At 51.3% G+C, this 556714-nt stretch overlaps 27 protein-coding genes and 4 long non-coding RNA genes across 71 annotated transcripts in view; 12 read left to right on the forward strand and 19 right to left on the reverse strand.

Moving 5' to 3' along the window:
• Positions 1–2383: 2383 nt before the first annotated feature.
• Positions 2384–17254, reverse strand: SRF (serum response factor). Of its 2 annotated transcripts, XM_030035686.2 has the most exons (8): positions 16607–17254; positions 15015–15281; positions 9361–9622; positions 8839–9018; positions 7053–7172; positions 6132–6323; positions 5514–5590; positions 2384–5229 (listed from the first exon to the last, which is right to left on the reverse strand). In XM_030035686.2, exons 1-8 carry the CDS (start codon positions 17123–17125, stop codon positions 5134–5136), a joined length of 1713 nt encoding a protein of 570 aa, XP_029891546.1. In that variant the 5' UTR covers positions 17126–17254; the 3' UTR covers positions 2384–5133. The 2 variants fall into 2 exon arrangements, with proteins under 2 accessions (XP_029891546.1, XP_029891547.1); XM_030035687.2 differs by lacking the exon at positions 8839–9018 and having other exon boundaries at positions 16607–17249.
• Positions 17255–23393: 6139 nt separating this feature from the next.
• On the reverse strand, positions 23394–60843 carry PTK7 (protein tyrosine kinase 7 (inactive)). Of its 2 annotated transcripts, XM_030035426.1 has the most exons (21): positions 60719–60843; positions 36925–37218; positions 36526–36708; positions 36299–36401; positions 35650–35840; positions 34692–34839; positions 33563–33693; positions 33018–33284; positions 32679–32812; positions 32139–32274; positions 31887–32006; positions 31591–31740; positions 31162–31312; positions 30680–30807; positions 30205–30408; positions 26060–26215; positions 25643–25875; positions 24985–25065; positions 24749–24900; positions 24493–24671; positions 23394–24300 (listed from the first exon to the last, which is right to left on the reverse strand). In XM_030035426.1, exons 1-21 carry the CDS (start codon positions 60747–60749, stop codon positions 24140–24142), a joined length of 3333 nt encoding a protein of 1110 aa, XP_029891286.1. In that variant the 5' UTR covers positions 60750–60843; the 3' UTR covers positions 23394–24139. The 2 variants fall into 2 exon arrangements, with proteins under 2 accessions (XP_029891286.1, XP_029891287.1); XM_030035427.1 differs by lacking the exon at positions 36526–36708.
• A 2876-nt stretch (positions 60844–63719) lies between these two features.
• Positions 63720–76452, reverse strand: LOC115350208 (heme-binding protein 1-like). Its single transcript, XM_041128256.1, has 6 exons — positions 76446–76452; positions 68387–68549; positions 68051–68136; positions 65244–65385; positions 64918–65101; positions 63720–64762 (listed from the first exon to the last, which is right to left on the reverse strand). Exons 2-6 carry the CDS (start codon positions 68541–68543, stop codon positions 64588–64590), a joined length of 744 nt encoding a protein of 247 aa, XP_040984190.1. The 5' UTR covers positions 68544–68549; positions 76446–76452; the 3' UTR covers positions 63720–64587.
• KLC4 (kinesin light chain 4) lies at positions 68700–95070 on the reverse strand. 8 transcript variants are annotated; one of them, XM_030035592.2, is made up of 17 exons: positions 94888–95069; positions 93261–93420; positions 84353–84619; positions 83922–84152; positions 83485–83563; positions 83170–83395; positions 82743–82830; positions 82249–82350; positions 81757–81930; positions 81497–81596; positions 80883–80935; positions 78050–78117; positions 77859–77967; positions 76938–77060; positions 70029–70153; positions 69852–69909; positions 68700–69340 (listed from the first exon to the last, which is right to left on the reverse strand). In XM_030035592.2, the coding sequence occupies exons 3-17, from the start codon at positions 84599–84601 to the stop codon at positions 69251–69253; spliced, it is 1875 nt and encodes a 624-aa protein (XP_029891452.1). In that variant the 5' UTR covers positions 84602–84619; positions 93261–93420; positions 94888–95069; the 3' UTR covers positions 68700–69250. The 8 variants fall into 8 exon arrangements, with proteins under 8 accessions (XP_029891452.1, XP_029891446.1, XP_040984187.1 ...); XM_030035586.2 differs by having other exon boundaries at positions 76911–77060; positions 94888–95068; XM_041128253.1 differs by having other exon boundaries at positions 76911–77060; positions 93261–93484; positions 94888–95068.
• A 77-nt stretch (positions 95071–95147) lies between these two features.
• On the forward strand, positions 95148–96797 carry MRPL2 (mitochondrial ribosomal protein L2). Its single transcript, XM_030035597.2, has 6 exons — positions 95148–95432; positions 95510–95651; positions 95746–95861; positions 95943–96053; positions 96382–96455; positions 96547–96797. The coding sequence occupies exons 1-6, from the start codon at positions 95186–95188 to the stop codon at positions 96757–96759; spliced, it is 903 nt and encodes a 300-aa protein (XP_029891457.1). The 5' UTR covers positions 95148–95185; the 3' UTR covers positions 96760–96797.
• A 681-nt stretch (positions 96798–97478) lies between these two features.
• LOC115350202 (cullin-9-like) lies at positions 97479–111087 on the forward strand. The gene is given in 30 exon segments (XM_041128251.1): positions 97479–97524; positions 98379–98987; positions 99819–99973; positions 100342–100860; positions 101003–101138; positions 101581–101771; positions 102260–102635; positions 102858–103059; positions 103359–103566; positions 103671–103858; positions 103987–104204; positions 104344–104575; positions 104973–105078; positions 105244–105471; positions 105578–105668; positions 105755–105926; positions 106100–106205; positions 106374–106469; positions 106554–106729; positions 107114–107247; positions 107327–107503; positions 107716–107831; positions 108247–108429; positions 108633–108790; positions 109071–109281; positions 109382–109547; positions 109694–109883; positions 109885–110081; positions 110421–110617; positions 110705–111087. Coding segments are annotated over 29 exon segments (6009 nt in total). The 5' UTR covers positions 97479–97524; positions 98379–98392; the 3' UTR covers positions 110990–111087.
• A 191-nt stretch (positions 111088–111278) lies between these two features.
• Positions 111279–189821, reverse strand: LOC115350203 (phosphofurin acidic cluster sorting protein 1-like). 5 transcript variants are annotated; one of them, XM_030035584.2, is made up of 25 exons: positions 189760–189821; positions 133673–133760; positions 126477–126566; positions 125980–126105; positions 125627–125789; positions 125378–125469; positions 124257–124337; positions 123391–123450; positions 122592–122743; positions 117819–117912; positions 117428–117499; positions 117004–117134; positions 116748–116880; positions 116528–116632; positions 115014–115120; positions 114555–114709; positions 114351–114461; positions 114161–114263; positions 113774–113806; positions 113364–113406; positions 113212–113254; positions 112963–113104; positions 112590–112813; positions 112272–112385; positions 111279–112149 (listed from the first exon to the last, which is right to left on the reverse strand). In XM_030035584.2, exons 1-25 carry the CDS (start codon positions 189804–189806, stop codon positions 112034–112036), a joined length of 2625 nt encoding a protein of 874 aa, XP_029891444.1. In that variant the 5' UTR covers positions 189807–189821; the 3' UTR covers positions 111279–112033. The 5 variants fall into 5 exon arrangements, with proteins under 5 accessions (XP_029891444.1, XP_029891442.1, XP_040984186.1 ...); XM_030035582.2 differs by lacking the exon at positions 189760–189821 and adding an exon at positions 181144–181361; XM_041128252.1 differs by lacking the exon at positions 189760–189821 and adding an exon at positions 142713–142759.
• On the forward strand, positions 187810–190780 carry LOC115350206 (transmembrane protein 121-like). Of its 2 annotated transcripts, XM_030035596.1 has the most exons (3): positions 187874–187903; positions 187952–187969; positions 189672–190780. In XM_030035596.1, the coding sequence occupies exon 3, from the start codon at positions 189673–189675 to the stop codon at positions 190609–190611; it is 939 nt and encodes a 312-aa protein (XP_029891456.1). In that variant the 5' UTR covers positions 187874–187903; positions 187952–187969; position 189672; the 3' UTR covers positions 190612–190780. The 2 variants fall into 2 exon arrangements, with proteins under 2 accessions (XP_029891455.1, XP_029891456.1); XM_030035595.2 differs by having other exon boundaries at positions 187810–187969.
• Positions 190781–193014: 2234 nt separating this feature from the next.
• RRP36 (ribosomal RNA processing 36) lies at positions 193015–202978 on the reverse strand. Its single transcript, XM_030036231.2, has 7 exons — positions 202736–202978; positions 197455–197593; positions 195454–195520; positions 194679–194783; positions 194482–194556; positions 194253–194370; positions 193015–194031 (listed from the first exon to the last, which is right to left on the reverse strand). The coding sequence occupies exons 1-7, from the start codon at positions 202920–202922 to the stop codon at positions 193892–193894; spliced, it is 831 nt and encodes a 276-aa protein (XP_029892091.1). The 5' UTR covers positions 202923–202978; the 3' UTR covers positions 193015–193891.
• Positions 199713–202729, reverse strand: LOC121233736. Its single transcript, XR_005933800.1, has 2 exons — positions 202264–202729; positions 199713–201754 (listed from the first exon to the last, which is right to left on the reverse strand). It is a non-coding gene; the product is annotated as an uncharacterized LOC121233736 (long non-coding RNA).
• Positions 202979–203048: 70 nt separating the features above from the next.
• Positions 203049–207914, reverse strand: NPAS4 (neuronal PAS domain protein 4). 2 transcript variants are annotated; one of them, XM_030036225.2, is made up of 8 exons: positions 206010–207914; positions 205264–205430; positions 205028–205164; positions 204781–204886; positions 204409–204655; positions 204023–204132; positions 203446–203587; positions 203049–203355 (listed from the first exon to the last, which is right to left on the reverse strand). In XM_030036225.2, exons 1-8 carry the CDS (start codon positions 206108–206110, stop codon positions 203049–203051), a joined length of 1317 nt encoding a protein of 438 aa, XP_029892085.1. In that variant the 5' UTR covers positions 206111–207914. The 2 variants fall into 2 exon arrangements, with proteins under 2 accessions (XP_029892085.1, XP_040984189.1); XM_041128255.1 differs by lacking the exon at positions 203446–203587 and having other exon boundaries at positions 203133–203355.
• Positions 207915–208045: 131 nt separating this feature from the next.
• KLHDC3 (kelch domain containing 3) lies at positions 208046–230283 on the reverse strand. 5 transcript variants are annotated; one of them, XM_030036226.2, is made up of 11 exons: positions 230089–230283; positions 223040–223275; positions 220494–220670; positions 218114–218229; positions 216717–216788; positions 216277–216490; positions 215901–215987; positions 214686–214794; positions 209391–209464; positions 208910–208988; positions 208046–208690 (listed from the first exon to the last, which is right to left on the reverse strand). In XM_030036226.2, exons 2-11 carry the CDS (start codon positions 223191–223193, stop codon positions 208624–208626), a joined length of 1149 nt encoding a protein of 382 aa, XP_029892086.1. In that variant the 5' UTR covers positions 223194–223275; positions 230089–230283; the 3' UTR covers positions 208046–208623. The 5 variants fall into 5 exon arrangements, with proteins under 5 accessions (XP_029892086.1, XP_029892089.1, XP_029892087.1 ...); XM_030036229.2 differs by lacking the exon at positions 230089–230283 and adding an exon at positions 229687–229999; XM_030036227.2 differs by lacking the exon at positions 230089–230283 and adding an exon at positions 228892–229023.
• Positions 230284–230385: 102 nt separating this feature from the next.
• On the forward strand, positions 230386–231735 carry MEA1 (male-enhanced antigen 1). Its single transcript, XM_030036232.2, has 3 exons — positions 230386–230706; positions 230828–230954; positions 231034–231735. Exons 1-3 carry the CDS (start codon positions 230440–230442, stop codon positions 231195–231197), a joined length of 558 nt encoding a protein of 185 aa, XP_029892092.1. The 5' UTR covers positions 230386–230439; the 3' UTR covers positions 231198–231735.
• On the reverse strand, positions 231614–263668 carry PPP2R5D (protein phosphatase 2 regulatory subunit B'delta). 2 transcript variants are annotated; one of them, XM_030036224.1, is made up of 16 exons: positions 263534–263668; positions 262460–262552; positions 255479–255695; positions 253574–253773; positions 253075–253185; positions 251186–251278; positions 250547–250677; positions 250084–250143; positions 249276–249384; positions 248349–248402; positions 245393–245563; positions 243159–243286; positions 241017–241118; positions 235560–235632; positions 234976–235092; positions 231614–234602 (listed from the first exon to the last, which is right to left on the reverse strand). In XM_030036224.1, exons 1-16 carry the CDS (start codon positions 263558–263560, stop codon positions 234465–234467), a joined length of 1824 nt encoding a protein of 607 aa, XP_029892084.1. In that variant the 5' UTR covers positions 263561–263668; the 3' UTR covers positions 231614–234464. The 2 variants fall into 2 exon arrangements, with proteins under 2 accessions (XP_029892084.1, XP_029892083.1); XM_030036223.2 differs by lacking the exon at positions 263534–263668 and adding an exon at positions 263095–263227.
• A 3020-nt stretch (positions 263669–266688) lies between these two features.
• LOC115350224 (testis-specific serine/threonine-protein kinase 4-like) lies at positions 266689–267784 on the forward strand. Its single transcript, XM_041128527.1, has 3 exons — positions 266689–267142; positions 267446–267477; positions 267598–267784. Exons 1-3 carry the CDS (start codon positions 266940–266942, stop codon positions 267720–267722), a joined length of 360 nt encoding a protein of 119 aa, XP_040984461.1. The 5' UTR covers positions 266689–266939; the 3' UTR covers positions 267723–267784.
• Positions 267785–274063: 6279 nt separating this feature from the next.
• Positions 274064–320903, forward strand: ABHD12 (abhydrolase domain containing 12, lysophospholipase). Of its 4 annotated transcripts, none has more exons than XM_041128551.1 (14): positions 274064–274333; positions 295407–295531; positions 299618–299723; positions 302138–302257; positions 305121–305151; positions 312809–312854; positions 314152–314281; positions 315952–315989; positions 316182–316261; positions 317077–317159; positions 317899–317977; positions 318275–318402; positions 318905–318969; positions 319107–320903. In XM_041128551.1, exons 1-13 carry the CDS (start codon positions 274179–274181, stop codon positions 318942–318944), a joined length of 1161 nt encoding a protein of 386 aa, XP_040984485.1. In that variant the 5' UTR covers positions 274064–274178; the 3' UTR covers positions 318945–318969; positions 319107–320903. The 4 variants fall into 4 exon arrangements, with proteins under 4 accessions (XP_040984485.1, XP_029891941.1, XP_029891944.1 ...); XM_030036084.2 differs by adding an exon at positions 274840–274919 and having other exon boundaries at positions 274258–274333; positions 318905–320903; XM_030036081.2 differs by having other exon boundaries at positions 318905–320903.
• On the forward strand, positions 279529–287892 carry LOC121233773. Its single transcript, XR_005933878.1, has 2 exons — positions 279529–284468; positions 284801–287892. It is a non-coding gene; the product is annotated as an uncharacterized LOC121233773 (long non-coding RNA).
• Positions 320904–321517: 614 nt separating the features above from the next.
• On the reverse strand, positions 321518–339861 carry LOC115350433 (glycogen phosphorylase, brain form). The gene is made up of 20 exons (XM_030036077.2): positions 339515–339861; positions 337412–337513; positions 335438–335516; positions 334465–334568; positions 332855–332986; positions 330168–330279; positions 328999–329081; positions 327933–328076; positions 327498–327590; positions 327224–327370; positions 326930–327093; positions 326463–326577; positions 325610–325711; positions 325335–325482; positions 324714–324772; positions 324231–324372; positions 323673–323880; positions 323064–323198; positions 322878–322944; positions 321518–322624 (listed from the first exon to the last, which is right to left on the reverse strand). The coding sequence occupies exons 1-20, from the start codon at positions 339755–339757 to the stop codon at positions 322472–322474; spliced, it is 2532 nt and encodes an 843-aa protein (XP_029891937.1). The 5' UTR covers positions 339758–339861; the 3' UTR covers positions 321518–322471.
• Positions 339862–340334: 473 nt separating this feature from the next.
• ENTPD6 (ectonucleoside triphosphate diphosphohydrolase 6) lies at positions 340335–356520 on the reverse strand. Of its 5 annotated transcripts, none has more exons than XM_030036079.2 (14): positions 356455–356520; positions 354147–354487; positions 352738–352814; positions 351790–351933; positions 350559–350634; positions 348926–348961; positions 347655–347743; positions 346218–346297; positions 345224–345288; positions 344775–344876; positions 344160–344300; positions 343202–343258; positions 342052–342164; positions 340335–341796 (listed from the first exon to the last, which is right to left on the reverse strand). In XM_030036079.2, exons 2-14 carry the CDS (start codon positions 354403–354405, stop codon positions 341707–341709), a joined length of 1329 nt encoding a protein of 442 aa, XP_029891939.1. In that variant the 5' UTR covers positions 354406–354487; positions 356455–356520; the 3' UTR covers positions 340335–341706. The 5 variants fall into 5 exon arrangements, with proteins under 5 accessions (XP_029891939.1, XP_040984484.1, XP_029891938.1 ...); XM_041128550.1 differs by having other exon boundaries at positions 354147–354490; positions 356457–356510; XM_030036078.2 differs by having other exon boundaries at positions 354147–354484; positions 356451–356497.
• Positions 356521–356556: 36 nt separating this feature from the next.
• Positions 356557–359383, forward strand: LOC115350437. Its single transcript, XR_003926436.1, has 2 exons — positions 356557–356862; positions 357111–359383. It is a non-coding gene; the product is annotated as an uncharacterized LOC115350437 (long non-coding RNA).
• A 26514-nt stretch (positions 359384–385897) lies between these two features.
• On the forward strand, positions 385898–389345 carry VSX1 (visual system homeobox 1). The gene is given in 6 exon segments (XM_030035964.2): positions 385898–386337; positions 386669–386747; positions 386995–387118; positions 388121–388301; positions 388955–389187; positions 389189–389345. Coding segments are annotated over 6 exon segments (1032 nt in total). The 5' UTR covers positions 385898–385955; the 3' UTR covers positions 389222–389345.
• A 5036-nt stretch (positions 389346–394381) lies between these two features.
• On the forward strand, positions 394382–411979 carry PEX6 (peroxisomal biogenesis factor 6). The gene is made up of 17 exons (XM_030035568.2): positions 394382–395320; positions 395408–395568; positions 396285–396368; positions 397761–397863; positions 398058–398194; positions 398279–398390; positions 402745–402953; positions 403549–403741; positions 404120–404196; positions 404306–404438; positions 406929–407134; positions 407230–407291; positions 407718–407826; positions 409048–409164; positions 409604–409681; positions 410853–410992; positions 411315–411979. The coding sequence occupies exons 1-17, from the start codon at positions 394421–394423 to the stop codon at positions 411449–411451; spliced, it is 2958 nt and encodes a 985-aa protein (XP_029891428.1). The 5' UTR covers positions 394382–394420; the 3' UTR covers positions 411452–411979.
• A 1395-nt stretch (positions 411980–413374) lies between these two features.
• Positions 413375–415723, reverse strand: GNMT (glycine N-methyltransferase). Its single transcript, XM_030034841.2, has 6 exons — positions 415479–415723; positions 415205–415332; positions 414672–414785; positions 414025–414167; positions 413752–413873; positions 413375–413675 (listed from the first exon to the last, which is right to left on the reverse strand). Exons 1-6 carry the CDS (start codon positions 415682–415684, stop codon positions 413504–413506), a joined length of 885 nt encoding a protein of 294 aa, XP_029890701.1. The 5' UTR covers positions 415685–415723; the 3' UTR covers positions 413375–413503.
• A 301-nt stretch (positions 415724–416024) lies between these two features.
• Positions 416025–420227, reverse strand: CNPY3 (canopy FGF signaling regulator 3). Its single transcript, XM_030034840.1, has 6 exons — positions 419900–420227; positions 417867–417990; positions 417472–417568; positions 416931–417053; positions 416640–416757; positions 416025–416517 (listed from the first exon to the last, which is right to left on the reverse strand). Exons 1-6 carry the CDS (start codon positions 420210–420212, stop codon positions 416306–416308), a joined length of 987 nt encoding a protein of 328 aa, XP_029890700.1. The 5' UTR covers positions 420213–420227; the 3' UTR covers positions 416025–416305.
• Positions 419283–422464, reverse strand: PTCRA (pre T cell antigen receptor alpha). Of its 4 annotated transcripts, none has more exons than XM_030034842.2 (5): positions 422299–422464; positions 421807–422118; positions 421554–421595; positions 421098–421225; positions 419385–419462 (listed from the first exon to the last, which is right to left on the reverse strand). In XM_030034842.2, the coding sequence occupies exons 1-4, from the start codon at positions 422339–422341 to the stop codon at positions 421116–421118; spliced, it is 507 nt and encodes a 168-aa protein (XP_029890702.1). In that variant the 5' UTR covers positions 422342–422464; the 3' UTR covers positions 419385–419462; positions 421098–421115. The 4 variants fall into 4 exon arrangements, with proteins under 4 accessions (XP_040984288.1, XP_029890702.1, XP_040984289.1 ...); XM_030034844.2 differs by lacking the exon at positions 419385–419462 and adding an exon at positions 420260–420310; XM_041128354.1 differs by having other exon boundaries at positions 419283–419462; positions 421554–422118.
• Positions 422465–422532: 68 nt separating this feature from the next.
• On the forward strand, positions 422533–423622 carry C13H6orf226 (chromosome 13 C6orf226 homolog). 3 transcript variants are annotated; one of them, XM_030034846.2, is made up of 2 exons: positions 422533–422788; positions 423467–423574. In XM_030034846.2, the coding sequence occupies exons 1-2, from the start codon at positions 422589–422591 to the stop codon at positions 423531–423533; spliced, it is 267 nt and encodes an 88-aa protein (XP_029890706.1). In that variant the 5' UTR covers positions 422533–422588; the 3' UTR covers positions 423534–423574. The 3 variants fall into 3 exon arrangements, 2 of the variants coding, with proteins under 2 accessions (XP_029890706.1, XP_029890705.1); XM_030034845.2 differs by having other exon boundaries at positions 422536–422788; positions 423510–423622; XR_005933819.1 differs by lacking the exon at positions 422533–422788 and adding an exon at positions 422804–422854 and having other exon boundaries at positions 423467–423572.
• POLR1B (RNA polymerase I subunit B) lies at positions 422861–443123 on the reverse strand. The gene is made up of 15 exons (XM_030034839.2): positions 442938–443123; positions 442675–442842; positions 440541–440687; positions 439419–439551; positions 438238–438374; positions 436105–436328; positions 434188–434359; positions 432367–432538; positions 431274–431555; positions 430543–430676; positions 429929–430099; positions 429141–429297; positions 427581–427777; positions 426925–427178; positions 422861–424717 (listed from the first exon to the last, which is right to left on the reverse strand). Exons 1-15 carry the CDS (start codon positions 443073–443075, stop codon positions 423835–423837), a joined length of 3369 nt encoding a protein of 1122 aa, XP_029890699.1. The 5' UTR covers positions 443076–443123; the 3' UTR covers positions 422861–423834.
• A 607-nt stretch (positions 443124–443730) lies between these two features.
• On the reverse strand, positions 443731–461113 carry TTL (tubulin tyrosine ligase). The gene is made up of 7 exons (XM_030035275.2): positions 460771–461113; positions 456382–456460; positions 454393–454625; positions 451079–451214; positions 450715–450984; positions 449605–449748; positions 443731–447728 (listed from the first exon to the last, which is right to left on the reverse strand). Exons 1-7 carry the CDS (start codon positions 460925–460927, stop codon positions 447611–447613), a joined length of 1137 nt encoding a protein of 378 aa, XP_029891135.1. The 5' UTR covers positions 460928–461113; the 3' UTR covers positions 443731–447610.
• A 44-nt stretch (positions 461114–461157) lies between these two features.
• LOC115350450 lies at positions 461158–462956 on the forward strand. Its single transcript, XR_003926443.1, has 2 exons — positions 461158–461308; positions 462053–462956. It is a non-coding gene; the product is annotated as an uncharacterized LOC115350450 (long non-coding RNA).
• Positions 462957–465209: 2253 nt separating this feature from the next.
• Positions 465210–484021, reverse strand: SLC22A7 (solute carrier family 22 member 7). 2 transcript variants are annotated; one of them, XM_041128542.1, is made up of 10 exons: positions 482279–484021; positions 480243–480346; positions 476094–476248; positions 474526–474694; positions 471359–471476; positions 468626–468735; positions 468325–468539; positions 467718–467826; positions 466069–466153; positions 465210–465881 (listed from the first exon to the last, which is right to left on the reverse strand). In XM_041128542.1, exons 1-9 carry the CDS (start codon positions 482681–482683, stop codon positions 466096–466098), a joined length of 1443 nt encoding a protein of 480 aa, XP_040984476.1. In that variant the 5' UTR covers positions 482684–484021; the 3' UTR covers positions 465210–465881; positions 466069–466095. The 2 variants fall into 2 exon arrangements, with proteins under 2 accessions (XP_040984476.1, XP_029892041.1); XM_030036181.2 differs by having other exon boundaries at positions 466069–466275.
• Positions 484022–494050: 10029 nt separating this feature from the next.
• Positions 494051–556714, reverse strand: part of TTBK1 (tau tubulin kinase 1) — a 121006-nt gene continuing 58342 nt past the window's right edge. For all 8 annotated transcript variants that reach the window (XM_030034863.2, XM_030034862.2, XM_030034861.2 and 5 more), the window contains 9 exons: positions 553180–553245; positions 551563–551655; positions 550706–550831; positions 539516–539670; positions 538325–538544; positions 534509–534684; positions 531209–531767; positions 503180–504774; positions 494051–502041 (listed from right to left, as the gene is read on the reverse strand). In XM_030034863.2, coding sequence (XP_029890723.1) covers positions 501615–502041; positions 503180–504774; positions 531209–531767; positions 534509–534684; positions 538325–538544; positions 539516–539670; positions 550706–550831; positions 551563–551655; positions 553180–553245 — 3417 coding nt within the window. In that variant the 3' untranslated portion in view covers positions 494051–501614. The remainder of the gene's footprint in view (positions 502042–503179; positions 504775–531208; positions 531768–534508; positions 534685–538324; positions 538545–539515; positions 539671–550705; positions 550832–551562; positions 551656–553179; positions 553246–556714) is intronic.

The raw sequence follows: 556714 nt of genomic DNA on the forward strand, positions 1-556714 counted from the left end.
ACTATAGGCTGGATAAATCAGTGCAGTGCTGCCTCAGCCTGTGCAGACCATCCCCTAAAGCTGTGGCACCAATGGTGGACTGTAAATGTTTGTGTTTCCAAGACAGCCTCTTGATTTCTCCCATCAGTACGTGTAACCTCCGCTGATGCTGTTGATGCTCTCTTTCCAGAATCCCATGGATGCTCTTGAAATCTCTGTGTGTTCCATTAACACGTCATTTTCCTTCCCCATTAACTCCCAAGGCATTGTTAAAATTCAGAGGATCGAACCAGTATTTAGTTATATCATGCTTTGCCTTTACAAGGCCCTTCACCTCCTGTAGAGATAAACGCAGTACATTTGCACTAATGAAGGGGAAAATAACTTCCTAAATGCCACACAACTACATAAAAGCTGACACCACACGCACAACCATTGCTATTTTCCTCTGCTCTTGGCAGCTGTTATTTTGTGCATGTACTGCACCTGCAACGCTCCTGTGTTTAATGTCACAAACATGAGGTGGTGATAATGCTCTGCAGTGGGAAATGCAGCCTGGCTGCTAACGTCAGCTGGCAACATCCCATAGCCAAAACTGTCACCAACAATAAATGGAAACGACCGGATAGGACACAGGCATCTTGTTTGTGACACTGAAAGGTTTTCTGTGGTATTCATATGCCCTGTTTATGTCTTGGCTCTGACAGTCTTGATGCCATTCTTAGACATTTATCCTAAATATAAAGATTATGTGTGCAGTATCTTGCTCCATGTTAGGAGTTTTATATGTCATACACAGACGCCTGTGCACAAGTAACATGGGATTACTTGTCCTGAGAGGGTTTTGTGGTGCTGAACCACGAGATCTATCTGTGTAGGCACGCCGAACGTGCAGCTGGCTGTGGTGTAACCTGTAAAAGTGAAGCACCTCCCTTCCCGATGGGGAAGCGAGCCATTTCAGCTGTGTTTTGCTCCTAAGCACTTTCTGTACAATCTTCTCCTCTCTGGCTACACTGAGATCCATCTTCTCCAAATCGCACTGTGAGGAATAGTGCAGCCCATCCACCACACCGACTTTTATCAGTGCTAAACCTTCCTTACATTATACTGGTACCTATCTGCTCCAGGACCTGATGCTATGTAGAGGCTAGGAGTTGGATTTTTAGCTGGCATACTGCTGACTCAGCAGCACTGATGACTAACGAGCCTGTCTCCCTTTGGTTTCTTTCCTACCTTTAGGCACTTTAGTGAGCCCTCATGTGCCCTTGACTTGGCTTCTAGGGGCCTACAGACCTTTGACCTGACTTTAAGTAATGTCTCTCCAGTTTGGACTTTGAATATTGCCGTATCTTCTCTTAGCAGTTTTCTGCAGGGAATTTAACAGTCCTGGTGTTGGGCCTTATAAAGACAACAGTTAAGCTCCATCCTTAAAGACATCAGGTGTCCAAAAGTAATGGACTTGGAAGAGGGAAGGGGAAACAATCTCATTTTCATTTGAGACTTGGATCAGACGCCTGTCAACATCAGAGAAAGCTGTTCTACCTGCTGCCTTTCAACTGGTTTATTTTAAAGCCCGGTTTGTTCTTTCTCCTTGTCCAGAGGCCAGGGGATGGTCCTGCACACCCCAACCACCACGTCTGGATGCTCTGAGTTGCCAGCTGCGTGACATCTCCTATGATGACAAGAACTTGGCCAGCATCACTTACCTGTCGAGTTCTGTATCAGGTTAACGCTACCTTAACAGCAGCATCTTCATACAAAATTTTTCTTTATCCTGGAAATACCTCTGTCACTACTAAAAAAATCTCTCTCTCCTCCTTTGGTTTGTGGTAGTTTATCAATAGATAATCAACCTGGGGCCAGGCCTAGGGATCATCTTTTCTTTGATGTTACAACGGCAAAAATTCCTCTTCTAGGCCTTAGGTATCGCTTAACTACTCCATAAGCAACATGGGCATTTTGTCCTCCCTCTTTTAACTCTTCCTTGAGGTGCTCCTGCTCCTCCCTGTTAACACCCATGAAGTAGACCAATTCTTTTCTTCTCCAAAAGTCCCCGTTCCTCCTCATTCCTGGTTTTTATTTCTCTTGACACCACACCCTGCTCACCAGCACCGTTCCCAACCTTCCAGAAAGAACAGCCTTTGCAGACCTGCTGTCCACCCCAGGCCCGCTCTGGCTCTGGGACTCCCAGAGTAGAAGCCCAGCCGGTCAGGTCTCACCTGTGCAGGAGGCAGCGGGGATGGAGATTTTTGCAAAGAGCCCCTCTTTGCCACATCATGCCCAGACAGCCCCCCCTACCCTCCGCAGTACACAAACTGGTGCAGGAATCTGCCTCCGATCCCCATTCGTTGGCCCTAAGGTGTGCGTCGTCCCCTCCCGCAAAGCATGGCCAAGATCCCAAATCTGTGCACAAAATGATAACATTTATTGAAAGAGTAATTTTTTTTAATACAAAAGAAAGCTCTGTACATAGTACTGTGATTACTTCCACATCCTTCCAGAAACACAACCCTGGAAACTGGAGGGGGGGGAAAAAAAAAAAAAAAAATCCCACACACACTTATGCGTACACACGCGCGCACACACACACACACGCACACACACACAACCCTCAAACCGGTAAAATGAACTAAAAATGTCACCACACAATAAATGCCAATTCATCCCTGATACACAAGTCTTCTTACAAGTCTGCACTTAAATAAAATACACCATTAGCGTTTAACCAGCAGTTGCCTTTGGGGAGCCAGGGAGGGGACGCAGTCAGACACCCTGTAGCAGCAGGGGCATTCCTGCCATCCCAGCCCAACAGCTCTGCTCCACAGTGCTAGCAGAAGCAAAGCGGAGCAAAGCCAGGCCACAGTGATGTGCTGGGGCGAAGGGCAATGCAAACCCCAACCCCATCCTTCTCCCTGGATGAACTCCTAGGTACCCAACCTTGTTTTGGAAGCGTCACCGAGCAGCCTTCGCACACCTCGTAAAGGGGCATGGCACGGCACTCCCGCGCGCTCCGAGCCGCGGGATACGCATCGCTCTTAGAGCGAGGATACTAAGGGGAGGCAGCACGTAATCCCTCTCACCAGATAGCCCACCCCAGTCCCCCCCAAGCCCTTCCCAGGCTTCAGACAGAGGGCTGGAACGCCGCGCTCTGGGAGCACTTTGCGCAGGGCAGGGGGGCTTGGAGGGGACCTGTCCGCATCCATGCGCTAAGGAATGGCTGTAGAGGGGGAACTACAGCCCAAAGATCATCAGCTAGAAGTTGAGGAGATGCTACCCGTACAGCGAGCAGGGATAAAGCCACTGCTGGCCCCTCACCACCCAAGGAGGAGTAGGGGATGCCCGTATCCCTTCGGCAGTCACAGGTAGCACTGCTCCGCGCCAAGAGCGGCGACACAGAACGGCCGCAGGTCCCAGGACCGGAGGCGAACCGGGCAGACATCAGAAAACCCAGCCCATCTCTGGCACCCAGGCACACTGTGAGCCCCTTGCTCCTGAGGGATGGGTTTCTCACTTCTAGAGACCAGCCACTGCTTCACTTGCCTTCTGCCCGTTAAGCCCAAAATGACAGGTATGGAGTCCTCAGTACAGGTAAGCGGGAAACAAGCATCCCACTCGGTTCAGCTTGATCCCTGGCACATGCTGGTGGGTGGAGAGCACAGCTTAAACGCTAATGCTGAGGGAACATGTCCAAGGTTACAATACAAACTCAAAAGCAAGGCCCCTTTCCTGCCTCCATGCCCACCCACCCCTCTCCCATCCCCCTGGTACAAACCCCATGAAAACTGTACAGGAGCCAAACTTTTATTCCTTAAAGAATTACATAAATACTGAGTTTAACACTTAGAAAAATAAAGTCATTTTCTTTTTTTTTTTTTTTTTTTTTTTTTTTTTTTTTTCTCCAAGGCTTCTTTTGTCTTTAACTTAAAAATTAAAAAAAAAAAAAAAAAAAAGTTACAGTAGCTGCTTCTTCCTCTAAGGATTCAGCAGCTTCTCTCGCTCACTCTCCCTCCAGGGACAGGGCTAGGTAGCAGAGCCATTCACAGCAACTCCCATGCAGGACCAAGCACGCTCCAGCCCTTCTCCCCTGGCCTTGCTGAGCTTGCAGAGGCATCACAGCGGCTCCTCCACAGCCCAGGACGGCCTGCAGGTCACCCTGGTGCTCAGAAAAAGAACCTGCCACCTGCCCGGCAGCTCAGCGCCCTGTGGGCTCTTCCCTTTGACACTTGAGTTGTTTCTCCACCTTGCATCAGACACAGAAATTTAAAAAAAAAAAAAAAAAAAAAAAAGCGCTGGCCGGAGCTGCAGGGGGATGCGGGAAAGACCCGGCCACGTTCCCCTGGGTGTACGGAGTCCGCAAGCAGTGCGAGGGCTGAGAGGAGAGTGTGGGGCTGGGGCGGCCACAGAGCCCACCACCACCACCACCACCACCACCACCAGGAGCTCTCTGGGGCATCGTTGTGCTCCTGGAGATCCTGGCACTGAGGGCAGAAGGCTCGCTGTAGTGCATACGAGGAGGACAGGGCGACGTGCCGCAGAGGGAAGGGCGCGCAGACCCAACCGGAGACGCACGTCCAAGCCGTCCGGCTCTCCCCTGTCCGGAGCCCAGGGTGAGTTGCTGCAGCCAGGATCTGTCACCCCGACAAAGGCACATTGCTGAGGCCAAGCAGCACAGCCTCGGCTTGCTCCGCTCCGAGCTGCGCCGGCAGGACGGCTCTGGGTCCGAGCTGAGCCCCACGCGGAGCGAAAAAACTCATGGGCAAGGTGACTCAGAGCGCCCAGAAGGAGCCAGAGCCTCCCGCTGGGAATGGCCCGCAGTATTTATTTACAGCGCAGAACAATCTTCCCCTCAAAGAGACAAGTTTCTTTGGCTGGCGTGAAGACAAGCACAGCTATCGCAGCATCCAAACGCCCCCAAGCCCTGCACGGCCCCAGCACCGCTCCACCCCGGGGGGGGGGGTCCTGCAGCCCCACGCGCATGCCTGTGTGTGTGGGTGGGTGGGTGCGTGTGTGTGTGTGTGTGTGCATGTGTGGATGAAGGAAACGTGAAAAGGCAACAATAAATAACTGGTGCAGTCTGTACGAGAAGGAATTGCCGCCAGCCCCGGCACCGGCGTGGCAAGCCAGGGACAGCGCAAGGCCAGCAGCAGAGGCCTCTCAGTCACTCTTGGCGCTGTGTGAGGTGTCCAAGTTGACCACCTGCAGCTCCGTCAGGCTGCTGCCACTGCTGCTCTGCTGCCCGATGACAGCCATCTAGAGAGAAAAGGGAGGAGGAAGCACTGGGGGGGGACACGGACACAGCGTGCCCCGAGACCGCGTGTGCCAGCGGCCAGGGCGGCACCGTCCTTTGTGGGCACCTGTCCAAGGAGGGCAAGGCTTCCTCACCCACGGGTGGATGGCACTGACAGCTCTCCCAGACCCGAGGACCACCCCTACCCGAGGTCTGCCCAGACCCGCAAAGGATGCGCAAGCAGGGGCAGAGCAAGGACAACCCCCTCCCCGCCACCGAACACCCGCAAGTACCGTTCTGCGCCTACCTGGTGAAGCTGGACAGCCGAGACTGGGATCTGAACGGTGCCTGATGGGGCTGTCAGGAACACTTGGGGGACGCCACCTGCCCCAGAGAGAGAGAGAGAAAGCACAAATGACACCGTCCCTTAAACAGTGCTCCCCCCTGGGTCCTTCCTCTGAGCTCCGCGGAGCTTCGCAAGGATGAAGGTGCCTGTTTGCATGCATGGAGGCACCCCAGAAGCAAGCCAAACACGCTAGTTTTCCAAACGCTGGGAGAGGCGGGCGCAAGCCCTCAATCCAAGTCTTGCCTGCATGGCTTCATGCTGCTTTGCCCCCTTCGTGCAACCACACACCCTCTTCAGAATATCCCAGCTTCCTCCACCGCTGCCTGCCCCATATGCCACCCATCCCAGCAACCCTCACCCTTTTTCCCCAGCAAACGGCTCAAGCAATCCTATGCATAGGAGAATGGCGGGATCTAAAAGCGCGCACCGATCGCCACCCTTGCAGGGCCTTCGTACAGCCGCTACGACTGCTTAGAAGAAAATTCCATGAAATTAACACACAGCACAAATACATGCGAGACGAGAAAAATCAGGGTGTCAGAGCACTTAAGGGAGCACTGACCCAGACGGCCGTCTTACCCTGATCCTGGACCTGGCCGTGGGACACCTGCATCGCTGAGGGCGCCTGTGAGAAAGCATTGAGGACCGCAAGTCCACCGTCCGCAAGGCCAGATGTGGGCGCGTACATCACCGCGTGTGGGCTGGGGTACATCATGTGGCCACCCACAGTGGTTGGCACAGACGACGTCATGATGGTTGCCGGGAGGGTCACTGGCACCAGGACAGACTACACGTGAGCCACACGAAAGGAGCCTGCTATGCTCACAAGCCCGCTCAGCACCCCTCCCTCAGCCACCCTTGGCATGCGGTCCTGAAGCAGCAGGTGCGTAGAGATACCCATCTTGTTCTCCCAAGCTCTTGGATACCCATCTTGTTCTCCCAAGCTCTTGGAAGAACAGGCAGGAGAGCTCAAACCTCTCCTTTCATGAGTATGAGAAGGCAGAAGAGCATGGCAGCCAAATATCCCAGGACCGAATTCAACTTGAGGTACAAGTTTCCCAATGAAGCTTTAATAAAGCTGCTGAACTGGATTCAGACTCCATCCAGGCACCTCGACTCAGATTTTGCTGACAACAGAGATGTCCTCTACACAGAGAGTAAAAATCTCTAGGGGCAACGCTGGCTTACTAAGAAACTATCTGAGAACCGGGCAAGCTGTTCCCAGCTCCATGCCGCGAGTAAGAGCGGATGACGTACCTAGAGAGGCTCTGAAATCCCTTGTAAGGTGCCCTATGCACAGCAGCATCTACCTAGACATAGCACAGCACGGTATGGACTGGCAACAGGTATAAATACACCTGGGAAACTGCCAGAAAGGCTGGGATGGAGTTGGTCTGAAGAAGGATCCTGGGCAGGGAGCGGGTGTGAGGTCTGTTGGTGTGGGCTGTTATCAGCAGCGGTTAGGAAGGAAGACAGAGGTTACTGTAAAGTCCCAATTACCTGTTCCACTGGAAGAGGTCTGGGTAAGGTCAGTGCTGCTGTCACTGGAGGGAGACGTTTGCTGCGGTGCCTGGTGCACCTGGATCGCCTGGACTGGGACCTGCTGAGCCATGGTACCACCTGGGGAAAGAGAGGAGCCGATCAGCCTGTTGGCTCAGCAGGGATACAGGCACTCGGGGCCACGTAAAAGCCCCCCCCCCCCCCCCCCAAGTCCTTCTCCGGCAGCATACAGCTCTGCAGCGTGGCTCGGCACTGCACCGGGGAAGGCTAGCCAAAAAGCAGCACGTGGCAGAAACCAGGACCTGCCCCAAAGAGCAGGCCAAAACCTGCTCTCCCCTGGCACGCAGGGACCAAGGAGGGGTTAGCTGGTCTACAGGGCTCCAGAGAGAAAAGGAAAGGCCACAGCAGCTTGTCTCCAGCTCCCGGGCATGGTTCAGGAATGCCTGGGGTCCTCCTCACCGTTCCTGGCTCCACTAAGACACAGCACCGATGATGCTGGGAGAAAAGGGGCCAGCACATGCCCCCAGCACTGCCCATCCTCAGCCAACCCTGCAAGGATCATCTCACTGCACCGAGCAGAACTGGGAGATGCCCAGGCCAGCTGGGCTCCGCTGCCTTCACGCTCTGGAGCCCGGCTCCATCCTCCACAGGGCACTCGGGGAACAGCGCTCTCAGCCAGCTTGTGTCTCAAAAACATCAATCGAGGGATTAGAGGCCACTGGGCCACAAGGTGTGCGTCCCAGACCTGCGGAGGCACAGCCACACAGCCTCCAGCCCAGCCCACTTGCTGCAAAGCTCTTCGGCTCCAGAGACGGAGCTCAGCACAGAAAGCTGCCCTCAGGCTCAGGTCCTGTCTCCAGAGGGAAGAGCAAGGGATGCCAGAAAGCAGGAATCACCAGCCACCTCACTGAGACTGGGCATCTCCCCACGCACCACACCACAGAGACGCACATCCATTATTCTCTTAGCTCCTCCAGACCACGAGGGAAAGCCAGTCCCCTTGCATGGGATCACGCTGTCTGCCAGGGCCCACGGAAGCCATAAGGGCTCCAAGAAAGCACGCAGGCTATCAGACTCATCAGCTCGCATGCAAACAGGCAGGACACAAGAAATACCGCCTCACTCTCGGCGCTGGTCCTCAGACGACGGCTGCCCCCTCAAAGGACAGCCTAGCCCTGCTCTGAAACTCCAGCCAGGAGCACGTCCAGCCCCAGTACAACACTTGGAGAGCCTCGACTCAGCGCGACAAGAGATCTCCTGCAAAGGACAACGCGCACAAAGCGGCAGAGCAGCACCGCTCCCTCCTCTGCTCTGGGTCTCTCCTCATCTATCCTCTGCACTGTGGTTCAGCGGCTGACCGCAGATCCAAATACAAAAGCAGGGGCAGCCGCTCAGAGCCAAACGCCAGCGCTCGAAAAACATCCGCCGGGCATCCGAGCCCCTGCGGTCTCCTTCCATCGGTCCTCCTAGCAGCACAGTTCAGCCTCAGCACAGCTGCAGCGGGGACCCGTCTCCCCCGCGTTTGCTAGCCGCAGGGCAAACCCTGGGGCAGGAGACTGACAGCCCGCTGCTTCCCTCAGCCTGTATCCCGCGGGATGCTGCTCCTGCCTACGCCGAACATTCTCTGCCCTGTCTTCCCGTCTCTCCCCTGCAGCCACAGCCGGGGTGCTCTGCCTCCTCCGTGCTCCCACCTCCGTCGGGGGTCAGCTCTCTGGCCGGGACCAGGACCCCCACAGACGCCTCCGTCCCCCCACCTCAAGCAAGCGGAGGAGAAGCGAGTGCTGACCTGTCAGCGACACAATCTGCCCTCCAGCTCTGGCAGGGAAGCGGAAGACTGTCTGTTGTGCCTGCTGCAGCTGTCCAGCCGTACCCGTGAGCACCTGGCCCTGCTGGCTGGAAAAAGCCAGGGAGTGCGGCTGTAACTGAGCGAGAGGAATGGTAGGGGTCCCCGGAGAAAGGGAAGCACCTGCCAAAAGGAGGGAGAAAGAAAGGCTTTGTCACCACCAGCTCTTTTCACTCCCTCCAGGCTTCTTGGTGCTGCCCTGGGGTCCCGGCTCAGCTCCCTGCCACCACGCCTTTCCCAGCAGCAGGGCCAGCTACAGCACTCTAAGGAAACGGTCACTACATCGCCCTTCTCCAGCCACCGGCCTGGCTGGGCTTGAGCAAGGAATCCCAGCCAGGCTGACCCTACAGCAGCAACCGCTCTGCTACCTCCTGCCACTAGGTCTCCTCTCCTCTGGAGAGGGCAGCAACACGCTCCAGGTGCGGAGACGGACGGATGCGGTCCTCCGTTCCTAAAGGCACTGACCTGACATGAGGGTGAAGCCAGTGGGTATCGGCATGAGGCCCCCAGATGTCACTGCACTGGCTCCAGTAGTCTTCAGCACTGTCCCGTTGGCACTGGTGACGGCATTGGGGCTGATGCTGGCAGACACTGGCGCCAGGTAATTCGTGATGGGGAATGACGGGCCGCTGCTGACCTGCATGGAGGTCGAGGTGGTGGGGGCTGTCTGGATGGTAGACGTTGTCCCCGGCAGGTTGGTGACAGTGAACGCTGGTTTCAGGGCGTCCTGGGAAAGGAGAGATTGTGACAACTCAGACCAGCCCTTGGATCCGGTCAACATCTGCCCACGAGGCCGAACCGGGCTCCGCGGGTTGCATCCCCGTGCTAAACCATACCCTCGTAGCCTGCTGCCAGCACACGGAGCAGAGCCAGGGTAGCAGAGAGGAGCTGCTTTTACAAACATGAAGAGACTGTGCCCAATAACGCAGCGTGAGGAGAGCTGGAGAGGGCTCAGCGTAAACCTTGGATAGAAGCCCAGGGCCATACCGGTCCCCCAGAGGCTTCCCTGCAAGACACCAGGGGACGAAGCAACCCTTCCCCTCCCCAGGAGTCCCCGTAGCCTCCAAGAAGAGAACAGCCTCTTTCTGGCACACAACAGGCAAAAGCAGTCCTTGCAGGGACAGACGTAAAGGCAAACACACCGTCTCCTGTCAGGAACACGCACCACTTCCCTTATGGCAGGAAACACATGGCCAAGAACAAGCCGAGAACTGGCTCTTAAAGGCAGCTGTACGCCGAAAGCAGCAAGGGAGAGGTGAGTATGGCCAAACCCGGACACCAAACCCTGCCCTGACAGCTGCTTTTTGGCAGGCCCCGGCGAATGCCTCCGCAGATCTCCCGGAGCAAAAGGGAGAACCTGGCCAGGGGAAGCACCCGTTTGCCAGTCCGCTAGCAGGAGACGGGCACGAGGCAAACGCTTCCAAGCAAACCCCGCGTGTCAGCTACAGCCCGCACGCACCACGGTCCTGCAAGGAGCATCGGAGCTCTACGTCCGTCTGAGGACGGCATCGCCGGGGAAGCTGAGCTCCAGGAGGAAAACGGCCCTGCGCTGGGCCAACGCTAGCCTGAGAGGCTGGCCTCCTGGGTCTGGGAACAAGGGAGGAACGCGTATGCCAGGCTGCAGGGCACCTAACACCCCAGTTTCCGCAGCCACGAGGCGTGTGGCCGGACACGGCTTGGATCTGCCGGACCCAACCAAGCCCAGCACGATCCCTGCTGCCCCTGGCAGTCACGCTTCACCCAACACGCCTCCTTCTCCCAAATCCCCTTTACGGATCTCCAGGGGTGGATCACCCTTCCTGATCCAGCTGCACATCCCTTCCAGGGTCTCCACGGCTCCTCTCCTGCCCCGCTCAGCTGGCCGAGAGCGGACCGCAAATACACTGCTCCACTTGGAGACCACGCCACAGGGGACCTGCTGTCCCCGTGTCCCTCCACAGCCCCCGGTACGGCTGGAAAGAGTTAAGGCTGCCACACTCCCACCCCTCCCACTGCAGGCTGGGGGGCCCAGCTCTCCCACGTGCTAAGCCTTGTTCCCAGCTTGTCAAGCTGCCAGGAACGAGGAATTCACAGCTCAACGAACAGCTAAAAAAGGGAAGGCAGCCCATTTTGGACAGGGGGAGCCAATCCCGGGCACTCAGCCGTGCCTCAGGCCCTGGGGAGGGAGGAGAGCAACACCCCCTCCGCCTTGGCACCGCGGCCCCCAAAGTCCGAATTAGAAGAGGCACGTGACAACAGAGCGGATCCCAGCGGAGGCACTTTCCATTAGCTCAACCACAAACTCCTGCCATCCCACATGGGACATGCGAGGCTGTGGGTGCCCTCCCCACGTGGGTGACAGGGCAGAGCTCCCCCCGCCATCCATAGCGGAGCAGGGTGGGTCCTGTTCCCAGCTGGAAAAGCCAGGCTCACTCATCCCCAGGCGCAGCCCTAAAGCTGTACACCCCTGAGATAGAGCGCCCAAGCAGCTAGGGCACTTGGCATCCCCCCCCCCGCCACGCTCCGTACTCTCAGGGCTGGAGGAGGCATCCCCAAAAATTCACAGCACCCTGTGCTCAGGGCGATTCCCAGGACTCCCTAGAAGCACGAGGGCAAACCTCAGTGTGATGGGAACAGCAGAGGTGCTCGGGAGGGATGCCGTGCCAGCGGGCTCCAACCACGCGCGCCCCATCCCCGCCACAGGTGAGACTCGGATTCACCCCATCTTTGCCGCGTTTCTCTTGGGCTGCAACAATAGCTCCCAGTACAGAAAGAGAGCTGGGAGAGACCTTGGCATTGGGACACCTGCTGCCTTCTCCTCATGCCTGTCTGGGATGCCTCGGAGCCCCTGGGGTACCCCCCACAGCATCCTGCAAAGCCCAGACTACATGCGCAAGGCCAGCCTCCAACAGGGGCCGAGTTACGGGTCACCTTCAGCAGAGACGATCCGAGGGGGCCACGGACAAGCCCTGAACCAGCACAGCAGCCCTTCCCTTCCTGATCCAACCGCGCATCCATTCCCCACCGCAGCCGACCGCAAACTTCGGTTCGCGGAGCAGCGCCTGGGGAATCAACACAGAGAGGTGCGGCGTAGCGGCGAGGGATGTCGACACAGACCCACGCGATTTATGTGCGATAAATGCTGGACAGCGCGAGTGGACCACAGGGCGCAGCCCAGGCCAGTTGATGCCCATCCTGGACCATAGTAGGGTCTTGGGAACAGAAACGATTCCAACTCCACAGCTTCTGGGAGCTGCCTGCGACAATGCCGTTCAGCATGGCCCAGACCCCCCCCCCGGCCAGCGTTATTACGTGGATGTTGCAGGACAACTGGCCTTGGAGGTACATGGGGAAATCCCAAACTGGTCTCCAACACCTGTTCTGCATTCCAGACGGTGCAGAGAATCCCACCTTTCTCCCACCCCAAAAAGAGATGACCAGATCAGGGCTACTCCCATGCTCTCAACCCCAATCTAGAGCCCCTGAGCTCCCTCCAAAATCCCCTCTCCCACAAAACCACACCGGGGAGATTACAGGAGGGCACTGTGTCATTTGGGGCCCGCAAAAAATCAGACGGGTCAGCGCATCACAGTACCGTGGTGAGGATATAGGTGCTGCCTTGGAAGTACAGTGTGCCCCAGTCCCAGCTGCGGCCCGAGCTCGGCTCCGTGGCAGGGAGTTTGGGTTTGGCACAGCGGGAGGATCTCATAGCTGCTGCTGGCTGTAGCGCAAAGGAACACCAGCAGGCTGCCGACTGCAGGTAACAGCCCGGCTGCATTGCTCCCCGCTCTGCTGCGGCAGCTGAAGACAAGCAGGTTTTGTCTGTAGGGAAGTTCAGGACGCAGAGTTCGCGGGAATGCCAGGGAGCAACCGCTCGACCCTCTCGGAGCATCCTATGTGGCTGGACCTGACAGTCCAGGCACTTAATTTCCTGCAACGAGGCACTCGTAACCCAGCCCTGTGTACCACCCATCCCTCAGCAAGGATGCCAGCCACCTAGCACGGCCCATCCACAGGCTCCCTTCATCCTCAGAGGGCTTCTTGGTCTATCTGAACGGGGCTGACCTCTGCCAGAGCACCAAACCAGGCTTCCAGCCCTGCAGAAGGGGAGGGTCACGGTGGGACGGTCCCCAGCCCCAGGGCTTGCCGTGACAAGAACCCTCAGCAGGCCAGGGGTGGGTTTAACCGCAACGTCAAGCAGAAGACGGGGCCGCAGGGCTCCTCCAGCCCCACGCCAAACGCTGGCTGTGGCCACAAGGCACCCCACGCTAAGCATTGCCACTCATGAGTACTGGGATGGAGCTTGCAGGGTTGCATCAGAAAGCGGGCAGAGACCAGCCGTGTTAAGAAGATCCCCTCTGCAGAGCTACCGCACCCCAAGAACACGCTTCCTTTGGGGCCACCTAGCCGTATTTTCAGGAAAAAATCTTAAGGGACACGATGTGGACAAGCCCCACGCCAGGGACAAGCCAGCTGCCATGCACAGCGCTTCCCGCGCCTCCAAATTATTCCAGGCGTAGGTAGCTTGTCTCATGATAAAACGCCCACAGGACTTGCCTTTCCATCCAGGAGAAGCCCAAGAGCCACAAGTCCTTACAAACGCGGGCTGCGCAAGGGAGAAATTGCTGGTGACAACGGGCTCCTTTGCCTCCTGGAAAGGGCTGGCACAGCTCGCACTAAGAATCAGTCACCCAGGGGAGTCACGCCATACTGGGACAGCCCGGACCGTTGTTGGGATCCCATCAGCGGGAAGCCTTCCCAGGGACTCTGCTGAGCTCCAGCACATCGCTCTCCAGCCAGCAACACCTTGGCCCACCACAGCTCCTCTGCCCGCAGGGATCTCTGGGACCACCGGTATTTCTCAGGGCTCAGCAGCGGTAAGCTTTTGCTCGGTGCAGCACTGCACACACGTGGGGGAAGAGGGCACGGAGGAATCGTCGCTGCTGGATACCCAGCAGCACCGTGACCAGAGCTGTCACAGGATACAAACCCGCAGCTGAACACCCCAGACGACACGCTGGGCACGTCTCAGGACCGCGCTCCCTGCCTCTGGGATTACCGCAGAGACCTCAAACACCCTTCTCCAGGTTCTGCCTGCTGAAATTTAGCGGCTACTGTACGGCAAGGATGCCGCTGCGGCTTGCGTACAGTCGGCTGGAGGGCTCCTAGCGCAAGGCCACCGTTCACCTGGAAGGATGCTTTTGCAGCAAGCCCAGCACCCATGCCGCGAGCGCGGGCGCAGCGGAGCCGCAGCAACTCGCAGCACCCAACGGCACTCCACGCCGGCCCGGGAAACTGCGGCACAACCCCCAGTTCAGCACGTCGTCCCAGCCTTGCACCACGAATTCCCCCTGCCTCCCATCTCCAAGCACCTGCGGACCCGAGCATCAGCCTGCAAAGGAAGCGGCAGGGATACAGGGACCAGCTTTTCTTGCAACAGCTCCCAGGAACGGCACCAGGGGATGCAGGGACGAGACGGGGCCCTTCCAGCAGAAAAAGGCCATTGCTTGATTCTGCACCCACGGGCAGGCCCTCCGCAGCACCCCGGGCGAGAAGCCACAAGTAACGCGGGCAGGCAAGAGCCGGCGCCTGCGGGGACACCAGGCAGGGAGCAGAAAAGGCCCATCCAGCCAAATGTTTCCATTCCCCATGTCCTCCCTGCCCCCTTCCAAAACAGCACCAAAGCAAGAGACAGCTGCAGCTTATAAGGAATGTGAGGGGCCCTGCCAGGGACTCTGGCGAGGGAAACCAGGCCTTATAAGGCCATGGAGGCAGAATCAAATTTTTATCAATGAGTGCGAGAGCATGGAGACGCCCGGGGAGAGATAACGGCGCCGAGAACCGGCCGTGGGGGGGGGGGGCCGGGCCGGTGGGGACCCCCGCTTGCAAAGGCCGAGGCCAGGACACCTGCCCCCCACTTCCCTCCCTCTCCGAATCACCGCTACCACCAGCCAAGTAGAAGGAGCCAGCCCCAAGAGGCCACGACACGAGCTTGCTGGAATCGCAGCAAAAGGGGACCCACCCTCAGCTTCCCAAGCTGCTATTCCAGGAGGGCTTGGGGATGTTCAGGGCTTCCCAGCAGAGTCCCACGGGAAGAGCCCGTGCCTCCCAGGCGCGCAGCTGAGCGCAGGGAACGTTACCTTGGTCTCCCCGCTGCTGTCCGACTCGGACACCTGGTAGGTGAGGTCTGTCTCCTCAAAGCCCGTGGCACTCATGCGCTGGTCAGTGGTGGGGTCCGAGCGCGGCGGCGAGTCTGGGGAGTTGAGGCACGTTTGGATCAACGCCTTCCCCGTCTCGCTGGTGATCATGGGCTGCAGCTTCCGCGTGGCAAACGTGTACACGTGGCCCGTCTCGCTGGCCACCAGCAGCAGGACTTGAGTGCCGGTCAGCGTGGAGAGCTCGTAGGCCTGCCAGCAGCACAAGGGAAAAACAAGGAGTCACCGATGGAAGGGACGCATAGAGCGCGGGACGAGAGTCCCCGGCACGTCCCTCCTTTTGCTCACACCAGCTCCGGCTCCCCGTCACCCCAGAGGAGCTGTGGCCTCTGAAACCAACTCAAGATTGGTTCCCTACAGGTTGATGTGCCCCCTGCTGCTGTTCCCATCTCCTTTAGCGTGCCCTTAGGGGATGTGCATGGCAGGAAAAGAGCGATCCCCTCAGGAGAGCAGCCTGAGGACATGGGGACACTGGGCTGTCCCCATTCCGGAATGCCCACCCCTGCTTCTCCAAGCATCCGGATACCTGTTCCTCCCACCTCTGCCGAGCCATGCGGGAGGATGCTGCTCAGCCCACGTACCTCTGCTCCCTCCTTCCCCTCCCCGACATCCCAGCCGGGTCGGGACCCAGATTCCCCTCTCAGTCTTCCCAGTCCCGAGCCCAGCTGCACCCAGACACCCCTACAGTAAGGCTACCATCCCCCAGGATTGACCCGTGGGCTTGGAAAAAACACTTTTCGCATGCCATCACGGCACACTTGGTGGTCTCGCACAAGCCGCCTCCTTCTTCATCCTGCCCAGCAGCATCCCGCAACCGTTCCCACCTTCCCAGGGCGCGCGAAGCCCGGCTCGGCTGGGATGCAGCACTGCCCAGCGGTTCAGAGGATGCTCCCAGCGCCAAGGTGTGTGTGTGGGGGGGATGCTGATGAGCCAGCAGCACCCCACTGCACGCAACATCCCCCAACTTTCGGATTTTAGCCTCGCGCAACGGCTCCAGCCGCCAGGAACCGCGGAAAGCGTTCCGGATCGACCGAGACACGGTGCTGGCCCCCTTCTACGGTTAAAGGCCCGGCTGGACCCACGGCAGGGCAGCCCACCCGGGCCACGGGACTGGCGTGGAGCCCAGTAACACCTCGCACCGAGCGGGGGTCCGCTCTGCTCCAGCCGGGAGCTGGAGGCTGCACCGGGACGGACCCCCCCCACCCCCACCCCGGAGTCCGTGTGTGTGTGTGCGTGTCCCACGGGCTGCGTGACCGCGACCCCGGGAGCCCCACGGGCACCAAGTCCCGGCCACAAGCGATAACCGGAGGCTCCCCCCGGAAGAAGCGGGGGCCGAGCCCGGCCCCCCCCCCCCCCCCCGCCAACCCCGGGCGGGACCGGGAAGCCGTCGCCGTTTCCGGGCACGGCCCCGCTCGGCCGGGAAAGCGAACAGCCCGGGGCTCCCGCCGGCTACGGACAGGTGGGTAACCCACCGATACCGGAGCGCATCCTCCCTTCCCTCCCCGGTGCCTCCGTACCTTCTTCATGATGCCGGTTTTCCTCTTGCTAAAGGTGGTGTAACGCCGCAGCTTGTTGTCGATGAACTCCATCTTGATCTTCACCCGGCCCCGCGTCTTCTTACCGGGTTTGGCACCGCTCACCGCCCCGCCACCCCCACCACCACCTCCGCCACCACCGCCGCCGCCGCCGCCGCTGTAAGCGGCCGCCGCCGCCGCTCCCGCCGCGGGCCCCGCCGCCGCCGCCGCCGCTTCGGCCAGGCCACGCTTAACGCCGCGCCTCTCGCCGCCCAGCTCCTCCTCCTCGGCCGACTCCGAGTCTCCCTCGCTGCCGCTGTACAACGCTTCCCGCTCCAGGCGACCCCCGGGCGGCCCCGCCGCCGCCGCCGCCACCACCCCACCACCGTTCGCCCCGCGCTGTGGCACCGGTGACCGGCCCAAACCCGAGCCGCGGGCCAGCGCGGCGGCGGCGGCGGCAGCAGCAGCAGCAGCGGCGGCAGCGGTGGTGCCGTTCCCGGCCCCGGCTTGGCTCGGTAACATCGCGGCGGCGAGAGCGGGTCGGGTCGGGTCAGGCCGGCCCCGCCATGGCCCCGGCTCCGCGTTCAGGGCCCCGCTCCTCCGCCGCCGCCGCCCCCGCCGCGCCGCGCCGCCCCCATATAAAGCGATACAATGTTGCCTTTTATGGCGAAGGCGCTCCTTATATGGGGCGAGCCGGCGCCCCGCCGGGAGGTTTCGCTCGATTGGCTGGTGGGGGAGTCAAACGGCGGCGCCCATTGGTGGGCGCCCTGGCGTTTGATTTGCATACGTTCCGACCGCGCTCGCGTCACTCCCAGGTTGAAACACGCAGGGAGGCTCTTAAAGGGACAGCGCGCCCAGCCGCACGGACGGGGCGGGACGGAGCACCGAAGGCGGTTATCGCCGCTACGGGCGGCCCGGCGGAGGAACCCGGGCTCAGGCACCCGTCCTTCCAGCCCTCCCGCTGCCAGCTCCAGGCACTCGCGTCCTCGCCGAGACTCCCTGCCTTGCCTCGCAGCCGCCCTCGTGGGTGCCGCCGGGAGGATGCTCCACGCACACACAACCCCCCCCCCCCCCGAACCCCCCAAACCCTCCTGCTTCTTGGGGGTGCCACCAGAGAACTGTCCACCCACGCTGTGCACCCTGCGGGGACGGATCAGGGTGCTGCCCGCTTCTCCCCGGGGGTGCGGGGACACTGCGGGGGGGGGGGGGGGGCTGGGGCTCACACGGGTGCTCAGGATACAGGACCGGGCGAGAAAAGACCCAAATACACATCGCCCGAGCACCAGCTGACCGCTGGTGGGATGAAAAAGGGGGTCTCCTTTTAGCAGGATGGGCCACAACTGCCTTCGAGTGCAGAGAGAACGGAGTCCTGTACCACAGCCACCCGTGGGTACGGCCGTCCCGTGGGGGGAGAGCTGGGATGGCCCCACTACACAGACTGGGACCTGTGTCGTGTCCCCCCCCCCCCACCTTGCTCAGCAGCTCCCACATCCTCCGCTCGGGTGTGAACCGGGACCTCCCGGGACAAAACTGGGTGCAAGAGGGACCAAGCAGCCCCGGAGCTCGAAGCTGCGAGGACGGACGGAGCCACATCCTTGGCTGAGAAAAAGGTTTTCCCCATACCCCGTCCTACAGGCGGGAGCTGCAACCCAGGGCAAGACCTCACCTCCGCCAACACCAGCCCTGCCACAAGACCCGGTTTGCCTCCTGGGAACCCCACGGAGGGAAAGTTCTGCAGCTCCCGCAAGCCTTTTTGCGCGTTGTCGGCCTCATCGCTCAGAGGACGCGTGCGGCTGCCTCCCGCGCTCTACGGCCAACCTCCGACGGAGCAAGGGAGTAACTATAAAACCAAACACCCCCCCCCCCCCCCGCCTTCGCCGCCACCGCCTCCCCCTCCTCCCCGCCAGCCGTGCTCCTCCAGTGAGCACACATGCCATTTATAGCTCCCAGCAGGACTGCTGGGACTCACATGCCTCCCCATCACATGCCCTGGCCACCCTCCCTTCGAGCTAAACCCAAACTATACCTGGCACAGGTGAGGCGGAGGCCTGGCCCCCGTCACGCCAAGCCGAGGAAGGGTCAGCGAGACCCTCTTCGCGCGGCTGGACGCACCAGTTAGGGCTGAGAGCAACCGGTACGTAGATCCGATAGCCGGAGCCGGGCCAGCGCGACCCCTGCGGGTACTGGGATTGGGGTTCCTCTCGCCCGTAGACGCTTTCTTCCTTCCCCTGAGCCTTCCGACTGTAGGTCCGTGGGGAAGCCTTTCGCTCCCCAGGCTGCAGGGGAGGCTGCACAGGCAAGAGGTGAGAACCGGCTCATTTTGGGCTGGCTCAGCCCTTCTGCTGGCATCCTTCCCCTCCCCGAGCCTCATCCTGGGGATGCTTTCCCAGACGCAGGATCAGCCTGCCTCTGAGCTTCCCGGGATGCTCATCTCTCACCAAGGCAGTCGGAAGCACGCCGCAGAGCCAAGACCTGTTCCCCGACCACCATCACCCGCAGGACACAAGTTACCAGCAACACCCTAACCAAACCAGCACCCAGTGGCAGTTGAAAGCACCGTAAACCAAGTTTTTGGCCACTTGACAGTCCCATTTCATCTTCAGAGCTGTTCTCATTTACAGCCCCCGCCCCAAGTCATAAAATTCACATTTCTAACCCTCTTCTGACACAGCTGTGGGCACGACACTTGACACTGTGCCGTAAAAGCCTCTTACCCGGTTACCCCCAAGGATCCCTCCAGACAAGATGCTGCCTGTGCCGGCTGCCCGTAACATCACCCCAGCCCTCCGCGTCCCCTTTGCAATACTCCTCTAGACCATTGCAGCGAGCCCTTTCTCATCCTTTTCCAGCTCTTCATCCGTATTTCTACTGGGGAACTATTAAACACCCTCTGCACTCAACGCTGGGGTTGTGATGGTTTCCATCCTGTTGCTGATCTTCTTACAGCTGCTTTTTTGACTGCTGCTGAGTACAGGTAGATGCTCTTTTTTTTTTTTTTTTTTTTAACAGCCAGATCTCATCTATGAGCAGCAAAAACTAGATTGAAGGTACTGCTGCACACCTAAAACGAGGTTAAGGCCCTTTTTAATGTGCTTTTTTTTGGTTAGCAGAGGGGTGCTTCTGCCCCTCGTACGTGACATCAGTGAACAGCATGAGCGGGGCTGCCTCTGCGAGGGGTGACGAGCCAGTATTTAAGGGTGATCCCATGCCCTTGCTAACAAGTATAGTCCCACAGTACCTGAGCAGAGCAGAGGCAGTTTTTGGTAATAGGATCCATCCACAGAGCGAGCGATGAACCAAGGTCCAGCATCCACCTGGTCAGGAGATAGGGCTGAAATCAGGACTGGATAACACGGCTAAAATCAGGACTGGATAATACGGCTACAATATACATCTAAAAGACAGGGCTGGAGGCATGGCCAAAACAGATTAACCTACAAGATTGCTTAAAACAAAACTGAAACCCCCGGGCTTGAGCTTAAATGCAGCTCAAGAGGGTGGGAGGTCCCAGGTGAGGCTGCATAGGACAATTAAGGCCCATTAATTTGCCCACAGGTGCCTGACACAGCTGCGTAAGAGCCACAGGGCAGCAGACGAAATCAGAGCAAACCAAAAAGCGCTTCTTCAAGCTGCGTAGCCGATCTGTGCGCTCATTGCCCCCGGGGTGCTCAAAGCATGCGCAGGTGTAAGGGCAACTTGGATAACTTTCTGGCAAGAAAAACCATCAAGGACCGCTGGAAATCCCTGGTTTGAAGGCCCTTATGCTTTAGGGAGTTGTCAGCTGGGACAGCGCATACCTGCTTGCTATCCTCTTAGGCTGTTCAGTAAATGTTCGATTTTGGCCGCAGCTGGTGGCCCACTAAGTGGACCTTTGCTCTGATGGAGCCGCGCTGTTCTTCCTGGCCTTGGATACCACAGGTTGTCTTCCTTTCCCAAGGTTGGGGTTTTTTTTGGTTTTTTTTTTTGATGTTCCTTCAATTTGGGCTGAAGCAATTGGATCCTACCTCTGTCAACAGCCCGAGTCCTCTCATTCTCCTGCAGAGGCTCTCATTTTCTGCTCTCCTCCACTGCACTTAGCTAGAACTGTTATTTGCTCAGCTGGCTGTTTCCAATTAGTTTGGCCAACATCTGTCCCATCTCGAAGGATACAGAACTTTTTCATGACATCACTCCCCAAAATACGCAATCCCAACCCCCGCCTTTCTGCACCCTTTGGGTCTAGAGTCTGTCCTAGCCTTGGTGCCTTTCCATTTAGGTGCTTCCCTGTAGTCACCAGGTCTTGACTGCGTGGCAAACAGGCACTCGAGTCCCCAAGATGTGTTGGGATAAAGCCGAGCACCCCATCCTGACGCTGCTCACAGAACCAGCCCGCCACAACCGTGTCGTTCCCTCCCAGTACACAGGGATACCTGCATGCACGAAGCTGGCAGAGCGAGGATGTCACTCCAGCAGCCCTTGGAATTTCTATTCTCTAGCCGTGGCATCACAGAGATGCTGTTTGGCTAGGTCCTCCCCAACAAGTGAGGGTGCCTGGCTCCATCTCCAGCCCACCCAGGAGCGTTTTGAGCGAGCACAGCAATATTCCTGCTACCCTGCCTGTCACGTCCAACACAGGGCAGCAAGGTGGGAGGACAAGGGATCATTCGTTGCGTCCAATATGCAGGTGGCCTTCGCCTGGGGCAGAGGCTCGAGGTCACTCGCTGGCCTGTCGGCTGATGCCGTTACAACCGCCCGTACCTGCCCCTCGCTTCCCAGACAGCCTCCGAGGAACAGCACCAGTGAGCAGGATGGAGTGGGTAACCCCTGCTGAGGGATGAGATGAGATGAGATGCTGCAGCGTAGGAACGCTAGTCCAGCTAAAAGGATCGAGCGACAGGCTCCGATACGATCTATCCACAAATGCCCAAGGAAGCAGTTGCAGAACCAGCTGGGAATATTTCTGGGGCAAGACGTGCTCTAGAGGTAAAGAATACCACAGGGACGCACAGGCAAGACAAGACACATTCGTTAGTGACTTGGCTGCAGGAATCGGTCCACGGCGCGCGGCCGTCCTGCCCGAGACGTAGGGCAGCAGGCAGGGAAGTCCACAGGAATGGGACGGATGGGAGAGATGGAACAAAAGGACATCGAACAACAGCAAACGCACGTGAGAGGTCACTTGCAAGTTGGAAAGCACGCACGGAGCAGCGCTACGGCACTTGCGCGCTTCGAAAGGGTTGTGTACAAACTGGGAAGGACGGGCAGGAGCGACAAGAGGGACGTGGAGCTGCAAGGGGGAGAGAAGGCACATCCCGAGACTTCTGCCCGTAAGAGGTCCTCCCAGTGTGCGCAATGCCACCAGCCCCAGGCCATCTGGAGAAGTGTCACGGAGGCAGCAAGGGTTCAGGGTGGCGATTAACCTGCTGCCAAGCCCACTATGTGAAGAAGCACCAGGTCTAGGGAGAAAAGAGAGGGACCCAAGAGCCAGCCACAACCACATCTTAGCTCACCAAGAGGCCTTGGCTTGAAGAAACTCCACAGCTCCCAGCTGCAAGACATGTCACAAGCGTCAGGAAAGGGCCAAACACTTTTGAGAACTCTGCTCTATAGACAGCAAACTTGCTTGCGCCCAGACAGGCCCAGCTGACCCCGTTCCCAAGCCCCGGACCAAATCTGAGCTCTGAGCCAGCTAGCACATTCCAAGAAGTGAGCCCTCTTCCCCCTCCAGCATCTCCATAGCCTCTCTGGGTAGCAGAGGTGGGAAAGGGATCCCGGACATTTCTGGTCCATCCCTGCCCAAAGCAGAGCTAACTAGACTGGGTTGTTCAAGGCTTATCTGGTCCAGGGTTGAGTATCTGTTCATGATGGAGATCCCACAGCTTCTCTGGGACTCAGACCTTTACCACCCTTGGGGGGAAGCGTTTTTCCTAATACCCAATATGAATTTCCCTTGCGCACATCGCCCCAAGTCCAGCCCCAGTAGCCTTCCTGGAAAAGCTCAGCTTTTTCTCTATAACCCTCCCAACCCAGAGCCGTGCAGCAAGCAAAACTGCTGGTCTGCACCTTGGCCAAACCCATCATCCCACTCTGGATCCAAGGGAAAAGACCGACCCCATGCTGGCTTGGCTCACGTTCACGCTGCGGAGACTGGGGCTTCTTGTATATCATCTGCCCACCCCGTCTTCCCCAGGAAAAGACTGGCAGGACCCTGCCATTGCTCAGGGCCATTGACACAGGGGAGGGGGCTGCAGTCCGCATCCGAGAGCGGGATTCCCCCCGGTATCCCCATCCAGGTCTGGCCCTGCCTAGCTCCTCAGTGCCGGCAGAAGCACCAGCTGAAAATCTCCCGTGCGAAAACGCAACCCCGCGCTGGCTGCAAAGCTGCCCGAGGGCCACAGGGGTGGGTGCACAAACCCAATTACAAAGCAGAAAAGTCGCTAGGAAAGCTTCGCTACCTGAACTGGGGGGGGGGGGGGAGCCTGTCACCGTGTCCATACGCGGTTGCTTGCAGGGCATCTGAGAGGGACATTTTTTTTCTTGAGACACATGTCCCTCTTGCAGAGCAAAACACGCCTGCCCGGAGAGACAGTAAACGCTGAGGCAAAGCGCTCCCTCAGGGCACGCCACGACAGGCTGGGAATGACATCTCGGATCCAGCTGGGAAGGGGCAAAAGGGTTAAACACAGGAGACAGATGCCTGAGGAACCGGCCTCCAACCCTTCCCAGGAACCAAGTGGAAGAAAACAGTCAAACAGCCATCTGACAGCAGCATCTTACAAAGACCAAAAAAAAAAAAAAAAAAAAAAACCCAAACAAAAAAAAAGCCTTCTTTATTGAGAGCAGCACATAAAAACCCAACAAAACCCAACCCTTCTTGGCTGCGGTACCCTCCGCTCAAGCAAACAAACTAACCCACTCTAGGCTGCATTCCAGTAACAGAAATACTATGTTAGGGAGGAGTCGGCACTCTGGAAGAGGGAGAGAGGGGGTACTGCCCAGAGTCGTTGTACAAAAAAAAAAAAAAAAAAAAAGGCACAGGGTAGTTGGGAAAGGTAGTGAGCTCCTTCATATGCCAGGCACTTTTGTGTTCCTGCTGGCTGGCCTGTACCCGTGGGGCGCGGGAGAGCCAGGCATGCCTAGCACAGACGGACGGAGAGAGTGGCCGGGCCAGGCCAGCAGATATGCGTGTGGCGAGCGGGGATGGAGAGCCTGGTGCTGGAGCCCAGCTCTTTACTGGGAGCGGGGGGGGGGAGAAGAGCTGCGCTCCATCCACGCCAGCGGCCCGAGGGCGCCGGGCTGGGCAGGCGGAGAGCAAGAGGCAGCGAGGGCTGTCTTTTGGGACCCGTGGAGGAGAGGGGCGGCGGGGGGGGGGACGGGACTGGGGTACACTGGCTTGTGCTTCGAGTCCAGCAGCCGCTGGTGCCGAGCTGCTCGCTGGCGCGTCGGGGTCGGGCTCAGCAAAGGGGCCGCAAGGAGCGCCGGGGGGGGGGTCCCCGGGCACCTACAGACCCCCGTCCGCCCCCGCGCCGCGTCCTTCCCCGGCAAGGGCCGGGATGCTCAGGCTTTGCTGTCGGCCGGGCTGTCCCCAAGGGCGGTGGCGAGCTCGCTGAAGGAGGGTCGATCCTTAGGGCTGGGGGCCCAACAGCGCTGCATCAGCTTGGCGAGGCGGGATGGGCAACCCTCGGGCTGCGGGAGCTTCGTCTTTCCCGACTGCAGACCTGGCGTGAAAGCAAAGTCCAGAGGGCCGTTGGGAAGAGGTGCGATCCTCTTCGTGGGGTGCAAGGAGGGCGGCATCTCTCCCCGGCCAGACCAGCACCGTGTCAAGAGAGGGGGACGTCACCCGGCCCTTTCTACCACGAGAAAAGGACGCAGGCTACAACGCCAGGGACACCACGAGGTACTCCACATACCTGCTAGGACCTCATCATCTGCCAGCGGGGTGTAGGGCATCTCCCCGTGCGTGAAGACCTCCCACATGAGCACCCCGAAGGACCACACGTCTGACTTGGTGGAGAACTCGTCCTCCAGCACGGCTTCGGGTGGCATCCAGCGCAGCGGGATCCAGGCTTGGCGAAAGTGGTAGTACTCGCTGCGGGCAGGACAGGCAGGCGATGAGACTGGTGCCATCCCATTCCCTCCCATTCCCCTGCCAAGCTCCCAGCTGACCTGTTGTACACGTCTTTGCTGAGGCTCAGGGATGACACCTTGACCTGCCGCTGGGCACTGACCAGGCAGTTCCTGGCTGCCAAATCCCGGTGCACGAACCTGCCGTTGGAAAGATGCTCCATGCCCAGGGCCACCTGTGTGCAGAGAGACACCTGACCCCCCAAGGGAGATGTCAGCACTGGCTGCCTTCCTCGGGGTCCCCAAGCCCCACAGCGCTTCCAAAGCTGCGCTATCACCTTATGTTTGGTAGTGAGGGGCTGCGGCTTCAGAGACTCATCCTTGCTCTTGGAGATCCTCAGGAACTGCTTCAGGTCCCCCTGGGAGACGGACAGCAACTCAGAGGCAGCCCTTCTCCGTGCTGCCAGCCGCATCGGTCCCCGCTGCGCCCAGGCCCACGGATCCTCATCTCCATAGCCCCCCACCTGCCCTCCTGGTCCCTGCCCTGTAGGGCAAGCCAGTATCTCGCTTCTGGGCCTCGACTGGCTAAGATAAGCAGACCTGATGTTTCCAGGACGTTTTTCATGTCCCAAATTGACTTCTCTCCCATGAACTCCCAGGCTCCCCCTAGTAGCCCTTAGCATTCGCAGCCATTCTGCAGCACGGAGTCCCATAGCTTAACTTACTCAGTGGAGTCCTGGACATAAACCAGAAATCAGGAGGATGTGGGAAAGGATAAAGTCACCTCCAGGTCTTGCAGGAGACCCCCCCCCCGCCATTCCCCTTGAGACTCCTCCACGTGTTGGGAACAGTGGTAAGCTCAGCCTGGTCTCCCTACACCTTGCTTGCTCTGTCCTGCCTGCCTGGACCATGCCACACTTGCAGGTCCCACGCCCGCTGTCCACCCATCCTCCTCCTCCTCCTCCTCGCTGCGGGCACTGCTGGCAGAGCCCTTACCAAGTCCACATACTCCAGGACCATGTAGTGCGGCTCTGCCTCACGGCACAGCCCCAGCAGCCGCACCACGTTGGAGTGGTTCAGCTTGCCAAACATCTCGGCCTCTCTTCGGAAATCCAGCTGCAGCTGCTCATCCCTCGTCTGCAAGCTCTTCACCAGGACCAGTGCTTCACCCTCGCCATCCTCTGCACCTTTTGCCTTGGCCAGGAACACTTCACCGAACTCCCCCCTGCCTGGAAGCGTAGAGCAGCACATGGGAAGGCAGCATACGTTAAGACAGCGTTATGTATTTGACAGCCCGGCGGCTGCGGGGCCCTCTGTACCCCGGCACATCCAATTTTCTGGCTAGGACACGCTGGGCTTTCAGCCGCAGGTTTCCTGCTGGAGCGGGGTCAGGGCCAGGCTGGCCCAGCGTACCCAGGGTTGTGATTGTCTGCAGGTTGGAACGCGGAAAGTGCATCTTGTCGGCAGCGCTGTGTCGCTTGCTGGCCCCAGAGCTGCTGCCCAGGTTGGTCAAGGCCACTTCTTCCTGGATCTCTGCTGTCATCTGCCCATTCTGCAGCAAAGTACCACCTGCAAGGGAAGCGTAAACGGCTTCAGCATCCTGACAGGCTGCGCGGAGAACGTCGCGCTAGGGATCGGCCCCTTCTGGGGCTGACGCTCCGAGCACCCACAACTGGCTGCAAGCACGCCGGCTTGACGTCTAGCCCCAGGCAACAGAGCGGCCTCCGCACAGTTGTTCCCTCTCTGGGCTCACGTCTGGCCCCGTCCCTGGCAGCCCTGCAGCCACCCTTGAAATCAGATGCTGAGCAATGGCTTTGGTCCCAGAGGTAACCAGACCCATCTGGCCTTGTCCATCCCATGCCACTCGGTCATCCCGAAGCGCTGGCTACATCCAAACTACCATTGACAAAAACTCTGCGGAACAGCAGCAGGAGATCGGACGCGTGAGGCAGAGAGAGAGCAGAGACGACGCTGCACGCTATTAAGCGCGGTCTCTTGATGCCCAAGCGACTTTCTGGCATTAGCTGCTGCAGCCTGACTCCCCTGCTCCTGCTCACTTCCCAGCAAGCCAGCAATGCTCATATCCTTGGTAACCTTGAACCCGTCAGACCAGATCAGCCTGGAGTTCCCTTCGCTGCCTGGGTTCAAGCAGTGCTAGGAAGCACTGTCCTTGCAATCAACCCCAGCGAGCTTTCTGCTCAGGAACTCCGCTAGAAATTTCCCTGGCACAAACAGAAGCCAATGAACAGGACAAAACGTTATTGCCTTAAGAAAGTAGAGAACCCTGCATTTTACCGGCAGCTTGTAGGGGAAAAGACTGTATAGATAGCAAACCTTGATTTTGAACGCATTGACCGCTTGGATCGGACTTGGCACTAGGAAGCGGTGCTTCCCGTAAGCTGAAGGCAGGAGTTTGAACGTAAAGCGGGGCACAGCACTGAGCTAAGGTGGCTGACACATGTGCAGCATCACCCTGCATCACTGTGCACACTCCATTTCAGCTAGTCCGGGAGCAAGTGTTAAGGAAACACCCGGCCACGCAAAAGGATTTAATCACAACGTTAAGACTTGACCCAACATGAGGTAACTCCAACAGGAATCCCACTGCCCATAATTTCCGTCAAGGGGTATCGTACAGCAGCGCGTGTACGTGCACGCTTACAACGAACGCGTACGAGAGAGGTACCAGCCCACCAGCACATCCTGAGCAGGTCTGGCCACGATGACAGGGACTGTGGCTTTGTCAGAGGTAGGCTTGGAGCTGAGATACGTTGACTTAAGCTACTGACAGCTGTCCTCTCTCACACGCTGGAGTAACATTTGCAGAAGACGACAGTGAAAAAAACACCACCTACCCTGTAAATCAAAGCGCGATGCTACTTACGCTCTCCCTGTTTTTATGCTAATTATTAGCAAGACTGTTTGACCCTGTGCTGTCTGCACTCATGACTGATGGTGTCTCAAGACTACAAGCTTGAAGCCAAGAGGATAATACAAGACGACCGCTGCAACCGTGCCAAGAAAATACCAAAGGCTGCAGAGCGACTGTGCTGCCACTGAGAGACAGCACCAGCGGGCAGCAACGACGGACGCTTTTGAGAACAGACATCCCCGTGTTTCACAGAGCTTTGACAAGACAGTCAATAACAAAAGGGACCGCAAAAATGAACAGGAAGCTTAATTCATGTATCCAGCGGTCCAGAGGGGAACCAAGTGTAGAGGAGCTGCCTGCTTTGCCCACCTGCCTGCAACGCCTGAGCATCTCCTGGAGAAAGAGACGCAGCCATGCTGCCCTGGAGAAATTAGCACGTGCCAACACAGAAATCAAATGCTCCCCTCAGTCCCCACAGCCGTTAACCTCCCCAAATGCTATGTCTTTATTCACCCAGAAAAAGCAGCACAGTCAGACAGAGGGACGCTGAGAGCAAGCACCCTTGTTACAGAGGATGTGGCGCACCGAGGACGTGACCTTGGAAGGTGACTGACTTGTTCGGAGTGCATCGATCCATAGGAAATCCATAGGAAGGATCCACTGCAAATCCATAGGAAGGTCAAATCTGTCTGGATCCTGAGGGCACTGGAAAAGTCAGCTGGTGGCCAGCCAGGGAGTACTTGTCATCAGGTAGGTGCTGAGATACTTCAGGTCACCCAGCTAAAGAGGGACCACATCAAAAGGAGGAAAAGAGCCAGATCTTTGAAGACCATGGTGAAGGGGGTGACTCCACTGGAGCTGACAGCAAACACAAACCACTTCTCCAGAGAGGCTATGGAAGTACCAAAAAGGAGTGTAGACGTCTGGGCAGCTGGGTCTGCTTGTAGCAGTGAGGATGCATCTCTGACAGCTAAACTGGTTCCAAATGAAGGGGATAAGAAGAGGCAAAGTCTGGCAGAATAAAAAGAAAAATATAATAAACATAGGCCAAAATAAAAATCTGAGACCACCTCAGAAAAGATTAGAACAAATCCTTTCCCAGGAAGAGGATGCTGGCCGGAGCCTGTCGGCACCAGGTGAGCTGCCTACGACTTGTCCACAGAAGAGCTCACAGTGGCGACAGCAGCAGAGCACAAAGCTGCAGAGATGCTCCTGCATCCCTGCTCCCAGGAGGTTCCCCCACAGCCAGACTTCTCTTCTGGAGGTTTGGCTCTGTTCAAAGTACCAATACAAGAGGAAAAACAGGAGACAAACCCAGCAGTGATGTTTTGCCAGGACCTCACAGCAACCCCCACACCATCAGGATGTGGCTATGTGCTGGAGAACTGGGAGGGGGAAGCATGATGACTGCATTTACAGCGTGGGGGGAGATCCAGGGAATTATAAGGGCAGCACGCTCAACTGCACCCCGTCACTCACAAGTCCTCACTGGTATCAGTGATGCAAGGACAACCACGACGTCAGGAGAAAGAGCTGCAACAGCTTTTGGAAATGAAAACGATGCCTCAGAGATCTCGGATTCACTGAAGGAGTCACGTAGCTCATGCACAGTGGGGACCCAGTTTAGTCTGTTTGCGGGGATTTTGCAAGGTCTCACGGAAACAGCTGTTAAAAAGCAGCTCGGCTGCCCCAGGACCGGAGGGAACATCCTCCGATGGACGCACAGAAAGTAGGCACCAGGGTAGTACAACGTGCTGCCGACACGGAAGGGCTGCTGCCGGCAGCGGTTTGCCAAAGCCGCCAACTTAGCTAGCAGCAAAGGTACAGGCCAGCTGCGGCCAGCTGCGGAGGGACACGGAGCACTGGGAGCTGCAGCCAGAGACAAAACGTGAGGGCTGGGGAAAGCAACCCCAGCGTCCCATCCACAGTGGTGGGCTCAGCTCTCTCCAGAGCGAGCTCTGTGGACAGGGAACTGAAGCCAGTGGCACAGCTGGGAACAGGACACAGCCCGGCTGTGTCACTCGGCAAAGCTGGAGGCACCAAGTCCCGTCTGGGGCTCCCCATCTCAGAAAGGCGATAGTGCAACCAGAAAAGGCACTCGCAGGAACAATCAGACGTACAGAAGAGCTGTGTGTTCCAGCGCAGAGCTGATAGGTGACAAGCTTGGAAAGCAAAGAGATAGTTTTGTGCTCCACAAGTCCTTGCTGGAGGATGCCGTAGACGCTCAAAGCTTATATGGGTTTCAGAGATAACAGGGTGAGTTCACAGCAGAGTTGAGGGCTGCTCAGTGAAAAGTCTTCCCGTTAGCACCAGGAGCTGCTGAACTGTGATTTGAACAGGCTGGAAGAATACTACTATTTCATTATATTGCAATAGAGATACTCCCCTCCCCTTGGCAAAGGGTGTATGGGATGTCATGTACGGCTGCTGGAAAGCGGGAGCGATACATAACTCGGCAGACAGAGGCGGCCACAACGTGGGGCTGGGATGCAGGTTTCACACTAACTGCCCATTTCTCACCTGGCAGCAGGTCTCTGCCACCAGCCACGGCCAAAACCAAGAGCAAGAGACTCCCAGGGTAAAGAGGAGTCCCCTGTTCCCTGGGAGCTCCCCGTCCCTCAGCCCCTCCAGCCCAGGGGTAATGGGCCAGCAATGAAGCCCCCATCCCCAGAGGTGCCGGCCTCACCATTCAGACACTCCATTTCAGGCTCCTCGCCCTCCGGGTGCTTCTTCAGCCTCTTGGCTTTTCTCCGCTTCTTACAGTAGAACATCAGCCCCAGCACAATAATGATGTAGGCAACAGCCGCCCCCACCGAAAGCCCAATGGTCTGGATCATCTTGTAGGGTGTGTGGCTGCCAGGTCCCTCATCCTCTTCTGCTGCCGGCTTGTCTGTGGGGCAGAGAGCACCAAACCCATGAGGGTGCGGAGGGATTTCCCAAATCCTGCTCAGGAATGTGCTGGTGGAATGAGAAAAGCCTCCCCCCGCCCCCCCGCTGCTGCGGCCACCTCCTCGTCCAGCCGCAGCACACCGCGTTGCATCCCGATAGGGATGCTGCCATGACTCCCTAGCAGGCGTGACCCACCGGTGGGGCCAGAAGCAGAGCCTAGAGCTGCCGGGGACACCAGGAGGCCACGTCCCGATGTCGGGCACCTCCCTTACCTACGACGTATAGGAAGGCCTCGCGGTGCTTGATGTTGCAGCTGTTGCCGGCGATACAGGTGTATTTTCCCGAGTCCTCGGTGGTGACGTCGTAAATCACCAGGGAGCCGTTGGGCATGATCTGAATCCTGCCAACCACACAGAGCCCTTTGCAAGCACCAGAGGGCAGAGGCAGGCTTGGGGTACCTGCAGCCCCATCTTCCCAGGGTGCCTCAGCCCCACGTCCCCAGCGCAATCGTCTCGAATCTCAGGCTGTGCAAGGCTCAAGAGCAAACGGCTGCAAGCTCAGCTGCAGCTTGGCAGGCTGCGGCAGAAAAGGTAACCCCGAGGCCAGGAGAGTCCAGGCCCTGGGACACGGAGACAACCGACTGTGCGCCCCCCAAGCTGGGAACCCGAGACCGCACCATCGGCACCCGCGTGCTGGGCAGGCACGGGGAACGCCACGCCGCGCCACGTTTCAGTTTGGAACGGAGGCTGCGTACCTGGGCAGCAGCTTGCCGGGATCCAAAATCTTGTCCTTCCCTTTCCACTGGATGTGCGGCACGGGGTCCCCCTCTGCCTGGCACTGGAACATGGCTGTGTGCCCCTGGTACACCGTCGTGGGCTCTGGCTCTAGCTTGAAGGTGACGTAAACTGAAGGCAGAGAGGCCGACACGAACGCTGTCAGCTTCTGGGAACGATGCTGAGCTCCCACAAGGGAGCAGGGCCAGCACTGGCTCAGCGGCACGTGCCCTCTTGGGCCGTTTGCAAAACACGGACAGACCAGACACTCAAAGTGCCACGGGGCAGAATTCGGGGTCAGGCCGGACATTTCTCTCTCCGCCGGGGCATGCCGGTCGGCTGCCACCCAGGCAAACCCACCGCAAGGCCAGCACAGCGGGAAACCCACCTGCCTGCCACAGAGCCCTCACCTGCGACCACGAGCTGCACGGTGGCACGGATCTCGCCTTGCGGGCTGTTGGAGGCGATGCACGTGTAGTTCCCCGAGTCGCTCCTGCTCACCTTGTGGAAGGACAAGATGCCGGCATTGTGACTGACGTGGGACGGCAGGCTGCTCCCGTCTGCAGGACGCAAGAAGAGGGATGCAGCAGTCGTGCGGGAAGCACCGCCGCTTCACCCACGTCGGACGTGGGCCAACGCAAAGGTCCTGGGGCCCCAGGTCAGAAACAGACATACTGCATCCAAGTCGTGTCCCCCCCCCCCTTACCTGTTTTAGTCCACTGGATGGTGGGTTTTTCCCGGCCAGTGGCTGAGCAGGAAACTGTAACCTCCTTATCAAACTCCATGCACTGCAGCGGCTGGGGCGGCGGGGTGAACTTCAGCTTCTCTGCAAAAGACAGACGTGCTGTTAAGGCCCCCTCAGCCGCAGAAAGCACCAGAGCTCGGGGTATCGTGCCTGCACCCTGCCAGGCAAAAGAGCTCCCCAAAAGGGGAGGGTGTGGAGTGCTTGGCAGCATACCTAGCACGTGCACCCGTGCGTATCCCTCGATGCTGCCTGCCGGCGTGCTGCTCACGCACTTGTACATGGTCCCATCGTACACCTCCACGTTGTTGATGCGCAGCGTCCCGTTCTCGGAGATCTCAAACCGTGAGTCCTGCCCAGAGGGAGGGAGGGAGCGGGGCAGAAATGACATTGTCACCAGCCCTGGGCTCAGACCTTGCCTGTGGCACTCCTGACGTTCCACAAGCCCGCACCACGCCTCAGATGGACACAGCCCTGCCGAGACCCACGTGGAGAATTGAGGCAAGCTGCAGTGACACCTCTCTTGTCACTGCCCCAAAAGCAGAGGGCCGGCTCCCAGCCAAGTGGCTAGAGACAGCCAGTCGTGCACCCATACACCAGTAGGATGGAGATGGTGCCAGGAACATGGCCAGAGTGGGGGTGACAGGGATGCTGAGCCTAGGAGCAAGGCAAGAAACAGCAGCAGTAGAGGAAGGAGCTGAGCAGGTACCTGGCCGAAGCGCCCGTGAGCAGCAGGGGCTTGCCCCATCGCCTCACCTCAGAGATGGAGACGCCGTTGCGGTACCAGGTGACGGTGGGTTTCAGGGAGGCCTTGCTGAGGCAGTGCAGGTATCCTGGCTTGCTCTCCTCCAGCTGGCTGTCCTTGGGCATCTCCACCCATTTGGGTACCGCTGGGCACGGAGGCAAGGGGTTACACGGGGCCGCTCACCACCTCTCTGGCCAGCACCAGCGCGGACCAGACAGGCAGCGTGCAGCCGGCCATGAGAGATGTGCCTCTCCGTATCAATGAGGTGATGCGCCATCCCACCCCAGCTCACCCCAACCCCTTATCCAGCCCCTTTCTCTGCTCCCAGCCCTTCTCGGAAAGCTGCCTACTAGCCACAGTGATGCTCAGTTCCTGCTTCTTCTCTCCAGCCTTGTTGGCAGCGTGGCACGTGTAGGTCCCCGCATCCGCCTCGGTGATACTGGTGAAAACGAGCTGCTCTGCCTCTTGGTGCACCCTGCCAGCAGTGGGAACTCGTTCCTGGTTCCTCTCCCACCACACTTGGGGCGTGGGTACTCCTCGGGGGGCAACGCAGGCCACGCGGTGCCCCTGGTTCGCCGTCAACACCTTCGGGGAGAAGGGTGCCATTTCTTCGATCTCTGAGAGGAGCGACAGACAGCAGGGCTCAAACAGGGCAGGAACACGTAGCCAACCCACCAGCCTGATCATCCCCACGGGAGGCACCAGCCGAGGCGCTGAGAGAGCTCACCAGCTCTGTTTGCTCCCCTGAGCCAGGCGGCAAGGATGAGCCGTTTCACAGATTAAACCAAGCAGTTCTCCCACGTACTGACCCACTGCTACATCGTCCCATAGCTCCAGAGCGACACCGCAACTCTGGGACCCGCCGCCCGCCCTGCCGCTAGCCCCAGGACCTCACCTGCTAGCCGCAGAGTCGCCTTCAGCACCAGAGCTTTCCCCCTCTGCCCACGGCCAACGCACTTATAGACGCCGGTGCTGCGAGCCCTCACCTGGGTGATCAGCAGGGAGCCGTTGGCGAACACGGTGGTCCTGGGCACGTGGAGAGAGGCAAGGCTCAGCGGGCATCTCTGCAGGACGTGGGACAGAGCCACAACCCCGTGAATGTCCTACGTGAGCCCGCGGAACCAAAAGGGAGACTTTGGACCGAGGCAAAGCTTCCCAGCGCGAGGGGAGCCGCACACATAGACAAGGAGACGGCGGGACACGTGCTTCGTGGGGGAAATGAGCTCAGGGAAAGTCTCTTTTCTCGGAGAAGCGCTGGCTCCCACCAAAAGGTGTGTCACCAGGCTGGGCCAGCTCTGAAAGCTGGCACAAACCGCGGTGGGGGGCAAGAGACGGTGCCCGGGAGCTGCCGGGCCGCTGGGCATCTGGCACCCAGACAGCTCCTCTTGCCTTGCCAGGCTCCAGCATCACCCTCCTCGGGCAGCCTGGGCTGGGAGATGTCCCCATCTCTGGGGATCGCCCCACACGTAGGTGTCTGGGGGGGGTTCACAAACATTCCTGGCTCTGGGGAGCACCACGCACGGGTATCTGGAGGTGCGAGACAGCCGTGGGGCCAGTGACGGCTGTGCAGATGTTGGGGGCTGGGAGGTGTCCCTGAGGCTGGGGATCAACACCTGCGGGCAACCGGTACTGGGACACGTCCCTGACTCTGGGAATTGTCCTGCGTGGGCGTCTGGGGCTTGAGCTGTCCCTGGCTCCACGAAATCACCACACACGGACATCTGGGGCTGGCAGACATCCCCAGCTCCGGGGATCATCATGCGTGGGCACCTAGGAGCGACAGCCCCCACAGACCCGTTTGAGGACAAACTGCTTGCTGAGTCCTCTGCAGATGAAAGCCATGCACAAGCACCAAGGCCCCGCTAAACCCAAGCCAGCCAAGATGAGAAACCAATCCCAATGGCCGGCCTGACGTCGAATGCTTGCCCTCGGGCACGGCCAGGGTTTGGCCTCTCTCCATTTCTTCCAGTACATGGTGCCCCCTCTCCTCCCAGCCCTACCCACATCACCGGGGTCCCTATTACTTGGATCTGTTGGTGATGGGGCTGTCTTCGAAGAGCCACTCCTGCGTGGGAGGGGGCACGGCCGCGAACTGGCAGTCAAACATGGCCTCTTCGTTCTTGGTCACGATGAGGTCCTGTGGGACGATCACCGCCTGAGGAAAGCTCTCGTCTGCAACGGCAGAGAATGACAGGAGGGTGAGAAGAGAAGAGCAGAGCCGCCTGTGGTATCCCTTCACCGTTGCTCTGGGGGGAACTCAAAGAAAAGAGCAGGTCGCACCCTGCGAGTCCGAAGGAGGCGGACATGGCAGCACGGCTGTAGTTACGCAGCCAGAGCCCAGGACTGCAGGCGGTAGCTGCTCTGAGGAAAGCCCTTTCTGCTTCCACGGCAAAGCCCTGAGCACCCTGGGCTCCTTGCAAACAGATCAAACCTGTCACCGGACTGCAAATTCCCTCGTCCAATTCCAAACACCTCTCTAGGGTCAACACCTCCTGCTCTCCCCGGCCCTTGCCTCCAAAGGCCAGCGGGGTGTCTCACCCACGCGGCACCACGGTGGCACTGGTATTAGCCAAACCGGCAGCACCTACAGCCTCCAGGGTCCAAACCTTGTTGAAGGAGGGAGGACCCTGGTACTCCAGTACCGGAGACGACGGCATAGACCTGCTCCAGAAAGAAGCAGGGGCAGATTAACACCTGTAGACAGGGCAGGGTTCAAGCCCGGCCAAGCGTGTCAGGCCTGTCTCCGGCCAGAGGCTTCGCACAGCGAAAGTCACACCAGCCTGACACTTCCAGGACATGGTTTAGTGGGCATGGTTGATGGTTGGGACTCGACGATCTCGACGGTCTTTTCCAACCTAAAGGATTCTATGATTCTATGATTCCCCCTGCAGCCTGGCTCCTGCCCTGCAGCAGAGGGGAGGCTGTTAGCAGAGCAGTAAAACAGCCGAGCCCCCAGCCCCGAGCAGCCAGGACACAACTCACCGATGATATTCAGCGTGAAGTTGTTCTGGCTGCAGACGAAGCCGACGGCACTGCGGGCACAGCAGTAGTAGAGACCGTTGTCGTCGGGGCTGGCACTCTGCAGGGTCAGCGTCCGCTCCTTGTTGCTGACGGAATAGGTGCTGCGGCCATTGGGGAGAGGCGTACCGTCCCGAAACCACTGCCACGTGGGGCTGCAAGACAGGGGCAAGGGGGTGACCGGGCGCAGGACACCGGCAGGGCTCCCCAGAGAGCACATGTGCGGAGGAGACAGCCCAGAGATGGCCCATTTCCCTGGCTCTCTGTCCCCACTGCTGGCCCCGACACGGACACGAAGCCATGAGACATGCAGCCAAGTGGACGGGACATGACTGGAAAGCGACGGAGAGTGACCGCAGCACACCAAGCAGCTCAGCGACCGGACTGTGACAGCCCGTCCTTACTGTGCTCCTCGCTACGCGGCTCTGAGGAAGCCGTTTGCCTTCTCCCCCGGTGCTCGGCCACAGGCTCAATCCTGCCTTTCGCCTTCCCTAGACTCTACTGAATCCTCGGCAGGAGAGAGGAGAGAGAGACAGAGAAAGAGGGGAAGAGCATGCAGTGAAGGTGCACGGGGACCCCCGGCAGGGTCCATTCCTCGGGAAGCAACCCTTACCGCGGGTGGCCGTCGATGTGACACCGCAGCACCACTGCGGAGGAGGGCTGGATCTCAGCTACGCTGGCCGGCTGCTTCAGCACCACGCTGCCTGTCTCAATCCCTGCGGGATCAAAGAACAACGACACAGCTGGCTCTCCAAACCTACAGAGCCCAGCTGGATGCCGACTCAGTAATAACCAGAGCAGGCAGCAAGGACGCAAGCACGGAGGAAAGGGGCACCCGACCTGCAAACACCCCACGTTGCCCCGTGTAGCTGTTCTCTGAGGGATAAGAGGGGCTCTGAAAGGATCTGCAGTGCTCAGGACACACTTGGTGCAGTAACATCCCCGTTTCATATATACAAATGGGGAAGGTGGCAGGAGAAAGCATCTCCGACAGCCTTGGGGACATCAGAAGATGCAAGCGGCCTAGAGGGCATGAAGGACACGGTAGCTGGGGAGGAATCCTACTTGCACAGTTCATGCCGTCCGATCCCCGTCTGACCACGGCCCCCAAACGCGTTAGCAGGTGGCCTAGCAAAGCTGTTTCCAGTCTCAGCCCCTTCCAAGAGAGTGCTTTGCCCTGCCCACGGTGGGCAGCACCAGGCTGCGGCGTGTGCCTGGCTGCCCTCTCCCCACACTCACACTTGATATTGAAAGATGCGTTGGTTGTGCGAGCCTCCTCCCCGGTGAGCAAGTTCCTCGCCACGCACTGGAAATCCCCGGCATCCCGGTGCCGATCGACGGCGGCGAACTGGAGGTTGCTGCCTTCCTTGAAGCGCTGCTCCGTGTCCCGGACGGGGAGCCCGTTCTGCAGCCATTCAAACTCCACATCTGCTGGATCCTCCACCTCGCAGCGGAGAATGGCACTGCGGCCGTGCAGGGCATCCTGGGAGTACGGCTCCTTGGTGAAAAGGATCATTGCCCGAGTCCCCACAGCTGCAAGACAGAAAAATAAGGGCACGTTTAGAGCATGGGGACGGGGAGAAGGGAGTAGGTAAGCACGTGCTGTTCTCAAGGGTCTCCGGACAGCTGATATCGCCATGTTAGGAGAAACGCGGCCCGAAGCACATCTGCCAAAAACAATCCCCGATGGGGGAATTTAAACAGATCTGTGCTCAGATTCCAGCACAGCCTCTTTAAGGCTGTCGCTCCAGCAATCACTGGGACAGGGCTGCCTGAGCTTGCCACAAGCCAAGGAGAGCCCTCTGCTCCCTGGGGCCAGGGGCATTAGAAGGGAGCTCCCGTGACCCTGACACGCTGCCGAGTGCCGCACTTCCAGCCTGAACAGAGAGATGTCTCATGGTGTATGAGCCGAGAAGTCAGTCACCAAGACACTGGAGAGCAAGCAGCTTCGTGGGCAGTTCGGATGCTTCTTTGAGCTCCTCTCGTCCTGTTTTTTTGGGACGCGTCCTAAGTCCCAGCCATGCGTCAAGATTGCCCCAGATCAGGAACACCCATAGACTGTTTCTAGGCTTTCCTCAAAGCTTCTCTCCTTGGGATCATGTCTCTGTCTCACTTCCACATCCTCAGAAACTACCCAGGAAAAAATAAATGGTCTGGAACAAGGATTGCCCATGGGAATAACCAGAGCAGCTGCTGGAGCACAGCACAAGGAGATGCAGCAGTGACACCCCAAGCTTCTGCTGGGGACTCACCCCACTTGCAAGTAGGAGCGGAAACAAGAAATTGCAATCGTTGACCCCAGGGTCTGATAGCGGCCATGGGGTGGCTCTAGAAGGCTGGAAGCATCTCTCTGCAGTGGTGGAAAAGCCAAAGAATCCTCCTCCACACACTAGCCCCCACCCAAGAGCTCAGGGTCCCGGGGACAGAGCAGCCAGCGCTTCCCTAGGCATTGGCTGACGTGGCCGCCGAGGGACCGTGCTAGCGTATTCCTAAATCTGGCTGCTGTCTGGCCACAGCCAGCCATGCAGGCGCTCTGCTCCGGTTACCAGCTGGCCGCAGAAAGGAAAGCAGACAAAGGGCAATTCAACACGCGCTGACTGCTGGTGGACTCTGTTCTCAGCACCGTGCTCTGCAGGGGAAAGAGGCCAAGCCAGGCAGATTCCGAGCATCTTGGAAGCGATCTCTCACGAAGGCAAACAAGAAAGTGGTCAAAACGGTGCGCTCCCACCGCTGTAAGGAAAACGGCTTCAGAAAGTGGTTGCCTGGATGAGTTACATGAACAGGATCCAAGCCCAGCTGAAGGACGGTTCTTCCTTGGAGGCTCAGCCACATCCTCCTGCCTGGTGTCTGTGTAAAAGCCTGGTGAAGGGACACAATTTGATAGGACATCTCAGCCACCCTTTGGCTCACGCCAAAACAGGCTGCTGGGACAGACAGACAGACAGGAGCAAAGGGGAACAGGGCAGTCAAATCCACTCAGGTTTGGACCTACAGGAGCTGGGTCTGTCCTTTTCCACAGATGTGCTTCAGGGCACCAAGGCACACGTCCGTCAAACCATACTTGTGCGGTACAAAACACGTGCAAGGCGGCAGCGTGCATTAGGAGAGCTCGTGAAGGAGATGGATCGGTTCTCTTCTTGGGGTCTCAGCATCCCAAAACCTTTCACAGTCTACTAGTCACGCTAGTGCTGGAGCTAGTGATGAGGCACCTCTCTCTGAAGGCGTAGGCCATTCGGGTATTAAGACACAATATTTTAAATTAGGTGTGCTTCTAGTATTAAGTTGTCAGCATTAGCAGCGTTAACACTAAACAGCAGCAGAGCTGCTTTCGCCCCATCGCTGCCAGCACAATTGCATTTCACTCGGCGCTGGTCAGCTGAAAGCTTCAGCAGCCTCATCACGTACATCCTGCTGCCTCAGCATCCCCCACGTCCCGGCAGGAGGACACGGCTCTGTGGACAAGAGACATGATGAAGGCTTGGCACAAGCTCCACGTGGGAAGCAGGGATTTTACAAGGTGTCAGGAAACACCGGGATCCAGCTCCCCGGTGAAACAGGAGAAACTGTTTATGTCCTTGTCTTCCATCCTGGGGAAACGGACGCAACCATTTCAGCTCAAGCGAGATCCCTGCGATGAACGCCTCATGAGCACGAGTGCCAAAGTAAACTGGGATAAGTAAGTGTTGAAGTGCAATAAGACCCATAAACTTGTGTTTTGTTTTGACAATAGCATCCAAGGTGCCGTCGGATGGACTGGCTGCACATGCTGGAAACCACTGTCGCAACCATACCTCAGATCTGGGCTACGAGGAAAGACTGGAAGCAGCTAGATGTGGTCCAGACGTTTTGGGGTGGAAGACGTCAGAAGCCCAGAGCTGGACACAACTTTTCACAGTACTCTCAATCCAGAGCACCAGGGCCCGGTGTTCGGAGATGGGATGTGCTGCACTTGCCCATAAAAGTTGTAGAGCCCTGGTCCAGCAAATGGCTGCAGTCAGCAGGGCTCGTGCATCCCCTCCATCTCATCTGGGCTTTTGGGACAGAGGCTCAAGCAAGCTGTCCAAGCAGATGGTCTGGGATGCCATTATGCCAGAGTTTGCGTAAAACCCGTATAAAGCCAACAGACACCACCACCTGTACTGAAGGAAGACTTAGAGGACCTCCCAGCACCACTGCGCGGCAGAGCCACGTGCACGGCTTAGCCGTGGGAGGCTGCCAGAACTGCCCGAGCTGGCAGACGAGGGAGAGAGCTCTCGCAGCGCTCGGTGGAGAGCAAAGGTGACCCCTGCTCGGTCTGACTGGACACCTTCACGACAGCACGGTTCTGTTGTGGTTTCATGAGCTAATCTGGGCCGGGCTGCATTGCTAGGAGCTGCTGAAAGAAGCAGAATTGACTTTTTCTCTTCCCTCAGTGAGAGCCACCCCCAAAAATACCCAGCAACACCAAGTTTGCTGAAAGTCGGCTTAGCAAGCCCAAGCCAGTGCAGAGCTCTCCCCTAGGAACCCAGCTGGGCCAGCCACAGTCCTGCAAAGCCAACGCCAAGCAGCAGTCCCAAACGAGTGCGCTGGCAAACACCCGCTCTCTGCGTATGTATGTGACACAAGCCATCCCTGACTGGGAGAAAAAGAAACCCTCAACACATGTTTCTGGCCTAAAACCATTTCAACTGTGGCTACAGAAAGCTTTTCAGGAAAGCTTCAGCCAGATTAGATAAACACATTTGAAATGCAGCACACTTGAAAACACCCAGTGGTGTTTTACCCAAAGGATATTTAACTGAAATACAAAACCCTCCTGTTGAGGTAATAGATGAAGGTTAAGCGAACTGTGTAGGGAAGCTGCACTGGTACCTACAGGTCCCCAGGGTATCATTCCCACACACCACCGAGCAAATCATCTACAGGGAGGGGACGGGCATCAGCAGGACGCACAAGGACGGAGAGAAGAGGAGGCTCAGATCACATCCCGGCTCCGAGAGCATACTTATAGCAAAGATCCGAAGGCAAGAACACAGCATCCTTCATGCAGAGGTATCCCCCTGCTCAAAATTAATTTCATTATTTTAAGGAGGCAAATAGCCGCTTCCCAGGAAAAACACTCACACTAACACCTGCATTGCCAGCCTGAATTTCTACCACGTGTATCTCAATTCACTTTTCGGGCTTGGGATGTCCCCGGGACTCGGACGTCGCAGCCTCCTCCAAAGGCCACAGCAGGCTGAACATGTGCAGAGCATTTCAGGCTGACAAAACTAGGAAAGCCGCATCCAGGATGGGCTTTGTGAGCAACCTTATGGCTAGTCACTGCTGCCCGAAGCTCTGCAGAGTGAGTTTTCAATCCTATGAGCTTGCCAGGGAGCAAAGGGCTCTCCACGCCTCTGGCAAAGCAGACCCAGCCCCATGGTAGCCAACCCCATCGAATGCTGCCACAGCATTACTGCAGCGATTTGGCAGCAGGCTGCAGCACAGCCTGGGAATGCTTTGGTTCGGAGCCGTTCTCCCGAGCTAGAAAAGTGAGAGACATCAGCGTTGCCGTTTTCCCCAGCCAGAGCTGTACAAAAATGCACCAGAAGCGTAATAAGGGTCTGAAGGAGACGTGGCAGAGCTGGGGGGCTAGTACCGGGAAATCGGGGCTGAAGTTTTGGGGGATCCCACATCCCCGTTCCCACCTGGGCAGCACCAGGTTCGGTCTATCCCTGGCACAGAGACACTGTAGGGCTCTTGGGGAAGGAGGCGGCAGCAAACTGCCGAGCCGTGTGTTTCGGTGCTCGCCTCTGAGGTGGGACACCGTCCTCCCACGCTGTGCCGTGGAGATAGCCGGACAACAGGCAACGAACCTCACGGACTGCAGACCTTCGTGGAGCGCCGGGGCTTTGTAATCACGGAGACGCAGCCGGAAAACGCGCGGGGTGGCAGGACTCGCCCCTGGGGGATCAGCCATCTCTAGGGCTGCAGCCAACGAGGGGGTCTGCCCACCTTCTGCACCGTACCAAGAGGCCTGAGAGCACCACGGGTGCTGCCTGGCGAGTCCCTGCCGTGGCAGCAAGCCCAAACCTTCTCGGTCATCTTTCAGGCTGCAAGGGCACGGGGCAGCGTTACAAGCCAAGCCTCGACCCGAGCCAGGTTTTCCATCCGTCGTTTCGCGTGTCACACACGAGCAGCCCCGCGCGAGCCAGCCGGGGACGCTCCGGTAGCTCAACCCCATTTTGGTGCCGCAGAGCAACTGTGCAAGACGGGGAGACCGGGCAGCACATCTCCCGCCCCGCCTGACAGACCGAGTCGCCTACATCTTGAAGCAATCCAAAAAAATCATCGTCTCCTTGCCTAACGACATCGCTTGGGAACGCGGCCTCAACCACGACGCCTTCAGCTGCCGCGCAGCCCCTGATCCCTGCCGTCTCCGCAGCCGTCTCGCTCACCTACAGCCGCGCCGGGGATGCAACAGGCAAGTTGGCTAGCGGCGGCGTGTGCCGCAGCATGGCAGCCCCCGGCGCTTGCACCGAGCAGCAGTTGTGATGGAAAGAAAGCCGGCACAGACCTCAGCAGGCGATGGCTAGCCTTGGCAGGTGTTTGGCACGGCTGGGGCGCCAGCAGAGCTGGAAGCGCCGCTGCAGCGGCTCCACGTCCCCAGTCCCACGGGAGATCCACGCTCCCCCTCAACCCCGAGCCACCCGCCGCCAGGCATGCCCATTGCCCAGCTCCCGGGCACCTCCTCGCCGAGCTAAAAGAGCTCTGGATAGAGGACAGAAAGGGAAAAGGAAAGGATCCATTTCACTTCGTACCCAAAAGAACCTAGGTAACCAACCTCTTCAGACACCACAGCTGATGCAAGGATGAGTAATAACAAAGATGCTTGCAACCAAACAAGGAATTAAAAGCACGGGAATGGGATTTGGGAAGAGGGCTTTGTGCAAGTTTAAGGTTTCCTGGTTTGGAAAGCAAGCCCAGCGCTGCGGGGCTTCTGCAGCTTGTAGTCCAGCCCCACTCTCCAGCCAGGCCCCGGGAGCGTTATTCTGCAGACTTGCTTCCACGGACACTTAGCAAAGTTCACCCTGGGTCAGCTCAGCCAGATGTGCAAGCCAGCTCCTTTAATGTTCTGCATCTGGAAGAGCAGATTAGAGGAGCTGCAACTCATCTGCAGTGCCCAGGGCAGCAAAGCCCAGAGGACCCGAACTGCATCCTTCCTCCCCAAAGAGGAACCATCCTCCTCCTCTTCTCCTCTGCCAGCAGGAGGCCTCAGATCTGCCCCAGCTGTGGAGGGGGAGAGCTGGCTTACAGGAAAGAAATAAAACAAAGACCTGCGGGTACCAGGATGGAATGGAAGGAGCTAGCTGCAAAAACTGGCACAGCCAGCTCCCCCAGGGAGTTCTTCTGGCAGAGGACATGGCCGGCCAGCGTCTGTTCTGGCCTCTCAGAGCAGAGAGGACCTCAAATGCTCCCATGCCAGAGCAGGGGAGCTCCCAGTTGTCCCAGCTCCACTGTGGAACCAGTGTTCCCTGGGGATGCACAACTAGCAAGTCTCAGCCCTGAGGTGGGAGCTGGAGGTATTTACACCCCCAGCTCAGCACCTAACTAGACAAGAGAGCTTGGTAACGCACTGCTAAACACTTGTTCCCTGTCCATTTTCTTTAATAGTTAGCAAAGATGCCACGTTCCCTAGGAAGGCACTGCTGCAGCACGCAGGTGGGGTGCCTGCTCTTCCCGGCTCCCCAAACCTGCAGGGCCCTTTGCAACACCCGAAGGGGCAAAGATCTCAGCAGTTCTCCTGGGGAAGGCCCTGGGTACCTTGCAGCAACCACACAGTGCGCTTTTCTGCAGAGAGGAGGCCAGGGATACAGCTGGGAGAGAGGAGGGTGACCCCCCAGCACAAACCTGAGGTGAGCAGCGGGAATAGCCCAAGTCCATCCCCAGGCTGCATCCCTTCAGCCTCAGACTGAACGAGCAGGATTGAGAGACACTTTCACCACTTTCTACCACGCGACCAACTCTGGATGTGTCAGCTAATTAACAAACCTCAGCAAAGCAAGGTGGCAGCGATAGCTTTTTGCCACCTGGGAATCCATAGCTGATGTACCACTACCCCACCGTATCCACACTATGAACTTTCTGCTTCTGCCACTGCCGTTGCTCAGAACGTCGAGGAAACGAAGCCTCTGCAATCAACCCAGCAGCGACACAGGCTATTCCTCTTCAATGAGGAATCACTAAGGGAAAAGGAAGGTTTGGATGAGCTAACGCATTCTGGACTCACGTCACTCTGCAGCACTTGCTCCCAGCTCCGTAGACCTGTAACAAGGCAAGGAAGGCACAGGCAGCGCATTGCTTTGAAGCTGCCATCGCATCCCTCAGCAGCATGCTTAGCTGCTGCTAACCCCAAGCAAAACCAACAACCCATGCCACAGCTACCAAGACCACCTGCCTCACTGCAAGCCCAGGGGCAGAGTTAAGGACTACAAGAAAGGCACCCTCTTGAAGGAAAAGAGCATCAAACCTCAGCAGAAGGGACCGAGAAGCTCACACTCAGGTCCCACGTCCCAGAGGAGCTCAACGTGGGATGGACACGGACAGCCCCAAACACGGGACTGGTTTATCGCCACGTTCTCTGGGAAAGACAATTGGGCCACAGCAGAAGTCTGGTGTCAAAGGCAACCATAGGCATATTTTTGGAAAAGACCGTGACCTGTGCTCCATCCTAAGGCCACAAAAGGCACAGTGGGGACTGTGCTAGGGTTTAGGGTCCTGGACTCTCACAGGTTTCAATAACACATTCCCAGAAAGAATTATCAAGCAGGTCTTGTCTTTAGGAGCAATTTATTAAACATCATTGTCTGCAGGCAGCAATTCCTTCTGTTGCCAAGTCCTCAGGAACGGCTCCAGTGCTGGGACTTTGCTTTTAGCCACTCTTGGATCAAAATGCAGCACACTCTGGGTTCAAGCCCCAGCTTGCTTCTGAAGGCTGGGCCATCAAATCACCGGGCTGGAGCATCCCAAGCTTGCTGGTCCAGAAGTGTCGAGCCCCCTGTGAGAACAAGGCTCCACTCACTGCGTGCAGCTTTAACCCCTCATGTGCTGGCTGTGCACTCCTCACCAGCAGCTTAGCCCACACAAGTTTGGCAGCGGTTCCTAAAAGGGAGCAAGGTTCTAGACACCGAAGCGCTGCTAATGCTCAGGACTGCAACTCTCGCCTGACAGCCTTTCCTTTCTGCTGCAGCCAGGCACAGCCCCGCTGTCCTTACGACATCTGGGCCCCAACGGACTCCACACATCCCTCCTTTTCTCTCTCTTCCCCATCCACAATCATCACCCCAAGCTGTCAGCAGCACTTCTTCCCTTGCTTGCAGCACCCAGGCTCCTTCCAACCCAGCCTCTGCTGCAAACAGCCCCATCTGCAGAGAAGCAAAGCCAGCCCTCCCCAGGCCAGGGGAACCACAAAGAGCAGCACGCACTAAAACCACTCGCCCGGCCTCTCGTCCTGCCCTCTCTGCCGTCACCGGACCAGGCAAGCACTTAGTACCTTGATCCCACCTCCCGTTCCCCATCTGCTGCAGCCTGGAGGATGCAGGCTGCCACGGAGCAAGTAACGCACGCCAGCATCTGCTCTTTGTCCTCGTGAGGCTCTCGGTGAGCACAGGGCCCCATGCAGACCTCCCATTCATGGCTCGAGCAAGCCATGTGTTTACTGGCACAGTTCATTACGAACATGCTCCTATAAAAGCAGATTTTTGGCATGCCAGGACTGGGAACAACACATGGGTCAGCTTTTCCTCCCCTCCTGGTCACAAATACAGAGCCAGCAGGCTCATTTGCACCAGCTGAAGCTGTAGAAGCAGGCAAGGAAAAATCATGAATGCTTAATAACACAAGCAACTCCCCTGCCTTGCTGGTCGGTCCCTACAGCCACATAAAGCAGCTGCTCGGAGCACGCCTGCTCCACACACAGCTCTATTCCACTGCTTAGCAGATACCACGGAAACAGCAGCCAAGCCAAACACCCAGAGAGATTTGCATCTCCAAATGATTTCCAGCCAGCAAGTTCCTCTGTGCAAGAGGTTCCAGTTGAGAAAGCCTCTCAGACGGGTAGAGTTGCAATAAACCACTCTCTCCCACCAGGCCAGATGGAAATGGTTTGATGCAGGCAAGGAGCTCTGAACACGGCAGGCTTGGTCTGATCAAGCCCAACATCTGGAAAGCCTTTGGGCACCCATCATACAAGCCTTTTAAAACTACGTCGTTTCCCATTCCAGTTAAAGTAAAAACAAAAGCTCACTCTGCACCCAGGAAAAAACATCGCTCCTATTTGAGTCCCCAGCACAACTGGATGGGTACAAAACAGCATTTCCAAGAAATGCTCCGCTAGAGTGGCTTTGGCTTCATGAGCCATGAGGAACTGCACCAGCACTTAGGAGCTCCGGGCCTGGGATAAACACAGCACGGTCGTACTGGTGTGGATCAAGACGACGAGGGACTTGGGAAAACACCCTACAGTTCTACCACACACCTGGATCCAAGAGCCCTGCTCGGACGACCGCTAAGCCTCTCTCCCTTTTGTGGTGGTTTGCTCCGGACTTGCAGGAGACGCGATGCTTTCACACCAGTTATCACACCGCCACGCAGGCCATGCATCTAGTTCTTCTCCACGTGCTCCACGGAAGGCTAAGTCAATTTAACCTGTAGCACAGCCATTTGCATCCATGAGCAAAGTTTCAAATGCAAAGCACCCGCATATGCAACCTTCCAGGTGGGATTTACTGATCCAGAGGAGAAGCAACCCAGGATGCAAGTAGGCACAGAGGCACCCCCACCCTGTAACAGCTGAGGGCATCTGCTCATCCCGCAGTACTTGGCTTTTTCGCTTGGGTCCCAAATGGAAACAGCAGAGCTGGCCCACTCTTTCCTCGCCTCCATCCCTGTGTGCCAATGCAAGATTACATCTGCCCAGACCCTGGCCACCCTCATGGACCCCACCAGGAGCCCTATGACGTATGGCAGATGCAAGCCCAGGTTTGGAAACTTCTTGGCTGCTGGTCTACCAGTGAGCGACAAGTGCTCTGCAATGGGACCGCAGCCTGAGCTCGCCCCTGGTGCCCCACAGCACCTCTCTCCACTGCCCTCTGCCTGGAGGGGTGCTTTTAAACACAGGCTCCGAGCAACCATTGATAAGCCAACTCTGCCCTTCAAACCAAGCTTTAGAATTAAAAAAAGAAAAAGCTGCAACCATTTAGTACAATTCCCATTAGCCTCCCCAGACCTGTTCAGAGAGGCTGCAAGCTGTGGGGGATTTCCCTCCCTGCCCAGGATCCCATACTTGGGAACGGCTAAGCCCAGTTTCTGAGCAATTATCGCAAGAAATCTGAACAGAGCCACTGGGGTTTGAACGCTGTAAATCAATTGCCGGAGCAAACGCTGAGGCAGCGCTCGCAGTAACGCGCTGGGATGCAGCTGGCCATGGGAAGAGCTCCCTGCCACACACAGCGGGGAGATGCCTGCAGCTTCCATTGCACATAGCCCCAGTCCCAAAGCAGGCAGGAATGGCTCACACCTGTGCCACAGGAGAAAAGACCAGTATAACGGAGAAAACGGTTCAGCACAAGGACAGTGAGCCCAGGCACCGAGCTGCAGACTCCCGACGGCTGTCGGCACGTGCCAGGATAGCCAGGCTACCCTGGCACTGACCTCACTCACCCACTCGGTTCAAGTGAGTTTGGGGCTTTTCCCACCTCTGTTCCTCACGGTGCCCATCCTGCTTCCCCAGCACAGATCCCGTGAATCCCAGCTCCCTCCCTAGCCACACACCCCTCAGGCTTGCTTCTTCCAAGACCATCCCAAGCTCAGTTTCATGAACGCCATAAAGGCTCCGCAGCCTCTATCCTCCACAGCTCCCTGCCTCCATCCTCACACCGGCAGCAAGCAGAGACCCTGCTTTCCTGGGGGCTCAAAGCCAGGCAGCAGGGTAACAGAAGAGCCACCCCAAAGCAACATGACAGGATAAACCTTTGCGGACAGGGACAGGGTGGCGGTGGGGAGCGAGGTCCAGGGCATTTCCCACTGCGCGAGCTAGCTGCTGCTCCGGCGACGAGCAAGAAGAGCAACAAGGGTGCTACTCCGCAGGGAACGTTACAGGAGGTTCCTCCTTATTCCCAGGCAGAGCAGGGCTGCTGCCAACAAATACCCCGCTGCAGACTTACTTGGGCTGGCGGGACAGCCACCATGCTGCGCAGTTTTGTCTCCAAGACCGAGGGTTTTGCTAGCGGCCTTAAGGTATGGAAGATGTGCTCGGGCTGAACGGCTAGCTGTGCCTTTGCCCCACGGTCTGTCCTGACATCTCAGCACCTTGCTCAAACAGAGGAAAACTGGAGCGAGCCGGGGTAGCCCCAGTGGTAGCCCAAGCTCCTTGGCTTCCCGCAACAGCTTGGGGCTGCTGAACCAGAACAACTGGCCTCGGCCCCACAGGAGCAGGTCGACGCTGCTCTGAGCCACGCTCCGCAACAGGGCTGCGCCCGTTCTCCCGGCATCTGCTGCAAGAGGAGGCATGGACATCTCGGGGGGGGGACGACACGCCTGCTCCAATGCAAGGATGCCATTCTGTTGGGCCACCGAGGCAACCGGGTGGTCCCATGCCCCTAAAAGAAGCCCAGGTAGCCCTCCTGAGCCCCCAATCCAGACAAAGAACCAGCCCAAGCCATGAACGCAGCGCTGGGGTGGTGCAGCTGGGAAGGGGGATATAGGGCAGAGTTAGCAGCCAGATCGCAGCTTTTTCTGCCCAAATGCTCAAAGCACAGGCACATACTGGCAACTGTCCGCACCGCGGCCGCTGGCTAGCGGAGAAGAAAGCTTGCTTTGGCCGGGCAGCTGGACCCGTGCCTGCTCGCTGAGCAGCACAGGCAGTGGTGGCCATGGGACCCCCAGGAAGGCCAGGACAATATCTTGGTGGCAGATAAACAGAGACAGAGGAACAAGTGAGACAGGAAAGCCACAAGCCCAGTGCAGGAGCTGGGAATCCTGCTGGCTCAATTAAACCATCTTTAATGGTGCGTCAGCCAAAGGCAGACATCGCCAGCTGTGTTGCCAAGCCCCAGTGAGAAACACAAATGCTTCAAGGGTGACTCAGCACCAAGCGACAGACTTGCTGCACCCACAGGTCCTGCCAACCGACTCTCCCAGGCTTGCTCAGAGCCCTTGAGCGATTCCCTGGCTTCCTCAGAAACACTGATTTATAGCTGACGTGCTACTGGCAGCACATGGCCGGCTGGAGACACAGCTGATCCGGAGGCCGAACTCTCTGGCTGGCACAGCAAAGGTACTGCACTTTTCTCCCACGAAAGGAAAAGTGGCAGACGGGTGCCAAGCAGAGCCAGGATGAGCCGCGTGCTCCCTATGCAATGGTCTCGAAGGATGATGCTTCGCTCGCAATTTAAGCAAGGAGCGCGTGAGAATGCAAAGGTCCTTACCAAGCAAAACCCCTCCGGTAGTAGAGGAGAGCCCGGGCGGTGTTGAACAGCCAGGTAGGTCCTGCCAGCAGGGAAAAGCTGCGACAGAGCTGGCTCGGGACTTGACACTCCTTGCCCTGGGGCTGGAGGCAAGATCCTGCGGCGATGAGGCTGCGTTGCTTCACCCACAAGGTCCGTGTGGCTTGAGAACTCATCCCCTGGTAGTTGGGGGCCAGCACCTCCAGGCATCACACCTCGCCGGGACATCTTCGCTCAAGCTGAGGGTTGAAGGCTGACGTTACTCCTGCCATCCCAAGCCCAGCCAAGAGGGATTCCTCCACAACGGTGCTGTGTGCGTGCAGAGGGAGCCCCTGGCCAGGGCTTCACGTTTTTCCTGTTCCAGCTGAAACACCATTCCAGCAGACGATGGGAAAAACCAGAACAAGCTCCATAAAGCTGCCTGGTGCTTCCCTTCAGCAAACAGGAGCCCCAGCCAACCCAGAGAATGGAAACTCGGGCTGCAGAGACAAAAGAGGGAGGTGGCGGGGGGGAGGAGGAGGCCAGGGCAAGGGAAGCAGAGCAAAGAGAAGAAGCACACACACACACACGAGGCCTCCAAGCAAAGCCAGCCGCTTCGTCAACACACCGTCAGAGAAGACAAGGCTGCTGCTCAGACCCGGCTCCTCTCCGTGCAGCGAGGCCGTCGGGTCAGCACCCGACCCAAGGCTGCGCTGGGCACGGACGCGTTCCTGCCAGCAAGCCCTCCCCTTGCTCTTCCAGGGAGAGAACGAAGCAGATTTGGCACTGAAGCTGCTCGAGTGAGCTGCTTCTCTGCATGCTGCCACCAAACCCACTGGAAGGAGAAAAACCTCCCCAGTACCACCCAAACCTGCGCCGGCTCTTGGACGTGCTTGGTCAGGACGTCTCGAAGATCTTGCTTTCTGAGGTGGCCAGGTGGGAGGGTTACAACCTTACCCAAGCCAGACATGGATCACCAGCAAGCTCCACAAACACCCTGAGAGCAGCAGAGCAGGGACAGCAGCTGGCGGGGGGCAATGGGGGGAGAGAGGGCGCAGAAAAGAACTCACGTCTATGCCAGCACGCGGACACCCTTGGCGTCCCCCTCGCCGTTTTGCTGGCAGCTATATGTTTACGCTATCTATAGGGACTTCAAGGCCACCCATAAACAACCCTCCAGCCCCAAGGAGGACTCTTGAGAGCTGGGGACAAAGGGACAGTTGCGCTCCCGAGCCTTGCACGCAAGGAAGCAGACAGGGAGCTTATTTATCTCCCAAGCCCTGCTCTGGGATAAATATTTTAAATCTCTCTCCAGGTCACGGCGGTGTATTTACAGCTAAGTTTCCCTTAGTTATCTGCCTGTAGAGACTCAGATGGATTTGCCACGAAGATCCAGCTGGCCAAGCTCTCCAGACAGCTTATAGCTCATGGGAGAAATGGTTCATCCAGTGGCCGTAGTCTTGAAAGTGACACCCACGCCGTGGCAACTGCTCTAGCGATTCGGTTGTGCACCCAGGCATGCGGCTGGCTCTGCACGGCTCACCCACAAGCACGCATCCAGCCGCGCGGCTTTCCCAGGATCAAGGGGATGGCGCAGAGGCTGGAGGATGCCCCGTACAGCACTACACTGGGGGCAATCCGGCAGCCGTATTCCCCACGGAGCAAGGCTGCGCCGTGAGTCCGGCTCGAGGTGAGTGAGTCTCTGGAGCATCCTGCTTTGCCACTTGGTTTTATTGCAGGTTTGACCTGTTTGCTCCCCTCCCGTAGGAAGGGAAGAAGCTCCCAAGGAAAGGCACTCCCAACAAAACACACCAGCTTTTTTCCTAGCAGCCACCACGGTGCTGCAAGCTAAAAATTGCCCCATGCATCCAGCAGTGCCAGAGACAAGTGGAGCTGCCAAAAGGCATTGAGGAGACGCCTGAAAAAGGCCTCCCTCCACCAACTAGCTGCGTTGGTGCCTCTCCTATTTATATGGGCTCTACGCTGTTGGGTTTTGACCTCTGCCTGCATCTGAAGCTTGCAGAGGAGGGACTGGTTGCCCAGGGCTTCTCTCTGGGTTCGTATCATATCTGTGTCACCCCTCAGGACCATTTCGGGGACGCTAGTTAATACTGCCTGCTGTGCACTGCAGATCCATTTTCAGTCTACATGACACTGCCTTCCTCCTGGCTGCAAAGCATCATCCACAACTCCCCCTCTCTGTCCCCAGCTGTGCCCTACAGGTCTGCAGATTTCATCCAGCTCCTTCTCTTTTCATCGCTGGAAAGCTGAAGACCAGCCCCATTTCACAATCACCATTTCGGGTTGTGCAGGGCAGCACTGCTGTCCAGCTACAGCCCAGGACCTGCCTCCTGGGGGAAAACATCACTGGGGAGACTGGACCTGCAGTATCACCTCTGAAAGCAAAGAGGGCACAGAAAGGAACAGCTCCTTGTTTATTTTCATTAGAGCAATTTATGAATCTATATTAAAAGCCACAAAAATAGGCAAGTAGACAGAGAAGCTAATATTTCCTCTGCTCATGCAATATTAATTAAAAGGTAGCTTCTCTATGAGACATTGCTACATTACCTCTCAGCTAAAAATGGAGAAAAGTCACTGAGTGGGAAGAATATGCAAGCAGAGCACTTTCTGGAATACTTCTACAAATCGATAACTAGGCAGAATGCTTGCTACAGACAGATCTAATGCAAAGCCCCAGTGACAAATTAAAGAAAAGCTCAGGTACAACAGACTCACAGAGACAGCGGCAGGATAGCCGATTCCCAATGTATCTGGAGAACAAATAATTCTTACTGGACAGTCCCTAATCCACCAGTGGGAAGAGCACCAGGACATCCTAAGCAACCAAATGCCAAGGAAGCACAAACAGTGGCAACAGACACCCAACAACCAGGTCCCGGAGGGTAAAAAGTTGCGCTGAGATATCTGCAGGTCCCTGGCTGCTCACTGTGGCCGCTCAGAAATCCAGGTAAAATGGATTGCTCCATCAAACCCGTGGCACGTCTTTGTCTGCACAGGAGCCGGGCAGGAGAGCATCTCCAGCCAAGGAGAGGCAGGACCAAATCCCACCAACGCCACAGGACCACAGTGTGACTCTGAAGGATGCCCAGCACGACACTCTTGTTTCCTGGGTGCTTATTTCCTTGCGAAAACGTTAACCGTTCAGATTAACAATTTCTGCTTCAGGCCACGTGGTTTTAAGACTTTGCCTTAGCCGAGTAGAAGAATTCTTATCAAAAGTCTCCGATTTCCGAGAACCCCCTGAACATCTCAGCAGCCCTGCCCCAGCTCTGCTCTGATTTCTCGCCACCGTTGTGAACCGGGTGTCTGGCTCAAGGAGACGAGAGCAATCTCAAAAGATGGGATGAGGAAGCCACAAGCCACCCCTGGCAAAACAGCAGCGCTCACAGCCAGGCACAGGAGAGAAACCGAGCGACAGGAAAGCCTGAGAGGGGGACGCGCGGCATGCCATGAGGGGGGGCTGGATGCAGAAGAGCAACCACGAAGAGGGGAGACAGGAGGCACAGCTGGAAAAGGAACAGCAGCACCTGGGCCAGAACAAGAAGGCAGAAAGACAGAGGCAGGACCTGGGCAGAAGGGTCAATGCTGCCGTGGCACGGGAGACCCCAGCAAGCTGAGCCTCCGCTTACGCGTCTGAAGGCTGCAAGCACACGCAACACGCAGGGACAGCCACCAGCAGCTAACTCGGCAGAGAAAAATCACACCCGTTGCCTTCGTAGCCGAGCTTTCGCTTGGAATATGGTGGATAAACATCTGTTCAAACCTGGCTGGAGGAAAAGGTGGTCTCAAGGCAATCGGCCGACATCCAGCCATCTCGCTGCTACCGAAGGAGGCTCAGCCCACGAACCAGGCGCTCCCATAGCACCTGCCAGGTGCTCTCCGATTATCTCCCAGCGTTCACAGCAGGCAGTACGGAGGGATAGGAACAAAGAACACCAAGTAACTCGCAGGAAGCTCCGTTTTCTTCGGTCCGAGACGATTTGCGCAATTCTTCAACTGCTGGAGGAGACTTTCGGTGTTGGCCCCTCTCCAGGGAAGCGGCGGAGAGGCAACTGAACGACTCGTCCTCAGCAGCACAAACCCACCTATGCTCCCGTGGATGGTTCAGGAGAGCTGGAAGCTCTGCCTTGTGTGTGGCACCCTACAAGACTGTCTGGTTTCATCTTCTTTGATCTCATCTTCGCTGGGAAAGACAAAAACCATCACCTTTCCTCCCATGAAAGCTTCCCACTGACGCAGGCGCTGCCAGCACTGTGCCGCAACCCCGTGCCACGCAAGCGATGGGGCTCCCAGCAGAGCCAGGACACACACCAAAGCACACTGTGTGGAGAGCAATAAAGGCACTTGCAAGCCGCAGCTTGTCCTGCCTTTAACCATTTGAAGAGTCACTGTATGTTTTGGAATCAAAGGCTTCCTTTGTGCTCCTAAAGAGACCAACAAGCAACCGTAATGAGGAGGGAGTTTATAGTTGGTCTTAAGCAATACCGTGCCTATCTTGTGCCAGCATCACGTTTGACAGCAAGGACAACCCTGCAGAGAGCTGCCCAGAGGCATATAAGCCTCCCCTCTGCAGCCAGAACGGGGTTTGTCCCCAGAACCACGGCACGAGGAGGCCAGAGCCCTCTGACTTGGGGTGATGGAGGACGGAGCCAACTTGCCGGCGTGCCTGTATCGACAGCAGCAGGGCACCGTCTTGGCTCCTTTTCAGGGCAGCCTGAGCTGCACCCAGGCGTAAAATCCCTCGTGCCGGGACAAACCTCATCTCACAACAGCATCGCAGGAGAGGAAAAGTTCTAAAGCCTGTCACCTTAGAGCTACCCTGAAAACAAATATCTGTTGTTAGCATTGAGGTCTGAATGCAAAGCGCTCACGGACACTCCTGTCCTCCAGGATAGAAGTCATCTAGGAACCGAACGGATGTCAGCCAGGGGCTGAAATACAAGTAGACTTCTAATACTCACTCACTTAAACCCCAGCCCCTTCCCGCACCAGCTCCCAGCACAGGCAGTGACCCTGCGTGTGTCATCGCTTTCTCCCAGCCTGCAACATCTCGTTTTCCAGAGCGGGAGGGTTCACGCCCCCAAAATCAAATGCGTCACCCCACTTTCCAAACAGGAGTCTGCTCCTATCGGTTTTCCTCATTCATCACCCTGCGCAATATGAACACCGAGCCCAGCCATCCCAACCTCACAGAGGTCCAGACCATCTGACAGCGGTGAATTCAATTCACACGCACACAGGGGCCCTGTGCACACCCCAGTCCACAAATGCCAAAATTCCTTCCCCACTCCATTCAAATCAGAGCTTAATTTGACAGGCCATTGGTATCCCACCGGCAAGCTCCATCTCACACGAGGAATCATTGGTTAAAACCAGCCGTGCCTCAACTCCAGACGCACAATTTGCGCGCACCCGCTGTGCAAGGGGACAGGGAGTTCACGAGTACTCATCCCTGAGACGTTCCACCCTGGCAAGTCCCAGTATGAATTCTCCTGTGGTTGGATCTGGCTAGTTTTCATTTCTGCTCTCTGGGGCACCTCGACACCTCAGCATCCATCTGTTCACCGTCAACAGGAACGTTTTAAGTAGTGGCCTGGGCCTCGCCTGGATGTCACCTAATACTTTTAAGGATTAAAATGCATTTTGAAGAGAAGTCCTTGCAGAACAACCTCAGAGGGTCAAAATTGGAGAAGAGCGGATGGATTTTTGAAAGCCGACCAAATCAAAAGAGCAGCCCCAGGCAGTAACAGTATCGACAAAAGCACCTACCCATCAACCTTCCCAAAATTCTCCAAGATAAACAGGCTCGGGAACAGTCCAAGCTGGGCCAGCACACCAAAACTCCTCATCCCGGGCACACAGACCAGGCTTTCAGAAGCTTGCAAACCACTCTGAAGTCCCCCTCACCTCTCTCTTTGCTGATCAGACAGCACGTATTAGTTACCTCTCGGAGGAGAGGAAAGCAGACTGTTCTGTGCACAGACAGAGACTGCTTCCCCAAAAAAGGCAAGGCTTAAATTAAGACTAGAAGTACTGTACGGCTCAGCCTTTTAAGCTCAGGAAAAACATTTTTGTATTAAATTTAAAAAAAAAAACCTGGCAAGAGTGAGGAACGGAGCTGGAGCAGCAGTCAATGAAAAGCACATGCGCTGCAGACCTGGCTGCCAACACAAATTGATGCTTTGAAACAAAGACCACTTGTGTTTGGCTTGAAGATCTTCCCCAGCTACTCGGCAGGGGCTGCAGAGATTAAAAGGAGACACAGGTAAACACAGGAGAGCAGCGCTTGCTGCCAAGTATTTCCCCAGAACAAAGGAATGACCCGAAATGGAGTCCCTGCCTTGATGGGGTGACACGGGTTCATCCTCACCGTGCTGCAATGTGCCAAAGCAAGAGGAAACATTGGACAAACCTTTGGACAGGTCTCTATTCAACCGGAGTCCGAGCAGCACCCAGACCCACAGACTGGACCCAGAGAGCTGCAGCTGCTTAACGGACCGAACGTGCCTCCAACCTCAAGAGCCCACAGGAGCTTCGCTACAACCAGCCTGCACCCATCTCCCACGGAGGAGAACATCCAGAAGAAACCCCAGACAACTATTCATCCACTGCTCTGCTCTTTGAGACCACAGACGCTCGTGAGCATCCTGCAAAGCTTCTATCGCACTTCGGTCTAGTTCCCAAACCAACCTCCATCCATATGAAGACATGCCTTGCAAGCCTCTCTTCCTTCCCGCTGCCTGCACAGTGGTACGTTCAGAAGGCACAGGAAAGATGGTCTTCCTCACGATGATCCTTCAGTCCGGCCCTTTTTTGGTTAGGGACACCAGCTGTCCAGTCTAATCCAAACAGCAATAGTAACAGTTCCCACTGCAATGCAAGGGAGATTTGCTGGCACCGGGTGACTTGCAAGGTGATGGGACACTTCTGCCTCATGTAGCACCCAACAGCAATGGAAGAAAGCAGCCCCTGGACCAGATCCCCCAGCAACAGGCAAGGAAGAGAAGAGACAAACGGAGAGCCGACAGCTCATCGACACAACCAGCACGGCAGATCCTGACAGGGTTGGGTAGGATGGAGGAGGTGGAAGAGCAGGACCCTGCCCAGGCCATATCCTCCAGAATCAAAAAGCCGCATGCTTTCTTTCTTATGCTGTGGTTCAATAGCTTCGGCATCAGGAAATGAGCAAACAGCTTCCAAAAGACCCCAGGGTCCCCCATCTTACTCGCGCTCCCTCTGAACAACCACCCTCAAAGGCAAGAGATGCACAACGCATTTGGACCGCTGAAAGCTCACAAGGACATCAGGAACAAGACACGAACCACGCGCAGAGCCTCCCAACCACGACAAAGCCCAGGGAACGGCCCCTGCTCTAGCAGGCAGCCACATGAAAAGCGTGAAAACCTGCAGCATCCCTATCTGCTCCCTGTCAGGTCTCTCCGAGACAAATCCTTCCGTGCCCAGCAGTGGGATTGCTTCTTCCAGGCAAGCCGGCAGAGAAGGTATGCTACATTCACAGCACAGCCCTTCAACCCCACTGTGCAATGTAACGTCTAACAGACTAAAGGTATTTACAAGCAGCTCTTGGATGCTACCTCCCAACATCCTCCAGGCAAGGAGCAAAACATGGAGACAGGCCACCCAGCACAGCACTTCTGCCATGCTGAAATGCGCGCTGATGCCAAAGAACCAACACGTTACCAATTGCCAAATCATCATTTCTTCATCTCCCTTCCCCCTCTCCCTCAAGACACAGTTGATTTCTTATAAAGGTAAAAGACACTACACTTGCCCTTCTCCCACCTCGGGCATGACCAGCCTTCTCCAGGAGGTATCGCCACGCCAAAGGCATGCGGCTGGGGAGGTGAATTGGTACAGCTGCCTCTCTCACACGGCAAAATCCACCGTGCTTAGTTCGCAGCCTTTGCAACCCCCTCCAAACCCAACGTTAACGGCCTGCGCAACTTAAATCCTCCTAAAGGAGGATGTTCCTGTGCGTATGCCAAGCATCTTGTCAGCCTCGCTGCCCTCCAGGCCTCCAAAGAGCTGCCTGTCCGAGACCATGAGACCGCCACTCACGTTAGGAGAACAAGACCTGTTTCCTTGGGGTCTGGACAAACAATCGCATGTCCTCCCGTCTCAGGGGAATTTCCCTGCAAACACCGCAGCAGCAACTGCCTTCACAAAGAGCACGTTTGTACCCAAGTCTGTCTGCTGCTAAATAAGCATTTGTTCCGAGTTCCTAAATATTGAAAGCAGTGGAAACACCCACTGCTAATGTGAAATATTTTGCATTCCAGGCCTGAGAGCTACGCTTGAAAATGTTCAGGGAGGAAAGAGTGTTTATTCACTGGAGAGAGGTGTAGGTCCAGCTATTTACTTAAGTCCACGTGTGCTTGCTGGAAGACAGCTTTGATCTTTGCAGCTCAAATAGCAGATGAATTGCAAAGAAGGGAAGAAAAATATTAGTGTAAAGTTCCCCTAGTAAATACCTGTAACCAGGCCTCACAGCCTTCAGATCTTTTTTAAGTGCCTTATCACTTACAGCCAGACTGGCTCTTGAGTTCTTGCCCGCTGCCCCAAAGCCAGGCTCTTCTCTTCCCACCCCTTTCCTACCTTCTGCCCTCCATTCCCCTTGGGCTCCACGGCCTTTGGAGAAAGCACAGCCTCCCCTCCTAGGACACATATGCCCATCTGCTTGGAAGCAACAGGGACCAGCCTTTGGTCAAACGAGGCGAGACCTATCCATCCGAGCAACACGCAGTGCCATCCACCCACCTCTCTTGAGCAAGAGGGCTTCAGCAGACTGGGAGCAAGAATGTTTATCACCCAGCATGAAACTAAACACAGGTACTTGCTGTAGATTAAACATCTGCCCAGCTGCCTTTCGAAGATGGTCTCATTCCAGATCAATTAGGAGATCAGAGGACATCTTTAAAGGATGCAGAACATGACAACCCTCTGGTCGGTGCCAGCTCTCAGCGGTCCAGCACCCACTGTGCAGACAAAGAAGTGCCTATAGCCATGGCTATGGAGTCGCTGTGCCTTTGAAGCTCCTGCCACGTCAGGGTTACAGCCGGCCCGGAGCACTGCCTGAGCACAGCCAAGTCTCAAGGGGGATCACATAAGAAAAGAATGGTATTGGCTTGTCACTGCTTTGCCCCAAAACAGCCCAGAAATGTGCTGAGCAGCACACAGCTTTTTGGCGGCTGAAGGGATGCTCGCTCAGATCAACTATCACAGTTCTTGGTCTGGCTGCAGAGGACTTGGAGCTGCTGGAAAACAGATGGCAGCTTTAGCTCAAAGAGCGAAAGTCACCCAAGTTGTACTATTGGAAATTTATTATGGACCCTTTAAACCCAGGAGAAATTCTCAGATCCTATGTGATCATTCCTGTTTTCAAAGATTTTATTCTTTAGGAACAGGCTTGCTAGCGAGCACAAGAAAAGCACTGCCATACAGAAACATACAGCTCAACACGGGACACGGAGGCACTTCCAGAACAAAATAGACCTTTTGGGGTTTTTTAGCTTCAGAGAAAAGTTGACTCAGCAAATATTTCCTCCGCTAGCATTTCAACCACATGTTCCAGCAGAAGCCAGCACACATCTGGCACGCTGCAGTGTCATTGCCAGAAAGATCACAGCTTCGCCAAGCAACGGAAATGGAGGAACAGGAACCAGCAGTCCAGGCACCGAGCACTCCTGGAACACGTACGTGGCAAAGAAAGGACCCACGTCAGCCACGGATACCCCACACTTCGCAGGTCTTTCCCCAGCCCTCTCTCCAAACAGCATCCACAGGCAGAGGGAGACGCTGCCCTGCAACCCACAAAACCTACCACTAAAAACCTAGACATCAAACCGTACATTTCGGCCACATGGCTGGCGTCTTGAGATTTTTTTTTTTTATAGCGTCCCGTGAGCTGGACGGCAGCACGTTCCTCCCGGTGCTGTAGGACGTGGTCCTGCCGAGCAAGAGAAACTAGGAGGAGAGGACGTGCTTGGAGCAGCACAGAAACTCCAGCAACCGGAGAGGGGAGCGTGCCGGCAGGAGAGGCGGTGGACAACCCTCACGGGCAGGCCCGCACATCCCAGCTGCCGGTGGCGGCACGCTGGCAGGTAGGCGAATGCCGCGGCAGGTCCACGGGGCCCCACGGCTCCGAATCGGAGCCCAAACAAAGCATGCGCTCCTCCTCCAGAAACAGCCTTCCCAGAAGCCTGCCAAGGCAAACGGCAATTATGGTCCTAATCAGTTAAATAAGTGCTGCTTTTCGTGCTTATCAGCTGTAAATTGGACATTACTTGCAGCCTGGCAGCAGGGCTCAATCGCAGCTCCAGACACGTGAAGAGCAGCAGCCGCAGCAGCACTATAAATACCTTTCCCTCCGAGGCGGTATCGTCCCCAGGTGCTACACCAAGACCGCTCTCGATTATGCAGCAGAAACTGCAAAGCGAACCGTACAATCGCGCACGGCGACACAGAAGCGACGCGCAGGACCCAGCCTGTCGGCGGGGTTGCCAACCAAAACGGGATGAGAAACGAGGCAGCGTGGCGCGGGGCGGACGTGGGACCTTTCAAAGCCAGGCTGGAAATCAGCTCACGGTCCCCGTGGCTCTCGCACCACAGCCAAAACCCCGGGGTTCCTCAGGCAAGGAAAATGGCGCTAGGAGGCCAGGAGGGAGAAACACCATGGAGCAGAGCGAGGGAAGGCGGGTTTGGGCCTTGCGGCTGGAGTCGGAAAAACAGCAGCCGGGAAAAAAAAAAAAAAAAAAAATGAACCAGCCGCCCCCAAACCTCTGTGCCACCGATGAGGAATGGCAGAGCTGGGAAGAGGCAGGGAGGCCGGTTCATGCCCTGCGCGGCATGGAGGGTGGCATGGAATGGGGGATGGCTCATCTGGATGCGCTCAGCAAGGGATAAAAACCCCCTCGGTGGGTGGGAGCCTGATTCCTGCGGGTGGGAGCCCTGATTCCTGCGGGTGGGAGCCCCGATTTTCTGCCGGGTGGGAGCCCACTGGATTTTTTTTTTTTTTTTTTCCTCCCGAGTTTTGACCCGCTCACGATTTCATGGGAAAACCACCCGCTGCCTGCTGCACACAAACAGCCTTCCTGGCGTCAGCCCTCGACCGCGGAGGCTGCGAAACGGGACCGAGCCCAGCGAGAGGGGCACCGGGATCCCCCTCCACGGACTGCAAAACGTCTGGAGCATTTGCATCCGAATTCCTTTAAGCGCGACGCTTCCCCGACCGGCTTACGGGACCGGGAACGGAGAACCGGACCGGGAACGGCGAGCCGGACCGAGGCGTCCCGGTGACTCCCGTAGCATCAACGGGGCGGGAGCACGGCGAAGGGGCTCTGTGCGGCCCCCTTGCTCCACGCCGGAGCCCCAACGGGCTCGTCCCGGGGTGGTCGGGCCCCATCGTTGCACGGGAAACCGGAGCAGAGGGGGGGGGGGGGGGTGGTCGGTAGCGCGAAGCCCCGCCGCCACGAATGAACACGGGGACCCGCATCCCCAAGACGGGGAAACGCCGCGGAGCCCGGCGCCGGTCCTCACTCACTCACCCAACACCAGAAGCGCCCGCACCGCCGCCATTCCTCCCCGCCGCTCCGCTCAGCGTGCGCCCCGTCCACCGGCCATGCCGCCACCGCCGCCGCCCCGCCGTCGCCGGGAGGGGCTTCCGGGGGGTGGGCGGGGCGAGCACCGGAAAATGGGCGTGGTCTCGGAGGAGGGGCGGGGCCGCGGGATAGGGGGCGGGGCCCCGGATGGGGGGAGCGGGGCCCCGCGGGCAGCCACCGGCTCAGCCCCCCCCGGCTCGACGGTGGCGGCTTTTTGGGGGGGGGGGGGGTTGTTTCTCATCTCGCCAGCACCGAAGAGAAGCCATGGCTGGCCCACCGGGGGACGAGGGCTGACAGCATATTTCCATACATTCCGTCTGGTACGTCTAAATATTTTGATGGTTTTAGTATTTTGTACCAGCCGTGGACACCGGTTTGCTGCTAGGTGAGTGTAAAAGTGAGATCTGGTAAATAATTATTAGAAATCTTACACTAACACTATGATTGAAACGATAGACAAAAGTATAGCCAAGAAATTAACTAGTAGAGGTAGTTACTCGTAAGTTTTGCGGTTCTTTGCTCTTCTTGTTCCTGTACGCTAGATGAGAACAATGCTGAAACTGACCACGTGTGATTGAAGCTGCGTTAACCTTCAAGACCAAAGAACAAGGACAAGAATAAAGACTTCAAAGACAGCCAACAAGAACTTCAAATGGGTCGGTGGTCGCAAAAGCAGCCCCTTCGACTCAAATGGATCCTTCATGGCGCGTGACCGGATGAATGTAGGCAGTACTATGATAATCAGTTATAATCATTTTTATGTATATGTATACTAATCTGATTAATGTGCAATTAGTTATTCTATATAACCTGTTAGTGCTAAAGCAGTGGTATGCACGGTAGGTGGAACTAGCCCCTGTGCATCCAGCGCTGCAATAAAGAATGCCTGCTTTCTAAAACTCCAAAAAGAGTCTTGGAGAGTTTCTTCGACCAGCTTTTTGGTATCAGGGCTAGCCGGCTGGGACCCGCGGAAGGAGCTGGGTATCTCCGGTTCTGGGGTTCGTAGCAAGCCCCAACGTGGGATGGTGAGGAGCCACGGAGGACATAAAAGAGCTTCCCTCCCGGGCTGGCTGTTCGTTAGGTGGACGGTAGAAGCCGTATCGTTTGTTGAGGGACCCTGTGAAAGCACAGGGGCACTGGGGAGCCAGGGGCATCGCACCCCAAGGCGGGTAGAGGGCTGGACACGCAGCCCCAGCTGCACAACGCTGTCGCTTTGCTTCTTCGCTACTCCTCCGCATCGCCCAAATTCAAGGCACAGCAGCGCAAGTTGGCCTGGCCACCCGCACGGCGCGGGCCGGAGGCCTCTGTGCCCAGCCGAAGGTCTCCCGTGCGACCTGCTGCAGCTCCGTGCCACCGCCACTGGCAGCTGCAGCTCTGAACACCAGCTTTCCAGCCGGTTTGTCGAGCCTCCAAAACTCTGTCTGCTTTTGGTACTGCGTGGAAGACTTACCATCAGACCCCCCCCCCCGCAGCCTCCCCGAAAGCACTGCTGGATCCATCACGGAGGATGCTGAAGCCTTGACTCGGCAAAGCCCGTTGGCACCGGATCGGAGCACGCCTGCCGCCCTGTGTGGCGGTGCCAGCCTGGAGCTGCACCAGAAGCCCCCACCATTACCACCTCCAGCAGGGCCTGGGAGACCACGGAGCTGCCCCAGTTGGGTGCGTGGTTGCACGGCTTTGCCAGTAGCCACAGACCAGTCCTCTCTCATAGAGAAGCCACGGCTTCCTGTCACCGAAAGCTGTTCTGGTTGTGGTTGGGGACCAAGCAGCCTCAGAGGAAGTGGTAGCCTATTCAGCAAGCTCTAGAAAGCAAGTTTTACTTCCACCTGCAAGCTCAGGGCAAGCAAAGCACCTGATGTGTAGTAAGAGGAAGGGTCTCTGTCCCACACGTGCTGGCTGATTTTGCGCTCTCACCGACGCCGAGCTACCGGACCCCAGCCTCACGTACGGGACTTGCTTCTCCTTTCCCCAGGAGGGAAGTGATCAGCAGCCAGCGCTGCTGATCCCGGTATCGCCACTCTTAATCTGAGGAGCGCTTGCCACATCAGCCCTCAGAGCTGCAGGCTGTCACAGCACCTCCTCAGCCCCACCTGCCTTTAGTGCCCCAGGGACAAGAACTGCACCACCAGATAGCCAGGAAACCACTGTCTGCTCTTGCTGTGCTTGCCCAGACTCTGCCTGAAGCTACCTTGCTCCCTCAAAGAGGAGGGTGTAACACGCTCGGCTCTACTCTCCCCACAGCCACAGGCCGGGCAGCCAGTCTCCCTCGCTGCCAGAGGACAAGCCAGCCTGGATAGGGCAGTGAACAGCATCTGACTGGAGAATGGAGTAGCGGAAGGCACCTGCACTGCTACGACAATGAGACCACGGAGCTGGCCCTGGCCTTCCCCCCGGCTCTGGCTGCATCGTAGGGCTAAAGGGCCAGAGCCGGAGTTTGAGCAGCAGCAGCAGGAGGTGAGGCACACAGCACACCTCCAGTTACAGCAGGAGGAAAACTCCTTGGGAACTGGGTCAGAAGCAGCCAGAAGTCCCTCCACACTGAGCCAGTTAAGCACATCCCCGCAAAAGTACACCAGTTCCTGCGGCCAACCAGCACGATGTGCAGTCACGTTTGAATTCTCAGCCCCCACGATCAGGCGCCCATGCGCAGTAGAGTCAAAGGAGCCAACTTTTTGCACAGGGGAAAAACAAGGCTAGAGCGGACCCCATCCAACAGAAAACCACCTCACCTGCAGGGGAGTGTGGCCACAGTTGTTTGAAGCAGCCTGTGCAGCAAAGCAGAGGCTGTGCCTGGCTGAACACGAGGCCATAAGCTGGGCAAACATTAGAGCCCTTCTAATTAGCCACGGCTTTGCAGTCCGGAGCATCTTGAGGAGGGAGAGAGCAAGGCTCTTCCCAAGCCAACCCGGGCACCCCCCATCCCCGTTATCAGTGATCTGCAGCTGCAGTGGTTTGAGCTGGGTTTATTTACTGTTGGCACTGCCAGCTTCCCCCAGGAAAGCGTGACGGTTTTCATGGGTGTGAAACTCACTGATCAATGCACAACACGACACACAGCGGTGCCGCCGCTGCTGCTGTCAGGACCCGTCCCTCTCAGCTTGCAGCAGGTCTGCAAAATAGCACCCACAACTGATGGACAAAGGCTGCCAGCGCCCCAGTCCTGGCTGAGGGATGGCGAGTGACAGCCAGGGAGGCACCCAACAGTCCAAAGAGAGCCATCCCAGCAGGAAACGTTCAGGATCCACGTCTCGCTTGCGGCGAGCCTTTCCTCCTTCGAACCCCACTGTCCCTGTAGCAGCATTTCAGTGGCTCTGTTGGGGACAGGCAGCCTTTCTCACAAGAAGCAGGCCAGAGCCCAGAGCCCCACACCTCGTACACAGTCATCTACCTTCTGGACACCATCAGCTTGTGACTCTGCCAACCACAAGCCCCACTAGCGTACCTAGCGCGGCTCCGCAACCCCAGCTCAGAGCTGAGAGAAGCCCAGGTCAGGCTAGCACGTTGCACAAGCCCACACAGTTACTGCCTTACACGAGACTCCAGCGTGTGCTTCCCACCAGGAGCCTGCTGCAGAGGCTCTCCCCGGTGCCAGCTCCAGCCTCAGCCGGCCCCTGCGGGGGCAGGTGAAGTGCAGACCAGGCAGGTTTTCCCCTGGCTGGGCCCTCACAGGGCAGAGTGCAAACCCACCCCGCAGTCTCCTGGTCTGTCATTTTGTGGGTGAACGGTGGGTCAGGATGTGCATTCGTCTCCTTTGGGTCAGAACTGCCATCTACACCAGGTCCAGTCACAGGACGGTTTGCGGTCGCAGAGGGGACTCACTCTGCTCGGCAGATGAACCAGATCTCATTGCGGCGCTGAGGGATGCTGGGATTTTCATAAGCAGCCACGATGTAGGTTTCCCGGAGCACAGTGTCTGTGGAGCCCAAGAGCTCCCAGAAGAGAGCGATCTCTCGCAGAATCGTCTCCTCAGTGGTCATCCCGTAGAAAACCCTGCAGCAAAGGGAGAAACATAAGCAACACAGCCAGCACATTCCCCCTTCCCACAGCCAGGGCTCCCATCCCTCTGTCCAAGGAAGTGCAGCAGCCATGCAGGGAGTTCATACACCCCTGCTGAGCTGAGAAAACACCTCCGGTGCTGGGATCACCTGGTTATAACCCGGAGCGGTGGCCTCTCGGTGATGCGGACTTCGGGGTCCATGGGAACAGGAGGGTTTTGCTGGAACTCTCCCGGGAGATAATAGGCAGTTACGACTTCACGCTCCAGCTCGGTCCCCTCCTTGGTCAGGTGGATTTCGTTGAGCACTGGGACTGTCATGCCCAGATAGCAACCTGGAAGGAGGTAGGAAGGCAGCGTGCACATTGAGACGGCTGGGTCAGTGGCGGCAGCCCTCCTCCCCACTCCAGATGAACAGCGGCAGGGGCCTCCCTCTGTACGGCCTGCCGGCCCCCTCCAGCCCCTGCCTGCACACACCTACAGAGTTCTCCTTGCAGATGTAGCGCATGAGCTTCATGAAGCTCATGGAGATGCTCTGCTCATACATGGGCTCCCCCTTGGTGACACATGCCCACTTCCCAGCTGGGTACCGCCGCTCCTCGTAGGCTGCTTCCTCGCTCTGAAACAGGCCACAGACAAGCCAAGTCAGAGTCAAGCACACCGACAACAGCGCAGCACTTGGGTGGCAAAACCAACACTGACAGGCAGGAATTGGGGAGACAGGACCCTGCCAAAATGAGACCCCCTGCTAGTCAGTGATTGGCAGGGGAGGCCGGAGAAGGCGAGGGGAACTGGCATCACACGCACCTCAGACGGGGACAATTAACAGCACTGGGCAAAAGTCAGCGAAAGGAAAAGCACAGACAGGGGATAGGGTGCAGGGAGGCTTGGAGGCTCCTGGCATGCAGAAGGAATACAGCACATCCTCAGCAGGGGGCACAGGACTTTCTGCTCCTCTCCAGTCGCTGTCCTGCCTACTTACAAGGATGTTCCTGATTCCAGGCACCCAAAGGCCTCCAGTAAGGTTGATGTTATTCTCAGGCGCAGTGCCTTTTCCCCGGAGCACTGCGTGCACAGAGGATAACAAGCAGAAAGCCTCGTGCCCAGTAGAAGAGAAAGTCTCACAGAAGAGCTCTAGCACCCAGGAGAGCTGTGAAGGTTGGAACAAAACTCCTCTCAGATTCTTCTCCCATACCAAGAATTGACAGGAGGAAGAAGAGACATGAACCCAGCTGGTGCAGAGGGGACAGCTTTCTGGGATGGGTCAGAATCTCTATTTCCAGCACAGATGCCCAGTCTTCTGGACAAACCCAACACAGAAGGGGGGCAAGGGGAGTGGGGAGATTGCGTCTGGCTCTGCTCATAGTTCAGCTCATGGCATGGTTATAACCACAGGTACCGCATAAAGAGGGGCGGGGAAGTTGTAGCCAGCACCTATCCTCCTGCTCTCAGCTTGTTCTTCAGCCAGATTAAAGCAGTCATGAGACAACCTTGTTCCAGAGAGCTCAGGGCACTTCTCCAGACTTCTGTGCTCCACAGCTGTGCTGGCACTGAGGCAGGAAGTTGTGACCAGCCTCAACACTGAGCGCAGCCTCCCTGTGCCTCCACCCAAATCGGGTCTCTACTCAGAAAGCCAAACCAAAGGCAGAAGGCAGGCATCTGGGCTGCTCGTGTGCATCAGTGGGCTGCCAGGAAGCAGAGTGCCCCAAAACACTGCAGGCCAGCCAGCATTCACCCTCTAGATGGGGCCATGCCTGCTATTGTCCCACCAAGCAAAGCAGAGCAAGAGCATTTTCCAAGCAAGGAACCTGCCAGTCCCTCTAGGCTACTTGCAATTCTCATTTGCCACAGCATCCGCAAATAAACCTATCGGCCCAGCAAGCCGTGGCGTCTGGTCCTTCCACAGACCGATTATTATGTTCAGCACCACCACTCTAGAAGATGAGACCTGACCAAGAGGAAGAGTGAAGATGCTTCACACAGACCCAGTGGCAACAGGTCCCTGCAATGTGAGCTAGGGAATTTGACTGAGTACTGACAGAGCAAGGCTCTGCAGGTAGCATAACAATTCACTTGCCTCCAAGAGGATGAGGGCTTGTAGCACTGACAGCTCAGGAGGAGTAACCAAAAACTACCGACCTGCCCGAGCCTGGGAAACCTGTCCTTAAGGGCCCCAGCTCCGGAGGCCCCTCAGCACGAATGCCACGAAGTGGCTCCTACCTCCTCACCCAGCCCCAGAATCAAACTCCGAGAATCCTCCTCAGGCGCAGAGGGGATGCCAAGAGCAACAAAAGATCTTCAGGCCCCACAAAGTCTTGGGCCCCCTTTCCTGCCTGGGACCAGGATAGGTAGAGAAGGGCCCACAGAAGTCCCTGGGACCCAGAAGAACAGGGGAAGAGGGAGTGTGGTGAAGCCCCAGTTCAGAGCTGTACAACCCTCAGACATCTTTTACAGGCAGGACCTCAGCCCAGAAGAAACTGGTTAAGCTCTCCTCACATAGAGGACAAGGGACAGATGTCTTCTTGGTAGCAAGCCCAACCAAGCCTGCAGAGACACAGGAACCAGTCTGACAAGCACTTCTTCACAGTTATTTCTCAAAGCGCAGAAGCACCCTTTTGTGCAAGAGATGAGAGGAGGTGTGCAACTTAGCCAGCAAGAACGGGAGATCCTCAGGCAGAAGCTACCGCCTTTGGATTGGCAGTTGTGACAAACACCACCACATGCTCAGGTCTGCCAGCCAGGCCCCGTGTTCCCCACAGAAGCATCCTTATCTTGTGCCAGCTGAGATCGCCAGCTCAGCCAGTAGCCACATAACTAGCACAAACACAAACCCAGCAGGACTTTGAGCTATGCGACAGAGTGTTTTGAGCAAGGCAGGGAGCAGACTCTGAACCGAAAATTTGCTCGCTTGGATGTGCCCACCCCAGCAGAAGATAGGTTGGTAAAGGAGGCAGCTGGAAGCCCCGGAGACCAGAGAAAGCAGCACGACTAGTCCGATTTTACAGCAAAGGCTGGGGAGTTGAGCATCGCTGTTACTCAACACAGAAGATGACGCAGGAATGGCAGAATGCTGCACCAATCCAGAGTTGCCGTCCTGGCTGCAGCGCTTCTGCAGAAACCTCTGGAAGGCCGGCAACGCGCAAGCCAACACGCGGCTGCCTTCTCTGCGAGGAAGCCGCTCTTCGCGCTCCCCAGGCTGGCGCTGGCGACGGTGATGGCGGCACCCACCCCCCCACCCACCCACCCCAGCCTCTCCCGGCTGCGCAGAGAGGAGCAGGCCTCACCTTCTCACGCTGCGAGAGGGTAACGTACGGCACGGGCTCGCGAGCCTGGTTGTGCCGGGTCATCTGGACGATCGGGCCCGCCATGTCTGCAAGGCAAAAAGCAGAGGAGAAGCGAGGTTCGCCAAGGCCGGAGAGCGGAGGGGAATCCCGCGGCGCACCGGGGCCCGGTCCGGCCAACCCCGGTACTTGCCACCGGCTTCGAAACCGGTTCGTAGGACGCTGTCAGCCGTGGAAAGCCTCTCCCGGCCTCACCGCCTCCGCGGCCCGGTTCGGAGCCACCTTCCCCGAGGCTGTCCCGGTAACGGATCCCCCGTTCCGGCCCGTCTCAACGCTCACCCCGGGGCAGGCTCACTCGGTGCGTGCTGGCTACGGCTTCCCAGTGCGCGAACAACCGGCCCCGTTCCTGCTCGTCCTCCTCATCGCCGTCTCCCCCGCCGCCGGCTGCGGCCTCCTCGCCCAGACCGTCCAAATCCTCCAGCGTGATCCTCGCCATCACCCCCTCCACCACCACAACCACCACCACCACACACCCGGAAGTGAGCGGCTGGCCACGCCCCGCCGCCCTTGCGTCATAGTGTCGTCACGACGCCGCACCGCCTGCCCCCCCCCCTCCCCTCCCCTCCCCTCCAAGCCTGAGGCCGAGGCGCGGTCGCTTCTAGGGTCGGTTTTATTTAATAAAATAAAGTACAGCAATCAACCAACCGTTGGGAAACGAGGGGGGGGGGGGGATCCCGCCACGCTCCCCAGCGCCCCGCTCTTCCCTCACCACAGCCGGGGCCTGCCGGGGGTCCCCGCTTCGCCCACCCTCCACCTCCACGACAGGGCTGCTTCACTCCCACCGGCCTGGCGGGTTTTGTTTTTTTGTTGTTTTTTTTTTTTTTTTAGCTGGTTAAAGGTGTGCGGACTGGTGCCGAGCGTGTTGCCACCGAAGCTGTTGCGGCCCTGGGGATGTAGCAGAGGGGAGCATGCGGGTGGGCTGCGATTCCCAAATGAGTTGGGGCCTGCTAAAGGGGCCCCCCCGGGGGCTGGGTGGGTAGACGGGAAACCCAAGAGCCGGTGATGGAGGGGGAAAACAAAACAAAACAAAACAAAACAAAAAAAAACAAAAAACCAGAGCAGTTGAGGTGGGGAAGGTGGCGGGTGCAGCTCCAAGCTGCGGCGTGCCGGAGCGGCCAGATGCACGGGGCACCCGCAGGCGGGTCAGTTGGAGGAGAGCAGGGAGCTGTGGGAGGACAGGTCCATGCTGCTGGCGCTCAGGCCTCTGCTCTCCGCGCGGAGGCCTTGGGTGCCCTGTAAAATACATCGCCCGTGAGGACCGGTACCTACAAATCCGTGCCACCCAAAAGCTGCCAGCCCACCTCCTGCCCCCCCCCTCCCCGCCTTTGCCTTGCAAGCCAGGACTCCCCCAGCGCCCTTACCAAGCCCCCTTAGGTGCCAGCTCTGCTCTCCCTGCTCCCATTCTGCGGCTGGAGGGTTTGCCGAGCTCAGGAGGCAGGGAGGTGGTTACCTGGAGGCAACACCTTCATTTGTGGAGCTAGGACCTCAGAAGAGGGGCTACGCGGCTGCCCCGGGGGGTGCAAGTGGGGGCACTGGCCCGTGCCACCGCTTGGCAAGGCAAGAGTAGCTCCAGCCCCGCGCAGCAGTGGAGCACATCTGCATGGATGAACGCCTCCGGTGGGGCCTGGAGCATCACATCTGTGGCCCACTGTGCCCCTCACGGCCAGCGTCACCAGCCACGGCCACGCAGCCCCCACCCCAGCACCCATTCCTGCACCGGCCCCGCTGCCCGCCCGGTGTTTACCTCGAACGAAGCATCGCTAGACTTGTGCAGGTAATTTAATGATGCAGCTCGTTTCATGCTACAAGGAAGCAGAGGAGAGGCGTGATCTCGTTGTGCCTGGCCAGACCCCGACTCCCAAAGTGGCAGGGCCACCACCCACCCTGCACCCAGCCTGGCCCTCACAGCCCTGGTCCCTACCTGGTGTTCCTGGGCTCCAGGGGACCATTGCCCTGCAGTTTCTTGACCAACATCTCACTGCTCCTCCGTATCACATCCCGGATTTTCCCCAGGGAGCTGCTGCGCTGGAGGGTGCCACTGCCATCCTGGACACAGAGACACAAGCCAGGGCGACGGCTGAGTGGCACCGATCAGGCTCTGGCGTGCTGCAGATGAGTGGCCAGGAACTGGGCTTGGCTCCAAATGCCCTCTTGCCCACTTGTACTGAGGATTAAGCCCTGGCCCAGAGCAGGCTTACTGCTCACTACGTGGCTCCCCCTCACTCCGGTTCTCCATGAGACACAATGACGATGGAATTGGGGGCCCCCACCACCACCATCGCCTGGCTCATTCAGACCGATCCTCCCTCCTGCCCGGTGGAAGCCCAACACCCAGCCAGGCTGCTGACCTGCACCAGGCCACCAGCACAAACGGCACTGGCAGCCCCGCAGCCCTGCTCAAACGTGGCAGAGCTCCATCACCCGCGACAGCTCAGGCAGCAGCTACCAAGGAGGTCCCAGGGGACAGGGAAGCACCAAGCCCTGATGGGAGCCCCAAGCTTGGGGGTACTTTTATCAGGCCAGGACATGCTGCCGGGACATTCATTTCAAGGACTCTCTATCCTTCCCCTCCCCTTGCCCTTCCTCACCATGCCATTGCTATTCCTCCTCTCCATCCAGCACTCGTCCTGATGCACATTCAGGTCCCGCATGCCAGGCCTGCAGGCTCACCCATGTCAGACAAGACCAGTCCGCATGTACACACGGCCTCGTCCCGCCTCTTAACACCCCCATGACGTTTAGCTTTGAGCCTGCTGAGCAATTCAAGCAGCTCCATCCGGGACGCATTCATTTGGCTGCACCAACACTGTGTTGCCAAGCAGGCACCACTCTCCTCGGCCCCCCAACTTTAGCTGCGCCCGACCCCGCTAGCTGCCCCAAGGTGGCACTTTGGAGGGGTTTCTTTACAGCTGCCTGCTTTTTCCAAAGATCAAAACCAGCCCTAAATATTGTTCCCCACCTCATGCCACTGTGCCATCATGGCACCGAGCTCTTCCCCTGTGGCCAGGCATGCTCGTTACGCAAGGTTGTGGCACCACTGCTAACGTGGAGTTACTTTTGCCTGGTAACACCAGTCTTCCCTGCTCCTGATCCCGATGGCCCCTGGCACATCAGGGCAGAAGAAACAGAGATAAGGTGACCACAAAAGCCCTTTGCTCCTTACGAGCATATGTGGGAGCCCCTTTGTACCAGTCCAAATGACCCAAATGCTCTGTGGCCCAGGCTGGCAGCAGGAATTGCCCCAGGAATCTCCATGCAGTTCTGCATGTAAGCAGGGGCTCTGCCTTAGGCCAGTCACCCCCTTGTGCTGACCATGACGGGTTGTGGCCCTGCGAAAGGCTTTTCCAACACCTCCCCGCTCCGATTACCCAAAGCTGATCCAGCCCTAGACCCTTCTCCAACAGCTGAACAGGACTTTTCCTACCAGCAAACCCTTCTCCTGGTATTCATCTCACCCCTTCTTGGATAAGCCAAGTGCATTGAACCTCTTCACTTTCTCGTCAGGATGAGGGGGTTCCAAACTAGGAGCCATGTGCTTTTGCTGCAAGGGACCCACTCACCAGGAATGCAGAAAGCACCAAAAGTATTAGCAAGGTAAACAACTGAACTCCTGCACCAGGTATCCTGGGCAGGTTTTGGAGGAGCTGGCCGTCAGCATGCGACACTAGCAAAGATGGAGTGGAGTATCTTTTGCCTCCCCACCGGACTCACACTGGGTCACCACCCTCCCTGCAGGGTACTGCCATGCCAGGCACTGTTCCTTTTGCCAGGGCACACAAGCCAGGGGTGGAGAAGGGAACACAGCTGGGTCAGAGGAGCTGGACCATGGTACAAGGGCAGCAGGATCCAGCCAGGAAGCATGGACTGGGGTCAGGGCTAGAGGATGGAGCCACATTTCCCCAGCTACAGTGATGCAGACTGTCTGCAGACCAACACCAGAACCAAATGCTGCTGCATACTGGGTTAAAAATAGCCTCCCTTCTCTCCCCACTCCCCTTTCTGCAGGGTTATTTTTAACCCAGAACATTTATGGGGCTTGGTTTACCGCAGAACCCCCACCCCATTGCACCCACCAGGATGAGAGCACTTAAAGAAAAAGAAGCAGCTCCACCACCGAGCCGCTCTCCACTGCATGCTCCCACCCTGCCTGCTGCACAGAGGCAGAGGACTTGGGCAGCATTTGGCAGCACGCGGAGCTCAGCACCGGGGGACACAATGGGGTATTTCTCTGCCTAATGGAAACACTCTTTGGGAAAGGTCCAAGCTCAGACGCCTCAGGGCAGCCCTGCCACACATGGCTACAGAGCTGAGGTTAGTAGCAACCCCAGTTTGGAGGTTAGGGAGAGGCACGGTGGAGCTGGGTCCCTCATCGCCAATGCTCAGCCTAGGAGAGGTGCCCTGGGGGGGGGGGGGGGGGCACGTACCCCTGCACGCACACAGACACCAAGCACCCCCACACCTGCTCCAGCAGCATTTGCGCCCACCACCCCAGGGGCTGACCGACGCTGGCCTACAAAGCATGGAAAGAAGCACAGGGCAGCGGTTCGGGTCTGTCTACCTTTAATCAGAGGTACGGTTGTTACAGCACCAGGTCCAGGACGTGGCAAAACACAGGGGCAGGTGGCACTGAGGCCTGAACGCACCCTGCACTGGGGACTCCCCGCTCTCCAGGAGCAAGGAGCAGCGCTGGGAGAGAGAGGCAGGGAAGGTGCAGCCCTAGAGCACTCAGCCCTGGGCTCTGCACCCCGTGGTCCTGAGGACAAAACCTCCTTTCAGCAAGCACAAGCTCCCAGGGGAGCATCATGCATGTGCCCCAAGGCCTCTGCACCACCGCAGGAAAGCCAGGCCCAGACAGACACAAGCACGTTTAGTATCACAACCTGCCAGATGACTAGCATGAGAGAAACTATCTAGCTAAATAAATAATGGGGGGGGGGGGGGTGGGGTTGTCCTGCGCTGGCCTCTGGGCTCTATCCTGCTGGCTGCAGCCTCCCCAGCTTTCTTCCCAGGTAGGAGGGCCAGGAAGGTTCACAGGAGGTGGGATGAGGGTGTGCACCCCAGGGTAGGAGGCTCAAGGCAGTGCTGGTCTGGCCCTGGGAAACATCCCCTTTTCCCAGTAGTGACCAACATCTCCAGACCCTGTGCAGGTTTGGAGTCCCATCAGAGGCACTGAGACACCTCCGCGCACGGCCAGGGTCAGCACCGTCTTCCTAGCAGTAACAGGGTTACAGATTTCACACCCACTTGGCTAGGGACAGCCAGACATCGAGTGACAGCCCCAGGGACCACGCCTGGCGAGTCAGGTCCTGTGTTCAAGAATTGCCCTCCTCCATGAGCAACCTGGCCCCTTCTCCTCCGGTGGAAACCTCCCTCCAAGCCATCCCATCTGCCCCCACATGCTCAGAGCACCCCAAGCCCCAGCTCTTCCTTTCCTCGCATCCTTCTTTGCACATCCTTTTTCTCCCAACCACTCTGCTCCAAACCGGCCCATTCCCCATCTCAGCCACTTCTAATGGCCTGGGGTCTGGCCCCTTGCAGAAAAGTTGTTTTCCTCCTACCCTTCCTCTGCCTCCAAGGAACAGCAGACAGCTTCACCCCTACCTCTCCCTCTCCCAGCAGCCACACCTGGGGACCCTGGAGCAACGGGGAGCTGATTCGCCCCTTAATGCCATCAGGTGAGGAACTCGGCTACAGCATCAGCTCAGGAGGTTGCAACCAAACACGCCTGTCCTGGCAGGTCCCTGTTCCATGCATGGCCCTTGGCTGTCACCCCCTCACCTCGTCTTGGATGTACAGCAGCTATGAGCCACCCTAAATTCCCGTGCCCCTGCAGAGAGACCCACATGCTGCCCCTGGGTTGCAGAGCTCAGCAGGGAGGAGGAAAGCAAGACGGGGAGAGACAGCCCTGTGCTGCAGGGAGAGCCCAGCTCACTGGTGGCCAGCGCAGGTTTGCTACGGGGCACTAACATCAGCTAAGCCTACAGGGAAGAAAGCAACCGGGCACACGACAGCCCTGCCAAGGCCAGGCCTCTCTCCCAAAACAGCCTCCCATCTTCGTGCCTCCGTCCTGGCCTCTGCAGAGATGGAGGGAACAAGCTAGGAGGGTTGAGGATGTCTAATGACGGTGGAGTCGGCATGCCTGGAGTGAAGACAATCCCCCGCAGGCCTGGTCCCCTGGGATGTGCAAGGGCAGGCTGGGGGTAGGGGCACTCAAGGGGACGGTGGCCCGTCGCCCTGGCCTCGGGGAGCAGGCAGCTCCTCGCAGATTCTTCCTGCTCTTGCCGGCCACGGGACTGGAACCGGGCCACGCGGCCAGGCACTCCTCTGGCAGGCGTCGCGGTGCCCTCGCGCGCCGGGAGGGTTGGGGGACTGGCGTGGAGTTCTTGCCGAGGAAGGAGGGATGGTGTGGAGGAAAAGTCAGAAGATACAACACAAACATCCAGGTGATTTGCGGTGGAGGGGAAAGAGGGAGTCTCGGGAGGCATTTAAGCCTAGTGCACAGAGAGGAGAAAGACACAATTTACAAGGCCGTGAGGTTGTAGGTCACCCAGGGAGCAGGTGGGGCAGGGCCCAGGCCGCATGCAGAGACAACGGGCCACGTCTGGGCGGGGAGGGAGTCCTGTCAGGCTGAAACAGCCGGCTCGCATCCTGGCCGACGCTCTAGCAGGCCGGCAGGAACGGCTAGCTCTGGGAGGGACAGCCTGGGTCTCTCTGCTCTGAGAGCTGCCTGCTCCTGAGCCTCGGGCACGGGGTGCCTGCCAAGACCTCAGCAGCACTGAGCTGCTGCCGTCCCTGCTCTCCCAGGCCAGACCCTGGCTCTCCCAGGCCAATTACCTGGGCAGCAAGTAGCTGGTCCGGGCCCTGGGGTGCTTCCAGAGCTGCCCGTGGCAGCAGGGCACAGAGGCTGCTGGCACCCTGGGGGCTCCCATGGCCCTGTGCCTGCAGCAGCTGACAGCTAAGGGATGGCAGCAGAGGCTGCCGTGAGGCAGCACGTCCGAAAGTCTCCAGACCGGCACAGGGAACAACTGGCCGTGACAGACAGGAGCAGCGGGAGCTGCCTCAGCCTTCTTTTGGGGGGAGCTGCAGCCCAGTACAGGGCTGCTGGCTGGGGAGAGGAGGCTGGCGATACGTGCAGCAGGCTGGAGAAGGCACTGAGCATCACGTGGCAGCAGCCGTGTCCCCCAGGGTGCTGGGCTAGCCCTCAAACCCTCCACCTACAGCTGGCTGGGCCAGGGAAGCCCTGCCAAGCCTCTTGGGGAAGGGTCATACAAGCAGGGACTATCCCCCTTGGCTGGGTCAGGCTGGGGGAGAGGGTGGCGTTGCCTGCTTGCCGTGGGATGATCAGCTCAGAGACTGTCAAGGAAGGTCTCCCAGACCATCATCAGCGCAAAGCAATCACTCAACACCAACCACAGCCAGGAGGAACTGCAGAGAGACACCAGCCAGGACGGGGACCGGGTGATCCTAATCCAAACCTGCAGCCCTCCCTCTGTGCTCGTCTAGCCCCTCTACTAACTAGGGAGTGCAAGGGTCCAGGGTCGGTGCCTTGCCAGGGCTTGGACCCTCTTCACTCACGATGCTGAGAGCTGGGACGGAGGGCAGCCCCGCATCTGGCAGAGCTGCCGGGTCCCCTCGAAGCTCAGCTCCCCAGGTCCCCTCCAGCCACCTCCTGGGTACAATCCACAATCAAGAGAGCCAGCAGGCTTCAGGCTTGGGTGTTGAGGGGCTGTCATGGCAACAGGGAAGAGGAAGGAGGAAGGGAGGGAGCTCATGCAGGTTGGGGTAGAGCTGAGCCAAGTGGGGAAGGGTTAGTGACAGCAGATGTAAGGGGGGAGCAAGGACTCCGTGTGCTCAGTGTGTCACCTGTGCTAGGCCGCAACAACCCCTGGGTACCCAGCTATGCTACGCTCTCAACTAGAGTTTGCAGGAGGAACAGTAAGCGTTAACAGCTCTAGCAGCCCTCGAGCCAAGCACCCACCAGCACCATGCTCACTTGCCGCCTCTTCTCCATCCTCCTCCTCGCAAAAGACAAAAGGCACCTCTCCCAGACCTGGACCGCTACCTTCCTCCAAACTCAGCGCTAGTGACCAAAGTGTCCCTCAGTCTCAGAGCAAGCCTAGACAGGCTCAGGTCGCCCTGTCTGCGCCTCAGCTAACAGCAGCCTCTTTTGCCACCACCGGTCAGCCCGGCCCGGCATCCCGCAAAGACCTGCCTTTTACCACCTCCGCTTGGCCAGAGCCTACGGAGGGCATGAGGCCAGCAGAGGGGAACAGCAAAGATGCTGGCTGCAGACTGTTCCCATGCCCTGCAGTCGCTCAGTCACAGACACACCAGACACACACACACGCAACCCTCCCCGGGCTCAGCATCGCCAGTGGCGCAGTGCAGGACAGACAGCCAAGTCGCTCACAGAGGCTGCACGGGCCTGAGATGGGGCCGATGTTCTCAGCCAGGGCCTCAAGAGGGGAGCAGCAGGGAGAGATGTTAATAAGGATGCAAGGCTAAGATTAAGGGCAGACCAGGACCAGCTCATGCTGTGCATTGCCAGGGCCTGGCAGCCCGCTGGAAGGAAGCAGGAGCCCTCAGTTGGGGATATCTGGCCCGTACACCAGAAGCCAGGCCCAGACACGCACCTTTGCAGGCTGGCTGGCTCATGCCAAGAAAGAGGGGAAGGAAGTGTGCAGGGAACGAATGGAGGCAGACAAGGATGCCACGACAGGCCACGCGGGGACAGCCCTGAGCCAGGCTGCCCCTTCCCTCTGGCAGCCGGCTGAGGCCATTCTTGATGGTGTCTTGTACTTACCCCGCTCCATTCCACGCCCATACTCACTTCCTCGCTACCGTCTGTGGCATTCTCGTACTTGACGCTGCCCCCCAGGCTCCGACGTCTCTCTGTGCCATCGCCCTCCTTCAGGATCTCCACCACCTTCGTCTGGTTGATCGGGTCAATACCCTGCAAGTAGAAAGGGATAAGGAAGCAACTTGTTTTGCTCTTCTGGGTTCTTTCCATCTAGCGATCTGCTGTGCCATCGCTGTGCTTGGTCCTGTCCCCTCTCTTGGCCGTTGCCCCACCACAGCCAAAACTCTCTAGCACAAGAAGGAAGGAGCCAAATGCCATCCTGCACTTTGCAGTCCTGTTTGGGTTCCCAGCTCAGTGAGCCCCCCGCTCCAAGCCATAAACCACCCTGGGGGACAAGGGCTTGCTACCCCAAAGCTGACAGCTTTTTTTCTTCACATTTTGGTGTGTGAAGGTTTCTGCTGTCCTTCAACCTTTGTGCTAGGTGCTTACAGCTCCTGCTTTACTATTTGAGGATCGAGAGGAGTTTAGGGTGAGACATACCCTAAGAAATCCCTAGTGCGTTCCCTGGACAAAAAATTAGTGGGAAGAAAACATCCCAGTGAGTGCAGATCTCCCCAGTAGCTGACAAAGCCCAGTAACCTGCCCTAACCCAGCTGCAGTATTTCTGCACTCAGAGCCATGCCTTCTTCCCCACATGTACACAGACTCATCCGCTCCATCCATGCATGCACATGCACAACCCCATACATGTACACACGCGTGTACTCCGGCACAAACGCAACCCCAACCACCAAGGTGCTCTGGTGTCGGGGGAACGTAAACCAAGGACATCAGAGGCTGCAGGGCCCAGGAGAGTCCCTCACCACAGTCCAAGCCAAATGCTGTGCCATGACCTGCCACCCCAAGCCCCACAATGCCCCCCTCCACCATGGAAGGTCCCTCTGGGGTTACCTGCCGCCGAGAGCGAACTGCACACTCCTCCAAGGTCTCAGCTGCCTCTAGCTTGCCCTGGCGTCGGTACAGAGCACCCAGGTTCCTCAGGGTGGTGTTCACAGTTGGGCTGCAGTAATAGATGGAAGGTGAGCAGGAGCCCTGGGACCATTGCCTCCAGAGCCCACAGCTGCCCACAAACCACCTCTTACCTGCTAACCTTACAGGCCTTGTACCAGCCGCCGTACTCAGCGTAGGGAGCACTGTCTCTGTGCTTGCTCTACAGGGTGAGGAGAGATGAGAGCTGTTAGCCCCATGCCTACTGCCGTTCTCTGGCCTGTGCTCTCCCACTGGGTGCTAGGGTCAGGCCCCAAACTGCACCCCCCCCCCACCAGCCCAGCCTTTGGAAATACAATGTGCAAATGCAGTGATGAAGCCCAGCAGGTTCCTGGAAGGAAAGCTGAAAGCCCATTTGCTGCAACAGATCTGGGCCATAAGTAGAAGTGATGTCCCCACCCCAGCAAGGAGCATAATCCCATCTCCTTGCCCCTTCCATGGTACCAAAGGCAGCAGGGACAACACAGCCCATCCTCACGGCGCTCTGGAGGACATGACACCCCACGCCCCCCAGCATGTGAAAGGGAGACAAAAAAAACCCTAAAACCCAACCAACAAAAACCCCACAGGCATGCCAAGCAGCGTGGACACTAAACCCCTCAAGCCATGGCTAGCAAAGGAATCAGCCAGCCACATCTAAGCCTTCTGCCTGCTAGGTCAGACCTGCTCCACAGCAGCTCAGCCCAGCTAGCTGTCTCTTCTCCAAGCCCAGCCTTTGCACCCCAAAACTGGCTGGCTGGACCTGCCACAGCCAGAAGCAAAGAGGCTGCTGGCCCAGGGCAACAGGAGAAGGGGCAGAGCTTGATGCTCAAGGAGAAAGATCTAGGGCCAGGACAACCCACTCTGCAGGGCACTAAATGCTAGCCAGTGTTGCCCTGGGTCAGTAGGGACAAAGGCACCTGCAAACAGGAATCGCCACTGCTGCGGGAGCAAGGATGCTTGTCCACACACTGCGCACCCTGGTGCATGGCAAGCCCTGGGGTGTGTGCCATACCGCTGGCTCTGCACCCACAGGACACGGGGGCCGGGCAGAAAGCACCCAGCTCAGCCCCGAGCCCAGCACAGCTACTCTCACCAAGCAGGTGCAGGGGACCATTGCTCCACAGCAAGAGTTTCCCTCTGGCAAGGGCAAGAAACTGTCTTTACAGGGACCATTTTTCTTACTCAGTCCCACAGCACTTCTCAGATCTTTACCCCACCTGAAGGACTCTTCCCTGAGCCATAGGCATGTGAGTTTCCTTGTGCCAGAGCCTACACAGCCTGGGCAGGCCCCAGGTACAGGAGAACTCAGGACTCAAAACACATCTGAAGCTTGTGTAGAGGCAGCTCAGGCTGAACTGGAAGGGAAAGGTGTCAAATCCCTTGGGGCAGAAAGAGCGTCGCAGGCCAGGGCTGCCAGCTGCGCCCAACCCCCTGCTGCCGCTGAGAGCAGAAGGAAAGAGGGGTGAGGGGAAAAAAGAAGTGAAGCTCTGCAAGAGGGGTTTGATCCTTTTTAATAGGAGACGTGGAAACACAGCACAAAGCAGAGCACAGCAGCCCCAGCCCCTGGGCCAGCAGTACAGGCATGTCTGCTTGCCACCACCTGGCCAGGAAGACCATGCCAACCATGCCGGGCCATGGGGAATGGGCATAGTGACCCTGGGGACGGGAGCCCCAGGGGCAGGGAAAGAGGTTCAACCCTTGCCCCAGGCTGTAAAACGAATCTCACTCCAACTGTAGGTCCCTGAGCCTGTTCTCTTGCCCTGTAGCAAAGCTTGCGTTATCTGGAGCATAGCTTCACACTACATCTACTCTTAATTCTCCGAAGATACCACCAGAAGCATCTCAATCACAGAGGGGACAAGGGGAGCCTGGTGTCTAATCCAACTTTGATTTCTCCTGCATAGGATGGTGTGGCAGCAAGCCTAATTTCTTTGCAGCAGAGCCTTCACAGGGCAGCAACCCGAGCAGCGCAAGGTGGAGCTGAGCACTGCTCTGCACTGGGGACCGCAGAGAGCAGTTCAATGGGAAGACCTAGCGTGCTGGTGGGAGGCGGCTGCTAGTGCCCTGCTCTTAGGACTTGCAGGGTGGGACTGATAAGTCACTAAGCCAAGCCTACCAGCCTGCTGTCTGTAGGGATGGGGCCTGCTCTCAGGCAAAGGAAAAGGAGAGAGACAGTGTCTGCTCCCACCGCAGCTAGAGGACTAGACCAGAGCCCTTCATTCTGCTGCTTCGCCCACCTGCCAAGAAGCAGGTGAGGTCTTCAGCTTGGAAGAAGCAGAGACAGGACTCTGCTGCATTTATCAGCTAAGCACAGAGCACGGCCTGGGCAACAGGAGCAACAGCTTCTTTGCCTCTCATCTTAGTCCAAAGCAAGCACAACCCATGTCTATCCTCTTTCAGAGGCCAGCTAGGACATAGAACAGCTAGGGCCCGCCCTGTGCAGACATCTTTTTCAGGAGGTTTGGCTCCATTTCCTAAGCCAGGTGATGGCAGCAGTTTCTTCTTGACCTCCATTTTTCCCCCAGGCAGCCTTAGGGCTGCTTCAGAAGCGGGTTGTGCTCTGGGTACTAGCAGCTCTTTGGAACAAAGTGCCAAGGCCCTGCAGCACAACCCTCTGCCATCCACCATCTTCCATCATCTGCGTGCCCTAGAGGGATCACTAAAGCAAAAAGAGAGTGCATGCAGCCATGGCTGAGAGGCTTAACATCCCCCTGCCCCAGGAAAAGCATCTCGGATGGGCCCCTCCCTCCCTGCTGCCCCAAGGAGCAGCCACACTCTCTCCCCATGCTCCACACCCCTCATGGCCTTCATCAGTGGCCATGGCAGCTCTTCAGACTGCAGGGGGAAGGTCTGGCTGTGGTAAGAGAGGATCAAAACTCCCGGATCTCCTTCCCCTCCCAGGGCTCTTGCTGCTATCAACAGGCAGCACCAGCAGCTCAGACTCACCTTGCTCATCTCCTCTCTCTCCTCTGCATGCATCCAGATTGGCTTGTGTTCATCTGCGTGGGGAAGAACGTAAGACAGCTCCGCTCACCACCTCGCCCTGTTGCTCTGCCACTCCCTCTGGGGCTCTGCCACCTGCACAGCCCAGCACTCTGTCCCCAGAGCCAGCAGCTCACCAGAGGGAAGCGACAAGGCTTCCAGATTCCCCTGGTCCCTGGGCCAGAGCCCCAAGAAAGGCAGCTGACATTGCAAGGCCAGGGCAGGGGAAGGCAGGAACAAGTCCTCCCATGGGGAAATGCCTGTGCCAGGTGTACAGGAGAAACTTTAGCCTACGCCTGGGAATGATTGTGCCACTTGCTATTCCTCCTTTTAGCCACAACTATTCCCAACCCAGTAAAGACTGACAGCCAGAGCTCTCCAAGACCTCTTCTGAGCGAAAAGGTAGAACAGCATAACACACTAGAATGGCAGTGTCTCAAGGGCTGCCCAAAGAAGGGGCCCTGCAAGGCATCCCATCCCTCTGCCAGGGGGATACCAGAACCAGCCAAGCCTAGGCTGAGATCCAGGAGACCAACTGCTCACCCTTCCCCAGCCCCAACAGCTTCTGCTTTACAAACCATCCACAGAGCCAAACTCCTTCACGTGAGCACGGGTAAGGATCTCCTTATACAGCACCTCTGCATCTTTGTATTTGCCTTGCTTCAGGTAACAGGAGGCCTGCAACCAAGAAAACAGCTCCAGCCCCACTGGGCAACACAGGTTAACTCTGCCCCCCCTCTTGCAGCTATCTCTCTCCATCCTTCCAAGCACCAGGCAATGCTCACCTTTCCCATGGCACCACTCCCCATCCCCACATGGCCTCTCCCCAGGGTCTCACCAGGTTGTTCTTGGTCTTGGCCACATTGGGGTCATCAGGACCCAGGCAGCTCTCGTAGATCTCCAGGGCCCGGCAGTAATAGTACTCCACCTCGTCATACTTGCCCTGGTTCTGGCACAGCAGGGCTAGATTGTTCAGCTGCTTGGCGACATCAGGGTGGTCTTTGCCTAGGACCTGGGTAAAAAAGAGAAGCCACAAAAAGTCAACACTTAAAGACTGCAGCGTATTCTTGGAGTTAGTAGAACTGTAGTCCCTCCAGGACATGCCTATGTCAGACAGGAGCCAAAGACTCGGGAGGTAAAGAGGAGAAATTCCAGCTTCCACCTCCTGCCAGGCCTCTCTAAGGCTGCAACCACTGGAGAGACAGGAAAGGTGGTGGGAGAAGCAGCAGCCAAAGAGATTAGGTAGGTCCTGATCTCCCAGGTGCAGTGAGGTAATGGGGGAATACCCTCAGGGAGAGCTGGAAGGAAGGAGAACATGGGAGACCAGTACCTTCTCACGGATCTCCAGGGCTCGCTTACACAGTGGCTCTGCTTCTTTGTACTTCCCTCTCTTGCCATAAAGAACAGCCAGATTGTTCAAAGTTGCTGCCACCTGCAGAGACATAAGCATCTCCATGAAACAAAGCAGAATCCAGTGGGACCGAACAAGGGGTGCAAGCAGCAGTAACAGTGACTGTCCCATTTCCTTCATGCCTGCAGTACAGCTGATTCTGAAGAGAAGGAGGTCCAGAGGCAGGAGGCTACCCTGCCTACATTGCAGGATCCAGGAGAAGCCACCTCCTGACAGGCCATGCTGAACAAAACAGCAGGAAATACTGAAGTAGTAAAACAGAGCCCCACACCATATGAACAGCACCCCTCGCATCACAGAGCACACTGTTGTCTTTGATAGTCTGGCTGCAGACACACAATAAGGGCACCATTCGAGACCCAGCAGCACCCACACATCAAGGGAAGTGACTGAAAGAGGAGGGAGACACTCACCGCTGGGTGGTCTTTGCCCAGAGTCTTCTCACGAATGGAGAGAGCATCATTCAAGAGGTGTGCTGCCTCTTTGTATTTATTCTGATCCCTGCAGTGCAAAGTCAACCAGTTATTCGGGATTTGGACACCACAGCCCATACGAAGCAGAACAGCGAACAACAGTCCTTCTTCCACACAGATCCAGCCCCCAAAGCCCTTTCATTTCTCCATTCCTCCCCACCTTAGCCAGTCCCTAGTTATATTAGGGAGTCCGGCGGGCCAGATACCTCATCTGTGCCAAAACCTTTCTGAAAGGCGAACCACTGGAAGCTGGGGGAGCTCCCTGTCAGCAGAATGCACTGTCCTGCTAAACGGGAGAGGCAGAAAGCTCTCCTGTCCCGGTTGTGCCCTCCCCACCGCCCAGTCCTGCACTCCCCACCATGCTCACCTGTACACTAGCGCCAGGATGTTGAGCATGGTGGCCACATCAGGGTGGTCGTGGCCTGATGTCTTCTCCAGGTCCTCCAGCGCCTGCTTGCAGAGCGGCACAGCCACCTCATAGCGTCCCTGTGAGGCGTACTGGATGACAAGGTTGTGGAGGGTGCGCAAGCGTGCGGGAATCTCATAGCCTCCCTGCTGGGCAGCTGCCACTGCACTGCTGTGCTGGTGGGGCACTGCAGGCACAGAGGAATAAACAGGGGCACAGTTGGCACAGCAGGCTTGAACAGAGACAGCCAGCAACCATGCATGAGCAAACACTTACATCCAGGACCATGCTCCTCCTCCTCATTCGGGAATAGATCATCCAGAGAGTCCTTAGCAGAGTCGCCCTCCTTCTCCTCCTGAGAGGATGGGAATCACAATACTGTTGGTTCTCAGAGGATACAGCAGCAGCCTGGGCTGAGTCAGCTGCCAAACTCTCCTCCTTGCTGCAGCCCACTAACACCTCCAACTTCCCCTGTTGTCTCTGCCACCATCTTCCCCCCCCCAACAAAACTAATAAAGCCAAATTTTCCTAGCACATCCTGGCATGCTACTCCATGTTCTTCCAGAGACTCTTGCCCATGCAGGCTCCCTTCAGTTACAGGCATTGCTGTGCACGGTAGCTGGGAAGGGGAAAAATCCAGGGCAATGCTATCGCACCTAGGCAATCCTGTTGGTCCAGCCTCCCCCACCCCCAAAGGTGGCTGCTCAACATACCGAAGGCGAGACATCCTCATCATACTTCTTCAGCTGGTTCATGAACTCAAGGTGTTTCTTCTCCTCCTCCAGCTGAGCCACAGTTTGTTCACTACGCTGCAGCTTCTGCTGGGTGTTGGCAAGCTCGTCACGCAGCCACTGGTTCTCCTGGCACAGTCTCCGCACCTGAGCACGCAGCTTCTGCTTCTCTGACTCCACAGCATTCAGGTGGTTGGACAGTGCCATCATCACCTTGTCAAGAATCCTAGTCAGTAACTACCACAATCTTGTCATCTCCCTCACATGCATGCTTAGGGCCCACCCTCGGGGTCATGCAGGCCGCCTACACTCAGCCCCCCTTGCTGCCTCTGCAGCTTATGGGAAACAGCCACACACTCGCCTTCCCCTGTCAGTCCTGGGTAATGCCTGGGGGCGTCACCCACCACTCTCACCTGAGCTTCTCCGAGCCCCAGTTCAATCATCTCCACTGACTTGCGGAGCAGGTTGGATTTCTCATGCACGAGATTGGCTTCTTCATCTTTCTTCAGGCACTTGATGGTCTCCAGCAAGCTGTGCAGGATGGAGTTGTGTTCATTCTTGAGTGCCTCCAGCCCTTGCATCACCAGCTTGGTGTTGGAAATGATCTCCTCTTGGCTCAGCTTGTCCAGTTTCTCCTCCCTTGGGTACACCATGGTGGACATAGTCCTGCTCCTGCAGCCCTACAAAGAGAGAGAGACAAAACCCGAGCTCCTCAGTGCTGTTTCAGAGAGCCACAACCAGACACAAGTGTCACAGCCTCCTTCAAGCAGCCAGAAACAGCATTCAACTGGTTGCCTATTCTAAGCCCTTCCCCTTCGTCTTCCTCTCTCCCTTTGGCAGCATGAGGCTGTCAGGGCACGTGTCTCCGCTTTTGTGGCACAGAGTGCTGGCAACCAGTGCAGGTGGCACACGTGGACAGGAGACAAAAAGGCTAGAATCAGTGCTGACCTCCAACACCCCCACACTCCCAGCAGCAAGAAAAGCTGATTTAGCTTCCATTTAAGAGCAGAGATTTGTAGTTGGCAGCTGGGGTTGCAAGGCGTACACCTCCTGCCCACAGACCACTGATGCAAGGAGGCTGTCAGAGCTCAATACCTCTTCCGACTGCAGAAGAAACAGAATAGAAAGTGAAGGGATGCTGGCTCAAAGCTTTCTGCTTCCTCCGTGAAAAATCTCCTGGAAGAACATCTCTCAGACAGAGAGGCATCAGTGGCCTTACTGGGCCAAACAAAAAATTCCCTGACCAGAAGAGTACACTCTGACAATCCCAGCCCTGGCACAGAACAGCCATTGTGGCGATAAGGGACATAACACCGCCAGCATGAACTGAATCACGCCTGTGTGGGAAAGCTTACATACACCAACTGCTACCATTACACTAGTGTAACCCTTGCGTGGGTGTCAGCTTGAAACACTAACAGCTTTTCCAGCTTCATTTGCCCTGCTGCCAGCCCAAGGCCTCCTCAGGATGGCCTAAGGACTCTGTACCACTCCTTCCCTGTCCTGTTCCCCCCAGATATACAACAGGAGAGTACCAAGCTACCGGCTTTGCACAGGGACACCAAGTGCTACAACCCACAACGTTAGCGTGGCTGCAAGATCGCCGCATAGAAAATCCAGGAGCTAGGAAAACACAGCAGGCCAGAGGGCGAGAGACATAAGCAGCAGGCAAGACCTCTTACAGCAGGTTGACTGTACCCTGACTGCTCTACGACTCACTCATCTAACCCCCTCTCAGCCTTCCTCCCAGCTTGGCCACCCCAGCAGCCTCTTCGCATTACTCGGCAATGGTAGGAAAGCCACCACCTACCTCGCTATCGGTCACTCCAAGGCCAGGCTCCTGCAGGGCTGAAGGCAGGCAGCTGCCATGCCCCACGCAGGCAGCACCTGCCCACCAGCACCTCCTTGCAACCCGCAGCTGGCAGGATGCGCTGCAACCTGAGCACCCAGGGCCCTGCCGCCAGGAACCTGGCGAACAGCCCAGGCATTACGCAGGAGGAGGTGGAGGAAGAGCTGCCAATAGATTTTTCTTTGTCCTCCTGCAGGACCCACCTCTGCACGGTTTGAACTCTTTGTTGGGCAGCAGCCTTGTGCCTGCTTTACTGAGCAAGCAGAAATGCTGCCCTAGGAAGAAAGAGAGCAGAGCTCCTCTCCTCCCCAGCTGTGTGCTCTGCCCAGGGGGGGCTCAGGGCGATCCCCCAGCTCAGCTACCGCTATCCCTGTCCAGGAGTGGGCCCTGAGCAATAGAGGGGTCCCGTTTCTTCCTCACTGCAGCACTGAAAGTGAAGATGGCAAACAGTGCTGGGGCAGTTGCTATAAGTAACACATCTCATTATACCCACCCATTTCTTCCTCTTTAGCCTCACTCTTCCAGAAGTTCCTTGAGTTGTTTTATAGGCCTGAGCTCTCCTCTCAGCTCCTCTTTTCTTTCTGTTCCAGTGATGCACATCCATCCCTCAGGAAGGGCAGCAAACTCTCAACACACAGCAGAGACCTTACTGAACCTCAGCAGGGCAGAAACACTTTATGTCTCTTGAAGACTGGGTTCCTGTTCATACCTTCGAGCAAGAGCCAAGTCCTCCCCCACCTACCCCAGAATCTTAATGCTGACTTCACACTCACTTAATGATCCAGCATCAGCACCAACCCTGAGCCATACTTCAGTGTATCCTTCACTTTTGGGTATCTGCCATGCTCCACATGCAGCTACCCTGTGCATTGTGCATTTTACGCTGAAAAGTCTCATCTGGACTGTGATGTTTCCCAGTTTGCTTTAGAGAAGACGATATGATAAGAAGGTCATGAAAAACTTCACTAAGATCAAGATAAAGAGCATAGACTACTGTTTTGAAGAAAAGACTAGGTCTGTTGAGAGTTGGCTGCCACTCATATCCTTTCTTCCAAACTGATTCTCCAAGAACTGGCAGCTAAGCATTCTCATCCATAACTCCCCTGGTTATTCTTTTTCCCACCTTTATGACACATCTGGGGAAGTGATCGAGTGCTAAAGCAATGAAGGAAGCCATGCCTAAGGCAGACTTCTGCAGGTGAGCACAGTTCAGGAAGAGATGTGCAACGATTCCCAGCTCCAGAGGAAGAGCCTGGCAGCCCAAAGGACACTAGCTCTGCCACGTCTGGCAAAGCACTGCTGTCCTGCTCTGAAATGGGTCGAGACAGCCTCCCAGGAAGGCTCAACAGGCCCTTACCTGCTTCCAAAGAAGCCAAGGTAACAACTGCTAAAGGGTGAAACAGCCATGTCACTGGTTTCAGCTCAGAAGGAAACACAGCCCCAAACTCAGAAACAAGGAAATCAGGAAGTGGGAGTCCTCTGGAGCATAGGCAATGCTTGGGACACAGGGAGATCCCCAGGAGCTGCCTCATGCCCCACATACAACAAAACTAGAGCTCTGCCTTAAGGCTCACACAGCTGTGCAGCACAAGTGCTTCCTCATCTGTCCCTCTGTCTGCTGGGTCAGCTGTGAGATGCTGTCAGTTTTCATGAAAGCATTACTTATGTCCATACAGAGATCTCACTGCCATCTTTAAAAAGTACAATACAAATGCATTGGGAAGAGCAACATGTTGCGATTCATGATAAAAAGCCACCAGAGCTTGCACCTTGGTAGATAACAGAGTCAGACAAGACCCAGATCCATAGAAAATCAGCCTCATTAATTCCACTGTGCACGGAACTACTCCTCAAGTGAGAAATCGCCACGCTGCGTGTTAAACCACCAGTGCCTCTACTACAGCAACATCCTGTCTGTCTTCAGCCCTTCCAGCAGAAAGAGCCTTGAGCATTTCACAGTCTCCACAATCAACTAGTTTTTCAGAACTGTAAAGATTTCAGACCGAGAAGGGAAAATAATCCAAACGTCCTGACCCACAGCACATCAGACTCATCCTACCCTGCAACTACATCCTCAAATCCTCAAGACATACCAATATAGGTTCCTTTTCTCTCACTGGCTGTGCAAACACCTCTACACAAGCCTGGTCTTCCTCCCCCTAGGAAGACATCCTAGAAGCACAGCTCTGCTAGATACCAACATGCTTCCAGTGTTCAAGAGTGAACAGGGGATTGCCCAGGCTGGACACAAGGTGCAAAATGTGAGAATAGCACATGGGCTGTTCACTTCCAAGTACCAACAAGAAAACAAAGAGAAGACTGCAGAGAAGTCACTTAAATACTGCTACCTCTTGCACAGCAAAGAAAACCAAGAAACACTGGTGGGAGCTGACTTATTATCCCTTCAAAGTGACAATTCTTCCCTACAGAGCCTTATTTCTAGCTCTCCCCAGTGCTGGCAGGTCTACACTCAGTGCCCAGCCCTCCAGAGAGGAAACATGCTCTATGGCAACTGACACCAAGGTCGGGCACGCTGAGGCTGCTGTATAAGCACTCTTCCTACTCCCACACATTCAGTAAAGGGCACTGAGTGTCCTTTATCCACGCAGAAAACACACTCGGAGGTTCCTGCAGAGAGGAGAGGAGACACCATCATCTGCCTTTGGCAGGGGGAGATTCAGACTGGAATAGGAAGAATGCTTTTCCAATAGGTTCCTTGGGCGCTGGAGTGCCTGGCTCCTAGTTTATCCTGCTGCATTCTTCATGGCTCTGCAGGTGTCACGGCCCAGGTCTCCACCAGCATGTTTCTGCTCTAGTTGGCATGTCTTCCCTGTTTACAGTGAGCTGCTAGAATAGCCTGGCTTTCTGGCAACACCCATCTCATCTCCCCTCCCCTGCTCCCATTTGGAGGAGTGCTGCAGGAAGACAGGGAAGGAACATGCGTGCACCGAGCTTTGTGGCAGTTGCAGCAATCAGCTGGGAATCCATCAGCCAGCACACCCTGCCAGGCAGAAACCTTCCTCCTGTATTCAAGTGCATAACCGGGAAATCACTGAGCATCAGCAATTTCAGCAGCCCACTTTTCTGCCTCTGAAAACTGCTCCCACATGCAAGAGCTTTAAGAGGAAAGAGCTAGAAGCTTCACTGTTATCTTAAACCCACAACAGCTGCCACAACAGAAACAAGGATGCCAGACTAAATGGGTCCAAGTGAACCTTAAAGCTTAGATTATGATGCCTAATGCTAGAAGTCTACAGAGACTTCAGGTCTACACATGCCTCAAACAAATTCAGTTCACTGTCCCCCCGCATGTCCCTGGACCAAGTATATGTGAGACACGGAGTACCATCACAACTTGCACAAGTGATACTGTCAAGACAATAATTGCAGCTTCCTTCAAACTGCAGATGGCTTGCCAGCACTTTCTGCATAGAAGTGGGCACAGATTTTTAGCAGCAAACTCTTCTGTAGGAGAAGGTGATTTAAGGATATGGTAATTGCAGAAAACCAGCTGGTTCTGGAAAAAGCTTCCTGTGGAAAAGAGTAAGTCTGACCCATAGCAAGAATGAGTGACCATGTTTGGGAGATAGATAGCAACGGTAGCATTTAGAAAGGGAACCACGGGGCTTAAAGTCTTATTTGCACAATAATTATCCCAGTCTCATGCTGTGAGACATGCTTTTGCTACCTGAAGAAACAGCAAGGTTCTCTATTTGAGAAGCAAAAAACTTGATAAAAGCAGGGAGGGTTTTTTTTTTTCCTTTGGACCTCTGCCAGCTCGCTACTGTTAAACAACAGAATAAAGGGTCTCTGGAAAGAGACCCTTCATTGGCTGACCACCACCAAAGCTAGAAGTGAGATCGCCAATATACAGCTGAGTCTCCACTCCTAAGGGATACTGCAACAAAACCTAGACCTAGAACCTTGGATGCTGAAAATGAAAAATAAAAGCAGTAAAAAGCAAACAGAGTGCCAAGGTTGCAACCATTGCAGAGGCTGTGTCACAAGCCTTCTCCTTATTTTGATACCATAGTGTCAGAAAGCAAACAGAGACTGTAGGAGACTACAGTCAGCTGTGCAGAGCCTCTGAGGCTTCCACTGCACAGTCAGGACATATTGACACTGCCAGGAAACTTGCATACTGCCACACCACTGCCAGAAGAGCCACTGTGCTCAGGGTCACCACCCCAGGCCACCTGCAACAGAGCCACGGAAAAGGGATGAACCGGTGCTGCTCAGCTGCACATCTGACAGTCAGCATTTCCAGAGCCGCTCCAATATGGGTAAAACAAGAAACACAATCAGCTCTGCACGATGCCCCAGAACTTCACCACTAAGAGCAGCTGCACACACACACGTTAAGGCTTTAGAAACAAAGGCAAGAGAAGGATGTTTTGCAAATGAAGGGACAAACGGGTGTGCAGTCAGCTTCAGGGTAACGTTAAGAACTGCAACATGAGCAAGAGCCAGAAATTAGAGGGCAAATGCTGGACTCCTAAAAGTAAGAACTGGCGGAAAAATCCTCATCTGAATTCCTTAGATAAACTCCTTATTACATTTGCCTTTGCTGAACAACACTTCAGGACAAAGGGGCCAGGCACCACAGCACTGGAACCTGACCTTAGGCCCAGAGGAAGGGAATGCAGCACATGCCTCCTTTCAGCAAGGTCCCATGGGCACAGGGGCCCTCTGTCCCAGAGCAAGAGAGGCAATGCAATCCACCTCCAGCAGCAGAGCAGGGAGCAGAGGCAAGGAGTTGTCTCACCCACATTCTCCCATGCCCAAAAAACAGGACTCTCCTTTAGCATCCAGGCACCCCCTTGCATGGTTTTAAAGCCAATCCCCAAGCCCAGAAAGGCTTCGCCTAACCAGCTTCCCCAAGCTTTGGAGTCAGGTGTAATTCAGTACAAGTTGACTCTGCTGTTGGAAACAGCCCAGTCCTCCCCATCCCCTGGACAGGGATCAAGGCCAGGATTGCTTCTTTCAGCAGCAGCTGACACATGCCAGCTCTAGCTGAGTGTGAAGCTCCAGGGGTTTTTCGAGATACCAGAAGGCCCGTGTTGGGAAAGTCTACGCTATCCAGCAGGCTGCAAGAGCCCCAGGGGCTTTTAACTAGGACTAAGGAACTAGATCTGCAGCTGAAGTGGAAGGGCTCTCCCGCAAGGAGATAGGAGGCTCCCTTCACGCTCTTTCCCTTCAGCACAAAACACTCCTCTCTGTCCCAGAAGCTTCAGCTCCCCACCACCTACGATCTCTAACAAAAAATGCACCGTAGCATAACCCTCCCGAAACCTAGGGCAAGGTGGAGGTACGCTGGCTTTACAGGGACTTGGCCGCAGTGACTCAGGATCACGTCACTACAGAAAGGACCTGGGAGCTTCCCATCCCCCTCCTGCTTTCCAGCCCACAGCTGGAAATGGCAAGTCAAAAGGTACCCAGCTTTGTTCCAATTGACCAGAGCAAGCAATTCCTGTGTTACCAAATCATGATCCAATTCCAATAAGCATATGTGCTCTGAGGAAAACAGAGGAGATGGTCTGGTTGGTTTTGTATCAGATCACTCATTTCTTTCAAGACCAGAAAGGTCTTACTCCTTTCATTCATTGATGATCAAAGAATACACATACTGGAGGCAACAAGGGTTAAAAAAAACCCCAACAAAACAACCAACCAACAAAACCCACCCCAAACCAGCACCGACACGTGCCGTTAGCAGAAAGCCATTTTGCTCCTTATTGCAGTTCCTGCTGTTTACAGCCCCAGCTGGCCAGGGAAACATGCACCTTTCAGCATGCCATTGGAACCAGAACAGCAGTCTTCACCACCCCCACCAGCAAGCTTGTGCTAGCACCTCCAGATCAGCTGATAAGACCTTGTTTTTAAACTCTTGCTCATGTCTGCAGCAGCTCACCAAATCCATTCTGCATCTGCTGTGCCTGGGACTACAGTGGAACACCATTAAAACCTGTTTCCAGGCTAGCGGAGATGAAAGCTAAGCAGCTGGAACGAAGCCAGGACAAGCACCTCTTCCTAGCTTCAGAATCTGATTGGGAGTCTCGCTCTATAAAGGACAGAGTGAGAGCCATTACCTTGCCATGACAGCATGAAGTAGTATTAAAGAAGGCAGAATAATTCCCAGGAGCCAGTGCCTCTGCAGGCACCTGTCTAATGTGAGGGCTATGCACTGGATGTGCCTCAGGAGTACAGGAGATGTCCAGGGCGCAGCTGGGACCAGCAAGTGCCCTGGAACCACTCTGTGTACCCCCTGAAGGGCTCTGGAGTTCCCGCACTCCCTCCACAGTGTACCTGGGGCAGCTGCAAAGACCAGCTGACTGCAGGCTACGAGACTGAGCTATTATTTCCAGAAGCAAACGGGTCTTGTAAACCGTAACGAGGCAGCCAAATTCACAGAGACAAAGCTCTACCTGCATAATAAGCAAAGGATCTATTTTACCTCTAGCTTCCCCATCCAGCTGGAGTTCTTTGAGGCGCTACGTGGCTCTTTCCTAGCAAATCAAGCCTTTATCCAGCAACTCTGCCAAGGTCAAAAATCTTGCCACGTGTCCTTTGTGCCCCGAGAGCCATTTTGGTATTTGGGGTTAATGCTGTTCTTCCTACCTGGACATTCCTCCAAAACAGCAGATGAGAGAACAGAGCTTCCTGCTCCTTCTGCCAATTACAGCAAAGCTCAGCCGCCTTTATTTACCCTGCGTCTGAGCTGGCCAGATCTTTGACCCAATGTGTGCTGAACACCACCCTCCTTCCCCTGCGGGGGGGCCTTCCATGTCTCTGAGGTGGCATGGGAGACGGGAGACCAAGGGCACTAGAGGAGACCCTAGCATGGAGCCGCAAGGGAGTGCCAGATGCCAGCTCTGCAAGACACAGGGAAGCCTGAGGTTGCTGGTAATGTCTTGCTGCCTCCCACCATTGTGCAAATTTCTCCCGGCTGCCCGGCCGAAGCGTTCTGCTGCAACGCCATCCCCCAGCCCTTCTTCAGACACCTCCTCCCAGCCGCATCCTCTCCCTCCCAGAAGCTTACCAGCAATGCCCCCCCCCCCCCCCCCCCTTTGGTAGGGTGCCCCTCCACTTCAGAACAGCTTAATAAGCAGATTATTAACGGGAGGAAGGTTTGGGGGGAAACAAGGCTCTGAAAGTTTGCGAGCCGTTGCTGTATGCTAGGAGCTGCCTCCGTCATCGTCTCTCCGGCTTTGTCTGGCAGCAGGAGGCACGCCCGCTGCGTATCCTTGGGACAAGCAAGCCAGAGAAACCCCTTCATCCCTCCTCGGTATCACCACAGAGAAATTCTGTGCCCACCTGGCGAACTGTAAGCTTCCAAAGGAGAAAAGTTTTCATCAGCTCTGCCCGAAATTGCACTTCAAAGCGGTCCTTTGTTACAGGACCGCTGGGCACCCTGCCCGTCTCAGTCACCGGATGGGAATCCTCCCCCACCCCGCACCGCAGAGGAGTGGTACCTGGCTGCCTGCAGCAGCTTGTCCAGCGTCGGCACTCCCGGATGCCCCAGTGCCACGGAGAAGCGCAGGCCGCAGCGATGCACGGCTCCCACGGCGTCAGCCGCGCTGCCCTCCGGTTCTAGCAGAAGCGCAGGCACCAGGCGCTCGGCAGCCAACCACACTGCAGCAGGGGGAGGGGAAGGAGATGCAGCCAGGCTCCAGAAACAGGACGGTCGGACGCTCTCCTGGGAGCGCAGAAAGTGCCGCGCAAGCCAAGCCCAGGGCTCCCTTCTTGGGGACCGACGGGAGCACCGAGGAGCGGAGCCGAACCCCCAAGCTGCCGCCGCACGCTGCCCAAGGGGCTCTACCCCACCGTCAGGCTCCTGCTCAGGCGGCCCTACGCCCAGCTACATCTGCTCCATCCTACGCTTGCTCTTGTGGCAAAAGGTTTTACATCCCATTTGGTATCACCCTCACCTGCGTCCCCACTGCTAACCCCATCCCAGCCCCTACAGCCAAGCAGACGGAGCTGCAGAGAACCCACCAGCTGTGCGATCGCTGTCGCTGTGCCCGCAGAAACGGCCAGAGACAGGACAAGATCCCTGGGAATCCTACTGTGTCAGCACTGCGCAGTGCGGAGCTGGGCCAGGCACCGCCTGGAAGCGTTCGTTCGATCTCTAGCTGCTTTACGCAGCGAGAGGACGAACGCCACAGCATCACAGCATCCAACGCAGCCAGCGGATTGTTGCCACAACCATCCCATCCGCGGTAACACGCAACCTTCAGGGTGCTCTCTACGATGTTTCGTGAACCTCTGGAAGCATGCCGTCCCCAACTACCGACACCTGCCTGCTTCGTGGGGACTCCTGTCCCACCCCACAGGCCCCCCAACACGGGGAAGGGCTCAGGGTGTCCCAGGAGGGAGCCCAGCCACGTTGACACGCAAGGTCTCTCTTGCCTCATCTCCCACCACACGCTTTTTCACTAAAGTGTCTCGCTGTTCTCCCTTCCCTAGTTCTGGAGGGCAAACCTGCCTGGCTATGGGGTACAAACGGCTGCAGCACAGCTTAAAAAAAAAAAAACCAATAAAAATTAAAAATCCATAGCAGGATTACAAACATGTATTATTCTTTATCTTATGCGGAAAGCTGTTCGCGGCAATGAAGACACGGCCTAATTATAGACCAGTGAATCCCACAGGCTGTGCCCACAGCACACTGGGAGCGGCCACCACTGGCACTGGAAACTGTGTCCGTGTCCCCCCCCCTTGTCACCAACACACCCCGCTCCGGGGGGGCTCCGAGCCTCTGCCGACAGGAGACACCGGTGTGTGTCCCCCCCCCCAAAACCAGGAGCTCGCCCCGGGACCGGAGAGAGCTGGATCCCACGGTTCCAAAGTCCGCCCCACCAGCGTCCTTATAGCCGACCTCACCGGTGCGGCCCGCCGGCCGGCTCCGGGAACGACGGGCCCGGTTGCCCGACCCGCCCCCCCCCCCCCCCCCGGCCCGGCTTCACGTCAGGGGTTCCTCCGTGGGGGTCCCACCGTTCTCCCGTTGCTCCCCCCCCACCGAGGACCACCCCACCCCACGGGCCCCGCGCGTTGGGCCGGAGAAACGACGGAACACCACAACCCCGCCCGTCCAACAACCTGCTCGGTATGAGGTCTCGGTGGTGGCGGCGGCGGCGGTAGCCGCCGCGACGCGGTTAAGCTGTTCCGGTCGAAGTCCCGGTACAACGGAGGTGGGGCAGGGCGGGAACCGGCACCGCCCTCCTCCTTTAGCGGCGCAGCCCCTTTAAATCCAACATGGCCGCCGCCACCGCCTCGGCCCCGCCGGCGGGTGCGCGCGCCACCTCCCGGCGGGCCCCCTCCCTCCGCTTCCGGCGGAGGCCCCGCCCTCCCCCGCTCCCGCTTCCGGCAGAGGCCCCGCCCCTCCGCGACGGCCGTAATGGCGGCGGGACTGTGCCGAGCTTTCGGAGCGCTCTTGTTGTCGGCCGCGCCGCTCCGTGCCCGGTTCCCCGTTCCGCCGCTTTTTTTTCCTCCGTCCGGTATGGCGGGGGGAGTGCTGGCGGCTGTCCGCCGCGGGCTGGGCGGTTCGGTGCCTCGCTGTACCACCAACCCCCTGTGGAAGTGCCGGGTCAAGTATACGGTGCGGCCGGTGGGCATGAAGAAAACGGGTGGCCGAGACCACACAGGTGAGCGGGAGGCCCGGTGCCGGTGGGGACGGGAACGGGGATGGGTTCCGACTGTAGCCGTTCCCTTAATCCCGCAGGCCGCGTCCGTGTGCGGGGGATCGGCGGGGGACACAAGCGACGGTACCGTATGATCGATTTCCAGCGGCTTCGTTACGAGGAGGGGGCCCCACCGGAGCCCTTCACCGAGAAGGTCATCAACGTCCGCTACGACCCTTGCAGGTGAGTACGGAGGACGGGCTCAGCCCCGGGCCCACGGTGACGTCCCACCACCCACCTCACCCACCCACCCACCCACCGTGGATTCCCCGTGCAGGTCAGCCGATATCGCGCTGGTGGCCGGCGGCAACCGAAAACGCTGGATCATCGCCACGGAGAACATGCAGCCGGGGGACATCATTAAGAACTCCTCTCACATCGGCAGGATGGCAGGTACGTCCCGGGACCGGGGGTGGCCCTGACGGGGACCCGCCGGCCGCTCGTTGCCCAGCTCGTCTTTTTTTTGTCTTCCAGTATCAGCCAACGAAGGGGACGCTTACCCGCTGGGGGCTCTGCCCGTCGGCACGCTGATCTGCAACTTGGAGAGCCACCCGGGGAAGGGAGCGCAGTATATCCGAGCAGCCGGTGCGTCTCCGAGCAAAGGAGCTGCTGTTTGTAGGCGGATTTGGCTTAGCGCAGACGGAGAGGAGAGCTCCGGGTGGCCGGTGACCGGGAGCGGCTCTGCTCCCTTCTCCCCGTGTTAGGGTGCAAAACAACCTTCCGGAGCGGCGGGAGCTGCTCCGTCTGCCCCGTCGCTTCCTCGAGGTCCTGTCTTCAGGAAGAAGTGTCGCACAAAGGGCGGCAGCGGGGGTTTTTTGGGGGAGTTCCCAGCACGGGGATGTGCTCGCCATGGGGCGAGATGCTTTGTCCTGCTGCTCGGGGCAGCTGCCTCCTCTCCTCTCGCCCGCTGCAGGGACTTGTGGGGTGCTGCTGAGGAAGGTGAACGGGACGGCCATCGTGCAGCTGCCCTCCAAGAGGCACATGCAGGTAAAGGAGCCGCGCCGTCCCTGACGCGACCGCCTGGGCGTGCAGCTGTGCGTCCCCAAGGAGGCCTGCAGCTCTTCTCTTGTCCCCAAAGGTGCTGGAGACCTGCGTGGCCACGGTGGGCCGCGTGTCCAACGTCAACCACAACAAACGGGTGATCGGGAAGGCGGGCCGGAATCGGTGGCTGGGCAAGCGGCCGCACACGGGCTTGTGGCATCGCAAGGGCGGCTGGGCTGGACGCAAGATCAAGCCTCTCCCGCCCATGAAAAGCTACGTCAACCTGCCGCGGGTTACAGCACAGGAGTGACGCCGGGCAGGGGGGCCAATAAAGCGTTCTCCATGCCACCGCTGTCGCGTTACTGCTGCCTTTTCTGTGCGGGCCCTCGGGGAGCGTTCCCCACGGGACACGTTCGGCCGTGTTCAGCCCCTGGCCGGAGTCGGGCTGCCAGGAGAGATGAGTGTGGGGACGCGTTTGGCCGAGTTCAGCCTCTGGCCGGAGTCAGGCTTCCAGGAGAGATGAGTGTGGGGCTGTGGGCTACCTCGGCTTGAGCTTGGGGTGAGTGGGGGTCTCGGTGGGATCAAACCGAGCTCCGTACGATCGTGCCGAGCCTGACTGCGGGACAGCCAGGCTCTTCCCCTCCCCGCCTCGACTTGCGAAGCGGTGAAGGCAAGCGGGACAGCCGTGCGGTAAAGCAGGAGGGTGATTGCCAGCCAGGGTGACCTCCTGCGCAGCTGGGGAACACGGACCTCAGCACCTCCCAGCCCCGGTAACACCGTCCCCGGTGCTGCCCGCCTCCCTCGCTGCCCTCCCCATCCCACACCCCCCTAGCCCGCTGCCTCCCAAGTGCCCCTCACACCCCCCAGCTCCCCGTGTTCCCCCCCCCCACCGGTCCTGAACTGCCCCAGCTCCACGCCGTGTCCCCCCCCGCATCCCGGTACCCCCCGGCCCGGGACAGCCAGCAGGGACCGGACCGCTAGCGGAAGAATTTTGGCCCCGTCCGGCTTCCGTCGGGGGGGGCCACCGCGCATGCGCGCTCGCCAACCCGGAAGCGGCGTGGAAGCGGTGTTGGAGGTAAGGCGGCTCGGTCCGGTCTGGCCCGGTCCCGCGGCGGAGGGAAGCGGGTTGGGAAACGGCCTGGCCTGGTGAGCACCTGGAGCGGAGCTGTCTTAGGGTGCTCTCGGGTCTTTTCCTTTTTTTGGGGGAGACCCACGGGAGGCCTCGGGACCGGAGCCCCGAGGTGAGGCGGCCCGGGGCCGGGGCTGCGGCAACCGGGTCGGGCCGGGTCGGGCGCTTCTCGGTGCGCTGGGAGGTCTCGCTTGGCCCCACGCTTAGAAGGAGCTTTATTGCTGCCGTCAGGGCCACGGAAACCCGCTCCCCGGTAATTGCGGTGCCGTGCCGCTCGCCTGCAGCATCCGTGTCCCGGGCACGGGCCTGTTCCTGGGCTGTGCTTCTATTCCCGGTCGGGTGATGAGCCCCGGAGCCCTCCAGCCCAGGCTTGCGCTGGCACTCACGGCCAGGATGGGTGTTCCACCGGGCTGGGGGACCTCTGTCAGCCCACAGCCGGGTTTTACGGTTGAGCTTCCTGGGAATAGCTGGCCTCCTTGGGCAGTGCTGTCCCTGTTCCTGCCATGCCCACAGCCCGTTTAACGGTCTAAAGATCACTCTGTCCTGCTCTGTTATCTTGTTGTTCCACGTGTGCTGTTTTCCAAGGAGAAAATGAGCTGTATGTTATGCTTTATTAATCTTGTTGTGTTAGGGGCTTACAGCGCTGACCTTGAGTACGGGCAGTGCAACTAGCATGTTTTATTTGTCATGCTGCCACGTTACAAGCACTGAGAGCCACAGGATGATAGGTTTCTAGCCGTAGCAAAGCCTGTGGCCTCAGCCGCCTCTCCCCAGCTCCAGCTCCCCCTCTGTCTCCGCAGGCACGTTTTCTGCCATGGTGAATGAAAAGCATAATGGCAACCTGCTTGTGCACCTGGGAGCCAAACTGCAGGCCTACCCAGAGGAGCTGCTCCGGCAGCGGCGAGGCCACGACGGCCAGCCCGAGTACCTGATCCAGTGGAGTATCATCAGCTTGGAAGAGAGAGCAGTGGAAGGCAGCAGTGCCTCCTCTGCAGAGACCAAGCCGGAGAACATCTCGATGTGGATGTCTGCAGAAGAGGTCTGTGCCAGCTGCCCGGCGCTGCTGGGCAAGAGGAAGCTGGAAGGGCAGTGGGTGAAAGAGGAGAAGGCAGCCAGCCCGTTCGCTGCAGATGTCCCGCTGGATGAAGCCTCGCTGCTGGAGATGAAGGCTGATGTCAGGAGCCTGGCGCAGCGAGCTGGCCGGCAGATGGCTGAGACCGGGGCCCCGGAGTCCTCCATCCTCAACACCATCCACGTGCTGAGCGCGTACGCCAGCATTGGCTCGCTGGCGGGCGCCTTCAAGGAGACGGGAGCCCTCGACTTGCTGATGAAGATGCTGTGCCACAAGGAGAAGCAAATCCGCCGCAGTGCCGGCAAGATGCTGAGGGCCCTGGCTTCGCACGATGCAGGTGGGGGCTGCTGCTGCTGCTGCTGCTGCTCAGTGCAGCTGAGGAGGTGCTGCTGGGCAGCTGAGGGGTGCCAGTCCTTTTGTAGGCGTGGGATGCCTGGGAAGCAGTGTGTCCTGGGGCTTGTTGGCGAAAGGGGAAGGATCAGACCGGAGCTTCCAAGGGGCTCCTCGGTCATAGTTGTCTGGGGTGCTTTAGGACTTGGGAACTCTTTCCCCTGACAGCTTCCTGAGCTGGGATGCTGATTAACTGTTGGGAGGACTTATGCCAAGGGGCTTGGCAGAGTGTCGGGGTGTCTCTGCTGCATGCTTTCAATCGGAAAGGCTCTGGCCTGTTCTTGGCCGGGAGCCTTTCCTTAGGCCCTGGTGGGTGGAGGCTGGTCCTTTCCCAGTCCTCTCATTTGAGAGGAGCTGCCGTGGCTCGGAACTGCCCGATGAGGCTTGGGTGTACCTGGAAGGTTGCTAGTGGTGGTGTGTCCCACAAGAGATCTGGCTTTCCCTGTCCTAGTGAGGGAGTGTGGTTCATGTGGTTCTCCAGTGGGCAGATGGGTGGCTGATTCAGGTTAAAACTGAACTTCTTTCTTTTCTGGAACTCTGTTCTGGAGTCGTTTATTTGGGGCTGCTGCTTTGGGGGAATCTCGCAGCTTTAGGGGTGGAAAAAACGCAGTGTCATTCAGTGGAGCAAAATGTTGCCAATCCAGATTAAAGGACGGAAGGTGGTTCCAGGTGACAGTGAGCAGCAAAGCTGTTCCTTGCCTGCAAGTCTGTATCGTGCAGGCAGGGTGGGGTGAGGGTTATCTTTGCGAGGCCTGAAGAGTTTCTGTTGTTGTCGCAGGGAGCTGGGCCCATGTCCTGCTGTCGCTGAGCCAGCAGGATGGCATTGAGCAGCACATGGACTTCGACAGTCGCTACACCTTGCTGGAGCTGTTTGCCGAGACAACATCGTCTGAAGAGCACTGCATGTCCTTTGAGGGGATTCACCTTCCCCAGGTAGCGGCAGGTCCTGTCAGCCCTGGGCCTGTGGGTTTTAGGGGTCAGGAGGGCTGAGAGTGAGGGGGCCAGAGCTGGTGTCGTTGTTTAGGACAGGAGGGTAGTAGGTAGTGGGCAGCTGAGCAGGACTGGCCGTGGGGAGAGCTGGCACAGGATCTGGGCTGGTGTGAGGCTGGGGGGTGGTGGAGGGGCACATGGAGAGCCTTGTCTCTGAGCAGGGAGATGAGGGTGGGCTGAGAGGTCTCTGCTGCTGCCTGCTGGTCTGGAGCTATCGTGGGAGCCTGACTGTGGATGAGCTGGTGGCTCCGGGAGAGCCGGGGGCTGGAGGGGCTCTGCAGGCTCGATTCTGACAGCCGTGCTTGTTGCAGATCCCCGGGAAGCTGCTGTTCGTTCTAGTGAAGCGCTACCTGTGTGTCACTTCTCTGATGGACAAGCTCAGCAGTGGCGTGGAGCAGGGAGGGGAGCAGCAGGACTGCGTCGTGCCCAGCCCGCTCGCTGAGGAGAGGAGCCGTGTGAAGCAGGAGTTTGAGTTCAGCATGGCTATGGCAAACCTCATCTTGGAGCTGGTGCACGTGATGGGCTGGGACCACGGCCACAAGCCAGAGCCGCTGCCCCGACAGGAGCTACGGCCTCGCACCACCCGCTCTATCTTCCAGCATAGGGTCACATCCTGCACCGCTGCTCAAGCAGCTCCCGCTCCCCCACCGAAAGAGCCCAGCATCTTCAAGACGCGCTCGGCCTTCCCAAGCCGCAGCAGCTACGTCGAGTACGTGCAGGCGAACCTGGCGCGCGGCATGAGGGTACGCATGCTGGAGGACTACGAGCAGGTCAGCGCGGGTGACGAGGGTGATTTCCGCCAGAGCAACGATGGCACGCCGCCCGTGCAGGTATCCTCTGCTGGGAGGGCAGGGGCTGTCGAGGGGCCCGTCTAGCTCTGTTGTGCTGTAGGAAGCACGCAGCCTTGCGTGGGAACAGCGGGGCTGGGCTTGCCTTCCCTCAGCTGGGTATGCGTTGGGCTCTCCTTCTCAGGTGTACTGGCAAGCCCTAGGCTGTACCTACTGGGTTCACTGGCACATGGTGGAGATCATCGGCCCTTCGGGGCAAGAGGAGCATGAGGGCCAGGAGAAGGTGTCCGCCCTGACACGCAACCACAAATTGGCAGCAGGTGAGCAGCCTGTCAGTTGGGCCTGCAGCTTTTCTCCCCAGCCTTTCTGTGGCTGCACGCTGGCACTGTGGATTCTGCTGGTGCCGGGTGTCCGAGTGCGTTGCCCTGGCTGGTCCAGGCACCGTGGGAACAGGCTGGGGGAGCAGTGAGCTAGAGGCGCCCGCTTTAAGCGTGTGCATTTTCTGTTCTACAGCCCAAAGAGGTTCTAGTGAAGATGGTAATCCCCATCTCTGCAGGTTCTGGGGTCTCCTCCCAGCACGTTCCCCCTTTCTCGCTGCCCTCCTGTCACCTCCCTTTCCCGCAGCAGGCTGTGGGACGGTGGGGACCTCTTCTGCCCAGACGGTCCGCACGAGCTCTTTCCCTGGGGAATGTGGGGTGTGCAGCAGAGGATGGGGGAATTGGCAGAGCTGACAGTGCCCTTCCTTGCTCTGCTCTCCTGCAGTTGCGCAGCCGTTTTTCTGCAAGCCCTTTGGGGGCCTGTACTCTCTGCCTTACCTGGGGGAGCAGCCGACGAAGGCTGCAGAGGCCCTGAGCCGTGCCGAGTGGTGGGAGCTGCTCTTCTTCGTGAAGAAGCTGGAAGTGCAGGAGCAGAAAGAGATCATCTCTCTCATCCAGCAGGACCAGGGAGAGCCGGTAAGGGCCAGAGCCTGCAGCGGGGAAATGAGAGGGAGGGAGCGAGGGAGAGCGATAGGGAAGGGACCGGGCGCGGAGGAGGAGATGGCAAGCGTGAGTTGTGCAGGGATGGCCTGAACGGGGCAGAACCGGGACTGAAAGGGGAGGGTGAGTCGGGGATGGCGAGAGCGTGGGGAGCTGGGCACAGCAACGGGGTGAGGAGAGATGGGAGGAAACGCGGTCTCCCGTGACCCTGGAAGGGTGACTGTGTCCGGCGAGGTTTGGGTAGGTGAGGCAAGCCCGCGGGGTGATTCCGCCGTTTGCGGTTGGGTGGTGAGTGCCGGTGGGAGGTCTGGGCTGGTGGTAGTTGGGTTGGGGACAGCCAGGGGAGGGTGGCACTGGGGAATGGCCCCGGGGCCCTCCGGCGGTGCAGCCTTTCTGTCCGTTGTGGAGCGGGGCGCGGGGTCTGTGGTGAGTCCGTGAGGGTTAACGTGACCCCATCTGTCCAGCTGTCGGAGGTGGATGAAGAAGCCCTGATCCAGCTGTCAGTACCCGCGGAGCTGGCCCGGAAGATGCTGCGGGTCTTGGAGCAGCGGTGCCAGGGCAGCGCTCAGTGTGACCTGCGCGGCTCCCACATCTACGGCAAATACTTCCTCGGCAGGGGGGCCGAGCAGGATGGCGGGGGTGGCACCGCGGTGTCCTCGGAGGGTGCCGGCTGCAGGAGCGCTGGCCCTGAAGCCACGGGGGCGAAGGAAGACCTTTCCGCAGCCACGGTGCCGCCCCGAGCCCCCGCTGCGGCGGCAAAGTCGGATTCCCAGCTGTTCAGCGAGCTCCTGGAGAGGGAAGGGCTGTTCTTCCCCGAGGTGACGGAGGAGCAGATCAAAGGTAATCGCCTGCTAGGCGCTGGGGCGCACGCGCGGTGCTGAAGGCGGCACCGTTGCCTCGTCGGAGGAAGGCTCTGGGCAGGGCACGGGAGGCCAGGCGCCCAGAGGTTGCCTGGGGCGGGGGGTCCTGTGGGTGCTGGGTCTGCGGGTGCTGGGCACCCCGGGAGTTGCTGGGGGTGTTACTGCTGCCCTAACGCCTGCGTGCCCGTCTCCCTCCCGCCAGCGCTGGGCATCTGCGAGGGGGCGAGCGAGAGGGGCTCGGCGGCCAAGATTGCAGCCGTGGTGGACGTGGTCCAGAGCAGCAGCTCGGAGGTGGGGCTGCGCTTAGCCGGGCTCAGGCACATCGTGAAGATCCTGGAGGAGGAGCCCGAGCCCGAGCAGCAAGTCGGCAGAGCCCAGGGCGGGCTGGGGACCAGGAGCGTTGGGTGAGCCGTGGGGTGCCGCACAGCCCTGCGCGCTGGCTGGGGAGGGCTGTGTCGGCAGGGCGGGGGACAGTACCGTACCGGAGGCGGCAGCGGAAGCGCGGCGGCCGGCGCGTCCCCGCGTGCTCGGCGAGAAGAGAGGCGGATCTCGAGCGCCGTTGTCCCAGGCCGGCTCGTTCCTGGGGCTGACCCGGCGCGGCAGAGGCCCGTGGGCAGGGAGAAGGCGGCCGGCCGGGCCCGGGGTGCCGGCGTGCCGGCGGCAGCGCCGGGAGGCTCCTCCCGAGGTGTCCTTTCCCGCGCAGGGAGAAGCTGGCGAAGGCGGCGGCGGAGCTGCTGAGCGCCGAGGCGGCGGAGAAGGCCCTGGTGGCGGTGACGCTGCGGCTGCTGGCCGCGCTGATGGCGAAGTACGACTGGCGCGTGCCGTTCGCCACGGAGGGCGGCGTGCGGGCCGTGCTGGCCTGCATGCGGCAGCACGCCTCCTCCGCCCTGGTGCAGCAGGCCGGCCTGGCGGTGAGCGCGGCGGCGGGGATGCGGTAGGCGGGCGGGCAGGGCGCCGGCTCGCCCGGGTGCGGCGGAGACGCCCGCCGCCCTCCTGAGCGCCATCGACCTCGCAGGCCCTGAAGGTGTTGGTGGGAGCCGCGGCCGGCGAGCCGGGAGGAGCCGGCGGGAAGCCCCTGAACCACGCCGACGCGCAGATGATGCGGGAGATCTTCGCCAGCATCGGCTCTGCCTCCGGCGAGGGCTCGTCCGGCCTGCTGAGCGCCATCCCCGCCGCCGTCAGCACCCTGCGGAGGGTCCCCGGGTAGGGGCAGAGCGAGGGCGCGGGCTGGGGGCGGGGGGACGCCCTCGGCACCGGGGGGACGGGCGAGGCGGGCCGGTGGCTCGCCGTGCTCGGGGGAGGAAGGCGCCCGCGCGGCTCTGTCCCTTCAGGGGCTCCTCGGGCGTGCGGAACGGCTTGCTGGTGGTGAACATGCTGATGGACGGCCACCGGGGCCTGGCGGAGCAGCTGGCGAGCTGCGACCTCCCCGGGGTGCTGCAGAGCTGCTGGCGGGACGGGCAGAGCGCCGGCTGCCCTCACGCGATGCTGGCCCTCGGCGCCATCAACCGCCTGGCGGAGCACCGGCTGCCCCCGGGCCCGGAGGCGGCAGGTAGGTAGCGTGCCGCCCGCGCCCGCCGCCGTGCCGCGGGCCCCCGGGTGCGGCGGGCAGGGCCGGCTCCCCGGCCGGGGCGGAGCAGCCCGGGGGCCGCGGTGTCTGCAGCGGGACCCGCGCGTCCTTGTCGCGGCAGGCGGAGAGGCCCCGCTGGACCTGCGGGGCGTGCGGACGCTGCTGGGCGGCCTGGGGGACGGCGTCTCGTCCAAGGAGGTGGTGGTGGCACTGGAGCGGCAGCTCTGCGGCGAGGGCCCCGTCCCCTCCGGCGAGGCGGCCCGGCTGCTGCGGGACCCCAGGTGCTTCAGGCTGCTGCTGCGCGGCTTTGAGCTGCTGGGGGCGGAGAAGGGCGCGAGCCTGAGCGTCCTCAGGTGGGTCCGGGGGGACGCGGTGGGGTCCGGGTCCTCCGCGGCAGGCGTGCGAGCGCTGGCGGCGGTGCTGGGGGGACGCGGCGCGTGTCTGTGGGTCGCGGGGGGGCTGTCCTCCTTCGGCAGGGGCACCCCAGCGCGTAGGCGGGTGCCGATCGGGGCGTCCTGGGGCGCAGGGACGGGCGGGGGCAGAGCGGCGCGTGCCTGGGTGCCGGTGGGGTGTCCGGGTGCCTGGGGAGCCCTGGCTCCCAGTCCCTGGGGGGTGTCCGGGTGCCTGGGGAGCCTCGGCTCCCAGTCCCTGGGGGTGCCGGCCTTGCAGGTGGGGCAGAGAAGCAGGGCTGCCTCTGGCACGGCTGCCGGCGTGCCCCGGCCTGAGTGGGCCCCCTCTGTCGTCACTCAGGATCCTGAACAAGTTCCTGGACGGTTACCAGGAGGACGTGCTGCCCTGGCACGAGTGCGTGGAGCCCTGTTTGTCCTCCCTGAGCGCCCACAGCGGCGACCGGGAGGTGAGGGGGCCCCGGTCCCGCTGGCTGGCGTGCCCGGCGCCGCAGCCGGCCGGGCTCTGGCGGGCGCTGCCGGGGCGGAGGGGATGGAGCGCCGCGGCACCCCGCTGCCGGGGCCCGGCGGGTTCCCGGCGCCGGCCCGGCCGCTCAGCGCCGCCTGCTCCGCAGGTGGTGCAGGAGGTGGTCGGCTTCCTGCACCGGCTGGCCACCGCCAGCAAGGACTGCGCGGTGGTGATGTGCCGCGTGGGCGCCCGCGAGGCTCTGTCCAAAGCCCTGGACAAGCACGGCACGGCCCCGGCGCTGGCGCCGGCCCTGCTCGACCTGGTGATCGACTGCGAGAAGTACGCCAGCCTCTACAAGAAGCTGACGACCAGCATCTTGGCCGGCTGCATCCAGGTGGGTCCCCGGCACCGAGGGGCGGCCCTCTGCCCGCCGCAGCCCCGCGGCGGGCGAGGGGAGGAGGACGCCGGGCCCCCGGTGAGAGCCTCGCCCCGTCCCGCAGCTGGTCCTGGGGCAGATTGAGGAGCACCGCCGGAGCCACCGGCCCATCGGCATCCCCTTCTTTGACGTCTTTCTGCGCAACCTGTGCCGAGGTGAGCGCGGGGAGCGGGAGCCGGCCCCCCCCGTGCCCGCCGCGTGCCGGCCCGGCGGCCGGAGGCTCCCCGTGCTCTCCCCGCAGGCTCCAGCGTGGAGGTGAAGGAGGACAAGTGTTGGGAGAAGGTGCAGGTCTCCTCCAACCCCCACCGGGCCAGCAAGCTCACGGACAGGAACCCCAAGACCTACTGGGAGTCGAACGGCAGCACCGGCTCCCACTTCATCACCGTCCACATGCAGTGCGGCGTGGTGGTCAGGTGGGGCTGGGCCGGGGGGTCTCGGGGCCAGGAGGGCCGGCGGCCGCGCGGGGAGGAGAGGGCTTTGGGGGTCCGCGCGAGCCCTGCCCCAGCGGTCCCCGTCCCGGGGGTTGCCGGACGCGGGCAGCGGCGCGTGGGGCCGGCGGGGCAGCTCCGCGTTCGCTGTGCCGCAGGGAGATGAGCATGCTGGTGGCCAGCGAGGACTCCAGCTACATGCCGGCCCGCGTCGTGGTGCTGGGGGGAGACAGCCCGGCCACCGTCAGAACGGAGCTCAACGCGGTGAGTCTCGCAGGGGCCGCTCGGGCCCCACGGGAGCGGCGGGCCGGTCCTCGCTGCGCCCCGCGAAGGTCTGGCCCCAGCGCGGGGGCTCTGGGAGGCGTCCCACGGGGGGGCGGGGATGGCAGGAGCTGCGCTGCGGCGCGCTGAGGGCTCGCCGTCCGCCTGCAGGTGACCGTCCTGCCCTCAGACAGCAGAGTGATCCTGCTGGAGAACATGACCCGCTTCTGGCCCGTCATCCAGATCCGGGTGAAGCGGTGCCAGCAGGTAGGGGAGCGGGGGGCCGGGCCGGGGAGGCGGCAGCGCGGGGGGCCGGGGGCCTGAGGAGCTGAGGGTCGCGCTCTCCCGCAGGGCGGCATCGACACGCGTGTGCGTGGCATCGAGGTGCTGGGTCCCAAGCCCACTTTCTGGCCCATCTTCAAGGAGCAGCTGTGCCGGCGGACGTTCCTCTCCTGCACCGCTCGGGCTCACGCCTGGTGCCAGGAGATCTGCCGCGACCGGGGGCGACTGCTGCAGCTCTTCGGCAGGTGGGTCGTCTCCTGGCCGCGCCGTCGCGTCCCCGGGGGCCCGGGGGGACGGTGCTGGCAGCCCGCGAGGGGACTGCGGGGCCGGGAGAGGAGCGGCCGGGTGTCCCGCGGGGCCGGGGCCACCTCGGGGTCCCCCAGGTTTAAGCTGGGCAGGTGGGCGCAGCTCACCGCCCCCCCCCCCCCCCCGGAGAGAGGCGGCACGCAGGGGCAGGCGCAGGTGGGATCTTGCGGCCGCAGGCGCCGCGCGGCCCCCCGGCTGCTGGGGGCGAGCGGGGCCGCTGAGCCGTCGTTCCTGGCGAGGGGCAGAGCGGGGAGCGACGGCCGCGCTCCGCTTTCCCGGGGGGATCCCCCCAGCCGTCAGCAGGTGCCCGGTCGCTGTTGCAGGCTGAACCGGGCGCTGCGGCACGAGCAGGGCTTCGCCGACCGCTTCCTTCCCGACGACGAGGCGGCCCGCGCCTTGGGCAGGACGTGCTGGGAGGCCCTGGTGAACCCCTTGGTGCAGAGCATCACCAGCCCAGGTACCCCGCGCTCTCCCGGGCCCGTCGGCGCCGTGCCCCGGGCCGAGGCGCCCCGCTCTGAGCTTGCTTGGCCTCGCAGACCCGCGCGGCGTCAGCCCCCTGGCCTGGCTGCTGAGCGAGTACCTGGAGAGCGTGGAGCCGCCCGGCTGCGCCGCGAGCCGCGGCGCCGTCTTCGGTTCCCGCGTGCGGCGCCTGACCCAGCTCCTGGTGCACGTGGACCCCGGCGGCCCGGAGCCGGAGGAGGCGAGGGCGGCCGGTGAGCGAGGGGCCGCCGTCCCGTGGGGCCGGGCGAGGGGTGGTCCCGAGCGCCAGGCTGCGGCCGCGGGGAGCTCCGGGGACGGCCCTGCGGCACGGGGGGCTCCGGGCTCGTGGCCGTGGCTTCCCGGCGCCTCCTCTGCCCCGCGCTCCCGGGGCGAGGGGGAGGCCGCTGGCGGTCAGCGCGCCGAGCCCGGGGTCGTCCCTCGGCAGGCGGGAAGGAGGGGAAGAACAAGGAGGTGCCGGCCAGGGCTGCGAAGGCGGCGGTGGAGAAGGCGAGCGGCCTGCGGGGCATCTCGCAGTGCTGGCGCGGCGTGGTGCAGCGGCAGGTAGAGCCTGGGGGGCCGGAGAGGGCGCGTGGGACCCCGCACCGGGCGGGCGTAGGGGGGAGCGGGGCTGTTCCTGGCCCCCGCGGGGCCCGGAGGGGTGTGGGGGCAGCCCCGCTGCACTCGCCCCCCTGGCCGGGCTCGTGCTGCAGGCCGGGAGACGGGTACGGTGTCGCGCCGCTTATTTTCTGCTGGGCAGCTGTCTGGCCCCCCGCAGCCCCTGCCCACCCCTCGGGGCTGCGCTCCCGCCTCGCCGCAAGCTCTGGCTCGCCCGCGGCTGCACCGGGGCCTCGGGTCATCCCCCGGCCGGGACCTGGGCGGTCAGCGTCGGCGGAGCGAGGCTGGGGCCGCGGACCTTCCCGCGGGCCACGGGCACGTCCCGCCGCGGGGCTCAGCCCTGTCGCGCCGCATCCCGCAGGTGCAGCGGTTCCTGGAGGCGGCGGGGCAGGCGCCGGACCTCGTGGAGCGATACTGCGGGCTGTACCAGCGCCTGCGCGGCGCCACGGAGGAGCTCTTCGGGCAGCGGGCCGCCTTCGTGCTGGCCCTGGGCCAGGGCTTCGCGGGGGCTTTGCTGCAGCTCTCCTTCCTCACCGCCCTGCACGTGAGTCGAGGGAGCGTGGCACCGGGGCCGGCGCGCTCCTGCCCGGACCTGGCGCCCGGGCACCCTCGGCCCCTGCCCGAGAGCCCCGGGGCTCGCCGGGTGCTCCCCTCGGGGACGTTCCCCCCGGGGACGTTCCCCTCGGGGACGTTTCCCCGCGGCCACCCGGCGAGCTCCCTCCACAGCCGGCCCCGTCCCTTCCGCAGGTGAGCGAGCAGTTCGCCCGCTACCTCGACGCGCAGATCCAGGAGCTCCACGGGGCTGCGGGCGGCACGGGGCCGCTGCAGCGGCTGCAGCGGATCCTGGAGCCCTTCGTCGTCTTCAGCGGCCTGGAGCTCGCCCACACCTTCGAGCACTTCTACCGGTGAGGGGCCGAGGGCTGCCGCGTCTCCGCGGGACCGGAGGGTCTGGCGCGGCGCGGGAGGCGCAGGCCGTGCCGAGGCCGTGGCTGAGCCCGGGCTGGCGCGGCAGCGGTGCTCCCGCTTTGCTTTTCCCGGCTCCGGCACGGGGAGGGGAGACGGGTGCTGCCGGGCCCCTGCGCCTCGGCGTGAGGCCAGAGCCGGGGCCGTCGCCGTCTCCTGCCGGCCGGCCGATGGTCGCGGGGCTCGGGCCGGCCCCTGACCCGACGCTGGTGGCCGTGGCAGGCACTACCTGGGGGACCGGCTCCTGGCACAAGGGCCGTCCTGGCTGGAAGGAGCCATCGTGGAGCAGATCGGGCTGTGCTTCCCCAGCCGCTTCCCCCAGGAGATGCTGAGCAACTTGGCTGAGTCGGAGGAGCTCCAGCAGCAGTTCTACCTCTTCCAGCTGCAGGAGCGGGACAAGCGGCTGCTGGAGCTGGACACGGGCCTGGACGAGGTGAGTGCCTGCCGGTGGGGCGGGGAGGCTGGGGGCTGCCCGCCTTCGTCACAGGGACCCGGGGGCCTCTTGTGAGCCGCCCTCGTGTCCACGTGCCCAGGCACCGGGGATGGCCTCGGTGGCGGACGGGCCGGAGGTGAAGGTGCTAGCCCTGTCCCCGCGCTGCTGGCCCGTTTCCCCGTTCTGCTATATGGATGAACCCCGGAGGTTTTTCTCGGCGGCGCTGAGCTCCCCGCTGGACGAATTCGCCGACTTCTGCCGGCGGAGTGAGTGTCGCCGCAGCGGGCGTGGGTCTCGCCGGGGCCCGGGTCCTCCGCGGCAGCGGAGCCGGGAGCGGCAGGAGCGCTGGGCTGCGCTGGGAGCGGCCGGCAGAGCTGGCCCCCGGCCCTTGCGCTGACGCCGTCTCTGGCAGGCCAGAGCCAGCTGGGCTGGGAGTGCACGAAGCCCCGGCGGTTGCAGTGGACGTGGCTGGGCCACGCCGAACTGCGGTTTGGAGACTGCGTCCTCCACGTGTCCACGCTGCAGATGTACATCCTGCTGTGCTTCAACAGCGCCGAGGTAGGAGCTGGGGCCACGATGGGGCGAGGGAGGCGGAGGATGCCGGGGTCTCCGGCGGTCTTTGGGGCTGGACGTGCGGCTGGCGGGTCTCGGCTGGCCGTTGCCCTCCCACGCTCTCCTGCAGGAGGTGGCCGTGGAGGCCCTGCTGCAGGCTACGGGGCTCCCTGCCGACCTGGTGCACCACGCGCTGACGCCGCTGACCCACGGCGAGGGCGTCCTGGTGCGGAGCTGCACGCCGGGAGGTGAGCGTGGGGCCGGGGTACCCCTGGGGGGTGCTGGGGTAGGGGAGGCGAGTTTGTCTGCCAGTGTGCAGGTCCGTGTGTCGGGTTGGGGCCCGAGGCCACGTGGAGGGCTGGGGGCGATGCGTGGGTTGGCGTGGGCGGCTGGGTCTCGGGTCTGCGCGTGGGGCTGGGGGTTGTGCGTGGGGCTGTCGCTTGGGGGGGGGCCGGGGCTGGGGCTGACGCCTGCGAAGGCGGCGGCGGGAGGCCCGGGGTCGGGTCCGACGGCCCCGCGGGTGTCCTGGGGCTCCTTCGGGGCCCAGCTCGGGGCTTGGCTGACCCTGGGTCGGGTGCTAGCTCCAGGTGCGCTGCGGCTGAACCAGGCGGCCCTGGCCCGTGCCTCCGGCCGCCACCTGAGGCTGCTGCCCCGGCAGAGGTACCTGCGGGCAGAGAGGGCTGACGTCAGCGCCCTGGAAAGGAAGAGGAACGTCCTCTGCTGCCTCATCACCCGCATCCTCAAGGTGGAGAAGCAGCTGCACATTGACAACCTGGTGTTTAGGGTATGGAGGGCTCGGGGGGCAGGGGGGCAGAGAGGGGCCACCCGGTGCCGCGCCGCACTGCAGCGTGGGGCTCCCTTGCTGCTGTAGGTGATCGATGCCTGCCAGAAGGGTGAGCTGGGGCCGGGGCTGCGATTCCTGAGCTTCTGCTGCCACAGCGTGGACGTGCTGTCCTGCGTCCTGCACCTGCTGAACCAGGGCTATCTCCGGCGCCAGGAGGAGAGGCCTCATGTCTTGGAATACATCTCTGCTGAACCCACAACACCCCCTACCTCCCAGGTCCAGCCCCAGGTTGCCTTCCAGACTGTAGAGATCAAGACGGCAGCAAGCCCGGCCTCTGCCGAAAGGAGACAGACTTTTTCCACCTTCAGGTAAACAAGGACCTGGCTGGGCTGAGTGGACAGAGGCTGGGTTGAGTCTGTCTCTTCCTGCGTACTTGTGGGTTTTGTTTTAAATAAACGAGCCAAGCTCCACCCAGGCCTGGTTCATAGTCTGTCAGAGAGCTCAACTGGCCCATGGCTGGAAACGCAGCCCAGTTCTAGCACCGGTTGCTGTGCCCTGGGCAGCCCTGAGAGCTGTGCTTGCTGGAGTGGTGGTAGTAGCCGCACCCTGCCCGTACGCATTCTCTCCTCAGGCATGGAGGGACACACACACGCCCCTGCTGTAATGGTACCAGCATTAATTTATTAAAATTAATCCCGAAAAGTAACCGTACAATAAATTTAAAAAAAATAGAATCTTGTAAAAAAAAAACCCAGGTGCCCCCATGCCACACCTCCAGCTGGCAGCACCGTGGGGCAGGGCTGGTCGGGAAGGGATGGGGAAATGAGGGGGACAGCCTCAGCCGCGCTCTGCTCTGCCAGCCTTGGCAGCGGGGCTGCAGGGGGACTACAAAAGCCGCTGAGGCTCAGCCCTGCGGGGCAGGGCCGGGCACAGCAGCGTGAGGCTGGCAGTGGGGCTGGCAAGGGGATATTACAAGGTTGGTGGGCCCTGCATCCCCCCCCAGGAGCAATCCTGCTGGCTCCAGCACTGGGGAACATGCCTGGGCCCAGCCCAGCTGGGGCCCCGGCTGGCTGGGGAGCTGGCCTGGCAGGCATGTCGGGGGGGAAAAGTGGGGCCCAGAGCCCTTTCTGGGTCCCTGCTGGCTGGTGCCAACCCTTGTCCCAGGCTGCTGTTGGGGGTCATGGGAGGCAGATGGCGTGGTGCCCTGGCTGGTGTTGGAGGGTGCACGGACCCGGTCTCACTGGCCTCACCTTCACGGGTCTTGGCCCACAGGGAGCGGTGCGGGTGTGTTATCTCCCTCTGCAGAGCAGGCAGGGGCTGGGCCGCAGCAGAGAGGGGACAAGAGCAAGTCTGTCTCTGTCTCCCTGTCTCCTCCTGCGACCCTCCGCAGCTCCATCCCTGGGCAGCCCCTGCATCTCACACGCTCTTCGAGTAGCCAAAGATGCCCACAGGGAGGTACTTGACGTGCGTTGGCCACTGTGCCGCCAGCTGGAAGAACTTCACATCGTTCCACTCCACCCCATCTATGGAGACTGAGGGGAGAGGGTGCAGTGAGGCGCAGCCCTGCCACAGGCAGCCTGTGCTGCTTCGTCTGCCCCCCCCCCCCCCCCCCCCCCCCCCCCTACAGCCCCGTGGGGCTTGCACCTCCCCTCACCTCGCAACATGGTGTTCTGGTGCTTGGCTGTGCAGATGAGGCGTGTGATCCCTTCGATGACCTGGCTTTTGGGTTCCAAGTCCTTCTCTTTTGGTTTCTTGCTCAGGAACATCACTGGGGTCCAAGGACAGACAGGACCAGTGTTAGGATATCCCCACCTGGCCCCGGGTGGGAGCCCTCACCCCAGGGCTGGCTGCACTGACTGGCCCCCGCTGGGCCGGGTCTCAGCCCTGCCCTCCTGCGGGCTCCCCCCCTGCCCTTTTTGCAACAGGCTGTGGCCCCCACAGCCAGAGAGCACCCTAGGGCGGGTTTGGTTACCTTTCTTGTTTTTCTCCTTGGTGACCACGGTCATGGCCATGGTGCTCGGGGGCACCAGCTCCCCCGTGCCGGGGATGCGGCTGACCTGGAGTGAGCGGAAATTGCTCTTGAGCGTGTTCTTGATACCCGTCTCCCGCTTCTCGCCCTCCTTCTTCCTGTCCAGCCCTTGTGTTGTCCAGTAGTCCACCTGCAGGCCCATCACCTCCACACCGGGGCTCAGAGACCTGGGCAAGACGGGCAGCACCGTGGAGCACGCAGCTGCACGCTGGCCCGATAACCCCAGGATGTGGCAACCTCGCCGGCGAGCACCTCAAACCCTCCCACCCCGCCACCCCCAGCACCCACTGCCTCAGACTGCGTGGGGATTCCTTACCCAGCACCGGAGAGGCCACTGCTGACAGACGGGGACGGCGGTGGGGTGCTCACAGTCTCCTTGCCGTAGGGGGCTGCTCCACCGGCGGCTGGCGCTGAGCTCAGAAGGGAGGGGGTGCAGACTGTGGCATCATCCGAGTCCACTGGGGAGGAATAGTGTGGGTTGGTGCGGGGGGGGTTGAGGGGCACCAACAAGGGCCTCCACGCAGTGGAGAAGGGAGCCAGGGACTGGGGGTTCCCAGGGACTCACCAGAGGCGCTGAAGGACTGCTCCACCAGACCCACCTTCACCACCTGCAAGGACAGATGAGTTAGATGATCCCCAGCATCAGCAGGGCTGTGCACTTCCCCTCTCTGCCCCCCCCCCAGCCCCAATTGCCTGCTGGCCCCTCAACACACTCACCCCCACGAAGGGTACAAACTTCTGGCAGGAGTCCTCGTCGGGGCTGCACGTGGAAGAGAGGCTGGTCAGGGTCTGGGCGTGCTGAGCACCGTGTGCCATAAGCCTAGCCTTGTGGCCCAGAGACCCCCGCACTGGCTGGGGCCAACGCTGGCTCACGGCCCCTGGGACAGTCTCCTCTGCCCTCCCTCCCATGGGACCCCCTGTCCCCGACATGGCAGCACAGGGCACACTACACAAGGAGGCAAGGAGTCGGCCCCCTCCAGTGCTGGGAGAGGGCTTGCATGCGGGAGGGCAGCCCTGCCCCGCTTTGGGGTCACAGCTCCTCTGCACGGCAAGAGGGATGGACGCACATGGGGAGAAAGGGGGGGGGGGGGGGGCCAGGCAGCGGCACAGCAAGCACAAGCCAATACCTGATATAAAAATCAAAATAGAGACTTCTCTTCCTTGGGTGCCAGAAACCAAGAGAAGGGAAAGGTGAGAGCGCAGCTGAAACACGAGCGTCAACCCCTGGGCAGCACAGTGCCGGCTCGCGGTCCCCAGCCCAGCCCAGCCCAGCCCTGGCAGCCGGTCCCCACTGTCGGGGTCGTCACAGCCCACAGCTACTGGAGGGGCCGAGCGCATCAGGGGGTGGCAGGGAACGGCGCTGCACGCCTCTTGCTGTGGAACCCCAGCTCCCCTCAGCACCGCGCTGCTTGCCGGCGGAGTAGAGCACGAGGCATCACTCGCCTGTCCCCCGTCTCCCACAGCCCTGGCTGAGGCCGCGTGAGGCAGGACAGGTTCCCCGGGACCACGCTCACCTCTTCTGCTTGTACGTCAGCATGGCCTCGGAGATGGGGAGCTGGTGAGAGAGGCTGGCTCCGGCGATGAACTGGGCGACGCGGCCCGCGATGTCCACGGTGTCTGCGGGCGCAAAGAGCCGTGAGGGCCTTGGTGGGAGCTGGGCTCCCCTTCGAGGCACTGCTGGCCCCAGCCTGCCCCGCTCCTCACCTGCGATGGGTGGCTCAGCCCTGCTGAACAGCTCCCGCCATGCCGTGTCCAGGAAGAGAGTGCTGTATTTGTTATCCACCGAGGCCAGGTACTTGGCCAGAGGGTGAGAGCCTGTGGGTGAGAAGGGCGAGATTGGCTCCAGGCCGGGGAGCCCGGGGTGGCGGGAGAGGACAACCCTGGGGTTCGGCTCATGGTGGCTCTCACCCAGTGGCACAAGAAGGAAGCGAAGGTAGTTGAGCCAGTCGGGTGTCTTGCTGGCCAGCTGCTCCACAAAGAAACGGAGGACAACGCTCAGGTAGCTCTGGTCGCCCGCCACCACCACCTTTACTGGGGGAGGCATGTGGGAGTTACAGTTACAGCTGCCAAAGGGAGAGAAAAGGAGACTGTGAGGGACACGCAGTGGCTCAGGGGGCAGGGGACGTGCCCTGCCGAGCCAGCCGACCCAGCATCAGAAACCCATTGCTGACTATTTCCAGCTTGCTGAGCGCTGCCGTGGGCGCAACCAGCCCTGGGATCCCCCGTTTTCCCCAGGGCCTATACCTGTTCCTATAGTTGTGTCCACAATCCCAAAGGGTCCTAAAAAGCCCTGGGGGAGCCAGGGCCCTTCCCAGCCCTTCTCTGCAGTCGTAGGAAGCCGCCAGGCCGAGCCCAAGCCGTACTCACTATCGCTGGATGCGGGAGACAGTGGTGTTGAAGGCTGCCTGGATGTCCGCCACGGAGCAGGTGGATACGACCAACTGCTTGTGCGCCTGGAGCTGCTCACTCACGTACTGCCAATGCAGAGAGCTTGGGTTAAGGTACCCTGGGGTGGGGGGGCATGGCTGTGCTGGCCAGCACCAGCCCATGCCTGCCCTGGCCCCTGTGCCTCCTGGAATAGAGCTGGGGCCCCTGTCGCCACCCACGCCTGTGCAGGGAGGCTGAAACCATCAGGTCATCCCTGGCTGCGTGCCTGAGCATCCCTGCTCCTCCCAGCTCTGCTCCGGGGGGCTGGCTGCCATAGCCCCCTGCTCTCTCCTTTGAGCGCAGCAGTCACCACCCTGCGACGGCAAGAGCAAATCTGTCCCAAGAACCAGGCTGTGCTCCTTGAGAGAAAGGGTTTGGTCCAGGGACCCTCAGATTTAAATCCTGCCATCCCACAGCAGGGCCCAGCTCCAGGCTCAGTCCCCCTCTGCTCATTCCTTTCTCTTGCTCTCTCCCACTGTAGCACTGCAAAATCCTTCTGTGCCTCCGCAGGTGTCTGCGTGTAACTGAACAGTGATAAAACAGGCAGCCGTGCTAGACAAGGGGGCTTAGAAGATGCCATGACAGCAGTGTCTGGAAATGGGCATTGCTCCTTTTTTCCCCATCAGGACAAGAGCTAGAGAAGGAACATGCCAAGGATTGCACGGCTTGGGTCAAGACTCCACCACCTCTCACTGAGAAGCCCTTTCTTCTGCCGCAAAGCCTGCCTTGATTTTCCAGCACTTTCTAGATGTCAGATGTAGCTGCAGGATCCCAAAGGGGTCTCGCCGGTGCTTTATATAACTGCCGTTTGCATGTTTGCACACACATACATGGCCCTGCTCACCTTCAGCAGTCAAGTCCATGCATGGGAGAGGCAGGTGCTCGTCAGGGGCTAGGTCCGTCCTCACACGGACGCGATGGTGATCAGCATGAGGCAGGAAAGCCTCACATGCCTCCCTGCCCAGAGACCCCAGCTCTGACAATGCAGTTAATGCTCCCTGGGAGCGGTGGGCTATGCTCTCCCATCTCTGAGTGGGAAACGGCACCTCTGCTGCTTCCCAGGGCCTGGTGGCAGAGCAGAGGGAGTCTGGCACCTCTGCCAGGGCATCCAACAAAGCTCTGACCAGTGTAGTCACTGGGAGCCAGGACCAAGCAGTGAGGGCACAAGGTACAGCCCGTTAACCAGCCTTCCTGGGACTGCTCAGGGCATCGTGCTTTGAGGATCCAGCAATGCTGGCATGTGGCACGTGACAGAGAAGACGTGCCAGAGTCTTGCGCCTGTAGCTCAGCACTGTGCAAAATGCACTGTCTCCCCAGAGGAAGGGCCACCCTGGGGGAGAGGAGGGCACGGCTGGTGCCAGTTTCCTTAGGACACCCTGCCGTGGTTGGGAGAATCCCCTGGGATCCTGCTTACAGCTCCCCTCGTGCACCCAGCTCCCGTCATGCCTACTCACCTGCCCTTGCCACTCGGCGACATTCACCAGCACAATGCTCTCGGGGAGCTGCTCGTCTGAGACCAGGATCTGGTTCAGCTGATCATAAACAGACTTTCGGGGCACCTATGACAGCATCACCACAAAGGTTAATGCCAACCAGCTGCCTTGGCTGCTCTGCCCATGGCTGAAGGGCTCTTGAGTGAGAAGCCTCCGGGTGAGGTGGCTTCCAGGGCCTCACCTGCGTGCTGTGCCATGAGTCTGGAGAGCTCTCGCTGTCCAAGCTGCTGGCGCGGCCACCCTGTCCCTTTGAGCTCTGCCGGTCCTTCACAGAGGTGCTGCGGGGACGCCACAACTGCTTGCTCTCTGCCTTACTGTGAGCAAGAAGCAGGAGAGGCAACACCGTTGAGGAAATCCCATCTCCATCAACCCCCGCTCATTCCAGGGAGCCAGCGTGAGGCCTCTCAGCCCTGGCATGGGGCACAGACCCACCTTACCTGGGGGACACGGCACTGGGGAGCTCGGCTTTGGTTCCAGGACCCAGCTGGGCCAGCCTGTCCACGCTGCCCTCCCTCGTTGCAGCCTCTGCGGGGGCCAGCCGTGAACATGGCTCTTCTGCAGCCAGCTCCTGAGGGCCACACACAATCACGTCGCACACGCCGCTCTCCCTGCCCTGCTCCCTGCACCCATGGGTGCCCCCATCCAGGATAAGGCTGGTGGCCCTGCTGGAGAGCCAAGGCTGCAGGGCCTTGAGGGGGCTGGGCTGCATCTTCTGCAGACCCTAACCCTGCTCTCCAGCCCAATCTACTTGTCCCCCCCAGCCCTGCTCCCAGGCTGGTGGGCACCCCCGGTACCCCAAAAAGCAAGGTTGGGACCTGAGGGAGCTCCAGCCCTATTCCACATCCCATAGCCTGGACTCACCACTGCAGGGATCTCCACCCCCGGCTCCTCCTGCGGTCGCAGCGCTCCCGGCTTCCGCTTGTCTGCCTCACCCTGGGGGACATGGAGCGGGGTCAGAGCAGGATGGAGCACCCCGAGCGGGGCAGCTGCCAGCGACCCATGCCTGGCCTCACAGAACACACGCTCCCACAGGGGAGCCCGACGTCCCCCTGGGACCGGCCCCAGAGGATGCCCCCCATCACTACCTGTCTGCCTGCGCTGGGAAAAAGAAGAGGAAAGAAGGGAAGGAGCAGCCCCAGGCAGGTGCTGCCAGGAGCTGTGGTCTCAGAGGGAGCTGCAGGCACTGCAGGGATGCTGGGCTGGCTGGGGAGGGAAGGGGGCAAGAGGTGGTGGTGGTGGTGGTATAACTCACAGGGCTGCCCGACTCTTGATCCTGCCCTTTCTGGCTGTGCAGACTGCCGATCTCAGTCTGGGAACCAGAATGAGAGACTCCCTCAAAGAAACGCCTGCAGAGAAACAGACAGACGAACGGACGGACGGACAGACAGACAGACGGGAGAGAAAAAGGCAGGAATAAGAGAGGAACGAAGTCACCATGATCCCAGCACACCCCCGCCGGCCTGTCCCAAGCACAAAGCACTGTGGAGAGGTCCCCAGTGGGACACAGGGCCAGACACCCAAGTGTCCGAGCAACTCACAGCCTAGATGCAGACCTGCCAGCAGACCGCCAGACCCACACACCATGGTCTGCTGCAACAATGCTGGGTGCAGGGACAGGATGGGGCCACCCCAGACCAACAGGGCTAGACCTGTGACCCCAGTGAGTTGGAGGCAGGGTCCCTGTCTCCTAGCCAGCAGTGATTTCTCTCAGGTGATCCCCCACCACTGCAGTGCAGGATGAGGAACTGCCACCTTGTCCCATCTCACTGGTAGATGGTCTCTGTCAACACCGCAACCCCAATGTGCTGCTGAACCTCTCTGCCCCCTCTGCACCACCACAGCTTCCACAGATTTCTGCTGCCTTCCCTTCTGCTCCCCCTTTTCCAGGGAGAGCTCCTTGCCTCTGACTGCTGCTGCTGCACACTTCCAGCAGCAGCTTCCACCTTCCCTTTCTTCTTTCCCCTTTCCCGAGGCTCTGAAGACCACAGTATTGCACACAGAACCACACCTCAGGTAGCACAACAGCACAGCAATGTCCTCTTTTGTTCCCCAGCACTTAAATTTGCCTTTTTTTAGGTCTCTGAGCTGATGTTTTGGTAGAGCTGCACCGTGCAACTCCAAGGTCCCGTTTCCAAGTCACAACGGTCAACACAGGAACTCCCTTGGGGCAGCAGGACTGGCTCTGCCACCACAGTGTGAGCTTCCACCTTTGTTTCCCCTTTTTCCACCCATTATTTATTTGCCAAGGACCCTCTCCACATCCTGTGGGCTGCTCAAAGACCAGTCTTTAGGAAACAAGCAGGCTCTATCACTGGATCTCACCTGTCAGCTTTCTCAGGACCCTTGCAGCAACTGCAGCCCATCTGCAATGTGTGACTTTCCTGCAGGAGATCTGAGCTAGCTTCCCTCTAACCTGTATGTATGTATTTGCTCACTAGCTCCCAGGAAAAGTTTCTCCTGATTTGCCTGGTGTGCAGATGGGGATACCAGATTGCAGGTTTCCAGGGACGGCCACAGAGGCTTAGGATTGTCCTAGTTTCAGCTGGAATAGAGTTAACTGTCTTCCTAGTAGCTGGTACGGTGCTATGTTTTGAGTTCAGTATGAGAAGAATGTTGATAACACCGATGTTTTCAGTTGCTGCTAGTAGTGTTTAGACTAATGTCAAGGATTTTTCAGCTTCTCATGCCCAGCCAGTGAGAAAGCTGGAGGGGCACAAGAAGTTGGCACAGGACACAGCCAGGGCAGCTGACTCAAACTGGCCAACCCGGTATTCCATACCATGGGACGTCCCATCTAGTATAGGAACTGGGAAGTGGGGGCGGGGGTATCGGGGCTCGGGGACTAGCTGGGTGCCGGTCAGCAGGCGGTGAGCAATTGCACTGCGCATCATTTGTACATTCCAATCCTTTCATTATTGCTGTTGTCATCATTATCATTATTCGTTTCTTCTTTTCTGTTCTATTAAACTGTTCTTATCTCAACCCGTGGGTTTTGCTTCTTTTTCCCGATTTTCTCCCCCATCCCACTGGGTGGGGGGGGAGTGAGTGAGCGGCTGCGTGGTGCTTAGCTGCTGGCTGGGGTTAAACCACGACAAGGATATAGAGCAGTTCTTCTGTTAGGACTCTGCTAGAGTTTCCATTGTTTTCCACTGTCCTCAACTGGAGGTATCTGCAGCTTTCTGCAGGATACCTACAGACCTCTGAACATTCTGGCTGATCCTTTTACTGTCCTTTTAACATGTTTCCTCATTTGTATACAGCACAATGTGCTGCCAGGCACAATAGTGTTTGTCAGGTTCTTTGCTTTTACTGCTCCTACAAGGACATTTCATCTCAGCAAATGATGGTCCCCACCACAGAGCAGCAATTCAGAAGCAGCGTTTATACACTGGCTGGGGGAAGTCAAGGCTTGATTTTCTTCTCACTGGCTCCATGACCAGCTGCTTCACGACATGTTCATTTACCAAAGCTCCAGGTTTAGAGTTGGAATTGTGCCATTGTGCCCTGGTGGGACATTTTCTCCAGGTCATACAGAGGTAAATGATGTCTCCTGTTATTAACATATTTCAGCTCTCTCCACCCCTCCAATCTCTGCTACAGGATCTCAGACATTGTCACCACCCTGTACAGTCATTATTCTACACCTGCCTTTTCTCAGCCAGCAATATCAATCCATACAGACTATGTTAATAACTTAAGAGTCAAACCAGAAAAATATGTACGTTTTCTAATAATTCACTCCCCAATCAGCATCTCTCCCACACTCCTCTGTACTGTCCCAGTAATCCCACCAGAACATGACATACCCCTGGTGCCATTGGCACCTCAAAAAGGTATCTTCATCCCCTCCTTTTTCTTAGACATTGGATGTGTCTAGATTGTATACACTTGGTCTGGCTTTCAATACCTCATTTAAATGGGGCTGTCTCCCCCTTCCCCATGGAAGCTGTGTCTGTTTGTCCTCTCTCACTTGCATTTCAGAAGCTTTCATCCCTAGAGTATATATCACACTGAGCACAGAACTCTTCTGCAGCTCTCAGCTTTCCCTGTTCCGCAGTTTAAAGGCTCTCCTATAGACATGATTGAGCCTGAGTCTCAGCAGGTTGAGATTTATGTAAATCCCAGCCCTTCTGCACAGCCTCCTTCTGTTTTCACTGAATTAGCCCCCTCTCCCCCACCCATTTTCCCAGTCACCTATGGAGACATTTGGTCCTTCACCTCTGATCTTCAATCAAAGGCTCTGACTGTTGAGGTCTTACCTAACAGCCTCAGCTCTAGCTCCAGTTTCACCCCAGTGCAGGAGCAGCCTACAGCTGCATGGCCCCCACGGCTGATCAAAAGAATGGCTATCTATTCCCAACACCACTGGCTCAATCCAGTGCACCAGCCACTGCTCACCCTTAAGGGCTACTTTAATGCCCTTGCTCCACACAGACCTTCACAGTGTCGAGCAAGGCTGTCTATGACAATAAATAAACCCAACATGAGGACCACATCTTGAATTTACAGGCTGGGCTGGAAGGTCATCACCAGCTGAGAAGGCTATGCAGGGCCTTGGAACCATGCAGTCTACACTAAAGACCTTGGCAGTCAGCTCCCACATCTCCTTAGAAAAAGTACAGACCCAGTAATGTGACTTCAAGGGGATACACACTCAGCACTGCCAGAAACTGAGGCACTGGAGAGCAAACCAAGCTAGGGACACTTCGTGAACAGGCTGAAAACCAGCCCAGGGCCCAGTAGACTGTCCTACCAGAGACAGCAGCAAACACCCAAGGAAGACTGTAATGGCAGGTGCAAGCACAAACCAGCAGTTCCTCTAGGATGCTCTCCCAATGACCAGATATTTGCAAGTAGGCACTTGCAGAACCAGGGCAGGGTCTTATATTTAAATACTCTCAATAGACTTTTACAGTTTACATAGTTTTACATAGTTTGCATACATAAACCACTAACTGACCACAAAAAGACCTTCCTTTTTCTCCCACAGTGCCTTTGTCTCTTTTGATATCAGACAGACCACGTGAAACTCCTTTTGGAGTCCAAGCAGACCACCTAAGCAGCTCCCCCTTGCTCGCACGCCTGCTGTCTCCTTCACAACGACTTGTGGATTTGTGGAAAACATGACTGCTGTCATGTTCCTGTTTCTTCCCCAGTGCCCCATGGGTTCCTGAATCCAGATTTAATTTCAAACAGTTTGCCTGCGGCAGACCAAGTCTGCTACCCCTGCTAAGTACCTTCAGCAGGGATTCCAACTAATCCAAATTATATTTAAATACCGAACTATAGAAATAATAATGACAAGTAAGCTTGGCTTGGCTAGAAGAGACCCAGCACACTGTGAGGCAGCCAAGTAGAAAGACAATAAAAGGCAACTTTCTCACAAAAGGACAGCACGGAAACAGAACAGCCATGAGCAGAGAGGCCAGGTGAATGCAGATCACATGGGAGAAAAGCCTGGTTTCACTGCATGGTCCGCTGGAGACCTCTGTGCCAAGTCAGCAGTGCTTGGCAGAGCAAGTCAAGCCACTGGGTGCCTGGGGAATGGAGCGAGGAATATCACTGATGGTTGCTAGTCACATGTCTCCACAAAGGGTCGGAACGCAGCATGCAGATCTCACAGGGACACAAGGACTGGCCTATGCAGTCACAAAGTGCTCAAAAGGCATGCTTCAGTGTGGAGAGCCCTGTGAAGGCCAGGACTGCCAGCAGAAAGATATGAGAGCTGGGAACAGCCAGGGCTTAGATCAAGTAGGTACTTTTCCAGCAGATCAGTAAGCGTCAGATGCTCGGCTGGCAGGAAATTAAATGAGACTGAATGTGAAGGAAGCCAGTTTTAATGGGCAGTTTTGAGTTTACTAAACAGGATATGCAACTGAGGAGCTCAGTGGTGCCAATAGAAGATGGCAATGGGAGTGGAGACAAGACAACGCCTGCATTAGCCCAAGCAACAGAAAGTGTCAGAGAGCATTTCTCTAGGTCCCATAGCCTGCACTGTTGGCCTGTGACTCCCTGCAACCCTTACCTCAGCGTGGGCTTGGGTGTGCTGTGCACACTTTCATTGTCCTCAATCTCGGGGCCGCTGTCACTGTTGTTGCACTCTTCCAGGCTGTCATAGAGCAAGCCCAGGTCTTCCTCCACCTCCTGGGTCTGGTCTACAGGGTCAGAGTCCAGGACCTGTGGGACCAAGCCCAGAGGGCAATGAAGAAATATGGAGTCACCTGCATCCCAGGCCAGGCACATAAAATCTCCTCTCCAGCCACGAGGCACACCACAGCACTGTTCCCACCTCAAGGAGCCAAATCCAGGCTGTGGAAGAAGCAAGTGACACTGTCATTGGGCCAAAGGAGGGTGCCATGAGCACGACATCCAAAGCAGTCTCAGACACCCTTCATACTTACTAGGAGTTAAGACACCTGGGAGGACCTTCACGGGCTGTGCTGCACACTCAGTCCAGGCTCCCAGCCAAGGCCAGCTACCCGCAGGCTGATGTTAGCCTGCTCTCATTTGTGAACAGGATTGCCCCTGCAATGCCAGCTCCTGGGGCAGAGCCAGTCTACAACAGCACCCTTCTTCCCCTGGCCCCTCTCCCCAGCAGGAAGGTGTTTTTTATTTGAGCATGAGGGTCAGAGTTGCCTTCTTGGGGTAGAAGGCTTTGGAAAAGCCAAGGCCCAGTCTGTGCCACACAGTGGTCTCACACCACCTTTGTTAACACCCCTGAGCACCTGCAGCTCATGCCTTGTGCTCCCAGTGAGAACCAGCACTCTGACACCTACACATCTGCAGGAGACACCACCAGGTGGGACAGCCTTCCCACTTCTTACCTCCTCTGTCACTTTAAACCTCTTCAGCAAAGCCACAAATTTCTGCTTGAAGTTTGGTTGCTAAAACAAAACAAAGAAAGAAAAAAGATCAGGAAATCTATCAAACCATGTTCCAAGACGACTAACATACAGGCCACGGTTGCTCTCTTTAACATGCCATCAGCTCCATTCTGGGTCCACAGACCCAAGGTCAGCTGTTACCTCCCTTGCTCTTTAAATTTGCTGTAGGATTTGGACTAAATCTGCACTCCGCAAGAAACCACTGTATCTGGGCATGAGGGAGGGTGCAAGGACTCAGACTCTCTGCTATGGGCTGGAATAGCACTTTCTCTCCATTTATATCCCCTTTCTCCCCAGACCACCTGGTTGAGGAATGCTGCCTTCAAGCAAGAAAAGATAGGGAACAAACTCGGGAAGAAGGTGCCCAGGGACCTGCAGGGCTGAAGCAGATGGGGACAAGGAGATGCTTAGAGAGCAGGGGGCTGGCAGGGTAGCTCCCCACTTCTGCTGACAGGCAGAGGAGCTGCTAATGGTTCACCCTTCCTTGCGCCAACCTTCCCCTTCCTTGGAGAGGGAAAGAGAAGAGACCATGTCACAGCAGCAAGTCAAAACTGTGTTGTACATAGATCATCACTGATAGGAATCCAGGCTAAACACAGTACAGACTGTGAGCTGGGGTACAGCTCTGAGCAGCAAGCTAACTCATTAATGGCGAGAGGTTTGCCCCTTCTTCTCAGAGCCAAGGGCTCTCTCCCCTGCTCTGCACCAGTGCCAGCATCCCCCCCAGATCCTCCTCACTCCCAGCAGGGAGGGGAGGGAGTGAATCCCTTCCACCCCTTTGATCACATTGTAAATGCTGATGTTACTCTGGTCATTGATGTGGTTCGGATCATTTTCCTCCTAGCCTTCTTGGTTTTCCTCAAGTCATCCTCTTCATCAAACAGATCCTGCAGGCAAAAGGTCACATCACATCAGAGCAACTCAGAGTGCAGGGAGCAGCATCTCCTAGAAGTTCCCCTGTCCCACACTTGCCCCCCATTTTGAAAAGCTTTGGTCCACTCTGCTCCCAGAGTTTTACTTCTCACTTCTCCCACCTCTCTATGCATCTCCTTCTCCCTCCTTAGCACTGTCCCCCAATAGACCTTCTTCCCCAGCGCCTTTGCCCTCAGGCCCCTCCAGAGGGACATGTACCAGCAAGATTCAGAGGGGAGACAGTAGCTTTCTACAACAGTCCTTGTTACAACCTAAAACTCTTCTCTCTGCACTCGCCAGCCTCCCCGTGACCCATGTGTTGTTCTCCTGCTCTCCCCTCTCCAGGGTTAGCTCAGAGGGCACAGCACTCATGCTCACAAAAAGTGTTCTTCCAGGGATCAGCCTCAACAATACACACAGCTCCCAGGGACATGGGGCCCTGATGCGTTAACCCCGCATGATGGGACAGGTAATGTGGAGGACCCTGAACAGGGGTTTGTCCCTGTGCTTGATCAGCACGCTACCACAAGTCTTTTTTGGCCTTGAGTGTAAGCACCACAACAAGAGGACAGCAAACAGCAGTGGCACAGCTCATCACAGGGCTGGGATGGGTCTGCCACCTCTAACTATTTTCAGACCCAGACTGTACTTCTTCCTAAAATCTCTGTTCTCTCTCTGAGAGAGGGCAACCTCTGGCCTGTTATCACAGGGAGATGGGAGAGAATCGTGGCGCAAGATGGAGGGGGGTCAGCAGGGGTTTTATGCTGCAGACCAGACAGCCCCAAGAACAGATGGGTGAGACCTATGGCTCTCCAAAGTCCCTTGCTCCACCATGGACTTGATAGCAGTCCACAGTTCTTCCTGCTGTCAGGTATTGTGGCTCTCTGCCCTCCAAAACCATGACAAATGTTTACAAGGGAGATGAGAGGGCTCAGGGTGATCAAGACCCTCAACCCCTGACTCATGCCCCAGAAATGGGACCAGGACATAAGCCACTTTGCCAGGCCTCCCTTACCTGACCCTGCACAGCATCATCACTGGCTTCCTGCTCTGAGGAGAAGCTGTCATCCTCTTCTTCAGAGTAGTTATCAATGTCTGGGGAGCGATCTGAAAGCAGACAGTGCAGATGCCACAGCTAAGCATGACACCTGTCATGGCCCCAATGAAATGATTGGTATTGTTGGCAGGCACTTGGGGACGCTCTCCGTTACCCATGTCCTGTCCCAAACGCTTGCCTTCAAGTCTGTGATGAGCGCTAACACACCTGAAGCTTTGATTTTAGGACCTGAGGGGACGCTCCCATCCTCATGGTCAATGGGCTGACTGGACAAAGAGTAGATGCTGATTTCAGCCACTCGGATGTTCACATCCTTCATGTTGCTGTGGAGGCCCAGAAGCTGCCCGCCATCCGTCGGGTGCTGCATCACCTAGACAGACAGACAGGTCCCCTGCCAGGGTGACACAATGGCAGCTGGCAGCCCACCCCCTCTGTCTTACAGCTAGCCAACAAGCCAGAGCACTCACAGCACCGAGCGCCTGCCAGCCAGCCCAGCTCCCTTCCCAGCACTGGCACAGGGAGGCCGTGCAAAGCTCCCCTCTATTCCCAGTACCCTGTACCTCGGCCATGTTAATGATGCCCACTGCAAGGGTCTTGTAGCCCAGGATCGTGCGGTTCTTGTATCTCTTCCTCCGTTGCAGCATGATCTGTAGTTTGTTGCCATCTCTCTTGAGGAAGTGTGGGTACTGGGGAAGGGAAGCACAGGGAAGATAGCAGCATGAGGGCAGGGCTCAGCGTGACACACAGGTAGAAAACTCTTCCTCAGTGCTGATGTACAGCAAGACCTGACCTGCTGAGCTTTGAGGTGCCCCTCAAAGCCCACCTGCACACCACATCATCCTCCAAATCCCCATGCCCAGCAAAACAACCCCTGGAGCAATGGAGCAGCTGGCCAGCAGCAGGAATCTGTGCTGTTATGATCTGAGCATGGGCGACCACAAGAGGCCCCTCCTCAGAGGCTACCCCGTTCACACTGAGCCCCCAAAGCCATGCTTGCAGAGAAATGCCAGGTGAGGGGAGCACCAGGGAGCCCAGGGGACCAGGCAACACAAGGTACCTGCAGTGAGAAGGTCAGCTCCAGCTCGGTCTCCATCAGGCCACCAGGCGGGAGGACGTATTCATTTGATCTCAGGACTCGCTTTGAACCCTACAAGAAGATTGGTAGACGCACACAGCTAAGCTGGAGCAGCTTGGCCACAGACTCCACTTGCACCACACACACAAGCCAACGGTGTTGACAGTCCACAAGGAAAAAGCCAGTGCCTTGACTGTTCTGTTCCACCTCACAGAGCCACCTTACACACCACTCAATGCTTCGCAAAAGCCTGCAGTTTCTCCTGAGCTTCCAAAGGCCCCTTCTCCTTGCCCACCTGCCAGGGAGCACTTGGTCCTCCCAAACCTGCTCTGCTTAATCTGGCTCCTTGCACCTAAAGCCCACCAGATGCTGTGGAGGGGGACACTGCTAGAGCCAGAGGGAGCCATGCATACAGCACCAGCAGGGGAAGGAAAGGGTCCCGACACACTGCCTAGCCAGGAAAGGGACAGGTCCTGGAGCACATCTCTGCCCCCCAGCAGACAGACCCAGTGCAGACCCCTGGCCAGGCACAGCTGGTAAGATGGCTCTGCTGGGACCAAGGCAGGATGTCTCAGGGGAACAGGGATCCCCCCACTTGCCTAGCTTGTGTCTCAGAAACTTCTCCTTGTCTTTTCCTTGGGCAGCGGTCCTTATCTCTCCACGTATACAAATGTTTTTTTGTCCCAGGAGGGCAGTAAGAGAGGCACTCTAACCATGTGCCCACTCCAACTCTTTCCTTTACTTCTGTCCTATCTTTACTATCTCTATGGCTTGGCTGCTGACAGAGACACTGAATGACTTCAGGGATGAAAACAGCTGTCTGCATGCACCAGGCTCTCTTGGTCGCAGGGTGGCACAATGCACAGACCTCTCAAAAGGCCCATGCCCTCTGGCTGTGTCCCTGCAGGGCTGTGAGACCAGCTCCAAGCATAAAATAGCCCATGGTGGTTCCTCACTCTCTCCTGCCTCCCTGTGAATGGGCCAGCAAGCCGAGACATTGATTTAGGGAGGCAACAGGATAGGCCAGTACAGCTGTTCTTGCAAATCAGTTACCATTGCTTTTGTGAGCCCTCCTTAATTTAAACTGTGGGCTAGTAAGCAGATGGGTCAAAACTAACCAAATAGGCACAGCAGTTAAAAGGAACCAGGTCCCACCTCATGTATGTTGCCCCTTCCTTCCCAGGACCTCACTCCATCCCCACATGCTTCCCAGCTTGATCCTGACAGATGCCTTGGCCAGCAGGATCCTAAGTTGGCCATGGTCAGAGACCCTCCAGCAACTGAGGCAAATCCTAGATTTGGCTAATGTTAGGTGAGGTTAGAGCCCCCAGCTCTTCACCTCCACTGCAACTTGGACAGCAGCCCCAGAAGTCATGACAGGAGCATGCAGGTGGCACCGTAAAGGAGACCACAGCTACATCCCCTCTGCAATCAAAGACAATGACAATGGGCACAGGCATGTTTCAGCACCCAGTGAGCACCAAGGAAGCTTGCTGATGGGAACTTCAGCAGGGTCCAGGAAGCCTGCGTGGTGCTGATATAAGGCCTTTCTTGCACCTCTTGCATGCTGATGTTACCCCTGCTAGCAAGGAAAAAAAACAAACAACCTATAGAAAGGAGGCAAGAAAGGCCTCCATGTTTTGCAATGATGAGGCATTACAGTTCTCACTGACACTGACCAAAGACAAGCTCTAGTGAAACGGTCTTCAGTTTTCAAGAGGCCAAGTCTGAGCTGTCTGCAACATTGATCCCAGCAACTGTGCTGGGAGTGAGGCTTTCCTGTGAAACCTTTTCCTAAAACTGAAAAGAGGCAGTGGAGCTCATCCCCTTCAACATCTGTGAGCTTTCCTGGCCAAGAATGCACTGACTCTTTCCTCCTGAACTCTTCTTTAGTAAGAGATGATAGGTGGTCACTACGACAGTGACCATTTACTTTAGCACATTTACCATTTGCTGTTTGTTGCAGAGAGATTATCCACCAAAGATTCGTTCTTTCATCAAAATACACATACTGGTGCAATTATTCCTCCTGAAGATGCTATTTCTGGGGACAGAGTTACAGCAAAGGAAAGGTGAGGACAGCCTGGGTGGTGCATCCGGCGAGTGAAGGTTTCATAAACATTGCTGTCCTGTGTGTTACTGTCATTTACCACTATGGAAGTTACACACCCAGCTCCAACGCTAGGCGTTGACCCTCAGTGAAATGCCGGTGCACATCCACGTGGCATTGCAAGGACTGTGACAAAGGCTGGCTCGTTATCACAATGCAAGCAGAAGCGAGCAGCAGTGGTGCTCAGAGACCCCTAAACAGCAGCACTTTTTACGTCCGGGCCAGTTCTTTATGGGTGCAATGACCTGGCTGATCTCAAGCCCTAGGAGATACCTGGCTTGTGGGGTCACATGAAGGGAGAAAGATCATAATGTCTAAGCTCAGAGGACCAGCTCCCAGGGTATCATGGAGCATAGCACTTCGGACATGGGGTGGAAAAAGGGCTAGACAAACGCGTGAGGTACAGGCCTCTCAGCAAGGTAAAGCCACTACCTAAAGCTCAAGTTCAGCCTGCAAGGTATGCTAGGTTTCATGAAACGGATGGCACTCACATATCCAGTAGGAAACTCTAGATCACCTTCAGGAGCAAACCACAACCCAGCAGAAACTAGCATTGCTCCAATGAAACAGATTAGAAACTAGCACCTGGGGGCTACTACCTGCCTATCAGCAACAGGGAGTTAAGAACAATTTGGGATTTCCAGTAAGGTTGACACAAACCTCATGAAGTTCAATAAAGGCAAAAGCAAAGTCCATCCCTAGGACGTCCCACAACTTTGCTGCCTGGGAAGAACCCCAGGCAGCAGGACAGGCTCTGCAGAAAGGGCCAGGGGGGATTCTGGGGGACATCAAGGTAATCCTACATCGGCAGCATGCCCTGTTGCAGCAATGACACCAATCTTGGCCTCAGCAAATGTGCAGGTAGAGAAAAGGGATTCCTCCCCTCTGTTCAGCACTGGTGACACCACAACTGGATTCCAGAGCCAGTCTGGGCTCCCCAGTACAAGACAGACATTGACAAAGTGCAGCAAGTCCAGCAGAAGACATCAGGATGGTCAGAGGCTGGAGCACAGGACATACGAGGAGAGGCCAAGTAAGCTGGGTTTGTTCAGCTGGTAAAAGAGAGGGTGAAGGGGTACTTAACTGCTGCCTACAGACACTTAGCAGGAGGGTGCAGAAAAGACAGAAGTGAACTCCTCTCAGAGGTGCACAGGAACAGAGTGAGAGGCAAGGGGGATGAGCTGGAACATGGGAAATTACCATTAGATGTTGGGGTATTCTTTTTTTTCCTCTATGAGTACAGTCAAACCTTGGGACAGGACACAGAAAGACCAACAATTCTCCATCCCTTGAGAAATTCAAACCTCAGCTGGACATGGCCTTGAGCACTTGGTGCAGCTCAGCTATTCTGCAATTCAAGTAATATCAGGCAAGACCAATTTCTCAGCGGAACAGTTGAGTATCACCATCAGTACTACAGGAAAACTTAACATCAGACTGTTACAGCAAAGATCATGACAAAGACTGTCAAGGAAGTGAAAAGCAATAGGGAGAGCTTGTGGTCACAGATCTTCACTAGCTAACAGACTGAAAATATACAGAGCTTTCACTACTATACACAGGCGCATGATGCCCAGGTCTGGTTTGCAAGGTACAATCCCCAATTTCAGGTATAAATCTGTCCTGATGGGTCTTGTTTAAAACACAGGGTTGAGGCTAGAAGAGCATACTAAACCTGGAAAAGGAGAGAGAACTAACATAGTATGGGAGACCAGACCAAGGCAGACAGCAAAGCACTACCCAGAATTCAAGCTAAAGGTGCATTTGGGAGAGAATAGCCCATTAAGTATCATCAGCAAATTTAGTTATTTAGGGGGTAGCTGGGATTACTCAGGCAGGAGTGGAAAATCCTACAAGTGGTTGCAAAAAAATTAGAAACAAAGCATGAGTGAGGTGTAGACAGAAAACTCTGCATGTACCTTCCATGCATAGCAAGAAGGACCAAAAAAATCCAAGTTCCTGCAGGGAGCAGGGCCAGGGCAGCAGGCAGGCCTGGCAGAGGCAAACGAGCTTCTCAGCCTGGCCTATTCTGTAGCACACATTCTGGTTTGCTACGTAGGGGCTGCCAGCATCATCCCTCTACAGCAGCACCAAGGGCCGAACCTGAGTCACCAGCCACATCCTGCAAGCAGCTGCAGGAGGATCTGCACCCCTCCTACAGCACCTGTCACACAAGCTGAAAGTTCTGGGAGAGCTGGGGCTTGTTTTCTTCTTTCTTTGATTGTTTCCTCTATTCACAGCTCAAGAGTGGGTGTTTCTGAATTATAGTAAGTCTCTCTGCTGAGAGGGAGCACCATGCTTCCCTTCACACCATAATCAGTTACAATGCCAAGACAGAGAGCTGCACCTTTACGGAGCTGAGCCAGGCACATCTGAATCTCTTAATACCATGCTGAACAATATACAGAAGGAAATGCTCTATGACATTTCCAGTCTGTTAAAGCAAATAATGAGGGATAAGGGTTTAAAAACCATTCAAGTGATACAAGTTCCCTTTTTCACAGTAGTTCAGACTTTATCTCACTGGAAGCCACTGAACGTTAAATATTCAAATCACCTCTGGGAAATGGGTATGTTGTGTAGACAGAGAAAGCTCCCTTAGTCCTTTGACAGCAGTCAAAGTTTCAGATGAAGGAGCACGTAACAGCTCATGCCACACTCGGAAGCTGCCTTTTAAGACCAGAAGGGCACGATCACTGTGAGGAGGAGATCAGATATTCTAGACAGGCTTACACTATCCTTTGGGTCACGTACATTCATTGAGCAGACTGTCTCCAGCACTGGGGCTGTTGTCTTAGTGCCAGCCCCACTCAGGCAGGATCAGAGCTCTGTTTCCATGCAACCTGCCTTTCAGAGCAGCAACTTCCTGACAGGCAACTTCCTTAACCCAACAGAGCTACTACTGAAATGAAAATATAGCTCCCCTTTCCACTAGTCCCCAGCTGCCCCCTTGGGAACTTGCAGGTCCTCCACAAATTACATGCATCAGCTGTTTCCATCCAAAAGATGGAGATGGCAACACTCACTGAGCAGCCTTCAAACAGCTTCTTGCTAGCGTGACTCATCTGTTACCTAGGAGAGGAGCAGGAGGGATGGATCCATCTGAGGCCATTCTGTAGGCAGGCTGTGCTGAAGCTGCCTACAGCTTCCATCTGCCTTCCAGGAAGGCTCAGCAGTCCCTGACCCTGCCTTTCACCAGGCAGGTGAAAGCAGCCTGGGGACACACACAAATCCACCCCACTCCCACAGTGAGTGTCAAGCCACAGGGTAATGTGGGCAGAAGCATTCTCCTCCAGTTTCCTTCAGCTTCACAGGTAGCCTACACCAGCATGCAGCCACGGGTATGTGGCCGCTCAGAGAGGAGGTGACCATGTTTAAATTAAGACCCTGAATGCAGCCTCCATTCCCTGGCAGGGAAAGGAGGGAGCACTGCAGTGAAGAGCCCCTGTGGCCTCAAACAGTCACTGCTGAGGCCTGTTAATTTCTTTTGCCAACAGGGTGCAAGGCTGGTGTGTGGCAGGGATGGAGGTGATCTGTCTTAAAGAGCTGGAGTCCCACTGTGCAGCGTCTTCCAGTCTCACATTTGCAGTGCATGAGAGAAGGGGCAGCTGAGGACATACATGCTCAGCACATGGCAGTCCCAGCATAAGGGGGGCTGCACAGGAGCCCAAGGTTCCCCGGTCCAGAGAAGCACAGGCATCTTGGGCCGAGAGTGCAGGAGATAAAAGGAATGAGGGACCAGCCTAGCCCTCCCCACCATGTGGGAACCACAGCCCCCAGCTTGCTCCCAGCCCTCCAGTCCTGTGCTATTGGCACCTGTGGCCCAGCCTTGATTGCTGCCGCAATTTGAGAGGCCAGGCAGCTGTCTCCTGCCCAGGTTGTTCCCTTGCTAAGGCCTCCACCAAAGGAGCACAGGTCTCGGGGGTTTCGGGGCTGAAAGTCCAGTGCTTTCAGCTCTCCTGAATGGCACCATACACACAGGCCAGCAAAGTAGGACACTGACTAATAGTGTGTGGAGGACAGCATCCTCCTGCTGTCCTCACTTATGTCCCTGGGTTTCACACATTTCGCTTTCAGTTCCTTCTGTGCAAGTGAATCAGGTCTGCCATGAAGGCAAAGCCCAGCTCCCAGAGCTCCACTAATACTGCAGCTTCCAGCACTAATCCAGGATTTAGATCCTAATGTGTGCGGCACAAAGAGCTCTGTGGGAGTGCAAAGCTGCTGAGCTCCCGCCCCACGGTGCTTTCAATGGGATCAGCAGCTTTTCTGCTAGCTGACAAGAACGAAAGAAGGACACCAGCATCCTAGCTGGTTTGGGGGAGCTGTGGTGAGGACAGTATACTCAAGAGGCATCTTGCTTCCGTGGTGTCCTTTGGCAAGTGGAAAGGATGTGCCTGCACCCACAGGGACCCATCTCTTCACCACCAGCTGCAGAGAGGTGGGGGGGAGGATCGCACATACCAGGATGGCGGCAAATTCCCTCTCCCCTTGGTGACAAAGATCCTCTCCCCTCCCCTCTGCCTGGTTCAGAGTAGAGGCACCAGGTCTAGCAGGGATGCACAGAGAAAGGGATGGGACAGCAGAGGCAGCAGTGAGATCACACAGGGTGCAAATGTCAGCAGAAGTCATGCACAGAGCCACTGATCCCTTGCACGCTTCCCTTCCCACCCTTCACTCCCCAGGGCGGGGATCTGGATGGAGGGCACTGCCAGAAACCACCCAGCACTGAGCCTGTCTAAGGGGTCAGGAACGGCGGGGTAGGGGATGCCAAACTCCGAACAGCAGCTCAAGAGGAGGGCCTTGGCTGAGGCAGGCAGGGAAGCAAGACGCACTCTGTCCCAGTACAGAGGCCTAATCAAATTCATCCCTGATACAAACCAGCACCAGGCAGCTTGCTGCTGTCCCTGGGGCATCATTCCCACCTGCCTGAGAGCCAAAATCTCCCTAGGGGCTAACGAAGACAGAAGCAAGAGGTTGGCACAAGGCAAGGGACATGCAGACCAGCACTTCACAGAGGGCACAAGGATGGGCTTGCTGCCATCAGGCAGCAGCAAGGAGAGAAGCCTACCTGAATCTTCACAGCGATAAGCACAGAGCTCAGCTCTTTGTCCAGCTCTTTCAGCACCGTGAGTTTCTTCAGGCGCAGACTGCAGAGCCTGTAAGACAGAGAGAATGGGACACATTCAGGCACCACCATCCCTGGGGCCCTGCCACATGGTACCCGGTGCTCGGAAGGCAGCCTGGATGCTTGGCCCAGCCGCAGGCACACGCTTGGCCGAGGAACACTGGCATTCACGCGCCACCGAGACAGCCCATTGGGGAAAAAAGGAAAGAAGGAAAATTAACAGAGCTAAAGCAGGCTTAAGGGATTAGCATGCAACAGGAAGTCCAACAGCAAGCCATGTGGTAAAGAGATCCCTTCCCAAGTAGAGCTGTTGCCAGCTCTGCTTAAATCTACCTTGGCCACAGTGCTGTTTATTTATAAACCAAAGCACTTAAATCCACTCTTATCCTGGACTTAGTTAAGGCAAATGTTCCCATGCAGACATCACAACTCAGCTCTTCTTTTGCACAGTACCACACAGAGCTGACTTGGGAAGCTGGGAGGCAGCAGCCCCGCAGGAAGCCTCATAGAGCAGAGCCACCCTGACAACCTCAAATCCTGGGGACTCAGTATGGTAAGTGGCACTTCCAGGAAAAACCCATGAAGGAGCCTGAGGCTGAGCGAGAAGAGCTACTTTTGCTGCTAGAAGCATTAGTCAGTGCCTGTGAGACAGCCAGCCACCCCGACCTCCTGCCTAGAAGCCTGCAGCAGGACTCCCATGGAGACTACTTGCAAGGAACTATGTGTCAGGGAGCCCAGGCCAGACACGTTTTTACAAGCAACACTGGCACTCTCATGTTTTGCAAGCTAGCCTCTGTGCTCCACGCTCAATGTCTGCATTGCTGCAGCCAGTGGTACGCAGGACTTTTGTGGATACCAGTGTGCTATAACTGAGATTTAGGCCACCCTTCCTGAATAACAGATGGGCTACTACCAAATACCTTTCTGTCTGACACACTGTGCTCTGAGGGCCAAATCTATTCCTCCTTGCTTTTTTTTTTTTTTTTTTTTTTTTTTTGAAGGGAAAAAACCCTGCTCTTGCTATGCTAACGTACAGCAACAGTGTAGAACAGCCCAGAGGTGGAATGATACTGGAAAGACAGACAGCCATATTGCAGGACAGGTTTAGAGCTTAGCAAGCACGCACCTCCTACCATGCCCCTGCCCTCCCTGCTAAAATTATTTTAGCTTGTGCACAAGGTTTGCTGGACTATGACTGCAACCCTGCTGCTCTGTCCTTTGTGTTTGGATAGCAGGGCATGGTGGAGACCAGAAGTCAGGAAGCCGGGAGTGCAGGCAAGCTCTATCCGCCTCTTTGCCAGATGGCCTGGATTCCTTCAGCCAAAGCCCAGGGCTGCAGCCCCCTAAGCCCTCGTACCCTGTGCACCCCAGCACTGCAAGCAGTGATCCCATCTCTGTCCACCCTTTCCCTCTGAGCCCCTGCTTGTAGGAAGGGAGAAATCTTATCATCTAGGGCAGGCTTCTTGCTCCCCAGAAATACTTAGGCAAGGTTGGGAGTGAGCTGTGGGGAATGTGGCCAAAGACAAAGAGGCCACCTCTAGGGCAGGGAGGCCAGGACTGAGTGCTAGCCAGAAAGATGGGGTACAGCAACTACACCAGATGTACTAAGGAAAAGCTTGCAAAGAGGCTAAGCTTAGCTAACACCATCACTAACCAGTGCTAACTTTGAGTGTCCCTAGTCCCTAGACAAGCCAGAGAGAAGAATGAGGCTTGAATGTATATGACAAGGACAGAACATCTACTCAAATTTTCCATACAGCACTGATCTAGTCGTGATAGTTACCTGCATGGAAAAGTTATCTCCAAAAGATTAAAACTTCCGTAAGGCTATTCAGTCTTAATCTGAGGATATTGAAAGATTATAATTCTACCTGGCAGTTGTTCTCACTGTAAAAACACGCTCCTTATCCAAACTAATCCACTCATTAGCTCTTCATGCTCCTCTCTGAGGCACTCAGGAGTCCTGTCAGTACCTGGTATTTTTCCTCAGGGAAGAGTAAGTGCATACTGATCAGCTCTGCCCACTTGGGCAGCTCTTTTATCTCCAATAAGGCACTTCAAAGCTTGTTTCTTCTCTTTCTACCCCTCTCCAGTTTTCAAGATCTCTTTTACACAGTAGGAGACCCTGTATTCTGCCCCTGGTCCTCCCCATACCACATGCAGGAAGGTGGTTACCCCCTTCCACCTTCTGCTCTTCACCCCCTGCAGCACTCAAAGATCTCACTAGCTCAGGTATAGCTTGTACCCTGCAACTCCAACCCCTTCTCAAAACAGTGCTTTCTAAAATACCACTACCCTTCCCACAGGGATTAGCACACATGTTCGGGAGTCTAAACATACTTACTTGCAGCACAAGAGCACACAATTTTTAAAAGGGTGCTCCCTGGCAGCTTGGCTGTCCCTGATTACCCTCTTTTGATCTGTTATTTAACCAATCCCTGCATCACCCAGATTTGTGTCACTGCTGGGTGTTTAGCGCCAGTACTGGACAGCAGTGGGTCTCACACTAATCCCTGCAGATCCCTATAGGACAGGATCGATCCACAGTGATCAAAACGGTACACCTCTCTGAACACTTCAGCCAAATCCCACAACAACTACCCCATGGTCTTGTCCAGAACTGATCACTGTGTGATCCCCCCAAGTCACTGAACTTTTTGGTAGATAAGTTATAAATCTGGATCTACTTGCTCATATAATTAAAAAAAATAAGTAGGAACTGCTCTTGAGCTGTGGAACTACCTCAAGGACTTCCTCTATACCGAGTTGTGGTGAACATGACCGTGTAACACTCTGAAAGCAACGGTGACTGACAGCAGCGAGGAAAATGAGCTCCAACAGGACAGTCTGACAGCATGCTGCAACTCCAGTACTCCTACACTCCACTACTGGTCATTTACTGGTGAGATGTACTCACCATTTCCTGGTATTATCTTCAAAAATGCTGCCTTCTTTCCATCACTAACTTGGATGGTCAGTCAGCCAAAAATCCCCTTTCCTGATCATGGCTTTTTAAACGTGCAACAAAATAAAGCAGCTCCTAATTTTCACTCATTCTGCTCTTCCTCCTTATTCAACCTGGTACCAAGCAGGAGCACACACCCCACCACTGCTGCTGGCTGAGGAGGTACATTGAGCAGGCATGGTACATTTTTTCTGCTGGCACCCTGGGCTGTTCAGTGCTTGGCTTACTGACCACTGGTGAGTGACAGCTCATTCTCTGGGCAGGATTATTTTCCTGAACATTTGCACTCATTTCTTCAAGTGGCAGCAGCCAGGTTCCCTGGCTTTTGCCTGTAGCTCCCATGCCACCCACAAATGTTGGAGCACATCCACCTTTCCAAGCACTGGACATCCACGCACCCTTGTCAACACCACTGCCCTTACCAGATGCACAGTTGTGGGCTAAACCTTCAATAGCAGCAGTTTAGCAGCTCCTCAATATTTTTCCTGACTTTGACAGCTCAGGTTTGCCTTTCAAGGTGATCTCCACCTCTGAGACTGGACTTCTGGAGAGATGCCAGATGTTCAGTGGGGCTCACAAGCTACAGGACACTCCTGCACCCCTGGTCACTTGTTGTGCAGCACCTATTTCCTACAAAGCTTCCCACTAGATGGCAGAGGGCAGCCAGCCAGGACCAGACACCCCAGGCGATGGGCATGCCCTGTCGTCCTCCAGACTGGCTAGCCACCTAGAGCAGTTTGTAAAAGCAGCTTTACCTCCTCTGATCAGATGGGTGTCCAGCCTTACAGCTCACCTCTGATAGTGGCCAAAGCAGGTGCTAAGGGAAGAGCACATAAACGGGATGCGAGCATTGAGATACTGCCTGGAATGCACTATCAGCCACAGCTTTCTGAAGTCAAGATACTCCCTAGGCAGTAAGTGATGTATGCACGAGACACCACTGATGCATGCAGAGGGGAGGAGAGACCTACTCTACTTTCAGAAACCAAGTCCCTGTTGCCAGCAAACAGGAGCAATGAACTGGGACAGCAGCAGGTTCTTCATCAGGATGGGTAGGTGTGCCAATTACATGCTTTAAGATGAACTGGGATGAAAGCCGATGGCAGCCTGCTTTGAGAGCTTCCCCAAGGGAAAGTGTGACAGAGAATTCAAGGCTTGCTGGCACACTCTTGCCTCTGCCCTCAAGCAACTGCAGCTGCTGCAGTCTGGGAAGGACAAGTAAAGCAAGCTGCACTGAAGTGGTGTAACACAGTAGGATGCAGAGGCTAACGGCCATGACAACACCCTCCTGGGGTCCCCAAGGAAAGAGCTAGGGCCAGGGCCACGAAATGCCTGCTGTGTATTAGGTCCCCCAGCTGAGCTACACAAGGTGGTGGGCAGCACAACAGCCCTGGTGCTGACCAGCAATCCTCCCCTTGCCATGAGAGGGGCATTTTGGCTCCCCACCACCCTGGCTGACAGCAGCTTGCTACCAGTAGCAAATGTCTGCCGTGCTGTTGGATCCAGAGCAGACCTCTGCTACTGCAAATTGCAGTAGGTTTGACTCATCCCAATTCCCAAGTGACCTTCCCAAAGGAAACCCCAAAGCATGAGGGACAGGAAGACAAAACATCCCAGGTTGCTACGTCACTTCATTTCCTGTAAAAGCATTTAATAGCTTATGGCTCTGCCTGCCTTAGGAAATCCAGCCTGTTTTCCCATGTGACTATTCCTGGTCCCCTCCATCATCCCACCTCCTTCCAAGTGCCTCCAGGCAGACCAAACCCAAGGCCAAAGCTCAGACATTCTGGAGGACCAGCTAACACTCGTCTTCCTCTAAGGGTTATAACAGCAAAGGAACATAAAGCCCATGCTGAGAAGGGGTTCCTTCTCCCCACAGCAGCAAGTTGGCCACACTACACGGGAGGAGGACAGAGGGCAAAGACATGCTGGGAACAGCCAGTGTTGGGAGGGTATACATTACCAAGAGCAAGACGACATCCTCAGTCAGGACAAATGGGAGGCAAAGGGAAGAAAACAGAGTCCTGCAAGTAGATACGTCCACCTTTCCTTGTCTTCATGGCTGGCTGCTCGCAGCTGCCCAGAGTCCTCCTCACTGCCTTGTGTCCTGGTTAGCTCATGTCCCCTGCGATGGTCATTCAAGAAAGACTGCAGCCTCTGTTCAAAGAGGCTAGTACAGGCCTTGCCAGTGCAGCACATTAAATGGGACCTCGGCACCACTGTATTGAATTGGAGCACCTCATTTTTTCATTTTTCCTATCCTCACAGGAGAGAAAGCCCACCCCAACAGCCCCCGCTGTTCTCAACTGACTAGGCAGTCCATTCTTAACTGCATTAAACCACCATGTCACTCTGTATGTACGTTTATCAGGCATGCCCCGCTCCAATCAGCCCTTGGAAGAGTGCCTAACTCTTTAATCCCTGGGCAGATGACCTCAGAACAGCTCTGGTTTGGTCAGTGACTTGCCCTTGAGCTTGCTGCGCCCAGCCGCTCTATTAAACACACTCGCAAGCAGCTTTCCCACTGCAGGGATCGTACATGGATGGGTCTGCCCAGGAGCTCTGACTGCCACCCAGAGGCCTCCCGGGAATAGCCTGCTCTCCATCACAAGCTCTTAGCACTCCTCTGTGTTCAGATATATATTTCATAGTATTGCAATACCACTGAGACGGCACAGCCACCCACAACAGATGCACGGGAAAGAGCTGGTCACAACCCGAAGAGATACAACAGTTAGGACAAGGCATAGCAGACATACCAGGCTGGGTCAAAGGCACCTACAAGATAAGGAGGCTCAGAGAAAGGACAAAAACATTGACAGACCATGTGCATTTCTCAGCCAGCAGCAGTGGCTACTAGTGATCACCAGAAACAGCTATCAGAGCTGCTTGCTACCTGTGTGAAAGCAGTCAGGTGTGAAGGAGGATCAAGCACAGCCAGGTAATGGATTCATTGACAAATGGATTTTGTCTAGAAGACAGAAGATTCACTCAGCATTACAGAAGAGATGTTGGATTTATCTAGGAGAATAGCAAAATCTTTCTAAATACCTAACATGATGTGCAAAATCGTTCTCTTCCCCAGGGCTTTCAAAACTGGTATCTGATAGCTGTAGCCAAACTGTAGCCAAAACTGTTCTTAGACCAGCGACTATGTTCCCCTCAGGGTTTTAACAGGTTATGCTTTTGAAACAGCCTTGTTAAAAGAGATCAGCCAAGATACACTACTAAACGTACACCAGCCCTAAACACAGTAAGTGTTCTCTTAAACACAAGAAGAGAGGCAGATAGACCAACAGCAGTGCTGTGCTCAGGATGCATAGTACTTTTCTTTCCAAAAAACTACATCTACTACAGGCTTTCAGCTGCTTTTGTGCTGCCAAAGTGTTAACATGCAGGCTGTGCACATGGAAGAAGAGCTGAACTACTCATAACACTGCATTTCTAATGAAAAAATGGCTGTTCAGAACAAGAGCTAATATCAAGACCCCTCTGCTCATTTGCTACCCATGGCGTAGTGAGGAAGGGCTGTTCCAAGCAGCAGGGCAAGGAAGCAGAGGCATGAGGTTGCATGGCTTCTTCAGAGGCCTTACAGAGATCATGGCATCCCAAATCAGGATAGAGCAGGCTTGGCTGCAGTGGAAAAACAGCTCTCACACAAATGATTGGCCAAGGCTATATACCAAATCAGGGAGTATTCCCTGTTCTCCAGCATCCCCACTAAGCACAGACAGCAGTGATACTCTCAACACAGCGAAGCTGCCCAGGATTCCCACTGGTCAAGCCTGCAGCTGACTACTCCAGAGCATGTGTGCTTTCCTTCTCGAGGCTGCTGAGCTGTCCTCTGAGGTTTGGACGTGCCTCGTCACATGGGCAAGCGTGTGCCAGCATCCCTCCAAGCAAATTGCTTCTGAACAAGACAAATGCTTCTTTCTCAGACCGATGCAAATGTAATAGTGGAGGTAAGTCAAAGATAAGCCTATGAGATGAAATGCTCCCTTCCTATTCCCAGGCAGATTTCTCTAAGCACAGCTGTCCTTTGCAGGCTCCATAGCTACAGACAGCTCCACAGTTTCGGACTCAGCAATAGAGGCAGCCTTGAAAGGAAGTGGACCGCTCTGGTCTACTAGCTGTTTGCGTTGTGGACTTGTGTCTAGGGCACGAGTGCTTGCTGCTACGCTCATTTCCAGGATAGCTCAGTGTGCGACACTGTACACAGCAGACAAAGAGATAGCTAAAGCCAATATATAACCTGAATGCCACCTCCTGACCTGAGGACTGCTTCCTCCTGAGAAATGCCACCTCCTGACCCATCCCTGCTGTGGACTGAGAGCTCCCACATGCTTTGCCACCCTGGAGACCACATTACATGCATCCTTCCTACCCTGATCTCAGGGGTCATTCCTGCCAACGTGGCTAGTCCCACTGTGGGAGGAAAAAGCAGCTGCTGCTGTGGCACCAGGCCTACCCAGCACCACAAATTCCCAGGCAGGATGAGCACTGCTTGCGTATGCAGCCAGCGCAGAACCTGGGCAACAGTAAAGAGACCACTGCAGCCTGTCAGCATTGGCAGGGCTGTTGCTGCCCCTCCTTCCTAGCAAGTCTCCTCTCTCCAGACAGAACTCAATATAGAGCTCTGCCCAGCAGAGCGTATGAACTACCAGGGACTGAACCTACCAGTACAGAGTGTTAAGGTAAGTACCACTGTTCACCGAGGCAAGCTACAGCCTTCTGCACACCCAGCTTTCCTCTGTGCTATTAAACACTTTCTTTCTGAGCCAAACCACTCCAGGGAAGAGCTGCTCCACCTCTGATGGCACTGGCACAGCCCTGGACCCTGCACAGCTGCCAGCCAGGCCGCTACTCTTATCACAGCTTCATGCCTGCCTGTAAAGCTGCGCTAAATGCCTCCCTCACACAGTACAGCTCTGCTCCACGAGCCTCCAGCCTGCCCAAGCAGGCAATATAATCACACTAAGGCAAAACGCAAGGAAGAGGTGCCAATGACAAGGAAGAGGTGCCAATGACAAGGCAGAGAACGCCCAGCTCTCCGCTCCGATGGGGCTGCAGCTTCGAAAATTGAACTGACCCATTTTGCTGCTCATGAGGCTTTTCTGCACCCTCCTGATACCCAGTGATGTGGTTTTTAAACTTTTCCCCTCCTACTCTTCCATAAATACTAAATGAGTTGCACAACAGGTTCAAAAGCTAAGAGGAAAGACTAAATAAAATACTCTTGGGAACTGCATGTTTCCTAACAAAATTCTTTTCCTGCTAACATTTAATCTGATTCAAGTCAGATACAAACTTGGCATCTCGTAATGTCATTTTACAGTCTGGTCATGCTGTTCTGTGCCAGAGAAAGTCAGCAACAGAAAAATGCCCTACCAAAGCACCATGGCCTACTATTATCATCCCCAGGATTTGCACAGGCTGTGACACTGCTATTTTAACAAAGTTGCTGTGCTGTCTTCCCAGATGTATTCAGCCTCTGTTCACAGCTTTCCCCACTGGTTTTGTTTTAAATCTTTTCCTTTTAACCAGTTTGTAATTTGGTACCCTCCTGTACCTTCACACTGCAGCACTGCTGGAAGCGCTGCTTTTCACCCACCACCCCAGACCTCTGGGTCTCTGTGGACTACTTCCCAGGCAAAAGCAAAAGGGATCTGGGCTGACTAAAAGTGAACTTAAATTTTCTGCATGGAGTTTCCCAATGGGTTTTTAAGCTCTCTGATACACAGGTCTCTTAACCCACTGATCTAGACCAGTGAGGCCACTGTGCTGACCACACACAACACAAGGACCCTTGTCTGAAAAGTTGTGGAGCTATGAAAGGGCAGTTGTTAAAATCACAGGACAACAATCACTCTGTGCATTCAGTGTCAAAAGCAAGATCAGAGGGTGGAATGAAAACCCTGAGATCTGCCTAGAAAGACCCTGTCGGCTGCTCCAATCTGTCACTGTTACAGACATACCAGAGCTATCTCACACACCCCATGGCAAGGAGCTGCATCTTACCTGGTGCTACAGAGCAGCTTTCCTTTTAGCATAGAGATGCCTGCAAACACTCTAGTGTATACTGCTTCTCCTCGTCAGTCAGCTTCAGAAATAGCCCCTCCTGGCAGAGACGTCCATCTTGTCACACCACTGCAATCCAAAGCTGCTGGGTTGTTTCTACCCAAGCATGCATACTTTTCTGAGGCAGAGATGCCACACAACCCGTGCAGCTGGAGTGGAAGTGAGAAGGCTGTACACGTTGCTATGGCTCACACTAGATCCCTAGCTGAGGAGTACCATTGTATTTACCAGAAAACCCCAGCAACAGAATGATTCTACGTGGTCTGGTCCATCCCTGTCACATCAGGCTCTCTGGGAGCAGGCATCAAGAAGCATAGACCGGCTGCCCTGCAAAAGTAGAGGAGCTGTGTCCAGGGAGCAGCCTGAGCTCCAGCGAGCCAGAGCAAAGGCAGTTTCCCCTTGAGGACCTCTCCAGGCGAAGCATGCAGGCAGCTGCTGCCTGCAGTCATTCATGCTCGCTGGCACTACAAGATTTCCCAGCAGGCGGCCAGGCTGCCCAGCAGGCGCAACCCCAGCTCTCAAAGGCACTGCAGCTCGGGCTCAGCAGCGTCAGACAGTTACTCACAGGCTGACAGGGCCCTGGGGGCTCCAGCAAAGCAGCACACAGACTAAGCAGATGACACTCCATGCACCTGGAGCTGCTCACTGCCAGCTGCTGTTCCAGCGGAACAGGGCATTCTTTCCAAGGATCACTGTGCCCATCCAGCATCTCAGCAAGCTGCAAGCAGAGCCAGGAGCTATCACGACAGACCCTAGCAAAAGGGTCCATGAGTAACCTGGTGTCTCCTCACCACACCACATTACAGCCACACCAGGCACGTGCAGCAATCCAAAGACACCCTGGCTAAGACAATTTGAATTCGTAACATACATGAAAAACTCAACACCCTACCAACCACTTATTCTCTTTAAAGCACATTTTTCTAGCGCTCACTGGAACACCAGAGTGCCTATTGGAGAACTTGGGAAATGGAGGCACAGGTGGTTTATCATACAATCCTTCCCACAAACCCATGGCAATCTGTGGCTGAAGTGAAGGATTTCCTGCACGATAGATGTACACAAAGCCACCTGGTGCAACAGAGGCACTCCTTTATGCCCATTATCTGGGCATGTGGTAGCCAAGTCAAGCCTGTATGTTCAGATGCAGTGTCCTTATTTTCTTTGTAAGTACTCTGAATTTTATACAGAAGGTTGTTAAACGTTTCTGAAATGAGTCATCCCCAGCTCTTCTACGCAGCCTGTTAGAAAAATGTATGCCAGTGCACATACCTTGGGACTGGTCCACAGGCAGCTCTGCACCAGCCAACTGAAGCAGAAGAGACAAAAATGTGGCTTTTTTGGTTCACTGATCAAACTGTAAAAGAAGCCTATAAAAGAAATAAAAGCTAGTTCAAGCCCAGAATAATACTGAAAAGTTTTGAAAACAGCCATGAGGGGACACCTCTGAATCTGACTCTATCTAACACGGAGGAAGTGGTTAAGAAGGGCAGGCAATAAGACCGCAAGTGACTGTAAAATTCTAGCCAGTTACAAGTTTTAAGAGAAGAACAAAAGTCAAGGGACAACAACATCAGGGAAGCAAACTTAACTAAAGGCCCAGGATCTGGGCATACCAATACAGTACCACTCAAAGGAAAAACCTAGTTGAGAAATATCTGGCAGTTTCTTAACAGAAGTGCTGTGAAGACATCAGATAACCCACCCTAATGCCTGAATGGAGGGGCAGCACAGCAGCCTGGCTAGATCATATTATCTTCAGTTCTCAGGGCCAAGAAGCAAGCATCTGAAAGATGAAACCAAGTCAAATCACCAAGGACATGAATAGCAATATGCAGAAACAAGAACAAAACACAAGCCCAAAGAAGAGAAGCCAAGGCCCCCAAAGCATTCATCAGCTTGTTAGTAGCACATTACATTCACTGGTGCTCAGTTTGCAGCTATAAATAGGCTGCCAGTTCAAAGGAGACATGAATCCCTTCCTTGGGATAATCACATATGGAGAAGAGACAGAAGAAGCTGTTCCCCCAGGAAGAGCACTGCTACCCAGGTATAAAAGCACAGGGTCTTTTGTTAGCGCAATTCCTTGGGTGCAATCACCCTAATCTTCCCTTGTGTAAGGTATAAAAGACAGATCAGAGATTCTACATCAGAGCATCACCATTGCTCCTTAGCATAAGTGGCAGGTGGCAGGATCAGCCCAGACATGGTGGAGGGGATGGAGGCACAGAGGCTGAGGTGAGGGGAGACACAGGTCCACAATACCTGGAGACCCAGCAACTGTCCAGAATCCTGGAAGCTGCATAGACCATCCAACATGCTCAGAGCACCTAGCCTGACAAACACAAACCATATATCCAGCAGTGGCAGGGCCCAGGATGCCCAGGCCAACAGCAGCAGTCCTGCCTGCTGCTGGGTAGGAGGTGCTCAGAGCTGCTCTCTGGACCAACCTGACACAGGAGAAGCAGCTCCACCACTGTCACTGCAGATATAGCATGCTTCCCCCCAGTGCCGACACTAGAGCAGCAGCCCAGCATTTCCAGGATTCCCGTATTCAGCCCCGTGTGTCCTACAGTAGATAAAAAAAAGCTAGGCTCCATCAACTCCCCACCAACAAGCAATCATAGCCAACACAGCATGCCCCAGAGCCATGTCACGATACAGGGAAGTCCCACCCAATCTTAAGTGAACCTCTCATCCACTGCAACCCTGGCAATGCTGTCTGGAAGAACCATTTTACAGTATCACTGGGGCTGGCTCCAGTATCAAGTACACTGACACATTGAGGGAACAGGAGTACAGTTTGGTCCTGTCCACAGAAGCAAGTACCACCAAGGTCCTCTGACGTCAACTACACCTAAAGATGCTTGTTTAAAGGGAATAACCTGTTGTTATGAGCAATTCCACACAGAACAATGTGGGTCTTTACAGACCTGGAGTGCAGCCAACCCTGCTTTGTACAAGGGGGAAAGACATCCCAGGAACTGAACTAGCAACAGGGAGAATTAAAATAGGCTTATACCCTGAAAGAAGGAATAAGGTCTGGAGATCTCCCTTTCAAGGCGTCAGCCATTGATGGAGGAGGCTTTTGCTTCAGAAAGGCTAAAGAGCATCGCTATGCAACCAGAAAGGAAATCACTGTAGTGCTTTTGAGTGAAAAGGCAGAGGCGCTTACTGGGGTCCACAACCAACTTCTGCACTGCTTTCTAGAACCTCTGTCAACTCCCACATGAGGCTGAACAGTGAGATTTCAAACTGCCACAGTAGGTTCACCTGAACCTATTGCACACTATCTACAACTGACTTCTACCTGATGAAGGGTATATGCCAAGCCTGCACTACTTTAGGTTTTTTAATGTGCGTTAAAATTGCATTGGCAAATTTAAATGCGGCTTTACAAGAATAATCCCTGCTTAAAATTAGCATGCAATTAGAGAAGCACATACAAGTCAGTTAAAATTGGACCCCACTGAAGTTACTGCTGCCCTCATCAAGAATATATACAACCCTGTCATCCTTCACACTGCAACAGCCAAAGCATTTGCAGCACAGGGCCAAGGCATGTCTTAGCTGTGGGACCAAATTTACCTGCTTAGAAGCAACTAACTCTCCAGCACTATCACAAGGAGCAAGCTGATCTTATCATACCCTAGTCAAAAGTGAATGCTCTGCATGTAGAAATCAGCCTTGTTGAACGCAGGGTTTTTGTGAGCTTTTTCTGAAACTTGTTTTGTTTCATCTGCACACAATTGTACCTAATCATCCCACATATCCCAAGTAATCCAACTCACGTTCAGTGTCAAAGGGGCTTCTAGGCAGCATCCATCCATGGTCTGTGTCATCAGAGATAAAAGGTGACAGCAAGGACAGGATGGGAACAAACAAACAGCACAATCAAAGGAAGGAAGAAGGTTCACATCAGAAGAAGAGGCAAGAGCATCTTGCAAGAGCAGGACCACTGTAGGCAAAAACTGCCACTGTTGGGGAAGCCAAGAATAAACAGAAGTCAGATAGCAAGTCCTGTGAGCACAGCACCTGCCCTTGAAAATCACTTTCCCAGGACCTGCAGTTCACAGGGCACAACCCTCCAGGCCAGGATTTTACAATTAGACCTTGCTAATAAAGTACACGGTCCTGCCCAGACCTCAGGCCAGATGTCACTCACAGATGCACAACTAACACTTTTCAGGTAGGTGTGTTTTCTGGGGACCACACAACAGTGGCTATTCACCTGGGCTGAGAACCTCCATCCTTCAGTAATCCTGTGTTTCCCTTCAGATTTCATTACGCTTGAGCCTCAGTGCAGCAAGAATGTTTGCAAAAAGCTCTTCTATTTAATCTCCTCTGTAACGGCCTTCCTCCAAAGAAGGTGTGCAGATAAAAGCCAAGGCAGCATTTCTCAGAGCAGACAAAAAAGTTGAGATATTCTATTCAAATCTTTTAGAAAAGAGAAATACACCTAAAAAGTACATTGACATTTTAACAATCATCCTATTATACAGCTAATAAAAACTATTTTCTGTGAACTTAAAAAAAGGTTTTGCAGGAAAAATGCTTCATAGCTTTAAAGAACTCAAAGTAAGCACAGAGAACTTAGCAGACTGACATCTGGAACCAGAGTTAGCTGAGTGCTAGCCCCAGGCTTGACAGCCATTTCCTGCCCTGGGTGCACAGAGAGAATACCTCTGCAAACAGAAATGAAACACTTTGATTCATTGGCAAGTTGTGGAGTTGAGAAACCCAACTGGAAGCTTGAAAAAGCAGAAAGCTGATTTTCCTCTTTGAACCTCCAAGTAAAAGGGGAGAGTGTATACGATAAGATCTGCTGGCTCCAGACTCTTGGAGAGCATTGAACAGAATCCATTGGTTTCTGACTACTTAGGAATAATAATCCTCCATCCAATTAACTGGGCTTTCTATACAAGACATGTTTAGATGAACGTTCTTATAATCCAGTACTGCTAAAGTAGTTTAGTGAGCTAATTTTAAGGGACTGACTTTGGAGATTTTAACTGAATTTTCATTTCCGCACTAAAGTAGATTAATTATTTGTGAATTTTCAATCTAGTCAATACGAAGCGAGTTACTCTCTCGCTTTTTAAAAAAGGAAGCTAGAAACAAATATACTGAATAACTCTATAATTTTTATAGGGCTCCAGGAGAAAAGACTGCAGGGAGTTCACATGTACTTGGGTACACTTTACCTTGGTGATCATCCTGAGCCCACACTGCTGTCAACAGCTATGCTATAGGCAAGTGGTAAAGGACTTTCCAGAGACAGATTACTGACTTCAATCTGCTTCTGTGAGAAGGTACATAAAGCTTTTTCCATATAGCTGAGATGCTCCAGAATGTAAGAAAGCAAAAGCAAGGCTGCAGCAGAGCCCTGGGGAGTCTGCTAGCAGTAGCAGCAGCATTACTATTAGCATTTGGTACTCCAGCTCTGACCCATTTTGAAGAAAGGAAGTTTATGTTGTCTGACAGCCTTGCATGTTTCTTTTCTCACCACCAAAAGCGACAAGGGATCCAACCATCATCCAAGCCTCTGAGGACTCCTATTAGCAGCATAGAGATCTTGAACTCTGTCAAAGAGGCTTGAGGTCCATTGCATTTGCGCTGGAAGAAGTCAAAGATGAGTGCACATTGCCAGAAGTAATTAACATGAAGATGCATTAATCTTGTGCCTAAACAAGATACTCTTCGTTGGGCCAGTATTTTTAGGATAAGTCCTAGTGAGTTTTCTGAAGCAAACCTCTCTCCCTGGGACATGTCTTTATGATACAAACTGGTGAGGCACTTCCATCTTGAAATTTATGCCTCCAGCTGAGTCTGGCATTTTAAGACACCCACATTTGATGCTTTTGATCTAGATTTGGACTTCAGTCCCAAAGCATCTGCAGAGCAGGAGACTGAGGTTGTCTTCTTGGCACATACTACTCTCATACTCAAAGACTAGTTACTGGGCTAAGAATTGGCAGCATGAGAAACTCTTGCTCCTGTCACCCAACATCAATTCTATACACAGAGAACGGCATAAAGCCATCAATGTTCATGAAAACCTGACCTGCCTCACTGACATAAACCAACTGGCTTTTCCCATTTTGGAAGCAGACCAGCACCTACTGGAAGCAGCAACATTGAATTAATTTCTTTCACATTTGAGGCAGCTAGAAAACTCAGCACCCACTTGGCTACCAGCTATGCACATTTGCAAAGAGGAAGAGATAGGTTAGAGCCATCTAAGTGCTGATTGCCCTCAGCAATGCAAGGACAGGTCTACCTGCTACAACAGAAGAGGCTGCTGTTGTTCACAAGGTTTATCCTCCATCCAGCCTTACGCACAAATTTGTCTGTTTTAAGTACAGTCATTCTTAAAAGGAAAGCATTTTTGTTCTACAGTACCATGGTCAAACAGTAGCCGTGTGTACAGTGCAAGCTTATAGCAGGACACACTGCTGCCCCCCAAGACCTGTCAGTCCATACCTTGCAAGTCCAGAAGGCTGTTAAAAAGCCCATCTCCAAGGTAGCAAAGCCTCAGACACACAAGAGCTACCATGCCACGCTTCCCAATGTCTTCTGCAGGCTGCAAGTCTCTACGCCAGCCAGTTGCACAGGATAAGCCCCTCCACGTCCATGTCCACACTTCACTTCTTGCTGCGCAAGATCAAGGAAGTACACCCTGCAAGCTGCTGCTTTGTGTAGCAATGCACAGACACAGCCCATGCAAATGCAAGTGTGCCCAAGGCCAAGCTCCGCTCTTTGCCTGCCTTTACCAGACTGTGAGCAATGTTCATCCAAAGACCCTTTACGAGGCACTGCTCTGTCTCCAGCACATGACACACAGCCATAAAAACAAGATGGATATGGGAAGGAAAGCCAACTTGCTGTGAACCACTCCCACTGCGGGCTGGCCTGGGATGTGCCATTGCTGAGGGAAGGCAGATCAGGGTGCAGTGAAAAAAGTTCCTCCCACCAGAGCACTCATCTGACAGGAGTCCTGCAGCAGCAATTGCACATCTTTGAAGACTTCTCAGGTAAGAGGAAAGAGACCCATTTGGACCAGGCTCGAAATACTCCTGTTGGGAGAATGAGGGGTGCAAACAAGAGCTAGTCAAGCCAGCCAAGTTGCCAGCAGTTGGATAGTAATGCTCAGCTCCCATTGAGCCTGGTCTGAACCAGACCCAGTGTTTCTTTGGCTGACCAAATTTCCCTTCCACAGCTGTAGTGGAAGACAAGCAACAGCAATCCTTCCACACACACAACTTCCCTGCCTCTTCCCCTCTGGATAAAAAGCAACTAGCCAAAACACAGCTGTTTGTACTCATCTCTTCCTTTTTGCTGCTATAATGGATCACTAGAGCTTGGATGATTCACCTCATCCTCCCATCCCACTACACAACTTAGCAAAGCTGCTGGTCACTCAGTCACACCTCCTCAACTCCCCCAGCACTGCTCCTTGTTTTGGATGAGAAGGCAGGGCACAGAAAGGGAAAGTGAGATGCCAAACTTCACAGAGAATTTGGACCCAAAGGTCCCACTTTTGACTTGCACCTCAGGTCACCAGATGCCACTCTAGCAGGAAGTGGTATTTTTATAGAAGCCTTTATGATTTACATTCATGCCACAAATCTCTTCAATAAAAACAGATGGAGGTGGATTGTGTTGGGCTCTTACTGCTTTCCCCAAATCCCTTTTTCTCCCTCCAGACTTTCCTGACAGGCAGATTTCCCCGACCTACTTTTCCAGAAGAAGAGAAGTTTCAGCTACTTCCTCTGAATTGCAATGAGCTTCCACATGCCAGCAAGCAGCTCCTCAAGAGAAGGGGAGTGAGCAGCCAGCACTTCCCCGGAGGAACAGCCACACCATGCGAGAACCAGAAGCCCCCAAGCCCTGCCACCAATGCAAGCACAGGCAGGGGCTAGCAACAGTTGATGCAAGCTGGGCTGTGTATGTGAACAGATATCTGTGTTTCCCTGTGGAAAGTTTAAATACATTCTGTTCGTGCACACCTCCGTACACAGAGGTCAGAGATGGACAGGCCCAGCAGCACTCACTCTCCCATCTTCAGGAGCCCTCTAGCAGATGTTACGATGTTGTTGTCCTCCTCCAAATGCTCAGAGCCTCTCTCTGAATTGGCTGGATCCTTGCACAGGCAAAATGCAGGCGAGAGGACTGCCAAGAGGTAACAGGAACCACCTTGGAGGGGGAGTCACCAAGGTAAACAGTGGGTTCACCATTCCACCCTTTCAGTTATCATGTTCTCATTTCTGAAAGCAGAGATGAACATTTGCAGCGCAAGAGGGTCATCATTACAGCCTTGGCAGCCAAAGCAGCTGTGCAATAAACACAGTGCCAGCTCAGCCCTGGGTGCCTGAGCGGTGACTGCGCATTTCATGGATTACAGCTGAACTGCAGAGTGCTGATGAGTGAGCTCTGTTTTCCCAGTGTTTGGAACAATACATGTTTTCTGTTCCCAGTTATTTCCTTCTCACTTTCCACTGCACTGTGAACTACCACTGCCAGCTGCTTAATATGGGAGAGTAGAAGGTCTGGCTGGCAGACCTTATACATAAACATGCCTGAACAGCCAAGGCACTGGGGACATGAGCATAGGTATAGAATAAAATGCTTGCTACTGCACTAGTGTATATGACATGAATATAAAAAAAAAAAAAAAACCACAGAGCTCATCAAAACTTGCAGCTGGTTCAGACTGTTGCCACAGTAAGCTCAATCACTTGTCTCCAGCTGCCAGAGAGCCTCACACAATGGCTTCTGTTAGAGTCTGATCGGAATGTACTCCTTAAGCCATGCTTGATGATTTCCCTGGGATTCAGCACTGATGTTCCTCTTTGTAAGGAAAGGGAAGAAGACTAATATCATCCGGCACTTCACAAAAAGAAACTGGATGAAGGAATATGCCTACTTTAAATACCTGTGCTGATCTCTGGAAAGTTTCAAGGGCTCCAAACCAGTATTTTGCCAAGAAGAGACATGTCAGATTCTTAACACTCTCAAATCAAAAAGAAAAAATAAGATTAAGCCTGAAAAATTCAACTTGCATTCCTGAAATGCAAATCCAAGTCTTCAGCACAGCATCCCAAACTCTCCTTAAAAATTTAGGCAGCTAAAGCTCTGCAGAGAGTAAGTATGTGTAAGTGTGTGTGAAAGATGGTCCCTCAGCAGACGCTCCCTGGGCTGGAGTTCTCCAGTGCTATAGCAATCTTCTCCAAAAAGGAGTATTTCTATTTAGGATGATACTGAACAGGTACCTGAGTGCAGATCCCTCCAGATCTCCACTGGTGAGCTTTCACCATGACAACTGACTATGTATTCCTGTTATTTATTGTCATAGTTTAACCCCAGCCAGCAACTAAGCACCATGCAGCCGCTTGCTTGCTTCCCCCCCACCCAGTGGGGTGGGAGAGAGAATTGGGGGAAAAAAAAGTAAAACTCGTGGGTTGAGATAAGAACAGTTTCATAGAACAGAAAGGAAGAAAATAATAATGACAATAATAATAATAATAAAAGAATTGGAATATACAAAACAAGTGATGCACAATGCAATTGCTCACCACTTGCCAACCAATGGCCAGTTAGTCCCTGAGCAGCAATCCGCCCCCTCCAGCCAAGTCCCCTCAATTTATATACTGGGCATGACATCCATGGTATGGAATACCCCTTCAGCCAGTTGGGGTCAGCTGTCCTGGCTGTGTCCCCTCCCAACTTCTTGTGCCCCTCCAGCCTTCTTGCTGGCTGGGCATAAGAAGCTGAAAAATCCTTGACTCAGTATAAACACTCCTTAGCAACAACTGAAAACATCAGTGTGTTAGCAACATTATTCTCATACTAAATCCAAACCATAACACTATACCAGCTACTAGAAAGAAAATTAACTCTATCCTAGCCACAACCAGGACATTTATTTAAATAATTATTTATCCATGTGAGTACTTTCCCCTTTGTTCTATGGCAGCCTCGCTTTTTAGCAAGCTCCTCTTCAGCAGATTGACCTTGCTGAAGGCCTTTTGGAAATCCAAGCAGCATATCAACTGGATCTCCCAGTTCTTGTGCCTCAACAATTCCAAAACACCTGAGAGGCAAGTCTTCTTTTTACAAAAGGGCCCGTACACCAACATCATATCTATCCATGTGCTCCACTACCGCTGTTCTTTAACTTCTGCTAACGTGCTTGATGCTTACTAGTCTACAGTTTCTCAAATGTCCCTTAAAACCCTTAGAGAAGTGTGGCTTCCCAACAGTCACTGCCAGTCTCCTGGGAAAGACAGTGGCTGAAGCAAGAGGCTACATATTGCACTCAGCAGTGTACCTAATACAAACTGGCATCTGTCCAGTCTGCTCCTGTGAATCTAGTCCTGGGCTACTTGTTCAGGTTTTTTCCCCATTTTTTCCCATAAGTACTTCTGCCACCACTTCAAGCCGTAAAATGCTTTTCCAATGCACCCACTACAGAGAAAGGTTCCAGCTAAGGAAGCACCCAAGCTGTTTACCTTCAGAGCCAGGAGGCCGTACTTGCCCTTCTTACGCTCTTTCTGTAAACATCCTGTCAGCCACAGTCAGGACTCAGGGCTAAGGCAGTTCTAGACCAAAACATATTCATCTTCTTAGGTCCACCCTAACCCAAGCAGTGATCATGCAAATATCAAGATAGCGTCACATGGCAGGATACTTATTTGGATTATTTTCTTCCATTTTGTTAAACACTCCGCGGTCTCAAACGGCATTAAAATAAAGTTCATTGATTCAAACTGTCAAGGCTAAGAAAACAGCAGAACTAAAGCAAGACTACATGAGTACCTTTAATCCAGCCTTCTTTAATGTTCTTGCTTCAAACTTCTCTAACTCTGGTTAGGTATGTCCATTCTTCTTGTATTGAAACACCCCAACCCCTTTTGCAAGAGGAACTTCATCTTCTAAATCAAGAGATACAAAACTATTCGAATAAAAGAATCCTCCATTCTTGGAGCAGAGATTCTTAGTAAACGACTGGCAACACAGCTTCAACTAACTGTCCACGCAGTGTCCAACACTTCTGTGTGAGGCTGAGCTGTTAGTACCACCTTGTCCACCAGAACAAATATAGGAAAGCCACCATGCCTTGCAGCCAAGGCATGAGAAGGGATGACAAACCAATCTTGATTTGTCACAGTGATTCTCATCCTCAGGTGGAACATCCTTTCCTGAAAACAACTTCAGTCTGTGAACTAGCCCATCACATCACAAGGTTCAGGCAAAGAAACACAGTCATTGATGCTAAATTAACTGAAGTTACTTTGTCTCAAGCCACCCATTTCTCTAGCCTTAAAGAATGAGAGAAAGAGCAAACAGAGCTTGGCAGCCTCTGAAAAGTGTCAGACACACTACTGAACTTACACAGCTCCCAGAAACGTGGGAGGAAGTAACACTAACACAGAGACTCTTCAGCAGAGAGCTTCCCCAGAACACGCACAGCTACACCAGACATCCTCTCCTTCCTTCCTCCAAGAAGGCCTCCAGAATTCCCGCAGGCACATTCAGTTGCTGATATGCAAAGAGACTGCCACAGCACACCACCCTTTGCGGGACAGCTGAACGAGCACAGGGCCACAGTAGGAGAAAGCCATAGTGCTGATGCTGTGGCACTCAGTGCCCTCTGTCATGTACATGCTGCCATGCTGGTCTCTGCCATTGTCACTTACAAGCACCACATTCAAATCCCAGCAGTTTGAGATGGGATGGGGGGAGCACGGGGGGCTGCTCCCTGCAAGCAGATTGACACAGCAGAGCCCTTGAGCACGGCTCCACTAGCAATCAAGACAGCAGAGAGGAGGTCTTTTTTGCCAGCTTTCTACTTACCAGCAGCCTCCACAGTATCTGGACTAGTAGCTGCATCCCCAGCACACACAGGAGGCACCACATACAACCCTGGGAACAGAGCACCTTTTCTGCAGCCATGCAAAGTGCGAGAGACAGTGCTCTTCCTGAAAACGATACTTTGACTTATGTTGTCGGACAACTTTAACTGCCCCTCTGCCAGCTCATGACTGCTTGGCCTGTTTTCCTTTGGTAGACAGGTTCATAATGAGGTATCTGAGCAAGAACAGCCTGCAGATTCACCCTAGGAGTGATCTTAGTGAAGGACTCACAGATCAGACAGGGGCTCAGAATGACCAGAAGATGCCCCAGTGAGAACCTGCTCCAAAAGACTTCTAAGTTCTTGGATCCACAGGTTCCTCAAAATTACCAGTCAGTAGCAAGCTGCTCAATCACAAGCGTACCCTCCCCAGTACAGGTCACAGAAGACAGCCAGACCCTAGGGAATGTTATCCCCAGACCTCTTGAATGACACCACAATCAACAGCTCTCATGCCTGGTTAAAGCAGACAGAATCTCCTCACACTGATGACTGCACCATTTGTGGTCAATGAAGTGATGTATTGCTGTGAGATACTGCCCAACCACGTCTTTGTTGTAAAAGCATTTGCAGCTCTTACCATGGACCACTGCTGCTACTCCTCACCAGAATAATCTATTATGGACCTCCGTGTACACACATAACATGCACAATGAATGGGCTCTTGGAAAAAGGGCAGATAGGCAGAGTAGAGACAGCCAGCTGGGCTCAGCAGGAAGGGATGAACTTCCAAGACTTGGTTCCAATGCCCTCTCAAAGTACTGCAGCCAGCCTGAAATCTCAGCACCCTCAGATACCTAAAAAGCTGCAGGACAGAGATCCAAAGCGTCAGAAAACTCACATCTGAGATCTAGCTGCAACTCAGCCCAGAGGTCAGGCACAACCAAACAGCTCAGCATGCTCATGCCCAAAAAGCTTGATGCAGCTGCAGTCTGGAAATTAATTTTTTACTCTGGAATAAAAAAATCTTCAGCAGCTGTGAAATGCAGCCACTGTTTCCTTGGTAACAGATGTGGCAGGACATCTCCCCCCAGCGCTGCTCTCCAGAGTCCTCCCTGGAGAGCCACAGCCAGGGCAATGCATTAAGGGCACCCTTGGATCTGCAGTCACTCCTCAGAGGGCACCCACAGCACCCACCTTCAGTCTAACACCCTGCTGTTGGCAACCAACTGCTTTCACAGTAGGTCAACAGCATATAACCACTGGACTCGCACAACACTCGACAGCTGCAAGTCCAGGTACCACCTGAAGCTCAAGAACACTGTCAAGGTCTCAACATGCTCCTGGGCCTACAGAAGACCTTCAGGGTCTGCATTCAAAGGGTGAGCAGTGATAAATAAAAGCAGTAGGTAAGACTGCAGAAGTTAAAAAAAACCAAACCACATTATACAAATCAGGAGCCACTGTTCTTAAAATTAGATACAGGGATACTTGCTCAAACTGGAACACTACATCCACAGCAGAAGCATCCTCTGCAGTCCTAGGTGCTGTTTGTCAAAGGTTTCCCATCAGAACAGTGATTTTTAAGACTCAGATCTTTAAGTCAAGCTTTTCATTAGGCTGCATGTATATCTTGGGGAGGGTTCAGCCACTCACTGGACCCCATGACCAGTACAGAAGTAGCTCAGAGTTATCCTGAGACTTCTGACCTATGATTTTTTGTGCCCCGCTACACACGTGCACTCCTCCGGCAAGCGAGAGGCCAACACTGCTCCCATCACATTAGCACAAACCCTCCACTTCCTCCCCTGCATGGTTGGGGACCTCTCTGAGAAGAGCCACTGGTAAGGCTCAGCAGCACAGGACACCCTCTCCCTGAGCCAGGCCATGGCCACACAAAACTCTGGTGTTCAGCCTCAGAGATCATCCGTCCCAGATCAAGGAGCAAACATGGTCACAGCCAGCTGAGCCATCAGGAGCAGGTTTCTTGCAGACAGTTTTGACTAACCACAGCTGGCAATGGCATTTCTTTTAATTCTTACCAGGTGAGCAAAGCAGCCCAAATTATTCCCCTTTTTTGTGGCTGAGCAAAAGATACTGCAGTCCCCGAAGCCCACTGCTCCTGAAGGGGCAGTTCCTCCAGCCCTCCTCTTTGCACTGCCGGACAATCCCAAATTTGCACTGCGGCACAGAAGAAAGGAGTCTTGGTCGTGGGTGTCTGACTACAGAGCTATGGCTGGGGAATTAGGAGGAAGGCTGGCATACACACTAAGGCTTGGGTATTGCATTCTAACATGAAAAGTAATGAATTTTGAGCATCTAGCTCAGAATTTAAATGAAATCCAAACCAAAGGCAGAGTGACTACAAAGTTTCTTCTGCAGCAAGACATCAGTCAAGGCTGCTCTTTTCTCTGCAAGCAGCAGGATTCGTTACTGGAGCACAGGCTGATGTTTGCAAGCACACAGCAGTGGCAGCCTTCCACAACTATTACACTTTCCTGCCCTGAACATTTATTTCCCTGCCTCTTCAAGGACAGTCTTCACAGAGGCCTAATAGGTTACAACCGTTCCTCCAAACGCTGCTGAAACCCTCAGATTGTGCCATGTTCCTTGACCTGGGTTTGTTTGGAGGTTTAGTTTTAGTGGGGACAGTGGCTGATATTGTCTTAAAGTGTTCAAGAGAGCCCAATAAGACTGTACTAGGTGCCCACAAAGAACGGGCTTGTGCTTCCAGGGAATCCCTTGACTGTGTTCATTGCGGCTCCCTATCATGCTCAGCTGAGAGAAAACAAGCAGAGAGAAGGAAACCAATTCACAGAGCAGTGAGGAATACTAGACAAGTGCCTTGCTGGCACAAATTCATGGAGCTGGGGGCTTTCCAGAGGAGAGAACACAGCGTTGGTTTGTTACTGCAGAAAAAGCATTAGTAACAATGCCCAGACACAGCAGGATGCAGCTATGGGAGCTTCCAGCAGCAACGTGTTTCAAAGGTGGGTTGGGAGATATAATTTCATTGTCCCAAGTCAGGATTCAGGATTACCTGGTAGGATAGAAACAGCCTGCCCTCAAAGCAAAGGGGAACTGCATCAAAAGCTGACCTCCAACTCTACCTATAGTGTAAACAGTATCCAAAAGCCAGTCACCTGTGAGCCTGCTTTCCCATCCCAGCAGACACACTGCCCTGATGCTTCCCACTCAGGATCTGCCATCAAGTTGGCGGGCACACAAGTGCTGGCCCCTGAGGGCTTGCCTTAGGTACCCCTTGGACTCTGCTCCAGCACAGGCTGCCATGCTCCAGCAAGGAGGGTGGCCAGCAACACTCACATGTCCCTGATGGGCTTGTTTCCAGTTGCAGGAGGGCCAGCACACAGCTCTGTTAGGGTGGTGCTGCCAGTAGGATTTCAGGATGTGTCAGGCAGAAAGGGAGAACAGACTGCTGACACAAGTCGCCCACATGCATGATATTGGTTCATACAAGCCAATTTCAGAAAGAGTCGAGAAAGTTACTACCATTATTTCTACCTTTGCCTGCTCAATCTTGTTGTCGTAGTTACCAAAGCCCTGGTGACTAAGGCAACCAGCCTTGGCAAGTAAGAGGCAGAATGCAATGAGTATAACACAAATATTTAAGATGACTCTGAAATAGCAAAAGCAGAAACAAGTAACAGCGATTCTGTGCCCCCAGCATCACTCCCTGCCCCTTGGTCTACTACATTTCTCATCACCTCCACAGGAGTTTGGGAATGGACACTCAGGCATGTTTGTGATATACTCAGGAGACACAAGGTAGCCTGCAAACCCAACTCAAATATGCAGGAGCTCCCCCTGCACACCCCCTCCTCACACAGCGAGTTAACTGTACAGACGCTAGCATGCAGTCTTGTGCCCAGACTGAAGATCAGAACTTGCGCTACCATTCAATAAACACTCTTCTCTATCCATGTATGGCCTCTGCAGCATCCAAGCTCCATGTTTATAGCGTGCTGGAACATTTCATACAGGCATTACAAGGCATCTCCATCTGGGAATTGAGTAACATGACACTCCTGTGGTTTCTGAGATCACTAACAGCTCTGCAAGAATTCAAGTCCTGATCACATATTTGCTTCTCTGTTATTTTTAATCACACACAAACAATACCCAGAACATCTCCAGGCTCAAGGCTGTGTAAAGCTAGGTCAAAAGTTACTTTAAGTGAACTGCGTGGCTTGGATGGTATAAAGGGAATAACCACTCCAGTGACCATGCACCACAAAATGATCAGACACGCATGTCCATCTGGCAACAATCTAGTCTCAGAAAAATACCTATATTATAAGAAAGCACCATTTAACAGCACACTTAAAACATGCAAGAGGTTGAGGTGGTCTGGCACAAATAAGGTAGGTGAGGGTAGGGATGCTGAGATCAACCTTCCTTCTGGACAAAGATCAACCTGCCACTATTATGTTGAGGCTATTGAATCCTCAGAAGCTGCAGAAAGACTTTGCAATGTCTGTGACCACATTTGGCTCTATTACCTTCACCTGCTAGGTATACAGGATAAAATAACCCTGTGCATCCCAGCAGGCATTACACCTGGCTGATTAGCCAAGGCCATTCCACAAGTTCTACATCTTCCAGCCCCCCAACATGTGTCACTGAGAGGTGTGATGGGAACTCAAGGGTCAGGTCCAAATACTTTGATACTTCCCTAAGCCACCAAGAGGAGCTGATACTTCTGCTGTCCACAGTCCAGCATCTTCAACTCTAAACTGTTATGATCATGACCCAAGTGCATATTCAACTGCATATAAAGCCCAAAACGTAAGCAACTCTTGCTGTCTTGGAACTCAAGCAGCATTTCACTAAGCTTAGGTTTTTCTCCACAATTGCTGTTAAACTTCACAGAAACAAGAGAACACTATGTGCTTTATACTTGAATCAAGATTCACAAAAAGACATCAGTTATGCAGAACCTGTTGGACTGAAAAATAAAAACTGGAACAGCTTTTGATGAACACTGTATGTTTAGCTTGCCCTGAACATTAAGTACACAGTAATGCTGGGCACCTCACAAGAAACGTGAAAACAAGACTATTATGCTGGGATAGGTGGTCAGATTCTGAAGAGAAGACGAGAGAACTTCAATCCAGATATGCATATAATACCCCACGATGCATAATAATAAAGATGTGTTTAAAATTCAATTTAAAAGAAACAAAGAGACTTTTATCTCTCTCCAACCCTTAATTTCCCTATATTACAGCTGTGTCTACCATTTAATTAATCAGCTTATCTGTTAGCAAACATCCACATAAAATGGGAAGTTTCATTTTCTCCCTGGTGATTCACATTGTCACGTTCAAAGAGATATCCACCCAGGGCCTTGTGAGCATCCTCATGAGAAGGCGTCGGAGCTTCAGAAGAAAAATTGTGAGTATGTGGAGCCAACAGTGCTGCACACTGAACTCACAGGAGTGAAGGGGACAGTTCTACACAGGCTGCATGTTCCAGGGAGGACCTCAGCTAGGAAGGATCAGGTCCAAAATAACCTTGGGAGCTTTAAAAATTCTGCCTTCAGGGGCTTAGCTCAAGGCTCTGTTTGAACTACACTCCACTCAAACTTCAGAGGAATAACCTCCCTTGCAGCTAGCACTGTTTTAAGAGCCAGGTTTCTGCTTAAGTTACCAACATTTTTTCACCTAAAATGAAAACAGCACAAGTTTTCAAATTACTTCCAAAAAGCTTGATTTAAATTGTGGTTTAGCTCACTCTGACCTAAATGCATTAGGCCCAGGAGACAACAAACCCCTTTAACTACGGCAGGAATAAGCAAGCAAAGGCAGCAGGGAGGTTGCAGAGAATCTGCCCAGCTGGAGGGAGGGAAGGCAGGCAGGGCTCTGCAGCTCTGCATGCTCTCTGGGAAGGTGGTACTCTCTGCCCCTACCCCTTCAGAGGGTGCTTTGCTTGTCCTGCAGGCAAACTGCCTCAGGGCCCAGCTCCCACTCCCCCTCTCACAAGAGGGATGAATAGCAGAGCTACTTAGGAAGCCAGGAACCAGGCTGGGACTTGAGGGAACCTATGCAGGTTGCCACAGCAACTCCGCAAATTCATGTCACCGGAGACCACCATACTCAGAAAATTCAGACAGCAAAGCCCTTCTAGCACCTGGACGACAGCCAGTTATCCGGCTTTCTGGCAACAGGATTGCAAGCCTAAGTAAGATCAATCCAGTCCAGTCTTATGAATGAAAGATCCCCAAGGGACACCAGAGCAGCTGGGACATCTGGCACAGTCTCAGCATCCAGCAAAGCCAGGCCATGAAGGTACCATAAGGCAGATCCTTGAACCGCCACCATGATTGATTCCCCAAGTTTCTCCCTTTGAGGGAACGACACACTGGAGATCTTTGAAGACTACACACATCGGTTTCAGAGCAGCATGCACGTTGTGTGCAACACAAACAGCTTGTTCTCTGTTAAAAAGTAGCATGAGCTGCTTCAGCACAACAGGCGATAAAAACATAAAACTAGACCTACTGGAGTGAGTAGTTCTCAGAACCGCTTTGTAAAGGCTGACAATAATTCAAAGCACAGCAGTCTTCCAGCGTTTTCCAAAATCCCAGAAATAAAACTGGGCATTTTCCCCTCCTTCTTGTTTACATCACCTTTCAAAGCTTGAACTTAAGTACCTGATATAAAACACCTGGCTTAAGCCTCAGTCAGGCAACACTACAATCCCTCTGGCTGGCAGTATTAGCAACAGTTAGTAGGCTTAATGCAATTGCTCCTGTCAGCCCCTCTGACTGCTTGTAACTGCCACATAGAAAGTACAAATTATTCCAGCAATTCTAGAGATAACCTGAAACATGAGACTCATCTACCATTTGCATTTCTGTCAGTACTGCTTTTGCCTCCCTCTACAATATCCCAATTTGACAGCAAGTCCAGCTTCACTTTTGGTGATGCTGCAGGATGCAAAAACTCTGCAATTGAACACTTGCAAAACATAATAAACCCCAGACGTGAACACATTTCATTGACAGAGGAAACATAAGATATATGCCTTAACTCTTCTTGCAAGAAAAGAGATTTAATCCAGCAATGTGAAGAGCTATGAAATATGAAGCAAAAATCCAGAAGATACAGGTGACAACCAAGCTCTAGGACAGAGAACAGGCACGTGACTATGAAAAGCCCCTGCATCAGGTACAGCCACCTCTGCTTCCAGGTTTGGTAGCCACATAAAGCACACGGTACCTGCCCCTGGCTCTCCATGAACAAGATCTGTGTGCACACCCTGTGTAGGAACCAGCACCCCATCTCTCCAGAGTACTGCTGCTTGCTCCTTAAAAGGCAGGCTGAGACAGTCTCCCACAAGCTAGTTTTATTTGAGCGGCCTGCACAAAGAGCTGCTCACAGACACTAAAGCACTGGGTTTCAGACTCAAGGTTGATTTCCCCACGGAAGAAGAAAGACTTAAAGGAAAGACTTTTCAGTCATAGAACAAAGAACTGTGGGGATTATTTGTTAGCTGTTTCTGGCAGTTTTTTCTTGATTTTGCACTGCTTTTGATAAAGCTGGTATCTGAGCACTATTGATAATCTGTCCAGCACACACCTCTGACTGAGAGCTGCACTCCTGATTGAACTGACTCTAGCATAAGATTTCAAAGCTCTGTGAAAATGCCTGCCACTCACTTGCTGAATGATGTTTGATTGCAGCCCCAGGTACACCATAGCAATTTGGGCTTAAAACATCTCTGTGCCCAGGAAATTCTGTAACAGCTTCAAACATAACGAGAAAGGATGAGTTCTTACACAGGCACACACTGCTGCAATCTCCTCGGGAATCCCTATGCTTCAGTGCAACTCCGCTATGCTTTGGTGCTTTTGGAAGAGGCTTTCTTCCAGTTAGAGACATATTTCCATCTCTGCAGAGAATTTCTTCAAGAAGTCACCTGGAGAAGGTGCTGGGGAAGAGGAAACTTGATAACGCACCCATTAGAACTGGCGCTCAGTGAGAAATACCTTACTCTACCCCGTTATCCTCCGAATCGCCATTAACTGAAGCCAGCCCAAAACAAAATGTAAAGAGGACTACTTATCCATATTAATCAAAGGAATAAAAAGACATTTGTGAAGAAATAAAAAGGAGGGTTTAATCTGTTTACAGTAGGGTTCAGTCAGAAAGACCTTTTCCTTATACAGCTGCCCTCCTGCAGACAAAACAGCACAGCTTCATTTTGTGGACCTCATGCTGCAGGCTGTGCCCATTAGAGAGCACGCAACGGGCAGCATCTAGCAGATAGATATCTGGGGTAATGTAACTGCTCATAACAGCTTCCCCCACAATGCCCCCAGGGGTCCAGACAGTTCATTTCCAGGCTCATTTTCAGGCCCTTGTAAGAGATGTTCACAGAAATCAAGTATCACCCCAGTTCTTTGGGAACACCGACATCCCTTTCAGAGTGTACAGGCGAAAAAGCTGGTGAACCAAGCCAGCAGCCCCACCACCAGAAGCCAATGCCTTGTTCTCCGCTCCCTGTGATTTCCCACCACCACCGTATATTTGAGCACATGATGAACTGACTCAACCTGCTAATCCAGCAAAGAACGAACCTAAAAAATAACGAGTTGTCTCCTTAGAGGCCAGCACTGAGATGGCTTGCCACATAGTCAGGCATGCACTGGACCTAGTGCCAGAGAAGGGGTGCCAGTCCCAAGCTGTGAGGCTGGGACTGCCAATTCATGCCATCCATGGTGTCATGCCAAATGTAGGTACAGTGGGTTTGGAATTCAGCCTGAGAAAGGAATAAAGCTCTCCCACCTTCTTTTGAAACAACCCAATGCATGAGTCACCCACAGGAAGCACTTCTAATGCCAACTATACAGATCACCCAGCACCCCAGCAGAAAGGCATGCCACTCAGCGAGGCTTCCAGTTAAGGTGAGACAACAGCAATTAGCCACTCACCTCTCTCCCTCAGCATACCATACTGCTAACACAGCTTCATCAAGACATTATTGTTGGCTTTATTTGAGTACTTTTATTTCACCTATTTTATCCTGTGCCGAGTCCTGCAATCTGCTACACAGATTTCTATTGACAATACTGGCTGTGCTGTGATGAGAGCTCACACAACAGCTTTGGATCACGCGTCCCAGCTACTTGCATTGCAGAAGATGAAAGATGCCAAACACCACATATTCTTTGGGGGGGCGGGGTGGTGGTGGGGAAGCTGATATTTGAGAAGATACTTACTAGAAAACCATTCAGTGTCAGGATCTAACATGTCACCTCCTAAGGCTCAGCATGTAAGACTTCCCATTGGGGTTTTTTTCCATATGTTTTTAAGATTAGGAGGGACATTAATATTAAAGGTCTGTCTGGCCTGATCTCCTGTAGAGCATACACAAACACCATATCGGCTCAGGCAAACAGAAAATGGCAACACACCAAAAACCCACAGAAAAATGGTCCATCATTTATTGGTGAGTAACAAAATAACTTGGGCTGGTGTCAAGCCATCTCTGAAATTTATTGCCCTTTTTGTGAGGTATGTCAAGAGAATAAAAGGCTACATAGCTGAAAAAGTGCCTCCTCATGAGATATTGGATGCAATTCCTTTCAACAGGCAGACAAAGCAGCAGCCTGATTCCAGGAATAACTGCTCCAGCAACAGTGTCCGATACTCATTCGCAGGAGCTGAATTTAACATTTGCAAAGTTGAAGCGCAACAACTTCAAAGTCATTGTTGCATTAAACAGCACCAAAATCTTTACACTAAGAAGCAAAGTTACAGCTTTTGGAAGAGTTCTGATTCCCATCCTGAACAGGTCTGCCTTGATCCGGAGATGACTCCTCAAATTGTTCCCTAGAAACCGTTTCCTTTCCCAAAACAAAGTACTAATCAGCAGGAGAAAGCTTCCCTTCCCCACCATACACACCTGGCCTGCAAGTCTCCAACACATAGCCAGGGAGCTACAAGATGTTCTTTAGAAATGGGGACAATTACCACCATCCCTCCTCACAACCTCACGGCAGGGCACAATCTCAAGCACCCAGAGCGCAGCATACCATGACCTGTCTGTTCTGCTGCATCTCAAGCAGATAGCAGAGCTTAACTGCACATAAGCATCTGCACAAGCTGCCCACAGCCAGTCCCCATGTCAAGTGCTTGGCTGGTTGGTCATCTGGTGGGCTTTACCATTCCCTACCTTCTGCTCCCTGGCATGGGCCCCACCGCTGTGTTACCTGAACCCACAGCCCTAGTACTGCATTACCTGCTGCAAGGTTTGGAAGCACCCATTTCCAGTTAAAGTATGAGACTTTTAGGTTGCCCTGTATGGAGTCAGGAGTTGGACTCGATGATACTCATGGATCCCTTCCAACTCAGAAGATTCTATGATATTTGAATTGTAAATGCTTCTTCTATCTTAACACACTCCCTTAACACCTGAAGCATGTGAACCAACAACCCTACAAAGGGCATCAGAGCAGCTGTAGGATTTGCTTCACACCATGGTCAGCCAAACTTTCAGGCAACTTCCAGGAGGGCTATGGACAGCTTTTCTTTTCTCTATATGCCCAGGGAGAAGCAACTGAGAGGAAATAGTGGGATTCTGCTCAAGAAAAGCTTGATTTTTTTCTTTTCTGAGAAATAAAATTTGTAATTACCCAGCCACCTGCTTTGTCTGAAAGCAGAACAACGGAGGGGAGATCAATATCTCTACTAGATACTTCACACACAGTTTGCATGCACCTTCCCGTCTCCTGGAAAAGAGGAGGGAGGGCAGGGTTTCAGGTGCACTGGAAGAGGAGGTTTCTCATCAGGAAAGAGTAAAGGCGAGGGGTGTTCATCCCTAGCAGTACCACCGCCTAGAAAGTTGGCATTTTTTCCCTCACCCACTGAGTGAAAAAAATTCCTTGGAAAAGACTGGAAAGAAGACAGACTGTCTCCTCTCTACCAAAAACATGCTGACTAAGGCTACCCAGGTCCATACAAGAGAAGATGGAAGTCAGCTACCATGGATGAAGAAATCAAGCAGCCATGTTTCAGAGCAGATTTTCATCAAACCCTCTTTTTCCCTTCTAGCAGAGCTGCTGCTAGCACTAGGGAGTCCCACCAGGCAATGCTCTTCTATGAAGGGGCAGCTTCTCAGCATCCTTGCCACATTACTCCATTCTCCTTTGGGTTGGTGAGAGAACTAACCCAGAAGAAAGAAAACAACTCCTACCATCTTACCCCCTGCTAGGGATGTCAGCGGCTGGGAGTTAGCACTGGATTTGCACTCAAATTCATACTGACCATTCACCCCACACACCACTTCCAGGCAGGCTTTTCCATCTGCACTCCCAGGGCACAACAGTGTATTTCAAACACTGCAGTCATACCACCTTATGCTTGCTGTAATTCTCATGTGTTACTAAACTACTCACACTACAGGTGATTTAGCAAGGCAGCAAGAGACTGGAAGTCTGCCAACAGCCACTGAGAAACAGCTTGAAATGCATCCCAAAGGACAGGGGAAAAAACTCAACCACACACCTCATAGCTCAGCTTTCTCAGATCTGCAATAAAATAGGTGCCTGAAGAACAACCTAACACTCAACACATTTGTTACCCTCCAGAGCTGCGGCCTCAGGAGCTGTCTGCAGTCAGCAGCAGGATTTTACATCGAGTTTTGTAACTGGATGTAACCCAGTAATTCACAGCATAGAGAGAGATCTGATTCTAAAACATATGCTTTAGGAGCATCTCACCTATTTCATCTAGAAGCTGCAGCCACCAAGAAACACACAGATTGTCCTGATGGAAAATTTCTTATTTTATTAGACATGTTCCTTCAGAGCAAAATCTGCATACACCTTCAAAATCATATCATGACTCCTAAGGAAAGGAAAGCTGCTAGCCTTGATATTCAGAGGGTGACATTCCCCAAAAGCATAACCTCAGCAGGCAAAGTAAAAAGAAATCAAAGCCTGCCTTAAGAATCACAAAGCTTTACAGGAAACCACCAACTATCAGTGCAATGGGAACCATATGCCAAATTCTGCAAGGGTGGGGAATAAAGATGGGCAAGAAAGAAATACCCCTGTGGGTCCCAGGCAACCCTAAACACTTTTGTTCTTGGGTGTGTCCACATGGAAAAGCAAGATTTTTTTCTTAGTCCCTAATGTCTCCTTCCATTGGAGAAGGCCATAATGGTCTTCCATTAGAGACATTAAAAAAAAAAACCCAACCCATATTTAGGGGGTACTTGTTGTGGACCTGCATACATACTCTAAGAGAGCTTATGAAGTTCACTCCCCAAAGTCAGAGGAAAGGAAGCATTCAGCTTAGGTGAATTTGCTCTAAGTTTGTCCTCCATCAGGGCAATTTAATGTCAGCAAAAGAGTGTGGTGAAACTAAGCACAAGCAATAAATCCTTGTGTTTCAGGCTGTAAATCTTAAGACAGCTTGTGAAAACCAAAGTCGGGAGATCTAAGATTGGCAATGGCTGCACATTTGCAGCTTTAAGTGCAACATAGTGCAACACTGAAAAGCTCTTTTGAATCAGTCATACACAACTTCTTACAAATTCCCAAGTCTGAAAATCTCTCTGCTACCCTGTTTCACTGGCCTGGTCCTTTTACTATCAGGTCACTAGCAGCTACCACCCCACACCATCTGTCATTAGCAGACCTACTCAACAGTTTGTTCAGGAGCTGCTTCTCCTCCCAAACATTGCAGTCTGTCCATCCACAAGCACAAGGTAACTAGGCATAAAACAGACTCCTTCCCTCAACACCCCTTTTATCTAATCCTAAACATTAAGGCTTAATCCTTTAAAATATTTGTATCATAGCTGAAATATGGGAAATCTCAAGGTAGCACAAAATCTGAAAATATAAAGGGAAGAAAATTAGCAAGCGCCAAGCATGGCTGGCTCACACTCAAACTCACCTGACCTTTATATAATCTGCATGCTGCAGGAAACAGAGAAAAGCTTGAGAACTGTGGGAAGCAGAGAAAACCTAAGCAACCACCACAGGTTTGTGTTCTACTGTGCTTTAGTGATACAGTTGCAAAATGGCTCCAGGTTCAACAGGACAGAAGAACACAAACTCTGCTCCATTTTTGCCCCCTCTACCTAGACCTGCACCACAGATGTGGCCAGTACCAGCTAGCAACTTGTTTGCTTTAAATGGATTTATTGCTTTTCTAAAAGGCTGAGCACCTCTGTCCCAGGAGAACGAGGATGATGCGCAACAAGCAGAGCACAATGCAGGTGTGATGTCCAGGACAAGCATGCTGGTGGAGCCAAGCATTCTGCCCAGACGTGTGCTTCAAAGGTAGTGTTTGCAACACTCTCCATCACCACCTTTCATCACCAGGTATCATTCAGAAGCAGCAACTGTCATTTGCAAGCCCATGAGCATCCTACAAGTATGGAAGGTAGCATGCAGAGCTGGCACTCCAAAAAGAGTCCACAGGTACAGGGAGAAGCAGGAAGGACTAACAGTCATATCACCACAGCTCAAATTCAAAGGTCTTTTGCAGTGCATGCATTTCCAAAGTGTCCTTGACAAGGGTAGTAACTTGTCACTGAGGTCCATTTTTTGTCTTTCAGGTGGGCGTGGGGTGGGGGCGTGTAGGGGTGTCCGTGCACAAGCATGTTTCAGTTACATGCCCAAAGAGCAATAGATGCTCTACAGAACATACGCCACATATTTTGTGGGAAGAAAAGATTTGCTATTGCAAAATAAGGGAAGAAGAAGTTGTGCAAAAGTCTCCTTTCAGGCAGTCTGAGGTTATCTCTTGCAACACCAGAAAGCAGCAAGTTATTTCCCCTTCAGTGGCTTCATTTCCCATAGTTAGTCAAGAGCCAAGACGGAGGACACTCAGAAGGTACTTCTAGAAATCCTCACATTGTGACCAACCTACCTTTTTTCTTTCTTTATTTCTTTCTTTTTTAAAAGAAGATTCCTTTTTCTTTTTTTTTTAGCAGTCATTGCTCTACCTGCTGCTGCTGCTTCTGAGAAAGTTCCTCATCTTGCTCTCTGCCCTACTGCTTAGACAGAGAAACCATAGCAGTTATCAATTCACCTGCATTGTTGACAATTCAGGGATCCTTCTAGAGGGCTGTCAGCAGCAAATGTTTGTTCTGGATAACAGGAATTGAATTCTGAAACCTAACATGCTTTATTTATACCATCAAATTGCTGGCAAAACAACACATAACTCCACACTTCCTTTTCATAACCTCTTTCAGGGTGCTGTGCTGTCAGGTATCACAAGGAAGACGCTCCATAGAACTGTTTCCATCTGGACAGCTGAGGCTGTAACCACCCTAGAAGAGACCTACACTGAACACTTCTAACCTAAACAGAAGTTTGTTTGGCTTGAAATTGTATCTACTGTGAAGGCAGAGACCATGGATCTTCTCTCACACAAAGCTACCCTGGATTTTAAACCTTGATCTACTTAGTTTTGCCGTCTTCCCAAGGAGACTTCTGACATCCTGCACATCTCAGAGCCAGCTCTCCTTGAAAAGTCATTTACTCTCAGAGTACTAGGAAAAAAAAATAGGTTGTAATTAAGCTGAGTTATTAATCTTTTGTCACTTGGGACCCAAAACCTATTCATATTCATGTCAACAGGAGTGTTTGACATTACAATCAGGACTGGACACAAGTGCCCCATCATTTTTCAGAAGGGAATATAAGATCTTCTGGGTGCCAATAACTAACTGCTCTGCCTTCTGTTCACAGCAGCGTTTAGCTGGGATGTGGACCACTTCTGCTATCTGACCACCAACCATTTTTCTTCTCCGCATCCCACCCAAAGAACACCATTACCCTGGCACAGGCACATGCTACCACAGTCTACGCCCCAGTTTCTTGCATATCGCACAGCTCTGCTAGATGCCCAGAGGAGAAATAACCATGGCCGCAGTGGTAGAAGTGGTCTTTGGAACATGCTTTTCAAGATTCCTCTTCTCAAGAGGAAGGAACCATCAGGACCTGCTAAAAGCTTCAAACTTCCCCCAAAAGACATTTAGATCTATGAAGGAAGTATCCAGGTTGCTTAAAAAAAGAGGCTGGAGAACCCAGTGGCAGCCGGGCAGTCATTCCTTACCTGGACAGATAGACAGGACTCAAATTTTGGGGCCAACTGTTCTCACGCTCCTTGGACAAACTCCAAGTGGTCAGTGTGAACCCTCACCTGTTTCTTCAGATAATGGTCAAGGCACAGAGAGGTTCAGTGATTTCCTTCACATACGCCACATCCCTGCCTGCAGGGGTATGAATCCAAGAATTCTCTAATTGGGGTCCAACGGTGTCAGGATTAAAGGATGGCAGTAACTGGATTGCTTACTGCAGTCACAAACAATAATAAGGTTAAGAGATTTCCTTTCCCTCCTCTTGGCTAGGCTCTGAGTAGGCAGAAGTTATAAGGCGGGGGGGGTGGCTGTTAAACCTTTTCTCCTCCAGTTGCTTAAGAGGGGTGTTTAGGGTTGTTAATTTTGCCTCCTACTCATGGGTGATACTTCTCACCTCACTGGTTTAAAGGCACATTTACCTATGTATGTAGGGAGCAAGTGCACCTTGCTGCACAAATAATGAATGAAACGGGCTCCTTGAAACCATTCTCCCATCACTCTGCATCCTTTCACATTAAATACCCACACAGATGCATCACTGGAAAGATCACCCCTCAAATTTTGGTGCTAGTCATGAAACAGCTTAACCTGAAAATGCACCATTCTCTCCCACCCCCTTTCCCGCCTTTTATCGGCTCTTTCCAAGCTGTTTCTCTCCTCCTTTTCCCCTCCTGACTCTCAATACCACCCCACTGGAAAAAGACAGCAAACCTCAAGGATAGCTGAGAGTTACCTCTGCAATGCACCCAGGCACATCAGCCTGCAAACAGGGGGTTGGAAGAAAGCCAAGTTCTGCATCACAAGCAATCTAATAGGACCTCCCTTTAACCACTGATTTCTCTGAAACATGGTTCTTTGAGGCAGTTGCCCGTGACAAGCCAGGACAAAATTGGGCAAATAGATCAGAAGTTGAGAGAGTTGGACAGATGTGTATTTTCTTAGCAGCTTCCTGTGTGAGGCTACAACTCATTTGCTGTGTTATTCACAATACCCAAACGTTTGGGGAGGGGGGTAAAAAAAAAAAAAAAAAAAAGGGAAAATTAATTGAGGACAAACCATACCAAACAACTGCTGCCCCACCATGTGCACAGGAGAGTTGCAGTGATATAACCACATCCCCCAGGCTTTGCTACAGCGAGACTTCACTGCCTTTACAGAAGGAAGCAATTTAAAGTTAAGATCTGGTTCCAGGCAGAGATGAGAGATTTAATCCATCTCTGCCACTTTTTAACTGTTGGATGAATCACTTCACCTCTGCTTCCCCCTCACCCGTGTCTACCCAAAGCATGGAGTAAAACCCCCACAGAACAGCCAGTGTTTCATTATAGTACATCACACAGCATCTACCACAACAGGACACGAGACTCTGCCATAGCCTCCTGGCGCCTCCTGTCACACAAGCTGATTTCTAGATAATAAGCACATTGTCAAGAAGCATCTCCTGAGGAAGCATTAGGATCTGCCCAGACAGCCTGTCCCAGCATGCACAGCATGCTACTCAGTCACACAGGCACTAGCTTCTCTCATGCTCCACTGCAAGCTATGCAGATATTAATTGCCACTACCAGGAGCAATGTCCTTCCTCAGCACAAAGAGCCCTTAAAATCTAAGCAGAAAATCCAAAAAATCCCAAATGATTTCCACATACTGCTCCCCAAACCTCCTCCAGATTCCACCACTTCCCATGGTCCTCTGAGCCTGTTCAGGGGATTCCCAGCCGGCAGTATCCAGATTAGACAGCAAGGAAAACTCTGCTGGTGATCTGGTTCTCCGATGGTTTCTCTCCAGTTGCCCCTTTCTGAGCACCTTCAGGCTTCCTATCCCAGCTCTCCAGTCTGTGGAAGCCAGGGAAGAAACCCCAGCCATTTTCTCTAGTTTCAGCTCTGTCTTTCCAGCTCAGGGAAATACAGAAATACACCAGAGTTCAAGGACAGTCTTGTAAGGCTCTGTTTTTCCCAAAAAGGACAAATTTCTTCCTTCGTGAGTAGTGGCACCGTGTTGCAGGACATTGGCTTTGGGAGCAACCCTGCCACACCTCAAGATCACTTCTGCTTTACAATACAACTCCACAGGCTCCCTAGCACACGCAAGGAAATGGCAACACTGCAGCATGGAAACAAGCAGCTGGGAACAAAGTGTGGAGAACAGGAACGTGAGTCATAGCTATGGCTTCAGGCAGGGAAAGGGTTATTTGAACTAGAAGAAGAGCAAGCAACTTCGGATCCTGGATCTGAATTTAAGCCTCACTTCAGTGTCCAAACCGCAAGGTCATCTTTCTGCTCTATTTTCAAACAAGTTACTTGTTTAACAAAAAGCATGTGACCAAATTCATTGCTGCTGCGTACAGCCTCCCTAGAAACGTTAGAAAGAGCTTACTAAACAATCCACAGGTCAGTAGCAAGGCTACATGCTGCAGCAAACTTTTAAAAAATATTTTTTATAGGCAACAGAAAGGGTACATTGCTTGGAAAACATCACATCTTTAACTGGTCATTGCTTTACTTAAGATCACTATGTTTGAACTTGCAGCTGTTCACTTGGGGTCTGCCCAAAAGCAACCTCAGGGCAGACAGAAAAAAAAGTGGAAAGTCTGCAGCAGCACATTGATCTTCTCTCATTTTAGCCATGCTGAAATTGGGCATCAGCATTAGTATGGCTAATGTCACAGAAGTTGTTTCACAAACGTAACAGATTTTGAACTTTTCTGCCTACAGACACAGCAGAATTGCTGCACCAGCTGTCCCTAAATCCAAGGCTGTTTTAACAAAAGATGCTGCGCTGCCAGCTTAGCTGAGAGCAGCCAGTAATGGCATGGCAAGGTGCAAATGCACCGCACCTCCACAGAGCCACAGCACTAGCAGTCTGCCACGATACCTGTTGCTAAACAGCTCGCTCACTGTATCTCCAGGCTAAAATAAAATATGTTAATGAATTAACCACCACAAAGCAGTGAGTGATTACAAAAACATCACTTGCAGCCTTGTCTACAGGAGGAAAAGAACAAGTGCTTAAGACACAGTGACAAGTACCTTTCAACCAAGTTTAAAAGTGCTAACGGGATGCAGGACAGGCTACATCTTAACACTCATCACCTGGCAGAGCTTGCTGGGGTACACCTGCAAGTCTGCTGGAGATGTGCCAATGCAGCCAAGCTGGGAAAAGCAGTGAAAGGAGGTCAAGGTTAGTTCACTGATCCACACCAACTTCCTCCAGTTCTCTGCTGCAGGCATTTGTTCAAGTGCCAATAGACACCTGTCTGGCAAACCCTGCTACAGTGACTTAAAACACAGGGCATCCTCCATCGCCCAGGCTGTCCTGGCAGAGATCTCCATGCACGCTGACAAAAAGGGAACATGTGCCATACAGCAGCTTCTGTAATGCACAGTCTAACAACTTTCCTACCAATGATGAACACAGAGTTATGGTTTCATTACAGCTTGCTACTTCTGAAGTAGCAAACCCACCAAACAGCCCATCTGTTTCCTTTGCTGTTATCTTGAGCTGGCAAGCACCTTAGATCTGGCTACCCGCAAGCTCAGGAACATGGTACCGTGGTAAGATACGTCCAGGAAGGCAGCACAGGGGAGGGACTGAAGCGATACAATAGCAGTGATACGGGCCCGTGGAACAGACAGTGCCAGACCAGCATGGGCATCCATTTTTGAGGCTTCTTCATAACGGTAAGAAAAAAAAATTTACATTTAAAAAAAAAAGTTTAATTCTAAAGAGTTGCACAGTTAAGGTTCTTCACTCAAAGAATGATTCTCAGCAAAACTGGTAAATTTGTGCGTAGGCTTTTCATCCACTTGCAACAAAAGCTGTTAATAACCAGAGCCTGTACAATGCAGTTCTCTGCTCAGATCCTTGTGGGTGGAGCAGGTCCCTGAAATAAGGGTGACTTGTCCATGCTTCCACAAATCCATATTGCAACAGATAAAGTTATCCCCAAATAAGTGTGAACATTTCATCAATACACAGGTGAGATGAACAAAGTGTAAATACAGAGTAATGGGAATGTTGTTCTTTCGCCTGACTGGAGATTAAGGAACATAATAGGCAGAGAAAAAGCTTGAAAAGTCAAGGGATTTGACAAACATCAAGGAAAAAATGAGTAAATTATTCATATATTCAGTATGCCGTGAAATCCAAATGGACATCCTGAGTCTGCTTCTGACAAAGGAGCACACAAGAAAGGAAGGAATACTTGGAGCAAGCAGCCTCAAGCATAAGGTATGACAGGACTGAAAGAAATGTCAACTTATGGGACTGTATTTCAGGGATGCACATACAGAAAATTCAGAAAGTCTAACAAAAGAAAAAAGCTGATATTCATCAGCAGTGAAAAAAATCTAAAAGCCATTAAAAAAAACAACCCAAGCACATCAAGAACATAGTCCAGCTGAAAAATACAAGCCATACAAGAACAAGATGTGGCCATTGCAGCTTCACAAGGAATAGTCTCTAAATTCTGAGAAAAAAAGCAGACTACTTTGAGAAGGGAAAAATTAAGATTCAGAACTAAAGATTACTCAGTTACAGGTGTGCAAGGCAAGGCAGAAGCATACAAAAAATGTGAGAACAATGCCAAAATTATCAGCAGGCATGTGCAGAGCTTTTGAGGGAAAGGAACAGCAAGAAGAAAGTGGATATATTGGTAAGGTGGAAAGTAAATGGGCTGCTAGAAGACAGCTGAAGGAACACAGGGGAAAATACAGAACAAATACAAGGGACCTCTTCTAAAAATATATAAATAATGCAAATCTAAAAAAAAACTGATCTAAATAATATGGATTCAGAGACATTACTTGAACTGTTACTGAGAAACAGCAGAAGAATCAACGAGAGGCTTTGGATGAACATGATCTTCTCCCCTGGTAGAGAAAAGGTATTAAAGAACAGGAAACGAGTAGCAGAACGCTTTACAAGGGAGTTACTGTTATTCTAACTCTGCTACATTGTAACAACACAACAGCTAATTGTTAGTGTGTTTCAGTTTTGGAAAAAGGAACCAAAGACAGGAGTTCTGCCATCATCCCAAACCGCCTATGCTGATGAGAATCTGGTTATCATAACCACAGAAAAACACTTAAAAATACACAGCTGGGCATGGAAGCTGGACATTTTTTGTCCTGCAAGCACTAGCTTCGGATCTTATGCTACTTAAGATATATGCTCGCACCGAAGAATAAGAAGCATGACAAGAGGGATTTACAGTGGAAATGTGAAAATCAGCATGAGTAGGAAAATAAGAGGAACCTAGAAAAACTAGAATAGCAGCCAAAATACAACAGGAGGTTTTATTTACTAAACAGAATCTTTCACTGGGTTAGACCACATGAGACAGGAGAAACAGAAAGAGCGTGAGAGATGACAGTGGGCAGTAAATTATAAAGGAGATGGCATTGCAACAGGCCTGCAGAAAAAAAACAGTGCAATTTTGGGCTGTGCGCACAGAGGCTGAATCACACTGCAGAGTAGGGAGTGGTCTCTGTAACCACAGTTGCAATGTGTTAAGGTACCTGAAATACTGCATCTCTCCTTTGGTCCACTGCAATGAGTATACTGAAGTATCCAAACAAAGCCTCATTTATCTGAGAGACTTCTAACTACAAGAGCAGTATCACTTAAGCTGTCTGCTTCCCGGGAGGCAGAGACAGGTTCCTGCTGCCACATCCCACACAGAGGAGTAAGACACTGTCGCTTCTTATTTCCCAAAACAGTATCCACCAGCTTTGAGGTAGTTAAAATAAAACAAAACAAAGCAAAAGAGAAGCACAGCTTCCCCATCAGCTGGGATGCTGAAATCTTGGACTAGATAAGAACACGAGGTATTTGGAAAACAGCCTTGCCCAGATGCTCATCTGACATGCTATAAAATGCAGTGTGTTTCTCAACTCTAGCTCTTTTTTGGAAATAACTTCTTCAGAAGTTGACCGGAGACATGCGTTCAATCTAGAATCATTCCACGTTGCAAACAATTACACAAAAGTATCGGCACAGATTTCATTGAAGAATGGATCTGCTGCGGGAACCCCGTAAGATACTGGTGCTCAGCAATTTATTCTTTTGACAGGATAAAGGTCAGGGGTTCTCCACCCCAGAGGAAGGTGCACTATATGCATACTACATGGCTGTTAGTAATCCATCACAAGCAACTGAATACACCAGAGGAAGCGGAATGAGCACTCGTAGCATACTAGCATGACAAGAACAATGCAACATTTTTTATAAACCATCAGACAACTGAGCTAACACAGCCTAGCTAATGAATGAAACAGTGGAGAGCAAGGTTAGGAGGCAGCGTGGCAGGTACTTCAAATAAAATTAAGCCTTCAGAAAGTCACTATTAATATTCTGAAAGGAGCACACCCCCCCATCAATCATACTGGCAGGGGACACTTCTCCCGAGTTCCACTAATGAGCCGAAAGAAGGAATAACAGACACCAACTCAGTTATCGTACGCTCAGAAGGGAAACATAACACTGCCAGAGAAATCCCAAATGTGCTCCTCTGCAACAGACAAGCCACAGAGTGCGACAGCTAGCGAACAACACATCAGGCATATTATGTTGCAGGCTTGTAGCCAAGCCCACAATATTAAGAATAATAAGCAATCTGATGGCTGTTTAGAACATTTTGTTTTCTATATAGTACTAAAAGGAAATCATAATTCAAACACAGCAAATATCACCAGTTTATAAGAGACTGCTTCCTCACAAGAAACTGGCCTCTCCCAAGCGCTCCCCGTCTGGAGCTACTCCGGTTTGTCACAGCATCATAGTATCTTTTGAAGGAACAATCTGGAATCATTTAACATTCCCAGAGGTGCAACTCTGTAGCTTACCCAAACAGAGCAGATTTTGCTGAGGTTGGAAGTTTACCATGAAAATGCCTGATTTACCCAGGAAACCACTCAAGAACATCTCAGGCAGATAAATACATGTTATTCCAGCTGGAATAAGTGTTTCTTAAAGGAACACCCAGTTCAGAGGCTTTTCATCGCCAAATCAGCTTCAGAAAAGGAAACTGTTAGAGCTTGTAGAACAGACCCACAAAACTCCTTGCAGAGAGGAAACAGACCCATGAGTCCACAGCTGACAGAACAGTCCACTTCACGGGGCTGCAAGATGCAGCCAATCTAGTTGAATGCAGCTGTGCCAGAGGAGAGCACATTCCTCCATACTGTACGACAGGTACTGCTCACTGCAAGGCTTTCCGGACCTCAGGCAAAAGAAAGCATGCAACCAGCTGCAAGTCTTACCTTACTCTCCATGAGGTGTCAGGTAATAGACACTGTCTGCCCACACAGGACAACAGGGTTGCAGAGACGAGAACATTCACCTCGTGGTACTTCAAAGGATCACCACAGCTAGCACTTACGGGATATTTTCCGTCGTACTTGCAATAACTGCTCTCCTTCCAAGAAGACATTCATTAGGCTATAACTTTCCAAAACACACATTTGGAAGTTTTAATGATAGAAAATCCAGAGCATCTTCTGAAACATAATGTCCTGAAGGTGCACATACACAATCTCGCAAAGTGAGCCCAAACCACATGCATTTCCCTAAGTCAATGCTTTTCTTATCAAAAGCAGGAGACACTGTGTTCAAGCACACTGTGTGGGTGGCACCAAGACTTGGAATGTTTTTGAGCTCGTGAATTGTACCGAGATACAAGGTACCCTGGACGAAATGCAGTGTATTTGAATCCTTGCAGCACCATTCACAGCATAATTTGTACAGGTAGAAACTGCCTTTGCAATCTGAGCTCGACTCATTAGCCAAAATACAACTCGTTATCTCTCACCTCTAACTAGAAATGTGATGACTTATCACTGAAACAACATCCACATAACACTGAACACAACAGCTGTGTCATGGAAAAAGAGTAAGAGTGAACACAATCACACAATCTTATCTTGTTTCCTAATTAAGAACTTGCATTTACAGGCTCTCAGATATTAAAGGGAAAAAAAGGAAGAGCAGTCCTATTAACAGAGGTTGAAAAATAACACTACTTGGAAGGAACAAGACCTTGCACAAAGTCCTTTCACACATTTTTTCCAGATGTACTGCCTGATCAGCATACAAAACAATGAAAACACTGTAAGACATTACCTTGATGCAGACAGACATTTTACTGTGGCAAAGATCTAGTTCATTTCTTGCAGTCTCCATAGAGTGAAAGCCTGCTACAACCCTTAAGGGTACTTACTTGCATGATATCACAATAAAGACACTTTCTCCCACCGCAGAACACCGCTATGAAGACTTTTACTAAGATAACTATGAGTGGAAGTTAAGGCTGATTGATTGACTATTTTAGCAAAAGCATGCTTCATACCCTGCAGCCTGAATCAACCAGGATTGCTTTCCTTCTAAGGCATCGCAATGGGAAGCCAATAATCCCTGTCCCAGTGGGTAGCCTAACTGAAGATGCAAAGAGCATTTTGCTTGGTTTCCAGGTGTTTACTTCCATCTGCCTCTCTGCATAATAGCCCACTGCCCAGAAAATTCAGCTCTGCCTCCCCTAGGAGCCACTTGAACCAAAGGCAGCTGGGTCTAGGCTACGCTTACTCGGTTCATAGGAAGGGCATTAAGAGTTCGTAGATCAACTCGGCCCTGAAAAGAGAAAGACGCCAGCAGGAGGGATGATACCTCCATTCTGGGAGCAAGGCAACTTCCAAAACTAAATGTGGACTTAGTTCAGTGGCGCATTCCTGGTTCAGCAGGCAAGACTTCCATTATGGGCAACAGTTCATCTTAGAAATCCAAGATCCTCCTACAAGGCATCAGAAGTCTTACAGTCATACTACTGAACTGTTTGGTACACTGGGGCTTATACTTACTTCATGGTGCCTATTTTTACTGGCCCAGACTGCCTTTCTGAAATCCTGAAGGCCTGGACACAACCTCTCAACTGTCCTGCGTTAACAGCCAAACACAGAGCAAGCCCACAAAGGCTGATCTATCCCAGTCCCACTCCTGCAGCAGCCAGAGCTGCATTTTCAGAAAATGAAACACCTAAGAAGGAGCACAGGGGCCACGAAGACTTACAATACAGAGTCTAGAAAAAGAAAGCACATTCTATAGCATCAAAACCAGTGCAAAGTTCTCCTTTCCCTAGATATGCATAGGGCTGGAAGAACTAAGACTACGCACACTTAAGAGACGGAGAGGCCCAAGGGAGAAGGATTATTGCCCTTGAATGGATATTATTTTGCCACCACTACCACCCCCAAAGCACAGTAAGACCAGAGACCACCTGTGCTGGGCACTGGGACAGTACAGCACAGTTTCTACCTTGAAGAACATAATGTCAAGACTAAAACATTATACAAGCAGATCAGTAGAGGAAGAACATGGGCAAGCAATAAGGAAGCACAGTGCACAGATACACCATTAACCCAGTTCAGATTTGGGGCTTGATCTCCCTTTAGTTTCACTGAACACAAATACCTGCCTGATAGGTGCTCACCTGTGACCCGCTCAGTCAGGAAAGCTTGGGCTAGCTGAAGACTAGAAAATACAGAAGCACCAGTCCCACACTGGTCACTGTGGCCTGACGGGACTTCTCCAGACACCTGCTGACTCTACAGGCATAGCAGCACACCATGTTAGAGCCATGGCCTCTGAAGGAAGCATCAGCTTCTTCCCATCCTAACAAACGTTGCATTTGAAGACATTCCAGAGATGAAATTTCAGATTAATTTTTATAGAAGTTTCCTCCAAGCTGGTGTGTCAGATGGCTGCCCCCCACAGCTATCAACACACAAAGACGGTTGTGCATTAGAACAGGCATCTACACAATGCTCACAGAAACTGTCCTTGTGAAAAGGCATCAGGATTCACTGGGCCAAAGAGCAGTTCTTCAAACAACTTTCAAACTGATGGCACACCATTTCTGCTCACCCACTGGCATCCTGCCACCCATGTAACCCATTTCTAAACTCAGTCTCACTATTCCCAATCATTCTGTCTTTGGTTTGCCCAAAGTAGTTCCTCCTCTCTCTAGCTCTTGCAGCATTTCCATTTGTGAAGACTATGTACAGGCACGTTCTTCACCATCACTAAGTTCTGTGCTCTGTATCTGCAACTTCTATTCTTTCTGCAGGAAGTCAACCTGGTAATTCTGTCCTGCTCTCCAAATTCCAGCTTGGGAGTAACGTACCCACAAATAAACAATACCTCGAGTCACTTTAAAGCTATAGAATGATCACTGCTTCCTGCTCCACACAACAGCCTCAGCATGTGTCATCAAAAGGTACACTGGCTTTTCACAAACACATGTTGCAAATTCCTTCCCACTTGCTGCCTGCTCAGGCCAGAACCTCCTTGGGCACCACAATCACACAGGCTTTCTCTACAAGCTCAGAGTATTTCGGAACATTTCTACTCTGACCCATCTGGCCACTCAACCACCAAGTTTCTCCCCACAAACATATCAACCTTCCGAAGCCCCTTCACAAAGGCTGGTGTTCTCCTGCCCTACTGGAACAACTATTTTTCCTGTGTTGAATTTTACACCTCCAGTTTTTGTGCAGCACTTGAATACATCACTTGCAGACAACGTACCACAGCCCAGAGTGACTTCCTGAATCCGTCCCTTAGCTCTCATGAGAAGACCTCCTGATCAATGTCTGATAAGATGAGTGGGCCAAAAGACACCCAGCTCAATAACACATCCAGCACCTCCTGGCTCCAAGACAGGTCTTGGCATTCTTCCCATAAGCACATCCAGCCTGGACATACCCTTAACCGCACAGTCAACAATGACATTTACACCATTCAGCTCATCTTCCAGCTCTGCCAGAGATTCAGCCGCGAGTTCAGCTGGCAGCACAGTGAATCCTTGTTGCTGCTACCTACGGTCTGGAGTGCAGGTGACACACGGGAACCCCCACGGATGCCAGGTGGCCACGACCTGGCTTCAGGGGACCGGTTGTAAGCCCATCGTTCACTTCAGGGGCGAGGAGGCAGCTTTCGGAAGCAGCATGGCGGCGACGATAAACGTCCCTCTGAGACGTTCCATGGCCATCACGGCAGACACTAGCCAGAGGCCGCAACATGGAGTCAACGCAGCCGTGGTCCGGTGCTGGCACACCCAGCCCCGCCGGTCCCCGGTGCTGCCGCTGCTCCCGCTGCAAGCACACCGGGCGGCACGGTGGGGGAACGGAGGACAGGGGGTAGCCGTTCGCCGTGCATCCAGCCTATGGCTTGGGCAAGGCCCAGCGGCCACCGGGGGCGGGGGGGGGGGGGGGGGGGCGGCCCCGGGCCCGGCTGGGCCCGGCGGGGCAGGGGTGCTCCCCCCCCCCGCCATCCCCGGTCCCGGCCTCACCGAGGCCCCCGCAACGGAGCAGGAGGCCCCGGGGCGGCGCGTCTTACCTGGGCACACAGCTCGGCGCCGAACGGTCAATCTCCCACGTCGCAAAGAGGTTCATAGGGACCGGGACCGGCCCGGGGCCGGCTACCGCCATCGCCGCCGTCGCCACCGCCGCCGCCGCTGCCGAAGACGATCCGCCGGTCCCCGCTGGGGGCCCCGCGGAGGGGCCCGAGCTCAACGCGCCGGCCGCCGTCGCCGCCGCCATCCCGCCGCCGCCACTAGCGATGAGGGGGGGGGGGCGGCGCGAGCCCCTCGCCTCAGCGCCGGCCTCCGCCTCGGCGCGCGCCCGCCCGCCCCGCCCGCCCGCTCGCTCGCGCGGCGGAGCGGGGCGGGGCGGGCCCGGCCGCCAACCGGAGCGTGTCAGGGCGCGGCGGGGGGGGGGGGCGTAGGGGAGAGGAGCGGGATGGGGGGGGGGGGAAAGGCCCGTGACCAATCAGAACGCGCCTAGGGCGCGGCCTGCGGCGGGAGAGGAGCCAATCGGAGCGGGGAAAGGGTAAGGATGGCGATTTGGGCGACCAGCTAATCGGAACCGAGAGGGCGGAGGCCGGAGCGACCGGTAGCCAATCGAAAAGGCAAGAGGGCGCGGTCGTCGGGGAGGGGTCAGCCAATGGCAAACGGCGTCGCTGCTCCGGCTAGGGGCGGGTGGGCGGGGGGGGAAGGAGGCGTGGCGGCCATCCCTTTAAAGGGCAGCAGCGCGAGCGCGCTGAGGGGTGCGGTCGGGCGCGCGCCCGCCCGCGGCCTAGCTGTGGCGGGGTTACCATGGCAACGGGGAGCCGTGGGCCTGGCTGGGCCGGAGCTAAAAGCTAAGCCTTGCCAAAGATATCAACCGGGAGTTAAAACTGGCTTTTCTTCCCCTCCAGACCCCTGGGAAGAGGGACAAGGCAGAGCTCGGGGCAAGCCTGTGTGGCACGGGAGGCGAATAAAGGGGTTGCTGTGGGGCCGTTCGAGGAGAAACCCCCTGCTTCACCTCAGCCTTCGCAGAGGGTCTGTGTGAAATGGCACTGCCTCTGGAGGAACGGGAGAGAAACGGGGTACCGGATCATCCGAGTAGGGTGATGCCGGCTGAGGGATCCTGAAAGGAGGCAGCGATGAACCGGGAGCTGCAGCATTCCCCACTTAAAACTACTTGAAAGAAGTGGCCGAGTCAATAATGGCCAAGCCGCAAAAATAAAGAGAAGCCCCCGGCTTCGGCAGGGACCGTGCCTGGTCCTGTGCTGTTCAATATACTCAGCAGTGACAGAGTTTTCCATTGATGCAGCGTTATTCCAGGCAGACTGTAAGAAGCGGCTCGTGCCAGTGGAGGGATTAGGATTTGAGAAGCAGGAGCAGCACAAACTTGTGAAGCAGTATAAATCATCCACAGTTTCTACTGTGGACCTTGAGCACAGCATTGGTGTTTTCAGAACATTATCAGCAAGCGTTTTGGGGTCACTTCCCTGAATACTGATGTCTAATTTATAACCTGTCCCTTGGACCTCTTCTTTGTACTTGCATTTGTCAGTTCTACATTTCACCTGCTGTTGAGCTGCAGGTCTCTTGGTAACACGCAGGTATTCACATCAGCTTTCAGTTTGACTAGATTAATGATCTGAACCATCGTCAAACTCTTCCACCTTGCTCTCTGCCCCCTTTCGTAGCCCGTTTCTGCAACTGATGAACAGCACGGATCCCAGCACAGAGTTGCCCAGACCTCCAGTCTTGCTTGCAAAGCAGCTTGTTTGCCGCTTCGATGTGTTTTCCTTCCTTTAAGCAAGTCATTAATGCACGAGAGGACCTTTCCTTTCATCCTTGACCGTCTTGGTTCTCTAAGAGCGTTTGCTAAGGGATCTTAGCAGAGGCTTTTGGGGAGGTCCAACTGGATCAAGGATGAGCTGTGTTTTCATAACACTCTGCAGATGAATGTGAAAACCCTGTTTTGCAGCAGGAGAGTGTCACGTGATGGTCATGCTGGCCTGGCCTTATCTCAGCATTTCCACCCATTGTGGTTTGATTTCAGCTGGGTATCATCATTACCCTTCCCCAAAAGCAGCTGCCTGCTCCAGAGGACCCTTCTAGATCTGAGGGCTTGATTTGTCCCATCGCGGTGCCTCCCCAGCTGTTTGCTTTCACCCATTTGCCTTCCAGTCTTAGTCACCATTCCGGACTATTTGTGTGGTACTTCAATAGCACGGAGGGCTCCAGGCTTTCAGGGATGCCCTCTCACTTCCAGGAGGCCAGAGGCAGCTCTCTGCTCAGTGCAAGGCAGCCTGGTGAAGCGACAGAACCTTGAATGAAGCCTTCCAGGCAGTCCCCCAGGGCTGGCAGTCCTGCAGCTCTCCTGGGCCTCCTCTCTGGCCTGGGAGGGCTGCTTCTTCCCTGCCTTCCTGAAGGATGCCCATCACTTCCAGCCACCTCTGCTCTGCTCGGTGGCTGTGCCACGCTCTGCGATCTGTGATGCTTTTTCAGAGCTGTGGAAGCCCTCTGCATGGTCCCCAGGTCAGAAATGGCCTTTTCTCGTCGCAGCCACCACTTGCAGTTTCTTGCTGACGAGCTTCCTCCTTTTCCTGCATTTCCCCTGGGGGGATGTTCAATGAGATTGAGGTGGATTTCTCCATCTCTCTCCCTGCAGCCTGTTCCCTTCCAGTACCTCTATCCTTAATGCAGCTCACTTGTTTGTTTCGGCCTTCTGGCTTTTCTACAGATGAATTTATGCATTTGTTCTCAGGCTGTTTCAATGTGCCTTGTTTATTTGGGGGCTTGGCTACACGGGCTGCTCTTCCTTTGTTCCTGCTTTCATGTTACACTGACTTTGTGCCTACAGCATGAGCTACCCAGAACTGTGCTCTTCCACACAGGGGTGGCTTTTCTCTGTCTTTGGGGTCAAAATTTTCCTGTGTTTTTCATTGTAAGTACCAAAGCCTGCTTATCTTTCAGCTTAAACAGAGCCTGGAAGTGTTGTCATCTCATTCAGCTGCTTCCCCACCTCCTCTTAAGCTGAGACCATTCTATGTGCCAACCACCAGCTGAGATTTGCTCCATCGTGGATACGATCTCCAAACACATCAGGAAAAGCACCCAAGGAACTCTTGCTCTTTAGCATCCAGGCAACCAGCTTGAAATGTGCCTCCAGAAACCCCCCCCCCCTTTTTTTTTTTTTGCTATGTGTCACTGCTGTCCAAATGGACCATGCCCACCAGCTGCTCCCCAGCACTTCAACACTCTTTAGAGATGTTGTAGTGGGTGGCATCTTTGTCTTTGGCAGACAAGGTGCCACAGTGTGGCGCGTATGTTGGTCAAGCCCGTGCAGGGCACCTGATCCCTTTGGGCCAGCACTTTTCTCAACCATGCTGTTCCTAAAAGAGCCATGTGTCACCTTAGCCTTCGCACCCTGGACAAGGTGCAGCAAGACAAGGCAGCTGCTTGGGAGTAGAGCATTTCTCTTCAATACAGACATCCCTCTCAAAATGCCCTGGTTTTAGCTGCAAGAACACCTTTTGTGGTGCAAAGCCACGTTTTCTCCCTTGTAAGCACAAACTGCAGGCCCCTGCTGCCAGCAGCCTCAGCCCGGAGCAGTGGGAAAGGGTGCTGTTCTTGGGCACCAAGTCCAGCGCAGGCCCTGGGCAATGTGGGGCTGAGAGGAGCTCACCCCATGGTGAGCTGGGGCTGGAGGGTATATGGGGGATGTTCTGGGGGGACACACGAAGAATCTGGCCCCGGGGCCTCGGGTGGGACAGGCGGATGCTGTCGGTCACTCCCTATCCCCCATGACCAGGAGCCAGGGGTGGGTTTGTCCTGAGCAAGCTGTGTAGGTCTGCACTGGCCCCCAGTGGCTGTGACACAAACAGCCGTTCCGAGGGCTGTCCCCCCATCAGTAGCAGCACCTGCTCTCTGTCCCATCAGGTGTGTGATGCTGCATGCAGCTGTGTTTGAAATTAAGTTTTTTTCGATAGACACCATTGTCTCAGAGGCGAGCCTGCGTCCCAAAGGATGTTGTCACCATTGCTTAGCTCCATCCCCTTCATTCTCTATTTTGACAAATGGTTACCTGGATTGACTGTCTATGTTCATTCCTTTGTTCTCCCACGTGGCATATCCAATTTCTCGCTTCTCCACTCTGATGTCACCTTCCAGCACCTCGCTCACTCTAGTCTCTTTGGGCACGTGGGTTAAAATCTGTTGTTGGAAAGATATCCAGTGAAGATGTTCAATTCACTAGGAATTATCCACCATGAATCCCCAAGATCCAATTTACTCTTTGGAGGAAGAAAGGCTTTAAACTCTCTGGCAAGCATCATGCTCATAGGGGCTGCTGGGGCAGTCCAATTCCTCAGCCCAGACAGAGCGACATGAGAAATTCTCAAGAAACTATCTTTGCTCTTCATCATCGTTTCCACGACCAAAGGCTGGAATTTAGCCACAATGGACAATGTCTCTCTGCTTGGATCAGGCATCTTGTTAGGCCTTTTTGTGATGTTAAAGCACCCTTCAGCACCCTGTGATCCTTCACTCAGAAGTTGTTCCCAGTTTGTTTTTTTTAATTGCCTTCCTGAAGGATGCCCATCAGTTCCAGCCACCTCTCGCCCTCCGCTCTGTGGCCAGGTTCTGGGGGGCCAGGAGGCTTTTTTGGAGCAGCTGAAGCTCTCAGCAGAGTCCCCAGGCCACTGCCGGCCTTTCCCCATCACAGCCACTGCTTGCTGTTCCTTGCTAACAGACTCCCCCTGCTTCCTGCAGTTCCCCTTCGAGGATGCTCAACATTGCTGGATTTCTCTGGCTCTCTCCCAACAGCCTTTGAGTGCATTGCAGTCACTGCCCTAGAGGACCTCTTCAGTGATAACGGTGGGGTGCAGGTGTCCTAGGCAGCACAGGGCTAAGCTGAAGATGCTTTTCCTCCCAGATCTGGAGCCAGCGGCAGCCAGGGAGCAGCTATCTGCCCGGGAACCCTTGTGTACCCCTCTTCGGTTTCCTTCCATTTTGTCTCTGATCACAGCTGCATCCACATGTGAACTCTGGCACCCTGGTTCCAGCATCATGTTTTAGAGAAGTACATAAGTATCTCCTCTTGCTCTGGTTGCTTATTTTTATGTATCTCATTAAAGCAGCTTTTTAACTGCTTCCCACGCAAATGTTGTCACCTCCTGTCCTAGCCTCTAGTGAAGACTCAGGAGTTTTATGATTCCAGCCCAGGGATGAATCGTCTTTAGCCCCACTGCTTGGTAGCTGCCTCCAGCACCTCTCTGCTACCTCTGTCACGGGCGTACCTCTGTGCCTCTGTGGCCAGACGCCCTTTGCTCATCCCTACAGCCTGCAAGAGGCTCCCCTGATGTGGAGCGAGAGCTGGCACTTCTGTGGCCAGCAGGAAAGACCTAAGTTTTGTTTCTGTGTTGGCTTCCCCTCTCATGCCTCACAGTGCTCTCCACTCAGCTGGAGTTGCAAGGTCTCCTTTTCCTTTTTGGAGGCAGGTTGCTTTGGCCGCTTTGTTCCCCTGCTCTTCCAGCCCTTCTGGAGATTGCTGTTTTTTCCAGGACTAGGAGAATGATCCCACAGCCAAACTCTTTACCTTGTTGCACATCTCTAACGCAGGGCTCTGCTCCCTTCACACAGACCCTCCACCTGCCTGCATAAACCAGCCCACCCTCACCGTGGGACATGTGAGCTGACCCTGGATGCTGGTTCAGTGTCTCCATTTGCCACAGACGCTACAGGCGGGATTCATATGTGCCGCCCAAGATGCCGCAAGTCATCAGATACAACAGGGGCCTTACGGACACCCTGTCAGCAGCTGGAGGTGAAGTGGGCTGCATTTCTCCTGGCACTCAGTGACTATGACTGGCAGTCGTCCTCTCACTCAAGATCTATGCCTGGTTTTGCTCTTAGTCCATCTCCAGGCTTCCCGGCGCCTCCCCATCTTCCAAAATACATATATTTACAACCAGCGCTTCAAAGTCAGAGTGGAAATATACTGGAAAACCTTCCCTGTGTAGCTAAGACCTAAATCAATTAGAAACAAGCTCAGAGTTAAATGCAGTAAGCTCCTCAGGCTGATAGAAGAGCATTTGCAGAGAGGGATGTCCACCAGGGTAAGGGAGACCTTTTGCTTTCGCTGATCCGGTTTATCTGCACACAAGCCTCTGGTTGTGCCCAGCCAGGTTCTACCAGCGTCTTGCGGAGCTGGAGCTCCCCAGGACCCCGCAGACCGGCACGGCTGGGTGCCCGGGTCACGGAGGTGCAGGGGTTCCCCCACCTGCTCCACCAGCGAGGAAGGGGTCCCGGTCCCTCCCGTGGGCAGGACCCTCTACAGTTCAAGCTTCCCTGGGCCCCCCAGTTTTTCCTGGGGTCTCTCCCCGGGCTGTAGCAGGGAGCACCCATAGCCCTGGGGGGGGGTCTGGGTCTGGGACAGGGCAGGAGGAGGCCGTGGGGCAGGAGGCTGGCTGAAGGTGGGGGACACACACACACACACACACAGTGTGCGGGATGTGACCCCCCACCCCAAGGCAGAAGCCGATGGGGGCAGAAGGGGAACGGGAAGGTGCCCGGCCGGGGGAGGGGAAACAAGGTGGGGAACCCCCCCGGTTTTGCCGGGGGCGGGGGTCGGGCAGCGGGAACCGGAGCGAGAGGGGGCGGCGGGCGGTGCCGGGAGCTCCGATGAGGCGGGGGCCGCCGCAGTCTCCGCCCGTTCGCCCGCCGGGAGGGGCCAAGAGCCGCCGCCGCCGCCGCCGCCGCCGCCGCAGCAGCATCAGAGCAACCACCGGGGCGCACCGGGCGATGCCGCGCCGGGCCCGGGGCCGTCGCCGGGGCCCCCCCACCGCCGCCGCCGCCACCGCCGCCCGGCGTCCCGGGGAACCCCCCGAGGTAAGCGCTGTCCGGGGCGGAGGGGGACCCCTTCCTGGGGTCCGGACCCCCCTTCTCCCCCTCCCGGCATCCCGTCGGTGCTGGCTGCCCTCCCCTCGGTGAGGCCCGGGAGCTGTCCGTGGGCAGCCCGAGGGGAAGCAGCCCGCGGTGGGTTGCGCTTTACCGTGGTGGGAGGCAGCGTGGGAGCCCCGCTCTGAGGCCGGGGCGAGGTGGGGCAGCCTGCAGAGCTGGGGCCTGGGCTGGCTCCGGGTCCTCCGAAAGCTGGACGAGGCCGTGGGGTGAAACCCCAACCCCGCGGCACGCTCCGGCTGCGCCACAGCCGCCAGCTCCCTCGTGCCCACCGGCATCCGATCTCTCCCCCTTAGAAGCACCCGTGTCTGGCGGGCTTAGGCTTCACTGCCTCCTTCCCTCAACGTGCCAGGATGGTTCTGGGCCCGGGGATGCACGACCACGCAGGACGCCCGCTGCCTCGGCCAAAAAGCGGGGAGTTCGGGTAGTTTGGGGCCAGGGCCCTGTGCTGTCAGTGGCTAAGGGGTGACCGTTAATTGCGCGGCCTCCGTCCTGCTCCCAAGCGCCTGCTCCACGGTCAAGTGCTACCCACGCGATGCCCACCAGGCGACCAGGATGGGGACCCAGGGCCCCTGCGTGGCCCAAGGTGCGGCCGAGCAGGCTCTGTGCAAGCAGCCGTCGTGCGGTGCTGTGCCACGCAGTCGGCAGGCCAGCTTCGTCCTCCATTTCAGCTGGGGGGCTGGCTCCCCTCCAAAGCAGCTGCCGAGCCGTGCCCGGCAAGGCCCTGGCTCCGTCCTCCCTCCGTCTCTGGCAGCAGCTGCCTGCAGCTGTGCTTGGTCAGGGGGAGGGACCCTGACAGCCCCGGTGCCGTCCATGGCAGGCAGGGTGCTTTTGGGGACCGTGCTTTGCTCTGTCCCAGCCTGGGAAAGCTGAACATCCAGCTGAAATTGATGGCCTGTTGCAGAGCTGCTTGTGTCCTGGAGCTGTGGGTTGGTGCTCTTTTCCTTGCTTTCAGTTTGTCATTCTGGGGCAGGGTGGGAACAGGCAAACAGCTGTAGGCAGAGCTCTTGGGGAGCGTGAGGCTGAAGGAAACGGAAGATGCTGGGCTGATTTCTTCCCTCCCACCCCACAGGACAGCCAGGCTAAAAATAATCCTTCGCCTCATGCTGTGCATGAAAATAAAGGAGACTAAAAACAGAGCGGTCCAGGATCATAGCAGCTAAGGACCTGCTTGGGTTAAAAGCATAGATATGGTCTTGTTTGCCTTGTGGGGTGAGAATATAACCAGTGCCACTGGCTGGGAAATCCCATGGAAAATAAGGCATGAGCCCTTCACAGTGGCAGAGCCTAACCAGAGTGATGAGCTACTGGAAGAGGCAGTAGCATCCCAAGTGCCTGAAGGCTGTCCAGCCTGCCCCACCATATCCCCATGTTCAGCCTAGGAGCTGGGTTTCAGCCGGTGTGTGCCACCAGGATGGCCTGGCCAGGAGTCTCAGGAGCACTTTGGCTAGGAGTCTGCAGGTTTGGAACAAACCAGGCACATAGGATGGGAGAAGAGTCTATGAACCCCCCGCCGACCTTCTTTCAGCCATCCACAGTTGTTGGGGAGAGGGGGACAGAAAGGGGCCCAAAGGTGGGGATGGGGAATTCCAACAAACAACTCCCTGACGGCCCTGCCTGTTCCTCTGTGCAGGATGGTTCCCCCACCACCTGTCAGCAAGCCCCACGTGTGCCTCTCCACTGTGCTCATCATGACCAGCCTCGTCCTCATGGATGCCTACCTGGTGGAGCAGAGCCAGGGCTCCAGAAAGCTGGGCATCTGCGTCATGGTGGCAGTGGGTGACGTATGCTTTCTGCTGGTGCTCCGCTATGTGGCCATCTGGGTCGGGGCGGAGGTAAAGACAGCTAAGCGGGGCTACGCCATGATCCTCTGGTTCCTGTATGTCTTCGTTCTGGAGATCAAAGTCTACTTTGTATACCAGAACTATAAAGCTGACCGGAAAAGCCTGGATCTCATAGCCCGCAAAGCGCTGACCTTGCTGCTCTCCATCTGCATCCCAGCCCTCTACGTGTTGTTGGTGGCCACGGAGCACATGGAGTACGTCAGGACATTCAAGAAGAAAGAAGATCTCCGCAACCGCCTCTTCTGGGTCATTGTGGACATGCTGGACGTGCTGGACATCCAGGCCAACCTGTGGGAGCCCCAGAAGAAGGGGCTGCCACTCTGGGCTGAGGGCATCATGTTCTTCTACTGCTACATCTTGCTCCTGGTCCTCCCTTGTGTGTCCCTCTGTGAGATCAGCATGCAAGGGATTGGCATCATGCCGCACCGGATGATGCTGTACCCCATGCTGAGCATGCTCACCGTCAACATCACCACCATCTTCATCCGAGGCAGCAACATGGTCTTTTTCAGGGACGCCCGGGTCTCCAGCATCTTCATGGGCAAGAACATGCTGGCCATTGGGTTGAAGGTCTGTACGTTTGTGCAGTACCAGCGGCACCGGCACCATGCACCCCTGGGGCCAGACCTGGCCCTGCAGCACAGCGCCCAGGCCCAGCCCTCCCCAGGGCTGCACAAATCCCGGGACCAGCCTGCCTGCCCGGAGGAGCTGGCCCAGGACAATACGTGACAAGCCAGCAGGAGCCACAGGCTGGGCACCACCGCCACGTCTGGCCGTACCTGCAAACCCAAGGCGGGTCGCTGAGCTCCCCGCCTGGACAGAGGGCAATGACCCTGCTCCCTTCCTCCTTGGGTGAAGCTGCTCCGGTCCCCGAGGGTGGAATGCGAGGCCCCACCCCCCACCTGACACCACCCCCCCCCCCCCCCCCCCCCACCCCCCCCCCCCCTCCCCCCCCCCCCCCCCCCCCCCAAATAGCAGCCTCCGTAAGGCCGCAGAGCAGTTTGGGACCTCAACACCCTGCTGAGTGAGACAGGCAGCGGAGCCGAGGAGGAGGAGGAGGCCAGGTTTGCCTACCGCACGCCACGTCTGGCTGGGGCCAGGCTCCCCCCATCAGTGCTCCCCCACGCAGCACTGCCCTCCGGCCAGCCAGGGCTCAGGCTTGGGGCGGGGGGGGGCTGCATGGGGACACTGCGCGTCACCCGCTCCGCTGTGGTGGTCGGCCCTGGCTCCAGCTTGGTGCTTGTCAGCAGCCTGCTCCCCGCTGCGTGAACCGGGGGGTCCCCGTGCCGGGGGAGCGAGGCCTGGGCCTCCCCCTGCCTGTCACCCCTCTCAGCCAGCTGCAGGCCTGGGGGCACCCAGAGGGGATGACTGTCCTTTTTCCTATCTTCTCTCTTTGCAATAAAAGACCTGAGCCCTGCAGCCTCCTCCTGTCTGTGTCCCTGCGGGCAGGCAGGTCCCGCCAGCTCCCGTGGGTGCCTGTCCCTCATGTGCCTGGATGTGCAGCTGCAGAGAACATCTGGAGCGGGGGGCTCGCTCAGTGACCGCCCTGGCCTGGGGAGAGCAGCCCAGACACCGGCATCTGAAGCCATTTCTCCTGGCCAGCAGCTGGGAAAGGAGAGGCAGGTTCTTGTGAGTCTGGTGGGCTCCAAGGGTGTCACTGGGGGCGTAGGTGTGGAAGCTTTGTCAGCCACCACTGCCTGCACGACCAGCTGCACTTACATCAACTGGTGCCAGCCATGCCCAGCATCCCATGTCCTCCCCAGGGACACCCATAGCAAGTCCCCACGCTCCACCTGGAGGGATGCCGGAGCAGGTCTGGCAGGGGGACACTGCCAGGATAGCGTTAGAAACAGAAGGAAAATAACCCAACTGCCTCCTTGAGGCTGGGAGGCCGCAGGGAAAAGCAGCTCCCCTGGCAGCAGAAAGCTCTCTGGAGATGTTGGAAGCATCTCCTCCTGTTGGAGCTGGTGTTGCCATGCTGCCGCCTGTCCCCAAAACCCAGTGCCACCACAAATGCCACCACAACACTGGCTGAGCTGGGCAACGCCAAGGGCTTCCCCTGCTGCAGGGTACTGGGCCCAGGGGCTGGCAGGGAGAGCCAGGCCAGCAGACTTGCTCCTCCCTGCTAAGGTGTTGAAGAGAAGTAGGTGACATCCCAGCAGGATGTCCTCCTTGCAGGCAGGCATGCAGGTCTCAGGAGGAAGGAGCCATTTAGCTCCAGAGGAGCAGGAGGGGAAAGCAGGACCACTTTGGGGTTACACCAGATTTGTTCCCTGCTGGACATGACCTACTAGCAGCTGGGGATGGGAACACGTGGACTCGGGAATGCTGCTTCCACGTGGCCCCTCGAAGCAAGGCCCTGACAGCAACGACAGAGGGGTGGGTGAGCCACCTCCAGCCTGTCCAGGCCCCAGTCATCTTCCCGTCTTACATTAAAGTACAGGTGGAGGTTTGGATTAAAAATTTGAGAGCATAAAACAGACCAACGCCACAAAGGGGTCAGGACAGCCTTGGGCTTTGGTGCTGCCACACCGCTCCCAAGGTAACTCTCCTCGAAGGTACAAGGATGTGGCAGGCTCCGCATCCCACATCACGAGGCAAGAAGAGGAGGAAGAAGCAGCCAGGCACAAGTGCAAAGCAATAAGCCACAGGCAGGTTAAAGGCAGCTGAGGATTTCCATATGGTCTCTAGCCAGCTGGCACATCTCATTTCCACTGCCTTCCCCCAGTTCCACTAAAACCTGTCACCAGAGCAGAACTCACATCACCCACAGAACTGCGGCGGAGGCAGATACTTCAGCAACACCCTCAGGTGGGCATGAAGGAGTTGCTCATCATTCCATTTCTTGCTCGCTGCACGGCCTTTCCCCAGGTCCCACGCACCACCTGCCCGCCCGCACGCAGCAGAGCTGTGCCCAGGGAGCGCTCTGCCCTGCAGAGCTGCGGCACTCTCCCAGCACACGGTCTGACCTGTCAGACAGAGATCATCTGGGTCACATCAACATCACCTCCTTGTCAGCACAGCCACAGGAGAGAGGGGCAATCAGGAGCGAGGAGAAACAAGAGAGCAACAGACGAAATGTTGGAGGCATTAACTGCCCCAAGTTCAAACACTTTCAACTCTTAACAGCACTGACACTGAGAAAACTGAGGGATTTTATTTCATACAGAATCAGTTTCCTAGAAGCACTAATGAGATCTGGGACTCCATCCAGATACTGCATCCAGGCTGGGCCCCCAGAAGCTAGATGTTGGTCCTCTGGGCTGACTCCGGTTGAGGATGTGGAAGGTGTCTGAGGCTGGAGCACTGCAAGGAAAGGCTAAGGGAACAGCGTTTATTCACCCTCAGGAAGAGAAGGCTTTGGAGAGACCTAACAGCACCCCTTTCCCACTCCCCACGACAAAGCTACTGAGAAGACGGAGCCAGGCACTTCACTGAGAACAAGACTGATTATGGACAAAAACCAGGCAGGTTTACTGAAGGAGGTAAAGAAAGTTTCATCTTGAGAACTTGAAGCAGTGGACCAGAGGCCAAAAGAGGTGGTAGCATCTGTCCTTGGGCATTTCCAGACCCAACTGAAGCAGCTTGTCTGAAGTCAGGTTTACCCCTGCTCGGAGCAGGCGTTGTACCAGAGCCCACCCACCCGAGGTCCTTTCCCACCTCAGCTGGAGTCTGGTAAGACCTGGAGTAAAGCCAGCAATGCAGGGTAGGGCTCGTGCTCTCCTAGCTAGAGGAAGAGATGAGCAGGTACGAGGAGAGAGACAGCTGTCAACACCATGTGCATCTGCAGGACAGACTTGTCACCACACAGGCATGGCATAAACCACAAGTGAAGAGGACATTTCAGGTACAAAAAGCACTATTTCCTTCAGTTCAGCCTCTGCTCTGCTGCCTAACAGCACCCACTGTACAGTGAAAGGCAGATACTGGGAAGAGGGATGACCATCTTCAAGGCCTGGCCAGGGCAGAGCAAGTCCCAGTGCCAGACAACAGCATGTCTGTCCAGCAGTCACAAGTTTTTCTGTGAGGGCAGGCGGCGCTTGTCTTTGATGGCATTCCTCTTCCTCTTCTTGTTCAGGAAGCTCTCCAGCTTTCCACTCCTCTTCAGCTCTGCATACTTCTCGGCTAGCTCCAATTTCCGCTTGTCAGCTGTAGAAAGGAGGGGAGCAAGGTTTTAAACTGAAGCCTGAATCATCTCTACAGACCAGCCCCTCCTCACCTCTCCCTCCCTGGCTTGTCCCTCGAGTACCAGCACTAGAACAATCCCTCCACAGCTCTGAGGAATATTATGGATAACTTCCAGTGCTTGGAGTCCTGTCAGCAGTACTCCCTCTAGGTCTTCCTGCAGCATGTTCACACTGAGTACTTACATTTCTTTAGGAAAAAGGGTTTCTTTCCCTGCTTGGCCAATTCCCTCTGTTGTCTCTTCAAAGACAGCTCCCTCTCCCTCAATTCCTGCTGGTTTTTCTGTGCCTGTTCTTGCTGCGTCTGTACAGAAAGGATGGCCTGTGTCAGCAAGTGTCTAGGCAGACCTCAGGTCACACATCCTCTCTTCTAGTACATTGCCTCACAGGAGAGGAGATGCTGCACTGAACTCACCATGCGGTTCAGGAGCTGCTGGAGTTTCTCCTTCTGTTCCACATTCCGGCATTTTTTCAGCTGCTTCTGAATCATCTGAAGAAGAAAGCAGAAAGCTGCATCACTGCCTGCTTGCCACCTCCACTGTGAAAAGCCTTTGCAGAAGCTGCCCCTGCCAAGCAAGGTTCTTCTGGCCAAGGACAGGCACACAGCATCACCTCTTTCTCCTGCTTCTTGATGTTGTCCAGGAAGCTGTATGTCCTCATAAATATTTCAGGCTTATACTCTCCAGACAGGTCATCAAATCGAGGGTCTCTGCGGACCTGAAGGCAGGGAAGGCAAAGGTAAGAGCTGTGGCCAGGATTACCCTGTTAATAGCCTGCTTACTCTCCTTCCACAGATCAGACCTCGCCAATTTCTTTACTAGCAATATTATGCACCCACCATGGAAAACATCGGCAGTTGGCAAAGACCGAGTCCAATAATCAAGGTGGCAATCCCTCACAAGGTCATCAAGCATCCAGTCTAACAAGCAACAAGCATCATCATATGCAAGTCTACCACCCAGGAGCGGCCAATTCAAGGAACAACAGCGTGAGTGCTGCCTCCAAACACCTGCAACTCCCAGACCAAGAGCAGGGTGAACGCATGTTGTCAAGGTGATGGATTTGGGAATTCAAACCTATCTAGATTTTCACAGATTACCTGGGTCAGGTCACACAAAAAGAGAGAGACAAAAAGAGATCTCTAACTGTGGAAATTAACATATTAAGATGTTCGAGTTACTCCTCAAGCTGTGCATCATGCACGGCAGCAGGTCAGACAGACAGCAGCTGCTCCTGCACCCAATCGCTTGTTCTCCCCAGACACTGGCCCAAGGCCTATCCTCCAAAACCAGCCTCTGTCATCTTCAGCAGCCCCAGGACCATATCTGTGCCCTACCAACACTGCTAAGGGAAGTCAGGTCCTGAACTGGGGAGGGGGAGCACCCACCTTCTTTGTAACAGAGACGACTTGTCGCAGAAAAGGTACAGGCTTTTTGGCAGACATCTCCAATGGCCTGAAAAAGAGAAAAATGTACTTCAGAGGAGCAGAGGACAGAACGAAGCCCAGGCTAACATATCAGGAGGTTAGCCAGACTGTCAGGAGAACATTACCACACAGTGCCAAAATGGCAGACTCTCCCACTCAATTCTCACCATGATACCTACACAGAGCAAAGAGGTAACTTCAGTCAAGAGCCAGACAAGGCTACTACAACCAAACGATCTATAAATGCATGGTTAAAACAATTCTACGCAAAACTTGATACAGCCACCACCTGCGTCAGTAAATGCACCGTACTCAATTATTCCTCTCCATCCTTTCATTCATCATGCAACAACCCTCTTCTATTCCTGGCCCACCAATTCATGCACTCTGGACTAATACTTATATTGAAAGGCGAGACCAAAGCTGGGAATTTCTGCACTGACCTGCTAGTTACAAAGACAGGTGAATTCTACTGAGTCCAGGCTCAGCGAGACAGCATACCATAACACAGGTAAAGAAAAGATCAGCCCCCAGGAATAAGGCCTTACAGCTTATGGTACATATCTCAAAAGAGACTTCACAGTTAGTCAGGACTGTGAGGACCATGGTGACAACCAACGAAGTGAACAAGTTCTCCTTGCAACACAGGCCTTTAGAGCTTGATGCTTTAGGTGTACGAGGGGGACAGTAGAAGGTGGGAGAATGGGGTATTACTCTTCCCATATTACTTGGATGCTGTGTCCTGCAATTTGTCAGTACATCAGGTAAGTTATTAGAAAGATGAAAAGACCCATGAACCACCCGCTGAGAGTACCCACAACGTGGGCATTATACCCACATTCAGCACCACAATAACACTGGGGCAGGAACATAAACACTGCAGGCATAAATAAGTTTTCCAAATCCCACTTACAGCAGCGTTCAGTGTATTTTCACGTCCGCTGATATGGCTACACCCCTGTACAAAGCTCTCAAGTCAGCTTTATGCAGCATTGCTGAAGCCAGCTCAGTTCCAGGGGATTTCCCTGAAGTTTGATTTTTTTTTTTTTTTTAAGCTCACTTCCACAACAAAAGCATGAGAGAACCAGCATGTGAGATTTACAGTGATGCATTACTTAAAGGATTAGGGGAATGAAATAAAAACAGAATTATGCAAACCATGTGGCAGAAATAGAGACGCTGTGTGAAGATGTTGCACCACACAAAATCCCCCAGACTCTTGGGTGAAAGGTAAAGCAGAAACATTATTCTAATCAACTGTTTACAGCAGAAGAAACATGTATTCAGCAGAGATTCAGAAACAGGTTAGGGAATGCCAGTGTAACAGAGGAAACCCGTTGAAATCACTTAAATACAACTCTGAGGACTGAAAACCAGTAAGTACTGCAAATAAAGGGTAATGGTATAACAGCTGTTACCAGTGGGGGCCTGTGGAGGACTGTAAAAAGATCTGATAGTTTTTGTTGTGTTGAATACATTTTACAGTCACCACATCAATAGCACCTACAGAGTACGCAAATAGGAGATGTAAAGACCACTGAGGACAGGAAAAAGTCTGTGATAAGTACTGTAGAGGGGAAAAAAGGAAAATCAACAGACAAGCCACAGATGAGACAACAGCAGAAGGATGAATGAAATCCCAGAACAATTGGCTGTCACTGCAACTCCAGCCAGTGGAGCGAGGCAGAAGATGCTGATAAGCTGGAAGGGGTTTAGAAAACAGCAGGATAACTATTTTAGGGCCCGGGGGACATGAGTAAAGCACTATCATACAGCTTAAAAGAGAAGCATACCATGCCGTGGGTTAAAAGTGCTTTAATACAGAGGGTGTAAAGGAATTGAGTGCCAATTTAACTATCCAAGTAAGAGGTGGCTGCTGGGGATTTGAACAGGATACGATATTAAGAGCTCTGAAACAGCTCACACATGCACATTTTTCTGATGACAAAAGAACCTCTTTACCCCTTTTTGCCTTGTTGCTGCTTCACCATAGCTTTGGCAGGTTTTGCAGTTTTCTTCCCACCAGTCACCTGCTTGCACACTCTCGTTCTCGTATCACTCTGCACCCGCAGTAGTTCCTCAAAAGACATGTGAGATTGATCTGGAAGAGAACACAGGACACACCTGAACCAAACAGCTTCTCAAGGTAATTCTCACCCCTAAATTCCACCAAGAGGGACGTCTCAGAGCCCGAGACAGTGACACGAGCACAGTGGTGTCATCCCTATACAACCACATGGCAGAAAGAAGCCACTGCATCTCTCAGCCTTTGATTTCTCTCTGATTAATCACTGCAGTCTTTAGCACTAGAACAGTCTCCCCCTCTCCACAACGTGTCTTTACTTCTCTCTCCACTCAGTAGCACACAAAAAAACAGTTCAAAGTTTTTACCTGGTACAAAGAACAGTACGAGCTCTGCACTAGGCTATATTTTGGCCGCATTGCAAATTCTGAGGGGTCAGCTCCCAGTCCCAACTCTTTCACTTTAACAGACTGTTCTTGTCCCATCACCTTTAAATGGGCATCATCACATCTCTCACATCATAAGACCAGCCAGAAGGTGCTGCAGGAAAACCACATCACCTGTTCAGTCTGTCTGTTAAGACTCGGAGACAGTCTCTTCCCACTGCACATCCACCATAGCACTGCTCAGTCTGCAATGAAGCGATTCCCACTGCAGAGCCTCCTCAGCACACCAGAGGCCTATAAACTACTGAAATCCAGACATTCAATCTTTACCACCTTGCTACTAATAGGAATAGCTTATAGCCTGATTCACTGGGGGAAGAACAAAACCCCACAAGACAAAAAAGCAGTTTCATATTCTAACCCTGCCATGAGCTCCCCACAGTGTTATTTACACCTTGCGTTCCATAAAATATTCCTTCTCTCCTCTGACTGCTGACTAGAAGACCAACACAAACACCACGAGAAACAGCAAAACCAATTCTACCCAAAGTGCTGATGAATGCACAAGAATTCTGGGATTTTCTGTTAATATCCCTCAGCGACAGTAATCTTTAACATTTCTTATAACCACAATGTAAAAATATCATCAACAATTCCTTCTGGATTTACACCGCTGAGTGTTCAGGACTAGCAATCAGGAAACATTTCTTAAGGCAGCACTTGGATATGCTCATTCCATTCTCTGGACAATGGTAGGGACAAGAAGGAACAGGAGGGTTTGCATTGGCTCCATTCTGAAGGAGAAAGTCTTGGCAAACACCACCTGGGTGGCGTTTGCCTGCTCAACACCTCTGAGCAGCAACAGGCACACAGTCTTTCTAAGCCTTTGCAATACTATGCATTTGGCACAAAACACCCCAACTGAGGCCTAGCAAAAACAATCACATCCTGCCTGTGGTGGGTTGACGCTGGCTGGAGGCCAGGTGCCCACCAAAGCTGCTCTATCACTCCCCTCCTTGGCTGGACAGAGGAGAGAAAATGGAACAAAAGGCTCACGGGTCAAGATGAGGACAAGGAGGAATCACTCATCAATAACAGTCACAGGCAAAACAGTCTCGACTTGGGGAAAATTAATTTAATTTATTACCAATTAAATCAGAGCAGGATAATGAGAAACAAAAACCAAATCTTAAAACACCCCCCTACCCCACCTTCTTCCCTGGCACAGCTTCACTCCTGGTTTTCTCCACTTCCTCCCCACCAGCGGTGCAGGGGGACAGGGAATGGGGATTGGGGTCAGTTCATCACAGATTGTCTCTGGTGTTCCTTCCTCCTCAGGGGGAGGACTTCTCACTCTTGCCCTGCTCCACCATGGGGTCCCACCCACAGGAGACAGTTCTCCATGAACTTCTCCAATGTGAGTCCTTCCCACGGGCTGCAGTCCTTCAGGCACACGCTGCTCCAGCATGGGACCCCGTGGGGTCACAAGTCCTGCCAGCAAACCTGCTCCAGCGTGGGCTCCTCTCTCCACGTGGTCACAGGTCCTGTCAGGAGCCTGCTCCAGCACGGGCTTCCCACGGGGTCACAGCCTCCTTCAGGCATCCACCTGCTCCAGCGTGGGGTCCTGCCCGGGCTGCAGGGGGACAGCCTGTCTCACCATGGTCTTCACCACAGGCTGCAGGGGAATCTCTGCTCTGGTGCCTGGAGCATCTCCTCCTTCTTCACTGACCTTTGTGTCTGCAGAGTTGTTTCTCTCACATATTCTCACTCCTCTCTTCCAGCTGCTGTTCTGCAGCAGGGTTTTTTTTCCCCCCTTTCTTAAATATCTTGCCACAGAGGTGCTGCCACCGTTGCTGACAGAGGCCTTGACCAAGGCTGAGCTAATGGGACATGGGGGAAGCTTCTGGCATCTTCTCACAGAAGCCACCCCTGTAGCCCCCCCCCTGCTACCAAAACCTTGCCATGCAAACCCAATACACTGCCCCAGGACACAAGGTTTCTGCATGCTCTGCCCAAATCTGCTGCTGAATTCCGGAAGCAACATGAGGTCAGTCACGTGGGCTCAGAGCATGGACTCATCAACCCAGTCACTCTCATCTTGGCAATGACCAAGACTTTCTGCTTCAGAATCTACTCACATCATCCAGAAAACGTAATGAGCATGTTCAAGCGCTGCCTCAAGAAATGTTTTCTTTTTGCTTGTTCTGAACACCCAGGAACTCTGCTCTGTCCACACTCGTTAGTCCTCCAAGGAGAGTTAAGGGAACACCATATATCCAGTTTGCCGCACAAGGGACAAAGGAAACGTGAATACAGCACTACTTCATTACACTGCTTCCCCAAAACACCCTTTCCACTTATCTTACCGCAGCTTGCTATCCTCTCTTGCTTGGGCTCCCACAAGCACCCTTGCCCTCCATCTTCTTAGGGATGACAGCGCTGTTGCCCTTTCTGATCTCCCTCAGGTTCTCCACCTTTCCCCATGTCACTTGTACAATCACCTGTTGCCTGCCTGCCCAGAACATGAAATCACCTTCAGACCAAAGAACTGTGCCCGCATGTGGGTAAGGGCTGAGTGCCAAGCAGCTCAGCAATCTAAAGTAATCATGCTGTTGGGGTTTACAGGGACTTAAGAAAACCAATAAATTCTAGGACTTAGACAAGAGCAGCTGCCACCACGCTGTTCAAATTCAGTACAGATAGCTTTAGACTGCTGCACTATAGGAAAAATCTGTGCTAATTATACAAGTTACTGGGGTAGAGAGCAATTAATCACTACATAAGGCAGTATTTGAGTATCACTGGATACTCAAAGCATCACCAGACAGACAAACGAAAGACTCTAAGCAAGGACAGTCAAAAGGGCAAAGAAAGAATTAAAAGAAAGGAAGAACGATGTGGAAGCTACTCTAACATTGCACAAAGACAGACAAAATACCATCACTCACACTACAATACTCCATTTGGCTGCAACTCCAAAACAATACTGTTAAAATAGCAAAGGCTTACACGATGTCAATGAAAACAAAATAAAGGCACCATATAAAGAGATGCAACATTTAGCAAAGGATTAGAAAAGGGATTTGGTATAAATCAGACAAAGCGAAGGCATGCAGAGCTTCCACTGATAAAATACTTCAATACCAGTACGAGATACCAGACCAGAGTTGATCACCCAAAACCTAACGGAGAAAGTGCTTTCTACACAGTAATATCAGTCCACAAAATACATCCTACTATCTATTTGTAGGAGACTGAAGTAGCCACTTGCATTGATAAAAACATCGTTTGACATCAGCATAAAAAAAGAAGCCTGTTTTGGGGGAGAAGTGAATGGCCCCAGCAGGCATTCACTGTTGGACAGCAGATTTGACAACTGTGTGTGTGAAAAGGTTGCTGGCTTCCTGCTCCAAAGTGGCTGGTCCTAGCCACAACCTCTGCACAAGGAGAGTTCATGATCCTTAAAATCTATGCTGACAGGTTCTCCACCAAAATGCCTACTAAAAGACAGGATTAGCTTACTTTCCTTGTTTCTTGCATTCTTTCTTGACATTTTAATTTCCCTTTTTTTTTTTCCATTCCTTTTTCCCCCCTAGAATATAATTTACCCTTTCTGTGCTGTCTCTATAGTCCATTTCATCTTCCCCCTCCTGCCATTTCTTCCCTTCCTCCATTATTTTGTGAATTGTTTTGTCTTCTTTCCACCTCTTGCTAAGCTCCCCTTACCTGCTGATAACATGGGCATTTCCTGCTCACCAGCACAGCCTCCCCATTTTCCTCTCCGTCCACAGACTCCCATGACACAAGGACACCTTATGCCTTTCTCAGCTGAACCTGTTGAGAACTATATAACCTGCCAAGCACATCAAAGAGTGTCCAGGATGCAAAAATAGATGGCCTAAGAAATTACTTGCATCCACCCAGTCATTTCCCACTGAGACAAACCTAGTGCTGGACCCTAATATAACTACTTCTGTTCCAAAAATGAGATTACAGAGGGCCCAGACAGGTGGTAAAAGTAAAATCACTGTTCCCATTCACATCCAGCTGTGGGAAGGAGAGGGTGACTGTTAGCGGTCTTCTCTCTGAGCTTCGCTAAAGCTCACCATTAAAAGCGGAAAACAAAATGCCTACAGATGGGGGGGGGAACCCCCTTCCTGAAAGCCTACCTCTAGATGAGATGCGCCTCCCCCACAGTCCCCCACAAACATAGCAAGGAGACGCCTCTCACAAGACAACCAGTAACTCCTGACCCCTGTGACACACACCGTGCCCTACCACGTATTCAATACTAGACGTCCATTCCCTCGCAATTCTTTTCGAGGGTCTTTGACATATGCCTTGTAAGGTTTTCATTCTCACCTTGGTCGTTTCAAGACAAGGAAACCACACTGCATATCCTGCTGCAGATGAGAACAACCGCCTCAATACACCCAGCCGAAGCACCACCGCTGTTGCCACGGCTACACACCACCCGGTTCTTCTGGTTTACCTGTCCCGGTGAGAGCCTTTCAAGCTACCGCATATCTAAATTTGCGTAGAGGAACTGTCCTTCAGAAGATACAGGAGAACTTCCACACGCGGGGAAGGCGACCGGAGAGAAAAGAGGCCCCTGTCAGCTTTTGTTCTGGAGAACTCTCAAACAGCTCAAGCCGAAACCCAGCTCTTGGACCCCACCTCAGGCCTCTCCACCTCGCCCGGCCTCCGCGCCCCGCCAGCGGCCCCGGAGCGGGGAGAAACGGGACGGGGACGGCAAACCCCAGCCTGGAGACCACCACCTTTCCCGGAGGGCGCTCCCGCCCCTCAGGGCCCACCTCAGCGAGCCGGCTCTTACCTCTCCCGAGAGCCCCCGCCGCGTCCTCAGCCCCCGGGAAGCTCTCGCTATCGCTGGAACTCTCGCCCTCCGCCTCCTTCAGCTCCCACACATCTTCTTCTTCTTCCTCCTCATCCTCCTCGGCGGCAGCGGCGGCTCTTCTCCGTCCCGCCGCCCGACCCCCCTCACCTTCCCGACGCGGCCTCATGGCCGCCAGCTCCCCTCACCCCCCGAGCCCGCCTCAGCCGCGGGACAGGAAGTAGGCGGGGCGAAGAGCGGCGGCGCAAGCGCAGACAGAACGAAGCAGGCGGGGAGAGGGGTAGGAAAAGGGCGTTTATTGGAGCGGGCAGGGGGCGTAGTGCGCGTGCGCGGCGGTGGGTCCCGCCCCCTCCGGCGCGTTGCCAAGGAGACGGGCCCAGGCGGCGTCCGGTGGGCCCGGTGGGCAGGCCGCGGCCTCGGCCTCGGCCTCGGCCTGGGGCCAGGGCCAAACCGGAGCGGCGGCGGTGGGCGGCGAGAGGCTGTCGGCCAGGGCGCGGAGCTGTGCGGCTAGCAGGCTGAGCTCCCCTCCCGCCGGCGGCTGCGGCGTGGTACGGGGCGGGGGGTTGTACTGCCGGGCGCGTAGGTAGGCCGCTTCTTCCTCCCTGCGGCGGACACGGGAGTGAGGGGCGGCTCGGGGGGGGCACGGCCCCGCTTTTCCTCCCCCCCCCCCCCCCCCCGTTAAAGCCTTCTACCTGAGGTAGCGGCTGGTGCAGGTGATGGCGTGGCTTCCGTCCTCCCGCTGCGCCGATACGCGAAGCCAGGCCCAGGTGCGGTCTCTGCGCAGCACACGCAGAACTGCCGACCCTGCTGCGGGTCCGGCCCCGGTCCCGAGCGCTGTGGGCAAGGGGCCGCGTTAGCCTGCGGCAGGGCATGGTTGCCAGGGTAGAGCGGCGTGGTGGCCGTGGACCCCGCAGGCAGCCCTGATGGGGTCTGTAGTCAGTCTGCTGCTGTGGCCCCAGCGGGACAGAAGCCACAGGTAGCGGAGTCCGGAGGACCGTAACAGTCCTGCCCTCTCAAAAAGCTGGGGCTCAATGGAGTCCCTCTTCTCTGCACTGGGGCAAAGCACGGTGCTCGTGTTCCCAAGCTTGGAAGCTCCCTGTGACCTTACAGACAGCGTGTGGGGTGTGTAACCAATTGCCTGCTTTGTCCTTTTTGGAGCAGGGAGCCACAGCGGGCAGGACTAAATTCACTTTGTTTCTTTTGGCCTGGACAGCCAGGTTTCAGGTGTAGCCAGAGAAAGACAGGTACATTCCCAGGCCTGACACTCACCCACGGCCCTGTGCTGGGCAGCCGCTAGGTCAGTGTCCTCGGGGTGCAGGAGGCTGTACCACGACTGACCGATCAATTCCTCCCTGCAGTAGCCAAGGTGGTAGGTGACGCTGGGGAGGACAAGGGGAGTGAGGACTGAGTGCTTTGCAGGGTCTGCACCGTGTCAGCAAGGAGCAGCTGTTGCACGATGGAGGAGAGAGCAGAACAACAGGGGTACAGAAACGAGTTGCAAACGAGGGAGGGATGAGGCTTGGGAAGCGTCTGGCAGAGTCCCACTGCTCACACGAGGTCCAGCCTGTGTCCCACACACAGGCTTGGTGAAGGGAAATGATCCTTGCTGCCCAAGAGGTACAGTTGGGGCTATGGTGTGAGCAGGCACCCCTCACCTCTCCGTGACATCAGTAAACGTCATGTCTAGGATGTGCGTGCTCTGGATTAGGTCATCCTGGGAACCGGCATCGCCGTCTGCAGGCAACCGCGCAACCGGCGTGCAGAGGGCCAGGAAGGCTGCGGCGGAGGGGGAGGCCAGCCGGCGCAGGGCTGTGAAGCGCCCGCGCACTGCCACAGCCCGATTCCCCCCGTGCTGCAGCCGGAAGGCCTTGGATGTGCGCATCTCGCTGACAAACGTGACTTCTGCAGGGAAACAAACCGTCTGGAGCGGGTCAGGGGCTCCCTCGCTCTGCTCCCAGCAGCGATGGCCGTGAAAGGCCAGAGCAGGGCGGCAGCATCTGTGAGACGCCATCCGAGGCCTTCCTTACCCCTGCCAGGCTCCTCCTGGGCGAGGAGGAGCTTTTTGCGTGCATCCTCGTGCGCTCGCCCATCTAGGATGTCGAAGATTGTGTCCCCCTGGGCGAGCAGCTCCACCTGACAAAGAGGGGGCTGCTGTCATGGACTGTGCCTGCCCGCTGGAGCCACAGGCCAGCATCTGCCAGGGCAGTATGCCGTGCGCGCAAAAAAAGGCACCAGGACAGGGACAGTGACTGCAAATGCCCAGCGGGCACTTACCATGGAGAGGCCCAGGACCTGAGCCACGTTCTCAGAGATGTAGACCAGCTTGCCGTTGGCCGAGAGCACGAGCAGAAATCCCGGCAGCAGGGAGAGCAGCTCCGCGCCGAGGGCCGGTCCCGCAGGAGGAGCTGAGTCTGCGGGGCGAGCAGAGGGTGAAGCGCTGTCTTGCTGGGGCAGGAGCAATGCCCCCCGCAGAGCCAAGCTAGCGTGGGGTACAGCAGTGCCACAGGTACCTGGAGGGAACAGCTGAGCCCCCCGCAGCCGGAGGCACACCAGGGCCATGGTGTGGAGATAGGAGAGCCGCTCCTTCTCCTGCGCCGAGATGGGCAGGAGGGAGCGCAGCGCCTGCAGCTCCACGTTGATTTGGTCCCTGCGAGCCTTGGAGGCACTCTTGGTTGACCTGCAAAGCCAGCCATCTGGGGAGACACGTCCGGGGACAGAGAGGGACAGCATTCCCCACCCGCCGCTATGGGGAGAATTGCAAGCTCGTGGACACGGAGTGGAGATGCTCCCCTGAAGAGGCTCAGCGCCCATGCCAGCTGCCTCTACGAGAGCAAACCTTTGGTGGCTGTTTCAGTGCAGCGGGCACAGGCAGAAGTGCTCACGGCTACCCAGGAGGGACACACTGCTGGTGTGGCTGGTGCCCCTCTCGCTGCGGGGGGGGGCAGGTTGGACAATGACCCTGTGCTTTGGCAAGGAGCCCAAGTGACACGACCGCCCTGCCAAACCCCGCAAGGATGGAAACTTCATCCAGTGAGGCCCAGCCCATTGCATCTGCCTTTACTTTTCAATCACCTGCAACCCCTCTGCCCCTCCAAGCTCCCGTGCCTCCTCCCCACGTGCTGGCTGGCAGCCCCGCTGTCCCAAGCTGGTGCCAGCCCCTTGCAAGGGCCAAGGGGCACCACGCAAGCTGGCCCGGGTCTCTCCCCAGCTCGGAGGCCATCACAGCCCTGTAGGCGGGAGACAGTAGGGAGCTCACCTGAACGGCTTCGAGGCACCGGGCGCCTGCTTTCCCCTCCTGGGCAGGCAGCTCATCTCTGCCTGCAGGGGCCTGTGGCAGTGGCTGCAGAAGATGGTCATGGTGCCGGCACTAGGATGCCTGAAGCTGGCAGCCCACAGCTGCCTCCTTCGCCTCTGGCTGCGTCTGAACCTGCTGACCCCGCTGCTCCCGGCCTCCTTTTGTACCCTCCTGGGGCGCAGGGGCCAAGCCGCTCGTGGAGAGAGTTACCTCTCGTGACGCAACTCCAAACAGCTCGGGGCTATTTTTAGAAGGCAGGCTGCTAAAAATAGTCCTCGCAGCTGGCTGCAATCTGAGAGGGGAAGCAATAAAAGGAAGCCAGGGTCTTTAAAGCAAACCTGGCTGCTCAGGAGGGGGTGATGATGAAGGTAGCAGGGATCCCCCTGTGGGGCACACATCCGCCCAGCTCCTGGCCCACAGTTGTTGCCAGCCCAGCAGAAGGTCCATGATGGACTGAAGGCCCGTGGCTAGTCCAACCCGCCCGGCAGCTGCTCTCCAGCATCACTGATAACTGAGCTGGATGCTGGGAGAGGGAGCTGATACACCAACAAAATACACTGGAGACATCCAGACCAAGATGGTGAGCAGTGTCCCGTCCCCAGGTCTGCAGCAGGGTCCTGGCAGAGGGAGGTCTGGGCCACAGCACCCCTAAACCTGAGGGAACCCTTGAAGGGGAGGGGAGTGCCTGTGACCCTCTCCCTGGTGAGCCCCTTCTTTTCTTCCCAGAAAAGCCGCCTTCCCACCAAAGGTTTGCTCTCCTAGAGGCAGCTGGCGTGGGGTGCTGAGCCTTTCTAGGGCCTGTTGTCTCCACTCAATGTCCCAGAGATTGTGATTCTCCCCAGAGAAGCCCCGGTGACAGAGCCAGGAGCACCTTGGGGATCCTCTGTGCTCAGCACCACACCGCCCAGTGCAGTGAGCCTGGGTTGGTCTGTGGGTGTTTCCTAGTGCCTGGCACCCTACAAGAAGAGTGAGCTTGGTGCTTCGGTGCTGGGGAAGGGGATGCCATGGCAAAAAACCTCCATTTCACGGCATGGCTTGAGAGAGAGCCTGTGGCTGAGGCAGCTGGTTGAGCAGGGGAGCTGGAGCTGCTGGACAACACATGGGTGCTGCCCACCCAGCCCTCGCAGGCAACTTGCAGGTGCCAAGGCCCACAAAAGGGGAGCCCAGGCTGGAGGTGCTCTCCCTGAGCCAGATGTGCTGTCAGCACACCCTGGCTCCCTTCAGGCCCCAGCCCTGCCATTGATGCTCATCACCCACCACAGCGAGGTGCTGCCAGCACATGAAGAACAAGCTTTTGTCGCAATTGTGGTGCCTTCTGTTCTCTTGCCATGGGGTTTGCGCTGCTCCAGGCTGCTCCATTGCACCTGCATTGGCCACCTCCCACAGGCTGAGGAGCCCAGGCACCTTTGCAGCCTTGCACTGCTGGTGACCAGCACTTGAACCTGGCAGGGGAGATGGCCTGGGTCCTCCGTCACGCGTTGTCAGCACGCAGCCACCACCATCTCTCAGCTGCCCCGTGACTTTACATGCCAGGGAGCACCCTGAGCATTTCCCTAGCTTGCCTTGCGTTAGCTCTGCTACAGCTGCTGCCTCTTCACACCAGACGCCTCACCTCCACGGGAAGGGGCTCAGGCACAGCCCTCCGTGTCGCCTGGGGAGGCTGGCCCCGACATCCCTCCACGGGGCAGGGAGCTGTGGGGCACCCACCTTCCTGAGGCAGTGCAGCCCAGGAGACACACACCACCTTCCTCCCTGCCCTCTCACGGGGCAGCACAGCCCCCGGGCAGGAGGCAGGCACACCAGGGCAGTGCTGCTTTGGGGGGGGGTCCAGCTCCACTTCTCCCACCCCAGCCAGGGCTGTGGCTGGTATGAGCTGCTGCCACAAGCCACTGGTGGCCTGCAGCTGTGGGGGAAAGCACCTGGTTCAGTCTCTCCCCTCCCAAACCACCTCTCCCCCCAGTTCACCTGCTAGGACACACAGAGCAGCAGAAACCATCTCTGCCTCAGCATTTATAAAACTCCCCCCAGTTGCTGTTTTACAACAGGAGCTGGGCAGAGAGTCCAGCTAGGCCCAGGCCCCCACATCAGGCTCAGCTTGGGGCTAGGGCCTGCCATCCGGTGCCAGGACGCTGGTCAGCACTGGCGGGTGCAGGCATGAAGGTCCCTGCTCTCTCCAGGCAGCGCAGGAACAGTTCATAGCCCGAGGGCCAAGCCCAGGGCCATGGCTGGTGGTCGGAGTTGATTCAGGCCCTTGGAAAGTGGCTGGGGACCAGGCCAGTACAGCTGCAGCTCCACAGGCAAGGGGAAGGAAGGCAGGAGACGCTGGAGCCATCAGCAAGGAGGGGGGTTCACAGTTGTGCTGCTGGGGCGAGCCAATTTCTTCCCCAGCGGACGGCTCTGCCTGCACACTCGTGCTGCCCAAAGCGTAACAAGGGCAGAGGGAGGCCTGGCTAGGGCAAAACAAACTGAGCTCACATGTTCCTTGCTTGAAAGGGCTAAAAACTCATGCAGGCAGTGGAGCAAGAAGTCAGTGTGTGGAGGGGTGAGGGCAGGGTGGTAGAGGGACAAGCCGGCGTCAGCCCTGGGACGAGACGATGGGGCGGCTGATGGTGCTGTTTGTTGTCATGGCCGAGAGCTCCCATCTGTAACACACCAATGGGATACACTGAGAGAAAGCACGAACACAGTGCCCAGGGCTGGAGCAGCTCCGCTGCACGTCAGCCTCACCTGTGGTTTCCAGCCCAGCCTGCCCTGAAGCTGCACAGTGCCCAAGAGGGCCCCAGGCAGCCCTCAGCCAGGGCTGGAGCACCCCAAGGACAGGGAGCACCCGTGGGGTGACTTCCCGGCAAGGCACGCAGTACCTGATGTCGTGGGGAAGGCAGGACTGGTCCAGGCTGTACTGAATCACTGCTAGCTTACACAGCGTCTTTAGACTGGGGCCTGCGGAAAGAGGGCAGTTAGCCACAGCAGTTCTCATCTGGACACTACGGAGGGGGGGTCCAGGCATCGTGCCACAGGGAACAGAGCAGAGCACCCCAGCCATCCCCTCTGAGGGACAAGGCAGGCATACCAGGGACAGGCTGGAGCAGTTCTCTGTGCTCCCACAAGAAGTCTGTGTGAAGGAGAGCATGAAGAGCCATGAGCCCAGCTCAGGCCTGCAAGCGCAGCTGCATCTCCGGCTGGTCTGCCTTAAGCTATGTACGCCAGCCAGAGGAAGCTGCCTGGCTCTGAGAGGCAGGCACCTGGAGCCATGTAGGACACAGTATGGTGCTTCACAGCAGGGCCTGCTCACAGGGCACCTTGTGGTGAGAGGTACAAGCTGGGCAGGGAGTGCTCACGTACTGAAGTCGAGGATGTAGAGGTCTGAGTGATCCATCAGGTCAAATTCGTCACCCATTCCCTCCTCTGGAGACGGGCTGCAGAAGCAAAGTGTATCAGTCAGTGCCAAAACGCTTGTACACCAGTTACAGTCCCTTGGGTTCCCCAAGGGCTGAGCAAGTCCAGGACTGTTCCTGGCCTGCCTGGCCCATGCAGGAGCCCTCTGATCCCTCCTGTCCTTCTGCTTCCCCCAGCAGCACCCAAAGCCATCGCTCTCCCAGCTCCTCGCAGAACAGGCAGAGCTGCACAGAGCCGGGGGCAGAAACACACACCATCTCCTCTGCAAGCCATAGCAGGGAACAGGGGAGCTGCCACCTTCTCACATACGACCACAATGACTCCATCTGCGAGCCTCCCCCTCACCTCACCTGCCTCTGTTACTTTGCTGCACCACCAAACACAGGTCCCACTCTGCAGGGAACAGCCCTTTTCCCTTGTACGTTGACCAGCCTCTGGCTGGTTTCACACTCCTCCTTCCCCAAATACCTCCCAAACCGCTCTCCAACAACTAAGCAACCCTGCGGCCTCCTCCAGAACTGTGGCACCCACCCTCCGGGCATGAGGAGGGTGCTGGCAAACAGCTGCCTCCAGAGCTAAGGCTTGTTTCAGGGTTCTATTTGCTCAGCAATTTCAGTGGATCCGATCCTCCAAAGAGTTCCACTCAGAGAGGCAAAGCTGAGCCCTGGGACAAGGCTGAGGATGACTCCGAGCAGGCTGGAGAAGGGATATTACAGCAGCTCCTGAAGGCAGGCAGGCAGGCAGGCGTGCTTGCACAAGCATCTGTCCCGCTCTTTGTGTGATAAACAGGCCCCATGGGCTGCTCCACAGCAGGCAGGGCCAGACAGCCTGGCATCACCTGGAGAACCCAGCACACTGTTGGAGACTAACCAGCTTCACAGCAATGCTGTATCATGGAAGGCTGCCCTAGTAACGTGTTAGGAAACACATACAGATCAAACTGCCTAGGCAGGCAGGGGTCAGCCCATCCCTATCTGGCCCCAAACACCGCATGGAGCAGCATGACCCAGTCCACACAGTGTCTTTTTTTTTTTTTTTTTTTTTTTTTTTTTTTTCCCCACAGACCTCAGGCCAGCTTCACCTCGCTGCCAAGGGGAGGCATGCAATGGGAAGCACAAGGATTTGGGAGAACATCACACGGGACCGGCATCTGATCTAGGAAGAATCAGACACCACACAACGGCACAGTACTAAGTCCAAAAAGCTGTGCTGGTGGCCCCGGAGAGGTAAGAGTGATAAGCTGGAGACCCAAGAGGACTTTTTGCAAGGCTCTATAGTTGTGCTGCAAGGCTGCAGATTGTGGGAGCCATGACCTATCTCCAGAGATGGCCACAGCTCCTGAGTAGCTAGTGGCCATCCAAATTTTCTGCAACCTGGAGAAGCAACAAAAGAAGCCATATGCTGCAGGCAACACTGCTGTGCTCTCCCTGCCCACCTCAGCTCTAGCTTTCCAGGGCTCCATGAAACATCTGTAAACTGCCATACGCCATATGTTACTCATGAGTCATGCCATGGAAACCTGTGAGCTGGATTCTCCTGTCTGTAAGCTCTAAGGAGCACTGATGCTGCTGGGGACAGAGGCAACATGCACTGTACCACACTGCCCCAGTACTGTAGTGGGCCAGAGTGTGATAAGCCAAGCTGCTTCCACTGAGGACAATATGGAAGGTGCTTTGCAGAAGTTCAACTTTTTCTACAGAGGAGCGGAGGCAGCAGCAGCAGCAAATAAGCACCTGAAGCAGACACTGAGGTCTTCACCTGGCTTAGTGGCAGCTCTTTCCCTCTTTGTCCGCAATAGCTATATGTACCTGCTGCATTAGCACAAACTCTCCAGCAAAAGCCAACAGCTTAGCAACCTGCAGCCAGGAAAACATCCTATTTTATTAGCTTGCATTCCTCTGATGAGGCCAGCAGCTGGACTGCTTTTAGGTTCTGCTGCGTGAGCTGAAGTTGTGTGCCAAGCACAACAGCACGAAGTTTGAAACAGATTCTGCCCAGCCACACACTGTTCATTGCTCCAGTTCTCACGTGGTTAAAATCTACTGCAATTATTTCTGCATGGCCATTGAGATGTTCTAAGAGAAATGTAGAGAAAGCAGCTAGGAAAGGGCAAGCATAGACATTTCTCAGTCTGACTCAGGAATCACTGTGGGCTCCAGCCACAGCTCCCTGGTTGTGCCAAAATGGGAACGGCATTTCAGAAGGCTAACTGAGCATGTGTCAGGCGTTGATCAGTGCAGCAGTCATTTTAAACCAATCCCAATTTGCTGATACTCCCATCTGACGGTGGTCCTGGAATGCTAGTGAGGAGCTATGACTTCAGGCATTTCTAGGGAATGGACAGCCTCACCTATGGTTTGCTGCCTCCGCGGTCTTGATGGAACAACCAAAGCACCTGAGAGACTGGTCACTGCATCCCCTAGCACAGACAGACCAGCCTGTGCTGGAACAGTAGTGCTTGGACCAGGGGAAAGCACTCCCATAGCTGATGGTTTTGGGGAGAATTTGAAAGAAACGAAAGGTGGTTTAAGTCCTGCTTTGGTCTGTGACAAGGCAATTTAGTGTGTCCTCACTGCTTAGCTGGGACCTCATGCAGTGACTTCTCACCTCAGTGTCACTTGCTTCCCCAGCTATGACCCAATAAGCTTCACATCTCATGGGATATGAGACGGTACCTACCCCCCGCCAGGTTCCCATAAACCCAGCACAAACTGTGGGGCACTGCTCACTACTGGCAGAGAAGACCTGTCGCTGATGGGTCCCATCTGCCCGGATACAGGCAAAAGCCCCTTTAATTCCACCCCTGTGTGTTCACCACGCCACAATCTAATCTCACATCCACGTCACAGGAAACCCTAGACCATCCCTTATCTTTCAAAGGCAAGCCAGCAGGCACCATGTCTGCGGTTTTAATCACCAAACTGCAAAGCAGCTAGGGAAAGCCTGGAGTTCAAGACCAGGAGAGCCGCAACTCCCAGACAGCAGCGTGCAGGGCACCCCTCTCCCAGGCAGAGCCCAGCAAAACTGCTCGTTCCAGCTGCACAGCAATTCAGCGTGTTGGCGAATGCTCTTGAGCCCTGCACCAAGCACCCAGTGAGAGCCCCTACTCCCCCACCAGAGCCAGGCATTTTTAAGCCTTTTCAGGGAAAACGCAGCCTCAAGCCAAACCTGGATCAGCATCTGTTCAGCTAGACTCTGGTTTATAGCATTCCCTCTCCCCCTCGTTCTCCCTTGTGGATGGTCTCTGCATGCTGAAGTGCTGGTGGGTTTGGGAGGAAACCAGACTGGGGCCACAGCTGTGACACAGCTAACAGGAACACCGAGCTTAGTGCTACATGACTTCCCGGTCACTTAAATTGGACACAAGTGACAGGATTGCTGCTTGCCACAGTGAGAGACCACAGCTGGGGCAACCAGGCTCTAGGCAGGACTACAAAAGGCACTACGCATTTGAATGCCACCGGAGCAGGCACCCTGCAGAAGTGGCTCTTGAATAGTCTACAGCGTACGTGAATCCTGTAAGGGAAGGCAGGACACAAAGAGGTTTTGCCTGCCCGTCCCCCAGTGCTGCTGCCTAGCAAGCCGAGCCTGCCGGCTCATCCTCCAAGGAGCCCTGCCGGATCCCCCGCGCTGTGCGCCCCCCCACCCCAGCCCAGGCAGGGGAGCACAGGTCAGGAGGCAGACCACAGGGAGTTCTCCATTACAACGACTTCCTGGAAAACTTCTTATCTCTCCAGGCAGCTCCAGAGTACACCTGATAACTGTTACAGGAAGCGAGCAGAGTTCCCACCCCCGTCTCCCCCTTCCCCAGCCTGCAAGACCCGCCCTCCAGTCCAAGCAGGCTGCATTCCTGGCTGCCAGCAACTCTTCCTATCCCAAATTAGTGCTGATGAACTGGCCTGCATTGGGGTTGAGCCTGGATTAAGGAACAAGTTGAATACCAAAGTTGTTCAGTGGAGAAGACGAGGCACTGCTGCGTTGCCTGGCAGAGGTGGCCCAAACTCCAAAAAGTTGGTGTCAAATTTATTGTGGTTTGCTAGCATTTCCTAGGGCTGCCTAGGTTTAACATCAGAGTTCATTTGCTGCTGTAACACAAATCCACACCGCAGCATCCGAGAGCATCCAAAACTGCCATCAAGCCCTACCAAGCCTTCTACTGTACAGAGCAGCACCCAGTATCTGTTGAGAAGACTGGATAAACTCAGCACCTCTGCACACCTCACCTGCACGAAGCACTCCCTCACACCCACACAGACAACTAAGCACACACCCCCAGCACTCCTGGGGCCTGAAGGCCCTTCACTCCATCGCAGACTGGTACGGTCAGCCCATCAGCAGAACCTGCCCTGCCTTGTCCTCTGCCCCAACTTCTCTTCAGAAGTATTCTCAAAAAGCCACTGCCAGGGTCCCAGACAAATCCCCAAAGCTTTCCAAACCATGTGGAAGGCTGAAAGCATTTCAGATGTCTCTGCGAGGTAGATGCTGGCAAACAGGCCTGTGCTCCAGAGCTGCAATTTGTCATTCCAGACAGCAAAGAGCAAGTCCTGGTGATGGGCCACTTCCTTTCTTTTAGCAGCTGTTAAGGCTCTTGGCCACATCCAGCCACCCTGCACCCTGACAGTATCAATTCCATTGTTTGACAGCTAAATCCTTAACACCAGATCCCTTTTGTGAATGGAAACTTTGCTAAGGAACACTGGCACAGAAGGGAACGTTGCCTTGTTGTGTCTGTGGGCTCCTCAAACAGCTCCCAGCTGAGCAGACATCCCACTGCAGCTTGGCAGGCACCACACTTGCCAATGAAAGAAAGAAACTTTGGTGGGAGAAGCAGGGCAGCATGTAGGGGAAGATAAGTCAGTCTGAGGTCTGCTACAGCACAGCAGACCAAGGTATTTGTCCTTCTGATGGCAGGATCTCCTCCCTGCTCCCCATGACCTCTTTCACAGAAAGCTTGACCACTGCACAACCCCTCCTGAACAGCATGTTACATACTTCTGCCTCTACTTGTACAAGAAGGCTTGTCACCAGGTGCTTTACAAGCTTACATGTCCACTTCAACCTCCTCCTCGGCCTTTTTCCAGAGGAGCCCTGATCTTCATCATTTCTTACACTTGTAAGGTAGGTGGACAGTTGCCATGTGCCTCTGAAGTGCATCTGACTACAGCATGGGGCAGAGCGTGGAGGGACTCTGTGCTGAAGGGAGTGGCAAACCCTCTCACAGAGCCACCCCACGCAACTCACCTGGTGCCTCCAAAGAGAATGATTTTGTCCCCTACTCTGCAGCAGCACTGCCGGCGTCGAGGACACGGGCCTTTCCCCTTGGGCTCAATCTTCCTCCAAGAAAGAGAAACTAAGGGGCGGAAAAGAGTGCACCAGCTTGTCACAAGAGTCTGGCCAAGACGCACTGCCCCACAGACACCAACTAGCCAACATCCACCCTCCCTGTCGACCTCCTCTTCTTGCTAGTGGCAAAACGGTGTACTTCTATGAGGTTGTTACTGAAGTGACGCTCAGATGCCAGGCACAGCCCTGGAGCTCTGCCTGCTGAGATGGGAGTTGCAGGTCAGACATCACAGGGAGCTGTGCAGGGCAGAGCTCCAGGAGCAGGCAGGCAGGCAGGCTCCTTTCCCCAGCACCCTGCTGCGGTCCGGATCTGGAGGGAGACCCAGGAACCAGCTCCATCTGCTGGCAGCCACTGTGAACGCAGACCGTCCTCGCAGAGTGGAGACTGCTGGGACAGCTTGATGGTGGGAAAGGAGCATAGGGGAACTGAACCAGGAGAAGACAGCAGCCTTTGTCCTTGCTGGTCTCTGTGGCGAGGATGCTGGGGGGTGATTAATCACTAATGCACAGCACTGAAACCTTCAGGAGCTCTCACACTAGCTCACAGATCAGCTTGGGGAGCAGCAAGTTGGCTGCTCTCAGGTAACTTTACTATGCAAGGCAATTAGCAAACAAAAATCAGTCTAATGGACTGCAAAAAGTGCCTGAGGACCCCAAAGCAGCTCACAGTTGACTGATATTCAGGGTACCAGCTGAAGAACCACCCCTTCTGCTGCACAGTTTGATCTGGTACCAAGAGAGCGTGATCCTGCAGCTTAAGTTGAGTGGTTTCCCCAGCTATGGTCTCTAGCTCCCCTAAGCCCATTGCTTCCCCATATCTTCTTTTCTACCAACCCTTCTGCATATTTAAGAACTAGACAAAGTTTTGCCAATCACCCTTTGATTAGCTGGGTCTTTCAGCAATACTTTCTTTCCCACTTTCTAACTGAAATTTGGAGACAGTCTGAGGAGGAACAGGGGTCCCAAGCACAGTAGCAAGTTCTTATCAATGCTGTCAGAGGGCCATTTCCCCCCAGGCAGGCTCCTAGCCCTTGGAAAGCATGTCCATCTGAGCACTCAACACACTTGAGGGCCTTGAGCACTATCACTGCAACAAGTTAAAAGCATAAATACCTGGATTGAATTTCCAGAGGTCATGGAAGTGTCTGTTCAGGCGTGCGTTGTAGCCACCAAATACATACAGCTCCCCATTGTAGCTGACTGTGGGGAGTAAGCATAGACATCAGTGTGCCACCCAAGGTAAAGCCCAGCAGGTCCCTGTCCCAACATCAAACACAAAGCAAAGCGTGCTGGTTATCCACCTTCGCTTACATCACCTTCACGTTCAGGGCTACATGCAAGGCTTTTTGGTGGGCAGCAGCTTTCCACAGAAGCCAGGCCCTGTGCACCCTTACTAACCCACATCTCCACCCAGCAGACCAGACACCCCTTCTGAGGCAGGCAGAAATTTCCTTCCACTGTCCTCCTCTCTCAGCAGACCCACACTCACATGCTGAATGGCTCCGCCGGCCTTCAGGAAGCACTGGAGTTGGAGGGGAGTCCAGCCAGGAGTTTGTTTCTGTATCAAATACTTTAATGCGGTTACAGTAGATCTCATTGTTGGAGTGGAATGGCCCAAAACGATCAGCTCTGCCACCAAATACGTACATCTTTGTTCCAATGATGGTAGCTGAATGGAAGTCTCTCCAGCGAGCTGGCGTACCCTGCAGGGACAGAATAAAACAGAACAAGAGAAAGAATGCAGATTACCCAGGGAGATGATGCAGCTTGATGGGGAAGTTGGGGTGGCTGCCTTCTCCTGGAGAACTTCCCCTCCTGTAGATCCCAGCCACACCAGACAGAAGGTGGGAGACGGGTGTGGGCAGCTACCCCAGAGAATAGCAGATACGAGACTTCCTCCACAAACCAGAGTGAAAAGCAAACACTGACCTTGGCAGAGATTAAGGTCCACATCATGTTTGTGGTGTCCAATTTATGGATATCGTTTGAAAAGCAGTCAGCCTGGAAGACAGCAGGGCAGCCTGGTCACAAGCCTGGTCACATCTGGCCCCAGGAAGGACACTGTCCTAAAAGACACGGTGCTTGCTCCAAAATGTCAAGGTAGACAGCACACCTATCACTTAACAAGAGGAAGGCAAAGCCCATTTCTCCTCAAAGGTGTCTTGTCTTTTCCTGCAGCTTTCCCATTTATTTAGTGCTCAGTTCCTCCCCCTCAAGGCTGTTCGGCCCACAATAATGTATATTCACAGCAGAACCCTGCCTCCACTCCATGCAGCGACAGAAGAAAGGGGCACTAATGGGACAGTCAAACTGGCTCTGCTAAAGCCACCTGATGAGAGGTAGAAGCTAAGATTACTTCTAGGAAGTTAAACATCCAGGAGCAAATACACTCGGGTTTCTGAGGATCCTACAAAACTCGTCTGCAGCTAGCTGTCTGGAAGAGCCTGCATTCACATGAACAGCACGGACTCCTACTCCTCCAGGCAGGGGAGACAGCAGCAAGACAGCTAGAGGCTTGCTTTGTCTTGGTTAAAAACAAGCCACATTTTAACTCCTCCTGCTGCTATAATCAAGATCATGGATTTGGCATGCTATTGTCCTCAGAAGAGGGGGAATAACCCAGGGACTGCTGTAATAGAGCCCCAGCTTTCTTCCAAATAAACAGATGTGACTTTGCACAGCTTTTCTGGAGCCTGTTAATAGGCTGAAATGATATTTACCCAGTTCTTAAGGTCAGAGCATAAGGATTTGCTCAAAGGAGCATTAGGCACACTGACAACTAGTGCAGGATGACCTTCAGCTCAAGGTATTCTTAATGGGAGGGCAAGCAAGTGCCTGCTGGAGGGGATCAGCAAGATGTGAGAGCGGGTACAGAATACAGGGAACATGCACCGGATTAGGACGAAACCTCACAGCAACACCACAGACATTGGAAAGTGATTTTTCTGGCTCATTTCTCAGCCAAATTAAAATAAATGTAGATCAATATATATTTATTTAAAATGCTATGTATTTATCTAGCTAAATTTGGCTGAGCAATGAGCCAGAAAAAAATATTTATATACATAAAAATATTTATATTTTTACCTCTATATATGTTTTGGGGAAGAAAAAAAATACCCACCATTTTTTTAGGCCTACTTTCCCAACCATCTTCTCTGCAAAACAAAGAGCATACCCTGGGTAATTAATAACTTTGCTGAGTTATAAAATGAAAGCAACTATGGATACAAATATGCCCCTGTATCCTGCCTCTACCGATGTCCTGGGTAGGAGCACCCTCTTTCCCAAGGGATCGCCAAATAACAGTTACAGAGACTACTCACCAGCTGTTCATAGCCTCCAAAGATAAACATGCTCTTTCCCAGGACACAAGCCGAATGCCCATCTCTCGCCCCTGGGACCATTCCAGACACCTTTGGCGTGAACCACTTGTGCGTGTCTGAAACAAAACAGAAGGCAACGCTAAGAAAATACAGTAGATGTTGGGATGGGATAGCTCTTTGCTACTGTTCTTCATTTCTAAGACAGAAATCCTTGTCTCACACACAGCACCTCCTTCTCTGCAGAGGCTGCAAGCTTCTTCAGGCAAGGCTACCTGCCTGAGCCTCCACACAGGGGCACGGTGACAGAGGTCTCAGCTCCTGGGCACGGCCGCTGACTCTGCCCGACCTGACAAACAGCTCACGTTTGAAGTGCGTGTAGTACAGCACTGCTTCAGCAATGTTATTTTTATTGAATCTCTTGCAAAGCCTACTTGCGAGTCACTTATCAACTCTGCATTTACAGTTTCAATTACAATGAAGCAGTGATGCTAAGTGGCTCAACTGACCTCACGGCATGGAGATGCTGACTGACTGAGGAAAAACAGCTCTTGAATCCAGGCAGAATCACTTAACTACAAGCTTACCATGTCAACAGAGCTACTGTGCACATCCCCACCTCTGCAGCGCAGCTCTCCCTATCTTATCTGCTCCTCTTGTTACATTCTCATCCCCTTTTCAAGGGGAGCCTTCCTCACACTCCACCCTTCATGGTTCTCTTCACACTGCTGCCCGTGAGCCTGCACCAGCCAGATTCAGCCCCTTAGTCCGCACGCTCCAGGGGTTGGCTTGATTTAGGGGAGGACTAAATCCAGCCAGAGATGTTCTCCGTGCCAGGGCAACATGGAGCCAAGCCAGCGACTCACTGCCAAGCACAAACAGGCACCTGTCCCAAGAGCCCAGAGAGGCACACATAAGCCTTGAGGCAGCAGGAGACATTCCCACCACCCTTCCTAACTGCTGTGAGCTGCCAAGAGCAGTGCTTATTTCAGCAAGTGGTAACATTGGAACCAAAGCAACATTCTTCACAAGGATAACTTCTCTGAACTTGGCCTGAGGCCACAGCTATCCACCTAGGCTCCAGCTGGAACCACACAAAGGGTCTTGCAAGGTCAACAGAATTCCTGGGCAGCCTCTAGTGAGAAAGCTGCAGCAGCTATCGAGTTCCTTTCCTTCATGGGGCTGCTTCCAAGCCCAGTCACACGGCAGCAGCAAGAGCTCACCCAAGCACAACACGTCAAATTAGAGATGGAAGAGACCTTGACTTACGATCTGCTCGGCACCCCAGGGGACAAAATTGCACCCAGCCAAGACTTTATCCAGCTTGATGCGACTCCTACAGTGGAACTTATACCACGGACACGGGATTACAACTGCCAGCCTCACTTTCCAGGACTGACAGGGAACAGGCACAGCGTGTACAGACAGCTGCAGAGGGTTCGGACCAGGACTGAAGTCTGGCCTTTCCGTTAATTTTCACTTAATGCTAAAGCGCTGGAGTTGGCAGGGAGACCAGGCAGCTCCCACTATGAGGCCTCTGCATAGGCAGAGGTTTACTGGTGGCTTCCCAGCTGCATATGTCAGGGGAAGGGGGAAATCCTGTGCCCAGAGAGCAGCTTCAAGCCGCAAGACTTTTCCTGGCAAAGCAGGGAACCCACGACCAAGTACCAGAGCAAGCAGTTTCCTTGCAAGTCCAGCAAGCCAGTCACTAGTCAGTATTTAGATGGACTTGCCTCCAGAATCCAGATGTACTCCCTTCCTTTCCTGACACTCCTTTCCACCCAGTTCCTGATGGTGCCTGTTCTCCCCAGGTGTGCCAGCAGCACTATGGAGAAGCCAACCAAAAGGCTCAAGGAGTTTATCTTTTGGGTCTATCTAACTTGACTCATGCCTTCCCTTATTTTGCCATCCTGTCCCTGACAACTTCTGTGTTTTATTCCTCACTCTCACGCTTTCAGAAAGAAGGACCACCCTGGAGAGGAAGCACAATCCTCTAGCCCCTTCTTGCTGCAACCTTCAGCCACAGTTAAGGAATAATATATCACACAGAGAGAATGCTTCAGTTGCAGTTACTATCAGAGAGAGCACACAAAGCTGATAGAAAAACGGAAACCCATTTAACTATTAGACAAATTCAGTAATCCCTGTTCAAAGGCTTTTACACAGAGTCAAGTGTGCAGACACACTGGCCACCCTGCTCCCCTTCTAAACCTGCTGAAACAGCCAGCGACACCAATTCCCCATTTGCACTGTTTCCTCCAGACTGTCACTTTGTAGAGAGACTGAGGGACAGGAAAACAAGTTGGGGAGCAGCGTGGTGGGGCAGAGAGAAGGTCTCATCAAGAGCAGTTGTAACAAGGAAGAGTGAGAAGCTGGAACTTACTGACATCAAAGGCATAGAGCACGTTGCAGGCTCCCTCAGTGTCATTGCGACCACCCCATATGTAGACGGTGTCATCTATGAGCACTGCTGAGTGCCCATACCTCATATAGGGCACCTCTCTCACGTGGTCTCGGCTGTTTGTCCACACTGGAGGCAGCTTGATCCAGCGCAGAGACACTGAAAGCACAAGTTTGAGCCCATGTCAAATGCTAAGCCCGCTACACATGCTCACAGGTCACAACGCATCCTGCATGGTGCTTTTTTCCCCACTACGACAAGGTGCAGAGGCAGTCTAGTAAGCAAGACAAAGCTGTGTCTGACCCTGAGTAGTAGCTAGTTAATGAACATGGAAGCACAGTTCTCCACAGTTTTCCCCTGTCACAGGAGAGACTAGAGGAAGCACGGGAGGACCAGAGGACTCTGGACAGAAATAGGTTCCATTCTGCATCAATTACACTGAAGAGGTTTCCACTCTGGCTCATCAGAGACTGTGAATGAAGGCACAGCACACACATACATACACACACAAAAAAAAAATAGGGAAAGGAAAAAGAAAAAGTGCAGAGGTGATAATGAATGCAGACACTACTTCAGGCTAATGACATTTTTAAAGAGACTCAAAGCTGGAAAGAATGGGCAGCACAGGAATAATTCACTGCAGCAACATTCAAGGGAACACACCTGAAGGCATTATTTGGACTTGCAGTAGTACAGTTTAAGTAAAGCAACACAGCAGCTTTGTCGGAACAGGTTTTGTTTGCTTTTGTTTAGTTTTTTAAGCTTTAGATGAGGCAGCTGTCTTTCTCCTTTACTCCCATCCATACCCGAGTTCTCCCTGCTAACCTTGTGTTACTAATAGAAGTTCCTTGTGATTACAGGTTCTCCTTCCTGGCAGCCTGTATGTCACGTTCAGCAGTAGCCAGAGCAGTCAACAGGTATTACAGAGTTTAATGACAGCGCAAGAGTCACAGCGAGGGTTACATGGCTGTTACGCAACAGCAACCAGACACCCTCCCTCTACCACACATACAGCCTCCAGTTCTGTTTACAATGTGGAGATAACATGAAATATAGCAGAAAACAGTCTGCAGTTCCCCTGAAATACTAACATAGGGAAAGGGTCAGGCATCTTAAAAGGTGAGCATCTACCCCAGAGGCAGAAAGAGCACTGAGGAAGCACAGCCAATGCTAAAGTCAAGCTAGACGGGATGTTTCCTACCTAAAACACAGTCTTTTGCTTTGGAAGATTGAAAGAGATCATTCAAAATCTGGTATCTTGGCTTTAGCACTGGAACCTGGCAATGCTAACTGAGCAAGGGCTTGGGAAGCCAGCGTCACCTCCCACGTGGTGGCAGCAGCATCATGACACTAATATTTGGGAGTGGCAAGAAGGGTAGACAACACAAGAGCATTCCTTTGGGCACGGTAATTATGCTTCCATCATAAAAGCAGTGCTCTGCCGGCACATATTACAAGTACAACGTTCAAGTGTCTTGAGCATGAGTGCCCAGTCTCTCTGGATAGAGATGAATGTCTTTGTTCACAAGGTCCCGAGCTACACTCCCCTCTACACTGTGAGCAGGTCACCTTGGCAGCCCAATGCCTTTATCCACTACTGTACAAGTCAGTCTTCTCCGCAGTCAGACTCAGAGAAGTGAATTTACTGCATCGTACAGACAAACTAGTTTTATCTACATGCCATGTGCGTGTTAAGAGAGTGTTCAGCATGCTGTCCAGTCTGCAAAACTGGTCATTGGTTCTCTGGTCTTGTCTCTGTTCAGCTGAACCCATCCAAGCACCCGTGCAGTTTTTCAACCACCTGCCTAATTATAAGGAAATACTTCATGGACCAGCTCAGTAATGTCTTCAGTTCAAAGAGCACTGAATCAAGAAATACAGCCTCTCCCAGCACAGTCATGGCTCCAACTCAGACTCCTGACAGATGCAGGCTACCCTACACAAATGGCTCCAGCTCCAGACGCTTTTCTAAGCCACGTTGTGAACTTGCATGATAGCTGCTGCCAAAACGGGAAGGCCTCCATCCCAGCCACATGCCCCTACCGACTCCATCATGCTGGCAGTGGTTGTCAGCTGCCCCCCCAGGGAAACAGCTCAGGAGTCTAAACCTGGAGACTTAACTGAGTGCACCGGCTCCCACCCTACCCCCTCCAAGCTAGGGGCAGCTGAGCATGGCCAGGCTGCAAACTGGATGGGGAATCTGAGCCAGGTAAACATCGCCTCTTTGCACCTAGTTGAGTTAGTGTTCATGGAGAACAAGGACAAAACAAGCCATTGGCTGTGTGGTTACTTCTAGTGAGTCCTTATTCTAGCCATCTACTGAACTACAGCCCCTCTGCACCCTGCCCCTGAAGCTGAAAATACAGGGCTGCATAAGGGAAGAGGCTCCCATCTACACCAATAACTTTTTTGGAAATTAGAGTCAGACAGCATGTTATGGAGTGTAACGTGTTAAGCAGCACTGGGCAAGAAAACTAATAACCAAGCCCAGCAAACCACTCCTTCGAGCACCACAAGGACATATTTACCTGCATTAAAAACATGGACGTCAATCTGCCGCAGAGTCTCATAGTCTTCTCCAGAACAATATCCGCCAAAGGAATAGACCTTGTGCCCGACAGCCACGGCCGCGTGGTTCACCCTCCGTGGCCCACCTTCCAAGTGCACTGCCCACCGTAGCATTCCTCCCTGCAAGCCAGGCAGTCTTCAGGGCCCCCAGTGCCACAGCCGCATGCTTCCTGGGCCACCACGATGTCACCTGGCTCTGTAACAGAGAAAGAATGCTAAAATAACACGATCCATTCTGCAGGTCTTCCTGTCTTCCTTGAATTCCAACTACAAAGGTCACATTGCTCTATCCTTACTCATCTGCCTCCCAGCTGGAGACGGTTTTACTCTCCGCTTGAGAAGGAGACACAAGGCAGGTACCGTAACCTGAGCAAGGCTCGGAAGAGCAAGCAGAGATGCCCTCGCATACAAAAAAACCTCAGCGTGGCCGCACAGGCAGCCCAAGCCAAGCACCTTTGGCGAAGGCAGCCGAGTGCTGCGTGCCCGGCCGTGCCTTGGTCATGTACGCATCATGTACACACCAGAACAATTTGTCCGCATGAATGAAAACACACAGCGAGAGCCAACTGTGAAGGTGAAAAGAACAGAGCCAGAGGGAAGAGAGCGTGCTCTTTGGATCAGTTGTGAGAAACAGCAGAGGAAAAATATTAAAAAAAAAAAAAAAAAAAAACAAACAAAAAACCATGCAACAAAAAAACCCCAAAGAACGATCCCCACATAAAGCAACCAACTCCCCGATATGGGGGTGGACTACAACACTAGCATTTGGACTCATTGATTGGAGCACTAGGGTCCAGCTTTATTAAACATGAGAGAACAGAGACCCCCTAGTCTGGGGAGAAAGCTCTTTTCTAATGATCAGAATAAGGCCTTTTTCTCCCGCAGCAAATCCAGGCATAACTACGAAAATTTTGTAACATCATATCTCAGTTAAGAAACTGATATGTTTCACACTTCAAACAGATGGCTCAGATCAGCTCTCAGAGAAGTCACCGCAGCTGATTTTTGCAGAAATTCTCCTATGGATCTAATGATCTGGAGCACAGTCCTGCCCGGGTGCTTCTGAAAAAGCAGGCCAGTTCAATTCTTTAACAGTTTTCCCCCAGCTGAAAAACAGCCATTAGAAGAGACGTCAGTGTTTCAGACAGCCTAACGAAAATTCTCTTTTTTATTGCTTGGTTCTAGCTTCTTGGAAGATGCAGCCAGCACACTCCCACCCCACACCCAGTTTTAGCGTTTGCAGAACACAAAGAAATTTGCGGATGCCTTAGAACAAGGACTAAAATTCCTACGCATTTTCTCTGTCCCTTTTCTTTTTGGAAAGTAGTGAGTTTTTTCACAAGGAGAACTTTCCTCCTGCGTTAAGTTTCTGAAGTAGCTGGAGAGCAGCAGGAAGGGGCAACACCATGCTGCTTTGCTCCATTTGGCCTCCCCCAGCCCTTCAGCCAAGCAGAACCACCACTCACAACCAGGCACCTGTACGGCCCACCAGCACCCTGAGCAGTGCAGCATTTGACCCACCTGCACGCTCCCATTTTATCCCCACCTGGGGAAAGAGTCAGAGATGCCACCCAACAGGGACCTCCTGGCATGGAACAGAGCTCAGGCTTCCAGCTCCAGCCATGCATACTACAGACAGTTCAAAAGCATCCAGAAAGCAGTCGCCTCATTCCAGAACTCCTAAACCTCAGCAAAATTTGAGTAATTTCTTTTTAAAGTTATTTCTTTTTCAAGTTGCTCCCAAAAGAGACTGGCAGCCAGAGCATGCTCTATACCTGAATGTTACAGCAACAGGACACGTGCAAAGTCTGAACAGAGAGCACCCTGCAGTCTTACTTGTAACAGATGAGCGCAGACCAAGGAGTCCCTCCTGCAAAGCTGCTTCGTCCTGCGGCAACCGCTGTAACCTAAATTGCAGTCAGCAACCCAGAAAGTCACAGCAAGCTTTTCTCCAGCACTGCTGCTCCAGGAGGACCCAGAAACAGTCCCCCTCTGCTACAGACCATGCTTCGCTGTGTGCCTGGGACCACTCCAAATTCAGATCTAGCAGGTTTGGGTTTTGTTTTTTAAATTACTCTATTTTTTTTTTTTTTAAAGCCAGGCAGCAGCTCTTGTATAAGTCCTCTGCAAAGCTACAGAATAGATGGGTTTCCATGGAGACCACCAAAGTCACCTTTCAGGCTATTTTGAAGGCTTCACATATCTAAATGTGTTTCCTGCCTCAGTCATGAGTTATCATTGAAAAAATCTAACCGATACTTTCCTCAAAATCACTTCTTGGTTAAGTGATTCTGTAAGAGACTCCTCAAGGAGATTAACTGGACTTTATCACCAGTGCCAATGTTTTCAACACCCTTCAGACTGAGCCCAATCCTGGAAGATTAAGAGGATGAATCTTACTTCCAAGTTCTCCACTTGGTTCCTTCTGGGCTAGAGGAGCACAGCAGCCTGGCGTGGCAGGCAGGCATCGTACCAAGCTGCTTGCTTGCCTTTTTTTGCCAGAAAGGCTGGGAAAACTCTTCTTCACCCTTGGGAGTTCACTTGAGCTGTGTGCCGAGGAGCACGCTGCTGCCAGAGCAGGACACTGGTCCTTTCACTCCAACAGGAGCTGGCTACCCTGCCTGAACAGTCTTATAATTAAGATTAGTCATAGGAACGCAGGAAACGAAGGCTGCACATCCCAAGAAGTTAATCTGGTCAATGGAGAGGCATCAGCTCAAGGCCCAGCTGTTCACACTGCAGGAAGGGATGCTGATGTTGTAGCAACAAGGTTGCAGTGGTGTTTCCTACAATTACTATTACTGGGAAAGGTTTTTCCAGCCATCAGCCCATCCCAGGAGGCAGGCGGCTGTACACAGGCCCCGGCGTGGTGGTGGATGTGATGGGGTTGAAGTGGGCTGCACTTCGTCTTGGCTCAGGACAGGGATACCCCTTCAGAGCAAACAGAAAGCTTAGCTAGCACAGCCTCATGCTGCCACTCGTCAGGCCCTGGGCACGCAGAAACACTCATTCGCCTTACAAGAAGAAGACAATCAGAAGCGTGAAGCAATCCTTACAGGATTGTATATTAAAAGGCCAAGGAAAACACAGGATTTAACAAGCTGCCAGGGTTTTTCCAAACCCGAGTGCTCTTCCCCAGACTGTAATAAAAACGTCCAGCCGGACTCCATCTTCCTCTTCTGGCCTTCCACTGGCCACAACCCTACTCCGAAACCGTCGCAACATCTTCCTACCTTTGCCAAGCGCTTGTTCTCCTCTTTTCGGCCATGCACAGGTCCCCTCCCCATCTCCTGAGGACCCCCACTCCTCCCCCATGCTTTCTGCATCCAGCTCCAGTCTCTCTCCTCTCCTGCCTTTTTCGGAAATCGTTTCATTAGAGCAGTTTTCTGTCCCGAAGTCAATTTTCCTCCTGCAATTTCTCTCTCTGCGCTATCTAGAAATATGAGTTAAATGCATTTTTTTTGAGAAAAAGTTATTTTCTGTCCTACAACTATGCACGCTGTTAAGTTCCACTTCAGGTTTTGATACAGATATGAAACAATTGATATGAATTGATATGATAATTGATATGAAACAATTTCCTACCAACTTCCCCCAAATGTACAATATTAAGTTATGCAAAATACATTCTGTGATTTCTCATTTAGGACACCAGCAACAGGGATGTAGGCTGTAAAACACAGAAATATTGATACGATGGAGGCAAATGGTACCAGAGAACTGGGAGGGCGCTGGCTGCAGGAGGCGGTACACATCCCATCTCAGGCAAACCAAGTGCTTTTTCACTCTGCACCGCAAACCAAAGGGACAGTTAGTGACACTAACATTCATCACGGATTAGAGGAAGGGCTTCCACACCACAGAAAAGTTAAGCTCGAATCGTTTAAATCACAGAAGCTATTGCTACTGCCAAAAGCCAGCAGGGTAAGAGGAGGGTTGCCTTCTACATGGATTCATGCAGACAGCTAAGCGTGTGTCCCTTTTCTGGATCCTGCTGAGCCACCCCTCTCCTCCCCAGAGCTGCACCTCTTTTAGAGCAGCCTCTGCAGTTCATCTGCGCCCACAGCAGAAGCTGGTTGAAGGTCTGAGGAATCTCCTTTGACTGATTCAGCATGCCCAGCTGGAATTGTGCCCCAGCGTCCCCAGGAACTATGACCGTGTACTTACAGGGGGACCAAAAAGCTCCATCAGCACGTTTCTTATATGGCGAGAGGAGAGATTTTCTAGATGAAGCAAAACCAAAGAAACTGCACTCCCACATGCTCCGTTAGCTCGGCATATGCTCGCTCACCTTAGATCAGGAAGCTCTGGCTGCCTCTTTTCCCCAATCTCAGCTCAGAGAAGCGACACGCTGAGCATCCTGACCACACGCACACATGCACTCACTCGGGGTCTCCTTCACAGAAGGGCACACGTGCTTCTATTCAAGCCACCGCTTGCTTTCACTGATGCACATGTGAACTCCCCACTTCACCTCTCCAAAAACTAATAGATCTTTTCATTTCATTTTGCACTCACACAGGCAGCAATCATGCAATCTTCACAATTCCCCATTTCCCTGGTCTGGCATAATCTATCCAGAGTTACAGTCAAGCGCAGAGAAAGCAGAGAAATTTGGGTTGAAACCCTGGTACGTCCTGGCAATTAATTGCCAGGAATAAGAACGTTTCTAAAAATCAGGTTACACTTCATCTACTGTTGAAGTACCTGATGCTGATGATGCTGGAAATTAAGTGAGCACAGCAATGAGTTGTTCCTATGCCACTAATCACAGGGAGGCTAAAATTAAAAGGTGCTCAAAATAACCTGCTGTGGACCCACAGCAATGCCTGAAGCCCTCCACCGACTGTGCACAGCACCGCAAGCCCAGGTACACACTTCCAGAGCAGAGCAAGTGGTGCAACAATAGCCGTGGGGTGATTGCAGACTGGGTCTGTTGCTGCAGTCAGGCGTCACACCTGCCCACAAGTGGAAGCTCACAAGTCTATTAGCTGAGAAATAGCTATGGACGTCCTTCGACACCTCCCTTGCTCTTCGTCAGCGCTGACATCCAGCAAAGAGAGCGCAGCAATTCACCCAGGGCATTTCACTGCTAAGCAAGGGAACAACCAGATTTTAAGTCAGCTCTGCGTTCTTTGAATACAGTACCTATAGACAACACTCCCAAATCTCTAGTTCTGCTGTTGTCTGAAGATGCATGTAATGCCTGAAACAACCTTCATCCTAACCGCCCCAGCTTATACCTAACTAGGGTCTACCAGCACAGCATACAGCCATCTGAGATCACCAGAAAAATCACTCGATAATTTCTCACTAGCATACCTTCCAAAACTCTTGTGATGACTTGAGCAAAGTGCCATAGATGGGGGGGGGGGGGGGGGGGGGGGGGAGTAATCATGGGTTTTAGTCAGATTTTTCAGCTGTTTGTTCTATTGGCTTTCGACTTTCTATTTTCTATTTTCAGAAATAATTTTTCAGAAATTACGAGATGGAAAGCCACTGACCATCTCCAAGTACAACAGCCAGATGATAAACTTAGAACAAAAATATATATCCTTGGATCCACTTCTTCGTGCAAAGAGTGTTCCCTGGGCTACCTCATTCCTCTACGCACACAGAGAAACCTAGAGCCATTTCTGAAAGCTGCTCAGATTTGCCTTGCTGCAGTCAATTCACCCAGCAAGGGGGAGAAACCCAGCAGAAAGTGGCCCGGATTTTCAAGGGCTCACTCGGTCACCCCCAGAATTACAGCACCACCCCAAGCACAGCAGCCTACTGCCCCTGCAAAGTCGCTCCAGAGAGCAAATCCTACCGTGCGGCTGCCTCGGTCCCGTCTCCCAAAAGATGCCAGCCACAAGGTTTAGTAACACTTAAAATAGTCCAGCCAGCTCACAGCAGTCCATATAGACGGTTCTATTTCAAGCACATCCAACTTACTGTTAGAGATAGCATGAGAACAACCCGCTTTCTTCACTCATGCTTGACATTTATGTGATGCTTTGACTATTTATGCTAAGGCAGTGTGAAATTGCAAGCTTGCACATTCAGCAGCTCGGACACTGGCAACGCAATCCCAGCACCAGTAAACTAGACGGTGCTAGAACAGCCCCTGAGCTCGTTAACCGAGACCGATCTGGAAGCTCGTGTTAGACACGGGAATCGCAGACCACGCCACTCGGGCAGAAATTTATTGCAGTCTCCCTCCCTGCAGACAGCTGCGCTGCCTCCTTATTTTTGCCCAAATATTTTGCCCGCCGCTGACTGACTTTTGCCCAAAGCTCGGCGGACATCCCGCACCTTGCCCCCGAAATTCTCCCTTTGCCTCCCGAACCTCACCACCGCTTCCCAAGGGAGAGCTTCGGGGAGATTCCTTGACCCTCCTCTCCCTCCCCGGGAATTTCTCTCGGCCTCTGGCTGCTGTCGAGCCCCTTCTGCCCTGCCAGCCCTTGGGAGCGAGCGGGCCGAGGAAAGCCGAGCTCACAGCTAACGTGGCATTTCTCGCTTCGCCCAAAACCCCGCCGTTTGCCCTCGCTCCGTCCCCGTTCTTACACCGACACCGGCACCCTCCAGGCAGAGAGCTTCACCGAGCCGGCCCGACGGTGCTCACCGGTGCCGGTCGGTTGCTCTCTGCCCTGGTACACGGGGACCGGGGTGGGGGGGAGAGAAGGACCCCGGCGTGAGGCGGCCGAGCCTGGAGAGGAGGGGGCAAGGGCGAACGGCTCGTAACCGCACAAGCCCCCGGCGAGGCGGGATGGAGGGAGGAGGCCCGGCGGCGGTTACGCCAAGGCGGGGAGCAGGAGGGCAGACCCCGGCCGGCAGCCGCCAGCCCCCCCCCCGGGGCCCCTCTTCAGGGCCACCCCTCGCCTCACGACCGCCGCCCGAGGGGCCCTGCCTGCCCGCCCGCCCGCCCACCGGGGCCCGTTCCCCGTGGAAGGGGCTCGACGGTAGCTCCGGGACCCCCGTTCACCAGCTCCCCGACGGTCGGTCCCTCTCAGCCTCAACCCCGTACCTGGCGGCGGGAAGACAATCCGACAAAACCTCGCTCCCGCAGCCGCTCCCTGGGACTTGTAGTCCGTTGGACGGCGGTCGCCCTCCCGCGCTCGAGGCGGTAACGGCCCCACCGGGCCCCTCCGAGGGCGCCAGGGCCCACCCCCCCCCCCCCCGCGTCGGGGGGGGGTACGTTCCGTGCCCTACCCTACCCCACCCTGCCGGCCGGGCACGATATGGCGGCGCCCGGAGGGGGGGGGGGGGGCGGAATGTCCGCCCCGGGACTACAACACCCACAGTGCTCCGCGGCAGCGGCGGCGCTTCCGGGTGGCGGCGGCGGCGGGGCCTCCCACCCCGGCACCGCGCCCGGTGGATGGCGGTGGCGCGGAGCATGGGGCCGGAGCGGGTGTGTCCCGAGGAACCGGGGCCGCCGGAGGCCCCCGACGGTGCGGCGGGCTGGAGCGGTGACGAGGAGGAAGAAGAAGAAGAGGAGGAGGAGGAAGAAGAAGAAGAAGGCGGCGGCGGGTATCTGTACCAGCCGCTGAGCCAAGAGCCGGAGCAGGGCCCCGGTGAGGCGGGCCCCCCCGCCGCCCCGGCGGGCTGCGCTGAGGCGGGCCCCGGCCTGCAGGAGCGGCTGCAGGTATCGCCAAGGGCCCTCCCGCCGGACCGGGCCGGGTTGGGGGAGAGCCGGCGGCGGGGCGGCGCGGTTCCACGGGGGGGAAGGAACGGGCCCGATCTCCGCTGCCCGCTTTTCTCTGCAGATGCTGAGGCTGCACCTGCCCGACCCGCCGGTGGACAGCGAGGAGGAGGAGGAGGATGAGGAGGCGGCGGCGGCTGCGGAAGGCGCAGCGGCTCAGAGCAGCCGAAGCTCCATCCCCATGGATGCAGGTAACGGGATCTCCGCCCAGGCTCTCCCGGCCGCCCCACGCCGGGCTCGGCCACGGTCTCACGCTGTCTCTGTTCCCAGAGCACGTGGAGCTGGTGAAGAGGACGATGGCCGGCGTGAAGCTTCCCACCCTGGGCATCCCCGCCTGGGCCAGCCAGATCTCGGAGGACCAGTGGAGGGACGTGGTGCAGCGCACGCTGCAGGCCCGGCAGAGCCTCGGTGGCCCCAGGCCCGAGTGGAAGTGAGGGCTGAGCTGCGGCGCGGGGGCTGCTAACCCCAGCCCTCCCTCCGCCGCGCAGGCGAGGCAGGCAGCCGCCGCCTCGGCGCCGAGCGGTGACGGGACTTGCCGGCATCGACCTTCCAGTTTCTCCCACTGACGTTGTCCGACTTCCCTTCCCACTCCTCCTTCCTGGTTCTGGCTGGCGCGTAAGTCCCCGCGATGTCCTTGTGTTGGCTTCCTCTGCCTGCGAGGAGCCCGACCTGTTTCCATACCCGTACACGTGCGGAGGGAGGGGGGTTGGCCGGCTTTGCCCATATTCCCTTGGGACAAACGCTGGATTCGTCCCTGTGCTGTCGGTGCTGAAGAAGTCCCTCTCCGCGCTAGGGGACCTCCTCCCAGGAGAAGGGCTGTGTGTTGGAGTATCAGAGGTGGAGTCCAATGTGTCTTTCCAAGAGATCGGTTTTATTTAGTTCTGTACATACAGGGACATCTGTACAAAATCCAACACTTTCATACTATGTAATGCTCTACTGAAAATAAAGTACACCATATGTACATATGAACTGTAAGCAGCTTAATACTTGTGTCCAGGGGGTGAATGCAGTAGTTAGTTAGTTTTGCTTGTTCCCTCAGGAGGAGGGAGCCAGGTGAAGTGGAAGAGGCAGCTCCAGTTCTGTCCATTTGGCTGATGTGGGGAAAGGCATAGGCAGAAATGAGCAGCACTAACGCTAGAAACCAAGTGTTGAGCAAGGGGCAGCTGTAGCGTGGCAGACGCAGGTCTGCGTATGAGCAGTACATGTGGCGGAGAGGGTGAACACACTCCCCCCTTTCTCACATGGTCCCCTTCCTAGATGTCCAGGACACCGGAATGAATAGGCAGCAAACTAACAGCAATGTGAAGGTACTAAGCGTAAGTTCCCTGACCCAGAACAAGACACACAAAGCTATGAGAACATCAAAGCCGTACAGCACGTAGTCGTGATGCGTTACAGTCCTGTCCCTGCACATGGCACAACTCCGGCGGCATTCCTCTGGCCGTGCTCGGCGACTGCCGGCAGAGACAGACCATCTGCAGGACAGTGACAACTTCGGCGCACCAGAAGTCTCCGTTCCTTCTGCAGGCAGAACAGCCCGCAGCAGGGAAAGGCAGCCACTGCCTAGCAGCAAGCAGGCTCGAGTGAGGGCACATACATGCTTGTAGCACTCTAAAAATGAGGTGGCGGCTTACAACGCAACGCTAAGCAGACGAATTGGAAAGCCTGTACTGCAACGGGAAGAAACATCCTCCCCAGCCCGAGCCCTGCGGCGGCTGGTGCTGGGCAGTCCTTGTCTCCGCTGTGCCCCAAAACGCCTGCCGCTCCTGTGAGCCATCCAGCATCACCCAGTGCATGTCTACATGCTGTGCCAGGCGTGAGGTAATTGATTGGCAGCTGACCATGAGCTCAGACTAATGTTCAAAATAAGCAATAACCTCCCTGAGGTGTTTCGTAAGTCTCCTGATGAACTGGCCCATTGCATGAAGCGGAGGGGAGGCGGGGTCCTGCACGACTGTGGGTGATCTCACACATAACTCACGCTTGCCAGCTGCTCCTAAGAGATGGTGGCATGCCTAACGAGGGCCAAACGGAAAGAGAGCTAAACAGGGCAGCAGGTACAGGATACACAGGGAAAAACCAGTTTAGTTTGGGTTGGGGTCAAGATGTGTTGCACACCAGCAGTAAGATTAGAGGGGATGAACCTCTGACCTGGGAATGGTTTACTGGTGAGGACAAGCAGATACACCAGGACCTTCTGCAACAACCCATGATGCTGCAAAGCAAGTGTCAGACTAGCACCGGCCCCATAAGCTCCCTGCGCTACTGCAAACCCACTTAAGCTTATATGTCAAGAAAGCAAGCGCAGCAGGTAAGAAGCAAGGAAGACCCCCTTTCCTACCACCTCAGCCTCTCTGAGGTGGCATCTTGGCCGGGCATTGAATCTGCACCACAAAAGGTAGGGGAGAAAGCCGGATCACAGTAGCACCCCAGTGCTGCGCAACCCCCTGGGCTATCAGCAAGTGCGCTCTAAATGCTAAATTAGCACAAGTCCCTGATGCACCATATGATAACTAACAAGGGCCTCAGGCCACAGCAGGTGCCAAAGTAACAGGGCAAGGCGAACTTTGCTCAGAGCACCCACGGAAGCAATTCAGCAGTAGCACCTAGCCATTGATCATAAAGAGGAGAGAACTGAACACTCAGGAATTCAGCCTGGCCCCGTAACATCTATCTGTTGCTCCCACTAAGTTTGGAGAAATGACTTTAGCAGCACAAGCTTCCTAGAAACCCTGGCCACTGCAGAGCTAAGGATGGGATACAGCGACAAAGGGAGAGAGCTGCAGGAGTATTTTAATTGAGCAGGTAGAGGAAAGAAAGCAGAAGTCAGTGGCTGACACCTGCTACAAAGCAGGAAGTTAATTCTGGGCCCACAATTAACCCAAGACACTGGGATGGAGACAAGTCAGCACGGACCAACACAAACAGCTGAAGGAATTCACTTTCCCACAAGAGAGCTTCTAAGGATGCTCTAAAGGGAGGGCTGCAATAGTATGTAGTGCTTGCACCCAGCTTTACTGAGGGTGGCAAAGCAATGAACCCCCACTCCACTGACAGGGGAACAGAAGGGGCTTGAAGCAAAAGAAAGATCGAAGCGAACATCTCCTCCGCTGTACGTAAGACCCTCCAGCTGCGAAGCTGCACCCCAAGGCAGGGTGGAGAGGCAGCAGAGCCCCCACAAACTCTGCCACACGCTCCTGCCCCGAGCTCAGGCAGACCTCTGACCGCCGCCGCAGGGCTTGACTGCACAGGCGGCACGGGGGCAGGCATTGCGGAGGTGGGCACTTGGGGCTTGTAGCAGCATGCTGAGCCACGCACGGTAGTCTCTGGCCAACCCAGAGCCTGTGTTGCGGAGCAGCGAGGCTCTGGTTCCCAGGCAGACTAAGAACCAGGCGGCAGCTGCAAGTGAAGCGACTCCTGCCTGGGCTGATACAATCACAGGTCAGGCAGGCTCCCTTCACGCACGCACACCCGAGGTGGAAAAGCAGGAGGAAGGAGGAAAAGCAGAAGGACATGACAGTGGTGAGATACAAGTTATAACGTAAAACCAGATCTACCCTGGAGGGATGTGGATGGAGTGGAGGACAGGCACAGCTCACCATGTTCATTCCTTATTTATACATGAGAACCAAGTGCATTTCCGTGACCCCTGGGGGAAAAGGATGGGGCAGAGCTTCCCGGGCCAGCTCCTGAGCCCGTCAGAGAGCCTCCTGGCTTGAGGTGAGAAACTCTTCTGCTCTCTTGTGGGCCTCCAGGGCTTTTATAGTGTAGACGTCCTGAGGAAGCTCAGATTTCCGGCGCAGCAAAACTTTCTCCTTCTTAATGTCTTTCAGCATCTACAGACAAACCAAAGGAGTCAGGGATCAGTAGCAAACCCCTTCACCCCTCCAGCCTCCCCATTCTCTGACTCCAACTGCTCTAGGATATGCTGGGTGACACCATAGCATGCTGCAGAACAGGCTGAGAGCCAAACACAGACTAAAAGGACATGGAAAAGTCCCACTTGCACTTTTTCCAGAGTGGGAAGATTAGATAAACTCCACTCTTCAGACTACAGGTTGATCACTAACAATCAGGGATGAGAGTAGGGACATTTACCCTCAGAAGACTTGGAAAGACCCAGTTCTGGCTGCTGGACCCCGGACTGACTATGCTGATGTCCTGGCTAGTCTGAGAGTAATTGTGGAAGGACCCTAGTCACCTACACACCTGCACAGCCTCCGTCTCCACCGTTTTCTTCAGTAGCTGTATATCCTCCGCAGTCGGGGTCTCCGTTTCCATACAGCAGACAGGAGGCAATGGTGGAGGTGCGTAATACATGGGGTACTGCAGAAAAACAGACAGCTGGAGAGTCAGCACACCATCCAACACCAAGCCTTCTCCCCCAGCATCCTAACACAGCCTGGCACGCTTCTTCCAGACGCCCTCTCCGGCGCCCGCAAAGGTAGCAGCAGGTACACAGCAGGAAAGGAGCATCTTCTCCTATCCATTCCTGCCTGTGCCCTCTGAGCCACAGCACGCTGCACGTGCAGCCACAGCTGAGAGAAGAGTCCATAAACACGTACATGCTCTCTACAAGGCATTACTTAGAGGTCAGTGCTACAGAGGGCCAGGCTGGTAAAACACTGCCAGCATCCCCAAGACACTGGGTTTTGGGAGGGACAGACCACTGCTGCAGCTGTGTGCGCAGGACTGAGATCAGGTGCTAGAGCCTGCTCTCATGAGCGCAGGAAGCAGGTCAAGACCCCCAGCACATTCTTGTCTCATTCATCCTAGGTCCTGCTGTCACCCACCTGGGGGTTCAGCCGGGCCAGCTCCTCTATTTTTTGCCACATTTCTTCTCGTTCCTTCATCCTGAACCTTCCCCTGGAAAGAGAGAGAGCACATAAGTGTGAACTCCCAGGGAAAGTGCAGCTTTCGCTCACAGGAAGACAAAAGCAAGAGACAGCAGAAAAGCGTAGGCACAGGGAAGAGCTGCTTTGTCCTTCAGAGACCCCTAATTCTATCTACAGGAGAGATATGGCAAGAAGAGGAGACACAATGCAGCTAGCAGGAGGTAGGCAAGCACACTCCTCCCTCACCTCAGAGCACAGGGCTGCAAAGGTACTTTTTCCCTGGCTTTGTGCTGCAGGAGTGGACCAGAGCAGCTGGTTTCTGGAGCAAAGCAATGACACCAGTTTGGATGTCAAACACAAATTTTCCTGGTGCCTTACAGATGCAGAGGGACAAACTGCCATTTCCAATAGAGTTGGGGCTCAACTGCCCACAGTTCCCTCTCCCCCTGGCCACGGCACACCAGAGAGCTGCTCAAACCTCCAGGCACAGCTCTTGAACTTGGCACAGATTTTGGCACAAACCTTAAGTGACCATTCAACTGGGCCACCTGTAAATCCCAGGGCAGTGAACGTTCCCTGCAAACAGAGGCGAGCACCCACCACTCCTTGTTATTCTCTTCTACATTTAAACATTTGTACTAATATCTCTGCTTTATTTCTAACTATCTGGCTTCCATCCCAGCTACTTCATTCTCTAGTGCCCTATGTATCCATGCTAAGGAAGTTCTTATACTCTGTAATCACCTCACACTCTTGAAATATATGTAAGAAAGGAGGCTAAAAATGAGAATGAAGCTGCCAAGCATTCAAGCAGCAGACTTGTCGTTGTTTAACCCCAGCCAGGAACTAAGCACCACGCAGCTGCTCGCTCACTCCCCCAGTGGGATGGGAGAGAGAAATGGGGGGGGGGGAAGGTAAAACTCCTGGGTTGAGATTATAACAGTTTAGTAGAACAGAAAGGAAGAAACTGATAATCGTAACAACAACAATAATAATAAAATGACAATAATAATAATAAAAGGATTGGAATATACAAAACAAGTGATGCACAATGCAATTGCTCACCACTTGCCAACCAATGCCCAGTTAGTTCCTGAGCAGCGATGCCCTCCAGCCCCGCTGCCCCCAGTTTATATACTGGGCATGACATCACATGGTATGGAATATGCCTTTGGCCAGTTAGGGTCAGCTGTCCTGGCTGTGTCCCCTCCCAACTTCTTGTGCCCCTCCAGCCTTCTTCCTGGCTGGGCATGAGAAGCTGAAAAACCCTTGACTTAGTCTAAACACTCCTTAACAACAACTGAAAACATCAGTGTGTTATCAACATTCTTCTCATACTGAACCCAAAACATAACACTATACCAGCTACTAGAAAGAAAATTAACTCTATCCCAGCTGAAACCAGGACGAGACTACTCCAAACAACCAAACCCCAAATGAATAACCCACACCTCATTTTCTGACAGAGCTCTGGAGAACTCTGCAGAGGACTGTGACCAGGAGTTAGCACTGATCTTCCCTAGCTCCTTCTTGCTGCATCCCCAGTTTCTCCAGAATCCTTTTTAACCTCTGGTAAACATAAATATACATATTACTCCAATCTTGCCACTGGAAATGCAGACTGATATGTCTGTCCACAAAGGCCCTCAAATCGTGAAGGCCACTGCCCCTCCGAAGCAACGTCTATTTTGCCGGTATCGTGTCTACTGCCATGCCATCTAAGGGTGTAACAAAGCTTATTTTGTTTGGCTGGACTACATCGCATTACTGGTCTGGTACACAGTGAGCCAAGGGCACTCATCCAGTCTTTCAGCTCCATGCATCTCTAGCACCAGTTCTTTCCTTTCAGATCACCAAAGCAGTTTGAATAGCATCGGGGAAGCCCTCCATTCCTCACTGCACTTCAAGATCCACCAGTTTACCCATCTCGTGCTCAGCTGATATTGCAAAAGACCACCTCGCAAAGAGTATACCGGTCTAACTAAGAGCAGTACTTCTAAAAATCTGAAAGCTTTACACCTGTGATCACTCTTTTTAGCCAAAGAAGTATTTCCAAAGAATGAAACAAACTTTCATCTTTATTTTGATGCCACATTGACTTAACTGTAGTATTACAACTGTCCAACATCCCTCTATAGGGGAAGCGCTCTGCCAACCTTATCAATCAGCCTGGCTTTGCCTCCTACACTAGGACATTTCCATTGCAGTTTATCTGAAAGTGTCACTCATCCACACGAGTCTTTGGAGAATCCCACCTTTCTAAACAGCAATGCCTCGCAGGACAGCGCTGAGTCTGTGGGAGCAGCACCCCCAGCCCTGCTTTCTGGGTGATGCGCACCTCATCGGTTCCCTTCATTCCTGACCCCATTACTAGCAGTATGAGAAAGCCCCCGGCAGGACATTTGGAAAAGAAAAGCTATATTGGGAGGTATCTTCTCCTCCTGAAGGGTTCTGATAATTCAAACAGCTTCAAGATGTCTGGGGAGATTAGCGAAGCACAGTCAGTCCATCTGCACTGAACAGCAGAGCCTCCCCACATGTCCCGGGGAAAGTCCGTCCCTCGGTGACCAGCCTTGGCATGTCAGTTGTAGGCATGGTAACTAACTAAAAACATGGCTAAGCCTTTTCTGAGCAGGCCTCTAAACATCTGGTTGCAGCCTAATTGCATACCTACAAGCTCTCTCCTTTTCAGTTTCACATTTACTGGCTTTGTTCGCACGTGCAGTCCTTCCCATGTGTGCTGTTTTCTAGTTCATAGCTCAAGGTCTCTAGCGGCTCATTGGGAAAACACTCCATAGGCGTCTTTCCCTTTTTCTGTCTACACTAAAGAAGCCTCAGCGTTTCAATCTCGTCAGTCTCACTGAATAGGGCCGAGGTCATGTGCAAAAAGCAAGGCATCGCACAGTTAAAGGTCAATCCTGCATTACAGCGACGCAGACAGCATTCCCACAGGCAGCCTTCAGCACGCTGCTTTACTCTAGAGGCACTCGGCATCACAGACTCACAGGTTTTTATTAGAAAAAAAAGTACTATTTCTACTCTGTTTAAGTCTTCGTGTTTGAAAAGAAAACAGCAATTGACTGCAATGCCACATTACTGTCCACCAACAGGCACGGCCTGCAGTCAGCTCTGCCAGGGAGGCAGCAGAAATGAGCTGCGGATGCAGCGTGTCTTCTCCATTGGAAGGGAGGCAACGGGACCTGCTGCTCACCAGAACAGGTCACAGCACTCTGCAGAAAGAAGAGCAGGTAGGGGAAGTGCAGGGACGGCACCCCAAACTCCGAGGCAGACTCTTCAGCTACGAAACGGTCTCGTTTCCTCGGGGAGACACCACAAAACACCACTTTCTCCCACCTGTGAAACATGCTTTTTCTAACCCTGTTTGTTCCAGCAACAATTTTGGTCTATTACACTCCAGAACATCTAGCCACAGTGTTAAGTGCACGTGGATTTGCTTATATTTCTTGGATATTTTAAAGACACGGAGGGAAAAGATGACATTTTCACAATGGACTTAAGCAAAGAACTTGAGCATACTGCTCTAGTACACCCAGCTTTCTAATCCATCTTCCCAAGTGCGTGCTCTTTTCTCCCACCATTGTCCTACATCCTATACAGTCCCAGGCCCCTTGCCCAACAAACGCCGATCTCCTCACATCTCCTCCTCTAATTTGTTGCCTTTATATATCCCATTCCTACTATCCATTGACACTAAGAATACCAGCCCCCCCCCACCCCAGCTCTTCACTGTACCTCTTCTCAAAGTCTCTACCTCCTTTCTGCCTCCTTGCCCGGAGAAGCTGCTCTTCTCCACCAGCCTGCTGTCCTACCCCATTCCCTTCCGCCACCGATTTCCCTTTCTAGTTGTTTCCCAGCCTGTCCCTACAGACCTTTCACAATGTTCCTCTCCCAGCTCTAGCATCCCTTCAGAGGGCGACCTTTTCACACTTCTCAAGCCCGGAACAGCTGCTAATGCTGTGCTAGCAACAGCAGAGTTGACCCTTCTTGTTTTTGCCCAGAAAGGCCTCCTTAGCTGGGTCCCTGTGGCAGGGAAATCCCACTTAGCTGAGGAATTGTATCATGCTCACTGTAGGGAAACTCATCTCAGATTCAGCTGCTAAAAGGCACTTTTACATCCTGCCCACCAAGTTTTCAACTGACATTTTACCAAATTTGGTTATCTACGAGAGCAAAAGGTATATCCTTGATAAAAACCCAACACAAGGTTTTCTGAAGCATAATTAGGCAGAGAGGCACTAGAGAAAAAAAAAAATCATCTTAACATGAGCAGAAAACAGTGCAGCTCTACCCATCCATTTCTTGGACAGCTCTGAGCTGCTTTGTTGACCTTTTCCAGAACAATCCTCCATTAGCCACACACCAATGCTGGGAACAGTCACACTCAGCAGGTCAGCATGGGTAGAAGCTAACAGGCAGAAAAAGCTCCCGATGGAAACACCAGGTAGATCTCATAGTAAATGTGCTGTCACTGTGACTTAAAATATACGTGCAGACATATGTGGGCTTCACAAATGCCCTAGAATGGGCAGGGGGTGGGGGACAATAAAAAAAAATCTTGCTTGCTCCCCATTTAGATGTTAACAAAACCTGAATTTCTCGGGTTACCCATTCCCAAGCTCTAATTCATATCTCAACGTTGTTATTCATTATTATTTCACAAAACAAGTGAATGTATCCCAGAGCTCCCCACTGCCAGCAAGGGTTAGCCCTGCTCTCCCCACCACCACCCTTGTGGCAGCCCTGGCTCACCCAGGAATGAGAAGCACTATTTTACATCACTAAGTCAGCAGAAAACAAGTCATACAAGCACCAAAACCAGCACAAGAAAGCAGAAAAAGTGGAGTTTTTTCCTCTTTACAGCATCATTGCACAGGTACTTGCTGAGCTCAGATTTTATCCCCACCATTTCCTCTTTGAAATTCCAGGTATTATTCCATCTTTATTACTGGAAAACTGAAAGTGTCCTGTGGCAGGAAAGATGCATTATGCCCACTGCAGCAAAGCTCTTCAGAAAAGTCTCTCTCAAGCAGCAGGATTCCACTGGCATCACTATGACATATATGAACTGGTAAATATTTCCAAGGCAGAGCATAAGCATCTCTGCAAAGCTGAGTATCCTCTACATTGTAATTTATTTCCTCATAACCCAGCAAACTCTGTCAGTCTTTTCCAAGCTCCCTGCTTCAGCAGAACTGAAAGGATTTTTATCAGGGCACACATTTTACCTCTTCTCATCCCTACACATAGTTATTGCTGAGGAATCCTACTTTTTGACAAAATTATTTGCACCACCTTTCCATTTCCCCTCTGCCTGCTGGGATCTACCATCTCTTACTGTACCCCAAGGAGACTCCAGGATGAGCTCAAGTTACTTGGCAAGAACCTCTTACTCACTTCTGCTTCTCTGCCTTGTATTGCTGCGTGCAGTCATCAAATAGCTTTTGGTTCATCTCCATGAACAGCTTCAGTGCATTGTAGATCAGCCCATGGATTGTCCTGCAAAGAAATGAGGAAAGGAGAACAAGTCATGGTGGTATCCTCCAGGTACTAAGCACTGAGTTAGCGCCAGCAGCACAGACAAGAGCTAACAGCAGCAGCAACTCATACCACAGCAACGTGACAAAAGATTTTCACACAGTCCCAGCTCTTCGCATGGAAAAACCCCCACCACAAACACAGCAGAGACTATCACCCAGGGCGAAAGAGACAGAGAAGAAAGAGAAGACCACTGGGACAGGTCTGTTCTACTGTGGTCAGACTAATGAGTGCAAAAGGACGCATTCATGCATTTATTTCTTGTAGTTAGAAACTGGAAAGGAAGGATGCTAGGGACCTGCTCAGGGCTGTTCTCAGGGGGCCTTTACCTAATCTAGCTTTAGTGTCTCCCACAGTTCACCTCGCATATACACAATTACTTTTTTGGGCTGCCCAGTATTCAGTCATGAGCTTTGTCACTGAGCTGCCCAAAACACAGACATTCAGCAGCCCTGTAGAGACAGGAACCAGCACAAAGAATACCACAGAAGAAAAGCTGACTTCATGTCAGCAATTTATGGATAGGTTGCACTGTATGTGAGCGCTCTCTGGGCCAAGGACTCTCCCAGGGAATAAATACAAGTATTGAAGCTGTCTCTGAAATACCTGACCCAGAGGCAAAAGATAAGAGACTCAGTAGATTGAGCTCTGTGCCTCAACAGCTGTACAGATGGAATAAGAGAGAGAGCTACAGCCCTGCTGGACTTACGCAGGCTGTCTGACAAAGTGCTAGAGTAGACGAGCTATGGGAAGAAGGGGAGAATCTGAGGTACTCAACCAGCCCTGAGATGAAGTAGCTACTGCTAAAACAAAGACAAGGAGAAATAAAAGGAAAACACCTTCAGGACTTCTGCCATACCACTGGGAAGGAGACAAGAAGAAAAGACAGAAACAGCAAAATCATGAATCTTGACTGGTGCACTAAGGAAACAGAACTGCTGAAGGATTTCAGACAAGAACATAAAGTCCTTTTCTGAACTCTGATCAGGAGGGGCAGTAACACTGAGTGAAAACATGTCTGTGCACATCTGTCTGCAAGCGCACATGCATATGTGCACACACATCGTATGTGTGTGTGCATGCATGTACGTGCCCGTCTGCACATGCATGTGCCTGTTGGCGCACGCATGCGTATCTGGGCGTTTGTGTGTGTTCATGTCTGTGTGGCTGTGTCCACCCCAGTCTTTAGAGCACCCTTGACTGGTGGCTCAAGTTCGTGCTTCCCAATACAATAAAGAGAAGGAAGCAGTCAAACAGCAGACTAGTGGGGAGCTCTCTGCAAACAAGTTCCACCTCACAATCCTGTCTTTGCTACCACAGTATAGTCCTAAGCCCTGGACTCACCCAGCCTCCCTAGAATTAATTATTTTGCTGGAGGATTTTAGGATCTTGGCTGTGGGCTGAGTAATTTTAGCTAATTCATTAAAAAGGAAATGCATTTTACAACTTGAATTAACCAGGTAAGGAATCAACTGAAGAAGCAGTAGGAAGAAAGGAAGTTGATGGGAGAACCATAAAACAGACTAGTACTGGGGAACCAGACACAGAGGGCAATCACTTGACATTGGACATCTGCCCAGTTAGTTCTGCTTTCTCCATTCTTTCTGTGTTCAAGGAGTCAGGCACCGCATTAGCCAAGGTCTCTGGTCATGTTCAGCATATGTGTGATCATTAGTTAACAAGCAGCCAGAAGTCGGCTGGAAAACCTACTGCACACCTCCAAGAGACCAGCAGCATTAGTGATATGCAGGTATCAAACTCTGGGTAGACTCAATGGCCCCAAGGCGGGTCATTGCAGGTGCCTGACCCCTTGCAAAAGCAGGCCGCTGTGGTCTGCTGCGGCACTTTTCCATGCTGATATTACTAACAACCCCTCTGTCTCAGCACCTGGTGTCACCAAGTGCCATGCGTCGTTGCACTGTAGCAGCATGCCCCAAGATTGCTAGTAGGTCAAGCAATCCTGCATGCACAGCAAGTGCCAGGGCATGTGGAAAGACCTACTTGTTCCAGTGACTCTTGGAGTTCTTGTAGAGTGCTGGAAACATGATCGGGAGAATTTTGGCTGCGTTATCGCTGATCAGGCTCATGATATATTCGTTGTTCCAATAGTACAGCGCTCGCTCTGCCACCTGCAGTGGGAGAGAAAGCCATCCTTGAAGAGGCTCCTTCCAGTAACACCTGTGGTGCACAGGGAAACTGTGCAGTGCTGAGGCCAGAGCTTGCCACCACCCAGCCGAGGAGCAAATGCTTCCCCACAGCATGGGCAGCAGGGCTGACCTTCGCCAACTTCCACAAGGCCATTCATCCGTGCTACCCAGCCTTCTTTCCCTTAGCCTATGTCAGACACTTCTCACTTTCCTGGGGAAAACCTCACATTCTCGACTAGGCAAGCCTCCCTTTGATATACCGATGACTCCAACACCCTTTACACAACAGTTGAGGACAGTAATGTCATCCAATCCAGGTCCCAGCTCAGACTAGCTCCAAGCCTCCTTCATTTCCTCAGACTGTCCTCTGTAAAGCTCCATTCCTCCCACTCCTCCCTGGCCTTCCCCACAACAGAGTCTTTCTGGGCTTTGCAGCATGTTTCAGTCACCAGGCCCACAATTCATCCCCCTGATTTAGTAAGAATGAAAATATGGAAAATCTTGGGGCATCCATCCTGCACTAACAAGAAAAACAAGTCTAACAAGTTTCCACTTAGTGATAGATTCAACCACAATTCTTCATATTTAACCGCAAATCTGGGCAATGCAGATCATCAGGCTAATTTCTGCATTTAGCACTAGCTTGAGAATGGCTTAAAAACCTAGGAAGAGAGACATCCAGTCTCAGTCTTATACTTCAGACGATGGAGAACTCACTATATCCCCTTAACATATTGTTCCACATGAGTAAACAAAGTGAAACTCACCTCGTGTTCACTTACCTAGCTTTGGTTTCAAGCTATTAGATCTTGTTAAGCCTTTGTCTGCTAGATTAACACACAATCCACTCAGAGAAAACTCTCCCCCACCAAGGTGTTCAGCCTTACCAAGAAGTCAGTTCCTATTTTTGCTCTCAGACAAGCTGCAGGCACAGAGCCTGTTCAGCCTGACTGTAAGGGACACCTTTGGGGTTAATTTTGTTAGGCTGTAAAGTGTTTGCACCTTCTCCAGGTTTTTCAGTCTTGTTTTTCAAAGAGTTGGCAGCAGATGAGGGCTGCTATCAAGTACAGGATGCCTCTCCTCCAGCCTTTACCCTACTTTATTCAAGCTCCTTAGCTCCCTATGGTAGCTCCTTCCACGCCCAAAGGTCATGTCAGTCCTTTGGTTCCCATCACCACACCAGTAATCCATGTCCAGCTGGTTTCCATCAGGCTCCCCCAGTCCTTTCCAGGAAACAGTAACAGTGATCTTTTACATACACACGTGACCTTGGCTGACCTCATTTTTGGCTTGTAAACACATGACTTTGGCTTCAGTCCGGCTTTTGGTATGGAGATGTACAGTCTGCCTCACTGTGCAGTCACACTCACTCTGGGGGAGCGCTATGTCGCTATTTAACACGCCACCCATACCTGGGTCAGCCACATGCTTCAGCAGCAAGCTATCTTCTTCCTCGGGCACTCTTTATGGCAAGCTAAACCAGTGAGCCAAGAACACCTGCTAGGAGCTACTAGCAGGTCCTACCACCCTTCAACCTTAAGACTACCAGACACAGGGATTGTTTTTGCCTGGTACTACGGCCACCTTCCCTTCAGTGGGAACATGGAAGAAGCAGACTCTAGCACTTTTTCAGTATACCTCATGTTTTACCACCTACACCAGAACAGTACAAAGCATCTTCTCTGCACACTGTCTCTTTGGTTGGCCTCCCTCCAGCACTGCAGCCAGCATGGTTTTACTGCAACAGGGTGACACTGGATGGATCGCCTCTATGCTTCCTAGCCAAAACAGGAGGTGGCAGAGCACGTCTGCTCCAGCTCCAGCCTGCTGCAATACATGGTGCTGAATACCACAGTGCAGCAGGAGGGGCTCCACCGATCCGCTTTGTTTTCTCTTTGGATGAGCTCGCTCTGTGGTTGTGGCGAGAATTCTTACCGCCTCTCACCACGTGTCACCCCAATACTCACCCTGGTCACACCTCCACGTGCCACTGATCCACAAAGACAAGCCCAAAAGCTGTCATGTCACCCTCACAAGGCAAGCAGATTACAAGCCAGTGCCCCATCCCCTCCCTGAGCTGCAACCCACCTGGAAGTGTGGGCTGGAGACACACTTGGCCAACTGCCTGAACAAGGGCTCCATAACTTTCACAAACTCAGATGGCTCAATCACGTCCAGGATCTCCTCCAGCTCATTTAGAAACATCACCTCCTTGGGACTGTGAGTTTTCGGCCAGAACTTCAGCAAGCCCACAATCACCTAAATGGGGAGGGTAGAGAGACAGTGTTAGAGGCTGAAAGTTAACACCACCTGTGAAATACATTTTTAAGGGTCTGGTCACAGCCGCAGAGGGGAGGCAGTAACAGAAGACTTTCTTAGAAAGTCAGGGTGGGTTACCGGGGAAGAAAGAAGAGAAAAATCCAAACTCTGCCAAGTTACACGCAAGACAGCAGCACTGCCCAGGCTGCTATGGTTCTGTACTACAAGCACAAAGCTTAGAACAACTTTTTTCCCCAAACACAGCTTAACACAGAAGGCTCAAACCAGAGCAGGCAGCGTCTGGCAGATGGTGCAGAGCAACCATGGAAGATCAACTAATAAAACTGGAAATGCTATGGAGAAGGTCACTGAAGAATCATTATTCATCACACTGCAGAGCTTGAACACTAGGGAGCACCCAATAAAAAAATGCAACAGACGGGTTTGCGACAAGGAAAAGGAAGTACCATTTCACAGAAAGGTAATTGGATTACAGAGCTCATTCTTGCTTGTGGAGATTCAAAGTCCAAACAGACTCCAGAGGGAGTAGACACATTTATGGAGGTTACACCTAATGGTGATAATTAAATATGACAATGCATATGCAAATTCTGGCTGAGTGTACTATTGCTTACAAGATACTGGAAGAATATAGGAGGGGAAGCGCTATATCCCACTTGATTTTATTTATTTATTTTTAATATTGCTTCCTTCCCTACCCATCTGCTTCTAGACACAGTCAAAGGCAGGATCCAAGATCCTGCAGACCTTCAGTCTGTGGAGCTATTGGTACGGCATTTACAGAAATGCTAACTCTGTGGACACTAGATTCACACGCAACTGGCGGTAGGAGTTGCTCTTTCAAACTCTGTGTACTTCAGCAACCCAATCCTGAAGCCAGCACGTGAGAGGAAGTTCACAGCAGTGGGCAATGCAACAGCAAGATTTGAAACATCTGAGCATTATGTTTCCAGCAAATCAAAGCTTGAGAAGCCAACAGTTTGGTATCCTCAGTGTTTGTCATTACTCAGGTCTGCCATTCAGGCAAGAGTCAGCTTCAGTGACTCAGACAATTTCTCCTACAGCTAAGGCGGTGCGAGGTGTGTCAAGTCTGTCTTTGCTATTACTGAGCACATCTAAGGCCTCGCTCACCTGGCAGTCATTCAGACTGCTGTTAGCACAAGAGCTACCACACCAAGCCTTGCTGAGCAAGCTTCTGGGAGGCCCACTCTAAGCAAGTGTGGACCTAGCGAGTGATCTGGCCTCCTTCCAGCACTGGTGCCAACATCTCCTTGGGCATTCAGAGCCTTGCTGATGCACAAGCCCTGTAGTTCTTCAAGACTTCAATAACCCCAGTCATCTCAGGAGGTGATTTGAAACCTTCACAAGCAGGATGCTTCAACAGGACACAACCTGTGGCAATACGGCCTTGGTATGTCTCGTTGAGACCCAATGCAACACCCACTGAAGGTAATGAAATTGGGTCATGCCACGGCTTTCCACAAGCACCAAACCAGGTCTCTAATCCAGGGGCCACTAACCCATTACCCAGGAAGCAGCGATGAGCTATGGAGCTTTACTATTTGAATAAGCTGCAAAATAAATCCTGGAAATATTGACAGATTTCTATTTCTCTCTTCTCCCTCACCCTACAGTAAGTGCTTTGGCAGGAGGCTGTTGGGCTGGATGTCAGCCACGGGAAGTATTCAGCATGATCAGGAAGCTACTTTACGCAGTTTGTTTCAGAGCAGGCTTTTGGGAACACAGGAAGCAGAGGACCCACATTTAAAGGAAAAGCTGGGAGGTCTGCTTCAGCACTGCTGGTGTCAATGCTGAGGATCCAGAAAGCTGACAACAGCCGACCAGCTTCCACCAAGCACAGTCAGGCTCACCACGAACGCACACATTTCAGCCAGAGAACAGAACGACCTCAGCTAGCGTTACTCATTAAAATGCTCACACTTTCTGGTGCTCCCTGCTACAGTGACACAAGCATGCGTTCTTTGGCCATCTGCTGTTTTGAGGCTGTGAAGCTCAGCTCTGTAGAAGATATTTCCTGGCCTGCAGTGGGTGGAGAAACACTTGTCTCCTGCTTGCACCTTCTGCCAAGCCAGCATATAGCCGGGTTAACACTGCAGGTCTGCGCAGCCAGTAACTGGAATATGTGAGGTCCCCATCTACACTGCTCACACATTTTAGAACCTGCTGTTTCCCAGCACTACACCCTGAAGGCAAATGTGTCTACAATGTGACTTACTATGGAGGTAGCAAACTGATGCTAGAGCAGGAAGGAGAATACTTTCATCAAGGAACAGTGGCTTGCCTAAGTAGGCCTTTGCGTCCCAGGTTCCTAACCTCACCCCTACAGTTTTTCAGCCAACTCTGGCAGTCTGGAATGAACTCTTACTATTTCAGAACCCCCATGAGCTCATACTGGTTCCATCAGATATCAGATGGCCATGTGTTTTGACTCTGCAGCATCTGTCACTAGCTGAAAGCTCTGCCCTGAAAGGACAGCTTGGTATAGTGTTCCTCCTGCTACACCAAGATCTGAAGCACAAAGGAAGACTATAGCCCACCTTCCTGAAGCTTTCAGGAGAGAATGCTAAAGGCTTGCACATGAGCAGCATAGCCCCTTCTGCCCACAGGGTACCAGGCAAACCCAGTAAACAATCCTGTTGACTCCCAGCCTTTTTAGCCTTTTTTCACCCTTGCTGTACTCTAAGGAAGCCATGAAGCTTTTTGGGATTTGACTGACACACAGAGGTTAAGCAAGGTTACTCACTGGCTCTGTCAAGCTGCTGTCTTTCTCCAAGAACTGTACAACACAGTACGCCAACTGTAGGAAAAAAACATGGCAAGATTAGAGCTTCCTCAAGTGTACCCGAGATTAAAGTGCCACCACCCCCCTAGGCTGGAAGTCACACTATTCCCTCCACAGTGTGTGTGATGAGCAGACAGTTGCAGCTCCAAACAAATCCAGTTCTTCTGATGGCAGGTGAAGGCTCTAAGACCAAGCAGGCAACGGCTGAGCTCAGGACATATGTGCAGCATAAAGGATAAAACTTGAGCCATCTAGAGCAGTCCACAGCTAATACATTGAAATGCAAGCACAGCTGCACACATGGGAAGGAACAAACCCATCACAAAGCCCTGCCCCATAAAAACAAGGGTGGGAGAACAGACATCACTACTCAGTACCCATACTTTTTCACTTCCTAGCCTGAGTCCTGATCTTCTCTGGTCTTCTATGATGTATTCTGAATTGCAAGAAATTAATCTCTATACCAGCCTAGCAGCCCAGCACATTGATTTCTCCGCATATCTCAGCGGTGACTAACCGCTGACACACCACACGCACAGGCTGAGGACTGCAGCTTGGAATTTTACCTCTGCTTTCAGCAGGGCCCCAATATTTCACAAACTTCCAGCACAGAAAGGCAAAGCAGGCCGCAGCATTAAGTCAGCAGGAAATGGCAAGATACCCTCCTATCAGTCAGTGGCAAAAAGCACACACGTATACACACAGGCCCAGGCACCGCAAGGCTGGGACAAACCACTGCAGTAAGGGACTAGTGCAGAGCCCAGAACATCTCACAGCAAGAACTTTCTACCACGCAGTAATGGAGCCCGATGAATAGCTATAAGCAAGCCTGAACAACAGCTTTTGCAAGAATCACATTCTGCCCTGGGAACTTGAAGCACTTCTCACCTGTGGGTGATAGACACTGAGAGACTTCACCTTGTGCAGCGGTAACAAGACTCTGATGAGGAACATCTTGTGCTCTTCCTTCAGAGGCAGAGCAAACCCATTGATTATGCTGAGAAGAAACAAGAGTCTCATTAACATCTTCACCCAGCAGAAATACAGTATCTCCCACCCCAAAAGCATCAGTGGCTTGCCCTAGCTCTCATTAGTCACTTGAGAAAGCACCCGCCAGAGCAAGTGTGGTCACTGGGGCCCAACCTGCATACCAAGCTCAGCGAGAGTGTTTCCTCAGCAGGCACGGCAAGGAAATGCCTCTGATGGGACCTGGGCTCTGCTCTGTCCTGTGCCAGGCTGAGCCCACACACACTAAAGCAGAACATCTGGGGAAGGCCAGCACAGAGGCAGCCCAGTCCTCGAGGCTTGTACTTAATAGAACAGGAGGATGGCAGCACAAGAGAGGGCTGCGAACAGAAGAGCATTTGAAGCCACGGAGAAGGCTGCCCACTGCTTAGGCTTCTCAGGGCTGTGAAGAACTCTTCTCTTTTACTGCCTGCTGAGGCAAGACAGCAAGTGTGACTGGACTCAAACTCAAAAGAACAGGAGACAAAATCTGGGGAGGAGAAGGCTACCACTGCATTCATTGGCAGGCTGGAGAGTATTTTCACTGTGTGCTTCGTCAGACTGAGATCCTCTGGGAAGAGGTGGCTCCTGCAAGAACTGCTGAAGGAAGGCACTGCCAGCTCACACAGCACACTGGGCTGGGAGGTCTCATTCACTATGGGCCCTTTGGGACTTCCAAAAGTGCTCTTACCTTCCCAGGATCTCCAGCAGCTCTGCAATCCCATTGTGGTGCTCTGTTTCATAGATGAACCTAAAGGGAAGAGAAGAATGAGAGGTCATCGCCAAATGCTGCATAGAGTTTGATAAGCAAATGAAAGGGAAAACACTGGAGACAGGGAGTTTCCTAGCAAATAACAGAACTCCAAGACGACAGGGCAAGGTGTAAGAGATAGAAGCAAATAAGTTCATGGCCCCCAGATCAGCTAAAGCTCACAGGTCCCAACATTTGCTATGTGCGCTGAAGGCAGTGCTATCACACCCTCACTGCTCTTAAGCACAGGTGAATGCTATCCCTACCAAAGTAGCGTGACATAACTGAGTCACTTAGCTAATCACAGTCTGGATCAGAGAGAATCATAGCTCAGTGCCCCAGTTTTATCTCACTGGATTGTCCCATTCACTCACTAGGCCACAGGCACTAAGAAACATCTCACCTGTAAAATATATTGTTGATCTGCCGCCTCACATATGCTCGCAGACCCAGGAACTTCCCATAGATTCTGTGCAGAATAGTCTTTAGGAAGTCTCGTTCTCTGGGGTCTTCACTGTCAAAGAGATCCAGCAGCTGTGGGGAGAGAAATTCAGTCAGTGTCTGCATACCACCTGTCTGGACAAAGCTACCAGCAACACTGGGCACTGCTCCTGCTCGGCAAAAGTGGCTCTTCCAGCTGAGTGATGCCTTCAGCACCCTGAGCACAGTGGTCGCCTCCCTGAAACATGCAGCCTCCTAGTCACAAGCTGGAACCATCAGCACTTCTTTCATCTTTGGAAGCACAGTGATGGCCTGCACGCTCTACAAAGCTGTGTGTCCCCGGATTTCCCCTGCAAGGCTCCCAGTGCCCCTCTCCACCTGTTCAATGAACGATGAGTTCCAGGGACTACAGCTCGCACACACTCTTGCCCTGCACAGAGAATTCTGGCTGTTCATTCAAGACTAGACAAAGGAAAAAAGAAAACCCACATCATCAAGCACCTGCTGACAAAGCTGGACTGTTTGCATAACACCTTGACCAAAATCTGCTGCATGTCCTTCATAAAGGTGGTGCACAGTGGCAGGGGCAACGATTACTTACAGACAGTACAAACTTCTGGTCAATGTATTTCTTGGCTACGTTTGGTTGAAAGTCAGGCGATTCCAGGAACCGGAGGAAGAACTCGTACACCAGCTACAGGGGAGAAGGAGAGATCACTTAGAAATCCCCCACGTCCTCTCATCAGTGTTGACTTCAGATTTTAAATGTTTTACTTCTCCTTAAGGATTCGGGGAAAGGCTGTGAAGCCTGAAGGGGAGCACAGAAAACACAGGACCTTGTGGGATCAACTTAGCTGCCCTTGCTCTGCTGGGCAGGGGGCCAGTGGCACATAACTGCCTACGTCTGCATGAGATCTCATCAACTTCAGGTCCCACCAAAGACAAGTCACCTACTCAGATGAAGACACTAGGCCTGGGAAACTCTCCTCCCACCTTCAGCCCACATCTCTACAGAGAACAGAAACCTCCAGAAGAGATGGCAAAGGCTCACGCTTCATTGGAAGCCCTTGACACACCAAGGAAGAACAGAAAAGCAGAGAAATGAAACGGACCCCAGGGAAACACGTTATGTCCTCTGCCTCCTGGGGACTGATTCCAGGTTGGCTTGGCCCTGCTAAGCCATGCGAGCTGCATGCTGTGTTCCACTCAGACAACAGAGGGTAGCTTGCTTTAAGAAGGCTGTCAGTGCTGAAACAGCAACATCTGGTCCTGCTGTCCTCCTAGAGGGATGAGTCCATTCCAGGGCTGACCCTGCCTAGCGCTTCTGAGGGGCCAGCAGGCCAAACAAGAGCGCTGCATCCCAAAGGTCTGACTCTGGAGCTGAAGGACCTATGGGGCCACCCAGACACAGGTAGGGCCCAGCTGCCAAGGACAGCAGCATAGAAAAAACTGAGGTGATGACCAAAAAACTCAGCACACACTCGCCACAAATCCGTGCTGGCTGCTGCTGACTTAACTCTGAGAAACAAATGCTTCCTGGCATTCACAGCACTCTGGTGCTGAGGACACGCCATTTCTATCGACACTCACATCCCTATGTCAACTGCAGCAGTGAGAAGTGATTAACCGCTGCTGCAGAACTGCACCTTATTTCCTCTCTGTATTTTCTGCTTCATTCTGCAGTGCCTGGCTCTTGTTCTGCCTTTGTCTGCTTGACAACACATCTCTGTGCAAGTGCCTGGGGAGACCTCCACAAGCTTACCTCCTGACTTCCACTGCTGAGCTCTGCTAAACCATGCTCACTGTCACTTTCATAACCCTTTTCACCTAGTTTGTCTTAAAGTCTTTTTCCCAGGGGACACAGCTTAATGAAAAGATCCTTGTCTCCCTTCCCCCTCTTCCTCCCGTCCCGTTCCCTGTCTTTTCTGGTCAAACATTTGCTCCCAGTTAACATAACTGAATTACATCCAGCATACAGGAGACATGTTAGCAGGTGCCAGCACAGGCTTTGCTTTGGCACCAAGCAGTCCTCTTCCTCCATGTGTCTCCCAGGTAGCTGAGCAAGGAGAGGAATGCTGAAGCAGACAGAGGTGCTGCCTCCAATGCTGCTGAAGCCCAGAGGATGCAAGCTCTTGAGCCTTCGGGAGGGACGTTAACACTGCTTCTTACATAGGCAATATGGCACAACTCCCTCACTCCCAGTAAAGTGTTTGCTCCCAGACTACCTCAGGGCCATGTGGGACTACAGCCATCTGCAGGTGAATGTTGCACACAGCCATCAGCATGTTTCCAGGACATCCCTGCTGCCTGCATTGCCTACAAGACACCTCTGACCCATGGGTGGCAGGTCTGGTTTCTCCCTGTCCCCACACCAGCAACCCTCGGAGGCTGGGGAAGCAGCCAGCGGCAGGGCTGGCAGGCTCCAGCCTGCCTACGTGGACTCTCAGCATCCTGCAGATAAATTCACCAGGTCTATATCCTCCTCCTCACCTGAAGGTGCGGCCAGGCAGCCTCTAATGTAGGCTCATCTTCCTCAGGGTCAAACTCCGCTCCTGTGGGATTGGATGATGGCGGGAGTGTCCGGAAGAGGTTCACTGAAAACTGAAGTAAGTGAAAAGGTGTATGAATGACATCCCTGCACCTTATGATGGTCGTCCCCATAGCAAATCCTTCACTGCAGAGCAACACGTTGTGATTTGCTACAGCTGTGCCCACAAACAGATCCCTCCCTAGAGGCTGCAGGGTTACAATCTGCATATGAACTCCATAAGTGCAGTCTCTGCCAGAGACAAGAACTTCCACCTCTTCCTATGCCAGGCACTGTCACTGCCCCCCCCGCTTCTCTTTCTGGGGGTAGGCAGGAAAAAAGGAATGGGTAGGACTGGGGTCACACTCCTCTCTGACAAATCCCTATCCCCTCCTCCCCCCCAGGCTTCTGAACAGTCCCCGTTTTTTGGGCACAAAAGCACGTACTGGCCCCATGCCCTACCATGATAACAGCTTCAGGATAGATGGCCTCAGTGACAACATCTCGGTTGTGTGTGATGTATTCCACCATCTCGTTGAGACCTGCTCGCTTCACCTCCTTGAACTTCAGGTCACTGAGAGGGTCAGAGATGAAGTCAAAAAGCACGCAGCACTGCCGCAGCTTCTGGATGAAAAGCTCTTCTCGTTCGTGTGGAGGAGCATCTGTCAGAGAAAGCAGGGATGTCTGTCCTTGGAGATAGGCAAAACATCTTCCTGGTTTGTTCCCTGTCCTGTGTTCCTCCCGCCAGCCCCGTCACAGTCCCCCTTGAACTGGTGGGGGAAGAGGGAAAGGCAGTGTTATCCCTGCTATGGAGATGGGACAGTGGAGGCAGAGGGATTGCAAGGCCTCTGGAGCAACTACTCCATAAGGCAATTTCAAATACGGTAGTGGTGTCTGATCTGATAAGCACTGATCCCTTCCCAGTACAAGGTACACTGGAAAAGGAACTCACTTAACTAGCTGTCCTGGTTTCAGCTGGGATAGAGATCATTTTCTTCCTAGTAGCTGGTATAGTGCTATGTTTTGGGTTCAGTATGAAAAGAACGTTGATAACACTGCTGTTTTCAGTTGTTGTTAAGGAGTGTTTAGACTAAAGTAAGGATTTTTCAGCTTCTCATGCCCAGCCAGCAAGAAGGCTGGAAGGGCACAAGGAGTTGGGAGGGGACACAGCCAGGACAGCTGACCCAAACTGGCCAAAGGGGTATTCCAGACCATGTGACATCATGCCCAGTATATAAACTGGGTGGAGTTGGGTGGGAAGGGATCGCTGCTGAATATCGGTCAGCAAGTAGTGAACAATTGCATTGTGCATCATTTGTTTTGTATAATCCAATTCTTTTTTTATTATTATTGTCATTTTATTATTATTATTATTATTATTATTAATTTCTTCCTTTCTGTCCTATTAAACTGTTCTTATCTCAACCCAGGAGTTTTAATTTTTTTCCCCAATTCTCTCCCCCATCCCACTGGGGGGGTCGGGGGGTGAGCGGCTGCATGGTGCTTAGTTGCTGGCTGGGTTAAATCATGACACTAGCTCCCATCACAGACCAGCGACACCCACGCCCTGCACCCCACAGTCACAAAGGGAGCTGGGCAGAGCTCAGTGTAGGCTAACCCTCCTCCCAGAGAGCAGCCCAGAAGAGAGAGGCCAAGGTGGCAGAGGCCCCATATTAACAGCATTCTCTTTTTGATATTATATCTATTTGATATAAGCCACTGGAAACTAGGCACTGCTAAGGCCAATCAGGCAACCTCAGAACGGCTGCTGAGCTGCAAGACAGTCAGCTTTCCTAAAAGGGCTGCCTGTTTCTGTGAGCAATGTCAGCAACGGGTCTGGCTGAGTGACTGCTGAAAATGCTTTCTCCTTGTCCGCACTTAAGTCATATTTAATTGCACCATTATGTAGACTAACTGCTAATGCTGGGTAATTGCCCTAGTGCGGACAAGTTCAATAGCACTACCATAATTTGCAATGGAAACACAAGGAGGAGGAGGTCTGATCCTCTCCCAGGAACAGGTGGCTGCAGGAACCAAAATCAGTCTGCACCAAGGTCTCTGCACTTCCTGCTGAACAATCTGAGGCAATCCTAAGTACATACAAGCATGAGAGCTTAAATCAGTTCAAACGATAAAGTAAGTACTAGAGTTCGTATTGAGTATCCTCCTTTTCTTTTAGGCTATCCATCAGTTCTCAACCTGCTGCCAAACCAAGCACCCTTCCCAGAGCCATCCCTGCCACACTGCCTGCAGGAGATTAGCAGGACACTGCCAGGGTCGCTTTGGGAAGAGCCCTTACACCACCGCACTCTGCCTGAAGAAGGTGCAGCTTTCATGCAGGTCAATCCCACCCCACAGCTTCTTTACCTTTAAGGGCTGGGAGCTTTTGCAGTTCCCGGTTTTTGCTCAGATTGAAGCGAGAAGAGCTGTGCCGGCGCTCCTTCTTCACAATCTGGGGTCCCCCTGAGTACTTAATCTTATTCAGCTGGGTTGGTGGGGGAGCACTGTTACTGGGCCGCTTGTTTGAAGTTGTCTGCGGCTGCTGCTGCGGCTGCTGCTGTGGCTGTTGCTGTGGCTGCTGGGCCTGATGAGGTAGAAAAGAGTAAAGCAACTCATAAGTTTTTATCTACAAGCCTCACAAGCAATCAGATACCATCAGCATCTTCTTGGACTGAAGAAACTGGGCACATTTTTCACTGTTGCACTTGCAATTCAGTGCATCCCACCCACTTCTGCAGGGCTCTAGACCCGTTGGTTGCATTTGCAGCATACCTGCAAAGTGAACACCAGTTTTACTCATATCTGCGAGGTACCAGAGAGACACCAGAGCCTCTGGGCACAGCGGGTGCTAGGGATAAGGAAAGCAAAGGCACGTCTTGCAACAAGTTACAGGAGTCTGTTGACACAAAAAAAGCGGAAATAAGAACTTTCTGTGGTCCAAACAGAAAGATCAGTGTGCCGCTGCCTCTGATTACAGCACTCTACCAAACACAGCAAACATGTTTTGAAAACTAGCAAGTTGCTTCCTTATCCTTGTGCAGGGAACCACCTGGGGAAAAGCAAAACAGCGTATAGTACAGAGCAGACACGACAGCCATGGAAAAGCAATAGTGCAGACCACTAAAATCATCACTGCATCCATAGACCAGGAGCTGCTAGTCTACAAACCACACAGGCCATACCCAAACCTTAGGTTCCAGGCTGCAGGTTTTCCCAACCCGTCTGGGCTGCTCCCTCCATCTACGTCTTGTCTCAGCCTCACTGCTGTCTGGACTTCTGTCAATTTGCTTTTTTCCACATCACCCCTTTTAGCCACACAAACTCTTTGCCTGCACTTTCCTCCAGCAGACATCCTCTCCACTTCATGCTTGTTAAACAGCACTTACAGAGGCACTTTCTTATTTTTAGCAAGTGACCAGAAACTCAAGCCAGTGTTTGCTCAGCTCAGCTCTGTTCTGACCTTGCTGAAGCTCTGCTGGTTCAAGTCCCACTTGGGCCATAATGGCTAATAACTAACCCTTTAACACCACACTGACCCAACTCATGGAAAACTTAATATGGAAGAGGGCAACATCCTGCCAACAAGCCTATAGCAGAGGGCTCAGCTGGAGACAGCACTCAGCCTACTCTGGCTCTGCTGCGTGAGCCCAGCAACACTCCTTTCCTCAGCTCTGCCACCTCCTTCCTGCTGGCACATGAAGCCAAGGAGCTACAGGGTGAACCTGTTTAGGACACAACAGGGATAGCACAATGGATGGGGAGCAGAGGTGGGTGAAATCCTTGGATGTCACCCCCTCCTTCCCCCATAAACTCCCAACTGCCACATAGAGCATAGCAGCACAAACGCACACCTCCCCAGAACACCAACCAGCAGGATTTTGAGGGAAAGCACCAGCAATGCGGAAGCTCATCAGAGCTCTCCTCCTAATCAGATATGGCCAGTCTCTTCCTGTGAGAAGCAGCTAAGCTACAGCTTACCCTGCACAGTCCCTGAACTGAGTCCTGATGGTTTCCAAAGAGGCGCAGCACAGCACCACAGTGCAAGAGCAAGAGTTACTGTACCCGCAGCACACAGGGAGGCAGCACGGTAGGAACAGGGAAAGCTGCCTACAAGGAGACACTGCTCTACAGATTAGGATCTGCAGAGCAAGTGCAAAGACTCCCTGTGAAAAACAGTGTCCAACATGAAACACCAATTGTTTTTTCAAGCCATTACTTTGTAGCAGAAATGAGAAGTATTTTGATTCTGGTGTGACTCTGCTTGAAGGAAATCTTAAGCGGTTCTGTTTCAAGCTCAGCTCCAAGCCAAGGTGTGGGGAGACAAGACTTGAACTCTCTTCAGTTTAGATTTGATCTGACTCCTTTCATGGAGCAGCACTGTCCCACAATGAGAGGAGGGAGCAAGATAAGCTTGTGATGAAAACAGCTGTGCCTGCCAAACAAAGCAGGCCCAGACTACAAATTGGAGGCAACTTATCCTGAACAGTAGTCTCTCCTCAATTAAGTAAGGCTGAATCCTTGCTGGCAACCTTCCAGGAGTGACAAGTTCATTCTTCACCCTGAATATTTGGGTATCAGGGCAGCATAAGCCACTCAGATGTTGTCCAGATGCTTTTGGGAAGGCTAGTCCTCTACTCTGCATCACTCTCCTTCAACAGAGAAGAAGGGCAAAACCTGAATGCTGAGCCACCGCAGAGAAAAGATGGTACAGAGAGAAACAAAAGATGTATTAGTGGCCTCACAGGTAACACTGAGGGAGGAGGACAGATGGGTCCTCCTAGCTGACAGGACATGCCTGTGCACTCCCCACCCACCCAGAAATGCCACAGGCAAATGTTCTGAGCATGGTGTGTGTACTGCATGCTAACAGGCTGCAGCCACTCTGCCTTCATTAGGGGTCTGGAAAAGTCCATGCCACCAGCTTCTACAGTCTTCAACAGCTGGCATGAAGAGAAACAAAACACAGCTTCAGGTTTAGCTGCTGGTTATTTAGGAAACAGGCATACGCATGCAAAAAATCACACAACTGAGTTTGCTAGAGAAAATCCGATGATGGGGGAGGTCAGATACGCCCTTGCGCTGCAGTGCTCAGACGGTTTTAGGATGGATTGCCTCTATATGGCCTTCCTGGCATCAAGCTGAATAGTTGCTTTCAGGAGGTGCTTCCTGTGGCAGGCCTGCTGTCCTTCTGCCTTCAACACCTCCTACCCTGGCCACATGAATCAGAAGAGACTTGTTTTAAGTTTCCTAACACTTTCTTCTCTGAAGTTTACATCCCTGAAAACACAGCAGACTGCTAAAACTGAAAGCTTTTCTGTTAATGCACAGGTATCGACCTCACAGATTGTTTCCCTGACACCAACACCAGCTGACCGCTACGTAGCTGCAGGCACACATCTACCTGATCAGGCTCAGCCCCGTCCTGACAGTCAGGGCTCACACCACCACGGCAAAGCTGGCTGCTTGGGAAACACTGTTTGCCAGCGGCTGTTACGCTGCACGTGCTGAAGCGACTGGAGACGAGCACAAAGCTGTTTGCCCAAGCATGGTGCGGCAGCCCCACTTTTCCTGCTGCAGAGGAGCGGCTACTCGTGCCGACAGAATGGGCCAGCCCCGACTGCAACCATGTTCTAACTCCCCCAAGCACAGGCTCCCTGGCTTCCTAGCGCTTCCTCCCCACCGGTTCCCACCACCTCCTTGCTAGGAACTTGTCTGCACAAGTCAATGAGCCCCAGGCCCTGGGCTTGCTCTGTGCCGCTTCTCTTCACCCTGGGCTCCCAGGGACAGAGACCCTCTTCCCTCAGCCACCCTGAGCTGTGCCGGCTTCTCCTCCGCTCTCCTACCCATGCATGACCTCACCTCTGCAGGCACTCCTACCGTGGCTGGGTGCATTGCCACTTGGAAAGCCCTTCTGCCTCACTGGTCCCTTGAGCATCCCCCGCTTGCTAAGCTTCTCAGCCCAGATCTGCTCTCAGCTCCTCCTCCTCAGATGACTCTTCCCTTCCCATCGCTCAAGTCAGTACCTGCTCTCTTTGTCTGCTGTTACACAGCTTCCCTATTAAAATCAAGCTCTCTGCCTCAGAAGTAACATCAACACACTGTAACGCCCGTCTCTGAATAATGAACTCCAGGTACTGCAGTAACAAGCCCCATGGAGATATCTGCAAAACACGTTAACACAGCAGCACAGTGAAAAGGAGCACCCTCTCCCAGCGCTGCAAATCTCATCAGCGAGGCTCCAAGCTGCCCTTGAGGCTGCAGAGCAACTCCTCTCTCCTCTTTACTGCTGCTGCTAATCCCTGCTCCCACTTCCAGGTCATTAACTCTCTTCCCCACCCAGCTGCCTCTCCCAGTCTTTCTGGCCAGGAGGAGTAACTCTTTCTCATCCTGTCATTCAATGCTGCCTTGGTCTCTGACATTATTTCTTTTTTCTCCTTAAATAGCCACGCAGAAATTCTCTCCATTCATATCTTTATCATGTTCCAGAGGGAATGAACTAAACAAACCTTTTATTTCCCACTCCCTGCTCTCATGTTTTCCTCCACTGTTCCTGTCTCTTCTGGAGCAAATTGCCCACACAAAGCCAGGGGCTGGCCACGCTCTGCTAGCTCTTCACCTCAGACAGCTTCACCCTAAGATGGGCATCTAAAAGAGCACCGCACTACCCCTGTACTTACAAGGGAACTCAAACACTTGCCTTCCCTTGTGGGGATGCGTCTGCTTTTGAACATATCTGCCCTTCCAGATCAGCTCCACTAAAAGCTTCTTCGCTGCAGAGAACAAAGCACTATGCTTAAGGGTTTCTGGACTGACTCCTACCCTCTTCATCTCCCTCCACAGAGGTCCCCACAGGACGTCCTCATCTGCTGCACTTGCTCAGATCTGTTAAACCAGAGCTGCTCTTCAACAAGCTTTACTCATTCCACCAGCCAGACGACTTGCCTGCAAAACAAGTCACAACTTTCTGGTACCAGGATAAATTAGGGCTGAGTCCTCCCCTGTTCCTTGGAACATGGTGCGAGAGAGGAAAGCGCATACTGGAAGAGGGCCGCCCAAATGCTGCTCGCTTGCTGCAAGCCCATTAAGCATCTATTGAGATACGAAGAAAAAAGAAAAGTCTGTGGCGCACACATCTTTCACCCTAGAAAAGGCAACCAACCATAACTCCATGGAGGAATTTACAGGGCACAAAACTCTCACAATGGCAGCAGAGGCATCCAGGCTAGGCTCAGCCCATCAACCCCACCAGGCAATACCACTCCTGGTGTTTCACAAGTCAAACCACCTCCTGCTTTTGACACAAGGAAGGAGTCTCGCTCCCAGCACAAGTCACCTAATTCCTCACGGTCCCCAATGGGAAAGTCGAAATACCTTTCTGTGCTTCCTGAAGAGCAGGAAAATCGCATTCAAACTGGTGTACATTTCTTCTTATCAAGCAAAGAGCTCTCTTCCATTCTGCAGCAGAGCAGTCCAGAGACAGGAAAGCACCAAGAGAGAACAAACTTCACTGCAAACTCAACAGGGAAAGGGAGAAGAGACCTGTGGCACTGCGCACTGCAGAGATGTCTCCTTTCTGCTCTGCTCTCTGTTCCTATGATCAAAGGAGACCCAGCCTTCCATCTTAAAGAAGGGCTGGATTTTGTTTGGAGTATGAGGAAGTGGCTGGGTATGTTTTGTGGGAGGGAAGGTTAGACGCATCCCTTCTAAGTTTCTTCTGCACCCAGGCACAACCAGACATTATGTGCCGTTTCAGGTCACAGAAGGAAGCTTGTAGCCTGCACTATTCTTCCTATCTTAGTGAACCACTTGTAAGCAGGAGAGCAGCACCACAGCCCACTGCTGCTTTGGATGGGGACAGAGCGCTCTGCTTTGATGGCTATCCGTCACCCTTGCATTGCAAGACCCAGGCTTTCCTTCCTCTTCCCAGAGCTGTGAACTCAGCGGACAAATAGTGCCAAATAAATAAAAGGTAAGCCTGACCCCATGATGCCAAGGCAGGAGTTCTCTCAATTCCTTGGAGTCAGCAGACAGCTCTCCCAGCAAGCTGTGTTCAGCCACATACACAAAATAACATGGGCAGAGGGCAAGACCAGGATGGGGTACAAAAAGAGGATCTATAAAACTGCTACCTGCTCCAAGGCAAACAAACTCAGCTTCTCATTCCTCGCTGGCCACACGGCAGGTTAGGCGTGAGCATGGCTTGGACCCTGAAACCGAGTGGCTAGTAGTAGGGATATTTTCTGAGCCTCTGCAACATAGATCTATGCTTTGAAGGAGACTAAAATAACCTTATTTTGACTATGACCATGCCACTGAACTACAGATTTCTTCCTAGTCTTCATTAGCCTTACATGTCTCCTATCCCCAGTCCACCAAATTACAAGTGCAACATGTTCCAGACAAGACTCGAGCACACAGGCTTCTACGGACACAGAAGTGGCACAGCTTGTTTGCCAAATTGCAGTATTAAAAAAAATAAACCACACACATATGCATGCTTTCTTGGACACGCGCACAACGCTCTTCTGAGCCAAGTCTCAAAATCCACAACCACACTGTTTGAGTGCCAAACTCAAGTCTACCAGAAAAGTTCCAGTTTACCCAAATTTTTGCTAATTCTAAGCACAGCTTATCATATCATCACGTTCTGCTGAGGCCATTCTAACACATCGAGCTTGGCAACATCAAAATTGAGGGTGAAAGAGACTCTGCACAGCTGGGAATACAGACTGTGCCTTCTTGTGAGTAATGTTGTGCTCGGCAACAAGGCTGTTATACCAAAGGAGAACCATTTAATCTCTAGCAGTTTACCTCTGTTCTTTCAGGTGCCCTATCCATTACTTCCTAATCTCACTCTCCCAGGAAATGCCTCAGAAGAACACGTTCCTATTCTATCGCTTCTCACTGTTCTCCCACTCTGACACAAGGTGACAGGAGAGTTTATTGCGCTTTGCTCTGACAGGAGCAAGGAAGCTGCTCCCGTCTGTCGGGCTTCCTCCTTCTTGATAACTGTGGCTCTTCCCTCTCTGCAGCCAACTTTACCACGCTCTGCCCACCTCTGTGAGCAGCACTCGCCATCAGCTTCGTGCCAAATCTCTTTTTGCAGGGCTGTAGGGTATGAGACTCATCCTGTCTCTACTGTAGTCATTGTTCCCTTTGGGCCAACTATCAAGGGGAACTAACTTCATCTTAACTTTAGTCTTTGCCACCGTCTTCTCCGATTCCTTAAGATCCCGGTGACATACGCTATCTGGCAGAGCAGCCTGAAGTAGCTAGAATGAAAGATGTTATTCCTCCTCAAAGATGACTTGCACACGCACACTGCTGTATCCAAGACGAAAGCCTTACCTCTTCCGAATTCTCTGCCCCACCATCCTTCCCGCTACTGCCGCCGCTGCCGCCGCCAGGCTTTGTGGTGCTTTTGGTAGACTTCGGAGACTCCTGAAAGGACGAAAAAGACATTCAGAGAAAATTCCACCTTGTGCTGAATTTTAGCACCTCTCTGCCGAGTTCAGCTGCGCACCGCCACAGACCCACCCCGCCTCCGCCCCTGCAGCAAGCCCTGTTTCGGGTGGGAACTCCCAGCCTTTCTCCCCCCGGGAAGGGCACCCGGAACGACTCCCCCGGTAGCGGACACCCGTGGCGGGGACACGGGCCCCAAGCAGGAGCGGTGCTGGCACGTCCCGTCCCGGTCACCGCAGGCTCAACCCCAGCCGGGCACCTCCGGGTGACAGGGCCCCGCGCCCACCCGACCCTTCCCCGGGTCACGGCCCCGCCGCTGCCCACCGGCTCTACAACGTGCGGGGCACCCACGGTCCCGACGCTCCCGGGGCCACGGCCCGGCCCGCCCAGCCCCGGGCGGCGGCAGAGGCGGATCCGGGCCCCCACCCCGCCTGCGGGCAGCACCGGGGCCGCGGAGCACCGACAGCCGCCGCCTTCGCCGGTCTCCCCGCGGTGGGACCGGGACGCGGGTGGGGTCGTACCTCCCCCACCGGGGGCATCGCGGGAGAGGGGCTGCCGTGCCCCGTAGCCCCCCCCCACCACCTCCTGCCGCCTCCCGAACGTGCGGGGAGCGGGCCGCAGCCCCCGCTCACTCGTGGGGGGGGGGGGGGGGTAGGGACACACCGGTACCGGCGGCGATGGTCGTGTGTGTCCCCCCCCCCCGCCAGGCGCGCGCGCGCCCCCGCCGCCCTCCTGCACCACCCGCCCCGCCCCGGGCGCGCGCGCCCCCGCCCCCTGCCGGCCGCAGCCCCGCGCGCGCGGGCGCGCGCGCGCCCCCGCCCGCCCGAGGGCCGCGCCGAGGAAAGGGCCGCGGACGGGGAGGGCGACGGCGAACGGGTGACCGGTCACCGGACCGCGCCCGGACCGTATGAGATTGGGGGGGAGGTATCCCGGCGCCGCCGCCGCTACCGCCCGTCGCACCTTCTCCTTCTTCAGCTTGTAGGGCATGGTGAGCGCCGGGCCCCAGCCGCTCCGCGCCCGCTGCCGCCGCCGCCGCCTGCGCCCGGGCCCGGCCGCAGCGCCTTGCTCCCATTGGGCCAGCCGCGCCGACCTGCCTAGTAACAGCTTCCGCCGGCGCTGCGCGGCGCTGACGCAGGGCAGCGGATTTTTTTCATTGGCTAAACCGTGGACTGGCGCCGGGCACGCCTCCCCGAGGGGGCGGGGACAGGCTAAGGCCGAGCGGCTCTTCCGGGGCAGCACCGCCAGGCTCCCCGGTCGGCGGCGGGGCCCGGCCCCGGTTCTCCGTGGGCGGGGTGGAGCGGAGCGGAGGTGCCAGTGCCCGGTGGTCCCCCACAGGGAAGCGGCTTTAGGGGCATGCGAGTAGGGGCAGATCTCCACGGGAGCCTCGGTGCTGGCAGGCACCTGGCCACAGCGGTGGAGGCGCCGAGGAGCTGCCCGGGGCTCCCGGGTCCTTGCTGCGCGCACATGCCTCCGGGAGAGCGGGAGTAAAAGCGGCGGGGTTCGTTCTCCTGCATAGTTCTCCCTTGGGGAGGAAGAGCCCCGACAGCCTGAGCTGGCCCCAGGGGCTGTGCCCCAGCTTTGCGGGGCAGGTGCTTGTTGGTGCTGGGAGGCACGGCTTTGGGGAGGCTGTTGGTGGAAATAACGGTGTCAGCGCAAGCTGGTGGATGGATGGATCCAAGGATGGATGGTAATGTGCGTGTGGAAGCACTGCAAGGCCCAGCGCAGCCAGCGCAGTGCCCCCCGCTGATGATGGAGAAGGCTGTTCCTGGGACACGGGTCCCAGGACGCTTCCCTGATTGCATGGGGTAACTTGGGACAACTCGCTGGCAGATGGCCCCGCATCCTCGCAGTAGGAGGACAGCCTCCAGCAGCCTGCAGACATTGCCTTCAAGCTGGGGTTCAACGTCAGGAAAAGCAACCAGCGGGCAGCAAGCTGCCCTCAAGTTCATGGACCTGAACTGAGCAGGACCTGCTGGCAAAGGGCTGCCTTGTTAGGGCTCGTGATGCCTAGAGGGTCTAAGGTCAGTTCAAAAGCTTCCCAGCGTGCTTATCCTCATTGGCTTGACAGCCATTGGCACTCAAGAGGTTCCCCTGGAACAGAGCAAGGCCCTGGTTGCTGTTGTCCCTCTCCCGTGTCATGCATGAGTGACCCTGGCCAGAGCACCAGCACAACCATCTGGGTGCTTGTGAGCAGGGCAGTGCTCCAGTGTGAGCACATAAAAGCCACTTGCTTGAAGAGTTCACAGCTATCACCATTTCCTCTCCTAAGTTGTCACATCGAGTTCTGGATTGGCTTTCCTTGCAGTTCCTCTGGCGACTGGTCCTGGAGGAGCTCAGCTTCACCAAGCTGCTATTTGGCCCCTGAATTCCTCCCAGTGCCAAGCAGCTGGTGTTTGGGCCTAATTTTCCTGAACCTGCTGTGCTGGTTTTGGCTGGGATAGAGTTAATTTTCTTCATAGTAGCTAGTATGGGGCTATGTTTTGGATTTGTGCTGAAAACAGTGCTGATAATGCAGGGATGTTTTAGTTATTGCTGAGCAGTGCTTACACAGAGCCGAGGCCTTTTCTGCTTCTCACCCCACCCCACCAGCGAGCAGGCTGGGGGGGCACAAGAAGCTGGGAGGGGACACAGCTGGGACAGCTGACCCCAACTGACCCAAGGGATATTCCAGACCATAGGATGTCATGCTCAGCATATAAAGCTGGGGAAAGAAGAAAGGGGGGGGGTATGTTCGGAGTGATGGCGTTTGTCTTCCCAAGTCACCATTATGCTTTCCTGGAGATGGCTGAGCACCTGCCTGCCCCTGGGAAGTGGTGAATGAATTCCTTGTTTTGCTTTGCTTGCACGTGTGGGTTTTGCTTTACCTATTAAACTGTCTTTATCTCAGCCCATGAGTTTTCTCACTTTTACCCTTCTGATTCTCTCCCCTATCCCACTGTGAGGGAGCTGAGTGAGTGCCGGTGGGGTGCTTAGTTGCTGTCTGGGGGTTAAACCACGACACCCGCCAGCAGAGGACTTGGATCCTGCTGCCTCAGTCACCCAGCAGCTGCCTTTTCCAGCAGGAGCCCTGCATACCCAGTGCAAGCACATGAGCAGCGAGACCCACCTCGTGCCAGTCTCAATTTCCAGCCTAGTCTTGGTCGTGAAGGATGTGCTTGCCCAGAGCAGGGAGTGCTGCAAAGAGCAAAACTGTAGTTTTCCAAGCTTTCCGAAGAGCTTTGGAAGGGGTTTCACTAGAAACCCCTTTGCTGCCACCTGCCCAGCCTCTCAGCCCAGGACACCTCAGGGTCCAGCCCCTGCAGCAAACCCCAACGAGCGAGTTCGACATCCCCCCATCTGGGGCTGCTGGCAGCACTCCCCCCCACACGCAGAGTTGGGGACCCCCTCCCAGCTGCCATCTCCGTGACAGCAGGTGGATGACAAGGAGGAGGACTGTGATGGCTGCAGGGCATGGGGTCCCCAGCCCAGGGCGGGCAGCCAGAGGGCTCGTACGTCATCCCTGCCTCGAGCGAGAGTCCTCGACTGTTGTCCCCTCTCGCCGCCCAGGCAGCACAAGTTGGGGACCTCAGCTCTTCTGCTGCTGCTGCTGCTCCATGGGCTCTTCCAGGCCAGCTCAGGTATTTGACCTTCCAGTTGGGAGGCTGGGGCTCGGCTGTGTCTATCGGTGGTTCTAAGGGGCTCGGCAGCTCCCGACCCCGAGACCATCCTGGTGCTGGGGAAGCTGGAGCTGCTGCTGGCTCATGGTGCCTACTGGGAGGTGTATGAGGCTGCAGCCCCCGCAGTGTGGCACAACGTGCCCATTAAGCTCATCTCCAAAAGGAAGGTGCTGGAGGAAGACTTGAGGAAGCTCCTGTCCCATCAGATGCAGGCAGGGCGAGCAGGGGGCAGTGGGGGTGCCCCCTGAGCATCATGAAATGCTGAGGGGAAAAGGGAGGGGGGGCATCAGAGGGGCCTTGGGGCATCAGGGGCTAAGGGGGAGCACCCTTTGGAGAGCTTCATAGGCAGTGGTGCTACTGGGAGGCTTAACAGGGCAGGGGCATTGGAGGGGTTGAAGAGGCAGGGGGAGTCCCTGGGGTAGAAGGGCATTGGGGGCACCGGGGGGCAATGGGCAGAGATTCAGAGGGGCAGGGACCTATTGGCGGTGGGAGCTCCAGGAGGATAGCAGCTGTGGTGGGCACTTTGTGGGGAACTGCCGAGGGTTAGAGGAGAGCATCGGTGGGCAAAAGGAGCGGGGGTGCAAGGCAAAAGGGGACCAGAGGGGGGCAGGCCTGTCCCACGTCAAGCCCCTGCTGCCCACAGGTCTTGAAGGGCTTGTGCCATCACGCTATAGCAAGGTACGGAGATAAAGCCGGGCTTCTAGCTCCTCATGGAGCTGGCCCCCTCAAGGAGCATCCTGGTGTGGTTGCAGAGCCAAGAACCCTGCTCCCAGGGCCAGGCAGGGCTCTGGTTCTCCCAGCTGCTCCTCGTTCTGCCTTATCTGCGCAGCAGGGCCATCGTCCACTGGTGGGTGAGCATGGCGGGGGCACAGGGTCCCCGCTCTGGCAGCTGGGGACAGAGCTCCCCGAGGCAGTGAGGGGTCTGCAGGGCCCCGGCCATGCTGCCTGGAGGATCATTCCCCCCAGTCCAGGCAATGAAGGGCCTCCTGGAAGCCTCTCTTGGTCTCCACGCCTCTGCCTGCCACACCGTACCCTTACCTACCCTCCCTCCACATGGCCACCTGCCCCACAGCTCCCAGTCCAAGCCCTCCTCCTCCCAGAGGAGCCCCCGACCCCTCATCTACCCACAGCTCCCTCCTTGGCCCCTGAGCTCCCCCTCCCCACAGCTGCCATCCGCCCCTGCCAGCCCCCAGCACGTGCTGCCTCTCCACCGCAGACACTTGAAGGTGGAAAACCTTCTCCTGGACAGCAAGGACAACGTGAAGTCTCCATCTCCAGCTTCTCCAGGAGGGTGGCCCTGCAGGATGCCAGTGGGGAGTCCCTCGGGGCCTCCCAACATGTGGGGCTGCCCGCCAAGGCAGTGCTGAGCCAGACCTTCTGCGGTTCCTATTGCTTACGCCTGGACCAAGATCCTGCAGGAGCAGCCCTACAACCCCGTCCTGGCAGACACCTGGAGCGCCGGGGTCATCCTCTATGCCCCGCTCCTGGGCTGAATGACTTTTGATGCCACCAACCTGCTGTGCCAGACCCAGCGGCCCCCCGTCTTCCCCCAAAGGCACCCACTGCCCCAGGATTGCAAGGTGGGGGGGCTGAGGGCAGCTGGGGGGCATTGGAAGGGCATTGGAGGGTGGGAGAACAGAAGACAGGGGTCAGGGGAATGGGGGGGGCAGCTACGGGGCTTTGGGGGGTGCCTAGGAAGCATTAAGGGGGAGCTAGGGCCATGAGAGGGCATGGGGAGCTTCGAGGGCCATGGGGGGATGTGGAGGGCAGCTAGGTGCCATCAGGGGGAGAGCTGGAGGGCACTGCAGGGGCCATGGGTGCAGTAGAGGAGCTAGGGGACATTGAGGAGCACTGGGGGCAGCTGGGGGACCAGGGGCAAGGGACGTTGGGGTGGGAGTGTGCAGGGGTCTCCAAGATGATGGGCTTCCCCCAGGCCTCACCCTGGCCCTCATGTCCCCCCAGAAGGTGATCTTGCGCCTGCTGTGCCCTGCCTGCCAGCGCCTCTCGGCTGCCAAGCTGCTCCAGACCCACTGGGTCTCTCGGTTCCTGTCCCTGGGCCACCCGCCCTCGGGCACCGAGGTCGCCAAGCACTCAGAAATCCCATGCAGTTTTGGGGCCCCCTCAACTTCAGGGAGCTGCTAATAAAAGCCTTGTACCCTCTCTTGGCTCCCTCTTTCCTGGCAGAGCTCCCATCATGGAGAGCCCCTGCAAGGGATCTCCCTCAGTCCATAGTGGCATCACCCTCCAGCCCACAAAGCAGCCTCCCTGTCTGGGGACATCTCTCCATTCAAAGCCTCTCTGTGACTGTGGGAGCTGCCGTGCCCCAGTAATATGAAGGTTCCCACCATGAGCAGAGCCATCCCCAGCCTCCCAGGACCGTTTCACCAGTCCCTTTGTCATCTTTGTGGCCCTTCACAGCACTTGCTCCAGTATGTCCATGTCTCTCTTGTACTGGGCAGCCCAGAACTGGACACAGTGCTCTGGGGGTGGCCTCACCAGGACTGAGGAGAGGGGAAGGATCATCTCCCTCTACCCACTGGCAACATTCCCCCTAATGCAGCCCAGGAGACTTTCGGTCTTTGTTGCCCCAAGGGTGCACTGCTGCCTCATGTCCAACTTGGTGTCCACCAGGAGACCTCCAGGGCCTTCTCTGCCACATTGCTTTCCAGCTGGTTGGTCAGCCTCTGACATGTACTGTATCAGGTTGCTTCAGCATTATCTCCCCTTCATAAAGCCATCTACCCATCAAAGGTGATCTACTACTCCCGATGGCCACCTTGTCCTCCATGTGTCTGGAAATAGTTTCCAGGATTCCTTGCTCCATCACCTTCCCAGGGACCAAGGTGAGACTGGCTGGCCTGTACAGGCCTGTTCCCTGCATTCTCCTGCTTGCCCTCCTTGAAGACAGCAGCAACACTTGCTCTCTGCCAGTCCCCAGGAACCTCTCCCCATCACCGTGGCCATAATTATACAGGTGATGGGGAGTGGTCTTGGAAGGACTTCAGCCAGCTCTCTCAGCACTCTGGGGGCACCCCATCTGCTCCCAGGGACTTGTGTTTGTCCCATTTGTTCCTCAGACTGGTTCTCCCTTCCTAAGGGGAACTCTTCCTCACCCCAGGCACTCCCTCTGGCCTCAGGGGCCTGCAATTCCTGAAGGCAGCAAAGGCCAGAAAGTTTCAAGGCCGTGGCTGGCCAGTTGTCATACCTCCAGCAGGTACTGGTGCCTGGGGTTTACCCTCCCCACATGCAGGACTTTGCACGTCCCTTTGTTGAATTTCATGAGGCTCATTTCTCCAGCCTAGCTGGTCACCTCTGAACAGCCGCACAACCCTCTGCTGTATTGGCCGCTCCTCGCAGTTTTTGATCATCTGCAAACTCGCTGAGGGTGCACGCTGACCCATCATCCAGGTCATTAATGAAGAGGAGAAAGAATAGTGGCCCCTGGAGCAGGTTTCCCAGAGAAGCTGTGGATGCCCCATCATTGGAAGTGTTCAAAGTCAGTTTGGACAAGGCTTAGAGCAACTGGATCGAGTGAAAGATGTCCCTGCCCATGGCAGAGAGGTTAGACTAGATGATCTTTAAGGTCCTTGCCAACCCAAACCACTCTGATTTTGCATGGCCTCTTGAATTCCCGGAGATGAAGTCACCAGATCTGCAGCATGTGGAGGAGGTTCACAGAAAACTGAGATGAGCAAAAAGGGGTCTGAATGACATCCCTGCACCTCATGACCATCTGTCACTGACCACTGCCACTGGCATGTCAGCCAGATGGTCAGCATGGACAAAACTGTGGAGAGATGGTTTTTGGACACCTTCAGACACACTAGTGAAGAATTGCCCAGGCAGGCAAGTGAGTAGAAATGCTTCCCAGATGCTTTACTTCTTAACTGACAATGTGTAATCTATAAAGCACTACTCATTTCAACATGGGGCTTTCAGAAACCGGCTTAGGTACAGCCAAGGATGGATCAGGAGAGTGGTGGAAGTACTCTAGCTTTGCTGGAGAGGCTTGGCTCAGCCCCTGCATAGCAAACTGGAGCACTAGCACACAGTGAAACTCTGCCCAGCTCCGCTGGCTTCAGTCAGCTCTGTGTCTACTGTTGACTAGGAAAACTAGCAGGTAGCAGGCAGCGGGTTGTGCTGACTTGGAAACATCAGCAGGAGACACTTGTCTGAGTCATTAGGAGCACTGCGTGACAGACCTTTCCAAAGCTGGCTCTACCCTTAGTAACGTGGATTTTCCTGCCTTCAGGAAGTCAGCATGGAAGGATGGCTCTACAGTCCCCTCCATCTGGACTCTCCATAATTTCCTCTACATGGTCCAACTTGGGGACAGCTGGGTAAGCAGAATGAAGAAGCCTGTGGTGCTGTGCTGCAAAGGCAGCAGCTGGAGAAGTGCTCAACCCACCGGAGATCCCTGTGCTGCCCAGCCAGCACAAACACAGTGCCACCAACTTGAGCTATAGAATTTGTGCTGTGGTCGGTGGCTAGGGAAAGCTTGTAGCATCGGGTTTCCCTCTTTGTCCTGTCAGAGAGGAGCAGTTTGAGGAACAGAAAGCTGTGGGTAGCTGTCCTCCTAGCAGGCCTCTCTGCATTTCCAGAGGTACTGCTGTCTTCCTCAGCAGGGTGCAGTCTCCTTCTGCTCTGCCCTGTGTCACCTCTCCTTGGCTTTTGCGCCCCTTTCAAGCACCTCCTCAAAGGAGGTGGCTCTGCCCTTTTCTGATTTCTCTGCTGCTTTGAATATCTTTGTGCTCTCCAGAGACTTATCTCCCAGTGGTTTCCTAACCAGTACTTTCTCCTGGCTTTTTGGGGTTCCTTCAGTATCTCCTGCTCTGGATTCTGTCCTTTGGGGAGACTTGGTTGACCTCATCCACAGCCAAATACAGCTCTCATCCCTTCTTTTGATAATGTTACTTAGGATCTGTCCTCGCTTGCTGTCCTTTGCTTTCCATCTATCTTCCACATCTCCAGGCCAGGGAGGTGAGTTCAGGTGCGGCTGCCTCTGGAGAATACAGGGTGAGGAGGAGATTGCCATTAGTGCAGTCCAGCAGGCTCTGTCCTTGCCTCATGGCCTGTCTCCAGACTTCTTCCAGATCATTCCGGACATACAGAAACCCTACGGAACACGTCCTTGCCCACAGGGATAGTTTCTACTACTGCTCTACTATAATCTTTGTTCATGCCTTGAGCTAAGAAATCTCAAATTCTTTCCCAGCATTTACTCTGACTAGATTTTCCTGTTCTTCCTGTACATGCTCTGTAGAACCACATGGAGTTACTGGCTGCTAAGAAATCCTGTGGCAGCACATGCCCTAAGCTGTTTTGCATTGTTCAGATGAAGTATTTGGTGACCGCAGATGGTAGAATTTCACTGTGGTTTGCCTGTAACAGCAGCAGAAGTACAGTTTGTAGTGGACCCTTGCCTCAACAAGCTCCTATCAAGTCCACCAGAATTCAACCATGGCATTTGGGGTTAATTTGGAATTCAGAATGGATGTTGTGCACTGATTTCTGTGAGTGGGCAAATTTCTGAGGCACTACTCATCTCTTTCAATAGGTAAGAAGGGCAAGTACTGATCCCACATGGGAGAACCTCTTCATATTCTATAAATTATCTACTAGCAGCACATTACACTAAAAAAAAAATAAAAATGATGTGGTGATTTCTGAATCTTAAACATCTGATATGATGGGAGAGACCCAACAAGCACCTGTTTATACTCACACATAGTTAAGGAAGAGAAGCTTTTAGAAATGCTGAGAATAGTTTAAAGTTGCCACAAGAAAATACTTGCTTGTCTTCTTTCTAGCACAGAGAAAAAGCGAACTGGTATTAAGACCCATGCCACAAAGACAGACTTTCAAGTAATTTTCCTAAGTTGTCCTTCTCAGCAATAAACTTCACCCAGAGGCATCTCAGAGGATTTATGACACCTGCATCCATTCCCCTTGTATCAAAGCCTGTTGGGCAGCTTGCAATTCCCTCTTCACAGGGCTGCACTGCTGCTCCCAAAGAGCCCCATACAGCCTTTGCAGAGCCTGCTTTTGGAGTGAACACCACTCATGAAATGTTGTTACCAGGCAAAGCTCCTAACACATGACTAACAATCCCCAATTGCAGCATTCAGTCTTCCCAATGAGATGTAGGAAATGAAATAAAATCAGAGGGACAAGAACACTCTCCTTTGCTGTTCAAAGCATGCCAGAGAACAACCAGTCTTTCCAAAAGACTGGCTGGAAATTTCAGCAATTATGATCTGGTCAAGGGAAAATCTCTAAAAGGTCTCAAATGTTAGGAGAAGCTTCCAGAAACATGACAAAGCATGTGTCAGTACATCACACAGTACTTTCTGCTAGCTACACATAACTGCTGAGGTAGTTGAGGCTTGTATTTTAACAATTGCTTCCTCCTTTTTTTCCTGCCTTGTCTTTGCTGCTGGGATTAATTCACTCATGTATTTCTCTTGAATCTCCATGTTCCATCAGGTACAGGATCAGCCAGCAGCAAGTCAGAAGAAATGGATGGAAGACAGCCGAGATCACTTGTCCCAAGAGCCATTTTCTAGGGATTGCTTCACTTTTTCACTTTACAGGAACACAGAAGGTACCCCGACAGATCAACCCAGCAGCAGCAGTGGGAGACAGAACACATGAGCATGGCTGCTTTCTGCAGTGCATTGCTATCCTGCTCCCCAATGGTACAGACAGTGCAGTCACCAGCTATTGCTGATACTGGAGGGGATGTTTTATTTGTTTTTTATTTGCCACTACTCGATTCCAGTGCAGAATCCCCACACTGCTAAGGAAGCTCTGTAGCAAGTTAGCCTTGCCTGTGTGTGTGTCTGTAGAGATCAGCAGATGAGGACGTGCTTTCCAAAGTGGTATCATAACATCCCCAGAAGGCTACAGAGCAAATGGGAGGGGGCCAGTCACATGCAAAACTTTGATATAGCTGCCTTTTGCTTCAGAGAAAGTTTTGGAAGACAAGATAGTGGAAGGTGAGATCTCTTGACTGTTCAGGGACCAAGGCTATGATTATCTGTGTTGTCTCAGTGCTTCACTCCTGTCCTCACCGCTGAGTCTAACACTGAGGGCTACTGCTAGTTTTGCCTTTCTCCGCATCCTTGTACCAACTATGCGATTCCTCCATGCTCAGGCTAGCTTAGCCCCTACTCCTGGGCAGGGTCTCACAGCCCCTCCAGGCCCATGCAGACCAGGTGGTGTTCTTTGATTCACAACTGCCCTTGTTTCCACATGTCCCACCAACTCTTCAGGCAGAAGCAGTTTTAGCGATGCCAGCCTCATCCCCACCGCCGCTCCTTGTGAGCAGCAGCTCAGCAAGCCGCGTGTCCATTCCCGGTGCTGCGGTACCCAACGCTTCCAGTCACCCGCAGGCTTCCACGACACCAGAGGGGATCTCTCCCAGGTCCCTGCGCTGGGACACGCACCAGCACGTCACCTCACACTTAAGGACAAGGCCCTGCACACTCCGACCTGCCCCTGCCTCCCCCCTGCGCTCCACACCCATTGTGCCCCTTCACTCCCGAAGCCCTCAGGGATCATCTCCTCACACCACCACCGCTCCCAAGCCCAGGAGAGAGGGGCACCCACGGCATGAAGCCGAACGTGCCGCCCACAGACATTATTTCCCCCCCCCCCATCCGCCACCACCCCTCGCCCGCGCCTCGAGTCCCCGCCTCCGGCCGCCAACAAAATGGCGGCCGGCTCTTTCGCCCGCACTAAAGATGGCGCCGCGCTCCCGCCGAAGTGCTGGCAAGCGCCGCCTTTCCTCGCGAGGGGAGCGCCGGTAGGCGGGGCTTGGCGGGGCGGGGCGGGGCGGGGCGTGGTGCGGCGCTGAGCGCGGCGCAGGGCGAGCGGCGGCAGTGCGCGGCGTCGCTTCTGCCGTCTCCGCCGCCCCGGCCCGCCGCCGCCGCCTCCTCCGCCTCGGCATGAGGAAACGCAACGAGTCGGTCACGGTGGAGCATGAGCGCGCCGCCGCCGCTCCCGCGCCCCTTGACAAGGGCTGCAGCCTGAGGCACAGCCTGCGCCTGCCCGCCGCCGCCGCCACCGACGTCGACGCGGGCATGAAGCGACCGCTGGGCAGGTGAGGGCCGCCGTCGGGGCGTCCCTACGCCGGGCTTTGTTATCCCCCCCCCCCCCCCGATCCTGCCGAGCCCACCGGCCCGCGCTGAAGAGACCCCCCCCCGCCCCGGTCTCGGCCTCTCCGCCACCCGCGGGGCCTGCGGCCGCAGCACCGTCTTCCCGCCCCTCTCCTCACCGGGAACCTGCCCGGGAGCGGGGCCTCGGGCACCTCCTCAGCCCGGTGGCGGGGCTGTGTTTTGCAAGGAGAGGGAAAGGGCCTTTCCCGGGGGGCAGGGAGGTACGTGGGAATTCAGGATGTTTCCCACCTGGGTTGCACTTCCCTGGGTTTTGTGTGCCGGGTGAGCAGGTGCCGTCCCCTCGGATGCTTTCGAGTTCTCGGTACAAATAACTAATTAGAGAACGGGGTGGTAGCGGGTCCTGCAGACCCGGATCTGGCCAGCAAAGGCTGGCAGGATTTGATTTTTTTTTATACCTGAGCGTTGCTTCATCCAGCCCCCTTTGGTACAGGCAGGCATTTGCCCGAAAAACATGGCTAGCACAAAATCCTCTCCTTCAGAGAGTGTATGTGGAGGAGCAGGGGCCTGCAGGTAGGATGTGTTTTCTTTTTGGAAAAAGCCAGTGCTTGTCAAAGTGATCTCTTTCCTATAAATGAATTGGATTTAGGTGTCGGTAGGAGAAGCTTATATGCGTGGCTCCATTAAAAAGAGTTTAGCTGTGGCTTTTTGCTAGCTGTGTTAACATTTAAAACATTTTGTACAGATTTGTGCTGGGAAAATGTTTGTGTTCCTCTATATAAAAAAGAAAATCTGTAACAATAGAAACTGCTTACAAGCTGGAACCTTCTTCTTGCAAGATTTCAGGCGGATGTAATACACAATGAAGACGGACTCACAGTTGCAGAGGGCTGGGGAGGAAAAGAGCCTTTTAGTTTCATCTACACCAGTATAGTGCTTTTCTCTGACCACGTTTTGTAAGTGTGAAGAATATTTAATGGTCAAAATAGCTGTGTGGTTTGGGTAGCTGAAGCCAAATTGCTGTGCTTCAGGAATACAGCAGCCTGTTTAAAAAAAAAAGGCGCTTATCAGTGGATTTCTAGAAAACGAGCCAACGTGGCTGTTTCTCTGGTAAATTTTCTGAGAATTTTTCTGTTCTCATAAACAAAATTAACCTTTGAAAATAACTTTTTCCTGTTCATGACATGGATTTTTGTCATGTTCAAAGACAGAGGCTTTAAAGTTATTTCTTTTATTGGGTAGTAGCTATTCAATTTTGTGCCCTGGAGGTAAACCTTTGGGATGTTGTCAGCGCTCTGTTCCTGTTATGACAAGCTTTTGGTAATTGAAAATGGCGCTGGGTTGATCTCTCCATTTCAATGACTGTGCAATAGATCAGAGTCTGTCAGAGCTCTGCTTTTATAACATTTAAAAATTCAGCAGATTTACTCCATTTGTCCGAGTGGATAACTTCTAAGACCAGTGGTAACCAAATGATGGCTTATTAGCTTCTTCAACATTATGAATGGCATTCAAGTACTTTTTACTGAAGTGGAAATGCTCCTTCAGTGATGAGCATTGAGCAAGCCCTAAGAGCACACAGCGTAGGCTGTTGGCTTGGTCTGACAGGCAGGTACTTTGTGGAAACCAGACGTAGCACAGCTGTTAGATACGCAGTATTGTAAAGGCCAAGCTAAAAGCAGGGAAAACACATCGCATCTGTGGAAAGTTTTCTTGTATTTATTTCTCCATTTGCACATTTTAAAATGGTCAGCAGGCAAATTTTCCTCACTTTCCTCCATGTTGAGCCTTTGAAGCCTATTTCAGAAGTCCTTGAAGTCCTGGCGTTTTGGGGGTTTTCTTTTTTTTTTTTTTTTTTTTTCTTCTTCTTTTTGGATCAGGTGCTATATTCCATACAGCAGCGTTTGTTAAACTCTTGACACTGTAGGAAAGTCTTGTTTGTTTGGAACTCACTTTCCCTTTTCCACATCTCAGTTTTTTTTTTTTTTGAGTCCTGTAGATCATCCTGTGCAGTGTTGCCAAAATGGTGTGTGTTTGTAACTGAGTAAAAGTGCAAAGCAGAACAATTGCTCTCTTCTGTACTTGTGTTATTTTTTCTTTTCTGCTGTCCTGGATTGGGTTGTCTGCCTTTCTTACTGACTTTCAACGGACCCCCTTTGACTTCTTCACCTTGTGAGCCTTCAGACAGTGGTTTGCAGGCAAGATGTCTGGGTCTGCCAATATGCTCCATTTACATTTTCTACAGGGTAACAAATACACTGCTGAAGTGTGAATCTGAGCGTGCAGGAATGAGAGGTCCAGGCAGAAGAAGGTGTGATGCCCAGAGATAAGGTCGTTGTCCAGAACAACCACCCCGAGTCAGGTCAGACAGCTTTCTAGCTCTGTATCCCACCTTTGGCAGCGGACAGCAGTGGGTGTTTAAAGGAAGAACGTGAGGAGGGTGCATATACAGTGGACCTCCCTTGTGGGGCACCCTGACTGTGGCTAGTTATGTGGCCAACAAGTTGCTGTATGAGCTTTTAGATTCTCATATTTTAATATGCAAAGTCATGCTGTTATTGCAGCATTCCTTATACTACTGGGTATAAAATCAGTGTTTGATTGTGTTGTTGTTTTCAGCGTGTTACATCAGTTTTACTGCACAGCTTGCAGAAACTGTAAGGAGGTGAAAACTCTGCTGCAAGGTTGCTGGGATGGTGGAGGTGGCATAATAGCTGGAACTGGGGATTTGTACCACAGCAAACTATTCTTAGCAGTATGCTCATTGATGAAATAGTTAAAATCAGCACTTCTGGTGGCTGTGAATTCTGTGTTCAGGGGAAGTGGGGCTGTCTGCATTTCATACTGCTGTTATTTAGTCTCTCTGCAGACTTGGGAAAACCGCACGTATGTTCAGCTTTAGTATGTGGGTTTCCATCTTTTCTTTGTAAATGACACAAACCGCTGATTAGAAAAGCAAACCGACCCCACAGTAGCCCGAAGTGGCTGCGTAGTTCTGCAGCCAAGGGCTGATCATGTGGCAGATCCCGTGGGTCCAGAGCGCGGGGGACTGCAGAGGCAGCGATGTTTGTAATTGCAGCAGTGACCAGGGCTGTAGAGCAGCAGCAGGGCTTGTGTGTGCACTTCCCCAGCAAGGCTCTTTCTGGTCACGTCTAGTTCCTCAGCAAAGGAAATAAATAGCACCATAACTGTAAATGTAAGTGATGTTTGTCGAATACAGTATTGACTTTCCAGCAGCAGCAGCTTATTCTTGCAGCAGTATTTTTGAATTTTACTAGCACTGTATTTGTCCCTCTGTTTTGATTCAGTCATATCATCGCACTGTGTTCATTCATCCAGGAGCTGAAACTCATTCTGAAGAGGTGGCTGTGCATTTGAGCTACTCTGTTACAGAAAGTGTGTGTGTGTGTGCACATACGTATAACGGGGATGGGTATCTGATAAATAAGATTTATGTGGCTTCAGCTAGTGCGTACTGTAGTTGCTGTGGCTTTTCTTAAGTGGTTTACAAACAGAAAGGAACAAATATAGGTATTTCTGTTTTTCTTCCATAGGTAGCAGTAAAATACAATATGGTGGTTATCTAAGAACTTTACCAGTAGCTACATTAAAAATCTGTGAACGATTTGTTTTTTTAAAGGAATGGAGATGTTTTGTCTGAAATGTATTAAATGCAGTAATGCAGTACTAAAGAAGCAGCATGCAGTGCTTGGCTTTCCTGGTATGTGTGTTTTGTGTGGATGGCCATTCCTCTAATATTTGTGTTATGATGCATTTTCCAGGTGGCGGTGTTTAAGTGCTAGATGGTTATTAAGGTAGCATTGTGTTTTGGGTAGTTGCTCTGACTTTTTTTGTGGTCAGTGGCTCTGATGTTCTGAGGAAATGCATTTGAGCAGCCTTAGGTATAGAAAACATTTATGTGGGAGCACAGAGAATAAAGAAAATCAAGTGAGCTTAATACTGGCATTGATATCAAAGCAAATTCTCCTATTTCATTTCTGCTGAACCCTGATCCTTGTGACAAAGGGTCACATGTATATTACCCTTCACTTCTGTGACCTAGTCCTTATCTGTGCCTCATTAATCCCAGTCAATAGTCAGACTATAGACCTGAAGTATGGATTTTGCCATTCCCTATTCTCCTACAAACACTTGTTTGCTGCAAATGTTAAAATGTGTTTCTGTCTTCACGCTGTGAAGCAGTGAAAAGCTGCAAATCCCATGTGCATAAGCTGTATACCTTGATACTTTTGTCTTCCTGTATTGCTGGAGAAGCCTGCTGTCCCTCAGGCTGCCTCTTCAGTTCTCTCTGCTATCTTTGCTCTTAGCAGCCCCTTGTTCCTGGTACAGGTCCCCGCAAGGCGTGTTTTCGGCACACTTTCACTGGCTGTCCAGCCTGTGTATCCCACAAGCTAGATCTTTTTTGTCTGAATGTATTACAATTTGGTGTAATTTCAGTTACACTGTAGTCACCCATGTTTGCCTTCTTGTTCGTTGTGTGCAGCTTTCTCTTGAAAGGCAGAAGGTTGCTTTTACGGTACCCTTTCCTGGGCATTTTATGAAAATACAGTGAGGTGCTGAAGAGAAGAGGCTGCAGCAGTCTGCTGGTATCTTTCCCTCTGATGCAGCTGAATTTTCCTGGAACAGTGAGTGTGCCCAGGCGTGTCGAATGTGATGTGTGGTGACCCTTAGTGCCATCCTGCCCCAGCAGCTGAAGTGCTTCATGCCTTCCTCTGTCTCTTTGGATTTAAGCAGCAGTATCTTTCCTCTGACAGAAAACTTAGCCATGTCTATTATCTGTGTTCCCCCCCTCCCTCCGCCCCTTATATCTCTAGGCTTAGCCCCTTTTTTCCTGATGTTACTTTGTCTAGAAGCATTCACGTAGTCTTTTATGATTATTCTAGACTGGTCATTGTAGCAGAGATGACAAATCTTTGAATTGTTCTCCTGCAAGTTTTCATCAGTATCTTCCTTAAGAATTTTTTTTTCCCAAGTGAGTTTTGTGCTATTTTCTCTCTTAATTGCTGTCTTCAGGTTAAACTAGTTCCTTGTTAGTGCTCTTCAAGGAGGAAGGGGACTGCTCGTATAGGGACATTTCATCAGTCATGCAGCTTTTTCACCAGTTCCACCTTCCTGCTGGGTAGCTGCTGCTATTTCAGTTGTTCTTGAGCAAAGTTCACAAAGGAGCTGTGAAATGGTTTCCAGTCACTTGCCTGTGCTTTCTTCCATAGTGAGTACAGGTTGAATACAGTTCCTCATTTGTGTAAAATGTGTAAAAGCGGCTTGCTTTATGTGGGGATTTTTTTTGTAGCGTGGGGGTTTTTTTTGGCTACAATTCTCTTGAAGAGGATGCACAGTAATATTTTGCTCAGATCTGTTAAAAATGGGATTGTGTAATTACTTCCACGTGTGTCTGGCTTTTTTTTTGTTTGTTTTATGAATGGGAACTCAGTGGCTGTGTCTAAATCCTGGTTTGTCTCATGCGTTGTCAGCCATTTTGGCAGCTTATGGCTAAATGAGTGCCTCTGAATTGCTCCCAGGTTACCAGTTTGGGGCATTAGGTGTTCAGTCTCTGCATCATCTTCCCAATTTGTTCAGCCTTTGCAGCCATTGTAATTCTCTTTCCTTGTGCTCATCTTCTCCCCCCTCTTTCTTAAAGGTGTATAATTGATTCAGCAAAAATTGCAAAACTCCCTGCAATGTGGGGAGTTATTAGTTTTATTAGTGTGGGGTTTTTAATCTGGGATACTTTCTTTTTAAGGACTTGCTGATTTGTGAGGCCATTGTGTTGATGTGTAGCTGACAGTTCTGTGCCTCTGTGTTACTGTTAAAGCCTATCTTCTTTCACCATGTTCATCACTGACTTTTTGGTTTTTGTGTTAAATGGGCATGGTTTACTCTCTCAAGCATCTCTTGAGACTCTAGCATCCTCTTGCAGGCCTGTCTGTATGACCTAAAATTTCTTTCCTTGGATGCAACTTTCCCATGAGTCTCTTTGGATTTTCTGTGGTAGAGCACAGCATTTTTCTGTTGCACCTGCTCTGTGTTATGTGCTCCTACAGTCTCGTAGTCTCTGAGCAGTTTTTTCAAGTCCCCATATTTCTTATGGAGAACTCCACTCAGGCAAGCTTGCTTCAGACTGAAGACAGTTTGCCCTCTAGTTATGACTGAGTTTTGTGTTGGACTCCTTATTTCATTGCGGTGCCATGCTTCTGACATCATGTGTGCCCCTGGGTTCAGTTGCTCTGCTTTAATGGTTTATGCCTGAATTAATAATTACTGCGGTGTTGCTAGTTGCTACTACTTTGTAATTCCTATAAAGTCCTTTTCTACTTCGGAGCTGTATGAATTGCAGACCTCTGCTTGTTTCATTCAGTATACCTAAACTTCCCAACATATGGATAGTTCTGGGTAACTCCTGGGACTGAGAGGACTTTCTAGTCACCTGTGGAGTGAAGATGTCTGTGGAGATCAGGGTGTTCTCGGTGTTATCACAATCTTTTCTGTCCTTTCTTCTCAACTGGCCGTTACCGGTTCCTTTGGGCATACCAGTGAGTATGGTCGTGGGCTGGGTTGTTGGCCAGTGTGATGCTGTGCTATAGGATGACCAGTTAAACTGAACTTCTAACATCAGCACAAGTCTTAGGTTCCTATATGTGCTTTTCCCTCTAGATATCCTTTTTTCCTCCAGTATCCCCATGTCTATTTCCAGCCTGTTTTCACTTACACAGAGGATCAATGGTCTACTTCTGACAAGCTAATTTTTGAGGATGACTTGCTTTCATGCTATAAATGGCATGTAGTTGCTGAGCCAGGAATCTAGTTCTCTGCAAATGCAGTCACAGGTCATCACAGTGAGTCTGTAGGCTTTCTCCAGGATGCAATATATATGTGTTTCTTTTTGGTGAAAACAATATTGTGGTGTTTTCATTAAAACTAATGGTGGCGGCATCATTTCCTCTCCAGAATCCACTGCTGTGTTATGTGCAAGAAGCCCAGTATACCCAAGCAGGACTTCTGCTGTAGATGAAGAGTCCTGCTTGCTGAGTCCAGTTTCCTTTGAAAGGCACCGTGATGTGCTTTTAGGAGGTTACAGCTAAGTTACTTGATCCTTCCAGGCCTGAAGGGCAGGTCAGTTTATTTTGGTAATCATGCCAGGATGTGAAATTAGTTAAATAGGCTTCTACAGCGATTCCCCTACAAAACTCTGGGTTTTGGAAACTTAGTGGGTAGCTGCACTGTAAGTGTCATGTTATTGGTGTTACAGTAGTGGACAGCTTCTGACATCAAGAGTGAGTGATTGTAAGCAAGGGAGATTCACTAAGGCTGTAATGTGAGAGCACTATGTTAATGTAGCTGTGACTGAATCAGTACCACGAGAAGATTAAAAGAAAGTACTTCTGGTGTATTAAAAGGGTAACAAGAGACCTAGGAGACTTTAAAGTCATTAGCCTGAGTCAGAGTCTGTGCAATTTTAATGGTAAGAGTTAATTTGCAATTTGGTGGAAGAAGATTTAGCAGCTAAATATATCTATATACACTAATGAAAAGAGATCTGTCCTGTGGAAGGGAGGTCTTAAGTGTAAAATGTGACAGGTTTGTCAAGATTACAGCCTGGTTGATGAAAGCATCAGTGGTAAAATTGTTTCTCCAAAGCACTTGACTTTGTACTGTAGTTTATTTTATTGAAAGGCGTTGCATTGCTAATGAAGAGTATGTTACGTCTATTGAAAACTGGCTCAGTGGAGAGTTATCTTGGAACTGGGGAGTTATCTTGGAATTCATGCTTGGGGTCAAAGTTGAGTAATTTTGTATATCAGCCATCCCAGTGATGAGACAATTACTATTGGTAAAACTTGCAGGAGGAGAGGGTTGATGAGGGCTGATGAATAGGGCAGTCAGAAGTCTGGGGCAGCTGGTGAAATAGCAAAAATGTCACCAGAACACAGGTTAAATGTAGCTGGCTGTAAGGCAGGATGGCAGGGGAGAGCGTAGAGGTTGTAACTGTGGGACAGGAACCGTGACAAAGAGTGAAGTTGTTCTAGGTAATCACCTCTGCAAGCTGTCATGTGTCCTTTCAGACCGGCCTGGCATGAGTATCGCCTATCCAGGAATAAGGTTGCGATCTAGGCTTTGCTCTCTCGCCTTGTGGACACGCATCTCTTTCTCAAAGCAGTCAGTGTTGGTAAAACTGTGCAACACTGAGCTTCAGAAATCTGCCTCTTCCTTATTGAAGGCAATTTAAACTTTCAAGCAGGATCTCCTAATTTTAATCTCTATTAAGTGCCTTGATCATTTAAAGTGTGACTACTGAACTGAGCTAACAGGAAGGATATCTGTGTTGACTTTCCAAATCAAAGTGTTTGTTTAACCCAGATTTATTTCAGGGTTGTAACTCTTACTGAGTAGTAGAGCAATAAAAAAGATTGTTAGGCTAGAAAATTAACTTTTAAAACACAAACACTTGAAAATATTTGAAATAAGTCCCACAGCTGCCGCCTTGTTCAACACAATCTATCAAACCACAGAAAGAGAATTTTAGAAATCAAAAGAAGAACATGAAAACCCCAGGCATCGAAGTTGTCTTCTGAATCTAGCAAATAGCTGAAGCAAAACCTTCTAGTGGAGGGCATATAGGATTTGAGTAGTGCAAGTAGTTCGATCTTTATGGAGTTTATTTTAAAAATAAAAATCCTCCCCCGATAGACTGGCCAGTTTCACTTTTTTCAGTAACTGCCATGTCTGAATGGATGCTGAATGGCTTTAAGCACAGATAACAGAATATAGAATTCCTCTTTTAACATCTCTTAAGCCCAGAGTTTTTTGCTCATATCAAGCTTGGGAAGAGATAACAGTGTTCTTTGGTTACCTCCCTGTTGTGCTTTAGTAGGGGCGACGTGTGAATAGCAAGAGCTGTTGTTCCTTCTCAGCCTCTGAAAAGAAGAACCGATGGGTGGGCCAAAATGTGGGCCCTGCCTTTCACTTATACAATACACTTCTTGTACATCAGGCACTGGACGAAGAAGGGTAGCTGAGATTTCAAATATTCTTTCCTGTAGTATCTGTGCTGCTGTTCTAAATGTGAATGATTGTATTAAAATCAAATTAGTACCCACTTAAAATGCTGGTTAGTTCTTCTTGCAGAAGACATGTGTGCTGAATAAATGAATTGAGGTCATGTGGAACCTTGTCTCTCTTGTTACTGTAGGTGTGCAGAATAAAGGACATTGTGTGGCATAACTGGAAAAAAAACCCCAAACCAAACCCTCTTGGAAGAGTACTTTTCAGTGGGATATATGCTAGCTAGGATCAGAGAACAGTAAATGCATTTACCCTGACTAGAGGCTGATTTGCCTTCCCCTGGGGTGACTTTTCTGAGACAGAGTAGCCTACGCAAATGAGGGTGATGTAACTGGAGCTTTGGAGTCAGGGCTTTCAGGTTGCAGCATCCTTGCTTGTGGAGGAAAGTGTGTGCAAGGTGTTTAAGGACAGAGTAGATTTTTAGACTTCCTTGTGATTCCTCAGGAAGGGAAACCTGGTTCTGTTTTCTTCCCTAAGGCAGTCCTATCTCACTTTTTGTAAAGTTTTGATTGGTTTCAGAGCACCTTTAGGAAGCAGGAGTAAAGCTGGCAACGTCAGTTTTATACTGCTGAATATGAAAACTGATTTGGACACAGTCATTGGAAATGTCCCATTCTCTTGTCCTTGAAAATCCAGCAGAAATAGAGTGAATAACATTTTCTTTCAGTTTCTGATAGTTTTATACTGTCTCTAGTAAAGCGTTCTTTTCCCCTTTTGACTACCGGATTAGGGACCACATTTTGCTTTAAACTGTGGTAGGCTGATGCACAGTGCTGCAAAATGTTCTGTTTCTGTGTAGTTAAGTAGAAATTCCAACACCTGCTTTTCACCTTTGTTGAGTATGTGTTTTCTGGCTTGGGTCTTCAGAGTTCTGTAGTATTAGCAAAGGCTCTGGTTTTAATTGTCGTTAATTTTTCTGTCCCTGTGGAATTGTTTCCTCAACAAGATGATAGCTAAAGCTGGAATCCCTGAATAAAGCACCGATGAAAGCAGGAACGGATTAATCTTCCTGGCTGTATGCAAAATAACCCCCTGTTCAAGGTATGTCAGAGGCTGACAGCAGTTCTGTATCTGTTCATACATCTGTTCTTTAACCATGGCTTTTGCTTTATGGCTATGCACTGTTTGCTAAGCCTCCCTTTTTAAACAGGTCACAATTACAGAGGGCAGCGTGACTGCCAGCTAAATGTAACTGTGCTCAGCTGACGGTCAGCATATGTAATGTTTTGGCATTGTTTAGTGTTCTTGTTTGCTTGTATGCCTCTAACAGGAACTGTTGGTTCATTGTAATCAAAATGTATTACTAATGATGTGTTCTGCATCTAAAAGGTGGCAGTATCACTGCTAACGCAAAAGCATTTTTTTTGCTTCAGACTTCCAAGGAGGAATGGCTTCTGATCTCTGCCAGCAAAAGCAGAGCTCTCTCAATTGGACAAATATAAGATGACCATCTCCATGCATTTAAAAGGAAAAAGTCTACAATACACAAGTGAGACTTTTGCTCAGGTGGTCTAAAAGAGACCCAGAGGCACAGAGCCTGCCAGTAGTGGTAATTCTCAAGCTGTGTGGCTGTGTCCCAAAAACTGTTGTGTGAAAAGAAGATTTCATGCCCACAGAGTTGTGCAGCTTGGAAATATGGACCTGTTCGTACATGTGTATCCATAGGAACAAAGTCCTGTTATTGCTGCAAGGTTAACACACGCATGCACGTCTGGTGGATTTACAGCATGTTAACAAGTTTTAAGTGGTGGTAGGGGAACTGGCTTGGCCGTACTGCGTGCTTTTTCAATTATGGTATGCATTCAACAGGCAAGTGGCTTTATGTTAAATGGCAGTTAGGAGCTGTGGTGGAATATTACATGTCTAAATTGGTTCTGCTCTTGAACCTTTGCTTGTGCACCCCGATATTCCTCCTCATGAAGGAGAGTGTGATAGAGAGAAATGAGCTGTACTGCTTCAATAAAAATCCAACTCAGCTGGTCTCAAGCTCAGGTTTTGCACTTCTGGTGCTGTTTCAGTTTTGTTGTGTTTATGTTCTGTTTTTTCCTCTTTCATTCGCAGACAGCTTTGCGTTCCCCAGCTTGTGGACTATTGAGAGGGCTGTGCCTTTAATATAAACCAGCTGTCAGCTGCGAAATGAGTGGAAAACTTAAGAATTCAGTAAACACTCTGGAGGGAGTGTACTTGCACCACAGTGGTATCTCAATGCCAAGCTTGCCTAAAATCTAGTGTGGGTGACTTCAGATTTGATTAGTGTCAGCAGCGTTGCTGGGGAGCTTTAGAGAAAGCATATTCTTAGAATTGAAACAAATGGTTCATACTGGAAAGGTTCTGGCGCAAACTAAACAGCTGTTGGAGAAGATGCATTCAAGGCAAGTCAACAACCTTAAAACCCTAATCCCCAAGCCTTCTTTTCTGTCCCAAAAGTCAATTGTTCAGTTGCCTAGGGTATAATTATTCATTGTTTGCTGCATACTTAAAATAACAGAAGCATCTGCTCCCTTATTCTTCAAACACGGCTTTCGGGTTAATCTTGTCACACACAATTCACACTAATGCCAATACCATTTTACCTAAGTATTGAAAAGTAACATAGCTGTTGCTTAGGTCATGCTGTCAGTATACATTTTAAATAAATCAGTGCTGTATTGCAGAGTGTTCAGCTCATTCTTGTCTCCTGGTCTGTGACACACATGTTGGTTTCACGCAATTAGAATGTAGGTTATCAAGACTGATGGTCCAAGCTCCTGTCCTTCAAAGGAAGTGTCAATACTTACAGTGATTTAATCAGGCAAGCAGTGTTGTTACTACCTTTCAGGGGTGGTCAGCTTAGGCGATGGTTGTGAAGGAGAGCCCAAGGCGTGGCATTGGGAAGGGACAGGATGCTTGAGGGGGAAGAGTTAGATGTAGCTCCCATGTCCTTGTCCTGTGGGGTGTGTGAATAAATGCTTGTTTGTGTGAGCCTTTCCCTACCTTGCTTCATTTGCTCTGCTTTTTGCAAACATGTTTCACTGCCAAAGGCCTATATGTTACCTGCAGGCTGCTCCTTTATTTCTGCTCATTAACATTGTACACTAACTTGCCTTTGCTTCACTTTATGGGCTTCGTTTATTTTTCCTGCTGTGCTCTGAGTCCCTGTATGACCCTACCTGGCATTTCATTGCTATTGACTGACTGATTAGCAGCGCCTTCCCTTTCCCCTTAACCTGAGTGCTCATGCCACGTTTCCCTGTCTTGGTGCACTGGAATCTTGATTCTTGCAGGTCCTACTCAAGATCTTTCCCTATTCCATAAGCTGAAATGTAGTTATTAAGGTCTTGATAGCTGGAGCTTGCTGGTCCCTTCTGAAAAACCCAATTAATTGAGATGCTTTCCTTTACTTTGCAGTTATATGTCTTGGAGAGACAGACCTGAGTTCTTGTAAATTACTAGCTAGATGGCTTCCTTCTTGCTGTTTATTGTTTTAAGTTAATGTTTAATCACTTGATATTCATCAGAAGGAGGCACAGAAGCAGTCTAAGTGAAAGTCTGGCCTGCAAGAGGGCAGCTAGGTAATGAAGTGGTGGACTGGGGAATTTTGGGAGCTTAAAGTTTCAAACCTCATCTGCATTCAGGTAGTTGGAACAACACTGCCTGAAGCTCTTACCCCAGCCAAAAGGAGATGCCCTGCAGGCAACAGCTTGTTTTGGGGCTGAAATGGGTAAGAAAGCCTCAGGGAAGAGCTTGGGAATAGACAGTTTGCAGTGAAGGGAGGGAAGGGACATTGCTGAAGAGGAATGTGTTTAAGGCAGCAGTTGTACAGTCTTCGTAAGCTGATGCAACTGCCAAAAGAAAAGGTCCTGGAGGCTCCTTCTTTGGGCAGGCTTTTCTACCACAGCTGCTAAACCATGTCTACAAGCTGATCAATTTGAAAAGCTAATTTTATATGTATTTGCATGTGTCTGCTATGATGCGTGTACAGGTTCAGGTCTTTCCTACGATGAATCTTCTTTTATGGCCTCATTAACATTTGCCAACTTCAGTCTGCATGCGTATGGAAGTGAATGGAAAGTGGGATAAACTGCGTAGTTTACCCATGTAGAGCTTGTCAAATGAACTTGGGTAACTTCTCTGACTGAAAGGTGATGTGTGTGTGGTTTTTTTTGTTGGGTTTTTTTGTTTTTTTGTTTTTTTTTTTTTAAAGATGACAGAAATCCAGCAGGCCTAACTTGAAGGCAGCATTAGTAGCCTTTTGGTTGGTGTTACATGGACATTGTTAATGGGAAATAAGGGGTGGGGTGCTGAAAGTGCTGATTAACATATAGGCAAAATATTCTGGTTCTGTTTGCTGACATGCAGGACTTCCGTGGAGCTGTGTATGCAGCTTTCACTGTCTTTCTGTGGTACTGCTATGAACAGAGAAGTAAGCTAGTGCTTATGACAGCTTTCTGCTGTGCTTCAGAAATACAACATACTATTCAGCAACGAAAAAAAAAAAGGAAGAAAGCATTTTTTGCTTTGCAGCAAAAAAAAAAAAATTTCAGTAGCTGGCAGTGTTTTTCTATGGTTAGAACAGTTTGAATTTCCTTTCAAATGCTCACTCAAAAGGTTTTATGGGTGTATTGACAACTCCTTGTCAATGCTGGTTTTTGAGCTTTTCCCTCTGCTGGGACACCTTCACTTTCCATCACTGTTGGTGGTGTGTCTGTTTAAAAAATAAGCTGTCGTATATTCCAAGGAACCTGAAGGTGGAGCTTGCATGTTTGAAAACATTTTCAAAAAAACTCAACTTGCCTTTCTTCTTTATCTTTTTTTATAAAAACCCGTAGGCTTTAAATTAGTTGCCTTTCCCACTACCTTATTAAGCCTGTTATTCCTGTTAATTTGTCTTTTAATTAAAAGAGAAATAGTAGAACATCCCAACTGTTTGCTCCTGGGTACAGTCAAACTAAGTAGGCTGTGGGAACTATGGAGTGGAGTAGATTTTCCTGGGCTGGGTCTCTGCTGGTAGAGGCTTGAATGCCTTGCTCCATCCTAGCTTTTTAAGGCCAATATTTAAGAAGGTGTGCTTAGTGTTTTATTCACCCCTCCCTTTCCTACTTTCTCATTGGTGTAAATAGGACCATTTAGTTGCTTAGCTGGATTTTGAGATATGGATAGCTTTTTCTATCTCTGCCTACTGGTTAAATCTTTATTCAGCTTTTGAAGTACTCTGGTACCCTTCTCTTTTTCTAGGAAAAATCACTGTTCAGTGAGAAGTCAGCTAGTCTGATTTGTTGTGTGGACCTGGCGAACTTTAGTCCGTCTAGCTCAGCTCTGCATCGCCAGAGGGACGTTCGTGAAGTGTGGGCAGTTGTACTTTGCCAGGAGTTGGTAGGAGGAATTAAGCAGACAACTGTTTTAGGCAGTGTGTCCTTTGCAGGATGAGGGAATAGACTGCGTGACTTCTCGGGATCTCTTATAACCTCTTTATTGTTCATGTATCTATGACATGACTAAAGTAGTCCCTGATTTCAGATGCTTTTCTTAAGTCAAATGATGAACATTTTGGATGCTACAGTGATGAAAGTCATAGGATTAGGTATTAATTTGTCTGTTGCATCTTCTGTACCTTTGATGGCATAGAATGGAAATTTACCTTGTGTTAATTGACTGATACTTCCTGGTAACAGATCTAACAACTTCTGTTAATGCTCGGCTTTATGTGCAGATAGATTTATACTTGAATTATAAAGGCTGTCAAAGAACAAATAGATACCCAACCTTTTCTGTCTCGTCCCAATAGCTGAAAGATCAGGTTGTCTTTTGCAGCAGCAAAAAGTAAATCGTGTCCTTCAGACATGGCATGTGTCAGTAACAATTTATTCTACTGCTGGATGCTCGAAAAATCGTTAAGTCCTTTACCCTTTGTAAAAATATGCTCTGCACAGCTCTTTGCAATGTAGTATCTTCATTCTTTTGTAGAAGTGCTGAAGTGATGAAACTATACTGCAGTCTAGATTTCTAGAGAGAGACTAGAATATTTCTTCAGAAAGAGCAAAGGTTCAAGAGTTTAAGGAACTTTTCCTAGGAGATGGTAAAGCAATCTGGTAGAGCTAATTTTCTTCTTGTTTTTCAGATCTTTCCAAGAGCAAAGATTTTTAGGAATTGATCGAAACTAAAAGCCTCTGAGGATGCAGATACCCATGCAGTTTATGTCCATGATTTTTGGGGGTTGTTTTATGAAACAAGCTTGGGGAAAAAAATGAGTAATGCCTTTACATTTGTGTCTTGTTCCCAGGATTGTGGTTTATGATTTTTTTTTTTTTAGATGATCACTTAATCCCTAGAATAGCAAGGTGAGTTTGGTGCCTTTGATTTTTCTTTTCAAGTTGTTTTGCAGTGAACTGATCCTGTTAAAAAGGATCCTAATGCCAAAGGGAGGGATCAGTTGCTCAGAATCTAAGAGTTCTGGTGGATACTCCTGTGTTCCCACTGGCTTTCAAGAACTCGGGGGAAGATCTGTTTTCAGGATTGGATGAATCTTCTATAATTCAACCTCCCTGCTCTCTCTCTATACAGTACCTCCAGTGAAGCAGAATTAAGGCTTGGCTGCAGACTTTTCATTGAGGAGAATTCTGCATAGCTGGGCTCGAAATAAAAGAATCACGTGGTTGCCTATTTGCCCTATGCAGCTTCGTTCACTGTGCACAGAAACCAGGAGGGGACAAACCCTTTGACATTTGCATCTTTTCAGTTTGCATTTGGCTGCACATAAAGCAGGCTTTGCAGCAAACCAGAGGAGAAGACTACCCATATTAATCTTGTAGTGGAAAATTACTTTGGTGCATGTCATTGCACAAGCTGTCTAAAAGCTGCTGGTAACGTTTGGAAGTGGAGATAAGACCCACTGCCTGCCTGAGAACTCCCATTCAGGAGCTGAGAGGCTTTCTCTGAATGTGCTTTCACACGGTTGGAAGGTTTTTTGCTTTTCCTTTTTTATTTTCTTGGCAGGGAACAAGTGAAATAAAACAAAAGATTAATCAGCTTGAGTGGCTCAGATGGCCTCTGTGGGGGGAGAAGAAAGATTGGGTGATCCTTTCACCCTTCAGGACCTGTAAGAAGGAGGAGCCCTGTGCAGCACCACTGTCCATAGGAAGGGAAGACAAATGCTCTTGAAGATCCTACCTGGGCTAGAAACCATCCCTTGTTTAAAGGAAGGCTGGAAGGCTTGCCAGTGACTTGATGTGTGGGCTGTCTTGCCCTGTGCGTGGCTGCTGTGTTGTTTCTGTATGCCGCTGTATGCTTGGGGCTCAGTTGCAGTTTCCAGGTTGTAGAATAGGTTGGTCTGGGTACAACACTGTTTACCCAAAGAAATTCATCCCAGTCCTTTAAATTCCCTTTGACCCTCAGTTTTTTGAATCTTTTGCCCATGCCTTTGTCTACTTCCTGATTGTTATGCTCTTGATCCTTGCCTGTGGGGAGGAATGTATTGATTTTTTTTTTTTAAATGTTTTCTGTTAGAAAAGTAGGGGAACGTGTTCTTGTTATACCGTTATTCATGTTATTTATTTCTTCCTCTACCACTTTTAAAGTAACTTTTGTCACCTGGTAATCAGGAGGTACCTTGTGTGACCAAGAATGAAAATGGTGTTGGCTCTCCACATCCCATGCTCTGAATTCCTGCTGGGAAAGGATTGTCAGTTTGCAGTTTGAACAGCTGATGATTCGAAGGACACCAGAGCAAGCCAGAGAAACAGCATTCGCTGAACAAATGTAGTCTTGTATTTGGGTGTCTGTGAGCATTTTGTTTTACCGTTGCCTCTGCTGGATGGCAAAGGCCATGTGGGCTGTACATGCATTTGTCTGTAGGTCCTTTTGGGACTGCAAGCCCAGCGTTTGTGTGTTTCTGATAAATTTTGTTCTTGCTAGACTGCAGCTCTGTTGATACCAGTCTCTTGTTTCGCCCTTGGCCTGCCCTTTCACCCTTGTAGCACAGCTGATAAGGAGATCCCAATGGAAACTCTTCTGGCGTACTTTTGACACAGAAGTGATTCAGGTGCTCTCCAGGGAAATTATTTTAATCTGAATCTGCATGCGGAACACGGCACAGTAGCATTGGACACTCTCTGTTCATGAAACCTCCCAAGTTTGCTGGAGAGGAGGGAGGAACACCAGTACTGTGAATTGAAATATGCCCATATTAAATTTGCTTGCCTCTGTTGCTCTTTGCAGACACACTGTAATTGTGGGCTGTGGCTTGAAATCCCTGTTGTGTGATGGTGCAGTACTTAAATCTTAGTTTGCCAGTCATTTTCCATGGTTAGACGAAGGATGTTTGTGCCTGCAGTTCTCTTGGTGTTGGTAAAGATAGTACACTTAGGAGAAGCTGTCATGAAGAGGACCCCCAGCTTCTCCTTGCCAGCCAGGTACTCTTACTGTTTGCCCAAATGCAAAATGCTTGTTCTGAGTGAATATAGGACTTTTGTCCAGGTATAAATTACCAGGAATATTTTCCGTTTCTGATGTCACACTCACAGGAAAGACTTTCTTCTTTCAGATTTAAACGTGTCTGGAGAGAGACTGTATCTTCAGATCCACTTCGGAAACCTGCGTGAAGCAAAAACTACTTCATATTTTGCCTGTGTTTGGACAGAACCCAGAAGCTGGGCAGAGGGAGAAAATGTGATGTCAGTGGGGATTTTTTTGATTTTGGGGTGACTTGGGGTTGGGTGTTTTGGGTAGGTGTGGGGTTTTTTTTGTTGTTGGGGTTTTTTTGGTTTTTAGACATTACTTTTATTGTTCCTAGAAATCTGTTTATGATATTCTTCAATGTCCTCAGTTTGCAGCTGCTTATTCTCTAACTCACTTGTATTTTCTAAGACTGACTGAGTTTCCTGGTGAAAAGGGGGTCAAAAGTATGTTGCTGCTGCCTTTTCCTGAGCACACCAAAAGCTCCCTGTACAAGGCATTTATTTCCTGAAATAGCTTTTCTGCAGAGCAAGAACAGTTTAATTTAGCTAAATTGCTCACTAAAGACTTACCCGATAATTTTACGACGTCTGTACTTCAGCACGTTGTCTTGGATTTATCAGGAGAAGAGATGGATAGTTGACAGATAGAGGCTTTGCCCTGGTTGCATTTTAAGTAGACATCTCCCTGGAGATGAGGTGTAAATGTCACGTTACCGATTAGCATTTGGTGCGGGGTACCAGAGCAAAGCAAGAAATGTCTCGGTTCAGTCTCAAAAAAAGAGAAACTAAAATCATTCCCTAGCTCTGACAGCATTACTCGGACAATGTGGTCTTCAGTGTTTTCTGTTCCTGGTACCAGCTTGTGGCTGGGTCATGCCGAGTGCTTTTGCAACCCAGACATCTGAAGAACCTGTGTTTGATGTGCTCTGGTTGTGCCTGGAGGAGTTCAGACCTGACTCTGGTGCCTTTCTAAACAAGTGGGATTTTTTTTCTGTAGGACTGAAATCCTGGTGTATGCAAAAGTCCCCCAGGAGAGTTTTGTTTGACTGCGTCAGGATCTGGGCCCCAGGCAGGACAGCTTGCTGGAAAGCCGCGTCCTGTCTGGTTGCTCACCCATGTTACCGTTCTCAGTGGGAAGGTGGTGATGGCAACCACCTCTCAAGCGTGAGGTGAGGGGAAACTGCAAGGTTCTGTTAACTCTGAGCAACCAGCCAAACAAGACAAAGTTTTAACTAAAAGACACACTTCTCTCATTGAAGAGAGCTAAATTATATCCTGATGGCTAAATGTCAACTAAATGTCAGCTACCTTTCAGTGATCTCTCCTCCCCTTCTCTTCCACAAACCTCTTCCAGGAATGGAAATAGGCGGTAGGTGCTAATGTGGGGATGGTTGTGGAAAGCTGGTTTTGAGAGTGGAGAGCTGTGGTCAGCTGTGATTAGCCCAAGCAAAATGTTGTGTGTTTTTGTTTTTGTTTTTTGTTTTTTTTTTTTTTTTCCAAAGTTGTAGGGTTTGCATGTGTATTTAGCTGACCTTAACAGCATTTCACAGTGGATTGCTCTGCAGAGCTGGGCTGTACAGTACATCTGCTGGGTGCCTCTCAAAGACCACAACTGTAGGCAGACTTTCTGTGTTGCTTGTTACTGCTTGTGCACTCAGGACCTCTGCCTCTTCTGCCTCTATTTGCTGCTCTCCATGGGGCAGAGGTGGGTCAGTCTAAGGCTTTGGTACTCAGTAATGTTCTTGTAAAGCCCCTGTTTTGTATTGTTTCCTCTGTCAGTCCTTTGCTGTTTCTGCTTTCCTTAATACTTTAGGAAACTGGGCTTGAGGTGTGGAAATGTCACTGGAAGCCTTGCTGGCTTTCTTCACCTCTTCATTGTCAGGTTTGCCATGGGAAGTATTAAAATCCGTTGAACCTTTTGACATGGACTTGTTGCAGTCAGAGCTGGTTGGCAGTGTCTTGGTGACGTATTTTTTTTCCCTCTTGGAAAATGCAGTTCCTTTAGCTTGTCAAGAAAAGTGCATCAGTTTTGATGTAGATTTTTCCAGCTATTTGTAGGCAGGCAGTAGTAGTGTGATGAAGGCAGGTTTTGGATGGATAGGAGGATCAGCTATTCCCTGTATCCTGGCAATCCTGTCAAAAACTTCCTGGGTGGGGTGGTGGTGTTGGAGTGTCTCCTTTTTCCTTTTTCACTGTGCTGAAAAACTGTTCCTGAGAGTCTTGGCTTTAGCCTAGGACTACAAAGCTGTTGATCTTGAAGATTTTGGTACGTGATTAAACTATTTCCATCCCAGTTCTGTCTGTACACTTTTATTTCTTGTAGAAATGCTTTAAAAAGAGGTCTTCAGGCTCTCTTTTTGATAGTTTATACTAGCTGACAGTGTTCAAACCCTCTCAGCCCTAGTGTGGAGCAAGTTCTGTGTGTCAGCTCCTAAAATTGCCAAATGGGAGATTAATAACTTCATGCTTCTTGGAAAAATTGATCTCTGCTTTCAGCTGCTGGCAGTTCCCGATACTGAGAACTGGTTGCTCGCTGGCGTGCAACGTCGTTCCTGCTTGAGACTGTCTGCTGGAAAGCAAAGGAAGTTGTGTTGCCTGAAGGGTTTACATGCCTTTTAGTTCTTGACTGCAGTGATAGTTGAGGGCCTCAGTGTTCCTGCCCATAAAATGTTAATCAACTAGACCATTAGAAGTACACTTTTATGTATATGTACATGCATATATATGTATACGAGTGTGTATGTGGTAATTATTCTGAAGCAATAAAGTATATTTTGAGAAAAATTGCTTAACTAGCTGCTGTGTGGTTCTTTGATTTTTTTTTTTTTTTGTTGTTGTTGTTGTTGTTGTTGGTTGTTTGTTTTTGTGGTGTTGGTTTGGGGTTTTTTTTGTAGCTTATTCCTGATCAGACTATTTAGGAGAAAATAGAAATAAGCTGTTGGGGCAATTGCTCCAAACTCAGTCTGGACACATAGAGTGATGCTGCAGATAAGATGAATTTCATAATGTTTTATAACTTAGATTTGCTTTCCAGAGCATTGAGAGGTATGAACCCTTTTAGCAGAATGTCTGCTCCAGTCTGTACGTGAGATCACGTGTAATTTTATCAGTCTCATTGCACATAGTTCCTCAAAATATCTGAAAATCTAACTGAACAAAATGTTGCTAATCGTGATTTAAATGGGAAGTGCAGTCAGGCTACTTTTTGGGGACAGACATGTGATATGCATGTCTAGAGATCCTGAAACCTGTTAAATCAGCAGAAAAAAGCTCTTGTTACAGAGTGTTTCAAAACGTAATTAGTGGGGAGTTTCTGTTCCCTTTTTCTAAGCTGCATATCATCAGCTGACAGTTTGGTTACTTCTGCCTCTTTCAAACAACTGAGGCTACATAAACTGTTTAAAGTTAGTTTTGTTTAAAGAGTAAATGACCAGGTTTTCAAATACACCAAGCACACAGGTCATTGTGAAAATTGCTTCATAAAATTCCTGCTGTATTCAGGTCTGTCTTTCTCTCTTTTTTTTTTTTTTTTTTTTCTTTTATACAGGCGATACGGATTATGGTTTCGATTGCGGAAGTTAATAATCTGGTTGCTGGGAGTGTACATAGCGATTCCATTTCTAGTAAAACTTTGCCCTGCTATTCAGGCAAAGCTGGTCTTCCTAAACTTTGGTAAGTGACTCAGTCTGTTGGGGTGGGTGAGGGCTGAAAGGGAGGAGTGTCTTTATCTTTCATTTGTCTGCCTTCACTTTCACCCTGCATGTGTACAGCTTGTGAAGGATATGAACTTTCACAGGTTGTAAGTTCTCCAAACTATGGTTTGGAATGCATTCTCTGTGGCCCTAGTGGTCTTTGTAGTATGTCTTTATACAAATACAGTGACCAAACTGAAGTCAGCTTTCAGCTGAAAGGGTCTCCTTCAGGAAAACCATGCAATATGTCGAATGCATTTTTCTGAAGGGTTCAACAAAGTTGCATGAATGACAACAAGTAAGTGAAATTAAATCCCATTAGTTGTTTTCCAGGCAGTGACTCTCCACCTGAAAGCATTTTAGGAGAATATTCTGGTTGGGACAGAAGAGACCTCTTCATGCATTCAGATTGACTGTTTCCTTGTGTCTCTTTAGCCTTTGCATTTGGTCAAACTGGCAGTACAGTGGGTCTGGCGAGCTGGCTCAGCTCCCAGGTCGCCCAGGGAGGCTTGAGCATCCACAGGATGGAAAATAATGGAGCATCACTGTATGAGAGAGGCTTCTTTGCCATCTAAATTTGTCTTTAAACCTCACTTGTGTTTTGTAATGAAGTGTGGAAACATATCTTCCTTTGACTGTAGAAGCTAGAAGGACCAGCTACAGCTATGTTGCTTTTATGTAACTTCTGTCATTTTGGTTGTATGCTCTGTATATTCTAACACCTAGGATTGTGGTCACTGTGAAGTGTGCACATGTGTGGCCAGTACTTGTGCCTTGATTGTCAGAACTGACAGCTGGGTAAAGTGAATAATGCAGGTTACTTCCATTTTCATCACCTTGCTTTTTCAGTGATGATTTTAATTTGCCCTTGCAGAGCTTTGCTAGGTCTCCCTGAAGTTTCTACCTCTGTTCATTCCCAAGTGAATGAAATAATTGTTCCATAACACTTTCTTGTACTAGTACTTGCACTAATATCACTGCAGCATTGTTCCTACTGCTTTATATAATGGCAGTCAGATTTTACTTGTGATGGTACTCCCATGAAAAACTATTTACCTTAATGCAAAGTGCATTCTAACACACTTACTAGAAGTACATTGACATGTTTGAGTAATTCTTCTCCACTGGAGAGTGACATTTCTCCTCCAGAGGAGTGGCGTAGGGTTTGCCCTGTTATACTGTTTTTTTTAACTTCTCAGTATAAATTGCTACTCTGCAGCCATCTTTTACTCCTCCTTTTGTGTAGTTTGAGATTTGCTTCCAAAACAGTAGCACAGACCTTCAGGAGAAAGTGCTTCCATTTGTTTCTCGAGATAGCTAAAGATGAATCGATAGCTGTGCTCCTGCTGTTTAGCAACTGAACCAACATCTGGATTTGTTCTTGAGTACGGACTTTTATTCCAGGTTATGAGATACATGAGCATATGGGGTAGACATCTCAAGCTGTGTCTACTGGAAGTCTTCAGAAAAATGAGATTTCTAGAAGCATAAATACAGACTAGATCAGATTTAGTGTATCAGTATGATTAACAAATCATATGATTTTTGTCATGTGATGTGTTACGAGTAATATCAAATAGCTCTGAAACATGTCACTAAAAAACCTTTAATGTGCTAAGTCTCCGTGTGATGTATGCCTATATGATGATGATGGCGATAAGTTTGTGTGTGTAGAATAGATGGACCATCCCAGTGATAAATGGCCATACATAAAAATAGCCTGTACTTCTATATTTTTCTCTTGCTTTGAGGTAAATGCTTACCTGGCCCCTATCACTAACACTGGTATGTTCCTCTTTGTATCTTTTTGTATTACAAAATCGCACAAGAAAATCATAACAGATTTGGCAAATGGGAAAATTGAGGCAGAGAGAAGTTGAATAACTTTCTCAAAATACTGCTAGGAGTGACTTGTGTGCCTGTCCAGACCTTGACCGCAGAACCTACCATCCTCTTGGAGGATCCACCACCCTTGTGAGAGCATCGCAGAGTTCTGTGGTGACAGCACAGTGACCCAGCGGTCTCTGGTGATGTGCATGCTTTGTCTGGGACTCTTCCACATGCTTTTGCATAAGAGCAAACAGACTTCACAGGTATAGATTTGCAGTCTAAGGGGCCAGATTTGTCAGGTTGACATTGGCTGATGTCTGGCGTGGTTTTCGTGTTTGTGGCATGTTTAGTGATTTTTTTTTTTTTTTTTGGGTGGTAAGTGAAGTGGTTTAATCCAGTCAGCAACTAAGTGCCACGCAGCCACTCGCTCACTCCCCCCCGTGGGATGGGGGAGAGAATTGGAAGAGTAAAAAGCGAGAAAACACAGGGGCTGAGATAAAGACAGTTTAATAGGTAAAGCAAGAGCCATGCACACAAGCAAAGCAAACCAAGGAATTAATTCACTACTTCCCATTGGCAGGCAGGTGTTCAGCCATTTCTAGGAAAGCAGGGCTCCATCATGTGTAACGGTGACTTGGGAAGACAAATGCCATAACTCTGAACATGTCTCCCCCCACCACCCCTTCCTCCTTCTTCCCCCAGCTTTATATGCTGAGCATGACATCCTATGGTCTGGAATATCCCTTGGATCAGTTGGGGTCAGCTGTCCCAGCTGTGTCCCCTCCCAGCTTCTTGTGCCCCCCCAGCCTGCTCGCTGGTGGGGTGGGGTGAGAAGCAGAAAAGGCCTCGGCTCTGTGCAAGCACTGCTCAGCAATAACTAAAACATCCCTGCATTATCAGCACTGTTTTCAGCACAAATCCAAAACATAGCCCCATACTAGCTACTATGAAGAAAATTAACTCTGTCCCAGCCAAAACCAGCACAGACTGTCACCATTATCAGTGCTTCTTTGTGTGTCAGTAGCACAAAAACTTTGGTATGTTAATTGTTTGTCACTAAATTTCCAGGAGACAGACTTCCTGGCCCTGCTGGAGTGGAGGTCAAGTTTATGGGAAAAGCCTGAATCACTGGGAAAAGAGAGTCCTTAAAACTGATGCTGTCAGTAGATCTCTATAGCATCTGCCTTGGTATTGGGTGTGTCAGAGGCTGCCTAGAGAGGCCATACAGTGTTGGTGATGGAAAAGGAAGCATTTAGACTAAGCACATCCTCTCATTTAGCACATTGCACAGTGTCTATAAGATGTAGCTTGTGAACCAAGCAATGGAAAACAAAATGCTGAAAATGTTTGATGTTTGACTTTCCTGATGTCACTCGTGTTTGAATCGGTGAATGTAACAAGCAACGAACAACTGTGTATTGTATAAGCTGGGGGACATAAAACATTTGGAAGATCGAATTGAGGTGTAATGATTTTGTTTTCAGGGTTCTCTTCCTGAAGAGATGAAGTTTCTGGCCTAACATGATCTCTTTTAAATGCTGCAGTGTCTGGGAGATACGGCAATTATTTGATAGTCTTTGGAGAGTGGGCTAACAAACTGCATATCCTCCTCAAAGGCTCAGGAGGACAGTGTTTAACGCAATTTATCTTACTCTTATGGGACACGAACCATGTGGTGTCTGCTACTATAATGCAGTATCTCCTTTAGGTTGTTGTATTATAGAGGCTGAAACCACGTGTCATCCTGAAACATGTTACAGCTCTGGGATGCACCCTTTATCCCAGGGAGTTTGTCCCATCAGTAACTTCCATTATAGCTACGATGCAAACAGTAAAGTTTTGCCAAACCAGCTAACCCACCCCATTGATGCAGCAGGAGTGACTGTCTTGTGGCTGGGAGATTTACAAAGCAGGCTGGGCAGAGGTTGTTAAATGTGTGTCACAGAAAGCTTTGTCTGTCTCCCCCAACTCTTAATTTTAGCCTACTCCCTGTTTTTTTGATGGTTGCTTGTGTCTTCTTACCTGCTCTCTTTAATGTTCATATTTTAGTCACAGCTGTAGCCAGTTCATTCTTTCACACAAAAAGAATAAGGTCTTCCCAGCACAGTGGACCACTTTGTACAACTCTCCAGTGTCTTGGTAAAGCAGTTTTGTAAGAAAATAAAGGCAAAAATTAAAAGGTTTCATATTCTGGGTTTTTTAATTATTATTATTTTTTTACTTTTTTGTATTTCAGTGAGGGTCCCATATTTCATTGACTTGAAAAGACCACAGGATCAAGGTTTAAACCACACCTGTAATTATTACCTGCAGCCAGAGGAGGATGTAACCATCGGAGTCTGGTAGGGAAGCCTGTTCTGTGCAGTATGTGCCCATACACCTTTATCCTTGTTTTTGTTCTCAGTGTTGCCTATCCAGTATTTTCGCTGTGCATGTGACAACCATTGCCTGTTCTGTTTTGTGGATGTTTGTGTTTTCCTCTGCCAAGTGACCGAGTTCATGTTGAAAAGTATGCAGATCTCTGGAGCTCGTCTGAACTCAGATCAGTAATGCATGAAACACGATTGGACAACCTGTGCATTCAGAGAAACTTCATAATTTGGAATCGTAAAGGTTACAGGTCTGCATTGCTACAAAGATCATGCCTCCATATCAATGAGACCCAAGGAGTTAGAGAAGTTCTGTCATTCAACTGCTGTTCATATTTTGTTTGGCAAAATAAATGTGGGGGAAGATAGGAAAACAGGATCAAAGTGATCAGAGTAGGAGGAAGAATATTCTGTGTGTAAAACATATGTAAGGTTTGGAGAGTGGGTGAGAACAGAGAACACACAGTTTACTCTCGTAACAAAACGAGTGACAGTATCAGAGCTCTCTTGTCATTCCTTCCTCACGAAGAAGATTTTCTGGTCCCAGGCATGGGCAATTTATTTTAGCTCCTTGTTACCCAGGATCAACTCAGATGAGTGGTTCTCTGTCTGAAAAGGTCTGCTTTCAGTACTTCCTGTATTATTATATCAGCTCAAACCAGCTTCTGCATCTGTTTCTTGACATCACTTTTCTATTGTGTCTCAACACCAGAAGTTTCAAAGCCACAGAAAAGTTCCTGCTAGCTTTGAAGAAGTGCTTGCAGTTTGAATATACATGCAAGAGCAGCAAACACCTGAAAAAAAGGCTAGACACCATGTCAGGTGTGGAGGGAAGGGGGCTGTTCCTTAATATAGCCAGTGATGTTAGATCTGTAAGGTGAAGGATTTGAAGTTTTCAGTTATGTGTGTGTAACTTGTATGTGTCTACTAATGCAGTAGAGATTTTTCTCTTCACTTGAGGGTATATGACCTTTTGAATGGGACAGTGGTACCCTGCTACATAAAGATGGTTCCTTCCCTTTATGTGAATTTTGGTGAAAGACAGGTTTTGGTGAAAGCTGGAAGTTCAGTCTTTCCAGGGTAGGCTGATAAATAATGGTTTATATCTTCACTTGGAAAATTAAAATTCTACCTGCTAAGCTGAGTAAGTTTAGATAGCATTCTTGAGATTTTTGTTTCCCTTACAAGTGTACTGTGCTTTGTATCTTTACTAAACCAGAACTTCCAGTTTGTGGCAGCAGTTCAGAGTCCATGTCATTTGTCTTGATACTTACGAGATAGGTTTTCATGAAAGTTTGGAGCCTTGCTGTAATGCCAGTTTAAGGTCTTGTGTTTGGTATACTTCTGAAACAAAGTCCTCAGCCTGCTTTGTTCAAAAGCTTGCAAAAGTCTTGAGGTAGAACAGTCAGAGAAGTTGTGAGTCCTACAGTTACTGGGGCTTTTTTCCTCCTCAAGGACTCAATGTCTGCTGGCTGCATGCATGCAAGTAGTCTTTTTACATTGTTTCCCCCTGTATTGGTTTGTCCTCCTAGCTTTACATCTGGGAGGAAGGTGTGGTAGATGGAGTTTGTCTTTCTTCCAAGGAGAAAGGCATGTGAGTACTTAAGTTACTTCTGACAGCTGTAAGCTAGCCCCCTTCTCAACAATCTGAGGTGGTTGTGGGCATGTACTCGCTTTCAGTGTTTGTCTTCTAGAATAGTTATCCAATCTCTTCGGTCTGTCATTCCTCTCTTTCCATTCCACCAGTGTTGAATTCTTTGTAACATGCTGCCCAGCTATATTATCTACAGAAGAACAGCTGTGAGTTAAAAATTCCTGGCTCTTCTAGATTGTAGCTTTTCCAGCTAAAATGTTATACCTTCAAGAACCTGGCGTCTGAAAACAAAATGATCTTCTCATCAGACCCTGAGCCCCTCTTTTTCCTCAGATTGACTATGGAGTCAGATATGCCTCTTACTCACCAAACATGCTTTCCAAAAACAGCTGACTTTGATTATTCTGAATATCTGCTGACCTAGCTGTGAATCTTGTTTATGGTGTATAAGTGTGTTAATTGAAGTAATTAAGTGCCATAAAAGGTGAGGAATTGACATTCTTTCTCCAGAACAGCAGGAAGTTCTGTAATTGTGCTTTGGGTTTGCCTGTGAAGTTTGATGCCTCACACAGCCCTGGGTTTTGAAGGCAACAGTGATGGAGGTGAAAATGTAGAAATAACCCTAGCCACTGCCTTTTAAACTTGGCCATTTGTCGGCTAATCATGACAGATTTATGAAGAGTGTGTGTGAGGTGTGTAATCCTGAGTTAATGAGTTGATGAAAAAAACTCAAAATTCGAGTGGCAGACACTGCGTAGCAACAGGACAATGTAATTTTTCCTTCTGTATACAGGCACACGGTCCCTGCAGCTTTATGGAAGAATGCGCGAGGGAAGGACCAGTTGTGGTTTGAAGATGCTCTGGGTTCCAGCCACCCTGTAATCCTTTACTTGCATGGCAATGCGGGAACAAGGTGAGGCACAAAACAGCAATGGCTTTGTTTCATGCTGTGTTTTCCTGGCTTGCCACAGTTTCAACACATTGCTAAGAAAGATGGGGACAAACTTTTTAGTAGGGCCTGTAGCAATAGGACAAGGGGTAGTGGTTTTAAACTGAAAGAGGGTAGATTTAGACTAGATATAAGGAAGAAATTTTTTATGATGAGGGTAGTGAAACACTGGCACAGGTTGCCCAGAGAGGTGGTAGATGCCCCATCCCTAGAAACATTCACAGTCAGGTTGAAGGGGGCTCTGAGAAACCTGATCTAGTTGAAGATGTCCCTGCGAATTGCAGAGCGGTTGGACTAGATGGCCTTTAAAGGTCCCTTCCAACCCAAACTATTCTATGATTAAAACCAGAATAAAATCTAAAAGCAGTTTGGTGCATCTCCTTTCTTTTAAAAGGAAAGCATGTTTTAAGAAGTGATGCCTCTCCATTTATTGAATGGGGGAATAGATTTATTGCAGTTATCGGAGATAGCTGATACTGTAGTTTACCTTGTATCCTCTGCTAGAAGCCAGGAGGCTGTGACACTTCCTAGATCAGGTAGGGAGAAATACTTCTTTTCAGTATATGAAATAATACACTGAATGAAATAATACTATCATGGGGTAGCATTACTGCTTCTGTATATGTGATTTACATGCATTAAATAAACTTTCCAGTTCCTTTTGTGAGCTTATTTTAGTAGTTAACACATTCTGAGGAAAGAAAATCAAAAGGAAAGAGGTAATGTGCTGGTCTTGTTTCATTGTTGCATACATACAGGGCATTTGTCTGGAATAGAAGCATTTCTAAAACTTGTAATTTTATAGTTGACTACCTGTATCAGCTAAAGAAGTAGGTTGGTTCTCTATACTTTGTTGCTGGATGCTAAAAACCATTAGTGCAGTGTGAAACTTCCTGAATGTTTCTCAGAATCATGTTCTTACTGCCACATCTCTGCATGCTACAGTGCTTTAGTTCATTTATTAGAACATGGTCTTTTTCCTTACTAATATGCATCTTACAAAGAGTATCAGCCCCTTTCTGAGTTTTGAGTGCCAGTGCATGTTCTTTTGAAGCTGATGTCTGCTTGTAGATACTATGCAAGAGCAGAAACATTGCAGAAATACAAGTTCCATGATGTAAAGCAAAGAAACTCTGTTTTAACTGTGCCAGTAGTGAAGGTTTGCTAGCCTTTACATGGCAAGAACGTTGCCCTTTTTCACTTAAATTCTTGTCTTAGCAGTGTTCTTTTTTGGTACAAGGGCATGATGTGGAAGATGCGTGCTGTGAGCCAGGAAATGCATGAGCAGATGGTTTTTGGAAACTGATCTTGTCTTCTTGTGCTGATGTATTACAAGGTTTAATCAAATTGTTGCATTATTTTTTCAAATACTGCTTCACTCGTTTTCTTGCCTTTATTGGGTGTAGCAAATGATACTAACGGAAGCTATTCTGCAGCTTAATGGTGGTAATTTGGGACCAGTATCTCTGTTATGTGCTTATTGATTAGCTTTACTTCTTGGCTCCCCCAAGTGCTACTGAGATAAAGTACTGAGCTATGGATCGATTACGTATTTCACATTTCACTTTACTCTGTGTATTGGAGAAGCTGGAGGTGTATTGGCTTTGCCATTTCAGCTTTAGTATATATTGCTGTATGTTTCTACACTGCATATTCAGTCTTTTGTCAAAGGGCTGCTTTATTGATGCAGGCTGCATTAACCATAAGTAAAAGGCACTGCCTTGGCTTTCTGGTTTGCCTGAGTGGTCTGGAGCTGAGGCAAAAATTTTATGATCACTTGGTCCCCTCTAGAAAAAATTCCTCTGTTGTACTTTGAGGAATGATGAAAAGGCACCAATGTGTGCACGGCAAGGGTGACTTTTCAAGCAAGTGTTCTTCTTCTTCAGGCTTGTGTGATTCAAAATGACTTACAAGCAATCCCTTGTGTTTCGCCCTGAGTGTTTTTGGCTGCATTAGGTATTTTGTAGTACAGTTGGAGCTGGCAGCTTTTGGCTGGCAAGTGCATGTGTTCTTAGAGGGAGGTCTGGAAAGTGGCATTTTGGTTTAGAAGCCTGCACTGACCAAACCAGTCATAGTGTGAATGTTTTAGTTTTCTTATGAGTGCAGGAGGAAATCTACTCTTGCATCAATACTGGACTAAAGTTTGAGTGTGGATTAGCCATGTCATGTTGTGGATGTATTTTAAAGCATGTAATGGCACATTCACTCTCCTTTCCATTTTATTGTCTAGATTTCAATTTATGAAAAAAAAACATTAAAGCAGATTCTTCCCATGGACTTACTTACAGTGTTCAACTCTGGTTTTCTCTGCTCAGTCTTTTGCACATGTCCTTTCTGTCCCTGTGCTTGGAGCCAGGTGAGAAAATCCAAGGGCCAGCTGCTTGGGTTAATGTGGTGAGTTCTGCTGAGAGCATCACACCTTGGAGAGCAGGGGTTACTGGCTGGGGCAGCAATGGTGGCAGGAGTGCAGGGTCTGCAAAGCCAACAGGGACAGGCTGTTTTGGATATATTACGCGCTTTGGAAAAGGCAGATAGGAGGGTGGGTTGAAAAGTTCATCTTTACCTGCTTTGAGAAGAGATTTATAGGGAGAAGTTGACTTCAAAGCTATGTCCTACACAGCTCAGCAAAGCCTTGCTGTCTTCTTGAAGCCTGTGACAAAGCAGTTACAGTGTTTCTTATGTTTGGCATGTTTGTGTTAAACTGAAAACCTGAGGCAATTGGGAAAGTCTGTTTCTGGAATCTTAAATGTTCACATGTGGTTTTTTTGTTGTTGTTTGTTTGGTGTTTTTTTTTTCTCCTCTTCTCTTCATGAACCACTCTCGCCAGAGGAGGGGATCACCGTGTGGAGCTTTACAAGGTAAGTGGCTGCACGTGTCGTCCCAAGTAGTTGCGTTAACACATCAGATGTGCACAGACTTGAGAAGACTGCTCATTACAGCCCACTGCCAACAGGCAGGTAGCTTAGGGCTCTTTAGTCTCCTCTAGATATGAAGCATGTGTGGGAAAAGGGGTCTGTAAGCCGTGAGCACGCTTCCCCATATTAAAAGATATTTGAAAGGTCTTTTACTTGCTGTTGTTAACTGTCAGCTCCAACTGAGCTAACCAGAGTCTTTGCCAGGAACACTTTCACAACACAGTTTATCGGAAAAAAATTAAGGTTTTATTTAATCACAGCCGTAATTTCACTGATTATACTAGTATACTAATTCAAGGTACCATTTAAGAGTATTCTTTCATATGTTACCAGTCTCTATATACTCACCATCATAGAATAGAATAGAATATTCTCAGTTGGAAGGGATCCACAATGATCATCTAGTCCAACTGCCTGACCACTTCAGGGCTGACCAAAAGTTAAGCATGTTAAGGGCATTGTCCAAATGCCTCTTAAACATTGACAGGCTTGGGGCATCAACCACCTCTCTAGGAAGCCTGTTACAGTGTTTGACCACCGTCTTGGTAAAGAAATGCTTCCTAATGTCCAGTCTAAACCTCCCCTGGCGCAGCTTTGAATATATATATACGTGGATTGAGGCCAGCTCGGATTCCTCGCACTCTTCAAACTTTTGAAGGTGACATTTGGCCTTTTAAATGCCAAAATGTTGGGCTGAGCCACTATAAACCTCCTCCTTGGTCTGTTAGTTGGCCAGCGTGACAAAGCTAGTACTTGCCTATTCACAGAACAATTTGTTGCAATAAAACACTTTCAAGGTTGCCAGTGCGGGGGTTACTTCATCACTTGGCAGGCAGGCAGGTTCAGCCTGGGTTTCCCACTTTCCCATGGCACAGCTCGTTCATATGAGTGGTACCATCTCAAGTGCTGAAGATTTTGTACAAAACCCAATGAATTTTCCAGATGTAGCACCATGGTACGTTACATGAGAACAGGCCACTTCAGCTGCTTTGGGTCTTTTGCCTAATGACTTTTGCTGTCATTTATTTTATTAAACTCTCTCTTGGCTGAAATTCTCACACACAATTTCTTGGTCTCATCACGTGTTTCTAAAAGAGCCATAATTATTTTCGCTGGCTCATTTCAGAGGGGTCTGAGTCTGTGTTTTTTCCTATGGATTTAGCTGTCATTCCCTTTGCTTTATAATTTGTGTCAGAGTGTTGGCACTCATAAAGCTTTATTGCAATGCAGCTTCTTATGCAAGATCCCCTGCTACAAAGTCTTTTTATTTCAGATTGTTTAGAAAATGCTGTTTGGCAACCCCAAGAAGGCAGGTGATATTTCTTTTCCTTCAAGAAAAAAGGGTGAGCTAAGTTGCAGAAAGTTGGTTGAGGAGACTGTTGTGTATGGTGGTCTATTTGGTCATTTTTCTGGGAACCAGCCTATGCTGCAATTAATTTTGTGCTGGCCAAGACAGGCAGAGGAGTTGTTTTGGATTTTGACTGAGCGAGAGTAGCAGTGCTTCAGAATACTCAAAGGCTCTGCATGCCTCTGTGTGTTTCTGTGTGTGTACACATATAGAGAACAGAGTTTATCAAACCCCAAGGTTTCTCTTCCTGTGTCTGGTACTCTTTTGCTTCTGAGAACATAGACAAGTTGCTTAGTTTCTTTTTCAGTCAGTTACTCATGTGTGAACACACACACGGGCTTCCCAGAACCATGCCAGAAACTCTGAGTTTGTGCTTATTCCAGCAGAATGAAACAGGCTGGATTGCTGTCCTCTTTGCTGGTGCTGGTAGTAGGCTGGAAGCAGCAGGGAAAACCCTCTAGAAGAGGTTCAGAAGGGAAATAATAACTGTAAGAGGTCTCTGTCCTTTCTTTCCAAGTGGTTGATTCATGTGAGCATCTTTTTTCAGCAGAAACAGCACTGAAAATTGAGACTGTCATTACTGCACAGTCTGTGAGCAGCAGCTGTCCGAAATCATTCTTGCCCAAGTCAATGTGTCTTTGAAGACAGTAACCAGAAGCAGGAGCCATGAGGAAGCCATTAGGAGGAGTAGCAGTGGAGCAATAACCAGATACAAACTCGCTTTGAGGGGCATGCTTTCTTCTAGCCTGGACAAGTGTCCAGTTATTCTTTGCTCAAGCCTGGTTTTCAGATATCACAGTTACCAATGTATTCAGGGTCACTGTGTTATTCACATTATTCAGATTAGCCATGCTTGAATAATGCAACTCAAAACCTTTTAAAAACTGAAAAGAATCCTGTTCTCTTAGCTACCTTGACTGTCAATGACAGACTACCACAAGCTGCTTCTGCAATTCATACTTGTACATTGAGGCTTTGGCAGTGAAGCTTTTAGCTGTTCTTACACTGATGTGCTGGGATGGCAGAGAGCTGATGCAGAGGGTTTTTTGCCCACTGCCTGAGGTTACCCAACTTAGTAGCAGCACATGAAACAATACGGTATTGTTATAGGGGCATAAGTAATTACTATAAATAAAACATTTGGCATTGTTACACTAAACATCCTGTTAAGGGTCAGAGGAAATGCCTGTTATCTGCAAAGCCAATTGAAATCTTACCAGCTTCATCTGAGACTGCTTCTGAACTAATTCTAAGGGGAAAAAACAAGAAAGAAAAATACTCTTAAAAAAAAGACTAAAACAGAGGAGGCTGTTAGTGCAGGGCATGGGCTTGGGGTGCTCCCAGCGTTGTTGGCTTCAGGCAGGGATGGTATAGCTCATCATAAGCAGTCTGTGTCCTTCACCAGGAGGAGCTGGGTGTTGATGGTGGAGGTTTTTCCTTCTCTAGTGTATCCACTGTGATAGGCCGTACTTTGGCCTTGCTTTGCATGTCTGCTCTCCTCTTGGGAAGTGGATGTTTGGGTGCTGCAGCTGCCCAGTGCTAGGGTAGGAAGGAAGGTGCTTGGGCAGCAGAGCCATGCTCTAAAGCAGAGGGTGCTGTTAGTGTGGGGCCCTGCATTGTGAAAGTTGAGGTGGGCACCTTACAGCTCTGGCAGCTGCAGTGGTGGTAGTGACAGTTTCTGCTGCTTTTGCTGCTTGTTTGTGTTATTCCTCAGCCCCATCTCTTCTTTTCCCTGGAAGAGAAAGGCACCTCTGAAGTGTAAGAGCGGGGCAGTGCCTGTGGTTGGGACTTGGCAGGTCCTTGGAGGAATGAGCGCCTGCAAGTTGTTCACCTGTATCTTGGCTTTGAGTTGAATGGGTGCAGGAGTGGGAGGCTCCATCAATGACTTCCTTTGATAAAGGCATGAGATGACCTTCATCACCTTTATCCCAGGTCTTTGTCCCTAGTGTCTGCTAGGGAGAGGACAACTGGGCACACTGGCCTGTGTCATGCTGGGCTGTGAGGAGGCATGTCTTGGTGGTCAGGGGTCCTGAGCATGGACTGCCTAGGTTTAGGTGAGCCTGGAAATTGCTGCTGCCTGTGCCTGGGGGTGTCTTGAGGGCATCCTCATTGCTTATTGCTGTGAGAGGGCTCGTGCTTTCAGCAGCTGACCAGGACAAGAGTCAGGCAGATGAATGTTGCAGCATCTCCTGCTCTCTGCCAGGTGCATTTGCTTTGTGTAGCCTTGCAGCTCCTGGCTCCCAGTGGCAAGAGGAGAATTTGGCTGGGGATGCATCACACCATTCCCGTCACTCTTCAGGAGACTCCACGTTCTTTCCAGACATGGCTGCTGTCTCAGGTGCTTCCTTGCTGCTTTTGGCTGTGCTGAGTGGCAGGATTTAGGGGGTAGGGCTGGGCTTGGTGGTTGAGACTCAGATTGGGGTTAAGGAAAACTGGAGGCCACTCTGTTTTGGTCTTCAACAGGTATGAGGTGCAGGTGGTGGCTGGTGCAGGTCAGACCAATGGTCTGAGGAGGTAAATGCAGGGGGAGAACCAGGTGCTGAAGGGCTGTTTGTAGGAAGACAGAGAGAGGGGGAAAAGGTGAATATTCAGGTGGAAGAAGGCAGAGCTCCCGTGGGAACAGTGGCCTGGGGTGAACAGCAGTGCTTTCCTGCTGCAGGGGCTGAGCTCCCAGAGTGAGGTGGGTACCAGCCCTAACAGCACAGGTGCAAAGTATACACGGGTATAAGCATAAAAGAAAACTAGGATGGAGACCAAAAAGAAAAAATGTTTCAATTGAGAACATTATCAGTTAATTATTTATCAGTAATTAAGCAGATAGAAGTTGAAGGAATAGCTGAATAATAAAGTCTCTAGTGGAAGTGGGATACAGTTGGCTTTGAAAATGAAACATTGGTCTTGTGTGTGTAATTGCAATGGATGTGTTAAACTCAGCGTATTTTTTAAGAAGAAATAGAGGATGGTAAAAATCTGGTTTTAAATGTAACAGCTGCTAATTAAAAAAAAAAAAAAATGCATCCGTTTGTTACTGAGAAGAGATGCTGCCAATGCAGCCAATACATAACAAATGTATAGAACATAGGTAAACTGTCAGCAGGTTAAATAACTTTTAATGGCCTGGAAAAGGCTAGATTGTATGTGATATCTTAGCAGTAAAATCACATTGTAAAGCTGAAAACCAAACTTTGCAAGAAGGAACTTTGTGTTATGCATGTCCGGTAAGGGTGTCCAGTATGTAAGTGAAAATGGTTTACAGTGATTCTGATGGAAATGGAATCACAGCTGTCCTGCAGCACCTAATTTGTTAATTAATATTTTACCTGATTATTCTGCTAATGTTATGTAGGTTGCAGTGGTATTTGGTACTGTGGTGGTGTACATACATCACCACATCTCTCTGTGATGTTGGCATAGTTATTTGCAAGAGGATGCTGAATAAACAGTAACTTTTGAGTGCAGACCCCAGAGTGGAACAACTGCATATTTAATACCTCTGCTGTAAAGGGCCTTTGCCCTGGAAGTGCACACAGTAAAGACCTTGTCACCTCCAGGAGAACCCCTTTGAAGGTTTAGAGCCAAAGAAAGAGAAATAGGAATTGCTTGAAGAGACCTGAATAGCAAAAAACAAAGGAGCTTCAAGTGACTTTGAAGATGTTGCAGTTGCATCTGCTAATATAAATTCTAAATAACTGTTAGTGGGAAATGGCATTAAAAGAGGGGTAGTGCAGTAGCATAACCCCGTGGCTAGTGGCAAGAAATGACACAACCAAGTGCAGTAAGGGTGAGCATGATGTAACATGTTAGTCTCGGATGGGGTGCCAGCAAGTATCAGGGCAAACTGTGTGATATGTACGTGAAGTTACTGGCTTTCCCTCTTCAGACGACCATTTAGATCCTAGTGGGACAATGGAAATGCTGTCTGCATTTCCAATCAGGTGCCAGTTGTCTGTGTAAGCTCCAGTTGTACTTCTATGCATACTCTGTGCCCCCAAATTGTTGTAAATTGTCTAATTGTTTATAACTCTACATGATATCTGCATATGTAACTTGTTAAGGTTAAAGTTGTACTATTCCTTTAGAAGTAATGCTCAGCTTACAGGTATCATTCCAGTTGTAAGCTGTGATAGTCCCAGTACCACTAGGTGTGTTATTTAAAAAACTGCAACGAATGCTAACCCAGCCGTTAACACTGGAAGTCCAGCTTGTGGTGCAGCGAGCCCTGAAGGTACCAAATGTTGCACACCAAGCAAATATCTGATCTGCCACAGTGCTGAGAATGAGTAGAACCCTCTGAGAATGGTGTCCTACCACTACAGGATTTTTGAACTTGGCTTTGCATCCTGTAGTTGTCATCTTAATAGCAATTTTATTCATTGTGCAAGCTGCATTGGCTATAAAATCGAACACTCAGCAACCCAGTAATGGCAGCACAATGCAATGAAGAGCTACGCACTGCCCTCAGACCTGTGCAGGCTATCATGAAGCAAGCTGAAAAGGTAGACACCTCCAACAAAATCCATTGCTTGGTCCTGGTGAGCAGCCTTGAGCCACAGGAGGGTTTACAGTATCCTTGCTGGACTCGTGAGCAATAGCCTGCAGTTGACAGACTGTCAAAAAGGGAAATTGCAGCCCTGTAACCCAGTGCATATAGCATTGCCACTGCTAGTAACACAGCTGAGGCTTGTGAGGCTTCTTCTGACCTTGCTTTGGAGCTCCCTGGAGCACTGTTTTGAGCTTGTTTAGCCATAAAAGCAATTGTCTAACAACCAGGTGGCCACTGGCTAGCTGGTTTTATTTTTGCTGAGCTTTGTGTAATGATGTGGCATAGCCATAACTGTAATACAAATAGCATCAATGCTCATACAGATAGTGTTATAGAGAAAATCACTCTAACGTTTTTATGTACAAGTTACAGATACAGTTACTCTGTGTCAAATGAAACACCGATGACACCCAGGGTAGTGGTACAGTGTAGAGGAGTGCAGGCCTGGTATGACAGCAGAGACCTCGGAGATGGGGACACAGGGAGCATTGCAGAGGAGCGCAGGTATGAGCGTGCATGGAACGGGGCACAGGCTGAGACCCCTGGGCTGTGCACAGTCTGCCAGTGGTCAGCTAAAGAGATGCAGACCTGGGAGCTGGACAAAAATGGGTTTAGAAGTAACAAAGAAAACATGTCCAATGTATGTTGACCATGCCCCATAAAGTAATTTGGGATGTAACATGGAATCACAGACCAGTGAGGAGAAGGAAACATCCAGTGCATGACCGAAATTTATGAAAATTAGCTCTGGGTGGATCCTAGAGGGAAGTGGGAGAAACTACCACCATCATAGTCCTCCCAGCAAAGGAGTTGAGTTGCCAGCTTACCTGAACGCCCTTCTTTTCTATGTTGTCCTCTTTTTCTCTTTTTTTCTGTACTAATGAGATCTGACCTAGTAACAGTAATTGTTCAGGCTGTTAAGATTTCAGTTACACTGGAAATAAAGTGTTGGGTTTATATATGAGATTATTTCCTTTTGTCCATTAGGAGGCTTAGAGTATAGTGTAATACTAAGATTGCTTTTTTTCATCATGTATCATACATAGCCACAAGAGCAACAACATTTTAATCTTTTTGTGACTTCTTGTTGATTTTTATCTACCACCGAGCTGTTAGGTTCATACCGAGCAATGGTAGCTTGGAATGCTAGCATTGTTTTTACCAAGGCACTTTTTCCAAGCCAGTTCATCTAACGTTCGGCATTTTTACTTGCTTTTAACAGATTTTGTTAGGATTACCATTGGCTGTAACATAATTCTTCATGATAGAGCAATTGCACGTTTTGGATGTATACATTTAAGCCTTCTGAAACCTGAAACGGGCTCCTATATGTTATGCTAACATTTATGCCAATTTGAATAATATAAATGAAGCAGTTGTACAGTTTCACTGGAAAACCTGAAAGTGTTTGTAGGGGAAGCAGTCATAGGATATTTGTGGATCTTAAGGGCAAAGCTTTTAAAGGGAGAATCAACATCTAATATAGTCTGATACGAGGTCCAGGAAACAAATGGAGTAAAACCAGCAGGCTGAGATGATTGGCTTTTGAAAAGCTCTGTGCCTGCTACACCAAAAAGCTGTAAGTTGTTGCTTTACCATGTCAGGTTGATAATGTTATAAATTAGATCCCTGCACCTTGGTCTGAGGCAAGAGCACGGCTGCTGTGCAAGTCTCTGTGATGGGTTTCTGCATGTTTCTCTGCCCTGCAGGTTCTCAGCTCCCTTGGGTACCACGTGGTCACGTTTGATTATCGAGGTATGTGGGCTTCTTTTATTATGAAACACTTTTAGATGTCTCTCTCTGTAGAAGCAACAAAGGAGTTGCTCTTTTTTTTTTGGATCTCAGGGGAGCTGTTGTTTTATAAATGCTTCCTGCCAGCTAATTAGATGTGGTTATTGCTGCTTTTTTTCCTCATGGGTGTCGAAAGAACTTCAGGAAATTTCTTTTCAGTGCCTTCCTGTGTAGCACTGCTTCCTGTTGTCCAGCTCAGTGGACTCTGGCTCCTCTCTGTCCTCATGCACAGGACTCATTGATTTGGGAGCTAAGGAGCAGAGGGTGACCCAGGCACATACGTTGCCACAGCATCCAGTTCAGGCATCCTCCAGGTGCACATCTGGAAACTGTAAGCTTGCCTAGATGTAGTCTTTTGGATATGATCTAATTGACTTTCCTGAGGTCACACAAGGAACTGAACTTGCACTTCTTTTTAAAAGCTGATAGGTGAGATAAGACATAGAGTAAATGATTTGCTCACAACTGGTAATGTCCTCGGCAGAAGCCATGACCATTTTGCAACTCTGTGCCACCAGCAGTCAAACATCTGCTCTTTTTTTCCCTTCTTAGTATTTAAGCCATGGCTGCAGTATAATGCCACTGGAGATACAGGAAAGAAATTAATCCGTTGCATTTTTATCAAGAAGACATCTGGGAGAGGTTTATTTGTAGGAGCTTGCCCTGTTTTTCAGTCCTGCTGGCAGCTGCTTCTCTGGCTCCCTATTAGGTATCAGAAGGGATGTGGGATGCTTGCTGCTTAGCATAAGATGTGTAGACATGCTGCAATAGTGACTGAACCAAAACAATCAGGAGGGTGGAAAATTGCTTGAGGGCATTGATCGAACAGCACGGACAAACTGATTTTGCAACAGCTTTGTGAAATGTGCTTTGGTTTTGACCCTAAGCATCCAATTCTTATGCTGTTAGAGACTCCCCTTACAAGTTGGTTACATGCATGCAAAAGCAGCTAAGGTTTGGGAGCTGGGCTGTTGCATATGGGTAGGTGCAAGAACACGGTGTGGCAGTGTTTGAGATCCAGCTCTTGTTTCTGTTGTTGACTAAATCCACAAAAACTCCTCGGCAGCCAGCAGTTACCTTGTTTAAATGATTGCAGATTATTTGGGGCTTCCAGCCCTGAACTGTAAAAGTGCACGATGAAATAAACAGAAACTATCCATGTCCCAGGTCCCTTTGCAGTTGCAGATGGGCTGCATAGGAAGAGCTGGCTGGCTTTGCTGACCAGTTCGTACGATTCTCAGAAGGACTATTTGTGTTTCAGGCTGGGGTGATTCAATAGGCAGCCCGTCAGAGAGGGGAATGACCTACGACGCCCTTCATGTCTTCGACTGGATAAAAGCAAGAAGCGGAGACAACCCTGTCTATATATGGGGTCACTCCTTGGGCACGGGGTAAGCATCTGATCTCAGTGGGACTTACCAGCTTCTGAAAAACATTAAACACTGACCTTGGATGAAGGTGCTGTTTGCCATAATCCCCAGGCTGGCTTGGCTTGGAGTCTGTGGCATGATTGCTGCAGAGTAGCTTCCCCTTTGCACTCTACAGAGTGAGAGGGCTACAGTGAATGACTATGCACGAATTGATCTTGAACCTTCATAGCCCAGAGGGTTACACTGGAAAAGACATTTAGAATAATATAATGCAGACTGACCAAGGGGAGAGAAAGTGGGACTGCACTGATCTCTTTCTGTGGTGAACCTGTGTCTATACGTCCTTCAGAGCAGAACATCAGGCTTCTCTGATAGTCTGAGTATCTCAGACCAGCCGCATGTGGACATGACTTGCCCTTACAAAACGTTTTCCTCCTGTCCTGGCAAACGTGCTGTGTGTAATCAGTACTCACACAGATGCCTGCATGACTACACTGCTGGCCGTGTGTGACACTTATGTGGTCATGCTGGGCACAGGGAAGTTCAAAGTGTCAAGTGCCTTTTCCTGCATGTTCTTAACTTTCCTTTCCTGCTTTCTCCCTTTCCACTGCTGCCAGGAGGTGGGTCATGTTCAGCAAGCAGCATGTGCTCTTACCCCCTTGATTTATGGAGGAGCAGAGGGCAAACACAAGAGTTACTTTTGAGTTGAGCTGTGTGCAGATTAAACTGTTTGAGACCACAACAGCTTGCCTTGCTGTCCAACAAATGTGTTGCTGGGACAGGGAGGTATTTCAGGATAGTGCCTCTTCATCTGTGGTACTAAACATCCTGCTTTGTTTGAGAGAAGGTAAAGGCTTTTTCTTTGGTTCTTCCTCTAAATTTTTGCCACGTTCAGGATCCCTTTCTGGGTCAGAGCATGCTCATGACATTCCCCAATGCACTGCAATTCAAGTGGCCTGGGACTGTGGTCCCCAGCTGAGTTCCCTGGTGACCATAGCCAGCCTGGAGTTTGAGGTTTTTTAAATACTCTGTGCTTGGAGGATTCAGCAGCTTCAGAAATATCCCTTAGGGAGGGATATTCCCTTCAGAAATATCCCTGATGTTCTGCTCTGAAGGACATATAGACACAGGTTCACCACAGGAGGAGATCAGTGCAGTCCCACTTTCTCTCCCCTTGGTCAGTCTGCATTATATTATTCTAAATAATATCCCATTAGGGAGATGCATGGGGGAGACCTTGTTGCTTTCTGACCAAGCTATGGAAACTCCTTGCAGTGTCACCCTGGGACCCTGTGCTCCAGCTGCCTGGAACACAGCACCCTTCTGCCCATACCCCGACATTCCCCTCTTTCTTGCTCAGCCCTTGTGGTCTGGGGGTAAGAGGCTATGTCACACAGCTGCAGATATGCTGGGAGCCTGAGAGCCACCTTAAAGGAGGTCCTTCCAAGTAGCTACATGATGTCCTGCTTCCTTCGACTTGTTCACTTACCTAAATGCAGGCACCTGATGCCATTTGAGACAGTTGGGTATGGGAGACCCAAGTCATTTTGGGCTGGCTGCCCAGACCTCAGACAGTGTGAGGGGTCAACGTTATGGCAGTTGAGTTGTACCTCTGCCACCTACTACCACTAGAGCCTGCTGCTTTGCAGAGGGTCTGTGCCAGATTAAATGCTCACTGTTCTTCTTTCCAGGGTCGCAACAAATCTAGTGAGGCGCCTTTGTGAGAGAGGTAAGTCTGGTGGGTGGAAGTTCTTCCCACCCAGCCTGGGTCCTGCTGGCATCCCAGATTTCCGCATGTGTTTGGGGTTGTGACGAGGCTGTCCTTGGCGCACCATGGTGGCACCTGCTCTCTTAAGGCAGACCCTGACCTTGCTGGCTGTCTGCACCCCTGCATTTCAGCACATTGCCTTTGGCTTTTCAGAAACACCTCCGGATGCCCTGATACTGGAATCTCCATTCACCAACATACGGGAGGAGGCACGAAGTCACCCCTTTTCTGTGGCAAGTACACAGTGGCTCTCACACTAGTGGCATGTAATTGTATGCTTAGAAATTAACCTTCAGAAGTGACGTAGCTGAGCTAACTGCATGACTTGTGGGGCAGCAGTGATATTTATAAGTGTCAGGTGTGGAGACCTGCACTTAAGGCAGCTCCTGGGAACAGTAGTACAATAAGCAGTACCAGAGCCATGTGTGGAGCCTGTTTAAAGAAAACAGAAACCAGGATCAGAAAGGGCAGTAAATGTAAGGAGGGGAAGATAGACTCTGCTCTCAGCAGTGGACAGCCCGTTCTTCTTGTGTTGTAGTTTCTCTGTTGCGGGAGGCTATTTTGTGGGCTGTGAGCAAAGCGATAGCGAAGCTGGGCTTCTCTTGGTCACTACCCCGTCCACGTGGCCCCTTTGTGCTTGTGTTGTTTCCCTGGTGAGTTCACTCTGATGTGTCCATCTCTTCCATCTGGCATGGCTGCAAGTTGGCTCTGAACTGAGCAGACACCCAGACCAGGTGTTGGATGCGGCTGGGCTGGTGAGGTGCCCTGGGGTACAGCTCTCTTCCAGGAAGACTGTTGCCAGCAGCAGCATGATACTTAGAGACGTTGACCATGCAAGCACCCAGAGAGCCTGCCTCTGAGCAGGCTGATAAGACAGGTCTGAAACAGGAGTGGAAAAATAATGCTGATGGAAACATGGACCACCTCACTGCAGAGGGCGCAGCCAGCAGCCAAGGGGTGTTACTGGGATGGCAGTGGCCTGCCCCATTCTGCTGTTTGTATAACTGTCCTGCTGGTGCCTGCCACTAACACAAATTTTTCCTCTCAGATATACAGATACTTCCCTGGGTTTGACTGGTTCTTCCTTGACCCCATCACGACAAGTGGAATTAAATTTGCAAACGATGAGAAGTGAGTTCACTCTTTGCTGGGGTTTCAGCTGTGGCTGCAGTGAGCCATGGCAAGCATCAAGGAGGATAGACATCAGACTGCAATATCTGCTGCTTTTTTTTCTTTTTTTTTTTTTTTCCCCTGAAGCATTATACTTGCTGAAGGGATTTCAGTTACTCTCGCAGCCCTGAGTGCAACACAGCTTTGCAGTGTGGAGCTGCTCTTTTCAAATTGTTCTTAATAACGACAGATGCAACAGAGAGCACAGAGACTACTCAGGGATATGCTAATTTGGTCCATGTGATTTATGCTTTTCAAGTGTACGTTACACATTAAACAGTAGCATTGGGACACTGAAACTCTGGGAGGATTTCCCTGCTATGCATTTGCATAAGCCACCCTGCATGTAATAACATTGTCTCTTTTCACTGAGCCTTTCATTCAAGAGCCTGAGTATTTTTGAATTTGGTTTCCAGTACTGGAACCAAACCAGAACTGGGGGATGATGCTTTGCGGTGGGGTGAGCCACTTTTCTCTGGTCTAAGCAGCAAATAGCCTTTACAAGGGTGCCTTTCACTAGTAAATTTTCTATAGATCAAATGAATGGTGCCCAGATAGTAGTGTTTTCAAGAGCTGAACTGCAGTCAGTGACCCACAGGACATGTTTGTCATTGAGTTTCCTTGAAAATCCAAGTGTGTTGGTGTTAGAGAGTGATGGGGATTGCTCTGAGCCTTTGTGACATTGTTGTGTCTTTTACAGTGTGAAATACATTTCCTGCTCCCTGCTCATCCTTCATGCTGAGGATGACCCGGTGGTACCGTTTCATCTGGGAAAGAAGGTACGTGTGTGGCTCTGCAAACTGATCTGGTGGGAGGAACTGGTGTGGCTAGAACGACATCCCAGCCAGGCAAAAAGTCAGCAATAGGAAGGTGTATGTAGAAATGCATAGCCTGAAGGTACTACAAATTCTGTGGTGTTGGAGGTGGCAAATCAATAGTGAAAGGGAGCTGGAGCTAGAGCTAGCAAAGCTGGTCAAGCCAGGGCCCATAACCCACCCTTGAGAGGGGTGCTGGTTTGGCAGGGGTAGCTGGTTTGGAGTGACACGTGTCCCTCACCTGCTTCCCCTTGGACTCAGCTTTACAACATCGCTGCGACATCACGGAGTTTCCGAGACTACAAGGTGCAGTTTGTTCCGTTCCACACAGACCTTGGCTACCGGCACAAGTACATCTACAGGAGTCCAGAGCTACCTCGAATACTGCGGTAACAGCCCAGCTAACCGGGGTCTCCTCTGGCTTTGGGGGGGGGGCTGGGGCTTGGGGCTTTGGAGCACAGTGACAAGAACCCAGGAGCAAGAGAGCTGTGTAACAGGCACCTGTATTGGGCAGCTCTTCTGAAAACCCCTTTGGTCTTCAGAGCGGGTGAGATACTGGGGCTGGCTTAGCACAAAGTCAGAGCTCTCCACCTCCCTGCAAAGCAGGTTTTGGGAAGGGGAGCCACAGAAAGCTGGGAGCATTTCTCCTCTCTGGCTCATCTCTGCTGCGAGCTGGATGCTCTGGAGGAGTTGTTTGTGAAGCAGCTACTTCTCCTTGCCTCTTCTAGTGGGAGCCGCTGATGGGTGAGAGCAAAGCTCAGTGCTGTTCCCTGTAGCTGCAAGCGCTTGAGCCCTAGTATTTGCCAGGGGAATGGGAAGACCTGCAGGCTGCAGCATGCACCAGAGTGTAGGAGAGCTGAGTGTCACTGCTGTTGTCCTTTCCTTTCCTAGGGAATTCCTGGGAAAATCTGAACGTGAGCATCATCACTGAAGACTGGCTGCTTGGCAGCACAGAGGTTTTCCTTTCTTTCCTTCCTCTCTCTCCTTTTCGTCCCTGCTCCCTGTGGGTCAATCTGCCATTCTTCCATCCCTGGCACTAGAGGAGGTCAGGGATTCCCACTCCGGTCCTGATGTGTACCCTTGGCAACTCCAGCTCCTGGCATCAGCATCTGTGATGGTAGAAGAAAGAAGTTGTTGGCTTCTTTTTTGACATGGATGGAGGGGTGATAACAGCCCGGGAGCCAGTACCAAACCGTGAAAAATGTAAGCACAACAAAGCCTGGCCAATCCAGCGTGGTACCACTGAGGACAGACATTCCTAGGACACGTGTGTCATGACCAAGGGTGTTTCTTTCACTTTTAAACACTGCTGCTGTTTTTGGATCACATAGAGACTCATTTGTAGGCGAATGGCTTTTGCCGTGTCTCCATACCACAGTTGTCTTGCTTGAGTTTGAGGTGTTCTCTTTCTAGGAAATACATGTTTTGCCTTTCCTTTTCGCTAAGTGGCTGTAATTACAAACACACAGAAGGTCCAGGTGGTGAGAGATATTTTTATTTAGCTCTTCAGTCACAATGTGTTGCAAGTGTTGGGCTAATTGCACACATTTGGAAATAAAATGAAAGATTTTTTTTGTTCTTCCTTTTCAAACATCTATTTAATGGAAAAGGTCAGTGCCCTTTTATCTTTTCTGTACCCTTTTCCTTCTCAACATCATTTCTGCTCCCATCCCTGCTATCCTCTGTGGAGCTCCTCCCCTTCTTCACATGCACTTCCTATTAGGACTGAAGTGACTTATGTAGATAAATTGCAAACTTGGGAGTTTAAGCTGGAAACTGTGAGATTACTTTTTGGCTTGATCTCCCCCTTCCATGAACAATGTGGGCCCAGGATGTGGGAATGGATGTCTTCCATTCTCCCTGTACACACCCAGACAGACATGTGCTTCCTTTGGGTGGGAAGGGCAGGGTTTTTTCCTCAACTACCTTTTAACTCCTTAGGTCAGGTTTTCCTGTTCCTGGTGGCTACACTGTTCCTCTGTAGTTAAAGCAGGCAGTGGTATGTAGTTCTTGATGCAAAAATAACAGTCTGGGGTGTCCCTCCCCATCTCTCCCTCCACCTCCCTTCTGGGCTTCCCAGGCACTTCCAGTAGCACTTCTCAGCCCATCTCACAGCCATGGTTGGAGCATGTTGTCCAGGAGGCAGAAGTGGGAATGAGCCTCTCCCGTGGGGAGAGGTTCTGGGGATGTCCTTGCCCTGCTTGGGGCTAGAACAGGGGCTGGTTTATGCCACCGATGAGCTCTGCACTGAGACAGAAGAGGGTCATGTGCTGACTCCGTAGTGTCTGGCTGGGGACCTGGCCCTGCCCCCCATCAATCTATATAGAGAATACCAGGTGCTGTAGGTTTAGTCACTAGTGCTCAGAGTGAATTGTGCTGCCTGAAGGGTCTGTTCAGGGGTGTACAGCGTAGTATAAACTGCTCAGCATGCATCCAAGTTATATCTGCAGGCTCATACTAGTTGCAAAGCAGACAGTAGCTTGTTCTTGTACTGAGATTCTTCTGCCATAGCGTGGTTGTCCCTGAGGTTTCTGACCCATGATACTCATAAGCTAACTGTGCCACTTAAATTATGTTTGATGCACTTGTATTTATTGCACTGACAGAAGAGAAACACTTACTTGGCTCTGGAGAGTGATGTGCACATTCCAGCTAACGCTGCTGGCAGCTGGCTTGGGGCAAAGCACAGCCTGAGCCAGAGGCTGGCTGGCTGCCTTCCTCCCGTGTGACAGAGCTGAGGGTCCAGCATGTGAACTGCTGGTGTTGGTGATCCCAGCACCATCATTCCCGTTAGTAGGCCAGTGATATGCTTGGAAATTTAAACTGAAATGTTTATCTAAAAGTGGTGTAGTTTTAATAAAGGCATTGACTGCTGATCACTTCAGCTTCACCCGTTTTACCTGGCAGTTTTTGGGACTTTTCCCCCAGTTGGGCAGGTCAGGTGGGTGTGCGGCAGGGCTGCAGTAGGGTTGTGCATGGGAGATGAGCTTGCAGCTGGGACTGGGCAAGTCTTTGTGGCTGCTGCCAGCTCTGGGTGAGCTGCTCTCCTAGAGCCCAGTGGGTCTGTGCCCGTACTCCGGCTGCAGCCGAGTCTCTGCTTTCCCACTGGGGATGGGGGAAGTTGGAACTGCCCATGGGATTTCTAGCACAGGAGCCCTGTGTGCCATTTGCTGGGCAAACCCAACACTGTAACCCCCACCCGAGTGCATACAGTCAATGCACCAGAGATGCAGGTAAATGGCTTTGGCCCTAGCTAGCCCAGTGCAGCCTCTGGGACCAGCTCCCTCCTGTACACCCTCTGTGCTGGCGAGACTGACCTTTCTGCCATGGGTATGTCTCCCCCATGGTGGTGCCAGCACCCCAGCACCATGCCAGCTGCAGGGGACCCTCCCATGAAGCCACAGCTGGGGAACACCAGCATGGCTTCAAGCATCATGGCCTGAACTTTTTGCAACCTGAACCCATGGGCATGGAGTAGTCACAAGTCAGCCCCAAGTCAACCCAGCAGGTGTTCTGGTTGTTTTAATGAGTTGGTGTCACACAAGGGAGTACTGGTGCACTACACAGCACTACAGGTGTTAAAACTCTGACCCCAGCGCCAGGAGAGACACATGGAGCAGCGTGACCCAGCTGTGAAGAGACGCAAGAGATGCTGTATGTGTTCACGGCCTGGGTAGCACCCAGCATACAGCTGTGCCTGGAGAGCCAGGAGACTGTCTGTGTGCCCAGCAGGGTCAGCCACCCAGCTGGCAGCGGCGGGTACAACCCTCTCTATGCAGACACGGAGGCTAAAAATCCCTGGAATGACTTGGTTACTGGGCTTTTAGTTAAGTAAAGAGGTGCGGGAGGAGGCTACGGCAAGCTGTGTGGCAAGGAAGTCGCTGATCCCAGGCCCTCTCTCCTTCTCCTTGTGGCACATGGCATTTGACATTGGTGCCGGCATGGCGCCAGCTGCTTTAACAGCCAGTCCCACCTTCTCTGGGTGTTATTTGGGAGGGGGGTAACTAGAGGGGCAGGCAGCGGCCTCTCCCTCCCCTAGCTTTGGGGCTGGCAGACCCACTGGAGGAGGATGCAAGACACGCTCTGTTTTGGCTAAACCTGCTTGTGGGGCAGGGTCAAGGAGGCCAGGCCAGGCTGCATGCAGGGGGAGAGGGGAGGATTTAGTTGGAAAGCCCTTGTTAAGCATGGAGCACAGCTGTGGAAGACTTCTCTGTGGTCATCTCACTAAAAGCACTATGCAGCACATGCAGGCTGGATACATGGGTACAAACAGGGTCCTTTCTCCTCTCCCCCAGCTCCTCTTCCTCAGTCAGGGCTCTTCCTCAGAGCATCCTTCTACCCCGCACTGAGGGAAAAGCCTTGTTTCTGCAGAGCTGAGCCCATCTGACTGGCGGTGAAATTCAGGTGAGGCCTCCTGGGCTGGGAGCGCATCCCTTCTTCCTTCCCTCTGTGCTTGCATCAATCCCGGGGGAGGTTGGGTGGGGGGATTTTTGTGGCAGACGGCTCCACACCCCAGATCTCCCGGGCATACTCCGTGATGGTCCTATCACTGGAGAACTTGCCCGAGCATGCGATGTTCCTGATGACTTTCTTAGTCCACTCCCGGGGGTCCTGGGAAGAGGAGAGGCAATATCAGCAGTCAGTCCCTCACCTGGCTCTGTCCCAGCTTGCAGCCTTTCCAGGGCACACTTGGCTGGTTTAAATGCTGGGGCGCGGGGCTGCTGAAGCGGCAAAACCTGCGTCGCCCTGACCCCGCACCCAAGCGATGCAGTGTCTGTAAGAAGGACTCCACGGGAGCACACTCAGCATCCCCCACCGTGGCCGAGGACCCCGTCCCTCCCCCTCGGCAGCGAGCAGCTCTTACCATGAACAGCTGGTCCACTTGACCTTGGCATTTAATGTAAGCCTCGTAGTCGGCAAACACCTTAAACCTGAAACCCAAAGCAGAGTAAGGTTAGGGTTTGCTTGCCTGGCAGGACAGGGCTGGCTGGGAAAGGGTCCTGGGCAGGCTGAGAGCAGCCCACCAAAGGAGATGATTGCCAGGACTCACCTGTCGTGGTACATGAGCATGTTCACAACGTCCCTGAAGCAACCGGGGTCTCGAGGGGAGAAAAAACCGCTGCTGATCTGGTCGATAGCCTGTCGCAGCTCCGGCAGACGCTCGTAGTACTCCCGTGCGTTATACCTGCGCCCAGCAGAGACGGGCTGTAGGGGGCTGATGCTCTTCCCCCGGGGCCCAGCACCCAGAGGGCAGGACCTGACACGTCTGGGGCAGGGAGGGCAGGCAAGGATGCTGGGCAAGGCTGCTGGCTCCTGGCAAGGATGTTTTATGGCTCCGGAGGGGCCTTTTTCCTGGGGCTGTGTCCATCAGAGCACCCTGCTAGCGGCTCCGAGACCAGTCGCAGTGCCTGAATCGCTTTGTGCCCAGGCTCCCGTCCTGTTCGCAGCCGTTGAGCTCAGGGTGAGCTGCGTCTTTGATGGACCGTGCGCTGACCAGCCCAGGGCGAATTCTGCCTCCAGCCCCCTGCTTTTTCCTGCTCCAGAACTGCCCAGGGAGGAGAGTGTCCCTCCCAGAGATTACATCTCTCCCCGCTAGAGCTGGGACCTGTATCCCCATCTGACAAGCCCTGGCACGTATGGGGCTCTCCCCAGCACCAACCCTTGGCGATCCAGGGCCTCCACGTCCTCCACCCGCATGCCGAAGATGAAGAGGTTTTCCTCGCCCGCCTCCTCCGCCATCTCCACATTGGCCCCATCCATGGTACCAATGGTGAGGGCCCCGTTCACCATGAACTTCATGTTGCCGGTACCCGAGGCCTCCGTGCCAGCTGTGGAGATCTGCTGGGAGAGATCCGCTGCTGGGATCACTGTCGGGTGCAAGAGAGGTAGGAGTTAATCCTTGGCACGCTGCAGCTCCCCACGACCTGGGTCCAGGACACCAAAACAACCCCTTGCATCTGCTAGTGGCCCTGCTGACCTCTACCTCAGCCCAAACAGCATGGCTCTGGGGCCAGAGCCAGGCTCAGCCCTGCCATGACCCCATGCAGTTGCTATCACTCCTGCATGAAGCTGGCTTCCCACCCTGTGCGGAGCCCTCAGGTTCTTCCTAAGGGAGAGCCAGGTGACCTGCCATGACAGCCTCTCAGGCCAGCCAGTTTCTGGGCTCAGCTGGGACGTGCCCAGCTCCTGACGTGCGCTTACACAAGACCAGACGTACCCTTCTCAGCCAAGGATACCCGGTAGTTCTCCAGGAAGATGACCTTGAGCCTGTCCCCCACATAGGGATCGTTGTTGATGACCTCACCGATGGACGTGATGAGTTTGATGATCATCTTGGCCATGTGGTAGCCAGGGGCCGCCTGAAGAAGAGCAGCCCAGAAATGGTGAAGGCTTTTAAGGAAGGGAGAGCACGAGAGGTGCCAGTGCGGGTCCTCACTGTGGGGAAATCTGGGCCTCACCTCTGCTGTTCACATGGATCAGCAAAAAACACCCTAGTGGGAGGTGAAGTCCTGAGCCACAAGCAAAGAGTGATGGGGCCTCGTTCAGTCTGATTAGTCCATAAAGGTGTTTCCTGAAGAGCCCACCAGCAGATACATGCTGGCTAACCTACAGCGGGCCCGGCAAAGCCACAGAAAGGGGACAGCACCTTCCCCACATCCCCACTGAGCCATGCACGCACCGAGTCTGGGATGCACGTTACCTTTCCTCCGATCATAATAGTCCTGGGCACAAAGGATTTGGATGGATCGCGTCTGATGCCTGAAAGAGCAGGGCATAACACAACCAAAGTGAAGATAAACTGGACAGAGTTAATTGCGTTCATCAGAGGTGGGCTGGGATCCCAGCCCACGTCACGTGGACCCAGCAAACTTGCAGGACCCCGAAGCTCAATGAGACATCCACCAGAGCGGTGCTGGGCAAAAATGGGCTGCGGAGTCCTCGGACAACGACTCAAGCCAGCACGATGCAGAGCTCCAATGACTTGCCTCCCTTTGGGAATGGGCAGGGGCCCGAAGCACACACCGGGGAGTGGGGGTTCAACTTGCACCAGGTCAGTCCTAACACCTGCAGTACAGGTGTGGGGGTTACCTGGGCCCTGGGACCCAGCTGGGCTGGAGACGTGGGCTGTGAGCTTTTCCTCAGAGCTCTGTACGACCCTTCGGACACTCTGTCTTCCCTCCTGGAGAGAAGCCCTTCATGACAGGAGGGCAGAGCTAGGCTCAGGAGTCCTTGGCCACCAACTGATATACTTTTACATGGGAACCCTGGCAGCGAGCGCCTGGGGGGACACCCCTTGCCTACCAGCCCAGGCAGGACTTACGGTTGTAGAGGGTGATAGCATGCAGGCAGTTCAGCAGTTGCCGCTTGTACTCATGGATTCGCTTGACCTGAACATCGAACATGGACGAAGGGTTGATCTTGACCTTGTACTGCTCCTCCAAGTAGGCTGCAAACTTCAGCTTGTTTTCCTGGCAAGAAAATCTGATGAGGAACAGGCATGGGTTCCCAGGCCTTGTGTCAGAAGTGAGCGTTTGCTGCTGGGATGTTCCTGGGAGCATGGTGCCTTCCCCCCACCCCACCTCCAGTGCACATTACCTGTTTGACTTTCGCCACATCCCTGATAAAAGTCTCATTATTGATGAAATCCAGTAGCTTCTTCAGCTGGCTCAGATCTGTGATAAAGCCTTCCCCGATTTTCTAAAAGAACAAGCCAAGAGAGGGATGTCCCACCCGTGAGACACCTCACCCAGTCCACAACTGCACTTTCCCAACAGAGATGCCACAGTCCCGTTGGGAATTGGAAGAGGCACTCTGGCTGGGAAAAGGGGCACAGTTTCTTATAGCGAGCTTACTTCTCCGTATCATCAGGGAGCCCAGACGTACAGGGGAAACAGGGCACTTGCAAAAACCCAAACAAATCCCCCTCCCTCAAGGAGCTTTAGAGGGAGGATGTGTGCACATGTACCAGGGCCTCCTGGCACCTGGAGAAACTGATGGGCAGGACACAAAGATACATTTAATTGCAGGACGTTATTCAGCTATGGCATGTCGCAGTGTGAAGCAAAAAAACCCGTGCTAAAGTGCCTGGTAAGCAAAGGAGACAGAACTGGGGCTGGAGCTCCAGGGGAGTTCCTTTGTGCCCGTGAAGCTGAATGCTTTTGCAGACACCCCATTTCACGCACCACGGTACTGCCTGCCAGGTTGTGTATAGCCACTGCGAGGGCAGGGAACCAGATCCAAATTTCTGCAACGTTTTTGGCCAACTCTTCATCACCGACTTTAAAGCCCAGCCAGTCTCACACCTACACGTGCAACAGGCGTGCTCCCAGGCTGTCCTCACTCTCGCCCGCCAGGCGTGAGCCTCAGCTCCGATCAGCCCACACGAAGAGGTGATCAGAAGCAAACGGATCACACTCAGCCCCTCACTTTGGGACAGCTTGCGACTCACCTCAGCAATAACGTCGGCCAGCCCCGGGTTGCAGAGCAGCAGCCAGCGCCGGGGCGTGATCCCGTTGGTTTTGTTCTGGAACTTCTCTGGCTCCAGCTCGTAGAAATCCTTGAACCTGGAACACCAGGGAGCTCTGAACCACCCACCACCACCCAGAGCTTCAGCTGGGCCCCCACCGCATGTGCTCCTGACTCGGGGCAGTCTCTGCGGATCTCCCTGGAACAAGCGTGAACTCTCTATGCCGCTTCTCACCCCCTTCCTCGGCCGTAATGCCGAGGGTTTCACCAGCTCCAAAGGGACGCGAGTTAGACCTTGCACACACGCAAATAAGACAGCCTCCCCAACCTGCCGTGCCCAGCAGGGCAAACCAAAGCAGACCTCGACACCTGATCGCTCCAGCTAGCCCCCCCCACGCTTGCAAGCAAAGCCCAGCGAGTGGAGAGGGCTTTGGGTGTCCCCCGACTCACACTGAGTTCTTCACAATGTCAGAGTGGATGCGGGCCACGCCGTTGACCGCATGGGAGCCGATCACACAGAGATGCGCCATGTTAATACGTTTGCAGTCTCCTTCCTCGATCACCGACATCCTCCGGAGACGGTCAATGTCCCCTGGGTAGAGAGCTGCCACCCGCTGCAGGCAGGCAGGCAGAAAAAGGGACATTAGCGACCCAGCCATAGGACCTAGGAACATTCCCATCCTAAAAGCGGCCAGATCAAGACCCCCAGAGTTCCCACAGCCTGTGACCGGCCCAATCCCTTACGTCCAGATGCATCTGGTTGAGGGCGTAAATGATCTCTAGGTGACGTGGCAGCAGCTTTTCAAACATGGAGACCGGCCAGCGCTCCAGGGCTTCAGGCAGCACGGTGTGGTTGGTGTAGGCGCAGGTCCGTTTCGTGATCTCCCAGGCCTGCGTTACGGACAGCAGGTTAACGCGTGCGTGCCCAGGCCAGGAGGGGAAAGGAGACCCTGCGTGAGGACAGGACAGCAGCTCTTCCCGCTGCAACGTTTGGCACGGACCTCCTAGCTCCGCTTACCTTGTCCCAATCCACTTTCTCCACATCCACCAGGATCCGCATAAGTTCTGGGATGGACAGGGCAGGGTGGGTGTCATTTAGCTGAATAGCCACCTGCAACAGAGACTTGCTGGGCTCAGATCTGGCAGGGATAGGACTGTGACAGTGTCCTGCATGCATGAGGTTGGGGTGAGGGTTATGCCCAAGCCTCTTCTCATGGCACACACCCCAGAAACAGAGCGAGCTCCCAGGAACGGACCTATTCAACCTTCGCAAGTTTTGCTCCAAATTGCAAATTTTTCCCTGGGAAAATAGCCCAGAGATCACCTGTTTTCCAACCCAAACTGCCAGGGTCTTTGTATACATGCCCCCACTTGGTCCTGAGCATCCTGCTCTCCCTCATGATAGGCAGGTCTAGCTAAAACGCCCCCGGACCCTCTCTGCCCAACAACTCACCTTGTCTGGGAAGGTTTCAAAGCATGTTCTCACAGGGTCTCGACAGCCAAATTTGGAGGACTTAAAACGGCGGATGATGTCTTGGAGGGTAGCAGCCACCACGAAGTACTCCTGTTTCAGCCGCAGCTCCTTGCCTTCAAAGAACTGCAAGTGGGGGGGACCACAGCCATCAGTGCTGCAGTTGCCATCCCCAGTTGGCAGCCGAACCCCTGGAGATGCTCCTACCCACTCTGATGGGCTTCCCAACAGGCCTCACAGGTTCAGCACCTCATCAGGGCAAATGGGGATATTTCTCATATTGCCTCTGATGGGGCAGCAGCTGTAGGGACTGACAAGGGGCTCGGCATCCCAAACAGCTGCCTCCAGAGAGCACCAGAACCTGCCACATCCATGCTGGTCCTACAGAGCAAGCGCATCTCCCTCCCTCACTGCAAGACCCTTGGATTTTGGACTCCCTGCAATAGCCAGGAGCCCGTGTCTCTGGACATACCAGCTGCCTCCCATGCCCGCTACACTTCACGCTATTTTTAAAAGCCAGCAGCAAGGAGAGGGTGCAGGTAAAGTGCAGGAGATGAGCTTTTCCAGCACAGATCCTAACCCATGACTAGATAGTGAGGGCTCTTCCCTTCTGGATCCGGTGCCCAGTGAGTGCATGGCCTGGGACAGTCCCTGCAGCGAGAAATCCCTTGTACTGGGGATGGAAACGAGTCCCCCCCTCATGGCCGGCTCTGAAATGACAACTTACTTTTGCAAAGGGTAAGCCATGTAAATTGCCTTGAATTTGAAGGAGTAATATGTCTTCCCCTCCTTGCAGCAGGGGACAGAGCAGCTACACAATATGGGCCAGACTCTCTCAGCTGCCATCAGTCAGCAGAGACCCTCTGGAGCCAGCAGAGCTGTGTCTGTTCACTGAGAATTACGGGGCCAACCTATTGTATTAAAAATCCTTAAACCAGAACAATAAATATCAGGTGGCCATGACCTTCCAGTGCTTGCAAACAAGGCAATACAACTACAGGGAGGATGATCCAGAGCAGCAGGCAAGAGAGGCAAGAGAATCACTCACGTTGTCATTTGGGTACAGGACTCTGGATATGTTTTCTGCCAGGTTTCTGTCCAACACCGCCTCAATGTAGTCACCCACGTTGACTGCAGCAAGAGAGAAATACACACAGCACTGCAGCAGCTGTAGAGGTTCAGGTAGGTCCCTGACACTGCACTTTTCCCTCTTTTCTCATAGAGCAATTTGTAACAGGAATATTCAGGCTGGTATTAATGAAATATGAATGGGAATGTACGTGTGTGAAAGGCACCAGAGAGACAGGAGGAGACGGGATAAGAGAAAGGCACATCTCCATGCAGTTTCTCAAGACACGCATATCAGGAAGGACAGACAGAAACTGAAGACAGACAGCAGCCAGAGAAGGCAAAAAAAGGAAGCGAGTGACCAGCCATCTTGCTTAAGGATGAAGGAGAAATGGGGCAGGGCAAAGAAGCACAAAGACCGCAATCACGCTTAACTGCTAAAAGGATACAAAAGGCTCTTCTGAAACCCAGCTCGCAGCTGCCAGTGCAGAATTATGAGGACTCGAGAGCCATCACCCCTTGTCCCACACAAGTTCTCCTGGCAGGGCTGCTTTGACACACACATCTCTGCGCTTGCCAGAATGGAAGAATAAATCAAAGCAGCCTAGTCTAGAACCTTCCCCTTCCGTAACAGCCCCTCACTGACATTTGGTGTGTTAGTTGCCGTGTATCTGCTCTTCTTCAGCACTACAATTAGAGCCTGGAAAAACGCAGCAGAGAGGTCACACGTAGACCCAAAGGAAACCAACAGTAAGGTGGGCTGTGCTGCTCTTCTCCTTCAGCACTAAGGGATGATGCTGCACAGAAACGACCCTCCATGGCAAGCGTGGGTTTGCAGCTCATTTGGTGATGTGGGGAACGCAGTGGCAGGTGGTCTATCACTTGGGGAAGGTATAGGGCAGGTTTTGAGAGCATGAGAAGCGTGATGGGTATGGAAGGAGGACGGATGGGTGTCCTGGTGCATGAGGGCTCTGGAAGCGGTTGGAGGGAGTGTGATCCATGGATGCGCACACAGCACTGTGTTTGGAGGTAGCCAGGAGATATGGATAAAGCAGACCAGATGGGGAGTGCTGTGCCAGGCGCTATGCACACAGGAACAACCATGTCCCAGCCTGGCCAGAAGAGAGGCAGCGGAGGGATAGCACTTACACTCTTGGAGGTTGAAGTCATTGGGCGCTTTTGCAGACCACAGCCTCATGGTGTTTACAGTGTTGTTCTTGTATCCCGGCACTGGCGTGTCGTAAGGCATAGCAAGGACAACCTGCAAAAGGACAGTATTCCCCTCTGATTAGCAGCACGATGGCCTCAGAGAAGGTGGGAAAGTGGCTGAAACCTCTGCAGGAAGAATCCAGAGGACACAGACAACTCCTGGCTGTGGCAAGAATCTCACCTTACTAAAACAGACCTGCTGAGCTTCACGGAATTCCCTGCTATCACGGGCACTGCCAGCACCCACTGGCAAAGCGTTAATAAGAGAAGCAGAGCTGTTTGGAGCTTTACTGACAAACTGGGAGTTACAAGCCCATCAATGAAATGTAAAAGAGAGTTGCAAGCAACTTGCTGACCTTCCTATACCAACTGGCGTGCCTATTAGTTATTCACCAGAGCACAGCAAGAAACCTCAGCTGGCTACTGCGATTCTGTCTGTGCTGGGCTGGGGCCAGGGCAGCTGGGACGACCTTTGTGTTTCCATCTGGGATAAACTCCGCAGCCTGAATCCTGCCCGTTAGCCTTCCGCAGCCTGCCAGGACCAAACCCTACCACCGCAGCACCATTCCCACAGCAATTCACCCAATGGTCAAGGTTTGTTGAACCTGCCTGGGTAAATCCACTGCGAACTCCAGCATCCAAACTGAACACGAGCGTGAAACTGTTAGTGCAGTCTACGGATGATGCTTAAGCATCAGGATGCTTCACACGTGGGCTACAGGGAATAACACCAGGGCTCCCAGTTCAGATTACACTAGCCAGGCAAGGCACGGGTATGCTTCCAAGCTTCTGTGCTCCAGCTCACTGTTGTGCCAACACCTGCGTGCCTCCAGACCTGCTGAGCAGCAAGGCAAGGCACCCTGACCTCAGCCTGGAACAAAGACGCTGAGGGCTGATGCCAGCAGAGCTGAACGGTGCTTGCAGAGCAATGCCCTGATCCTGCAGCACGGAGCCTGGGCTGCCTCTCTGACACTGGCAAAAGGAGGCAGCACCCTCCTGAACAAGTCAGTGTGTACTGGCACGACAGCCCAGCAGCCAGAGGCTGTCCCCAAACAAAGATGCGAGAGGCAGCAGAGAACTGAAGGAGCTGTGCTCACAGGGCAGGGAAAACCCAGGCAGATCGGCTCGTTGGCCCTGAACAGCCTCTTCGTGCTGGCGTCAGCAACACCTCCCCTCTGGGGAGAATCAGCAAGAGCTCAGGCTCTCAAAGCTGCTGTTACCAGCTCCGAACATGGAAGCAGGCAGAAAGCCTGCCCTGCCTGAGCCACGCGACTGGGGCGCACATCACGTGAACAGAGTGATGCTATATTTGGAGACTGCGTCTTTGGCTTTTTTTGAGCCTTTCCAACTTGTTCCCTAATTGGTACTATCTGAAAATTCACCTCCTTGTAGGAAGCGGTGTTTCCACTGCACTGCTCGGGATCCCTGAAACCCCAGACTACCGCCGGGGTCAGAAGAGGAGCACATCAAAAGGCAACGGCACTCGGTCCCCAGGTGGATATCTGCTTCCCCAGACAGCTCTGGCATGGTGCCTCCATGCTGTTCACGAGGCTGTGGTGTTGAACCCCTGCACTGCCTGTGTCCTGGGAATGGCCTGTGTCACTGTACAGCCCTTGACAACCAGGGACGCTGGAAAAGGACCTGGTTTGTTTCTCTGAGCAGGCCCAGGCAGCTCTGCAACGGAGCTTCGGCCCTTGGCGCTGAAGAGAAAGGCTTGGCTTTATGACTGTGCACTCCTCGGATGGGTAGAGCTGGCTCGTCAGGGTGAGAGACCCTTGAACATCATGGGAACAAAGCTAGGTCATGTCCCTAAATCCCAGAGAAATTCATAGTCCTTCCTTCCTCCATCCCGGGCACTGCTTAGACAGGAGAGACTGAAACATCTTCAATCCTCTTAATAAATCTGCTCCTCTTTAAAGCTTGCCTTCCTCAGCGGTAAGACTGGAATGCATTTGCGACGCAGCAGCCTGTGCTCTGAGCAGGCACATGCTCCCGAAGCACAGCGTCACCTCCCCAACTGTGGGAGGCTGAAGAAGCGTTTGCTCTCCACGATGCCACAAAACAAGGCCTCCAGGCAGACTGGAGACTTGAAACCGTGCCTCCAGCCTTCCCTGACAGCGCTCTACCCATCAGGCGAGCCTGGGAAAGAGGAACTTGCTCTGATCACAGGAGTTAAACGCCCACGGAATTGCTCCACGGCCACCCCACGAGATGAATCTTCACCCACAGCAGCAGTGCCAGAACCACCTGCAAAACCACTGGGTTTGAGCGAGTGGTAGCCAGGAGCAGTGCGGAAGGAGGCTAGCACATCTGCCAGGGGTACGGTCCTCCTCCGACATAAATCCATGCAAGACTGTGGGGCTTCGCCCTGGAGATCAGTAGAGAAGGAGGCTCCAACTGACCTGAAGTTACAGCTATGACTGAGTATCATCCTTCTTTTTCCTCGAATCCTGCTGCAGCCGTAGCCAACAAAGTCACCTTTGTAATTGCAAGGGTAGCAGAGAGTTTTGCCAGACTGGGAGAGAAGCAAGGTCTGACCACCTCAGGCAGCCCGGGGACAGATTCTCCCCCTCCACGCTACCCTGGCCCCTACTCCCCCAGCGCAGCACCGAGGAAGACGTTGGTACCTGAGTGTCGATCCACTTCACACCCTCAGGGGTGTGATCCACGCGGCCGTAGAAGTGCACAGGGAGCATGTACTCTGGGCGAGCTTTCTCCCAGGGATTGCCGTAGCGTAGCCAGTCATCGGCCTCCTCCACCTGCAAGAAGCAAACGAGGTTCAAGTGATGGCTTGTGTCTCCGAGTGAAGGCTAAACTAGGCTCTCCAAAGGGAAACCAGTTTAAAAGCAAAGCTTTAGTAAGCTGGCTTTAAAAATGGATATGCAGAGGCCTCTAGAGGACAGCTGGGCTTTTTGAAACATGGATGACTACATCCCAGCTGGTATAAATAAATCAGCCTCTATGGGCTCTGCAGAGCTGTACAGGTTTAAACCGTCCAAACAGCACAGATCGCTGCACTCAGTCTGTCTCGAGGCTTTTACATCCAGATTGACCGTGACAGCGGGATTATGTGGGATGGGGTTCCCTAGAAGCCCATCGGTGCTGTTCCTGGCCACAAACCACCCCCTGTAACCCAGGTCTTGCTAACTGCTCTGCCCTCTGCCAGAGAGGATTTCTCTTCCGTGCTCATAACAGCACAAATGGGAGTGAAGTGAATTCAGCAGAGCCACCAAGGCTGATGTGCACCAGAAACCAGAGGGGCTGAGGCACTTGGAGAGGTGCTCTGTGCCTGCCGGCATTTCTCTGCCAGGCGGGGAGCAGGTCTGAGCCACAACCCAGCATCGCCACCACCCCTGTTCTTTTTTAAGTAACATTAAGCCAATTACAGTGGATGCTTTTGTCCCTGTTTTCACCATTTATAGGGCCTAGCATTGCAGCTTCTTTGTGGGGAAGGAGGAAAAAAAACAACCCTCACACCTCTCACCCTCCCTGACTTATGGAGAGCTATTTTACGGGGAAAAAAGGTCCTTTATGTTTAGAAGCAAGGCAAATCTCCTAATGGAAACCGTTTCCAGACATACACTAGGGAAAACTGCCAGCTGGGGCAGTTTTTTTAGCCTATTTTCACTTGCAAAATATTATGATCACTAATGCTAGAGGAGAGTCCCTGTTTAAGCCCCCGCTGCCAGTCTCCCAGGGAACCCGCAGGAGCAGCAGCACCCCAGGCACTTGCTCCTCTTCCATCATGCTCAAATTCATCCTCCACCAGACACCTTCATGAGGTGTTCAGCTACATCTCCATCCTTAGCCTGACTCCTTGCCCACTCACTGCTGGGCTGGATGGGACTCTCGGGTTGTTGCAGCTGTGCCACGGAGCCCCAGCCAGGGAAAACTCCGATCCCAGCCATGCCCTGTGGGCTCAGCTCCAACACCAGCTTGCCGGGTTGGTGTCTGGCGTGGATGAGCTTGCACGTGTCCCCGGGTAAGCGCCTGCGGCACACGCACCCCACCGCCCTCATCGCTTCTCTTTGCTCAGGCCGTCAGAGATCCTAGGGTCAGCACAAGCGGTAGGAAGCGACAGCCCATTTGGCACCAGGCGATGGGCTCAAACGCCCAGTTTATGAACAGCTCAAGGCACCGCAGTGCCGTTTGTGTGGCCAGGCTTTGTCCGCAGGCGGAGGTGGCCACCGCAGCACGAAACGGAAGGAGAAAGCGTGACTTGAGTTTGCCAACGTACCTGCCAGCCGTCGACAATCTTCTGATTGAAGATACCGAACTCGTAGCGGATGCCGTAACCGTATGCCGCCAGCCCCAAAGTGGCCATGGAGTCCAGGAAGCAAGCTGGAAGAGCAGAGCACGGTCACGCTGCAAGAAACTCACCCCTCACTCGCTGCATCTGCTTCGGCATGCTGTGCACGGGGGTGAGGGGCTGCCACAACCGATGCCGCTGGAAACATTTATTACTCAAGAGAAAATCCGCGTGCAGAAGGGACAGAAGGGGACAGCCTGCGGCAGGACCCCACGGATGTCCTGCCGAGCCACGATGAACACCCCAAGGTTGTTGGGGACAAGGACAGGTCACCAAAAACCTAAATCCAGCCTTGTCGCAGTGAGAGCTCTTCTAAACTTGCCCGAGGTGCCCACGCCTTGCTCTAAGCTTGCCTGCCCGGTAAAGCAGGGTTTCTGACCCCAATACACTGCTCCACCAGCTACTTTGCTATTATTGCTTTTGGAGCAAACCCTTCCAGCCCTCAGTCCGTGGCAGCTCTGGCAAAGATCAGCCCCGGCATTTCCTCCGCATTGGGGAGCTCTCATCTCCAGCAGTCCTGTGGGACCGGCAGACTAAAATAGCAGCCAACAATCTGCCTACATGAGAGCTGCTTGGGTGCCTCTGAAAAGTGAGAGATTTCACAGGGAGGTGAGGAAAAAGGCTCCAGACAGCCTCTTTCAGCCGCAGCCCTGCCTGCTGTGCTGCAGACTGCACAGCTACATCTCCTGGATGCTCTCACTGGGGACGGGGCTCGTCTCTGGCCAGCCAGGAGCAGGCAGGAGGGTACCACGCTGCTGAAGGGCTGCGGGGTGGATGCAGGCTGAGGTCTGCGTGCTGTGTGCCGCAGCGCCGGCAGCGAGGGCATGACAGCCTCCAGCCAGGCCACCCTCGGTCCCCGTGTACCCCGCACGAGGAGGGGGCTCCCCTCTCCCTGTATTACCTGCCAAACGGCCCAGGCCTCCGTTTCCCAGCCCAGCATCTTCTTCGATTTCTTCCAGCTCCTCCAAGTCCAAACCCAGCTATCGGGGAAAGAGCCACAGCAGAACATGTCACCACCCGAAGCCCACGTCCTGAGGCTGCTCTCCGAGGAGGGCAAACACCAAAAACAACCCACACCACGGGAAATTTAACACACAGGGGTCTCTGCATCCCCCCCACCCGCCCCTCCCCACAAAGCATCTTACCAGCCTCTGGTCCCCGGGCAGCCCAATTAATTGGAAAACAATTTAGCCCATCATCAAACGTCGCTTTCCCATGAACTAGGCTTCCTTAGAGATCTCAAACAATACGCTCATCTCCTGGCAGCCCCTCACGCCAGGAGGCCCTTCCACCAAACTCGCCGTTGGGGACAGGACGGCGAACGACCAAGTCGGCACACAAGGGACCGCCGAGTCCTGCCCGGCTACACGTGCCCCCCGCTCTGCTCGCACCCCCCCTCCCCAGTCCTTGAGGAAGGGCACAACCACACCGGCAGCTGGTTACTGCAGCGTTCACCATTGCACTCTGTGCCTTCCCGCATCCTGCCGCCGAGCTCTTTGGCCGGAATCCATGGCTGGAAGTGGTTGTCTCCTCTGCTGTACCTCTCGGGCTATTTTTTTCCCTGGCCCGGGGGCTGCTGCCGGATGAAGGCTAAGCATTCCAGCAGCAAGGACTACTCCAGGAGTCAAGAGATGCTGCTTCTCCGAAGGCAGCAGTATCTCACCTCAGTGCTAGGGGGGACGGCGGGGAGTCAGGCTGACACCACGGCTGCTCCCCGAACCACTCTCCCACGGCTTCAGCGGTCTGCAACCACAAGCCGGGAAAGCCTCACGCACAGCGTGACGGGGTCGCAAAAACCGAGGTGAATTCTCTCAGTGACAGAGCCATGCTGGATACGAGACCTCCCATCCCAGCTGGCCACCGGCCATGACGAGCTCCACATGTCGGAGGCTACAGTGAGGGAAGCCTCCGCTCGCACGTCAGGCCAAATCAGTACGTGGAAAATGCCTTGCAAAGGGACGTGAGGATCCTCCCTGAAAAAAAATAGCCTGCGCTCCGAGGCACGATACCTCGGAGAGGAAACATGTCAGGTCCCTCCCTGGAAATCCCTTCCCATCTCTGGGCAGGGAAAGCGCTCACCAGGACGTTTCATCAGCAATCACAGCACCTCATTTTGAGAGAGTGACAGAGCCCAACTTCTGCTAGAAAGTGTAACGTGGATCAATCCGGTGGGGCGGGAGGGAAGAGGAAGGGGGGAAATAAAGCTTTTGGGTGAGAAAGCCCAAAACCTCATATTCTGTCAAAAAAGTCACTGTCCTGCTGCAGAGGTGGCTGCAAGCCTACGTAACCATGGCCTCGCATTTGTGATTGCCTTGGTGGTACTCAGCTGTGTTTTTTCCAGTTTGAACTCATCCAATGACATTTTAATTCAAGCAAACGATTTCCCTGCTTTCTTCCTTCCCGGTGATTCACTTTTCTCTGGCAGCGCTGCTGCAGTGCCTTGTCTGCACGTATGAACTGTAATTTGGCGTTTTGGTGCTCCAGTTTCCCCTTCTGGCCCAGCCTCCCCTATTAGACTACATCTCCCGTGATGAGCCATCATCTCTCCTAGTAATGGAAAGCTATTTGCAGCCTGGGACTCCCTAGTCTTTTGGGATACTGGGTGTTGCTTTCTGGCTGCTATTCTGGATTTTCCCAGCCACTACAGGAAAAGGGTGGTTTGAGAAAACTGTACTCCAACTCTCAAGGAACCCCAGGGTCCCCCCACGGTCTTCTCTAGGGGATGAAAAACACTAACTGAGAGCCAAGCCTCGTGTCGTTTAGTCAAAATAACACATCCTTAGGAGGAAGCCCCGAGAAATAAAGCTACCCAGCCCTCTGCATAGAAAAGTTTGGCCAGTTCCTCAGGGGGACCCCCGTACCCCCAAGACTTCACCTGATAAATGGCTTCGTCGCAAGCGTTCTGCAGGCCCAGGTTCACCATGGTGTTCTGCAGAGTGCGGCCCATGTAGAACTCCAGGGACAGGTAGTAAATGCGCTGGGGAGGCAAAGCAAGACGCTTACACACAGCACAACACTTTGCTTTCACCAAAGTCACTTAAAATTAGGAGCAGACCCAAGTGCTTTCCAGAGTAGGGATGTCTTCCCAACCCGGCTCTTGGCGCCTGCTCCTGAACACCACGCACCGCAGTTTGTTTGTCAGAAGCTCGCGCGGGATGCGAGCCAACCCTCCGCCGCACGTCTCCCTGCCAACAGCCTTCTATAGAAAAATCTCGTTGCTTGTTAAGTGTTTCCCTATTTAACTCAGGGCAAGAATTATCTAGGATGCTGAATGGGATATTTATACACCGTCAAACTCAGCTGAGGTGATGCTTACACTTGGTTTTTAAAGTTTTCCCATGCTGAGCTGAAGCTGATCCAGAGCCTGCTGAAAGCCGGAGCGAGCCCCCCCGTCCCATGCACGCCGGCCGGGCTCAGGGCCAGGCCCCTTCCTGCTAGCGATTTTCCAGTGTTCCTACCACACGGGTCCTCCTGTTCTCCCCACGCCGAGATTCACACGCACATTTCACCCTGTTGAACAAATAAACTGTCCCACGGGTGGCAGGGTTCCCGGCACAACTGTGCAAGACGGGCTGCTCTGTGGTGACCTTCCAAGTTTCAGAGGAGCTGTGCCTGTGCCACGAATGCTAATGAAAACCTGTTTGTAGGATGAGAAGCGGGCTGTGCAAACTTTTGCCCTCGCTCAGATTTATTGCTATAGATATTTTTATAAATAGACAGGAATTTTTAACAGAGCAATAGCCTGACTTTAAAGCGTGCTTCCCCTGGAATGTCTTTCCTTTGTAGCTGAGATCTTCCCCGCTAAGCAGCAGGATTACCCGTTCTGTCACCTCTGCTGGGAGTCTGAGAGGGTCCATCTGTTCCTTGGGGCGCATCGGAAAGACTGAAACCATCACACAGTTGCATAAATACTCTGCTCCGCTCAGCCTCCCGCAGGGACATTGTTTCTAGTGAGAATCTAAGCGCAGGGGACAGTAAGCAAACCCACTCCATGCTCCTCCTGGCTTTTATGGGATCTGTACAATCCCTTCTGTTAGTGCAGCAATACGGCTCAGAGCGCGTTTGTGCGAGTAAGGATAAAAGGGAGAGCTCCACGCACCGGCGTAACTCCCAGTGCATGTGCAGCCTTACTGGCATGAAAGTGCAGTTTGTTTCTTGTGTCAAGGCAATATTCATAACCCCAAGAAAAGAGCTGACTCGGGGAGGCAGCTGCCTACAGACTGGGAAGGTATGTGCCTTTTCTAGTACACAGCTGCCCTCCGGGGCTCTCCAGTTAAGTGCTGGATTGGGTCTTAATTCAAAAGGATTAAGGCTGAATAACGTCCTGCAGTCCCCAATATCGCCAGCATTGCCGTCCTGACTTGACGAGTGGGGAGGAGAGGAGGGAGCAGGCCGGGTCCCCCAGGAACCACCAACTCGCCAGGGTTTGGTGACCTGGGAAAGCTTGTCTGGTTTGCAAACTCCTCTCCAACCTCAAAGCCGAGCTGCCTGCGGGCTCCGCAGGAGCGAAGCCAGGACGTCCTGGCTGTGCCGAGGCATGTGCCGAGACGTGGAGGTGACGATGCCCAGAGGGGACACCGCCGCGGCGGTGCGAGTGCGAGACCTGGCCGCGGTGAAGCGTGCGGAGGAGCCGGCAGCAGCAAGGCCCGTGTGAGGACACGCTCACAGCGGGATGACGGGGGACGTGGCTGCGACAAGGCGCGGGGGGGGTGTCACAGTCGTGGGGATGCCCGAGGGAGGACACGGCTGCAAGGAAGGCTCATTGGGACAGGGCTGCAAAGAAGCTCGTGGGGGTCACAGCCACGGCGAACTGCACGAGGGACACGGCGGTGGCGATGCCCACGGGGACGGAGGCGCGGCGCAAGGGATGCGGCCACGGCGATGCCCACGGGGGAACGCGGCCAGGGCGAGATGCGGCCGTGGGGATGCCCGTGGGCCGAGGGGGCCGGTCTGTCGCCATCCCCGGGGGCTCGCTCACCTTGGGGTCCCTCTCGTAGTAATGCTGCTGGGTACGAATCCAGCGTCCCACCAGGTGGTCGCGCACGGTGTGGGCCAGCGCGAAGTAGTAGTCGCGGGGGGTGGCGACGTTGCGGTCCTTGACGAGGGTGAAATGGAGATGGCGGTTGAAGCTCTTGCGTACCTCCGCCACGTCCCCCAGCCCCGCGATCCCCCGTACGCTGATCTGCTTTCTCCGCTCCCCGTCGCTCAGCGGCGCAGCCATCCCTCCGGCTCCGGCTCCGGCTCCGGCTCCGGCTCCGGCTCCGGCTCCGGCTCCGGCTCCGGCTCTGCCGCAGCCGGGCCCGCGGTCGCCGCGCCTGCGCTTCTACCGCCCGCGATGAGGCGGAGCCCCGCACGGCTGGCGCCCGGCCCGGCCCCCGATGAAGGGGAAGAGGCTGCCCGCCCCCGGTCCGGCCCCGAAGCGATGGAGCGGGTCGTCAGACGGCCGGAGGGGGCTGGTGGGGGGAAGCCGGGCTGATTGGGGACGGGGAAGGGTGTGTGGGGAACCGGGATGGCGTTTGGGGATGGCCTGGGATGGTGTGTGGGGAGAGGGATAGGTTGTGGGGACAGGGATGGCATCTGGGGCTGGGATGGCGTGCGGAGGCAGGGATGGCGTGCGGAGACAGGGATGGCGTGTGGAGACAGGGATGGCGTGTGGAGACAGGGATGGCACAGCGGCGGGGGGAACAGGGACGGTGGAGGGGCTGGGATGGCGTGAGGGGACAGGGATGGCGTCAGGGCGCTCATTTCTCAACCCACCCGCCCTGCAGGCTCTGGCGTTTACAAGCCACACCACCGCGTTTTCATTTTAAATTGGGGTTTTATTCTCAGTCCAGTGGGGTTCGAGTGTCGCCCGTACATTCAGCTGCAGAGCCAGCGGCCAGGCAGCACTGAACACCACCGGACCACGTCTCGCGGCCCTGGGGAAAGAACGAGGCTGTGGCCACGAGCCCACGAGTCGGGGTACACACTGCTGGCTCTCCAGGAGGCTGGGCTCTTTTGCACCCCCAAAAGACCACTTGGGTCTGCTCTACACATCCATACAAACACAATACAATTCCACAGTTAGATTACAAATAGCGCAGCATGTCCTCTCCAGCTCCCGCTGCCTCCACGATCACTTCCAGCCTGCGTACAGGACACTGTTGGAGTGGTGCATTGCAGCTACCCTGCCACGGCTCAGTGCAACCACAATACATTCAATTATCAAAGCGAGATGCATCTGCAGGAAGCGGCACCCAAAACACCATGTAAATGCATTCATCGCGGGCCCTGCATCAACCTTGCCAAGGCACAAATGTCTGTGAGGTCCAATAAGCCGTGCTCAGGGTTTATTTTTGAGGCTGCGTCTTGTTCATCGATCTTACCCTAACCGACTCTAGAACTGTCAAATCCATCGTTAGTCCTGTACCCAACTCCCAGGCCTTGCTTGTCTAGATCCACCAAATCTGATGTTGTCTTCCACCATCCATCTCCCAACAGCCAGGGAACCAACATTAGGCTGTAGGCTTTAACCTGGCAGGGCATATAGGCTCTGATTCACGCCTCTAAGTCCATATCCAGTTTCCAGAGTGCTCCTGAGCTTTTCTAGTTCAGCAAGCGGGAAGCAGAGCTCAGACTTCCACGCTGCATTTCAAAGCTACTGCCTGTCAGCAGCACATCTGTGTAAATGCACTGCCTTTGCACGCACACACACAAGTTCACCTTCAAACATGGAAGTAGTAAAATAAAAATCATCACTGAAAACTGCTGACAAACAGGAAGAAACACCCTGAAATCAGGACGGTAAAGAGTTCCTTCTGGAGTGACCATTTCCTGCAGCGACTTCAGCACAGTACAAGCACATAGTACAGGCATATTCCAAAAAGGTGTGTTTTTCTCATAGAGATCATAAATGTCCTGCAGAGTCCTGGTTTTCCTTCAACAATGATCACGTTTTACATCAAGCTGACTGCAGATGCTGTCAAATCAAGGCTTATTCTTTAGACACTGCACTCTGCACTGTAAAAAAGAGCTAGTGATGGAGGGGACTTGGCAGGGGCTGGGAGGAAAGGGGCCTAGTTTATGATGACCTCCCAAAGGACTCCGGAAGCTAAAAGCAGGCCCTTCCACAGATTCTCCCGTGTTCAGCTTCCAAAAATTGAGATTCCCAAAAGTCACCTTCAAGGAGCTTTAGTACTGCAGTCTATTGAGTGAGTCGATGTAATGAAAAGTGGCTCCCAATGCCCAGCTCGTTTCAACATTGTCAATTTTCCGGGCAAGCTGGTGGGGGGGGGAAAAACCCAAACAAAAAAGTTAAAACAATTCTTTGGGAGAAGGAGAAGCATGCAAGGTGAATACAATGCTGAAGGTTATCACAACCGGTTATCACCATCATGGGGACGGTGTCCCTCCACCCCCAATCACAGAGCATGTGTTGGAGCAAGAAGGCAAATCAAGGACTGAGCTACTGGCATGATGACTACTTCCTCGGCACCATCCTGCCCACTCTCCCCAGCAATCCATTTTATGCATCACCTTAAAGACTTGGCTCTTCGGGAAACCCAGTTCTTGCAGGAGGATGGTGATGTACGTGAGGTCCATGCAGAGAAAAGGGCTGCTTCCGGGGCTGATTTCCATGGTCTTACATACTAAGGAGAAAGAAAACAGTGTCTGAATGCGCACTGTGGGCATCAGCCCAGCTTTGAAAAACCTCAAATGAAACCATAAAACACCTCTTGTCAGTTGAGCTGCGCAGCGATGGAACCTGTTACAACGGGGTTGAAATGACATGCACACGTTAGCAGAAGCACAAAAGCTTTGGCACACTGGAAGGAAGATCAAAGCATTCTGTCTCTCCCCTAAGACAGCTGACTTTCTTGTATCTCTCCGTGAAAGGATGAAAAGGGCCTCCAACTTTTCTTCTATCTATGTCAAGCCTTTAAAAATCTGAGCAACCTCAGGTGTGTTATGTTCCTCAAGCATAAGCACTCAACACATGTTGACAAAACCAAAGGAAAAACAAAAAGACAAAAGAAAAGACAAAGAAAAGACAAAACCAAAATAAAACTCACTTCCTTTCTCAGGATGAATGACACAAATGGTAGTCCAGAAATCAGAACTGCAACAATTGTTCAGACATTCATAAAGTTTACTAAAAAGCCCCGTGTCAGTTTGATCAAAGCCTGAGTTTGTGGTATTAAGAAAAGAATGTTTACATTTGTAAATCTGCGTAGGCAGTTCTCTCTGCAGCTGATGAAGTGAAAAGCTATGAACCGGTTTTCCCCCTTTTCCGATTAACAATCAAGCATATGAACAAATCTTGAGACAAAAAGAAAAATTAAACCAGATTAGGACAGGTTATGCTAACAGGATGAGAACTCCCACATCTATTTTGAAAGCATGATTTCAGTACAACTGTTAACTGGTAAGTTTATTAGTAATTCTTGAGAGAGTTTTGAAACGTAAGTATTATAAGGTATGTCTTATGTGGGCTGCAAAAGCAAGAATTAATACAAAAATAGTTGAGATTTTCAGAAATAAGCAGAAATGTTGGTGAGATGCTATGGAGAGAGGTGCTTAATATTTACTTAAAAAAATCAGGCTTCTTAGCATGTCATACATTTGCCACCTGGGTATGAATTTACACACAATTACATGTGTGTGTGCGTGATTGTATTTTACTCACCATATTTAGCTGCAATTTCAAAGTCACCAACAGTTAAACTTCCTCCTTTTTCTTTATCTAGAAGGAAAAAAAAAAAAAGCCATTTTTTTTATGGTTTTTGTATAAAGGCAATTGTAGATTCAAGTCATAAAGTTGTTTAGAAATCAAACCTTGAGTCACTGAAATTAATGACAAAACTCACACTTGCTTTAAAGGTAGAAAAGCCTTTAAAAGATTCTCAGTATAGATTGAAAAGCCTTGTTTTATGAAGAGCTCTTAGCCTTGTTTCCTAAAGAAGCATAGTTTACAGACTCTCTCACCTCGTCCCCATGTCTGTGCTGCCCTGCCCTGTGATGCCTGAACACAGTTAACGCCTTTGACCAGATCTGACAGGGCCGTGGTGCTCTGCGACATATTAAATCTGAAATTAATTGTAAAATAAGGTGGCTGAGGAGGGGGGTATATTTGTCCAAACTAGCTTGAAATCTCATCATCTGCTTTCTACCACTGAACACGACAGCCTTCTGTACACCAGCATACCACTAGGAAAGAGATGGGATGCATTCTGAGTACACGTGCAATTACCTGAAAATCTTCATTCCATCTAAAAAGGTCAGTGAAGCAAAACACACAGCACAAGATCACTTTACTGCTTTATAGCCCAAGAAATTTGTTTATCATTATGACGGCTTTTTTCTATTTTGGATTGTAGAGTTAATCAGACAACAACAATTTCTGAAATGCAGGCAGTTTGTTTAAAAACCATTACCAGAAGTTGCAGGTCCTATTTTGCAGCCCCAGTCCCTTCTCTATAGAAATTAAATAGCATTCAATATCCAGTCGAGACCAATGCTGCACAGCAGTGTAGCAAAAGACTAAGTTCCACGACAGCTTAGCAAAGCATCGTGATGTGTATAAGCGTCACCATTTCTTCCACAACCTGTCATTTAAAATGAAAGGAAAACAGGAGCAAACGTACCTATGAGACCAACCTCTGCTGCACGGTCATAGTAGTAGGAGAAAGTGTAAAAATCCAAGTCCTTCACTTCCTCAGCTTTATGCACTTTTTTGTAGAGCATCTTTGCCACTTTGTTAGAACAAGACTCATACAGAGGCTCACCTAAAAGAAGGCAAAGAAACACAGCATATTATAGGCAGAGAGGAAAATATACTTACTTCTTTAGGATTTGGCAGGAAACTGGCTCCCTTTTGCACAATAGCACTGCGTAAGCTCTTCACAGAGAACTGAAGTCTGCATCTTCTTCCAGTGGCAACACTTACCATCCTCAGCTCGAGACGAAGTATGCAATAGATCAGAAGAGATGGAAAACAACATTTGAGGCAGAAGGATTTTGAAAGACCTGTTCAGGGATTGCTCAACTCCATCTGCATTATTACTAGCAGCTTTACTGACTGGACGGACACACCATGCCACAAGAGGAAAGAGCTGCAGAATCTCTTTAAAAGCACATCAAGAGGAGCCAGATAGAATGGTAAACAGAGAATCTAATGTCTCTGCGAGAGGCTGAGAGTGTATCATTTACTCTGCTAATAGCATGCTGGCCTAGATAGAAAGAGTGATAAATCACTATACCTGCCTTCTGTCCTTTAATTTTGTACACTATCTCAGCATGCTGCCATTCAGATTTGAAGCCAGGTGGTAAACAAGGGCTGATCAATTCCTCCCCTTCTCCTACTGCAGAAGTAAAACATTAGGGAAAAACATCAGGAGTCAATTTCAGATCCCTCACCCCCAGCCCTGCTCCATACTGTCCCACAGCCTCAGCAAGGCACCTCCAAGTCCCAGTCATGGCTCAGATGTCCCATGCCCCCCCCAGGGCTGGCAAGAATCCAGGTCTCCTGGGATCTAGCAGTGTCACCTCCTGCATTTGTCTCAAATGCACCCAGCCATGGTGACAGGAGTCCACACACCACTCAGGAACCTTCAGCCCAGTGGGAAGGGGACAGACAAACTCCTCCCCCCACAACAGGGCTATGTACCCTATGCTCAGAGCCAAGACTTGAGGAGTGCCCAGAACTTACAGGGTTTTCCCTCAACTCCTCCTAAAATGGCGAGCCTCGCTGACATCAGCCCGAGTCCCAGGTAACTGCAAAGGGATAAAAGCCTCTGTGAACAACAAACAGCCTTCCTCTGATACTCCACTGACAACTTGGCTGGGACGTGCCAGTCTCCTCTACATGGTCCCAGCAAAATGGCTCAAGTCAGCAGCTAATGCACATAAGGGGAACAGTGTGACAACCCACTCTCATATTACGCTCACCCAGAAGGATAATCTCTCGTTGAAAAAGTACAGGCAATAGCTGTCAACGGTAATCTGGCTCTTGAAGAACTGGGAACGCTGAAGGCATTCCCCTAACGTTTCTCCTACCCTCCTCACAAGGAGCACAGCCTCTAGCATACAGAATTGACTCTTTTTGAGCCCAAACACACCCCACAGCAAACATAGGTGGGAAGAAGCTGCTTCTCTCTGCCTAAAACACTGGGAGCAGGGGAAGACAGTGAAGAGGAAGGAATGGCAGAGACAAAGCACTATGAACTGACTGCAACGCACATTCTTCATCCTCCTGCATGGCTCAGCAGTGAGGAGGTAGAAGAGTTGGGAGTGAAGCTGAGCCTGGGAAGGAGGGAGAGGTGGGGAGAAGGTGTTTTTTATTTTGTTCATATTTCTCATTATCCTACCGTTTAATTGGTAATAAATTAAATTAGCTTCTCCAAGTCAAGTCTGTTTTGTCCATGACAGTAACTGCTAAGTGACCTCCCTGTCCTTATCCTGACCCACGAGCTTTCTGTCGTATTTTCTTTCCCCTGTCCTGTTGATGGAAGGGAAGTGATAGAGCAGCTTGGTAGACACCTGGCAGGCAGCCAAGGTTAATCCACCACAATGACGTGGCTCAGGTTTCTCCACTTCTTCGCAGTACTCATTTGCAAGGACCTCACTTCAGCAAAACACCTAGATCTCACTGGCTTCATAAAAAGCTTCTATCTGTCCAGTGTGTTCCCTTTCCCGCAACTAACCTGTAAGAATACAGCTTGTAGGTGTTGTTAAACATCTGAAATGAAGTTGTATGGCCAGCTGGTGATGTCTGGAGAGTGGCCTGAAGGGAGAAAAAGATGTCACTGCAAGGTTTCTGCTGGCAACGGCAAACATCAACAACACAATCTTCTGAAACATTAGGAAAAACATGAAACAATCCTAGCATGCCTCAGAGAGAAATGATGAATTTGCAAGTATTTACATTTGACCGCTGATACACCAGACAACCACAAAACCTGGAGCTAAAATAGTCTCCTCACATGACAGAGTCTAAACTGTTTACATTTCTATTTGTATCCACACCAAAGTGGTATATAAAAGAATTATTTTAATTAAAAAGGAATCCTTATTCCAGCTCTTAACTCCTTTTGTCAAGAGGCTACAGCAACTGCTTCTTCACATGATCCCTACTAGGGAAAACTGTGTGCAAAATAATATGAAAGCCAGGCACGCATTAACTTTCTACTCAAGTGAATTCAGCTGTGAACTTCCACAAGCCAGAGGAAAAGCACATCACTGTGCTTGCCAAGGAACAGAGTGAGGACCAGCCTGTGGTCTGAAGAAATGAAAGGGTAATTATCCAATGCACTTTTCAGCCCCTTCCCCAAGTGCACCAGCATGGCTAGTGCATTTGTGGGGAGCAAAGCTCAGGCCACGATACTATTCATGCTGCTTATATCTTAACACCATCTCTAAGCCCAGAATTTCCACATCCCGGACTCTTCACATCCCCTATCATTCTGCTGTAAGAGCACAATGTCTTGATCAGCCCAGGCTAGCACATTAGGTACAGCATTCCAACCCTCTGCTTTTGTGCAGCTTTACTATGAACAGTATCTCTGCTCAGGCCAGAGCCTTATGACTCTGCATCTATAGGGCTTCCAGCTCACAGAACACCTATAAAAATGCCACAACAGGAAGCTGAAATGACAAACGTCAGCATGTATTTGTACTGCACATTAACAGTTGCTCCTTAGAAAGCATTCATTTGCAACTCAGTGAACTCAGGAAAACCAGAAGGATTGACAAGGCATCTCACACTGTTCTTAAAACCCAATATAGGCCAAATGTTGGACTTGAATTCATTAACAGCATTGCCTTTGAGTTCTTCATTATAAGCAGCACAAAGTGAGAGTCAAGGATTAAGACGCTCAGACGAACACTGCATTTTCCCCAAGATAAAGCAGCCCTGGAAGATTCACCACATGCACCACTGACCCACGGAGTTGGAGTAAGAGGACTGACAAAGAATTGTGAATGCCTCTGTGACTGACTATAACAAGGCAGATGTGACTTCTGTCAGAAGCGTGGCTTCATGTCACACTGACAAACTCTTGGCCAGTTTCCAAGGGAAACAAATCTGAGCAGTTACTGATTCCTGCACCAGCATTTCCCAGCAGTGTGCATGTTCACATTACCTCGGTGCGTGGAAGGAAGGTGATCTGTGTTGATCCACCACCCAAATCCAGCATCCCTACACTTCTCTTCTGTGGATCATCTAGGCTACCTGAAATGTGTGACAGAACAGAGAAAGCCACGGTGGGTGGTGTGAGAAACTGGTTAGGAACAAAACCAGAAGTACAGTGGTAAAGAAAGAGGACAATCTAACTCCATCTGTCAGCTTCCAGCCAGCACAAAATTATACTGTCATCTACTGGGCACTTATTTGGGCTTTATCAGGGTGACCTGAAAATCTTCAATTGACAGAGTTTCTCTTATTTCTCTGGTGGCTGTTCATGCCCTAATTACAGCAGCTTTGGTTACTGGATTCCTAAACATTTTTCAGTGGATGTAAGGACCCTTTTGCAAACTCTACTCTGGTAACCACTTTGTAACACAGAGGAATGCAGTTTTCTTAGCCATCTCTCCCTGATCCCTTAGTGATATTTTGCAGATTGCTATGGCCAAGGGGACGACAGACTGAAAAGAGCTGGCCTAAGAGATTCAGCTGTCTTGGAATTCTGCCGGCTGCCAGCCCAGACCTCTCTTCTCATTTAAATCCAGTTCTTCTCAGTTAGATCCTTCAAATACACCTTCCTGACAAGACTAGTTTGCGCCAAGTACCTCGGTATACCTCATGATAGCTTATGTCTGAAGATCTCTGACCTTTCTGATATTTTCTGTGAGCATAAAAAGGTTTAGAGCACTTGTCGTGTTGCTCCACACACTGTGTGCACTGAACAGAGCACTTGGACAGCAGACTGCTTTACTTATTGTCAGAGAGGGCTTCAGCTTAGTTTTTTCTTTACTCTTCAGCTACCCTTTTCTAACTCAGCAGTGTAAACACTTGTGGTTTTTCTATGTTACAAACCTGTAAGGAAGTAGCATAGCACCTGCCTTCACTCTGTGCAGCTGCCAAGCACAACTAGAATATCCACATCAAAAATTTAGCCAGAGCTAGTGGCAGACTCTAAAAAGGAATAAAATGCTCTGGTACCCTACAAGGAATTGAAAGAAAGGCTACATTAAACATCTAGGAAAAGGGATTAAACTCCTCACTCTGTCAAGTAAATGGCCAAAATCCTAATGACTTAAATAGGCCAGGCCAAAAACAACTGCTGACTTATTCCCAGCTCCTTCTTTCTCCCATTTGACCCCAATGAATGAGCAAATCCCACGCAAGGGCAGAAAACAGCATGAATTTCACAGCATCGGTCATATCTTTATGCGCATGCTCATGTACACATACCTGTTAAAAAATTTATTGTGATCCAGGCTGAAATACCTAAAGAAAAAGATTCAGAAGACGCACTGTTAGATCATACCATTTCATTTTATCTAACAACAGTAACAAATAAGGTGAGCCGTATCAGGGTCTTCCTGCTTTAGGATCTGTTTAGCTGGAGGCATTTTTAAGTTTTCTCATACAGTTTAACTGCACCATCTAAACAAAATAACCAGCAAACCAGAGCTTGTCATCCAACAACAGACAGAGACACCAGAGACCATCTGCCACAAGCTCCCTCGTCCCCCTTCCACAAATGGACGACTTCTAATACAAAGTCTCCAAAGGATGTCCAGTTGAGAGCTAAGCAAGAAGGATCTTCAAGAAGAGTGAACAGGACTGGCCCTGCTGAGCTCTCCTGACCCACCTTGCCCCAAAGCCAGTGTTTCCACAACTGTCAGCAGCTGTCAAAAAACAAGATTAGACGCCTTGAACAAAGAGAATGACCTTCTATACCAGAGCTGATGCGACATTTGGAAGAGAAGCCCCATATACAAAATGCCTGGAGAACTCTGTATTTCACAGGTCAAAAACTTAGGCGAGAAGTCACAAAGGCTTCAGCCCTTAGCTAAAAGACAAGGAAATGACTGACACTCACATTGTTCATTTTCTAGGAGAACATCCACTGGTAAGCTTTTGTTTGATGTCAGGCACTCAACTTTCCTTTTGAATACTAAGAATTTTCATCTCTTCAGTGTTCTAATTTTTCCTATTTTCCGCTAAGCATTTTTGTGAGCCACACTGCTTCTGTCCTCTTCCTGTTTTATAAACCTTTTCTCCATAAATTAGATGAATTAATGGGGCTCATGTTAACAAATTAAAATATTTATCCATGTGGTTAAACTCAAGGCATGCTAGGGAACATGGTCCAGTTCAACCCTTGGCTGAACCAAGGCTATCACTGCTACTCATGATTTTAAAACAAAACAAAAAGAAGAATTACAATGTCTGTCTTCCATTAAGCAGTAAAAAAGAAACTCATCAACAGCCCCAAACAGCTCCAGCTATTTTAAAGTTTGGTTTCTAAGCGGATTTAAAACACATTTCGACACTCAGTTACTTAGAATTCAGACACATTTCCTCAAATTATTTTAAATCAAGACTGATTCTGGGTTCTGTCCTCAGCAATTTTTGATGAGCATCAACTTATTTCCACATGTATTTTCTTCTCTGTATAACATTTTTTCAGATTGAATTCACAATCACACTCATTAGATCAGTTATAATTAACATTATGACCAAATACTTCCAGAAAGCTCTTATGAGCATTGTCAAGAGCAGGGTGTGCAAAACCAGTTGTCGAAGACCATCTCAACAAGCAGATTCAGAAACCTTTTCAGATGTGCTGACTGCACAGTGGCTTCCTGGTGACCCCACAGGAACTGCCCAGCACTCAAAGCTTTGAAAATCAGGACAGAGTTCAGAACTTCAAATTGGAAAACATAGCACAAGATCTCTTTGGCAGGCACTGCCTGAAGCAGAGTAAAAACTGTGTCAAACCCGCTACTTGTGGGTTCCCGCTACAGCGAGAGGGGACTTGTCACAGTGCAGCAGGAATCTCCAGGGTTGCAGAAAGGGTCTCCACAAGTTAGCCTACCTTCATCGGTTCCGTTCATTATCGACACGCAGTTGTCCCTCACGAAGAAGGGGGAGGCCTGAAAAATCTCCTTCACCTGTAGTTCAAATAAAAGCTACACTCAGAGAAATCTTTTTTTCAGCTGAAAAGCAAGCTTTTTTAAAACTCCAGTTTTACACAACTGCTCTTCTTCTTGGGCCAGATCCTGACTGCTGCTCACCACTTTGAAGTTCAAGAGCCCAACAAGCATCAGCCTGCACTCTGCTATAAAAGGTCAGCTATTTACACACTGGCTCTGCAGTTTGGTGCAGAGACAGGGATGGATGTGTGGGTTTTCAAGCATGAAGACTGCTCAGAAATGCCATTAACAAGGGATGGACCTGGATAGGGAAGGGAATCCAGTTTACTTTGCTGCAACTGGTGATCCACAGGGTATTATATATGCACAGGAGAGGCAGGAGATGGACACCCTGGCTTTTAGGAATGTCCCAGGGAATGGCATTTTTAACAGGAGCATGTTGGCTGTTAGAGGTCCTCTACACTACATCCTACATGAGGTAGCAAAGCCCTAAGTTTCCAGAGTCCTCCGAAGTAAAACCTGCAGCGGTTCCAGCTGAAATTCAGTGTGGAAAAGAACAGGCCAGCTTGCGGGCAGCAGAGAACAATACAGACATTGGTTTCAACTGCACCACATTTCTTTCTTCCAATTATTGCTTAGAAAAAGAGTACACTTAGTGCACGCTTAATAAACTTTTCCTGCAGCCGTAAGGGCCAGAACATAATATTTTGTTTATTTTTATAATATTTTAAAACATTAAACATATTTTACATGCCTATAAATATAATTCACATTATTTCCAATCTATATAAAGGAGCAACCTTGCAGCAGCTGGCTGATAACATGACCAACTAAATAGCAGAGAGCTTTTCTCAAAATAGCAGCATCCTGGTCGAAACCACCAACAAACACGCCCAGTAAGAACACGCCTGTAGTGATTGTTAGGAGTATCTCATTACACTTGTTAGATGTCATCTCCAGGCTTATTTGGAGCTGTCATCATTCCTCTGTGCTTGTACTCATGCAATTTCTCCCCCCAGCCCCATTTGAGATCAGGTGGCTCTGCACTGCTTTCAGGCTTAAATGATAGGAATGGCTTGTACCTGAAGATAAAGGAGTATGTACCTTACACAGAAGGGACCAAACTTTGCTATAAAATTTCTGGAAAGCAAACTGAAAGATGAGAAATAGTACCTTATCCAGCAACTTCTGAGCTTTCTCTCCTGGCAGCAACCGTAAGCCAGCTGTGGCTTTCAGGACCAGAGGAGTAAACTTCCACAGCTCCATAGGAACTTCTTTCTTTGCCACCTCCAGGAGCTCTTTTATTCCCTGGCCACTCTGTGAGCAGAGAAAGAACAAAAGAAGGCACTTAGAAACTCTTCAGATTTGCCTTTCTTGGAAGGGCAAAAGGGTGATCAGAGGTATGATTCACTGTAAATGTGGAACAGAGACAAGTGAATATCACGAGGGGTCAGGAGAAGGTGGAGGACTCACTATCTCCCACAACGTGGGACCTGGTGGACATAATGGGGATTATCCAGCAACAGGTCAAAAACAAACAGGAAGAGTCACTTTTTCAAACAGTGACATAGAACTCTATGCCACTGAATGTCTTGGCTACAAAAGGTTCAAAAGGCAGTATGACAAATCCTTGGAAAAAAAAAGGCCTTTGGAGCCAGTAAAACACTCTGAGCTGCGTCTAAGTCTGGCTTAGGAAGTCCCTAAATCCCTGCGAGCCAGAAGGTAAGGGAGACGGGAGAGAAGTCACTTAGTACTTGGCCTGGTTTTTAGACTATTTTCCTGAGAATCCAATTCCAGTCACTTCTGGAGAAGGCTGTGCTCCAATCCAACACAGCTCTTTTGTCTTTTTCTTAAGCTCATCAAAATTTTTAAGGCAGAGATGGGAAAAACATCCACTATGCTTAATTAACAACATCACCGAGTGGAACTAGATGCATTCTGTTCCTTGCTCCTCTGCATGTTGACCAACTTTTACTGTGGGCTTCTATCATTTGGAAACACTTCCCTGAACTGAGACAGTTCAGCATACTGTACCACGGCAAGACAGATGTGATTTGCAGGACATATCAAAAACAGGACGATTTGGGGCACGTACTTTTACAGTAACAGAAACAAAATTACCTTTTCAACATCATCGGCATATGCAGATAGACCTGGCTTCAGTGCTTTAAACGTCTCATGGGTTAATTTGGGAGTCTCTGTTCAAAAGCAGTATTCCAAAATAAGTAATGGTACAAATAATTTTGCACACACACAAAGAACACCATTTTACAAATTACATTATTATGTGCTAATGGAAGTCAACCGAAGCCTCTGTCTAATGAACTATCAACAGCCACCCAACCTTTAAATACAGCCCTTGCTATGGAATTAGCTCCTGAGAAAATAATTTTTAAAAGTCATGTCTGTTTTTCAGGTGCTGGTGTCCACTATGCACATATTTTTCATGCACATCAGACAATCACCAGATGGGTGCAAGTTCCCTTTGAGCCCTTACACCTGCCATGTGCGGCTCTCCAAACTGCACCGGTAAAAAAGACCCCACGTTTCAGCATGCTCTGTTCTGGCTAAACTTGACTCCAGCAAAACTCAGTGGCAGCAGAGGGAGCCAGACCAAAGTATTTGGGAAACCTGCAGGTAAGACAACATGAACTTGACAACATCCTCCTCCTCTACCCAATTACACTCCACAAAGTTTCCTGCAAGGTATTCTGAAATTGTCTTTAAAGAGAAGCAGGCAAGGAAGAAGCAAAGATTTGGGAATACATTGAAAGAAGGAAATCCACGGACTGCTGTTTAACGCCTTTGGTGGCTAATCCTTACACCAGCCCATTCTGCAAAACTAAGGTGCTTCCCACAGGCCAATCACACCATATGCCACACTGCTAATCCTTAAAAGCATCCTCAGATCACCTACTAACAGCATCCACATGGGTTCTCTCATCTTTAAGAGTTTCACAAACAGGAGCTGGCAACACCTAAACAAATGAAGCTTATGACTTCAGAGGAAAACTGGAGCTTTTTGCACACTTCTGTCTCGCTTCTCAGTGATACTTTCTGTCCAGATGCAATACACAGCAATTTTAACAAAACAGTGAAGTTTTGCAATTTAAATCCAACACTGAAGCCAAGGATGCACTAAACCAGACAACGCAGAGAAAAGCAGCTCACTGCCAGGAACTGGAGACAGCCAACAACCTCATGGTGAAAATTTGGGGGAATAAGGCCATTTGAATTTGTAATCCTCTCTTCCACCAAGCAGTGTGATGAAAAACTGCTCTTCTTCAAGGCACTGTTCTAAAGGTACTGCTGCTATTTACTTCACATTCTGACATTACAGCATCTTCTCCTTGTTGAATGTTTTCATAATTTTATCCAAACCCACATGCTTGAATCATAATATACTTCCTAATGGTTCTCTAGAAAGAGCTGAAGCATGTTTGTTCAAGTAATCCCTAGAAAAGAATCATCAATAATCTGCTCCATATGTTATGGAAGAATTAATCTATCGTGCAATGAGCAGGCCATACCTTTTGGCTGCTGTGTAAATTTAAAAATATGGATGCGAGTTCCTGTGCTTCCTGCGTCAAACATAATTCCATAAAAAACCGAGAGATCTGTGGTCAGTGGCTGATGGTTCAGTTTGTCTCCCCTGCTTTCAGCAACTCCTTCTGTTGCTCCCATGACTGCTTTGGAATCCAAGTGCCATTTTATGTATGCAACATAAATAGCTATGCATGCCAAAATCCCAAAAGCGAAGAATCGCTTTGATATCTTCATGGCTTCCATTTATCATATGCTTTGTTTCTTCCCTTTATCAAATGTTTTGTTTCTTGTCCTTCACACAGAACAGGTTGTTCCCACATCACTCCTATATCCAACAGAAAAGAAAAGGTATGTTTTATTTTCTAAACCTCCTGAAAGGATTAAGAGTATGATGGTTATTTGCTAAGGGACTTACAGGAGTAAACTTGACTTGGGCATTAGTTAAATACTTAACTGTTAGTTGGTTTAGATCTGTGATAAGAAAGTTGGGCATGATAGTCAAAGTAAGCAGTAAGTCACTGCAACAAACAGGCTGGTAAAAAAAAAACTTAGACACAGGGAGTGACAGACTACTGCTGGCAAGTAAAAGGATTTATGCCTGCAGCTCTGTCAGCATCTGGAGTAAGACTGAGATATCAGCTACTGTCTTCAGTGCTCAAATCTACCTCAGCTAACGCAGGGCAACTTGCAGGTATATGCTTACATTTATTCCAGAACAACACAGAATCCTGCATTCAAAAATCTGGGATTCACCTGTGAATCACTTGTAAAACTGGACCTAGCAGCAAAATCCCTTCCTCCCATGTTGCTTGTCCTAACCACCAAATGCCTTCATGGCTGCTGGATGCCTATGAGACCACACACTACTTTCCCAATGGTTCAGAAGGAACATATCCATCCTCCTTCAGCATGTCATTGAGATCTATAGCTAATTTTAAGATGTGAAGCTGTATAAATCTTCTTTTCCCCATTGCTACGGAACATTGCCTAAGAAGGAACAGAGTAGAAGAGTTCAGAGAAGCTAAATACAGTAACTGAGGTGGGAAGGGACCTCAAGAGGTCTCTTATCCAATCTCCTGCTCCAAGCACAGGCAGCTATGGGGACCCACCATGTTGCTCAGGGCTACATCCATCTGCATCTTGAAAACCTCCAAGGATGGAGACCCCACAACTTTTGTGAGCAACCGGAATCATTTGCAGTTATCTTTGTTAGTCCCTGGATGGTGAAGGAGGTCCCAGAAGACTGGACAAGGACAGTTTAAAATCAGTGTTTAAAAGGCACGATAAAAGATCCAGGGAATTAGAGTGGCCCTCTCAGCTCCAATATCAGGAAAGAAACCACAGCAAAGCACAACGCAAGAAATCTACAATCACTCACATGACATCGTCCAGATAATTAAAAAACAGTCAGTGGTGATTTATGTGGAGCAAATCCCATTATATCTTTCCTTTTTTGATAGTGTAATGAAGCAGAGAAAGCAAACCAATCGATGAAGTTAACTTAAGCTTTTGACACATATGTAATCTGTTGATGATACGAATTCAGGAGGTGTGCAGAAGGTGTGAGGGGGAGGAATTTAAATTCAAGGCAATTACGGTGTATTGCCAAAAACGGGTAAGACAAAATTTTGTAAAAATGAAGGAAAGCAAAACCACAGGCACAAATACACACGAAAAACACATCAGCGTAGGGGAGAAGGACCTGTAGCCTGCCACGAAACAGAAATCAGGGAGATGGCATTGCAAAAAAATGAAAAATCTTTCTGGCTTCTACCAGCAGGCACAGAGACGTAGGTGGCAACTACCGCAGATACACGGGGCGATTACGCCAACCTTGCCGGTGCCAGAAAGGCCTCAACTGCAGCTACACGAGAGCTAAAACCGTGTCATGAGAGGAAAGCAGCAGGAACTGGATGATCCTGTGAGGAGACAGAAGTCTGCCCGGCGGGAAAGGGGAGGCTGGAAGGATGAGGGGGATGGAGGAGGAGCAGCAGCCCGCCAGCATAACCCCCCTACCCCCATTTCCCTGAAGAGAATCGGGATTAACTCATCCCTGCCTTTGCCAGGGGACCCTGAAATATGTTCCAAGGGAAAAGCTTTCCGCCACCGGGGACCCCGCGGCAACCGGGCGTCGGGGCAGGCGCCCGCCGCGGCGCAGGCCGGCAGTCAACCCGCCCCGACCCGCGGGTCGCCCGCCCGCCCGCCCGCCGTGCCCCCTCACACACGGATCCCCGTGCCCACCCATCCCTCACGGTGCGCGGCTCCCGGCCCGGCCCCGCCGCCCGCACTCACACGCCGCCTCCGAGCCCGCCATGGCGACGCCGCTGTCCCGCCCCGCGGGCGGCCGCCGCCGCTCCCACTGCGCAGGCGCGGTGCGAGCCGGTGTGGGCGGGTTAGCGCCGCCTCCGCGTCCCGCTCCACGGGGGACCCGCCGTGAGGCCCGGTGACCGGGATGGGTGTTGATCGTGGCGGAATCTCCCGTGAGGAGAGGCCGGGGCTGCTCCGCGGCACGCCTCCGGCGAGGCCCAGTGGAACCCCTCAGCGGTGACCTCCGCCGGGAAAGCGTGCTTAAAAAAGGGTGAAACACCACAAAAACAGAGAGGTGGGAGAGAAGCTGTCCCTGAGGTGAAAGGAGGAGGAGGTGGCTGTGGAGCGGAGCAGGGCCTGCGCAAGCCGAGGGCCGGGCCCTGTAGCCCTGAGGTAAGGCCAGCAGGACTGCTGGGCACCCTCTGCTCCCCTCCTGAGAGCCAGCCCTTGCTAGAACTCTTTACCGGCAAATTTGGTCCAGCTCTGAGGCGGAAAGAGTTCGTAGATTTGAGCAAATGACACCCTCGAGTAGCTGCTCGTGTTTTATTTTCTCCGTACCTTGTGTTCTTCCAGCAGTTCTTCTGCTTGAGTAACTTCCTTAACGGCTCTGCTTCCACCTAGATCATTTTGTGTTTCCACAGCTAAAATCACTTCTGCACCAGCTTGCTGCCTCACCCAGTCTGGAAGAACGAAGAGGGGCGGTTTGGGAGCGAGGAGGCATGAGCGCGCAGCAGCAAACACAAGGTGTGAAGGGATGGAGACTGATGTTTGGAAATCAGACGCGGGGCAGAAGTGTAAGCCGTGATGCTGTCGGATGCGGGCGAGAGATTCGCATCCTCTCAGCGAGCCCTGCCGTCGCTCCCGCAGCTCCGCGTGGGTGCGGGCGTCTGTGCTGAGAGACCCCGCTGTAGCAGTGAGCGCGGAGTCTCCCAGGGTGTTATTCATTCTAGTGACTCCCTCGTAGCAGTGTTTGGAAAGTAAAGTAGGCTTTTTTTTTTTTTTCCTGGCCCTGTGTGTAGTAGGCATTGAGGAATTTCAGATGATGATTACTGTTCAAATCAAACTCCCTCTCTGTTTTACCCAGGTAAAGGGAACCGATCTTTCCAACTATTTTTCTAACTTGTTTTAATGTTGTTTAATTCTATTTAAAAGGAATCATGCTATTAATGGGAGAATCCTACAAAGGAAGATTAAGGCACAAAGACTTAAAATCTTTTAAGATTAGTGGCTCCCCCATGATGTGGTTGCAACAGAATCTATATTTAGTTTCTAGCTCTCCTAGTTGGTAAGCGAGACCCTGACACCTGGTGTGGTTTCTCCACAAAAACCTGTCTGTGTCTGCAGACAGCTTGAAAAAAACAGCTGAGAGCACTCTGGTGATTCCTGTCGGTGTTAATCCCCAAATTGCTGCTGTAGCACTCCTCTCAGTCACAGGGCATCTCACGAGCTGTAAACCCATCGGGAAGAAGATAGACAGGACAACCTTGGCAAAGATGCAGTCTGACTGCTGGGTAAATACCTTTTTTCCCTGAGACTGAGGGAACAGTGACATTTGCAGCTGGGCATGGGTGGCTTGTCTTGGTACGTCTGCAGCATGGCATCACCTTATTCTGACCCGAAATAGAAGATGCTGACAGATTAAAATTTGCCAGTTTTTATGGTTATTGCTATACCAGCTGTAGCACAGCGATACCTGGTGGCAGTGTGAAGGTAAATTCAATGTGAATAAGCTGGGTTTCAGTTAGCTTTGGTCTGAGTGATCCCCTTTTGGTAAAACAACCAAAAAATGGGGATAGGAAGTAAAGATGTTACAAGTTTCAGGCCAGGGAGCTACCCAGGCCTGGAGTTGTCCTTTAAAGTAAAAGACCGGGGAGCCCCATCTCAAATCTGGTGGTCACCACTGGGATTTTGGGCTGCTGTAAAAATTCCCACCTAGGAGCAAATTTCTCGAAACCCAAAACAGGACTTCAGTCCCTTACATTTAAAAATACACTCTTGTCTGAGCTTGTTACAATGGGCAGCCTGCTATGTGAACAGCCTATTCTTTCAAGTTGCAAGAAAACAGGAGTACTTCTGGAGAGTTACTCAGGTTCAAGGACTACTGGCATTTTTTTCTTAAAGGCAAAAGGTTTAGGCGATATCAATATTGTTTGCCTTAGCAATATAATGTTTTTCAATCCTAAATGAAAGACGCACCTGTCACCAATTGCTAAAAAATGCAATTAAAGAGCCAGCAAAACAAGGTGGTCTTCCCCTTTTCACTAGGGAAGAGAGAAGACTGTGGGAAGTGAGGCCCTCGTGGAAAAGCAGGCCAGGCCAGCAGAGAGCAGTATTTTATCAGGAACACCATTTCCCCAGGGACGGGGCAAAACAGTACACTATTTATTTCTCATATATCTTGCATATATGTTCATAAACAGTGCTGCAGTTAGGGTTAGAGATGCCAAAGACTGGGAATGTAATGCTGGGGCCGGGGTGGGGGGGGGGTCCTCCTGTGAAAAGCATCATTTATGTGCACGGGCAGCAGTTCCCAGTCTGTTCTTGGAAACCCGCTTGCCTCATCTAGGGCCCTGGGAGGGAGTGTACATGGTTTAAAAGGTTTTGTGTGTGGTCATTCCTAGGATTAATTGAAGCCACATAGTCTGAGGTGTGTAACAATTTTTCAAGTATGATGTCTATGTATTGTATATCTTTCCTACATGTGCACATTTAGATTCATAGCTTGGTATATTATATATGTCATACCTGAGCTAGAATGCAGGTTATTGAGGATGCGTTATTTGGGAAACGATCTCTGTTACTCCAGTGTTGTAAGAACAGTTGTGTTGGATGTCTTAATGAGAATTAATAAATAGCGATAAAAGGCAAATTGTACAAATATGAGAAACTGTGTAATTAAAAGGTTATTTCATCAGTTCGGTCATGACTATTGCAAACAGTAACAAGATTATATTATAGATATAAATACAAGGTCAGTATTTTTGGCACAGTGTACCCATGAATGGCACACGATTGATACGTTGTTTTGTGCAAGCCAGGTAGTAACATATGCCAAATTACACAAAATGCTCCATCTCCTTGCATTCAATCAGCTGACACGTGGCCAGCGATAGAGTTTGGGCTGCCTTATGTGGACCCTGATGCACATGTGCGGTTTGGAACACCTGCCTTCTGAGAGCTGCGCAGTTAATTAAGGCTCCCTGTGCAGAGCATGTTTCCCTCGGTGCTCCTGCCCCTGCCCTGTGTGGTGACTGGCTCTTCCAGGCAGCAGCGCAGGTTGGGGAAGCTCAGAGGGGTAAGGAGTCTGTTCCCAGTTTGTGGCTGGTGCTGGTGCCGCTGAAGCTGGCGTAGCAGCCCACGGGTGTTCAGACACCAGCCTCCTAACTTCGGGTCCCAGATGCTCCCCTGCCACTTTAATAATGCTGTTAATATTATTGCATGTTTAAGGTACAAAAGAGTACTTCAGGTAACTTCCTGAGATACTTCATTTGAAGATTTTTGGAGTTCCTCTGCTAACAGCAGTCCAGGAAGCCAGAAGTCCTGTCCCATGGCAGGCTGAGTTGGGACTGCCTGAAGAAGAAAAATATTTTGGAAATAGTGAGGAAAGGTAACAGCAACTAAACCTACAGCTCAAATTCCCATTCAAGATCTATTTTCTCCCTTCATCTCAAAGAACAAATTACAGTAGTGCTGACCTTCAGCAGAAAAGCGTGATGTTCATTGAACAGTGAACACTAAGCTTGTTTCCCTACAGATCCAAGTCCCACAACCCCTTTATCTCCTTGCTGCAAACCACACACCTGTAGTGTCTGCTGTGATATTCTATCCCCACGTCCTCCCCGTATCCCTGAGCAGGATAGGTAACTGCAGTCCTGTCACTTACTTGAAACTCCACATGCTACCTGCTGCTCTCTGGTGCACTCCACTGTGGTTCATCATCATTCCTCCCCAAAATTTCTAGCAAGGCAGGACTTGACACATATTGTGGCTTCTCTGGAGCTGCCTCTGTCCCTCGTCAGAGGGTCATGGTCAAATGTACTAGGTAAATGCTGAGTTGCCATTTCCTTTCCTACGGAGGAAGCATAAATAAGATACTTCTCCGTCTCCTCTGGATGCCCACCAGTTTTTGACAAACTCAAAGAAATTAAACATCTTTGAGACATCTATATTTCTGGCAATTGTGACTGAAACTAGTAACTGGTTCAATAGTTTTGGAGGGGCAGCAGGTGGGCAAAACGATCACATAAGCCTCCTATTCTGAGGAAATCGGGATCAAAACATGCCTTTGCCACATTCACATGTAGGCCCTCCACTGACTGCTTTGCTTTTCTAGTTCTGGCTTTGCTTTTCTAATGATGCTCCAACGATTTCTGTGGTCTGAAGTAGTATGTCTTTTTGTCTTCTGGGATTTTTTTTCGAGCTAAAGGTATTGTGTGGCAATAAGTTCAAACACTGAAGCACTTCAGAGTCAGGCCAAGTAAGTATATTTTGCTCTTGCTCTGCAATATAGTAAGGTGTGATAGATGATTTTAGTGGCTTTGCATTGGATTTGTCTAGAATAAATGCTGGATGGGCTCCACCACGTTCTGTGATCGTATCACAGAGGTTGTCTCCCAGGGGATGTCACTGATGCTTTTGTTAGTGGTTGTGACTGGAGCGCCACAAAACAAAAACCGAGCAGGTCTCTGCTGTTCCTCACTGCTGTTCGCAAGCCGTGTGCAGAAATGAGCTGTAATTTTGAAAATGCTGCCTCAACGTGGTCTTTTTGGTGCCCTACAGGCTGAAGTTCCTCACAAATTTATCATGACCTACATAATTGACCTATATTATGTGTCTATTTGTTAAATAGGTTGCACTAATTAGAAACATGAATGGGGATGGCTTAGCAGTTATTTATTTATACTGAGGTGTGTGCCTGTCATCTGCAGTGACGTATGGGAGGATCATTTCCAGATTTTCCCCCTCTGCCGCCTCCATATTTGACCCGTGCCTTGGATTATTGCAATAAAACCTGAATTGATTCTGCTTTCAGAGAAAAAAAAGTGAAATTGTTTTTATTGCACTTCTAGGCCAGGGGATATATCCTCGTGCATGTCTATATGCAAGAAAATTAAGCGTGAGGGAGAAAATACAGCAAAATTTTCAAGCCCTTGACTTGTAGGGCAGTGAGTAGGGGCCGAGTGTGCTTTGCACTTTGGTCACTCTATTGAGACACATTTCTAGGCTGGGAAACAGCATTACTACACCCTGCTGATATTTGAAAATTTTATAATAAATGGGCTTATTCTTCCTTGCACTTGTGCCTCACTTGCAGACTGTAGGAACTGTTTGAAATCTAGGGTGACGTTGAAATGTGGTGAGTTTGATGGAATTGCACCTGCTCTCAGCAAGTATGAATTTTGCTTTTAATGTTTTAGACCGAGGTCCAAAGCCCAGCTGATTGGCCTCTAGGGGCAGATGTGGATCATGGCTTTAAAACAGATGTCCGCTACTACAAACCCTAGCAGTTGTATTAACAACGCTGTCAGGCGGTTTCCACGGCTGTGTCCTCATTCATACAGACAGGGTGTGCGGAGTGTAATCTAATTAAGGAGAATTCCCCATATTTTTTTCATGTCTGCTATCAGTGCGCTTTTAACTTCTCCAAATTCATTAGAAAAGCATCCATCTGTGGGCTGTCACATAGCACTGTGTTGAATATTATCCGTAATTCCTACAAGAAGCTTGTTTTGAAAAAAAATGGGCGGGGAGGATGAGTGAAGTGAAAACAAATTGCTACCACGTTTAACTGTTCACAATTTCAGGAATTGTTCCCCATGTCTCATGTTAGGCATGGGTTTCCAGGCAGTCAAAAATGTATGTTCTACCAGTGAGCGTGTGGGCAAAGCATTTATTCAAATATGCGTATTATTCATTACCTAAACTGGTTGTCAAGTGGCACAGGTTTGTCTAGATGAATAGATAGCCCGTGCCTTGACCTGGCTTTTGTTGATAAAGATTTTTATGATCTTGTCATAATCTTGGAGTCAATTGCGAATATTCTGAGGGAGAAGAAAGTCCTTTCTCACCTTATCATTCTGCTTCCTCTGCAGAAAATTGATCCCAACCTCTCCTGTAGAGCTTTTGAGAGCTATTATGATGTATGACATTAAGGTATGTGTGATGTATGACATTAAGATTCAAAAAAGCAGCTTTTGGTAAAAATGCTCTGGTTTTAAAAAACATGTTGTGCATGATATTTGAAACTTAGAATAATTTAGCTTCAAACTGACCTCTTGAGGTTCCCATGCTCAAACTAGGGCCAAATTTGAAGTTTGATTGGGTTGCTCAAAGCCTTGCCCAGTCGAGTTTTTAGTATCTCAAGGATGGAGACTCTCTGGGCCCTGTCCCGGGACTGAACCACCCATAAGGTGAGATTTTTTTCATGATACCTAACAGGAACTTGCCGTGTTCCAGCTTGCGCCCGTCACTTCGTGTGCTGTCGCTGAAGATCTCTGGGAAGAGCCCGGCTCTGTCTTCTCTTCTTTAGGTAGCTGCGGATAGCAGTAAGCTCTCCCCTTTGCCTCTCCTGCTCCAGGTTGGACAAACAAGTGCTGAATGGAGAAGTAGGGTCTCTTCCCTCTCCTGCTGGCTCCTCTTTTGCTAATACAGCTCAGGGCATGGTTAGCCGCCTTTGCTGCAAGAGCACGCTGCTGATCCCGGTCATCTTGGCCCCCGGGGGCTTTTCCATGGAGCTAGCCCTCAGTCTGTCCCCTTGCGTGGGGATTTCTGTCTGTCCTGGGGCAGGACTTGGCATGTGCTTTTGCTGGACCTCGTGAAGCCCCTGTCAGCCCGCTTCTCCAGCCTGTTCAGGTCCCTCTGAAGAGTAGCCCTGCCCTCCAGCTTGGTGCAGAATGCAAACTTGCCGAGAGTACATTGCATCCCATCTTCCAGGTCATTAACGAAGACCTAGATAGTATCGACTCCTGAAAAATGCCCTTAGTAATCAGCTGCCAGTTAGACTGCTGACTACAGACAGTAGCTGTGGGTTTTGTGTGAAGATTTGGATCCTCGCATGATTACTTGTTTTCACACTGTTCAGTTTCATGACGGCTTTTCTCTGTGTGTCTTAACGATATTTTCAATTACTATTATATAAAGCATGTTAGGAGCAATTTAAAATTACAAAGAACGGAAAACCAAAAATGTCTGTCTGTCCTTAATATTGATAATATTCTACTGCTCCATATGTGTAGAAATGGAAATATGGAAATAAAGCTGGCTGCTGACTCCCCCCCTATGTATATAACCCAAGGTATCCAATCTTAAAATTAAATCTGACCTGAAGAGTTACTAGCGTATGTTTCTTCATTGTACAAAAATGTGAATGGGTCAGATTAAAGAGCAAAAACTACCTCCAGAGGCCCATTTCAATGTGACAGTGCTGTCTGAGGCAGCACAGCCTACTCTTACACTGCATTCCTTGAGCAACGAGAGGAGCTGAAGCCACGGAGGTCTGAGACAGCTCTGTGGGTTTCACTGTATGAAACTTTCATGTCAGCTTTACAGAGGGAGAAGTAAATAGCTGTTCACAGGTGCAGTTCTTGTATTTATCTCAGAAGCTGCAGAGGAACACATCAGAAACAAACCTTGACTTTAATTTAGGGTACCTTCAAAAATGTGCCATTGTATCCAGAGGACCATGCCCAGCTTAACCATCTGCATCAGACCAGAGTGCAGTATTGTTTTCTTCTTTGCTGAATGTCACTTCTCATGCCCTGAGAGCTGTTTTTGGAGGTGCTCTGCTGTCCCAGTGCCCCTTGAGGAGGAGTTCACTGCTCCCAGTCCTCCATGTGGTTTTGCCTGACCCTGTACATTGGTGATGAATGCGTAGAGTCTCATAAGGGAGAATGATCCAGAAACACTCTGAAACACTGTGAACCTCTCATTTGTTAGAGGGTGCCTAAAGTTTTGTGTGTGAAATAATCATCGTGCACCTTTGAAAGAAAAGACGTATTCTCAGGTAGTTTTTTCATGTCTTGCACCAAGTACTGACAAATAAATATTAGTGGCAGCCTGTTGTTAGCCTTCAGTCATTTATGCTTCAGGAGCTGCAGGACTGTTCTCCAGTATTTCTAAGCTTCCTTGAAGAAGCAAACTAATTTTCAGTGGTTTAGTTCCTATAAAATGAACGTGTTTTCTAGTGCCCCAGTGATAAATTCACTGTTGGTTATAAAGCACTTGTATGCCAGGGTGAATGCAGAAGTGCCTGGATGAATAGTTATGAGCAGCTCGGAGAAGCAACCATAGGAAAGCTCTGCTTTTCAACCTGAGGCGCTTTAAGACGACTTTTTTCCAAAACCCAGCCTCCCTGCACTTTGAGGACGGGACATTTTGGAGCACCCACCTTGGGCACCCAGAAATGCAGATACCAAAACCCATTAATTGCTTTTGAATATAGAATGTCTTCTCTTGTGCCACGTTTTTTCTCAGTAAATGGGGTCACCTACCTGTCTTCTAACGTAATTTATGAAAATAAGTCTCTTCTTGCAAAATGTAATTTTAGTCTCTCTGATGAGCTCAGTTACTTTGATATCGTGATGCAGAAAAATTATGCTGTGAGATTTTCAGAAGTGGCTTTTGATGTTAGGCACCTGTGTGCTGGTTTGAGCCACCTTCATGCTCAACATGAAACCGAAACTGCATTTGTTGGAGAATAAGCAACTGAAACAATTGCTACATTTTGGTAGAACGCATAACTGTGGTTGTCTGGAAAGGTGGTGTATTACCAAGTTAAAATATTTTGGTTGGGTAACTCTGTGAATTTAGAAAAGCTATTTTTTTGGTTCAGCTAACAAACTGAAAAGCTTATCAGTACTTGAAATACCCTAAAGGGACGCAATTTAAAACTTTCTGAGTATAGCCTTTGGTGAATAGTTTGGCCATGGTTTTCAGGCAGTCATTACCTGGGGTCTTGGTGCAGAAAGCAGTTGCAGGGAAGCTTGCTCGGAAGAGCGTGCAGGTGTCCTGTGTGCTCCCACGGAGCCGGGTCTGAAGAGGGCTGCTCAGCCCCGGGGCGATGCTGAGAGCTTGGCGTACAGCAAAGTTTGCGGGAACAGAGAGGGCTCAGCATTTTCACGCTCTCTTTGAAACTGAAGCCAGGTGTTGGAGGGGGTGAGGTGGGAAACCAGGTAACAGCCTTCATCCTTCCTGCTGCGGGCTTGAGGGCTGGGTCTTCCAGATCAAAGAGCAGACAAGACCCCAAACTTCACCTTCCCCACACCCCGGTTGTGTTCCTCTGACCAACTTGGGAAGCTGGGATAGTGGGGAAGGAGAACCACTGCTGGTGAGTGAGTGGGAAGGGGAAGGAGCAGTGGCTGAGGATGCAGGAGGGACGATGGAGGGAGAAGCCTCGGAGCTGTGTCCTGCTGACCTGGCTACACCAGCCTGCTCCTGCCCCTCAAGCCCTTCTGTCCAGCCCATCAGAGCTACCAGGGAAGCAAAACGTAGCAAAACCAGAGGCAGTAGAGGTTGTTTGTGTTAGGGACCACAGAGCCAGAGCGAGAGATCTGCAGAGATCTGCTCGATAAAGGTACCGGTTGGCCTTCTGCAGGCAATGGGGGAAGCCCTTGGGGGTGATTCAGCTGTTTGAAGAGCACAGCATCTCAGAGGGATGGGGGAATCAGGTGCTAAACCTTCCCTTGTGTTCCCAGCGTAAAAGGAAAGAAAAACACGTTTGATTTAACCCGGCACCAGCCCGTCTGCCCACCTCCCATGAAAACCACTTCACCTCTAGCTTGTCCTCATGAATAACGGGGGTTTGAATTTACCAAGCGAAGTGATCAGCCCCTCCAGCCTGCTATTCATTACTCCAATTAACAATCAGTTGCCTGAAAAATGGGCCAATCTGTTTCTTGGGGAGCCGCATAGAAAATCCACAAGGCAAGCCAATTAGCATACCAGCCCTCACCGTCTAGGGAATTTAATTTAGTTATTTGGTTGATCTAAGTACCGAAATATTGTTGTTTTGTTATGGAGCATATAATGTTTGTTAAATGGCTGAAATCCCCCGAGGCCCATATGCTGCTGATATTCTCTGCGTCCTTCCGAGCCGGCAGAGGCAATAAGGCAAAACTGTTTTGTCCTGCACATGGCCCCTGTATTTTCCTGGCACGACACGGCAGCTGGACGCAGGCAGAACAAACCTTCGCCACCCGGGGTGGGCGGGATAGCTTCCCTCCGAAATAGTTGCACACTTGAGCAAGCCCATTGTCTGCCCAGAAAGCATTTCAACCGCCTCTTACCAGGCAGCCGCCGCGTACAAAAAGTACGCAGAGCCAGTGTTGGGACAACCTGTCTGCACAGCGTATTGTGCGGGGGCAATTAGTTTGCAAATTGCCCATTTGCACATCCGCGCATGAATTAGTTACATTGCTCCCACAGGATTTATTATTCTTATCATTACTATTAAGGAAGGGCCATGAATAAATAAGATGATGTGGACAAACGCCTTTCTCCCCACGCACACGCAGTTCTCGCCTCTTCCTCAGAGGGGACAGGCAATGGGTGGGATCCCTAGGAGAAAAAGAGTCGTTCCCAGGGATGTTGCCTCTGTGTCTTTCTAAGCTTCTGGGTTGATGCTGGTGTAATGGTGGCACGTGTTGTGCAAAGTTTTTTGCTCATTTAATAACTTTTTTTTTTTTTCTGGTGAGAGAAAATATATGACAGCTGTTAGCTTGTAGTGCTATCGCTGGTGCACGTGCTCCGTGCTTGGAGATGTGACCCCAATCCTGTAACTGAACTGCTCCTTCATTTCTGGAGAAATCCCATGTTGGGATTTCAACAGCCAAAGAAGTACCAGAGCCACCGATCTATTCAGCCTGATTTAACGTCATCAGTTTTATTCTGGTCTGAATTTGCTGGAGCTGGTGGAGAGTCATGTTGGAAGGAAAGGAGTCTAACAGAATGGACAGTCCTGCTCAGTCTTCACACCGCATTTAGTTCTTCAGTTCAAAACCCCAAACCACAGGTTACTGCTACCTAATCAGCAGAAGAAAATTATAGATGAGATGTGCCTCTATCTGTCATACTTGGGCATTTTGGTCAGACATTTCAATTAATCTGTACATGCCAAAGAAAGAGCTTGTGCTTTTACCGCCTTTGATAATCTCTGCAGGTGTCTACGGGTTCAGTTATCCAGCTTTGAACCTGCTGATGTTTCTCCACCATCACGAGGAAGGAGAAGGGCCCTCCTGAGCTGGGTTTTAGCTCAGCCGCTTACCTTGCATGCCCTGATATAAGTATTCAGCTCCTGCTATATCCTCACCTTCTGGGCCACTGGATTTCAGGCCAGAGGCTACTGCCAGGGCTATGAACAATTATAGAAAAGCAAGTTGTGGTCAGGAGGTATGAATGTGCTACATGGACATCTGCGTATCTTCTGGGAAATCTCAGAGGCTGCTGTTGCAGATGCTCTGTAGGACTGTGCTTAACTTCAAGCAGCTGATCAGGGTAGAGAAAGAAAACTTACTGCTCTGCAAATATCTTTGACAGCTGTAAAGACTTTTGAAAAATACTGTTCTAACAAGAATTTACTCTTGAATTATTTGGCATAGTGGCTGACTTTAATGAAGGTCTGTGCATTTGGACTAGGTCAGCCACTTAATTCCTGTCCAGTCTGGCTCTGGTGGCTTGTTCTCTGACACACAGCTCTGCTCTGGCGCATCTTCCTTCGCTGCATTCATCGCTGCCTGTTTATTACAAGGAAAAGACATAAAAAGCCCATAGGCATTGCTGTACAGATACACGGTGCCTGATTTTCTGGGGTGCTGTGAGCCTGCGGTGTTCATAGCTTTCAGTGGGAACTGGGTAGAGTGGGGCACACGTGAAAATCAGACCCATGTCACGGATCTGTGTAACTGGTCTGTAGTCAGCAGCGAAGCATCCCAAGTTACTCAGTATTTTCCCAAACAGCTGAGTGGGGACAGCAAGGGATGACCAAGGCAGTATGATTCCCATGCTGCTTTTGCAATTTTGTAGGACTATTTTTTTTTTTCCACTAGACTATTTGGAAGGCAAAATGCAAGGACTCTTCCTTTCCAATTACAGAATTTGTGAAGGCAAAAGAAGTTGCATCTTTCCTGACTTTGTCCTCCAGAAATTCAACATGGATTTTCTTAGGTGAGTTATGGCAAATCCCCCTCTATATCTCTGTCGCTCAGTCCCCAAGGGCCACAAAACAGCAGCAAAACAAAGCAAAAAGAGAAAAATATCTCTCTGCCTCATATCTTTATGCCCTAGTTTCTGATAATGTGCTTTCTAGGAGTGAATAATTTTACTGTACCCCATGTACACATGACACCATGTATGAACAGCCAAGTTCATAGCTGGCACAGCTAAGAACAGCTCATTTTTTGGCTGCTGTAAATGACATTAGGGAATCCATGGTGAAAAATACGTCCCTTCCTTTCTTATCCAAATTCATCTCATTTCAGAGGGGGAATATGTACCAACCATGGCGTTTTATTCAGCCTTTTCTTCAGCTATTTTAGGCACCATCCCAAAGGACTGTCTACAGTCTTTTTCCAAGGAGATGTAGCCTTACGTTTGACTGTAGCTTTTTTGAAAACAATAATGTATTTCTGGAGGTGGTTAAATTTGTCTCTGTATCTGACCTGACCCCGTGCTATTCAGTGCTCATTTTTGAATCCTCTGCAAATGTGATGAAAACCCAGTAACATTTAATGTTTCTTTGCAGACCGGTGGTTAACCAAACTCTACTGGGCTGAGAAAAGGCTGGTGTTGATTTGAGGATTTAGCAGTTAAATAGATTGAAAACTGGTCAATATGGGCACAGCCAATATTGTGTAACACTTATTTCTTTTCAAGTCAAAATGAAATCAAATTCCTTTGAGAAGCCGTAGTATTATTTTACCAACATGCTTACATTCTTTAAGCCAACTTCCAATCTGATGGAAAAGGATCATTTGTCTTTTTTGAAACCATAAAAAGCAGGACTTCCCTGGTGCTGTGTTAGCTCTCCCAAATTCTTTACAAATTAAGTCGTCTATTAGTGTTGGAGAATTTCCCCTTGGAAAGTTATGGAGCTGGTTGTTTCCTGCAGCTATCACCAAAAGAGGTGACCACTGCTTCTTTCCTTATTTAAAACTGCAAAAGTTTATTGACTAAAATAAAATTATTCTGAACCGTGAATGGCAGCTTAACAAGCAGTCTATTGTAGGAAAGCTAGCTAACGAGCAGGAGATATGTTTGCTCTTGGTAAATGTAAAGACTTCCTTCTTATTTTCTTTGACTTTATTAGTCACGGTCTTTTTCAATGCTGTCTTTATATTCCTGTATCGGTCCTCGCCATCTCCTGCCTGCCAGTCAGTAACCATTGGTGCAACGTTTTCATTGGAGCTACTGCAGTTTAAAGCAATTATTGATGTGATCCTACGTCTCAGCCCACTGACGGTCCTAAGATTTGAGGAGCTCAGGCTGTGCATGGGGTAATGAAGGATCAGGACCCAGCTTTCCTGGTGTGGGCCACCACTCTTTGGTCATAACTGTGGTCCAAATGCTTTGGGGAATGGGTAACTGCTGCATTTTATTAAAGACACGCAACTGAAATAATAATCGGATAAAAGGATCACTTATTGTCAAACGATTATGGAGCTGCATTACGTGATTTCATATCTTTTCCTTCAAAATCTCTGGATTTCAAACCAGCTTGCGGTTTTACTCTGTGCCATTAACACTTTGGTATTACACAGGAGTATATTTCACATGGCAAATTCTGTGGAATGTGGATTATGTTATCAGGAAATAAATAAAAATTTCTCAAGTTGGCCTTGGCTCTGCTGGTGGTAATCATGCAATTGTTTGTCCTTAAGCTACAGCAGAGGATTGGATTCTTAAAAACTGAATAGGGAAAAATGCTTTTAGAGTGATTTCTTCACAATAAAAACATGATAGTCTTAAAGCTAACTGATAATCTTTGTGAGTCCATTCCACGTGAAGCAGGGGAGCAACCAGATTCCCCACTGATGTAAGTCAACATAGTCCCATTAGCTGACAAAGCTGGGTCAGGTCCACAGCAGCTGAGGATCCAGCCCCGTGACTTTGAAAGAATCATCATCTTGCTGGCAAAACCAGGGAAAAGACTATAACAGGATTTCGTGAGGGCAAATAATATTAGAGAGCAAATAAGATGGGCTGGGGACCAAATAGGGCGGCTGTTTCATTTGTCATTTATTGAGATCTTTTTTTAGTGGAACGTGCACCAATGTGGGCAAGTCGTCTTGTAGAGCCACTCAGGGCTGTTAACCTTTTTTACTACTGTTTAGTATCTATCACTATAGCGGAGTTAGACTCATGAACAGTACACCTTTAATAACAAAACTCCTGAGTTAATCTCCTTTAGAGGTCTGCGTGGCATTTCTAGCTATAATCTAACCCTTCCAGGTTATTGTAGATGCACTTACGGGCATAAAACCTTCTTTGGGAGAATTAGGTATTTTCTCATTATGCACGCTAATAGCTTTTCACTGAATATCACCAAATTTCCATGAAAATCTGTTTGATTTTCACTGGCAAGTTGCAGAGTTTACCCAGTCTATAAAAGAGGATCTTAAGAATTGTCTCTAATGAGTTGTCCTCTAGCTACCTCTGAATTATGCAGGTGAGATACTCTGTGATGAACTGATGGAAAATGAAAGCGGTTTGCTTTCAGAACAAGCAGATGCAGGCAGGATGCGTGTGGGGAAGAAAATGCTGAAGCAGATGAGTCCCTGCTGTATGTGGAGCCATTTCAGGACAACGACCTGGTGGTTGAAGTATCCACCCATCTCCGCTCCTTGCTCTGCCCGTGGGACCTCATTGCCATATCTCCTGGGAAAATGTGCGGCCCCTCGGGCTGACCGTTGACCAGCTGCTTAGAAGGTGTTTAAGGTTTGCAGGGTTGCACGGAGACACCTAAAGTCTGAGGCCCAGGCAGCTAAAGCCTGTATTGGATCTGGTCTTTAACCTCTGTGTCTCAGCTCCTTCAGGGAAAATAATGCTCCATTTCTCTGCCCTTGTATGTCCAGGTTTAGCAAACTCTCCGGGAAAGGGACCTTCTCTTGCTTTGCTTGTCATGCAAATATAATAAATAACCGCAGCAAGGAGACTGGAGTGACCACGGCAAGAGGAACTGCGATCGCATCGCTAGCAGCAGCGGGCATCTCCTGCCGAGGAGGTGACCCCTCGTGGTGCCACAGATCCCTTACTGATCTTGTCCCCATCTGGGACATTTGGAAATGCGTGGGCAGCAGGGCTGTCTGGGCGGTGGGTGCCCGGGCTCCTGTCCTCCGCTTCGGGAAGCAGGCGGTGACCACTGCCAGCTACCGCACGCTCGTCGCAAGGTGGATCAGAGAAATCAGGTCACAGCAGAGATGGGTTGCAGCTTTGCCATCTGCAGAAGAGTTTGCGAGAGTCTGACATGCCGGGTCAGTGGCAGGTGTCCAAGGCGCTGGGAGTATTGGAGACTCTCGTCCCTCCTGGGTTATGAAGGACAAGGAGGACTCTGCTGGCAGATGATGTCTCCAGTCCAGTCTGAAGGGTCTCGCCCGCACCCGACTACAGCTGCAAACCGGTGTTGGTCTTGTGCTCCCCAGACATCGTATTGCTGGAATATTTGTATTTAGCAAAACCTTTGTTGAGACCATAGCTGAGATGTGATTATGTGCCAAACTCTGAAACACGGTAAGTGGAACAAGCTGGTGCGTCCCCATTTCCCACCATGGCTTGAGCCTGGCTGTGGAGGAGAAACAAGGTGGAAAGTGATATAGTGCTTAGTACCGTGAGCTCTTTGATGGCTGCGTTGTGAAAAACGGTCGCTGCTCCAATGTGCAGGTACACAGGACAGACCTGGCAGGGGTATTGCCTCCACGTCCTAGAGAGCTGAGTTATCCAAGGGCTCACTGAGAGCTCATGGCTGAGCTGGAAATCGAATTGAAGCCTCTCAAGTGCTTGACACAAATCGCCTCCACCTTCCCTTTCTAACTAGCTCATCTCAGGTCTTGTGTGCCATTCGGCTTGGGCGGCCGCCCAGCACTGGAGAAATCCCAGGCTGATCTGTGATACACTTGCCAGCTAGTTTTGCTTTGGTTTTAATTCATTGTTTTTGCTTTTCAGAGAGTCGTTCGATGGGGCTTGGCTTGAAGAGGGGCTGAAATGCCATCACACGCTCTGCACCTTGCGAGAGGAAGCGTAATTAAGCCACCTACCTCTTAAACGCACAGCCCGCCTTTGAATAATCCGGGAAAGCCACCAAAAGGGTTAAACACTTTATTTAGATGGCTTTGTTTGTTACGTGTGTGCTTTGCTTGTTCTGAGAATTAACGGAAGATAAGCTAAAAGTTCATTTATAAGAGTATTAAAGGATAATTATGATGGAGTAAATGCAGTGGGTCAAAAGGCATTATGATGAACAGAATCATAATATAGGGCTTGGGAAAATAAGCTAAAATGTACAATGCCTAACATCACTCACTGAATGCCATGGAAAGTGTACTTCTTCCGTTTTCTCTCCGCTTCTTCATTCCCAGTCTAAATTAAAGTTGCATCCATCAGCACTCTGCTATTCGCGCACGAGCACATAATGATAATCAATTGCGGTAACTTAAATTAAACTTTTGGGCAGGCATAAATATGTGACCTTTTAATATCAACAAAATGATAAAAAAGATTTGGTAGGAAATCTGTTTCAATCAGATTAGAGGAGAAGTGGGTAAAGCTGATTACAAGCCCGCTAAACACAGTATTTGGGCAGTATTTGTTCAGAAACAATAGCGTTAATTCTACTTTAACAAGTATTATCTGGAAAATCAATAATTAATGGGAACCCATTATCAACTTGTAATTTAGCACAGAGATTAAGTTGGGGGAGAAGTGAAAGCGAGTGGGCAACCTGCTTTTACTTGACCTGTCAGGCTGATGGATTAGCGAGCGACAGCAGGTTTCATATTTTTTTAAAGGAGAGGTGGTAGGAATAAGTCAATTTGGGCCTTTTGCCGTTTGGCACCACCTTGCCCTCCCACTTCCTCGCTCTTTGCAGAAGAGCCGCCTTGCGCGGCCACGTCGCTGCAGCCCGGGGGGGACGACGACGTCTTCAGTGGCGCTTGGTCCTGGGATGAGGGGGGTACATCACCCCCCCAATCCATGGGGTGCACGGAGAGGGGTGAATGGAGGGAGCAGAGGCGGGCAGAAGGGTGCCGTTTGCAGATGGCGTGGATGGATGTGGTCCCACCATCTTGGCCTGACCTGGCTTCCCAAGGGGGCATCCCCCTCCTTAACATCTCTCTGCACCTCCCAGCTTGCCAAATTGCCCCCTACCATGTTTTCTTCTTGACTGACAGGGCTTGTAGCGACATGTGTGAATGCATGTGAACGGCCAGATTTTCCCCAGCCGCCTCTTCCCTTCCCCCCACCATATCGGCTCTATTTGGAGAAACAACCTTATTTGTCCTCTGTGCTGCGTTGGGACTCGGACGTCGCATGTGCGCGTGTGGGTCAGAAGCGGTGCGCGCGCGACTCGTCGCTGGAGTAGGTCATTGCAACAGATGCCAAACAGATAATGGTTTTGCAAAGACAACATACTTCCAGAGGATACAGATGTTCTGATCAAGGATCTGTGTGTATGTGTGTGCGTGCATCTCTCTGGGTATCTCTGTGTGTGTTTGCCGAGGCCAGAGCAGGCTTTTAGAAGAGGAGCATCACTGTTTGCTAAATTTCAGGTGGACGGCAGTGAGCCACCATGTCCACCTCGCTGCCGGCCTGCCCATCTTCTCCTCCTGGGCAGAGGCTCTTTTTTTCCCAGAGTCGAGTTACCTACCTGGTTTTGCGCAGGGCAGGATGCGGTTTGTGGGCTGTAGTGGTTTAGCAGAATAAGGGAGTAAAAGGAGATGGGTTGGGGACACTGGAAAGCAAGTAAGCCAGTGCGGGAGGGACATGGCTACGTAGACACCCATGACTGGGATGTTCTTTGCCTTGCTCAAAGGCAGTGGTCAAAAATGAGATCAAGGAAGCTCCTGCTGACACAAGCAGTGGCCTATGGATAGAAAAGAGGCAAGTCTGCAGGGACGTATCATCACCTCTTTTAGCAGAGCAGTGGATAGAGCTGGAAATAGTGATGTCTTGGGCTAGCCTCATGTTTCCCACCAAACCTGCCCTCGCTAGTTGGTGCGGGTGAAGGACACCCCGACGGGGTGAGAAGCACAAGAGTTGTACTTGTCTCTCTGCTTCCTCCGTCTTTGAGTTGCGATGACAGTCGGTCTGGTCCTTACAGGGTGACGGAAAGGCTGATGTCCAGACAGTGGCTGGCCCTGGGGGCACGGCGTGCAGCCCGGGTTGCGATGGGGGCTTCTTGACAGTCAGCAAGGCGGGATGCTCTCGGCAGAGGGAACAGATTGAAGGCAGATTGTGTGGGTGAAGCAGCACCGTGCTACACAGCTAGGGAGTGGCTTCAGAAATGGCATTTAATCATTCAACATTAACACAAGACATCTGTCACCATCCTCGGCAGTGACGGGGCTACACAGCAAAACAATATGTTCCGGCGCTCCTAATCACTGGAAAAACACTACTTTTTGCAGAGAGTTCTTTTAGTGCCCGGCACAAATCCTTCTATTTTATTATAGCAATCCCAGCCAAATCCTCCAATAAATGGAGTTTTTATTAATGTGCAGCTGTTAAATGAGAAAAAATAAAACTCAGAAATAAAAATGAATCCCTGAATAATCGGGCTGATCCCAGGCAGTAAGAACTAGCAGGCCGACCACATACTTACAGCTTTTTGGTATTATTTAAAAATATGGTCAGGGCTTTTCTTTCACCCTCCGTTATTTTACACAGGCCTGATTAGATTTTGCTCAGGAAGATCCGAGCCACTTCTGTAGGCTGGAAGCGCAGCAAGGAGCAGTGAGAGGCGCTGGGGTGAGGGTCACATTCAGTGCATGTGCCTGGTATTTGCCTGCTGCCACGGTCAGGAATTTGCTCTGGCCAGGGAGAAGAGTGGCAGGGTGGCACGGCGCCCAGGGCAGCTGGGGTCTGGCTTTGCGACGAGGGATGCGCTTGCTTCTGTGCAAAAGCGAACAGAGAAGAGTGTCAAAAAAAAAAGAAAAAAAAGAGGGTGGAAAGAGGTGAGTGGCAAGAGCCCTCTGACCGTTGCGGCTCGCATCAGAAGGACGGGGCAGTTTGCTTTAACCGGTCACAGTTTGGGGCTCTTTGCCTTGAAGTGGAGCTTGCCAGGTGAAATGTCACTCCGCGAAGTGCCAGTTTGGAGTTAAAAAAGGGAAGGAAAAGCGATCCCATGACGATGTGGTGGGTGAGGCAGGTGCTGAGTTGGGGGGGGAAGAGCGATGCCCGCCCTGGATTTAGCCCCAGGTCCTTTCCCCACGCACAGGTCCTGGCCTGCCAAGGGGTCTGCAACCCCCGTGTCACGAGTGGAGAGGCCTGCTGTGAAGAGAACAAATATTCCTTTATGCTCGCTATTGCTGCTGGGAGACCTGGTCCAGCTCTGCTATACCCACGGCACAGCCACGCGACCGCACGGGTTCTGGAAGCCGGGCTAAACTAGGTCCCAGGCTACAGTCCAGCTGGCAATAAAATGACCATCAGGGGCCGTTTCCTGATGGCACCAGCCCCAAGGAGAGTGCTGAGTGAGCAGAGACGTAGGAGACCTGCCGGAGCTGCCATCAGACACGCGCATGAGTTTCCAGGTAGCTGAGAACTCGGGCAGCCCTGTGGGAGCCCACCTAAAGCTAAGCCTCCAGTGGAAGGGCAAAGCCAGCCCGGGCAGCTCCCTCCAGAGCCAAGAGGGTTTTTGTCCTGCCCGAGGTGCTCAGAACCGAGCTGTGGCCATCGGGAGAGTGCCTGTGGCCAGCGGTCAGACCCTGGTCACCCAGGGGTGCTGCCTGGCGAACGCAAGGCAGGAGGGAATGCCCCGAGCAGATAAGCACCCTGCCCACGAAATGGCACGACCACCTCCGCTATTCATTCTGATTAAATTAGAGCCAAAGTAAAGCCCTAATTCTTCTGATTAAAGCTTAGAAGTTAAGCTCTTCGGCCAGGATGCGTGCCTTGCCCTGTGGTCTCCTAAAACCACTTTGTCCACTCGATGACAAGACACTAATAACACACTCCTATATGTTTCTTCTCAGACACGCAGGATGCCTGGTCCATAGGGCGTATGATGTTCCTGGAACATCCCACTACTTCTGTCTGAACAGTGGTATTTATACGTGGTCACCTGGCTATTTTTGGAAGTGGGGAAGTAGGAAGAACTGCTCCAAGCAGAGCAGAAATCCAGGTCTGCCAGGGTCCAGCCTTTAGGTGACTTGGGCTTTTCCCAGAGGAATTGCCCTGGGAGAGATGGCCCAGCCCAGGCATTGGTTGGGATTTTACCCAAATGCTCTCTTACATCAGGTGCTCTACAAGCATGGGATCAGCCCAGAGTCACAGCCCCGCAGGGGATGGGTAGAAGGCAACTAAGGCTACAGTGATGAGTTAGGGTATCAGGGACAGAAGCAGATTTAATTGTTACTGTTTTAGCCTCAGTGAATAGGTGTTGTACCCCAGGGTAGCTCTGTTATCAAGCTTTGCTCAAGTGCTCTGTACCCTGCTTTTCTGCTCTGCAGGACTTTCTGAGGACGCGGGATGCGATCATGCATGAAGCTCGCCTGCATTGCACTTAACTTTAAGCTCCTGGCACCAGCTGGGAAGCCTGTCCCTGGGTGAGACCTGGGCTGTGGTTTCAGCAGGGGCTGGAGGCACATCCTTAGGGCCCCGTCCTCCACGTACATCCAGCTTCTTGTAGGGGAGCTGGGAAACTTCTGCCTCTAACATCTTGCACGGGAAAGCTTTCCCGTCCCTCCTCCTCTGCACCACGGGCAGAGGCACAGCCTGGTATTGTTTGTCACAGATCAATGCATTTACCCATGTGGAAAAATGTCATTACCACCAGGGCTCGGCTTTTCTGTCCTCTTGAACCGCTCCCGCTGTGCTGGTGAGGGGCTGGCTAATTGCCTCTTTTCTCAGGTTGCCCCTGGGGATGGCTGCCCCGCAGCCCGCCGCGCAGCTCACGCCGGCCACGGTTCACGCCAGCGCTCTCGGGGGCTTCCCCCAGTCCGAGCGTCTCCTTTGCCAAACAAATGAACACTCAGCTGCCGCTCGGGGCCGCGGGGCTCTTCGTTACATCTCCCCTCATGAGCTAAAGAAACAAAGGGGGGGTCACTTAAAAAGAGAGGGATGGAGGGGCCGTGGGCTCCCAGCTAGGAGAGGAGATGGAGGTGACCTGCTCGTGTGCTCCAGACCATTATAGTGCTGGGATGGCCAACAAAAGTAAGGAGAAGTGGGGGTAGGACACCCTCAGCGGTGGGTCCCCTCCCAGGTGGGTTGCGTCCTCGCCTCCAAAGATGCTCTGCTGGGCCGGGGCAGCGAGCACCCCAAAATGGGGCTGGCACAGAGGTTTCCTGCCCTGGGCAGGGCGACAAGAGCAGAGGGAAGGGTATTCCGCAGGATTTCTGCCATCACCGCCACCGTGCGTTCACCTCCCAGGAGGCTGGAGAGCGCTTTGGCTGGCTGAGCGCTGCAGGAGCCGCAAAGGAGGGTGAGCGGGGGGATGCTGAAGGAAACCGATAACCAGGTATCTCTTCCCTAGTGAAACTGGAACATTTCTAGGTACCGAGCAAAAGGAAACAAGAGCCTTCGCTGCCATTTCCAAATAGGATGAAAATACGTTTATTCCACCTTCAAAATCCAGCAAAACCTCAGGCAGAAAGGGAAGACTGCAGGCAATGATCCCACGAGGGAGAGGTTTACTTCTGCCTCTTAATCCTTTTCCTCTTCCTTTTTTCCCAGAGCATGACAATACCAATAATATAAGTCCTTATTTGAGGTGATTAAGTAACTGTTCATTGTCGGCAACATTCAATCTGTTCGTTTTGGACAATATGTTCCCTTTTACCATCAAAGTCCATATTGACTATATTGGAGGAATCATGTAAAAGCAAAGACCAGGAGCTGGTAGAAAAGCTGGGAAGTCCTTTGTGCTAAAATCTGTCCTTTATTATAGGAAAAATTAATCCCACAAGAAAATTTTACACATTTTACAATTAGGTGCTGCCAATGAAGGAGAAGAAGAGAAAAGAAGAAGAGAAAAAGATGGGTCAGGAGTGGCATTGGTGAGAGCAGGGCTGAGCTATGGCAGGAGAAGCAGGCAGGGGGAAGTCCGTGCACGTTGAAAGCTGCTCTTTCTGCATCCGAAAAGAAAATTGCAGAATGCAGTGTCAGAGCACAGCAAACGCGTCCCCGAGAGCACAAAGGGAAGCTGGGTATGAAAAGCTTTCCTTCAGGGTCAAGTAAAATGGATGAAGTGAACTACAGGAACCCTACTTTTTCTATCTGTATTTCTAACACCAAATAATGTCATTGCCTGCAAAGTTGAGATGGCCAGGCACATACGACCCTCCTCATACAAGAGTGAGGATCCATGTACGGGGATATATTTGATGTTATTTTTCTGTTATTTCTGTAGGTCCTTTAGATGGTCTGTTTGGGACAAGATTGCTTCAGTAAAGGGTCATTTGCTCGTATAATGCCAGGTGGGCTCTGTGAGACAGCCACATGTCAGTCTCTTTAGCTAAAAAAAACCCTAGTTTATGTCATTTGGGAGTCCAGTCCTTAATGGGAGAGGAGCTGTGAAATTCATTGATGAATTATCTGCTCTGTCTGAAAAGAAATGGAGACATTGCTTGGTGTTGGGAAGCCGTGCTCCAAAATCTCCCGGCCCTTCTGCCACTGCCATCTCCCTGCTCAGCTGCAGAATGGAGAGAGCTGGGAAAGCCCAGGGTATCACTTGTCACGGCAGACCCAGAGCCGCGTTGCAAGCCCAGGCCGGTGCTGAGAAAGGGACCCGGACCTCTTTGCACAGCCAAAACCTTTGAATCCACCTTCAAGCAGAGGCGCCGTGTTTCGGCACCTGTTTGCATCCAGGAGAGCCGATCTAGAAAGCGGTATTAAAGGGAAGAGTGAGAGTAGCGGCCTCTGCGCGTGGTGTCCTCTGCTTTAATTAGGTTAGCCTCTTTCATGGCAAGTGCTGTCATACCGAGCTGAAAAATCAATACCATATGGCACAGCACTCAGATAGCAAACTTGGAGATTAATTAAAGGAGAAGCAATTCTGTCAGGTCTCATAGCATAGCGCCTACGATTAGGCATGGCTGAACTGGTTTGGAAATGCAAAGGCTAGGCAACACCTTCACCCGGAGCTGAGCTGGACTCTCCCCCACTTTGGGGTCAGAATAAAGTGAAATCCCCCTTTCTCTACCCACCAACAGAGATACGTTAGAAATACTGAAATCACTGTTTCATGTGTTTTCCTGGATTTCCCTGTGTCTGCAGGCCAAGCCACTTGCTTCCAGCTTGCTGCAGGTCAGGGCAGGGAGGTGGGAAGGGATGCATTTGTTCTGGGCGGCTTCTGCTTGGCGAGGTGCTGGGTGTGAATGTGGAGAAGGTGCTGCCTGGGGGCTCACCGTGCTCCTGAGCTGGGAGCTGAGAAAGCCATGGGAGGCAGCAGAAAGAAGAAAATGCAGAGATGTTCAGATGTTGTGACAATGAGCACTGGACAGGCGCTTAGAGAAAGAGAGGGATGGCTTGGAGGCTGGGTGGGTAGAGGTGTCTGGGAGGGGAAGAAGGCTGTGAGGTGGAGAAGAGGCAAGGAGAGGAAAAAATCAACCTTCAAGTCACCAGAGGAGCAGCCAGTTCTCACAAGGACTGTTTGCAGCCCAGGCACTTCTCCATCACTCCTTCACCTCCTGGGACCAGTGGCTTCCAAACCAGCCCAGTTGTCCCTGAGCTTTTCCAACACCCCTTGCACTCGCAAGCTGTAGCTGTGGCTCTCGGGGCGTGAGGTATGCCCTATCCCCCAGCACGTTGCTGGGTATCTGAGAACCAGCCAGGTCAGGAGACTGGAGTCCTGGAGCCAAGCCTGGAGCCAAGCAACCGGGGTGTCTGCCGCAGACTGGGATATTTTATGTTACACCCAGAGTGCGGAGCAGCAGCAATGGCACCTGGATAAGACGCCTGCGCTAGGATCCAGCAAGATTTGGCTCCCAGCTCTGCCCCTGTCCTGCTGCCTGGCGTGGGCAGGTCCCTTCCCTTCGCCCTCCCTGTTCCATGTAGCGCAGAGAGCATCTGCCCATCGCTGCTGACATCCTCCGGGCTAAAGCAGAGCGAGCTCCCCCAAGCCTCCGTATCTAGATGGCAAATGCTAGAACTATGGATGTCAGTGGAGATATTCTGAAAGACCTTGCTGGGCTTTAACTTTTTTTAACTTATTTGCACTTCATGCCATTATCTGATTGAAGGTCAAACATCTGAATGAAGAAACTAGCTGACAATCTTCCAGTCTGGAAGTTAAGCCTTCAGTTCAAAACCCACTAAAGTCAGTAAAAATCTTCCAGGGGGTTTCATTGTCCTTGGGTTGAGACCTTCACGGGATCAAAAAATTCTCTGCTCTCCCAAATGTAAAAGAAACGTGAGGTGGTGGTGTTTTTCCATTTAAAAAAAAAAAAAAAGAAAGAAAGAAATCTGACTCCATCGCTTGGGAAGTTTCATTTCCAGGGCACGTACCAGAGTGGGACAATGTCTACCCCTCTTTTGGGAGATGCTGATTTAATGAATGTGGCAGCTATTGTGTGTGCTTGGGAGCCTCACAGCCGTTTTTCTTCTGCTGATATTTTCTTTTCTTTTCTGCTTTAATGAGTGTTTCTCTAATTGACTTGATGATTTCTGTTTAATTAGCACATTTTGGAGGAATGATCAAAAAATAATAAGATAAAGTAATCGGACAAGCATAGTGCGGAGGAATAATAGCTCCTTTGTGGGGCTAATTGGAATGGACAGTCCATCGGCTAGTTTGGGGCTCCTCACAGTTGGATATTCCCAGCCTAGCTGTGCCGTGTGCCCAGGACTTCCAAGCACCCACATAGACCCAGCTCCGGTAGTCATTTCAATTAGCTTTAATGAGCTGTGAATGAGCACCAAGGAGAACCGAGTCTGGACCTGCCCTGTTTTGCCATCGCCCAGATTTTGCAGAAGGCTGCGGAAGCAAGCGGAGTTTGCCCAGGATCTACGGCAGGCAGAGCATCCCCAGGGAAGGCTGTGTCCCTGCTCACGCACCCTGTATAGGACAGGAGCGGGTTGCCCACGGGGATGTGAGATGAGCAGGTAAACGGGACTAGAAAACAACAAAAAAGTGGAGTGGAAGCGAAAAGCACCAGCTGAAGGAGCAGCCAGAAATCAGAGCTATGGCTGTTGTGCCTGCTCCGCCTGGGTTTCTTCGTGAACACCCTGTCCCTCGTGTTCCCATATATCACTTAAAGGTTTACACCTCTGGGACAAGCCCCAGTCTCCTCTCTAGCAGCAGGGACAGGGCTTTCCATGGGCTACATCACCTATAGCTCCTGGAGATACACGGGGTGAGCTTCTCTTGCTCACCAATTTCCAGTCATGCCTCCAGTCGAGGTTGTAGGTGTAGCACCTTGATGGTCATTTGTTTGCCCTGTGTTTGGCTAGGAATTAATTAGGAGATGGGCTCCAGGCTGCTGTGACAGCTGTCTGTGTGCGGCACTTCCCAGCAGTTTGATTAAATCTGCGACACTCCAGATGTGAGAGCCCTGTGCATCAGCACATGGTTTGCTCTTAAACTCCACTTAAACCGTGACTGCTCTTCTGGTTTTAATCAAAGGCAAATGCCTTAAGACAGAAATCTGTGCAGAGGAATTAGTAGGGATGTCTCTGGGGCATGCAGAGTGGGACATGGAAAGGGACCTCCCCCGGTGGTAAATTAGGGCTGCCGATGCACTTGTAGTAAGCTCGGCTGGCGATGCTACAGCACTAAGCAGGTGGCATGCATGGCCAGCTGTGGCTGCGCTCACCCTGCAAACCCTTTGCTTCAGCCACGTACACTCGAGCTAGAAACAAAGCACTTCCCGCAGCCTGGCAGTGCCAGGGAGCACAGATTTCCCCATTCGTTTAACCTGGCTATGCCGCCTGCCCCTGCAAATCCATCACCCCAAAATGGAGGATATTTGGCCATTAGATAGATCTACTCCTAATTGGCCAGGAGCACACACATAACTCACCACTCAGCCCTGGCTGCAGCCTGCGAAAAGTCCCATAGCCTGCAAGGAGGATGCCCACCTGTAACTCAGAGGTGGGGATTTAGCCTTGCGAAATATGGACGTGCCTCACTGCAACATCCCCCTCTTTGCTGCCTTCTCCCCTAGCGATGGGCTATTTCTCAGTTCCTTTTCATCCATGTGTCAGAGGCAACGTTTTCACAACAGCCATCACTTCCCCGTGCTCCCAGCAGGACGCGGAGGAGGTGGAAGAAAAGCCCTTTTCCTTCTGGCCATGCTTATTGAGGCAGAGACCTTCCCCCCAGGCTCCCACCTTTGCCAAATTGCCTGCGTTGCCGTCGGCTGGCTGCCCACCCTGCCGCGCTCCGCTTCTGGGCCACCCTACACCAATGCAAGGTCCACCACGGCCACCAGCCACCCGGCTGAGCTTGCCCTGCAGAGCAGGCACCCGAGGGCTGTGGCTTCAACATCATCCCTGGGGACCAGGCTCCAACCTCGCTCCCGTGCCGGCTTGCCAGGAGCTGACGCGGGTGCGTGGCACGGAGCCGGCGGGGAGCACCGGGCTGTGACTGCCAACGCGAGCCCAACGGGTGGATGTGCGGCAGGAGCCGGGCTTTTGGAGAGGGGTTCTCTGTCCAGCCTGGAGCACGGGAGCCTCTTCCACCCCGCGCTGCCTGAAACTGTCAGATGGTCCTTTATTATTGACCTGATTCATATCTAAACCGGGGAGGTGAAAGCTGACTTATCCCATTACTAATCCCCTAAACCGGGCCCTTCAATACCTTCTCCTTGCTTCCCCCTCGTCAGCGCTACAGCAGGTGGTTGCAAGGCAAATGCACATCCTTCTGGGCTTTCCTTCAGTTTTATGTCCCTGCAAAGGCAGGGGCCCCAAAAACCCACCAGCCGCTGGCTCGGGAGCCATCGTTGGCTGAGGAGGGTCTGCCAAAATGTTGCACGTATCTGTAATCCCCCAAGGATGTGCAAGGCTTGTCCCCGGTGTCTGAAGGGGACAGTCCCAGCCACCCGTCCCATCCTGTGTGCCCACACGATGCCATCCCTTAGGGTGCTGCAGGGCACCGTGGGTGCCTTGACGTGGTGCTGGTGCAGCCACAGGGAGGAGGGGACACATCGGGGACTGTCCCACCTCGCTGTGCCCCAAGTCCTGCAAAGTGCAGCGGGGAGCAGAACGCAGGGGACGGGGTGCTCCAGCATCGGCTGTGGGCAGCACCCACCCCTGGGACATGGGTCTGCACTGGGACCGGGGTGCTGCAGCCTCCGTCCGCCCTGGCCAGAGCCCTCGTGGAGGGTCTGGGTGCTGGGGTACCCTGGGGCTGCCGGGCCGGCTGGCGCAGGCGCCCTGCTCACGGAGGGGGGGGGCGAAGCCCGGGGAAATTAGAGCAAGGGGCGATGTTTGATGTTCTGCTCTTTAAGCGATTAATAATCTTTCGGCGTCGGAGAATCAGCTGAAAATCTTCCCTGGAAAATAATGAGCAGAGAAACATTTACTGATTAGTCTAATCCCAGCTAATCCTATCTGATGAGCATATATCAAGATATCCTTTAACTGATTTATTGTCCAAAGGACCGGTGGAGATGCCCCTCTCCACTGTGGCCAGGGGAGCCGGCGGTGGCGGCAGGCACGTCCCCCCACCTTGTCCCACAGCCCCGTCCCAAGGAGCGGGAGCATCCCCGTCCCCCGCGGTACTCCCACGGTCGCCTGCTGCCTCGGGCAGCAGCGCCGTATCCAGGCCACCTCGCCAGCACGGGGAGATTTAATCGCTATTTCCATTTCTGCATCTATCGGCTTTCTCTTGGGTTTGAGCTTTTATGTTTCATAAACTGATTAGGAGCAATTATACGTGCTTTATCCCCAAACTTTCCAAATGCCTAGGCCATATGCATATTTAAGGCTTCATCATCTCTCCCAACAGCTCAGCCTGAATGTAAACTGCTGAAATCAAGCTGATTCTGGGACAACGTCAAAAATTAGGGTTTTATCCACTAATATCTGCTCGGACAGGAAATTTGTTGTGGGTGGTGGCTGGATTATGGCTTCTAATTACTGTGGCAGATCCTCCCTGCCTGACAGTGAAAGTCTCTGATTTCAGCAAAACTGCGGCAAAACCATTCTGGAGAAGCGAAGGTGCCCAAGGGGACCCTGGGGTGCCCTGTCCCTGGGTGGGGGGCAACCCCAGGTGGGGATGCCCTGAGCATCCCTGCATCCCGAGCACGTGGGGCCCCCCAATTGCTCGGTGGCTTTGGGAGCGTGACCCCCACACACACCTCCCGCTCCCCTCGCACCCATTTGCCTTTCTTGGTGCGAAGCGCGATGGCCCAGAGGGTGCTCCCCCCCCCGCCCCGCCAGCCCCCAGCGCCGGCCACGGCAATTATCCTAAATGAAAGTTATTGTTCTGTTAATCCCGGGAACAGCTTGCGAGGGGAGATTTGGGTCTTTCTTTAATAATGCAAAGTTAATGCGGAGTCCCCTTGTAATTATCTTTATCAGAAGGACCCTCGGTTAATCTGACCGTCCAGCGAAGGCCCAGATCAGGCGGCCCGTGTAAGCCGGTTGTAAATCGTTTCCATCAACAGATGAAGGGAAGGGGGGAAAAAATAGCAGCCCAGGTGCAAGAATCTGGGAGCAAAAGGGAACACGGAGGCCAGGCACCTCGAGGTGGCCCCAGACCCGGTGGCAGGACACCGGGGGTCACCGAGGGTCCTGCCCAACAGCCCCCGGCTGTCCCCATCCCTGTCCCCGTCCCCGGGGACAGAGTGGCCTGGTGGGATGCTCTGGCTGGGGTGTGGGGCTGAAGGGCCACCGGGTGGGATGGGGGGTACCAGGGAGGGGACCTGGGGAAGCCACTGCGGGGCCCTGGAGGAGGGGACGTGGGGACAGAGTGGGACAAGACCCAGGGAGGGAACCCAAAAGGATGGGGTGGGGGGGCTTATGGGGGAACTGGGTGGCCGGGACCGGGTGCGGAGGAGTGCTGAGGGGGTCCCGGTCCTGGCGAGGGACCGAAGGAGACCCAAGGAGAGGAGCCGGGGGGACCGCAAGGGACCCGGCGAAGGGCTGGGGGAGGACCGAGGGGGCGGGTGCCGAGGGAGGGACGGCGGGAGGAGGCGGCGGGGGGACCGGGGCGGTGACCGGGGCGGGGGGGGGGGGGGGGGGGGGGGCCGGGGACCGTTAATCCGGGGATTGGGAGCGGCCCCCCCGCCCCGCCGGCCCGGGGTGTGATTGGAGCCGGAGCCGGCGGCGGGACGATAAAAAGGGCGGCGGGCGGCGGTGCCCGCTCCGGGCCGGGCCAAACGGCGGCGGCGGCGGCGGCGATGCCGGGCCGGGCGGAGCCGTCGGGGGGACGCGCGGCGGCGGCGGGGCCGGTAGCGGTGCCCGTACCGGTAGCACCCGGAGCGGCGGGGCGACCGGGAGGAGCGGGGCTGCGAGCCAAAGGTTTCGCCATCACCGACCTGCTGGGGCTGGAGGCTGAGCTGCAGCCGCCCCCCGGTCCGCCCCCCGCCTCCGCCGCCGCCGCCGCCGGTGGTTACGAGGGCGGCGGGACTCTGGGCTTGGGGTTGGGGCTGCTCTGCGGTTTGGGGGGACCGGGGACCCCCTGTCTGCTTCCAGCCCCGTTACCGCTGCTGCCAGCCCGTGGCCCCCGCCCGCCTCCCGGGCCGCCCCCCGCCGCCCGCCGCCACAAGGAGAATATCTCCGGTAAGCAGGGACGGGGATGGAGGGCTCGGGGCGGGGGTGGGGGGGATCGGCCCCGTGTATCCCCGTTCCGCAGGGCTGCCACCTCTCCGACACCCCCCCCACCTCCCGCCCCCGGCAAGGGTGGGTGTCGATCCCCTTTGCCCCGGGATGGCGGCACCGGTGCGGTTCTCCGGCCTCGGCGGTGGCCGTGATGCTACCGGTTGGTGTGGGAGGGGAGCTTCGTCCCGGGCCTGCTCCCCGCGGGTGGCTGGAGCCGTGTTTTGGGAGCTGGGTTTGGTGTCCGTGCTCCCAACGGGAACGTGACTCTTCCCCTCCCGCATGCTGCTGCCAGACGAGGACAGCCTCTCCGGGGACGCCAGCGACCTGAAGATGCCCACGTCCCAGATCAAGAGGAAGAAACGCCGGCACAGGTAGAGCCCGAGAGCGGGGTTGTCCCCATTCTCACCTCCTCGCTGCTACCGCCAGCCTCCCGCTGTCCCCTCTGGTCCTCACTCAGGCTGGGGCGGTGGATGTCCCCAAGGGAGCAACGAAAGAGAAGGGCTGTAGCTGGGGGGAGGATTTTCAGGTGGAAAAACCTCAGCAGGGAAGGGGCTGCCAGCCCCGCTGCTTGCCGTAAGGGTCTGGACTGTGTCACAGGACGCTCTCTCTTCTCGGCAGGACGGTGTTCACAGCTCACCAGCTGGAAGAGCTGGAGAAGGCTTTCAACGAAGCTCACTACCCCGACGTCTATGCCCGGGAGATGCTGGCCGTGAAGACGGAGTTGCCGGAGGACAGGATACAGGTGGGTGGCTGCGCTGGTCCTCTCTCCCCGTGGAGTCTGCGGGCAGCCGGATCTCTCTTCTGCTCTGCGACCAGTGAGCGCTGGCGGTGGGAAAGTGGTGGCACTGAACTGATGCAGGCGGTGGGAATGTGGTGGCACTGAAGTGCTGCAGGATGCTTGGGGCGGGGGGGGGGGGGGGGGCAGCTCAGCTTCCACCCCCCCCCTCCCCGGTCCAGCACTGAACAGGCTCCAAATGGAAATGCAGAACCAGGGGACAGAGCTGGCCCCAACAGCTGCTTGCTGCCAGCAGCTCGGCTCTGTCCTCCGGAGACTCAGCTCCTGCCTGAGCTGGATCTGCGGAGAGCGATTCAGGAGCTGCTGGGCCAAGCTGTGTCCCACTAGCTTACTCGCTAGCTTGTCCCTCTGAGGGACACATGGCATTTTAGGGCCTGATCCTGCCCCACTGTGGAGCAGCCCATTGGCTTAAGAATGGGGTGGTGGTCTGGGCAGCAGCCAGGTTGTATCTACACCCCTTGAGGCTTCGAACGCAGGAAGGGGTTGGGGAGAGGGACCTGAGCACTCGCTGTCATCGTTGGTCACTGCATTACGGACCCCTTTTTCTGGAGAGGTTGGTGCTCCGTGCGGAGGCAGCAGAGGGGCCCTGCGGGCAGGCGAAGCATAGGGTGACTTTGGCTGGGATCACCCTCCTGCGTCACGATCAGCCTCGTGTAACGTGTGTTCCCTCTCCCCCCCCCCCCCCCTTCCTCCCCTCTCTCACTGACACCCACGTGTGTGCCCTCCTCCAACCCCCTCCCCACGCACCGTCCCGGCCGCCCTCCCTCTGCCACCTGCGCATCCGTACCCTGCGCTCGCACACCCAAACCCCTCCACGCACCCCCGCGGCTGCCCCCTTGCCCTGGACGCACGCTCCTCCGTGCCTAACGGGCCCTGGACGCCCGGCCGCGGGGGCTATCTCCTCCCCAATCCCACCCCTCCGTGCTCTCCTGGCTGTTACCCCTGAAGGTTTGGTTTCAGAACCGAAGAGCCAAGTGGCGGAAGCGGGAGAAGTGCTGGGGCCGGAGCAGCGTGATGGCCGAGTACGGCCTCTACGGGGCCATGGTGAGGCACTCCATCCCTCTGCCCGAGTCCATCATCAACTCCGCCAAGAGCGGGCTGGTGGGATCCTGCGCCCCATGGCTGCTGGGTAAGTGGGAGCTTGGGACTGGGGGGGGTCAGGGGGCAGCTGCGGAGCGAACCGCCCTTCCTTTTTTATGACGGTCCTTGCCTTTTCCCAGAAAAGAATGGGGCCTCGGCCATGAGCTGTACGCAGGCTGCCAAGCGCCCTGGCTTTTCCACTCCCTCCTTGCAAAGAACAGCTAGGAAAAGGCAAACCTTTTACTGCCGTGTCAGACAGGTGCCTGCACGTGCTGAGGTATCGCTTCCTAGTGCTAGCAGCCAGCATGGGAGTTGCAGGGCGGCTAGGAAGTCATCACCCTCCCCCCCAAACTACACATAATGTTATTGCTACCTCAGACCTACCCTCTGCTCAGACACAGTCCTACGCTGAGGTGGCACTCGAAATCCTGGCTGGGATGGGCCGTCACAGCCCCCCTCTCCCCGTAAGTCTTCCCCGCTGCAGGGGAGGTATGGACCAATTCTGCTGCAAGCCATCCTCTCGGGCTGTAGAGAGCAGGTGGCAGGGCTCCGGGTCGGGAAAGGCTGGTAGCTAGCGTGAGTTTTCCTCGGGATGCAAGCGAGAGCTGAAAGAAACAGCAGGAGGGCAGGAGGTGATGCTGAGCGGTCCCGGGCAGAAATAAGCAGCCGGCGCCCTTGGCTTTGCTCTCTGCCCTCTGCAAGGCATGCACAAAAAGTCCATGGAGGTGAGCAGGAAGGCGGAGAGCCAAGAGAAGCTGGCAGATGGCTGGCGAGCGGAGCAGGAGGAGGAGGAACTCAAAGGGAAGCAGGCCAGTTCCCAGAGGGGCTCCGACAAGCTTGGCCCTGCAAAAGATTCGGAGGACACAGCCATCGACCTCTCCAGGACAGCCAAGCACGAGAAGAGGGGCGTACTGAGGCAGTGCATCAACGGGGACCCCCCCCCCGGAGCAGAAGGACAGGGACCGCTGAGCTCAGGCTGCCCCGGAGGAGGCCAGACCTCACAGCATCCTGGCGAGATAATAATATTTATTGATTTATTGATATATATATATATTTTTCTTAAACAATTGAACTTTTATCTGAATTCAGGGCATTTTAAAACTGGGCACACACATCCCCTTGTCCCCTCATTTTCAAGCTGTTCACTTCTCAGCAGAGCCAGGGTGGAGGGTGGGAGAGGTGTCCCAGCGGGGCCAAGAGCAGTGAGAAAATGAGACCGCGTTGTGGTCAGCACGGGCTGCTGCTGGGGAAGAGCCGTCCTTCTCCTCTGGGCTGTGAACGCTTCCCCGGCTAGCCAGGAGCACAAAGAACAGCAATGCAATGGGAGTCGCTCCCTTTTCAAATGCGTGGGTGCAAAGACGGTGCAGGAGTTTACAGACGCCTTTTCCGAGCACTTCCACCCCTGCACAGCACCCATGGGGCAAGTCCCTCCGCTTTGAGCACACAATTCTTCCACCTCGAGGAGCAGCAGGGTTTTTAAACACGGTAGGGTTCATCCTCAAGCTGGTGTAACCTGACAGACACACCGGTTTATACCTCCTGAGGATCTGGCCTGCCAATGCAGCCTTATCACTGGATTTACACTGTGTAGCTTCCTTAACTCATATTTGGGAGAAGGGGGTAAAGACATTTTTGTTTATGCAATGATTTTGTACGCTCTTGAATGTTATCTGCCACGCTATGCATAATAGAACAGACCTTTTTGAAATCCAAGCCATAATATCCCGGAGCAATTAAACGATTTTGTGAATTGACGTAAGAAGATATTTTGTAATTGTCTGTAAAAAGTGTTAATGTCAGAGCTGTTTCTTGGTTGTCCTATATTTATGTCTAAAAGCACTTTAGTGATCTGGATTTTTGAATGTGGCTCTTCCTGTTTTGTCCACCATTTATTTATTACACATCCATAAATAAAATTGTGGTGTATCTTTGGTTTTCATGCTCCGCGTTGCAATTTGTACCTTCCTTCGGCACACCTCGTGGTAGCTGCTAGCTTTGAACAGATCCTCCACAGACTCGTGCCTAAACTGGGTTGGAGAGCTCTGCTGAGGCAGTGTGGTCGTTCCAAGGGGGCAAAGCAAAGCCCTCGTGTGTCTCTCCAGAACTGAGTTCCAGTCTAGTGGCCTACACATGCCAGAAGGTGATTGATTTGTGCCAGTCAAAGAGCCAAACCACAGCTGATGGGTTAGGAGATGGTCCGAAATGAAGCACGTGGCCAGTTCCTGAGGGAAGTAATGGGGAGAAAGTTGCTCCATTCTCCCGAGCGTTGTTGAAAATCCTCCTTGATACAGCTCAAGTGTGAGGTTTTCCTGCCCTGATGGCAGGAAAGGCGCTTTACCTCTCGAGTCTCTGTGCAGTCCTCTCCTCCTGCTGATCCTGCCGGTTCGGAAAGTGTGGAGTTGAGCCCTGGGTCTCCACGTCTCTTGTGGTGAAATACAAGGAGCAGCTGCTCACTTGGGCTAGGTGAATGCATGGTGGGAGGCACTGCTGGGGGCACCTCTGCCTCCCGAGGAGGGGCACAAAGCAGCTACATGGTCCCAACCACATAAGCACCCCCAGGAAGGCACAAAGTGTGCCGTGGCCATCCAACTGCTCGATTCCTGGCTGCGACGGGTCCTCGCCTATGGCTGGGCTGAACTGGCCCACGCACACGCCGCAACAGCTCTTGTGGAACACCTCCAGTTTCAACCGCCGGCCAAAACATAACGGAACATTATCAAAAGGTTTTATTAAAATCTGAATAATTCCAATTTGGAAGGTTTCCTAATACAGCTCAGGGGGTGCGCGGCTATGTAACGATGCTGTCACCTGTCCCCACCTCTGCTGCTTGGCCTGGCTCCTTGCACACAGGCAGCCACCGGCTGTGCTGGGCGGGCAGAGAGCGGTGGGACACTGGCTGGGAAGAGCAGAGCAATAAAAGTGGCATCTGCAGATTCTCTGCCTTTCCCCTCCTCTGCTTGGCCAGGCCCTGCTGGGCGGGGGGGAACATATGCATAGCAAATACAAGCTTTGCAGCAAAAAAAAAAAAATTGTTTGACGGGGGGGGCCGTGGGGAGCACGGTTCAGGGAAGGACCAGCCAGGGCTTATTGCAGCAGCAATTAGGCTCACCGAGAGCCGAGACTTAGCACATTGGAGGCCTAATCCTGCCTGAGCAGCATCTGCAAACCTTTTATTTGGGCCGTGCCATGCTGGCACTGGATGCCTGCAATCATTTTTTTTTGCCCTGCCCGCGTGCAGATGGCCTGGCTCTTCGCCTTGTGTTGGGTGCAGCGCCGCGAGAGCAAGCATGTCACCACCACAACTGCTACAAGGGGAAACACCACAGCCCCGGCCCCGCACAGGCGTGCGGACAACTCTCCTGGTGGGCTCCCAGTTCTCACCTCCCACTGTGAAGGGGGAGTCACGGGGAGGGCTGCTGGCCCGAGGCACTTTTCGTGTGCTAGGAAGTAACCACAGGATGCAGCTGGGTAAATCGGGGCTCAGAAGTGCCCCTGCTGCTCCACTCACAAGGTGAGAGCCCAGGGGAGGCCAAGCGAAGGGAGGTGCTGGTGGGTGACAGCAACTTCCCAAGGCTGGGCTCCCGGTTGCCACCAGGAGCTGGTGGGGCAATCCTCAGAGCAGGGACAGTCACTCGCCTCTTAGCTGCCTGCGCTAAGCCTGGCAGGGAAGCGCTCGCTGTCCTCCATACGTCGCTGTGGTTGTAGCGGCAATAGGAGTACGGCAGCACATTCTTCTTGTCGTTGCTTCACATTTCATCCACGCTGAGATTAGCGGTAGCCAAACCCAGCCACGACTCCTGCCAGTACCGGTTCAGACCAGGGCCGGTTACGACAGTGCGACACAAGAAACCCTGACTTATGGCAACGGCTGCCGCTTGCGCACACCTCCGCTGCTGCAGTGGGGTTGCCCATGCGAGACCCAGCAGACATCTTGGTGACCACACCAGGGCCTGGCTGGCACGAGCTTCCCTCCGTGAGGGGCCTTGGGGGTCCCTCAGCCACAGAGGCTGGGTTTGCTCAGGTGGGAGATCCCTTCGATGGGGCATGGGCAGCGGAGTCGGTAACATCAAAGCCACCGTTCAGCAGCCGGCGATGCCGCAGCCTCACTTCAGTTCATCCGGGCTGCCACCCACCCTGGCACATCCAGAACTTTTCACAGCGCCACGTGTACAGCGCTAGCCGGGCACTTAAGCGATCTGCTAAACCAATCATGGAAGAAGGGATGAGGAAAGGGAAAAGGGAATAAAATGAGATTATTTTGGCACCTCTCGGCTTTTATGGGATTGGAGGCTGACTGCCAGGCATGCACGTCTGGGGGTTGCAAGGAGGTGGTTGGGGGTGTCCTGGTGATGGCCCCAGAGCCGTCCGGTACAGAGGAGGCTGCAGGGCTGCATTTGCAGGAGCATCCTCATGGTGCCATTTCTGCACAGCTTAGTAATATTCATTCCTAACTGGCATTTTGTCTCAGCCGATCCTCCCACGCCGCTGGCTAGATTTTCAAGACTGGGACGTTAGGAAGCGAGTACGAACATTTTGTAAGTGCTCCCTCCTGTGGAGCGGGGCGATGGGACACACCGAGCCGCCCGGGAACGGGGAAGGCTGGCTGGAGTCCTAGAGGTAACCAGAAGCCTCAGTCCTTCCCCTCAGTCCAACAGACCGCTGTCTACCTGCGGGGCGACATGCAGGGGTGCCTGGATGCAGAATTAAAAGAATCCTACGGGGGTTTGTTTTTCATTACTCGCTTCTCGGCTCGCCAACAGGCACTCGGTACAATAAGCGGTCCCTTGCCCAGAGCAAGCCGGGTTCTGGCAGCGGGCACAGGCTTCCTCCAGACTGCTCCTTTCCAAGGTTAGTTCAGCACTGACACCGACACAAGCACGTTCTTATGAACCAAGCGGACATATTCAGCCTGCAAAAATCTCACCAGGCTGGCGCCAGCGAAGGCAACATGTTCCGCTTGGTAGCTTATTTCCATACATTCTGTATGGTATGTCTAAATATTTTGATGGTTTTAATATTTTGTACCAGCCGTGGACACTAGTTTGCCGCTAGGTGAGTGTAAAAGTGAGATGTGGTAAATAATTATTAGAAATCTTATACTAACACTATGATTGAAACAATAGACAAAGGTATAGCCAAGCAATTAACTAGTAGAGGTAGTTACTCGTAAGTTTTGCAGTTCTTTGCTCTTATGACTAGATGTTCCTGTACGCTAGATGAGAACAATGTTGAAACTGACCACGTGTGATTGAAGCTGCGTTAACCTTCAAGATCAAAGAACAAGGACAAGAATAAAGACTTCAAGGACAGCCAACAAGAACTTCAAATGGGTCGGTGGTCGCAAAAACAGCCCTTCGACTCAAATGGATCCTTCATTGCGCATGATCGGATGTAGCCAGTACTAAGATAATCAGTTGCAATTATTTTTATGTATATGTATACTAATCTGATTAATATGCAATTAGTTATTCTATATAACCTGTTAGTGCTAAAGCTGTGGTATGCACGCTAGGTGGAACTATCCCCCATGCATCCAGCGCTGCAATAAAGAATGCCTGCTTTCTAAAACTCCAAAACGAGTCTTAGAGAGCTTCTTTGATCGGCTTTTTGGTACCGCGCTCTAGCTGCGTGCCATTTCCCTCTGACTCCACGTTCTGCCGGCGCTGGGCTCGGGGAAGGGGCAGGGCAGCAAAGGCCTCACCCGCCTTTTTAGCCCCGTTTCCCCTCTTTCCCACCTTCCCCAACCTCTGGCCGCGGCCCCGCTGGACCCTGAGGAGGCTGAGGCCGGTACCACCGCGTTGCTCTGCGCCCAGGCCTCCAGCCCTCGGCGGCGGCTGGGCCGGGGAGCGAGGCCTCGCAGAGGCCCAACCCTGAGGTGAGATCGCCTCAGCCGCCGGGCAAGGTGCCGTTACTCCCGGTAGCGCTGACCGCCAGCGCCGCTGGAAGCGGGGCCGAGCCCGGCCTCTCCTGAGAGAAACCAGCCGCTCGCCACCCCCTCTCTATGATCCACGACGCTATTGGGGCCGCTCTACGCCGCCGTCTCCATGACCTTGGCGGAACAGCGAGGAGGCCCGACGGGACCGCCCCGCGCCTGCGCGCCGCGTCCTCTCTAGCCGCGCAACTCTACGGTAGCGGGGCGGGGCCGGGCGGTTCCGCCCGGCGGCTCTAATGGCGGTGGCGGTGCTGCGGCCGCTGGACGCTCCGCCGGCGGAGCTGGCACCGGCCACCGCCCTGCTGCTGGCACCGCCGCCGCTGTGCGCGGCCTTGCGCGGTCGGGGCGGCGGGCTGGTGCTAGCGGTACGGCCGGCGGGACGCGGCGGGGCTCAGGCCGTATTACTGAACGCCGTGGCCTTAGAGGCCGGCGGCCGGCGGGGCGCGGAGCTGTGGTTACGCGGGGCCTTGTTGCGGCGGTTGGGATTGGCGGCCGGCCGACGGGTGGCCGTCTGGCCGGTACGCCGCCCACCGCCTTTGGCTTGGGTATTGCTGGGTGCCGTGGGAAGGACGGGACGGCCGGTAAACGGTGCTGTACTTGTCCGGCGGGGCGAGACGGTACCGGGACCGGGACCGGGGCCTGGCCCACTGGTGTTAGAATCGAGGCCGGCGCTTCAGGGGTTGCTAGGCAACGGCACGCGCACCGCCCTCGCCCCCCCGCCCCCGCCGCCGCTGCAGCGCGAGCCCGCGACCTTTAGCGCCCCCTGCCGGCGCCCCACCGCGCCACCCCTCGTCTCCCGGTTCGCCGCCACCGGGACCGGGAAAAGCGCGGGGGGACACGAAACGGCGGCGGTGTTAAGGGCGATCCCCGGCGGCGGAACGGGCGGTGGAGGGGTAGAGGTGTGGGTAAGCCGACGGGGTTTGTTGGCGCTGGGGTTTTTCCAAGGGGAGTGGGTAAGGGTGGGCGCCGAGGGAACGGGTCGTGAGCACTTGGCGGCTTTGCTGGCCCGTCCGCCGCCTTGGGAATATCCGCGGGCCGCCCGCCGCGGCCCGGTTGATGGGACAGCACTGTTGGCCCCCGCCCTGGCCTTCAATCTGGGCTGCGAGCCCGCCGCCGCCTCTCAGCTTCACCTGCGGGTGAGTCGGGGCCGGGGGATGCGGAGGCCTCTGGGGCCGGCCACGGTGGCGGCGGGCTCTGACGATGCGTCCTCTACCCCTCTGCAGAGGTACGAGAGATCCGGGGCAGCAGATGGGAAAGGCAGCCGGTCCGTCTTATCCGTGCCTCCCTTCGCCAAGGAGCTGCACCTAGAGATCGTCTGCTCGCCAGCCTACAGTGCCCGGGGAAGCTACGACCGGCTTCTCTACAAGCACTTTGAAACGCCCCGGTGAGCCGCTGCGCGGGGAGCAGACGCGTTTCTGTTCGTGGGGTATATTCACGAGATGCGCCCGTGCCCTTGCTCTGCGTTTGCGGCGCCCGGATCTGATAACACGGTGATGATGTGCCTAATCAACACCTTAACGCAGATGCCGAGTAGTTTTAGAATGTCCGCTCGTGCTTCGCTTGCATGCAATGCCTCTTGTCCTGTCCTTTGGCAGTCGTCTTCGAGTCTCCTCCCTCGTGGTCTACTGTCCGATGCTGAGGGCTCCCAAGTGCTGCCCGCAAACCTCCGTTCTGGGGCACGTTCGTAACCCCGGTTTTCAGCTTTGAACAAAGTTGAGTAATCGGGGAACTGGATGTGTTGCCATATTCTCTTGTGACACCTGCCCCTGAGCCTTTTTCATTTGGCTGTCGAGGCTTGCTGGTGGAATTATACTCAGCTGTTCCAGGGATCAGGAGGCTATTGTGTCTGGAAGAGACGTTCTTCAATAGCATTCATCTTCTATACTGTTCCCAGAAGGTTCCCCTTAGTAGTCTGGATACGCCTACTCACATGCTAAATCTTGAAGTGGCTATTTATAGTTTTATTTTCAGGAAAGGAGTGAGTCGGTGTGAATAGCTACATTCTTTTCTCTAAAAACGCATGTGGTATGGGGCAGGGAGGACACACAACTGGTAGGATTTACTCTCTTTCACTGGTGAAACTCCCTGGTTTTTTTGTAGGCTTGTCCAGGAGGGAGACATCCTGTGTGTTCCAACATTTGGACATGCTGAGTTTTTAGAAGTAAATGCAGACAAATTCCTAAGGTAGGTGGCAACAAACTGTGGCTCTATTACATGGATACTGCAAGAGAAGAGATACTCTTCCACTATTGACTCTCTTGAAACGAGATAGTTTATTCCATTCTCCTCTGTCCCTGGAGTTTAGAGTTTATCTGCCTCTTATTTTAGGGGGACGAGGGAAATGTTTTTGTTGGATTATGGAGGGCTGCAGCTAAGAGAGAGGCCTCCCTTAGCTCACTCAAATAGTCATGGAGGGAAGAAAGGAAAAAGAGAGAGAGAAACACTGATGGGGAAAAAGAATGCAGAGGAGGAAGGGGTGGCCTGAGGACAGCCAGCGCCACACATAAAGACAGCAAAGTGGAAGTTGGGCATGTCAACATGTGACAAACAACAAAGTGTGAATATAAGCCCTTACAGTTCATGTTAGAATAACTTTGTGTTTGGCCACCAATTCTGCCTTTCTTGGTTTTGCTTATATGGCTTTGAAACTGTTCTGTGCTAAATGAGAGAAAGTCACCTTTGTATCAGAGTGCTTTGTATCAGGTGCTTGCAGCGGGATTTGGCTGGTGTTGATATAAGTGCTTCAGCTGTGTCACTGAGGGAGCTGCCACAGGTAACCGAGGCATGCGATGCGAAGAATTGCCTTGAATTGTTTCATGCAGGATGCACCAGTGACACGTTGTTAACACTGATCAGCTCCCCTCTGTATTTGAAAATTCAATAGTTTTATAGCACTACTACAATGAGTATTTTCTAGGCTGTTTCTCGGAGGGAGGTGGGACCATAGGAGGCACAAGTCTTCCGTTTGTGGACTTACATATTAGCCATGCGGCAAACTAGAGAAGACAGCAGAGTTCATGAGACCTAAAGACCTTGGAACTGTGTTGGTGTGCAAGTGGTACAGTTATTCAGAGGGTGGAGAAAATCCTGGAGGAGACCTCTGCAGATCCCTTAATCTGTCCAGTGGGATATCAATATGGGAAGAAGTGTTTTTTCTGCAAGGTGTCCAGGACAGGATGCTTGTAAGGCTCTTGTGGTATTTGGGTGAGTCCTAGTCTGCAGCCTAGAGGACTCTGTGCTGTAAGGTTTTATACACTGTGGGTGAATCTCTGTGGAGCTGTAGCGAAGGAAGTGATGGCAGAAAAGAGAATGTCTTGAGCTCTTAGATGAAATAAGATTAGTACAGCTATACTTGTGGACTGAAGCCACCAGCAGAAGCTGTAACTGTGGACAGTCCTGTTGGTCTGTCTGGCCAGACAGCGCAGCGGGATCCGTAAAGGATCCATGTGCATCCTGGGAGAGGGCAAGAATATCTCTGCTTACCTGTACCTTTCAGCTGTCTTCTTGTTGACAGCTGTATTGTTCCTGCCTTCAAGATCTTGACTCAACAATTTAGACTGCTTGTTTTTCCCTTAGGTGGCCAGAGCTTTACTTTAAAGTGAGGAAGATTTTAGGCATGGTGGAAGGCGAGCAGTCTGAGGGTTACCTGGTGGACACCCAGAACTCCTCTCTCTATCTGGTAAGATGTCAGTGGAGAGCAGGGAGGGTGTACAGGAGATCCGAGGCTGAGGTTGCGCTACGGATGACGAAGGTGCCTGTGGAGGCTTGTGTCTCCTGCCATTGGAAAATGGCATTTCGGGACAGACTTTGTTACTTGGTACCTGTCTTTTCTCAGGTGGTGTTCCACAGAGTGCTGTTTTCCCTTCCTCACAGGTGGGTTCAACAAACAGCGCTGTCCCATCTTCCCCAGCCTATAACAGCCATGAGTTCTGGAGCAGTTTGTCTCCTGCTGGACTTTCTGATGTCGTGAAGCAGCTCTGTGATGCTCTTCGGCCTCACCTGAACAGTCGGTGGGTTAGAATTCCTTCTAGCAAGCCCTGGGAGAGCTGGGGCCATGCTCCCCAGTCACTGGGAGAACTGCCTCTGTGTTACAGGGCAAACGCACTGAGTGGGGCCGGCAGCGTTCTCCTCTCGGGGCCAAGCGGCAGTGGGAAGCTGATGGCTGTCAGAGCTGTGTGTAGCTGCCTCAACCTCCACCTCTTCAAGGTAATTCCCCCTGCGGTCTGTTGATTGGTGGATTTACAACATACAAAGAATTACGGAAATGTTCTTTAAGTTAGCCATACCAACACCCCTGCTGCAACCATGACACGAACCTACCCAGAAGCTGCTCCCATGCGCACATGCAGACAAAAGGAGTCTGAGTATGCTGAGCTTAGCAGCTCCCCCTGGCAGGGATTGTGACTGCTGGTGGGCAGAACCTCGGAGCAACCGTCTGGATCAGCCTAAAGGTCCGTCTAGCCCCCTGGCCCCTGTCTGAGACTGGCCAGTAACAGATGCTCAGAAAAAGAGCATAAGCATGAAGAGATGTTTCCTCTGGCGTGTACCCTCCAGCGCTCCGAAGTCAGTGATTTAGAGATCTCTTGGCCCAGGGTGTACATTTGTACCTTTCTTTACTGACTCTTGCTATTATTGCTGTCAGTCTGATTTACTTTACAGATACTGCAATACATAGTTGTATTTTAGCATGCTAACTTCCTGTCAGTTGATAGGGCATTGAGTTGATACTGTACGCCAGAAGGTAGTGGTAACTAAAATATACTGAGAGAAATTGGAGAGGTGATGAGGGCAGGAATTGCAGTGGCATTGGGTGTTTTCAATTGTCACTGCATAGGCTGGGCAAAAGGCATGTTGGAAAGTGAGGCAGAGATGATGCTGAAATCTTCTCTAGCTGGGTGGGAAGCCTAGAAAAGAAATGCAGCCCTTGGTTTGATAACAGCATGTGTGCCAGACCTGGTTCAAAATCTCATGGCCGGTAGAAGAGTTGCCCTGTAACTGTTCACATTCACCATCACCCTGCCCTGAGAGCAAAAAAGCCACCAACTCTTCCATAGTAGTGCTTGGCTTCTGAAAGGGGAACAACATCAAAATGAGGTTTCTTTAGAAAGAAAGTATCAGCCAAGATAAGGAAGTGTTACATCTGCTGTGGAGGTGAATGAGCGACACCGTGCCACAACGTGAGGCCACTGCATAGGTTGTACTGGGACGGGCTTGAGAAAAGTAAAGGGAAGACAAAACAGATGAACAGCAGGGAAAGGGCAGTCGCTGAAAACAAGGGGCATTCTTCAAGAGGCACAAACCTGTAGCAGGTTAGAGTGAAGGACAGAGTTAGCACATTCTGGGATGAGTTCACCACTCGTGAAGAATCCATGTAGTTTTTGCAACAGGAAGTCCTGTCCTGTAAACCTTCAGAAAGTTACTTGAAGCTGTTACCAAGCGTATGGGGAAGGTAACTTGACCAACACAGTCTACTTGGCTTTTGAAAAGGCTCTTTGGGAAACTGAGTGGCAGTGGGATTTGAGTGAAGGTCCTGGTGTGGATAAAGTGCTGGTTAAAGGTTGGGAATGGAATGGGAGTAGTCAGTGGGTCTTCACAATCCGCAGCGGAGCTCTGCAGGCATCTGCACTGGGAGCTCAGAAATGACCTGGGAAAGGGGGTGAACGGTGATGTGATGGTTTGGTGATAACTAAGTTATTAAAGGTAAGGGAAAAGGGAGACAGACTGTTCTTGGGCTAGAGGAGAGCTTTTATGAGACCAAGTGACCGAGCAGTGAAATGGCAGGTAAAGTTCACTGCAGTTGGTTTTACATGGAAAATGATAGATTTCAAGCTGACTGTCACCAGTCAGTATCAAGAATTTGGGTTTATGTCAATGGTTCTATGAAAACTTGGGCTCTGTTCTCCATTTATTTAAAAAATCAGGTCATATTTTAGGAAACAAATTTGGGCGTAGGTGCTGCTGCTGTGCAGATCCGTGTCTTGCCACAGCTTGAATATCGTGCACAGTTCTGGTCTCCCCATCACAAAAGCATAAAGCTGAACTGGAAAAATTCAGAGGAGGCCACTGGGGAAGATCAGGGATCTAGACCAGTTTCTGTGTGATGAACAGCTGAACAGGCTCTTCAGCTTGAAAAATAGTGAACTTAGGGAGAGTTTGCTAAAGGTTTACAAGATCTTGAGTGGTCAGCAGAGAGTGGAAGCTGTTTGCTTTCCCTGTGCCAGCACGAGGTCTGGGGCTGTCGGGTGAAGCTAGTGGGAACAGGCAAGATAAAGGAGATGGTCCTTTGTGTAGGTAAGAGTATTTGGAGGAGAAATTTACTGTTAGGAAACTGCATCTGACTAGGAAAATCCCTTTCGGTGGGCATGGTAGGTGCCTGGAAGAGTACCGAGGGAGAGGCTTATATGTACTTAGCCTGATCTTACTCTTTCTTAAGCAGCTGCTTGTGGTCATGCTTGAAGACAAAATAGTCGGCTAAATGGACTCTTGGTCTGAACCAGTACAGCCATTCCTATGTTCTTACAGCTGTGGCTGTACTGGGTAAGTTTCATGGCCAAAATGAGGTCTAGGCCCTGGTTCTGTTCAGCACCAGAGCTTCTGGGCACCAAGACTTGTTAGAAATACTATTTTCCTTCTGCATGCTTCTTTTGTTCACTCTGACAGTCGGGTTGTATCCTGCAAATGCTTTAATCTCCTTGAATCTGTAGAGTTACGTTTGCAGAAGTGAGGGGATTGGAAGTCACGGTGATTTTTCTAGGAGAGTTTCTGAAACTCTGAAGGGACTTCAGGGTGGTGAGACACTGGAACGGGTTGCCCAGAGAGGCTGTGGGTGCCCCATCCCTGGAAGTGTTCAAGGCCAGGTTGGATGGGGCTTGGAGCAACCTGGTCTGGTGGAAGGTGTCCCTGCCCATGGCAGGGGGTTTGGAACGAGATGATCATTAAGGTCCCTTCCAAGCCAAGGCATTCTATGACTTGGAAGAAGAATAAAGGTGGAAAGAAGAGAGCAGAAAGGTTCCTTTTTGCGGAAAGAAAACATAGGCTTATTCCTTTCTGTGGGTATTTTTAGAGTAAGCTCATAGAAAACAAGCTAAGCATTTTGGATATTTGGGTTTTCTTCTTCTATTTAGAGTTTGTGTCCTGTTAAGTTGACATGACTCTCTGTAACTGTTCTTTTCTACCCAAGTAAAGCTATAACAGGGGGTCAGTGGGGGAGGTGGATACAGCCTTGGCCAAGTGCTGTGCAGCTTATCTTCTGGACATGATCCTTAGTGGTGCTGAGCTCTTACTCTTCTGCAGATGTGCCATAGCTCTTGGATCCAGTACAAGATTGTAGAGACTTCACAGTACCTTCAGGTCCATGTACAGGATGTGTTTGGGAGCACTGTGGCACTGCTGTGACCTGGCAGGTGGCCTCAGGTTCTAGTGTGATGTGCAAGGCTACAGCTCTGTTTTTGGCCTTGTGTGCTGCTTTTAAAGACTAACACTCTTCCTTTTGAAGCCAGAGGTATTTGCTGTCCATCTTATTCTCCTATCCCAGCTTTTACACTCTCCCCTCCTTTTCTCACTTAACTGCAATGCTTACATTACCATTCCACCTTCTCTTCCCTTTGACTGTTCTGCCTGCTCTCCTACCAGGACACAGTAATTCTTCCACACTGTAGTCTCCACCACTGGACAATCAGCAGTTTTTTGTCTTTTCTCTCTGCCCTTCTACACTTGCATACAGATACTGCTGCCGTTTGGCTGTGCCTTCCACAACCCTAACTCCTGTTTTTTTCTATAGTACACAAAGCACAGGAGTTCCTCTCCTCTGCATCACCCTCCTTGCCCTTTACATCAGCTCCTGAGGCATTCTCCCTGCTCCAAGCTACCCTTTCCGAGGATGAGGCCCAGGGAATCCCGGAGATGGTTTGGCTCTCCCTGCATGACCTCGCGGCACCAGGAGGCAGCACTGCCCCAGCAGCGTTCAAGCTGCTGTTTGAGGCTCACCAGTCAGCTCTCCCTTTTGGATAACTTCATACTTCATCAAGTGTTCACTTTGTAAACAGTGTCTGGGCCTCTAGCCACCTCTAACTTTCCCCCCGCAACCCCGCCCCTTACCTTCTACCTTCCTCTTGCACTTTGAGCCTGTGCAGCACTGGCTTGAACATTTTCCTGAGTCTCCCCCTCCACTCTTCGCACTGTCCGTCTGAGACACTTTGTTCTCCCTGTCTTGGCCTCTTCCACAGCTCTCCCATCCCTTCCAGCTTGTGTTGCTGAGCCGTGAAACCCACTGTATTGACTTCTCCGGTCCCTTGGCCTCACCTTTTTCAGACATAGACCCTCCTGCCCCCGTCACCTCCTGCAGAGAAGCAAGAAACAGCCATTTTTCCATGCCAGTGAGTCCTGAATGTGTCTGTTTTGAATATGTCCTGAATATGTCTCTGGGAAACGTCCACTTAGATCTCCTTTCAGCTGTGAGTTGCCCGTCAAAAGCTTTGTGGAACTGAACGTTGTCCTGGGTCACCCCAGCTGTCCATGTTGCAACCACTGCAGACTGTGTGTTGTGTGGTCTGTCTCGCAGGTTGATTGCGTTAGTTTGTGCAGTGACACCAGTGGAGCCACAGAGGAGAAAGTACAGATGGCCTTTGCCCAGGCCCAGCAGTATCATCCGTGTGTGCTCCTGCTGAAAGACATCGAGGTGCTTGGCAGAGACCGGGACAGGCTAGGAGAGGACGCCAGGGTCATCGCTACTCTGAGACAGCTGCTCCTGGACAGAGACCCAGCACTGAGGTATGCACCCTGCACGTTTGCTGTGGGCATCTGAGGTGATTGTTTGCTTCTGCCTTTCCTAGGGCAGCAGTCACCGTTACATCAAGGTGACTGATTGCTAACGTGCCCTGTTTTATTTTTAATCCGGTGGAGTCTGTCCCAAGACTTGTTTTGTTTACTTCAGAGGGCCCTTGTTCTTCCAGCTTAGTGTCAGAGGGATTCAGGAAGCTTTGTTGTCTGAAGCTGGTTTCTGAGTAGTTCAGATGAGCAAACCTGGCGTGTTTCCTGTGAGGCATGCCAAGGGTCGCAGAGCCCCCAGAAGGGAGCTGCACCCCAGGGGAATCTTGAGGCTGATGACAAGTACCAGGGTGCAGAGAGGGAGACATCAAGTGAAGAAATAAGATGTCATTTGAAGGGCCTTGACTTGGAGACAGAGCTCACAAAGCAGTTCCAGGGCAAGCTGGAGGAGAGTGGCTGCAAGACGCCTTGGCCAATATGTGTGCATTTCTCAGAGGAAAGGCTAGCCGTTGGAGAGTGACTTGGCGTGGGTGATGGCAGTGTAAGAGGGAAGCTTCCATAGAGCTGAGAGCATGCACTGTCCCCCTTTTATCAACAGCCACCCTGTCCTGGTGATCGGCACAACCTGCAAGCCCCAGGATGTTCCTACAGACGTGCAGACTGCTTTCCTTCACGAGGTGAAAATCGAAGCCCCTTCAGAAGAGCAGAGGAGATCGATGCTGAGCATGCTGACTGCCAGTCTGCCTCTGGGCAAAGAAGTGAGCCTATCCAAGCTGGCCCGCAGGACTGCAGTGAGTGAAACCACAGCAGCATGTGGAGATGGGCAGGCCAGGAGCGCTGGGCCAACCTTCCCTACCTGCCCATGGAGAAAGGGGGCAATTCCCACAACCCAGTCAACTTCTTCAGTGGTTACCCCCGGTCCTCAGACATCAGCTTTAACCGCAGATTTCTAGTGTGTAAGGACTGCACACCTTTTGCAGAGGTGTTGGCTGATGCTCAGCTCTGCTACAAGACAGAGCCAATAGAAAAAAAAGAAGCTAGAGCCTTTAACCAGGGCACAGAAGCTCAAAGAACAGCTCTGCGAGGAATTTTTCCCCATACACCTTTTATGGCCTAGCTGGAGCTATGGTCAGTGACTGAACTGATGCTGTTTGTTTCCGCATTCACAGGGTTTTGTGCTGGGAGATTTCTGTGCCTTGTTGTCCCACAGCAGCCGGGCTGCTTGTACCCGCATCCAGGCCTTGAGGTAGCACAGGCAACAGGGCAGGAGGCGGGAGAGGGCAGGGGCTGCAGCCAGCCTGATAATGCCAGGAGTGGGGCAGAGCCTGAGTCCTTCCCTTCTCTTTCCTCACCAGTTTTCCAGGCGGACTGAGCGAGGAAGTGGAGAGAGATTTTTGTACTGCTGGGTTCCCAGTGCTTGAGGAGGATTTTAGTGTTGCCTTGGACCAGCTGCACGACGCCCATTCACAGGCAGTGGGAGCCCCAAAGGTAGGATGCTGCGGCAGAGGAAGGGGGGTTGGTTCTCCAGAGCTCTATGGCTCAAGATACCTCTCGCAGACCCCACCAGATGGGGCTGTGCTCTGGCACGACACTTCCTGCTATGTCCTTCCATGTATTCCCCCAGCCTTGGGTGGGAAACAGTCCCACTGTGGGCTTTCCCCCCCTAGTGCTTTTCACCCTCTTGGCTTTGAATTTGGTCAGGGAAGCCCTTGCTGCTCTAATCGGAGACCACTCAATTGGCTTGTGCCATAGGGGTGCCAGCTGCGTAGCTCAGCCTTTCGAGGGCCAAAGGCATCTGCAGTCTGGCAGCCTTGCTGAGGTCTCTCCAACCACCTGGCGTATGGGAACAGAGAGGCTGAGGCACAAGCTGCCCCACGTGTGAGAAGCCTTATATTCGATCCCTGACCTTGGACACTGCTCGAGCTGGCACAGGCTTTTCTGACAGCTGGGCAGTTTGAAGAGCTTGGGGGGTTCTTCAGGGAAAGGGACATGGGGTGTCAGAGAACACCAGGAGAGTCAGCTTCTCAGGAGGGGCGTGATCCACCTCTGGCAGCTCAACACCCAGGGAAACAGCATTTGGAGTGACTGTTTTTGCTGGGTAATGTAGTGTTGGGACCAAGTGAAGTGATCGGAGCCCCTTCTCCACGCCCTTGAGTGCAAATGACTGAGCTCAGCACAGGACAGGAAAGGTTGGCCTTGGAGCAGTTATTCTGGCGCCTTCCCCAACCGCCCACTTGCAGTCCTGCCCTAGCAGGATGACACCTTGCTGGTGTCATCATCCAGGAGCTACTCCGGGACTTAATTCATTCATAAATTTACTAGAGACTGAAATGAGCTCTGCTTTGAGGCGTGTTTGCTAAGTTTGCTATAAGACAAATAATAACCATAGAGTGTGCTCAGCATTGAACTGTGTGAATGGGAGGTAATTTTATTTGTATTTTACAATCCTTTATCAATTTCTTAGTAATTGGCTGTGGTTCAGAAAGCCCATTAGCAAACCCGGATACTCTCAACGTACATAACTTTCAGTTCCCTGCTTGCATTTTCTGGCTAGTCACACTTTTATTTGTAGTTATATCTTGAGCCTCCTAGAAAGAACTAATTTCAAACCTCCAGCTGCTGGCAGTGTCTGCAACATGTCCTAGACTTATGATGTTCTCCCCTGGAAATAGCCTTGCTGCAGTTTCCCAGCTCCTGTGCTGATGTCTGTAGAGCTTTTTTTCTAGCTAGTATAAGCAAGAGTGCAGGGGAGAGGGCAACTCTTCCATTCATCGGCACTGAAGAAGGAGGGTCTGTGACCTGTTGCTTTAGAAGATTTTCCTTTTTTTTTTTTTTTTTTTTTTTTCCTGGAAATCCTTATCTTGTCTGACCTGACTTTCCTGGTGGACTTGCTGGACAGCTGGAGAAAGAGCACGAGATATCATCATCTCAAGTAGCAAAGGAAGGAGAGCCAAACTGGCTGAGGGGGAAAGAATTTTGCTCTAGCCTATTTTTAAACTCCCCGTTTGTGCTGGCACCTGTTGCCCACCCAGCCAGCAGCTGGGGGGAAGTGTTTTGGGGCTTTGCTTTCTCTGCATGTTCCCAGGAGAGCTGCTGTGACTCTCAGGAGGATCTGTCATGCAGACTGTCGCATTCCTGCTGTTTCTAAAGCTGTGAGCAGAGCAGCAGCATCCTCTGAGATTGTTTTGCTCAGCATAAAATAACTAAAGTGGCATGGCTCAACCCTCTCAAGTTTGCTGTCTTTCCTGTGTTTGCAATGATCCCTTGCGTGTTTGCAGTTGACCCCATCCCTATCTATTTCTTGTAAGCATTCATGGACTTTGTTCTTGCATACCCCCCTTTCAAAAGCAGCTAGTTTTCTGTACAGCGTCCTCCAGGATGTCTCTCTTTCACACCCTCCTTCACATGACAGAGGTCCTAGTAGCCCAGGTTTTGTTACTCTGGTGTGAAGCCCTTGCACAGTCTCACCACCCTGGGGGACAAGGCACCCTGAACACAAGTAGCTCATAATTGCTAGGTCTGGGTTTCTTTTTTTATCTTTTTTTTCTTTCTTTCTTTCTTGCTTTCTTATTTTTACCTTCCCTCATGTGTCCCAAGGGCTGTCTGCAGCAGGGCTCTCTCCCCACAAAGCTGCAGGCAACCCTGGCAGATACTTTCCCCAGGGTAGTTTTGCTGACGGGTGATATGAGGTGCAATGGAGGACTAGAGACAGGGCAGCACGCTGCAAGCGCAGCTTGCCTGGGGACGTGTGCAGTTTGTTTTCCCCATTGCAAAGCTCAGGAGAGGGGAAATGTGGATGCTGGGGGATCCCACAGCTGGGATGGCTGGGCAGTGCAGTGTGGGGCTGACTTGCTGCATAGCCAGACACAGCTGATGGCCTAAGGGGCTGATGACTAGTAGCCCACTGGAGCAAGAGCTGCCCAGGCATGCTCGGGGCTCAGGAAGAAGTGCTGACAGGTACTCTCCCTCTCTTGGCAGATCCCCTCCGTGTCCTGGCAGGATGTTGGTGGGCTCCAGGAGGTGAAGAAGGAGATCCTGGACACTATCCAGTTGCCCCTGGAGCACCCAGAGCTGCTGTCGCTCGGTCTGTGCCGCTCTGGTCTGCTGCTGTACGGGCCTCCAGGGACAGGGAAGACCTTGCTGGCAAAAGCTGTGGCAACCACATGTGCCATGACGTTCCTTAGGTAAAGAGTGGGGGGGGGTCACGCACTGGGACTGACTTTCTCCTGGCAGTGGATGGGCATGCTCTAACTGGCTTCCTCTTCTCCCTGCCCCACAGCGTGAAAGGGCCAGAGCTCATCAACATGTACGTTGGGCAAAGTGAGGAGAACGTGCGTAATGGTGAGGAGATGCATCTTGCTCCTGCATGTGGGAAGATAGGGCTTTTCTGTGGTGCTGGAGGGAAGGAGGTAGTGCTTAAACTACTCTTCCCAACTCCCACCCACAGTTGCCCACAAGGGCATGAACCCAACTGTCTCCTACACCCAGTCTGTTCCCTGCCTCAGTGCAGCTTCCCCTCCTGCTCTCTCTGCTCCTGTCACTTTTCCCTGGTGTTCCTGATGGGACAACAGCTGAGCCTTGGGGCCCATCATGCTAGGTGCTGCCTGTCCCTGCTCCCACTGAGCCCCTCAGGCAGGAGCAGTTGGTGGTGGTGAGGCAGTGGGCAGATGGTTTCCATCCACAGCTCTTCCCCGCTGGTGATGTAGCAGGTCCTGTTGTTGACTGCTCCTCCAGGTCTTTCTCATCTTTTGTGCTGTCTCTTCCCAGTGTTTGCCAAAGCCAGGGCAGCTGCTCCCTGCATTATCTTCTTTGATGAACTGGATTCCCTGGCCCCCAGTCGTGGACGGAGTGGAGATTCAGGGGGTGTCATGGACAGGTGAGCGAGCATCATGCATCCTTGGGAAAGCAGCATGCCTGCCTGAGCTGGGGGCATGCACAGGATTGCCCTGTGAGGCAGAGTCCGTCCCCACTATCTTTCTCTACTTTTTCCCTCCCTGTTCCCTTCAGCTCCTCTGCATGGCCTGTCTCCTCTCTCTGGACATTAGTACTGCTGTTTGCATTGCCACAGATTCCCGATTGCCCAAGCCTGTTGTGCAAACATTTGGTTAAGACAGAGTCTCTTCCAGCTGCTCCTGTGGCTGCCAGCTGCTCCCTTTGGCCTCTCCAAGGTCATCCTTCACACCCCTGCCGTGCTCTCCTCCTATTAGCTGCTGTTTCCCTGCGGTGGGAAACCTTTCAGGTGCCTCTGGTAGAAGCAAATTATGTGCAGCTTGGAGATACCCAGAAACAGGGTTGTTTCCCCCAGGCCTCTTCTGCTGAGCTGATAGTCCCCATCCAATCTTCTTCTCCATCCATGAGGGGTTCCGCAGAGTTTTCCAGTGACACCATGTGCTCCCGGCATCCATCTTCACACACGCAAACCAGCAGCTCTGGAAGGGGCTGAGTATGGTGTCTGTTTGTCACCTCAGGTGATCCCAAAACCTGGTGGAGATATCCCTGTTCCAGGTCTGTGCAGCACTGATGTACTGTGCTGCCAGACCAGCTTAAGCACTGTGGCTGCAGAGCTAGATCTGCAACGTGTGCCGTTCACCGCCCTGAGGACTGGTTGGCAGCGTCACTGGCTTGCCAGGGTGTCCCCAGCATGGACTGACAGGGCAGTCTCGCAGCTGAACAACTCGCTGGGCAGTACCACGTAGCGGGAAGAGTTAGGACCAGCTAGCACATCCGAGTGGGGAACCTGAGCGATAGCTATGCGTGCCTGCCTATGTTTGGTCTGTATTGCCAGTGTCTGATAGCAACTCTAAGCACGTGTGGCCATCCTGGAAGGGTCCAGAGCCAAGCACAGTTCTGAAGGACTGTCTTAGTACCAGGGGTTTGCACTCACTTTGCAATAAGCCACACGGTTACTGGCTGCGCTCAAACGGAGAAGTCTAGATGGCTGTGTCAGGGCTCTTCAGGGAAGAGAAATAAGAGCTGAAGTCCAAGACATGGACCTGCCAGTGGCCTTGCTTATTTCTTCTTTTCATTTGGTGGCTGAGGGTGACAGTGGGTGACTCACCAAGGCCTAGTTGTGAGAATCCTGTCTTGCTCCCTGCAGAGTTGTCTCGCAGCTCCTGGCTGAGCTTGATGGTCTTCATTCCACCAGAGACGTATTTGTCATTGGAGCTACGAACAGGCCTGACCTCCTGGACTCAGCTCTGCTCCGGCCGGGCAGGTATGTTGCATCTTACCTGCCTTGCTCCCAGGGTAGTTCACCGGAGCTCCTCAGGCAGTGATGAGCTGGACTGTGTCCCCACCGTGTTCCCTCCACAGAGACTGTTCCTAAAGTCCCTCTCCTGGAGGAGATAGAAAGCCAAGAGGAGGCGAGTGCCTATGGCTGTAGCAGCAGCACAAGATAGTTATCCCTTACCACTCTGGTTATTGCCCCAGCAGTACAGCAGGTGCTGTGGCACCAAACTAGTGGGAGGAATTAGAGCAGCCCTGCCCTCCAGCACATTGACTGCTTCCCCCCCCCCAAGCTTTGTATCATCCACGAACTTGGCAGCAAAAGGAGCTGCCCCAGGGCCACACTTCAGTTTCTGGTGCACAGGGTTGAGCACCAGTGGCAAGTTTGTCTTGGCCCGATCTTGACCGTCTCTTCTCTCTGCTGACAGGTTTGACAAGCTGGTCTATGTGGGCATAAACGAAGACCGGGAGTCGCAGCTGCAGGTGCTGAGTGCCATCACTAGGAAGTGAGTGACCCTGTGCTCTCGCAGCAGCTTTCCACCACCCTCCAATGAGTCGCAGTCTTCCTGGGGTTGATGCGCAGCGTGCTCCAGCTTGGCTTCATGTCTGAGCCCTGGGGAGTACCTGAGTCACTAACCCACAGCCAGCAAGTAGGGGAAGAGGATGGGGCAACTTCCAGAAGCAGAACTGGGGCTGGTTTTCCTACAAGATGGGAGCAGCTCAGCTGGCTGTCCAAGGGAGGGGTTGGTACGAATTCTTCTGTCATTGTGCCCACATGCTTTTCTTGAAGAGCTCAGCCAGATCCTAACAGTGTGATGAGACTGTGGCACAGCAGCACGGCAGGAAGCTCCCATTTGCTTCCGGCAAGAGTTCCGCTAGCACATCTGCTGTTTGCAGGTCTGAGGGTGAGGGCAGCTCCGTTTGTCTCGCTGCCTCTCCTCCTGCAGTGCTGTGGGGTGTTCAGCCTGTGCTCTGTGTCTCTTTCCTGAGCACTGGTTGTGTGGGATCACCGAGCAGCAGGGTTTGGCTGCTTCCCCAACTGCTCTGAGCTCCTGAGAGCATCTCTGGAGGGAGAGAGGCAAGCCCTGCAATTCAGATGCAGAGGTACCACCCGCCGCAGCTGCCTCTTCAGGGACTTTGTCATGGATAGCTGTGATCGCTGCTGCCTTTGACTATAAGCTAGCAGGAGAGGCGAGAGCGTGGGCTGGCTGCGAGCATCTTTTCACACCATGTGGCTTGGCAGTCGTGCCCTCCAGCACCATGCTGTTTTTCGTGCTGAAGGAGGCTCGCTGTCTGCAGTGTGGCTATGATGGGTTGGTTTGGTGTTACAGTGGTTTGTACTGTCTGTAATTAAACATGTTCTTATCCAGCCCTGGCTGTAGGCTGTTCCCAGGCATGTGGAGCACTTAACTTTGAGCTCTCACTCAGAGAAATTATCTTTTATCCTGCTTAGCAGGTGAGAGGACCTTGCTGCGGGGATGATTCAAAGAGAAGTGACTGCGTTGAAAAAACAAACCAACCAACCCCTTTGATTTTTTTGGAGCATGCAGAGCACAGTCCAGAAGTGGCTAAACATGGGGCCTCCGATTCCTCCTGCCCAGTCACGCTGGCTGCCGCCTATCTCCTGGTCTGTTTTTTTTCTGTGGCTTTTACACCTGCAGTTTTCTCTCTTGGCAGGTTTAAGCTGGATCAATCTGTGAATCTCACCACCATCCTAGAAAAATGCCCGGCTCAGCTGACAGGAGCAGACATCTACGCCCTGTGCTCAGATGCCATGATGTGCGCTGTCAAACGCAAGGTGGAATGGATTGAGGAAGGTAGGAGCCCAGCCCCTACCTGTTCCATGTGTTGGGGCAGCCCAGCACAGGGGCAGAGAGGAGAGTTACCACTACTGGAAACTGGGCTGTGTGAGAAGAGCCTCGATGGCTTTGGGACCACGTCCGAATGCTAGGCTCTGGGTTACTGGCAGGCGGTTTTGGTAGATGTGATGATCTCTACCTCCAGTGCTTGGCTGCAGGGGGAAGGAGAGAGACACAGGATTTCCTTCCAGTCTATGGTGGCTGAAGAGGGGGCTGCTGGATCTTGTCAGCCGCCCCTGTGCTTGGCTCTCAGCCTTTTCCTGTTCTTTCTCTCATGCAGGGTTGGATACCGAGAGCTCTGCTCTGATCCTGACCATGGAAGATTTCCTGCAGGCTGCTGCGAGGTTGCAGCCGTCAGTCTCCGAGCAGGAGCTGCTCAGGTACAGACTCATCCGGCAGAAGTTTGCTGCCTCCTAACGCTCAGCAGAGCTGCGACTGGAGGTGTGATGGGGACGGTGTCTTAAGGGGTACGAGAGAACAGGCACAAACAGGCACCCGCCTGCTCTTCTCTGATGTCTCCTGGGCCCCCTTCTTTCAAGATCAGGTGGAAAAAGTGGCTGTGCAGTTTCTTGAGCCAAAGCCTGGTGGAAGCGCTGCTCTGCTCAGCCAAGCTGGTGGTGGGTTCTGTAACAGTCCCTCACATCTCAGGGAGCACTTTGTGGCTGCCAGGAGCATACCGGGGTGACTCCCCCCTGGGGAGAAAGCCAGGTCTTGTGGTCTTGGGCAATGTAGGAGTGTCTCCATGGGTGACAGAACATGGGAGCAAGGCCCAAACTGCACCCAGTTTGACAGCAAGAGTGGGACTGGAGGCAGTTGCTTGGTGGGGTGTCAGCCCCTAGAGAGGGGTGCTGGCCGGAGGGCAGCAGGACACAGGGTGCTGCTGCTGCAGCTGGCCCGGGCTCGACATGGTCTCCCTGAATAAATACGGATTTTTGGCACTAGGTATTCACTGCCTGGCCTTAGGTCTTTGCTTGCTGATGGTGTCTGTGGGCTTGGGAAGGTCCCTGCGAGCCCCCAGGCGGGCTGGGTGTTGCAAAGAAAAGATTGTCCTGTGGGTAGAGGGGGGAGCGCACCCACGAACTGGGCTGGGGCCACCCTTGTCCAGCAAAGGTTGCCAGACTGGCTGGAGCCCGCGGTGGATGAGGAAAGGCTGAGGGAGTAGGGTTTGCTCAGCTGCCTCTGTAGAGGGAGCCCAGTTCATGGAGGTGCTGGGCAACAGGACAAGAGGCAATAGGGTCAACTGGCAGCAAGGGAAATTTCCGCTGGATACTAGGAAAGACTTGTCACAGGGAGAGGGAGGGTTCCAGCCTTGGAAATACTCAACCCTTGGCTGGAGCAGCCCAGAGCTGCCCTCTCTGTGCTAACCTGTGTCGAGTGCCAGTTGGCCCAGACCCCCCCTTCCCCGAAGTCCTCTCACTTCCCTCCAGCCTCACGGCAGCTGCCAGCACCATCGTGTGTGCCCTGCTTCCCGGCCTTTGCCGAGGATGCCAAATAAATCCGCGCTTGAGTCGCGTGTGGCAGCCGGCCTGCCAGCAGCTGCCTTCGGGCCAGGTCCCCGCAGCTGCTGGTGCAGCTCACGGGCAGCCCCACGTTAAACCAGGGGTCTGTGCGCACCCCAGCCCCAGGGATTGTTGCTGCCAGGCTTTGCCCCGCTGCTGCCTGCGCCGAAACTGCTGGCAGTCGCGTCCCTGAGCCAAGCGTGGCTATCGAGGACCAGCTCCCCAGCGAAGGGCTGGTTCTCCAAGCAGCTGCAGGTGGTTCGCGCATGAAGATCCAGCTGACGCGTGCCTTCAGCCCTGTTGCTCCGGCTCTGGCACCCGAGCGTGTTCAGGCAGAGCCGTTCCTGACCGCAACGCACTGCTGGATCTGGCCACCACCTCTTCCCCAGGGTGGGTGAGGAGGGAGCTGCAGCCACAGCAAAAGTGCTGGTGGGGTGTGCAGAGTCTCCCCGCACTGGGAGCCCTGGTTGGGGAGGGGGGAGCTGCTGAGGGGTGTCAAGAACAGGGATCAGCGCCTGGTTGGGGCTGGGGCGGGGGGGGCACAAGGGAGAAAACTGGTTGCAGTACACCCCTGCAGGGGGGCTCAACAGGGATGTGCAACCACCCAGGAGCTGGCCCACCCTTGCCTCTGCCTCACGGGGAGCCCCAAACCCCACGGCCCAGGCCTGACTGGTACCTGTAGCTGGGGGCTTGGGCGTGAAGCTGTGCCTGCACCCACCCCATGCTACCCCCCCCAGGCTGGGCCCTTCCTTCCCCGACGAGAGGCCTGAGGCAGCTGCGGCCGTCCCCCTTGCGCCATACCCTGCCCGTACACGGACACACGGACACATGGACCACTGGCTCCGGTAGCTCTCACGAGTGCTCTTAATTAAGGGGAGGGGGCTTCCAGGCTGCTCTCAGCAATGTCCCCAGCCTCTTGCTCGTCCCCAGAGCCGTTCCCAGCCACCACAGTTCCATCTCCACGGCTCCCTCAGGCCATTTTCTTCACGACGTGGATGAAGTAGCAGGGGACGTGGGCCTGCCCCGGTGTGTAGGGCTGGAAGTCACCCAGGACGCTGTGCTGGCATTTCCCTTGGAAGGCACCTTTCAGCAGGGCTGTGAAGGCCTCCAGCCGGTGCGGGTAGTAGGAGAGCCGAAATTTGCTGTAAGGAGGCAACGAGGGTGAGGTGAGGGGGGGACAGACAGCAGAGCAAGGCACCCCACCGTGGTCCTTCTCACCTCAGCTCCGGGGCTGCCCCCGCCTCAGTGGGGGGGACCTGCACCGTGTAGTCCAGGGTCACCATGTGCGCCTTGTTGTTTACTAGCAGCACCGAGGTGGTGATGTCCTTGGTCAAATCACTCTGGGGACCGCAGGAGGACGTCTGTGTCCTGTGGGGACGTGGTGGCCCCCAGCCTGGGCACAGTCCTGCTCCCTGCCCCGCGTGGCCCCCTCGGGGCCAGGGGGCTGGGGCAGAGGGACGTGGGACGGGGCAGGGTCCGCCGGCCACCCACCTTGTAGTAGATGTTCTTGCCAGGCGGCGCGCAGCCCGTGGCCAGGATGTGATCGTAGTTGCGGTGGTCGATGACCAGGACACCCCCTGGCCGCACCATGCTGGCGATGTTCCTCAGGGCCAGCTTGTGGTCACTCTGGTCCCCTGGGGAGAAAACCGTGATGTCCCCAGGCACTGGCTGCACCCCACGGCACAGCCCGTGGAGCTCCATCTTGCCCATACAAACACATGCAGAGAGCTGGCCCCCACCGTCCTCCCCCCCCACCAGTCTCAGCTTGAAGAACCCACAGCCCCACCCATGGTATGAGCTCAGGCAAGTTCTCAGCCTCACTGGGGCAGAGCAAGCCACGTGGGGAACCCACCACCCTGCTTGTGGCACAAGTCTGGGTGTGTCGCCAGCCTTGCCAGAGACGTGACATAGGTGCACATAGTTCCACCACCACTGTGGGACCCAGTGGCCCCACTCATGCCACGAACTGGGGCGCGTTCTCAGCCTCCCTGGAGCCACACCATGACACAGCAACTCTATCGTGTGTAATCCCCTGCCCCACTTATGGCATGAGTTTGAGCACGTTCTCAGCCTGTTGGGAGACGCTGTGCACATGTGCGTAGGTACTCCCCCTCCTCTCTCCCCCTCCCCCCATTCACCTTTGAAGTCAGGCAGGTGCGCGAAGGAGTTGCCCAGGCAGATGACTGCGTCAAACCCGTCCCCCGGCTTCTCCAGGTCCTTCTCCAGTGTCAGCCAGTTGGCCTCCTCGATGACTGCAACACAGGGGACCAGATGAGGGCAGGGACACCCCCACCTATCCAACAGCCTTACCCCCCCCTCCCTGCATACAAGACCCCAGCCCAGCATCACCCAGCCCATCCCTGGACCCTGCGGGTGCCGGATCCGGCCTGGGGCCAGCAGGCAGGCGAGGGCCACGGCCTGGGCTTGCCGAGCAGCCGGCTCCGGCAGGTCCCTGCCCGTTCCTGCAGCGAGGACACCTGGCCGACACAGCACCCACGCGAGGGGCCCGAGCACCGGCGGGGGACAGGGGACGGTACACGAGGGACCAGGGGAGCCACGGGAGGGGCTCAGGCCAGAGATCCCCAGTACCGGGGTTGGGGTGTCGGTGTCCGCACGCCCCCTCCCGGCCCCCCTACCCCCCACCTTCCACCCACATCCCCCCCCCCCGCACCCCATCGGTCGAAGGACTCCTCCTTGCGCCGCTCCCAGCGCTCCTTCAGCGCGTACTTGAGCATCTTGTCGCTGGCGTCGACGCTGGTCACCTGGAAGCCCTCTTCGAGCAGCATGATGGAGTCCACCCTGGGGGACACGGTTGTCAGCGGGAACCGGGGGCAGCCGAGGGGGCCCGGGGGCAGGTGGGAGGTGGGATGGGAGGGGGGAATTGGGGCCGGGGAGGGGAACCTAGGGCGGGGGGGAGCGGTCGGGCGCGGGGCTCGGTGCCTCACCCGGTGCCGCAGGCCACGTCGAGGACGGAACGGCAGCGGTGCTGGCGGAGCAGCGCCAGGAGCCAGCTGCGGTACTCGGCCGTACGGCCCCGCGTGTCCCCGATGTACAGCTGCCATACGCGGGCCGCCCTCCCGTCCGCGTACTGATCCGGCAACCCCTCCGCCGCCACCCCCAACGATCGCGTCCGGTACACGCTGTCCACCATCCCGCCGACACGGCCCCGGCCCCCGGCCCCGGCCCCGGCCCCGGCCCCACTGCGCGGCGTCCCCGCCTCCGGCCCCCGCCCCCGCCGCGCCGCCAATCCCCGCCGCCGCTTCTACCGCCCCCCCTGCGGCTCCTCCAATCCCCGCTCTCACCGCACCCCTTTCGCGCCACGCCCCCGACCTATCCCGGCCCCGACCTTTGGCTGGACGACGAGGGTGGGCGGGGGCGGAGCCGGGTCGAGGGCGGGGCCGGGAAGGGGCGGGGCGGGAGTAACGGAGCCCCGCCCACCGCGGGAACGGGGTCCGGCCCGGCGGGCGAAGCAGTGCCGGCAGCGGCGGCGGTTCTGGGGAAAACGGCTTTATTTACAGTCCGGGCAAGGTGCGGGCAACGCGGGCAGGACGAGGAGCCGACCCCCCAGGGCCCCTCCCGTAGCCGGAACCCCAGCAGCGTCGGGTCGGTGGCTCCGTGTCACCCACCACCCCTGCTCGTAGGATCACCCCCCCCACCCCCAAGTCTCCGGCCTCCCCGGGGTCAGTCGCTCACACCGCGCCGCAAAGTCCCTTTTCCTTTGGTACCCGCGGGAGACGGCGGGGTGAGACCGCCGGGGGCTGGGGCTGCGTCCCTAAAGCTCATCGGATGGGCTGTGGGGGAGCGGAGCCTCCTCCTGGACCCCGCTCTCCTCCAGGGCCTCCCCTGCAGCGGGGAGGGTGGCAGCTCCCTCGTCCTCATCCTTCCGGCCCTTTTTCTTCTTCTTCCCGCTCTTTTTTTTGCTCTGCTTCTCCCCCGCGCTGGCCAAATCACCCTTCTTGCCAGTCCACTTCTCTGCCAGGCAGCCTGGGGAGGAGAGGGGCGAGAGGCGGCCCTGAGGGAGAAGCGGGGTTCCCCCGTGCCCTGACGGGGTTCCCCCCGCCTGCCCCAGCGTGCCTGCGCTGTCCCTGGCAGCGGCCAGGACTTACTTGTGTCCTTCCCTTTTAACACGTGGTTGGCGCAGAGAAACTGGGAGAGATCCTCTGCCTGGTGGTGCCTGTACCAGTCCTCGATCACGTCTTCGTACTCCTCCACCAGCACGTCGCACTAGCGCAGAGAGGAGAGCCTGGCTCCAGCCACGCGCCGCCGGGGCAGGACCAGGATGGGGGTGGCGGGTCCTGCCGACCCCCCTGTTCCCAGCAGACCCTCTCTCCCCCTGCGCTCCGGCCCACAAGGACAACGGTAGCTCCCGAGAGTCAATCCCCCCCTGGCCCAGGTACCTGTTTTTTGAGGTCAGCCACCTCAGCAGAGGTCTCGTTCCACAGCTCGTAGGGGATGTCCATCACCACCTTGACGCCCTTGTGCACCAGGTTGTGCAGGGTCTCGAACGTCTCCGACATGCCCTGGGGGAGCGGTGCTGCCTGGTCAAGCGGCGCTCCTCTCGCCGGGCTCCCGCTCCCCCCCTCCCAGCGCCGGCCACGCGATCCTGCCCAGGGGCGCAGGTACGTGCAAGCCAGCCAAAATCAAGGTCCCCGGGGCATCAGCGTTACCGGGAGGGAATTCAAATGGCAGCGAGTCCCCCTCTGCAAACCGGCTCCCAAAACCAGGAAGACACGGGCCAGGCAAGACAGCTCCTGGCTCCCTCCATGCAGGCGAGGGCAAGGACCCCCCCCCACAAGGACATCACCCCACACCTGACTTGGGGAGCAGCGCGGCCTCGCACGCTGGGCGCTGGCAAGGGATCCACGGGATGGGAAGAACAAACCCTGGTTTGGCACCGGGGCGGGCGAGGGACGCTTGGGACTGGCGGACAGCCCTCACCTTTGCGAATCTGTTACTGCCGCTCCTCTCCTTGTGCAGGTTGTAATCCAAGAGCCGCTTGCAGATGTTCTCCGTCACCTCGATTAACCGGATGTCCCTGCACGGAGAGGAGGGAGGGCTTGGGCTCGGCAGTGCCCCCCAAGAACAGCCAGGGCAGAGAGCGAGCCTCAGTCCAGCCGATGCGATGGCGGAGCTCCCTGCGGCTCCCAGGCCCCCCCCCCGCCAAGCACCCCCCGGCTGCCCTGCCCTCCCCACCCCACCAGCCCCTGGCACAGTTTAGTCTTTTCGGAGGAGCTGCGCACGGCGCAGCCTGCCCGCAGGCTCCCAAAGCCCCCGGCTTTGCAGACCGCAGGCAGCGACAGCAGCAGGAGACCACCCGTCCCACTCGGACTTACGACTGCGTGTACTTGACGGCAGAGCCCTTCCCGTCCAGGAAGCCATACTTGGTGTCGATCACCTCCTTGGTCTTGCCGGTCTCCTCAAAAGCGGATTTAAGCTCCACCGCCACGTACTTGCACACTGCGGGAAGGAAAGCACAGGCGGGTTAGGGGGTTTCGCCGCTCTGATGGGCAGCGCGACGCAGCACCTGGGGACGGGACAGCAGCAGAAACAAGCACCAGGAGTCCCGCTGCGAGCAGAAAACAGACGCCTCGGCCATTCAAAGAAATAACCGGGAACGGCTCAACTGATTCCATTGGAAATCCCTTGAAGCAGGAACACCCAAATCAATGCTTCGGTGTAAGCACATCTACGCAGCCAGCTGCTGCGGCACAGCTGGGATGGCAGACGGCACCGGTTCTGCCTGCAGGTTTCCCAACAGCTCCGCTTCACAGCCACCGAAGCCTCTGCCTCCGTGCCACAAGCCGCTCCCTTCCTCCTGGAAGAGGACGGGGTCTTTTCACAACGCGAGCCGCGGTGTGGGTCACGGCTCCTCCTCGTGACACCGGGTAACAGTTCCCTCAGCGCCATGGGGACACGGGGGCTGCGTTGGGGACCGAGAAGCCGGCAGGGCTCAGCGGGCCGGACAGCAGGACAAGATGCTGGCTACGTGTCACCGCACGAGGTGCTGTCAGCTCCAGCAATACCGCACGGGGCACTGCCTGCAGCAGAGACCACAGCACCAACAGCTCTATAACAGCGAATGTTTTCTTTTATAAAAAAAAAAAAAAAAAAAAAAAAAAAGAAACAAAAGCTTTATTTCTTCTGTAACAAAAAGTCCAACAGAGCTATAGAAACAGAGAGCAGAAGAGAAATATTTTGGGGGTTTACAAGTGGAAATACGGAGGAATGGAAGAATGGAAGCCAGGCATGGTGTGGCCCTTCCTCCCCCAAAGCCGGGGTCCCGGGAGGCTGGAGAAAGCTTTGTCCTGTGCTGCGGGCTCCTGTTTGTCTGGAGCCACCTCTTCTTCAAGCTCCACTTTGGGAGAAGGGCCAAGCCCCAGCAGGAACGGTCTGACAGCGACGAGCCACCACATCTTCTCCCATGCGATGACGTGAGTGGAGAGACGTGCCGCAGGCAGGAGGAGAGCGAGGTGGCTTCTCCAGGGCTGCCGCGTACATGCCGAGACGCCCTGTGTGCACCTCCTGCGCTTTCCTTTCTCTTCTGGCACCAGGGGCTGGAAGTGACCGCAGCCATTTCTCAGGTGGGACGAGTGCTCCTTCCTGCAGCCCCTCTGGACTCGGGCCTCGGGGACGTCCCTCTCCACACCACGCCTGCTGCGGCGTCCCCGCGAGCGCTCACTGCCGGGTCTAGTTATCCAGGTGCCGCCCGCGGCTATCGCTCCGCGCTGACACGGGTTCCAGGCCTGGGCAGGAAGAGGAGCGGCACGCGGTCAGTGCTCGCTATGATGTTTCTCTGGGGTTATGCAGGTGCCACGGCACAGCTCGGCCATCAGCGTCTCCACAGCCACTTCCCTGGCAGGGAAAGCTTTGCACAGAGCTGCGGAGTTTCATTTCTTCCTTTTTTCTTTGCTGCCAAGCTCCGCGCCTCCCTGCACAGCAAAGACAGAGGAAACCACGACAGACGGCAAAGGTCCATCACAACCTGACTGCGAAGCCTTTTCGACTGCTCGTGAATCAAGGGGCAGCTCAGGGAGGAAGCGTCACCGAGACCGAACCGTGAGCAGCGGAGACAACCGACCCCCCAGCTACAAAGGGCCGGGCGATCAATGCCAACCGGGAACAGCACCGACTGCCGGGGCACCCCGTAACCTCTCATCTAGGGGATGACGGAAGACAACCGCCAGCGGGGACACGCCGCGGGACCCTCTCCTCCTGCCTTGGGGACGGGTAGAGGGGCAGCCCGTAGGGGGGCGGTGCAGGCCGCAGCCTCCTCACCGGTAAACCCCCCCCCCCCCCAACTCCAGGCCCGGCCCGAGGAGCCGGGGGGCGGCGACCCTCCGGAGGCCCCCCCTCCGGCCCCGCTTACCCTCACACTTGCTGGGCAGCCGTACCCAGTCCGAGTCGTCGCCTCCCGTCAGCGCCGCCGCCGCCGTTAGCACCAGCAGCAGCAGCGTTACCGCCGCCACAGCCGCCATGGCTCCGCTTCCGGAGCGGCGCTTCCGGGACCACCACCCCGCCCTCCCGGTAACCATAGCAACAGCGCGGAGCTGGCCAATCCCAGCGGCGCGCGTGGCCCGCCCGGCCAATCCCAACGCTTCGAGGGTCCCGCTCGGCCGCCGTAGAATCGCTTCCGGGTCGTCCCGCTCAGTTCCCACGTGGGGGGCGGCCGGTGCGCACATGGCCCCGGTACGGAGGGGACCCCCCCGATTTCCCCCCCCCCTTCCCGGGGTCCCCTTCTCCTACCGCCAACACAGCCCTCCGGGGTCCGTCCCTGTCCCTGCAAACGTGGGGTCCTGCCCTGACCCCCCGGTAATCCGGGGTCCCCTCCCTACCCCCCGGTAATTTGGAGTCTCCTCCCTACCCTCAGGTAATTTGGGGTCCCTTCCCTACTCCCCAGGCAATCCGGGGTCCCCTCCCTACCCCCGGGTAATTTGGGGTCCCTTCCCTACCCCCCGGTAATCTGGGGTCCCTTCCCTACCCCCCGGTAATTTGGAGTCTCCTCCCTACCCTCAGGTAATTTGGGGTCCCTTCCCTACTCCCCAGGCAATCCGGGGTCCCCTCCCTACCCCCGGGTAATTTGGGGTCCCTTCCCTACCCCCCGGTAATTTGGAGTCTCCTCCCTACCCTCAGGTAATTTGGAGTCTCCTCCCTACCCTCAGGTAATTTGGGGTCCCTTCCCTACTCCCCAGGCAATCCGGGGTCCCCTCCCTACTCCCCAGGCAATCCAAGGTCCCTTCCCTACCCCCTGGTAATTTGGGGTCCCTTCCCTACCCCCCGCTAATCCGGGGTCCCCTCCCTACTCCCCAGGTAATCCGGGCTCCCTTCCCTACCCCCCGGTAATTTGGGGTCCTTTCCTACCCCGCCAGATAATTCCTGGTCCCTGCCACCCACAAAAACATGGCAGCCCCTCTCTCCTCCCCACCCACGGAGGGTTCCCCCCGCTCCTTGTAGGCCCTCAAAGAACACAGGGTCTCTCCCTCCAGCATTTTGGGGGGGGCTCCTCTCCACCCTCCGGAATCTTTCAGGCACCTTCCGCACCCCCAGGCCAAACGAGGGGGACTTACCCCTCCGTCCCGGGACCCTCAGCTCTGGGCCAGGAGGATGGAGGTGAGGAGAGCGTCGGAGAGCGCGACTTTCAGCAGCACCACGCGGACGGCCACGAGCAGGGCTGCCGAGGCACGGGCCAGCGGCACTGCAACGGAGGGGCACCCTGTCGCAACCACGTCCCCTCCAGTGCCGTGGGCCCCGGGGAATTGTCCCCGAGACTTCAGGCCCAACAGGTTCCCCAGGACCCGTCGTGGGCTTTTGTCACCCTCGCGCTGTCCCCGAGGGCAGGCTGGCTCTGACCCACCTTCCCCATCGAGATGGAGCTTCATCCCCTCTTCCCCGGCACCATGCCGCCCTGAGGACACCCCCCCCCCCGACCACCGCACGGCCCCAACCGGGTCCCTGCCAGGAGCCCAGCCTCGTTCCCTCCCCGGCTACCGACATTCCCGCCGCGGCACAACCCGGAGACTCACCAGCCGTGCTGCCGGGACACGGCTCTGCCGCTTCTTCGTCGCCTGTGGGATGAGAGAGCAGCTGGGGAGGCGACAGCGGCCACCCGGTGCCAGGTGTGCGGCAGGGCCGGCCGCAAACCCCTTCCTGCGCGCCCCGACGTCGGCCAGGGAAGGGGGACCTCGCACCTGCTCCCCGCCGGCCCCCATCCCCGGGGACCGCTGGGACAGCGGGGAGCAAGCAAGACGGGCAGAAAGGGTGGCTGCGGGGCCGTACCCGTGACGCGGACGGGGCTGGAGCTGTGGGCCGGGGAGGTTGTGTTGGGTCCGACGTGGCAGGCGAGATCCCCCTCGGCCGGGGGGTCGTCGGGGAGGAGGGAGACGGTGCAGACGGTGCCACCGTCCTCCTGGGAGGCCCCGTAGGTGAAAGACTGCAGGGTGCTGCCGTTCCCACCGGAGATCCAGACGGCGTGGCCGGAGCCTGGGGCCAGGTCGCTCACCACGCAGACCACCAGCCGCCGGCGTTGCCCGGCCACCATCATGCTCAGCGGCGGGGCCAGCGTGGGCAGCGGTCCGGTGGCCCTGCCAGCTGCGAGGGGACACGAGGAGGGGGGAACGGGACACACGGACAGGGGTTAGGGACACGGTGTCCCAGCCGCCACGGCTACCGGCTGGGCGATGCTCAGCCTTCGCACCCACCCCCCCGCCCTCCACCTCCACCGGTTTCGGTCGTCCCGGGGCTACTCTTGGTTGTCCCGGGGCTACTCACGGGGCAGGAGCAGGAGCAGAGCGACAGCCAGCAGCACCTCCATGGCAGCCACAGCGTGAGGGGCTCAGCCCCCCTCCAACCGTCGCTGCCAGCTGCGTCGCCCATCACCTGGCATCGCGGCGGCTTGCCCCCCCCCCCTCAGTGACACTGCTACTCCCCTGCAATGGCACCGCCCGCCTTCCCCCCCCCCCGCCTCCAGCAGCAGTGGTACCATCCCTTCCCCCTCTCCTACAATGGTATCTCCCCCCCCCCCCCCCCCCTCGCCGCGGTGGTACGGTCCATCCCGCGCAATGGAGTCGGGCCCGGTCCCGCCGCCGCCGCCGCCCGCCGCCCCTTCCTTCGCCGAGGTGCTGCGGCTGATACAGAACGGGCAGGAACCGCCGGGCCTACGGCACCCCCGCGCCTCGCCCACGGGGGACAGCCCCACCGCCTCCCGCCTCCCGCCGCCTACCAAACCCTGGGAGAACCGCACCGCGTCCGCCGGGCCCCGGTGAGCACCTCCCCCCCCCCCCCCCGCCGCCGCCGCCCCCGGTCCCCAGCACGGCTCTGAAGACAGGTGATGTAGAAACGTACAAAAGAACTCTTTTAACAAGAAGCGTATGGTTGTCGCCCGGGGGTACCGGCCCGGCCGGGATGGGGGCAACGGATGGGGTGGGGGTAGGCGGGAGCACGGCCGGTGCCCCGGGGGGAGCGGGACTGGCACCCACCGGGGGCGGCAGCGGCTGCGGGGGACCGGGCTTGCGCACATCGACGGGGACACGGCCAGCTCCTGTCCCACGGCGTCTGCGCTTTTAACAGCCACGAGATGCAGGCTCGGGGCCAGGCCGGAAAGCCCTCTGCTTTCTTCTTTTTTCTTCTTCAGCCAAACACACCAAAAAACCCCCCAAATCCCGCTGCGGTGCCGTACCAAGGGAGGTGCTGGGCTCAGCGATACCAAACGCTCCCGGGACGGGCCTGGCTCGGCCACCGTGGTCTCTTGGGGTCGAGGCTGCGGCTTCGTGCGGTAGAACTTTGCGCCTTCTTCATGAGTTTCAAGGCATACGTATTGAAATAAAGCAAAACAAAACGCGTCCAATCACTTTAACACGTACCCATCATTAAGGCATGCGTTTTGCAAGGACTTTTCTTCACAAAACAAAATATATCCTTTTTTTTCCATCATTCCCAGCATTTGCTTCATGCTGTTTTATGACCTCTTCATCTTTGCACAGCTGCAGCCAGCGCTCGGAGCATAAAGAACCCCCACCGCTCTCAACCCAGCAGCCTGGAGGGAGCAGTGATATCGCTTGATTTCCATACGCCACATCTCAATAGCTAGTGATCCTTTAGGAAGTGTAAACAAACTTCAACAGAGCCGTATTTCCTCGCCATACAGCTTGGCGACCACCCCGTCTCAGTACAAACATCAAATTTATCTTGCAAACGTTTGAAGAACCTGAGAACTGACTTAACACTTGAAACCCGCAGGGGGCAAAGGCAGGACTGATGCGTGCTTCCTCCCTCCCAGCAGCAGCATCGCTGTGCCCGAGGACAGAGCTACTCCACGTTGAGCTTTGTTTTTATGTTCATGGCGGCCAGCTCCGCCACAAAGTAACGGAAGACATGGGGGACAGGGACAACCTCGATTGCGTCCACTTCGCTGCAGACAGAGCAGGAGTACCTCCTGTTGCTTGTCACTGAGGAGGAGTGCGGTGGTTTCTCCAGCACAGGCGACGTCATGCTGCCGCAGCTCGTGCAGACGTAGGCTATGGAGCCATCGGAGCAGTTGAACAGGCGGTCTTGCAGCAAGAAAGACGTGCCGTGAGCCAGCAAAGCATCACGTTCCATCTCGCCGAAGCGAATCCCACCTTCCACGTTCCTCCCCTTGATGGGCTGGTTGGTGACAGCGTCTCGGGGCCCCGTTGTCCTCACCTGGAACTTGTCCGAAACCATGTGGCGCAGGCGCTGATAGTACACCACTCCCACAAAGATCTCCGCCTCCAGCTCCAGGCCGCTGATGCCACTGTACATCTTTTCCGTCCCAAAGAAGTTATAACCTGCACTCACTAAAGTCTCGCCGAAGTATTTCAAAGCGGAATTCTTCTCTGTGAAGGTGAAGGGAGTGGCGTCGTAGGAGATGCCGTGCAGCGCCGCTGACTTCCCCGCCATGCTCTCGATTAACATCCCAATGGTCATACGGGAGGGAAAGCCATGGGGGTTGAAGAGGATGTCTGGAACCAACCCGTCCTCTGTGAACGGCATATCCTCAACTGGCCAGAGCTGGCTCAGGATACCTTTCTGTCCGTGACGGCTGGCAAATTTGTCTCCGACAGTTGGATTTCGGGGGACCCTCACAGTGATGCAAGCCTTCTTGAATTTCCCAGTGCCACGGTCATTACTGCATAACCTGACGTTGTCTACAATGCCGACTTCCTTATTCCTGTGTAGGTGGAAAAAACAATCGCAGCAAAGGTGTCAGGTGTGCTAATGATTTTTAGCTAGGAAAAAAACGAAACCACTTCATTAAGTCTCATAAAATGCCTTGGGACAGCTGGGGAACCACACCGTGCTTGAAAAGTACTATTCACTAGTGAGGGAAATCAGACTGCGTAAGAATTAGGACAAGGAAGCAATACAATGGCATCAGCCAAGTGCCATTCACTTGCTTTTTCTAATACTAGAAGCACAGCTACAACTTTCAGGTAATGTGCCACCCACGATTTAAAATAAAGATCATTTAAACCTGGTTCATCTGTATCACACTTTATCCGACAAACTCCATCCCAGTGCCATTTGTTTTGTGTTAGGGCACTAGTCCTTCTCCCTACCCCCAATAAATTCACACCATCTTGGTGTGATACCAAAATAAAGAACCAGGTTCTGTGCAAAGCAGAAAGGAAAGTTCAGAGCAGAAAGGGAAGGTGCAGTGTGAGCTGAGAGGGCTTTGCCAAACAAGTGCTTTGTTCACGGGTGTACTGCTTCTCCAGATGAACCCTCAGCTGATGTTCCACATGCTAGGTGTCTGCTGCAGGCCTAACTGTTTTTATAGAGCTTTCAGCCCAAACTCTCCACTAGTTCTGGAGATGACAGCTAAGGAATAAAACACATTTTGTCCCATGTTAAGACAAGGTTACTTTTCTTCTTCTCCTTTGAAGTCCTAATCAACGCAGTGTTTGCGGAAGGTCCGTACCTAAGCTTAGCTTCTGTTTCAAAGCTGTTACTTTGCTGTGTCCAAATGCAACCAGGGTACAGGCCATCACCCACCCCCCCCAAAAAAAAAAACCCAAACAAACCAACTGTGCTTCATACGCCTCTTCCAAGCTTGTTCAAACTTTTGAAGTCAAAGCCTTTGTCCTCCCTCTCTTCCAAGCCACGCATAAGATCTAGCAGCGTATGCAGCAGTTAGGACAGTAGGGAGAACTCCCTTTAAGGGCCCTGGGTCTCTGGGGCAAACTGGGGGCAGGAGCCAACACTGAGAGCTGGGAACCTCATCTCTCTGTAGGAACCTAAATAATTATCTGATTTGGACCAAGAATGAACAAAAGCTGAATAGTACAGAGGGTCTCTGGATAAAGAACCTGAACTAAGGCTGGGCTGGCATGAGAGAGCCGGGGAGTAGGAGCATGGGGTGGGAGAACCAGAGGGCTCCACAAGCACAAGGACAAGGTTGAGCTTACAGATCCCCGCTACCACATGCCGAATCTCTTAGCCCTGCTCTACTAACAGGATGACTAATTCTACCAGTCCATGGCAGTCTCTCCAGTGCAGCTAAGGCACCACCTGTTACAGAGTAATAAACAATAGCTTTCCCAGTAATGCCAGTTACTGTGTTACCCAGGTGCTTCTCAAACTAAGTTGCCTTCACAACGTGAATAACTACACAGCATTATCCTCACTCTATCAGTGCTGTAGAGAGACACAGGTAAGGCCTGAAGTTGTATGGACAACTGGGAGTGCAGGACGCATTTAAATTTATCAGGTTTTGTCTATGTTTTTGCTTCCCCTTCCTGAAATAATTAAGAGGATTTTAATGAAAGCTTCCGCAGCCTTCTCTCTTTCAACTGAAGTTCAAAAATCTTACAAAAAACTTACCCCTGAAATATTCCAGGGGGAGGGAGGGGTGTAGTTGACACATTTTAATATTCTAGCAGTTTGGAAGCTGCAATGTTAATAAAAATGCTCTTTGAACCCCTAATCCTGTAACAACTTTGCTTACAAGGTTTTCTGGCAAGTCTCTGCGACCAGGCACTTTGTTTTGGTTTTCTGTTTGGCATTTCTTTGGCTTTTTTTACACAGAACACCTTATGCGAGTCAATTAACAAAAAGCTACAGAAAATAACTGTGGGAGATGGGCAGAGGAACAGTCCTTGAGAGACAGCAAAACATTTCTGCAAGCTCGCTTTTTTTACCGGCCTCCGATCCTCCTCCTGGGATAAGTCAGGCTCTGCAGCATATGCTGGCTTAGAGAAAAGCCGTGATACACGCTTGGGAGTCACCTACATGTTTTCTCTGTCAAGACATGGACACTATCGCATGAGGAGAAAAGGGAACACTTAGAGGAAAAGATACTGCAGCTCATAAGGGCCAACCGCTCTCAGACTGCTCACCACCAGTTGTGTGGAGGCAGGAGGGACGAGCTGTACTTACGGATAGTACACAGTGAAGGTCTCCCCTGTGTTAAGGTTCATGAAGCTGTAGAAGGGGTCCCCAGGCTGTAGAATAGAGCCAACAAAAGGCAGTCCGTCAGCATCCAACTTCTCCGTAACGTTCGGATCACCAGGCCTGATACCGAAGACTAAATTATCGCCTCCCCTGCTGGCTTTAAGGGAAAGGTCAATGCTCTCCATCTTGATAACACTTCCATAGGCAAACCCTCTCTGCCATGAAGATTTGTTCACAATCTAAAAAGAAGAAACAAAGGCCTGTTAAAGACTTGCTAATAACTTCAACAAAGAAAGCATTTCCATTCCGATCTGATACTTACCTTTTTAACACTGCCTTCCTAAACAAAGCCTCCCAGCAAGTCACCATTCCAAAAAGCCCAAACCTCCTGTAACCCCAGTATTTTTCAATGCTGGAAGCCCACTGCTTTGCAGAAGGGAGCTCCACTCTACTCTCAGTACCTCCAACATTACCTTTGGTAACAATGCTTAACTGCTGTGCTCCTATATCTGCCCTAACAGAGTCTGTGGACCAGCAGAAGCAGAAAATGGGCTCTTCTCAGCTAGGCACCACCCTTCTTCCCAGTCCCCCACATCAAATTCCTTTACAGGACAGCAGGATTTCTCCTTTTGGTGGCTTACCATTGCATCTTCCATGTCATAGCCGCTGTAGGAGATGACAGCCACAACTGAATTGGTGCCGACCGGGTAGCTGTCCATACCGTAATAGTCATACATGCTGGGCCGCACCAGAGGGCTCTGAGGAGTGTGAAGGTGGTACAATTTGTTATCTGAGCGGTCCTTGTAGTTATAAACTGGAAACCCCATGGTTTGTTTTCCTATAAAGAAAGCAAGCAAGTTGGATTTATTCAGGATCAATTCAAAGTTAATCTATGTTTCATCCTCCATGTATCTTGTTACAAAGAAAGCTGGAAATACTTTCAATTTAGAGGGATTATCAATCTGAAAACCCTTGGAATTTAATAATTGCCCCAAGTCCAGCTATAAAAGTTTCTATGAACCACAAAACTCAATTCCTTCCATAGTATTTCATAAGGACTATTTATAATTTTCTGTCTTTTCTGTAATTTCAAAATCTCCAATAAGGTTGCTGTGGTGTTTTTTTTGGTTTTGTTTGGGGTTTTTTGTTTTGTTGTTTTTTGGTTTTGTTTTTTTTTTTCCTCTCCCCAGAGTTTCCCATAGTGAGGCACACCTTACATATTTCCAGGCCAAAAAGCATTTGCTTCTGCAGTATAAATATATTGGCAAGGAAAACAAGTCTTGAACATAGTCACATTGGTACTTTCAGAAAAGTATGAAAAAGTGGTAGCATTTTAAGGACATCTTTCTGATAATATTGTCAGAAATGTAATACGCTAGCAATGCTATCGAGGTAACGAGACCTGCTCTCTTGAAGTCCCTACCCACACACTTTCTCTTAGCCTGCCTTTTTTTTTTTTTTTTTTAATAAGCTTCTTGCACATCACTTGCACCTAAGCTGACTGAAACCCCACTGCATACCCTGTATCAACTTCTTTCACACAACCTAATAAATCAATTTAAATCTTTGTCAAATAGCTGTCAGAAAAAAACCCACCCTGTTGCCACAGTGCTGTATTACTCTTTTGCAACAGATGCCTAGCAAGTGTCCTCTCAACAGCTGCAGTGTCAAGACAGCAGTCGCTCACTGAAAACAGGTGGCAAGGAAACCTCACACTAACTACTGCAGAGCATCTACTGTAGCTGGCAGTCAGAAGTAGGTTAACCTGTCGGTTGTGGGGATGAGAGGACTGTTGGCAGCACAGTTGTCACACACTAACACCACCAAACAGCTGGTGCAGTGCCCTTCACTTGTCTATATGATCAACAACATCAAATGAAAAAAAAAACAAAACACCCAAATAAAACTTACTAAAGGCTTAAGGAAGGCAACATGAGTGCAACAACCTAGAACTGCCCACTGGAAGGCAGCCAGGATGACAAACTTGACTTCATTTACTTTGCCATGAAAAAACTGGCTGTTAGTCAACCTCAATGTTGAAACAGTGGCTGGGAAGAGCTGTTATTTGGGAATGCAGGAAGACACACTGGTATAGATATGCGAGAGATTCCCCCCCCCCGCCCCCCCCCCCCCCCCCCCCCCCCCCCCCCCCCCCCCCACCTTGCCCAGGGACTTGCAGCATTAGGTACTACAGCACTTACCCATCTGGCACTGGTACATGTTGCGTGGACTTTGGTTGTGGTCAGAGAAGGGGATGAGGTTGGCCACCACGCTCAGAATGCTGTGAGGGAAGAGCTCCTGGTGAGTGGTCATTCCAGGCACCACCTCAGACTCCAGCGAGGCCACATTCATGAAGATCTGCAAGCATCAAATCGGACAACACTCGTTTGCTTCCTTCTTTTAAAGGGAAGGAAGCAAAACAAAGCTGCCTCCGATGTCTTTTTATCCATTTCAGTTTTAGCTGTGGTTGTTGTCTGCACCTTAGTGTATTAACAGGCAAGAAAAATATCAGACAGCTGTTAAACTACCTATCAGAATCGCAGACCAACTGCAAGGAAAGCAAGTCTGGAAATAAAATACTCCAGTAACACGTCCTCCTTGCTGTGTCCCATTTTAGTTGTTCCAAATAGGCAAGTTCCCTGGCAATCCACTGCTTGGCTGCCCATGGGCAATTTGGAGAACATGATGTAACACAAGATGAGATAGTACACACACGACAGCAATCCTTTGTTTCAGAAGCTTCACTAAGTTAACACTGAGAGCAGATTTCAGTATCTCAAAAAGATCCCTACAGTCCATCTAAGACATTTACCAGAAACCAATTAGCAGGAGGTGAGAAAACCCTTTTGCTGCCTATTCTAGCTCTTCAACACAAGCTCCCTGTGTCCCATCCTCAGCTCCTTTCACAAATATTTTCCAAAACATTGTTTCTGATGCCAGGTACCTCTGCAATAGTCAGCGCTTTATAAAGGAAATATGCAAACCCCACCTGTTCCAGAGTACCAATCCATTCATTCCTTCCATAGAACAGGTTTCTGACAGGCCGCACCATCCGGCAAGGGGTAGTAAAAATGAACAACCCAGGATACAGACTGGGTTTTCCCGTCACTGGGATAAGGACCACTTCTGCCCGCGCAGGAAATCTCTTCTCTTGCGTTATCTGTTTGTGCAAAGAAATGCCAACTTAGAAACACAAACCGACAGTGGTTTAGTTAAGCTGCATCCAACAGGCTACACAATGAAAATGCCAACCACAGGTGTAGTTACTAATATAAAATGATGGAGAAGAGATTTTAAAAGTACTTCTAGAAAAATCTCCACCAAGAAAAGGACAAAGTATGTCTATCTTACCTTTTTCAAGAAAAGAAGTTCTTCTAAAAATTACAACTTCATAAACCAACAGACCAAACATACAGATAGAAACAAGAAGAACAGAAAAGCCCACTCCAATACTAACATACAGCCAAAGATAACTTACTGGGTCAGATTTAAAAAAAAAAACAACAATAAATGGAAGTTTAAAAAAAGTTCCAAATGTGCCTATTTTTTTTTACCACCGCATATTGAGGATGTGTAGCTAAGGAACATTTTAAACAAGACAACCTTGAAACGGCGGAGGGTTTCTGCAATCTCAGGAGCCAGCTCCCGCTCTACCCAGCCCACCACAGAGCCGTCCAACACAACTCTGTAACACTCTGCGTAAGGCTTGCTTGGAGTCGCATCAATGGGGGTGACACCTGTGAGAAGAGGGGGTTGGTAGAAGGAACAGCCAAAAAAGCAAACAAAACAAAGAAGTTGTTTCTGCAGGAAGCCTCAATCCACACCAAAAACCTTTCCAAGACATCAAAAAATTCAGACCTACAGCGCAAAGCTGTAGATTACTTAATGGAAAATACAAAACATGTACAACTAAGATTGCCGTTCCCCTCCCCCTTTTTTCTGATTGAAATAAGGATCCCCGTTATCGTGGTAATCACAAGTCAGCTGCAGTTTAATTCAAGTCACCAGCAGGATAAGAAAGTCACTGCTTGGTCCAATTTCTTAGAGCTTGTACTGTGCAATCCCTTTTGCTTAAGTGAACTTCTTCATTCTACAGCAGACAGAGACATTTACATTGAACTTCACACTCTCCAAAAGGCTGACACGCCTGTATAAGCAACGTGCTACTTACCACTAAGCAGAAGCACAGTAGTACAGGTTTAACTTGATTTCACCTTCTCAAGTTAACAGTGTACAGCGATGGTATCTGAGAACCTTTCCCAGATACAGGTTTGCAGAGCAGAAAGGTAAAAAGGAAGACTGCTTCATTAAATGATCAAGCCAATAAAACATACCTAGGGAACACAACAAAGGTGGAATGTCTGTCACGGGCACCATCTCCGTCACTATTTCACACACAGCCGTCATGTGGTTCATCAGACCGCAGGGTTCTCCATCTGGGGTGTCCACAGGGCACAGGAACCCCCAGGATTCAGGCAGCAGCTTGCGGACAGTTGTAGTTCTCATCTGGGAAAATGCTGCCCCTCTGTGTATGCAGCGGAAGTGCGAAAGGTAGCGAATGAAATTCAGCTTGTCTCCCACCACACACAGACCGCTGTCCTGTAACATGCCCAGGCCTTGGGAACAAAATTGAGATTTATGTCAGAACGTCATCCAGCTTCAACAAATAAAGTATGATGTTACAAGGCAGTTTCTTATTTTTCACTGACAAGCCCTAAAGATGCTCACACAGGATCCCAACAACAGAAGGCACATGTGCTGTTGCCTGTGCAGAGGCAAGTCAGTGACCTGTAAGAGGCCTAGAGACTTTAAATTCCAAGCTATTGCTTAAAACCCAGCTCCTTTTAGAAACACATGAAAGTCCCGTGAAGCGACTTGGGGATTTGCAGCTGGTACTTATTACTGAAATTCTGGGGCCTTCTAATCTCATTTCATTTTCTAGTGGGCATTCCATTACAACATCATAACACTAGACACTTCAGGGAAGCACCAGGTAAATCTGAAATATACGTTAGTGAAGCAGTTTCTCTCCATTTAAGCTCACATGACCAATGGGGCAGTCCTGATAAACAAATGTCCCTTCTCTGTCTTACATTGCACCTTCTAAGAAGAAATAACCTTTGGGAAAACAAATCAAAACATGGTTGCTGTTTTGGACAATGTTAAATTTAGTTTCAACTATTTATCTGGGTAGAGGCTTTGCTTTAATAACTAACCTGTTTTATACCACGCATAAAGTCTATGCTTGAGGAGAAATCTTGCCTTTTTCCTCAACCATCCCCTTCCTCAAACCACTTTCATTAATTCAGGTACAATGTACAACGTCTGCATACAAGCAATTATTTTCAGTTAAGAGGTCAGTTTTAAGTTGCTTCTCATTCTGTTTAGCAGGAAAAAAAAAAAGGCTTCTTAAGCCTGAAGGCTTACCAGTTTTAGATCGCAGGTTACCAGTTGCAAGAAGATATTCAAATGGCTTGGTAAGGTCTGTTGCCAGGCTGAATGCCTTCACCAAGCTGTCTTCATTTACGCTGATACCTGCCTTTTCTGTTCTTTTCTCCAAAACGAACTTAACAGATTGCAACCAGCTTTCAAGCCTCTCCTACGGTTTAAAAGCGAGAGATTTACATTTAAAACAGGAAAATAAAAGCTCAAATTAGAACTTTGCATCAGTTGCATGTGCTACAGAAATCCTCTGAAATCAGCAGGATGGACAACTTTTAGTGAACTGACATTTTTCCAGCCATATTTCCCACACGGACTTCATTTTATCAAAACGCTGATGGTATCATGCCAACACAGACCTGCAAGGAAAATACCCATCCGCATATTAGTAATCACTTCCACCCAGACCAGTGGCGAGTCTGGCAAACGAAATACAGTAACAAAATTTCATAAAGAACAAACAAAACCCAAAGCAGAAACTGTACCTATAATCTGACCACAAGAATAACTCCACTGATTAGCCTGCTAAATACAGTGACAAAGTAAAATGACATTACGAAGTAAGTTTCGATACTAAAACTTGAAGGCCATAGACACACAGTGTTTAAATGTTGGTGAGACAATCTGAGATAGTGGACTGGATTTTCATTTTAACCATAATTTTATCAGTGCTGTGATCTTAGATACTATGTAAAAACAGGGAAAAGGACATAAGATACCCAACAACGCTTTGAACTCTTTGTAAAAATCCACTGTATACAGCTCCATTTACTGTATGCTCTAGTCTATTTAGCATCTTTGCATTCAAAAAAGGGGCTGTTAACTCACTCCCCTGCTGATCTGACAGGGCCAGGCAGGAAAGCAACCTCTTCTGGTTCCTGGTGGGAATTCCATATAGCACTAAAATGCTTCACAGAACTCACATTTTATTTTATTTCTAAACTCACTGAAACCACCCAAGTAGTAGAGAGGTTTTAGTAGTCTTTCAACAAAGCAATGTTAAAGAAAGTTTTGGCTAAAATGGAAAAGCAAGGTTAAAAAAAAGTTCTCTCATAACTCGGGAAAATGTCTTTACTTGAGGATGGGAACTACTATTGCACAATGATTTTCATGGGATAGTCAAACTTTTGAACAGGAATACTTTCCTCCTGGCATCCTAAAATGAGGAATCCCTAGAAATAAACTGAATTCATATTGAATTGGAATAGATTAGGAAACTGCATTTTTATACAGTTAATTTATTACTGGTGATATAAGTCAGAAGCATGCTATCAACTGCCTGATCTGTAAAGGAATTTAAAGACAGGAGAGCAATGACAACATCATGAATCTTCACTTTTGGAAGATGGGGCCGGGGGGGGCAGTTATTTTCTTGCACATTTTTCATGTGAAACAGCAGCAACGCCACAAGACAGATCTCTACCACTCCCATATCAATTGCTACAACAGAAATATGCTGTTTCAAACGCCTCTTCGAACACCAGAAGGATCGGTATTCCTCTGTCCTCAGACTCCCACACTGAATGGGGCGGGCACATTCATTTGCTACAAGGCTACAAAGCTCTTTATTCCAGGTTTTGTACAGGCTTTTCTTCAGCATATTTAGTACCCTACACTGAGACAGCCAAGCCTTCCTTGACTACACTGCCTGGTTACACTACATCCAGCGTGCTCTCAGCTTTCATAGCATATCCAGGCTCCTAGCTCTTCAGCCTGCCTCCTGCACTTCTCCTGTCCCCATGGTCACTGTGGGGTCTGGGCTGGATGACCATTACATTCACAGGCTTAAACCCCTTAAGACCTTACCTTTAAGAACATAAGGAAAAGCTGTCCTGGGGTAAGCACTTCTTGATTCATCAGACTGTCTGGATTATCCTCCATGCACTCCCCTTTGGCAAAAGCGTACAGCTTGCGGGTCATCATACAGAGCAGGTAAAACTTTTCAGTTCTGTTTGTCAGGTGTATGCAGATACACTTGCTGGAGGAAGAGAAAGAAGGAGGACAACTAACACCGTCTCTTCATGCTAGCTGTTCTTCAAGTTTCCCCTAAATAATCACAAACCAATTCTTTTGGCTAAAAAGCCTAACAAGGCACAACCTTTTCCAGTTGCCCTTAGTATTACAGGAAAATTCCAAGAAATAGTAATAAACACCCCCCAGAGACTGAGCTGAAAAATGAACAACTTGTCTTTTTAAGGGGCTAGTTTTGTTAAGGATATACCTGGTTGATTAGATGAAGGTGAACCTTGTGAAAGACTGATTTTACACACTCCCATGTTAGATGTCCTTTTAAGTATACAGTTTACGTAAACAGATATTTGAGTCAGGACCAGTCAACAGATGAGGTCTGCATGTTAACTTTACAGTAACTACGACACCAATCACATAGACACACACGTATCCACACACATGCACCCCACCCCAAATCTGAGCTGGAAACTAGTAGCAAACCACTAAACACTTCTGTTAACACTATCAGTGACTTGCCACAGAAAGTCCAAATCTGCACTATCAACCCACGTGTGGAAAACAGTGGGCTGAACAACACTCTATCACAAGCAAAAAGGAAAGCCGCACCGAATTCCCACTAAAGCTGGTTGACTGCTTCCCAAGACACTTGAGATCATTTGCTTTCCAAGACAAGAGTGCAATAGTCTTCTACCAGCACTCAAGGATTTTTTTTCAGCTTTTCACTTCTGCTCTACGTTGCCCTCTACTGAAGCTTTCTTAACTTCACTGCAAAGCAAGACAAAATTCCGAAGGCAGGTTCTGTCCAGATAAGTTACAGTTCCAGCACTCTTACGTACAGGGTACATCCCAATTAATGTTTTCACTATTCCTCCTCTTCTATCTCCTCAGCTGAGGCAAATAAGGTGTACAGAACATATCAGAGGGAAAAAAGAAAACCCAAAGAAACCACCCACCAGAACATTTAGAAATAAGAAAATCAGAATAATTCCAACTTTCTTGAAATTATCCTCTCATGTTTCTCAGTACAAAGTTCTGTGCTTCCAGCTGGTCTAGGGACTTTTAAGTGCCCCTCTGAGGCACTTGCAGGCTGCCTTTGTGTTTCCAGCCACCCGACCACCCCCTATTTACAAGTACTCAAGGACTTGGGCATCCCAAATGATCCTTTTCATATGCTAAAAACCCCTCAAAGAGCAAACACATACTTTACAAAAAAACACCTGTCACACTGACAGTCTCAAAGCCAGCTCTTCCATTCCTTCCTAACTTATTCCACGGAAGAAGCAAGGTTTTAAAGCATCTAATTTCTACCATTTTAAAAGATAAATGTAATTCTCATCATAGTTGCCAACGACTGTGTGAAACTGATAAGTGCCACAAATTACAGTATTTCTGTTCAACAAATAGAGCCTCGAGCAGCCACAGACCTAGCTTTAACCTTCTCTGCCTTAATCTTTATGTTTTTCACCAAATACATCAGAAAATCACAGCTAAGTAACAACTGATACCCTCTCCTGAAACCATTTTGGGGATACGTGTGTCAATCCATTAAAATACATATTTCTGAACACCACAAATACAGATTATCATAATATCCTGGAGTCCCCCCCAAAACTGGCCACTGGCTATCATTTTATAAATGCATGTGAAAACCATAACAAAGTGTGATGTGATATGGCAGAGTACTCTTAGATCTGCCTATAATTGCAATACAATTACACTGAATCACACACTCTTACATGCATACATACATACTCCAAAATGAAATCTGCAGCCTGTTCATTGCTGTACCACTCAGGAAGGTTAAGTTTTACTCTGAAGCTCTTTCCCAGGTATTCGAGGACATTTTGCTGTGTAAAACAGCCTGCATCTGCTACCATTCTCATCATCTCAGTAATGCAGTTCACATAAAAGGTGTCACCTTCCTTTTCTTTGATCAACTCTTCGAAAATCTGGTAGTCTGGGAAATTAACTAATGCCTGAAAGACAGAAGCATATCAGATCAGAAAAGGAAGTCATAGCAACATCTGTCCATAAAATACAGCAAAAGAACTAGGGCACCCCACTGATAGAAGTTTTCAGTCCTCTGAAAATACCCCTCCACCATGCAAACTGAAAAATACAGTGGGGTTGAGGTGCTTGGAGAGTAACGCAGGAGATATTCATACCCTGATGATGACCACAAGTACTCCCAATCCAATGAGACCCTTGGGAAAAACCAAACTTGCACCCTCTAGATTAACAGGCTTCTCTTGTTTAGGTAAGATTTACTAGTATCTTTACAGAATGAGCTCACTTAGAAACATGAATTTAATTCACCATTGGCTCAAGCTGCTACTTATTCTCACGCAAACCAAAAGGCCATTTAGCTTTTTGATGAAGGCTAATAGAAGGAATTCACTTCAGCTTCAGCACTTCATATACTAGAGCTCATACTGAAATCCAGCGTTCTTAGCTCTTGGTGTTATAATGGTTTCCTAGTCGTTTCTTTACGTCAGGGTTAAGCAAGTATGTTGTCCACCAGTGACTTCCGTATTTACTGACAAATGTGCCTCATCTTTAAGTAAAGTATTTGTTCATCACATTTAAGTAGGCTTCAAAAAGTTCAGGAAAAATTGAAGGCTGCATAAAAAAGACACTAAGGCAGATTTCTTTATGAAAGGGGGCGATGTAAGCTCAGTTCTGCTGCTTGGTTATCACGATATATACAATTTGGAAGCAGCCAGAGCACCTGCTGCCTCTTGTCCAGCACATGGTGCCTCTTGTCCAACACGGGAGAGCACTGGGATGGCTACACACAAGAAGAAACTACAATTACAGCCAGAAGAGAAGTGGAGTGGGGCCGCAGTAGCAGCAGTCTGCCACAGTGGGGCCGACCTGGACGGACCACAGGAAACCAGTACAGAACTGAGCTTGATTGCTGCAGGGGTGTGTGTGCAAACCCATAGTGACTAGTTATGGAAGAATTCGAACTTCAGACAACACGACCTGCTTATCCTGAGATCTCACGAGCTACCAGAAAGTCAAAAGTCAGTACAATTTCTTTGCATATTAAAACAACAGGTAATCCGCTACTTCTGGTAACTACTTTTGTTGAAACAAAAGTTGAAGAAAAGCATTGAAGAAAAAGTGAAATGTATTGTGCAAAAGCAATGTGAATACAGCAGGTTGGAAGAAGATACAAATTCACTGAGGCTGATTTATGTGATGCTTCCATCATGTAGTGCCACAGGCCTCTGATTTGCTCCAACACTTAGCTGCTGTAGGTAAAATACGTGGCTGAAGTACTCTGGCTCTGCTACTAGAGAAAGCATGCTTTTAGAGAATTTAAAAAAAATCTTGGCTCAAGTAAAACTTTTGCCTGCTATCCAAAGAACAGTTTACATCCATCAAACGTGCTCAGATAGATCCTTCCAGATCTACACTGCTTCCAGTTGCAACCAGAAACAGCATTTTATTTTTCTCCTTAAAAAAAAAAGCCAGTTCACTGATTTACTTTTAGATGGGACAACTGGACTTTAATGATTAATGTTCTTCACTCACTGAACACTCAGCTGTCATTCTGTTTTAAAAAAGATTCCTGAGATCTTTCACATTAGGTGGGAAACTCTTACACCTTCCAAGAGCTATTCATCCAGAGCATTCATGAGCAAAAAGCCACGAAATCCTTGCATAACTCTTCCCTCCTCTCTTGACCCTGCACACACTTCCTCTGCTGCAGCCAAGTGTTACATTACAGGCAGAGGCTCTCTTTGGACTATCGTTCTTCAGCCAGCATAGGAAGGATGACTGAAAATACTTAATATGGAATTAGCTGCTTCTCACTACTTGAATAAAAATGCTTAGCGAAACTTCTGCATTTATTCAGCACGAGCATTAGTTGTTTACCTTCAGAGCAAATCCCAAGGGAAGGAAGAACAACTCTTTCTGGAAAATGAAATTCACCATGACACAACCATTTTCCAAGTAGTGAAGGTTCATATTTATTGCAGTGTGCTCATCCTTAACACAGTGCATCACTACTCCTGCAAAAATTAACACAAGCAAAGACCAACATGAGCTGTACAAAACCAACTGGCTGCATTGCTGTGACATGTTCGAGCAGGTATGAGACAATTCATGACAGAAACATCGGTACTTCCTCGCTGAGAACACGAGGCAGATCACTAGTTCCAGCATCAGTCTCCCATTTCAAATAAATACACCAGCTCAATTCAGTTCTTAGTGGACAAATGTCTCGGGACAGCCAACACACTTGCCAAGAGTCTCAGAAGATGCATACAGATTTTAAGAAAAGGAAAGCCCAAAGCCTCAACTATTCTGTCTGTAACCTTAGGCTCTAAGATACAGCAACACACAAGTACTCTTCCTAATTGCACTCTGGGTCAAGTTTTCACATCTCTCTGTTCGGGTGGTACCGCTGCAGCTGTTTCCTGGTCCTGTTCCATGCTATCCACTGCAGGACAAAGAAAAATAAAACAAATGGGACCGTTTAAACAGGCACTGCCTCAAAATTAACTAATGTGGAATTACAGTGGATGCTCAAGTGCCATGGTCCAGTCAAATCAGCAGCTGGTGACACCCGAGTTTAAAACTGCAACTTTTCTGGTTTAATTAAATTGTAAACTCGTTTTACTGAGTATACATGACAAAGGTATGGGACAGCCAAGAATCTAGTTAATCTGCTTCATGTAAATTAAACCTGCCATCTCAAAGTATGGATAAACAAATTCAGTGAAAGAAGTTCAGCAGTTTACACTGACCTCTACTGAAGGTAGGGTTTTAGTTACACCTTCTACATAACAAAAGGTTACACATATTGCCAAGGCCTAGAATACAATTGCTTCACTCAGCATGGGCGGCTCAGACAGCTCCCACAAGGCCAGCACCTGCCTCAGGCTTATATCGTTATGGTGGTGTTGACCCTTTATTTTCATATGTAGTATAACGTTTATATTTTTTACAAGAGCTACACCAAAACAAACTACCAAAAGTCAGCTACAGATGGTCACTCCGTTTGTCCTCAAAGTAGTTACTAGCAGGATGCTGCAGGAAGTTGTTCAGCTTACCATACTCTGTGAAACCAGGGCCTCTGTTTTTCCATTTGTGTCTTGTCATTGCAAGAGGGAAATTTCGCCTGGGCATAATCAGCATCCTAATGACTTTTTCTAAGCCATTAATTATAAAGTAGCCTCCCATTTCCTGGCAGAAGAATAAAAATAATTTTAATGTGCTTAGAAATTCATAACCCAACATTTTAAGTAAAAGATAAAAGCGCCTGTATTATATGTTAACATTTAATGTTTCAACTATGAAACACATAGCAAGACACATGTTTCAGCACTGCATTTGGAAAGGCTGCTCTCCTTGCCATTGACTATTAAGTCTAAATGTAGCATACAGTGCAAGGAAAGGGATGCATGTTCCACAATTTAAAGGAAGAAAGAAAAAAACCCCCTAAAACCTGTGTGGTCAACTGAACAGCTTTGAAGAGCTGACATTAACTATTTTTTTAATAAATGCTCCGAAGTTCTCATTCTGAGTTTATAAACCAGAGGGATCTTCAGTGCAGAAAATCTCTTTCTGGTCACATACAAGCTTAATGCTGATAAATTTATAGCTCCCCTAACAGCATGCCATTAGACAAAAAACATTTCAGTAGCAAGTAATACTATGAATGAAGGTACAAGCGGCATACCAGGGGGGCAGCAATAGTACGTCATTGTAAATTTTCTTTCACAGTTTGCTCACTCTTTTTGTGAGCAAAAAATACAGCAGTAAATAATTCTGTATTCAATTCCCCACAGCTGACACGCTACTGGGGAGATGAGGAAAAAGCTGCAGAAGACAACCAAGAATGAAAACGTGTCTTTCAATGCCTGTTGTCCAAATCTTTGTCTCCACAGAGGCCTACTCACAGCTACATAACCTCAGCTGCCGGTTAGCAGTTGAGAAGTCGTATAGTGGAACTGTAGGTAGCACCACCAAACAGGACCCTGTATTCAAAGCCAGTTGTGACTGCAAATTTCTCAAGATGCCGTACGGAACCACCATAATTAGGGTACATTCAGAGAAAATAACAAGTCAAACTTGAAATAAAATATAAATGCTCAAGTTCTGTAAAGAGAAGCTGGCCTGAGATAGTGCTCATGTAAAATGCAGATTTTCCTGACCCACAAAATCCCCGTTACCTCTTCCTCCTCATGGTGCTGTATGAGCTCTTGTGGAGAAAGATTATAGAGGTTGCACAATTTGGACTTCACCATGATTGGAATATACCCCAGGGGCTGTTTAATAGTCCCTTGTGGCATGCCATTCACTGACCAGCTGATGTCAGCCTAAAATGACACAACGCAAACAGTGAGCAAATTAAGTTGCCCTTTTAATCTTTCCTGCTATATTAACTGTACATTTAATATAATCACATTCTGTTCAACAAAATGCTATCACTGTAAAATGGTAATGATGATAATAAAAAGCAGAACTAGTAGATACATGCATAAAGATTACTCCACAGAAAACAGTCAACATGGGTTTACAGAAGAACAATCATACAAGTCTAGAACTAGGTAAAGAAGCTGCTAGTAGAGTGAACAAAGTTGATACAGTCTACTTTGCCTTTCAGGCCCTTCAAAAGAGCAGCCTAAATAAAAAAGGCAGCCACAGGTTATGAAAGGAAACCTCAGAAGCTGACAAATAGTTAAAAGAAAAGTAGAAGAAAACAGACACTGCTCAGTGAAAGGCATCCATGCTACAAGCCTGCAGAGGCCCTTCCTAAGACTTGGTCACGTAACTAGTTCATGAGTGATCTGAAAAGCAAGAAAGAAAAGTGTGAAAGAAAATGCTTTATTTACAGTAATAAGATCTGGCAGTAGGTCTGCAGAAGGACCCCTTCACTGTACGAAACAAGGTGATAAAATGCACTGTGGGAGCCAACAATCCTAACTTGATATGCAGAACAACAGGCTTTAAAAGAGCTGCTCCCATGCAGGAAAGAAACATCAGCACTGCAATACAAAACCATTGGTTCAACACCTGGCAACAGGTTAAAGAGTAAATCGAGTCTTAGGAATTACTGTGGAAGGGAAGGGAAACATTACTGTGCCCCTCTAAACCCATGGTGCAACCTTACACCAAGACCTCTGCACAGTTCTGGTCTCCAGCTCAACCTATGGCTAAAGGTATAAAGTGGCTCCCCTACGAGTAGCCGCTCAGCAGATCAGGGCTTATTTCTCACTTAGGTGAAGTGAGAACTGCAGGAAGAATCTGAGGGAGGGGTATGTGGTTGAAGGCAGCACGGTGAAAACAGGGAATGATTACACGCTGCTTCCTGCTGTGCAAGGGCAGGGAGTAGGAGAGACCAACCAACCTGTCCCAGCACAGGGCAATACCTTCTCACACAAGGCACAGCAAAACGTTTTGTTCCAACTGTTCCAAACATTTACACAGGTTCAAAAAATAATCAAAGAAACAAACATTGGAAAAAGGATGGGAAATAATTCAAGTATGAAAAAAAAGCATCTCTAGCTCAGGAAAATCTAAGAGCCGCTGGGAAAGCGGCCATGAACAATTTGCGACTGCCCCACTTTCATGTTCAGGTAAGATACTGCACTTACAGTCACTTTTATCACTGTTAGTTGTAATGCCTTGGAGAAAAAAAAAAGCTGAAACTGCAAGCAAGCATTCCCTTGCACCGGGTGCCTCATGCACATGAACAGCTCAGATGCAATTACACAATTTTAATAGAAAACAGCAATGGCAGTGCAATCCTTTCACGGCACAAAGGAAAATATTTGCTGGGGATGTTGCTTCTTCTCCAGGCAAATTTTGGAGCAATTCAGAGAAACGATCAACACGTGATGTGAACAAGAGGGATTTATAACTCTGGACTTGCATATGGGAGCAACGCTGCTTTTGAAACCTGGATTCCGGCAGAAATGAGATTTGGATTGTCACGCTCTCTGGGATGACACAGGTCTCCTTCCGCAAGGCAAATGTGACAGCAGAGTAAAGAACACAGCTAGGGTCCCGCGGAAAATAAGGGTGGCGGAGACGGGGCCTGTTTCAAGCTGGGTTTGAAGGGAAGCTTGCGCAGCCAGCTCCTACTTCTCCAACACCGGAGACTCCACGCGGGACAGAGCTCCTGGAAATTCCCCCCCACCCCAACTCCAGGCAGGTGAAATTGGGAAGGGGTCTTGAACTAAAGCACGCAGAAACGCGTGAAGCGCTCAAGCTGCCTTTGCTCCCCACGGGAGCTGCGGGGCGGGGAGGACACGCGTGGCGGGCGGGAAGGCCCCCCCCCCCCCCCGGCAACCGGCCACTTACGGTGATCCTGCCGCGGTAGGTGCTGCGGAGGCCGCGGCACTCGGCGGGGAACACTCTCCTCTCCTGACAGACCGTCCCTACCGGCACGGCGGGGGGAGAGATGGACACCCCCGCCACCACCAGCAACACCCGGCTGTCCTTCAGCGCGAACTCCAGCGGGGACACATCCTGCAACGGTACCGGATGAAGGGCGGCGGGAGCCCACCGGGAGGGCCCGGCCCCGCGCCACAAACCCCCCCCCCCCCCGCATTCGCCCCCCAAACCTGCACGGCGCGGTAGACGCCCTCGCTGACGGCGTAGTTGAAAGACTCGATGTGAGCACCGGGCAGGTCCCGACGAGCCCCGCTGCGTCCCGGAGGCCGCGGCCGAAGCCTGTGAGGATCCCCACCGGCCTCCGCCATGCCGGTCTCCACGCCGCCGCCGCCGCCGCCTCGCGCCGCCTCCTCCCGCCTGCGGGCAGCGCGCCTGCGCACTGCCGCCGCTTCCCCGCCTCAGGGAGCAGCTCCCCACAGCCAGCTCCGGCCATGGCGTCGTCGTCCCCCCCCCCCGCCATCTCTGCCCCCTCACAGCCACCCCCAGCCGCATCCCACCCCGTCCCTGCCCCCCACAGCCATCCCCACCCGCGTCCCGTCCGCCCCCCCCCCCCCCAGGCAGGTAAGTCCCAGCACCGTGTCCCCAGCCATCTGCACCCACGTCCCCCAAGGCTCGCCTCCCCACCCCAGCCACATGCGGCTCAGGGCCCTTGCAGCAGCGGTGGGGAAGCTTTTTGACACTCCATGCTGCCTCTGGACCCCCAAACAGCCCCCCCCACACACACTCCCCAGCTCCCACTGGTGCTGGGACAGCCCTGGGGTGCGAGGCGAGCACCCCCCTCATGCCACGCTGCTGTCTCGCATTTGTCACGCTGAGGTGAGGAAACCTCCACTGTGGGGCTGGGCTGGCTCCTGGGGTCCCACATGGCAAGGGAGGGGGGGCAAAGCTTACCACAGGCACCCCCAGGAAGGTTTCTGAGGGGACCCGACACCCCGCTGCCCCAAGGAAACACCACACAGGCCGTGGGGTTTGCATGTTTTAATGATGGTTTAGGAGAGATGTGGATCGAGTCATCAAAGATCCAGGAATTCAGGCGCCCGCCGGCCCCACACGCGCATGCTGACGTGAGAGCGGCTGGGGACACGAACCGGAGCTCGTCAGGCTGCCAGCTTGGCAGTGCCGTATGTACCCCACCATCCTCTCAACACCAGGTTTTTCTGAGGGTTGCCATAGCGGACACTGGCAACGAGACATGATTATGAACCTACGTACGGCACAGCATTGCTCTCCTGGGGGAGAGCTGGACGTGGAGAACAAGAAATGCTGGGAGCAGGGACATGCAAGCAGTCCTGAAGGGTGCTGGTCACAGCAAGGCTGGGAAGCCGGGCCACCTGGATGAAGTGGCTTTTGAGCCTTTCTTAAGACTTCTCCAGCGTTTTCCATGGGCTGTGGCTGGCCACCGGATTTCGGCAGGAGCACAGTAGCTGTTGCATGGTAATCACGACTAACCTGGTATGAGACAAGCCACGTGGGAGTTACCTGAAACACAGAGTCCAGTGAGACCAGACCCTGCTGGAAAACACAGCCAGAGCACCTGGGCCTGAAACCCTTCATGGCTGACATGAAGGGATACAACTGAGACTAGAGACGTTCTGCAATATGGTAGGTGTCCTCTGGAAAGCCAGCACCATCCTTTGTGAAAGCTCAGGAAAGAGAGGAAAGAGAGTAAGACCTTTTCTATTGACCTTTTAGCTGAAATAAGCTAGAAAACATTTATTGTTGTGTATTCCTAAAAAAAGAAACAAACAGAAGTCTCACAAGGGCTTGTGAGCATCACTTGCAAGGTGCACCCATGGCTGCAATGCTCAGGCCTCAGCCATGCACGCATCCTCTACTCCACCTCATAGCTAATATTTTGGGCAAGACCTTAGGCACTGTGCTCTCCATCCTTTATCATTTACCTCCCGTGCTTCACCCTGGGAAGCACTTTGAGAGCAGGTGATAAATACATCTGATACTTGCTGTTTTCCTCCAGAGGCTGTTGCTTATTTCTGAAAAATTCAGCAAAGAAGCCAACGATTAAAGCATCCCTGAATCACTATCTGCCCCAAGCCCAGCTGAAAAGGCAGGGTATGAATAGCTGCATCACCTGTGGTCATGGCTCTGCCATCAAGCTGAAGTCCCACTTTCAGCTGAGCAGCAAAACCAGCTAGCTGCTGACGTGCCACAACACAATCCAGGCTGAAAAAGGGGGAAGAAAAGGCCTTTGAGTTAGGCAGAGACTCCTGAGTCACTGCTCCTCCTGGCGGTACCAGCTGCTCCAGTGGGGACCCCTGTTTTGCCTGCATCCAGGCAGCTTTCTTGCCCTTATCCCACTACATCGGCAGGAATCTCACGTTACTGTACAGTAAGGGAGTGATTTGTTTTTTTGACTTCCCTTTTGAGGGGAAAACAAGGATGAGTCTAGCACCCCAGAAAATGAGCATTCTCATTTCATTATGATGAGGAAAATTTTCTCTTCTCGCTTTGCACTCTGCTTGTCTGCCCTAGAGCTTGCGAGAGCCCAGCATCTCCTCTGTCACTTCATGCACATTGTGGACCAGAGCGATGGCTATTAGATCTTCCCTTTGCTGGGCAAAAAGGTGTAATTTTTAAGCTCACATGAGCTAATATGAAAGTGCCAATGGAGACATGGTGAACTTTGCAAGTTGAGTAATAACCGTTACAGCCTTTGTTTTACCTTGGAGTGTTACCACTACGCTTTACCTGGCCTGCAGTGAAATTTTGACACCTATGTGCTATCGTAAGGTTAAAAAAACCCCAACAAGTCCTTCCCCCACACCCCTCTCCCAGCTTATCACCCAGCGCTCCCCGTCTCACGAACTGACACGTTCACGATCCCTCTTCTGAACACCCATGAGGCCTGAATCCAGACACCAGACCTGGCACTCGGGATCTCGCTGGAAGCGAAGCCACCTGGCAGCATTTGCAGTGCAGGAGAACAAAGCCGCAGCCCCGTTTTCACACAGCTCCTGCCTCCTGTCACTTCTCAGTGTGCACCAGTGCACCCTGCATCCGCCACACACCTGCAGATGAGGATCTACGTCGTGCTTCAGGTGTTGACAACTTTGGGATGTGCTCTCTCTGCGATGCTTCCGTCGGGTTTTGCTAAGCACTCTGTTCTCTCCTGGCCCTGGGTGAAATGGTGCCACTTGTGGATTCACAGCATGTCGCAATGAACGTCCATCCCATGACAGCATGATCAAAATGCATCACTCCAAGGAGGCCTGGGCACTTCAGTCCTGCCTACAGAAAGGTGCCAGGATGGTCTGCTGGCACAAAGACCTCTGAAATCTACGTCACGAGCAGAGATGAGTATGCCAAAGCACTAGGATCTTCTGAGGGAGGCAGAAATCCCACTGCTTGATTCACTTCCCGTTACACACAGGCAGCCAGAAGCTTGTAACCTCCACAATCTCTTCTTGTTTGTTTGTTTTGGGTAGCAGGAACCAGTTTACTTCAGTGCCAACCATCTCTCCCTGCCAGAGGCAGCAGAACGCAGCCCTGAACACCCCCCACAAAGCCCGCTGCTGCTACAAGTGCCACTGTGCTCTGCGAAGAGCTCTGGCTTAGGAGGGATGTGCTGGGCTCATGCTGAAAATTCAGATACACTTCACAGGGTAGGCAATACGCCAGGGATTTAGGTTATACTCAGAGTAGATGTTAGCTCTGAAATTCAGGGACCTCAAGAAATTTAACCTCCCCTGCCCACCCCCCAAAACACCTGCCTTCCCAGCTGTGTGGCAAGCCTATATGCAAGGAATCTCTCTCCTGGTCTACAAAACCTCACCCACCTTCCCCCTAGCTGGGACTGAGCTGTGGACTGTGTTCAGGGCAGAAAACCGCACTATTTGTCAAATGGAGGAGAATAAAATTGGCTGGATCAAATAGGATAAAAATAATTCGGGTTGAAACATTTCAGATTCAAGCCTCAAATGCATGAAGGTAAAAGCTGAGAGAAGAGCCTAAATTCACTGCAGTGTCTCAGAAGAAACTGAGGAGATTGGGTTTCTGCTATTTGAAATACTCTCAGCACAAAAGTGATGCTAGGAATCCTACAGCCTGCCAGTGAGTCTCTTTTAAACAGAATCCAACTGCATCAGACTGGGATGGACACTGATTCAAATCTCATTAGGAAAAGGGATAGCTATAAATAAACAAAATTGCCTTCCTTGCTTGGGTTAATTCACCGCCTGCAGTTCAGCACCCCTTTGCCAGCTGTCGCCTGGGTGTTCAGGCAATCAGCTTGGAAAACGACCTAAGGAAACTGAATTCTTGGTGTTCCTGCTTTTAGGCATCCTGCGATGCAAGAGAGCTTGCTCCTTTCTACGTAATAGAGCAGGAACAAAGGAAAGGAGTCACCTATTTGGAGCTGAGCTAAGGCACTAATGATGCAGTAGGTGAGGAAAGAAACACAGCGGGAGGAGGACAACTTCCCAGCCACGATGTCCCGGAAGATCATCGTTCTCTTCGCTCAATTCCCTTAAAAAACCCAATGTTATCTCTATAGAAAAGGAGGAGCTAATACAGTATTATAGTATCCCTGTTGGGGTTTCATTTTAAGGTTATGTTGTTGTTCTCCCAGAGAGATTTGTTTCAGATATCAAAGTCACACGAGCTGTTTCTAAAGTGGGTTTTGGTGAATGCAGGCAGAGTTATCTGAGCAGCTCTGGCTCATCGCAGCTCTGTGTGTATGTCTGTTTTGTTGTTTTTCCCCATGATTTCCCAGAAAAGAAGCCTGTCTCTATCACTTTTTGGCATGGTACTGAGATAAGCCACCGAACTGTGCTGACCCGATGGGTGCAGTCTCTCCCTGTGCACAGCAGAGGCATTCCTGTCACGATCACAGCTTGATAAAGATTGATGATGGCTGGCTCGTCTTCTGCCCTGTGTCACTGAGGGGGAAAACGCTAGAGATGGCTACATCCACAATTCCTTGGCAGAGCTCTGCATACAGCTTCCTGAGAGACGAAGAGAGAGAGAGAGAATCAGATTGCCCAGGCAGGACAAACCAGCAGGCCCCTGACCAATTTTTACATAGACATGCATTTTCCCAGCAGGTTCTACAAGATCCTGTTCCCATTACAGGTAGCTCCAGGGTGGCAAACGGGAGGAGGGTGGCATCTCTTCTATCTCCTCCCCACCTACCCCAGCAACTGTCTTTTTCATTGAATTTCCCAATATTGCACTCTGCCAGACGGGACCACAAAACACATTATCTAAGTTTACTATCAGAACAGGCTCCTGAGCAGAGTCTCCACACCCTCAGGCCCCAGATCTGAGTCACTGCAAGATGCACAGGGGCAGACAACATCTGAGCACCCCCTGTACAGGCCTTCCAACTCAGGGGGTCGTGATTAACACCAGACCCCGTTCATGTGGGGATGTGCCCCAGAGGGACTGCTCAGATGCATTCATGTTCAATGAAATGCTGCACTGGGGTGCAGCTGTGCACATCAGCTTGTGACCAGGCACAGAGACTTCACAAGACCATGTGGAATGTGTTTCACCATGGCATAGCTCATGCAGAGCAGGATTAGGTCGAAGAGAGACAAGGTGTCTGAGAAATGAGTTAACAAAAGCTTCACTTTCTGCTGAAGGAAATACACGTGTAACCTCCCTGAACATGCTGGTATGTGGGACATTTTTAGTATCAAAGCTGTCTTTACTAGGATTAACAATGTCTTTCACCCTCTGCCTTTGGGGCTACATGACAGTAAGACACTTTTTCAGCACCTGGGAATGTTACTGCTTTCAGCAGCCAATTTTTGTCTCTTAAATGGGAACTGTGCAATATGGGTGCTATAAATTAGAATAACCCTTAAAAGGAGAAGCCACAAATAGCCAAAACGTACCTCAGCTGCTTTCAATGGTTTCCAAGCACCCATAGAGGCACAAAGCAAACAGGGCATTGCTGCAACCCAAATCCACCCAGCAACAGCCAAATTCTACCTGTACAGCAACACAAGGAGGTGCAAGGCAGTATTGCACCACGGTGCACATGGTGAACAGGGTATCCTGGACACAAAAAGCTCCCAAGCCCTAGCCCTGAAAAGGCTGCTGAACAGGCTGTCTGGTACGTTTGACCTGTATTTTTTGTCTACTGTTAGTGATGGTCTAATCTAATTTAATCTACATCTAATCTAATCAAATTCTAATGTAGTGATGTACAGCCTGTTCTGTTTTGCTGGGCTTCTATACGATACAGATGCCCATTTAGCAAAGACTTCTAGTCTCTCACAGTTGTCTCAATCACGTAATAACAACACCTCCCACTGTGCCTATGCAGAGATGTTCGTGGCCACAGCTGTTTGGCTGTCCCAGCCTCCCTGCGGCTGGTGGAGGCTTTGATCCAATGTCTGCAGCACCCACAGTGTGCTCTGGGGTCCTGCTGCCTGCAAATTCAGTCACTCCCAGCTGCTGCCCTTAATGCTACTCATTTATCATGTGTTCACGTAAAGACCAGTCATCAGTGGCTCCACAAGAGGGACCGAGAAATCACCTGACCCCCAAAGCGTTAATTCTGCAACACAACTTCAACCCAATAGTGTCAATAAAAATGACCCAAGTTATATTCAAACCCATCTGTCCAAAAACTGAGGGTAGTGCCCCATCTCACATGGGAAAGAAGCTGAGGAATACCAACCATGGAGACAGGAGCAACAAACTTAAATCAACTGGCACTTAGAGCAGTGTCTGGTATGCGTTAGCTTGGAAAACTCCCCTGCCACTCACTTTCTTCCACCTTTTCCACTTGGAGCTGGGACACAGCCATGTTTTGGGTGAGGCATGTGAATGGTGGCATCACAAGGGTATTACAGAAACTTGATTACTCACTGGGCACACGCTGGGGCCCCATTGACTTCTATCAGCCAGACCTTCAGCTCCTCATCCACCATGAAGTCAAAGCCAAAGAGCTGGAAGCTCTGGTAGTGAAGATGCTTTGTGCTGATTACAGGCTCTATACACATAAGGCAGCTTCTGTGAAGGGAAAAACAGAAACACAAGATTAAAAGCCCTGCAGACACACCTGTTGCACTGCAGCTTCTGAGGGCACATGCATAGCACAGTTAAGTGAAGGGGACTGCCCAAAATTACAGGCTATATCCAACACAAGTCATGGTAACAAGGTCTCTGCAAGTGAGATCCTGCAACCATCAAAACACACATGGGGACACCCCTGAATTAACTCCCAAAGAGCTGGAGAGCAGCATCCACTCCCACTACTGGATTAGGCAAGTTAAAAAACATGATGTGCAATTAAGAGCCTGGAGCAGAAGGCAGAGCCACAAAGGGCTGCACCAGGTCCCCAAAGAACTGCCCTTGAGAGCTCATTTGCCTCGGAGTCCCTTAAAGATCGTGTCACGTCCCTTTGGTGTAACTAACAGCAACAGGGTACTTGCAAAGTAAATTCCACCATGTAGGATCACTTTGTCAGGACCTGGATTCTCTGTGGCACCCTGATCTCCGAGATGTCTCTCCAGGGACTGTCTGTGCCCAGGAGGTAGCTGGCTCTGTATGGCCTGAGTAAGACGACCTATGCCAACGAGATGTGCTGCTGCCTGCTGATGGTGGGGGAAGCAGTGAGATCCTGCAGACTTGAGTCCACCTTCATTTCCCCTCTTACACCGTATACCTTTTATAACCGCAACCTCTCCCAGCCCTGTCTTTTGACCTACCAAGGTCTTCCCTTACCAAGTGATCTCACTCCATCCATCTCCAGCCACAGCTGGCAAAACGCAGACACATTGACACATACCCTTAAGAGAACAGCACTTACAAAGGTCCCTTTTCATTGAGCAATGGCATTGGGGTGTTTATAGCTTTATCTTAAATTTATGCAATTGAAACCCTTCCCTTGTCGGTCTGTCTGCTTCCCAGCTGTGTCCATACGCATTCCCTGTCACTGAAGGGTTAGGTTCCCCTATGCAACAGGCAGCTGGCTACCTTATTATGTGTTTGATTTGCAGTAAAATGCTATTCTCAAGCGTCGTGTTCAGGGCATCCATCAGATACTGGTTGAACTCCTCGAAGAACATTTCATTCCCTTCCTCATACCGCCCATAGTTTTTGGAATATTCCTTCTGAATGCAGTGATTGGTCAAGTGGCAGGTTTTGTCCTGGAAATTAGCACTGTTATATGGTTCGGAAGAGGTCCGCAGGACACCCTCTCTGTAGAGGTAGATATTATATTGATGATCCACGAGAACCCAGCTCCTGGGGGGCGAGAGAACAAACTCTAGTCTCAGTGACTTAAAAAGAAACAGCATGAAAATGAAACCCAGTATTATTACAAAAGCAGAAAAGTTACCTGATGTCAAACTTGCGATGCCCTGGCTCTAAAAGCAAAGGTTTCTCCAGGTATTTCTGAATCACGTGCACTTGTCCCTGCTCATCGATGAAGTCCAGGAGCTCTGCAGCCTCTGAAGAAATCAGGATGCCTTCCCCTGGCACAGAAAGACAAAGACAAAATTAGGTAGATGATCCTTCTACCTTTGCTGGAGCTCTTTCAGGGCCCAAGTGGACCATGGCTCATTTGCCCAAAAAGCCATGCGACATGCAAAAACCCACGGCTGGTCGGTGCCCGAGCGATGTCATGTTTGCTTGGTGTCAGGCAGTGAATCTGCAGAGGGATCTCCCTGTTACGACACCATGGGGCATCCAGCTCCCCAGTAACAGGAGCTAATGCAAATGGAAACCAAGGGTACCCAAGATGGCATGGCCTGCCTGGGGCTTGTCTGCAGGGGGGTGGCTATTTAGGTGCGAGGGGATACACCACAGACAGGGACCTTGTCAAGCAGTGAGGCAGCTGCTTGGTTTGGGGGGATTTTGTTTCCTTTTCCAGTGTTTTTTTCCAGCTGGGCTTGACAGGGAGGTGGGGCATGTGTTCAGCACTTGTCAAATTTTGTTTTGTTTTTCCCTGTTTTTCAGCAGCTTGGAGAACAGGGGTTTTGGCAGTTTGTTTGTGAGATTTTTCTTTTTTTAAATTTTTTTTATTTGGAGAGGGAGGTTTGTGGTTTATTATCCCAGACTCAGACTTTCTCCCCCTGCCTGGCTTCTCTGGCTGCCAGAGGCAGTCACACATGTACACTTGCTCTGTGTTGCCCTGCTCACCGAGTTCATTTAAGTTACTATTAAAATCACTGCTGAATTAGGAAAAGAACCATTTCAAAATGTTCATCCCTGTAGTCAGTGTTTTCCCCTGCTGTGGAAGCTCTTCATTAAAGAAGTTAGATGTGCCGTTTAAATACTGCCACATTTTGGCTGAAGCTGTCACTGTTCATTTCTTGCAAGAGTCCAGATATGAAACCACTGTTGCAGAGCAATGAAGAGAGAACATATCCCTTCTGGGATTTGATAAAGCGATGGCACGGTGCCACATGAGGGATAAACCAGCTCAGCTAGAATTATCTAACACTTCCCTGGCACTGTGTCCAGACTTCAGGCATTTAGATAACTCTTTGGACTAAAGCTGATGACTTCAGTCTTAATTTTGTGATGGGTGTTTTGGAGGAAATACTGAGTGAAAAGAAACAAACACTCTTCAAGGGGGGCATCAGAGGGAGAACACAGGTTTGGAGCACAGGCAGGGTTTGACAGGATCATCCCATGGAAAACACTCCTAGCTGTGACTTCTGAAGGCCACTGTCGACACAGCCCTGCAGGTACCTTCACTGCTCCATGCTTTGTATATCTGTGAGTCACAGCTTCCCAGCCCTGCTGACCCCCTACCCATCTTAGCATCCTCCACAGAAAGGAAGTCCTTTCATCAAAGTGTCTTTCTCACCCATGTTTTATGCAGGGGGCAAGATTTTTAGTCCCCTGATCACAGCAGAGCCAGGCAGAAGCTTGCATTGGTACAACCACAGGCTGTGCGCTGGGGGAAGGAGGGAAACAACATCTCTGTAAGCCAGAAAAGCCCCCGCAGTGGGAAAATCAGCAGGCACCCGTTCTGCACTGGACAGAGGGTGAATCAAGGGGGAGGTTAGCTTAACTGTGCACCTAGTCAGCAACCCAGTGAGGCAGCAAAGAAGCTTATGTGGGGCAGCTGTCCCTTCTCTCAAAAAAACCATCAAAACTGCTAGCCACAGTTGAAAAATCTCTCAACTTTTAAGTCAGGACATCCTAAACCTTTAATTTTCCTTTTACTGATGGACAACCAAGCTTCCACTAGACCTGTCCCAAGTCAGGGGCTGTGCCTGAGCTGGATCTGCCTTGGCAATTAACATCGACAAGCTTTCTTCTTCATCAGAAGTAATCCCCAGACATTTAAAACTTCCCTCTAGAAGATTAACATGAGGCTCTGCTTTCCACTTTAATTCCCAGCTTGAGTTCTACAGCACACTGATGAATATGAAAGGTTACTCTGCTTTAACGCAGAAAAGATGGGATCACACTTGAATAAAGTATGTGGAGAGTTTAAACCTCCCCACCCTGCAGTGAACCACAGCAATGGCCTTTTCAACTGCCCAGATTGATTCTTTGCCAGACAGTTATACCACACTGAAACACATCCCCTCACTGGCATAATGAAAGGACTCATCTCCCCTTCATCCCTGATGAAAATAAGTGTACTCTTCTGATGCTTCTTGGTAACACAACCAAGAGAGCAGAGCAGTGAAGGAAGCCAGCATGAAGGACAGTTTTAGCATGCAGCCACTTCTGGCTTTCACATTCTCTGGTGATTTTTGAAAGATTGCATCAAAAGTGACTCTGTAAATACGAGTAATACACGTGAGCTTGTTCCTTTTGAAAAGACCAGCTCCTGCCTCGAGTTGGGCTCTGCACACATGGCAAGGCAAGTTTTCATAAAGCCATTCTGATAACGTGCCTGTGACACTGCCAAAACTGGCAGACAGCACATAGTTACCAAAGCATTACATCTATAGCTATGTCCAGCTATCTCATCTAATAGCTCATTATTTCTGTAGAGCAAATGATGCAATGACCCTGGAACAAGAAAGGACACATTATCACTTAGGTATCTATTGCCTTATTCAAATTAAAGGGTCGTACAGACACTGCATTGTTTGTCTTTGCTCTGGTGCCTGCCGCTGAGGCTCGGGTGTAATTTCGATGCACTGAGCTCATGCATGCTCAGCCAGTCTCTCAGTGTGACCATGGGTAGGCCATTGGCACCAGGCATTTGGGTTTGGTTCAAAGACAAGCAGCAGTATTTCTGCCCAGGTGAAACCAGGCTTAGCTGCAGCATGGAGAGCTGGGCTCCTTGCCCTTGAAGGCTGCTGTCCTGCCTGCTGCCCTCCTTCCCATATCCTGTTCTGCTCCCTGTTATCTCCTGCTCTCCACATTCCCCTTGCCCCTTGCCTGCTGGTCCCTGCTGCTGTCTCCCTGCAGCAAACTTTCCCATATTTTGAGGCGCACGTGTAGAAAAGTCAAGGTCCTTTCACTGCCATCCATGTCCTAGGTAGCATGTGCATGTTACAATGCCCCACGCTACCAAGCAAAGGACAGCCCTATGCTGGCTTAACCAGCATGGAGTTGGTAGGTGAAGCCCTTCATAGACAGGCTAGATATCAGCTGGGCTCAGCCAAACCCCGAGACTCTACCGATCAAGTTAAGAGTAAGGAATAATGAGAAGATGGCCCGTTTTGCTGGAGAATGAACCTTTGGCACCAGCTGAGGACTTGGCGATCCACACATTGCCTTCTTTGCCTTCCCGCCGCCTGTTGTAAGCTGCCAAGAAGACTTCCCGCTCATCTGTCCTTGTGTTGTTTATGAGATGGCGAATTCCATTCTGTGCTGGAGCCACCGGGGTCTTCAAGTTTGTTGGGTAAATCACATATGACTCGGGGAACCACGTGCAGGACTCCGATAGTTCAGGGCTTGTCTTGATTAGCCTGGGTGAAGAGAGACAGGCTGTTAATCTCCAGAGCGTCCCCACCTGCATGGGACATCATTTAATAAATAAAAATCATCATTAACTGGGCTCTTTTGCTTGGTGATGAATAGCAGCTTACAGATAAGTCTGTGCCAAATTATTGTATCTTTCTTAGACCCTTGAAATTAGGGTTTTCCTAAAGTTATCATGGCGACCCCAACCCACTGTCAAGCACTGCTCTTTGAACCAGACCTGCACACTTTCACTAAACGTTTTGTAGATACTACGGAAATTGTGAAACAATCAGTAGAAAAGTTTCCATGTAACTAGAGCTTGTGGTACATTCCCTGCATCATCTTTGCACAAGGGAACTGAGGAGGTGTGTTTGCCAACACAGAATGGGGCAGGAAGGATGCTGTGATCACAACAGGCAAAAGGGAAGCCAAAGCAGTAATGTTTTCTGTGCTGGTGCTTAGCTCTTGATCCCATCCTCACTGAGATCTGATCAGGTGTTCCAGTTGTGGATGAAGACCACTGGGAACCCACTGAAAGCAAGGACACAGCTACACGTTTCATGTCCCAGGGTGTCTGGGATCCCCCTTGCATCATGCAGTCTCTGATCACTCTGGCACACCTCTCCTACCAGTAATGTCTCAAGATGCCTGCAAACTCCTGTTAGCAGAGCCCGGGCCTGTTTTCTTTCAGTCAAGGGAGCTGTCTGCCTCTCTGAATGCTCACTCTGTGCTTTGTTTAAGGCCAAAAGCAGAGCTCATGACTTGCTGACTCTCTCTGTGCACTTGTGCCTCTCTGTTGAAATGGCAGTCAGTGACACCCTGGGAGACCTGAGGAATGTCATTTGTGGTCCCTCGGGTTCATAAGTAGCTTGATGCATGGGTGACCCCACAGTTAGAAAGGTCAGCCAAGCTTCAGGAGAGAAAAACAGGTGTGCAAGCACTGTCAGCATTGCCTCTAGACCATGGGCCGCAGAAAAAGCCAGCTGGGGAGTGCCGTGAGTGCTTGTTTAAAAAACACTCTGCTAGTTCCTAACAAAAACCATCACCACTGTAAAGAAAGCAATTGGGACCAGGTTCTTCGCAGGGGAAGGAGAGGCCTCGGATCAGCACACACAGTCTGCAGGACTGCATCAGCAATAGGCAGCACAGACACTAATGTGGAATCAAATGTTTGAAGGAGACCAAGAGCCCTGACATGAAGATGCCCTAATGGCCGCAGAGTTTGCACAGGGACGAGGGTTATCTACAATGAAAGCTCATCCACATTTCCCCAGGAGACCCTGGCATGGCTGGTCATGCAGAAATAACTCCCAGAGCTCTTCCTGGAGATGTCTCCAAGCATTTATTTGACCAACAAATCTGATTAGCTGAAGGCATGTTAGTGTCTCATCTCTGTATGAAACAGGGAATAAAAGGAGTAGGTTTTAATTAAATGTCTACAATGAAAAAGAACAGATATGCTTGTGGGTTGGTTTTTTTTTTTTTTCTTTTGATTTGGTTCTAATCTGATGCAATACACTCTATGGTTTCAAGCAGCTGTAATTCAGTGGAAACGGCATTTCCCCTCAAGTTACAAAGAGGTCTTTGTGCACACAGATAGAGATAGTCTAGAGACTAGCATGGGAGTCTGAAGACAGCACATGCTAGGACACTCCCAGGGCAGCTGTTCTGTGAAATACCCTCTGAACAGGTTCAACACTCAACAACAGTTAGAAGAAAAACTTTTGTCAATCCCATGTAACATTTCAGTGAATTTCTTACTTCACCAGAGATGCTTTGCGGCACAGCTTGTCTGCTCCCCTGTAGTAATTCACCAGCTGCACAAGTCCGGGTTCATGGCCTAAAAAGGGAAACAAAGAGGTCAGACAAACTTCTCAATTAATGGAGGAAAAACATCTGCTTGGTGCAAAGGACCTGTGCAGTAGGGAAGAGAAAGGAGGCCGTTTCCTTGCCCTGCATCACAGAAGCAGGCTTTAAGCTGGTACTGGCTCCTGTGGCTTCTTTCTTTTAGTTATGAAAAACCATGCATTTACCCAAGTCTGGTTTGAATCTGACACTTCCATTTTCCAAGGGAAAAATATTCATTTCCTAATTCATACTGGGAGCTGGCAGCACCACCCAAAAATGTTCTCCCATTTGCTGGTGGCAGTTTTTAAAAGCCAAGATTTCAGCTACTTTGAAATGCAGTAGGAGGATGCAGGGAAGCACACCATGATACAAAGATCACAGTTTAGGCAAGGGCCTTGTTTCTTTGTCACATACAGCAGGATTCCCTGTCAGACCTGATAATCACAAAACACTGGGAAACATTAAAAGATTTGGAGCCTTGCTTCCCTCTGGCAGTTTGCAGCAAACCCCCTTGGATAGCTGGGTTGGGAAGGGACCTCTGGGGGTCTCTGCTCCAACCTCTTGTTTGGTCAAAGTCTGAGTAGAGCTCTAAGGATGAAGATCCTACTGCTTCTACAGGTCCTTGTCCCAGTGCTTGACTGCCATCCTGCCTTTCCCGACAATCCCCTGCTGGATTCGGTCCAGGGTGTCTATGCCTTTCTTGTACTGTAAAGTCCCAAACTGGTCCCAGTATCCAGCTGTGGCCTCACAAGTTCCAGGGCGCCAAATAGATGGGTACCTCCTTACCAATACTGGACTCTGCACCACAGCCTGCCTTCCTTCACCTTCTCACACGACACGAACGCTTGCACTCAGCTGGAAGCTCTCTGGGTGGACAGGATGGCAGCAGTTGTCTGAAGGGTAACACAAATCTAGGCAACGCCACACAGCCTCTCCCACGCAACCAATGCAGCTGAACACAGATGTGCAAGAGGCGAGTGATGCCTGAAGCAATACCTGGGTCACCGGTGACAACAACTGACAAGAGCATCAACAGGGAAACCATGATAAAAAAACTGCTCTGGTTTGATATAACCTAGGACCAGGGGGATTCCCCCAAGCATGGTGGTTACTTCCATCTTCACCTTCTCTCTTCAAAAAAATGCTTGTGGGAGTGATTTGGACCCTGAAAAAGGATTCAGAGTTTTAGCTGTCCTCCTTGGTGTTTGCCTGGGAAAAAAGGCCTGGAGCAAACATTACCTTAAAGACCAAGCAGCTGCAAGATCACAGAGAGTGAATATCTATTTCAACAGAGAATGAATATCTATTTCAACCCCAAAGTCATGGCCCTGACCTGGGTCACTATTTTATTCACAAATCTTTAAATACAAACCAGCTGAAAACCATCTTACAGAAAAGATCTGTAACTCCAGGCACTTCAACATGTAGCCAGCACTGCCAGGCACTAATTTACTGAAAGAAATTAGCAAAAAACTAAAAAATTTCCTTCTGTTTCCAGTTTATGGATTTTGCTTGGTTCCTGGAGGAATCGAGGTCCAGAAGGAGATCCCACCAGTGATGGAGAAATGGGGCTGGTGAAAGGAGGACGATGGAAATGGCCAAAACCTGCTTTGAAGTCACTGCTGTTGGGTAAGTGACCTGCTGGGAAGCACATTCTCGTTGGTTCCCTGAGCATCTCCACGGAGCAGTGGGCTGCAATGTGGAATCTGGTGGTCAGCGAGGAGGGACCACAAGGCAGGAAGGGGAACGGGTTCTCAGGCACATTGAGGTCTGCACCATGCATTTAGCGGGGTTAAAAAGCTACCATAGCACCGAGCAAACTGGCTGGCAGGGCGTAGTCCAGCATCCTCTGCTCCATGAGGCCTCTGCAGCCTCCTCCTCCTCCTTTCCCTCCCCTTAGCACAAACTGCTTTTCCATTAGATACAGACTTAGATGCAGACACTCACAGCTTAAGGGCATGATGCCCCAAGAATTAGGGTATCAGCGAGAGCAACAGAAGTCCCTGCAGGTGGACAGAGGCAGCGGTGCATGCTGAGAGTCCCCACTTCTACCCCTCTCCCACATCAAATGATCTAGCCTAGCCCCCGAGTAACGCAAATCCCCACAGTCCCCTGAATTAATGCCTGCTTCCACTGAGTAGAGCCTTTAGGAAAACCAAACCAAGCCAGCTTTGATGCAACAGTTGCTCAGGAGGACAGCTTTAGGAAGATGTACCAGAGAAGATACAGCTTTTTGGAAGATGTACCAAAATAACCATGTTATTTTTGGTCTGAATCTACTGATTTCAGGCAGCCAGCTCCTGCTGTAAGGAGGATGGGTTAACGAAGCCCGTGCCAAAGCATGGTCCCTCTCCACGGGTTATAGATGTGTCTTGGCTGTGAGAAACGGTTTGAATTTTCGAGCATCCCATGGCAACACATGCTGAAGGCCTTCTATCACCCAGGGCTCTTTTCGAGGATGGAAGGGGTTAGTAAGAGATGGCCACAAGCCCACCATAGCTGGACATGCTGTGCAGGACTGCTCACATCAAAGAACTGTACTCGTTCTGCAATGAAGCCCGATGCTCGCAGGCCCTGCCTGCTGGCCACATTAAAGCACAGTTCTGCTTGCTGTGCCCGGCTACAGAGTGCGTGAGCATTCTCACTGCTTAAGCCTCTCCCAGTGTTTCCCTGCCTGCTGCAGACACCCTGATGCCAGGAGGTGACCAGATGGCATCACCATGTGACAGGGACTTTCCACTCACAAACGCATCTGGAGACAAGGGAAGAGGTGCTGGAGCTGGTGACTTGCAAATCTGAAAGAGCAGTCAGTGCTGAGTCTCAACTGCAAGAAAGGGGCTGCAAAAGCCATCCTGCCCCAGAGCTGCTGGGGTGAGGGGACTGCTCCTGTTCCGATGTTTCTGCAGCCAGCAGCAGTGCTGCAAAATCACCCCAGGAAGGAAGAAACCAGGGCCAAGGGCAGGGAGGGAAGCCAGGAGGGTCCTGCCAGCCATCAGATACAGACACAGGGGACCGCAGGAGGGAAACACACTGCTCTGCTGGGGTTTGCCGTGTCCTCATCCCAAATCTGCTCTCACAGGCCTGGTGACAGGAGCCAGCACAGAAGCCAGCACCATGCACGGAGACCTGCCAGCCTTGCGGCTCCTGCCGGCTTGCCTCCAGCCGTGGGCAATGACAGTGCATCTCTGCTCCCCACTGTGCCCTACAACGCTGCCAGCCCCTGGCTTGGCTCTCCCTGCTCGTGGACAGTGCATGGCAGTCCGTCTCTGCTCTTGGGCTTTTCCCCATCTGGCAGGGTGGAGGGCCGGGGTGGCTGTGCTGACAGCCCTGCCTGCTACAGGACAGGCAGCGTGCATGGCAGGCAGGGAGGGGACAAGCCTGCACAGGGAAGGTCCCGGGATCCCGCGTGTCGGCAGTGTGACAGAGAGAGTGAGACAGCAGGGGAAAAGGTGGGGGGGGTGTGGCCCTACACACACACAGAGCCTCTGGAATAACACCCCCCCCCCCCCCCCCCCGCTCCAAGCCAGCACTAGGAACACCGTCATCCCCACCAAGCCCCTGCAGAGGCACATCCCCACCAGCCTCAGCTCCAAGGTGAAGGTTTGAGTGTGCCTGGCTCGCACCTGTTCCCCCACCTGTCCCAAACTGTAGAAACACCCCCATAAACATATTAAGCTCAGCACCGCAACGTCCCTGCCCTGTGCCAGGCCGGGGGCTGCCACCGGCACCACCGCGCTGGGTGACTGAAGCCCCCTGCGATGGTGACAACGGCCCCAAGCGCGTTACTGCGGGACAAGGCCACGAGGTGGGGGCTGCACCTGGGGGTGGCTGGGACCCTGAGGGTCTGCGACATGCGAGAAGTGGGGGGGGATCCCCGGGTGCCCTCCACCCCACCCTGCTGCTGCACCACACCGCAGCCCCCAAGTTGGCCTGGGTGGTTTTTTTTTTTGGGGGGGGGGGGCACCAGTAAAACCACCCCCCGGGACTACAAGAGGGGGGGGATCCTTTGAGCTGGTGGCAGCGGTCCCGGTCTCCGGGGCCGGTTTCTGCAGAGAACCCCGTCGGGGAGGGGGGGGAAGCGGTTGCACGGAGGACCCCCCTCCCCTCCCCGGTCCCCACCTTTTGTTCCCGGCGACGCAGGCGAGACCGGCCACCGTGTCCCTGTGACAAGGAGCCCAACAAACCCTCGGCTGTCGCTGCCAGCGGGATGCCCGGTGACCGGGACCGGGAGGGCCCTGCTGCCGGCGGGGCGGGGGGGGGGGGGTTACCGGGGTGGGAGCGTGTGTGGGGGGGTACCCTTACCCAGCCTGCCGAAGGGGAGCCGGTTCCTCTCGCCCAGCATCAGGTTGAAGCGAGGGTTGTCTCTCCGGAGCCGCCGCCACTGCCCGCTGGCCAGCAGCAGCCGGCTCACCTCAGCGTACACGCTGCTACCTTCGTCCCGCACCACGAAGGTGTACATGGCGGCGGGGGAAGGAAGACGGGACACACACCCTACCCTACCCCCGGCGGTCCGAGGGACACCCCAAACCCATGAGCCGCCGCCGCAGCAGCCCAGGCAGGGCCTTACGCGGCCGCCGCCTCCGGCTCCTCATGGCCGAGAGCCGCCGCCGGGAGCCGGAGAGAGAAGGGCTGACCCGGAAGCAGAACCGCCCCCCCCGCCCTTTTTAGCTCTGGCAAGGAAGTGACGTCACGGAGGCCGCCCCGGGGGGCCGCGGCGGCCTCACCGCCACCGGTACCGAATTTCCCTTCCCGGTGTGGGGCCTCAGCTCTCGCCCAGCAACATCTCTTGGGTGTCAGCGCCCGTGACAGGCATGGCTCGGGGGTTGCAGCCCCGCCGCAGGTAGTGCTAAGGGGTCACGGGCACTGACAGGCCTCGGTTGGCCTGTGGGGGCCCCACAAGTGGGATCCCGGTGTCGGTAGTGGAGAGGATACAGGCCCAGGCCTGGTCTGGCCTGGTTCTGGAGAGAGATGGCACGTCGCTTTGCACAGCCGCACGGGCCGTGGGTAGGGAGCTCTGAGAGCTGGGGAGGTCGGCCAGCTTGCGGAGGGCAGGTAGGCATCCAGCCGGACCCAGGCAGGCTGGAGGCAACAGGAATCCCCTGAAAATCAGAGTGAAGGGGAATGTCGGTGATGAGAGAGGCTGGAGCTGGAGGGGCTCTGCTAGGCCTGGGGGCCTGGCAGACACAGCCCTGAGGGCCCTCCAAACAGGGCCGCAGCCGGGAGGTGGAGGGAAGAGGCTGTTCCCTCCAGCTCAGCGCTCGTCAGACTGCATCTAGGTACTGTGTCCAGTTCAAAAAGTACGTTAATAAACCAGCGTGATAAACTCCTGCTGAAGGAGAGCAGCGAGTGAGGAAGGGTTGCTTCCTCTGCTGTGCCCCCTCGGACCTCGGTTGTCCATGTCTGGGGGTGATGCAGTGCTCCAAGCCACACGACGCTGGGACTGGAGAGCCAACAGACCTTCTCCTCCTCCTCTCAACCTATTAAACCCTTCACATTTTTCATGCTATCTTTTAGTTTTTCCTAAAGCTGTGTTCTTATCTTCTCGTGCATTGTTAACTAGTTTGGTTTTTCTGTTTGTGAAAAGGTCTCTTTGTTTGTAACCATCACTTTTGTCCTCCTCGTAAACAAGTCTGCAGCAGACCAAAGACATCTCATCTCACAGATTCAGAACCTGGAAATCAGATTTCCCTTCCCAAATCAGGTTTGTCTTAACAAACCTATCAGTAATGAAAACTGTGAGTTCTTCAGTTGTTTAATGTCCTGGTTTTCCTACAGACACTGTATGAGGAATGACATCAGCATTGCATACTCACGTTTGTTGCTATAAATAATGATGTATTTCCAACAAATCAAGAACATCTTGCTGAAGGAAGCTCAGATGTGTGCTAGATTGGTCATGACCTGCACACTGATATTATTGCCTTTTCTTCTTTGACAGCACAAGGTGTTATGTTATGTTATGTTTTTCTGAACACAATGGTCTTGCTATTTCTTTACCCAATTATTTGCTGACCGGTAGTAGATAAGAGTTCTGTATGCTGCACACTGTATAAGATACCAAAGAAAAAAACTGCTTTCAGATGGCCTTGCAGTGTCTGGAGAACTGCGTCATTAATGTAGACATAGATAATAGAGGCACTAACGAGCATTCTTTAGGATAAGATGTATCAAAACATGTAGAAGATAACACTGCGCAGAATCATCCGAGAAGGGTCAAACAGCGGACAAGTGAGGAAGACTACGGAAGACCACCGGAGGACTCCTGAAGACCACCAGAGACCTCAAATATGCCTGCATGAGGGACATTTGCATATGATAATGAGTTCCCAGAAAACTAATGAATAGGTAAAACTTTTCTTGGCAATCTAATGAATATGTATATAGAACCTGTAGATAAACTATGGAATTAACCTGATCACGCGCCCACAATAGGAGGAGAGATCCCCTGTGTGCCCAGCACTGCAATAAAGGATACCTGCTTAATAGTCTTCCGACTATGGAGTCCTGATTTTGGCTTTTCATGGCATCAGATTCATGGACAGAAAAATTTAATTTAAAAAATGGCTGCTATCTCATTTTCTCCTGCTAAATTGTTCAAAATGTTTTTAATGAAATGCTTTTCTGAAACATTTTTAATGAAATTCTTTTCACCTTGAAAGGGTTATGGACAGGGACAACAATTAGTGTTTCTAAGCTGGTATAATAAAGCACTGATTTTATTAGTAGTCTTAAGGAAAATACAGAACACTTAACTATAGGCCAAATGGATGATAACAATGTTCAAATGAAAAAGAACCGTCAGATTATTTTTTATCAACTTTGACCGAGTGCCAAAGTGGAGGTTGTTAAAATGGGACGCTATTGTGTATTCCTATTTGTTACTGGGATGGAACTTGGGATACTGAATTTAGTCTTTTTGAAGCTAAAAGTTTTTTCCTGAATATGAACCAGGAACAATCAGAGCTTAAAGGGATTGTTTCTGGGCAAACAGGATCCTTCTTCTCATGACTTGGTCTTGGTTCACTGACAGTACATCAAAGCAGACAGAGAAATGGCAACTTCATAAAACACAGCCAAATTCCCAAGTTGTGTCCAGACAGGTGCCCTCAGTCGTCATAAGACTAGAAAAATCACATCCTGAAACAGCAGCGATGGTGGGTGTGCCTCGGGGACTGGTGACCAGCCTGGGGCGGGATGGGGGGGAGCTGATGAAGAAAGGTGCCATGGAGAGAGGTCTGTCCCAGCTGGCCACGGTGCCAGCGCTGTAATTTTAATTAGCTGTGTGTATATTTACACATATATAATACACACCGTACCAAGAAAAAGAAAAGGGTTTTAAAGCAATATTTTCTCAACCCTGGCATGTAGACGTGAGCCACGGTAATTTTTTAATGCACACCTTGGTCTGTGAGGAGAAGCCTGTGGGTACGCTCCTGCGTGGGCAGAGTGGGAATGGGAACTGTCAACCTTCAGCCCCATTCATTTGGGACCCCATCTGCTGTCCTTCTGACAAGACTAAAGAGATGGAGAAGAAATCAGGACATTAAATCTCACCTATCTCCTGCTCTGGAGTGAAGTTTTACCTTCTTTATTCAAAGTTTTCCTGGACTGGCACTTGCCAGGTTGTGACAAAGTGAATTTCACAGCTTGTTTTGCCCCCTGCCCTGGATGGCTCAGAAGAAAGTGCTGCAGCATTAGCCTGCTCAGGCTCCTCTGCTGGCAAAAGAAAACCGTCTTTCCCAGCTCTCCAATGGCAGGTAGCAGGATGGCCAAAATAAGGTGCAGCTATACTGCTCCCAGGTCAGAAACTGATGACAGCATTACACATACAATTTATTATACTCGCAGGCATACAGTGAATATGTGAAAGCTCCTGCAGTTACTAAATGTGAACTAGTTAGAGATACCAGGCTTGTCCAAACCCAGAAATTTCTGCTAATTTCTACTCTTTGGCCACAGTTTGCGTGCTGCCTCGTGGCACAAGCACATTAGGGTGTCTAATGTACGTATACTACGTATTTGCTGTAGGTAGGGGAATGCCCCAAAAAGATGCCCAAACAAGTGCTCTACACGTGGCACTTTCAAAGGTTTATTATGCTCTATTATTAACGTTAGCATGATTTTTAACTCTGGTCTGCCGCTGATGAACCCAAGGCAGTGCACAGCGAGGTGCTCTTTTCCCAGGAATTTGGCAGGTTATTTGACCCAATCTTTAAGACAGAAAGAATATGCAAAATTGTATCAGCCTTAGGGTGATTCTGAGGAGTTTGCTTTCCTTTTGCTGCCTTAAAGCAAAAAGGTGATGTATAAAATTTTGCCAGGCAGATTATTTCTACTAGGAGGCGCTCGCTGACCTGGGATCGGATGGGCCTCTCCACCCACTTTCAGATGCATCCTCAAGTTTGCGTTATCCTTAGCTTAAAACACCTCACAGCCCAGGAAACCACGGTGCGCCTGGGACTCAGATGCTGAGGCCATTCCCTCTTCCCAATTCAGGAAAGTGCTGTTTGTCAGGGTTCCAAATTTATAGATAATTTGGCAGCTTATCTTTGTTGTTTGCAGGAGTAAGTGCAAGAGGCAAAGGCATTCTGTAAATTGAAGATCAATGCGTTAGACCAGTAAGCAGACTGAAGTCCAATAATGAATTATTCAATATTCCATGCAAAGGTTCCTGTAGTGAGGTGGGTTCTTTTTTTTTTTTTTTTTTTAGCTTAAAGGATACTTATCGCATACACACTAGATTTAAATAATTTGCAAAAGCTTTTATTCTTCTTTGTGTACGTGGGGACAAATGCAAGCATTTGTCAGTGATTTGTCAGCATCTCAGTGAGATTCCTGCGTGTGCTTTTTGCTGGCTTTGAGCCTCAGTGTGAAAAACGTCAAGACCATTTCCAAATTCAAGAAGCATTTGTAGCTACAGTTTATGGTTTATCCACCGTCCAGTTAGATTTATTTGAGATTATTTGGTTTTGCACGATTCACACCCAGTATTTTTTATTGCTGCATTGCGTTCCTTCTGGTGTGTAAACCGATGGATTGTAGTTTCTGGAAGGCTGTGCAGTGATCTGAAAGGTGCTGCTAGTCCAACAAGGCCAAAGGCTGGAAAGAGCTTAGCACGGGGTGCTTTTATTTCCACATCCTCTTAGACCTCTGCATCCTTGCTCCTGGCCACACTACAGAGTGGGGCAGCTCCCTCCAGCCGGTTTCGTGATCCGCCTCCTTCCTCCAATGTCCTCAGCCCCACTTCCCTGCAGAGAGAGACTAGGTGGACCGTAAAGGCTCTTTTATTGACGGGTCAGAGCACGGCTCAGTTTTGCAGTCCTACGCAGTGGCTGTCCCACGGGGACCCTCACTTCAGCAGAGGCTGTAGCGGCATGCCCTTGGGACCACCGATTTGTGGCGGCCCTTTCACTCTGGAAGAAAAGAAGGCACGTTTGGGCTGATGGACAGAAGAGCAAGAAGCCCGACGGCCCCGATCCCCACCGGGCTGTCCCTTCATCCGCTGCCACCCACAGATGGGGAATTACGGGCGGCGGAGAGGGACGTCCCCCCGCGTCTCTCAGCAAACTCCATGTGGAGGGCAGGATGGAGCTGACTCACTGTGTCTTCTCGATGTCCTCGATGCCCTCAGGCAAACGCACGTGGAGCGTCTCTGGGAGCAGGAAGGCCACCAAGCCGCAGCACACTGCTACGCCGCAGTACGTCACCTCGGGCAGAGACCTCCACACCTCATCCAGCAGAAACACAAGTGGGGCCAAAGCCCCGCCGAGGCGCGCCATGAAGGAGCTGTACCCCATCCCGTTCTGCCTGGAAACGTAGGGCACCGTGGTGGTGCAGAGCACCGCGAGAAAGAGATGGGTACTTGTTTCATATCAGACCTTGGGAAAAAGTGCAGACCCTCTGCCCCTTCCCTCTATTTTTCTACAAGTGCTGAAGCCTTTCCCCCCCCCAGGTTTTTCCTCTGCCAGGCTTTTTCCAGGTTGTTTTTTCTAAATTTCTTTGTATCTTCCTACAATGGTAATATTTCCCAGAGAGCAACCGTAGCTGCTGTGAGAAATAGATTTATGTCTATTATGAGAAAGAAGCTGCAGTTCCACGCTAAAAATACCTTCTCTAAAGTTGTTTCTGCTTTAAATGTCTAAACCGCTGAGTGCATTTTCTACCCATCCCTCTCGTAAGTCCTTCGATCCGCTGAGAGCAAACCTAAGTCCCTCCTTCTCCCAGGTACTTCTAGGCAGGTGGCAGGCACTAGAGATACCGGTGATACCTTTGGTCCTGCTGTGGCTATAAGCCCAGGAGAGCTTGGAGAGGAGGCCAAAAATAAGACCTAGGACCTATTCCGCTTGCTAATTTTCGAGGAATGGGTGGCATTTCACGCTGACAACAAGGATCCCAGGACCTACTTATGCACGTGCAGAGTAAGTACTGCAGAAGGAACCAATGTTTTTGTCTTTATCTGTCAATGTCTTTGAGCATGTAAAAATAAAAACCAATCTGAGAAGAAAAGTAGCAGATCAGTGTGCCCACTTCAGTTTAAATACGCGTCATTCTCCACAGGCAACAGGCCAGTGAAAGTTAAAGGACTACATGGCAGAGAATGGTACTCTGGGTAGGGACGGACAGAGGTGAAGTAAGCCACGAGGCCTGCTGTAATCCATGAGGGTTTTTTCAGACTTTCACAAAGAAACCAGTGAGGCGATTCCCTCCACCAGTATTAGCTATATCCCAAACTATGCTGATGCTAAATCTGGTTTTATGTCACCATTACCTGGATATTTCAAATAAGCTCTCTTTTTCCTCCTGAAAGGCTAGTTAATTGCGGCTTTAATATCATCTGAAGTCCAGAAGACTGTCAAACATGTGGTAGTAGGTGTCCCTTATAAAACTTGGTATTTCAAATTATTGTTTTGGGGGTCTTTTAACAGTTATTGGCAGATTATCATAGGGAACTAAGAATTTACTAAGCACAGTTGCCTCATGGAGTTCAAAAATCTTCCCACACGGAGTACTCCTCACCTTTCTATACATCTTCCTGTCACCATAACCTAACCACACATAACCCAGGTAAAAAAAAGGGTAGCTTTCTGCCCCTCTCCTGTGAGTATGTGTAATCCCTAGAACCTTCTCGAGGCAAGGCATCAGTCCTGTGGGCTAGCCAACAGCACGTCCTGCTGCGCTGATGTGGAAGACCCGAGGGTGACGTCCCACCGAGGCTCTGGTCGTGCACTGGGGTGAGCGGCATCTCTTACCTCAGTACGGTGGGGTAGAGCTCACAGGTGTACAAGAAGGCGGTAGTGAACGCAGCTTCTGAGAAACCTTTGCCCATAATGGCTACTGCAGAGCGCAGGGGGGTGAAGGCTAGGAGGAAAGAAAAGACATTTATGACAATGGTCAAAGAGCAGCCTCTAGGAAGAAGCTTCTTGTGGCCTCAGGTACAAGAAGGAAGAGGGTTCAATGCTCCTACAGACAAAACAGGGAGCTTCATAGCCCTGGAGCTGCTGCCTCCAAAGTCTGGACCAGTAAGGTCGGTAACTGTTAGCCCAAGTGGGAGCTGAACTGATGAAAGGATAGGTTCCAACATTTCCAGCTGGACAATGCCTATAATAAAGATAGGCACTTCACCTCGCCATCACTGGACTCTCACTAGCCACTTCACGGTGACTGGAGACCACGTTGCTACCAGATATTAGCGCTAGCCCACATTGGCAACCTTGTCCCATAGTTGCTTTTCTAGGAGGAGGACATCTCCATACAGATTTGCCTGTGGGCAAGATCTACGCTTCTCCTTCTCTAGCACTGCACAGAATGGAAACCTCCCCTCTAGCAAGTACTGTGTATAGCAGAAGAGAATCTTACGCTTGGGAATAACGATGTTGGCTCCTATGCATAGTCCGGTCAGGATGAGTGCCCACGCCTGACTCTGCCGTCGTCCAACTCGATTCACCAGCACGTACATGATCATCTTGGCTGGAATCTCAATGAAGCCAAAGACAAACTGGGAGAGATACATGTTGAGCCCAAAGCCAGTTAGGTTCATGCTCATGCCGTAATAAGAGAAGGCAACACCAAACCTGCAAGGAGTGTGTGGAGATGGGGCTTAGGGAAATCCAGCTGGGAAGTGCAGGACAAATCCCCTGTGAAAAGTGACACTGCTTACCACAGAGTCCCAGAACACAGAGAGATCTTCCGCAGGACTGGTGTCCTGAACAAGGTGATGTAAGAGTAATTCTCTCCTGGCTTTTTGTCTGTTGTCATCCTTCTGAGGTCCTGGGAGAGGTGGAAAGAAGGAAATAGCTCAGCTGCTGTACATTTAGGATCCAGACATGAAACCCTAGACAGGCTGGGGTCTGTGTCCTTCCCAGCTCCATCTCCATCTTGCATTTTCCATACGTTCCCATTGCAGCACAATTCTCTGGCCATACATTATCAGAGGCATGTCTTCCTACAACTTTATAGACTGCCTACCATTTTAGACCTTTTTTTTCTCCCATGGCCCCTTCTCCCCTTTTACGTACATACCCAATGTGGCCAAAAGGGTTGCAGAAAAATGGCAGATCATCATGGTGTTAGCAAAGTCAGCGTTGGCCACTTCCAGCCTCTTCCCCATGTGGTTGCCTGCCGTTGTGTCAGGTCTCAGGCAGGAGCTAACAGTGAGCTGCGTGCTTTATTCTCATGAGTGCATTTATAGAAAGCGTGATTATTTATACTCTGTTTATATAAATACAAAGTCAGGCACTGAGAAGTGAGCCCTGCACATAAGGAAGAAGGGAGGGCTTATTCACAAAATCTTTTAGCAACTGAATTAGGGGTAAGTACCGGGAGAGTTGGTAAGTTCTACTCACTGGCTGAGATGCAAGAGATCCACACAACTACAGGTCTGCAATGCAGGCAGCTATACCTAAGCTAGTTGCCATAGGCTCACTGTGTAGTTAATGGAGATCTCCAGTGGAAGGGATGGAGTAATTTTATTCTAGAGCAAACAACAGCATTTGGTCAAAAGGACCACGTGCTAGCCTCCATTGGCTATTCATTAGATTGCAAACTGTAAAGGAGACTGCAGACAGTGATGATGCGGACACCTAATGTTGGGAGAGATGAATTCCTCTCAGGATGGCCTTGCTTCATCATGTCCAAAAATCATCAGCAAATGCAGGGTAGGACAGTTACGGCTGGTTAGGTTATGAATCACAGGAAACCTTGAGGAGAGAGTCTGTGTAACTAGTTACATGTGTTCTCAAATCAATATCCTCTTCAGAGAAAGCAAAGCCTTGGCCAAAGCTTTTGCATAAACACTTAATCCCAGCCACCGAGCTGCATAGGGAACCTACAACTTAGATGGATGAAGAGGGCCGGCAGCATCTTGGACCAGAGGATCATCCTCTCCAGTGCCTTGTCTCCAACAGCATCCTGCAGTGGAGCCTGCAGAAGAGCTGGGCAAGCATGTAGAGATACTCCCCTAGAAACGGCACCACCTCCAGCCATTCAGGGACTTTCTGAAACCAGACATGGTGTCTGTCTGTTTAGCATCTTGATGATCTTTTCCCACATTATCTAGTGGTTTGTTGAACCCACTTTTTTCCTTTTATTTCTGTATACTCATCTCTGGATCTGGTAACTTTTGTTAGTGCTGCAGTATGGCAAGTAAGTTATATATTTTTTTAAACTTTTACCTTTTTTTTTTTTTTTACCTTTTTTCACAGACAAATAATAAGTCTTTTCATCCAAATGCATAAGATGAATCATAGCACTGATAACAGACTACTTCTGCAATGCTAGGAATTTCAATATGAGATTCAAGTTACCCTGATGGCAGTCCGTCCTCTCTTTAATTTGCATGATTTGCTATTAAAATGGGTAACAAAAGACATTAACATGGAAAACATCTTCTAGTATGTATTGTTAGCCAGATTTCTTGGGATGTGGAAGGACAACTGGGAGAGCCAGAACAGTGAGAACCCCAGGAAACTTAAAATGCACATCAGTCAGTGATGGCTGGGGAATGAGGAGGGTGAGGGAATCTGCAGGCCTACTGCATCACCTACAATTAAGACAGTGCTGAACAGTTATGAGGGCTGGGGACTTGTGGAAATATCTAATAAAAGAGAAATCCCAGCCCAAAGACCTCTCTGGTTAAAAGAATTGTACAAAATGAAAGAAAACGTTAGGAAAGGGGAGAGGATAGCTCTAAGTAACAGCATGTTTCACTAGGGAAGAGCTAAGATTTTGTTTCTAATTGCACGCTATTCTTTGCAGTTTTTGGATGAGTGACAGAGCTTTTCATACTGAAAAAAGAATTTCACACTGAGAAATTCCTTAATCAGTTCTCTAAGACAATGCTATTAAACCTGAGCGTACGTCAGTAACGTGCTGTGCAATTAGCCAGAGATTATATCTTTCAAACTCAAACTTGAATCAGCTAAGTCCATGTTTGGATAAGGACAAGAAAAAACAAGTATGTCCTTATAAACCTCATGAATCCAGCAAGGAGTCACAGCTGCAAGCCTTTCTCCATCGTAGTTCAGTGGTCACAGTATGGTGTAACTTGGTGCAAGGCTGTGATAGTGGGGAAGCCCCAGCTACATTTCCTAACCCTAAGAATGAGGGTGCAAGCCTATTTAGTCCAGTGCATTGAGGCTTCTTGTCATGGCAATAATGAATGGAAAGACACTCCACCTAACGAACAGGATTTCTGGCCCTATGGGAGCTGAGCTGCTGCTTTATCTTTAGTCGAGGGTGTAGCTGCTTTCTAGAGTAAAATGGAGCATGGCACCCTGCGGACCACAGATCACACTGCAGGCTGAACATTGCTTCAGGTATCAAACAGCAGTAAAACATAGAGAGAGAGAAAACGGGAGAGGAAGAACACATGTCTAGATCTTCAGTTTCTCACCTCTGGTGAGACAGCAAAGTCTTTCCTTCCGTTCATTCTTGCACATCTAAGCAGATGCCTGTGAGCTCGTTTCACTTTGCCGTTGGCTATGAGCCACCGGGCAGACTCTGGGACCCACCTGGAGCAAGGAGAGAAGACAGTGTTCCTGTTGGCACTTCATGTTTTCCACCCCACATACATGGCCCTGGCCAAAAAGAGGGGGTCTTCTCTATGAGACTTCAACCTCAGCTAAAAATAGCAACTGTGGTGCATGAGAATAAGAGTAATGGGACACCCTTGTTACACGTACATGGTGTTCTACCCTGAAAGGAGTAGTCTGCTAATTGAAGTATGTCTAGCCAAAATTTTTATCATGTGATCTTTGATCAAAGCTTGAATTTTCTGAGCTGGTTGAAGTTTCAAACTCCTATCAGTTCAAGTTGGCCCCAGAGAGTTTATATTTACAGATTCATGCTTTTTGGGACTCTTTAAACTTTGAAATTGTAGGATATAAAAAATGACTGTGTGGAAAGGATTTAGTGAGCTCTATACTTAATTAATTGCTAAACTTGTTTGTTTTTCACAATAATCAAAGCCTTCTGCACAAGACACTCAACTGGGGTCTAAATCATTGCGGCTGCGGCCCCCAGTGAAGTATCCATGCTAGTCATTGAGCGACAAGGGGTGCTGTACTGCTGTAGAGCTAATTAGCAACTCTGAGAGGTCTGCTTAGCAGACCCGTGTAGGGTGGGAGTCCTGTGGCTCTTATTTTTCTGTCTGTTCCAGCAAAAGATCCAGCACTTGTCATAAACTAGCATCTGCAACTCCCTCTCCTTGGACTTATTTCTAATCTTGCATCTGGTTGCGACTGATGGCCACATGGCCCTGTTTGACACGGAGCTTCCCAGGCCACAGTGCAGCCCATCTGGCCTACAGGGTACGTGGTGGTTTTTGGGTTCGCATAGCAGTCAGGGTCCAGAAGACATTGGAAGTACCCCAGAGTGGCTACCTCCTGCTAGAGCAGCCAACACCTACCTCCCGCTACCCAAATCTGTCCCCCGAGAGAAGTAGAAAACAGAATCTGCCGTTCTCATGGAGACTTTCAGCTGAGCATCCTGTGCAGTCAGTGGGAGGACTTACAGCCTTGAAGAAATATGTGGGTATGAGGTCTAGTGAGGTCACACAGTTGTCAAAATCTCTCATTGGAGTCTCCCACTGGAGTGGTCCAAGACCAGATCACTGTGAGCTGTTGGTGATTAATGTGCCCTAAATCAGGTTACAATAAAACTAATGAACAACTGCTGTCACTATTCAAGCAGTAGCTGAAAAGGATGTGTAGAGCAAAAACATTTGCAGAACTGGTCTTCTGGAAAATTTTCAACTCCTTCCCATAAGCTTATAACCCAATGCACCTTGGGAAATAAAAAGAATGAAAGATGGCATTTTGCACTCATTGCCACCATCTCCAGAGTATAGTATCATGTCTTTTGGTTGTCTAATGTCTCAACTGAGTTCTGACATTGTGTCAACGATATCTACAGAGCATGCTAAATTAGATTTTGATTCCATGCTTCAGGGACTTTTAATTATCCAACAATCACTGACCTCTTGGGTGCTTCAAGTTTGATCAGACTACAGTATAATTTGTTGGGGAACCAATCTCCATGAAAGGCATTAACATAAGAGAAAAAAAATCAGCTATCATGAAAAAGGTGGGTCCAAATGTATCTGTGAATTTCAGCACTTCCCAGGACTCAATTTTTTATGGCTGGTTGTCCTAAAAAAAGAGCAAAACAACTCAAACTAAAAAAGTCAGCAGAACACATATTTTAGTTATGTTGGACTTGATCAGCGAAATATCAGATGTTACTCTTTGCCAGAAACCCCTCATCACCACCAAAACAATACATATTTTTTGAGCCATTGATTAACAACAGCATCCGTTTATATCCCATTTTTCGTAAGTATTATTTGAGATTTTTGTGCTAGATCTGTGCAGCTATTTAATCTACTGCTTCATGCTGATGGACAGACATAGTAAGCAAGCAAACCATAGTCTCTAGAAGCCTCTTTGATGGCCTCTGAAAGGCACTTCAGCATTTGGTTATCACTCTTTCTGCTCAGCGATTCTGCATATAATTTTGGGGCCCACGTGTCTAACAATCAGAGCTTATTCTGCATGGTTTCTAGCTACAGCTCCCCATCACCCTTAGAGACACGTCTGTGATTTCTGCAGTGTGGTCCAACACCACACCGATGTCCAAGAGGAACTAAACAACTACCTTAAGGTGGAGGAGACCCAGGCCCCCATTTCTGAATGTTTTCAGTGGGACAGTTGTGGGAATACCTGCTTGCTTATTTCAACACGGGACTTTTGTCCAGCCATGAAATGGAGCTGTTTATTCAAAGGACTGTTTTGGATCATTGAATAAGTTGATCCAATACACTTCACATTACAGTCACAGTATCAGTGAATCGACCCTGTATTCTAGTCTGTGTTACTACATGAAAAAAAGAAAAAAGAAAATTAGTTTCTTCGATTAAATGAACCATCTCCCATTTTAAGGCTAAGGACATGTCAGGTATTTCTTAGATAATGCTACAGGAGGGAAATAGCCCACAGAAAGTGGATGTCTGTGACCCATCAGGATGGTTACACAGCTGAGAAAGGCCATGGGAAGTGCAGAGATAAATGCACCTGACCTAGCCTGCAGATGTCATTGCCTCGTATGGAAAAATTGGTACCAAAGGTATCCTCCCTCCCCAATGAGGTGGGGACAGAGGATGGATAAATTATTTACCTTGAGCCTACCAGGGATTAAAGGCAGGGATCTGGCCCGGTCCTGCCTCCCTTTATTCGGATCTCTTTTCTTGCTCCGAGCCACGTCTGACAGTGCTTGCAGCACCAAATTCTGCTCCTTTGCGCTGCAACCTGTCCCCCAAATGCCTGGCCTCGGCCCCAATCCTGCCTCCTCCTTGTCCCCAAAGCCATGGTGCTTGGCTCGTTGGAGCTGCCACCCCTGGGCAATCCGAGTGCAAGACACAGACGAGTCCCGCTCCTCTTTGGGTTGCTGGAGCCAATCCTAGGATCAGCGTTGCAACTTTTGCCCCGCTCACAGGGCAGAGGAGGCAAATCACAGCCCGCTCCCATCCCCACCAGCCGTCCGGCTGTAGGTCGCTGCACTCACCACAGGCAGACGATGCTCAGAAGACACGGTCCTGTTACGGCCACTAATAACCAGCGCCATTCCCGCACCAAGTACGCTACGGCGGCCAGCAGCATGTTCCCGACGCTCCAGAACATGCTAGTCAGGATCCCGGAGAAGGTGCGGTGCTCTACGTCCACCCACTCCATCCCTGTAAGAAGGAGGCAACGTTCAGGTGGGACGCACAGGACTTCTCCGGGAGGGGGTCTGCAGGGCTTTTTAACAAGGGCAAAGCGAGGTAACGTCCCTGGTCTTCTCCTCCAGGAAAGTTCCACTGTTTGGCTGACATTTGGCATATTTAAAATGTTCATCCACAACGGTTAACCTCTTGCAAAGCTGTAAGCAACTAAAATAAAGCCTTAAAAGAAGAAACACTGGACATATAGTAAGAAACAGTGCTAAAAACACCTTAGGTTATACTTTTTTTTCATCCCATTCAATAGCGTTCAAATGGTCTTCTTCATCAAATAGATAATTTTTTTTTCCCTAATCATCTTGCCTGCACAGTTTCCCATTTCTCTGCCCACTTATCATTCCAGATTAAAGAAATATATTAGGATTGTCATTCATGTGGAATCTATCTGGAGTAGGTAAAACCAGAACAGATGGTGGTCTCCTTGTTTGTGTGTGTGAACCAAAAGCCAATTTTCATGCAAAGATCTGGACATCTTGCTACAACCTCTGACAATCAGAAATGTTCCTCCCAAGCTCATTGATCTTTATAACAATAAAAAACCATAGCAGGCCTTGGGATTTGTCAGGTCTCGTGTGGACTTTTCCAGTATTGAAGCCATTTTAGCTTGATTTTGGATATATTGGCAAAAATCCTGGAAATTTTTGCTGCACCTGTAACTTGCCCTTCAGTACAATGAGTCTCGCCTAGTATATCCCCACTGTATCTGCAAAATCATCCAGTGCTCTGTTGGGTACCCTTAAGTTTGGAGCTTGTTTTTATTATATAATTACCTAAATTCTTCAGCTTCGGTTTTGCCTAGCTCTGTATGATTGGTTTTTTGTGCGGTTCTTTCCCCCCACTCTTTCTAAAAATACAGACTGGGAACGTATGAAAACTGAGCAAATTCAGGACCGGGGAGGTAGAAACATCCCGTGAATGACACACTGTCCTCCTCCTGCTGAGGACATGGCAACGGTGATGAATTGTCTTAGCAGCGTGTTTGAAGGGTGAGAACTCAGTATCAGAGGAAAGGGGCAGATACTTTATGGTTTTTATTGTACTACTGAAGATCCTTAAGAGGAATTGGGTAGCATGGATTGCAAGTGTTAATGTTGCAACAGAAGTACTAATAAGTGGTTGTTATATTTTGAGTAGACTGTTAAAGTATTAATTAGACTAACAGAAAATTGTAATTGTTGGATCCTCCCAAGCGGGATGTTCTTTTGGCTGCCTGTAGTGAAATTGCACACATAGCAATTCCCAAACTCCTGTTCCTACTAGCTCTGCCCTGTCTGGTAGACAAGTCCCTACCTACCCGCTGCCTGTCAGAAGTCCCCGTGTACAACCGGGCACCCACAAACCCCCACATACTTACCCAAAGGCAATACAATAAGGGAGACGCCGCTCAGGGCCACCCCGGTGAGGGTCCGCGTGACGGCCAGCATGCTGTAGGAGACGGAGGCGGCACTCAGCATCCCAAATATGACAGCGCACACAAGCGACAGCAGGAGCATGGCTTTCCGTCCGAACCTGTCACGAGCACAGGCTGGGTTACAGCGGCTGGAAACCTGTCCCGGGAGCAGGGTTTGAAACGGGGCAAAGCAGAGACTCGAGAAGAAAAATGAAAATATTGCCTGCCCTGCAAAAAGCCCAAGATGCAACACCCCAGAGAGGAGGAAACAGCTCTGCGTATAGCCGGTGCCACAGTGGTGCGGTCCCATTCAGAGGGCCAGCCTGCCCCGCGAGCATCGGGCACGAGGCTCTCCAATGGAAAGAGCAGCACTGATCAAAACTATGTATCGCGCTCCCCTGTTCGATGCCATCATCAAAAGCAGTGATGTCAGCTTGAAACCCCACGGTGCCGGCACACCCTGCTCCCTCCGATGGCTGTCCCCATGCCTGGCTCAGCATGTCCTCCTCCCGTGGCTCACTCAGGACCAGCCACTGCCGCCGCTCTCGAGGAGGAGAGAGAACCATGACGCTTTCACCCCGATCCTTGGAAAGAAAACAAAGATCCCAAAGGAAAATAAAAAGAATCCAATTGTCAGCCCACATGTGCAAATAGCCCTGATGTCCTAAGGGGTCTATGAGGAATCTGCTAGGAGTTGTTCACCAAGGGGTTTGGAAGCTGTAGGACCATCTTACCCTTGGTGCAGAGTCCTGTGCGGAGAGCATGGAGAAATACAGAACGTCAGATGCACATGTATGTACACAGAGAGAGAGAAAGAAATAGGCATATATGTATTTCTACACAACCTATGAAAATCTAAAAATCAAAATGGAGCACAAGTCATCAGTCTTCCGATGAACATCAGCACTGCATGTGACGAAAGCTTAGGTTCAAACTGGAGTAGTGAATTAACCCTGCCAACAGGTAATGTTCAGTCTATGGGGACTGAAATCCTGGTCTGATTCTGGCATTAGGGCTCTCTTAGTGGTCACCGGAGAAGGACGGTGGCAAGAATGATTGCTCCAGGGCAAAAAGTGATGTGCTGGGACATAATGCTGCAGTAACATTCCTAAAAATGATCATAAATGACTTCATGCAGCAGCTAGTTAATGAATCTACTGGAGAAAAAACAACTTGTGGCTTGGGCCCGGGCAGTTTGCTGGATCTGCTTTGAAATTTAAGCAGAGACACTTTGCAAAAGTCATCATAATGCCCCTGGGTCAGAGCAGCAAACACCCAGAAACACACCAGAGCTGGATTCTGTTTCCAATAGGGTAACTGTCTAAGAAAGAAGATTCATTTTTTAAGTGAAGATTTTTCTTGAAAATACACTAAGAAGGATATAAAACCATAAGATTCCCTGCAGGGCGTAAGGCAGCTATTTATGGACCCATTACTAGGCTCTCTCAGCAAATGCATGCCACCTGCTAGGGAAACCAGAGGCGAGCTGGCAGGAGTGAACTGCAGGCTACAGGGAGGCTGCTGGAAATAATGCTGTTCAAATTGTCTTCAAAGGGAGAGGTAGGAAAGCACAACCTCTGAAAGATTAAATGTAGAAAATATAATAAAAGGAGGAAACTGCACAAGCCTAAAAATTAATAAAAAATCCCTTTTCATAAATATCCCAATCTGGAAGTCTACCAAAGCATCATACAGCCAATTCAGTACAAGGACAAGGTACAAAGGGAGTGTTTGGAAAAGAGCAAACAGAAACAACATATATATATATATTTGCATATATATATTCACTGTGAAGGTCGTTGGAGGGTTTAACAGGGTACAATTTGTCAGTAGAGTTGTTCTCAAATCCAAACGTCTGTAGAGGCTTAGAACAAACTGAACCTGAACTGTAGCAAAATGCCAGGACCAGATGGTTTTCACCCTGGACTACTAGAGGTGAAATCTCTGCATTCCTGTTAGCACAAAGAAGTGGGACCTCTTCTCTGTTAGAGAAAAGGAAGGCTGCTAATGGGCCGTCAGCTTTTAAGGGGTCTTAGGAGAGATGCGGGGCATGACACCTGAGGTTTAACAGATCTCCCAAATTTACTGCGACCATCTGATGCTCCCATCCAGTCACAGAGCTCTTTAAGTGCCTTCTGCAGTTCTCCACACTCAGGTCTCATCTCTACCAACCCGGCCACTCAGCAGCACCTCCCCACTCGCTCCTTTTCCAGTAATTTATAAATGTGCTGAAAAGCACACAAATCGAAGCACAGGTCTCCCTCCACTGTCTCGACTGAACACTTACATCGCCTGTCTCCTTCCTGGCTTTTAATCAATTATTTAGTTACACAGAGACCTTCCTTCTTATCCTAGGGCAGCTCAGTTTCTTTAGGAGCCTTTGGTAAGGAAACTTCTTGAAATCTGCGTAGATGGTATCTCCTCTGTTCACATGCCTGTTAGCGCATTCAAAGAAATTCAGTATGTTCGTAAGGCAAGGATCTTTTGCAAAAACCCTGCTGATTCTTCACTAGTGTGTCATATCTACCCATGTAGCCGCTGGTTCAATCTTTCAGAATAGTTTGTACTAGTTTGCCTCATACAGATAGATGTCAGGCTGCCTGGAAGTTCCCGAGATCTTTTTTGGAAACCAATTTAAAACTGATTTGATACATGATACTTTCCCAGCCCTCTGCTGTGGAGGTCACACAACGCCAACAGTGTTCCAGCTTTTTCATCCCAGATTTCCTATGGGGCCCTGGGATGACCACTCCCTGCTCCTGGCATTTTACTGGCATTCACCTGGTGTATTTCTCTATGCCGCCTTCTATCAGCTTATTTCAAAGCTCCATCTCCAACACCTGCCCCTACACATTCTCCCGCTGTGAACACAAACTCATTTCTGTCTCACACTACAGCCTTTTTATTTCCAGATGCTCCTTTTACGCCTCTATCTTCTGCTGGCTCTTCCCCCTCACAATCCATTTGAAAACCAAATTATTTTTCATTTTGCTCTAGCAGAGACCTTCTCTTCTGCCTTATTTTGTCCCGCTCCTTTTCATGATTCTAAATTTCTTTCCCTCCAACTGTGCTATAAAAGCATTTTAGATACAAAGCCAAGACACACAGTTTGAAGATCAGCCAGATGTCTTGGGTCCTTGTAAAAGTATACTGATACACTCACATGCAAAGATATAGATGCAAAAATTCCCATCAGCAGCGCAAAGTCTCTGGGTGTTTCATACTGTGAAGCTGGTTCCCCTCTGCCGTGCAGTGATTTTGTAGCCTGTTGTACCCTAAAGGTTTTTTGCTCCCGGAGGAAGGAAATCAGGCAGCAGTTTCCTGTGCAGGAAACTCAGATATTAAATAATGAATAGCGTACAGTGAAGAGAACATCCTGATTGCGTGCCTGCACCACGTATTCTCTGCTGCTTGCAAAACTATTTAGTTTCTTAATTGATGCCCTTTCTAGATTATTACTCAGATTTTTTTTCAGGTTTACATCATCACATTCTAACGAGAGCAGATTTGCTCCTGTTTTCCTCGTTGCCTCAGCTCTTACTTGGGGAATGCCTCCCTGCTTCTAATAACCTCCTTTACTCTGCTTCTCTAGTAATGACAGTCAGGTTTTGCTTTCCGGAAACTCTTTTTTTTTCAGCTATAGCATGCATTTGCTCTGAGCCCCTCACCTGGGTATCCTTAGCCAATTTCCATGTAACTTGCAAGGAGTTAACTCTTGTTTTGGTTTTGTTTTAGCCACCTTTCTCCTTTTTGAGGCAGTTGTCTTTTCTGAAATTGGTTTTCACGGACAGTGGATTTTTTTCAGTTTTTACTGTTCCTGCAGCAATACTGACCACAGCATTGTGGTCATTGCTGCGGTGCATCTTACTTCTAACCAAGGCCAGAGCTGCTGCTTTGGTGGGCTGCTAACTGGCCGATCCATGGAGCATTTAGCCCCTGCATTGCTTCCCAGTATGACTTTAACCCAATTTTCATGTGAGAGGCTGGATTCTCCCTTTACGATTGTGTTTTCTCCTTTCTCTGCCCCTCTGATTGCCTTTTGCAGGTCACAGGTTTGCGAAGTTCTCATGGTGAACCTGAAGCCCTGGAGGAACAGCTTGAAAAGGGTCAAACCTGTCTGAAAGGTATCCGAATACCACGGCCCCCATCGTAACGCCGATGAAGAAGAAGGTTGCAGTCGCCTGGTTCAGTCCGCGCTGCTCGCATACGAGGTCCCACTGAAACACAAGGCCAAAATGACGCTTAGTGCCCAGTTGCCTTTTCACACCCCTTCCCTCCGGCGGTCAGCTATCGTGTCTTGCAATTTATATCGGCCGAATCTGATTGAGGGCTAGAACCCTGCACTAAACTGCACATAGGACAGTGCCAGAGTCCTGAAAAATATAAAGTTGCATCTCACAAAACTCACGAGGCCTCCCAGTTATCTATCCCCACTGTGACAGCCTCTCTGTGGACACTTGTTGGGCATCAGAAAGTTTTCCTGGGTACCGCTTATCATGGAGAGTTCCCCCCTTTTCTTCTCCTGACCCCTGCGGTAGCTGCTTTCAACCTGCCCGCGTATACGTCTCTCCCAGCTCCCTCTGCCATGCTCCTGGGACTGCCCTGCTGAGATGGGCATTTGCAGGGTGCCACACTGCAGCGAGCTGTAAGACGTGCCTCAGCCTTCATTAGGGAACGTCGTGTTGATATCCAGTTACTCTTGCCCTGACCAGTTTCCTTTGAAGTTGTCGATGCAGGGAGGAAGGAGGGCAGAGGGGGAGTCAGACCAAATACTTGCTCTTGACGCTAACTTACTGATTTCTTACAGAGAAGTTGGTCTAGACATTGTTCCTAATTAAGTTAATGAGCGTCATTTTAGTTTCTTGGAGGTGCAAATGTCGCTAATCATTACAGAATGCTGCGGCCGAGCTGCAGAGTTAATTTTCTATATGTGCAAACTTGGCAAAGCTTAATTTAATCATCAACCCAGCCTCGCGGCCTCTCTGACAAGGCCAGCCAGACCTTCAGCAACCTTTCTTGCTGCAAGAGCAAAAGAGCCCAGAGAAAGCCCTGGCCCCTTCACCGTGTCCCGAGGCCACTGCACCCGTGGGTGCAGCATCACGAGGCTCCATGCTCAGCATCCGCGCTGCAGGGTACCTCACCCTGCTTTTTCCCCCAAGGGTGCTTTACACCTTTCTCCCCAAAACAGTGCAAAAATAAGGTCCAAGCCTGGGCACATCTGGCCCTCACCTCCGTGCCTGCCAAAAGCAGGGGTGGTTGGGTGGTGGGGAGGAGGCACCACCTCTAGGTTAAGACTTAGTCCTGCTCTCACTGAGACAGTCAGCACTATCATTTCCAACCCAACCATGCCCCTTTCATCTGACCAAATTGTCCCGTTCCCTAAGACCTCCTGTGATTTGGGCTGCTTTTCAAGGAAGGTAAAGCATTAACACCCAGAGGTATCACTGCTGGTCCTAGCAAAGTGTTTCAGAAGGTGGGTGGTTAATGTTTGATGGGCAGGGACCTTGGGCAGGCTCAAGGTTCTGGCTGGCCAGCATGTGGTATCTCAGCGGGAGACCTTTGGAGAGAACATTTGGCTTGACAGCAAGAGACACTGGTGGTAGAGAAGAGAGGCGGCATGATCTTGGGGAGAAGAGGAGGAAGCCAGAGATCAGTGAGAAGGAGTGGGCAAGGGAATAGAAGTTACAAAGTGTTTGGAAAATCAGGAAAGCAAGTCATGGGCTCATATGAAAACCTGATAGGGTGCAGTCCTGTGCAAATGCCATGTGGCCCAAGCAGAGAAAATCCTCTATGTGTGTCTTTCCCCTGCACCCCCCCAGCCCCCTGCCAATCTCTCAGTCACCTGGAGAAATTAAGATGCTTATAATGAGAAATGTTGGCTTCTAACTATCAATCTAAGCAAGATGATGATGGTAATAATAACAATAACAATAATAATAATAGTAGTAATAATAAAAAAAAAGTTGGCTTCTAACTCTAAGCTTCAGAGAGCTTCCCCATCCCAGGAAATCTTCTCTAAACAAGTCATTTCCACTGGTTACAATGCAAAGATTCCCCTCTGATTCTGTGCAGCGGGCAAACACCTCTCCATCTGCTCCTCAAAACACTGAGCTAATTTCATTTCGGCTAGGCCACAGGCCAGGCGTTACCTGCGTGGAGATGGTGGAGGTGAACTGCGAGTGGTCATAGACCCATCCGTGCTGGCACTCCTGGATGATGGAGTTGTTTTCTGGTTGCAGAGAGGAATTGAGCAGCAGGTGAAACTGAGGCTGCGAGAACATCTCGCAGGACTTGAAAGTGCCATCGGGCTCCCGGGGGATGCTGATGAGCAGAACTTCCTCCATGGTGAGGTTCACAAATGCCTCTTGGTGTGGAATTGCACAGTGATGAGAGGGGGTAGCAGCAAGAAAATTGTGCAGCAGGAAATGCATGGGAAGGTTCATTCTTGGAAGGCAGAGGATAAACAGAATCAAAATCTGGAATTTGCCAAAGCCATCGATTTCCAGCAAGAGATCCTCAAATTTCATATTTTTTTTTTTGTGGAGTTTGCTCATTCAGAGGATCTGTGTACTAAGGAGCAGCAACATGAGCTTGAAAAGCGGTCTCTGTCGTTGGAGCTCAACTTCCCATGGCTTTTCATACAGCCACTTCACTGGACTTTGAGCCCTTGCTGAAAGGTTGTCAAAAGTCACGATGAAACTCTCCATTTGGGGTAGAGCCAAAGAAATTATCCTGGGTGCACACGACATCCATTTCAAGTGGACCCAGCACAAAGCGCCTTCTCTTTTCTCCTGTTGTGGTATTTGAGAGGGTGATCCGCATTAGGAAAGGAGGCTGTGGGAAAAGTGCTGTGAAAACACTGTCGTTTCTAGGCTGGGGGTACCACGCAGCATCTCGGGCGCTGCAACAAACTCTGTCTAGTGTGAGCTGATCACCAGCCAGCCCAGCTGGACCATAGGGAGAGCAGGGTTGACCCACTGTGTAGGGATGCCCAGAGGCACCAAAGCATCAGCTAAGCGGGTTTTTTTAGTATGGTTTGTGTCAAGTCATGACCTGGGAGGAGGGAGTATGGAGAGAGCGAGAGGGTGCCCAGAAGAGATCGAGTCTCTGGATGGATGCAAACAGGGAGGGGAGCACCCCGGGGAGAAAAGGTGAGCTGTGGGTGAGGGCGACCTGCTCACCAGTGTCCTCCAAAGGATGGAAAAAGTGAAAGCGTTTCCCCACAAAGTCCCTTTCTCCACCTTGGGAGAGTGCTTTCCCAGGCCACGTGCAAGGCAGCGATGAGAGCTGCAGTGCCGGCACGCAGAGAGGCTGCTCCCGCCACGTTAGGGGCCATGACTTACTCCTGCAAGGTCCCAGCCACGTGCCGGTTTGCTCTGGGGACCGATGCAACAGCCGAAGGGGTGAGTGTGCAGCCCCTGACAGGGCCACCGGTACTGCTGCCGCCACTGCACGGGGCTTGCATCGTGGTTCTTCCACTGCCTGCTTCAGGGGGCGGTTTCCTGGAAGAGGTGGGTCTTTAATGTGAATTTCCACTCTTCTTATGCTCTTAACCAAGAAAATGAGCTCTTCGTTCAGCCGGAGCCACTGCAGAACAAGAATGGACGGTGCATCTGAGAGGCTGAAAGGTGGCTGGTCATCAAAGGTGTGTAACACACAGCTGTATATCACACAGCTGCTGGGCAAAAGCTTTCGCCCCAGGGTGGCAGGGAGCAGAAAAATTGCTGAATTTTTTGGAAGAGTTACAGAAATAATGGCTGGAAAATGCAGCAACTGGGGAGATGTGGCATCAGAGCTGGCACAGCTTGGTTCACACGACCAACATGGTTCAAAGAAGAGTCCCTAGTCAATGAGCTAGGAACAAAAAAAAAAAGAAATCCAGAAGTGGCAGCTCCACGTACCCCAGGCCTGCCAAAATTGCCAGGAGGTGTACAACCTTCTCCACGGCTGGCAGAGACCTGGCTGGAGGATGACTGGCACTTCAAGACAAGATAGACACAATTCCCGGCCACTCAACTGAGCAAGCTTAGGAAAAGGGATGAGATTAGGGCAGTTAAACTGGAAGCAGTGGGAGAAGGGGCTCTATGCTGACTCTGGCTCTACCCTTTCCCGCAAGTCCCTTAACACCCTCGCCATGTCTGCATACAAACCATGGGCATGCTTCCCTTGCAGCGAGTGCTCCGGACAGGCTGGACCCATGGAGCAGCCCCTGGGGATAACACATCCGAGACGGTCGTGTCCCAAAAGATTCAGGGAGCAGTGCATCATGCGGCAAGCAGGGGCAGCACCCCGTTGCCCGTCCAAAGGCTACAGCCCCTTTGCAGGGTGCACGTGAAGTAGCACAGTTACTGACAGCTTGCTCTAGGTTATCTCCTGCTGTACCTTCACACTCTGTACCTCTCTCCTCACGGTCTGTGTCCTCCCTCCTCCACCAGCCCTGCAGTCTTGAGAGTTTGTGGATGCTGACGTGTCGTCCCGAACCTTTCTCCGAGTTGTCAACCTGCGACATGCTCTGCCTTAAAGCAGCTCTAGTTTAGCCATCCACCTAGAAAGCGGTGACTTTTGGTGTTGGGATGCAGGCACATCAAGAGGCTGGGTACAGATAAAGTTCTGCTTTATTAAAAAAAGCTGTCTGCTGCCAGGCGCTGCCGAGAGCTGCCTGTCTGCGCTGCCTCGGCTGGTGACTGCCTGCCCTGGTCCCTGCAGCAGAAAGCGAGCGAGAAAGGGCTGTAATGCAGCAGGTAGAGACAAGGAGGTCCGAAAAAGCTTTTTGTAGGGCCTCCTGCTGTGGCTGAATGCCCAAACTGAGTATCGCCCAGGTACTAAATACTGCAAAGGCGCGAAGCATACTGAGCAGGATAACACCATGCGCTCAGGCTTACGAGGCGAAGGATGCCATGCTGTGACCTTAGGAGCTCTTTGCTCTTTTCAGCAGCATTCCTGGTCGCCCATGTTTAACTAATGCGCTGCCCCAGTCTTTGCTACGAACCATTTTGGTGGTCATCCTGGGATGAGCATGGAGGAAGCATACAGGAGTGAAGCAGGGACATCTGACGACGCTGTGCCTCCAGGGTTACAGTTTAAGCTGAAGTTGAACTAAAGGACAAATTGTTTTTCTTCACCACTGATCTTCTGAGAGCAAGGAACAGAAACTCTCATTGATATGCTGTTGCATATTTACACTGCAAAGCAGCTCCAGCCTCCCCATCAGAAATGAGGTTACGGGTCACTGCTCTGCAATGCCTGGGGCTCTGTTGTTCATACTGCAATTGCTTAAAATATGCATCACTTGATTGCTGTATTTCTCTAACCCAAACATGCTCATTTAACCAGTCAGCAGATTTAGTTAATGACCACCATGTGTGCAAATGCTGTGACTGACTATGCCCTACCACCTGGTTAATTAGACCCAGGACCTGGCTCGAATGGCTTGGACTTTCCCGGCAGCGGTGAGAGTGGGTGGACTGCTCTGCTGCTGCTTTCACGTGTAAAACTGGAAAGAAGAGTTTACTTTTTGCTTCGCATGTGTACAATTTTCTTTCGCAACCTTTCTTTCTTCTCCTTGTCGTGGATGCCAACTTTAAATGACTCAGTCGCTAATGTGCTGGCTTCTCTGTTTCAAGCGGTAATTTCGTAACACCTTGCGTGGAGCTGTATTAGGCTGGATGGTGAAAGTAGTGAGGGAGTTGATTTGCTCCTTTAGCAATTAGAGCCACCCCATGGGTATCCCAACCGCTGCAGGGTAGCTGGAGATCTGATCAGTTGCTGCAGGTTGGTGCTTAAATAGTAATTTTCTCCTATGGGAAAGCTGCAGATCCTGAAATCCTCCCTCCCCTCCGAGTTATGCCTGACTGCCATGAAAATACGTGTCCACCAGAGCCGAAGAGCCAGACTAGCCTTGCTCGCAGAGGGCAGAGCTGTCCCCATCTAACTGCAGCTCACTGCAGGCTGGGATGCCTGCAGGACGGAGATGAGCCACAGACAGGGAGTCTCCTTTTTTTTCTATTAAGTGCAAAAGCTGTTTGGACAGTGAGGTCCTACAAAGTTGGCCAAAATCAGCTGAAGATGCCTGCAGCGTCAATCTAAGGTGCCCCATACTGCAGCGGTGTGTCCAAATGCAACTGGTTCTGGTCAAAGCTTCTTTTCTTGCCTATCAGAAACGTGAACGTTCATCCTGCTTTAATGAGAAACAACGACAGCCACTTCCATGTCTTCTGCCACGTGTGATCGTGGGTCCACAGCCAGCGCTGGCATCCTGTCTGCTCCCAGCCAGACCCTGAGACCTGTCCTGTGCCCCTTCCTGCAGTCATCTTCTGGAACTATTTTCTTTACGTTTTCATCTCACCAGTGCTGTTGGGAAGCTGTAGCAGGGCAGAGATTCAGCCCAAATTATTAGGCTGTGTGAGGGAAGGGCAAACCCCAACTACTCCTTCAGCCAGGGAAAGAAAGACACAGCAGGAATGGGAAGTCCAGCCAGGATCAAATGTTTTCTGGGGTGAGATACCATCTGACTGAACCGCTGTCACCTGCAGAGGATAATCAATCCCGTGTGAAGTAAAACGTTGCCAGGGAGCTCAAGACACACACGTGCTGGTTCAAGGAGCAGCACGAGGAGGGGATGAGCCAGGAGCCCCAGCGCTGGCCATGCCCTCCCCAACGGGGCACAGACCCGTGGGGTCTCAGCACGGCTGGTAGAGCCAAGGGGGGGGACAGGGTCCATCAACAGCCCCAGACACAGCGAGGGGACAGACCAGGACCAGGGTCCCCGCGGAGAGCCCGGTCCGGAGCAGGAGAAGGGGCTGGAGACACAGCTACAAGGCAGGTCCATGGTCCATGCAGCAGCCAGGGCTGGAGATAGGGACACATCTAACGCAGCTCGGACAGGGATGGGAGACCCACGCCTGAGCTTAAATGAAGTCCTGGGCCAGAAGGTGCATGGATGGCAGGTGCAGGGTAATTAACACCCAGTAGTGCCCGTGAGGCCCTGACACGCTGTATCTTAAATAAAGTGCCAGGGTTTTGCATCAAAAAGTCATTCAGTGCTGCTTGGGGAACTTGGAGCAGGCTTTAGCGCTGGCTGGAAGACTATTTTTGGAAAGCTTGTGCAGACAGTAAAGGTGTGGGAGTGAAAGCACGCACAGTCACACACTTTCTTCCACTGAAAGAGGAGATGGGGAGACTGGATGCTGCGAGTGATTTGTAGGTAATTACTGAGTGGGTGAAGCGAGGTCTAACACTCGCCTTGCTGGTGTTTCTCTGCCCACGTGGCTGTGTGCTCATCACGTCCCAGTGGCTCCACAGCTCCGTCCTGCCCTCCCTCCTCCTCTCGGGCAATTCCCAATGGGTTCCTCCCCAAAAGGAGTAAAGAAATCTGCAGAGTGTCCAGGGGAGCTGCCTTCAGCATACGGTACTAGACCCCCAGTACTGGAACTGCTCCACCTTCCTGCACTGATCACCTTCCTCCGCTAATTACCTTCCTTCCACCAACTTTCTCTTTTAAACCTAAGCATCCCCTAGCTCCTACCTTGGGTGACTTCAGTTTTGATTTTTCTGCCCTGTATTTAGGTAGGGATCCTCTGCACTTTGTAGTTTCAGGAATACAGGAACTGACTCAGGCTTTGACCCCTCAAATCAGTAAGAAACTCAGCCAATGCTCCATCTCCAACACTAGCAAGAAGCCTGGGAAAGAGTGTAGGAACAGGGCGTTTATCTAGTATTACTTTCCAGATGGTTTTCTTGCCTCCAACCTATTCCTTGTTTGTGGATACAGTTTTTGTAACTCTTCCTATTAGATGCATTGTCCCAAACTGGATGCTTTTGACAGCTTTCAATTTACAGCTATGCTTTGGGTTAAAATTCCAACATATTTTTATTTTTAGGTAATTTTATATGCCTGCAGACAGGTCATATTGTCATGTATGTAACTGCTGAGTGTAATGTCATGTATGTAATCACTGACATGTAGTTTGTGTCTTTATGTTGGTTCATCCCAGTACACAAGTTTCTGAAGTTCCTTAATTCATCCCTTTTCGCACCTCATCTTCTGAGCCACGCATTCAAACTTTGCAACCCCTGTGGATCTGCCTGTCCATCTGTCCTGCGTGTGGCATCGAGGGTATGTCGGAGAATGTGGCTGCAGGGAACTCTTCGGTGCAAGCCAACCGCATGACCATTCCTTGGCAATGCTGGCTGTTCCAGAATGTTCTTCCTGCCTTCACCAGCTCGGTGGCCTCCTGCTCACGAGACATCCCCTTAAGTGGTTACTGGGGTTGCAAAGGCGGTGGCTGAAGAGGGAAGATGGTGAGTTGCCTGCACCATGCCCACCCCATCCGTCGCAGGTGTGCTCACCGATGGCAGCTCTTGCTGGACTCCTTCCTATCATCAACCTTACCTGAGCGGATAGTTGTTGCTTTGGTCTGCACCTCATGCAGCTAGGCTTTTTTTTTTTTTTTTTTTTTGCCATTTGTTGCTGAAATTAGAGCTTGGTGGCCTCTTGACACCACAGACGAACTTGCCTGGGCTTCGTCGGAACATGCATTTACAGGATTCGTGGCAGTGCCACATCTGGGTCTGCAGCAATGGCTCCATTTCAGCCAGCGTCCCCCATGGGCAGCTGTGGGACAGGCCCTGGGAGGGTGGCTTGGCTGGTTTGCTTTTGGTGTAGGATGAACTCCTCAGCCGCTGTCGTGCTCTGCACCTCCACCCCAACCTCGCAGCGTTATTTTCTTTGTCTCTGAGCTTTTTTCCTAAGTAATGAAACTAGTGTAGATGCTGCGTCTGTTGGTCTCTAGGTGCTCTCTGCAGCCAGACACATTTTAGCAGCTTCCTTGAAGCTACAAGCTTGACGGACCCTTTCTCACGTCGGCGGTCCTTGGGGTTGGCTGACTCCGGAGCCCCACTTCGAGAGTCCGTCATAGCTATCCTCTGACATTGGAGGGTAGATGAAGGCAAGGCCAGGAATAACAAGCAGGAGCTGCATTTCCTTGCAGTGCAAGCTTCCCTGGCAGTGCTGAGGCACTTGCGTGGCTTGCCTTGTCCGCAACGGGGCTTTTCTCATCTTGAAATATCTCAGGGTGGCTGCGTCAGATCTGCAGAAGAAAGATCTCTGTGCCCAAAAGCCTCTTTGGTTTTTCCAGCTATATCAGCTGGTCCAAGAAAAGATATCGCCTACTCTTACAAACCTGTCTTTTTGTATTTCCTGAAACTGTTCCAGTAAGAGCAGCCTGTTTTAGTTTCTTTCTCCACTTGCCTTCTCACTTGACAAACGCAGAGTGCCTCAGCCAATGCTGTACCCGGCACCTTGCATCTGACAAACTCGCCTTCCAGAGGACCTCTCATTTTACCAACGAGGGCTGGGTGATGAAGCCCATCCAGCACCCCCTCCTGCTGGCAGTTCTGAAATATTTCTCAATTTCCCAGTTGATGCTGCTCAGCTTTAACTTTTGTCTGCCTGTTCCTGACATGGACTTTAAAGAACTTCTTAGATCCTGGTGTTTCTTTCTGTGGATTTAGATTCTGTGCTAGAGTCAACTGTGTTTTCTTTTGGCTATAGGAGAAAGAATAAAATCTGTCATCATAGGAACATCTTTCCAAGGGAGCACTTATATTTTTTTCTTTTCTTCACTCTCACCAATTTTTCACAGCTGAGAGGAACTGATGGTGTTCTCCTGTCAGATTGCTGTACCCAAAGAAGACTAAGCTTTCTGCCGCTCCTCATTGCTCCTTTAGGGATTACCATGGGTTACTTTCTTCCAACCGGCTTAGTTGTGTCCTCGGGCTCGGGGGGAGGTTGGCAGCTCTCACCTGTGAACAGTGCAGCTCAGTGTATAAATGTGGAAATAGTGTTCTGGGATGTTTAGTCAAATACTGTATATGATTAGCTATGCAATGTTAAAAAAAAAAGGAAGCCACCGTATTTGCCTGACAAAGCCAACTTCCAGAAAATCACATTGACTGGTACAGATTATAATCTTACCTTGTAGTTTTTTTTATCATCTGAAATCTCAAAGCACTCGTTTGGTGTGTTAGACCACAATGATGCTAGCTGAGGTATTTTACCATATACTCAAATGTTTCAAATAGGTATTTCAGTCTCGACCACAGTCATGAAATTAGGACAAAGTGAATTTGAATTTCGTGTCCTCCCCATCTCCTCCTGCTGCTGCCTGGGAGCATTAGTGCCTTGTAAACACTATTTTAATCAGTGATTTGAGCCACATTTAGATTATTTTTAATACCTAACCATCTTTGCTGGCTAGTGGCCACACTGATTCCTGCCTGTCCCCCCCCCCCCCCCCTTTTTTTTTCTGTCTTTTATTTATTCATGGAGCTGAATATCATTTTACTATTTGTTCTCTGCAAAATCCAATTCTTCTTTTGACTCTGCTTGCTTTATTTCTGCAACATTTGATCTCTGCAATCCATACCAGTGGCTGATGGACTTGCTTTGCTCACTTTTTGTAGCAGTGAGTAAATCTGCTTTATTAATTGGATTGCATTTATCGTGTCCTTTAAAATACGTGTTAATGAAGTGGGAATCATGGCACAACTGCCAAGATACTTGCTGTCAGCCTCATGCTCGCTCCTTATGCCTTTGGGATGGCCAAGTGGGACTCTGTGGGGAGACAGTTTCCTGGGAGCATCGTTCATAAGAGCAGCTGAGCCTGCCTGGGGGTGACCTGTGCTGGTGCGTGGGCAGGGAGGGAGAGCCCCCGTCAGCTGGAGCCTGAAGCATCACCAGAGATCAGTGAGCAGACACCAGCCACGCTCCTGGATCCAAGAGGAGACCTAAAGAGACATTTTCACAGGACTTGGGTGTACTGCAGACAGTTGGCTGCAAGCCAGGGAGCCCTTTGAAAATGCTGGTGGGAGTGAGCATGAAAAGAGAGACCTCACCACACAGTGAGCTGGATGAAAAGCTCTTTATAAACCCTTTAATTGTTACGCTTGCTTATCTAGCAGCTCTCAGTTTCCTTCTTTTTGTTTCTTTTTGAGGTGCAATGATGTTGTTCTAGAGGTACACAGTCTTTTTCATGTTGGCATGCTCACCTGAGGGAAAAGGCACTAAGAGATCCACTTCAAAGCACTCAAGTCCTTTGTGTCATGTTCAAATATAATTGTCTAGGGAGCTCTTCCTGGGGTGATTTGTCTCTTCCTTCCAAATATGAACTCCTCATAGTTTTTGTTCCTCTATTAGAAGTGATTCAATGTTCATGTTCTTCAGCTCTAAATCCCAACAAACTCACCAATACAGTGGGTTCTCAGAATTAAAACCTGTCTTTTGACATAGTCTGAAATGTAAAACCCTCAGGACAGAATCACTACAGCTGGTCTAAATCTAGCACGTGAAACAGCAATGCCTCTTCCTGCAGGAAATTATCACCTCCATGCTATCTCAGCCACCAGGTGTTACATCCAGGAATATTTGGGTCCTACCTCACCAGCAGGATTTGTGAAAACCTCCCAGGCATTCATCTTACTACTACTTCTTCTTCCCAAATCCTTGGATAATGGCCACATGGTCATTATTTGGACATTGCCAGGATGTGTCCTCTCCCGTACTGTCTGCCATCCCTTCACTGCCATCCCTCTCAACCTCTGGCCCAGTTAGCTGTAAATGCATGTCCTTTAGTAAGACAAGAAAGGGAACTTTACACAGCTGAGCAGAGAAATCCAGTCCCTGAAGCTATGTGTGAAAGCTAGTAGTGTTGATTACCTTAACAGGCTCACATGCATAGAAATACGGGCATAGCTACACACAAGGTGATCTGAATCAGACACAAGGTGGCTCAAAGGAAACTCAAAAGATGGTTGTAACATCAAGCTGGGTTCATGTCCCATTCCGTGGGGACAGGATGCATAAATGCCTTTGTGTTTACTGGTGTCTTAGCTCTTATTTTGCTGGCTCAACTCAAAACCCTCAGACCAGGGTTCAGGCTTCTGGGAGTTAAGGACCAGATTTGATGCCAAACCCTGGTTCGAGTTTCACAAGAATATCTCTAGGTTGTGGGAAAGACCGTTGTGAGAGAGTCCGTGAGCTAAAGCAATGCCAGAGGGGAGAACTAAAAACAAAAGCAAAAGTAAAATTGTTGAGATGCTGACACTGAGCAGCACAAGGACTCGCAGACAAAACGCTCAAAAAAAGCAGCAGAGAAACTGAGATGGCAACTGAGCAACAGGAGAATGAGCCTGTTTCAGGGAGCAACAGAGGCTGACACCCACTTGCCAGCAGACGTCTGCTGTGTGCCTGCAAGCTGGCCGTGAGTTTAAGAATGTTTAGCCAAGCAACGTGTTTGAGCCCTGTACTACCTGCATCAGGCTACAAAGGACGGTTCTCTGCTTGTGAGCTGTGTCCAATCCTGCCTGCAAAGTGCTCGGTAAAGGTGCTCAAGTGAAGGTGGCAAAGGGCTATGAACTTACCAATTGATGAAGATGATCCTTCATTGTGGGAGCAGCTCGGAACACCTGGCATTTGTTTTCAAGAGTGAACGTTAGAATTTGTTGTGCTGCATGTTTGCCGAGCCTTTGAAGAACTAGTTTTACAAGGTCAGGTTGGAGGATGGCCTGGTGTATGCCTGGGAAGATGTGGCTGAAGACAGTCACGAGTATGTCTATGGAATGTTTTTATCTTTAACTGTTCTGAGGACTGGCAAACATCCCAGCCGAGCCAGATATGTGCTCCTGTTTTAGTAATATGTAAGTATGCTGTAAGAGACAATAAAGAAGTCTTTTTGCCATTGCTTCGGAATCATCTTGTTGTCATCCTGAGTGCCTCTTTCATCGCCGCACTTCATAGCTGCCCTGTTCCCTCTTCCACCACCCCTTCCCAAACGCAGGTAAAAACCTGTACTCCCCATACCTGGATGTGGTCTGCACCCGAGAGCCACTAGGCAACTTGCACGTGGTGAAATGACTGTTGTAGGCCCTGTCCTCAGCTTAAATGTCAGACTGTCAGAGCGTATTAAGTCAAACCGTGCCAAGTTACTGGTTTGCTTCTGCTCCACTTCCAGCATATTAATGTGCAGGTCCAATTGCAGCCCCAGATGGCTGGTCTCAGCACAGAGTACAGATGGGATCGGTGAAATATTGTAATGATCCCCGTGGTGCTCAAATTGGGAAGACCTTATGAAGCAGAAGAGCAAGAGTCCAGTCGTGCAAAACACTGACCCCGGCCAGCTCTGGAGTTCAGCGAAGATCCCTCAGGCAGGTCCCAGATGGACTGCCTGGACCAGCCAGGCGTGGGTCCCGCAAACCACTGCACAAATGTTACTCAGCTGTGGCATCTAGGCTTCTACCCTAAAAGCATCTTTTTTTTTTTGTAAGAAAAAGCAGGCTTTGCTCTCTGACAGATGCTGTTTTGGAAGTGGATAGCTGAGCCTCCTGCCTGCAGTGTGGTTGTGAACAAAATTCATGGTGCAGAAACACTTGCATGAAAACCAACAGCCCCGCTCTGGTGCATTCTTCCAAGCTGTCCCTCTGAACTCACCTGCTTGCATGAATCACAAGCTGCAGGAGAAGAAAGAGCCAGCATTACCACTGTGGTATAGGGAAAGGCTGCCAGCAAATCGGACAACTCTGAGCTTTTGCGTACCTGTTTACATCCACAAGGCAGGAGCCGCATCCTCGATGCTCATATTGAAACAAGGGAACGCTCCTGGTTCTTGCCAGTATGTGTTTTGGGATTGGTCGCAGCCAGCTGAGTTGTCACGATGTAGGAAAAAATAATGTACCTTGTGGGGAGATTTTATGGGAACCTGGGGCACAGCTTTGCAGGAGGTTTCAGAGAAGGAACGGGGGCCACAGCTGCCACACAGCTGGAATGAAACCCAAGCACAATCATAGCCAAGGTCCCTTGCCAGCAATTCAGGTGGTATTTCTGCTTCACGTGTGGCAACACCAATAAATGGGAGAAGACAGCAATGAAAAGGTAGACAGGCTTTTAATGGCATGATCAAGAATCCCCTTTTAATAACAAATCTAATGACAACTGTGTCTGATATGAACAAGAAATGGCATCATCATTTATTTTTTTTTAAGACGTGATCTTAAAGAAGTTATGACAAATGCCAGGTGGATCTGTACACAGACAGGGCCTCTGTGATGCATGCCAGATTTTATGGCCAAGAAATTTGCCATGCAGTTGAACCGGATTGTGGTTCCTCGGTCGGAGTCGTACATTCTGTTTGCAGTGTGTAAACATTCTCCAGCTGCTTTCCTAAAGAATGCAAAGAAGATATGTAGAGAGATTTAGCCTTGGGACCCAGTCGCATTTCCAGGCAGGCAGTACCAAGGAGCAGAAGTCCTGTCTCCAGGCCAAAAGACTTTGTCAGACTGTGCCAGAGGCAAAGGAAAACAACGTAGGTGTGCCAGATACAATGTCCGAGTGTAGAGTCACATGCTATCGTGTTAAAAGGAGATATACAAAATTATCTGCGTTTCCAGCTCCAATTCCTGTCCGGAGAAGAAGCAGCCCAGGTCCCATAGCACAGCGGTGTCGCTGACACTGGTTTTCACGCACACTGTTACACCTGGACTCCTCGCCTAAACCCCCACGTCCTGCAGAGCTCATCACACCATCCGCAGGCGATGGTCCGAGAGCCTCTGCCTTGCACCCCGGCAGCCATTTACCCAAAGTGCTGAGTAAACGTCAGCCCCTGCCTCCTCCAGCGACCTTGCGTCGGACCTCCTTGCGCTCGGAGGCAATACGAGGCAAACCAGAGGCAGAGCAGCTACTGGCAAGCCCCGTGCTGATACTAGACCAGCAGTACCCTCGCCAAAGCAGAGATCTGCCCCCTGCAGCCCCCTCTGATTTAGGAGCTAAGAGCAGGAGGAGTTCTCACCTTGGTCCATACCAGGAACCCACATCTGGATTTGCTGTGGTAGCTCCCTTCCTCCTTTTAGCACAGAGGGCATCAATGCGTACTTCAAACCTGCTTTCCAGACATTTGCAGCTCCAGAAATAAAAGGGATAATGTTCCTCCTTATAACCCAGAGCACCAGCCTGCATGGTGCAGGGCCTGCTGCATAGGTTGGCGGCCAAATCTGCCCCAAGCTTTGCAGAAATCCAGGAGGGCTTCAAGCCCCCCAGAGAGGGACTGACCCGCAGGGAGTACACAGTGACTTTGGAGACAAGATTTGCTAGAGGAGGTATATTAGGCATGAGGGGACTGGAGAGTTATGGGGTACCAATCACTGTCGTTCCATGGGATTCTGGCTCTACTTGGGATCACAGCTCACCACAGCCTGCAACCAGGGCTATTCTCTGGCCTCACAAAGATACCAACCCCAATGCTCATGGAGATTCTGCCAACCTGTCTTAACGTCAGCTGGCTCTGCCGTTACTATCAGCATGGTCCCAGCCCCGCAGAGCGCAGCAACAGGCTGAGGAAGAGCAAAAGAACCATTCAGGGTTTTGTAGAGGACCTTGGGAGCCCATGGACACCCACCCAGTATCAGTGGTACAGGCACGCACCGCAAGAGGAAAGGGCCTGGACAGGAGCCCAAGCTCTCTCCCTTGTGTGCAGATGTCGGAGTAGCTGGCAAACAGATGGAATCGAAGGTGGTTGCAAATTCCCAAGCGGTCCCCGTGTGCTTTGTGAAACCAGCCTAGCGCTGCTGCAGCACAGGCATGTTTCAGTTAAGCCGGAAGAAATGCATTTGAAACCAAACTCATGTCCACAACATGGACTTTTACTGTGTTCACAAGGTTAATATAACTGCAGTTGATTGATGTGTGGGGCAAGGCCGTAGGTGGGCATCGGTGTCTGTGCACATGGAATAGTGGTGGGATCATGCCATGGGTCAGTAAACTATACAGAGAAGAAGTGTGCTAAGGGACCATCGAGCTGCTACTGGAGCTGGTCAGGCTATCAATAGATACTTAGCCATCTTCTTACAGAGGATCTACACTGAGAAAATACCTCCATGTTGGAAAGGAGAAACATCAAGGATTTTCTTGCCCCAACACAACTTGCTTTGGATTGAAGCGTTTCATGAGCAAACAAACCATGCTTGTGTTAGTCAAGGGCAGCTATGTGAGCAGGGACTCTCCAGACCCCGATCCATGCCACACAAAGATGTGTGGCAGCCCACCAGTTACTACAACTCTGATGGCAAGCATGACGGCTGCCAACCATCCAAGCTGGGGTGTTTTGCCCCCGGTTCATGCTCAGGCGAGTGGAGCCTCATAGCTCACATGCGCTTTGGTAGAGTGGTACCCTGTTCCTCCATCCACATCCACCGCACACAGCAGTCAGTCCTGCACACATCAGAAGTCACATAGCGTCAGGGCACTTCTTTGAAGGTAGCAGGATCCTTTTCAACCTTTAGCCACTATATATAATGGGCACTACTTATATTATATTGTTATAATAATATATATATTATAATATTCTTTACTTAGAAAGGGCAAGCAAAGTCTCCTGCCTCTCACAGATTCCAAGCACAACTGACTCAGAGAGGTCTGCTACCAAAACACCTTTTGCACCAAGACAAGCAGAAGTGTTTGTGCTGCCAACCAGCCGGGTCAGTTAAGCAGCTCCATCCATGTGTCCAAGCCCCTCCACAGCATTAATCTGATTCGCCATCGGTCCTTTTGCTCCCTCTGCTCATATAACCTGTCGTCACACTAGCTTAGCGCTGAGAACTGTCTTTCAGATTTGCCACTTGGCACATCCTCCCTGTATCCCTGTTTCTTTGCAAACATCTCCTGGCCAGACAGCAGCCGTTGACTCATTTTTACCAGCCAGCGTGCCATCTTCTCAGCTGGCAGCTAAGAAAGCAGGCGGGACCTTTGCAGACCCCAGCAAAGTGAAACTCTCAGCAGAGCGTTTGCTTTATCGTATGATACCAGGCGCTCCCAAAGACACTTATGGTCCCAATACACACAGGACCCCAAAACGCTCCCCTGAACAAGTCCTATCGGTTCTTGCCACCCAAGCACACGCACGCACTGATGCAAGCACGGTGGCAGCCTGTCCCTCAAAACACACACGGGCACAACCATCTGCAGCCGGCCAGGACAGACCCTGCAGCAAAGACACCGATGGGAAACCACATAGTGTCAGGCTGTTCCCCGAAATTCCCGCAAAAATGGGAAACTGCTGGGAAGCCTGCTTCTCCTCCCCCGACCCCAAACAGTTTTCCTTATTCTTCCTAGCCGTTTCCTCTGCTCTGGTCAGCTCGATCTTCTCTTCTTTGCAGTGAAGCAAGGAAGCAGCCGCACACCACCAGCAGTGTTTGAGCAGCCCTACGTGTCCTTGAGGCTTGACTTGCACACCATGTTTCATGGCAGAGAACAGCAGGGTCTTGCCTCTGCCGTCCTTCTGGGATGGGACAGCCCACCATGTCCTACGATGCCAGACTGGATTGTCTGGCATCCCTTAACCACCTAACTTCTCCCTAACATCACAGGCCTCATCCCTTCCTGCCCCCAGACATGATCTCCCATATTTGCTCCGGCTATGGCAGGTGCCCTTCCAGCCTCCCTGGAGGAAGAAGAGAGGACGAGAGGGCACAGAGGAGTTGTTGACCCTTTGGCAGAGGTGTTTTCACAGTAACGCTAGCAGACAGCATCACTGCTGGTCTACCTGCCTGCCAGAAAATCCCTCCAGAGAGACACACAAGAGGAATGGAAACTCCTGCAACCAGGGTGTGCTGAGCACCCCAGTGACAGGAGAACCCTGAGGTCACGCTCACCACTGAGCAACTAAAGGGCAAAACCTTGAGAAGCGGAGCCAGGGAGGAGATCCAGAGCAGCACCTGCATGGCAGGGGCTTTTCCGAGTCCCTCTGCTGACACCTGAAAGAGGGATCAACCATCACCTCCTGCAGCACGTGGGCTGCTAACATGGGGGCTTACGAGCGTGCCTGGGCCAGGCAGCACCCTGTGACCGGCTCTGCCAGCGAAACACAGCTCTGAGGGTCACCTCTTGTTAGCAAATTCTTGATATCCGCTTGACTGGAAGAGCCCAGCACCGAAGCTTCTGTTAAAAATAACTTCAGTGAAGGCATGAAAGAGGCAATGTGACATCCAGCCAAGATCACAGCATCACTTGCCACTAGGAAGGGGAGAAGGTCCAGAGACCCAAACCTGTTGGACAGTCAGGGCTTGCAAGAACAACCCTCGGAAACCTTTCAGTGACAGCACCCGGCAGCTCCCGGGCAGGCTTTCTGGGGAGAAAGCATTGCTGCGGTCAGCCAACTTCTACTGCCATCACACCTGATGGTGTAGCCCACTCTCATCCAAAATGACCGGGCTGCGGGGCACCACGCTGTTGACGCACTTTCCTGCTCCCATCCGTGCCAGGGACAGCTGGGAAGCAGGGCTGTGCTGGGGCAGGGAGCCTGGTAGCACAACCACGAGGAGAGACAATTCACGGCAGTCCTAGGTCTCTGTAGACCCAGCTACACCTTCAGCCCAGCCCTGTCAAACGACACTGGGAACGGCTTGTTATTTTCTGTGCTGGAAATCTTTCACTGGCTTTCCGAAACCTGCGGGACCCGTCTGGTGGCTCTCCAACGTGTGACAGCTTTGGCACCTGTCTGGCAGGACCAGGAATCTACTGCACCACAAAGAGAGAGGATACCTTGGTGTCACCAGCATCCTGCCTGCTACTTGTGGTTGGGTCATGGTAGGAAGACCTCTTAGAAGACAGCTAGGTTTCTCAGAAAACCTTTTAATAAGAAAAAGTCCACACATTCCTGTGAAAGATTTCACTGGACAGTCGCTTCGCAACTAAAAGCCTGCCTGATTTCTTCATCTGCCGTTCTCGGCTACTCCGTCTTCCCTGTTTTCATGTGCTAGATGGAAGATCTCTGCCTTGGAGCTTCCTTCCTGACATGGGTATACCTGGGCCATGGAAAACTCTCCTCTAAACTTTCTCTTGAATAAATACATTGATTGTGCTTTATTGGCCTCCCATGATAAGGCAGGTTTGCTAACCCTGTTAATAGTCCTGTAGCCCTCTTTCCAAGCTCTTTCAATGTCATTTTTGGCATGTGCATCTAAGACCTGGATGGAGCATCTGGTAAAGGCTTCACGACAAAGTCTTACCATCTGAGCACTCTAAAATGAATGGTTCCCCCGACGGATTAATAGGAGTGCCATTACGGTTTATATTTCTGGAATTTATTTCTTGGGTTTATTCTGTTTTCTAGTTTCTAAACATGCAGGGCATATTTAGATTGTAGTTTGACCCACAATTCAAACTCACATGAAGTTATAGTGCCACCAGAAGAAGTGGTCACACTCTCTGTCCTCTCCTTTCCCCACTTCTGTTGTGTGACCAGATGCTGAACCAGACTGATGAACTGAACCAGATGAAAACCAAACCAGCAAACCAGAGTGCTTGGTGTCATGCTGGATCAGCATTTCCAGCCGCTTCGCCAAATAGCTGCCCCAGCGTAAGGGGGTGGGATAGTGCAACGAAGCAGCTGGAACTTGGAGGGACCACTGCTTTTGGTGGCAACATCAGCTCAGTCCATCAAACCACAACCTGACCTTGGAGGTCCCAATGCTTCTCTGCAAAGATGAGGGCATGTTTTTAGACTAGAAGCTGTGCTTCTTACTCTACCAGGGTGAACGACGTCAATGGAAAACAGCACTTTGAGCTAAATGAAATAAATTCTTAGCATTGATAACACTGAGACTGTCATATAAAGAGGCAATTCCTGTCACCTATTTCTAGACATTTCCCTGTTCAGATGTCCAAGGAGTACCCTTTTCTCCCAGCTACCCCGTCACAGCTCTCATGCTCCTTTCCAGAACAGTTCCTGTAGATGTGAACAACTTCAGGATTACTCGGACTCGATGGCCATCAGTGTGACTGTATCTATGTTCAAATGAATCAAAGTTATCACTGCCCAGATTCCTCTATCAAGCTTTGTTGTCTGCAAATAGTAAATATTTGCAGCTAGTTGCAGCTGTGGGAATGGGTGTACAGAGCAGCCATATTTCTGTTCTGCCTCATGCAAAGCCTCTTTTAGGCATGACAATGGTGTGAAGCCCCAAGTATTTGGGTCTGGAGTGTTTCCCCCTGTGAGGTGCGGGGAGAATTTTGTGACCACTTCAAGATCTCATCAAGCCCAGATGGATATCAGTCCTCCTGGCTTTCATTTTCAAACCCTCCTAATTAGTCTGGGGGCTAAAAAGTTGGTTGGTTTAGTTCTAGCTGAGCGCTAAGCTTCTGCTCTGATAATATTACTTGCTTTTATGTTCACATTGTTAGTTCTCACGCAACGTGTGGAAGAGCTGAGCACTGAGAAAGACATAAACCCTGCCTCTGCAACTCAACCCACTGTACTCTCGGATAGAAATGCGCAAGGTACCCACGGCGTGCCAGCAAACCTCTCCTCGCAAAGCAGCAGCTTTTGAGTATACTACAGGCTAATAATTTCCCACCCTGCCGTGTATGGGAACTTTCAACCACAGTGCCAAAATTCACAAACACCAAGAGCGTGACAATAAAGCACAAGGAATTTAGGTGCAAGGGGCACCCAAGCTAAAGGCATCCAGTGACTATTCACATCTTCAGGATGGAGCTGTGTTTGGTGGACTACAGGTCTGTGGCACCAACCACACTCGGGTCAAGAGGAACCACCCGTGTTGGGAGATGTGGTCTCCACAGATCACAGTTTGGTATTTGAGACAGAAGCGGCTGCAGTGTGCTCCCTTCTACACCAGTTAGCAAGGGCTCTTGACTTCCCAGCAAGCTAATACATCCCTACTTCCATCTAAATACCCACCGCACAGGCGTCTGCCGAAACAGCAGCAGCGTCGCCGAGCAGCAATGCCAGACGGCCTCCTCCGTGGGCCACACCGGAGCAGGTAGGAGCATCCAGCAAGACCCGCCTGTCTCCCATTCCCACCTGCAGAGGCATCTCTGGAAAGAAGAGAAAAGCCCCCTCCACCCTGCCCCTGCTCTTATCTCGGCACACAAGGACGCATCCATCCCTCTTGGCTAAGCTGGTGACAATCCCTTGCTAACACAGGTGGCAGGAGGCGAGCCAACACTCAGGTAGATGGTGGCGGCCAAGGCTGGCGTTTTTCCCGGCACGGAGACAGGAGGGAGCTGCCTGCGGGACAGGAGCCTTCCTCTCCAGCAGGCCTTGCCCTCGTCACCTCCGCTCCTTTTTCCAAAGCCAGGGTCGGTGTTGGCGGCTGGTATTGCTAACAGAGAGAGGGGAATGCCTGGGGAGGGAGGAGGGTCAGGCACTAGGCAGGCTGCCTGGGTCGCTGCTTGGTGCTGTGCATTAGCAAGCGTGAGCTGCGGGCTGGATGTCTCCCTTGAAGAAGGCTCCGTGGCTCAGAGGCTCTCAGGCCCGTGGGAGCTGATTTGCGACGGTGTGGGGTGAGAGTGAGTGAAGCATTGAAGTACAGCTACTGCTATACACTCGTGGGTCCAGCATGGAAGGCTGTGCTGCAGCATCTCAAGTGTATACTATATGCAGAAGTTACCCAGTCTGTCGGGCTGGCAGAAGAAGATCATTATCTGGCAGCTGCCTTACTTTCCAGGGACACCTGCTTTCCTTTGGTTGCTGGACTCTGAGTCTGGGTTTTTCCTCTTTGTCGTTTTTTGGCCACACCAGGAGAGGGCAGGGATTCTCCTGTCGGCCCCGGGGCCGGAGCTGGGGGCTGAGGTCGGGGAGAAGGAGGAACTCGCTGAAGAGCAGTCCCTGGCTTATGCTGTCGGCAGGGAGAAGGACTTTCCCTCCGAGGCGGCAGCTGGCTTCTTGGGGAAGCACTGGGGTTTCTTGAAGGAAGGACAGGGCTCCGAGGGGATGCACAGCTGGACCTCCGCGAGCTGCTCCGTGGAGGAAAAGAAGTGGAGCTCGGCGAAAGAGGAAGCCGACTTTGTATCTGCGTTGCTCGGCACTCGTTTGGGACGCTTCCAGCTGGTCTCTGTGCCTGAAGCCTGCAGGGGAAGAGAAGAGGGAGGATGAAGGGGAACTTCTGCAAGGGGCTCCAGGCTCCTGGCAAGTTTGGCATGCATGTTGCTGGGCAATTACAAGGAGTCTCCAGCACCAGGATGACAGGAGCCATGTTGTGAACAAGACGGGACACTGGTTTGAACACCATCCTGTAACTCTTGATGCCGTTAACCACTAAGTGTTTGCCCTGATCCTCCAGCACCCTCTGGGACAACACGCAGGCATGGTTTGGCCGATAGCATGTATCTGGGACTCTTCCTAACATGCAAGATGGACGCAGCAACCTTTTTCAAGGCAGGAGATACAATCTGGGAACGTGCGCATGAGCTGGATTGCACCAGTTGGCCTCTGACGGCAACTGTGCTGGAAGATAAACCAACCCATAGGGATCCCCTCCTCTCACCCCACGTCTCTGAAAAAGCAGAATTTGCTGGACCTGTGGCAAAGCCACAGCAGCAGCTCTGCTCCTGGGCTAGACCTCCAGCCCCAAGGCCAGGCAGAAAAGCCAAACACCGGTGAATTCAGAGGGTCCACCTCCACTTACATCTCTGTGCTTATTTGATAAGAGAGTCAGGTACCTCCAAAAAAATCAAGGCACAGGGATGTGTAGGGAATTCAGACCACATGGAGGTGGTCCACGGTGTTCCAGGTCACTGCCAAAGCCCATGCGTGTGCACCTCCCTCTCTCCAGCTCTTGGCATGGTGGCCAACTCCTGAGGCAATCACAACTGGCAACCTCACAGCCCTTGCAGCTCTAATTGCAATAGCCAGGCCGGGTCTCCCTGCAGAGTCACAGCCGTGCCAAGCAGGCTGCAAAACTGAGAGCTCAACACTGGAGGGATCTGCTGTTAGCAGGATCAGACCAAATGAAAGAGCTCGTGGAAAGGAAGAAGGCTTCAAAGCTAGGGCAAGTGAAGAGGGGCTTGGCCCTTTGGCCAGACTGAGCCAAAAAAGATGGAGAGGTGGGAATTTCACACACTGGTGCGCTGAAATGACTAGGAAACGGGGATGGCCCACACATTCAAGCCAAGTGAAGGGTAAAGCAGTGGGAGGAGAGCAAAGCCCTGGCTGCGCCTCCTCAACAAGTCCAACATTTTGCATTGCTCACCGTTTTGGTCTTACCTGTAGGCAACAGCCGCGTCCTGCGGGGAGCTACATAGCACTGCCATGGCGACGGCCATGGAGCTCTCAGACTTTGCTGCCTCTACTGGTGTTTTCACTGGCGTGATGGGCCGAGGAATTCTGCTCTTTGTGCTTATGGGTCGCTCTTCCTTCCCCAGGAGGGCGGCCTTCTCCTTCCCTGCCTTCCTTGGGATGGAGTCGTCAGAGTCGTGGGTGTCCTCCTCAGAACCAGTGGCCGAGAGCGTTTCCGAGGCCCGCCGCCTCTCATCGCTGGAGGACGCTGAGGAGGAAGCCCCCGAGGCCAGCCGAAGGAGGCGGTTTTGCCTCTTCTCCATCACTAGGCGAGCCAAGTCGGGTTGCTTTGCCCTCTTATAAAGCCTCTCTTTGGCCGAGAGTGAAGTTGAAAGGTCTGAGCCGGTGTCCTCCTCGGAGAACAAGATGGGTATCCGACTTCTATACCTGGAGCTCAGAGGTCTCCTGGGGCCCTGCTGCAGCGTGTCGAGGAGGGTCTCTGCTCGCTTAAGGTGTTCTCCCACCGCCGCTGACTTCTCAAGGTCGGGCTCCCTCGTAACCACCTTGCCAGGCTCTTCCAAATCCAGTGAGAGTGCCACTTTGTCGGAGAGCTCCGGCTTGTCCTCGGGAGGCTTCGCTACGCCGTTGGGAAGGGCCAGCTGCTCCCCCACTGTCTCTGAGGTGGTTTCAATGGGATTTGCCGAAAGCGCGCAGCTCTCTGTCTCTGCCCCTTCTAGCCCCGAATGTATGCTTCCATTCTCTACCAGCGCCAGGTTGTCCTCCAGCTCTTCTTCGACAATGACCTCCTCAAACTGGCCTGGAGGGCAGTATTCCTCATGCCTCATCAGCTGGCCGCTGGAAGACATGACATTTAAGTGGGTCTTTTCAGCAATATGAACAAATGTGCGCTCAACTTTGGTAAAGGGGGAGGAAGCTGTAGCCACTGCCACGGGAGGCTTTGGTTCAGATTTAAGGACTGAGGACAGGGTCCCTGGCTCGGATACATCCAGTTGGCTACCCATAGGCTGTGGCCGCTCGCTCTGAGGTGTCAGTGCAGCAAGAGTGCCCAGATCAACTTCTGGAGCCAAGTCTGTGGTCACCGGGGACTTTTTCAGATCACCTGGTGAAAACAGCACTAGTGTTTTTGAGCCTTCCTCCAGCTCCAGGTCCCCATCAGCAGTGGACGCTCGACCCTTGGATCCCTTCTGGTCATCAGCCAGGAGCGTGGATGGTGCGCACTCCTGGCTGCGCTCTGTGCTTTTTTGACTCAGGTCGCTGCTGGAACCGCTGTGCATGTCAATCTCATCCCCTTCCTCCTCTGCCTCCTCCTCCTCATCTTCCTCCTCCTCGTCCTCTTCCTCGTCTTCTTCCTCCTCCTCTTTTCCATTCATTTCCAGATAAGACTCCAGAGGTTTGCAAGGAGCAGTCAAGACAACATTTGAGAAATCAACTTTCTTTATCCGCTGGGATACCTTAGGCTTTTCCCAGTAGTCTGACACATCTTTTCTGAAGTCTTGATAAGGCAAACTTAAAGGCACCGCCTTGGGCAGACCATTCATTTCAAATGACTTCAGTATATATGCCTGCAAGAAGACAGATGTGACAAAAGAAAAGGGTTAGTGTTCAGACATAGCATTGACACAGAAGACATCAGGATCAACAGCAGTGGCAAGCATCAGTGGAAAGCATCTAGTCCATCACGCTTCCAAAATACATGCCTGAGCAGTGATCACTCGATCATTCGATTCGTACAAACCTTAGAAAGGAGAGATTCACAGACACTGATCAATGAAGGCAAAAAAAATGTGCCAAAGGAGTTCCTTTGTTACCAGTCTTTAACCTGGACCTAAAAGAGCTGTTTGCAAGCAATTCCTCAGGATTTTTTCACGTTTCCCAATCTTCTTCAGTATTTATATATTTATTTAGGTATTTATATGTTTACATATTCAATCCTTCCTTACTGGAACCATTCAGGAAATCGCTTTTATGCCCAGGCCATAGTGACCTCAAGGGGCCCCTCTGGGCTAGATAAATTTCCTGATCACTTTCCAGTACCATCCAACATTGTCACAGGGGCTATAACGCTTGTAGCGCTCCTGTGTTCCCCTGCTGTCCTATTCGTACCTCCCTTCTGCTCCCACGTCCCTCCAGCAACTCCTAATTCTGTCTTCTACAGGCTTCTGCTTTCACTAAAATGATCAGCAAGTCAGTCACGAAAGCTGACATATTAAGTATCATTATTAGACTCTGGGGTGTCCAACCATTAAAAGCAATGGGAGAACAGGACAGTTGGCGGAGGCAGTGTTTCTCGAGCAGCAGTCTGTGGCGGAGAGACTGCCCGTAAGGTGCCAGGAGTGGGCTGCAAAATGATTGCAAATAATAAGAGAAAGGCAGCAGCTCACACACACATGCACACACTTGACCAAACAAGCAAAAAAGGGCAAAATAAATAGGAAATGCCTCTCGAAATTTGGCCTAATTAACAATTGGTTGTAAATGAAAACCACAGCAGCACCACTCCACAAAATGAATTTTAAAAAAAAACCATTGAGGTCACGCTTCTATTAAGAGGGCTGGAAAACAAAAGCCTCTCCATAAACTCAATCAGTCAATAATGCACCACATGTTACCCTTGAAAAGTCCTAATCATGAACAGAAGGGCTCCAGACATCTGCGGTTTCAAGCGGCATTTGACAGCATCAGAGGATATTTAGGCTACAGGACTAAACAAGCACCCATTTAACTGTGTGAGCTACAGAGATGCCAACAGCTAGCACATTCACCTGGCTATGGGAACAGATCTTTTTGTCTCTGAGGGTGGGGGGGAAAGCCCTCAATAGCTTTTCAGTAAAATGACACAATTTCAAATTGTGCTGAAAATCTGCATGTTATTCTGTGCAGAGCACCTGCCCTATTAGTATGCCTAAAAAATGAAAGATCTTTATGCTCACGTGTAACAGGGACATTTCAAATAGACTGGTGGGCAGCATCAAGCTGTTATGCATAGTGATAAGTTGTTATCCATTTAAGATTTCTTTTTATATCTTATAAATTAAAACACAGGCTGGTTTTGGGAATGCCTCTGGAGTCCAAAGCTGCTTCTCTTCTTTCATTAAAGCTGAAGCCTGGCGCTGAAGATGGCCCTATATTAGCCTGATTTGGGGTTTCACTGACCCTCTACCTTTTGTATCAGGATGACAGATGTGGAACTTGGACTGATAAGAGGGACTTACCACCCTTTGCAAAGGAAATTACCCACTCGGCTTCCTCCCTCAGGCATTTCTTGGAAATTAGTCCATTCAGCAGCCTAAGACTGGATTCTGCCTGTTGGTTGGACTTGGTTTTCCCAAGAAATACACCCGCAGTGCTATCCCTGGAGTCCTGATCAAACAGATGTGCTTCCCCAGTGGGACTGGGACCTGATAAAGAAGCCCTGACCAACACCTTGCCTTGTGCTGAGCCTCCCACTGGAAAGAGTACCCCAGCCCCAACAACAGTTCACCTGCTGCTCTACTTCACCCCATTTTCTAGATGCTGCGGTTGATGGTACAGCTGGAGGATCGCTGGTTTCTCTTTGCATATGTAAACCTTCAAACCTCCTCTCCGCTCGTAGGCGCTTGTGTCATCTCATCTGCTTTCTGGTCAAGGAGAATTGAAGCCAGTCCTGCAGTGCACATCCTATATAGGCCAGAGATATGGTTTCTGTGCCCTGCAGTCTGTCCCACCAGCAGCCCTGTCTCCAGCAAACCCCCCTTTCCTCGACAGCTCTTTCCCTTGCAAGGCATCAGAAATTTGTCTGAGATGAGATTGCACTAAGCAATAAGGTATGCCACAGAGCTGGACAGCATGACGTTGTTGTAATAAAAATAACGGTTCTTTCCTTCTTCTGCTCTGGTTCCCCTTTGCTGTCATTGAGTCGTGCTGTAGATACCTTTCTAACCTCCATGTTCATCCACCTCTGGCTGTACAAATTCCTTGTGGTGTTTGGCAAATGGACTGCCTTTCTGTCTGCCATTTCATTTTCCCCATGTATTTTCTATTTCCCTGCATGGACACTGCACCCTAAGCACAACAGCGATTGCTTGGCTTCTACCTACCTTTGGGAGACTTGGACTACTTAACCCGTTGCATGCAATACCCCAAAATTGCCAGAATGCATTCCTTAAAGCAGCCCGAAACTGTGCTTGTTTTGCCACTGTAAATGCACCATGGAGAAAATCCAAAGAGCATAAATATGCCAAAAATATGGAGGACGGGAGTTACCTACAAACGCAACTAAAAGAAACTTTGTTGAAATGTCTCTTGGGTCAAATATTATTTTAACACTTATTTTCTTACCTTCATTACTATCATCACCTGAAGCTGTTAACAAGGGAGACTGTCCTTGGGCATCAAAGTCTGAGACTGTCTTCACTCTTGAGTTAAAGTGATCAGCAGCTAGCTGCAAGCAGATACCCTGCTGAACAAAGTGTTCCCAGTTTGAACCCCTCACTAGAGATATTTGTGTCCTCTCTTGACAGTCATCATGTGTCTTCTGTACTACAGCACACTCAGCTGCTCTAGGACTAGTTTCCAAAGGCTGGAGAAGAGCTTTGCTGCTCTGCATTGGTAAATGGGGAGGAACTGTGGGAAGATGCGAGAAGATCAGGAGTGGAGAGGCTTAGCCTGTATCTTAAAACTGTAGAGTAACAAAGGTGTAAGGAATCTCTGGAGGTCTCTGCTCCAACCACCCCTCAAAGCCGGACCAACTTAGAGCTGGCTGCTCCAGGCCCTGTCCAGCTGAGTTTTGAGTATCTCCAAGGATGGAGATCCCACAACCTCTTTGGGATCCTGTCCTAGTATTTGAGGCTCTTCATGGTGAAAAAGTTTTTCTTTATATCTAATTCCTGTATCTAATTTTCCTTTCATGCAGCTTGTGACCATCACGTCTCGTCCTTCCACTCTGAGAAGAGTCTGGCATCATCCTTTCATCAGGTAGTTCGAGGAAGAAATAAGATCCCACCCCAATCCTTCTAAGGCGGAACAAACCCAGCTCTCAGCCTCTCCTCATGTCATACATTTCTAGTTCCCAATCATCTTGGTGGCCCTCCGCTAGGCTCACTCCACTATGAGCAGGAACTATGCCGTGAGCTGAAGCAGCCACCCCATTTAAAAAGTTACCAAGACTGTGAGTGAGCAGAGCTACACTGGGGCTGGCTGAATCTGAGTCAAAAGGACTTGTTTTCCTCCAGCAAGCTCTGATCTCTGCCTACGTTCCTCACTTTCTCAGAAGACACATTGCCTGTCCTTGGACAGTGAACCATTTTTTCCCACCTGCTTGGGCTCAGGTCTTTACTCCTGGCTCTCTTTTGACCTGTCAGTGAATTGTCCAGGAATACATATGGCAGTATATGTGTCTGAGCGTGCGTTCCCCACAAAGTCTGCGCATTTCACCTCTGTAACATGCTGTCTCTCCATAAAACTTGACTGCATTTAAATTCAATTTGGCTAGTAACTACTTTGTGTAACAATATGTATTTGGAAGGCAATAAATACCCCTGCTTTGCACAGAGGCCAGAATTAGAATATAGAGAGGAAGGCGAGTCAGGAGAGAAAAAGATCTACCAGCTTCTCTTTGGCAGAGGCAGAGACCAGCCCCTTTAAGTCCATCTCTGCCCCTGTGCTCGTGAACAGCTAACTGGAGTCTGGGGGTTTGTCATTACTGTAAACTGGTGGGGTTTCAGATTAGCAGGATCCTTGACACTGGGAGATCCTCAGAGGAGACTCATATCACCCAATATGGGCAGCAGTAAAGTTCCTACATCCCAGTGATGCTGCAAATACTGCAAAAATCAGCAAAGATGCAGACTCCACTTTGCTACAGCAAGTTTACAACCGCGCATGAGAAGTTCCCAAGTCCCCTTGTAAGCAGGAGTGTAGCCAGATGTGTTCTTCTCAGACAGCAGCACGGAGCAGACTCATGCTGGTGGGTTCAGGAGCAGCACTGGTATCCAGTTCCCTAACGTGGTCATAGATATCCTGCCCCATGCCAAGTCACGCACACTCTGCCCAGGTCCCTACAGCAATGAAGAGTGATGACAGTATCATCTGCTCTGCCTGTGTGGCTTTCTGGTGATCTCACGACTCGTGAGGGCACAGAGAAGAGACCCTATAGTTTGCTTATGTCCCCGCAGCAGAGCAGTCTGTGGCATGGCACAGTGTCCACCAGAAAAGCCCGCTCTCCTGAGCAGCTCTGCACCGACATGGGGGAAAGGGAACAGTTTCCTGCGTGAGCCTAATCAATTTTCCCTTAGACTGTAGAATTTGGGATTTTTTTTTTTTTTTTCTCTCCTATCTCTTGGTTTTAAGCATTTTAAATGCAATAACTTGGGAAAAAAGAAAACCAACCAAAAAACCACCAGGTACAGGGAAAAAAAATCACAGTATTTGCCCAACATAAAACCAGGAAATGCCGCATCTCTTTTATCTACTGTTCCATTTCAGACCATGCTCTAACCCATGTCTCAGACCGTGGTTACCACTACGGCATCAGTGCGTCCTTCTGCAGTGTTTGACAGTCGTACACATTTGCCGCATACCAACAGCCTTACAGAGGCAAACCAAAACACACTTTGAGGCATTTGTCATGGAGCAGGCGGGCTTTGGACCCTGCTAAAGGCAGACTCAGGAGAATCCTGACCCTCCATACAATTCACCGGAGAAAAAAGGGACTCACACACTGTACAACCCTGTAAGTCAGAAACCACAGCTTAATCCTAGCTCTTCCTCCCAGACTGTCACCTGCCTGCACAAACTGCTCTCTACCTTGGAGGAGCTGGGGTCTTGTGCTTCTCCTGCAAGGAGGAAAGTTTCCACCACCCTTTCTACAGGTACCAGAGCCTTTGCATGCACCTACTACCTGCAGCCTCCCTCTTCAGCCACTTTCAAAAAACCCACTGAATTAGTAACTGTGCACTTCACACCAAAGCAGACAGGGTCTGTCTCCGTGATTCCTCTTCCAACCTGATCCCAGACAGACCAACAGCAATTGGGGTTGAACCACATGCCGCTCTGCAGCAGAGACTGCTTTCAAATAGGAGTCATGATGAAAGGCAAGCACGGTCAGATCCACTGAGCAGCCCAGGCAGGAGTACATTACTTGCGGGACAGCCACAATTTTGCATCCATCTCCCTGGGGTTTTGGGGGGTGGAGGTGCTGGAAGTTTACCAGATGTTCTTAAACACCTTATCAAATGTCTGATGGGAGACAGCCGTCCACCCACCCTATGCGTACTGTGCTGCCAGCCGGGGGAAGATGCCCAGTGTAAGAAACCAAGAGAAATGTGATAAACCCTAGCTTAAGTTTAGCCAGTTCTGCCATCAAGGCAGAGCTCTAAAAACTTAGAGAAGTTGGGGCTAGTTGTAAGCCGCTGCTGTGATACGACTGGGTTCAAGTCAGTGAAGTTGGTACTAGCCTAAATTTATGCAAATTGAACTCACAGGGTGGCCTTCCCAAAGTACACGAAACACATCGTCTCTAACAGTCGCAGAACTTTGTTTCTATTCCCAGATCTGTCTTAACTGCAAGTTTTCAGTGATCGCATTAGGAAACGATAATTAAACTCTCACTGTTCTACCAGAGCTCCTTCATCTCCCTGCCCAGTGCTCCCATGTACCCAAGGATGAGCAGGGGACACCTTCCCAGAGCTGGAAAGCAAAGGGAGTAGAAAAAGAAAGCAAGAAAGCAAACAAAAAACCCAGCCATCACCAAGGTGCTGCCTTTGATTCTTTAATAAGGTTTTGGTAGTATACAAGCTTTTTTTTCTTTTTTTTTTTTTTTTTTTCCGATTGTCTGGATTAACATACATGGATTTAAAAAAGGCACAAAATCCATTGCACAGCTTCTGTTTTGTTTGTTTTTGATGACATTGCCTGTTCATTGTGGTTTCAAGTGTAGGATTTTACAGTACTTTGCAGCATTTACAGCATGGTCTACATACAGGTAATCAATGCATGCTTTTATACAGGAGACAGAATTCAAATTCTCTCTCAGTATTTCTATATACACAATAATACAGTGTTTTTCTTCTGAAAAAAGCTTTAAATTGGTCTTGCATGCTCGGTGTGCCAGAAGAATTAGTGCAAGCATATATTACAGTGTTATTGCAGTACAAAAAGGGGTTGACCTTAGGCTCTAAAGGGATTAGATACAGGAAGAATAAAAAGACTCAAGGAAAACAAGCTTTGGATCCCTTTAGTCAACTACGTCCTTCCAAATGGATCCCTACTCAGTACCGCCTTTAAAGCTACAGCAGGCTGCTTCCCCTCCGTCTCCCTGCTGCCCTCCCCCTGAGACGAACTTCCACAGCTTCTTCAAACCTTCTGTCCCTAGCAATCGATGAGGACTTCTGGCAACTTGAGGAAGCCCTTCTGCTCTGCCTCCTAATGCCAGAGACCTGCTTGAAGGGGATTCTCCTGAGATCCACTGCTTCAAGCAAACTCAAGTCCCAGCAGATGAAGTTTCTCAAGCAAACTAGGAAGCACAACAGGTTACCTACAGCTTTTGTCTCCTCTCAGTAGAAGGGACTACAGAAACCCACATTCACCTCCTACTTGAAGAGCAGTTGGTCAAATATGGTTTGGATTCTCTCCTGCTTAGCAGCAACAGAAGTCTAACAGGTGACACAAGGTAATGCAAAGAAAGGATATGCTGGTCCCTGAGATTCTTCATGGGAGCTGGAAAGTCCGAGAAGCAGAAATCAAGTTCCCAACATGATGTTAATTGTTCCATTGGGAATGGGAAGAGGCCTTAGTCCTGAGAGATGCAGATGGCACACAGACAGCAAGAGCCATAGTCCAGTCTTCCCTGCAACAGCTTTGATTTGGATACTATCAGGACCTTAGCATATCCTGGAAGTGACATTATCCTCTGCCAACATAGACTAAGCTTGTTTGGGACTGGGAGATCTGGCAGGATTGACAACAATGAGTGGAAAAAAACCCTAGAATCTGAGTTTCTGAAGCAGCTCTTTCTTCAAACCAGCATCAGATGAGGTAAAAGTAGCAGGGGTTTAGAGCTGCCACACTTGCTTGCAGGTTCTCCATGTTCCAAGAATCAGCACCATAAATGTCAGAGAGATGTTCTTCTTTCCAGCATCTTAGCATCAAATGTTCCACAGCCTTTCTCTTCAATTTTATGTTTTTTTACCAAGGTGAATAGGACAGTCCAGTCCTATGCTGGATAAGTGCTCTGCTCCTCCCTATTTGTGCTTTCGTATGTTGTTAGGTTTGTGCCAGTTTTCCTAGCGTCTTGGACGGAAGCAATAGCTCTGTAAAGGTGGTACACCTGCCACTTAGCTTCCCACCTCTGCACCCACCAGTGTCTCCAGCAAGAGCCAACGCAGAGCTCCCTGTCTGAGCAGACACGGGGACCACCTCATTTTTATCACTCATAAGAGACTCAGGAAATGGCGAGCAAAGTGGAAGGAAATGATAATCCAAAAATTGTTCTAGTCCCTAATTGTAAAGGCAACTTAATAGCAGCAAGAAAGAAGAAGAAGAAGGAGATTCTGAAAGCTAAACATCTTCCTTAGTCATAAAAATAACCAGAAGTCAGCAGTGCTGAATAAGAACCTGATCTGGCTTTTTTTTTAGGAAGGAACAAGCGGAAGGGGCAAGAGTCCCATGGAAATCCTCCTTATCTGACTTGTTCAGAGGAAATTTGCCATTGCTGTGTTTCACGTTGCCAGATCAATTAATTGCACTCATAATTAAACTGAGAAACTTGTTGGAATTGTTGGAGGAAGCCCTGGGGTTTCTTAGGAGGCAAGTGCACTAGATGAGGTAACTGACTTGAAACACTTTGCATTTGAAAAAATAAAACCTCCAAACATAAAGCAATTTTCTTTTCAAACACTAAAAGACATGCAAGTGAATGTAAAATGGGGATTGCTTCCAATCCCCAGGTTACATGGTTAGCAGCTTGTTTAAAATGTACATTCATTGTAACATCATTTTTTCAATGGCAGATGTAATACAAAGGAGTTGCAATACATCAAATAATACTTAGAAACATTTCCCAGAAATTAATCTTTGCGCTGTCCCATGGAACTGCAAATGCAGGTCTGTGTGTTATAGCAACCCAAACACAAAACACATGGTATAAAAATGCAACGAAAAGGAAGGTAGTACCGCAATGATCAGCATTTACACATTTTATTTCATGTTTTAACATTCCCCCAAATAGGTGTTTGCATACTAATAAATTACGTCCCAAGTGGCAGCACCGTTCCTATCGCCACAATACTCCGCCACCAGCTGATGGCGAATGGAGGGATACGTACGCTACAAGACACTGAATTAAGAAAACTGGGCTGGGCCAGGTTGTCAAAATCAGACCTGCAACGTGCAGAGGAGGCCAGGTGTGCCATCTGAACCAGACACCACGAGGATACTTTCTGTAACTGACTGAGATTCGTTCTTTGCAACAGCCTTTTGAGCACTTGGATGCGCGCAAAGCGGCCCATTACTGGCACAGAAACGCTTCTGTAAGGCATGACCACGTGTGGCCATTCGCACTCCACGTGTGGGTCATGAACACATATAAACATACATACATACAATCAGAAATGGAAGCTCCAGCAAAAAGCATCCCAACACCACCCTGGGGACAAGAGTGAGATCAGGAAGCGCATCTGGCTTATTTTGGTCAGTCTCTCCAGAAACTGTCGTCTCCTCCAGTCACTCTGGGGAGGGCTGGCAACTACAGGGGAAGTAGATCAAGAAGAGAAGCACCCCATGTTCTCCAGCTGAGAAACATCTGGGGCAATTTATTCACTATAAACACTAACAGGAGTTTAGGGATTTGCAAATCATTCATGATTTTCAAGGCTTCAGACCTTGTCTGCTAGGAAATGCAAATTTATTTTCTTCAGCCAGCCCCTCGAAGCCCATCTGTTACTGCCAAGCAGAGCTAGACAAATGTACAATAGCTGTCTCCAAATAGTTCTTTCCCGTTTGTCACCAAAGGAAAAACAGAAGAGGAAAAATAAAAACAAAAGCTTCTCTTTTGAATAGATTGGGATAAAAGAGCCCTTTCTTATTCAATGTGAAAGTCGCAAAATGGTCTCAGCTCCAGGTAAAGTTCTGAGAGTGGCGTGAATAAATCTCCACTGACAACCATTAATAAAATGTGTCATTCATCTAACCCAGCAGTTTACAATAAAAATAAATTAGGTCATTGACGCTGTATTATGTGGCTGTAATACGAATGTGACTGGATATCACGGAGACTCCACATAGGCTAAGGAAGAGATGCTAGACCCACTGGACAAACACGGTGGGTATCTGTCACCAATCCCTCCAGATGAGAAGTAGAAAATCTCCTTGTATTTTCAAGAACAATCTTGTGCTGCTGCCAAGTTCCACATATACACATCATGGAAGATTAAATGATGGAGGTGTGAGAATGAAGGACATTAGAAAACAGGAAAAGGACTGAACACATCTTTCCATGCTTTCTGATCTTCAGTCTCACAGTGCATCCTATTGTTGAGCTATTTTACAATACAGGACTAAACTAGCAATGGTTGTATTTTCTTGCCTTAATTTATTTACATAGGATCACAGCACCAGATTCAAATAGTGCATTTTTACATGAGAGAGCAAGTGAAGTTCCTGGTGATTTGCAGTCAAAGAAATGCCTCAATGATATTTGTTATATTTGGTATATATAGGTCCCACCCACTGTCCTGACAATTTCCCCATCATGAAATAATATTCTGCCTCCTGAAATGCTCTCTGTGCAATCAAACTCTCACATCTGGCTTCATCCTGACATGTTCTGAAAATGCTTTATTTGCTGCTGACTTCCTCCAGCGGTCCCGCATGTCAAACAGCAGGGAAGTGACTCACAGGAAAAATAAAGCACTTGGGGATCTTTTGGGTTAAGAGGCCATAGGAAAGTAGGAGTACTGTGACTATTAGTATTGTTTCTGAATAAACTCTGGAAAGGCTAAATTGACGTGTTTGCCCTGGTTTCCCACCTGACTGCAGAACGCTTCTACTACAAAACAAATTAGCAAGTCTCTCGGAAGAGGCCGTACGCTTTGGGGCAGTGTAGCCAGTGATAAAGATGGTACCAAAGCCTGGTGATGCTACTGAAACAAAAGACAAATGAGGTAGTTAAACACTCCAAAGTAAACCCTTTGGAAGGAATGTTTGAAGCATGGAGCAGAGAAACATCCCAAATGACATTTGTTTTGCTTCTCATCCTGAAGTGCTCACAGCCTACAGGAGTTAGAAAAGAAGGTGTATGTTAACCGGCTTTAGAGTCACCTTTGGAAAAGAAACGCAGCCCAACTACTGAAGAGTCACTCAACCCCTCTGCCTCGTGAGCAGGCTAGGGAAGCTGTTGAGGACGCCTTTGCTTATTATCGCTGATCACTTTGAAACAGTTGGCCTCTTTCCAGAAGGCCTATATGCAAAAAAGATATGAAAAATTGATTTTTTTCATCTCAAAAAGGAAAAAAGATTGTTGACTGGTTCTTAAAGGCATACTGCCTTCTCATGTAACACCCAGGTTTGACTGCCGCAGAAGCAGCTTGGGAGAGCTAGCTGCTAAATGGGATCGCAGAAGAAACACGGAGCTTGTTTAAAACAAGATATTTTGATGGCCTAATGCCAGTGGCACAGGCTAGATAAGGGAAGAACTGTCATTATATGTGCCAAAGTGAAGAACACCAGTCCTCAAGGTAAAAATCCTCCACTCTGTGATACCTCCAGATAAGACAGGCAATGAGAGGAAACACCAGTGAGTTAAACTTTACAATTAATGAACAAAGTGTCAGCTCTGTTGCACTTAAAATTGCCCTCTCCTAGCTGTTTGGAATACCCTATTTCTTTCTGTTTGTATTTGGATTCCTCCCACCCCCAACTCCCAGGCTGGCGAACGGGGACAGCAAGTGGAGTTGAGACATTTTCTCACCCACAGAGACCAGGCACCAATTGAAATGGAACTTAGAGACAAGCTCACGACAATAGGAGTGGTGTTTACGTGGTTTGCAATCACAGATGGTAGCTGTGTCTTAAGGGAAAGAGCATTGCCAGCTCTCTAAATTTAGCTGCTCATGTACACAATAATCTGGGGGAGTTTGCTAAGTCCTAAGGATTCCAAGATTTGAAACTTGTGAAACTGTCCTGAAAATGGAGGGTATCTTCTATTATCACCTTTGAAATCAAACTGCCTTTAAACAACGTGATCACTATTCCTCACACAGACTCCATGTAGAGCTGAGACCGCTCCAAGTGCCAAAATGTGCCATTTTTCACTGTTTCCTCCAAGGAAATCAGAGAGAGGGAAGGCAAGAGGCTGATCAAAGTGCTACAGGGACTGTATGGTGCAACATGAGATAGGCAATGGGTAGGAAACTGGTGCAGGAGGCAAGCCTCGCATATTCTCGGGAATGGCAAAGGCAGGAGGTTGTGCAGGTACCCAGGGATGCAATAAGGATGCGGGGGATGAGACACCAGGAATGGCAACAGAGGTTGAACCACAGGGGCAGGTGAATGTACGGGGTGGGACACGCACTGGCAACCAGGGGGGACTAGAAAGAGTTTTGCCATATGGGGAAGAGATGGGATAGGCAAAGGGGAACAAAGAGGCAACTGGATCTAAGAGAGGTTCTTAAGCAGTGAGGTGAAGATGAGGGGGTTCTGCCTCCTCATCACATTGTACGTGAAGCCTACCAACAGCTCAGGGCTACAGCTGACTGCTGTTGTTCTTGCACCCAGATTCAGATTTAAACATAAGCTAACTGGGTGGCAGCCGAGCAGCGATATCTCCGCTTACGGAGCAATGGATGAGATCCCAGAGGAGAATGCCAGCCAGTCCTGGAGTCAGCTGCTTTATCTCAATCCAGTCTGGAGGACAACTGTTCAACTACAGCTTCTTCAACTTGGGCTGGGGAGGTGGCAACTGCCTCCCAGCGCTGGAAGGGAGAAGGTGCGCTCAAACTCTCACCCTTGGCTGAGCACCTAGTAACTGAAAGCTAGAGCAGGTTCCTACACACTCCTCAAAAGTCATTTGGACACAGGATTTGAGAGGTGGGCTGATCTGCCTCTGTCCTTGGGGATCCTTAAAGAATCACGACATGAACTACAGGAAAAGAGCTGAAGGAAAGGTCTTGGAGTCAACATCTGTCATACGGAAAGGAAAGCATCAGTCCAGGTTGGAAGTCTCTAGGAACCACAAAGACACTTAGCCCAACAAATACAACTTCTGAACCAGTTTGTCCCTGTCAGAGCACCAGTCTTGCAGCAGCCTTGACCACCACAATGTCCAGGTTCAGACCCACAACAAAAAAAAGGAGTGGAAGAGCAAGAGATACTTTTCATCATGAAGAGGTAGCGTAGGGATGGGATCATATCACCCATACGGCTGCCTTACAGGGCATTTCTATCTTACATTCTGTCATCACTGTAACAAAAGAGACTTTAAACAGTGAAAGAGGTGATGCAACGTTAACTCTTCCACTTACCTGCCCCTCAACACTGGCAAAAAAGTATGGGAACGGTGGACAAAGTCAGGTTCACACCAGGGTCTTTGTCAACATGGGTATATTGACAGGTTACTCCTAACGCGGATGCATTGGCATCTGCAAAATTGCACCTTTGTCAGTATAGCTTATTTTCAGTCAACCCCCTCCCACCAAAACCTTCTCCACTGAAAGTGAATGTGTGCTGGATAACTACAGTTACCCAATTCATGCTAGCTCAACCCAAGCATTTACAGTAACGTTTTCACAGAAATCACATCTCATTAGCTCCTTCCTGTGGGAAGGAGTCTGGGGAGAGAGTGATAAATTGGAAACATCTCCCATTCTGCATAGAAAGAAGGTGAAAGGAGCCAAGAGACCAAGATATAAAAGGATGGCTTTTGTATGTATATACAATCGATGTGCATTTGCTCGCTGAAGTACAGCATGAGATCCTAGCAATAGCTACCTGTCCTTCTGATGCTAATGATGTCTGTACTGTAAAGGAGTGGCAAATGCTCATTTCAGTCCTCATTTTGGATTCTGAGGAGAACAAGTGCTATGTACAATGGGAAGTAAAAACAAGAACGTCTCTTTCAGGATGCAAACCCTGTTCTTGGATCCTTCTGATGAGCACAATTTGCCTAAGAGTTTGATGCTGAAAGGGAATTTTATTTCACTAGTATTGATTTACACTGACTTACCCCAGCTGAAGAATTTAAGGAACCTTATCAAACATAAGAGGAAAAATAACTAGGGCAACTAACTTTTCAGCCCATAGCCCCATGATCACTTTTTGTGTCAACAACCCTCCATCAGTTGTTTTTTTCCCTGCTGACCCTGGCTTGCCAGTACTGTCAGTTGTGCAAATGGACAGTGAACCAAAGCAGGAAAATGAACCAAAGCTGAAAACAACTCTCCTTCTCCCTGTACAGGTCCATGCAGCCACATGAACACGGGCACTGGCACAGGAGAAAGGGCTGAAAGGGCTCAATGGGATGGGGTGGGCGTAGGAGGGTACCTCTTAGAGAACCGACACTTCTGTTCCCCTAACTTGACCATAAAAGCGCAGACTTCAATGAGAAATGGCTGCTTGCCACTTCCTTTGAGCTTTCTGGTTGTTTTTTTTTTTTTTTTTTTTTTGACAACTGATTTTGGACATATTTACATTTATAATTGCAGTCATTGTAAATGAAACACAATAAATAAATGCAATATAAATGTAACCTACAGAGGTTTTTCAGAATTGCACTGTAACTAGTTTTAATATTAATTTATTACATTTCCATATATATAAAAAGAGAGCTATTTTCACATTTCTTTAATTTGCCAACTGTTCCTCAACAATATGTGGATTCCATAGTAATTATTACAGCATTAGATGAAGATGTTAAAAAAATCTGCAAATTGACTATTTTTAATACTCTTTGCATACGACTGTAACATCAGGATACCAGCCATTAGCACCAATTAATTTGTTCAGAATTAAATTGTAAAAGCCATACTGATCATGAAATAAAACTTCCCATAAAACCCAGGCAACAGCAACATGTCCAATTACTCTGGTATAGAGCCCCAATTTAATGGTTTAACAGGATTGGTTTAGAAATCAATATCCCACCTTATAGAATCCAAACAGTGAAGAATTCAATGTCTTTTAAAAATGTATTTCAGCGGTTTACCACCCACCTATGTGTTTAAAATGAGCATCTTCTAGTTTGACCTTTGTTACTTTATCTTCCACCTAGAACCTTATCTTTGCCTGGCAGATTAAAAACCCGTCTTGTTCTCTTCAGGCAGGTACTCCTAACAGCAATCATGTCACTTTTTAGTTTTGTCTTTAATGACAGACTGCATTTCTTCAAGCTCATTCTACAAGGCAGGTTTTACAGAATCAAACAACTCTTGTATTGCTTCTGCTTTTTTAGGTTTTGAAAATCTTTTAAAAAAATTTCCATACAAGACTTGGATATGATGTCTGGTAGTGATCTCACTAGTACGAAAGATCTCCCCTCTGCTCACATCTTCATTTTCCTGCTGATACATCAAAGAATACCTTTTTTTTTTTTTTTTTTTGCTATAGCAGCATAATGAGAACTTACATGCAGCTAATTATTTCCCCTAAACTCCCACCTCATTTTGGGAGACAGCACCTCCCAGGGCACGGTTTCTCCCACTCTGTGCGTGTGACCTATATTCTTCGTACTCAAAACATGACCTTGTCCCTGGCTGAATGCAGTAATTAGTTTGAATGCAAGCAACTTATCCAGCGATCCAGATCTTTCTGCAGAGCTGGCCTGCCAGTATTATTTTATCAAGCCACCCATCTTCCTGCCACTGCAAACTTCCTCCTCAGTGATTTCTTTTTTCTTCTTGACAGCCACTAAAGGCAAAGAATAGTGCTGAGCTAAGGGCAGGAGATCAGGTGTCCTGATGAGAAACATCCCCACTTGTAAGAGATACCAACATATAAACATGTTATGTTTGGTTAGTTGGTTTTCGATTTATTAATAATTTTAACTAGAAGAAAGTCTTATTGAAGTCTATATAAATCAACCATCTTTACCAATCAGACTTTCGAACTTAGAAGAAGAACAGTATCAAGTTTACTTGGCAAGAACAGTTCTATATATAACCATGATGAGTAGCATTAGATAGATTACTGCCCTTTAAATTTCATGGATGGAGCTACTTATTGGCTAGTCATTGTTTTTGTCTGAAATGGGCAGGTTAGAGTTTATAAATACCCAGTTATCCTGTTTGTTCCCTTTTCTCACTGGCAAAACTAAAAATTGTTTGCTAAAAAATAGAACAATAGAAATTTTCGTTCCTAAAATTGACCTTGAAAAGTGAACGTCAGTGCTTTGGAGACTATGAACTAAAAATTATTAAGAGCTACTGATTTTAAATCTACTTCTTTCACAAATTCCATTTTCTCTGCAATCTGCTGTTCTATTAAAGTCTCTACTGAACATGGAAAAAATAACATCAGAGGAGAGGCTGCTTAAGGAAATCCCTTCTCATGTCACTTTGAGAAAAGCAAAGCCTTGCTCTTTCTGGTTTCTGTGCTTGACAAGAGAAGAACTGCCAAATAGGATTAGGCTACCGGTTAATTCAGCCCAAGTTTTTTCTGGCAAGGCCTAGAGCCTTTTTTAAAAATAAAACTGATCAACAAATTGCAGATGATAATTTTGGCTGGGCAGTAAAGTGTCCTGTTCACTCACGTCCTTGGGGCAAATCAAAAAGAAATTGATGTCACTGACTCAAGAATGACTGTGGGAAGAGACTGGTCATGCCTACGTTCAGTCTTCTCAAGGAGGGTGTGTTGACCCCTCCACCTCCATCCCCGCACCCACCGGGATGCTCTGTGGGATGTCCTGCGGCATGCAGACCCACCGGGCCAGGTCCTACGAGCTTCAGAAAGCATCACCCACCCCGTCGGGGGTTGCAGCGTCTGGGGTTGCTTATAGAAGGGTGACTCTGATATTAAGGGAGCCTCAGACAGGGCAGGTACACCTACAGCAATCAGTGTTTGGAAGGAAGCGTTCATTGCAACTGCACGGGCAACACCCTACCTATGCAGTAATCCCTCCGTGTCACAACTTTCTTCCAAAAACCCATACTTATCCCATGCCATTTTCACACCTGCCTGAGCTTTCTATACGTTTTCTTGTCTGTATCCTGTGCTTATATACTTTCTGCAGAGTATTCTACTTTGGAGTCGCACTTTCCTAAAGCCCTGAGCACCAGCAATGACCCCTTCTCCTTTAACCCTAACATCCATACTGCCTCTTCTCCCAAAAGACCAGACCAAGGGCTTATTTCACTAAAAGTCAGTTACTACATTCACTTTACTACTGAAGGTCTTCATACTGCCTGGTGTTTTACACTGCAGCTATACTGAGAAGGGCAATATATCCCTGCAAACCCAGGAAATACTTATGACAATTTAAATTAACTTTGATCTCCCTTTTCCTCTGAGATTTAAGTCAGTTTTAGACAAGGGCTCCAGGGGCTCTGTATACCAAGTGCTGAGGCCAGTTTATTTCTCAAGTGAGCTCTGTTATCACAGGCATTTCCAAGCAAGGCCAAGAAGCAGGGCTGCTCTGCCACTGGAAAGCTGCAGGTGCCTAAAATTTCTGGAATTTAGAAACAGTGTAATATACAGCTGGATCAGTAAGAAAATCCTTGCTATCCAACTCTCGACAGTCAGCGCCTCTGGGGGAAGGCAGGTAGATTTGGAGCAGCTTAGGAGTGGAGAGCAGACAAACAGGTCCGCTGTCACGTAACAGAGGCAAAGCCAGAGAGACAGAAACGTGGCGGTCGCTGCGTGGAAACCAAACTGCAACAAAAGCAAGGGGATTTCCAAAGCCAAAGCAACAAAGAGATACATGATCGTAACTCCACAAGAGGGACAAATCCTGAGGTCCTGCCTCAGGTGAGCTTCCAGTGGGAGTCTGCCTACATCTAGATGGAGTAAAACCGCCTGCAGATTTGGCCCAGTGTAAGATACCAACAAAGACGTTTGAACCGCTTTGCCCGCCCCCCGGGGAAGGTAACGCTTGCCGATACCTCCGCGGTCTCTCCGCTCCAGTCATAATTTGACAACGTTTGCGGCTCGATCGCACGCGTTCAGCGAGGCAGCCCTGCCCTTCCTACCCCCGAGGCGGCAGGACGCGCGAGCGAGTCTCTGAGACGAGCCCCGGCGTCCACCTCTTTCACACACCGCGCGTCCGCCATCCGCGTTCTCATCTTCGGCCGCGCTGCCGCCCCTCGCCCAGGTTGCTGGGAGGTTTAGAAAGGCAGACGTTTTCGGTCTCTGCGGGGTCTGGTTGCAGGGGCTTTGGAAGTCACAGTACCTTAGGCCAGTGTTGTCTGGGATTCAATATTGCATTAAAGTGGTGACACATTGTGGGCAGGTGGGATCTATTATTGCATTATGGAGGCTGCTGCTTCCCTGAACAGGCTATGTTTTGTGTGTGAAGCGGGCCCACACCTGCTGGAGCTGGGACCTGGAAATGCGGAGGACGGAAGGCATGAGTCTGTGGTTTCCTGCCGTGAGGGGCATGTGCCTGCGGTGGGGCATGCGTACGGGACTGCTCTCCGCTGAACGGCTGCGCTGTATGAAAGTGCCACCAACGTGAGGGTAGTGTTCTGTCTCCAGGGTTGAGGAGGAGAAAACGGAGGACGCCAGTCTTCTCAGGGGGCTGTACCTCGGGAGGGAGTGCTGAGAAGGCCTGTCCTCCTCCAACTGAAAAAGACCAAGAAGAGTGGAGGAAAAGGTGTCAGGCAAAGACTTGACTCGCCCCTGGTTTGTGATGCGCATGCTGCGGACATCTTCGCTGGCGGATGAAAAATGCTTTTGCTCTACGCGGGGCGTACTTACTGCTCTGTGCCTATAAATTCCCGGGGATCCTACGGGCACCGCGGGAACCTGCCATTACGGGGGGCCTGCCACGCTCTCCCCAGCCACACGCGGACATGAGCGATTCAGGCCACGCGCCTCACCTCTCTGTTCCTCTGGCATCACTCATCTTGACACGTCATTAGGCTAGTCATACATCTTGCCTATAGGTAACAGTCAAACTCTGAACGCGCTTGGAAACCACGTGTACGAGAAAAGGTGAAACACCTGGTGCTAAAATGATTATATGTGTTTAAAAGTGAGGGATTCTCAGGGGCTCTTTCAAGGAGTCTTACTAAAACTTGGTCCGGGGATTTGCAAAGGCAACTTTGGGGGCTGTTAGTGGACTTTTCCTTTTCCCACACTTACACTGCCGGCCTCCCGATACACTTTTATACTGAGTACCTGCAGGGGGAGTGTTAATGCTTCCAGTTTTGGTAAGTGGAGTATTAGCAGCAGCTGGAAAGGCAGGCAGAGTATAATTCTCCTTTCAGTGAGAAATTCAAAACACAGAGCCACGGGAGGACGTGAGGAGAAGATGCACTCTTAGGTCCCCTTTCTGCTTCTGTGATGCTGGGATGGCCGGGAGAGGGAGGAAAGTATACTCACAAAGGAGAGCTTGTGCCAGGAGGAGATCACAGTCCCTACCTTCCCTTTACGCGCTGAATGGAAGAGCAAGGCATTACGGGAATGACTTCAGATTCTTCACCCTGAAAATGCTAAGCCCTTCCTCTCCTTTCTACCTCTGCTATGAAACTAGCACTTTCACAGGGGTCAGCAACCTCAATTTCCAAAACCAGACCATTTTTCCTGGAATTATATTTTTGCCTTTCAAATCCATTCCCTTCCTTGTGCTGCATTTCTTTTCAGTAAGTCTCTGCAGGTTTCAAAATGTAATTGGGAAATGTGAAAAGGCAACATTTTATTTTCTTAAGCCAACACTGCTCTCCTTACCTTACTAGAGATGTTGCCCTTGGAAATGATATGAGAAAAAGAGCTGAACTTCATCCAGTCTCATCTCTTTCCTGTCACCTTCAATATCTCTGCAGTGCTTTGAGGCAGGTATCTTATCTTCATAAGCGTCTGAGAACTACTCAGCTTGTGGTGGGCATTAAATGTGAAAAGCAATTATTCAGAGTCCTAAAAGTACTGCGTGTCACTGCATAGATCAGACTCTCAGATAATAACGTAATGCTGTCATACAGAGTATTTGAGAGAGACAAATTCTAGACAGCAGCTCTAATTTGTCATATTCTCTTCTTTGCGTAGATGGTGTAGAAATTCAGTCTTGGGTGCACTATTTGCAGGCTGCACAACTAAGCATACTGGAATTCTTATTACTACTTTTTTCCTCCATGTTTGGGCTCAGCATATTGTATAATTTCCAATGTATGTATCATCCCAACATGGTAAACACTTCTCAGATCAAAAAGGATCACTCCAACTACCCAAAAGGATCTCCTTTACAGCACAGGACCAAGGACCTTGCCCAGGCCATGAAGGGGCAAATTGCAACACCCCACCAGCAAGCACACTTAGGTATTGCTGCCTCCTGGCTGAAGCTGAGGTTACAGACACGCCACTTTTCTTCACTGATGCTCTAATGCTTAAATTACACAGTCAGCGCTGGAGGTGCTGCCTCCTTTTAGCCTTTTGCCCTTGGCCGCAAACAGGCTGAACCACGTTCCATCAGGCCTGTTCTGCTCTGTTTGGACAGGAGTAGTATGACACCTCTCATGTGAAGTCCCAGAAAAATGTGATGTTGATAGAGGTCAATATATTTTAAAGATATAAAATGTAATTAGGAATATCTGCTGAGCTTAAGGTTTTCATTGTTGTGACCTGTATATATATAACGAGCGTACCTGAGCATTACTTCTCTTACAGTATCACCCTTTGCTGATCCTTTATTCCTAACACATGGATGGACAGGGACCCTGAATCTAAAGAGCGTATGGGACAGAGGCCAACTCTACATATACCCTTCTCCATCTGCTGGCAAGCTCTTCTCATGCGGAGGGAAGCCGGAGGAGCTCAATGTCAAAGAATTGCATCATCTACAACAGGCACCAAGTGCAGCTCAAGGGGAATTACACCGAGTGAGGGGCAATGAGAGTCTGCCCTTCTTCTGCAAACACCCATTTCTCACTACTGAGAAATGGTCCCTCAGGTCCCCTCAGAGCAGCCCACAGACGATGCTGTAGAAGGGAAAGCAAACCAAGACCCATAGCACCTTTTCGTATCTCATTTTTCCTGCTGCCTTCTTCCCCCAGCCTACCTCTTCTGCCCAGGGTTATAAACCCGAGGGCCTGCTGTGTTTTGCTTCTACCTGTTGCTCTATTATTTCAGCCCAGCTTTTCTTCTTTCTGCCTCAGAGCCAGTGAAGTTGTAGTTTCTGTCCTCTCCTCCTGCTGTCTATAGGCACTCTGGGAGGGACAAAGATTTCCCTCCTTACTTTTCCAGGGTCTGGGGCCACAGAGGCCACCGGGCCCAAAATAATACCCAGAGAAATCCCTGCTCAGCTTTCAGTCCTCAGTGCAAATCAGAGTTCCTCCAGGTAACAGACCCAGGGCAACCCAGGGCTCTACACCACATGAACCAGTGAGGCAGTACAGATCACCCAAAATGCTGGAGCCCTGTCCTTGTAGTGAGGCAGCCCTCTCCTGTGTCTCTGTGTCCCTTTCTGAAGAATAATCATTACCAACTTAAATCAACGGAGGAAGAGAACGGCACACTGGAGTTGCTGAAGTTGTTGTGCTCTGATCAGCTGTGCTGCTCCCAAGGGTATTGGGCAACGTCACAACTATAGCATCCCTCAGATGAGGCAATGATGAAGTTCAGGAGCATGGGAGCACCCGTGGGCTCAGCACCAGAACAGAGAATATTTTCTTGGCTCAGTGAGGGTCTCAGCACAGTTTTTTACAGAAGAAAACCAGTGATTACAGGTAAAGTTGGACTCCCAGGTGAAGCTGGCCCAGGAAGCCTGTGCAATGTGCTTCTGACTGTCTCCTGTCTTACCGATGGTATTACCAACACAGGTCTTCACGCTGAGTATCCTTGCGTGATCTCTCAGCAAAGATGCCAATGGTGGGGTATGGTTGGGAAGGGCTCATAAGCTCCACAGCTGCTGCCCTCTGAGGGTCAAGACATGGACAACTTTAAATAAGTTCATTTTTGGCATTCTCCTGGCTGTGGAAGGCTGGCTGTGGGAGAAAAGAGGCCTAATATAGCACCAAGGGAGATTTTTTTAAGATTGATTCTAACTACACAGCTAATTTGGTGAGGAAATACACCAGTGCCTTTTCACATTGGGACCTTTTCTAAAAGATGAACTCTTGGCTCTGGGAGATGGGACTGTAAGACATAGTGTAAGCAAAATGCTCCCTGAACTCTGCAGCATATATCCAAGAATAGGTAAGGAAGAGTTAATATGATCTCCCACTATTCCTTCGCTTTTCTTGCGTTTTTTAGATGCGACATCATTTGGACAGGCATGTTTTAGGCAGGCAAGTCTCAAAACATTTTGTACAATGCCAACTGCACTAGCAGCAAGGGAGATTCATGGAGCATGGACCTACAGTCAGAAGTAATTGCTAAAACTCATAAATGAATGAACATTTGTATTTCTTTCCAACACAGAGGGCAGCAGTAAGTTGCCATCTCTGTCAAGTGTCAGTGAATTTACCCAGCATATTTAAGAACTTGACAGGTTTTTAAATTGTATTCCTAGGTGTGGATATAAATGGTTTCCAACAATAACAGCAATCCTATGTCAGGATTAATATCTAAACAGAAGTGCAGGTTCAATTTTTTTTTCCACTCATTTTTAGCTATTTCTGTAGCTTTATCTGCACATTAATGCATAAAAATAAGCAGAGATTTATTAGTACATTCCTGAAATGCATACATTGAAGTAAACCCTAAGAGCTCTGTTAAACAGCTTGCTGGGTGCCTGGTGCTGCACTGAGCAGCGCACAGACAGAAGGGCCTGAACAGGACATAAGTTTCATGACAGACCTGTTTTCCCTTTATACCAGGGCTTCCCATGAGGTCTACGCTCCACTGCAGCTGTCTTCTTGTCAGCTGAAACTGGGAGATATCTAATATGTGAGAATATTTGGGTCAGAAATTCCCCCAGGCTATTCAGAGCCTCCTCTGTACTTGACTTTACCCACAGCAGCATCTGTTCATAGTGTGTTCCCTCTTACACCCACAGTTTCATGAGGACACCACCATCCCTCACACTTGTACTACAATATCTTTTTTCCAACAGATTCATATATTTGAACAAACATCTGAGCTCTAAACGAGGGTAACTCAGGGAACTACAGGCTGGTCAGCCTGCAGAGAGCATGGAGCAAATCATCCTGGAAGCCATTACCAAACGTATGAAGGAGAAGAAGGTGACTGAGAGCAGTCAGCATGGATATATGAAGGGGAAACCATGCCTGATGAACCTGATAGCTTTCCGTGATGAGATAACTGGGTGGGAGGTTGTTTATTTTGACTTTAGTAAAGTTTTTGACACTGTCTCCCATAACATCCTCATAGACAAAATGATGAAATATGGGCTAGATAAGCAGTGAGTTGGACTGAAAACTGACTGAGCTGGGCTCAAAGCATTGTGCTTCGGGAAACAAATTCCAGCCGGAGGCCAGTCACTAGTGGTGTAGCCAGGGGTCGATACTGGGGCCACTACTGTTTAACAGCTTCGTTAATGACCTGGTTCAGAGATGATACAAAACTGGGAGGAGTGACTGACACACCAGATGGTTGTGCTGGTATTCAGAGGTGCCTGGACGGGCTGGTGAAATGGGCAAAAAGGAATTTCATGAAGTTCAACAAAGGGAAAGTGCAAAGTCCTGCAGCTGGGGAGGAACAGCACACACTAGGGGCCAACTGTCTGGAAAGCAGTTTGACAGAGAAGTACCTGGAGGTCCTGGTGGACATTAAGCTGAACACAAGCCAGCAAGGTGCCTTTGTGGCAAAAAGGGCCAACAGCCTTCTGGGCTGCATTAGGAGGAGTGTTGCCAGCAGGTTGAGGGAGGTGGTCCTTCCCCTCTACTCAGCACTGGTAAGGCCACACTTGGAGTGCCATGTTCCAGTTCTGGGCTGCCCAGTACAAGAGAGACATAGAGATAGTCCAGCGAAGGGTCACAAAGATGATGAAGGGACTGGAGCACCTCTCATTTGAGGAAAGGCTGAGAAAGCTGGGACTGTTTAGTCTGGAGAAGAGAAGACTCAGGGGGGTTCTTATCGACGTTTATAAATACCTGATGGGAAAAAGAAGATGGATCCAGACTCTTCTTAGTGGTGCCCAGTGAAAGGACAAGAAGAAATGGGCTGAAATTGAAATACAGGAAATTCCATTTAAACAGAAGGAAAAGTTTTTTTACCGTAAGGGTGATTGAACACTGGAACAGGTTGCCCAGAGAGGTTGTGGAGTCTCCATCCTCAGAGATATTCTGATCGGACACTGTCCTGAGCAACCTGCTCTAGTTGATCCATCTTGGAGGACAGGATGGGACTAGATGATCTCCAGAGATCCCTTCCAACCTCAGCCACGCTGTGATTGATAATCCAGAGGTCACTGTCTTTTTGCCAGTAACAAGTAATGGCTTATATATTGGAGCCAGAGAATGGAGGAACAGAAGAAAGCATTAGAGCAGGGATTACCCATTTGTTCTCAGTACTTTACTGACACCAATGGATGATCACCAGTTTTCGGGAGACCAGAATGAGGTCCCAAATCGGTACAACAAGGCCTATGACCTTAGTCATGGTAGTTCTGCATTTAGTGACATTTTTACCTATCTTAAAAGGCTCAGTTCATATTCAAAGATAAGGAAGATTTATTCTCACACACACACACACACACACAATATCTAATCACAGTTTCAATCAAACCCAGAGGAAGCCCAAGCCTGAGCTACAGGAAACATCTGTCAATGCTAGTGAGGCCTTCAGTATTTTCATTAGTTAAGTCCTTGGTCACCTTCTTATTAGCATCCCAACCAACTGTCCCTCCATCTCTGCTGTACCTAAGGAGAACAGGCTTCTGCTTTCCTTGAGACACCAAGTCATTTTCCCTTTGAGAGTTAGCAGTTGGTTTTGTGACAGCAAATGGAAAAACATGAATGTCACTGCAAAGCTGTGTATATAGAGGCAACTGAAGGGTCCAGACATCAAAGGAAGCACAGCTAATTCCTGGCCAGCCAAAGAAGTCCAGTGTTGGTCTGTATGCACAAAGCTAGGCCCAGGAGTAACTAAAGGCTATTTCAGAGCACAGGAGCAAAAAAATGCACAGTCCCCTGGAGAACCAAGGTTCTCTACTGTATTAGCAGTGATCACCCACAATTGCATTAATCTACCTGTTTTGCCTGCTTTTTAAGTATCACTGTGCAGTGATAAGCAGCCTTCATACTGCATCACGCTCCACTCCCCCAGTCATTTCACATAGCAGTATAACATGCTGTGGCCAAGCAGGCACCTCCAGCCTTCTTTAGCTATGCTAAATAAGTCAGTGAAGTGTCCCTGCTGGCTCTTACAGCTGGTTCTTACCAGCCGGCTCTTGCCATGTTCATCGCATCTCGCACATCTTGCACATCTTGCACTGACCAGCCCAATAAGTGTACAGACAGAGCAAATTCAGACACAGATCCTTCCAACTCTGCCAACCTTGCCTATGCAATCTCTAGACATCTGGGGCATTCAACATATTGGCTTTATGCAGCAAACACTACCTAGGAACCTTGCAACTGGACACAGTCTCCGTGAGAAGCATGGACTGCTACTATCCCGTGCTCAGCAGGACAGTCCCACTAGTGCCTGCTGTCAGTACTTCTATCCTTCCTGTAAATACTGCAGCTTCATACACCTTAGTAAGGAACATCTTGCCTGGCAGGCAAGGATTTGGTTTGATTCTTTTTATATAGTTTCTTGTATCCTTCATGTTTTGCTGCCAAAACTAACAGTCCTTTTTTTCTTGTACCTCTCCAGGATCCAGAGAAGAGAGGAATCTGGGCAAGGCCTGAATGGAGGGATGTTCTTTTAACATGCTCCAGTCCAGTGAACACTCCCTTAGAGAATAAGCTCAAGAGGAAATGGGAGATGGAGTTACCATCTTCCGGAGGGGAACAAGCGACTGCATGAGTGCCTGCTGTAGGAGAGTATCACTGTGTCCATGACCCGAGACTCTCCTGCTCTTTGCTGCACGTAAGGATCCCACATGCATGAGAGATCTTCATTAACATAAAAATAGAAAAAGCCCTCAGGAGAACAATTCTATTGTCTCTTGCAGTGAACGCTCTGGGACAGCCTTCTTCTGAATGTCTGAGAAATGAAGATTAGATATGACAGAGGAACTCTGAGCCTAACACTATATCATGTTTTTCCAGGTAATCTAATAAATTATCTCCCACTAAAAACTGAACTTCTTTGTATCGTCAGAGGACCACAGAAAAAAGCAAAACCAAAATTAAAAAGCCCTCTACAACTATCTGGAAAAAACACAGTAGGTAAAGAACATTTCTGTGAGTAAATACCTGGTAACAACAATGCCAGTCACTGAAGTAAGTTTGTCGGGATGTGTGTGCTGGTTACTCTGAGCTTTTTATTAGGTATTTAGAAGAAAGTTTAATTTCAGGGAGTTATTTTATGATTTGCATTGCTGCAGGCCTGCCCAGTGCTGGTGTGCGATTAGGTCAGAGGGCGTTCTCTTGCCATACACTGCTGTTGCTGCTGAGAAACTATGTGGAGAAGATTTGCTAGCGACATCTCCATACAACTAAGCGGTTATTAACAAAACACTGTGGGAGAGCAATAAGAGAACTGATTAAAGATACTCACAACCACAGCTGTGCTCTCCTCTTGTCCCTGTACCAAAACGGATGAAAGACCTTGATAACAGCGTGTCCTTGGCAGGGGACAACGTTACTAGCTATAGGGAGCACATTTAAGGTGTTCACAACATTTGCAAGCACTGTCAGAAAGAGTTTCACAAGAGCATCCATGCTTGGAATCACAGAATTCTCCAGCACAGCTGAGGTTTCCTAAGATGATGCTATGCTAGGCAACAAGATACAGACCCAGGGATCTTACCTGTCTCTGAGGACCAGTAGGTTCAGATTCTCGTCTCCTTTGTCGGATAGCTGGTGCTGAATGTAGGGGGGAGTGGGCTGGACTTCCCGTTTGCTGTTCGTGTTTACTGTCAGATACTGTTTGAGAAGGTCCTTCGTGTCTGTGGGAACTGTCCTCCTCAGTCACAGGCTGCATACCCCGACTTCGCCCATCATGCGTCTTCGGCCTGACTGCAGCATCTGCCCCCAAGCGCCTTCTCTCCTCACCCTCTTCAATAGGTCTTAGTTCCTCAGGCTCCTCATCCGTGGTTCCAGAGGTGCTTGGCTCAGCACCTGGGTGAAAGTCCTTCAGCTCTGTCTCCTTGTCAATGATAACCCACTCCTTGCTATCAAAGTCCTCCTCCTCTGCGAGTGGCACTGAACGGAAAGCATTGCTGAGGGCTTCATGTTCCACCGAAGCAGACACATCCATCCGACCACTTGCCTGCCGGTCAGCCTGGCCAGTATCAATGGACAGCATCTGGGCTGGCTGGGAGGAGCATACAAGCCGTGATGGAGAGCCAGGTAAATCCATTCGAGATCTAAAGACAGAACACGAAACCATTAAAAATACATCAGGTTCGTGCTCAAAGTTAGGGATCATAAAAGTTGAGAGAAAACCTGTATAGTCTATCTCACTCATTTCTTGGTACACTTCAGAAAGACAAGCTTAAGCAAAAGTATTTCTTTAGAACCTACAATAGCATAAAGATGTTCCCCCTAAAGTGGTTCAGTATGACAGCCAATTCAGCATCTCTATTCTTTGTAGATGACAGGATGATAAACAGTTTCCCCCAACAACACCGATATACACTTTCCCCTTTGTTAAGTTCTACTGGTTTGTGAAAAAAACCAAAACCAACCAAAACACCCCTAAATCCTAAATTTACTATCTGACTTAACAGTGTCTCTGCTGGGCTCCTATAATCTCTTCAGCTGCACTGTGCTATCTCTAAGGCGGCCACATGAGTTCTTCGAAGCCAGCAAGAATCTTTGATCCCATTGTGCATAGATGACCCCAAAATACTTTGGAGGAGCAGGAAGGAAATATGGCAAGTATCCTTTTACAAAGGGTACTATAATGAATGTTCAGTGGCTCGCGGTCTAAATAGCAGCAGCTTCTGCAGCCATGCAGAAATACCTTTCAAAGAGGCTCTGGAAGCAACCTGTGCCCCAATGGCCCTGGCAGCATCTCAGCTGGAAAAGCCAGTGGCACTTCTGTCTTTCTGCTCCATGGTGTTACGATCCATGCTTCTCATTTGGCCTGCACCTGCTGCTTGCTTTGCTTCTCTGTCTATCACAGAGGCTAGCAGCTTGCTGCACAAAGCCAGAGCGTCCGCTGCCCAGAAAAAGACAGCCGCAGTGTGTTTTACAAAAGGATTTCAGCCAGGACCATACGGGAGCCTTGCAGACTCTTCTGGGAAAAGCCTCCCATGCATGAGGGGAAACAGAGAAGTGACTGACCATTGGGTGAGGGTTGGTAAGCAAAACGGGGTATCTTTAACACAGCGGAAGGTCAAAGCTGAGATGGAAAGAATTACAAGCAAGAATGAAAAATTTTTGATGAGGAAAGGGGAATTAGAGAAGGACGTGCATGAGAGGTTGATGTAGAGAAAGTTGTGAGCAAAAACAAAGATCTCAGCAAAAGCTGTTTGATGGATCTGAAAGAAATAAGGCTGTATTTGTCAAAGTCTTAAAAATGTATGACTGTGAATACGGAACACTAAGTATGCAAAGTAAGAATGCAAAATGGCCTACACTCTGTGTGTGAAGAACTGGATTTTAAACAGCTGTTGCTAAAAAATAAAAGAAACTCTGGATTTAGCCAATGTCTTCATCTATTCCCCAGCAGAGGAGAGACTCTGGGAGTGGAAGAATTTACTGCAGAAAGCCAGAAGAATTTCCCACTGCTGGGACTCAGGTCTGTGTTGTAAAAAGACAAAAACAGAATAAAAAGAAGATTGTGTGGCAGAGTGGAATTATATATGCACCATACTTGGTGCAAGCTACTTGGAAGATGAAAAAAGATCTTGATTTTAAAAACAGGAGTTGAGGGAAGAAGGCAGGAGAAAGGGATGTGTTTGGGTAATGCTCATTTTCTATATTAAGTTAGCATGATGCTGAGTAGACAAGGAAGAGTGGGAGAAATAAAGGAAGGAGTTAAAAGCATTCAGTGAATATACAGGGCTAGTGTTGCTGACTATTATATATAGCTTTTTTTCCTTCCTATTTTAAAGAGCTTTTCTTCTGAGCAAGCAAAAGAAGAGGTAGCAAGAACCAAGAATTGTTATTCAAACCCTAAATTATTAACAGCAACACAAACAATCTTTCCTGAATTACAGAGAAGCATTACAGCTTCCCCCAGCCACCCAGAATAAAACAGTACCTAATAAACTGGGGGTAGTGCTAGGGGCTCATCCTCTCTCTAGTTCTTTTTGATCCTTCTTCATTTTCAGCTACCGTCTCCCCGTGACTGTTCCTCTTGGTTGAAGTCTGTCAGATTTTCTCTGAGAAGAAGGCCTGTCTCTCTCCTACCTCTTTTAGAGGGGCCATTTCACCGGCACGTCCTGCAACCACAGTCCATGCCCTGACTTTCAATGGGAAGAGGAAGACAGAGTAACAAAGGATGTGAACGGGGTTACCAGCACGAAGGGCTTATGTCTTGTAACACGTGTTCTCCAGCACGCAACACTTTAAAAAGCTTCTTTCCATTATTTTTATTATTCCTGTTTTTTGTTTATTTCTTTGCTGTGGATCTGAGAGAAGGTATTTCTATTACCCTCAAAATTAGGGTGTAACATGTACTTTTCACGTGCAAACAAGCACAATGCTATATGCTGAGAAATGAATACTATTTTTACTGTTAATGAAAAGTAACAAAATAATGAAACCCACCAGATCAGGATCTGCCAGCTAGCTCCCAGAATACATGCATCCCTGTATGTATCCTAACAAGATCCATTCTTCCCTCCCACCTCAGGCCAGCCAAAAGCTTTGTGACTGTTTACATTATCTCTGACCTGATGCTTTGCCTTCCCTCTGACAAATGTCCCTCCTTCCATCTGTGGAGTTCTTCCCATCCAGGCACAGGATGAGAATCATTCCCACTAACTCTCCTTATTAACAGACACGAGTGTCTCGTCAGAAAGATCATAAAGCTCATGAACACCTCCACCCCCAAATGAACTTCCAGTGCCTGCTGATCTAATGATTAGGTTGGTCTCAACAGTCAATCCACAAGACACTGCTAAAAGCAGTAGGAGGCTACAGAGGGTGAGCAAACCTTCTTTCATGTAGATCTGCTTTGCCATCAGCAGTGGAGAGGCGTTCTGACTCAGGGCTGTTCACACGGCGGTATCTTAGGGAGCGCACTTGTGCAGTAGGGGACTCCGGAGGCACTCGGACAGGGGAACTGGGGCAGACACCATTTCTCTGCTCCTCTTCCACCATGCACTGAGTCTGTAGGGGGTAAACACAGAGAACCTCAAAATCTGTCCAAAGACATTGTTTTCCCATCCCTCACTGTTGCTCTGTGCTTTCTTCAAGGATACAGATTCAGCTGCATTTTCACAATCTACACAAGCGATGTTTGAAGGAATGCAAGGGGCCATATGCCCTGGCAATTACCTAGTATTAAAACAAAGTATGGATTTTAAATTGATTCAAATATTTAAACATCTTTACAAGGTGGCCTTTGCATTTCAGTTACCCTGAACAGTTGATCCAAAGGAGTTATCATGGGCAAACCTACTGCATACACAAACCGTAACTGCTCATCTATGTCAATATTTGTCTCTGCAGTGTCCATGCATTATATTGCAATGTACGTACTTTTACTTCTGATGAACTTGATATGACTAAGCCATCTCCTAATTCCCAGGGTGGTTTGGGGTTTTCTCTTTTGTTTTGTTTTGAAGTCTTGGTCCTCTAAACAAAGTCCTCCAGGACATATACTCAACCACAACATCTGTAAGAGCCTTCCACAGACCCAAGGTCATGCAGGTACCTGAACATGCTCGTGGACACTTGTGAGCATTGACTGTTCATACTCTACCAGTACATATTTTCTGTTTTCATATGGCCTTAGTGAATCTGATTTTTTTTTTTTTTTTTTAATTTAGCAGCAGTCAAAGGAGCAAAGTAGGTGACTGTAACGCAGCTGCCTTCTGCCTTCCACTGTGCTGCTTCCCCTTGGAAGAGGAGACCTGCTTAGGCAAAAGCGTAGAGGCAGAATGGTCCAAGGGCTACAGCAGCAGTCTAGGATTTGCATTCAACCCTGTTGTGCTGTCAGCCATGCAACATCAGCTGCTATGCCGTGCGGATGTGCATTGAGGTGCCAGCGCAAGTTCCTAGTATGGTGAGTGTTTACCCTTCTCTGCAACATGCCCTCTATTCAATTGTCCTCTATTAATGCCAGAGGCTCTGAATGTAAGCAGGCTTCTCAGTAAAATGCTGCTGATCAAGACAGTTGCCTTTGTGTGTGTACTGTGTTTACGGCAAGTCAGTCAGTGTCCATAAATTAGCAGATCTAAACCATCCAGGCTGGGTTTGGAATGCATAACTAATGAGCCTTTGCAGCTAGGGAGAGTGGAGGAGAACTTTCAGGCATTACAGGAAAAGCAGAATAGATGATAATGATTTAATCTGTAATCCATTCAGGCCAGCAGAAGGTTAGTGACAAAGGAAGGTCAAATGCGTTTGTGAAAGGAGCAAAGTGCTGATGTAACTGTAGGGTAACAGGCAACTTGGTAAGATCCAAGAGCAGAGAATTGGGGGATGGTGTGGGAGAGAGGGAAGAGGCTTCTGAAAAAATACAGAATGAGAACTTTGATCCAGTGGAGGAACGAGAACCAGAAAGGTCAGTGGCAGTAAGCAAGGAAACTGTCCTTAGCATAGAAATGGGAGAAGTGGGACAGAAGGAGGTCTGAACTGTGTGAACAGAGAAATAAAGATGACCTTAGAGAGGTATTGGGGAGAAAAAACATAGCAAGATCTACTCATCACCTAAATACAAAGAGCAAGACAGGGAGAGCCAGAGTTACTTCTAGTGCTACAAGACTGGAAGATGAAGGATGGTGAAGCTGTGAATAGCAGAAGGGTGTTTTACACACCAGCTGCCCTTGTGGTTCTGAAGACACAAGGGATGCCTGAGATAACAAGCAGAGGTGAAGCTGTGCCCTTACATATCAAGTCTGCAGCCTCCTTTTTTTCCTCCATGTGGTGACTGTGACTTAAACAAAAACTGATTCTCTCTCAGAGAACAGTCAGACTAAAGATAATAAACCTAGCAGAGCAAAAGGACAGGCAAGAGTCAGACTAAAGATAACAACCCTCACAGAGAGAAAGGACAGACTTCTTCAGCTTTGGAGAGCACGATGCCCTGGGCTCTATTTCCATAGACTTCTGCGTAGCTCCTAAGCTTGTCAGAACTGAAGTGCTCATTGCCACGCTGACTAACCCCCTAAGCTCCTTTGCCAGTAAACCGGCGAGAAATAGCATATCCCTCGGCAGGACAGTCACCTGGTCATGCTGTGGATCTTGCAGAAACCTCTCCTGCCTCTAGCTGCTGTTATGACAGGGCTTGTGAATGACAGCGCTGGGTACCTAAGACATGATGTACAACTAGCACACGAAAAGGATGTTTAGGACTCCCTTGTGCACATCTCAGTCTGACTGAAGAGCGTCAAGGCACCTGGTGGTTCAAAGGAACAGAAAAACACATAGGAGTTACCAGGATTTTTCTGTAATACTCTTTTTTTTGTATGTTGTGGAAACAGAACTGTCCCACTCTACCAGGCTTTTCTTATTTCAAGTGCCTTCGAATGAGAACTTCGGGGAATACACGCAGTTTACCAGTGAGAGATGAAGAAGCGATCTGAACTTGGTTTATAATTCTCAGTATTGGGGAATGCCACTGGTAGTGTTCCATACAGATAACACGTTGATCCAAATTATTTGCACTGGAGAATTTTAAGCAAGTTAGATGAGATTATTTCTTGGCCATGAATAATGTTTTCTAATAAGACTAAGGACAGTGGAGATATCTACAGTCCTGAAAGAAGGACTAACTTTGTGCCAGTAGAGACTGAAGTGAATTCTGGTCAGACCCAGAAGACTGGTAGATTGAACATGCTAGTCCACAAATGTCCATTAAAGTCAGGTTTGTGAAGTGAATCTGATATGCCCTGATAATATTTTAAGTCTGTTTGATGAAGGTTTCTCTGCTAACAGATTCTGTATGTATCTGATGTCATGCCATGTGACATTCTGATTTTTAAATAAGAATTGAGATCAACACAACAAATACTAATTTACTTACAATATGTAAGTTGATCTAATAAATAAACTAACTGCTAGATTCTCATACTTAACATTTACTATGGAATCATCATTCAGTGGGAATGCCTCCAGGAAATTAGGTAACATTTACAAGAAAGGACTCAGAAACATCTTAGGGATTACGAGGAAAACCAACTAAGTATACACTTTATGCAAGCTAAAAAGTCTAATGTGATCTTGGAATGCAGAAATATAAGAATATTAAGTGATAGTTTCTCTCACTCTTCACAGGGGTGAAACCATCATTAGATGCTCCTTATAGATCGTGCTACCCTTAGAAAGGAAAGTTAAAAAATTGGAAGAGAAAAATTAGTGATGATTTCAGATGTAGAAAAATACGGCTTATGAAGACATCTCTGATGAAATTTATTTTCCCAAGAGATTAGGACACAATAAAATTTTGCCTTATAATTTCCAAACCTGGGACATTTCTAATACTGTATCAGCTATGTAAGAACTAGAATTCCATTGATTGAAATATCAAGATCCTAGATAATGATATAATAATTGTATGGAAGATTCACTCTAGCATTATTGGCCCCCAAAATGCCATTTGCATAAAGATCCAAATTAATCCCAATGGCTTTTACTCTGTGAGAAAATTGTCTGTAATTTCCCATTTCCACAGGGAAATTCCACAGTGCTTTTCGGGTTGCACTATATAGGATGCTACATCAGTGACTCCATGCGGCTTCTAGTAGTCTATGAATCCATACCCCTAAATACCAACAGCTACAGGAAATAAATAAATGTTCTTTACTTTGCTGATGCTGATCCTGAGTTTGTTGCGATTCACATCTGTCTCTTCCCAAACTTCAGCCTCATTGAAAGCGGTGTTTGGAGTCTGACCAAGACCTTCCGCCGGCCGGCCTGATAGGATGGGAGGAGCATTCTCTTGATCACTTAGATGTTCACCCTGTAGGACATCCTCAGTGTTCTCACGAAGCAAGTCCCCAGGTACCGGAGTGACATTAACCACCCTATGGAAGAGACAAGAAGAAAGGTAAAATTATCAGTGCTTAAAGAAGGAGGCCTCTCACACCGCCCCACAGAAATTCCTTAGCAGCTTTTAGGGTATTACCAGGTTGAAAAAACAGGCATTGCAGCATTATCCCAGATATGACAACCTGAAACAGAACAGGCGGATTCCACCTAACATGCAGTCACAAAGACAGTGGGATGGATCAGTAAAAGCATCATGGGAACTTCTCCAGAAGTGCCCATTACACAATATTTATCTTAGAAGTAACTTCCCCTCTTTGCACAAGCAAATGAGGCTTAATAGGCCTTATACCTTTTACCTTCTATAACACTAAGCTTTTCTCTTCTATAGTATTACTAAGGATTATTGTTATCCCTTAATGTCAGCCCCCTCAAAAGCACCAAAACAGACCAGTGCACTAAGCCTTATCAACTTTTGTTTGGACTCATTTCCAACTCTGAGCACCAAGCTTGGTGCACCTTTGCACCAGCGCATGAAATACCCTGTAAAGGTCGAGGAGCTGCGTTCGAGGTGTGACGAGTGCGTGCCCTCTGCTGTGTTCAGCTCACTATCAATCACAAACCCACCCCACAGCAAGGCAACAACTGCCTCACACCAGGTACTACCACAGAAGCTCCAGCCATGTATACCATATAATATGCAAAATATACAAGCATACGGGCTCCATCAATCCTGGCCAAAAGTCTCAAGACATCCCTTAATGCGACTCCAACCCACACACTCATCCCCAATAGAAAATGTGTTTTCATCAGGACAGCGAGGGTCTGAAACTGGGTTCCACCACCTTAAATGTATGTTAATATACATAAAGTCAAATCAAGTAGTGTCTGCCATGCAGCTCCAACTTCCCAGGATCATAATGGCCTTGAAATCTTTCAAAAATGAACTTGTTCCTGAGCTTTTTGTTGAAGATGTCCATAGTCCGACTGGCACAACCGCAATACTCACCCAAACATGGCTGCTGTTTGCCTAGTGTTTTGCTGTGGTGGAGTAGAGGTGCTAGTGGACAACAAGATATCTGTACCAGCCTTCTCCCAGTCAAAGGCTTCATTTTCAGTGATGCCTCTTTCCTTCATGCTGTTCTCGAAAACGGACATGATTAGCTGGAATAAATTTACAAAAACAATTTCTGTTAAGTAGCTGAGGGTGGCTCTCACAAAAAATCTGAGGTATGAGCATGAGGACCAAGTGCAGCTTCTAATCTCCATCTTACCTATAAAAGGTACCAAGAAATGAAAGCAAATGTCATAAAATCATATCAGTTGTTTCTCAGGCTGGTTTTGGCTTGGTAACTGAAGTTTCTTTAAATCTACAGAAAATTTTCTTTAAATCTAAAAAATCTATAAATCTACTGATTTGATGAAATCTTGCCGTTGGCTTGTTACTTTAAGTCTAAAGCCTTAACTTCAGTTCAGCTTTCCTGTAAATTAGACATATGCAGAACAGCACATTTGATATGTAGAGTTCAAGGGCTGCCAGAAGATGTAAACAAAACAGGAAAACGCAGTCCTAGGATGCAGACTCGTTGCAGTGTCTGGCTTAAATGCAGCTTGGTCAGAAGCCCTATGATATGCTTATGCACAGTTGTCATGGTTTAAGCCCAGCCAGCAACTAGGCATCCCACAGCTGCTCAGTCAGTCCCCCTCCTCCCAGTGGGATGGGGAGGAGAATCAGAAAAAAAGTAAAACTTGTGGGTTGAGATAAGAATGATTTAATAATTAAAGTAAAATTAAATGTAATACTAACAATAATAATAAAAAATATAATAATAGTAGTGAAAAGGAATATAATATAATAAAATAAAATAAAAAAACAAACCCAAGAAAAACAAGTGATGCACAATGCAATTGCTCACCACCCACTGACCGATCCCCAGCCAGTCCCTGAGCAGCGATCGGCCCCTCCCGGCCAACTCCCCCCAGTTTATATACTGTGCATGATGTTCTATGATATGGAATATCCCTTTGGCTAGTTCGGGTCAGCTGTCCTGACCGTGCTCCCTCCCACAAGCTTCTTGTGTACCTGCTTGCTGGCAGAGCATGGGAAACTGAAAAATCCTTAACTTAGGATAAGCGCTACTTAGCAACAACTAAAACATCAGTGTGTTATCAACCTTATTCTCACACTAAATCCAAAACCAGCTACTAAGAAAATTAACTCTATCCCAGCCAAAACCAGTACAACAATGTGGCCTGCCACATTTGGCTGCAGAAGAAAATAAAACTGGAAAAAGGATGATACAATTTTCTTTATAAGATAGCAAGTACAAATGCTCACGCTGACATGGTTTATGCTTGTTGCTTTCTAAGAACAGATATTCTTTAGGAGAGAATGAAGCTACTGGCAACAGTGCTCTGTGCATCAATGCGTTATGCAGGAAAATCTGACATTCTGCTGTCAAAGGGAAAATGGATGCTATAGGGCAACACAGCCATATGTGAGGTCCTGCATTTCTAATAAAATTATTCAGTTAAATAATGCAGAACTTAAAGGATTCAGCCTAAAGTCTATATGGAGAGAGAATATGGTGACAAACACATTTGGCTTATGACATAGAATTAGCACTAAGTTGTGAATAAAAATTACCATGAACAAACACCCTATTTGTTTACATTTATATTCCAGTTCTGTTTATCAGCATGATCAGGCAGCCAGGAGAGCCTGCCATTTCCTACTACCTTCCACCAAACTCCAGTAAAATGCCTATTTGCAGCTTTCAGTTGAGCCATCTTTTTCCTCCTTTTTTTGACCTAGAATTAGGTGCTCCACTCCTGCAGTGGCACTATGTTTGATTAAAAGAATTCCTAGAGCTGACTATCAGTCAGACCAAGGAACAGGTAACACCTCTCCAGAGAGTGGACGTAATATGGCAATGGTAGGAGCTTCTTTGATTTGAAAGGGATTTTACTGTTGTGACAGCTTAATATGATAGGACTGTGTTTCTGCTTGTTAGCCTCATGTCACGATGCCCCCTTTCACCTCTGATGGAAACGGGAGTTGTGCTGCTGCTGTTGGCAGGGTATTTCTTGCTCAAAACTGAATGTGAATAACTGAAGGGTCACAGTCTTGCTTTTAGTAAATGCATTTCTGGTATTTAGTAATCTTACATGGATGTCTTCTCATGAATTTGCCTAATTACTTATTGAATACATAAGCTTTTAGACTACTCCTATCTTATGGCAAAGAATGCACCAATTACGTGAACCATCTTTGCTCACTCAAACCTGCCACCTGCTAATTTCATTTGGCAGTTCCTCATTTTCATATCAGAAGGAGCAGAAAACAATCATTCTCCAGTCACTCCTTGCCATTCTGCCTTTGATTTTAAAGATGTCATGTACATGTCAGTCCTCTCTTTTTTTCAGTGTACTGTTCTAGTCTAATTAGTCTTTCCATATCTGGAAGTGAATCTATCTCTAGCCTCCTTGTTACCCTCCTGTAAAACTTCTCTGATTTCAAGATATCCTTTTTGAGGTGCAGGAATGGAACTACACACAGTATTTAAGAGTGTGCTTCGCACAGATGTACATTGTAGTATAAGGGTATTCTCTGTTTACCCTCTAATACTACTCTAATTATTCTTAGGATTATATTTGCTTTCTAACTGCTACTTTGGCAAGGATTACTGTCAAATGACTTTTAGAAATTAATATCCCCACATCCTCAAAGACTCCTTCCAAGAACTCCATACATTTGTAGACAGATGCCCTTATAAAAGCCGTACTGACTTCTGCTCATTAGGTCATCCTCACCCATCTGTCCACTAAGCTCAGTCTTTATCACAGTTTCTGATTCTTTGTGATGTACGTGTCAGTGTCAGGGACTGGGATCTTCTGAAGCCATTTAAAAATTGGTACTGCTTCTGCCACCTTCCACTCCTTTGATACTTAAGCAGTCTGAAGTAAGAAATCACATGCTAAAATTAGAAGTTCAGCTATCTTATTCTTAGCATTCCTTCATGCAGTCAAGGACCCACTCAATCAAAACAACTTTTGTTACTTTCTGCTATAACTTCTTCTTCTGTAACCCTTGCTTTGCAGGCCATTTGGGATTTTACAGACCTCTATTGTATTCCCTGTAGGGTCTTCTTTTGCAGGCTGAAGGATATTAGTGTCTGTCCTCAGCTGCCATTATTCTCAAGCTATTCCATGGTCTTTTTGAGCCTTCTCAGCTTTCTCTGAACCCTTCATACTTCTGATGAAAGGTCAAAGCTTTATAAGGAGCAAAGTGGAGTGGGAAAGTGCACAGAACAGTCCCAACAACAACCATGTTCCCAGAAGTCATGCAAAGAGTTACTGGATCCTATCTAGGGATCCTCTGCCTGCAGACACAATATTATTAGGGACCAGAAGAGTTTCCACTCACTGCAAGCCTCCCATACCGAGTTTCCTTCTGCTGGGCCCAAGAACAGCTAACTTGGCAGAGCCAGGAGGAAGATGACAAGCAATCCCTCAGTTACACAGGATATCAGATAAGGAGCACAGCAAAAGCCTTGGCGGGAGGTGTTACAGATGCAGAGGGCTGGAACTCAAAAGATCTTTAAGTTGCAAGAGAACTCAGGCGATCACCTAGTCCCCCCCCCCTACTCAAAGCAGGGCTTACCTTCCAAGTCAGATCCAGTTTCAAAGTCAGATCAGCTTGCTCAATGCCCTGTCAAGTTACATTCTGACTATCTCCAAGGATGAAGATCCCACTACTGTTTGACATCCTCCTGGTGATAACTTTTTTCCCACATGGCTAACTGCAATTTCCTTTGTTGTTGTGGATGGCATCCATTGCGTCTCATCCTTTCACTGCGCACCTTGGAAGAGTCTAGCTCGGTCTTCCCTACAGGTAGCAAAAGGCAAAACCAGGATGCCCTTTGATCCTTCCCTTCTTAAGGTCAAAGAAACCCACTTCTCTCAGCCTCTCCCCTTACGGCATGTGCTCTAGCTCCCAGTCATCTTGATAGCCTTCCTCTGGGCTCACTCCAGTTTGTATGTTTTTCTTGTACTGCACACAGTTTTCCCGATGTGATTTAACAAGTGCCTAACAGAAGGGAATAATCACTTCCCTTACACTTCTGGCTATACTTTTCCTAATACAGCCCAACATATGGTTAGTTTGCTTTGTCACAAGGACACACTACTGTTCCACGGTCACCACTACGACATACAGGTCTGCAGAAGATCTCCTCCCTAGCCAGTTAGTTGATCCCCAGCCTGTACTGTTCCATGTGTTTATGTCATCCCAAGTGCAGGACTTTGTATTTGCATTTGCTGAACCTCATGAGGTCCCTGTAAGCCCATCAAGGTCTCTCTGAGTATCAGTATTACTTTTGAGCATATCAGCTGCTTCTCCTGAACTGGTATCTTCTGTGAACTGGCTGAGAGTGTGCTCTGTCCCTCTGTCCCATCGTCCAGCTCTTTAAGGAAGACACTGAATACTATTAGCTCCAGTACTGTATCCGGAGAGATACCATTAGTGGCTAGCCACCAACTGAACTTTGCATTGCTGATCACAAACCTCTGACACCCAGCAATCCAGACAATTTGCCACCAACCTTGCAGTCCACTTATTCAAACCATCTCTTTCCAATCTGGCTACAAAGACATTATGAGAGACTGTGTAAAGTCAGGGTAGATACCATTCACTGCTCTCTCTGCATCCATAGAAGAAGTCACCTCGCAGAAGGCTGGTCAGGTTGGTCAGGTATGCTCTGTCCTGGATAAATCCATGCTGGCTTTTCCCAGGCTCCTTCTAACCTTTCACGTACGTGGACATGCTTTCCAAAAGTAGTTATTTCATAACGAGCCAAGCATCCCTCTTCAGCAAGAATATAAAGCCCACCATAGCTATGCCTGTATACACCACTCCATTAAGAATTTTTTAGTTTGTATACCATGGACCTAAGTGTAGATAGAGGCCGACTTGCCATATTTTCTTGGCAGTAACAGACCTAGCCTTTTGGTGTCTGGACAGAACACAAAAACAAGGAAAGTGATGACAAACCATGTGCATACATGAACAATATTATCATTTTTTTCAAAAACTTTATGAGTAACCATTTGATGGGGTTTGAGGCTAGATGAAGAGACTTCAGGGAAGGCTGAGCTCAGGTGATGAGGGAACGTAGGAAAAGGTAGTAGATGACCAAGTAACATCTTCTCATAAGACTTCCTTGACTCAGGAAGATATTCCAGTTTCTGTCTACTGGTTGAGAATAATGCATATGTCTGTCATCCATGCACAAGGTAAAAAAAGTTATGTACACCTAATTGTAACCTAAAAATTAGGCTCATATCATGAAGGTACCAGACAGGACTCACCTCCAGTACACCCAACAGGTCTACACCACATGCAGACAGGGACCTATGAAAGCAACCCGTTATCATGGTGCCTGTAGTTGGCCTTACTTGGAAAAAAGCTTTCAAGTCATAGGGAAGTTGTGGTGGAAGACCAGCAGTTTGGATAGGTCTCACTGGGAATTCCTCATATACAAAGGAAATGTTGGCCATTCTGGAACCCTGGGAGGTAACACGAAAGGCACAAGGCAGTATATTTCATTCAGACTAGCTGCATTGTACAGCAATCACTCCACCTCTCCAGGATCCAGAAAGAGAAAGGAGGCAATGGCTACAGATGCAGATCAGATCCTCTTCCCCAACTACAGGGTAAGCAGAGATCCACAGCACCCCAGTGAGAAGAAATACAGAATTTCCCCTTGGAAGGTTATCAGAGTCACAGAGGAATGGTATTGAAATGGGGGCAGAGCATGGACTGGATCAGCTTTTCCCATTTAGGGCTGTTCAGACTGCTGAGCTTCTTATTGGGCCAGATTTAACAACAGAAAGGGATAAGCAGTAAAGAAAATACACTGGATAAACCAAACTGCGGCACAGCAATGGGAACTAGGGAAACCTTGTGGTACCTTTCCCCCGCCTCGAGCACTGGACAAGGATTCATGACTCAGTAGATGTAGGCTGGTGAGGGCATGGCTTGTCAGTCCATGTGCCAGGTCTAGACCATGTCACATCAGAGCGCGTCAACTTCCACAAGACAAAGTGCAATTCCAACTCTTTGAGTATCAAAACTACCGGTGGGATAAAGAAGAGACCCAACACGTTTCTCTATTAAAGATGTTAATGTCCATGAGGACATACAGCTTAATTGCACATTTTGTAGTACCATGTTTTGGGCTGATGCCTCATAGAATGAGAGAGAAGCAGCCAATTGTGCAGAAATTACCCATTAAACGGTCATGATACATCTTGTCAAATGCCTTCTCCTGACCAAGGTTCAGGAAATGAATCACAATCAACCCTGAAACAGCAGGTGAAAAAGGTCCCAAAACAGTTATGGATCGTCCAGATGCTCCAGCCTTGAATTCTCTGGGGCTCATCTAGGAAGACACACATGCATAAACTTCTGCACATGCATAAACTTCAGGCATGGCAAGTTGCTCTTGCTCAAGTTTCTAATCTGCACTGTAATCCCCAACACAGTATTGGAGAATAAATATTAGGCACACCTCTTAAGTGGCAGGAGTCCCCTTTTGATAAGGGAATATTCCTGATACATGTTTGTAAGCCCTAGAGGGACGCCTGGGGAGAAAACACTAAGGCCATGGTGAAAGACTTCCAATAACTTGGCCAACATGAGAGGTCTCAAACTGGCACTGGTTGTCCACAGAGAGCCCTTCCCAAATGCTCTGACAATATCTGGTATCAACTGCATCTGAAAGGAAGAGGTCCATGTACAAAGCTCTTATCTTCCCACCTCTGCTCTGGATGTGTACAAGACAGCCATTGTCTTATACAATCACAGGTGGTGTGATCACTTTTTCTTGGGTGAAATGCAATTCACAATCCACCAGGTGAGGGAATCTGATGGGCTCCCAGGCAAAGACATTCCAATTTCTATAATCTTCCAGGACCAAAGGGCACCATTTCTTTTCTGATACTCACTGCAAAAAGATGGATCTCTGGGGAGAGAAGCTAGCCACCTCCCCAACCATACCTGAAACTATCCCACTACCAGATGGACCCAGCATGCAACTGTAGCAGAAAAGATTTTCATGCAACTTTCTCACATCCTATCTTCACTATGCCAGGGAAAAGGCATGTCTCTCTTGCTGTCAAATGAGTCAGAAAACCCCAAAGTGTTGCTCTAATGCCCACATCCTCCTGCTGTGAAAGTGCTGAAAGTTTGATCCTAACCATGAACCAATACTGACAATGATCCATTAAAGGGACAGGCCTGATGTCAGAGGCCATGAGCCCAAAAGTGCAAAAACACAAGGTGTAAGTAAGATCCATCACATGACAGCTCAACTCTATTTTATTCTACCATCATTTTCTTCACCTATGCCTAGGCAAAGCTTGTGCCATCTATCCACCAGAGAGTAGTGGTCTCCAGTCACACTTAGTCTTCAGTTACAGCCTAGTATCTCTCTTCTGACGTGATCTCAGCGGCCCAGAATTGTGACAAAATCGCCACTCAGCATGAAGTGTGCTTCGGAAGATCTAAAATGGCAAGGGAAGGCAGATGACTACTGACAAACACTATTTGATGGCTTGGCCTTGGGGCATAGGTGTCAATAGTTAAGAACTAGACACTTCCCATGGATCTAGAGCCACAGTCTGTGACCAAGTATGATCTTGGCAACCTTTACCACCATGGGAAGTAGGTCCAGGAATAACAGGCTCACCATTCCATCAGCTTCTGGGCCCAGCTAAGATCACTGGCTAAGTAAGAGCAAACCTGCTGCAGACACACAATGGAGTAATCCCATTTTCCCCCCAAGGCAGGCGACTACTTGGATGCTGCAGAGTGTCAGCTGAGGTCCTGAGTGTTAGCAATGTTATTTCCATGCTTTAAGGAGGATTACGGTCTTCCCAGTCAGAGCTGGTAGGGGAAAAGACAGTAGTTTAATTATTTAATTGAGGCAAACGAGAGATAATCATGGTGGCTAACAAGTGCAAAAAAGAAAAAACCCAATCACATAGGGGCAAGAATACAGATGTATTTCAGCCCTCTCCCTTTCCCATCCTTCACACTAGCATATCTGCTTAGATGAACAATCCCAGATGCTGACGGTGGCAGAGCTGAAGAAAAGGATTGCAAACTTCAGGGCATGGACCACTTGGAGCAAGGTGGACAGCAGCAGCGGCCAGTCCCCTATTTGCCCCCATTTACAAAGGAGCAAGAAAGGAGGGGCTGACCCAGTACGGCTCTTCTTACATTCATGTCTGGCCTCTTTCTAAAGCCAAAAGCATCCTATAATATCCAGCATCCTGCAAAGCCAGAAGACATACATCAGGAGAAGTTAGAGAGATAATACATCAGAATTCAGACAGTGAGGGAGGAGGGGGCAGTCAGAACGATCTTCTTATTGGATGCTCACATGCAGTGTTTATGCATCATTCCCCACTTCAAAATGATGGAGGTGGGAGAGGAAGGATTTTACCAAAACCTCATGCTACTGCAAAAGAAGCCAAAGCTTTACTTGGTACACAGAAACAGGAGCAATCAAAACTGCATTTCCACTGGATAAAACAGATAAAATATTAGGAAGTCTTAGGAATGGAATAGAACATCGTAACTGCAGTTTATCACTTCATGGGCTACATACGTCTTGAACATGCAATGCTGGCAAGTTCCCACCTCACAAAGGTACAACTGGACAAGGTTCAGAGGAGGACACAAACCAAAGGTGTGGAAAGGTTTCCTTCTGGGCAAAAAGCAAGTGAGTAGACTAGGATCCTTCAGTCTGGGCAAAAGAGTAACCAAAGAGCAATACCGTGGAGGCCTGTAAGATTCTGTGTGGCTGGGAAGCGGCAGAGGGGCTAGGGACCAGCTTTCACAGTTATGTCCAAGATGTAAGGGGCATTAAATAAGGCTGGCAGGTGGCAAGTTTAGAACAAACAGAAGAAAGTAGTTCTTCTCACAGCAAGCACTTAAGCTGTGGTGCCTCCCTGCCACACGATGGATGCTAAAGGTTTTACATGAATTCAGGAGAAGACTAGACAAGTTCATGGAAGACAAATTCATTGAGGCTCTGAAACAGAGACATTTTTGGTTTAGGAGATTCTTGAGCCTCAGGGATCCTTGGTCCTGGAACTTTGAGAGTTTTCTGGGGAAATGTCACTAAATACTTATTCTTCTATAATCTTCGCACAACTAACACCATTGGAGACACACTACTAGGCCAGAAAAACCTTTTCTCCAGCCCAGTGAAGCTGCCCTTTCATCATAATTTCTCTCAAAGAGGAGAACTCAGAGGTCGACTATTGCTGGGTCGTTGCTATATGAAACACCAAACCCGTCCAGCTAAAGGACAGCATTCAGTCATAATCCTCACCTGGTGATTAGCATACATCTTAAATTGAAATATATTAAAGAGCTAAGAAGGGAAATGGTGACCTGTAAATTCAAATTATATCCATATATGTTTTATTCTGTTTCCTTATTTCTAATCCTGTCGTTCCAATTTTTAAATAAACCATGACTTCATATATTAGCAGATATACTTCCCAATTGCCTTAATTTCCCTGAGGGTCTGGTACTGGTGACAAATTCAGATGCCACCTGATATAGTTTTTAATCTTTCGCAGTAATAAATCCAGGTAAATCAATATAAAGACATCTCTGGAGCTGAGATGTTTGGAGAATTTGCTGGCTGGAATAGGCCTCCAAGTCAAGCTAGAAGAATCAGTGTTTGGTGGCAAGCTGCAGATGCCAGACTTTTGTGGGGAGTTCCCTTTTGGAAGCTTCTTCCCAGAGCTGCACCTGCAAGAAACTGAAGGTAAAGAGGCAATTCACAGCTTCAGACAAATCCCCTACTGTGAAAGCGCTGTTCATGATTTGTACTGCACTAAAAGTGTCTGGAAACAACTCCTTCCATTTCCATCTCAAGGATGGCTTTTCAGTACCATCAGGACACAATTATTTTAACTGGAATAGAATATAGGAGGATGTAAGTTCAAAAGGAGCTTTGGAGACCTCTAATCCAACTATCTGCTCAAACCAGGGCTAACTGCAAAGTCAGATCAGGTTCCTCATCCAATCAACTTTTGGAAATCCCCAAGGATGAAAATTCCACAACTCCTCTAGGTACCTGTTCTGTACTCAAGAACCCTCATTCTGATATCCCCCCCCCCCCCCCCGATTTAGTCACAATTTCCCTTGCTGCCTCTGAGAAAAGTCTACCTCTTTTCTCCCCGCAACTGTCCTTGAGGCAGTGGAAAACAGCAATCAGATCCCCTCTTTGACTTTTCTTCTCCAGGCTAAACAAATCCATCTCCCTCAGCATCTCCTCAGTCCACTTCCATCCCTCTATAGCCCTCCATCTTAGTGGCAAATGTTATTTTTCCACTGTACTATCCAGAATGTATTTGCCTTTTTTTTTTCTTTTTTAAAAAGTTGTGGTTGCTATGCTGCAACATGTACGTGGCTAAAATACAAAAGCATTGTTGGAGAGAGCTTGCTGGAACACCCTCCTACCATTTTCCCACTCATCTGATGCACTATCAACAGGAGCAGGCACTCATATAAGACTGCACAGATCTGCTAATAAAATGTTGTTTTCATCATTCTGGCTTTAATGTACAGAGAAAACCACTGTGATAAAAAAGGGACACAGAATCAAGTTGCCTCACTTATATTGTGTTGGCTGAGCTATTGTAACCGATCACACACATGCTGATAGCAAACAGTGAATGGGAAAAAAAGTATGTTAAGATGAATATTAAAGAAAGAGATAATAATAGCTAAGGCCCATATGAGTCTGCAAGAAAACAAAGGGGTTGGTGTGTACTGTTAAGCTGTTGGCATAGACTCTGCAGACTTTGGCAAGCTGTGATAAAATTCTGTCACATTTGGAGTATCTCAACACTTCTGTGTTTTAATGAAAGCTAAAAGTACTCTTGCTTGGGGAGAGATTTCTGGTCTGGAGTACAGGATTATTTTGGACAGGGTGGTGGAAGGGGAAGAAAAAACTTTTGAGATGTTGAAGAACTGTCCAGTCCAACCTTTCTCTCCCAGTCCTAGGAAAAGTATTCCTCAGCCATATATGAACACGTGCATGGGAATGTTAGAAAATTCAAATGCCAATCCAGAGTGCCATGCATCAGATCGGTTACAAAGAAAGGCACCTACCTGATAGTCTGGCTTGGTGAAATAGTCTAGGCTTGCAATATGGTCCAGAAAAAGGTGGAATTCTGAAGGCATGTGTTTTAGCAGCATTCGGTGTTCATACTTCTCTTTTATCATGCCAACCTGCTCCTGGAAAAAAGAAAATATCTCAGAGCCAAGAATCTCTTCTATTACTTCATATTCATACAGCCTTATCATTCCTGGAATACCATCTAGTCTTATTGTTCTCGGAACACAGCCTCTTCTGAGACGCAGCGCTGTGTCTACACACTTCTCCTGTGTGGTGTCCCTAGCAAAGCGAGGTTGATCACTGCAGGCAAAGGCCAAAGGGGAATCCTGAGTCAGAAACACTCTTCAGAAGCTGTCCCTTTAGCACAGCCTTCTGCACAGGTGACCTGTTTCTTTCTAGGGATTTTATTCTCTAGCACAAAGTATTTGCAAGACAACATGAATAGTTAGCTTTATTCTGTTTAACTTTCCAGTTGCAATTCCCATTTGGCTTGTTTGGCATGCCAAAGCGTTATCCTTCCACCTTTCTAAAGGCCCTGTTTATCTGTCAAAAGGACAGCTCAGCCTTTCCGCTTTTGTTGTTTGCTTTGCAAGAACAAAGTCAAAGTTGCTTGATCAAATATGATTAACAACGTGCCTAAGAAAATATCTAGTTACTCCAAATAAGACAAGCTCCACATTGTGCATCGGAACACACAAAAGCAGGTTAGCATCTTGCAGCAAGATCTGATGAAAAGCAGGCTCTGGCTTTACTTCAGCAAAAAGATGCACTGAACTGCAGGAGGAATAGTAAGAGTCATAATAATAAAAATGTAGCACCTTAGCTTAAGCACAGACACTAGGTTTCCTACCTTATCTTTGATCTTTCGCCATGGAAGCTGACCAACCGCAAACTCCACCAACATGTAAAAGAGGGACCACAGATCATCATGTCTACCCATCTCCTGGAGAAAAGAGAGACGAAGACTGAGGAGCAAAGTTCCATGCTGCTCAGTAGTCCAAGTGTGCTCTCCAGATGAGCTACCTCATTTTAAAAAGCAGGAAGAAAAGTCATACTTCCTATTCAATGATTAAAGAAGCCAGATTAAAGATGCAAAATCAAGCATTTATTAAACTTGGCAATGTCTAATACAGTCACCTGAATAATCTCATTTGTTTTCCTTTTTGTGAATATATTAAGAAAGAGGTTTTTATCTATACAACAAAGCACAAGTTTTCCATAGGACTTTGCCTCACTGAGTATACAGGAGTGGAATATTTATTAATGGGATGTGGAATAACCTAGATTAAGAAAAAAACCAAACTTTGTAGAAAGTGTTTTTTGTCACTATTTTTAAACTAAATATCATTCAAACTCTTTTCACAAGACAGCATTTACTCAAGGACTTTTGCAAAAAACACTCATCATCAAGCACCACAACAATTTACAGATTTGTAACACTTCCACATACCACTCTCCTCCTGGCCTAGCAAATGGGAAATTGAAACATGGGGATTAAGGCTGAAATTGTCAAAGCACATACAATAATTTTTGGTGCTCAACATCCAACGTCTACAACATGATTTCTAAGAATAGCATGCATTATACAGCAATTTTTGTGTCTAAATATACCTTCAGCTGATGCCAGCTACAGCTGGCACTATCCAGCTCTTCCAAAAATTATACCCCAGTTTTCTCAGTGTCTCCCAGGAAATAGAATGAATTCATGATGGCATTCAACTGCCCTCCCCAAATCACACTTTCCATCTTCTGCATACAATAACTTCTTTCCCTAAAAAACCTTGAAACTTCCTCATATGGCACAGGGCATCCTACAGATTCATCCCAAATAAGGCCAAAAACCTGGAGGTAATGCAGGAGGGCTGATAGTTTCCATCTGGTAAGGCACATAGCGCAGAACCAGAGGACTTACGGTTTACTGTCTGCACAGGAACGTTACTGAAATAGGACGAACGAGTGTTTTGAGAAGAATGTTGGATGAGACTTCTGGAAGCGTTTAGAATGAAACAGGCCACACGCTATGTAAATAGTGGCTCTTTTCAGGGAAAAATAAACCTAGCTTTCACTAGGTGGCTCTTCACCTTACGGCATGATGTTAATATTAAAAATTCCAGGTGGAGAATGGATTTGGGGACTTGGCATTTGGTAATTCACAGCCAAGTGCTTCTAGAAACTAGCAGCAAGCAGCCTGGCACTTAACCTGATTTTCACTTTAGTGTGGGGTTTTTCTCCCTTAAAATGCAACAATTACAATTATTAAGGCTGCCAAATAGAGAGGATCCAATAACTGAATCATAATTTTGATTTTACGGTCAACAGCCTTGACTACCTAATGAAATTCATTTGACATACTAACTTCTGTAGGTAACAAACCAGAACTCACGCCTCTGACTTCTCTGCTCCTGAAAACAGGCTTCTGAGGAGAAATAACCTTGCTGTTAACTCCTTATAACACAAAAATACTCACTCGGTTTTTGTGTGCATTCACCGAAGCATAGCGGACCGTTCCTCGAAAACCAGCAACATTGCGAGGCTGAAGGGAGACAACAGAAAATATCAGAGACAGAGCAGTTTACTAAATCCCCTGTGCAGCTAACTCCTGAGAACCTCTCGTCTATACTGTTATTCCATAGGTACCCAAGGGATACAAAGCTCTTACTGCCTTCATCTGCTCTAGCAGCCAGCTAAACAGACAGCATTCTCCAAGTCTGCATTTCTAGAAAAGCTTATTTTACAGAGAGGGCAAGGTGGTTACAGTGATAGGTTAGAATAGTAATAGTCTAGGCATAGAGCTAAGAACATTATCCAAGATCGTATTTTCCTTTTTAAACTCCAGGTCAAGGGAAAAGCTAGTAAAGAAGTGCAAGTGCAAAATTGAGTCATGAATAACATGAGCTAAGCAAAGCTTGAGCGCAGCCTGGTCAGGACAAGAACGGGGATCCCCTACTCTGACACAGGGCAGGAGACCATATGCGTTTGCTGACACTGATTGTCAACATTCTCTGTAAGACTAAATTAATTAAGAACTTCTGACTTTCAGAGTTCTTGCTTTTTTCCAGATTCTTCCCAGTGTATCCTAAACCATGTACATGTATTTTCTCTTTCTCTGATTCTCTTGTTCTTTGCGTCCTCGGGAAGTGGAGGCTTGATCTAGTGGCCTTGGGAAGAAGGCAGTCCTCCCATGACCATTCCTCCAAGCTGGAGGCTTTCTCTGTTCTGGGGGCTGAGCAACACTTCCAACTCCTTCCACTGCTGCCTCCACAAGAACATTAGACCATGCGAGTTCACTTACTGAGGATGTCACTGTTCTGAAAAAACTGCATTTAAATAATGACATCCACCAAATCCCTTCGGCTTAGCTAGAAGCACCAGAGTTAACAGCAGTACTCTCAAAATTCACGTGGCAAAACCCAGTTCAGGTCCAGACATCTTCCATCATAAGGCTAAGCTTGGGCAAAGAACTACTACTCTTGCAGAAATCTGATCACATTAATAACAACTCTAATTTGGTAACTTGTCCCACTTAGGTCAGTTGATTCATGTTGTTCCTCCAGCTCTGCCTACACTTTCAGAACTAAGCCTAAAACTCTGCACTTTTATTCCAGGGCACCCTTCTGTCAGTTTAAATACGTACAATTCAGTTGCTTCCTTTTGGGTACATGGAAGTTGCTCTGAGTTTCAATACTCTCAGAAAGAATAAAACTTCAAATGTTTTTTTAAACAAATTCACCAACACTGTGCCACTAACACAGACCTGAATGGTGTATAATGCAGCTCTTAAGTTATAGTGACTCCAAGCAAAAAAAGCTACAAGTCTATCTTATGACTCCTTTATGTTAATCAAATACTCCACAAGGAGAACCTGTATGCATATCCCATGCACTTTAAGCAGCATTTAATCTTGCAGTACACCAGCCTGAGCTGTAAGCTACTTATTTAGCAGCAGGTAATAGTCGAGAGATTATATTCATGATCATGTACTTAATTCCTCCCGGAACATACATTTAGGATTTCCACTGACAAATGATTACAAAATATTTTTCAGAATTCCAGGGAACTCACTGATGTGAGTTCCTGAAAAGCAGAATACTGGCCACTGGAATACATCTGTTGGAATCAGCCATCACCATAAATGTCCTCTACATATTCAAAAGCAAGAGGACATTCCGCTTTTCCATTATGAGTGGAAGCTAGTGTGTTTGGATACTTTTCATGAGCCATAAAATAAGAGCGTATTGTGAACAATTCTAGTGTGCAACCCGTAATGTTTTCAGAACAAATATTGTTCAATGTTTGCAGTCCATGGGAGTTTGTCTTTCATGTCTTTCCCTACTTCAATGTCTTCAGTTATCAACTGTGTATGTACTGAACCAAGTATACCGCATGTGCTGGTTTCAGTACGGTTGGCAATGTCTCTGAAAATCTTTTTAGATCAATACTTACTATTTCTGGCAGACAGGCTATCTTTGCAGTCTTTAATTGGATCTATTCTGAAAACAACTCTAGGCAGTTTGCAAATGTATTCCCCTCCTCTTTCAGAAGCAAACCAAAAGCCCAGCCATCTTTTAACTGTGCATCTGTCCCACAGCCAACAACCAAGCCAGTCCGGCAGCTGAACCCAAAGGGGTCTCGCTCCAGTCCTCTCTCATGTGGTACCTCAGCGAAGGGAGAGCACTGCAACTGAGCAAGACTTTGCAATTGTTTTGACAGGACGTTTAGAGATTTGAACAAAACAGGCAGATGCTAACTGTGTTAACAGCATCTTTTTCTCATAAAGGTTTCACCTCTTTTAACCATATTTGACTGCCCTGCCAGTCACAAGGCAATTAGTCATGCCTTTTGACTGCATCACTAATCACTGCGATCAAATATTTCCATGGCTGTGGAGATACCTTGTTTTTCATCCAAACAAACAGCTCCTGCCTGAGCATTTATTGTAGCACATGCTGTACACCCAACTGTTATTGACTTTTCTTCTGAATTCATCAATTTTCCAGATAATTTCTTTACACTCCTCATTTCTTCCAGTGAACAAATTTCATACCACCACTGCATTGCCCAGCAGTGGAAAAGAGCCTGGATAAAGCATCCTTGCTGTCCAGACTGGTCCACATTTGAAACAGAACTGAAATTTTAACAGTTAGGAGCTTCAGACTCTGGAATCATATATAACCCAACTGGTTTGAATCCCCAAAATTATAAGAAGGTAATAAGCTAGCAAGCTGAAATACAATTTTAAACTATACATGATTTATTTTTAAATTTTTCTACATCAGTATTACTATCAAAAATGTTACTCAGGCTAAAATATATCTCATCCTGCATTCAGATTGTGTCTAGCACAAAGCTAAAGTAACTTATTACACAGAGCTGTCAGGGAGATGACAGAGATATGAAGTATATTGCGTTGCGTTAGAACCTGGTTTAAAATGAGTTTTAGCTTGGGAGAATGTGTTAGATCGCTACCACAGAGCAAAAGTTAAACTCTGCGTTCCTTTTAATATATTAGCAATGTACACTACCTCACAAAGACAGAATTAGGTAACAAAATCCTGTACGAAGTGGATGCATTGTTCCAAACTGTGCTCTTTTGCACCTATCAGCTTTTCATCATTCTCCAGTTCAAACACTCATGATCATTTGTATTTTAAGTGTCAACAGTGTCTCCCTTACGATTCACATGAAATCTGTCTTTCCTGTATACGCTCCCTCTGTTTCAGGAGTGCTCGTATTACCTCATTAATCTGAATCCCTGCTCCTTACACCACGTTCATACATAGAGATTAAAATTTTTCCTCTTGCCTCACTGGTCCCTAGGTTGGTATTTTGAACGTCCCAGTTTTCATCTTCCTTCCTGAAACCTTGTATTTGGATGCCAGTACTTTTCTCCTGCCGTTTTTTATGCCTGTGGTACTCTCAGGGAACATGACCACTGGTTCCTCCCCAACTTTCTGGAAGCCTGTGCAAACACGTCATGAGATCCACCACCTTTGCCCCTGGCA

The sequence above is a fragment of the Aquila chrysaetos genome, chromosome 13 (genome assembly GCF_900496995.4).
Source record: "Aquila chrysaetos chrysaetos chromosome 13, bAquChr1.4, whole genome shotgun sequence".
Lineage (NCBI taxonomy): Eukaryota > Metazoa > Chordata > Aves > Accipitriformes > Accipitridae > Aquila > Aquila chrysaetos.

Excerpts from the sequence above, each read along its gene's own strand:
- SRF (XM_030035686.2), bottom strand. The coding sequence starts at position 17,125 with ATGTTACCGAGCCAAGCCGGGGCCGGGAACGGCACCACCGCTGCCGCC. Across the intron at positions 9,019-9,360 it reads TGGCTTCACCCTCATGTCAG|GTGCTTCCCTTTCTCCGGGG; the intron begins GTCAGTGCCTTT and ends TCCTTTTGGCAG. Across the intron at positions 7,173-8,838 it reads GCAGATTGTGTCGCTGACAG|GTGGTACCATGGCTCAGCAG; the intron begins GTCAGCACTCGC and ends CTCTTTCCCCAG.
- PTK7 (XM_030035426.1), bottom strand. The coding sequence starts at position 60,749 with ATGGCGGCGGTGCGGGCGCTTCTGGTGTTGG. Across the intron at positions 35,841-36,298 it reads CACATCGACGGCCACCCGCG|CCCCACGTGGCAGTGGTTTC; the intron begins GTAAGGGTTGCT and ends CCTGTCTTGCAG. Across the intron at positions 33,694-34,691 it reads CCCATCACCAACAGATCCAA|GACCACCGTGTTCGCCAACG; the intron begins GTAATAGGGACC and ends CCACGTGCCCAG.
- LOC115350208 (XM_041128256.1), bottom strand. The coding sequence starts at position 68,543 with ATGGCGAGGATCACGCTGGAGGATTTGGACGGTCTGGGCGAGGAGGCC. Across the intron at positions 68,137-68,386 it reads CCGAGTGAGCCTGCCCCGGG|ACATGGCGGGCCCGATCGTC; the intron begins GTGAGCGTTGAG and ends TTTGCCTTGCAG. Across the intron at positions 65,386-68,050 it reads CCCTCTCGCAGCGTGAGAAG|AGCGAGGAAGCAGCCTACGA; the intron begins GTGAGGCCTGCT and ends GGCCTGTTTCAG.
- KLC4 (XM_030035590.2), bottom strand. The coding sequence starts at position 84,601 with ATGTCCACCATGGTGTACCCAAGGGAGGAGAAACTGGACAAGCTGAGC. Across the intron at positions 83,396-83,484 it reads GGAGGAGCATGGTCCTGGAT|TGCCCCACCAGCACAGCAGT; the intron begins GTAAGTGTTTGC and ends CTGTGCCTGCAG. Across the intron at positions 77,061-77,858 it reads CAGTTCGCTCTCGGCGGCAG|GGTATTGACCCGATCAACCA; the intron begins GTAACCCCAGAG and ends TTCTACTTGCAG.
- MRPL2 (XM_030035597.2), top strand. The coding sequence starts at position 95,186 with ATGGCGGCGGGACTGTGCCGAGCTTTCGGAGCGCTCTTGTTGTCGGCC. Across the intron at positions 95,862-95,942 it reads TCACATCGGCAGGATGGCAG|TATCAGCCAACGAAGGGGAC; the intron begins GTACGTCCCGGG and ends TTTGTCTTCCAG. Across the intron at positions 96,456-96,546 it reads CCTCCAAGAGGCACATGCAG|GTGCTGGAGACCTGCGTGGC; the intron begins GTAAAGGAGCCG and ends TTGTCCCCAAAG.
- LOC115350203 (XM_030035582.2), bottom strand. The coding sequence starts at position 181,346 with ATGGCGGCGGCGACGGCGGCCGGCGCGTTGAGCTCGGGCCCCTCCGCG. Across the intron at positions 126,106-126,476 it reads AGCTGACCTTCTCACTGCAG|TACCCACACTTCCTCAAGAG; the intron begins GTACCTTGTGTT and ends TCCCTTCCCCAG. Across the intron at positions 123,451-124,256 it reads GAACCACATCAATGACCAGA|CAACCAAACTTCAAGCAGAA; the intron begins GTAACATCAGCA and ends GTTTTGTTTTAG.
- LOC115350206 (XM_030035595.2), top strand. The coding sequence starts at position 189,673 with ATGGTTCCCCCACCACCTGTCAGCAAGCCCCACGTGTGCCTCTCCACT.
- RRP36 (XM_030036231.2), bottom strand. The coding sequence starts at position 202,922 with ATGAGGCCGCGTCGGGAAGGTGAGGGGGGTCGGGCGGCGGGACGGAGA. Across the intron at positions 195,521-197,454 it reads CAGCAACAAGGCAAAAAGGG|GCCATTGGAGATGTCTGCCA; the intron begins GTAAAGAGGTTC and ends TCTCTTTTTCAG. Across the intron at positions 194,032-194,252 it reads ACCCTTTTTCCTAAAGAAAT|CTGACAAGCGGAAATTGGAG; the intron begins GTAAGTACTCAG and ends TCCTTTCTACAG.
- NPAS4 (XM_030036225.2), bottom strand. The coding sequence starts at position 206,110 with ATGACCATCTTCTGCAGCCACTGCCACAGGCCCCTGCAGGCAGAGATG. Across the intron at positions 205,431-206,009 it reads GGTGCCTCGAAGCCGTTCAG|GTCAACCAAGAGTGCCTCCA; the intron begins GTGAGCTCCCTA and ends CTGGCTTTGCAG. Across the intron at positions 203,356-203,445 it reads TGCACCAGCCGCTACCTCAG|GGAGGAAGAAGCGGCCTACC; the intron begins GTAGAAGGCTTT and ends TGTCCGCCGCAG.
- KLHDC3 (XM_030036226.2), bottom strand. The coding sequence starts at position 223,193 with ATGCTACGGTGGGCAGTGCACTTGGAAGGTGGGCCACGGAGGGTGAAC. Across the intron at positions 216,491-216,716 it reads GGACCTTAATCTCTGCCAAG|GGTACGCCAGCTCGCTGGAG; the intron begins GTCAGTGTTTGC and ends CTGTCCCTGCAG. Across the intron at positions 215,988-216,276 it reads CCGGCGGAGCCATTCAGCAT|TCAGCTACAATGGGGAGCTG; the intron begins GTGAGTGTGGGT and ends TACTCCCCACAG.
- MEA1 (XM_030036232.2), top strand. The coding sequence starts at position 230,440 with ATGGCGGTGGCGCGGAGCATGGGGCCGGAGCGGGTGTGTCCCGAGGAA. Across the intron at positions 230,707-230,827 it reads GCCTGCAGGAGCGGCTGCAG|ATGCTGAGGCTGCACCTGCC; the intron begins GTATCGCCAAGG and ends TTTTCTCTGCAG. Across the intron at positions 230,955-231,033 it reads CTCCATCCCCATGGATGCAG|AGCACGTGGAGCTGGTGAAG; the intron begins GTAACGGGATCT and ends CTCTGTTCCCAG.
- PPP2R5D (XM_030036224.1), bottom strand. The coding sequence starts at position 263,560 with ATGCCCTACAAGCTGAAGAAGGAGAAG. Across the intron at positions 262,553-263,533 it reads ACAAGCTGAAGAAGGAGAAG|GAGTCTCCGAAGTCTACCAA; the intron begins GTGCGACGGGCG and ends TCGTCCTTTCAG. Across the intron at positions 245,564-248,348 it reads ACAGCAGCTTGACAGAGCCA|GTGATTGTGGGCTTGCTGAA; the intron begins GTGAGTAACCTT and ends CTCCCCATTTAG.
- LOC115350224 (XM_041128527.1), top strand. The coding sequence starts at position 266,940 with ATGGAGCTGGCCCCCTCAAGGAGCATCCTGGTGTGGTTGCAGAGCCAA. Across the intron at positions 267,143-267,445 it reads GGACAGAGCTCCCCGAGGCA|ACACTTGAAGGTGGAAAACC; the intron begins GTGAGGGGTCTG and ends TCTCCACCGCAG. Across the intron at positions 267,478-267,597 it reads GGAAAACCTTCTCCTGGACA|CCAGACCTTCTGCGGTTCCT; the intron begins GCAAGGACAACG and ends GGCAGTGCTGAG.
- ABHD12 (XM_030036081.2), top strand. The coding sequence starts at position 274,179 with ATGAGGAAACGCAACGAGTCGGTCACGGTGGAGCATGAGCGCGCCGCC. Across the intron at positions 315,990-316,181 it reads GAGGCGCCTTTGTGAGAGAG|AAACACCTCCGGATGCCCTG; the intron begins GTAAGTCTGGTG and ends TTGGCTTTTCAG. Across the intron at positions 317,160-317,898 it reads AAATTTGCAAACGATGAGAA|TGTGAAATACATTTCCTGCT; the intron begins GTGAGTTCACTC and ends TGTCTTTTACAG.
- LOC115350433 (XM_030036077.2), bottom strand. The coding sequence starts at position 339,757 with ATGGCTGCGCCGCTGAGCGACGGGGAGCGGAGAAAGCAGATCAGCGTA. Across the intron at positions 334,569-335,437 it reads AGGCCTGGGCCGTTTGGCAG|CTTGCTTCCTGGACTCCATG; the intron begins GTAATACAGGGA and ends CTGCTCTTCCAG. Across the intron at positions 332,987-334,464 it reads AGATTGTCGACGGCTGGCAG|GTGGAGGAGGCCGATGACTG; the intron begins GTACGTTGGCAA and ends TGCTTCTTGCAG.
- ENTPD6 (XM_030036079.2), bottom strand. The coding sequence starts at position 354,405 with ATGGAAGCCATGAAGATATCAAAGCGATTCTTCGCTTTTGGGATTTTG. Across the intron at positions 352,815-354,146 it reads ATTTACACAGCAGCCAAAAG|AGACTCCCAAATTAACCCAT; the intron begins GTATGGCCTGCT and ends GCTTTTGAACAG. Across the intron at positions 348,962-350,558 it reads AATGAACGGAACCGATGAAG|GTATTTCAGCCTGGATCACA; the intron begins GTAGGCTAACTT and ends CTTTTTCTTTAG.
- PEX6 (XM_030035568.2), top strand. The coding sequence starts at position 394,421 with ATGGCGGTGGCGGTGCTGCGGCCGCTGGACGCTCCGCCGGCGGAGCTG. Across the intron at positions 395,569-396,284 it reads AAGCACTTTGAAACGCCCCG|GCTTGTCCAGGAGGGAGACA; the intron begins GTGAGCCGCTGC and ends GTTTTTTTGTAG. Across the intron at positions 404,197-404,305 it reads ACCCGCATCCAGGCCTTGAG|TTTTCCAGGCGGACTGAGCG; the intron begins GTAGCACAGGCA and ends TTTCCTCACCAG.
- GNMT (XM_030034841.2), bottom strand. The coding sequence starts at position 415,684 with ATGGTGGACAGCGTGTACCGGACGCGATCGTTGGGGGTGGCGGCGGAG. Across the intron at positions 414,168-414,671 it reads GCACCTGCCTGACTTCAAAG|GGGACCAGAGTGACCACAAG; the intron begins GTGAATGGGGGG and ends TTTTCTCCCCAG. Across the intron at positions 413,676-413,751 it reads GGGGCAGCCCCGGAGCTGAG|CAAATTTCGGCTCTCCTACT; the intron begins GTGAGAAGGACC and ends GCCTCCTTACAG.
- CNPY3 (XM_030034840.1), bottom strand. The coding sequence starts at position 420,212 with ATGTGCGCACCGGCCGCCCCCCACGTGGGAACTGAGCGGGACGACCCG. Across the intron at positions 417,054-417,471 it reads GCAGTAACAGATTCGCAAAG|GGCATGTCGGAGACGTTCGA; the intron begins GTGAGGGCTGTC and ends CCGCTCCCCCAG. Across the intron at positions 416,758-416,930 it reads TGGCTGACCTCAAAAAACAG|TGCGACGTGCTGGTGGAGGA; the intron begins GTACCTGGGCCA and ends TCTCTGCGCTAG.
- PTCRA (XM_041128354.1), bottom strand. The coding sequence starts at position 422,341 with ATGGAGGTGCTGCTGGCTGTCGCTCTGCTCCTGCTCCTGCCCC. Across the intron at positions 422,119-422,298 it reads TCTGCTCCTGCTCCTGCCCC|CTGGCAGGGCCACCGGACCG; the intron begins GTGAGTAGCCCC and ends GTCCCCTCGCAG. Across the intron at positions 419,463-421,097 it reads GAGGGTCCCGGGACGGAGGG|GGAGGCGCGGAGCTTGGCAG; the intron begins GTAAGTCCCCCT and ends TTTGCTGTGCAG.
- C13H6orf226 (XM_030034845.2), top strand. The coding sequence starts at position 422,589 with ATGGAGTCGGGCCCGGTCCCGCCGCCGCCGCCGCCCGCCGCCCCTTCC. Across the intron at positions 422,789-423,509 it reads ACCGCGTCCGCCGGGCCCCG|CTGCAGCCAGCGCTCGGAGC; the intron begins GTGAGCACCTCC and ends ATCTTTGCACAG.
- POLR1B (XM_030034839.2), bottom strand. The coding sequence starts at position 443,075 with ATGGCGGAGGCCGGTGGGGATCCTCACAGGCTTCGGCCGCGGCCTCCG. Across the intron at positions 440,688-442,674 it reads CCTACCGCGGCAGGATCACC|GCTGACATCAGCTGGTCAGT; the intron begins GTAAGTGGCCGG and ends GTGTCATTTTAG. Across the intron at positions 438,375-439,418 it reads CCCTGGTTTCACAGAGTATG|GAGTAGTGATGCACTGTGTT; the intron begins GTAAGCTGAACA and ends TAATTTTTGCAG.
- TTL (XM_030035275.2), bottom strand. The coding sequence starts at position 460,927 with ATGTACACCTTCGTGGTGCGGGACGAAGGTAGCAGCGTGTACGCTGAG. Across the intron at positions 449,749-450,714 it reads CAAATCAAACACATAATAAG|AAGCTGCCTTATGTGTATAG; the intron begins GTAGCCAGCTGC and ends TTCCCTTCACAG. Across the intron at positions 447,729-449,604 it reads GGGGCCCCAGCGTGTGCCCA|GAAGCTGTATGCAGAGCTCT; the intron begins GTGAGTAATCAA and ends TTCGTCTCTCAG.
- SLC22A7 (XM_030036181.2), bottom strand. The coding sequence starts at position 482,683 with ATGAGCAAACTCCACAAAAAAAAAAATATGAAATTTGAGGATCTCTTG. Across the intron at positions 468,736-471,358 it reads ACTTTGCTGTCTCACCAGAG|GACCTCAGAAGGATGACAAC; the intron begins GTGAGAAACTGA and ends CACCTCTCCCAG. Across the intron at positions 465,882-466,068 it reads GAGGACATCGAGAAGACACA|AGTGAAAGGGCCGCCACAAA; the intron begins GTGAGTCAGCTC and ends CTTTTCTTCCAG.